This window comes from Sturnira hondurensis, unplaced genomic scaffold (assembly GCF_014824575.4).
Source record: "Sturnira hondurensis isolate 20B ecotype Veracruz unplaced genomic scaffold, ASM1482457v3 Scaffold0006496, whole genome shotgun sequence".
Classification (NCBI taxonomy): Eukaryota; Metazoa; Chordata; class Mammalia; order Chiroptera; family Phyllostomidae; genus Sturnira; species Sturnira hondurensis.
The window spans coordinates 8,917,185-9,457,886 of NW_028079127.1; the positions used below are offsets into that span (position 1 = coordinate 8,917,185).

The 540,702-nt window shown below is 37.6% G+C and overlaps 1 protein-coding gene across 1 annotated transcript; it reads right to left on the reverse strand.

Annotated features, from left to right (window-relative positions):
• Positions 1 to 73,632: 73,632 nt before the first annotated feature.
• Positions 73,633 to 463,625, reverse strand: TRHDE (thyrotropin releasing hormone degrading enzyme). Its single transcript, XM_037049432.1, has 19 exons — positions 462,695 to 463,625; positions 450,658 to 450,931; positions 357,532 to 357,658; positions 257,119 to 257,273; positions 253,286 to 253,399; positions 222,978 to 223,115; positions 181,837 to 181,902; positions 160,285 to 160,350; positions 159,460 to 159,647; positions 155,205 to 155,293; positions 149,314 to 149,447; positions 149,164 to 149,219; positions 111,990 to 112,137; positions 110,071 to 110,168; positions 109,501 to 109,608; positions 86,726 to 86,893; positions 85,837 to 85,977; positions 81,690 to 81,771; positions 73,633 to 76,310 (listed from the first exon to the last, which is right to left on the reverse strand). The coding sequence occupies exons 1-19, from the start codon at positions 463,594 to 463,596 to the stop codon at positions 76,167 to 76,169; spliced, it is 3,198 nt and encodes a 1,065-aa protein (XP_036905327.1). The 5' UTR covers positions 463,597 to 463,625; the 3' UTR covers positions 73,633 to 76,166.
• Positions 463,626 to 540,702: the final 77,077 nt, after the last annotated feature.

The following is a 540,702-nucleotide window of genomic DNA, read 5'->3' on the forward strand; positions in this document are numbered from 1 at the left end:
TAAAAATTTCAAGAAATATTTCATTTTGTTTATTCTCCTAGTCCATGTCATTAGATTTTCACCCCAAAGGTTCAGGGAGTCATTTTAAATGTTCCTGAATCCAAACACAAATAAAATGGTTTGTAGAGCCAGACACACTGCAGTGGAGGAAGCTTCCCCACACGGTTGAGTCAAAACACCTCAGCTCTTTTATTATTCAGCTCAGACTTTCACTGCTCACTTGCCAAATAATACTGAGTCAGAAGCAAGGTTAAAATAAGACAAAATAAATTAGAGTTGTAAAGATAAAATTAGCACTTCCACACTCACTGGTAACCAAGAAAAGTTCTGATACACTCAAAACTCCAATTGACTAATTCCGAGAGACGGGATAGTTGAACTAAAGTTCCAGTGAAATATAGTAGATCAAGATACGTTGTTGTTTGTTTGTTTGTTTGTTTCAGGACTGATGTTTACGGTAAAAGGAAGAAAGCTAAAAGCAACAAATTCATTGGCAAGCTTGGCCTAAGGAAAATATGAAGCTGAGAAATATCTGCTGAGAAAGCATCTCTTGTGAAAATCGGAAGCGTTATGGATGCTAAAGAAGCAAAATGAAATTTTCAGAGCATTTGCACTTCTGCTAATCACAGGAATATGTACTTGCATTTGCATTTACCTTTAGTTTTTATCTCCAATTCTTGTTTAGATATATTTCCAGAAACATGATATTCTTGTATGTCTAGCATCACACAAACATATCATTCTCATTCTCATTTCTACATCTGTCTCACGCCTCGACGTAGGAAGAATTGGGTGTGGCATCTGCCCCACAATGAGAAAGGAAACAGAGAGGTAGAAACACAATAATCATGTGGTTAAGAACAGAGGTGTGATTCTAAGACAGACTTGGAGTCCAGACTTGGTTTTACACTTGCTGGTTTTGTGTCCTTGACCAATTCATTGAATTTTCTTAAATTGTTTTCCTCGCCAATAAAATGGGATAATAGTACCTACCTCAGAGGGATGTTGAGAGTTTTAAATGAGATCTCACACATAATTAATTTTAAATAGAGCTTCATTTAAAAAAATGATTGTAACTGTTATAAATGGCCAAGTAGTTCTTAGGAGTTAGCTGTGTGCTAACTACTTTACATGTGCAAAAAGTACTATAAAACATTTTAATTTCTCTGTGTAACCTCCCTTTCACCTGGACATAATATTAACCCAAGATTTTCCTCCATTTGCAAGTGAGACCACTCTTGCTCCAAGGGGGAGCTATCATTTGAAGATGTAGAGAATTAATCGTCAGTTATTGCCATGTAGGTTTTAAAAGCTCCCAATCTGGGTGAAAGTTGGTAAAAACTAAACACAAACAACAACAAAAGCCATCTTTTTGAGTTTCTCTGACACTGTGCCCACCTGCCTACTGCTCACCACTCCAACTCTGTGTGTCTGAGCCAGAAACAAAAAAAGAGAGAGAATTGAAAGGAATGACCACTAGAGCCTCCCTGCCTGTCTGTTGATGCAGAAGTGTGGCAACTGGGGTGGAACATGCCACCTTTAAACTGGGGGAACAGGAATGGAGGGCGCCTGAGGCCCAGTTTGCAGCTGAGCTCTCACCAGCCAGCAGAGGGGTCTGCGTCCCAAGCGTGTAGGGACCAGCTGAACCAGATGAATGCCTGGGATTTCAGTGGCAGAGAATATGTAATGAGGGTTCAGTCTCTCTCTGTCTCAGAGAGGCTCAGGGAAACCATTTATTCTTACCCGGAACTAGCAGAATGACATAAAATTAATGAATCTTTAACTCAAAGGAGATGTGTGTTTATAAATAGTAGCCTGGGCTGTGTGGGGAGGGCCACTGAAACATATGCCACTCTAAGAAGCAGCCGACCGACTGTGTGTCTCCCTGGAGATCTATGCAGGACAGATCAAGTACAAGTAGAGGAGTTTTCTCCCTAACCTACAATGCAGATTTTTTTTCATAAACCCTGAATCTTACAATCAACTCCAGGGATGACAAGAGTAGGGAGAAATAATTCTATACCTGATTTTAAGCTCAAAATGATTGCAACATGTCTGTTTCCTAGAATGAATCGATTGCAGATTCTGATCCTGTTTATAATTGGAGCTCAAGATAGAAATCAAGTTCAGTTATTAGAAAATAAAGTTACTTTTTTGTGCACTTGAAAATATTGTGCTCTACATACATGGCTCTCACTGGCTCTACAGAATAGGCTTTGTTTCTGTATACTACAAGAACAAACTATGTATCAGAGAGATTATATTATTAGCCTAACACCCACCCAGATACTGCAATTGCAGTTAGGGTGAATCTACATTCTTCTATGTGGCTAGTTAACATCACTGTCAGAAGTATGGGGGGTCTTAGGTATTTTATTTGTAGATCAATCCAGTGGTTCTCAAATTTTAGGTGCATAAGGGTTTTGTTATGGCTGCCTAACACCTCAAAGTTTCTGATTCCTTAGATCTTTGATGGAGTGTAGGAATTTGAAACTTTGCCATGGTATCTAGGTTATACTGCTATTGGTTAAGACATCCAGCAAGGTTCATCCCAGGTTTAAAAAAAGAGAGAGAGGAAAGAAAAGGGGAGAAGGAGGAAAAGAACATACAACCAAATATTAAAATGACTACATATACACAAAATAATTATTAGGTAGCAGTGCTATATTCACTCTTTAAGGAAAGAGATACACTATTGTAGTATTTAGGGAAATATAAGTGGATTAATTTAAACTGCTGGATTGGTTTCTATATTATTCTTTCATTGCCCAGGAAACTATAACCATACACCAATCATCAGAAAAATAATACAAAACTTATTAGAACAAGTGTAAAATGCAAACATTATTGGAGTATATAAGTTCTTTGTAATAGTAATTATTTTACAAGCGACAATAAGAAATGTGTGTTGACTAAATGAGTAAAGTACAATTGTTTTAAAACAAAGTTAAGAACCTAGACTAGCAGTGTGTTGAACAAAATAAAGCAGTTTACTGGTTGGAAAAGGATGGGCTGCTGTATCTAACAACCCCACTGCAACGACCCACTGTGGCATTGGCCGGAAGAAGGGTAGTTAGAACGTCTACTGATAAGGAGCAAACTAACGGTGGCAAGGTTCAGCCATCCCTTATCATGTCTTCTCTTCTAATCTCTCACCTTTTGTAGGAACAAGGGGTTTTTCAAATTGAGTAAAGCTACGAGAGACTGATGGCATATTTTTTAAATATTTTATTTAGTTAGTTTTAGAGAGGGGGAAGGGAAGGAGAAAGAGAAAGAGAAAAACATTGATTCATGAAAGAAACAACCATCAGTTGCTTCTCAGGAGCCCCCTACTGGGGATCTGGCCCACAACCCTGGCATGTGCCCTGACTGGGAATCAAACTGCCGACCTTTTGGTTTGTAGACCAATGCTCAATCCACAGAGTGGCACCAGCCAGAGTAAGAGACCGTCAGTGTATTAACACAGTAATATCCTCAGAGTTGCTCAGTGTCCATCGGTGGGCTGAAAAACTGGCTCAGTTTACACAGGAAAGTCTCACATTCTGAGGAAACCTTAGCAAGGCAAACCAAGATAATTGGCCACCTAATTGCAGGAGCAAACATGCCTTATCAGATAATTGTTCTACTCAGAGGAATATGACAATGTTCATAAGAGAAATACCATTTTGAATAGTATTCATGTTTTATCTCTTTTGCCTTTCCATGCACAGACTTTCAATAGTCTTCCCAAAACATCCATCTCCCTGGGACATGGCAGTTGAGCTGTGCTTTGAGGAGAAGTAAAGCTTGGCATTTGATATAGAAGGGAATCTCAGTGAAGGAACACTACAATGCTTCACTTCAGATATGTAACTCAAGGCTATTGAGACCATGGTTTTGCCACTATCAGTATTAAGCCTTGAAATGAGAGTGTTTCCTCCAGTCTATGTTCTTGAGAGAGGATTTCCAAGATTGCTTTGTTCCCTCTGTACCTTGCTGTGAAGCAGTCAGAAAGATGTAGAATACAGAATCCCCCCCTAGCATAGACATGATCTTTCTTCCACCTTGAAGAGCCAGACTTGTTCTATGGTTCAGAAATTATATGATGTTGGGGACTTCTGCCAAGATGGAGGCATAGGTGGAAACACTGTGCCTTCTCCCACAACCAAGACTGAACACAACAAAGGTTTGGAGAACTAGGACACACCCAAAGACCAGAAAATGGAATTATACGGGAGTCTGACAACTACTAACTGTTCAACGGGGACGGTAAGAGAGGCGGAGCCAGCAGCGGAGCTGGGTCGGGCAGGACAGATCCCCTGACCTAGGCGCGCAGGCGGCCCGGAACCAGTCAGGGTTTGGGGCAGACTGACCTCGGTCGCACATTTGCGCACAGTGAGATGGACCACACAGGCCCCAGGGGGCGAACCCAGTGGTGGAGGGCTGACTGCGGTGGCACACTCGCATGCAGTGGAACAAAACGCGTGGGCCTGGTGACGGAGGTAGCTGTGGCGCCGGGCACAGCGGCAGGTGGCATATGGGAAGCCATTGCTCCTCTTTGACTCCGCCCCCACATACAACGTCACAACCCAGCGACTGAGTTGCCCTGTCCTAGTGAACACTTTAGGGCTCTGATCCTGCTACGGAACAGGCACGAACAGCCCAAAAGATGGTGCAAGAAGAACTCAAAGTCCCAGAGCCAATAACTCTCAGCGACCAAGAAATTGCCAGCCTCGCAGAAGCACAATTCAAGACACTATTTATCAGGATGCTCACAGAACTGGTAGATTATAGTCACAAATTAGAGGAACATATGAAGGCTAAACTAATTGAAATGAAGGGAGATGCACAGGAAACCAATAGTGATGGAAAGGAAACTGGGACTCAAATCAATGGAATGAACCAGAAGGAAGAACAAAACATCCCACCAGAAAGGAATGAAGAAATGAGAATTCAAAAAAATGAGGAGAGGCTTAGGAACCTCCAGGACATCTTTAAACGTTCCAACATCCGGATTATAGGGGTACCAGAAGGGGGAAAGAAACAGCCACGAGTGGAAAACTTATTTGAACAAATAATAAAGGAGAACTTCCCCAGTCTGGCAAAGGAAATAGACTTCCAGGAAATCCAGGAAGCTCAGAGAGTCCCAAAGAAGTTGGACCCAAGAAGGAACACACCAAGGCACATCATAATTACATTAGCCAAGACTAAAATGAAGGAGAGAATCCTAGAAGCAGCAAGAGATAAGGGGACAGTCACCTACAAAGGAGTACCCATCAGACTGTCAGCGGATTTCTCAAAAGAGACCTTACAGGCAAGAAGGGGCTGGAAAGAAGTATTCCAAGTCATGAAATCCAAAGACCTACAGCCAAGATTGCTTTATCCAGCAAAACTTTCATTTAGAATGGAAGGACAGATAAAGTGCTTCTCAGATAAGGTCAAGTTCAAGGAGTTCATCATCACCAAGCCCTTATTATATGAAATGTTAAAGGGACTTATATAAGAAAAAGAAGATGAAAAATATGAACAGTGAAAGGACAGCAAACACACAGGTATTAACAACCACACCTAAAACAAAAGCAAACCAAGAGGACAGCTAGATCAGGAGTGGAACCATAGAAATGAAGAACATATGGAGGGTTAGAAACAGGAGGGTGGGAGGGGGAGAAGGGGGGAGAAGGCACATAAAATAGCATAGATGGTAGGTAGAAAATAGATAGGGGGAGGGCGAGAATAGTGGGGGAAATATAGAATCTAAAGAACTTGAGACATGTGGTTATAAACTAAGGGGGGAGGAGAATGGCGGGGGAGGGAGGGTGCGGGTGGAGGGGAATGAAGGGGGGGAATAGAACAACTGTAATGGTATAATCAATAAAATATATTTAAAAAAAGAAATTATATGATATTGAGGAAGTAAAAGAGCTTCTCTTCTTGCCCTGGGATGTTGAAAAGGGAACAAGAAAAGTGAAATGCAAGGAGAAGTATGAGTATGTCCTGTCCCCGGGTACCACCAAGCAAGAGGGCAGAGTGTCCCCACTCTCTGGGGAAGATTCAAGGAGGAGACCATCTCAAGGAATGCCTGTGACAGTGTGAGGTATTGACAAATCAAGGTAACTGGTGGTATAGAGGACCCTAAGCTGAAACTTTCCCAGGCCACCATCAATTCCCATGTTACAAGGATAAGTTTTGAGCCAATGGGCCTGCAAAGATGTGTACCATGGGTGAGCAAAGAGCTTTCTTCCCCAGAAAGAGTCTGTGGGAGGATCTCCAGGCAGTTGCGTCACATAGAGAATCTGGCAAAATGCTTAAGGTTCTCCAATCAGCAGAAATCAGTCCCTCTGAAAAGTGTTGTCCAGGAAAGACTGAACTGTACCACAGATTCTATTTGAATCATTAGATCAGGCTAAGCATTAAAACATACTAGACACTTATTTACTTATTTTATTGTATTCTCCAAAGGCTACATGTTCAGAAACAAGTGCAGGTCGCTGAGTAAAAATAGAAGCTACTTTTTGTTGTTCTTCTTGAACATCCTCATAGTGGCATAAGTTAGTGCCATTTATTCAGGGTGTACATGCACTGGCCCTTTTTTTAGCACAGAATCATTATCCTGGTCTGGGAGGGGATACAATCTGTTCACCCAACTCTCTTTTCTTTTTTCCCTAGACAAGCAGTTAAACTGCATGCACAAGACAACTTTGCAGGTCATGCCATTAAGTCCTGGGTAAGTGAATATAAGTGAACTTAGAGGTATCGCTTGATGGTGGGCTAATTACAACTTTACCCTCACACAGATTTCTCATTTCCTGTCTGCTGGCTGGGTACAGAAAACTTCAAAGCAGGTGACAAAGTCATAGCCAGGCAGCCACCCACTGACCCAGGTCACCCTCATCACATTCTAGCTGGTGTCAGAAACAGACTTTTATTGGGTTAAGTCCCTGGAAATTTGGGATTTATTTTTATGGCACTTAGCTTTACTTTAACTAACACGTACGGAAGGAGAAGTGGGAACAGACAAAATGATTGGAATAGAACTGATGGATTCAGAAAGGAGAAGGAAACCCAGAGAAGGGAATTGTTAAAGTCTCAGCCGGGATGATCTGAAACCTAAAAGGGACTTACCAATCGGAACCATCTTAGTTAAAAATGACAGAAACCTGACTCAGACTAGCTTATGCTGAAGAGACCATTCATTGGCTCATTAAATTATAAATTCCAGAGGTGAGCCTCACACAATTGGAAACAAGGATTCAGATGTTACTCTCTGCTCCCATTCTCTCTCTCTCCCTCCCTCCCTGCACCCGCTTCATTCAGCCTCTCCTTAAAAAGCAATGCCAAAGAGTGTACTTATTGGTCTCTGCTCTTATTGTCACCAGTTGTTATGTCCAGAGACATGAGGTGCTCCAAATGTCCAGCCTGGGCCACATGCCATCTCTCTGACAAATCTAGACAAACTTCCAAAGGAAAAGATGCAGAGCAGACAAAAATAACATATATCTACCACAGAACTTAAAAAAGACATATAGGGAAAGGGACAAAATATATATATGATACATCTACCACAGTGCTTAAAAAATTAGATTATGTATATGTGTATACACACACACACACACACACACACACACAGCACTAATTAGTCAAGTTTCTGAAATTCACAGGGTAGAGCAGGACAGTTTTCCTTTACAGAATAGGTCATTTGTTTTGACAACTGTCAGAGACTGCCTTAATATTTCATTAGCTTGACTAAATTTAGATAGGTCCCTGACCTCTTTTTTTTAGAACATTTACTTTAGAAAAGTTACAATTGCAAATTTTTCCTCTGCCCCTTTGAGGTGTAAATTTTCTATAATTCTGGAATGCCTTTCGCAAGTAGCTGAAAACTGTCCTTTTGGAAAGTAACCACCACAAAAAAATTAAGTACCCCTAGCAGCGCTGGGTCTCTGAGGGTAGCAGTCTTCCTTCAGTAAGTGCCAGTTAACAAACACACACCAGCCCATCACACTAACTAGCCTCCCCACGAATGTCCTCCCACGCTTTTCCACCCATTCACCTCAGTGCTTAAAAGGCTCCTGCCTTTTGTTTCAGTGGACTTAGTTCAATTTCTGCCCCTTAATGGAACAGTCTTGAAGAGTCTTCTTCGCTTGTTAAACCAGTGTGGTCAGGCTGACACCTTGTTTTTAAGCTTTCTTAGGGCTGTACTTTAGTAGCCTTTAAAGCATGGCTACTTTATCGCTTCAGCTAAGACAACGAATGCTTTTGCAGTGATCTTTATTCAATGTCACATGTTTCCAAAGAGAGTAAACCACTTGATTGGTTGGAACTTAAATTTCTCCCAACCTTTGGTAAAGTCAGAAAATTGTTCCACTTGCAGTACCCTCGTATTCTTTCCCTGACCCCGGAACACTGCCCCATGTGCATGCATAGCTCCATCTTTCTGTGGAGAGCAAAACCAATAAAATGACATTGGTGCAGTAGAGATAACATAAAGTATATAAAACAAAGTGGAGTCACTCATGTCAACCAAAATACCTGCCAGCCAGCCATGAAAATTTTGCTCAAGAGGAGAAACTGCCGAAGTCATGCTAGACACATCTAGCGAGGAGACACACCCAAGATACCTGCACATGTGACTGAAACAGCCATGTCGGCAGAACGGGACCACCCACAGACAGGCTCCTAGGGAAATTCCATACTCGCCACCAGGGGTTCCAAGACTTTTATCAAAAAGACCCAGAGGGTGGAATCCACCACTTTCAAAATATAACTGAGGCAGGTTCTAGACCACTGCTGAGACAGCCGAGCTCCACACACCAGTGTGCTGCTCCACACCACGCTGACCTCCCTTGGCCTGGCTAGACTGAGGCCTTCGTCTGCCCTGCCGCCCACCTGGCTCTGGAATTTCTTCTTTACAAGACACAGGCAACTCCTTGCCCCTATGCTGTCTCCCAGACCTGCAGACTGAGACTCTGGGACTCGGGATTGTTCTCTCCCATTGATTCCTCTGTGTGTGTTATTTCTCTTAGATTGTTAGAGTGTGAGTAGGATATTAATGGATGTTGATATCATATTTTGAGTGAACCTGCATTTAATAGAAGCTGAGTGATTAGCATGGTTACATTGTGTGACTGTTGTCTATTTTTTGCTGCTGGGCTGCCCAGCAGGCAGCTAGCTGAGCAGTTGCCCAGCTGGCTTCTAGACGAGCGTACGCTCATGACACCCTGGCCAAGACCCACGGGAGTCCCAAGGTAGCTTTCTAGAGCTCTTTGTGTACGCGGCCAGCTCTCTCCAGTACTTTGCCCTGCAAAATTTAGCTGCCTTTGTCTCCTTGATCTTTTTATCTCTGACTCCTCAACTATGCATCTGTTTATTTTGATGTCACCTTCCTACACTGTTGTCTGGAAATCACCCCTAGGCAGAAAGCCGGGGGTGCAGTAGGACTCACTTCACTCATTTCTTTTCTCTGAAGGATCACCAGCTTCCTCAGCTTGTTGCCTACTGACTGGAAATAGTTGCTTCAAATGCTTTTTTTTCCCTTCTTGTTTTTGATTGTTAATGATGGGAGACCAAGTACTGCCTTCTTTCCTTAACAGACAGAAGTGCAAGTCCTAAAATGTTACATACTCTGATCAAGAACATCAAAGGCTTTATTTCCCAAAACAGCTCAGAAATCTGCCAACCCTTTGTGTTTGTGTAAAGTATCCATTTTTTTTTCCATTTTAAAAACAGAATTTTCCCAGGTCAGAGCGTAAATACACAGGTGGTCAGTTGTTTGAAGTGACTTAATATTAAATGCAACTTTATACAAATATTTTAATACATTTTAAGCAGAGACATGCTTTGCAGATTATATTTATACTTGTGGTTTATAAAAAATCCTTTACAAATGCTCGGTTTTCTGTATGCAATTTTAGCTGTTCTTCAATTCTAAAAATAAGTAAATAAGAATAGTAACTGAATGGCTATGAAGTTTTCAGAGAGGCTATTAACATTGTATCTGCATCATTAGAAAGAGTTTTTCCATCCTGTTGAATTTGTTTGCCTTGGATGTCCAAGCCAAGCTCATTGTCTCTTCCTAAGCTCAAACACAGCAACTACTTCATGTCTGTAAATTATATCTGAGAGTCAAAAAATTTTATTGAGTGATGAGGTTCATGACTTATCACCGGGCCAGTTCCTCCTCGTAGGACTACTGAAGTACTCAGAGCTGGAAGAGGGCCTCCAAGAGCCACAAGCCTGGTGAACAGGCCCAGTGCAAGACTTTCCCTTTGAGCCTGGATGGGGCTTGTGAATATGGCTGATCTCCCTCCTGTGATTAATTTGTGTTATATGTAGTGGTGAAGGCATTGTGCAAATTAAGTCACTGAATTAAGTCACCAGTCTGTTTGATTTTGAGTAATTCAAAAGAGATTGTCCATGCTGGACCTGACATACCAGGGTAAAAGTTTTGGAAGAGGGCTTAGTGTTCTCAGAGGTCAGAGATTCTCTTGTTGCCCTAAAAGTAAGCCGCCATGTTGTGAGAAGGCGGGTAAGAGGACTTTTGAATGGGCCACATCACAAGGAACTGTGAGAGTCTTTGAGGGGCAAATGGTGGTGGATAACACAAGAAAACGGGCATGTCAGCACTGCACCCAAAAAGAAACAACCCTTTTCAGTGACTGAAACAGGCTTATAATCAGACCCTGGCTCCAGAATAGAAAACAGTCTCACCAAAATCTTTAGATGCATCCATGGGCAGCTCTGAGCAGAGAACTCAGTTATACCATCCCTAGACCTCTGACCCACAGACACTGAGATAATAAGTGTATGTGATTTTAAACTAGGACACTTTCAATATTTTGTTAGACAGCAATTGTTAACTAAGAGATCCATATTGGTTAGTAAAATATTAGATCCTTCTAGTATTCCTCCTGAGGACCCACCATTCCGTCGCTCAGGCTGTTATTGCTTTGGGCCTGTACACATTCCCACACTTCGCCAACTGAGGTGTCCTATTGGAACAGCAGGGGTCCTCAGAGTCCTGCTCCTGCGCTGTGGCAGCTTCCCTTCCTATTGGCTGCAGGTCCCGTCACACCGATGGTTGGACACAGGGATGTAACACTAGATTATGTATGAGTTAACTCTATATTCTAAACATGCGCTATAGTGCTATGTTATATGTCTGAAAGCTACTTCACAGAGTTGGGAGATTGTACAAGAAAAGTTCCTGCCTTCAGGGAAATTACCTATGAGCTAGGGAAGGGATAGGAAAAAGGAAAATCAAGTTCACAGGTATGAGTTTTGACAGTGACAAATAATACAAAGGAAATTAACAGGGTCTGCAAGACAAAAACATCTGCTTTGTGCCAGAGTTTGCCACCTTAGTTTCCCAAACTGCCCTATTTTGTCCCGGCTTCCCTTTTGGCCTGTTCTCATTTGATGATAAAGATGGGTAATGATGATACCATTTGCAATGATGATTACATAATTAAATAATTAAAATATAATGTAATCACAACATTGTAATAATAACCACTACAAGTAATATACAATTTTTTTTCTGTGCCAGGCATGGTTACAGCTGCTTAACATACACTATGTCATGTAATGCATTCAATGACTTTGTTACTTGAGTAGTCCTTAAAGTGCCTTTTTGATATATATAATATAGTAAGTGTGATATTCAAAATGTGTTACAACCAGTAGGCATGGGTACTGGCCAATCCAAGTAATGAAGAGTGATTGTCAGGGAAACAGTGTCTCGAAAAGGCAGAGTTGGAGCTGAGACCCAAGGATTGAGGAGGAGCTCCAGCCAGGAAACAACCCGTCACAGATGAGGGCAGAGAGGGGAACCAGACTGGTTGGTTTAAGACCATTCAGGACCATTGTAAGAAGTAGGATTTTCATTGTAAGTAGAAAAGGGAAGCCTTTGAAAGCTTTCGAGCAGAAAATGGCATGATTTAATTAACTATTTAAAGGAAATCCCTCTACTCCCTGTTGTTTTGGCCTCTAGTGTTTAATGACCACGACATGCTGTCAGGAGCCTTTAGAGGGAGGGGGCTCCTTCACAACACCCTTCTCTGCCCACCCTGCTGGCAGTGCCCCCACGTGGCCTCTCAAGGAAACACATTTCTGTTAACTTACTGCTACCTGTCTCACTGCTGTTACCCTGCATTTCAGAAAACTTTTAAGTCCATCCATATGACTTCAGCACTTACTACATTTCTGAGCACATTTTTTAAAGATTTTATTTATTTATCTTTAGAGGGGAAGGGAAGGAGAGAAGGAGAGAAATATCGATGTATGGTTGCCTCTTGTGAGTCCCCTACTGGGAACAGGCCTGCAACTCAGGCATGTGCCCTGACTGGGAATCGAACCGCGATCATGTGGTTCTCAGGCCCGCGCTCAATCCACTGAGCTAGACTAGCCAGAGCTTCATTTCTGAGCATATTAATGGTGATCTTTGTGTCTACTTCTTGGAGAAGCTGGATGAGCCATTTTGTATTTCAGCATAGCTGCATTAGAAGAATGTAGGCTAGATTGCTACATCGCTAAACACTAATGTAACTGCTGCGATCTGCATTATCCTTTCCCATGCCTTCCATGTAGTGCCTGGTTTTGACGTCATATTTTTGGCCAGTATCGAAATCATATGGCTTTTCTGGCACAGAATGGTCAGCACATGACTCAAAAGGGTTTGTATTTATTGACCAGTCTTATCTGGAAAACGTGGGTGACAGTTTGGGGCTAGGTGTGTTCCTCCTCATTCATTTTTAGCCCGGAGCATTGCCTTCTCAGAGCCGCCCGCTCCGGGACCACACGTGGAAGTCCGCACGCAGAAACAGCTGCTTTGTACACACCTCGCAAACTGAAGACCCCGGAACTGCCCTGTTTTAGCATCCCTTAAAAATCTTACAAATTGTCTGCTTCTTGGTTTCTTTGTCTGTCCTATGACTACAATGATAATGAAGATATAATAACAAACACAAGTATATACCCAGTTTTCTCCAGGCCAGGCATGATGATAGCTGTTTAACACATATTATTGCATATAATCCAGTCAACAACGGTGTGGCTTGAGTACAATTTTATACCCACTTTCCAGAGAAAAATAACTAAGCTCTAGAGGCTACAAGATCCCACGCTTGTGAGAAGTGAACCCAGAACTTACTTTCAGAATGTCTGAGGTTACATCCCATGGCCTTGCCCAGCCATTGCTCCCTGGACTACAGTGTTCTTGTCCCTCTGAGCTACAACTGAGGACTTCACTTGATGTGCCCTAGATTCACTCAGGAAATGACACTGCCAGCTCTGCCTTTGCCTTGGGGAAACCCTTTCAGTGACTGTCTCCCGGTAACAGAGGCAGGTCCTGTTTTGTGTCTGTGACTCACCCAGAACGGCCCTTATTCTGCTTTCCTACTTGAAGCCACTTATAGTGGCTCATAGATCAAATGGAAACAATGCTATGAAAACTTTATAATGCGTATAAACTGATTTATTGCTAAATTAGTTTGTAAGAGCCGAAACAGTTTCTCTAAGGGGCAGGAATATATTGTTTTGTTGATTAATACCCATATTGTTTTCAAAAAAGGATTTAAATCCATGAGAAATATAATTTTAACTCAATCTGCTGTTCTTTAACACAGCCTTAAAATAGTTATAGAATATTAATTGAAAAGAAATTTATGTTATTAAGTAACACTGTTAGGACTTGTACTTGGTCAGAAGTAAATTATTATTTGTATTGCTTAGCCAAGAAACAGTTAATAGATTTTTAAATCTATTTTTTGATTATAATGTTGGAAATGGTAAAAGAGTTTTTCTGGTAGAGTTTTCTAAATTCACCTATTATTTGTATTTTATTTTGAAGAAGTATTCTCCACTTGTAAAGTATAGTAAAAAAATTCACATTTATTTTCCACAGATGTTTTGAATTTTCTTTATGTTATGTACTCATTTAATCTCTTTTTAATAATTGGCCTATTTTATCTATTTTCTTACTTATTTGTCATAGAAGCATGTCAAGGCAATTTATGCTTCTTAAACAGTAGGTGGTATGTATTTTCTGGCTAACTTCTAATGCATGCAGACTTTGATGAAAAAGATAGAAAAAAATTTTTAAAGTAATATACTTAGATATATTTTATCCCCTGACTGACCACAGTACCCCCAACTGAGCAATTATATTGTTCCAAATGGAGACAATTCTTTAAATTGTATTAAATAATACCTTAGTCTTCAATAATATTCAAGATTAACTTCTCTTGTTCTTAGAGCACTTCGTGTCTACATCTTTATCTGTGTATTCACATTGGTGCAAAGCAGCTTGACAGTCTCATCCCAGAAAATCCTTTATAAATAAATAGATGAAACTTTTTTCAGCGATAGGTCCAAGTTTACAAATAAACAAATTAAAAACATGTCAACTAGTAAAAATAAATATAATTTTTTAAAATAATTTTGTCTCCATTTTAATCACAATAGTATATTTTAAATGCATTTCTGATAAATCTATTTGAAGTGATTTTTCCGTTCTGTAAACAGAGTTTATTTTTCTGACTGTTTTTGTCCCTTTGCTTTTTAATCTAAGGGATAGGAATTGCTAATGGACAGAATCCGATAAATGTATTACAAAAGCTATGTTCCTTTTTATTTCCTTTTGGCTCTCCAAGCAATTTTTCAAAGACCTGTTATAGATGAAAACATACATTAAAATAATAGTGATGGTATACTTTTCAAAAACAAGGAGGGCATTTTGAAGCTATTTTTGTTAAAGTGCAGGAAAGGAGAGACAAGTGTCAATGAGAGGTAGGAACATTTTTCATTCATGTTTCACACTGTACTGATCTTGTTATCGACTTGCACAATTTATGGAGAATCCAACGGAGTGGACTTTTAGTTTAGTCTCCTGCTACAGAAAAAGTGGCTGAGACTTTTTAAAAATGTGCAATTCAAACACAGCTTAGTTTTAGTTGCATAAGCAGAGACATAAAATTTAAGTGATATGTCTCTGAAACAATATTGATTCTTGTAAATATAGTGACTCAGATGTGCTTACTTTGCTATTTGTGTATATATGTGAAAAGATAGTATCTACTTTTTTTATTAAAGTGTGTTAAATTGGCATTTTCTCAACTTTTCAACTCTCCAAGAAAGCTGATGCACATAAAAAAATATCAAGTGGCAAAGTATCTGATGAATGCTTGCCTTCCAAGATGAATTTGGTTTTTTAAAAAATCTGGTTAAGCAAATTTTGAGCTGAAATTAAAGAAATAATCATGTCTATTCCCAGTCTTTTTTGTGATCCTTGTTCTTGTCCTGGAATCTTCATAAATAGACTGTGAAGATGGTTTAAAGCAGTTTTCCTAGTTTTTATTCATCTTTTTCTATTTATTTCTCTTGGAGTCTCAAAGGCTACAATGCATCACAGTTGTTTACAATCACCTAATTACTCCTCATTATTATGAAACCAGATTGACAAAGGCATTTGCCCTGTAGCCTATTGGACATTTTTCAACTCCTAATTGTTGCTGCTGGCAGCAAAGCCTTCCCTGTAGACGGAGAAACACTGCTCAAGGGTGACAGGACTGGCTTCTGGGGACAGGAGACCGTTTCTTGTTGCCACCGTGAATGCTTTTGTATAAATAAAATCAGGCTAAAATAACTGTCATGGAGAGAGGTGAAGGGTAACCCAGACTTCCAGACATGCAATGGTAGATTCAGAAAGGAGAATAGAAGATTGGATACGTCTAAATAAGCAACATACTTAATAAAAGCATGGGCTCTGGACTCACACTTTCTGGACTTGAGTTCCAGCATCACCACTTACAGACTGAGCAAGGGCCTTAAACTTTCTAAGCCTAATCAGCAAATGAGAATATATTGGCACCTACCCGAGGTCCCAGGGACTGTGGTAGGCACCAAGGATATAACAGTAACAGAAGCATAATTTCTGAACTTGTAGGAGGGAGGGGATACTACATAGATAAAGATATAATTCATGTAACTTATATGAGGCAGGAGATAACACATAAATAAAGATGAATGTGTCAAAGAGTTATATCAATAAAAGTAATACAGGATAAAAGAATAGAGATTGAAAGTCCAGGAGGCAGGGTGGCTGTTAAGGTTTAGAAAAGGTGGTCAGAGAAGATCTCACTAAGCAGGGGAGATCAGAAGGAAGTAAAAGAGAAAGTGATGTTGGAATTCTAAAAAAAAAAACAGGCAGATAATAGGTCATGGGAAACGTGTGTGGTGTGTACAAATAATAACAGAGAGGTCAGTGAGCATCTGAGCAAAGTGAGAGAGTGGGCAAGTGATGAACACTAATTTTAAAATATAGGAGGCAGCAAGTGGGAAGGGAACAGATCGTATCTTGACTCGAGGTAAGATTTTCGTTATTACTTTGAGTGAGATGAGAAGCCATTGCAGGATTTTCAGTAGGACTTGTGTAGGTTTTACAGATTAGCTCTGGCTGTGTTGAAAAAGACCATAGGAGAGAAAGAATCAAAGCAGGAAGAAGACTAAGACATTAAATAATTGTAGCTTCATCAAATTCAGTAGCCTAGTGGGTGTGTTGAAAAATACCTGATTCTAAATATAATTAGAAGGTAGACTTAGATGAATTTACTAACGGGGTAGAAGAGGCAAAGAGGATTCGGTGCCTCAGCACCTGCAGGGAGATAGCGGCCCTCTGCTGAAATGGTGATATGGTGGGGGGGCACTCACTGCTGGTGGGGAAGGGAAGTTAGGAAGAGGGAGTGGAGTACAGGGCTGTGGGGAAAGAGGGCAGGAAAAAAATCAGACAATTGTGATAGCATAATCAATAAAATATACTTTAAAAAAAGAACACGATGGTATTAAAGATGCCTATTGGTAGGAAATTTCCTACAGGAATCCAAAGTTCAGTGAGACGTGGAAATGCAAATTTGGAACCCACCCCTGTATGGCTATTTTCTGAGGTCATGACACCAAATGACATCCTCTGAGTTGTTGGTGTTGACAGATAGCCATCTCAGATCTGAGCTCTGAGGCATTAGAGAGGATCAGGAGAAACCAGCAAAGGACACTGGGAATAGACAGCCTGTGAAGAAGAGTGAGCACTTAGAGAATACTAAATATTATAAAAGTGGAAAAAATTCTTTTCAAATGCAGTCAGTAGATAAGTAATGGGAAGTCGCCACTGAATTTGGTAACAAGCAGTGACTATTGATTTACGCCACAGAAATTTTGGCAAAATGGTGAAAAGGAAGCCCTATTTGAGTAAGTTCAGAGAGAATGAAAAAGGAAGGATGAGGGACATTAACTGATACCCAACTATTTCAAAAAATTTATTAAAAAGGAAAGAAGAAAATGGTTAGCAGCCAGAGACAATGTGTGGTCAAGAACATAATTTTTAACTCAGGGCTGATTGTGACTATTAAAGGAGATAATAATACATACAAGGCACATAGAATACAATAGATTCTAGCATATAAAACTCATTAAATGTTAGCTACCATTATTATTATTATTGTACACTAAAAGGACTTTTTTCAGAATTGTAAGAAAGAGTCAACCCTTTCTACCCTTTTCCTTCTTAATTTCTGGAAAAAAAAAACTAAGCCTTTTTAGGCTCATAGAATCTTCAGAGGACAGAGAAGTAACCTTAGACTACAATAACTGAAATCAGCTAAACTGGAGACAAGGAAATACAGATAATCCAAACCCACTTAAACTTCAGAATCTTACCATATATTTCAAACTTTCTTGCATTTGACACCGTTTACCACTCTCTCCTTTATGAAGCTCTCAATTATCTTGATTGTGTGACAACTTGTTAATATTTTTCCCTCACTAAACATTTCCCTAAATTGTCCTCTTCTATTCTAACTATAACTTTTCATCCCAAGATTTTCTCTTTACCTTGTTTTTTTCTTTTTCCCCGAAACGAGCTCAGTACACAGAGATACCTCCTTCTGAACATGTTCAAGCAGGAATATATGGTCAAGCAGGAATATATGATCAGGAGAAACCTGATCAGGAGATAACACTACATTATCTCTTTCTACTTTTTTCGTTGTTACAATTGAAGCCATTATCATTTTATCTAATAGCTATCAAAAGTCCTGTCATTTTCAACATCTCCTTTCCACTTACCTCTCAAGTCCAGTTACCTGCCTGGTCCTGTAGTATTCATCCTCCGTCTGCTTGTTTTAATAGCCGCTACTGCTGTTGGTCCCCAAATTTATGTTTCAATCCTGATCCTTTCCTCTGTGTGTTGAACTCATGGCATCTCTACTTAAATGCCTAATTGCTATCTCAAATTTGACATATCCAAACTTTCAATTCCTCAAGGTTCCCCATCACAGTAAGAAGCCACTCGGCTTATTCATGAGTCATATCTTGAACACTGTAATTGTCTTTGATATTTTATTTTTCTAAGATCCCATCTCCAATTCATCATCTCTTTTTCAATTTACCATCAAATAACTATGTACAGTGTCAGGTAGGTACTGGAAATATTGGGGAAAATACCGTGTAAAGTATATGATTATCTAACCACCATGTTCTATATCTAAAACTAGCACAAAAAAATGTAATGGAAGAAGCAGACAACTGTTTCATAATGACAGGAATAAAAACCAAATTGCATCCCAAACACACCTGAATCTGATCATTATCCCCCACTTCCACTATCATTAGCTTTCCTCTAGAGCAGTGAAATACCCTCTTTGTAGGCTTTTGTTGTTCTTGTTCATTGTTAACCAATACCTGCTTCTCCTGTACCTTTGGATACATTAGCTGTGCCCGTGTGATTTTGCCTTGGTGAGTGAAATATATACAGGTATGATCTGTTTCATTTTCAAATGAAGTCATTTAACTGCCATTGCTGATTCTCTAGATCTTCTTTTCCTCTCCCTGTAGCAACTGCGGCAGCACGTGCTGATGTGGAGGTGCTCTGAAGCTGAGGCAGCCTGTGATGCTGCGTGGAGTCACCTCAGACCACAGCACACTCTGTGTGTGTTGTTATCCAGCCTACCTGATCCAGCCTTCAATGGGATCTCCTTGATATACTCTTGCATCCACTTGCCCACAAACTACTCTTCACAAAATTGCTAATTGTTATTAATGCAAAAAGGCCTAACCAAAGACAAGCAAGCAAACAAACACACACATGCATATCAGTCCTACGTTCCAAACCTTTTAATGGCTTCCTATCACATGTTGAATGATACAAACGCCATTTTAATATCCCTCCAGCCTGTATGCATACTTTTGTTTTCTACGGAACTGCCTGACCTCTTTGTGTGCCTCTTTCTTTTCACTCCTTCTCTATTCCAACAACACTGGACTTTTTTAATTCTTCAGAAATGACGAGCATGCTCCTGCTGAAGCCTAACACAAAATGCGACCTGCATTCTTTCTACCATCTACACTCTGGCCAGTGCATTCATTGGCAAAGCTCAGCCCAAACTAGGCTGGTGAGAAAGTCTGAGGAGCGCTGTCTGCGGCGTTCTAGTTTTAGTAGTACAGAAAATAGATGAGCAAGTGTGGAGCTAAGAACCAATAAACTACTACCCACTGCCTCTGGCATAATATAAATTGCACAATAAATATTTATTGAGAAGACAAAATGAATATGTCCTCTTCAAAGTTTCTTCTATTAATCAGACCCCTTCATAGGGTTGTGAATAATACAGAGGCTCAATGAACTGCAATGGAGGTGGTGCTCTGAGAGGTGCGTAACGAGTGGGTACAATATTCCTAAAAATACGTATTAAGCAAGTCAATACAATGAGACTCCCTTCTTATAGGTGAAAGTTGCATTGAAGCATCTTAATGAGACATTAAAATTAGAACTAAGCTACAGAAAAACCATCATTCAGATCTACCAGAAATCCTGCTGAATGGAAGTCCTACAACTAGGGATTTCAGGAAGCCACATGGAGACTGGTAGGAGGGGAGGAGACAGAAGCAGCTGGTCCCACACCTATGTGTGGCAACCAAAAATTAGAGGATGGCTTGCCTATGGAGGTCCCCCCCTGAGGAACAAGAGATCCCAGGCCCATACCAATCCCCTCACACCCAGTTTTATTGCCAAGAGGAGAAGTCCCTTGAACTTCTGGCTACAAAAACCACCAGTTGGGAGTGTGGCTGAGTGAGATGGAAAGGCTTCTAGAGTCCCAGTCAATTCCTCTTAAAGGACCCACACATAGAATGACTCTGACTCACTCCCTCTGAACTCCAGCTGGGACAGCATCTTGAAAGGAATCAGGGACATATGGGGAAGAACTGAACTTTCTGGCATCATGGTGAGCGCTAGAGAGGCAGCTTTCTGCCACGGAAAGATTGCTGTCAGAGGTAATTGTTTCTTTTCTAACCCCCACCCCCCACAACATACACACACAGAGACAGATCTGACTGAAGGGTGCCGTATCTGAGTCTCCATCAACCTGACACATGCTCTTTGCCCTGCCCTGTTGATTCCCCAAGACCCTGCCCAACCCATCTTTGCAGGCCCACTCAAGCTGTTTCCAATGGCCCTTCCATAAGAATGGCCTGTCTTGCCTAATGCTTCAGACTTTCCTAAAATCTCTCAGACAAGCAGCATCTGGCCTCAGAGTGTCCTGCACCTCTCGCTAAATGGCTCCAAGCTGGGCACTAGCAGCAGCTGGGCTTGGCTCATATCCTAACTTCACCGGGGATCCTCCAAATGCAGCACAAGTAGCAACCATCTGCAGATTGCTTTGTAGCTTATGCCAGGTGGCCCCCAGGCACAGCACAGGCAGGTGCTGACGTTGGCCCCCACTTCCTGGCCCCAGAGCCAGCCCACCTGGTTTACAGCTTCAGGTCATATTGAAACACCACCTAACCACTCCCCAAGTGACACACTCAAAGGGTGGATTCAGTGGGCACCAGAGCTCCATTAAAGTAAGTTTGGATCTATGGGGTGGACCCATGCAGAGTCGATTCTCCACAGTTGTCAGTGGTCCATGGTTCTTGCCCATCCTTGCAATCAATCAATCTGTCGGTAAATGCCTCCCATTGATATGTCAACAGCAACTAAATCTCAACTACAACAGAAAGGTAGTAGCCCACTACACAGCCCACATGCGGTCATACCTGGAGTGCCCAGCTCAGGTCATCAGGGAGGTTGTAAGACTGGACCGTCCAGAACACCTACTACATAAGGCCACTCTACCAAATCCAGAGGTATGGCAGCTCTACCTAATACATGGAAACTGACACAGGGAAGCTGCCAAAATGAGAAGAAAAAAAAGCCACATCCCAAACAAATGAACAGAACAAAACTGCAGAGAAATAACAAACAAAATGGAGATAAGCAATCATCTGGACACAGAGTTCAAAACACTGGTTATGAGGATGCTTAATGAACTCAGGGAGAACTTCAACATAAAAATAGGAAACATAAAAACAGAACTAGAAAACATAAAAAGAACCAGTCAGAAATGAAGAATACATTAGTTGAAATGAAGAATACATAACAGGGAATAAACAGAGGAGTAGATGAAACAGATCAAATCAGAAATTTGGATGATAAGAAAGCAGAAAACTCCCAACTGGAGAAAAATAACAACAACAACAAAGAATCCAAAACAGTGGAGATAGTGTAAGGAACCTCTGGGACAACTTCACGCACCAACATTGGCATCATGGGGATGCTGGAAGGAGAAGAGAGAAAACAAGGAATTGAAAGTCTATTTGAAAACATAATGGCAGGAAGCTTTTGTAACTTGGTGAAAGAAATAGACATACAAGTTCAGGAGGTGTAGGAAATCCCACACAACATGAATCCAAAGAGGCACACAACAAGACACGTTCTAATTAAAATGCAAGATATTAAAGACAAAGAGAGAATCTTAAAAAACATAAGATAAAAATACTTAATTTTTAGTTATCCACAAGGGAGTTCCCACAAAAATGTCAACTGATTCTTCAACAGAAACTTTGCCGTCCGGAAGGGATCGGCAAGAAATACTCAAGGTGATGAAAAGCAGGGACCTACAACCAAGATTACTGCACCCAGCAAAGCTATCACTTAGATTTGAAGGGAAGACAAAGAGCTTCCCAGGCAAGAAAAAACTAAAGGAATTAATTCATCATCACCAAATCAGTATTAGAAGAAAAAGATCATCAAAACTATGAATACTAAAATGGCAATAAATACATATCTATCAACAGTTGAATCTAAAAAACAAAATAAATAACAAGCAGAACAGAAACAGACTAATAGATACGAAGAATATTTTGATGGTTTCCAGATGAGAGGAGGGTTGGGGGATGGATAAAACAAGTAAAGTGATTAAGAAGTACATATTGGTAGTTACAGAGTAGACATGGGGATGTAAAGTACAGCGTGGAGATTATAGTTTATAATATTCTAATAACTATCTATGGTGTCAGATGAACAAGATTTATCAGGATAATCACTTAGTAATTTATATTATGTCTATAATCACGGGGTGTACATTTAAAACTAATATATTATTGTATGTCAATTATTAAAAATAAAAAAATGATTACAACATCAACAACAAAATAAATAAACCATCTTACTGATTACGCACTTATTTAAACTCCTCTCCAGGAGCCTGAGAGGCTGGGACCCTTGACCGAATCTGGCAATGATAACAGGGCTGGTTTGAGGGCACAGCATCAGCTGAAGCAGATCTGAATGACGACAACTGGGAATAAGGCAGGAGTTAAGCCGCACTGGTATCAAAACTGGAGCATCCATTCCATGAGACTAGGTAATGAGGCCAAAAGCAGCAACCGGGCAATAGCACACGAACTAAACACCAAGGGACAGAGAAGAGTCCCAGTATAAAGGACAGGGAAAACTTTTTAACAATCCTATAGTCTGGAGCATAACTCACTATCGATTTTTGAAGCTATGTTTCTACCCTGTTTGTGGGGAAAGCAGACACACTGTAAGATTAGGAAAGAACATGGCAGGTGAAATTGAATTTATTGTTATCCTGTTAAGTTCTAGGCATTTGGGTAAGCACTTTACATGAATGCATTGCCTAGGTTTGNCCAAAGAGGCACACAACAAGACACGTTCTAATTAAAATGCAAGATATTAAAGACAAAGAGAATCTTAAAAAACATAAGATAAAAATACTTAATTTTTAGTTATCCACAAGGGAGTTCCCACAAAAATGTCAACTGATTCTTCAACAGAAACTTTGCCGTCCGGAAGGGATCGGCAAGAAATACTCAAGGTGATGAAAAGCAGGGACCTACAACCAAGGTTACTGCACCCAGCAAAGCTATCACTTAGATTTGAAGGGAAGACAAAGAGCTTCCCAGGCAAGAAAAAACTAAAGGAATTAATTCACCATCACCAAATCAGTATTAGAAGAAAAAGATCATCAAAACTATGAATACTAAAATGGCAATAAATACATATCTATCAACAGTTGAATCTAAAAAACAAAATAAATAACAAGCAGAACAGAAACAGACTAATAGATACGAAGAATATTTTGATGGTTTCCAGATGAGAGGAGGGTTGGGGGATGGATAAAACAAGTAAAGTGATTAAGAAGTACATATTGGTAGTTACAGAGTAGACATGGGGTTGTAAAGTACAGCGTGGAGATTATAGTTTATAATATTCTAATAACTATCTATGGTGTCAGATGAACAAGATTTATCAGGATGATCACTTAGTAATTTATATTATGTCTATAATCATGGGGTGTACATTTAAAACTAATATATTATTGTATGTCAATTATTAAAAATAAAAAAATGATTACAACATCAACAACAAAATAAATAAACCATCTTACTGATTCCGCACTTATTTAAACTCCTCTCCAGGAGCCTGAGAGGCTGGGACCCTTGACCGAATCTGGCAATGATAACAGGGCTGGTTTGAGGGCACAGCATCAGCTGAAGCAGATCTGAACGACGACAACTGGGAATAAGGCAGGAGTTAAGCCGCACTGGTATCAAAACTGGAGCATCCATTCCATGAGACTAGGTAATGAGGCCAAAAGCAGCAACCGGGCAATAGCACACGAACTAAACACCAAGGGACAGAGAAGAGTCCCAGTATAAAGGACAGGGAAAACTTTTTAACAATCCTATAGTCTGGAGCATAACTCACTATCGATTTTTGAAGCTATGTTTCTACCCTGTTTGTGGGGAAAGCAGACACACTGTAAGATTAGGAAAGAACATGGCAGGTGAAATTGAATTTATTGTTATCCTGTTAAGTTCTAGGCATTTGGGTAAGCACTTTACATGAATGCATTGCGTAGGTTTTGGTTCACAAAAACCCCTCAAATAATCCAGGATCTCAGTGCCACAAAATACTGTAGCCGGTACAGACAAATCAAATAAGGACCTAATTTCAAGCTCATGATCTGTCCCAGTAACTATATTCTGGCAAAACTTGATGGCATCAAATATATTAAATGTATAGGACATACAAACACACAAGAAAAGAACATTTTATTAACAATTTGCTTATAACTCTCTTTAGAACACATATGCTGAACTGATTTATCTTGCTAATTAACATCCTTACATTAGTATTATAATGACTGTTTTTCTGGTCCAGCAGCAAATTCCCACAATGTGGAAAGACAGAAACGCACAGATGTTGGCTAGTACAAATGAGCATTTGTGACAATAACCCTCAAAACAAACAATCTGCACATGGCTAATGAGAAAAGACTGTGTTTTCCTACTTTTGTTTTATCAAACAGTAGATCATTTTGCACTAAATTCATGTTGATGCTGAACTGCCTACTGGCATTTTCTTCATACTTGTATTTACTCTCACAAGGTTAAAATTAAAACTTTTGAATTCTGGTATGGAGATATTGCAATTAAGTGCTATCGAACCAGTATTTGTGATTTTTTTTTAAAAAACTATAGGAAAATATATCAATTTACCTCCCGCATTTTCAATCCCTTTCTGGTGTGTAATGGATTAAAATCAATGGGATATCTCCAAGAGGAACTAGGGATGTAGCATTTAAACCCACAGCATCTATTTCCAATTACATTTCTCTGGCAAAACCCAAAAAGAAATACCATCAAAAGGCCCAATTTTACACAGAATTTTAAAATGTAAATTAAGCCCTGGTGGAGTGGCTCAGTTGGTTGGAGTGGCATCTTATACACCAAAATTTGTGGGTTTGATTTCCAGACAGAGCACAGAGCACATACCTAGGTTCCGGGTTTGATCCCCACTCTGGGCACATTCAGGAGTCAACCAATCATTATCTATCTATCTATCTATCTATCTATCTCTGCCTCTATCTCTCTCTCTCTCAAATTAAAAATAAAATATACCCTTGGGTGAGGACTTTAAAAAATAAAAATTAAAAATAAGTTATTTTCATCAGTTCTTATGAAAATAAATAAGATATTGTCCTCTTAGCTCTGGACAGGAGGTCACATTTTTATCTTAAAGTTGTTTTGTTGTAAAAAGCTAATATATGTAGAAAAGATTTGCAATAGTTTCTGCCCACTGTTCATGTCCTTTGGCTGACTCCCGCATCCTTCGATGGAACCGTTACCCTTTGCCTTTCCTCTACAGCAGAGTTAGCACAGCGAGCACAATTTCTTGCCTTGCATTTAACCTACGACAATCTAAATGCACCAACCCTGGAAACTGCACTCCCAGAATTTCTAGATGCTACATATTTAAGGAGTACTTGACAGTTCTATTAATTCGACTTCTCTGAAGCATTGGATACTGTTGACCACGCTCCTCTTTTAAATTCTCCTTCTTTGAGTTCTGCATTCATGTTCTTCTCTGGTTTTCTTCCTACCCCTTGACTTCTCCTTCTTAAAATCTCATCAGGGTTCCCCCTTTTCCTTTGTCTATGTTAATTGCTGGTGGCCACCACAGTGTACTTCTCAACTCTCCTATGCAACTCTCTCTTTCTGTGAGCTCGGCCATTCTTAATTACTATTTGAAATATCATATTTCCAGCACTGACCTCTCTGGTGAACTCTAGACTTTTTCATCATACAGTACACTATAAAATTCCAGTTGAGCCTCCACGTTAGCGGGTCAATCATATTGCTGAATATTTTGTTATTTTTCTGTGTCTCTGCCTTGCCCATTGTCATGATTATCCATGCAGTTTTCCTTGCACAAAATCTGGGAGTTGTCCTTAACTCTACCTTCATTTCAGCACCCACCACACCTGAAGGATTATGAATTCACATTAATTCTACAGTTTTAATATGTGTAAAAGTACCAATTCTCTCTCTCTTTACCAACTCTCTTATTTTCTTTAATCCAGTTTACTTCAATAACCTCTTTTCTCTTTTCCATCATGACACTCTTTTTCCCCCTCCTACGCAGTCTCTGCACATCACTCACAGTAATCCCTTTGAAAGTCAGTTCTCACCCTGCCATTGGCCTGCTTACACCCTTCGGATAATCCACCTAGACTTTGTGTCTCCTACCAAACTCTCCGGCATTGGATACAAGGTCTTTCATAGTCTGATCCCAGCTAACATCTTGTCAGTGTCAATCTCCTCCCCAATATCCCACCCAGTCTTATAAAAACCTGATAAACTACATAGCTTCTCAAGTGCAACATCTTATTCTTTCTTATCTTGAAACCTGCCGCTCACAAAGAATACTTTTCTCCTTGTGACCCCTCACTTTTAACTGCCTCCGACTCATTTCTTCACACTCAACTGAGAAGTTTTCATGATTTACACTTCCCAATATGCATTTCTACACACACTCACACACACAGTTGTACACTTACACAGTTTAGGGCAAGTGCTCTCTCTCTAAACCAAGGTTTATCAACACTGGCAAAAATAATTTTTGTTATGGGAGGTTGTTTTTTCACTTGTAGGGTGTTCAGCAGCAAACCCACCCTTACATATTAGATTCTAGTAGCACTTATGGCCCAACTGTGTCAACCAAAATTTTTTCCACACAGCAGCAAAGGTTCTTTTGGAGGGGGAAGGGAACTACCTCATGTAGAGAATGATTATTCTAGATTTTTATAGCTTCTTATTCTCATCTTCAACAATTAAATTTATATGAGAAAAGAAGAACTCAAAACTACCTAGCAATTCTGTTTCTGAGTATTTTATCCAAAGAAATCCTAAACCTAATTTTCAAAAATATGTTCAGCTCTATATTCATTGCAACATTATTTACAATAGCCAAAATGTGGAAGCAATCTAAGTGCCCGTCAAGAGATCAGTGGGTAAAAAATATATGTGTGCATATATATATATATATATATATATATATATATGTGTGTGTGTGTGTGTGTGTGTGTGTGTGTGTATATGTGTGTGTGTATACATACATATATATGCACACACGAACAGACACACACACATATATATAGATGCCACCATTTATATATATAAATGTCACCATTTATACATATATATATGTATATATATATATATATATATATGAGACTGACTTTGCCATAAAAAAGAATGAAATCTTACCATGTGCAATAACATAAATGGATGTAGAGAGTATTATGCTAAGTAAAGTAAGTCAGACAAAGGCAAATACTATATGATTGCACTTACATATAGAATCTAAGAAACAAAGTAAACCAACAAAAAAAAACACTTATAGATATAGAAACAAACTGATGGTTGCCAGATTGGGGGGTGTGGTTGGGGTTGGACGAAATGGTTAAGGGATTAAGAATTACAAGTTGGCATTTACAAAATAGCCACAGGAGTGTAAAGCACAGCATAGGTGAGGTACTCAGTAGTACTATAACAACTACGTGTGGGGTCACGTGTGTACTAGACTTGTTGGGGAAATCACTTTGTTAGTTGTATAAATGTCTAACCGCTGTGCTATATACTTGAAACTAATATAACAGTGAATGTCAACTATGATTGAAAAAAATTAGCCCTGGCAGACTGGCTTGGTTGGAGCATTGTCCTAAGTACCAAAAGTTTGCAGGTTCGATCCCCGGTCAGGGCACGTACGGGCGGCAGCCCATCAACATTTTTCTCTCACATTGGTTTCTCTCTTTCTCTTTCCCTCCCTTTGTCTCTAAAGTCAATAATACATATCCTCAGATGAAGAAAAAATAATGTTAAAGGGCTTAAAACAATGATCTAAGTGTTTTCTTAAAAAGTTAAAAAAAGAGCAAATTCAATACATAGAACTGAACATAAGTTGCTAGTATGGGTAAGAGCAATAATAATGCAACTAAAGAAGTTAGTGCATTAACAACACTAAAAACTTTGATAAAAACTTGCAAAATTCAATTTAAAAAGCAAAAACTAACTGAATTAGGAGTTTATAAAGATATCATTACAGGTTTTCCAATTATTAAAGAAGTTTATAAAAATATTCATACCAAAAATGAACTCTAGACCTTTTAATCTCACTGCATAATGGATCATTCTGACAGAGCCTCCACAGCAACATAACTGTTTAGAAGCAGATCAATCACATGGCCGAATGGCCTGCTTTTTTCCTGTGTCTGTGCTCGATCCAATGCTTATAATCTTATTTAAAAGTTTGTATGAGATCAATAGATTTTTATAAAAATATAATTAATTGAATCTGAAGCAGAACTTGCAGTTAAAAATTTTCGCACAAGAAAATCCATGCGCAGATGATTATACCCAAGAATTCTTGAAGATGTTTGAAGAATAAAATAACTCATGTAAAATTTATCAGAGATGAGAGGTTGGAATGGAAGAAGAGTTTATACTTTCCAACTTGTTTGATAAGGACAGAACAATTTTGTTACCAGAACCTAACAAAGACTTACAGAACAGAAATGTTACAAGCCAATTTCTTTATCAAAAGGAGAAAATCTTCAACACAATATTAGCAAATCAAATGTCAATATGTGTTAAATAAGATATTACGTAAAGACAAATTTGGATTGTTTTTTCAAATATAAGATTTGCTTAACATTAAAAAAGCAAATGAATGTAATTCACTGTATTCACATAACAAAGAAAAATGTAATACTAATAGTTGTAATGATTTGATAAATTTAAATACTCATTAATGATAAAAATACTTAGCAATCTAAGAATAGAAAGGAACTTTTTAAAATAAAAGACAGTATTTACAAAGAGAAAACATATTTCAAAAATAGTAAAATACTGAAGATTTTTGCCAGAAATATAGACTGAGACAAGGTTACCTCCATAAGCTATTCCTACTGCTATTCAACATTATTCTAGAGGTTCTAGCTGATACAATAAGGAAAAGAAAAAAAAAGAAAAGAGAAAAGGAAAGAATTAAGATTAAATAAAATTGATCTTATTCTCAGATAACATGATTATACTGAGAAAATATGTACATACATACATATGTACATGCATACATATGTTTACCCATCTACATGCTTCTTCCCTATATGTTCTTTTCTCCAATCTTCTGTTCTTGCACTTTCCAGGTCCCTGAACAACCTGCCAAGCTATTCACCACTTCCCAGCGGTTGGTGTATCTCAAACCAGTTCTTTCTTCACATAAACTCGATGACAAAGTGTACTGAATGAAGTTCTGCCCACTGGGAGACTTTTCCCTCACTGTTGTCTTCCAAGGTCACCCCAAGTGATAGCAGTGTGGCAGTGTTCCTTTCTTACACCAACATATCAAGTAATCCACCCACAGCCCAGGCGTATGCCACTGGCATGACCATCAGCCAATCCTTGAGGTTTGAAGAAGTCCTCAAAGAAGATGTATTTGTGAAATTAAAGAGAGTTGCTGTTACATCACTGGTATGTGGTCAGGAGTTATCACAAGAAACATCTAACAAGTTTATCCAACATAAATAGGCATATGTTGGGCTCAGGGACCAGAGAAATGACTACACCACAGGTCTGTGAAGAGGACATGGACCGTAACTTCATCTATCACTTGTCCTCTGCATATCCTCCTCTACAGAGTGGTCCATTGATGTGCTCATTTTCTGGTGTGTGTCCTCTCAGAATTTGCATCTTGGTGCTCCCCAAAGACTTGGGTATTTTCCATACCCCTGTGTGTGCTATTCTATTAAAAGAAAAGAATCAGAAGAATGGTTCCCAAGGGTGACTTCTACATATGTTCATTTTGCAGGATTCTTCTTTTTTAGTCAATAACCCCGAGTCTGAAAAGTGACTAAGGTCTGAAAAAAAGGATTGGGATTTTCCACTACAGAGGTGGGCATCAATCTTGTTTTCATTTGTTCTTGACCTTCTTTGATGAGGTCACAGGTCAGCAAACTTCTCTGTTAAGGGCCACAAGCAAATATTTCACTGTATTTTTTAGGCCATACAGTCTCTGGTGCATTCACTAAGCTTTGCCTCTATAACATAAAGCAGCCATAAATAATAAGTAAACAAGAGGATATGGCTACGTCCCACAGGAAAATGACTGGCTTTGACCCACAAGCTGTAGTTTGCTGACCTTGATACAGGTCAAGTAATTTTCTGACTGGCTGCCCATCTATCTCATATGCAGCAGAGCTGTGGTCTATCAACTAAGATGGATCCCCAAAAGTAGGCCTCTGCATGCCATTCTGACCTTGCCACCCATCATAATAATTACATCTCCTTTGCTGCTGGCGGTTAAGTGCTGCCACCTTGCTATCAAATATGCCATGATTTTATTATCCATATTGACCCCAGGGAGATGAGTTCCACACAGCATCTTCTGTGATCAGTGAAAACCTACCGAGAGTGTCCTCACGGTGCGTATCAATGCTGGTGCCCCTTTCACAGTGAATTTCTTAGCACTTTTGTAAAAGGAGTATCCTCTGGACCTTACAGGAAACCTAGTCAGATGGTATTCTTTATAGGCTTTTATAATAAATATACTCTAACATGCTCAAATCTCTGAGTCTTTTATTCCTTGTGCAATACTCCACTAAGGCAGTTCTAGCAGTTTTATTTACTGTAGCCTATCAGTTCAAGCCTCAAAGCAGCCTCCCAATAAAATTATAGGAGCATCTCAGGATCCTATTTCCCTGCTGTTAAATCCTAAGTCACCTCAATATCTATAGTGTCCACTATCTAGTCTTATGTTTCATCCTCTTCCCATCAAACCACCAATATAACATTTAAAAATTCATTCTGAAGCATGTTATTCCAGATTCTGGCAGTGTAATTTAACCAGGTCATACTGCTCTTTTAGTAAACAATTCCTTTCCTTCTATTCAGGTACATTACCTCACTCTTTGGCCAACTTGAGTTGCCCTTATTTATCTGTATAAGGTCAGGGTGAGGGAGCAGAGAAAGTCCCAAGGAAGGCAAGCATACAAGCAGGAAGAGGTTTTTCTCCTCCTGTAAAGGGTGGGGTGGGGAAAATTACTAGTGACCTAGAACATCCAAGAAAATATGGGTATTCAAGTGTTTCAAGTCCATTTACTCATATATCTTCATCGGCTCTGAAGGTCCCACTCCTGCCCTCTCGGGGTCCTAACTTCGATGTAGGAGAGCCATAAATTCAACCTCCCATATAATGGTGCCACATTTAAAATCAGGTATTGGACCTGATTTTCAGCAGTTCTTATTTTCTTAGCTGCAAGACTTCAGAGTCCCTTCTTTATTGCCTTGAAGACCTTCTGGCTTTTTCACAGCCCCTCATTAATTACTAGGTGACAGTCTCATAGTCTTCCTTTGGGACTTCTATGGCAGCTAACAACAGCAAATCAACTCCACCCAGTACCTACTTACCCGATGTCTCTCAAGAGCTGGAGGTATAACCTAGGCCAATGCATCCCCTTCCCCCTCCATCCAATCACAATTTATCGAAGATCAGAGATTTAGTCATCTTGGTGTTATGCACACCAAGGCGTATATCCATTAATTACTAAGCTGTGCATCACTGCCCAGAAGTCTGGTATCTGAGATCACTTCTTCTTCCTTGTACAAAATTTATGACAAGATGTCCTGACCGAAGTTCTGCCCACTAGGAGGGTTTTCCCTCACTGCTCAATGTCAGAGTGGCCTCTGGGTGGCAGTAATGTGACAGCACCTCTTCTGCTGGTACCAACATGGTAAGCAAACTGTCCGTGCATGTTCCAGGCCCAGGTGCTCTGTTCTCCATTAATTGGCCCTAAGGAATGAAAACCTTAAGAAGTCATCACTGTGAGCTCAGGGAAGATTGTTGATGGAGTTCTTCTTATCGCCTAACTGGTGAGATCTCCGGTTCCAGAATCTGACACCAAAGAGACAGCTTCAAGGTACTATCTTAAGTTGAGTTTCTCCACAAGCATACTTCGAGAACAGGATTTGAGGACAAGCCCTTTTTTTGAGAGTTGTTCCTGAGAGGAAGTAAGACCATTAAGAAAAGAAAACCAAATAAAGAGCATTTTATCAAGCAAGTTACTGGTGAGGACAACTAAAATACAGTCTTGCTGGGAAACGCATGGAGACAATGTAAAACATACCTCAAAAATATCCTTCCCGAGGGTCAGGAAAGCTGAAGTATTTATCTTAAAACCCTAACCCATCATTGGCCAAAGATTGCTCCTTCCAGATGCCCCAAATCGGAATAGAAGGTAGCCCTGAGACTGCANCCATTTACTCATATATCTTCATCAGCTCTGAAGGTCCCACTCCTGCCCTCTCGGGGTCCTAACTTCGATGTAGGAGAGCCATAAATTCAACCTCCCATATAACGGTGCCACATTTAAAATCAGGTATTGGACCTGATTTTCAGCAGTTCTTATTTTCTTAGCTGCAAGACTTCAGAGTCCCTTCTTTATTGCCTTGAAGACCTTCTGGCTTTTTCACAGCCCCTCATTAATTACTAGGTGACAGTCTCATAGTCTTCCTTTAGGACTTCTATGGCAGCTAACAACAGCAAATCAACTCCACCCAGTACCTACTTACCGATGTCTCTCAAGAGCTGGAGGTATAACCTAGGCCAATGCATCCCCTTCCCCCTCCATCCAATCACAATTTATCAAAGATCAGAGATTTAGTCATCTTGGTGTTATGCACACCAAGGCGTATATCCATTAATTACTAAGCTGTGCACCACTGCCCAGAAGTCTGGTATCTGAGATCACTTCTTCTTCCTTGTACAAAATTTATGACAAGATGTCCTGTCCGAAGTTCTGCCCACTAGGAGGGTTTTCCCTCACTGCTCAATGTCAGAGTGGCCTCTGGGTGGCAGTAATGTGACAGTAGCTCTTCTGCTGGTAGCAACATGGTAAGCAAACTGTCCTTGCATGTTCCAGGCCCAGGTGTTCTGTTCCTCCATTAATTGGCCCTTTTGAAAACCTTAAGAAGTCATCACTGTGAGCTCAGGGAAGATTGTTGATGGAGTTCTTCTTATCACCTAACTGGTGAGATCTCCGGTTCCAGAATCTGACACCAAAGAGACAGCTTCAAGGTACTATCTTAAGTTGAGTTTCTCCACAAGCATACTTCGAGAACAGGATTTGAGGACAAGCCCTTTTTTCGAGAGTTGTTCCTGAGAGGAAGTAAGACCATTAAGAAAAGAAAACCAAATAAAGAGCATTTTATCAAGCAAGTTACTGGTGAGGGCAACTAAAATACAGTCTTGCTGGAAAACGCATGGAGACAATGTAAAACATACCTCAAAAATATCCTTCCCGAGGGTCAGGAAAGCTGAAGTATTTATCTTAAAACCCTAACCCATCATTAGCCAAAGATTGCTCCTTCCAGATGCCCCAAATTGGAATAGAAGGTAGCCCTGAGACTGCACATGGCAGGAACTTGCAACAGGGCATTGCAGTCAGTTCTGGCACAGTGAGTGCCAAGGGGTGTGGGCACGTCATTAGTTACACACTTTACATCCAGTATAGCTGGTGGGAAGTGAGATAACAACAGGCAGGGGAAAGGTAGATGTTATTTCTTGGAGTAAAAAGCTAAGATGCTCTATAGACACTTGCCAAATCCTCAAAAGAGAGAGAAGCATATTTTCCTCCGATGCCACACTCAAACGTGCTGGTCAATAGTGGCTCTTCTCCGTGCAGTTATTCGAAGGCCAAGGTTCCTGCAGTTCTGCAATATTCGATATGTGGCTTCTAAAACTACACTGAAAATCACCTCCAGTCAGGAAAAAGGGGAAAAACAGGAGGTAGAGATTCTTTTCTTAGGCAAATGAAGCTAACAGTCATCGTTTCTACTCATGTAACATTAGCAAGATTGTTTATCACATGATCACACTTAGCAACAAAGTTGTCTAGTAATTGTTTGTACTGGGAAGACACATTGCAACAAGACTTTTTTACCATGGAAGAAAAGAAAATAGATTGTGGAGTAGTGTTTGCCTCAGAAAGCAAGAGCACTAGAGGGGATTCTGGATGCTAATTAAAGTTCATGAAAACGAGAAATAATTATATACATATTGTTCAAAAGCGCAAAGATAATCAATATAACTAAAAAATTAGGAGGAATAAAAAAGGATTACATGGCACTTCTATTTTTAATGTTTTGAGGAACCACCACACTGTTTTTCCATAGCATGCATATCAATTTACATTCCCACTGATGTACACAAGGGTTCCCTTTCTCCACATCATCACCAACACTTATTACTTCATGTCTTTGATATTAGCTACTTTAACAGATGTGAGGTGATCTCTCATTCTGATTTGCATTGTCCAAATGATTAGTGATGAAGAAAACCTTTTGACATCCTGTATGCCATTTTGTTGAAAAAAAAAAGTCTATTCAGTTCTCTGCCCACTTTTTAAACAGGTTGTTTCTTTTGTTATTGATTTGAATGAGTTCTTTAAATATATCGAATATTAGCTACTTATCAGATATATGAGTTGCAGATATTTTCTCCCATTCCATAAGTTTTTATTTTGTTGATTTTTTTCTTTGCAATTTCACTTCTGGGTATATACTGAAAAGAAATGAAAACAGGAGAGCAGAAAGATGCCTGTATTTTCATGTTCATAGCATTGCCCACAATTGCCAAGGTATGAAAATAACCTAAGTGCCCATCAAAAAAGGAACACATAAAAAAGATGTGATATATAGGTGCAGTTGAATATTATCTAGCCATGAGGAAGAGGAAATCTTGCTTTTAAGACAACATAAGGGACATTGAGGTCACTATGCTAAGTGAGATAAATCAGACAGAAAAAGGTAAATCCTGTGCAACATCACTTACATAATAAATCTATAAAAACCAGACCCATACAGACAGAGAGTAGAATGATGATTACCAGGGACTAGGGAGTGGCAAATTGGGGAGATGTCAATCAAAGGAAACACACTTCCAGTTAGAAGATAGAGAAGTTCTGGGTCTAATGCACAGCATTATGATTATAGTTAAAAGCACTGCATTGTATAATTGAAAATTGTTAAGAGAGTTGATCTTTAATGTTCTTAGAAAAAATGAAATGGTAATTATGTGATATGATGGAGAAGTTAGTGAATACTACAGTGGTAATCTTATTGCAATATATAATTTTATCAAATGAACCCTTTAAAGTTATACAATGTTATATGTCAATCATGCCTCAGTAAAGTTGAAAAATAAAGTGCATTTCTTGTAGGCAGTAAAAATAAAAGGGAGAGACTTTATGTAAATAAGCCAGTAACTCATGTTTTGTGAAAGATAGTCAATAGCGATTGTCTGAGGGTAAGAAGAGTTTACTTATATAATTTAATGGCTTAAAAGTAAACACCAAAGGAATTTAAAGCAACCAAAAAAGTTTTTCAAATACTTGCTTCTAGATATGGGAAAGGGAAAATAAAATTTATTTTACATCATTACTCTGAACAGAATAAAGGTACCCTTTTGAAAACATAAGCAATGCAGTAGGTTTTGACTGGCTGATATAAAATAATTTCTGAAATATGTTTTTAACCAATAAAAGCAAAGTATAAAACATTATATTTAATACCATACCTCTAGGTGCAGCTCAGGAAGAACAAGCACACAAAAGAAACAGAGTGTGCTTGTCTATGCTTGCAAAACATTCATCAAGATAGGTAAAAAATTATTCACAATTGTTATCATCAAAGACTGAAATAGTCAGAAGTTTGCATTAGAAAAAGGATGATTTCAATTTTTCTGATTTACTTTTACCACTTTATTTTATTACACTTGTTCCCATAAATTTTTGATGTATATTTACAGGAAAAATGAATCTGGTGGGCTAAAATGTCAAGTACTCCAAGCTACCTCTTCTAGTGGTATGACTTCAGCTGTGAACTATTTTAAAATTCCTCAGCGTTCACTGCAGCTCTCTGTCTCCCATCAGCTGGTAGAATCATTGAGTTATAACTCTACAGAGTTTTATTAATATGGGCAAAGAAGAGTGCTCTCCTTTCTCACATTCCTCACCAGTGCTATGTGACGGACTTCCATCCACTCAGAACAAGACAGTTCTAAGTTAGCATGCATTCATTCATCCATCCATTTATCAATTCACCCATCTCCTTAACATTTCAAGTCAAAGCAGCAACAAAATCATTAGGAGAAGCTGATGAAAACATCATGACAGTGATGGATGGTGTAAAAAGAATTTCTGGAGACAGGAATGTTTCAAAAAATGTGTTTGAATTATTTAAGAAGTCTCTACCAGCAATGGCCAGAATTTGAAGAGATAAGTCTTAATCTCAGTCCAATGTCTTTTAGTCTTTTTCATTACAATACCTATAGAAAAATAGCCCCTGGGGGTAAATATTGAGAGGAGGTTTTATTAATAATAATCTCTTATTTGGAGTATTTTATTGAACGTGATTATTTAAGTGTGGCAGTTGTTCTGAATGTCTGCTCACCTACACTTACTTTGTACAATCAAAGAGAAATAGTGACCAGTTTTAGTATAATATACATTCTTGAATTATGTTTTGACCATAAGGTAAAATTTCCCATTTCCACATACTGAAATTTTTATGACTTTTCAGCTGGTTCAATGCATTCTTTTTTCCAAAAGTGATCAAATTTGCCATATAGCTTTTGCAATTAGGTCTCTCTGGCTGTTTAGAATATCACACTGATTACCTTTGCCTAATGCTTTTGATCACATGGACAAATTCCAAGCTACTCTTTCAGATATTTATTTAAGTCACTTAAAACATTGCTGTTGGCTGAATTCCCATTCTTCTCCTGGGGCGATAGTTTTGGCTTGCTGCTGAGTCAATTCTGCAGGGCCAGGATCAGATTTCAGGGACATGGAAGACAAAGATGTGAACAAAGAAAAAAGAATCACAACAGCAAGTATGCATAAAGTCAAAATGGCAGGAGATGATTCAGAGATTCCTACAATCTGAGGCTCTCAGAGGCAGAAGTGTAAAGGAACAGGAACCTTGCTCTGGTGGGGTGGCTCAGCTGGTTGGAGCATGGACTCATACCCCCAAATGCTGCAGGTTCGATTCCTGGTGAGGACATATACCTAGGTTTCGGGTTTGGTCCCTGGTCAGAGTGCATGCAGGAGGCACCCAATCAATGTTTCTCTCTCACATCGATGTTTCTCTCTCTCTTCCTCCCCCTTCCTCTCTCTCTAAAATCAATAAACATATCCCTGGGTGAGGAGTCTAGAGCTAGGAAGTCAGTACAAGAAAAAAGAAAACTAGACAATAAGGCCAAAGGTAGTATCAGGCACTGGCCTAAAGTAAGAGTGAGACTGCCATCTGTGACAACATCCACTCAGACAGGACCACTGCGCAGTTCTTTGACCTGTATGGTGCATATAAAGGTGGCAGAGCAGACAAGTTGGGACTATGCATTCAGGTCTCACCCGTCTTCTCAGGAGCTCCGCATTGGCTAGTGCAGCCCTGGGCTCAGGTTTCAATGCCCAGCTTCCACTAGGCTGCATTAGAACTTTTAATCATCTTCCCATCTCTAACTTATTAACACTCGGTCCTCAGTCAAGCAAGAAGTGCACAAAAACACACAACAAAACCATAGAAATACAGGAGAAAGGAAGACAGTGATGGAGTAGGAGGGAGCAGATTCCACTTCCCCCTGCACGTGGAAGAAAAACCTAGCCCACCTAGGGAGGAGGAACAGAGCAAACAGCCAACAGTACCCCAGCAAATATGAAAATAAAACACCAACATTGTAGCTGACACTGAAAAACCTGACGGTAAGGAGAATGCTTCAGGGCAATAATGTCCCAGGGACCAGCTCAGAAACCAAGGCGGCTATAGCCCCAGGCCTGGCACCTGGTGCAGGGTCTACCACAGAGTCCTTGGGAGAAAGCTGGATCCTCTGCTCCCTCCCTCCCTGGCCAAACAAGGGTTAAGCAGCACCAGGAGAGACCTGTTGTTTAAAGTGGCAGAGAGGGCAATAAGGACAAAGAGGCAAACACACAGGGGTTGTTATCACCTTCAGAGTCTGCAGTTGCCAGCTCGGGAGAGATGAGGGTCCCTCAGTGATGGGCACTGACCTGATAGTCAAAGGTCTGGCTGGAGAATTGGGCTACTTGGAGCCGCACGCTTGAGTGGGAGGAATTTCTCATAAGAAAAACTATTTTTGGAATTCTTCTTCAACAGCCACTCAGCCTACTCCCACCCAGCCAGCAGCAATTCCGAGGTTGCGTGTGTGGAAAGTTCCTCAGAAGGCCCAGCAGAAGGCCCTGTGCGCCCCCGTAGCACTGGGAAGGGACCAAGGCAGCCTGGCTGAGTATATGCTGCACCCCAACCCACAGCAGTAACCCTGGGGAAAGAGCCTTTGAGGAAGACCTGGATCCCACACTGAAAGCACCAGGGAGAGGTGCCAGACTAGCTCTAGAGAGAGTTCACAAGACCCTGGCAGAGTACACATTGGGAAGGGAGAAAAGCCACACTAATCACCCCTCAGTCTGCTGCAGCTGGCAAGATCAGAAAAAATGGTTTGGCCCGTTTGAAACAAACAAAAGATTTTTTTGTTTTGTTTTGTTTTTTTGGGGTTTTTTTTGTTTTTTTGTTTTTAGTAATCTTTTATTTTTAAAAAATTTTATTACTGTTTTATCTTTCAATACCTTTTCCTCTCTTTCCTTCTTTCTTGTTTTATTCCTTCTTACTTTCTTTCCAATTTTGTCTTTTTTCTCTCTTTTCCTGCTTTTTTTAATACCCAAAAGCGATACAAAAAAAACCTGAAACTGTGAAAAGACCAGAGTTAGACGCAAAGAGAGGGCATCCCGACAGCTGAAACAGTGTGACAAATTTCATTTTGCTATTACAGAGAACCTGCAAGTTACTGCATAATTGTATTATTATTTTTTTCATTATTCTTACATCTTTTATTTTAATAGTATTTTTGTATTCCTCTTCTTTCTGTATAGTCTTCTTTGCCTGGCTGATTATATTGTGTCATGTGATAGGTTTCCCCTGTTCTCTCTTTCATAGTGTATTGCTAATTTGCTGTTCTTCATGTTACTTGTGTTCCTTTAGCACACTACTCAAGGTCCTATACCCCGATTCTTGTTATCCAGATCACATAGATTCTGTCATATGATTGTTGCTCTAATATTATTGTCAATAAGAGTTGTTCCATACAATTGTAAATACTTCACAACACCCCTCCCAGACCTCAGCCCACTTCACAGTTTCCTGAACTCTATTACTGTAGTGGTTAACTCTGTTCTCTCACACGCTACACCTACTTACTAACCTTTACTCTCACTTACCTCAGAATCTGACCTCCCACAACCTCACTGCTTTCTAGATCCAACTCACAATCCTTTCCTCCCCAACAACAGTCTTATCTTCTTTCCATCCTTTCTAAAAAGTGGCTAGTTGGGTGAAAGATCACGGTTAACGCTATACATAGCCTAAAGATCTTCTATCTCTTCTCTACCGGCTGCTACTATAAATATCATAGAGTACTCTCTTGCTGTCTCATACCATTTTGCCTTCCCCCTCCAAATGATCACAAAAAAGAGTAGGTGGAAGCAGTGAACATCAGGACACCCACTGGAAGAGGAAACCCAACAACAAAGGAACCACTAGCAGATAACAACAGAAGAAGGTGAAGGAGGGAGTGGAAACCACACAAACCTCAATCCAGAACCTATCTGGAAATACAACTAAATAGAGGAGAAACTACCCAGTACAAACAACTGAACAAGAGCAAAAGAGAATCCTCAAAACCTTGTACACACAGAATAACCAGCTTTAACACAACCTGCCCTCACCAGCACAACAAAATACAAGAGGTGGTGGACAGAGTGACCCTCAGTTAACCAGCAGGTGGAAAGGAGTCACCAAAGAAAGACCCAAAATGATCAAAACCCAAAGACAAATACAGGGCCAACTTAAAGGACAGCCCAAGACCAGTGAGCTCGGGGGATCAAGGACACTACACCACTGAATCTCACAGGTATTCTACCACAGAAGTTCACACCATTAACCCAGGGAGCCAAAACAGATCAATTTAAGTAGCAGAACCTAACAAGAAGAGTCTCACTAACAATGGGAAGACAAAGAAACAATCCCCAAATGAAAGAAAAGGGGGAAGACTCAGAAAGAATGGTAAATGAAATAGAGGCAAGTCAACTATCCAATATTGAGTTCAAAACAATTGTTATTAGGAAGCACAATGAGTTCACAATGAGCTACCAGAAACTACAGGGAGACTACAATGAACTCACTGCAAACTGTATCAACATGAAAAAGGAAATAGAAACTATCAGCAAGGGCCAAGAAGAAATGAAGAATACAATTTTTGAACTGAAGGACAAAGTACAAGGAATCAAAAGCAGGATCAATGAAGCAGAGAATTGGATCAGTGAGCTAGAGAACAAAGTAGAAAAAAACACCCAAAAAGAGCAAGAAAGGGAAAAGAAGCTCAGAAAGAATGAAGAGGGATTAAGAGAAATGCAAGACAATATGAAATGTAATAATATCCATATAATAGGGATACCAGAAGGAGAAGAAGAAGAGCAAAAGATAGAAAATCTATTTGAAAAAATAATGATGTAAAACTTCCCTAATTTGATGAAAAAAAAAGTCACCCAAACCCAGGATATACAGAGGGTCCCAAATAAGAAGAACCCCAAAAGGCCTACTTCAAGACACATCATCATTAAAATGGCAACATTCCAAGACAAAGAGAGAATCTTAAAGGCAGCAATGGAGAAAAGGGAAGTAACATACAAGGGAGCCCCAATAAAGTTAGCTGCTGACTTCTTAATGGAAACGCTCCAAGCCAGAAGAGAATGGCAAGAAATATTCCAAGTAATGAGAACTGGAGGCCTGCAACCAAGGCTAATTTATCCAGCAAGGCTCTCAATCAAAATAGAAGGCCAAATAAAGAGCTTTCAAGACAAAAGAAGTCTAAAACAATACGCTTCCACCAAATCAGTGCTACAAGACATGCTAAAGGGACTGCTCTAAGGAAAGTAAGGAAAAGAGAGAGACAGAAAAAGGAACACAGGTATAAAGATGACAATGAATAAGTACCCATCAATAATAACTTTAAATGTAAATGGATTAAATGCTCCAATCAAAAGACATAGAATAGCTGAATGGAGAAGGAAGCATGACCCACACATATGCTGCCTACAAGAGACTCACCTCAGGACAGAAGACCTACGCAGACTGAAAGTGAAGGGCTAGAAACAAATTTTCCAAGCAAATGGACAGGAAAAAAAAGCTGGGGTAGCAATACTCGTAGACTTCAAAAGAAGGGCCATAAAGAGAGACCCAGAAAGTCACTTCATAATACAAAAGGGAAGAATCCACCAAGAAGACATAAACATTGTAAATATATATGCACCCAAATACATAAAGAAAATCCTAGAGGAATTCAAGAAAGATATTTATAGCAACACAATTATAGTAGGGGATTTTTTAACACCCCACTGTCAAAAATGGACAGATCTTCCAAACAAAATATCAACAAAGATATTGTGGCTGCCCTAGATGAAATGGTCTTAACTGATATATACAGAGCCCTTCCTCCCAAAGAAGCTAAATACACATTCTTTTCAAATGCACATGGAACATTTTTAAAGATAGACCACATGATAGGACACAAAACGAGCCTCAATTCTGAAAGCACAATTCTAAGGATCAATGAATCCAGGAGCTGATTTTTTGAAAAGATAAAAAAAATAGAAAAGCCTTTAAGCAGGATCATCAAGAAAAGTAGAGACAGGATCCAAATAAACACAATTAGAAATGAAAGAGGAGAGATTACAACTGACACCATAGAAATGCAAAGGATTGTAAGAAATTACTATAAAGAACTGTATGCCAAGAAATTTGAAAACCTAGGTGAAATGGAAAAATTTCTAGAAAAATATAATCTTCTAAAACTCAATGAAGAAGAAGCAGAAAGCCTGAATAGATCAACAACAACAAATGAAAATGAAGCAGTAATCAAAAATCTCATGACACACAAAAGTCCTGGACCAAATGGTTTCACAGGAGAATTCTACAAAGCATTTAAGGAGGTGCTAACCCCTATCCTTCATAGAGTATTCCAAAAAAATCCAAAATGATGCAAGACTCCCAAACTCTTTTTATGAAGCCAGCACATCCTAATCCCAAAACCAGATAAAGATACAGCAAAGAAAGAAAACTTCAGGCCAATATTGCTGATGAACATAGATGCTAAAATCCTCAACAAAATATTGGCAAACTGCATCCAACAATACATTAAAAAGATCATACACAATGACCAAGCGGGATTCATCCCAGGGATGCAAGGATGGTTCAATATTTGCAAATCAATATATGTAATACATCACATAAACAAAAGCAAAGACAAAAATTACATGATCATATTAAGAGATGCAGAAAAAGCTTTTTAAAATACTTTTTAAAATGTATTTATCTTTAGAGGGGAAAGGGAAGGAGAGAAGAAGAGAAATATCAATGTATGGTTGCCCCTCCTGAGTCCCCTGCTGGGAACTGGCCTGCAACCCAGGCATGTGCCCTGACTGGGAATCGAACCATGATCATGTGGTTCACAGGCCTACACTCAATCCACTGAGCTACACCAGCCAGGGCCTCAGAAAAAGCTTTTGATAAGGTACAACACCCATTTGTGATAAAAACACTCAGCTAAGTGCGAATAGAGGGAGCATTCCTCAATATAATTAAGCCCATATATGAGAGACCTACAGCCAACACCAGACTCAATATGCAAAACCTAAAATCTTTTCTACTAAGATCAGGAACAAGACAAGGCTGTCCACTTTCACCACTTCTATTTAATATAGTATTGGAAGTTTTAGCCACAGTGATCAGAGAAGAAAAGGAAATAAAAGGCATCTAAAATTGGAAAGGAGGAAACAAAACTGTCACTGTTTGCACATGACATGATAGTGTACATGGAAAATCCTATAGACTCTACCCAAAAACTGCTCGACCTAATAAATGAATTTGGCAAAACAGCAGGATACAAAGTCAATATCCAGAAATCAAAGACAATTTTGTATACCAACAACAAAACAGCAGAAGCAGAAATCAAGAAAAAATCCCATTCGATATAGCAAAAAAAATACATAAAATACTTAGGAATAAAGCTAACCAAGGAGGTAAAAGACCTGTATGCAGAAAACTACACAACACTGAAGAAAGAAATCAAGGAAGACACAAACAAATGGAAACATATACCATGTTCATGGATTGGAAGAATTAACATCATCAAAATGTCCATAATACCCAAAGCAATTTACAGATTCAATGAAATACCTATTAAAGTACCAATGACATACTTCACAGACATAGAAAAAACACTTCAAAAATTTATATGGAGTCATAAAGGACCCCAAATAGCAACTGCAATTTTGAGGAAGAAGAGCAAAGTAGGGGGGTCACAATACCTCATACCAAATTGTATTACAAGGTTACTGTAGTCAAAACAGCCTGGTATTGGCATAAAAACAGACACATGGACCAGTGAACAGAACAGAGAGTCCAGAAATAAACCCAAGTCTTTACTCAGTTAATATTCAACAAAGGGGGCAGCAACATAAAATGGAGTAAAAATAGCCTCTTCAACAAATAGTGTTGGGAGAACTGGACAGCTACATGCAAGAAAATGAAACTTGAGCACCAACTCACACTATACACAAAAATAAATTCAAGGTAGATAAAAGACTTAAATATAAGCCATGATACCATTAAAGTCCTAGAGGAAAACATTGGCAGGAAAACCTCAGATATTTCATGCAGCAACATTTTTACTGATATGTCCCCTAGAGCAAGGGATATAAAGGAAAAAATAAACAAATGGGATCTCATCAAAATTAAAAGCTTTTGCACGGCTAAAGAAAACAGTAGTAAAATAAAAAGAGAACCAACTATATGGAAAAACATATTTCCCAATGATACCTTAAACAAGGGTTTAATCTCCAAATATACAAAGAACTTACATGACTCCACTCTAAAAAGACAAGCAACCCAATTAAAAAATGGGCAAAGGGCTTGAACAGACATTTCTCCAAGGAGGACATACAGAAAATCCAGAGACACGTGAAAAGATGCTCAATATCACTAGCTATCAGAAAGATGAAAATTAAAACCACTTTATCTCACGCAAATGAGATACCACTTTACACTGGTCAGAATGGCCATCATAAAGAAAGCAACAAACAAGTATTGGAGAAGTTGTGGATAAAAGGGGACCCTAATCCATTGTTGGTGGGATTGCAGGCTGTGGGGAGGTGGGCTGCGATGGGAGTAAAAGACAGAAAACTTTACTTGAACACCAATTAAATTTAAAAAAACTATGGTACATTTATACAATGGAATTCTATGCAGAAGAAAGAAAGAAGGAGCTCCTACCCTTTGCAACAGCATGGATGGAAATGGAAAGCATTATGCTGAGTGAAATAAGCCAGGTGGTGAAAGACAAATACCATCTCACCTTTAACAGGAACCTAAACAACAAAACAAACAAACAAGCAAAATATAACCAAAGACACTGAAATAGAGTACAGGCCGACAGGGACCAAAAGGGAGAGGAGAGGGAATTTCAGGGAAACAAGGGAAGGGTTTACAGGAACAAGTATAAAAAACACATGGACAAAAACTATGGGGGTGGAAATGTGAAGGGGGAGAGCTAGATGGGTGGGCTGGGATGGGAGTAAAAGACAGAACACTGTACTTGAACAATTAAAATAAACTTAAAAAAACATTAAACAAGCAAACAAACATAACAACGAAGGAAACAAGGCAAAATTTAGAGGATGTATCAGAGGACAGAACAAAGAGTAGAAACCAGCCTGAAAATGACTTAGGGTTTCTGGTAGCTACTTCCACACACAGAAAAGTAGATAATACATGGTACATATTTATATGCTTATTATATAATTACATTATATATTTATATGTTTATTATATATAACATATTTTTATTTTATGCATTATATATATATATATATATATATATATATATGCAGGTAAGTAGTGCTCAAGCAAGGCTCTGTCTCAAAATAATATAATATTTATTAAAAGAATTTTTTAGTGATGACAGTTCATTGTTTAATTTCTTCTACAGATACATGTTTTTAGTTTTTACTGTATATGGTCCAGGGAGTTCCAGAACATACAATGGTCTTTGCTCTCATGCAGTTTACAACCCAGGAAGGGAAAACTTAGTGATCCTGTGGAGTCAGTTTAGGGGTTTGAATCCGAGGGAGTGGAAGGGGTGCCTTGGAAGCACACAACACAGGCAGCCGGTCGGGGAGGGGCTGCTGATGCAGGCTGCTCAGCTTTTTTGCAGAGTAGATGATATTCTATGAAAATACATAAAGGCATTTTGTTTCACATAAGATTAGTGCATGGCTTTTGAATTACAAACACTTTAATAAAGTAACAAGCACCCTGTAGAAATTAGGTAAGTGTTCTGATGCTCCAAATTTTCAATTGACAGTAAGAAATCTAGTTACAGACACTGGGGAGGGATCACTTTCTTATGAAATTGAAAAGCAGTTACAGATATTATACCCAAACTGAAAGCTAATTATTCATCCCCTTTACCGTGCTTTGTACTGAAAAACCCCCATTCTTTCCCACCATTGCTAGAATCCAAAAGACTTGGACTTGAATTCTACCACACTCCTGGCTGCAGGGTTCCACTGTGTCATCTTTAAAAATGCCAATGAATAACAATTGTCAATAGTGAAGAATTAAATGAGAAAAACAGGAAAATGCATAGCATAACATGGACTCTGTGGTCTTAAGAATAAATTAATTATATCCTCGGTGAAAAGTGTCTCTTTTGATATAATTCAGGAGAAAACTGGCCATGGTTTTAATAATGTAGACAGAGAATACTTGAGTGTCCACAGCTATGTAGTCTGAGATGTCTACCCCACCACAGGGCCAGAGCTCCCCATTTCCCAGTTGCCCTGTAGGGCCAGCAGAAATTAATTAGTTTCATTACTATCCAGATCAAAGAAGTGGAAAATATGATACATGTTAGTATTCTTTGCTGCCATAACAAACTACTAAAAACATAGTCATTTCAAACAACAGCCACTTATTACATAAACTGTATGTGGGGCAGCAGACCAGTCCCCCTGTGGCTCAGCTGGTCTCTTCTTAGTATCTCACAAGGAGTAAATCAGGGTGCCTGCAAGCTTGTTTTCTTTCTGGAGGCTCCTGGGAAGAGCATCCCCAAGCTCATCCAGGTGATTGGCAGGATCCGGTTCCTTGTGGTTATAGGAGGGAGTGTCTGTTTCAGGGAGACTCTCAGTTCCCTAAGCCCAGCTGCATTTTCCTCCATGTTGCCCCTCTGCTCTCCACACCAGTAACAGAGTATTACCGATCTCTTCTTAGCTCTGACTTCCCCTTCAGCTTCTTCCAGCTGGAGATAATTCTCTTCTCTGAAAGCATATGTGATTAAATCGAGTCCACTAGGTAATATAGGATAATCTTTATTTAAGTCCCCTAATTAATTCTCTAATGAAGTAAATAATATATGCAGTTTCTGAGGGATTAGGGTACATATATCTGTGGATGACCATTACTCTGCCTAGATCTGCTAAGCCACACAATAGGAGCAGGAGGAAATGGTTTAGACATGGCTAAAGGGAAGCAGGAAACCCGTGCCAGTAAAGGGCTGACTAACTGCAGTTGACTATGGATAAGAACCTGCACCTGTTTGGGGGTTTTGCCTTGTTAGCAGGGTGTTTCCTGTCTGTTTTGTTTTTAAATTGAATTTCAATGCCTTGAGGGACAGTTGTATATGTTTACTAGCTCTACACTTCTCAACATCCCCCATAGTCTTGCTCTGTTCTTCTTCACACAATTATCTTACCTCCCTGGCTTTTAAAAGCATTGTTTGCAAAGTCTTCTTTAAAATAGGTCTATGGGAGACAGAGAGGGTAGAGGTGGGGCATAGGGGAGTCAAGTGTGCATTTGATCAGGGGAGGACGGAAGTGTCATAACCGTAGCTATCCTACCCTACAAGCATCTGAAGGGCACCTGTAGCCATCCTTTGTAGGGTGTTCTCCAGAACAACGCACCAAAGATGGCTTCTATCTTGAGTAATTCTATCATCCATTCCTCAGATTGTTTTCTCCTCTAGAAAGGAATTAGGAGCATATCAAGGAACATGGAAAGGAAAAGTTCTCAGTGTGGTTACACTACAATATAGGAAAGACTCAGTAATGGTTACTAGTTCCACTAATGCATCTCTCTCTTCATAAGCTTATTTCTTACCTGCTTGCTAAAATGTCTACAAATGAAGTCTATGCACTTTACTTTTCTCATCTTCAAATAGGGAAAAGTAATAGAACCTAATGCAGTGAGTTTTTATGAGTATCACATGAATTAATATATATAAGAAGACTATCTAAATATAGCACCTATCCAAACAATACTTACTATTGTTATTGTTAAAACATCTCAGTTGTCAAAAGATCTCAATACCTGTGATTTTTAAAAAAAGACTGAGTAATGTATTTGTGAAACAGATTAAGATGTTGTTTTTAATGTTTAATGCTTAAGGATGAAAAGATGTACTCGTTTCTCACAGGGAGTTCGGTGTCCCGGGAGGATATCAAAGGAAATTGATCTCACAGGAAAGAGCCACAAAATGCTAGAGGGGGTGTGGGACAAGGGTAGGAGAGACGAAAACATAACTGACAGAGAAGCACAGGTTGGAAGTGTTTATGCCTTATCCAAAGTTGGATTTTCCACGGAGCTAATGAAGCTTAATCTTTGGCAAAGTTTGGAATGCAGGGCACTTCACAATGCAGGGCAGTTTCCCAGGTGAACTAACGGTGTGTGAATTTTCCCCCAGATTTATTTTAAGTCATAATTGACAAATCCATTTAAAGTGTACAATATGATGATTTGATATACAACTCAAAACATTGTGAAAGAATTCTTCCCATTGAGTTAATTACTGTAACACATCCATCAATTCACATATGTACCTTTAGTGTGTGGGAGATCATTTAAGTTCTAGTTTCTTTGCAAATTTTAATTATATAATACAGTGCTACTAACTATCATCACCTTGTTTTATATTAGATCTTCAGACCTTACTTACTTTATAACTGAAAGTTTGTTCCTTTTTACCAAACTTTCCCCGATCCCCTATGCCCAGCTTCTGGCAACCTCTTTTCTACTTTTTTTTTTCCTATGAGTTCAATTTTTCTTTTTATGATTCCACATATAAGTGATAACATGTAGTATTTGTCTCCCCTACTGGGCTTATCTCTCTTAACATGAACACTCCAGATTCATCTATGCTTTTGCAAATCGTGAAGTTTTCTTCTTTTTAACACTAAACAAAATTTCATTGTGTACATGTCTATGTAGATAGATAGGTGATAGACAGATGGTAGGTGATAAAGAGATAGATGATAGATAGATAGATAGATAGATAGATAGATAGATAGATAGATAATATATAGATAGTGGATAGACGACAGATAGTTTTAGGGATAAAAAGCTCACATTTTCTCTGTCCATTCATCTGCCAATGGGCACTCAGGTCGTTTCCATACCTCCCTATTGTGAATGTGCTGCAGTAAATGTGGGGTTCAGCTACCACTCTGAGATAATGGTTTTGTTTTCTCTGTATACCAAGAAGTGGGTGAAGTTAGGTCATGTATTAGTTCTATTTTTAATTCCTTAAGCAATGTCCATACTGTGTTCTATAGTGGCTATACCTGTTTATATTCCCAGCAACAATGTATAAATGTTCTCTTTTCTTCACCACCATTTTTTAGCACTTGCTTTTTTGACAATAGGCATCCTCACACTAACAAGTGTGAGGTAATATCTCATTTTTGTTTTGATGTGTGTTTCCCTGATAATTCATAATATTGAGCAAGTTTTGTGTACCTGTTGGCCATTTGTATGTTGTGTGTGTTTTTTTTTAAATAAAGTCTGTTTAGGACTTTTGCTCATTAAGTTATTCATTTATTTTTGCTATTAACTTGCATGGATTCCTTGTATATTTTGTGTATTAACCCCTCATTTGATAGATGGTTTTCAAAATCTCTCCCATTCCACAGGTGATCTTTTCATGGTATTGATTTTTTTTGTCTGTACAGAAGCTTTTTTAATTTGCTCTAGTCCCACTTGTTTATTTTTGCTTTTACTGTCTTTTCTTTTGGTGCCATGTAATCACTTTCTAAAAGAAGGTCCAACGAGTTGAAAAAGACCTCAGTTCTCCCAAACCTGGACCTTCATCTGGAGTAGACACATTCATTCCAATGGGGTTCTTGAGATCCACACGTGGTTTGTCAGTATTCCCAGCATTCATTTCTGGCAGTCTCTCTGCCACTGTGTTTGCTGTGTGTTTGGCTTACTGACCGAGAACATCCAGTTTCTCAGGCCAACAGCCTATGTATGACTGCAAACTCTTCTCTGCCCTGTCACCATCACATTTCATGGTGGCTACATTCTAGAATTTCTACCCCCTAATAGTTCCCAAAGCACTTTCCTCTGCTTCCCCTCCACTGTGGCAGTCTCATTCAAAACCTCAACAACTATGTCGTGCATGAACATGACTACAATGGGCTACTTACGAACTAATGTCAGAGCCTCCTCCCTTACTCCTTCTTCTCTTTCATATTACCACTAGTATTATTTTTATAAAATGCAAATATGACCATACTACTCCATTGTACAAAGTGTTTCTATTACTTACTATTTCCTACAGTATAAATGTTAACCCCCCAGTAGAAAATTTAAGATGCTTCATAATCTGGCCGATGTACTTCTGTCAGTGTAGCCCCATCATCTACCGTTTGTTTGGCTCCTTTTCCCCTGCTGCTTTGAACTTGTCACTTTTCAGATGTGCTACTCTGTTTCATACTCCCATGCTTGTTCAGTCACTCTATCCCAGGTCACAGTGGCCTGAACTTCACCACTTTTCTCCACAGTTGACCATAATCTGTCTGGTGAATTTCAAAATATCTTTCAAGAGTTGAGTTTTTTTAATGGCCTATATTAAGAATTGCTTGACAACACCTTGAGAATTTGCATTATTTCCTTCTTGTGCCCATTGTTCTTTAAACAATACTCTTTCACAATCTTTGTCACATTATCTTCAAGAGCAGGAATCATTTTTTTTAATTGTGACTCCTAAACTTACTGCATTTCTAGCATATATTATGTTTCAACAAATTTTTGGTAAAGGAATGACTAAAGGAATGGAATAAATGAAAATAAATAAAAAATGGTTGCCTAGAAGTTACTTCTTATGAATAAATCTTGCCCCCCCCAAATATCTCAATAAGTATGTCACTGACAAGCATCATGACTTATTCTTTTGTATTAGTATCTTGAGTACTTATCACAGTACAGAGCACACTGTAAACACTTCTTAATTGATTAAATACTGTGAGTAAGGGCAACCTAGAGCACACCATTAAAGTTCTCTGGTAGAAAAGCTAGAGAGTTCCTCATAGAAGATAGAGGCAAATAAACATTAACTTCTTCCCAGAGAGTAGAGGGTTTGCCTCTTTCCTTAATATCTCTGAAAAACTACTGATTACCCAGTTTAGGGAAGAAAATATCTGTGATAAAACCCCGCAGCTGTTTTTGTCTTGTAGGAAAAGCTAGTGGAAGTCATTAGATCCTTTTATGGATTAATCTCATTTAAGCTTTTATTTTCCCTCACTTTAAAAATGCATACTGCTTGCAACTGTATTGATTTCAAAGTGTAGCTTTGTGGGTTTTATCCACAATGTTATTGTTATAATTTATGTATTTGTTCTAATTGTAGAAAAATGATGAGCAAAACCTAAAAAAATAAAACCATTTCTAATCCCAATATAAGCCAAATAGTGAGAATTGGCATTCTTTATTACTCTCTAAAAAAATTCATAATTAATATTTTTTAAAAAGCAACAATACTTTCCCTTAAACATCCACACATGTCCGTCAAAAGTCTATGGGACAAATACCATATGACCTCACCTTTAACAGGAAGCTAAACAACAAAACAAACAAGCAAGCAAAATATAACCAAAGACACTGAAATAGAGAACAAGGGGACAGTGACCAGAGGGGAGAGGGGAGGGAATTTCAGGGGAAGTAGGGGAGGGATTTAGAGTAACAAATATAAAGGATAATGGAACAAAAACTAAGAAGGGTGGAAATGGGAGGGAGGGGGGAGCATGGGGTGGTGGGATAGGATGGGAATAATAGACAGAAAACTCTACTTGAAAAATAATTAAATAAAAATTTTTAAAAAGTCTATAGGAAAAATATGATCAAGGTTTGGATGTACATGCCAAATATAGTCATTGGAAGTATTTAAGTATGTTTTTATGTACACATACTCTAAAAATTTTTGTAATGTTTTTCTAAAATCTCAATCCAATCCAAGCTTACAAGCATAAAATTAGCATGTTATTATTGTAAATTAGAATGGCAATAATATGACAGCAGCACATTAGGTGATGCCGTTAGAAAAAAATGGGTTTCCTTCTGCAGAAAATATTGAGAATTCTCTCTCTCCTGTATTTAAAAGGGAAATAACATTACCCGTTTTGTTTTTTTAAGAAGCACAAGTAACATTATTTGCCAAGCTCCATTTCCTCCAGATGAAGACTGGGCAAATCATTGCAACGGAAATCACCTTGAACTGATGTGAGATTACATGCACGCAATCAGTGGTAGTAATAATAATCACATCTACCATTTATGGACTGCTAATTATGTGCCAAGAATTTTATATAAATTATTTCCAAATCTACACTATAGTTCTAGGAGTTAAGCATTGCTATTTCCCCTTGCTAAAGTGGATTTAACAGAGGCCAAGAAAGTTCAAATATTCCCAGGACACAGACTTAGCAAGGAAGGTGTAGACTCAGGACAATCTCTGGTTGCAGCCCAGCTTTCATCCTCTGGGTTGTATTTACTCCATGGAGAAATTTTGAATGTCCTAGGCCTCTATCTACCTTGTTGTCAGGAAGGTTTCTTTTCTTGTGAGTTTCCATTTCCTACGTAAGTCTATTTCTTGTCATTCTGCCTGCCAAGGAGAACAGCTGGTCAGTGGCCTCCTTCTAATAATGTTAACTAATTCGCTGGTTGAGTAAATTTTCTTATGAAAGGTTTCAAACCCCTAGAAACCAAGTATTTACTCACAAAAGAAAAAAAAAGCTACACTTAATGATGCAAGAACTTTTTTTTAGTGTCAAGCTTTCCCTATATTTTCAATGTTGGTGGGATGGAAAAGAGGCAATGTAAAAGAGCCATAAGTAAAGCTATTTTCTTAATATTTTTCTTTTAACTATGACCTAGAACTTGCTGACTAGAGACAGAAAAATTGATAGAAACTCAAAAAATATTTTTCAAATACCCACACTAACATTTTCAGCATTTATATCCAAGAACAAATTGTAAAAATTGCTCAAAGTGTTGCAAAAAGTTTTCACACTGATACCTGTTTTGAAACAAGGCTCTTCTCTTCAAATTTATCATTCAATAATAACATTGCAATTATTCTTTTTTCATGAAATTTTTGTTGGTTCTTTATGTGAGTACTCTGATCAGACTCAGTTCATGCCTCACTATGATTTTACGCATTAATCTCTGCCTCTGCTTTGAAAAAGAATCCATGTTTAATGGCCATCTTATGTAATATGCAACAACACAGGACTCTTTCACACATTCCTGAAAGGGCAGCATTGAAATGTGTCAACAGACTTATCTTTGCATCAAAATCTCATTCATTCAGTTGCTGGTTCGGAGAAGTGAGAAACTTATTACAATTTTTTTCCTCATAGTAACTCTAAAAATTAGAATTCCAAATCATTTTGCTATTTCTCAAGGGATTACTAACATCACAGAAAAGATAAAGGTCATTATAAATTAAAATAAAATATAAATTTTAAAATATATTTAAATCACTAAATACTCAAAGCAGAGTATTCATTAGCTCTCTCAGTGTATTTAAACATGACTGCAGCTTCTGACATTTACCAGACCTGATAATTAATTCAAAAGGTAAGGCATTTTTTTCTCAAGTATAAATATTCTCCCGAGTCTTATCAAAACCAGAGTGAGTGGGTGGAATGCATAGTACATATTAAGTTCTAAAATAACAATAATTTAAAATTAATACTGTCTGTAAGGAAATAAAGAAAAACCCAGTCTCTTTGGTATATGACTGGATGAATGAATAAATAAAATAATGTTGAAATAATTGTTTGGTTATTAGCCCAGTGTGTCTTTCCCTCCTACAACTTTTTTTCTGAAATTTCCAGAATATGATAAGTCCAAAAGTCTACAAAGGAAAAAGCTTCAAGAGAGTAATAACCTTTTCTTACTTTCACTCCACTGTATTAACCTTTTATGTGTCCATTTGACCAAAGTATTGAATTGCTACTGTATACCAAATTCTGTGCAAGCCTCAAAGAACCACAGGTGAATAAGAACAGTCTTAGCCTCCAGCAGTTGACATTCTAGGAGAGAGACAGACCATTCCTACACAGTGTGGAGAGCATAATGACTGAGGCATTCAGTGAACTGAAAGCACAGGGAGAAAGTAACTAACCACTTGTCAGAGCACTCATCATACCACATTTTAAGCCCGTGGGCTCTGGTCACTTGCCACTTAAATTTTACTCATGCATACAAAGCCTAAACAACTAAATTACCAAATTCCTTCATAAATACTGCCAGCCAGGTGTGGAAAGTGTAATAGCTAACTTTTATTGATTGCTTACTAAATACCAATCATTGCTACCAGTTTTTACATACATAAAAGTCAGTTAATCCTCTCAATTCTCTATGTTAGGTACTATTATTAACCCATTTCACAGAAGAAGATGCTAACACATGTGAGGAGAAGTTATTTCCTGAAGTCACAGAGCTAGAAAGTGTAACTCAGAGAGTGAGACTCCAGATACACAGTTCTCCAACACGTCACTGCTTTCTTTTTTCAATTTTTTTAAATTTAAACTTTATTGTATTTTATCCATTACCAGTTAGTCCCCTTACACCACCCCATAGCAATCACCACACTGTTGTCCACAAGCACGAGTCCTTTTTCCTTTTTACTCAATCTGTCCACCCCTTTACCTCCTCACCCACTGTCTGTCATCCTGCTCTCTGTCTCTCAGTCTTTCCCCCTTTACCTTGGTTGTTCAGTTTGTTCATTAGAGTCCATGGTATTTGTCTTTTTCTGACTGGCTCATTACCAGCAAGGAGAGGTAGTCAGATGTCCAAGCCAACAGCTCAGGTAGGACTCCAGCCGATGTCATACTCATACATGGAAATGAGGAAACTTTTTAGTTGACTCTGGACATACCCACTGTAGACCACAACTGCATGAGAGACCTAGAGCAAGAATCACCTACACCTAGTTCATTCTCAGAACCGTGAGAGATAACTAAAAGTAATTAGGTTGTTTTAAGACCCTAAGTGTGAGGGTGACTTGGTATGCAGCAATAGATAACAGAAACCATTCTCTACTTCGTCAGTATTATCTTCCAAGTATGGAAGTTCTTGATATGCTGTCAAGTATTATACAAGTGTGAAGAACTATTAAGTACGTATAAGCAGATGACACTATATAGAATAATATAGAATTGCAGAAATCACAGTGTTCAATACCAAAGCTCAGTTAATAAATTCATTTATTTTCTGGCCAAGATGTAGGCATAGGTGAAAACACTGTGCCTCCTTGCACAACTAAGTTTAAAGACAACAAAGTTTTAGTAACAAAAATGTAACCAAAACAGAAATTTGAACTGTACTGAAGTCCGACAACAATGAACCATTCAGCCAGACCCGTAAGAGGGGCCGAGTCAGTGGCTGGCAGAGAGGGGTCGGGCAGGAAAACGCGCCGGACTGACCTAGGAACGCAGGTGGCAGTTGGCAGATCCCAGGTACAAGGTGGCAATGGGCAGACACAGTGAGGACGCAAGGTGACTGGCTAACCATGGTCACACATTCACATTCAGATAAACCAGGCCAGGAAGTGAGCAGTGAGACAGACCACGCAGGCTAGGGCCCCAGCGATGGAAATTAAAGCCCAAAAGCACTGACTGGAAAAACTTTCGGGGTAGAGATGCCGGGAGAAACTCACAGAGAGTTTGTGGGAAAGACCCACAGGGTCCTGGAGGGTTCACAGGCCCATACACCTGGGAGCGGCACCAGGGGGTCCTGGTTTGCTTGTGGGAAGCAGCAGAGGAGACCAAAATCCAAAAGAGCAGAACAAATGCCATTGCCCCTCTCTGACCCACCCCCATGTACAGCATCACAACCCAGCCACTGGGTCACCCCACCCTGGTGAACACCTAAGTCTCTGCCCCTCATACATAACAGGTGCGAACAGACCAAAACATTATGGCTCAAGAAGAACAGCTCAAAGCCCCAGAGCCAATACTTCTAAGTGACCAAGAGATAGCCAGCCTTTCAGATGCACAGTTCAAAATACTAGTGATCAGGAGGCTCACAGAATTGGTTGGTTTTAGTCACAAATCAGAGGAACAAATGAAGGCTAAACTAATTAAAATGAAGGGAAATGCACAGGAAACCAATAGTGATGGGAAGAAAACTGGGACTCAAATCAAGGGAGTGGACCAAAAGGAAGGAAAAAATGACCAAACGGAAAAGAATGAAAAAACAAGAATTTTAAAAAATGAGGAGAGGCTTAGGAACCTCCAAGACATCTTTAAACATTCCAACATCCAAATTATAGGGGTACCAGAAGGGGAAGAGGAACAGCAATGAGTGGAAAACTTATCTGAACAAATAATAAAGGAGAACTTCCCCAATCTGGCAAAGGCAATAGACTTCCAGGAAATCCAGGAAGCTCAGAGAGTCCCAAAGAAGTTGGACCCAAGAAGGAACACACCAAGGCACATCAGAATTACATTAGCCAAGACCAAAATGAAGGAGAGAATCCCAGAAGCAAGAGATAAGGGGATAGTCACCTACAAAGGAGTTCCCATCAGACTGTCAGCTGATTTCTCAAGAGACTTTACAGGCAAGAAGGGGCTGCAAAGAAGTATTCCAAGTCATGAAATCCAAAGACCTGCAGCCAAGATTGCTTTATCCAGCAAAGCTTTCATTTAGAATGGAAGGGCAGATAAAGTGCTTCTCAGATAAGATCAAATTCAAGGAGTTCATCATCACCAAGCCCTTATTACATGAAATAGTAAAGGGACTTATCTAAGAAAAAGAAGATAAAAAATATGAACAGTGAAAGGACAGCAAACTCACAGTTATTAACAACCACACCTAAACCAAAAGCAAACTAAGAGGACAGCTAGATCAGGAGTGGAACCATAGAAATGGAGATCACATGGAGGGTTAGCAACAGGGGAGTGGGAGGAGGAGAAGGGGGGAGAAGGTACAGAGAATAAGTAGCATAGACGGTAGGTAGAAAATAGTTGGGGGGAGGACAAGAATAGTATGGGAAATATAGAAGCTAAAGAACTTGTGACATATGGGCATGAACTAAAGGGGGGAATGTGGGGGAAAGGGGTGTGCAGGGTGGAGGGGAATTAAGCAGGGAATGGGACCACTATAATGGCATAATCAATAAAATATATTAGAAAGAAAAAATAAATTCAATGATATTTCTTTAGTGTCTATTGATACCAAGCAGCAAATCAGTTTCCATAAAGATACAAAAATAACAAGGATAGAAATATTGCATGCTTTCCAGGAGTATATTAAATGCATCTTGAACTTATATAACAAATGAAATAAATTATTTTATTTAGCATCTAAGTTCCTCAGAAACATTGTTTTGTTCTCTAAATTACTGTTTGTTTCTTAATAGAAACTTGATACTGACACGAGGAAGATCTGGGTTTTGATCTTTCCTTTAATTCTTTCTCGAGTGCATACAAAACAACCTTAGGTGAAAATTTTCTACTTGTAAAATGGTAGTAATAATATCTACCTTACAGGAGTCTTGAGAGGATTAAATTACACAATGTATTCTAAGATCTTAGTGCATAGAATTAGATCAACACTGGACAACTCCCATTATAATTGACTCTTCTAGGCTTGTTCTCCATTGCAAATTTGCAGTAAAAAAATACTAGATATCTGTCAATGTAGTTCATAAATATGGCTATCTAGCTTTCCTGTGTTTAAATCTTAGGAGTAATAAGTTGCGTTTGTTCTTAAATTACTTCAAACTCTTCCTTATCAAACCACAGATGCATGAAGAAGGCCTGTTGATTTTGCCTTTTTAAAGTATTCAGTGCCTTTCATGAACTCCAGCTTCAATCCTACCAAGTCACCAACATCTCCTACATGAATCATTTGTAATAGCCTCCTGTATTACTTTCTTAGCACTTGAATTTTTTAAAGTGCCACGAATTTCATGTTATAGGGGCTAAAAGTCCAAAATCAAGGGGTCATCAGAACCATATTCCATCTGAAGGCTTTAGGAGAAGATCTAGATTCTAACCAGTTCTTAGCCTCTGGTGATTGCTGGCAATCCTTTGGCATTCCTTGAATTTGGCAACATGATGCCAATCTCTTTTTATGTCTTCACGTGGCCATCTCCCCATATATGTCCAAATTTACCTCTTCTTATAAGGATATCAGTCATTGGATTAGAGATTGCCCTAATACACCTCTTCCAAATTTTATTTCATGTGCAAAGACTGTTTTCAAATTAGGTCATATTCACAGGCATCAGGGAGTTAGGACTTCAACGTACCTTTTGGGCAGGGGTGGGGGAAATGGGGGCAGAAGCACAATTCAATGCATAACACTTTCTATCTGCTTTACATGCTTTACCATTGACTCTTTTAAATTATGCTCCTCATCACAGCCAGGAGATTTCCACTGTTCTATTCCCACTGTTCTATTAAGGTCATGTTCTATTTCTGTTCAAAACCTCCAATCGATGCCTCATTTCTTCGGAAGAAAAAAAACATTAGAGTCCTGAAAAAGGGCAAAAGATTTTATCCTGATCTCTCAACACCTTCCTGCAAAACACCTGTCCAGGGCCATTTCTCAGAACTCCTCCCGGGGACTGGTACCATTCTAGCTGCATCGGGCACTTCTCTATTCTGGTGCTCCTGGGCACGTGGTGGTCCCTATTGATGGAGTTCTCTATCCCCTCCGCTCCCACAGCCTCATGATTTACTCCCCTTTTTCCTTCAGGTTTTTCTTGAAATATCACTTTAGCAGGGAAGCTGATAACTCCACAAAAATCCATGCTCCTTTAACCAACATTATGAACATCAGCACTCTGTTTTTTTATTTCTTCATCGATAGCACATATCTGTGAAGGCCACATTATATATTCATTAGTTTAATATCTGATCCCGCTCCTTCCACGCACCACTCTATAATGTGAGCTCCAAGAAGGCAGGCATGTTGTTTTGTTTACTCTTTATCTCTAGTGCTTAAAAGTGTCCAACAAATACTAGAATGGCCAATATCAATGCAAATTAAAATTGTCCATAGAAAAGGAATTCATGTTTTGTGGATATTTGGCTAATTTTTTCCCCATTAATATTGACCAGTTTGACAGTTTTTCATCTAAAAATATTATATCAGCATTCTTATTATATATGGTTCTTTGAATTTGTTTGAACAACTTGTAACATCTTACTAGTTTCCTCACTAATTATCTTTAGCCACAGCCACATTGACAAGGTTTTTGAAACAGCACGGATGTGAACTGAGCTTCAAAGAAAGTATAGATATGTCCTGGAAGAGAAAGAGGGTGTAGGGATTTATAAGGCAAAGAAGACAATAAGGATTTATGTATATTATTCCCTACTAACTCACAATTTTCAAAAAGGTAAAATAATGACTGTCATAAAAATATAAAATGAATGCAAATCAATCATTTGATTTAGTCCATTAATTAGTGAGGGAACTAGTAACATGAAAACAAGGAGAGTTAGTCTTTATAAGTCCAATTCTTTTTCAAACTGCATGAATGAGAATTTTTTTTTACAGAGCTCTAGATGAGAAACATCAAATTGATGCATTGTAATCAGCCTTCTAGATACTCATCTTTATCTCTGTAAAGATGCAAAATACACCAGCCAATAACAATCAAACATACACACCCCACGAAATAAGATAATCCCTGAAGAGTACCCAAAATAATATCCAGCATTGCATTGAAAAGGCATCCAATAATCTACTTCCAAAATATTTCAGAATTTTCTAAAAAAAATGCCAGGCAGGTTATGTAAGGTGTAGATGCTAACATATTTCGGAGATTAATGAATATTTGCTTGGTTAGATGAGGGAACAGCCCAGATGGTAAAAGATCTTATCACAGCAAGCTAAGATTTTATATACTACATTATGAAAAATCGCTCTAAATTTTCAAGCAGAAGAATGAATTGATAAAAATAATGTTCAGAAAGAGTCATGTTAACAGAGGTCTATAGAATGGAAACTTCGAATTGGAGAAGAGGCAGGAGAAGACAAGAAAGGAGACACACTTCAAAAGGTTCCATAGGGATTCAACCTGGGCTTAGGCCTGGCTCGTGAAATAACCCTGATGAGTCTGAATAGAGAGCAGTGGGTTTGGGGGATGGCAGGTGTAACCGACTGGGTTGACTAGGAGAGAGTCAGCTTCCTTGGAGTTTTTCACAGGATACCCGTTTGTGGAATCTTTATGTTCCACAAATGTATTTGTGTACCTGGTGTAGTCTTGATACCATTTGACGGTTTATTTCTCTGCATTTCTACTACCTTTTGACAAGAGGCTAATAAGTGACTTTTCTTTTGAATTCAAAATACTACATTCACCCTTTATTTGAACCTGAGACTTTGTTACAGTGTTTTTTGCCCAAAGTGCTTTTTCCTAAAATGTTTTCCTGAGAAAGTTGTCAAGTGTATTTATTCTGCTTCTGTAAAAATATTTGTGATATCTTTTCTATGATGGATGTTATTTAGATATTAACTCTAGTGTAATTTATTAATATACTTTCACTAATATTTACTTAAAGTATTATTTAAAGTTGGTGTTGAATGATAATTAAAGTTCCTATAATATTCACAATAAGCTCAGAAAAATTTATCTTCTTTTCATAAGCTTTTTTCCCCTCAGGTTTATTGAGATATAATTGACATATAACAGGTTTCTATTTTAAGATGTACAATGTGGTAATCTATACAAGTACATATTGCAAAATAATTACCACAATAAAGTTAACTGTATAATTGTTTTAAAAAATTACTTATTTTTAGAAAGAGAAAAAGAGGGGGAGAAACATCAGCATGGGAGAGAAATATTGATCAACTGTCCTTCATTCAAAATGGGACCTGGCCCACAACCCAGCATGTTCCCTGGCTGGGAGTCAAACCAATGACCTTTGGCTTTGCAGGACAATGCTCAACCACTGAGCCATACCAATCAGTGTTGTGTAGTTGTTGTTTTCTTAATCACTAGTTCAATTATATTCTCTGTGTATGTGTTTTAGTGGATTTTACCTGGTTTGTCAAAAATAAGAAAAATCATGTCTGTTCAGTATTACCAAGGAAAACAAATAATTCAGGTCACTTAAATATATAACAGCACGTGTTTGAAATGGTTAGTGTATATACCGATTTCAGAAAAACCAAATACCAGGGAGCACCTTCAATCTAATTACAGCTAAATAATTGAGGTTGAAGCTATGCTTCTGATCTTTGATTCGAGAATGCTTTCTTTATTCACTTGGATTCTGTAAAAATTAAACAATGGTATTTTAAGATAATGCCTTTTTTGTAATTTGACATATTCTAAACAAACATATGCACTCTAAAAAAAGCACGCCCAAAGTCAACCTTTTGAAAATTCAAACTGTACTGAGGACATCATAAATGATTCACCAGTGACAGACATATAGGTAATTTTTATGACCTGAGTCATGAATTGTTCTTTAGTTCTTGATTCAAGTGACTACTTTTCACTATATTGAGCTGTGAGTTTCAAAAATAAACCTTCTGCTGATAAGGAGATTTACACAGAACAAAAAAGCCTGAGTCAACTACTTATCTGGGACCAAATTCTGTGAACTAAGCTTAGTTCAAGCAAGAGGTTTCCTAAGCAGTTCATTTATTTTAATAAGGTACAAGCATTTTGGAGCTCTACTGTAGATTATGTTCGCAGTGCACTGACAGAAGAGGATGGAAAAGGCCTGGAGGTAACATTTCATGCTTTCTTAGAGATAGGAACTAGCACCTGCTAGAAGCTAAGCTCTATGCTAGGTGCTCCGGAGATACACAGGCCTAGCCTGCAAGGAGTTGCTGCCTATTACAGAGGGAATAAAACAAGTGCACAGATCATTATGTCTTGACAAATTATAAAACAGAATATTATAAGTACTATAGGAAGGGTATAAGAGCAAACATTTTTTAGAAATTCCAGAGAAAGTACATCGGGTGTTCTAGGGGAATGAGAAAGGCCCCGTGGCATTTGAATAAAAGAGTATTTCTCAAACTTCTGCATGCATAAAGGGTGCCTGGGGACCTCGTTAAAATTTAGATTTCTGGACCATCCCTAGAGATTCTGATTTATAGGCTTCTGCATTTCTAACCAGCACTCCAGGTGATTGAGATAGAAATGGCCCAAGTGCTGTTTTGTAAACATTTGGGTAGAGCCTGAAAAGATAAATAGCATTGAGAAAGCAGTGATAAGAGGAGAAATTATTCAGATTAAGTGGATAATATAATAAATAAGGGAATAAAAAGTTTTGATGTACTATCTGGTCTCTGTGAAGGCTTTGGAATCTCTTCTCCCACCCTAATTAGCCTATTAAAATAAAAGCAGTTTCTGATGAGCAGTTTGAGATAATACTCAAAGTTTAGCAATAAAATAGATTAAATATTACCACCCCAAAGGTATCACTAAATTGTTCCAGAAGTGATGAACATTATATAGAGTATCAATAAGAAGTCCTCATATCACTACATCAGCTCATTTAAACAGCCACAGAACTCCCAAAGGAAAGAAATCACAGGAAACTCACAAGGGAGGGCAGCAAATGATGAACTTTGGAAACAACACGCAGATACTGGTTTTCTGTGCGTCTTCTCAGAGTAGCTGCCCTATTTTGCTGATGCCAGGCTGTCTCAACTTATCCCTGCAATCAATGGGCAAGACTCATAAACATGTGCCAACAATTGTCGTGGTGGAAAAAGTCAACTACCTTTCTCCTGTGCCCACCTGCAAATGATTAGGAATTCCCTATGCCTGCCCCTGTGGACATAAGCTCAGATTTCCCTATTTACTTCTTGCTCTCAATCACATCCCTACTTTATATATTATCCGCCCTCACATAAGATGCTACTGCAGAAATGTTGGTTTGAAAACTGGGGAGTTCCCCGGGGTGAAATCTGAAACTTGCTGCCTGACCCTGGGGGCAGAATAAAGAGGTGGGCCACTCCAGAATAAGCAAGGGATATTACTGACAAGGCTTGTCTTGAGCAACTAGAAGGTGGTAATGGCACCTGCTCACCAGAATCTTAAAAGTTTGTATAGAAGACCTGTCTGGGTTAATCATGTATTCAGTCCAGACGGTCCCAACAACATCTTACTCTCTCAAGGCTGCACCCTTGCAAGAGCTTCTATGTGGGGTAATGGGCAGAATGTACATTCCAAAGATGGGAGAGATGAAGAGCCTTCAGCGGCCTGGGATCAGCTTGCAGGGCAACTGGAAATCACATCCTCTTGATGACCTCCTCCAACTGCACAGGAACCTAACCCTCCCCATCTGTGTAGGCACCTGGCCAAAGAAGCAGAGGCAGGGCCTAGGACTCAAGGGAAAACACTGTATGATTGGTAAATGGTACATATATAGCCTCCAGCAGATGCTAATTTTCTAATTGTCCATCACCCACGATGCTTGCAAAAGAATCGAGAACACTACAGAAAAAACATATATGGCAAGAAATGAGAACCGGGGATTAAATAGTAAGTCAAAGGCAAAATGTGAAAAATCTTCAGTTAGGATAAAGGACTGTTTTCAAGAGATCAAAAGGAATCATTGCACATAATTCAAATTGGCTGTAGGAAGTCTAAACTGTTCGAAAAGCTTGGAGAAACTGGCTAAAGGCAAGACAAACACAGGAAACTCTAAATAGATTCACAGAGTTAGGATTATTCTTATATAGTCAGCCCTCCGCCAACCCCGAATCCACGTTGACCCATGGAAGAAATGCATTTTTAGCATCTATTCTAATTTGTTTCTTAAAGGGGTTTTATCTAACATCCAAAGCAAAGTCCTTATTAGTGGTACTCTGGAAGAAAAATATAATTTCAATCACTTAAATTGTGTAAATAATTGAAAAAATAATGAAGTGGAAACTTGAAAGATTATACATATGTCTGTCTATTTCCTTTCCTGCTACATACTTTTATCACCCACATTTGTTCTATGTCTTAGTTTCTTCCCATAATAATCACTACTTCTGAAAAGTAGTCCTTAAAATAGAAATAGTTTGTTTTCATTAGATAGATCAGACAGACTTAATTTAAAGCCCATCAGAGGCTTTTTCTAACTTGAATGTATTAAAAGAATGGAAAGGAGAAATTCTGAAGGTCTTATTGAACTTTTTCCTATGTCAGTAAATATTTCTTCTACTCCCCCCCCCAATGTCTTATCTTTTCTCTCATTAAAACCATAGAATGGTCAGTAATCTTCCTCCAAATACATTTATTCTACAATCTTTCTGAGGAGTTCAGTCTATATACAACTTGGCCTTTTCCCAAAAGTGGACAAAAATGTGTATTCTACGTTTTTCTGTGTCCCATTCTATCCATAATTGCCATTTGTCCAATCACAAAATTTTCTGCTAGGCAAAGACCTATGCCTTATATCATCCTAATGTCAACACAGCATATAACAGGGTACACACTGCGGACTCTGGTCAACAAATTTTCACCATTCCTTAGCCCCATAGTGATTGTAGCTTATACTTTTAACATTAAGTTTATTAAGCGTAGTAGTAGCATGTGAGCCAGATGGTTATACAAATCCATGAAACATCCAATTCATAATGAAATATCAAGGGACAAAAGATTAACATCCCCCGTCCAATCCACGATCTTGCAAGGAATTTCGAATGGACGTAAAGTCCATAGACTGCTAAATAGAATGTGTCCTTTCTTTACCACAGAATTTCCATTAGCAGTAGACAAAAATCTCTTTAAAAAAACAATATAGACACTTCCTTTTTTAAAAATTACACTTCTTGGTTAGTTCGGTTCTTCGGCTAAAATTTCTTCTGTCTCCCTGGTGCATTTTACAAACTTTTGGCAGCTTTATTGTTGAAAAGCCAAGGTACATTCATAATGGCACCGCTGTAACACGCATTTATCACCGGCAGAGGTTTCATACTATAAATGAATTACCGTAATGGATGTGTCATGAAATAGCATCTTATTATCCTTCTCTTCTGCTCTCTCCACCAAGCGGGTCAAAGTCGATAACAAGTGTTACCCTAAAGTGATATTTTGAACAAATTAAAGGAATGAAGTGAGTTTTAAAGCTTTAGCTTCGCAATACTTTAAAATGATCAACACTTTTTATTCTAGTTATGCCTCTAAATCCCCCAAACGCTCCTTGCTCTGTGCTGTTTTTCCCCATACTGGAAAGCTATTGGTTTCTATACCGGCACTTCGGTTGTTCTCAATCAAGAAAACACAATTGAGAATTTATTACATTTGGAATTGCTGTCAAGAAATGGGAAGATTATAATATTTCCAATTGATTTTATCCAGGTGTGTTTGAGAACACCGAGAAAGAACAAAATCGACCCAACTTCTCTTTATAAATCTTGAGCTAGATATCAGAGTGAAAACAGTTCGTGCCTGTGTGGCCCATGGATGGCTGCCACTTCGATGTTTCTGGGTTGGGGGTGGTGGAGTGGTTAGAAACACGGATGTGCAGAGTCCTGTTACCACCTTATGTTGGCTCCTTTAATAAACTCCTGAAGGAGGGGGCTTATAGTCTGTGATCAGAGAAGTTCTCCCCGAAGCCCCATACAGACATGGACTCACCACTGTATCTCCACATCTACCAACTGAGAAATGGCTGGTGGTTATCAGCTCTCCTGGCACAATGATAGCTGGAAAAAATCCCACCTCGTGATTTAAATGGGGACAAAGATGACATACTACTCACACATAGAAGTTGTCACAATGTATGACAAGATCAAAATCCCAAAATTTAACAAGAAACAAAATATTAATTTCTTGGGTTGGGTCCAAAATACAGCCAATATTTAACTGATATTGCCTTAGGAGTATTCAAACTTTGGAACTTGAACTCAAAGCTATTTGGATCAAGTTGATCTTTTTAAGGACACTGCAAATTGAGGCACCTAGGGCATGGCAAATGATACATTGTTTAATGCTTACCATTTGGCCATTCTGCACAAAATTGGTCAGTCTGTATTGTAAAATCAAATCTCTCAAGTGATGATATTATGGTAAGTAAGCTAAGCATCCAAAGTCTAAGAAAATAGAATATTTATGCACAAAATTCAGACAAAACATTTGCTTTCTCTCAAGTTGTTCAAGTAGCTGACAATGATCACAAACTTTACACATAGAGACCTTTATTTTAAATGTATTTAAAAAAAACAAGTAGATGCTCATTTACCACCTCCAACATTAGAATTTCTATGTTATCACTGACTAGAAATAGCAACTTGATTTATCCAAAGTTGAGTTTTGGTATTTCTATTTACACTCAGGAGAACAGCCCATGCCTGTGCACCCAGGGATCTTCTGAACTTTATTTGACAGTTCTGGAAACCGTGTCACTTTCTACTGAGCCACAACTGATGGTATCACATTTTAGTCTAAATCTCTCTTCTAAATCACCAGGTAGTTTGTCATATGGAACAAGGTGACAATTTTCAAACTAGCAAGTTAATTGAGTCTAAAAGATTGAACAGTGATTTTAATGAATAATGTGGGACTGTAATTTTATTTGTTTTCCAGGTGGAAATATATCTGGTTAAAGGCTCTCAGCACTTCTCACCCTCCTCCTCCATCCCAAACATACACACACACACATACACAAAATATCTAACTTGTTCAGTTCTTGTTCTTCATAGACAGTTTAAACAGGATTGAAATTAATATTTATGTTTGAACTTGTTTCTATTATATGAAATATTCCACTTATTTCACTCACCTATTTTCACTCAAATATCTCTGGAAAATATTGAGTCGCTCCAAGTGCCAGAATAACTGTGGTTTGTATGATATATTCCTATTGTACCTAACCTGCCTGTAGTCCCTGAGACATCTACTGCACCTTTGCATATTCTCAGTCTTCTGACATCCTCCACCATTGTACATCTAGCAAGCCTGCTTTCCAATTCCTTTTTTATGCTAAATTTTGGTGTGCATCTACCTACTTATGTTGGATTACAGGCACTCTTTAAAGATTTAGCTTTAGATCTTCTATATAGATCTTTGCTCATTAAGCAATCCCATTGGACTTTTACCCAGTAGGCTGGTGTTGCCTCTGGGGTAGATCTGAATATGTCATAAATACTCCATGAAGTTAGTCATTTTCCAAGTTCTGGTAACAATAAAAAGCAACTAACTTGGAAGGCCTTACTCAAAAACAAAATTTCCTTTCTGCATGAAAATGGATTCAATATTAAATCATATAAAGACAATAACATGGAATGAAAGGTGAAGAATGAGAAAATAGCAAGTGTAGGATAGAGAAGATTAGGTTGATTTTTGTCATATATGGCTCAGTGTTCTTCCATTAAATGACTGATCCTCTACCATTGTGCTAAAATGTTCCGGAGGTGACAATATTTCTAGGTCCCTTTTTAGTGAAAAAAATTCTTTTGTATTCTGAAATCTCTAATTAGCTAGAGATTTTAGGAAAGGGAAGCAAATTTTAATGACCCAAGGGAGGACAAGGAGTAAAAAAATGATGAATGTGCACAAAGATTCAGGAGCATAACCAGGCATTTGAATGCCCCCAGGTGCCCTTTGAGCCTTATTTGACAATCCCAAGAACACATGTCACTTTCTGTTACGCACATGGATATAGAAACTGCTCAAAACTTTCACCATTCTTTTTGCAATGTCAAATGAAAATACAGTGTCTACTGCTAAAAAAAGCTCAGTACTCAGCTGGTAGGTCACAACTAGAGAGAAAGAGAGAGAGGGAGAGGAGGGACTAGAAACCAAAATAACTAGAAAAGTGAGTAACGTTTCAGATAATACTTTATGATGTGTTTCTCTCCCTGATGGAGCAATTTTCTCCCAGGCCTCAGGCTTGATCTCCCAACTTTAAGGCACTTTCAAGGTGAGTATCAGGGAAAAATGTTAAGTTCCTCAGAACAATTATTTGATGCAAAGGGGCCTCTCTTTTATTTAAAAAAAGTTGAGAATTTGTTATTGTTGATAGTAGTAACTGTGGATAGAGTCCTACTCATTTAGACTATAGAGGAAAGGTATGAGGCAAAGCAGGTGACAGGAGTTCGTTGGGGTCAGAACACATCGAAAGCGAGACATCCACGTGGGTGGCTCAGGACCACTCAGTTTTCTGCACTGTGGCAGTGACATATTAGTGTGGTCAGGTCAGCTGTTTGATTTTCTTACTCACTTTTTACCGTTTAGCTAATTGAGAACACATTCACCTCTGTATTTGATAAGGAATGAAAAAATAGTAAGCACTTCTTACATTCCTGAAAAATAGGCACTTTCGATAACATTCTGTGCCATTATTTAATGCTCATTTTGGGGTCTCCTGTCCAGAGGTTCTTAACTCTGACTACACATTAGAATCATCTGGGAATTTTAAAAACACCGAGGCGGATTCCCCATGCCAGGATTTCTTCTCTAATTAGATTGGAATGTGACCCAGGCATCAGTATGTTTTAAAAGCTATTCAGGGGACTCTAATGTGAAGTCAGGGCAGAGAACCACTGAGTCCAGCCAATGTTTCTGAAGTGTGGTCTAGATGGATCACCTCCACCACCTCCACCAGGGGCACCATAAATCCCTGTTCGAAATGCAGATGACCACAACCCATCCAACACTTAACTAAGACAATCTCTTGGGTGGGGCCTGGCAGAATGGCTTCTTAATAAGCTCCTTCGTGATTCTTTGAGAGGATTCTTGCAATCATGCCTGTATAAGTTAATGATTCATTTGACATGCTCTTCAGGTAAAAGATGGCACCCAAGCTCTACTCCTCCAATTTATATTATGCAATAGCCATTTTCTGAGTAATGTGATGGTTTTGTAGCACAGTGGTCATTTGGACAGTGAAATAAATCAACTATGTGGGTATGGATGTGAGGTATATATGTATATATATAATATGAGATACGAGACGTATGCATATACATCTATGAATAGTATACATCTATATATCTCAGCACATGTGTATATGTATATATACATTCCCATGTAGACATTGACTCTAATGCTAATGGGAATTAGTTATTCTGGATTCTGGCTTGAAAGGCCTTCCATTACTTATTCTCGTGCCCATGGCAGAGAATTTCTTACAACTATATAAAGTATTATGGGTAAGGCTCAAATGAGTGGCTATACAGAATCAAGATTTAATGCTTCCTGAACAATCTTTAGAAAGAGAAAAACCCCAAAACATTAAAAATTTTTTTTGCCCTGGCTGAGTAGCTCAGTTGGTTAGGCTGTATCCCGATATGCCAAGGTTGCAGGTTCCATCTCAGGGCCTATGCAAGAAGCAAGCAATGAATGCACAAATAAACAGGACAACAAATCCATGTTTCTCTCTCTCTCTCTCTCTCTTTCTTCCTCTCTCTCTAAAATTAACAAATGAAAAATATTTTAAATATTTTGGGTATTAGTTACAAACCCAGACTATATGTTTTATATGTCTTGGTTATTGAAAACTGTTCTTGAAATTCAGGGATCCTAACAGTCTGTTGAATGCTGAAACCCCATTAAAAGGCAATCCAAAATACACTTCAGGTGAAATCGCTTTTACCAAAGTGCAGATCATTTCATTTACTTTAAAGGTATGTAATTAGAAAGGAGACCAAACTGGCATTTTCCCCTTTCTACAACACAGCACAAATACGTGCTTCTTTATTTTAGCTTCAGCCTGTGTGTAGTTTTATAAAAGTCTATGTCAAAAAGGAGATTATTTTTTCTCTTTTTATGGACTACTTATGGCACGTATACTCAGAATTTTTTTAAAACTGGCTGGTTCTCAAGTGAAAACAGAAGCATAATAATAAAGCAGAAGGTAGTATTTATCTTAGCCTTCTATGCACATGTCAGAAAATTAAGACAGTGATGAATTATACATTACTATACAAAATTTTATTATCAGAGACAAAATTCAAATTTATTCTGCTTAAAATACAGAAGACAAATTTTCTCATTTAGAAAAGTTTATTTTGTTAGTGCTTAGTTGTAATGGAATAAAAATTTCATGAGGTATACATACTAATTCAATTTTTACGGAATAATTTTAAAGGTATACTGTAGACGTCTGCTAAACTAACACAAAGTTATGAATTTGGTAAATGCTTTAGTAACTTATATTTACTTTAAAAAGTTAGCTTTTTACTTCTAAATCACAAATAAATTATTAGAAAAAATTGCTTCCATTTGGCATATTTTAAATGTTCATTTGGGGAATGGCTATAGGAAAATAAACATTGTTGCTGAATAAATTCAAGTTCATTAGGAATAGTCCACATAATATTTTTAATAATTATCTGATGAATTTAGTGTTGTCTAGAAAGCCAGTTATGAAAGCTCAAAGGAAAACTTTTCCTTTTTGCTTTAAATAACTGGACAGTGCATAAGCTTTGCAGGCCTCATGTGTTTTAGATTTATAGTCCTAATTTCTTTTAGTGACTGCCAAAACATAAAGTGGCTAAAAGATAGCAAAAATGGCAAGTATATTCATATATGGCAATGTACAAGTAGCATTGTAAAATTTAACGTGAAATGACTATTATGTAATATTTTTAAAGGTAGACTAGAACATTTGAGGAGGAATGCATTTCAAAAATGCTTCATACTTGGGGAATGACAGATAAGAAATCTATTTTAAATGAAACTGAATGACAAAAAGTTAATAATAAGTGCTCTGACCCAGTAGATCCTAAGTGAAGGTGGAACACGATGATGTACAGGAGCACGTGTGATATTGTGAATTTAGCAGGGGTTAAAGGAATAGCGACGGAATGATTCACCTAGAAAATAAATGCACTGCATTTCCAAGACGTATATTCTTAACTCCACCATATTTGCTATAAAAAAATTCACTCTTTCATTTATGTACACGACATAATAAAAATATGTGCAATTAGAAGCAAGTTGACCTGTGCAGAGTTAGGTCAAAGCAGTTATCATAAACTCTACACACAGCAGCCCAATGGCAATATAACTTCAGGAAAATTGAGCAGCGGCAGTTCACACACAGTTTTAAGCACAAAGAGAGAAATACTTTCCTGACATCCTTGCAAAGCAAAATCCTCACTAGACTGTTAGGTCTCAAATGCAGAACAGAGGCTTAACATTATCTTTTGGTGCACTAGTGAAGAACTTTGCAATCCAGCCTCTCTTTTCGTTTCCTTTTCATGGCTTGTTGGTTGGAATATCTCTTAATTACCTATAATAGCTTAAAACCCACTACACACACTAATGTGAAACATCCTTGTTAAATTAATGGCAAACCAGAATGCATAATTAACACATCTCTCAAATATGCCAAGGACAATGAGAAAGCGAGCTAAGAGTCTGTTCAAATCTTCTATAGAGACTGGTCTGTATGGATAATCATTATGTTTCCATGCATATTGGAGGCAGATTAATGACTAATTTGAGCCATGGGAGGCTTGGGTGTGCAAGAGTTTGCATCCCAGCTAATACCTACCACCAGTCACATAAACTGATCACAACTCTTAGCTTAGTCTCCTCAATGGTAAGATGAAACTGATCACATTTTATTAGGTTTATTAAGTGAGATATCTATAAAGTGCCTGGCATTTAGTAGACACTCACATTTTTCTTCTTTCCCTATATTCTAACTCATTAAACATTAGTACAGCACAAAATAATTAATTCACATCAAAATAAGGAATTGCTAATATTTTGTCTTAGTGCGTTATTACATAAAATAAGAATGTCCAAGACATAAACATCTTCAATCTGCTATCCTTAAACTACTAAATATACAAAATGCATTTTTTAAATGGTATGTTTTCAAAATCTAGATAAAATTATACTGCCTACCGGTAGTAAATGGCCCTACCGGTAGGGCCATTTGTGAACTACTCATTTAAAAATATAACTCACGTAATTACTCATATGCACTATACTTAAAATTAGAAATTACTTTTTTCACCAACCTCTTATTTTCAATATTTAACACATTTTTAAAATTTCCTTTTCTAAACTTTGAGATAAAATTTTGTAAATGAAAAAGAAAATAAAAGCTACTTTAGTATATATTTGTTAGATTTTTCCTGAGTATAAACCACATTAAACAAAATATTTAATAAAACCTTTCTTACAATTCAAAGCACTTAAGCTGATTGTTACTCATATATTAAATTCAGAATTTAAAAATATTTTACAGAACATTTTTGTACTCAAAAGTTCAAATATATCAATTCGAACAAATATACTATTTCCTAGGATAAAACTTATTGAACCTACTTTGAAACATATACAATTAACTCAAAATTATCATATTGTGAATACAACTAGTATGCTAAAACCATTTTAGAAAATTTAAACTGCTTTTACATAAATAGGTTAAATATTCTTCTTGCAACTCACTGATATTGTTAAATTGTTCAAACAGCTATTCTTAAAGATAAATTGTATCCCAATATGTAGCCCAATTATAAAAATTAAACTAAGTGGTATTATGATACTTTCTAAATGTTATGTAGTTTTGTGAAACACAACTAAGTGTATGAAATAGAATAGGAATTATCCATAAAAGTTTTCAGAACTACTGTACAAAAATAATTGCATAACATTACCCATAGCTAAAAATTATTCGGTTCCTCCTCAGTAGCCCATAATTATTTTTTATTGCCCTCATTCTGATTGGTTCACTATTTCCTTATATTTGTTTCATTCATTGTGATGCAAATTCCTTCAGGCCTTATTCCTCTCTTCTTCCCTTGCCTCTCGAACAGGACTTCGTGAAATAGAACCTGCTCAGTAACTGTCTGTTTAACTAAATTGAAGTCTGTCATTACATAATGAGCAGTATCAAATGACAATACTTCCGGTACAATCTGTGACAAAGAAACAAATACAGGTGTGGGAATCTGAATGCCTCATTATGTGAGCTTTTACTACTTCTTTAGTAGGCATATGTGGTTACCTCGTGAGTGTCCCGGAAAGAATATTTGGACTATTTTACGTTTCCAAGTTCTTAGGAAAACATTTCTTAAAATTTTAATAGCCAGTAGATTTGAATTAAATATTTTGTACTAAAGTTTTTTAGAAATCCCTTTACTGCATCAAATCTGGTAATATAGTGGCACAAAGTTTCCCACTATAGTACCACTTAGTCTGCCTAGATCTACAAATACTTCACTGATATTATTTTCACTCATTTCTATGGACACCATTTTATCTTTGGTCTGACCATTTGTTACTACAGAAAGAGTTTATTCAAGAAATTTGAGTGGAAAATAAATCAAATTCTCAGTATTTGAAGGTCATTTAAACAATGTCCAACAAAAGATTAAAAAAAGAAAGCTGTGATCAGTAAACTACATAGTTTGTCTCCATATTTGGCCACATGCTGACCAAAGTCAATGGCGATGAACATTTCATCCAGTTGTTTGACATTAAGCAAATTAGAAACAGAGATATTAAAAATAACATAATTATTGTAGATATATTTAATCACATATGTTGATGCTACTTTCAGTATTTGGAAAATCTCCAACCAATGCAATGGGTAGAAGTATTTCAAACATATCCTTTTATTTTAGTTATAGAAAGGCTGTCTTAAAATTCTTAACTTATTTTACCTGTTTCCAAAATAACAACCACATAATTTTAAATGGTTCATATTGCTACCCTGTGCCTCTGTTTTCTCATCAGACAACCAGAGCTAATATAATTTATTATGTTTTTTGAAGAGTCGAATCGAATGGCATGTGTAAAATTTCTTTTAAAATGAAGTGCAATTTATAAATATATGGTATAATCTTAATAACCTTGTAAGATGTTATAAGTACAGTATTTTTAAGTTACACTACTATAATATCTCACTCCTATAATTACCCAAGAAATCATATGCACCCAAATAAGTTTAAGCTTCAGTGAAAATACATGTTTTTGAAAATCAAGAATAATCCTAGCATTGTAAGATATTAGCTTTAGATGCTGTGCTTCTATGTCTTAAAAAAAAAAACTTCGAAGATTATAAGAAACCTTTAAAGGAAAATGTGTCAAAATGGGTAAAACTCTTTATTTACAAGTTACCTGGAGATATTTAATACTCAGTATGGTAAATTATTCAGTCCTTCCTAATTGAAACCAAGTTTTGCCATTGTACACATATTGGCACAGTAAAATTTTAAGCCTGGATGTTAAACAATTTCAACAATTTGCAGTTTCATGCATTTATATGAGCTATTAAACAAAGAAGAGAAAAAAGATAAAAACTCTATGTAGAAAATAGAATTTTATAACTACATTTTACAGAATATTCCAAGAAATATCATTGGTCATTTTATTATTTTGAAAATATTACTTATTCAAACAACTAAAAAACATTAAAGCCTAATATAATCTTTAACATTTGAAAGAAGAATCATTGAAAAATATGTAGAACAAAAATTCCATCTCAATGCCATTGATACCACTTATATTGTTGAACAAGTATTATATGAGGTATTGAACATTTCACATAATTATACACTTAGGATTTGACATTGTAGCTAAACCAGTTGTTCAAGGCCACTAAAATACTGAAAGAGGATTAAGATTATTAACAGTGGGGAGGAAGAAAACAACTATAAAAGCCCTTCTAACTCAAATCTGGAAATGCTGATTTCACTCAAATGAACATCTCAACTACTAAGCGTTTTCAGTAATTCACAACACAAAACAAGACATTCGCCTCTATTGTTTTATCTTCTCTATTACGTAAATCTGGTGGTGATATAGTACATGTTTCAGGCCTGCACAGCTGTGTGATATTTATAAGTGTTATGTTTCAGAACTTAGTCCTTACAGAGTTCACATCACTTCTCATAGGTGGATGGCTCTTAAATTTTATATTAAGCATTACTATGTCTTAGTAACTCCATAGAGAGCATTTAAAATTCACATGTTTTAAAAAGAAGCACTGGAAAATTTAGGCACAAATAATAAACATTAACTACTAAAAAGACAATACTCAATTTCAGGTGATACTCTATGGATTAGCAACTACAAACCTATGTCTATGGCTTTGCTTTCTAAAATACCTATTTTTTTTGCCGGTGTTCACTATCAGAGTTCATGTATTTTCTTCCAATGATTTGCAATAAGATTTGGAAGAGATTTGGAGGAGTGAAAAACCTCAGGAAAATACAAAGTGGTCCACAAACATTTGGCTTATGAACAGTACTTCTGTTGGTATTTTATAATGATAAAATATGTCAATTTGGAGCATCTAAGCAACATTTGGAGGGTTGGCCTACTGGGTGAGAATAGCATTTAGAAATACTTGTGTTATATAACCCTAAGAAGAGCATTGTCAATGCCAAAGAAAAAGTTTTGTTCAAGAAAGTAACCTATCAACTTTTAATAGATGGCATGAGTGTCATCAAAGGTCATTAAAGGCTAACAGACACACTTGAAGTATGGTTGCTTAATGGAGCATTAGATTCATAGACACACACAACCAGCACACAGAGTGAGTATTTTAACTGTCCAGACACCCAATGTGAGATGGAAACAAACAAAATGGAAAAATAAATATTTTTCAGCATTAATAATTATTAAGTATGCACAATTGTTTTATGAAATAGGAAGTTTGACCAAAATGATAACACAATCTATATTTAGAATGCAAATCTGCCACTGACTTAGGAGAATTAGAAAATTGTTTAGTTTACAAACAAATTTTGTTTGAATTCATTTTTTATGTAGTAGAGTAGACCACTGTTAAGGAAGTAGATGAAAAATTTATAACAGTTGAGAAACTTAGGAAAATTGTCAAGAAGTATAGTGTTGACATAAATTCTTTTCAGCTTTTTCAAAGTTTGCAGAAGTTTATGAAAAGAGATAAATGTTTCTTGATTCTTTGCAGAAGTTCAGTGTACAACACACTATACACATATGGGGCTTCCCTATATACATATACATACGCATACAGTATCTATATGCCTTTTGTAACATATACACAACTTTAACTCAAAGAAAATGAGCTAACAAAACAATAGTCATGTCAAGACAATCCAAGTGCTGAAATAATTGACCTTGATCACTTAAAGGCTGTTTTACCTCTTACAATGCCCAAGACTAAGAATATAATTTTCTGTTTTACTTTTCCTTTCATTGCAACACTGATTGTCACAGATAATATTTGTGCTTTTGCATAATGCCCATCCTGGATGTAACATGTAACATACAATATTGGACATTTTAAATAAGCATGCTGAAACACAGGCAGGACCATACAACCATGCACAAAATATTCTGAATGTTTTTCCAGACTGACTGCAACATCAACATGCACCACTACCATACTCGGTCCTGTAGAGCAAGGAATGTACAGCAGAAGCAAGCATGGCCAGTTTCACTTGCAGGGGTTCCTTTAAAGAAGAACACCCAGTAGAGAAACAAAACTGAATGAATGGAAAAAAATCCCCCAAAACCAATTTAAAAAAATTCCTCCCACATGTTAACACTGCAACTTGGGCCATTTTCTTCATTCTACGTAAAGCAGAGCTTCTCACAGAATTTCTGAGTTGAGTTGCTTTTGAGACACGTATTAGTGTCTCAGAGCTTTCCCTAACCATTGGAAAAGCTCATCTTGGTAAAGCATTTTCCAGCGCACATTGGCTTCGACAGTTTCCACAGCTCTTGAGAAAGAGGCAGCAGCCACTCCATCATAGCTCTTCATAAAGTTCTTGAGCTGAAAATAAAAAGTTTTCAATGGTAAATATGTATGTCTTATGAGCTCATGTCCAACATATGTAGATGAGAATGAATTTGAAACAACATTCCATGGTCACTATAGAAGGTAGACTTAGTATGTAGGGTGATCTTAGTATTGAAATGCAATATGACTGTGTCCATTAGGTGTGATTTAGTTGGGAACCGAAAGGAAACACAGAGTGGACATTACAGTTAAAAAGCCATAGAATCAGCTCTTATTTCATACAATTCTACTTGAACAACAATAAAAAAGAAAAATATTAAAACAGACATATTTGTTTTTCGTAATAGGCTCAGTTCTAATTACACAACATGCCCAATGGACAAAATAGCCTTAGAACTGAATATAAGGATCAAAGTTTACTTTTTTCGTAGAGAGAAAATTATTCTTCATCTTCTTCAAATAAGCAGTATAAGGGCTTGACACTATCTTTGATGGCAAGGGAATTACTGAGGTTATTGGATGGGGGAGGGGGAAACTGAGGACCTAAAAACGGGAGGACTAAATAGCATTGCCCTCACCTGCATAACAATACTTAGAATGAACGAGGAATGTGGTCTCACTGAACCAGAGAATTTGAACACCAAATTAAAATGTTGTAATTTTTTTATTTTAATTGTTGTTCAAGTCCAGTTTTCTGCCTTTTCCTCCCATCCCAGCCCATTTTAAAATATTTTGTCATCATTTTTATGGATATGGGATTTTTCTCTAAAGAGTTTACATATTCTGGGAATGCTCAAGGATTTTATACCAAGAGTCAACGCTAGCAGCTTTTCTTTCTGTTTGGGATGTCTTACGAAACTGGCAACCAACCAGAAATTGCGATGCTAATAGACAAATGTGAAAAATCAACTTGCAACACAGAAACGTACTGTGGTGTGATTAGTGTGGGGTATGATTCATCACGTGGTGGGTACCACCTGGAGACTATGCCAGGAGGGAAATGCAGTGCATCAGGACTGGACCAAGGACAGACAGCAATGGGAAGAAAGGCATTTAAAATGGAGTAAATTGTAACTTTTGAATTAATCTAAAAGTCAGTTTATGGGTAGCATGGTTTGTTTATGACTACCACTTTAATTACAGGACACTGGTGGGTTTTCTCGAAGTTTGTCCTCTACTTTCTTACAAACCGCCATGCCCTACCAACGTTAGCAATGGATAATCATTTCTCAGAGCTGTATCTATTACAAGAATTCAAAATCACTATGCTATTTTATAACAAACGTGTGGTATCCAACGTATAACTAAGATTTATCAGCACTATCCTTAAAATTGATTTGACATTTGACCAAATAGACGCATACTAAAGAGAGGGGAAGAGAGGAAAAAACTGGAAATTATTGAGTAGCGCCATTATTTCAAGTATTATGCCATATACATAGACCTATAACATGTACACATATGTAAAAAGGAAGTCTAATGGAAGCACCTGAATGATGTTTTTAAACTTTAGCTAATTAATCCCATAATTCATTTGCATTTATATAGTTATGTTCAAATCAATTCAGTCTCTATTTTACAGCAACAAATAATACCTGTGGATCTATGTTTTGAATTTAGTGTTTTCATTTACTATGAAAACATGTATATTATATTGTACATTATTTATATAATATATTAATCAGGAAAAAATTACATCTACTACTTATCAAATGCGTTCTGCTTTATTATATATTTTCCTAGGCAGTCCCTGAACATGCCAAATAGTGATAACGACCCTCTGGCAACGTTGACTCTGTGAAGAATGCTGTGCGTTTCTTGATGAGACAAGCACACCAGCCTGAACGCATGAAATAAATCTCTAAGTCCTCCTTAAAGGCAAACAATAGGTTTGAATACGAATGTGCTATTGACAGGATCGAGGGTCAGATTATCCTGCAAGGGAGCACTCAGTGGAAAATGTAACTGGGAGGGCTCTTAAATCACATTTTAAGTGCACTAAATACTGCCTTCGTGAGCTCAGAGAGCCTGAGGTGACTCATATGAATCTTAGCAGTAGCTTATTCATCAGAAGGCATCTGGCCACTTTCTGTAGTTGGCATAAATGGACTTTATGCCCCTTATTTCTCCTCAGCCCTTCTAGCAAACAGGTGGTCGGAGCAGCCCTCTAACTGGTCCTCGGGAGTGATCACCATGCCTTCCAGACTCCTGCCTCGCTGTAGAGTCCATGGGGTAGATGGGAGGCATTTGGCATTTTAGTTCGCTTATTTCTGCAGCTCCTTGGCAAGATTTCTGCTGCTATTAGTTTTTATTATTTTGATCCCTAAATATCTATGCTATCTTAGGCTTCTATATTATAAAAACATTGCAAGCTTAGGCATTTTAATAAAGTAACAGTCAGTAAGATGTCAGGTTGTTCCCCTGCTCTTCATAGAATAAAATTTCTAGCCACGTTTGTCAATTTCTCTATTAAAAACATTTTAACATTCTATGAAACTCTTGTTTTAAGGTACCTTACACCCTAAACATCACAAAATAGGCAATTTTCTATAAATGGGATGTCTGCAATGCAGGGGCTTTATATCCCCTACAACAGTGTCCCGCATTAGGTTCAAGACACACGAAAATGAATGCTGGAGAGTACTGCTTTGAGGACATTGGTGTCGAAAAATAGCAGGAGCCTCTGATGGTCCACGTGGTTGTACTTCCATTAGTTTAAAATTAAGGAAATAAAGGACAGCCTTGTGGAGAAATATCATTCAAGTTGCTGGAGCCATGTAATTGCCAGTGCCAGGGTCTAGAATGCAATTTTGGGGATGAGACCATGTAACAATATAAGTATCTCTACTTAATGCGCCTAAAGTGATGGGAATCATTCAAATCTTAAATGAGTTTTCAGAATCCATAAAGATTCCGATTCCCTTTTGATCTATAAACTGCTGCAATAGGAGTGTGCTATACCCAAAGGGGGCACGTTGGGTTTCCTCTTTATGAGTTTCATTGGTCATGGAACAATGAGACTCAGCCCCTCTATATTTTCGGAAAGGGGTTACCAGCAATACAAATTAAACCCTCATCCTGCCCAGCAGCAGTGGTCCCTAATCAGACCAACGATTAAATAGTGAAAGTATGAAGATGCCTCAGGCCACAGTTGGAAGCTAGAAAGTCGAGCACACAGCTGGGACATGAAAGTCACAGCTCACATGACACAGAACTCCCACTTGTAAAGTCAGCTGCTTTGCAGGTAATGGATGAACAGTCATAATTTAGTGTCGGTTTCGAAATTGCATCTTTCATAGAAGGGTCTTGGAACAATTCAAATGCAATTAAATTAAGTGTAAAAAGGTAATATATAAGTGAAATACATAAAAAATCAGAAAATGCATAAAAATCAGCTAAATGTCCATTTAAAAGCTGTTTTTCCTCCTATGGCCTGATATTACCGAAGCAAAAACATATATGAAAGACACTTGGCGTTAGAGGCCAGAAGAAGAGGGAGAGGAGCCGTGGGAGAGGCAGGGAGGGGAGAAGCTGAGAGAAGGAAGGCAGCAATAAGGAGGGAGAAGAGGGAAAGGAAGAGGAAAGACTGTTCCCTGCTGCATTCACTCAANGTATGAAGATGCCTCAGGCCACAGTTGGAAGCTAGAAAGTCGAGCACACAGCTGGGACATGAAAGTCACAGCTCACATGACACAGAGCTCCCACTTGTAAAGTCAGCTGCTTTGCAGGTAATGGATGAACAGTCATAATTTAGTGTCAGTTTCAAAATTGCACCTTTCATAGAAGGGTCTTGGAACACTTCAAATGCAATTAAATTAAGTGTAAAAAGGTAATATATAAGTGAAACACATAAAAAATCAGAAAATGCATAAAAATCAGCTAAATGTCCATTTAAAAGCTGTTTTTCCTCCTATGGCCTGATATTACCGAAGCAAAAACATATATGAAAGACACTTGGCGTTAGAGGCCAGAAGAAGAGGGAGAGGAGCCGTGGGAGAGGCAGGGAGGGGAGAAGCTGAGAGAAGGAAGGCAGCAATAAGGAGGGAGAAGAGGGAAAGGAAGAGGAAAGACTGTTCCCTGCTGCATTCACTCAACAGCGGTACAGGTCGTGACTAAATGAGTCTTTTACTCCCAGGTTATTGAATATAAAATCATGGATTTAAAAGTACTTCATTTAAATACAGACAAAATTGGAAACAGTCATAATTTAATTGCTTCTTCTTTCTGCTTTGTATGGATAGGAAGACTTTCCGTTTATCTTTCTGTATTAAAAATATAGTGAAATATGCTGAGACTTTCAAAATCAAATCCTTCAGAACTGGGAACACATGTAGCAGGGATAAAACCTAGATTTTAAATCATTATCCTTAGAGACTTAGCTTAGTGCATGGTGTGAAAGAACCCAAGTCAGTGCATGGGAGATCATCAGACAAAACTGGGCAATATCGGAAGATATTCAGGGTGGTGCCAGGGCTGATGCTTGTGAGGGATGACTGATCAATGTGAGCGGCTCTAGGTCAAAGCCTCAGGCATTCCACCAGTGAAACCTGAGAAAACCATGATTCTCAATACACATCTCAGCTATGTGATACAGTGCAGGAGAGCAGCAAGCAAAAAAGAAATAGATGTGTGAAGCACCATTCATTTTAATCCATTAAAAGTACCTATATTTTACTCTTTCCTCCTACATACTTACTTACCCCTTCCTATTTCAGACCCCTCTGTATTAGAGATGTAACTTATTGAAACAATAGTTGGTTTCAGGAGAAATTGACTATAGAGAAAAGGAATTGTTAGATATTCCACACACTGGACACTGGACACTTACTTAAAAAAGTAAGTATATTCTCATGAATGAAATTTCTTTGTGATTGTGCCAAGCATAATTTTAAACAAACTACTAATGTCAATAGATGTTGCCAGATATACTACTCCCTTTCAACATATGAATTAATTCCATTTAACAGACTAAATAGAATGAAGCATTAGCATCAGATCCAGTTATCCATTCTCTGTACAGGCCTGAGCAGAAAGCAATGAGACTCAAGTTCAGTACCTCACCTTCAACTTTGATCTTCTATATCCAAATACTGAGTCACTGTGACAGGACAGTTTTGTTATTTTGAGGATCCTAAACTGGATTCACGGCATCAGCTGATAAGCAGCTAATTCGATTAAAGATGTCAAGAGTGGATTGCAATACCCTGTTCAAACACTTCTAGAAAGCACTTAATGTTTAACATGTTAAAAATGTCTTTGTAAAAAATGAATGGAGTAAAGTCTTTAGCATGGGTAAATATGCTTGTGTGTGTGAGAGAGAGATAAAGTAATGAATATGATTCTGTTGGAAGAAAACAGTTAAAGTTTCATATGCTTATAAAATAAAAGCTTTATAAATCTTAAAATATTTACCTCTTTGAGTTCTCCTTCAGTATTAAGAAATTCTGTAACTCCACTGATGAGTTTGGAATTCATAAATAATGCCTCCCCATACCTCAAAAGACAAAAATAAGTCTTAATGTTAATACAGGCAGTAATTTAAAAATGCTACTATTTCTTGGTCTCTCAAAAGCTATTTGAAAAAATAATGATGACAAACTTCCCTAAGCTGGTGAAGGAAATAGACATCTGAGTCCAAGAAGCACAGGGTGACCCAGACAAAATAAGACCCCAAAAGCCTACACCAATAACATCATAATTAAAATGCAAAAAAAAGTTAAAGAGAATCTTAAAAGCAGCAAGAAAAAAGCAGTGAGTTACCTACAAGGAAGCTCCAATAAGACTGTCAGCAGATGTTTCCATAGAAACGTTGCAGGCCAGAAGGGATTGGCAAGAAATATTCAAAGTGATGAAAAGCAAGCACCTACAACCAAGATTACTCTATCCGACAGAGCTCTTATTTAGAAACAAAGAACATATAAAGAGCTTCCCAGACAAGAAAAAGCTAAAGGAGTTCATCACCACCAAATCAATATTACAAAAAAATATTAAAGGGTCTCCTTTAAGAAGAAGAAAAAAGATCAAAATATGAATAATAAATGGCAATAAATGGATAGCTATCAACAATTGAATCTAAAAAAAAAATGAAATAAATAGAGCGGAAACACTTGTAGATACAGAGAACATTTTGATGGTTGCCGGATGGGAGGGATATTGGGAGGATGGATGAAAGGTGAAGGGATTAAGAAGTAACAAATTGGTAGTTACAGAACAGTCATGGGCATGACCGTAACTACTAAGGAATCTAGTTAATAATATTCTAGCAACTATGCATAATGTAGGATGGGTACAAAATTTATTGGAATGATCATAGTATATTATGTAATATCTAGCCATTGGGGTATATACCTGAAATTAATATAATATTGTATGTCAACTGTAATTGAAAATTAAAAATAAGAATACTACTATAAAGAGTTTTTATAATCCTTCTCAAGGGCTCCATTTAACAAGTGGTGTCTTGATGCCATCAAGATCTTGCATTCAGGGTCACTTCTCCAGGGAGTCAGGGAGATGCAAAGAGCTGTGGTTATAAAATACCAGCAGATGACACCTGATTTGGCTCACAATATTTAAGAGAAATATGAGCAGCAGCAAATATTCATAAAAAGGAACCCCATAAAATTAGATGCAAGAATTACTATTATATTTCAAATCCAAGGCTAGAGGAATAACTATTTTAAAACTGTCAACTCTAACCTAGCTCACCAGGAAGAACCATCCCAATGAAGGAGAACAGGGCTGCGAGACAGATCTGAACGTTACCAGTAAGTCACACAGATCCTTTGATCTAGTCAGTCAAAACTGACATCGGCATTCTCGTTCCCCATGCTTAGAAACGGAGCCAAATTCCTCAAAAATGCTTCCAAAAAGAATACCATTTTTTCATGTCTGTATTAAAATAAAATATCAACTTGTTCATTTGAATTGCATAATTCTTCTAACACAAGCATAATTACTTGACTCATGGCCCAAGGCAAGAGTTTTTACTTTATTGATTTGTCTATTTTATGCTAAGTATACTTAACATGAACTATCATACTCAGAACTAAGAAAATGCACCAAAAATAAATTTTTGGACCTGAAGATCCAGACAGGGCCACAAGACATTTTCTAATGCTGCTCTTACTGGTAGAACTTGACATAATTTAGCTTTGGAAGCTTCAGTTTTCTCATCTGTGAAATGAGAGGACTGAACTGGATGACTGCCACAATTTGTTATAATACCAACATTATTCCATGAGAAAAAGTTGGCTAAATAAAATAAATAGGCATTCAATAATAATATAAATGATATTCATAATTGCTGTGTGGTTAAAGAAATGGCTAACTGTGCAGGAATAAACATAATTCTTTTTCAAAGATCATTTTGCTTATACTTTGCTTATAGTTATGTAAAGATGAATAAGGCACAATCCCTTTATTGCAGGTATTGTACTATATGGTATTGTAAACAGATGATTTCATTTATTGTGGTGATTATAAAATTATACACCTTGGTTAGAGGAGATCTCTCTTGCTGTAGGCTCTTGAGAAAGGAATTGAGGACATGCTGGCATTTAGATTGAATAGTAGTTGTGAATATCAAGGAGGAAAGTAATTTTAGGCAGAGTACCAATGTAAATAAACTCAAGGAGGTGTGAAACAACATGGTGTTTGCAGACAACTACAAGTATTTGGTATTGAGTGTACAAATTGTGAGGCTGGGGATAGCAGAACCAGGGGCCAAGGAGTTAGTCAGAGGGTGTGCTAGGAAGCTTAGATTTTTGGTGCAACATGGAAACATTGAAGGTTTTACATCAGGGAAATGTCACACTTGTTTCTCAGACTGATTCTTGGGACAAATGGAAAGGGCTAGTGTGTATAGTGTGTGTATGTGCAGTGTGTATATAATTGGAGAGGCAAAGAGACAAAAAATTATTATTAACAGTAGTGGTAAGAGATCAGAATCTGCCCTAAGGCAGTCATAGTGGAGAAGAGACTAATTCAAGAAGCATTCAGAAATTGTTACATTGACAAGACCTCAAGACTAATTGTTGTATGCAACTAGGTAAGGGGGGATCATATGTAGATTTCTAGGTATCTGGGTTGAGCAACTGGTGGGTAGTCATATTGTTTGCTGAGAAAAAGGAAGAGATAAATGATGGATCTAGCTTTGCAAGCACCCACTTAGGTGGAATGTCTGAGTTGGAGATAAAGATCTGAGAGTAATTGAAACCGTGAGAACAGATGGCAACTAAATCCAGGGTGATTCTGCAGGGCAGGGCGAAAGGGGAACTTGGAACAGCATCCCCTTGAACTTAAATATTCAAATATTGGCAGAAGAGTAGGAGCAGATGAAAACAATCCTATTTGTTAGATAAACACCGCCTGTAGATATGCTAAAACCTTCCTTATTCTTTCTACCTTTTGATTAGAGATGATGGCTTCTCTGAGACAAATAGGCATTTCAGGAACCAAACACTTTTTGGTAGGGACTAAGTTACATATGCATTATAATGAACTCTGATCTACAAAAGTACTCTCTAAAGAGACTTTGTGTGTTGGTAGGTATTTAATATTCTTCATAATAAAATGCTTGCATATATTAATTTCACCTTGTATCTAAGCTATTCACTGTGCTATGTGCATGACAGCAAAACAAGTTCTAATCTTCCAGTCATCCCAATTTCTGAGCTGAAAATACAAAACAAAAGGTGCTTTCTGGGAATATCACCACTTTCTGACAACAAAATACCTGTTAACAGAAACATGTTTTAATATGACACATTCATTCAGATTATACTTTTTATGCCAGGACAACTACTGAAGGTACACTTTTGAAAGTAAAGTTTATACACCAGTTATTAAGGAACAGAACAGTAAGATCTGCACACTGTCTGGGGACATTCAAGTCTGAGAACATGTAGTAGCATTTCCATGCCTTATAATAAATTTAATTTTGATACCATGGAGACTATCAGAGTAATAAATTAACATTTATTACAATATATTTAAATATGTAAGAAAATATTTTCTAAAATTGAGGCTGAAAAATTCTCACCACAAAACAAGATAGCTTAGGAATGAATTATATTGGAACTAGAATTATACAATGATTCAAATGATCCTTCTTTATATCATGGTTTTATTTCAGGTGTTTTGTGATATTTATATTTGAAGGGAGCCTAAAATAACTCTACAGAGGTAAAGTTTTCTTGTTATAATTATATCTGACTGACACATCATTTTTTATAACACATTCAGGATATAAGGCTTTTATGATAACAATTTCTTCAACGTTGGACAGTTTGATAGGTTGCCAAAGGAAAATTATACTGCTAAAACTATTTACTCTCCACATTTCCATGTTATTACAGTTATCAATATTTAATAAATTAATGATATTATAGAATTTTTAAAAATAATTCTGAGTTTAATAGTCATGGCAAGACCCATCTTGGTTGACTTTTTAAAAATCTAACTCTATTATCGGGACACAGAAAGTTGGGCTTTTATCTCCCATATGTCACCTTTAATTTAGTAACCCAAGCATGAATGACTGAACTCTTATATCTACCTGGTATTTAATATCTTCCACTTATCTCTGAAAAATTTCCAGGCAAGGTCCCGGCCGTGTGGGTTTCGAGCCACATGGATTATCACATCAATGGCGTCCTGATCCAGCACCACCTCCGAGTTCAGTGACAGATTCAGAAGCCTTGAAAAACAGAATTGTGGGGAAAGGGTTAGTCCAATAACATAAATATTTTTATAAAATTACAAAAATGACATAATATCATTTCTCATTGTCTTCAAGAGAACAGTCCAGAGTAAACTTTACTAACATAAATTAAACAATAGAATACCTTTCTGGTTATAAAAAAGGAGGAAGATTAAGCCCATAATATGTTTATTAGCACATTGATTGAATCGTGAAAAAAACCTTGTGAGTAAAGAAGCCACAATTCTGGTTTGATGATGCAGACTTACTTTTAAAATTCTTTTAGTAAATACTTTTTTATATGCTGAAATATTTTCTTACGGACATAAGTAAAACATATATTTAAAAATTAGGTAGAAACAAAATACATCTTCCAAGTCAACTAGCTTTAGATAGGTTAACACATCAGCTTTCCTTAGTTCTAGGAATATAGATTTTATAGTAACTAACACTATATTCAAGGAAATAGAGACAATTTCAAAACAGTTTGGTTAACAGAGAATGTCTTCTTTTTGTTTTTATTAATTAATTTTAGAAAGAAGAAGAGAGAGAGCGAAAGAAAGAGAAACATCAATTGGTTGTTCCCCTTATTTATGCATTCTTTGGTTGATTCTTGTAACGCCCTGACCAGAGAGCAAACCCACAACCTCGGCATATCCAGATGACACTCTTAACCAAAGAGCTACCTGGCCAGGGCAAGAGTACTTTCATTACACAAATAAATTTGGAACATTAATTGACCCACCTATTTAATAAGTTCCTGTCGTCACTGCAAGTTAAGGCTTCCAGTAATATTTTCTTCTCAGAAACTGCTGTGGTGGAGTGGAATTTCATCCAGATGAACTCCCAGACATCCTCATCGAGCAGTGAGACTCCGGTGCAATACACGATGTCTCGAACATTCAGTGGTATCCTAAAGAAGCAACACATGGCGGTTTTGTGTGCATTAAAAGCTCCATAGAATTGAAAATAAAGACAGATGCTGCTTTATGGCAGTCAGTCTTTTAAAAGAGGACTTTGTTAATGAGAGTTGATCTGAACAAGGATAATACTATACAATAACAATACTCAACAATACTGGCACTAAATAAAATAATTAATGTATTTTATTTAAAGGTAGTTTTGAATAAAATTTTTCTACCCTTGAAACTATATTTAAACAATAACTGGAACATAAATGTTTAAGAAACCTATAAAAACAAGGTGTTTTATATTTTCACCCACATAAATAGACTCATCAACCAAAGATTTTGCTCATAATTGGTAGACCCAAGAGTGACAAGAAAGCACTGATTAAAAAGAATGACTGACTAACTTGGGTTAAACAGAAATACTTTTCTTCTAAATTCTTAGATAACTTTTTAAAATTATTCTTCTTAAATAACTCTCCAAATTTTGGAACCTAAAATATTATTAATATGGATAATAAACAAATAAAATATAAATTTTAAATTTTGATAACGAAGTTTTCTTCTATGTTTAAAACAGTTAAAAATACACTAAATTTTTACTTTGACTCCAAAATACAATGGGAAACTGTTAGTGTAGTTAGTCAATCTTGGTCATTTATAAGTTATAAATTTTCCTATATATTTTGCCATAGCAATATTTTACTAAATATTCTTCTTTCAAATTTAACTATATGAGGTCTGTCCAGGAAATGCTCAGCCATTGTTAATATAATAAGAATGGTTTGCATGACATCAGTGTAACCTGACAGTCAAGGAGAGTGGACAGGAATGCGCATGCACGAACAATAACAAATTCACTGTCCTAGTCAGTGGGGGCAGTAGATGCCACTGAGTGAGTGTGTATACTGTGTAGCCATTACATTCAAAATGACTGAGCAAGTAGAGTAACTAATCTGCATCAGATTTTGCTTTAAACTATAACATTCCTCCATGGAAACTATCTGGATGAATCAGAAGACCGCAGCTATGGGTAACTGGTGATTGACAGCTTCACCATGACAACATCCCTGCTCATGCATCATGTCTTGTGCAGAGATTATTGGTAAAACATCAAATCACCCAGGTGACTCAGCTCCCCTATAGCCCAGATTTGGCACCTGCAACTGCTGGCTTTTCCTAAAACTAAAATCAAATTTGAAAGGGGAGAACTTTCAGACCATCAGTGAGATTCAGGAAAATACAATGGGCAGCTGATGGTGTTTGGGAGAACTGTGTGAGGTCCCAGGGTGCCTAGTTTGAAAGGGACTAAGGTGTCATTGTCCTATATACATTGTTTCTTGTATCTTCTTCCATAAATGTCTTTACTTTTTATAGTACATGGCTGGATACCTTCTGGACAAACCTTGTATACATCACATTTTAAAAATTCAGTTCTCTGAAAGAATGCTCCAATACTTTAAAAAATTAAAATTCATATCTGCTTTGTGTATTCAGTAATCTATTATTAAAACTCCTCATTTGAATGCGACTAATAATAATAATTGCTTTCTCTGGAAAACAAGATGAAACAATCCCTTCCAAAAATTTAGGATGGGGATGGTTAAAATACTGCTGTGGTTAAAGAAGTATTTGGTAAAAGGAGAAAGTGTCTGTATGACTATCAGCAGAATGACCTCCATCTTCTCCTCAGCAGCTGAGTAGGGCTACATTCAGATTGCTGTGGCGTGTGTATCAGGACACCAGATCAGCAGAATTGGTAGAAGTATACAAAATGCATGGTTCCCAGAAATGGCTAAAACAGTATTATTCTCTCTCTTCCTACAAGTATTTGGAGAAAAGTTACTTTAACTTTGCTGACTGAACGGGTTTTTTTGTTGTTGTTGTTTATTTGATTGATTAATTGTTTTCAAACAAAAGGAATAGAGATATAAGAAGAAACCAGCAAAGAACTTCACATTTTTCCTTCTTTTCCCTCTTAGCCCTGCACCCCCTTAAAGAAAGTAGCAACAGTCGTCTTCCCAATGATTGGTGAAACCTCATTCTTCCTGCTCTGCCTACCACCTGTTTGCAACACTGCACACCTGAAAGTGCTTAGGATAAAAACACTGCCACCACATTTTGAAGACTTTGTCAGTCCTGGTAAATACAACATAAAATCACAAAAAAGGCCTTCGTGTTTACTAAGTGAAATCAGAAAGCTAAAACATCTGGTCTTTCTCTAAATCAACAGCTAAAAAAGAGGCTGAGTCTTTTCTTCCAAAAATTACAGGCTACAGAGCATTACACTGTATTACTGTCATGATTTTGGCCAAGAAATCAGTATAAATATTTGCAAGAAATAATAATAAAAGCTATACTGTAATCACCAACTTACCAACCATTGCATATTTTATTAATATTACACCTAATAGTAACAGTTTCCTTTCTAGTAGAAATTCGTTAAACTAGTAATATACCAGAGAGAGCCAGAGAGAGTACAGGAACAAAGCCTATTGAATAAGGTTGGTTACTGCTTACGAAATCAGCCTCAAGCAGAAATGGTTTCAAGTAGAAAAGGCATACAGAAATATAAAAAGGCAAAAAGAAAAAGTGAATACTAAGTTATGTTCCTTAGAAATAATGTGAATGCCCCATACTGTAGTTACTACCAACAATCCATATGTTTGTTACTCAGTAGTTACTATTGGCTGCTGCTGAACCATGTAAGATGTATATGCAAATGAATAAATGGATGGAGAACCAAAGCCCTGGGCACTGGCTAATGGGGCGTCAGAGGTAGAAAATAACACTTCTGTGCAATACTGTGTTTCAGGTTACACATCTTGATTTATCTAGTCTCTACAATAATACCATGATGTCTCTATCATAAACTTTTTTAGCAAGAGAGGAAACTCTGTTTTGAGAGAAGGTGATTTGCACTGTTAACAACTAAATAGTAAGTTGGGAAACAGGATGATCTATACACAAAAAGTCATTTTTATTTACATCAGCTTACAGATGGCTAATAACAATGAAAATAAGGTATATTGATTTCTATTACTAGTCATATTCAAATAATTGTCAATGAATTCTGATTTTTGTTGTTCAATAAAACACTATCTGATAAAAAGTAAAAACAAGAAAAAAATTAAATAAAAATTAGTATATCCTTCACAAGAGTATTATCACCAACCCCTGGGCCCACCCAATGAGCTGCCAATCATAATGCATCCAACCTATAATTCTCAGTGTGGAATGGGCCACAGATGTCACCTCTAACTTTTTCTTTAATCATTATTTCTTATACACAGGTTAATCAGTCATCTTAGAAACATATTCGATGTTGGTAAAACTATCTACTCTGCTGACAACAGCCAGAGGAAAGGGGGGAGGGGGATAAAGGGAGAAAGAAGAAGAAGGGTCAAGTCATGGAACACATATAAAGGACCCAGGACAAAGATGATGGGGGGGGGGGAGAATTGACAATGGGGGGTAGAGAGGGCAGGGGAGAGTGTTGGAGGGGAAATGGGGACAACTATAATTGAACAATAAAATAAATAAATAAATAAAATGTAATAGCTCAAAAATATGCATATAAATACATCAATATGCTTAAAATTGAAAAAAAAAAGGAGCTATTCTGTTCATAGAGGTGAGCCTTGTTAAAATGCCGCCTCTGGCACACTGAAAGCATATAGGCTAGCTGTGTATTTAAAAACATACACAGAGAGAGGAAAAGGAATACTGAAAGGGAACACAGCAAAAAGAGTATTGAATGAAATGACAGACAGAGCCCCCTGAAAGAATCTCACAGAAGTTGTCCTGGACAAAGGAGGCCTTTGAAAGCAAAGGTGCCCAGAATAGGGGCAGATTCTATACCTGAAGCTGCGGCCACAAACCCAGAGAAAGACTCATCATTTGAAAGTGATCTGCAAGATACTGCAGGTCAAGTTACAGGCTATGGGCAGCTGTCCCTCTGTGCACACCGGGTGTATCAAATTTGATTACTAGGAAAATGGGACACAGATACGTTTACATATATAATCTAAAGTCTGTTGATTGTCCATTGAAAAACAGACTTCAGTTTCCACTCCAAATCCCCAAACTTTCAGGAAGGAAATGGGTCTATTAGCAGATGCTAGGAGGTTTGCATTGCCTGAGGCTAATAAAGCTCCTTAGAGGAGCAAGGACAGAGCTGGTTGGTCCAGTGGGAGAAGAATGCCTCTCTAGTTTTCCTAGCATCCCTTCCTACCTCTTCAACCCCTCATTTTCCTCACCCACACATCATATAAAGAATCAATGCATAGGTCAAAGATTATTTGTACTTATCACTGAGAATAAAATAAACTTTGTGAGTGCTGCATTTGCCAAGGGCCCTTGGTTTTCAATGGTTTCCATTGTTAGTGAAACCTCTCTTTGTTGCTAAATTTGTAAAGAGGTTCTAATAACATTTTAGCAACATAATTGCTCTGGGGACAGTTTAAGATCTCCCTGTATAAACCAAAGTCATTAGGAACAAATGAAAAAGCTCGTTTGTTTGTAAAGCATGAGCTGATAAGCCCACAGAACCCATAGTTATGATCAGTACAAATGAGTCCTGTGAGATTCTTGGTGTCAGGATTACAGTGAGAGTGGCCCCTTCTTGCGAACATGTAAATTGTTTATGAAAATGTGACTATCCCCATGGTTATTCCCATTTAACGGCTGCCTCAGAAAGAAGTAAACCTTTTAATGGAATTTCATCATCTAGGAAGGAAAGATGTGCTTCTTTCTCTCTAGGTGTGGTATACATCCCCCCCCACACACAGGGAGCTAGTTTTTTCCAGCTGCCTTTAGAAGAGATGGATGGGGTGGTGATTAGCCCAAAGGAAGTGCCTTTATTTTTTTTTCTAGGGTACTAACATTGCAGAAGTCATTAGCTCATAAATATAACTTCTACTAGACTTTATATTTTATTCTCTATTTAAATAGGATTGTGACAGAGTTCATTTGCACAAACAAGTTTTAAAGCATAAAAGTTCAGTATATCATCGTAAAAAAATTATTTTTGTATTTTGGTGACAGGTTTAACCTGTTTTACCTTGACAAAAGCAAATGGTTAAAAGAGAAATGTTTGGGATAAAAGTAACAAAAACAAGTAGGTAGAAAACAAAAGCAGGTTATCTTTTAGGGGAAAAAATCTACTGAGTTAAAAAATGATGGTGAAATGGAACTAATATTTTAAATCATGGTAAACTGGTACTTTGATTATTAAATGGAAAGTTGCAAAGTAGATAGATAAATTAAGATAAGTAATAAGAAAAATTTCCAAAGATTTTGCTATGAGAATTTTTGTTACTGCATTGTTTTTTAAGGTAAAAAATCAGGATTCATCTAAAATGATAACAGACTGTTTTAAGTAAGATAAAAATAGCAACTAAAAGATAGCATAGATTAATATTCAATAATATGGTAAGCATATCACTTAATTGAATTATATTATTAAGGACAGTACAATATGTATATAATCTACAATACAATTGTGTTGTGTTTTTAAAAAATATAATGTGTATGTTAGAAAGCAAGACAGGGGATAAACGAGAATATTAACAGCCTTTGCTTCTGAGTTTGGGGATTGTAGATAACTAGTCTTGAGTTTTTTTAACTCGTCTATTTCAAGTTTAATAATTTAATAACTTTTATAATTACTTTAGAAATATGAGAAGTAAACGTATATTTTCATGTATAAAGTAAGGTTCTGTTATTATTAAAATAAAATATATTCCAACATAGAAAAATGCTCTTTAATAAGATGTAGAAATAATTCTAATAATACACTAAAATATTTCCCAGAGGAAACTATGATTTGTCAAAGAAAAATCACACTATTTTAAAATATATATTTTGGCCAGTAACTGCCTGTAGGACTAGGCAAGTCAAGGTCATTGCTTTGGACTTCATTTTTCATCCTAATTGGACAAGGCTAAAGTATATATGTTCTAAGGTCCCTCTCTGCTCTGTTAGTACAAGATTTTTTTTTTCATTAGCAATTATATTAACATTGAAATGTGGTTTTAATTACTTTCAAAGACAATGAGAAACATTTCTCAAATCACTAGCCTCTCTAAGAGTACTTCTTTTTTTCAGGGACACTATACATGTTATTGATACAGGGTGTGGCCTACCATTTAATTAATTTTAATTAATTTGCAGCTAATTCGTTTAAAAGATTGTTTTCCCAATCTAAGTAGAAATTAAAGACTGCTTTGGTTGAGGCTTCCTTGCTAACACTGTAGATCTTGTTCTGACTAACACATACTAATGTCCTTTCTTCTTCCAGGGCAGACAATCCATGACGTTAAAATACCGGACTAGAAAAATAACCTGCATTTACAAAAGTTGACTCTGTTACAACATCCCTTACCCCCATCTCTCATTCTATACCCATTTCTTCCTCCCTCGGCTTCTGCTAAGAAAGCCACCCTGAATAAAACAGTTATTTAGAAGGAACCTGTGACCTTTTGCACCTAGGCATCAGTTTCCTTATCTGAAAAATGGGGATAATTCCTTACAAGTTATTACAATGATGAAAGGAGATCAGGTTTATCTGGTGCTTCGTACAGAGCCTGCTTCACATCAAAGGCTCCGTATGGGTTTTACCAAAATGCTGTGCGTAGCCAAGGGACATAGAAAACTGTCTGAATATGGGGTAATGTCATTCCCCCTCCTCGTTTTTATTACTATTAATGTTAGGAAGAAATGACAACAAAGATTCATATATTTCCTAAATGAGTACTGGACTGAAAGACATGCAGAAATAAAGGTTTAGACAACCTCATTATAAGTGAATGGGTAATTATAAAAATTATGACTGACAATGCACCTGAAGTTCAAGGCACTATAATAAAACACTCTTCTCTAATCCCACCTAATTTTGCTAGTGCACTTTTCAATCAAATACGCCACTGAATCAATATAAAAACCCTGGCAACCAGAAGAAATATTATTCTGTGATATCTCCACAAGGCCCCTAGCAAAGGAAGAACAGAATCCCATCTGCAGTGTGCAGTCAGGGGCCAAGGGAAAGAGCACTGGACAGCGCAGCCCGGAGCCAGGCATTGATACGCAGTGGGTGGGGCTGCTGCGTCTGGAGGGAGCCCTCTCCCCGGAGCCCGGCAGTGGTTGCTCATTCCCACCAAAACGAAGGCATGACATAAAGGAATACTGAAACCTCTGATTAACTGAAAAAGCAGCTCAAAACTGGTCTGCACAGCACTTTGCTGTTCAAAACACAGAGTTAGGGCAACTTGGTGAAGAATAGACCCACTATATTTAAAGTCACTGCTCTGAAATGATGTTCAATACCTCTTTATATTTTCATGTTGCGTGTTTGCAAAGAGGTATATGCTGTTCTCTCTATACGAAAGGAAAAAAGGCCACGGGGAAGAGGGGACTGATTTTAACTATTAATTATCCCCCCCGGATTGAAAGATTGTAATTTAAAATAACTGTACTACTTCAGATTGGCTTTTATAATTAAAATAAATTTATTTTAAATGGGAATTCACTTTAGATACGCTGAAATTATCTGAATTTATATTTTAAACGTGTATGTCCCATGTAGAAAGTAGCTATTGTTTTCATTGGGTGGGAAGAGAGAGGGGTAAAAGCAAAGCATCTGGGTTATCAGGCTACTTCATAAATAGACTCGCTAAAGCACAAAAAGATAGGAAGCCAAGTAATCCAGACAACATCAAAAAGAAGAGGACTGAAAAGGGGCATTAAAGAAAAGGTAGAAGCAAAGAAACACAAAAAATCCAGAGTGCTAAACATAATAACAGGCATGACAAAGATTTACACAAAAGGTAAAGGGGAGAAAAAAACAAACAATTACAGGAGAGTTTGTGACTTACTTAAATTGTATGCTGGCTAGGACTTTAAACACATTCTATTGAAAAACCTAGAACACTTATTTAAAATTTCACAGCAGGAACCCTCATGATATCCAGAACCAATTACACCCCAAAGAGCTTCATAAAATCAAATGACTTCATAACAAAAGTAAAAAGTTAAGATATCTATGATGACTCACTCTAAAACAGTGAGCAGCAGGGTGCTAGTATAAATATCTCTAAGAGTATAACATCATTCAAAATCAAAGAGGTACACAATTATAGGAGAAATTGTGAAATAGCTGATAAATTGCCCTATTATAAACACCTGTGTTAAAAATGAAATAAATTGTTTCCTGATCATCACGTGTCTATCACCATGACTTAACAAATCTGCTCTATCCTGATGCATGAGTATTAATTTTCTTCACTCAGCTCGGGTCAGAGCACTGTAAATCTAAGTACTTCTTGTAATACGAAGTCTAATAGGTGTAGTGTGTCTGAATCACAATAATTAGAAATCAGTACTTTAAGTTGACTTAAAGTCATTAAAGTCATCATTAAGATGATGAAGAACACTGGAGGCGTAGATACATAGAGGAGCATGGGCAGGGGACTGGATGGAAGAGGGTGGAGCGATTATTCAAAGAACATATAGGCATCACCCGCAGTGTGTGGTGAGTAGAGGAAAAAGGGAGCAAGGGCTGCGTCAGCCGGCAAAGCAGGGGAAAATAAGGACATCTGTAATGGTGTCGACAATAAAAGTTAAAAAAAGAGAGGGAAAAAGATGAAAGCGAATAATGGGAATGACACATCAGTTACAATGGCAAATCCATAAGCACTGCTCTCATTCAAATCATAACCCAGGCAGGAATGTCCACAAAAAGTCCACTGGATACTACTGGGCTCCCCCTGGAGAAAATAATTCCTGTTGCCCAGTATGATTTATAGCTGTAGTCATTGTCCTTTGTGTTTTTTATACAAAGGTTTAAAATTACATAGATTTATTGTATCTATCAAAATGCTACATGTCTGATGTGAGGGCCTGTGCAAATGTGATTTACTTTCATTTTTTATGCACTGTTGAGATTACTGAGGTTCCTGCCTCAAGAAACAAGAAAAATCTCAAATAAACCATCTAATTTTACGCTTAAATGAACTAGACAAAAAAGATAAAAATAGAGTCCTGGCTGGAGTGGCTCAGTAAATTGAGCACCAACCTGAGAACCAAAAGGTTGCCAGTTCGATTCCCAGTCAGGGTGGGCTATCATGGCTCAGTGGATTGCATGGCCTGTGAACCAAAGGGTGGCTGGCTCAATTCCCAGTCAGGGCACATGCCTGGGTTGCGGACCAGGACCCCAGGAGGGGGCTCTTGAGAAGCAACCACACATTGATGTTTCTCTCTCTCCTTTTCTCCCTTCCTTCCCTCTGTCTAAAATAAATAAATAAAATCTTTAAAAAATATAACAGTTGCATTTTTATACACCACTAATAAACTGTCATAAAGGGAAACCAAGAAACCAATTACAACTGTATCAAAAGTAAAATAAAATAGAATAAAATAGAATAAAATAAAATACCTTGGAATAAATTTAATAAAGGATATAAAAGACCTATGTTCAGAAAACAAAAGACAGTGAAAAAATAGAAAATACACATAAGTGGAATCATATACTGTGTTCATGGGTAGAAAAATTTTAAATGATTAAAATGTCTGTACTACCCAAAGCAAACTATAAATTCAATAAATCCCTATCAAGATATCAATGGCATATTTCATAGAACAAGAATAAATATTGAAAAAATGTATATGGAACCACATAAGACCCAGAATAGCCACAGCAATCTTCAGAAAGTAGAACAAAGATGGAAGAATCACACTAACTACACCAACTATACTATAAGGCCCTAGTAATTAAAACAGCATGGTTCTGGCATAAAAACAGACACATGGAGCTCTCAGAAATAAACCCATGCCTTTAAAGCAATTAATATTTGACAAAAGATGAAAGACCATGCAATGGGGTAGAGAGAGTTTATTCAGTAAATGGTGTTGAGAAAATTGGACAGATACATGCAAAAAAAAATGGAGGTAGACCACCTTCTTATTCCACACAGGAATAAACTTGAAATAAATCAAAGACTTAAATGTAAAACTCAAAACCATAAAAATCTTAAGAGAAAACATAGACATTAAAATCTTGGACATTCTTTGTAGCAATATTTTCCTGATATGTCTCCTCGGGTAAGAGAAGCAAAAAATATATAAACCAATGGGACTATATCAAAGTAAAGAGTTTTTGCAGAGCAAAGGAAACCATCAACAAAATGAAAAAGATAATCCACTGAATGGGAGATAATATTCAAGCAATGGCAAACTGATAAGGAGTTAATATCCAAAATACATGAAGAACTCATGCAACTCAATACCAAAAAACAAACAAACAATACAATCAAAAACAGGTAAAGGACATGAGTAAACACTTCTCCAAAGAGGACATGTAGATGGCCAATAGACATATGAAAAGGTGCTCAATTTCACTAATCATCAGAAAAATTAAAATTAATACCACAATGAGATATCACCTCACACCTGTCAGAACTGTTGTTATCAACACACAGGTGCTGATGAGGATGTGGAGAAACGGGAACCCTTTTGCATTGCTGGTGGGAATGCGGACTGGTGCAGACGATGTGGAAGACAGTATGGAGTTCCATCAAAAAATTAAAAATGAAACTGCCTTATGACCCAGTGAATCCACTTCTGGGAATATATCTGAAGAAACCTAAAAGAATGATTTAAAAGAATATAGGCACCCCTACAACCATTGCAGCGTTATTTACAATGGCCAAGAATTAGAAGCAGCCCAAGTACCCATCCGTAGATGAGTGGATAAAAAAGCGCTGGTACATTTACACAATGGAACACTACTTGGCAGTAAAAAGCAAGTGTCACCTTTTGTGACAGCATGGATGGATCTGGAGACTATTATGCTAAGTGAATTAAGACAGTCAGAGAAAACCAAATACCATATGGACTTAAATCTAATTAACAAAATAAACAAAATACATAGACTCACAGATACAGAAAACAGATTTGATGACTGTTAGAAGGGAGGGAGTGTGGGGGAGCTAGATGAAAATGGTGAAAGAATTAAGCAAAAATAAAAACTGATAGACACAGACAAAGATATAATGATTGCCAGTAGGAAAGGGCAGGTTGGGGAAGTAGAAGAGGGTGAAAGGTAAATAAATGATGATGGAAGGAAACTGGACTTTGAGTGGTGAACACACAATACAATATGCAGATGGTGTGTTATAGAATTATACACCTGAAACCTATATAATTTAATTAACCAATGTTACACTAATAAAGTCAATAATTTAAAAAAAGATTTATGAGATTAACAAAGCTGATTCTCCAGCCTGGGAAGAATTAAGTATAACAATTTGTTTTCTTATTCTAGGTATAACCACTCTACTTTCATGAGTAGATATTAAGTAATGTAATTTTCACTTGAAAGATTTCCAACTAAAAATTTGATTTTGTTTTGTCCAAAGTAAGTTTTACCCTCTAGGTGTGTGTTTGTGTTTGTGTGTGTGCTGGTGTCTGAGCATTAATCAACCTGCAGGTCTCCAGGATTCCACAGTTCTAGCTGATAGGTTCACTACATAGGAAAAAAGCTGTGCTTTTTAAAAATAGAGGAGTGTTCTTACTCATATCAAATCCTAGATGTTTCTATGGCTTCGTTGAAACATACTTTGATCACTGCATCTCTGCTCCCCATAAAAAAGCAGGGAAACTATACATATTTGTCAAGGAAAAAGGGTAGATAAAACTTAATATGATAATTTAATTTGATAATCAATAAAGTTTTAAGAATCTAGTCTTATTATTTAAGGGAAAAAGGACATTTTGAAAAATAGTCCAATCTGGGTTTTGGGTCAAAAGGGGAAAGGCAAGAGTGAATGAAAAGTTACAAAATAATCTTTAAAAGGTATATTTTTTCACTGGGAGATGACAGAACTGAGAAACACAAATACTGTTTGGGCCAATAAATTACAAGTCTTCAGTTCTTTCTCTCTTTCAGGTACTTTAAGACACATACACACATGGTGGGCAAAAGTAGGTTTACAGATGATGTACTGAAAACAACTTGTTCTTGTATTATTTATTAATTGCTGTATCATTTTCCACCTGAACAACTATAAACCTACTTTTTCACTCCCCTGTACATATCATAAACAATATTTGGTGCTTATGGGACATTTTTCTTCAATATTTTCACGATGTTAAGTAAATGTTATCACACGAGCATTAGAAAGAAGACAAATTATTTTTACTTTCCTTTGGGATAAAAATTATATATAAATAATTGGTATTAATCCTAAGTATTAATCATAGGTGGAAAAATAAATACCCCTGGTTGGTGTGGCTCAGTGTATTGAAGGTGGGCCTGCAAACCAGAGGGTTACCAGTTCGATGCCTAGTCAGGGCACATGCCTGGGTTGCAGGCCAAGTCCCCAGGAAGGATTGCATGAAAGGCAACCACACATTGATGTTAGTCTCCCTCTCTTTCTCCTTCCCTCCCCCTCTCTCTAAAAATAAATAAACAAAATCTTTAAAAAAATAAACAAAAGGAAATATTGATGTTGCTGAATAAATCCCAGTGCTAATAGCAATGCTTACATTATTTTGGGAAAATGTGGAGGCAAAACCTTACACTCCATGAATCTGAATTTATCAGTATACTCTACTATCTATAAGTAAAAGTGTTTTGAAAACGGCAGTATTTTTGTTGGTGCTTCAACTCTGGTATAGTGATTAATTGTGGTTACTATTGTAAGTTTAATCAGCATTACTCCCTGGTTACCTGGGTAAACCTATATTCACTTAGCACTTCTACCAGGACAAACAGGCATAAAACACATAATCAATATTCTATACTGATTCTATAATCTATTCGATAATCAATAGACATGTCTTGATAGATGACACAAATGTTCAATAGTGTTATGCTTAAAATTGGTGTAATATTAGGCAAACAATACTAGCATGGTAGAAAAATTATTATTGGCAGCAAAGGGAGAAAAGCCAATTATGCTGAAAAGGAAAAAAAATTTAAATAGAATCAAGTCACCTTCAAAAGCAAACTTCTATAAACATTACAATACCTTGAGAAAATACTCTTGACTATTTTCCCTTTTGTATGGCTAGCAAAATAATTTTTTAAAAAATAAAATGTCAGGGAAAAAGCAAAATGTGTTGGGAAAAGAAAAACAAGTGTACAATAATTATTTCTGCATTTTAAATTAGAATATAAAAGCATTAATGCATTTACATTACAAACTAAATGTGACTATAAAAAATAAATAGAAATATGCACTTACTGGAGTTATATTAGCTTTTGAAGCAATTACTGTCCCTGCTACACCAGAAGTAAATTAAAAATATGTCAGATTAGCTAGTCTCTCAAGTAGGACATTCAGTCAAATATTTATCTCATAATGGACTGAACTGAGTAGCATTAATTGAATTCTACAAATGACGAGGAAAACTGGTACTTTCAATGTGATTCCAGAGAATCTTGGAGAGAAGAGAGATAATAAAGTTCTCTTCTGTATGCAGGGGTAGACATTACTTAAAAAATCTTTTATTTATTTTTGTATTTTATATTTGTTTCAGGTGTACAGCATAGTGGTTAGACAACCATATAAATCACGGAAAGATTCCCCCTGATAATTCTAGGACTCACATTGCACCACACATAGTTAATACAACATTATTCACTATATCCCCTAGGCTCTACTTTACATCCCCACAAGCAATCTTAATATATGAACTCTACTAACAAAAATATTGTCAGGTAGTCATTACTGGTTATGAAAAAGATTTCCAGTTTGTCAAAGAATTCACAATAGAATTAATTCAAATAGCAAACACATTTACTACATTCCATATATTATCTTTCTTTTACATAGTTTTCCAAAACATTTCTGCTTGGCACCATACTCCAGTCTCAGAAGAGATACCCCCTAAGCCTTTAACAAGGGATCACAACCAGTAAACTGGGATTTTCTTTTTTCTCTTCTCAGGAAAGGAAAACAAAATGATTAACTAAAAAATATTATGGAACTTCCAGTTCTTGGGTCAGTACAGATTCTTCCCAATTGGCTGAACTTTTTGACAGGAGCAAGATTTTAATACTGAGAAATGATGTGGAGGAGGAGGGTCACTTTTACCCTGCTGTTTCCATTTAATATCTCCTTTCCCTCTTTGCCTCACGAACACACAACTTTCCTATAGACAGCAGACCAGTTGTCACTCTGCAAGAATGCCAATCTCAAATTGTCCTTTTCATGTAAGTCTCCCTTCTGGATCTCAATAAAGTTAACATCTTACAGCGCAATGTCTGATTAGCCTCCATCTACCATTGGACTGTGAACTTGAGGAAGACAGAAACTATTTCCCTTTGCTCACAATTGTGTCACCACCTGGTGCATTTTAGTACATCAGGAATGTGGCAGAGACTCAAGGCATATTTGGTGCCTGAATCAAGTACTCTAAGAATCTTAATGAATACTACTTAACTAAATCAAGTAGGCTTATTACTATGGGGGGAAAATGAGCAACAATACTTTATTTTAGAAACTGAGCTATAAGTTAAAAACCAAATTGACTATGAATCAGATATCCTATTACCCAAAGGTAGACGGGGCACCTGGCTTTGTGACACCTTGTGCATCACAATGAGAAATGTAGCACTGTAAAAATTTTTCTTTTTTAGCTTTAAAGAACTAGAGGGATAAATTGATAACAAAATGTCAATAACGATGACATCTTTGATGGTAATTGTGTCTCATCCCAGAAGTCCCCATGCCACTTTGTTTTAAAGATAGTCATTTTTGAAGTCTCTAGGCTGGGGCTACACAGGCAGCAACTCATAACAAGGCGGCCAGCCGTAACTGCTTGAACTATGAAATTCACAGGACAGAAAGGTGATGGGTGGAAGGTAATTATCCTTATGATGTGACATAAGCATATTATATAAGTAAATAAAAATAGGTGCCCTCAAATAGGTAATTAGCTGTACTTTTTCCTCTCAACTCAATGGGTCTGAGATGAGAGCATTTACAATGGAATTCACACACAGGGTGTATGAAGTTCTCTATTAACAATGTCCCAACTGTGCACAGTGTGAAATGAAGAACTAGACAAATAAAATTACAGCATGGGATGCTATATTACCTCATATGCAAGTGAAAATGTGAACTACTAAAAGTATAGGTTAATCAGTTTTAAACTATTTAACATAATCCACTGAGAATATAAATAGTCTTTAAACATCCTTCCTGAACTCTTAGAAAGTTAATAATTAAATAATTTCTGATATCCTGAAAGAAAAAAAACGCAGTTTCTATGCTAGGTGTTGGTAGGAGGTAAAGAGATACATGACTTGTAAAGACAATATTGACAAACCTAGTAAAATAATGCTTTGAGTAAAATATTTGAACAGGAAAACTATTTAGAAACTGAGGTATAAACTGCCTGTTTTATAATGCAAAATAGAATGCAAGTGGTTGTATTCTTAAATGGAGAATAAGTTAAAGTAAAATTAGGAATTGTATAAGTTTCCTGGAGACATCTACAAAAATAAGTTCCAGATATAAATTCTTAGATTATATACCATTTTTACACATTCATGTCTATAGGTGTATCTATATCTTTAAATACATAGACAAAATTATTTGGATTTATAGTGGAAAGGATTAATAATAAGTGAGAAAATATGTGATAATTGGTAGAAGAAATAAACCACTTTGGGAGTACACTGTAAATGTTCAATTCAAGGGCATAGCACATGTCGAGACTACCCAGCTACTCAATGTTGTGATTCCTCAGTCACTGGCCTTGAATCCTTACGTTATATTCTCTCCCTAGACAATCTCCTCTGCCTGTCATTCTTTCCATTCCTAGTGCAGTGGTCTTCCAACAAGGTTTGCTCCTTGATGTGTAAGGGAAGACTTTTCAAGAAGCACCTATAAAGATATGGGTAGTAACGTGGCAATTAAGCCCCAGGTTCTAAACTCTTGTATAGATAATTCTCTTTTCATAAAAACCCTTCTCTCACTTGCCAGGAGAAGGCATTTTTCTCGTTCACTTATCTTGTATCTTGCACTACAGTACCAAGTAAAGAGAAAATTCTAAATACTGGTGTTGATATCTAGAAAATGAGCTTTCTAGTTTTAAAACCTCATTGAAGTCATAAAATTTGAAGAAGAAACTAATTAAGTTGTCAGGTAATGATTTAAAAAATTTGGTGATAGATCACTATGTGATTTTGGACACAAAACTTGAAAAGATTTTGAAGAATTGTGTTACATTGCCATAACAAAATGTTTTCCATCCCTATTGAATATTTTTGCATATAAAGTTTCTCAGTACTTTAACATAAAAATATAAATAGAATTGAGGGTGAAACTTTTCTCATTTCAGCAGTGAGTAACATTTATCTGTGAATATATGAGCTAATTGGAAAAAGGCCAATCTTAATTTTTATTTTTGTATTTAATAATTTTGATACTTGGACATTATTCATCAAAGTTTGCAATGTAGTTTTTTCAACAAAACACAAGAATCTTAGTGGGAAGAAAGAAAAACAACAAAAAATTAGATCTTTAAGTTCTGCAATGTATTTATATTTATCAATTATATACAAATAACAATTGTAGTAAAAACCCAATTTAGAAAAGAATTTAACAAGATTTTATTATGACATGAAAAATGTTTGTGTGTTTGTAACATGTTGCATGTATTTTTATTACAGTGAGCCAAAAAATATTTTCAAGCAAAATATATTGTATCAGAATACAATTTAAGAAAAGAGAAAAGGAAACTGCAAGATTTCTGACTATTTTACATGACTAATAGTGGGTATAAAATAGCTATGTTGTTTTGATTCCATTGAATACACTTAGAGATTTTGAAAGAATTTTATTGAAAAAAATGTCTATTTTCAATATGCTAAAAGTTAAATCCTTGCAATTATTTATGGAGAGTTTTAGAATTAGACTTGAAAATGTTATTTCAGCAATTCATATGCATAAAAGTTTGGGCCCAACAAGACTATGCTAGTAAATTTTCGTTGATGTCATCCTTTTTCTTCCCCTTTATATCTAAACAATCATTAACTCTTGTCACTCTTCCTTCCTCAACCATGCCCAAAATATGTCTGCTTCCCTTCATTTTCCCCACTAGCTATCAAGGCTAATTCCTGGATCTCCCTGATCTGGCCCAGTTTCCATAGGACAGTCTTGCGTGATTATTTTGAACACCCGTTTCCCTCCAACCTTCCTCCCTACCCTCACCATTCATCTTTAGGGTGTGTAAGGACATGAACCACATATTCTCAATGCCAACCAAGTTAGAGGGGCCGGCACTGAATGAAGAAGGGATGCTGCCTTCCCAGTGTCTATCACAGGGCCAGACATATCACAGCTACCCGATACATACTCACTGAATACCCAAATAAATGAGCATAACCCCTTTAACTGTATAATCCAGAGAGAATCCAAAGTGGCCAAAATGTGAGGAAATTTTATGACTTATGTTCATGCACAGAGAGTGTGAAATTTTGGGACCATTAGAGCTAATGTAAGCACAGAATATTTGCAGCAATGCCCTTGCTCTAGAAGCAAGGTTGAGATTCAGAGAAGTTAATTGAGTTGTCTAAAACCACAACTGTCGAATGACAAACTTGGAGCAAACCTAATTCCTCACCCCGCTCCCTGGAGGTTTGGACAGCCCCGTCCTTTCCATTATGCCATGCAGACTCCCTGCCGTGTTCACTTGTCTGGAAAATGCCTGTGCTGGTAACTGAGCTCTACAGTGCCAGATCTGGCTGGTATAACTTTAAGCCATTACTTATACTATTGATCTGTAGTAGGCCAATATACAATAAGAAGACGACAAAAAGCAGTGTAAAGAACAGAGGGAATAGGACCCCAATAATTTGGAAATATGGACAATAAGTTAGGATCTATGTTTTAGGAGAACACGTGACATTTCTGGACCATGATGGAAAGAGCCTTTTGTGTCTCCTCCACCTTTATGTTCTCAGCACGCAAAGCAAACATGAATGGTCAGAGAGCAGACACAAAGGAGAGGAGCTCAACTGGAGCTCTGTACACTGTGAGATAAAATGACCTACCGCTGATGGAAAGACCTGTGCCATAAATATCAGCTAGTTAGGGAAAGAGAGGAATAAGTAACATCCACTTGGAAGCCTTAACGGGCCGTATTTGTTAAAGCTGGACAGGTGGAGAGGAATGTCCCCCTACTTCCAACTGAGAATCACTATGATAGTATTTTGCTTTATATTTTATGTTACAGGCTATACCCTTACATTCTCAACTTATATTGTTCTAATCTTGAAGACATTTTATAAATATTCTATACTGTTCTATTCTACACTGTTCCTCGTATCCCCATTTGAAATTTATACCACCCAATAACTGAGGCAGTCAAAAAAATTAGAAGATACGTCCAAAGATAACTAATGTTTTATGATTTTTATAAGGGCCAGATATTATATACATACTTTTATTTAACTCATGACTTGGGAGGCTGATAATATTGTTAGCATTTTTCACATGATGAAACCAAGTGATTTTTTCTTAAGGTCATTTAGATCAACAGCTGTGATGTTGCTCCCTGGAGAGTCTGACTCTGAAGACAGTAACCGCACCCCACACCAGTGGTTCCCAAACTGTTGTCTTCAGACCAGCAGCATCAGCAATCACCCCAGAACTCGTTACCAGTATAAACCTCTGGGCTCCATTCCACCACCTGAATCAGAAGTCTAGGGCTGAGTCTAGCAAACTGTCTCCTAAGTCCTCCCAATGATTCTCATGCACAATCCAATTTGAGACCTATAGGCCAATGCCATGTAGTATAACCTGCATAAGGTTGTTCCATGTACTCACTGCAGGGAGCACTTGAGTTCTGCTGGGTGTCTTTTAAAAAACTGTGGGTTAACCCTGGCTGGTGTGGCTCAGTGGATTGAGTGCTGGCCTGGGAAACAAAAGGTTGCCAGTTCAATTCCCAGTCAGGGCACATGCCTGGGTTGCAGACCAGGTCCCCATTTGGGGGTGTGCTAGAAGCAACCACACACTGATGTTTCTCTCCCTCTCTTTCTCCCTCTCTTCCTATCTGTAAAAATAAATAAAAAAATTTTTTAATTGTGGGTTTTTTTGAACCAACATATATTAATGATGTATGGCATTTAACATATGAGCACAGAATCACTTGAGCAGTAAGGGTTAGAAGGCAGGCAGGCTGAGGATGGAAACCAGGACTCACCACCTAATGTTATATATTCTTGGTAAGTTATATAACTTTGTGACTTTTGAATTTGTCCTCTGTAAAAATGAAAATAAAAAATGAGATCATGCGCTAAAAGCACTGTATCCCAATGTCTGAAATGTAATAAACACTCAACACATATAGTTTTCATTATGATTATCATTATTAAAGACAATGTTAGTAAAATTATAATTAAGTGCATGAGTAGTGAGGTTTATGTATTATGTATGCAACAAAGCTCCAAAGATGCTGTTCTACCGATTAATTTTTCCAGTTTCAACACAAATGTCTAATTCATATTTACCAACCCGCAATGTCCCACAATTTTCCAAGTACTCTGTCGTTTGATGATATTTTTAAAGTAAAATGATGATACTAGTTTTCAATTTATTTGTTTAGGAATGTATATCCCTATATATATTAAATAATTTTAAGTTAAATACTTTAAATCTTCATCTGTATTGGCTTAAGACCTTATATTGTACCTTTAAACATTATTTGGAAAATGACACATGAGCACACAATTAAGAGGCTGTGTTAGTGTGGATGCGTTTAATTTCAGGTTAAAATTTTTTATTCAAAGAAAACCTCACATTGCCATATTGTGATTTCTGTAGAGATAACTGTATGATCAACAGTGTTTTGATACAGACATTTTCAAGTAAGAATTCATCTGCAAGTAATGATATATTCCTTATATATTACTCAGTGAAGCTTCAACCAATTATTTATTGTTTATTTGCACCAAGCAGTGAAAGCAACTAATAGCTGTCGCTTTTATTATGATTTTTATACAGACAAAAAGCCTAGCATCCTATCTTTTTTTTAGAGTGAAATTTTCAGGTCTCCAACCTCCTTTTGTATCTCATGTTGTCAAGATCTTTTTATCTTTTGTATTGTTCTCTACCGAATGCTTAGCAATTTGTCTCCTTTCTGAAATGTGGTGTCTGATGAACTTAGTCCCCAATTCACAGCCTAACAAGACCTGAATGGAGTTCAGTCTGTTTTTATGTGTGAGTTCACCATTACAATCAGAAGCACTGCAGCATTTGAATATTTTAACAGGGATCAGAATGTCTACTCTTTCAATTTATTATCCACTGTATTTCTTGAATTTTTCTCTTTGCTGCTACCATTGCCAGCTTTTCACCACACTTTTTTAATTCCATTAGCATGCTCTGCAGCAACATTCACATCCACCCTATTTTTCTGAACCCAATGTCACTGATTTAACCTATCTCCCCTATAGATCGAGGTTAGGCTACAGTACCCCAAAGATTTGCAATCCCTGCTATTTCCGTGACTCACTCAGTGAGGGTCCTTTACCCTCCCTGCAGGAGGTCACTTGTACACGCTGTGGCAGGTCAGACAGTTGCCTGAGCAGATCCCAGTAAACACAGTGTGAGTTTCACTGAGTACATTTACTGGTCTAGTAACAAAAGAAAGCAAAGCAGGACAGTATAAAAGTGACCAAGGAAATAACAAAAGAACCTTAAATTATTAGGCTTCGATTTCATTATTTTACCACAAATAAATGGTAGAGTTATTAAAACCAATATGAGCTGACACCTTATAAATGAACTTCGTTTATAAGGAGTTATGGAAGTGATGGATTCTTCAAATTAGACAATCAAAAATTGCTACATTTAAATGAAACATCAATCCACGTACTTTCCTTCGGCTGGGAAGCCTCATCTACCCACTTTACACATTCATCACACGCACTACCCTTGCTTTCAGCTGGGCCTTGTCCATCTGACAGTCCTACTCATCTTTTCTGTGGCAGAATGTGATTCCTCCAAGGCAGGAATCCCTCCCTTCCTTGTGTTTTCACCCTTGTGCGTTAAAAAAGTTATCACCTCTCGGACAAGGCTTGTGTCGGTAGAAAGAAAGAGAGAATCAAACAAAAAACAAAGGGAGCAAAGTAGAGACCACAGTCTTTCAATAATGCATTTCACCTTTTCCCCCATATTTATATATGATTATATATCTTAATAAAATTTAAGATGTAGTGATTTTGGATAAGTACTTATGTTTTCATAGCTTAAATATACATAGTAGAATTAGAGGAAGAAAAATAAGAAAATGTTTTTATAACATTTTTTATTCTGATATAACAGTTTTCAGAAGACATAGCATAAAAATAATTATTAGCTAAAGTTTTAAAATGAAGAGGCTTTAGTTCTAGACTGATCACAGATTTAATAACTGTCCTCAAGCATATATTGGATCAATTGAGAGATGATAATGATGAAATATTTTTCTTAGCTCAGTAAAAGACCAGAAATGATTAACTTAAAGGGCAAACAGGAAAATGCTAGAGAAGATGAGATATTATGACAAATTACTAAGTAATGCAGTAAAAGGTTTCCCTTACAAAGTTTTAAAGCAGGATAGCTACCTTTTGATCTGGAGAGAGATACGATGCATAATTCTCAATAATGCTCAGCAAGACCATATCAGCGTATTCTGTAAGTATGTAATACTCTCTGTGGTTCTCTGTGTTCCATCTGGAGCAAACTCCCTTCTCTGGTGCCCATGGGTCATCCCAGGCACTCAGATGAGGTACAAGCCCGTTGTGGCAGGCGAAAAGAATCATATGAACTAATTGCCCCCTAGCTGCACACCTTTCTCATCAGACTCACTTCACACAGTGGCCAAAGACTGGAGAGAACTGACTATAAATTACCCAAAATGCAAAGAGCAATGGAAAATAATGGTCCTTGGAAATATAAAGCCACCTAAGAAGGTTTAAAAAAACTGCAGTAAGAAGATCACGAATCTCTGATCTTTATATGTTGAATATTCTCTTCATTAACATTAACAAGTGACATTTAGTATATTTCTATAAAAATAATTATCTTAAATAATTGTGATACCCGTAATGTATTAAAATACTGTATTATGAAATTCCAAGATAAGACAGAAGTTTAAGGTCTTTGTCAAGGGTCACTGAAAGACTAAAGATCTTCCTTTATAACCTTTTTGTTTTTAGTTTTTAATATTAACATTAGACTACTTTGTTTATATCATATGCTTGCAGTTGTTTAATGAATAAATACCACAACCTTGACAAACAACCTTAGAGTTTGGCCTACATTTAATTATTCTGTACTCAGGGGATAGTTAAGCTATAAAAATAAAAATAAATTGATACTTAGATACGATGAATAAGGGCCTAACTTTAGAGAGCTATTTCAAAACTCAGTAAAACTTTGCAAAGATAAGTGTGTTGGGCTTTCCTGCTGTTGCTCTGTGGGCTGTGCACCCGATCCAAATTTTTGCATTTTTTTTCTTTTCTTGATTTTCTGAAGGTGATAAATAGAATGCATCCACTGAGAATCTGAAAGCAGTATTATATCATATCAAGAAATCAGGATTTGGTTCAACTTACCTGTTCCTGTTGCTGGAAATCCAATCAGAAATAAGTGTTGAGGCCTGTTGGTGACAGTGCTTGTTGCCAAAACTACATGCCAGCATTATCACTTCTCGACGTAGTTCTCTTACGTGACATAAACGGGGGAGGGGGGAATAAAACAGTGTTAATATCGAGGGAGAAAGCATCACTCAGTACACTACAGTGCACTACACTATAGTAGATAAGTAAGTAATTGGCAGGAAAATAGATCTCAGATATGGAAATCCTATTCTGCTAAGTAAGAGGCAAAGTAGAAGTTAATCATACTAAAAGTCTACTCGGGAAACAGTACTACAGTGTGGGGCATGAGTTCAGATCTCAACTTCGCCCATCAAGGCAGATCTCATGGCAAGGAAATGCCTTTGTTCTCAGTACCAGGGGTGGCAACTATATTCCCCATCAGCAGTCCTCCCAGGTAAGGGAAATGAAAGGTGCAAAGTGAATGAAAGATCATCTCATGCTGCTAAGCTCACAGTGGTACTAGTAGTATGTTAGTGTACAAAACAGTTCTGGGGAAAAGGAGCAAATACTAAAATAAAACAGTACTCATGTTGGTAAGACGCTTGAACAAGAGATCCATTAAAATTATTTTTTGGCCATCCAAGCTTGATGTACGTTGCTGCAACTTGCTTTAATATATATTCCTAAATGGGAGGAAGGGAAACAAAGATAATGTCAGTTTCAAATCTCTCCATTATGACAACTAAAATTATATAATGAAATGAAAACATTTTCTAAATGTACCTACAATATTAGTAAAATTTTGGGCATGATGATTTTATTCAACCTAGTTTTTCAAATATAATAAATAAGGATAAACTATGATTGCAAGGGTGGGGGTCTACTCTTTACTTCTTGAACAATGAAAAAATTTGCAATGACAAATTTTCAATTTTCAATGACAATTTTTGCAGCAAAACAAGGAAACTGCGGAATGGTGATGATGACACTCATGCAGACATATGTACAAATGCATGTCAAGTTTACAAACATATGTACCTAATATTTGTGCATTTTACATCAATAGAGCATGTTTAATGCAAGCTTATTATAAAAGCCTAGCATTGTTCAATCTGACATGCACAGAATACACTTAAGTAAACTGACAGTACTTCAAAGTTGATAACCCATTTTGTTAATAACATTAAATATCGGTAGCAATGTAAGGCATACTCTCTTCAATTTAATGTGGTCCTGGATTTTGTCAAAAGAATGACAGCACTGAAATCACAGTAAAAGCAGTTCCTAACTTTTCCTGAAATTGAGATGTCAGACCTGATACATTGAAGTACAAGTATATATAAAAAATGTATTTTACTTTTACAAAAGTTTCATATTGCAGTGTCTTTGTACTGAGAAAAGAAAAACATAATTAAGTCCAGCATAGAAAAATTATGCCATTACTGTAATGACACATTTCTTTGCATGTCTGTTTTAAGGGCTTAGACAAAAGTAACAAAACTAACAGTCAAGCCAGGATTATTTCTATTTAAAAAGTTAAAATAGAGGTGTTTTCATGTAGGTTTAGAATAAAATAAAAAGAAGCAATTCTAATGGCCATCAGATAACTAGATGCTTCCAATAAACAGGTTTTTATGAGATCTGGTCATGGTAATTCCAGATGTGTAGGTTAATTAGCAGAGCCAGAATGTCATAAAAAAAAAACAGAGTAATTTTATAAAACATAAGAAAGACTCTTGAAACTAAGTGTAAATAAATAGTGCTCAAAGTTGATAGAAAGCACAGAGATATAGTCTCACAGGCAAAGCCTCACTGGTGATAAGACATTCAAGGATCAAAAGCTCATTAGCAGTACTTAGTCCTAATCTTATTCAAAATGATCATTACATTAGATTAGGTGGCATCAGCAGAGCAATTTTGGTTTACCAGGCTGCCAGTTTAGGAAATCCAGTCAGGTAACATTTCAGAATGTTTGTCGTGTCATCACATCTATTTGGATTTTCTGTTGTTTGCTTTCTTGTGTCCCATTGGACCCAATTATGAATGGGCTTTTGCCTCAATGTTGATCTTATCCTTGTTAATTAAGGAAGTGAATTGAATTCACTATGTCCTTTCGGATAAAAATAATGACTAAGAGCCTTTGCTGAAACTGTCTATATTCTGTTAAGATCTTTCCAATCCCTCTACCCAGGTTATGTCCTCCATGAACATACAGCCATTTAACTCTTGGGAAGTAAATTTGAACTTTAAGATTGTGCCATGTATATTTGTTTTTAAATTCTGAGGCATGTGAGCTTAGTGGACACTTTTAGGCGAGAACAAAAAGTAGCTTGTATTCATTCTCTCCTTCAAGTAATTGTCATCACTGATGCACAGAAAATCAGGACAAAAATGATAACATGAATTAGAAGGAACTGAAGTAACTCAGGATCAGTTGAATACAGCAGATAGTGAGAAAATACTTTATGATGTGAAAATAGAAAGAAGAAAATATATCTTTTTACATTGAAGACATTGTATTTCTCCATGCGGTCCAGTAATTTATCTAGAGGATAAAGAGCTCGGCTGGCAGCGTGCCAAGGAAGGAAATCCTTCTCCTCAGACAGGTATCTGATAATCTCCAGGGGAATATTCTGAGGCAAATAGCCAGCTCTGCACAGTCAAAAAAGTCAATGTTAATTATATGCAAAAAGGTACATAATGATGCAAAAATGAAGATTTTACTTAGGCAAATAAAAGGCAGAAAGCAAGATTCACCACAGTATAAAGAAGCAATATTCAGTGTTATAAAATCAAAATTACTCACTTTTTAAATATAGTCCTACTTAGAATGTCAATGCCCCTTAACATACAGAGTTGGAGAGTTAAAGATTTACATGAACACAAAAATATGGAAATGCATGTTTTAAAGTATATTTTATTGATTATGCTATTACAGCTGTCCCTTTTTTTCTCCCCTTTATCCATCTATGCCCAGTACTCCCATTCCCTCCAGCATTCCCCCACACTTAGTTCATGTCCATGGGTGGTACATGTAAGTTCTTTGGATTCTCCATCTCCTATTTAAGTATTCTCAACCTTCCCCTGTCTATTTTGTACCTACCAATTATGCTTCTTATTCCCTGTACCTTTCCCCCCATTCTCTCCCTTGCCTTTCCCCACTGATAATCCTCCACATGATCTCCATTTCTGTGATTCTGTTCCTGTTCTAGTTGTTTTCTTAGCTTGTTTTTGTTTTGGGTTTTTAAGTTCAGTTGTTGATAGTTGTGAGTTTGTTGTCATTTTACTGTTCATAGTATTAATCTTCTTCTTTTTCTTAGATAAGTCCCTTTAACGTTCTATATAACGAGGGCTTGCTGATGATGGATTCCTTTACCTTATCTGGGAAGTACTTTATCTGCCCTTCCATTCTAAATGATAATAGCCTTGCTGGATAGAGCAATCTTGGATATAGGTTCTTGCCATTCATGACTTGGAATAGTTCTTTCCAGCTCCTTCTTGCCTGTAAGATGTCTTTTGAGAAATTTTCAGCTCATTGTCTTATGGGAACTTCTTTGTAGGTAACTGTCTCCTTTTCTCTTTGTCTACTTTTAAGATTCTCTCTTTATCTTTGATTTTGGGTAACATAAGTATGATGTGCCTTGGTGTGTGCTTCCTTGGATTCAACTTCTTTGAGACTCTGGGCTTTCTGAAAGTATATTTCCTTCATCAGATTGGGGAAGTTCTTCTTTAAATAAGTTTTCAATTTCTTGGTCTGCCCTTTCTCCTTCTGATACACCTATGATTAAAATGTTGGAACATTTAAAGTTGTCCTGGAGATTCCTAAGCCTCTCTTCAGTTTTTTTTTTTTTAATTCTTGTTTCTTCATTCTGTTCTGTTTGAATGTTTATTTCTTCCTTCTGCTCCAAGTCATTGATTTGAGTCCCAGTTTATTTCTTTCACTCTTAGTTCATTGTATATTTTTATTTCATTTTGTATAGTCTTCCTTTCTTCTGTTATTTTGTGGCTGTACTCAATCATTTCTGTGAGCATCCTGATTACCAGTGTTTAGAACTCTGCATCTAATAGGTTGGCTGTCTCCTCACTGCTTAGATCTTTTTCTGGAATTCTGATCTGTTCTTTCATTTGGACCACATTTCTTTGTCTTGGCACACTTGTTACATTGTACGGGGCAGAGCCTTAGGTATTCAGTGAGCAGGCAACTCTCTTCACTGCATTGTGGCACTGTATGTGGGGAAGGGGTCAGAGAGGGAACAATGCCACTTGCTCAGCTCCCACTTCCACTTTCAGTTTGCTTCCTGCAAGCAAATTACTCCCTTTCAGGTGTTCCTCTGGTGCTGATTCCTGGGTATATGGCTTATGTATGTTCTAGGACCCCATGGGCTCCCACAACAGACTCTTCTGTGAGACTGGCAGTTTTTCCTGCTGCTGCAATCCCCACAAGTTTTTATCATCAGAGGTTTTGAGGCTTTATTTCCCTGCACTGGAGCTCTGAGTTGCGCAATCTGTCTCACTCCCCAGTTGTTCCTCCTGGTTTATCCACATGTGAATGTGGGAGCCCCTGGTCCCCCAGCCACTGCCTTGCCCTGCATCTTCTGTGCCCTGGCTGCCCATCTTCGTTCCTTCTAACAGTCTGGATGAGTGTTTTTTCTTTGACTGTTTGGTTGTTGGACCTCCACAGTTTGATTTTCAGGGAGTTCTGGTTGTGTTTTGTTTCTAAATTGGTTGTTATCCTTCTTTTGATTGTGTAAGGAAGTAAAGCACATCTATCTACACCTCCATGTTGGCCAGAAGTTCAATTTCTTCTAAATGTATGGTCTGATTCCTTTCCTTTAGAAAGGAAGATGTGGTGAAACTTGAATAAAATCTACTCTAGGTATGTTCCTTCACAAAAACTCTTCAGAGGTCACAAGTTATTGAAAATAATTGATTACTGAAATAAAATTTTGGTTCTTTTGGAATTCTCTCTACTTTTCATGTAGATCTGTGTAATAATATTCAATACTGATCACTTTCAAAATGATGATGAAATTAAAGTGGCATCTTAAAGTCTTGACTGTAAGTATGTTACCGTACAATTTAAGTATTTTCCAAACCTGCTCATTTTTTTTTTAAATGACATCTAGGAACATCGGAAACATAGCTATGGATGATACACTTTTAGAGTTGAAAATGATTTATCTAGAAGCCATTATTTTTTTAAGAAATTGGAAAAATATTGTATTTTCTCAGAGATTTAAGCATACTAGCCTTATGTCAGTTACAATTTATTGTGTTTTTCATCTCTATAAATGGATGAACATTATTCAGTGATGTATGCTTTGTGGGCAACATGTCTACAAATAAAAAGATGACAACTAATGTTACAGAAAGAGACTTCCCTTGAGAAAGGGACTGAAATGGAGAAAGAGGCTTAAACCACTAATGTTCCATATACAATTAGACAAATAAATTCATCTCTTCAAGCCTTACATTCCTTATCTATGAACTGGAAGGTTGAACTAAGAGACATTTGGTTTTAGCTTCCAAAAATGTTTTATTATAACCTACTTATAATTAAACTGCTGAGAAATAATTACAGTAACATGGCATAATTTATTTAAAATTTTGAAAAAAAGATTACAATTTTTATACTTCCCACTCTTTAATTATTTAATATGTACAAGTCTAAGAGTCAGGGCTTATATCTAGATTTTATAAGACCCTGTATAGTGCAAAGAAAATGAAAGTAAAGTAAGCCTGATAGAAATTTCAAATAATAGCAAGGCACGTAAAGTATTCATTAGATAGAGACAGGGAGCAAGTTCTCTTTTGAGTCCTCTCAGCAAAAATTGCTCACTGCTCACCAAAATCCATGCTTTCCCTTACTTCTTAGGACAGACCATAATTCCCATTTCCTTGGCTGTTAGGTGCGGTTATGTGACTAAGATCTAGCCAACAGAATATAATGCTCTTCCCTGCCAGGGTTAGCTCATAGACATTTCTCATTAACTCCTCCATGTTCTTTTTCTATGAAATTAATCTTCCAGATAGGTGTGGAACTCTCACATTTAACATGTGAATAACCTACCAGGGTCTCTGGATGACTGCATGGCCAAGTACCAGTTTTCACACCTAATCCATCGTGTAACCAGTATGTACATTTCTACTGCGTTTGATCCTACTACAAATTGGGGACTATTTTTTTAAGCAGTTAACCTGCTCCAATGTAGTCTTCAGATAAGAAACAGATAACACTCAAATTGCCCTCCTTTTGTACTGTTACAAACATATATAGGTAATTACCTACTACATAATTCAATATACAGGGTCTGGCTCAAATAATGCGCCTTTTTATTACAAAATCATAAGCATGTAATTCTATAACATAACAGTATCACATGCAAGCATACTACATAGCATTTTAGGTGAAATGTTCAAATTAAAACTAGAAATTATTACACCCATATTATACTCCTCCAGCTGCACTCAAGCAGGCCTTACTTCTGCTGGACCCTGTATTTGCATTTGGCTTACAAGATCAAAATATGTAGCTACACTCAATTGGACAAGAGGATGATCAGCTTCATTACAAAATTAAGATTTGTAGAAGATAATCTTGCTGAACAAGTTACTAGTTTAGATGTGTGTTTGTGTAATTGGCTAGTAATGATATCTGTGATTACTCCTGCTGATAATGCAATCAATTACGGGGAACTGTGTGGAATCCAGTGAGTGGAACATTACATTAGCACAAAGTCATCAGCCTAGTAGGAAATACACTTAGGGTCCTGACACTGAAATGCAGTTTCCCTAAATTTGCATCAACACAGGGAAATGCCACTAACAAAAGAGGGAGGAAATAGAAAATTTAAAGAATATATCATGCATAACAAAATGTGTTTTAGTAATATTTTAGGAAGAAGTTGTAGATAGTGTCCATCTTCTCCCTTGTTGAGGTGGAGTTGGCATACAAAATGATGTAGGAGTCAAAGAAAAGACAACGGGGAAGAGGGTAAGATGAGAAAAGTTAAAGAAATAGATGAAAGATTCCCGTCTACAGCTATACAGTTACTCCTCCCATTCCCTCAACCCCCTCTGTCTCCAATTTATTGAAGCCTGCAATAAAATATATCTCTCCCTAAGAGATTATTTTTATAAGAAAGAAGTTAAAATAAGACACTATTAGCTGATGTTGCTAATCTGATCTTAACTGTTTTGTTTTCACCTAAGATCACAAACTCTTTTTAAAAAACCCTCTGAATTGCTGTTAACTCCTGAATTAACTCCTGAATCTGCCAAGATCAGTGGCCTGTACACAAATAATCTATTTTACTATGGATTTTCTTTAAAATCATTGGTTTCTGAGTGCTTGAAACTTATGAAAAAATAAAAAGCACAATCCTCAGACTCTTCAGAGCATCACACTCCAGTCTTCATTAATCAAATATTCATTTAAAACCAATAAGCAGCCTGATACATAGTTCACCATATATGCAGAAGACATACTAACTGTCCCCTAGAGCACAGATCTTTAAAGTAATGCTGAAATGCTTGACTAAAAAGTTTGCTATTGTATTATTATTCTGTTACTCATTACTAAAAGACTTGTGTGTGCTCCTTATGGAAAGATACTATGGTGAAGACTGGAAACACCACTAGTCTCAGGGTATCAGAGAATAAAAAGAGAAATAATGGGGGAAGTATCTCTGTCAACCAACAGTCCATTTGAACAATTCCTAGAGAAAATAAAGATATGATTCAGGCATCAGTGATCTGATGTCTGAAGAGAGGAAAAGGAGTCCCATAAAATTAGAAATGTAAAAAGTTGCACAAAAAAAAGAGTTCTGAGAGCCCCCCTTTACCTTCTCCATCCCTTCCAGGAAGCCTTCTCCCAAAACTGACTTAGGCACCTCTTTTCTGGAATCATGAAACGTCTTGATGCATCTCTATTCATAATAAGTGTCATCATATTCATTATAATTTTATCATAACATAATCTTCCTCACTCCATGGATGGACTTTAAGGAAATAAATTATGTGTTACCCATCTTTTTATCCATATAGCCTAATACAGAATCTGTTACAAAATAAGTACTCAATAAATGTTCCTTTAACTAAATGATGGCAATAATATAATCATTCTTAAAAACAAGAGCACCTTACAAGTATATTGCAACTTAAACATAATCATAATTTTCTAAAGTTGAAAGTAACGGCAGGATAAAAAATTCTATTAGAGTGATATTTATAATATTTTGCTCATGTTGTTTACTAATGATACACATGACAGAAGATAAGAAGTCCACTGCTATCTATTCAATAGTTCCAAAGAAGCTAGTCTACACCAAAACAAAATAGCTTCATGGCCAGTGAGAAAACAGAGACATCATATAAACATCTCTGTTCTTTTCTATGATTAACAAATTAGTTCCTACACTGCTAGAAGCACCAGTGGTTTTTATATCATGCATTTAAAGAAACTGACGAAGGGCTTGGAAATCTCTTTTCCCTCGTCAGTAAACTGACAGGAGTAGGTACTTGATCTGTGGGGTCTCTTTTTTCAGTAAACATTTAATAATTAACAATAAAACACCAGAAATATTGTTTCACTACCTTGTAGTCCTACTACTAATACTAAAACCACCCTATCCTCTCCACCTGCTTTTTTATTTCCAAGCATAATTCCTCAGGAAACCAGCCGCCATTTAAACACAGGGGGCCTCTGGGCGCACAGTAATGTTAAGAAGCAGAATCAATCTTTGACCATTAACTGGAAGAGTTAATAGATGTTAGCTATCATCCCCCAGAAGAAAAGTTATTAGCTTTATGGCCAAAGTTAACTAATTATTTTTTTAGAAAACTCTCAGCTTCATTATTATAAACTATTTTATACTGAAGGTTTACTGTATATTGGAAGTTATGGTATAATAGAAAGAAGGTGTAAGTTTGTTTCAGTTCAGTAGCCTCAAGGTCAGTATTATGATGCCCATTAGTTTTTTTTTACAAAAAGGAGCTAAAGTTTGTGGAAGATGAGCACTTTGCCAAGTTCACTTGGCTAACTAGTGACAGAACTGAATTTCAAAGCTAGGACTGACAAGCAAGCTCCCCCTGGTTCTACCACATAAGGCTGCCTCCCCAAATACCATCATGAACTAGGGTGAAATGCCTTCTTTCTTCCTTCTTTTGACATCCGTTTACATGTTACAATCATAGCACTGATCACCTTAAACCTAATACACAAGTAAATACATAATGTAACCTCAGGTGATATGAAAGGAAAGTAAGCAATATTAGGGAAAGCAGAATTGTAGGGGAATTACTGAAATTGGGTGCTTAAGAAAGACCTCTGTGAAGACTCCTGCGTGAAGTGAGGTAACAGGTTGAGTGAATCTGGTGGGACAGCAATTCTAATTGGCTGGGGAACAGGGGGTTCAATATCCTGAGACAGGAACGCATCTAAGACGCTGAAAAATAACAAAAGAGGCCTTTGTGGTTGGAGTGAAACGAGCCAGGGAAGAAAAAGTTGGTAGTGCTAGGTCACGAGAGACCTTAAATGATAAGGGCTTCTTCAGCTTGCTTTTCTGTTGGTGATGAAAAGCCATCACAAGTGTTTAAGCTGGAAATGATCGTCTGCTTTTTAGGCTCTAAATAAGGAACTCTGGCTTCAGCAGAGAGCAAACTCAATATGCCACCTGGCCTTCCCAAGACGAGAAGACACTGAAATATGATTTCCTAGGTGATCCTAGGAAAGAAACCATGTACACATTAAGGTTATAAGAAAAATATGCATTAGTGAGTGGAACTGATGACATGAAAACAGACATAATGATTTTCTTCAAAGGCTATGAATGGTATTTGTTTTTTAAAAAGTCTCTTATACAGGTATCAAAAAATATTTCAAAAGTGTATCCATGCAGTATTTGTTGTTCCTCAGTTGCTAATAAACAGCATTAGATAATGAGGGAAGGCCACTGAGAAATCATTTAGGCAATGAACACAGTTTTACATACTTTATATATAGGAAGTTGTATGTTCCACTTACGATTAATTAACAGAGTTATACCAGAATTGAAACACAGACAACAGTCTGAAAGGTCACGAGGAAAATTATGCACATAGCTTATGATTTCCATGGAAAACACAATGCTTAACATTGTTTTTGGAATTCTGCTTACTGAGCCATAAAATTTTCCTATGCTCTATAGAGCCACATGGGAATAAAAAGGATTTAAAAAAATCCAGCAGTATTTTGCAGAGTTTGAGTTCACTGACATTGGCGTATCAAATCATTTATCTAAAGGTCCATAAATCAGTGCAGCTTCTAACATCCTATCAGGCTGCTTTTTAGAAAAATGTGCGAATAATAGGAAAAGAGAAAAGAGAAAAACATCATTTGAACCAAACCACTTGAAAATAACTGTGTATATTTCCTCTTGTCTAATATTTATGTCAAAGCTTTGCATTTTATACAGATTTTATTACGTAGTACACAAGCCTTTATATTTAACTTATAATAATTTTTCACATTCTCATTAATTCCTCATAATTATTTTTAGATTAGTTCTAACAATACTCTCTTGGGAAGAAAAATACACTTCACTATTGTTGAATATTTTGATTTGGGGTATATACATTTTCACATTCATAAATAGCAGAGCTATGGACACCTTCGTGTATAATGCTTTACCTACTCTGAGTGGTTTCCTTTGGATGGAATACTTGAATAGAATGATCATGCTAAAGGGTGTAATACATCATGGTTCTTGGCAAACCTGAGGTCATGGTTTCACACCTCATCAGTCAGCAACTGGTCTCAGACAGAGAAACACGGCGGTCAGTGTGGGGCAGCACTGGTTTAGCGCTCCCTGTGGGCCACCCTTGTGCACCATTCCTTATGTGAATCATGTGATCGAAGACTTATGGCTATATTCTGAAGTTAGAAATATTACTATCTTCATTTTACAGGTCAGAATGGAGGCCCCAAAAGTTTACCGAACCTCTCCAGGGTCATAGCAAGTAAGGGTGGTGCTGATAATACAGGCCAGTCTTCCGCCACCAAGTCTGCGATGTTCTTATCACTTTCCAAAAAAGCCTGGCGAGTAATTTTGTATTCCTTCTGCCATCCTCTAGTGAAAAAAATATGAGGAGAGGAGTCAGGGGGATATCAAGTGGTGATAATCTGTAGAGGCTTTATGAGGGAAACAATACACTAGAGTTTACGAGGAAGGAGAGAGGGTTTTGGTCCATGGCTGTGACTTGGAAATGGGAGTCCTAGTATATTCATTGGACACAGCTTTTAGATGTTGGTCATTTTTGGTCATTTATACCAAAACCACTTTCTTTATTACTGCCCCCAATTCCCTTGGATCACCCAGTACCCAGTCTAATCTCCATAATTCAAGGAATAGCCTAGCCCAGACTTTCACCTGGAGGCACTGATCCCAGTTAGCAGCCATACACCGACCATGAAGAACATGCATTACAGCAACTCTTTGCTTTCAGAAATATTGTTAACACAGGGGAGAACAATAAATAAAGTACTGGGATATGGTGTAAAAAAGGAGGGAGAAGTTATCATAATTTCTCTTTAGTTTAAAAAAGAGGGATTGCCTCAACCAAAACATATTTGCCATCTCAAGGTCTTATAGAAAGGGGAAGAACAATGGCCACAGGACGAGGTTTGGAGGTCCTATACTCACACTAAGAAGGAAAAGAATGAAGCACTCAAATAATGGCTTATGCGTAGAGCATGAGCTTTCTGCACATAACTGGGCCTGGACAATCTATCTCGATTAAAAATCACAACAAGAAATCTCATAACCAAGCCAGACCCACCCCCAGTTTATCCACAAGAGTATTGTTACCCATCTGTGGTCATTATAGTCCCTTATGTAACTTTCTAAATGTATAGCTAAGGTGTAAATTTTAGACCGACACAAAAGTTAGAAGATAGAATCCAAGAAGTAAATGCATTTTTGAAAATACAAAAAAACACATTTGAGATATAATCTGGCCATGCAAAAAGAAAATGAAAATTCAGTCTGAAAGGTTTTAGAAGACCTGCCAAAAAATGATAAAAAGAATCACACAAAAGCAGAGTGATAGCACCCCAGTTATTCTGGGCTCTGCAGCCAACTTGAAGAAGCTTCTGGCTAGTTAGAACGCTTTGAATTTAAACATTAAATACACTTAAATTCATAGGTTGGAATGATACCTAAATGAAAACAGAACAAAACAAAGTAATTGGTCTCTATGAAACATGTTAAAGAACTGGTCCGTTATTTTTGAAACTGAAAAATACAAGGAAACAATCAAGTATTTATCCTGCCTTTCCTTAAAAACTGTATCACTGGGACACCAAACAGTAAATGAGAACAAGTTTCTCTTCAAACAATTAATTGCCTTACAAATGAAAAAGGAATACATGAATCACCATTTTGCAGTATCTAATGAACTAATAGATTTAAGCATTGAATAGCAATTGCGGCAAATATCATCCAAAGAGAGACAACTATTTACTTTAGTTGTTCATGTACAGTAAAGTCGTTAAGAATTTAAACTGGTTATGGTTCAGGCATCTACCTAGGATTACCAATTTACGGGTGACGCAGCGGAGGAACATATAAGAGCGCAGAGTGGGGATGCAGTGAGCAAAATCCAGACTGTGGGCAATCACCATCATTCTTCACCAAATACTTGGGAAAGAAACTTTTTGAAAGATGAAAGGGAAATCAGTAGTTTATAATAAGAGACCAAAAATACATATCAACCAATCACAGAATGATAATATCACTTGGATCCCAAATCAAAAAATCTTTTAAATATATGCTTATTTATGAGACAACAGAAAACTTAAATACCTCCTGGATATTTGATTTTACTGAGGAAATGTTAATCTTAGGTCACCATGTTTAATAACATCATCAAATTTACACATACACAGTGAAAATTATTTTGATAAATTACTTCATCAACATAATAAAATTCCCATCAAACAGTACCAAAAGGTTGGATGGGACATGGATGAAGTAAGACTGACCATGAGTTAATCATTGTTGATGCCTAGCAACATATACAGGGGCTTCATTACATAGTTCTGCCAATTTTGTACATATTTGAAATTCTTCATAATAAATAATTAAAAAAACAAAGCAGAACCTGAGTCTTATTTCCCTGTATATTCCCAGTGTGCATCAGAAAGCCTTCATATTGTATATGCTTAAAAATATTTGCTGATTAAGAACATTTCCAGGCTCAGTTTTTATCTTTACAAAATGGAAGACACGACGTTGCCTCCCAGGGTTACTGTGAGGGGTAAGAGACAAGATGCAGAAGAGTATTTGACACACTGTAAAAGTGCGCACAAGAGTGGAGTATCCAAAGGCTGAAGAACCAGAACAAGAATTCAGCAAACACGTGTTCCACATTTGTATTCTGACCTTGATTTGTTCCTTACACCGAGCTACTAAACTCATGGACAGATCCCAGCACATTCATTTTTCCCTTAGGGACAAAGTACCAAATGGTAGTGTAATTGCCAAGGGAAAATTATTGCTCTGTTCTGAATTATTTCCGTCATAAATCTAAAACCAGTGAAACAGGCTCTGTCACAAAAACGACAGGGTTTCTGTACAGTGATGAGAATCCCACATACACATGCCCCATAAATCCCGGAGTACCACAACCCTCCAAAGTCATTCTGAATCCTGTGCTTACATCAGAAGAGAGAAGCCAGGCTGGCAGCATGTTTGTCAACACTATGAGAACAATGAAAACGAGATGATTTAGTTGGCCTTTAGTTAGAGAACTATCCCTTTACCTGTCTTACGTACATTGTACAACACGTGACTGGCATTTTGTTTGTTTGGCTTTACACATTTCTATTGCATTACAGAGGGGGAAAAAGGTCTTTTTCCTTTAGTAATGGTAAAGGAACAATTCCAAGAAACAAGAGTGAATGACAGAAAAGGGATAGAAAGACACACCTTCTGTGTGTGTCCTGCATTTTCTCCTCTAATCTTAGTAAAGTATTCGTCTTATGGGGAAATGAAATATCTAATCTACTGCTTTATGATTTAATGTGGCATTTTCCTGCCTCTCAGAATACTACTCTCTGTTCCAAATTAAAGTTAAAAACCACTCAATGCTATTGCAGATAAAATGTGGAAGGTAAAAATACTTTTTATTACCAGAGATAGAAAAAGGACTTCAACTATATAATTCATTGCATGAAAAAAATTAGCATTTTGGAAAAGATAGTCATGCCCACCCAAACTCACCTTTGGAGAAGCAGGCATATTAATTAGACTTTTGATACTTCTCTCTCCCACATAAGGGTGATAAATGATGAAATAAAAGACAAAGGCAAACAAATTTGCCGAGCCACAGAGAATATCAATGGAGGCATCAAAATGATCCTATCAAAATATTTGAAAATTTGTACCTACAAGGAGTTTTAGATTTATTTGAAAAAATTTCAAAATTCTTGGAATAAAAATACATTAAAACCCTTGTTAAATCAGCTTAAAACTATGCATATTAAAACTGCAGAGCCCTGGCTGGTGTAGCTAGATGGATTGAGCATGGGCCTGCGAACCAGATGATCACAGTCCGATTCCCAGTCAGGGCACATGCCTGGGTTGCAGGCCAGTTCCCAGCAGGTGACACATGAGAGGCAACCATACATTGATATTTCTCTCCCTCTCTTCTTCCCTTCCCCTTTAAAAATAAATGAATAAAATCTTTTTTAAAAAAGCAGATAATTTCTATCCTTTGGGACACTATCTTGTATACAATTTATAAAACCTTCAGGGACAGGTTAGGGAGGGAAGTAGTTTCCTCTAATAGCTACTTTGCTCTCATATTTCTCAATTTTAGCTCCAACTTCCAGTGCCACAAAATTCTGAGGATCTGCTATTTAGAAAAAGCAGTTTAATTAATCCTGGATTCCCAGCTCCGAAATATAAGATCTTACTTACCCTTTCATTGATTTTCTCTAATGCTGATTATGTTTAAATAAAACTTAGAAAAAGTAATGATAATGAAGTTTTAACTCCCTAATGATGATTAATAATTACAGGGCATTAATAATATACCATGTTCTAATAATAACATCATTCATTTTCATAACAGTCCATTTTAATAACTATAGTTAAGCCATTTCTTATTGTCTGAAAATTTACTCCTCAATTATCACTTAAAGGAAGTAATTTTTAGGTTAAAGCATCACTGAAAACACAAAATAATAACAAAAATGTGCTAGTTAATTCAGAACAAGAATATATATATTTAGATTATTCTAAAATATAAGTGTAAAAATATAAAATACCCTTTTTATAGGAATCATGTTAGTTGAAAATGTTTTATGTCTTGCTAAAAATGACCACATGCAGTTAAACAATAGTACTGAAACTGAAAGTGACACAAAATTGTAAAAATTAGAAACTTCTTCCAGGTAAGAGAATCACTTTTACAAGATAAAAATTCTCAGAAAAAAGTAGTAAAGGTCATTATTGTTTAATATATAATACTAGTATAAAAACTATTTTCATAAGAATCACATGCTTAACAGTATAAAGCAGAAACAGAAAGAAGATAACAATAAAATCTTTTAAAAATTTATACTTTTAGAAAAATACCAGATAATTGGGATATTCCATGTAAGTAAAATACTCCTAAAAAACACTGACACTCTTTTCTTTCAAAATGACTTCATCTCAGTTATGTTTAAATTAACCTGACTTATTTCCTATGCATTTATCCAAAGTTAAATCTTTATTCATTGAGCCCCTGATGAGGAAATCAGCAAATTTACACTTTTTAAAAAATTTTTTTTAATTTTAATTGTTGTTCAAGTACAGTTTTCTGTCTTTTACTTCCATCCCAGCCCTCCCCCTCTCCCTCCCATTTCCACCCTCACCTAGTTTTTGTCCATGTGTCTTTTATACATGTTCCTGTAAACCCTGCCCCTTTTCCCCTGAAATTCCCTCCTGTCTTCCCTCAGGACACTGTCAGCCTATTCTCTATTTCAGCTTCTTTGGTTATATTTTGTTTCTTTGTTTGTTTTATGGATTAGGTTCCACTTAAAGGTGAGATCATATGGTATTGGTCTTTTACCACTTGGCTTATTTTGCCTAGCATAATGCTTTCCAGTTCCATCCATGCTGTTGCAAAGGGTCAGAGCTCCTTCTTTCTTTCTGCTGCATAGAATTCCATTGTGTAAATGTACCAAGTTTTTTTGATCCATTCATTTACTGATGGGTACCTAGGTTGCCTCCAGCACTTGGCTATTACAAATTGTGTTTCTGTGAACATTGGGATGCATAGTTTCTTTTGAATTGGTGAATCAGGGTTCTTAGGGTATAATCCTAGCAGTGGAATTGCTGGATCAAAAGGCAGATCCATTTTTCTAAGTTTTCTTAGAAAATTCCATACTGTTTTCTATAGTGGTTGTACCAGTCTGCAATCCCACCAACAGTGTACTAGTGTTCCCTTTTTTCCACAACCTCTCCAGCACTTGTTGTTTGTGTTTTGTTTATGATGGCCATTCTGACCATTGTAAAGTGGTATCTCATTGTGGTTTTAATTTGCATCTCTCTGATAGCTAGTGACATTGAGCATCTTTTCATGTGTCTCTGTATCCTCTGTATGTCCTCCTTGGAGAAGTGTCTGCTCAAGTCCTTTGCCCATTTTTAATTGGGTTGCTTGTCTTCTTAGAGTAGAGTGGTGTTTTTTATATATTTTGGAAATGAAACCTTTGTCTGAGGTATCATTGGCAAATGTTTCTCCCATACAATTGGATCTCTTTTTATTTTAATACTGTTTTCTTTAGCCTTGCAGAAGCTTTTTATTTTTATGAGATCCCATTTGTTTATGTTTTCAATTATGCCCCTTGCTCTAGGGGATATATCAGTAAAAATGTTGTGTAAAATATCTGAGATTTTTCTGCCTATGTTCTCCTCTAGGACTTTAGTGGTATTATGGCTTATACTTAAGTCTTTTATCCACCTTGAATTTATTTTGGTGTATGGTGTAAGTTGGTGCTAGAGTTTCATTTTTTGCACGTAGCTGTCCAGTTCTCCCAACACCATTTGTTGAAGAGAATACTTTTACTTTATTTTATGTTGCTGCCCCTTTTGTCAAATATTAATTAGCCATAGAGACTTGGGTTTATTTCTGGACTCTCTGTTCTGTTCCACTGGTCCATGTGTCTGTTTTTATGCCAGTACCAGGCTGTTTTGATCACAGTAATACAGTTTGGTATCAGGTATTGTGATCCCTCCTACTTTGCTCTTCTTCCTCAAAACTGAAGTAGCTATTCGGGGTCATTTATGGTTCCATATAAATTTTTGAAGTGTTTGTTCTATCTGTGAAATATGCCATTGGTACTTTAATAGGTATTGCATTGAATCTGTAAATTGCTTTGGGTATTACGGACATTTTGATGTTAATTCTTCCAATCCATGAGCATGGTATATGTTTCCATTTGTTTGTGTCTTCCTTGATTTCTTTCTTCAGTGTTGTGTAGTTTTCTGCATACAGATCTTTTACCTCCTTGGTTAGCTTTATTCCTAAGTATTTTATCTTTCTTTTTGCTATATTTAGTGGGATTTTTTTTATTTCTGCTTCTGCTGTTTCATTGTTGGTATACAAAATTGCCTTTGATTTCTGGATATTAACTCTGTATCCTACTGTTTTTCCAAATTCATTTATTAAGTCAAGCAGTTTTTGAATGGAGTTTATAGGATTTTCCATATACACTATCATGTCATCTGCAAACAATGACAGTTTTCTTTCCTCCTTTTGATTTGGATGCCTTTTATTTCCTTTTCTTGTCTAATAGCTGTGGCTAAGACTTCCAATACTGTATTGAATAGAAGTGGTGACAGTAGACAAGCTTGTCTTGTTCCTGATCTTAATGGAAACGATTTTAGTTTTTGCCCATTGAGTATGATATTGGCTGTAGGTCTCTCATATATGACCTTTATTATGTTGAGGAATGCTCCCTCTATTCCCACTTTGCTAACTGTTTTTATCATAAATGGGTGCTGTACCTTATCAAATCCTTGTTCCGCATCTATTGATATGATCATGTGATTTTTGTCTTTGCTTTTGTTTATGTGATGTATTACATTTACTGATTTGTGAATGTTGAACTATTCTTATATCCCTGAGATGAATTCCACTTGGTCATGGTGTATAGTCTTTTTAATGTATTGTCAGATGCGGTTTGCCAATATTTTGTTGAGGATTTTAGTGTCTATGTTCATCAGCGATATTGGCCTGAAGTTGTCTTTCTTTGTTGTGCCTCTATCTGGTTTTGGGATTAGGATGATGTTGGCTTCACATAAAGAGTTTGGGATTCTTTTATTATTTTGAATTTTTTGGAATAGTCTGTGAAGGATAGAGGTTAGCTCTTCCTTAAATGTTTTGTAAAATTCTCCTGTGAAAATTCTCCATCTGGTCCAGGGCTTTTGTGCATTAGGAGATTTTTGATTACTGCTTCAATTTCATCTGCTGTTATTGATCTATTCAGGCTTTCTGCCTCTTTTTCATTGAGTTTTGGAAGATTATATTTTTCTAGAATGTTGTCCATTTCTCCTAGGTTTTCAATTTTTCTGTCATACTGTTCATGGTAATTTCTTACAATCCTTTGTATATCAGTGGTGTCAGTCGTAATAAACTTATACTTTCTAACAACTCTTTTGTCCCTCTCAATTTGCATTTGCTGAATTATTTCTAATGTTATCTGTTTATTTTCTTGTTTAAAGATTTACCTTCTATTTTATAACTTTACTTCCTTTTCCTCATTGTTGATGCCATGTGCAAGCTCATTTAAGACTCACCATTACTTCTCTGTAGTGAAAGAATTACTTGATGACGTAAAGATTTTGTTGCCTATCTACTGAAATATTTGGGGGTTAGAGGAATCTGAGTTTACCTGAATTTTTTACTTTGTAGGTAACTTTCTTTGCTTAATCTTTATAGCCTGGGGTATTCGTGGAGGTAGCTCTCAAGGTAATCCCTCTGTGTGAGTTTTTTTTCCCCAATACACAGGACTCCTTTACAATCTGCATATTCTCATCAATATTGTAAAAAAAATTATTCCTCCTTTGTCCTTAAATTTTTCATCTGTTTTCTTCTTTTTCATAAATATTAAGTGTACACAGACCCACTGACTCTCGCATTTACATTATGATTTTCATTGTTTTTTTCCATTTCATTCATCTCAACTATCTCAAGCTTAAATCTCCATGTCCCTGACTCTATTTCCCCCATTGTCTATGAAATTTTTACTGTTTCTGATATGGCTTGCTTCATTCTGTGTACTGTCAAATCATTTTGTCCTTTGTGTTGCCTTATCTTTTTTATTCCTTTGCATGCTTTATTTAAACTCTTGCTTCTAAACAAACCACATTTCTTTGTTTTAATTCCTTTAAGTCACATAGATGAGTGTATTTAAATTTTGCTTGATGTTATAGTTCTTCTGTTGTTATTATGATTCTTAATTATCTTTAGTATGGTATTTTCCCATTGTTCTACAGCTTTTAGGATGTTTCATGTTTAAATATTGCTCCTATTGAAAGGGAATAGTGTTATCCAGCAGAAGAAGTTGCTGATAGATTGTGACTAAAGAGCAATCACAGAGAATAAGCTCGAATAGTATTAGTTTACATTTAGGGTTTTTATTTCAGACCTGGTTCTAAACAAATCTGCAGTTCCATCTGTTTAGGGGCATATTTCCACCCCATAGTCCCATTTCAGAATATGCTGGAGAGCCATGTGGTTCATAGTTCAACCTCATACTGCAGGTTATCGTTATGGTGATTTAGCATTTAATTGTTCCTCTCCAGCTGTTTCAATTAATGGTTGCCAAGCCAATTGCCATATATATATTTCTTCCCCGTCCTATCATTTCTGCCCCTGGCTTCCTGCAAAAACTCGGAGTTTGCAGATCTTCTCTTTCAGGCCTGTGTTCATCTTTTACTGCTTACATGTGGAGAAAGATTCATCAATGTAAGCCATCATGCTCCCATCACTCTAAACGAGGCAGGTCCTTCATGGATGTGCTCTCCATTGTTTGTGGATTTCTGAGTCCCATACAGGACGTGTAGATATTTTTATCTATTTCAGTACCTCTCTGTATGTGGGTCCATAGTCCATTGTATTTATCAGCCATTCTTTATTTTTCTTTTCTCTCTTTTTTTATTGGCAGTTAGTGTTGGGAAAGCAGGACAATACAGATGTTCCTTCAACTGAACATCTTTAAAAGTCAAAGAAGAATAAACAAACAGACACCGGTCCCACTAATGTGGGGCCTGAGAATATCGTGTTGAAACCAGCACGGTGTATCCCTGGTAGCATATTCAATTGGTGTCTGTGGAGTACTCACTTTGTTCTGGACCAAAACACTTTCTTTTTTCATTCCGAGGACACAACTAGATTTCATTTACCTGACTCCCTCAAGGTTATGGATCACCATGGAACTGATTCCTACTAAAGGAAAGTGGACAGAAGGGATCTGAGTCTTTTCTGGACAGTCATGTTAACGCCTACTGTGTGATTCACCATGCTCTGTCTCCTGCTGTCTAGCTGGAATGAGAAACTGCAATTTGACACAGAGGCTACTTATTAAAGATAAAAACTTGAAGTCTTGGGGGCAGTCTACTTGATAGTAATTTTTTTCAGATAGAAAATGAACACAGGGAAAGAGCCAAAGGGTCTGGTTTTACTGTTTAAGGCTGATGAACTCAAATAATCCAATATGTTAAAGAAATACAGAGAATCTGAGAACCAATCTCTAAACTAATTGTGGGAGTGCATACCAACTAATGGCATTGCCTGGAATAAAGTAGGAAGGCTACTAATTTTTTAAGAGAATTATGCTACCAAAGATGTTATAATCTTGGGCTAAAAGAATGTGCGGCTGTTTAAGGATTGAAACTCCACCTTCTACAGGCAGGGAAGTGGGATGACAAGGCTGAATGTCACCCAAGGAAGGTAAATGGCCAACGCTGATCTCATACATGTTCATGGAGTGTGACGAAACAGAACAAGGCTCTCAAAGGGCAGATCCACCGACTATTAAAAACAAAATAAAACAAAACAAAAACCCATCAGCAAAAAATATCTGACCTGGAGGCTAGGCTCATAAAGCAGAATTAGAATTTAATGAAGAAACTGTGCTCATTCCAAGGAGTCCTTCACAATGGCGTCTATGTCTCCCACGTTTCCTGTCTTGAATGGCAGGTTTTATTACATCTTCATCCCCTCATTGAGAATCAGTTATATGAGAGATGGGTAATTTATTAATTCACAGGTTTTCATACTTGATGTAGAGATTTGTGCTTCACTTGGAAATACTGGGCTTTGAGTTGGGACTTTGGTTTATATTCAAAAGATAACATTTCAGAAGGTATAATTTGAATGCCCAGTTTGCTAACCAAGAATACAAAACAAAAGAAATATGCATTTTATTTATTAAAAAGAAAAAAAGAGATGACAATTCTATTCACTCCTTGTACTTTATAAAGAAAGTTCTTTTTTAGCATTTTCTAAAATAAAAAAATACTTTAGAAATTTGGTTGGAACATTTGAAAATCAAAGAGGGTAAAGACAAAACCGATTCTACTAAATATAGCTATATGGTCACCGAACTTAATCTCTGGTAATTACCAAGTGTACACCAGTAAATTTTTTTACCTGATGTTACATAATCCATTCATGGAAAGAGTTGCTTAATCACACTTAATTTTGTTTGGGAAATGAAATAAATATTACTTGGGAACTTTCTGAGATAAATGGTGTTTTTAAGAATACTGCATATCAAAAATAGAAGAGATGATCACAGTTTTTCTGTCCTTTTGCCTATAGATCAGAATAAATAGCTCAGCCGTAGCTTGAAGGAAGCCTAACACATAATTTCTAGCTTAGAATGTATATTTAAAATTTAATATAACTTATATTTTAGCACACATACACATGCACACACACATAAGCCGCTCTCTTTTCCTAATCAAAGTGCAAAGTGCTATGACTCTTAAATACAGTATTAAAAGAACCCCCAAATTGTTAATAGTTAAAAAGGAAATGAATGCCCTGTAACATTCTGAGCATGGCGCCACCAATAAGAAACTCCAAAAGATCTTCAGTTCAATGAGGTTTAACAAAGAGAAACATCTGTCTTTCCACATCATCGAGTTCCCAGATAGCAGTGCATAACTAGACGCATTCTATTCTCCAGAGTGACAGATTTTTACCTTCCTATAGTGCTATCTCATTAGTGACTTAATTCAGATAAATATGGTTTAAAACTAGATCACACAGAAAGTGAAACTGGTTAACAGGGGAACATCTGAAATGGCTTTTCTAATTTTGCAAGTCATTCTACTATGTAAAGACAAAACTTGGACATCCTCGATGTATGCAGAAATTTGAAATCTGAGCATGTTCCTTAATCCAAGACTGAGAGCAGACGTTCATAACTACAAGACATTCTTTTTTTCTAATTTAGATTTCACAAGAACACTATCATTTTAACTTTCTCATTCTGCTTTCCTTATATCTTTCTTCCTCTCCTAAGTGTACTTGTTGCAGTCACTTTAGTTAGAAATTTCTTTGAAGACTATCTTAAAATACTACTCACTGCTAAAATGCTTGAGATCTATTACAGATAATTCTGGATTTAGGTATCAGTAGACTATTTGCGTGATGTTACTTGTTTCCTTCTCCCAAATGTTTTTCAAGACCACCCTAAATTCTCAATTGGCACCTCCTCCGTGGAGCACTACAAGATTGTACACTATCCAAAAGTAATGACTCCCTTTCATAAAATGTTGTTTAATGTGCTCTCAAGCCACCCAACATTTATATTAGATTAACATGAAATACTTTAGACCAATGTGTTACATTAGACCAAATGTTACATTAGATAATTGTGAGATTACATACTCTCTAAATTCTAAGGCATTAGAAGATATTCTATTAAACTTCGTAGTTCACATGTTTAATAGACTGTTATTTTAGATTCCTATAGACACTTACTCAACAAATGAAATACATGTATTTCTAATGATTACTCTTTGATGAAAAATATTATTTTGTATGAGAATGTCATTTTTAAGAGGTTTCTTGCTCTCAGCATCATAGAGCTGCATTTATCCAGATATCTGTTACCTTCTTTATCCATTTAATTGTTAAAACCACTCATTGTAATGTTAAAACACAACCTTAATATTTAAAAATTACAAGCTATATATTGGAAGGATTATTCTATATTACAATGACATTTCCCATCAAAAGAAAGCTAACAAAGAGTATATAGTAAACAAAGACAAACTAAGAGGAAAAGTAAGTCAACAGTCTCATCAGAGTGGACTCAGATTAAAATTTGGGTATACATTTTTTTTCACTTGGGTATATTGATATACATGTCCAATAAAATCAGTTCTGATTAATTCGCCTTAAACTGTGGTAAAACTAAAGATAACAGGAAAGGCATATCCTGAAGAATTACTTTTCTTGTCCAAAAATCTCAGCTCCACAGCATGTGCCCCTCAAACGCCATGACCGTGACCTGCTTTGTCATGGATGTCATACAATAAGAGGAAATGCTGACTAAGCACTTACCAGGCCCAGGGCCACACTTTATGTTCTAATTACATTGTCTCATTTAATATTTAAAATAAAACTTTGATGTAGATACTCTTTTATCTACATTTTGTAATTAGAAAACTAAGAATAAAAGTAACTTGCTCAAGATACATTTCTGTTGGAGTTAGGACTAATATTCATATTTAACTCTAGAGTCAACAATCTTTACTATAATTTTCTAAACTAAAAATGAGAGAAGGAGCAATTGTATTTTTAACAATTATTTTTTAAACAAATAATTATTTTACAACTCATTTTGATCTAAGGAATAGAATAATATAAAAAGAAATTAATAACATGAATTTTAAAATGGCCTTTGCTGAAAAACACTCTCATTTTCTTCATGAGAGAAATTTGCCCCTCTATAGTGGCCATTTGACAATTTGTTTCAATGATTTTAAGTACGTTTATGATGACAAATTTAATAATCAAGGTATGAAAAATATATCTTAGCAAACAATAAATAATAACTGTGTATATAAAAATATTTTTAAAAATGATTCATGTAAGAGTTTTAAAACATACACATTCTATTGTCTGAAATGTATGTTTTGTATACAATAGAACATAGTGAACCCATCCAACAACAGAACAATAGAACCCATCCAAATTATTAAGCTAGGGAAATGAAATAAATAAAAACTAGAAAGGAAGAAGTAAAACTACTGTTATTTCCAGATGACATTACAATGTTTGTAGAAAACCCTAAGGAAACTGTTTACAAACTGTGAGAAATAACACTGAACTTAGCAAGGCTGCAGGATGTAAAGTAGAACATGGATGGATATGTGAAAAGATCAATTTTTAACAGGTCTTAAAATGAATTTGCAGAAGGTTCATAAACAGTAGATGTAAACCTGTTATTCATTACATGAAAGGCCAATACATATATATATATATACATATATATGTATATATATGCATTCCATGAAAGGCCAATACACACACATATATACATATACATATATATAAATTTTCCAGTATATTTCTAGGTATAAAGAGGTGGCATACTTAAGAGCCAGATAGTAAATATTCCAGTCTTGCAGGCCACACAATCCCTGTTGAAAATATTCAACTGTGACCTGGTAGCATTTAAAAAATCTGTAAACACTATACAACATACAAATAAGTGGGCATGGCTGTCTTTCAACAGAACCTCATTTGCAAAAGCAGGTGGCTGGCTGCTGGGTCATAGTATGTCAGCCCCCGAGACAGATACATCGGTAGATAAATGTATGCAAACACACATATATAACAAGTCCAACATAAAGTTGGAAAAAACAACTTCATTTACAATAACGTAAAAGAGAAAATATGCAGGAATGGAATTATTTAAGAGTTTAAGACTCATACAGTGGAACTACAAAGAATTGCAAAAGAAAACTTAAAAAGACCTAAACAAATGGAGAGATGTCACAGACATGGATATTATTAAGATGACAGTTCTCTCCAAATTGATTTATATTTTCAAAGGGATCACTAACACACTCCTATACAAGCTCACTGTAAAGCTACAGTCATCAAGATAGCGTGCTATCGGCATAGTGATAGACAGCAAATGAATCAATGGAACAGAATGCAGAGTCCAAAAAATACATTCACAACTTATACTGTCAACTGATTTTTGAGAAAGGCCCAGGTAAGTTGATTAAAAAAAATAAGTGTTTTTAACCATGTGGTGGATATCTGTATGGAAACAATTAATCTTAATTCTTACCTTATGTTATACATAAAAGTTAACTAAGCATGGGTCATAGACTTACATAAAAGCCATGAAATTAATCTTCTACTCAAAAACATAGAATAAAATCCTTGTACTATTATATTTAGTACAGACATCCTAAACAGGATATACAATCACAAACTATAAAAGAAATAATAAAATGGATCTCATCAAGATTAAAACTTTCAGTACGGAAAGACAAGTGAAGAAAACAAAAGTCCAAATTACAAACCGAGAGAAAAATGTGCAAACACGTTTCTGACTAATGGGCTTGTCTCAGGATATTTGAAGAAATTTTGAGTGCATGAAAAGATGCTTCACATCATTGATCTTCAGAGAAGTGAAAATTAAATCAATCACAGTAAGACACACTCTACGCAGCATAAGGGCCGATGTTAAAAGGACCAACAATACTAAGTGGCTGGGGAGGCTGCAAAGCAAATGGAACTGTCATAGGTTGCTCCCTGGAGTATACAGTTATCCAGCCACTTTGTAAAGGAGCATGGTAGTATCCAGTAAAGTAATCTTATCATTTGACCTATGATGTCCACCCCTAGGTGTTTACTAAGACAAAGGAAAACATATATTCACACAGTGATATATATGCCAGTGTTCACAGCATCATTATTCATAACAGACTAACACTGGAAGAAACCCACATGCTTAAGAGACATAAATGCCTATCTTTTTTCCTGCTATTACCACTTAATGAGTAACCACTTTCCAGGAAAATACCTATATGACTCTATAACTCTGGCATGGAAACCTCTGCCACTCTGGAAGCTAGCAAGGCATTCTGGGCATCTCTTGCTCTTCACCAGGCAAACAGCCATAGTATGGTTCTCAGTCTCTCTCTTAATAGCTTGTCTTAATTGCCCTTCCGACTGGGCTCCCTGCTTCCACTCTTGTTCCCCCATAGTATATTCTCAGTAGAGTAGCCAGTGATCCTTTAAACAAATGTCTGATCACATCACTCTTCAATTCAAAATCCTCCGGATGACCTTCCCTTTCACTCTGAAGAAAACCCCAAGTTCTCACAATAGTATATAGGGCCTTATGCGACCAGTGCTCTGTTACTTGCCTAAAATTATCTCATCCTGCTACGCCACTTACTCCATTAGAGACACATCCTACTGTGCGCATCCCCTTGAACATGCCAAGCACTTTCCACCTCAGGGCCTTTGCACTTGCTGCTCCTCTGTCTGGAATGTTTTCCTTTCAGACGGCTCCCTTATTTTCTTTTTTTAGGTCACTACTCATATACCAACTGAAAAGTGAGAGCCTTCCTGACCACTATTTTTAAAATAAACTCCTTTTGTGTGCCCTATTTCTAAACATACCCATTTTTAAATTTATATTTATTTACTCTAAAGGAATAGCTATGTGGCATATTTATGTGTGTGATAATCTGACTGTAATCACTCCCCACTATAATGTAAGCTCTATAAGCAGGAACTTTTCCTCATTTATTCACTGCTACTCATTCTAGTGTCTACAACAGTGCCTAGTACCAAGTAGTGTCTGTTCAATATTTGTCTAACAAATGAACTGTCACTGTGTGTACAGGCCATCTGGGGTCGCCATTTCCATCCCTATCTCTCTATATATTCTTAATGCTCATATGTTCCAAATGTAAAAAGCTATTATAAGTGGAAAATATTGCTGACTAACATTGTATTCCAGAATGTTCTGTTTGTGAATTATTCTTGCCAGTAAGCATCAAAAATTAAAACTAAAAGCCAACCTACCAGAAGCATTTTGAAGTGCTTCTTATGCTTTTCATTGTATTTATTTTGCCTGTTCATGAAAGGTGTTATCATATCATGTATCTTTACACGACAAAGTCAATACCTTGTATAGACGTTGTACAAACTAATTAACTGGATGATGACACCACGTACAAAGGGACCAAAAAAGCACTCAAAATTTATTTATAAAAAATTGTGCTTTTATTCTTCCATGTTTAAACTCGTTACCTTCAAAGTACTCTCCATTTGATGGTACCTCCAAAGTACTCTCCTCAATACAACTATTGAGGCATTTTTTCCACTGATTAAAATAGTTTTTGAACTTGTCAGTTTCTATGCCTTTTAGTGCTTCTGCCATTTTTTGTTTCACCTCTTCCACATTGGCAACACATTTCCCTTTGAGGACTTTTTTCACCCAGGGTAATAAAAATTAAAAAGTTACTCCGGGTGAGGTTAGATTAATGGGATGCGGGGTATGGGATGTGCCATTTTTGGTCAAAGATTGATGAACACCCAACGTAGTGTGGGCAGTTGTGTTTGTAAATCGCCCACCATGAAATGGGCAAACACACTGAAAAAAATCACCGAAGTCAAATGCAGACTCACACACAACAACGCCAGCTGGTACACTGATACAGTGGGTTTCTAGAACATTCACATAGTGTGGGGGCAGAGAGCCCTGTACTGTAAGGGGCCAGCAGAATCCAGCCCTCCACCTTGTTTTATCCAGCAGACACCTTGTTTCTGCCTGGCGGCAGCGCTGAACTCCTTACCTCTAGTTAAGGAGTAGTTACATTTATACAGTCCCAAAGTTACGTTTGGCCCTTTGAAGGCAACTGTGAGGCTGATGTGGCCCCCAGTGAAAATGAGTCTGACACCCCTGTTCTAGAAAATAATTCTGGGTTTTCTGGGGGTCTGCCCTTGTATAAACCAAGTAAGTAATATTGAAAGATTTTCTAATTCCTGTCCATATATAATGATGAAATACAGACTAACAAATAAAAAATATATGTTCCTAATTTACTTTTAATTTGGCATATCCTGAAGTAAGGTTATTGGAAAACTTCTTCATCAAACACTCATAACCTTTTATTATTATATGTGATAATTATTTAGTATATAATTCATGCACAGGAAATATTTAAATCAGTAATATCCTCCTTTCATTAAGAAAATTAATTGAATTTGTGTTAACTAAGCCTCACCTATGATTCCCAAATTTTAAAATTCTATATGACTTTTCTCATAGGAAATTAAAAATAATCTTTGTGAGGCCAAATAACATGATTTCATCATGACAATGAAACAAGTCTCATGGTTCTTTGTTATGCACCTACCTTCCAGTCCACGCATCTATCATCAGTCTGTCAACAAACTCATTAACATTCTCACTGAATATATCATGTATTGAAATACTCTACAATATTGCTGTGCATTTATTGAAAAACAAATTTTATATGGATTTCTCAATGCTTCACTCCCTAAAAAAATGACAATCTATCAATGTCAAAATTCAAAAAATGCAGTAACATTTTAAAAATGGAAATAGAAAACATGAGAAACTCTGCCCTGGCTGGTGTGGCTCAGTGGATTGAGCGCAGGCCTGTGAACTAAAGGGTCACTAGTTCCATTCCCAGTCAGAGCACATGCCTGGGTTGCAGGCCAGGTCCCGAGTCGGGGGGTGCTCAAGAGGCAGCCACACATTGATGTTTCTCTCCCTCTCTTTCTCCCTCCCTTTCCCTCTTTCTAAAAATAAATAAGTCCAATCTTTAAAAAAGAGAATAAGGAAAAGAAAACCTGAAAAACTCTACGAAGACAGATATGTAAAAGTATAGCAATGTAGATGGGAGGGGCCTAATTGTTTTGCACAGTAACTATATTTCTGTAATTATTTGAGTTTCACTATCATTTGAAAAAGTAGAAGTAACCTTTTTCTCTATATGGCATGGATAAAATTCATGATCTTGCCCTCAGCTCATACAATTAACTTCCAATACAGTGCACACAGGGAATGCAAAACCTACTAATTTTCACTTGGCGTTCTTTCTATTTTGGCCTTTTGACAGCGTTCTCCAAAACTATCCACTAATTCAGAGTGTTTTTAAGTTAGCATCCACATATAACTCTCTGATAGTCATTATTCTCTTCAAGGCCTATTAGCCTCACTTCGGTTTTTCACATGTAGACTGCTAGACTAACTTTTTCTTCTTATTACAAAGTCTCTTTTTTTTGCACTTCTGCTAAGCTCTACCACCTGGTGACCTGGAGACTTGACATTGAACTTCTGTTTAATGCTGATCCTAATTAGGTGAAACAGCTGAGCAACTAACTGGAAAGCTCTTCCTTTAGAGGTGAGAATCAACCGCGCTCCAGGCTATTCCCCGATTAGGAAGAATCCAATCTGCGATTCAAATGCGATCTGATTCTGCAGGGCACAACACTACTTCTCAGCTTCGGAGTGGGCCTGCATTCATATCTTTAAATAACATTAAATAGGTTTTGGCACAGCTGCAAAGGCTCAAATTTTCCTCATCTGCTGTTTTCTTACATCTAAAACAGTAAAGGCCTCTTCCCCGGTACTCCATGCCACATCAGGGCATTTGAAGCATTACCCACAGAATAGTTCAAATTGCAAAAAATTAATGGAGTATATCATGTATTTCCAATCATAGCTGAAGGCTTTAAATGTTGCTACATAAGCAAAAAAAGATGTGAGTGAATTTGAATCAATCACTCACCTTCATGGCACAAAATTTGGGAACTAAATCTTCTTTCCTTTTCCCCCTTTCCCAAATTACTGCCTCTTCAAATACAGAAACAAAATTTCCAATTTTTTATGGCAAGTAGAAACTAATTTTCTTTTATCTTTAGTCTAGGTTCCTCATTGAGGTAACACAACTACCTTCGGTAAATGACTACTGAAGCCCGAAATAGATTTTATGAGTTCTGGGAGAAAAATGCAAGCAGCCCTTCCCTTTATCCCTGGCTGATTAGCATGTTTGTTAAAAGGGAGACTGTCAAAAAGCCCCATGAATCTCACTTCTCAGACAGGAAAGCATCATTCTAAGACACGTTAAAGCACTGAGTAGTTACCATAAACCTGCATTAGTACATACATTTGTACACTCCTATATTAATATTTGTATAATTTATCATAGTACAAATGAAAGCAGGTGCTCTGTGTGTATGGAAATCAGACTTTGATATTAATAAGCCAAATGGCAGAAGAATTTATTTAATTTTTCCACAAAATCTACCACAAAGCTCATTATCTTTCAATCAATTATTTCTTGCTGAAAGAATCTATTTACTTTTCTTTTCTTCCCTCAGTCTAAGTTCCTGATTCCCTCAAAGTACAGTATAGAATAATCACAAAACCTAAATATTCTCCTCCCAGTTAGCACTTGCTTAGTAGATAGCTCCACTGTTCCTATCTACTTGCATTGCCAATAGATTGGCAGAATACTCCACGTTTAGACACCAGATTAATTTGCAAGAAAATTCTGTCATGTCTTTCACCAGTGAAACTACTGAACACGTCAGAATTGGATGTGCATGTGCATGTCAATTGGATGTGCACATCAGTGCCAGTGTGCTCATTTGGAAGCAGAGGTGGCCCCTAACGACACCAGAAACCTCCAGTACCTTTGCATGCTTGGGAAAATTTCTGAGACACCCGAATCATGACTTATGCTGACAGGTATCAGATTAAAGACCTGAAATGGTTACATATTTAAGAAAAAGAATAAAAAATAGTATTTTGGGTTCTCTGACATCCTGACTGTAGGATCCGAAAACAGCCATTCTTACTATTGTTAAGGATGCCAACTCAGGCTTTTCAATGTCAAAGACTTTGTACCCGCCTGTGTAAACTGATGCCATCAACACCTTCTTAGCCTCAAAAGCAGTAGTTTTCATGTTACTGTGATTGTCAGGATTTCCTGAAGTGCTGCATAGAATGCAGACTTCCAGGCAGTCCTGGGAATATGCAGTTTCTAATAAAACATCTCAGACAATTCTGACGTAAGGCATCTGTCAGATTGGACTCTGAGCAGCAGTGCCCCTGAATATGCGAAGATCTCCAGCAAGCAGCCGAAGGGACAACTCATATTCATGGAAGAAACACTAAAATAATTATTCAGTTCTCTATGTTAAAAGAGTGTATTGCAAATATCTGTTCAAGTAAAGTTGATGTATATATGAGCATTTGGGAGGGAGTCTGCCTAAATAATTTAAATTATTTGCAAGCAGGCAAGTATTTTCAATTCTTGGGAAGCTCAGAGATCCTAGAGCAAATTGTCATGAAATCTCAGACTTAGGTTCCAAAACAATTAGAGAACCAAAAGAATCACAGTTTTGTGTCAAATATGACCAGACACTACTAATAACATGAATTATAAAATTGTTTTTCAATTGTGAGATGCTAAAAAGCATAAAAATGCATATACTTATTCAAAACATACTTGCATTTGTACTCAGAAATTTAGACTACTTATTCTTCAAAAAGAATGGTTCATGCAAAGCCGAGTAATGGACAAACATCACCCACACTTTTGTAACTCAAGAGAGAAGGCTGTTTGCTATGAATAAGGATCAACTCTACAGAACAATGTCAAAACATCCCTGTTATACTTTTTACTTAGCACTCTCAGACATTAGACATTAATATTAAAACATTTTCACCCACAGATCTGAAACACAAAGGTGGCACCGGAAGGTTACAAGTTTGCTTTTGATTTAATGAAATACAATTTAAAGTGTCTAAGAAAAGTTTGATGTCCCCAAGAGCCACAGGCTTCCCTCAGTGCCTCAGGAGGTCTGTGCTTCTTAGAAACACCTGCTATGGTACCTCCTCCTAAATCCTTATCCCACTGGCGACACCTGCAACTGCAATCACAAAAGGTTCTAAATATAGCCAGAAGGAACAAGTTACCTCCCTCTCTAACCAGTGTATGCCTGAAGGAATTCATGCATGCACTCTAGGCTCTTACTGGGCTATCATCATAGGAAGAAAGCTGATGACTTCCAGTTCTTCATAGGAAAGAATCCTGAAAATGCTTTCAAATTATTTTTAACATTAATCTGTGACAAAGGGTTGCATAAACTAAGACAAATTTAGAGGCCTTTTGAATATGAATTGTTAAGTAATTGCATGCAAAAAGGTGCAAAACCAGAGGACTGCAAGGTAACATTCTGTATCTCTCAAGAGGATCATTAGCTGATGATGACAAATAGGTAATTAGAGTTCCCAGCCTCTGAGCTGTGGGAAACACAGTGACCTGGGGGGATGGCCACATAGCCTCTGAGCCCACTCACTCTGAGTCACTCCCTGTTCAGCAGGAAAAGATCCGCACTGGTTAGAAAGGCTGGGAGGGTGACTATGAGCTAATTTTAATGACTCCTGGTCAGTGGCAGATGATTGGATGCAGATAGCCAACCATAAATCTTATTTGCAATAAACAGTTTTATCACATTCAGAATTTCATATTTAATCATAATCCTTTGTCATATATATTAGGGTGATTTAACAAAAGATAAATAAGAACATAATCATACATAGATACTTCTCGCAAGCAAGTCAAATACAAACAGCAAAAGAATCATCCTTCTCTCCATGCCAGTGAGTACAATATAAAATGCATTCCAATCAGTATTCTTAATCTATTATTAATAATAACTTTCATGATTTCATTATCAAAAACAACTTAGAAAGCAAAGTGTGTATGCTGAGATATGTAGTACTTTAAAAAAGAAAAAAGGTGGGAATTAAAGAAAGAATTCATAAACTAAACATCCTTCCTAAAATCAGAATTTATGAAGCTGTAGGCAGCATCGGAGGTCCCCAGGATCTTTCCTCGGGTTTTGCATTGCCACGCTCAGCTGGATGCAGTGGCCCTATTTGCACCACACCAGAGTGGGAGAATCGGGACCAAACGTCCAGCCTGCCAAGATATTTCTCACAAAAGGTTTCTAAGTCATTCCTTCTCCCTCTCATTTATGAACGTTCAGCACATCACACATTTAAACAACCAGCTATCAAAGTGGGAAACACAGCTCCTCGTCTAGCCAAGCTGAAGGAGCAGAGTTGCTCTTCAGGCACTTCACGTCACTATTTTCTGCAGTGAGTGAAGAAATGATCAACACATGATTTGCAAGAGAAACTTTAAGTGAAATGCAGGAGAGCCATCTGGAAGAAACAGAAGAAACTCCAGTAAAAGCCATGATGAAAGAAGTCCCTGAAGGAGCTGATTACTATGACTCTGTCTGCAAACAGAGTGGCCTTAACAACGCCATGAGTCAGTCCTGAAACCAGACCTCAGAAACAAAAACAATGTTTAAGCATAGGTTTGGGATGTTCTCATTATTTACTTCTTCTAGAGCCATTATATTTTCACTGGTTCCTATACGGGGTTTCAAGTTTCCCTAACATATCTCAGATTTATAAAGTCTGAAACAAGTCGATAAAAATGTACTTATAAATTTTTTAACATACACATTCATCAAACATGTAGTAAGCACTAATGATGCTGCTTACCAATAATAGAGCGCTTCTAAGTGTGACATTCACAATCTCAAGATATAGGTCCTGGTGCTTTTTGCTAATAAAACACTAATATTTTTAAAGAGATCATTTCTATCTTATTCCTTAACAAAGTCTGCAAACTAAATTGTAATAATCTGCTCTTGTGAAGGCTTTGTAAGTGATTAGACTCTTTATGGAATAGTCCGTGATAGAACTTTTCTAAATATGCTACACAGACTAAACAAGAATGTTATGATATTAATAATGTAGTAAATGGGCATGTGTTCTGCATAATTGAATTTTCCAGGAAAGTGACGACTAAATAAATGAATCAGTTCAGGGACTGCCCAGAGTGGTGGTGACCATCATCATCACTTATCTCTGGAATATCTCTGGATCTGAACAGACTTTCCAAATAATTTTCACATATTTTGAATATTTTGAGGAAAATACAACATAGATCCACAATCCAGTGATGCACACTTCTATAGCTTTTTAAAATTGTCCTTGAAGAATGCTAATAGCTTTAAATATACAAATCCAGTGGTCATTACGCTTCCTCTGGCAACTCTTCCAAATTTCCAGTTTCAATCACATTGGAAGCTAATGACTTCAATAACATTTCTCACCTCCTCTGGCTGCCAATCCCATTACTTCTCAAATCTCTTCTTCTTCACCCAAGTTGTAGCATGAGCATCACTGTTGCAATGGTTCAGCAAAGGCTTTCCTCTAGTTTACACTTCTCCTGCTCTTAATCTCCTCCCTTTAAGCCTTTCGTGGATTTCCATAGTAAATTTTCATTCTAATATTATTTACTGTATCATGTGCTCCGTAATCTTCCTAAGCTACATTAATTCTTCCCAGTGTCTTCATAATATTTTATTCATAATACTTATATGCTGAGCATATTCAATAGTTCATCATCTACAATGTATTTTTCCTACTAGATTATGAATTCAGTGAAAACAAGAAATGCACCCTGTTCATTTTTATATCTCCCAATCTAACAATGCTTTATGAAAACAAAAGACAAAACCAAACAAGAATACCAACCAACAACAAAATCTAGGCATCTTAGTCACTAATTTCAAAGTTCAATTCAAAACACAATAAAATCTGCAAGGCAATCAATTAATTGATCCTGCATACACCAGCAACGAAAACCAGAATATGTACATGCAGAAGCAGTGCCATTTCCTAAGAAATATATCATGTTTAAAAATTAGGAAATAATATGACATTACCGCAAACCATGTGCATAAAATGTGCAGACCTTGGACTGATAGTCCTGGATAAATAGGAAGAAGTAAAATGTTTTGGAATTGGAAAGCTCATATATAAAAAGATGTTATTTCTTTAAAAATTGATTTATAAATCCAAACCATATCTAGTCAAAATTATAGCAGAACTTTTAATGGGCTTTATCAAGCTCATTCTAAAATTATATTTAAGAGATTATATGTGCAAGATTTTAAACAAGGACAAGAGAAAATTTCATCAGCTGCAACATACCATAATGCTAAATTAATTGGAAAAATAAGGCACCAGTGGTTAAAAATATAGAGACCAATTACACAGAATCACATCAATTCCCTGAAACATGAGCATTTGTATAAAACTAAAACTATCATTTCAAGTCTGTGAATACGGGAGTTCTTTTAAATAAGTAGGATTGGCCCAATTGGTTATAAACGTATTAAAGAAAATCAGACAGTGATATATAGAAAGGGCATATGTATAAAAGATACACAAGTTAACAACTTCAGAAAAAGTTATTTTTGCTGCCAGACTGTCAAAAACGTAAAAGATACACTCTTCAGTATCAAGGTGAGTTTGAGGGAATTGAACCTTGTCATACACGGTTGATAGAGGGTTCAACTGGACCAGTCTTTGGTATACAGTATGTAATATTTACTAAAAACTTTATACTCTTTGAACCAAGTGTTCCGCTTGGGGAATCAATCCTATAAAAATACATGTATGTGCAGTAACAGACAAGTCAAGGATACTCACTGCAGTCTTGATTATTATAACCCAAAATCAGAAACAATGGAATAAACCTCCCCAGACTTATTTTTATCAGTGAGTCAGATAACAGAATAAATTTCTGTTCAGGTAAAGAAAAATCAACTGTATGAAAATGTAAATAAAAAATTGCCAAATTGATACAGTGTAAATAATATTTTTACTTGTGAGGAGGGTAAAGTGTTGACAGGGGGGTGGAGGAAAGGAAAACTATCACCTTGTATTTCTCTTTTGTTTTAATGTTGTACAATTATAGAATGCATTAATGTGGTGCTTATCATTTAAAAACAACCATTAAAAGAATACCTAGAATATGTTTACTTAGTTGCACAAAAACACTAGTGTGAATATTCATAGTTTGAATAACTAATAACTAAACATCAACTCATGCAACAAATATATATTGGCAAAAATCCTGTGATTAAATTAGGCTGCAGTAACACAAGAATGAGGCAAAGCTCTGTTCTCGAGATTATCCAAGAATCATTAGGAATCCGGAAAGGTAAGTGCTTGAGCTACAAGGTGGCGACTGCTATAACAGAGGTCTTCAGGATGTCGACGCACTCTGATCGGAAGGACGGGCAAGGCTTCCGGTAAGTGAATGCAAGTGAAAGAATTTTTAAGTGAATATTAACATTCCTGACAGACAAGTGAGATGAGGGTGGGCAAAGTCATTCTGACTTGTGGTCATAGGTTGGGCCACCGTTTGGGGTTGAATTCCAAACCCCACTCACTCCTCACTTCAAAGCTATCTCATCTGAATTAAGTCACTAAACCCCCCTTTACTACTACGTCCCAGCTGTAGAATGGCTATAGTAATTACACCCACTCCATGGGCATACAAAGAAAACTGAACAAGGCCATTCATAAAAGCCTCAGTACAATACCTGGAATGTATGTTTTAATAAATATTTGCTATTTTCTACTTATTACCTAAGAAGCCAAAGAGAGCATGATGTGTTCTAGAAACTGAAAGAAGGTTGATGGCAGTTAGTAGCAAACCTATGCAGCATTTACTAAAATACAGTGAAATACAAATAACTGTTAACCAAGTAAGTGCAGGGCAATTTACCTCAACATATCTGATTTTGTATTTCTTTACTTGCATCCTAAAAAATTATCTTATGATCAATAAAGAAAACTTTAATATATACTCAATGATATTTGCATATTTTCCCAGTTAATTTGTATAAAGGAAAATGAAATTATTTACTTCAAACATTTAAGGCTTCCACAGTTAGCATAGAAAGCAATGTACTCAAGAGGAATTTAATTTCAAAAATTATTCATCCACATTAATATCCCATTTAAAAATGACTTCTATCACTTAGTGCAAAAGAGTCTAAAGATCCCTTCCTTTCGATCTCCAGCTGTCCTGTCTTTAGGGTATCACTACCTACTTGCTTTCTTACCGTCACTTCAAATCCATAAGTATTCACATGCACTACTGTTTCAAATGCTTTTAGTCTTTCCATATTGCCTGGCTCTTTTTTTAAAATAAATAATATTACTGATTTTATGTATATATATGCAGTAATATACATAAACAGATATAGATACACAGATACACATCGTGGGCTCTAAATCCAGACCATATGGACAAAATTGTGAGAACTATATAAATTACTATGTGTAATTTATATAGTTACATATACAAATTTATATAGTGACATATAGTTTCCAGAACAGTGTCTGGAAACTTCTCAGGCCTTAATAATTATTAGTTGGTGATGTTAGTTCTCTTTTAGCTTCCAATCTCATTTTGTCTCTCTTTCTCTTTCTCTCTCTTTCTCTCTCTCTCTCCGTCTCTCTCTCTCTCATTTCTCTCTCAGTGTACTGTTACATTAAATACATTCTATTTCCAGCTTAATTGCATATCTAAACTTCTGTGTCAAATTACTCTTCATATCATACTTTATACTTTCTTCAGTGTCTTCATGTCTTATTGTAGAGCAAAAGCTACATCTTACTCATCTCCACAACCAAAGCCCTACTTCAGTAAGCCTCCCTTCACCTCTGTTACTTCTAAATGTTTTGCCCAATAAGAGGACGCCGTGCTGTGGAACCGCCCAATTTACTCCAATTCTCATTAAACAACTACATTCGCCTGGTACAATTTCACTAGAAATTTCCTTGCCGTTCATCAAGGAAGCAATTTTGTACTTGACACTCAGCACGCTGGGTCAGAATGAGGCACTGATACAGCATTACTCATCTAGAAAGAAAAAATACTAGTAATGGTTCTTGGCTTCTTTAGTGATAACAGAAAGGCAAAGATCGGAGTTTTGTTTTGTTTCTTGAGAGCAATTAAAATTTGTTCTTTGCCAAATTTTATGTGTTTACCTTACATTTTATTTGTTTATACAAAAACCAACCTCTGTAACCTGGCCCTGAACTCCATCGCTGTAATTATTTATTAAGCCTTCCATATTTAAGCCCATTAGTTTTAGTGAATTGGAATGCAACAGAGTGTGATTATAAATTTGTTAATGCATGGAAAAGAAATTAAATTTGATCATATATACAAATTATAAAAGCAGTTTCTGGTCCTATGTATATAATAATGTTATTATTAAGACAACTTATATGTTTGTATCAGCATAGACATAGTTAAATGGTTTCACACAATTATCATAGGAGAAAATATTGTAAATCATGAAAACCAGGTAATAAAAATTACACATGACCTAATTCATAGCTTGTAATATCAGATTTCTAAAATTAAAACTGTAGTTGAATATGAAATGCAAAAGGTGTGACTTTATTTTAATAGTCTTAAAATTGAATAGATTGTGTCAAATTATTGACAACAAATCAAATTATTTACAAGAAATTTTACTGATGTGAATATTAAAAATCAACAAAAATGTGACATTTAATGACTAAAGGCATAACTGATTTTAACATGATAAATGCAATTAAGACAATAACATTATTACTACAACTAGTACAATTAACAACTTCTGCTACAAGATTGATATATATTTTTTTCCAAAGATCTTTAGCCCATTGAATATTGATTTCTATCATGCAGGAAAAGTTTTCCATAGTGAATTAAGATTTTAAAAATTATAAAAAGATATACTAGTATATTCCAAAAAATTGCTAAAGCTTGAAGGTATTTCCCATCAAAAATCAAATACGGCACAATAATTATTTTGTAGAGTTCATTAATAAAATTGGGAAGAGATTATTAATCTCCAGAGTGTTAAATTGAACTTGCAGTGAAAATTGATCAAACTTCTCCTGTCTCGAAAATACCCTATGGCTGCTATTGATCGAGAGTTTGGGACACTATTATAATTCATCTCCAAACACAAAGAATGTGAGTTAGAAATTGTTTTTAAAAGATTTATGAGGTGGGAGCCAAAAAAATGGACTTTATTTCTTGAAAAAATTGTGTATTTATTCTTACATGTTCAAACTTCGGTCACCTTCAAAGTACTCTCCATGTGATGCAATACACCTATCAAGACATTTTTTCCACTGCTCAAAACGGTTTTTGAACTTGTAGATTTTGATGCCTTCTAGTGCTTCTGCTGGGTTTTGTTTCACCTGTTTCACATCGGCAAAATGTTTCCCTTTGAGGAATTTTTTCTTCCCGGAAAACAAACAGAAAGTGTCTCCAGGCAAAACCAGGTGACCAGGAAGGGTGGGGCATAGAGATGGTGATGTTCTTGGTCAAAAACTGCTGAACACTCAGCGCGATGTGGGCAGGTGCTCTCATAAATCACCCATCTAGAAATGGGCAAATGCAGTGAAAGAGCCTTCAAAAAAAGCTCACTGAAGCAGAAGGCAGCCTATCACAACACCACCGGCAGGCACACTGACCCTGAGGCCTTCCTAGACCATTTACCTAACAAGGGAAGCCTGTAGTAGAAGGGGCAGCATTCCCGAAGTTAATTCCAGTGGGTTTTGGGGGGGGGTCCCCCATTATATTATTTAACATATACACACGATTTAGCACCTAAAGGATGTCTTACGCATGTGAGTGTTATTGTGGAGAGATCCCCAGGAGGACGTACCTGGCTAGGCTGAAGGCATCGTCGATCAAGCCTGCTCGATTACTGACAGAGAGAACCTAGGAGAGCAACCAGGACAAAATGGGATCACTTAGGATTAAAATGGCAGATTCACATATCAAAACAGATCTTTGATGAGTAAATCCAGTTTACCTCATGGTTCCTGATTAATTGATCAATCAGTAATCTCCAATTCCTTAAATCATAGTTGACTCTAAAATAGCCAGTTTGATTGATGTTCCCAAGCAACCAGCTTCCTTTGACCAAAGAAGTTATTCTGTGGTGCTCTGAAAATAACATTTTGGGGTAGAACAGGCTTTAAACTTTAAGGGTTAAAATGGTATAAAGTATGTTTTCTTAATACCAGATATTAGAATACAAATAATTTAAAAAGAACACCATTCTAAATACTTAATTAAAATCTACTCTTTAATCAATTAATCACTATATCTAGAATTTGCGAGAAAATCTTTAGTTGATTACTCACTACCTCAATTTTTTCTTATAATTAACATTTTTGTCCTTGACAAAAGTCCATAACCTATACATATTTTTTCAAAATAGGAAACGCAATGAAGGAATATACCACTGTATTTGTGTGGCTGCTACTAATCTGTGCATGGATATGTGGCCAGAATAAAAGAAAAGGTTTTAGATGCACATCTACTCATCTTGTTCAGTGAGAAACTGATTACCATAGAGCTCATTTGTTTGAAAGTCAGTGTGGTTCACTGCCTTTTTTCTTTTGCTTTCTTGGAAGTACTAATAAATAACACTTTCCAGCATCATCAATAATGTTGGAAATAGGAACCTCATTTGTTTGACTTTAATATCGCTACATATAATTAGAACAAAGAGAAAATTCTGCTTATTGAAATCATTTTGTTAAATGATAACTTGATTATACTCTCCAGTAATTCAATTAAAGCAGACCAGTAACAGTAATCTTATAACTTATATATTTAACTCTATCAAGTAGAGAGAGAGAACTCCATTTGCTTTTAATGTTAGCATTTATTGATTTCCAAGAACCTTAGGTCACAATTCTAATCATTTTTGTTGATGTTCTTAGGACTCATGCTTCACAGACATTACATAATGTATGAAGTTTACTTAAAATTTATGTTTTATACACACGTGCACACCTGTGTGCACACACACCACTGGTCTAATTTTTGTAGTTACTGGAAACCAGAAAATTCATCATAGAAACTGTGTCATGTCTGAGTTTGAAGCACAACCTCTGAATCTCATTCTCTTGTCAAGGTTTTTACACATCTCACTACAACACAGGTTTTATTTATTCTTTAAACACTAACTTTATAGAGTACTCTCAGATAGAAGCCCACAAAAGAGAAGAGATTATACCACAAAAATTACTGGGTGAGCACCAGTGACCATTAATTGCTTAGGTCTGGAATGGGATGGGCTGATCTAATGCATGTCACACATATGCAATTTTCAAAAATGTATAATAAAAAAATTCTTAAACATCAACACATACTGAACAAAATTATCTAGTCTTTAAGGCTTCAAATAGCACTTCAACTTCTTGCCACCTTTATAAATAGTATCTGTTGGGACATAAAAAGAAATGAGGCAAAGGAAGGTTCATTGAATTGCCCAAGAAAGCTGGAAATGGTCCACCTCGGGTCTCCTGACTTTGGTGCCTATTCGCCACGTCATGCTCTATTGACACAAGATGATATAACACTTTCACTGCACTACGATATACATTTTCCACAGTCTTATATTGATTCAAAAGGAGAGGAGAGCACTGAAAACAAGAATTAGAACAGGAATAGAAAAGAAGTTCTACTACCACTTTTTCTATATATATGTGTAAATGTTTCCAACTTCAGCCACTGATTCTCTTTCATTCACAATTTCCTTATCTATAATAACCTAAGGGCCAAATGATAACATTTAAAGTCCTTTCTAATTCTATGATTAAAAGAAGGGGCTATTTTTCTTAGTTTGAGAATTTTACGTATCTTAATCCATGCTACCTGGGAAAATAAATGCATCCTCTATTGCTATAAAATATTAATAGCTTTCCAGGTTTCTGATACTTTGTATATTTTTCAAAAATTTAATGTGTTTATCCACAAAATTCTATAAAGCTTTAGAATATCATCCATTTTACAGATGTAAAAATAAAAACAAAAAATTAACAAAAATATGGCATTTTTAAAAAATAAAGTAATCTTATGAAGACAGATTTTAATTAGTCACACCTGAATCCACTGAGGAAAAATTAAGACTGAAATATTGAGTGTCACTTTATTAAATTCTTAACTAAAACCTGAAAGATGTTATTGTTTGTGAATAATTTTATGCATGCCTTTGTTATAAATGAAATCTTTGGAAAGATGATTCCCTAAAAGATATTGTAATAGTTTTTAAATCTTTTCCCTTCTAGTTAATTATATCTCTAAATAGTTCTGAAGAACATTTGAAAATTAACTAATGGAAAGCAATGAATATTAAAGAGATCTTTTCTAGTGGTCTAATGAGGTACAGTAGTTGGTAAGTACCATAATAAAAAGTATGGAAGTTATATTTCAAATGTTAGTAATAACAGTTAAAAATGGTATTTAGAATGTATCCAAAATGGCATAAGACTTAACTATGTCAAGACATAGAGTAGTAGGAACTTTTTGTTTTTATATGCATTATTTAGAATAACAACAGAAAGGAGATTAGGCCTTTCTACCCAACACTGGCTGGTTACAGAACAATCAGAATTTAAAACAAAAATTCAACCAGGGTAACAATATACAACAAACTCAGCTATAACACATGCTGGTTTTCTCACTAAACTCTTGAAAATGCTTAAGGAAAGCACTACAGCATTATGCTAATTTTTAATGTCACTCCTATTCTTCAGCATTAATTTTTCTTTTATTTTGAATCTTTTCTAACATTTGGCATTATTTTTATTCCCTTCCATTGCATTTTAAGTTATAGCCAGTCAGCATACAAGTTACTATATTTTAAATGTCTATATCCTCAGTATTTTCATAATAAAAACAAGAGATAAATCCTTTTGCCTACTTGTGATAACTTAAAAATTGGCTTTAAAACTACTTTTAGGCTATAGTGATCTATACCTTAACTTGGAATTAATTAGATATTCATTTAAACCATTGTAAAAATTGAAGTGTCAAGAGCTTATGATGATTCAAATCAAATTTCCACTCTGTATTCTTCATGACTTTGCCTTAGTAAGATTAAATCTATATGACTGGCAATGAAAAATTACAAAAACATTGATTTGATTGCTATAATTAAAAGGTAATTTTTATATATGCTGACAATAATTGACCAGAATACTTTCTTAATATTTTTATAGATAAATATGTTTCATTGACATTAATTGACTATATGTGAGAGGGAGGAAAAGTTACAACATATAGGGTTGGACAAAAGTGGGTTTACAGTTGTTCTGTGGAAAATAATACATTAATTAATAAATAAGAATATAAGAATAAACTCGTGTTTTGCATATCCACAACTGTGTATACCTACTTTTGTCCCACCCTGTATAAAAGAAGACAAGGATTAATAAAGTTCTTTCTTTAATTTCTTCCTGATGTCAGGGTGTTTTTTTTATCACTGAGAGGAAAAACTTCAAGGCAAAAGTGGATACAGTTAGAATGAGATGAGACAAGGAAAATAGAAAGGCTGCCTTTCTTTTAGGTCCTTTCTAAGAGCAACAAGACGTAACACAAGCCTCTAAGAAACATTGAGTAGGTACAGGCATGCTGCCACAAATTCTTCAGCATTTTAACTGAGGTGATGCTTTATCAACTGAAAACTCTGAAATGGCACGTTAATTCTGTAGGTTGAACACTGAACAACTTCACGGATGGGGTGTGTCATAAACTCCTGGTCTATTGAAATACCCTCTCCCAGAGTTATGCACAGCTCATACTCTGTAGTTGGGTATAAAAACCATGTGTTTTCACACGGATGGTGTTTTAGACAAATGTATGGCTTCAAATATCATTTGGTTATCATGATTAATACTGAAAGACTATAAATGAAAACAACCAATCAAATACAATGACCTGTGACTATTGGTCAAGAAGAGTTGCATTGGGCTAATTCCTGTAGAGTAAGAAGGTACCATGAATAAAAGCATGGAAATAATTAGGGAACTAGAGAAAACAGACCTGGAAAATGTACCCCAAAGGAATCTGATTTGCTCTGAATCTCTGCACTGTATGTGGAGAGAGACATACAAAATGTGGAGAGATACATCCCCAAAAAGTGACGTTTGGGGATGATTCTGATGTTTGATCAATATGTTTGTGCTCTTCTAATTTTCCCATTTCCATTCTATCTTCCAACAAGAAATGTTTTACTTCGTTTCTAAAAAGCTATTCTTTTTCATGTTCCAAGCAATCATATAAAAGGCTGATTTCATTCTAATGGTTAGGTCATTACTATAACAACCCACTGCTTGCATTCATCATCACATAACAAATTGTGTAGATAAATATAACAACCACATGGAGGCAAAAGAGAAATACAAGGAAAAGTAATACAGTAAATGTGAATTCAGAATCATCATATAAATACTAACTCCAAGAAATAAAAAGAATAGATATTATGCGATTTAAAAGGAGAAACACCAATAAGTTTTTAAATAGGCATTTCAGTGCACCACATATGAATGTTTTATATACAATATATATAAACGAAAGCATATATTTTCATAATCTGTGATTATGTGTTAAAAATACAATAACATAAAAATTGAATAGAAATTCAACTAGAAATATATGCACAAGTGTTTATATTTCTAGTAAACAAATTAGATTCTGCTGTAAGAATATTTTCTTGTGTGTGTATGTATTGTGAGCACTTACATCTCCCTTATAATAGCAAGACTGAGGTGAATAAACAATGTTCATGTCATTGTGTATTTCTTTGTACCTTACCTGATTTCAGAAAAAAAACAAGCGTGGCTGTTTAAAGTGATGCCTATGAAATAGCAAGATAACAGCAATTGGCAGAGCATTTGAAAGGAGCAAGAAGAACAAAACGTTGACATACTTGCCCATCTAAATATACATTAAATGTTACATAAAGAACAATCATTGTTTCCATGCCTCTGGTTCTATTTTGTTCACTTTTGTGTTTTGTTCTGGAAACAAGGAACAGACGGACAATGGCCAGATGGGAGAGAGGAGTGGGATAAGGAGGAAAAGAGGGGGAAGTCCGTAGTCAAGGAACAAGTTTAAATGACCATGGACATGAACAACAGAGTGGAGATGACTGCTGGAGAGGAACAGGGCAGGGGAAAGCAACAGGGGAAAATTGGGACAACTGTAACAGAACAACAATTTTTTTAAAAAGAACAATAATGGGAAACAAATAAAAGAGACAGTTTCTCCCTCTAGAATAAAGGATTTAGGTTGGAGTCAAGAAATAGCTTTCTGATGGTGAACTGAAACAGGTCACTATGTTATTTGAAGATATTTAGAAATAGAATAAAATCTCATCTCTCTCTGCTCCTTAAGAATTGATCCTACATAAGGGATAGCTTAAGGACTGATGAAACTTCCTCCCTTCTGCCCTATAATTATCTAATTCTATGAAGAATATTGCCTCACCCAGTCTTTAAACAGTCTTACCTAGTAAAGAGAAGATGACAGGAAAATGGAATTAAAAATGTGACCTGTATTTCAGTATTAGGTATCCTGCTTTATCAGGAGTTCTGATTATAATTCAATTATATTTGGGTTTGTAAAGTGATACAATTTGAAATAGCTAAAATTAGTACTACAACTACTTTTAAATTTTCTATTTCCCATCCAAGACAAAAATTTACATATATATATAAATCAACTGAAATTAGATTGTGTAGAAATTATATTACATTATACTTAATTTTGTAAAGGTGATTATGATTTCTCTACATTCTATTCTAATCTGTCTTTACTCACATTTTTATAACATCTGAAACCAGAGGTTAGGTTGCTAAATAATTATCTAAAATAAAAAAGTGCCTTGCAGGAGAATATATAATTTACCTGATTTGTTAGACACCCAAATAATTGCTTCTGAAGACACATGGCTTCTATTTCCTACCACAATAGTTAATGGAATCTGCCACAGGTAACTGCAAAACAGAAGAGAAGCTTTAAGAATAAAAATAGTTATAACAAATAAGAAAACAACATGCATTATGCACCTTCTTTGTGATTTTTATTATTCTCTTTAAGGAAATTAAAAAATTCCTTAGTTATAAAAGTAAGGAATATGTCAAGAAGATTAATTTACTCTCTCTTTTCTTTTTAAGATTTCTTCCTTGGTTTATTTTTAGAGGGAGGGGAAGGAAGGGAGAAAGAGAGGGAGAGAAACACCAGTGTGTAGTTGCCTCTCCCAGTGCCCCCTGCCAGGGACCTGGTCCACAACAGAGGCATGTGCCCTGACTGGGAATCGAACCCTTTGGTTCACCGGCTGGCACTGAGCCACATCAGCCAGAACTGAATTTACTCTTTCAATGTCACTAACCAGACTTGGCCTTGAAGAGTTTTAATTTCAATTTAAAAGGAGGACTCGATACAAAACAATTTATCTTGGGGGAAAAAACAGATTTGCATTTTGTATTAAGAATAAAAAGTAGATAAAATGTATAGACCTGAGTGTAGATAAAATGTATAAACCTGAGTCACACCATTTATTAATTAAAGTCACATCCTTTCTACTTGTTTCTATGTTAGATTAATAGACATTTCAGTGGTTTCATGCATTTACATTTCAATATTCTCTTTATTTGTCCAATTCTTCTAAAAGATACAATTAGCATATTCTTACAGAAAGTTGAATGTAGTACACCTAAAGCAGAGTAACTGAAAAGTAAAACTAATCATATCCCCCTAAACCCAGACTCACACTGAGAGCACTGTTGGGCACACTTACTGCCCTGTTTTCTGGAATGAAATCTCCAAACTGACCTGTAAAATCACCCATCATTAGGTGGAGATCGGTCATGAGTCTCAACTAGCACACTAAGGAGAAGCATTCTCCAGAACTTTACTTTTTATAGGATAAAAGTTGAGGCCTATACTTGTACGTGGAGTAATATCAATTTAGTCTCAGGTGAGTAGCCAGATGCGTGTTGTATCATTTTATAAGTTCAGTGACTAAATGTTGTTTCTTTCCCGAAAATATAGTCATATTATCTTGACCTATCATTGCACCATTAGCAACAGCGTAAGCTAACAATATCCAGCCTGGAAAAAATATGTTTTATTTTTAATATTGTTTTTGTTCAATTTAGCTGGATGATGCTGGTTAATCAAATAATACAGGCTTCAAGTGTATAATCCTCTGCTACATCATCTGTGTGGGGCATTTTGTGCCCACCACCCAAGTCAAATTTTCTTCTGCCATTATGTTCTTGAACCCTGTCACCCTTAACTACCTCTGAGCCCCCTTCCTTCCTGTAACCACTTTACTGTGGTCTGTGTCTATGCGTTTCTGTTTGTTTGTTTTCCTTGATGGTTCACTTGCTGCTTTCCATTTTATATGCTTCGTGTGATGAAATCATAGGGTTCTTGACTTTTTCTGACTTATTTTAAAAATGTAACAAGAGATATTGTGTGAGTTCCATACGTGTGGAGTGAATGGAAAGCTGAGAATTTTGCAGCGAATATGTCTGGAGTTATATAACTAAAAGCATAATGACCATGTCTTTGGAGCTGTGAGAGAGGGCAGGCATGTGCTCTAAATCTGTCACATGGAACTGGATTATTTTATCATTTCCTGTTTTGCATTCACAACAAAGAGAACTCAGCAATAGTACAAAAGCCAAACAAAAAATTGAAAGAAATCCGTAATTTATACAACTATCTCCAATATAGAAAGTCAAAATAATATGTTTAAGATTCTAAGTTTTAAAAATGATATGCTCTACTTAATCAGTGTTTGAGTGTCAACCATGTGGACACCTAACACTATAGTGCAGTGGACTCCACAAAATAGACCAGGAAATAAATAATCTACAGAAAAAAAAAACATGTCTTATTTCATGAGGAAGATGTGGATGAACACAACTCGTGTCATGTTTTTAACGAAAACCTCCAAGCGCCTAACATAATGTTAGGAATATGTCACAAGTGTTTAGTGATGGATTTACTATGAAGAAAACACAGAGAACTGGTATATTTATTTAACAGCCATTCTGTCTAAAAAGACTATTTTTGATTAATTGGAATAATTAGTTAAGAAACAACAATGTCTGGCTTTGGATCTGATTTTAAATTTAAACTATGCACATATTTTTCATACGTGAGATATTGCAAAAGCCCGGAAATCCCATAAACTGTCATTGTATTACACTGAGGGAAAATAAAAGGGGTCAACTAAGTCTATAGGTAAGGCCAAGATTAACTTTATATACTTGACCTTTTAGTACCTAGTCCCACATTCAGTGGGGTCAGTAAATTGTGAACTCAAATAAGTGTCAGTGAAAGGACACGAGACATGTAAAATTGAAGATGTTAAAAATCCTCAAGGGTCAATTTTTTTTATATCATGGTCATAAACATGTTTGTCAAACATTATTTGCCCCTAATATAACAAAATAAAGGACAGATAAAATTGGTATTAAAGCTTCGACCACAATGTCACAGTGAATTAAAGGATCAGTAACACAAAATTGAGTACTAAATTTTCAACTGCAAGCCATATTTTTTCAAAAGAGAAAGTAATTTGTAAGATTAATGGGATGTCATGCATTATCTTACTCTAAATATTTTATATGCTAAGGTTCAACATCATCTTCATGGTTTTAAAACTCAAGTACAAGCCAAGCCCTACAGAAGTCCCATATAGTTTTATAGCCTGGGAGAATTTTTTCCTTGAAAGTGCCAGTCTAATACATCAGATGCATGTTATACGTTGATGGTATTTTTGTTCAAAATTTGTTCTGTCATCTGCATGTCCTTTATGTTTCTCTGCCTCAGTGATGCCTGTACCAGACTGATCATTTCCAAAGGCATAGCTGGATCTCTCTAACTTTGCTACAGTCAAGTAGCTTTTATGGACTTCTGGCAAGCCCCGAGGTTATGCCTAAGCAGGTTTTAGCACGGAGCCAGGTGGTAGATGATCAGAACAAGCATTGGGTAGCTATGAGAAGCCCAAGCTGGATGAAGAATGACAGATCCTGACATTGCGGCACGTGTTCTATGGGTCTGGACAGTTGGAGTGCAAGGGCAGTCAATGGAAGACCAATAGATGTATTAGGCAGGGGATTTAAGACAATGCTTTTCTAAAGAGGATTCCAAATGTAGTCACCAGAAGTATTAATAAGTTTCTTAATGACTTTCTCTGTAGCCCATCTGGGAGCTAGGCTGCTTGGGAAGGATTTCTCTTCTTCTCAGTGATCACAAAGAACATTGAATCATGTTTCACACCTCCTAGATGCTGGTGAGTGATAAAGTCAGACTGTTAATATTCCCAGGTAATAGAAGACAGCACGACCAACCGAATTCAGACACCTTCTCTTATTTATTCATTTTAACCCCCATCCTTCTTTGTTCCTCCAACCTCTTATCAGAGAACCTAATGAAAAATGAAATTGCGAGATAAAGATCTACTACCTTTCCTTGGCTCAGCCTTTAATAAGACACAAAACATTAAGAAAACAGGAAGAAAAAAAGAAATACTTGGTGCTGAATTATCAGTAATTAAATGAGAGTTGCAAAAGAAAGTTATAAGTATCGAGAATCAAAATTCTATGCATGTTTGTCTTTTTAATGGTTTGAAACACTAAAAATGAGGGAAGAAAATAAGTGTATTGATACTTCGACCATTTAGAAATGAATTTGAGTTTCTTTGACTCAGGTAATATTTAGCCTAGAGTTTTTGTTTTCTTTCTTTTTTTTTAAACTCATCTTTTTGGATTTTTCATTTCTGTTGTTATCTATTTTATTAATCACGGTGTGCTTAATTCCATTCAATCACATCAATGCATCTTTCTTGAATTCAACATTTACAGGGAAAACAACCACACATTATTTTCTTAAATCATCATGATAACTTAAATTCTGTCTTCCTAAACAAAGCAACTTTGGTGTGGTGTAATCTTGGTGGCTAAAAATATCTGGAAAGGGGAGTAAGAGAGGAATTAAAATATAAATACCATAATTTAAATTAAGAAATCAAACCTACATTTTGCTTATAACATTTCAGAATAGTGTTATCAATGCTCTTATAATATGAAAATACCAAGAGCAATGTCAGAATAAAAGAATTTTTTCATGAAACAAAGTGTTATACCTGTTGTTCTGAAGTGCACGTCCTTTAGTTTTGGTACTGATGTCATAAATAAAATGCTGTTGGGTGATTATGATCCAATTTTCTGCTGTTGTGTTTCCCAAGATGGTGATAACAGGATAGCCCATCTGGAGTGTCCACTGATCCATTACTTCTTGTATATTTACATACTTTCCATTTCTTTTTAAAGCCTTTATAACCAAAATTATATGCATTAGTTTTATAAACATGAATTATAAACATAATTACACCCAACCATTCTCATTTTTACCTTTATGATTCACCTGAATATAAAAACATTTAAAATCAGTGAAGCTAATATACTGTTAGAAAAATTAATCCCCTTGCCTTATCTTCATATATATAATGTTTCATATACACCACATTCATGTAAGTTTTTTACTTAATAGAGATAAAACATTTTATTACTAAAACAAGTACTTGAAGCATCATTAAGTATCTGCAGTATGTTTAGTATCAAATTTAAATTTTGTTATTCTCATATCAAAACAATTTCTTTATATTATAAATATTTCTCTCTTCAATGTGAATATCTGATACCATATTAAAATTTTATTTCAGAAGTATTACCATGTTTGAAAGTAGGCAAGATATCTCTTACTACTACTTACAGTTTAATTTTGAACACCATTATCTTTATGATATATATGTAATATATAAAAAATAAAACACGAAAGTAATATGATGAAAACAGAAGTATAAAAAACAAAAACAAACTGTTAGTGTCCATAAAATTTATGATTGCTTTATAAACTTAATTTGAGCATTCAAGAAGAGGTTTTCATATCTGAGCTTCCTATACGTTACCTCAGAAAGAGTATTCCAGAGATCATTTCTGGCTGCATTGCCATACTTATGAATGGTTAAATAATCCTACAAAGAATGCAAAATTGTAATTACAACTCAAAGGCTAAGCAATTTCCAGTAGACACTTTTATTTCTCGATGCAATTAACTATTTCCATGTGTTGGAATTGCATTAACAAAAAGAAAGACATGCAGAAAAATGAAGAATCTCATTTTGAAATATTCCAAAAATATTTAACTCTAGTGTATTTCTTACATCATCAAAAATATCTGAAAAAATTAATCTCTTAAAATTATTTTCATAGCCCTAATCACTCCGTAAGAATTTCCAGGGTCGAAGATCTTTCTCCGCTTTAACAAGTCAACTTTGGGCAATTTTGAAGAAACTATCTTTGCAGTGAAATATATTAGGTGAAAGTTTCCCATAGGTTTTTATGTTGACAGGTTGAAATTATTTTTTTTGTTATAGAATTTAAAAAACAGAACCCAAGTGATATATATGCAGATGTGGAAAAGAATTACTTTGCCAAAAGGGTGATGATTATCTCTACAACCTGTCAAGTTTCCTAGTCTTTCTTCTGAGAACAAGCTGCCTAATACAAAGTGATACATACTTATTTGCACGAGTTTGAAACACATACTAATATTTAATCAGAAAGAGTCAACCCTAAATTTATTTCACACTTTGGGGCTTAGGACTCTCCATTTCCCATTTTCAATCATGTGTAGTTAAACCTACACACTGCTCTTTTCTGTGAGGCATGGTTATGTCACTGCGAATGTGCTATTTAGGCATGGCTATTTAGCATTGTTTTTCTGAATCCAAAATAGAAAATCATGTTTTATTTTATAAAACCAAGAGTCACTTTCTTCATTTGAAATTCTATCATCTCTACAATGGGTAGGTAGTACACATAATGCTAATTTACATCACAGTACTGAAACTAAAAAAAAAAATCGCTGACTACTTTCCGTACTTTATTTAGAGTAGAATACTTTGGAGATAATTAACGTTGGGGAAGCAAAGCTTCTGAAATACAAATTACAGCACCTGTGACAGAGTCAGCTTTGTCGGCAACTCGCAGCCAAGGAAGCGGCAACTCCCACTCAGACTGCGAGACCTACAATGCCCAACATCAGCTTAGCAACCGCAAACCCATTGTCATCGTCAGGTGTTCTGAATAATTTTGTTGAAGAAATACAACCCGGAATAGCCCACCTGAATCCCAATTTTGACTCTGAACATGCCATATGAGGCATTTTCAATCAGTATCCAGGGACCTGGATTTAAATAAATCATTTCAGATTTGTCAGAATTATCTTTTATGATTTTGCAGCACTTAAATGAATACATTTAGGGACATCAAATTACAAAATATAAATTTGAATTTTTATTTTAGCGATTCTATAATAAAAAGTACTAAAATTAAAACNTATAAAACCAAGAGTCACTTTCTTCATTTGAAATTCTATCATCTCTACAATGGGTAGGTAGTACACATAATGCTAATTTACATCACAGTACTGAAACTAAAAAAAAAAAATCGCTGACTACTTTCCATACTTTATTTAGAGTAGAATACTTTGGAGATAATTAACGTTGGGGAAGCAAAGTTTCTGAAATACAAATTACAGCACCTGTGACAGAGTCAGCTTTGTCGGCAACTCGCAGCCAAGGAAGTGGCAACTCCCACTTACTCAGACTGCGAGACCTACAATGCCCAACATCAGCTTAGCAACCGCAAACCCATTGTCATCGTCAGGTGTTCTGAATAATTTTGTTGAAGAAATACAACCCGGAATAGCCCACCTGAATCCCAATTTTGACTCTGAACATGCCATATGAGGCATTTTCAATCAGTATCCAGGGACCTGGATTTAAATAAATCATTTCAGATTTGTTAGAATTATCTTTTATGATTTTGCAGCACTTAAATGAATACATTTAGGGACATCAAATTACAAAATATAAATTTGAATTTTTATTTTAGCGATTCTATAATAAAAAGTACTAAAATTAAAACTATTTGTTATCTATTTTGGTTTATGAACAGTACTGCTAGAATAACCCAAAATAGGGAACAAAGGAATACTACATGGACCTTGAAAGGTCGGATATATAACTACACAAATTTCTTCATAGACAGATCATGAAAATCCGACTGTTCATGAGATGAGTTGACTGGCCTAATATGGATCATCAACCCGATCTCTTAGTTCTACCCCCAGTTAAGAATTAAGTGCAAATTTACATTGCGAGCAGGCTGAAAGAGCAATGACCCAGGCTGAGGAAGCAACTTCAATTTCCCACTTCAGTATTCAGGGCAAAAGCATGCCTTCTTAGACTCCCTGCAGTCTCAGTGTTCCAGTATCATTGGAATTGAACCTAGGTCCACTCTTATTCCACCCCTCAAAAAGCCCCAAATGCTTTCGTTAGTTATTTTAGCCTTACTCTTGCACACACACACACAAAGGTAAAATTTTAAATTAAGGTAATTTTGCCTTGTCTTTGTAGGATTACAAAAAAAGTTTAAGAATAGTGAACATGATTTTTTTGATAATCAATCATTTATTCATTCATTCACTCCACAAAATGTATCATGCACTTTCATTTGCCAGGGAGCTTTCTGGGTGCTGGGGAAACAGTGGTGGGAAAGGGGTTACTGAGAACAACTGCAAATACTGGGATGTGATTTGTGGAGGAAGGCTTGTGACTGAAACTTCAGAAGTCTTGGTATGATAACCACTTGACAAAATGAAGTCAAACATTTGGTATAAGATTACATAAGATTTCAAGTTTCTTTCATATCTGCGATGAATATGAAAGCTAGACTTACAAATCTAAAAAGGAAATTTGTTTATCTCATGTGTAAGAAGGTCAACCAGCAGGAAATTTGACATGACAATATGAAGTAGGAGAATGTTTTAATATTAACCATTAAAAGAATTGGGGATTTTTTACACAAACTTTTTTATTAGTAGCAGAATTCTCGAAAAGAATAAAGCAAAAGATAACCACTAAGGTACTCTTAGGGACATAACCCAAGATGTTAACTGATTAAAAGTGAAAAGCATATTAAGCAAAACTGTATTCTCACACATAAGTTAAGGCTAGATGGCTTCTGGGATCCTGAGCATTCAGACAACATGCCACAGAGGAAAAAAACAGAGTTTCTTCCTGAGAATATCTTTTTTAAAGTTTCAAGAAAACGTCCCTTCAGATGCTGCATCACACTCCCCATGTTTCCCATCTGTCCGAATCGCATCGTGCGCTCCAGCCAAAATCTGTTTGGGAAGCATTAGGGAGAACCGTGTCGGGCCAACACAAGGCAGGACCCTGTCCTGTGAAGTATGCGGCTGTATAGAAGAGGGTGAGAACCTGAACAAAATCAGAACTGGTTAATAAGAAAGAAGAGGCGACTAGGTTCTGGGTGGACCCCCAACACTTTTGTCCAAGGAGACAGGAGATGCAAGTCCGGGCCTCAGTGATGATGAGAGGCAGGGTCCCTTCTACTTAGAAGACTAGTCTGGGAAATGCCAGGTATATTCAGGCATTGATTTTTCTGGCTATGTGACAAGAAGGTTGAAGCAAGGGTGTGAAATATTGTTTCTTTCTGTTAAGAATAAAAGCACCTCAGAAAATTTGTAGTGGGCATATTTCACTCTTTTGGCTTCCCAGCACTTAAACACCGCTTTTCTATGGGGGCAATAACTCACCATGGAATCGTGCAGGAAAGTGAGAGTTCTGCTTCCCACTTGAAATGGAAGGCATCAAAATTCTAAATACTCCCTCTCTAATCTCCCTAGCTAAAGCTCGGACATGTCCCCTGGCCTCAGAGAAGTCCATACTTCACCCCAGAACTATGGGTCCTACAGGATCCAAGAAACGAGAATAGTTGAAAGATTATTCCCGGTGATTTTGACAACTAGATTACAGAAGCAACCAGCCACACTAATAGCAGCAACCGACCCAGCCAGCCCTGCACATGAACTTGGCTAGGTTTCTTAAGTTCTGAGTCTTCCTCCATTCCTGCTGTCTGTTTTCTAGGCCTGATCCTTGAGCCTTCCCGATGATTCCAACCTCCATCCTGCCAATAAATTCCTTTTTGCTTAATTTGGTGGGAGTTTACTTTTGTGGCATGCCAACCCAAACCTGACTTACACAACACTAATGGGAGATATACACAAAATAAATAGACATTTTGTACTTTATTAAACCCCAGGAAGAAAAACAGAAATTATTTCTCATAACTTACACAAAATGAAAAATGAAGAACACCCAGTTCTGTTTGGTAAATCTATTAATCTTTTAATGTGTTATTAACTTAACAGTACGAATTAGGGGAAAGAAGTAGATTCTCAAATTTAAAAAAAAAAAAGAGCCAGACAAGAAGGGTGGAGAAAAAGGTATGAAAGTTCCATGGACAGAAGTGCTCATGAGTAACAACATCAACAAAAAAGAAACCATGCCAAATTTTGTCTTAAAGCAAGTATAAAGGACACATGGAAAAAAACAAGGGGGGTGTGTGGAAATGGGAGGGAGGTGGGGGGGGTTGGGGGTGGGCTGGGATGGGAGAAAAAGGCAGAAAACTGTACTTGAACAACAATTAAAATTAAAATGTAAATAAATAAGAAAGCTGCCAGCATAGGTGTTTTAAACAGAGAAATATAAACTCTAAAATTAAAAATTTGTGCATATATGAATTTGGTAAGGTGAACTTGAAAGGCTTCATGGACAACAACAATAGCAGATTAAAAGCTGCCAGGTCACAGCAATGTCACATGAGAATTGGACGGAACCCGTTCATAGCCTGGTCCGTGCACTTCGGGGGGCATTTCCTCTTTCCCTGACCCTGAGAAGCAGATGTGAGGACACTAAAAAATGACAGACAAACAACTAAAACACAAGAAAGCTAAACTGCAGAGCAAGATATTATTTTGCTTAATACTTGAAGACTTTTTGGAGATGATATGATTAAGTAAAAATGTGTAGCAAAACATTGAAAAAAGCATTATGCAAAATAAAATAATCTTTCTATTTTCATTCTATTATATAAGAACCAAGGTTAAAAAAATATAAATAGCCATTTAACACTTATTATTAAATTATAACGAATTTCCAAAGAGGACACCCAGTAAAATAGGAACCATTGATCAATTTTTTGAGGTTTACCAGTTTCTGCACACCAGACACAATAATAAATGAAGTGGAATTTAGAAAAGAAAGTTATTTGAATACATGGAACAAAAATAGTTGAAAATTCAACTATATATATCATTGTTTTATGCCATTGTGATTTTCAGTTTTTAAATGTTTAACTAAATTTACTTTTAAAAGTAGCTTACTTAGATATAGGAGTATACAGATATTTCTCTGGGAACAAAAAGGTATTTTAGATGTTTTAAAAATCCATTATTCCATCTACACAGTGTATATTTGGTAAAATCAGTAGATTTTCTTAAGGGGTTGCAAAATACACCAGATAATCAATATTTTTAAGTCAAAACAATCTGCAAGCACATGAAAGATTTTTTATTTGTCTTAAGTTATAGACTGTGGCATATTCTCACATCAGTTTATCTTTTTTTACATATCTCTTATTTAGTAATCACAGATCTTGCCATCAATGCCGCAACACACAGGAACATCACCCATCACAAGTTGTGATATTGCCGCTGTTGAATTTGTACTCCACTCTGGAACAACCTGACAGGGCCCTACACTCGTCAGTGAAATACTGTGAATGCAAGTCTACAGGGGTGTCCTGGGTACTAAAATATCCCCACCTCTCACTTCTGCTGCCAGCTTGAAATATTCCTGAGACATAAAATAAATCTATTGGTGAAACTGAAGCTTGCGAATTGCTTTTTTCAAATGCTCTGGTAAAGGGGCTTTGACCACAACAAGCTCACAAAAGTGATAAATTCTATCCTGGCTGGTAAAATACACTGCTTTTTGTAAATCACAATGCCGGCTGACTATAGGTCATGGACATGGCGTTCCCCAGGTCCACTCCTTTTCTCCTCAACCCCCGGTGTTAATGACTATTGATTGGAGAAGAAAATGCAACTCAGTTGAGAAAGAAGTGGTGTGTTGAAGCAGAAATACTAAAGAATTCAGGCTGACCCTTACCAGCCATGTGATCTTGGGTAAAGGATCTATTTTTCCTAAACCTTAATTTCTTCAACTGGAAAAAGTAGGGAATAGTGCACTTGAGAAGGATGTGCACAGAAAATGACATAAAACAAATGAAGCACTTAGAAAAATATCTGCCACACAAAGAACAAAAAAAACCTAGTTATTTTAAGAGTAGGCTCAAGGGGAGAAAAAGTCTAGAGTAAATACCTTCATCTTCAACCTTACCTTCAAGAGAAGCCAAATTTTTCCAAAGGCCCAAGGAAGGGAAAGTTTATGAACTAAGTTGGAAGAAAGTGCTTGGAGGAAAAAAATTACACTTTTTTTGAAAAGTAAAAATGCAAGAAATTAATTAGAACTAACCTGTCTTCAGACTTGAGGAAATCCTAGAAAACTTACCCCACCCAAGTTTGGAAATGGGGAAGACATGGAGGGCTCTGCAAGTGGTGGGGTGTAGCAGCCTGCTTTTCAGGGAGACCTGGTGGGATGGGGCACTGTTGCCCATGAAACGGGGACACTAATTAGACTCCCCAGCACAAAATAGCCAAACCTGATTTGATAATAGTGAAGCAGAGACACTAATCTTCAGGCAACTCAGACAAGATAAATACTAAACACTCAAGCAATGCGCAATACCTCACTTCTTCCCCACCCACTCAGCAGCCCCTCCCTAAACCCAATGTGACTGCATGTCCACGTGGGTGAGAACAGAGGGCTCTTTACCCTATGTTCTGGGCTGAAAAGGTTCCCTGGAAGATTGTCATTTAAAGGACATGACATGACGAGAAATCAATACTGGCAGGTTAAATTTCCCATATGCTTAGGAACATATGGGATTTATTTTATTCAGTGTTAAGAATCATATATATACTTGCTAGCGTATTATTTACTATTAATATTAATGGCAAGTATTTGTCTTTCAGCTCCTTTTTGTCTTTATTTTTCTGATTATTCAGCTTATATTTTATAGTTCATCTTAATCAATTCCTAGCAAATAGTCTCTTTTCCTTTGCAGCTCTGGCCTGGGATTATAGCAGCTGGCAAAAAATCCTGATCCCGGATGAATCCCAGTATTTGCCTTCTCCAGACCTGAACTCATGCAGCTAAGCATTGCAGGAGAAAATAATGCAATGGAGTAGTTTAGTTTTATTATAACTTTATAATCAGCAAACTCACATGGGCACTCAGTACTGCCATGCCTTCCTATGTGTCCTAACCCTCAATCCTCAAACCTCTCTGCTACCCAGCATCACCTCACTTTCAGCTACTGACCTTGCCTCAAAAAATACTGAAAAAATAGAACTCAGCAGAAAGTAATTTCCTCATTCCCCCATTTATAAACCTCCAAATTAACTGGAAGTATATCTCTTATTAAAAACCAGTCCTTGTACCTTCTCAAAGACCAATGACCCGGTTATGTCTTACTTCCTCCCCAGTTATCAAACACTTCCTCTCTTGGCTCCTTCTCCTGCAACCTAAAACTAGTGCAAATGTGTCCCATCTTTAAAAACAAAACAAAACAGAAGCTTTCCTTGGCTCTTATCTCCCTCTAACTACCTCCTCTGTTTTCCTGATCCTCTTCCTTGGCCAATTTCTTTAAATTTTAAATTATATTCTACACACACTCACCCTCTTAGACATTTCCCACTCATTCTTCCACTGAAATCAATAAATTTTCAAGCAGCCAACAGAACACTTTCAAGTCTTTATTGTGCTCCATCTCTCAGCTGCTTCTAACATCATCAATCATTTTCTTATTCTTTAAGTAAGCTTTTTTCTTGACATGAATGATACCACACCCTTGGTATTCTGTCTGCCACTCCAGCTGTCCCAAATCAGTTTCTTTCACTGGTCCCTCCTATTCTCTCAAACTCCATCTGTTATGGTTTTTTGGGACTTGGTCAGGCCCTCAACCCAGACATCTCAATCATTCTTGAGTACATTTTCTTCCTCCCCTCTCACACCACACTCTTCATCAAATCTACCCTTGGCTCCACTTAATTCTACCTTCAAAACGTTTTAAATCCACCCATGTTTCTCTTTTTTTCCAATTTTTTTATTTAATTATTTTTCAAGTACAGTTTTCTGTGTATTACTCCCATCCCATCCCACCCCCCACCCTCCCCCCTCCCTCCCATTTCCACCCTTCTCAGTTGTCCATGTATCCTTTATATAGGTTCCGCTAAATCTCACCCATGTTTCTGTACGCATACTGACTAAGCCTTCATCATCTCTCATCTGAATATTAAAGTATCTTCCGAATTTTATTATCTGATTCTACTACAGGTATCCTGTGTGCCCCAATCCCAATGTATTATTACAAGGAGCCAGGATAGTGCTTTATAAATACATACAACCATGTCATATTCCAGTTTAAAACTTTAATAACATTCCACTGTACTCAATAAAACCCATCCTCCTTACACAAGGCTTCTTCAGTACTCCTTGATTAGCCCGTCTCCTCTCCTACCTTCTCCCTTGTCCTCACTAACTCTATTTATCCACACCAGTTTCCTTATTTGCCTTGAAAATGCTCCATTCTTTGCTCTAGCCCTTTGTGCAAGTCTTCCTTCCATGCTCCACTTCTCACCCAGCTCTTTCTCATGCGTCAGACCTCACAACACATACTTCTCAAGAGAGATGACCTAAACCCCCAACTACAGTTACCCTGCCCACCCATCTAAATGTTCTCTCAGAGCATCCTATTTTTTTCTTTTAGCATTTGTCATATTTAAAGAATATGTATGTAGATGCTTTTTCCTATTTGGTGTCAAATTTGTCCTATAATATGACTCATGAGATCAGGGCTCATATTTGCTGTGTGCAGAATGCTTGGTATGGACATTCATGGCGTTGAACACAGATTAGGTATGTAGTAGCTATATGTGGAATACTTGAGTCGCTGAACATGTCTCATGGGTGGGCCATGTGGCCTGCAGACGTAAAATTCAGCAGAGCTACGGTAAGAGGAAAATCACTATTTTGGTTTATTAGGACAAAGCACTAAAAAAGATTTCAACACTAAAATGAGCTATTATTTTTCAGAAAAACACAATCTGTAAAATAATCATATGGAGAAAACTTGAGCAAAAGAATAAAGGTAAATACAGGAGACTGGCTGTAAAAAAGAAATGAGACACAGTGTAAACACACTGACATCAGCACTTTTTTTGTGAATAAAAAAAACGGAGTGCTCTCTTCCATACACGGAAACACAGAGGTAGATCTAAATATAGTTTTGAACACACTTGAGCCTTTTGCAAGACCAGTTCCAAATATACAACTTAAGATAGAGCTTTACAACACTTCTGTTACACAACTAATTTACTATGTGGTTTTTATTAATAATTTTGACATTTAGCTATCACAGGAAAAAAGAATTTGTAAGAAATGTGTCTTGGTACATTATTTTTGTCTTATAAACATTTATACCAAGTTATGAAAATGAATAAAACTTCAATTTTAAATGGGTAAAACATGAATAAATATCTCAGAAAAGTATAAGCAAAAATGGAAGGTAACATATGAAAATATTTCAACCTCATTTTAATGAAAATGTATACACTGAAATAGCAGGGTAATTTTTAGTTAGTAAATTAGTAAATTTACTTTTAAAATTTGTTAGTTTCAATGTTGTTTGCTTCGTATACTATAAAAAAAGAACTTTTAAGTTTTATTTCTACCACTAAATATTGGTTTAACATTTTAGAAGAGAAATTGATAATATGCTTCCAGAAATGTATATGAAGAGACAATCAAAATATAATGAGAAAGTCTATCATTTAAAGATCATTATAATGGTTTTTAAACAAAAGTTAAAAGACATTCTGGGTCTTCACAAACAAGGAAAAAATTAAATATATTAAAGTACATCTATGTGATTTTTTTCCTCACCCCAAACCATTTTTCATTGCTTTTAGAGAGAGAGAAACACCTATGTGAGAAAGAAACTCAATTAGTTGCCTTTTCTTATGTAGCCAAACTTGGGATTGAACATGCAATCTGGGTATGTGCTCTGCCTGGGAATCCAACCTGCTACCTTTCAGTCTATGAAATGATGTTCCAACCAACTGATCTACCTCACTCACATCAAATTATGGAATAAAATTATCAAGCAACTATGGAACTACGAGTAACAAGGGGGGAAAATTCTCTCAACCTAGAAAGTTTGTGTATGTCAAAACTTATAATATTGCCAACTATGTAATTCTGTGCTATTATATGAATGTTCTGAAAAAAGAACATAAAAGAGGTGAAAAATAAATTAAAAAAGAAAAATGCTGATGTGGGAGCTAAATCAGTTAGGAAAAATGCCTCCAAAGCAAGTTTATTGTACTTCTTCTGAACTAGCAATCTAACCGAGTGGGAGTGTCTGCAAACAATGAGAGACACTTTGCTGACAGGTGTACCCACCTGTATGTGTGCTGAAAGATCAGTGTGTGTTTACACACACAAACATACAACATCAGCTAATGCATTTAATGATTTCACAGATACATTTTAAATAAAGCTAACAAAAGCGTCATTTAACAGTACCAACTCTATTAGCTAAAATGTGTATCTTGAGCCCTGAACAAACAGGTAACAGAAAACCAGAATATATAAATTTACAAAGTCTCCCATGAGATGGGTAAATGCCTGCAGAATGACCAAATAGAGATACATATCTTTAAGAATAAAAACTTTTTAGCCCTGGCTGGTAGAGCTCAGTGGATTGAGTGCCAGCCTCTGAATCAAAGGGTTGTCAGTTCGATTCCCAGTCTGAGGCACATGCCCGGATTGCAAGTCAGGTCCCCGTTGAGGGTACATAGGAGACAACCACACATTGATGTTTCTCTCCCTTTCTTTTTTCCTCCCTTCTCCTCTCTAAAAAATAAATAAATAAAATCATTTTTTTTAAAAAAGAATAAAGACTTTTTAGTTAATGCTATATAGTCTGAGTAGTCAGTTAACAATTCAAAGGCAAAATGACAAGGATTCAATCTGTGGATGTATATACTCCAATCAATCAAAACTGATGAATAAAAGTAATTTCTCTGATTCAGAAATGTGAATAGTTTCTTGTTTAATATTTATAAGTACTTGTTTTTTATTAGAGATAACATTCTTAATTATCAAATCCATGAACTCTTGTCTTAAAATTAGTACTTTTCCCTCTATAACACGCTCATTAAAGTTAGCTCTGTAGCTAGGTTTTAAATGAAGTAAATGCTAATTATGTCAAATATAATTCTCATATGGTATTGAGCAATTACGGCAAATTATTCTGCAGTATTAACCTTTTCTACCTACAGCACATCTAAAACTGCACAGTGATTTAAGTGAAACATGGGGAAATTTGAGCAAAAACTGCCTACGGTCATTCATTTTAGATTAAGCATGATTCTGCTACCATCTGGATGAAAACAATACTATCTCTTCAGAAGGGAAATTAACTTTGACACACTATCTTTGTTTCCTCTTTGATTTTCTGACTTTTCATTTATCTGGAAACTTCCATGCAAGTGAGCAAACACTCTCTCACAAATGTAAGCCAGAAGTTATCAAATAAAAATCCTGTGTACACATGTTAACATATAACTTCTCATTGGAACACAAGTTATTGAATATGTTGTTGCTACTAATAACCCCTACGGCTTTGTGTGTCATTACCTTCAGGCTATGGAATTTTATGAGCACAAACCAATAATAATGATATTTCCCTTTTGCTTTTTATCCACACCTCATTGCCTTACATTGATTTGCATAAGCAATTTCCACTCTGATAATTGGAGCCAAACATCTTGTTGTAGGTTACCTTATGGAAAAGAGCAGTCAAATACTAATCAAGAGAAATCTTTCTTTATTCAACCATATTTTAGATGATATTGAATTACCCCCATTGGTTGAGCAGGAAGGTGACTTATTTTCTGACATGGATTTCAGGACTTGAGTTTCTATCAAGCCTAACAATGATCTTCCTTCATAATTTCAGTTCCCTGGTGTTGAGTCAGAACAACATGAATAATGGTACTGAAAGACTCAAATCATTATGGCAATATTGTTTTATTTGAAAAGAAAAAGCAATAGTACTATGTACTAATTGTTTTAATAGCTGCTGAGCTTCTTAATATATTTCAGAGATTTCATGTAGCTTTATTCTTTTATTTCCAGGAAATCAAAGAAAAATGTAACTAGGAAGATAAAAACAAGTAAAAATGAAATAGAAAGGTCAAAGGCATGTACAAAATTCTCCCTAAAAGAGTCACTACATGAATTACTTTAAAATTAAGCTTATAATAGTTATGTAGAATGAGAATTTGAGCAAAAGGAACTTAAATTATATAAAACACATAGATTCTGGTTATGGATCATATGCATAAGCATTGCTACATATGGGTGTAATTTTTTAAAGTATATGCACTTAAAAAATAGGAGTCCTCAGATGTGCAAGGTGTGAGAATTGTTGAAAGATGCTTTGGAATGAACAGTTTTTATTGAAGGAGGAATTTAGAGGAAGCACTTACTCATGCAAGCAAGGGAGATTTCAAAGGGATGTACAAAATAACCAAGAACTTCTAAAGACAGAAAAAATATAAGAAGGGCAAATTTGCAGTATATTTCTACTCTGGGAACCATATAGGAAATGAAAGTCAATAGTCAATAACAACATTGGGCATTCAAAATTGCCCAAGTGGAAAAGAGAATGGAAATGAGGTTTCACTGCGTGTACTCCACCCCAGTGCCCTGTCAGGAAGGAATCTACTTACACTTGGGACGTTATAATAAGCAAATCACATTCAAATGGTGTGTAATTAAACAGATGTGGAGCCCTCACCCCTCCCAAGTGATCTTGCCATTTGTTTTGTTTTGTTTTGTTTTGTTTTTCAGGATGACCCGGGAAGGAATTTGGAGATATTTATGCCACAGACAAATAGGAAGTGATAAACCTAAGAATTACATAATGTATAAAAAGGGTACCTTGAGCCTGTATACAAGTGGGAGTTAAAGGTAACTGCTGAGCTGCCTATTGCATGACACACTGACTCTAAGTCCCTACAGGTAACGCATCATGCATTTGTTTTCTTAGTCATCTTTACTCACTGGAATAATCGCCAGGAGAAAATCCTGGACTAGGAAAAACATATAATCTTGCTCTCCAAATGCCCTATGTATAACTGGCCTTAAATGAAAAGCAACTTAGGTAAACTGCTCCTTAGATTTTTCTCCCTGTGTTCGTCATATTCCACCAGGATCTGATCTCCTGGAGGCGAGGAAAGTAGAATGAGGAGCCAACACTTACAATTATACAAACCAAGTCTTTGAAATTCTTAATTAAAAAAAAATAAACATAAAACATAATAGTTATTCACAATGGTAAGTTCCCCTATTTTTTCTTCTTTGGTTCCATATTTTAGAAGAGTAATAACTTTAGAAGTTTAAAAATTGAAGACATATTACTGGTGCTTATTCATCGTGACACTACTAAATTGATTCATTCATTTAGAGTAAACTGGGATTATAGACCACAGGCAACTGAAGAGCAGTTAGAAAATAAGTGAATTATGGTCATTGATTGTTTGATTTTCTCAACTTTTCCCATCATAAATTCTTTCAAAACTACTAAAATCAGTTGAAAATGCCTGCTCTGGCTACAGAAGTATTGTGTGGTCTTAATAAAAATATCAAGGAAGAGACAAATAAAGGCATTCATATATTTTAAATCTCAACCATGTTAATATGACAACCTATAAAAATAACACAATTTAATCAACAGAACAAAGAAATTGATAGATTGAGTGTATCAGATTGCTTGTCCACCATTTCTGCTGCATTCTACACTCTCGTGCATTAAATAGGCTGCAAGTTTCATTTACGGGAATCCTTTGATAGTTAGGTTGATGCTTAAGTTCTGCATGAAAAGCCACATAGAACTATGGAAAGCATGACAAAAGAAGGAGTCATCATTGTTCAGGTAACAATGAGCAGGAACGTAGCCTTTGGCAGAGACCAGGGTAAACCATCACCATCTAATGGCCCCCAGCTGTCCTGCAGAGAACTGATGGACATCAGTTCCCTATGATATTTAAATTCCTTGATTTTTCTCAAGTGTAGCAATGATTTTCTTCACTTTGACTTCTCTAGTCCTCCCAAGTATTTTTTTTCTTTATTTTTATTGTTGTTCAAGTTCAGTTGTCTCCATTTTCCCCTCACCACTCCTCCCCCAGCCCAGCCATCCCCACTTCCCACACTCAATTCCACCCCTCTTTGGCTTTGTCCGTGTGTCCCTTATACATGTTCCTTGACACCTTTCTGCTTGATATAACTGGAGTGGTTTTTGATTGGTCTACTGTGTTACATACCCAGAAGTGGTATATTTCAGGAAACGGACCTTCAAAAATGGAAGTCTACAATTGTTTACCTGTCTGGATTAGATTTAAATGAGGCAATAGCATTGATAATGGGTAACAAAATCCTGGCACTCTTTGGTTTTCAAGGCCAAGACAGATTATTAAATTATTGTTTATAGCTGCCTAAATTGAAGAATAGGTTTTGGGAAAACAAATTAGTGTTTCCATGGAACATTACAGGAGAATGGAGAATTATAAAATCTATAATAAGAATGGTTATTGCTGACTAGGCTGGAGAGATTACCAAAAGAAAACTATAATCTCAGTGCTTTAAATTCTCAGCTGAAGGTATCATTAGGGAATCAGAGATTTTCTCATGTATTGTCTCCTGTATCTTATTGAGCCTCAGAATCAATATAACTGAAAAGTGAGATAAGGTGTGAAATTCTGAGTAGTAAAATCACAACTTCAATAAATGTCATGGTTTATTCCTTAGAGCATTGATTCAGAATTGTGGGACACTGAGAATTGGAATGGGGACATTTAGGTCTAAATTCCACTGAGTTTTCATTGCTTTCTCTTCCTCTCTCTGAAAAAGTCAGTTACCCCTCATTTAAAGCCCCTGTGGGGGTGACTTATAAGTGTCGACTTATAAGGGGAGACCAGTTCTCCTCCAGCCCCACCTCCAACCACTGCAATGCAGTCAGACCCACAGGCAGAGTCAATTTCAGCAGATTTCAGGAACACAAACAGAAATTCTGACCTTAGTAAAGACAACATATTGTACATACTGAAAATCACCATGAAACATCAAAAAGTAAGTCCTTAGAAAATGTCATAGAAAATAACCATCAGGGGTGTCCAACCTTTTGGCGTCTCTGGGTCACACTGGAAGAAGAGTTGTCATCTTGGGCTACACACTAAATACACAAACACTAATGAAAGCTGATGAGCAAAACAGAGGATTTAAGTAAATACACAATTTTGTATTAGGTCTCATTTTTAGCCATCCTGGGCTGCATACCACCCACCCAGGGTGGATGGACACCCCTGAGTGTAAAGTATACAGAGCAACGTATGGAAGTGTAACAAAATAAGAATGGTCACTAAAAAGCAAAGTAAATATAAATTGTTTCTTAAAACTGACAAGAGAAACATATTACCAGCAAAAACTCCCAGTTACAACAAGTACTGGTTTGGTTGGACTAGTTTTAGTGCTATAGATGACCCTCGAACAATGCAGTGGTTAGGGGACACCAACTCCCTTGTAATCATAATCTACATCTAACTTTTGACTCCCCCAGAACTTTGTCATCCCTCAGTAACTGTGGGGGTGGCGCCAGGACCCCCTGAATACCAAACTCTACAGATGCAGTCCCCTGTATATGGTACCTAAATAGATCAATGCGTACAGTCAACCCTATGGATCTGGGACTATGAATCATGGATCAAAAACAACACAGGTATTTATTTATTTTTAATATGCATATAAACAGATGTCCACAGGTCAAACCATGTTGTTCAAGGGTCAGCTATTGCACATTGGATGCCATATAGCCTTAATATTCAATGATCAACTGAAGATTCAAGAACAAGGAGTTATCCCCTTTTGCACATTTAGGCTTCAAGCTTTCTCATTAAATTAAAACAGCTTTCAAAAATTGAAGTATCAAACCCAAATGATCTAACTAGTAAAATGCATTAAATAAATCTTAGATTCAGAGAGTCTAAAAGGTGAAAAAAAATCTTAGGAAGTATTTAATCCAACTATTGCATTTTATAATTATAAAGTAAGAGGTCAAGAAAGGTTCATGAAAAATCTGCCATTAATTAGAAACAGAAATTAGAATTACTTCTCCCCACTCATTCCATGGCCTCGTGCTTCCCACAATATGCCCGTTATTATTTTGTGAAATGGGTTAATTAGTAGAAATGAACAGTTTTCAAAAATGTAAACATGTCTATGTTTTTAAAAAAGCATTATTTACAAGTGGCATAAAAAGTCAAACAAAGATTCAAGGTTGGTAGGCTCTATGCTTTACTGTCAATTTATATATCAAACTGGAAGCTCACTTATTGCTGGTATCTGGGATAAAACTTCTATGTATGTATATACTATTTCTAAAACAATGTTTTGATAGCCCTGGCCAGTGTGGCTCAGTTAGGTGGAGCATCCTCCCATGCACCAAAATGATGCTGGTTCAATCCCCAGTCAGGGCACCTACCTAGGCTGTGGGTTTGATTCCCAGTCAGGGCCTGTATGGGAGGCACCTGATAGATGTATCTGTCTCACATTGATGTCTTCCCCCCAGCTCCATCATAAAATTAATAAACATGCCCTCAGATGAGGATTTACATAAACTAAATTAAATATTAAAATGTTTTGAGGCTGTTTGTTTTTTAATTTAATCTTTACTGTATTTTTTCTGTTACCGTTTAGTCCCCTTATATCAACCCCCAGCAATCACCACACTGTTGTCCATGGCCGTGCATCCCTTTTCCTTTTTGCTCAATCCCTCCACCTTTTAATCTGCCCCCCTGCCAGCTGTCATCTGCCCTCCATCTATGAGTTGGTCTCTGTTTTGCTTGTTAGTTCAGTTCATTCATTAGATTCCACATGTGAGTGAAATCACACGATATTTGTCTTTCTCTGACTGGCACAATCCACTTAGCATAATGTTCTCCAGGGCCATCCATACTGTCACAAAGGGTAAAATTTTCTTCTTTTTTCACATCCCAGTAGTATTCCACTGTATAAATGTTCCATAGTTGTTTTATCCACTTACCCACTGATGGGCACATGGGCTGCTTCCATATCTTGGTGATTGTAAATAATGTTGCAATGAACAGGGGTGCATGTGGTCATTCAAATTAGTGTTTTAGGTTTCTTTGGATATATTTCCGGAAGTGGGACTGCTGGGTTCAAAGGCAGATCCACTTTTAATTTTTTGAGGCATCTCCACACTGCTTTGCACAGTGGCTGTACCAACCTGCATTCCCACCAACAGCACAAGAGTGTTCCCCTTTCTCCACGTCCTCCTCGCCAGCTCTTGTTGTTGATTTATGATGACAGCTATTCTGACAAGTGTGAGATGATATTTCACTGTCATTTTAATTTGCATTTCTTTGATGATTAGTGGTGTCAAGAATCTTCCCATGTGTCTACTGGCCATGTGTATGTCCTCTTTGGAGAAGTGTCTATTCAGTCTTTTGCTCATCTTTTAATTGGGTTGTTTGGTTTTTTGGTGTTAAGTTTTATAAGTCCTGTATAAATTTTGGGTATTAACCCCTTATCAAATGTATCGGCAAATATATTCTCCCATTCTGTGGGCTGTCTTTTTATTTGGTGGATGATTTCCTTTTCTGTGCAAAATCTTTTTAGTTTGATGTAATCGCATTTGTTTATTTTTTTCTCTGGATTCCCTTGCTGGAGAGATATGTCAGAAAAAGTGTTGCTATGAACAATGTCTGAAATTTTGCTGCTTATGTTTTCTTCTACAATTTTTATGGTATTGGGGTCTAATATTTAAGTCTTTGATCCATTTTGAGTTTATTCTTGTGTGTAGTGTAAGAAGGTGGTCTAGTTTCATTTTCTGAACATATCTAATTTTCCCAACACCATTTATTTAGTAAACTATTTTTAGACCATTGTGCATGCTTGCTTCCTCTGTTGAATATTAATTGATTATAAAGGTGTGGGTTTATTTCTGTGCCCTACATTCTCTTCCATTGATCTGTTTTTATGCCAGTACCATGATGTCTTGATTACCATGGCCTTATGGTATAGTTTGATATTAGGTCGTGTGATTCCTCCAATTCATTCTTCTTTCTCAAGATTGCTATTGCTATGCTGGGCTTTTTTTGGCTCCATATAAATTTTTGGAATATTTGTTCTAGTTCTTGACATATGTCATTGGAATCTTGGTAGAAATTTTATTGAATGTGTAGATTACTTTGGGTAGTGTGGACATTTTAATGATGTTTATTCTTCCTGTCCACAAACACGGTATGTGCTTCCATTTATTTGCCTATTCTATTTCTTTCTTCAGTGTCTTATCATCTCCCAAGTACAGGTCTTTTGCATCCTTGGTTAGGTTTATTCTTAAGCATTTTATTCTTTTTGTAACAATAGTAAATGGGATTGTTTTCTTCATTTCCCTTTCTGTTCGTTCATCATTGGCAAATAAAAATGCAACTGATTTCTGGATATTAACTTTGTATCTTCCAACTTTGCTGGATTCATTTATCAGTTCTAGTAGTTTCTTGGTGGAATCTTTGGCATTCTTTATGTACAGTATCACATCATCTGCAAATAATGACAGCTTTACTCCTTCCTTCCCAATTTGGATGCCTTCTATTTCTTCTTATCTGATGGCTGTGTCTAGGACTTCCAGTACTAGATTGAATAAGAGAGTTAAAAGCAAACATCCCTGTCTTGTTCTCAATCTTAAGGGGAACTATGCAAGACTTAAGGGGAACTATTCAAGAAGTGAGGGGGACCAGACATAAATGTATCAAGATTATCAGGCTAAGGAATGTTGTGATTATTCAGTATGAAACTCTTTTTTATCTACTGAGTCAGCAATTAGAAAGTCTAATATGGTGATTAGGAGCAAACCTTATCCGAGAGCCTTTGGTCCCTTCTTACTGACAAATATACGTGTTTCTAAAAGAGCCTGAGTAAAAAATATAGAGAGTCAAAAATTTTATGATCATCCAAATTTTAGAAGAAAACCCATTTATTATTGTTACTACATAAAATGTGAGGGCTAAAGACCAACTATGAAGGAGAAGAAAAAGGAGAAAGGGGAAAAATGGAGTGAAGGTGAAGTAAGGGGGAGAAGGATGAGAAGAAGACGCAGATAGAAAAGAAAGGGAAAGGAAGGAAAGAGGGTGAGAAGGAGGGAAAAAAGCACAGGAGAAAATATACAAAAAACATAATGTTTGCAATGTGGGATTGCCCCCACCTGTACATCTAACCCCATGTCTGTCTGTGGATATGAACTTCCATTTGTCAACATGGAAATAGCCATGGTTAATGTAAAAACAATTAATAGACTTTCCAGCAGAGGTAAGCACTGACAGTCCAGATTAGCTCTTTCAACCAGACTATGAAACCAAGACTCCCTAGAGCCTGTGGATGGAAAATACATTAATATCAACTCTGTGACCACTCAGCACCGTGACATAAAGTGTCTGTTCAGGAGGTCATTTCCAAAATGTATCCCATACATCTTCATGTACAAGAGATGATAATTTATCACCTAGACATAGGGAGCTACTGTAAACTAATCCAAACTGCTGATGATACACTAAATCAGTTTGAGTGATGAGTACGAATAAAGCTGCAGGAAGTACTGAAGGGTACAGATCTGCCTGATCAATGCGATGTCAGAAGGCAAATGAAATGCAATGTTGACGAGCATCCCGTCCCTCAGTTGAAAATTAACCAAATCAAGTATCAGAACATAAAGGCACACATTAACACAAGCTTCAAATGAAAGTTTAATATATGGGACACAGAGGGTAAATAGTTTGTTTCAGATAAAATTGAACAGACTGGGTCAGTAGGATTGGGTGAATTAAAAATTGATGTATTTTGCATACCATAGAAAGTACGACAGGATAAAGAAAAATGTTGCAAAACAATAATCCTTTCCAAATAATATATCTACAGTTATTCAATCTGCCAAGCAATTCTATACATGCAGATGAGAAAAAATAATGAAACTTGTATGTAGAAAATTATTTCACATCAACTTGCTACCAGGAAATCATATTGTGTTGCCTTTATGAAAGCTTAAGTGCTGTCTGGAGCTGTTATGCTACAGCTTCAGTGGGAAAAAACAAAGGAGTGGGGATGAGGAAGGACGTGACTGCAGAAAGCTGGTACTCATGGAGGGCACTCCTCGCGAAAAAAATATTTTTCTGACTCTGCGATCGGAATAGAGACTTTAGCACCAAACCAACAGGTGCGGTGGGACTCCGGTGTTCAGAAGGTGTCCCTGATAGAAAGAGCTGATGAGAATAAATTACAACCTCTACTGGAACAAATGTGTAAAAAATATTTTCTAAGAAAATTATTCTTCAAGAGATTGATATTTTTTCCATGTTGTGTTAAGTAAATAAAGCTTTGTCATAACATATTTAACTCTTGCTCTGTATTTTACTTTTTAGTTTATTTTCGGTAAAGATAGAATTATACTACTAAACTATGACCTGATCCTATATGTAGTTTATTTAGATTTTAAAATGAAAAGCTTAGTAACAACAGATAAGATTGATTGCTCTCTCTGTCTTAGCATAATTGTATTTCAGGTGAACATCAATTTGCTTTAAAGGACACTTCTAAGTAGCAGAATGCATCATAAATAATTCATCAGTCACAGCTGCTAGGAACATGAGTTACTTCAACAGGTTCAATGGTATAAAAGTTCTATTTTTTTATATTTGTATTTGTTTTCTAGAGTTAACAGTCCTTCTTTTCTAAGAATGCACTCTCAGATTCCATACTTCATATTGTAAATATATATGATAAATATAAAAATTCTCTTAGAGAATTTATAATATATTCTCTCCTTTATGTAAAATACTGTATTTTCTAATTTAAAAATATTTAAATAGCTTTGGAACAAATAACAACGAATGCATATCAAAAATAAAACAACAACAAAAAAGGCACATATCTGAAAAAAAGCACTAAGATTTTTCTTAAAGACATATTTTAATAAGGTTAACATACTTTGTTTTCACCTTATATAAAATTTTAAATGGAAGATAAAGGAAGTTGACTCAAAAAATATTTTGTAGATATTTTATGATCTGATAGATTTGAATCTTCCTTCAATTTTAAAATTGTATATTAAAAAGATTCTAAAGGTTACAACAGTTTGAGTTTTATCAGTTGCTATGGTACCTTACCTTTTTCATTTGTCATAGTGAAAGATACTGCTTACCTCACTCATCCAAAAGTTTTCCATCAAATTCAGAACTTTTGTACTAGCAATTTTCCAAGCTGTAAAAAATCTTTAAAATAACTATAAAGACAAGGAAAAAGGTAAGAGAAAATAGGAAGCATATTACTTACCTGCAAACCCCTCTGAAACACGGAATGGCCCATAAAATTAGCCAGCATTCTAATTAAAGCAGCACCCTGTAGAAAAAGAATATTTTCTTAAAAAAAGAAAGAAATTTTAACCAAATAATATGATTCTAAAATTATCCTATATCAGTCAAAAATAGTTTGATTCATTCATGCTATTTCATTCTTAAAAACAGTTAAGAAATAGAAGCATCATAAATACAATATTCTTTTTATAAGTAACAATATTTTTTTATTTTTTTAAAACTAAAACCAATGACTTCAAAATAGAAATCTCCTGAATAGACTATCTCATGGTAATAATAAGCTGTAATTCAGAGTAATAAAAATTTTGTTAAGCACAATATATGATAGAGTTAATAAAACATGGTTCTTGTACTTACAAATTCATAATCTAGTACAAGAGAATGTCCACATTAATAAATAATCATATTAAAATATAGCATTGGAGTAACATAGCTACTTACTCTAACCCTGGCCTAACCAAGAATAGTTTAGCTACAGAAATGGAGAGTAGGGAGACCCAGCCATCAGGCTGCTTGGCTTCAAACCCTGGCTCTGTCCCCGTCTGGCCATGTTTTAGGAAAAACAAAATTTAACCTTTCTGTTCCTCGCTTTTCTCACTCATAAGTATAGGCAATAACAATCTTGATTTAATACAGTTATTCTGAAGCTTAAATGAATTAATAAGTGTAAAGTACAACATGGTCTGAAAAATAGTAGCCACGATATCAGTGCTAGCTATCAGTATTATATTGAACTAATAATTTTTATTTCCTGTCTATTTTTTAAGAGGCTGGCTGTAGCCACATATCCATATATGAGTAAAACATGTGGTTGATATAAATATTTAAAGTAATGGGGGAAAAATACTAATTTAGGAGTCTACCTCACTTTGAGAACAATTATTATAATATTGTGGAACAATATCAGCGCTAAAGGGAGACATATAATCAATATGAAATATTCCAAATAATGATAGTTAAGCCTGGATGATTATAAATTTGTGTGAAAAATATAAGTAAACTTTCAAAAAGGTGTTTCAAGCTGCACAAAATTGTTTTAACTATGGCACAGTGGATTATAAGCAGCAAAAGTTTAAATAATAGCCTGGTTATGGGGGAAATCCTTTAATGACTCACACATTAAATTCATTCTCATTACAAATTCATACTCTCCAGTAACTCATTTCCTACTAGATTTTTAATTGAATTTCTTGGGGTCACATTGGATCACAAAATTATACAGGTTTCAGGTGCACAGTTCTACAACACATCATCTGTGCATTGCGTTGTATTGTGTGTTCACCACCCCATGTCAAGTCTCTGCCCATCCCCATTTGCACCTGCCGTGGTGTCTTTTCTGTAAGAGAATCATATCAACCACATATGGACTCACCCCGTCTAGAACTAAACTGTGGCAGCCAGTCCAAAACGCAAGGAAGAATTTCCACTGTTACTAAAATTGTTTCCTAGAATTATGGAATTTTAATGAAATATAACACTCAGGCTCCATTAATCATCATTAAAGAAATGTTGCAAAAAATTCAGTCATCACCAAAATTGTTCCAAAAATTAATATTTTATTTATAACTCCACAAATGTTAAGCTGGACAAGCCATAGAGTTTTGTACTTCTTCTGACATATTTTTCTAGCACACTTCGTACTCTTTGCTCTTTCTTGTGCTTCTTCCTCTTTAACTTCTGCGTATTTGTATAGGTCCCTAAAGTATAAGCATTTCTGACTGGGTCTGAGGACCTGATTAGAATTCCCTTTGGAGCTCATCAGGTTTACTCTTTGAATTTCCTTCGCAAGCCCTCCTCCTACACATTTCTCGATCTCACACACCCACCCTGAGGGCGGAAACCCTGAGGGTGGAAACTCTCAATTCTGCAGCAAAACTACGCTTCTCCACTTGAGGAGTAAGACTTAGACTCTCCAACGAGCAGTCATCTCAAACTTTGCTTCAGAGCAGAATCACCATCTTCGGATGATTTAAATATTTCCCTCCAGGTAATGATGACTGGGCCTCTTGTCGGGCTATTAAAACTATCAATTGAGCACGGTCTAATGGCAAAAGAGTCCTTTCTAATCATAATGAATGTACCGGTTTTCCTGTCTCGGTTGGCTGGAGCAGAGTGCTAACAGGAAATAAAACCTAGAAATATAATCAATATGTAAAAGTTATATATCACTGAACTCCCTATTATTATTATATTGTGTAATTAAATTACCTTTCTAAAAATGCGCTCGTGTTGCCCACTTGAACATTTTAAATTCCTGAGAGTAGCATGCACTCCTATATTTAATTGCCCTTTCTTTCCAAAGCTACATTTGAAAAACCCGTATTTCATAAAACTTCACAGGCAAGTGGCCTCTCCAACTGCCATTATTCAGCCCACATACACACGGCACCTACTACTTGGGCTTAAAATAAGAATCACACCTCTTAACACAGGCATAATGCATTGCAAATCTTTAAAAAAAGAAAAAGAAAACACAGAATCCCCTTTCATTATGTTTTTGAAACATTTTTCACCAAGCAAATATTATTTACAATATTGTAATTTATACTCACTTATGATTCAAAACTCCATTCCCAATCAAACAAATTTGATGTTAGTCAGTCTAAACAGCTTTAAGAGAAATAAACAAACTATTTCTACAAGATTTTTATAATTTTGAAACTTCCTCTAAAAACCTATCATTATATTTACCATGCTAAAATTCAGGGAGATATTACCTGAGATGGAAACTACCTGAGTTTTTTAAGGTTTCATGAAGAATATTCCATAAAAATATAAACCCATGGTTCACTTAGCAATTTTCTATTTGGGGTATCTTTTTCATATAAGTTCCTAGCTAAAATTTATTATACCTAACATTTTAATCAGTCCCTAAAACAGTAAACATCTGCAGAGAAAGGACTGTGTCTTCATGGTTGGACGCCCCATACCCTGTGCCTGGCTCAGAGGTGTGACTCCCTTAACAGAGTAACTAGGTGAAAGAGAAAGAGAAATTAGTTGCACACATAGCAATTACTTTGTATTCTTGAAGATTACTCAGACAGGATATAGGGTTTATTACTTTATTGGTGTACCCTAGTTATAAGTAATCACTTCTGAAGACAGGGAGATTGCAACTAATTTATTCTTTTAACATATGCTCATTGAGTAAAGCAGCGTGCTCAGTATCCTGTAGAATACAAATATGTATGCAACAAGTCTGTGTCCTCCAGGACCTCAAAACCTTATGAGTAGGATGAGAAGATACAACACGGTATAAGATGAATTGTAAATAAATACATGAATAAATAAATAAAATATTCAACTGTGTTTCAGAAAAAAAGAAAGCTTATTATATCTGGAAGAGTACATGTCAAAGAGGATCGAAAGACAGACAGTTCATTCATGTTAGACCTTAAAGGATGGGCGGGGTTCCATACACCAAGGTAAACAGGAAGTATTTATTTGCATGGTACGGCAGGAGTGGTCTTTGCAGACTCATGCAGGTGAAGAGTAAAAAGCATAGCAGACTTGATCTGTTTCACTCTACTATAAACCCATTGTGAGAAACAGTTCCTGGAACACAGTAGGTTCTCAAAAAATGCTGAATCACAATAATCTAGGAGAGGCAAGCCCAAGATTATGCAAGTTGGAAAAAGTGGAACTAGGTTTGAACTCCAGTGAGAATAAAATAAGGAGTCAAAAAATGTGGAAATGTGTAGAAAAGTCCTAAATCCTAGGATTAGGACTAATCCTAAATTTATTAATGACATACTGAAAGTTATTAGTGATAATGAATAATTTTAATTATTAAAATTATTAATGATATACCTTTCATTCATTAAGCAACTACTATATGCCATATTCACATTATTGTAAGGAAACACCATTATCTTTAGTTTTCAGATTAGGCATAAAAGGTTGTACAATTTACCCTAATTAACACAGGTAGTAAACTATGGAGCCAGGATTGAAACTCCACTTAGATCTAACTCCAAAATCAGTCATCTTAATGAATCTGGATTACTTTCTTGTGATCTCAAATTAAAAGTTACATGACACTCCCCAGAAACCTAGAGCATAGCAAGAACTTAGAAAGCCAATTCTTAGAGTTACTCAGTTTGGAATCAGTGGGTATGCCCAGGAGACAATGAGAGGAAACCTCATTCATTGAGACGTAGTTGAAATAGCTGACCAACGCGTCCAGGACTGGCAATGGGACAGAAGACAGAAATTGGCTAGCATTATAGAACATGTTGACAGACTGGGAGGCATAAAGACAGTTTGGAGCAGATTCAGTACTAAGGACGTTGAAAACAGTGATGTTTTTATCAGATGCTGAGTGTAGATGTCCTCTGTTGCCTTTCTGTATTTGCTCCCTGGAGGCTGTTTTCCTCAGTCCACTCCCAGCTGGTGACTGAGCATGAGAGCGGAACCGAGGTGGGCACCTCCCAGTGAGATGGGGAATTCCTCTAATGGGAAGCTCTGGCCTCAGGACTCCCCATTGGCCTGGATGGATGTTTCTTGCAATTGGACTGCTGTCTAAAATTCTTTCAGTTCAATGCTTCTTCTTTCCCTCTCTTTTTGCATAGGCTATGAACTGCCCTGTGGTCTCAAGGCAGCTCTCCCGACCTCCATTGGCTCCTTTCTCATGTAAAAACCTCACACACCATAGTGACTTCTTCTCAAAAGACCTCACCCAATAGGAAAGCTCTAGTGCTGAGATCCAAGCAGGTATAAATTATTGGTCTTTTATATTGGTATATACTAGTATTCCACTGTAAAAATGTGTTCGCTTTTACATAGGATATGAGCAGGCAAAAAAAAAAAAATAATGTATCAGCCCTGACTGGTATGGCTCAGTGGGTTGAATGTCATCCTGCAGATTGGAAGGTCACTGGTTTGATTCATGGTCAGGGCACATGTCTGGGTTGTGGGCCAGGTCCTGGTTGTGGGTGTGCAAGGAGCAATGGGTCACAGTGTCTCCCACACATCAGTGTTTCTATCCCTCTCTTTCTCCCTCCCTTCTCCTTCTCTAAAAATTAAATAAATAAAATGTTAAAAAAAGAAATAGTGTATCATTATATTCGGTTTACATATGGGAGAGACAGAGGTAAAGGGTAAAGTAATTTGTCTAAAGTCAACAGGTATAGTAGTTACTGGAAATTTTTCCTACACTTACATCCACACATTCAGTGGTTGAGTTATTTGTTAGCAAAGAAACCTATAAGGTAAGACTTTCTTATTACTTTTTTGCTGTTGTTGTTCAATTACATTTGTCCCTATCCCCCCTTATTACTAAAAGAATTAGTGTATTGATTCTAAATCTAAGTAGTTTTAAAATGTAAATTTCTAAATAATCTGTCTGCATCAAATCTAGATATGTGTCAAGATTATGCAATGTTCTAACATGATTTATCAGTGAATCTTGGTTTTGCTCTGTAGTAAAAACATACCTGAAATCCTCCACGGTTTCTCAAAAACATGTTTTTGTTTGTTTGCTTGTTTGTTGCAATAGTATGTAGTTATATTTAGGACCTGAGTGAAAAAAATAAAAATAAAATATCTAACCCTCAATATTTGCCATTCACAAATCGATTGCCAAAAAGAAAGGTAAAGAGAGAGTGAGAGAAAAGAGGAATAGAACAAAAAAGAAAGGGAAAGAACATTAATTTTACCAAAGAAACAGAATTAATGCCCTATTGCCCCAGCCACCCACACTTGGAACCTTGGAGCCCTATGCCTTTTTATTTCCCGAGACCAGGTTTCCATCACTGCACAGCGGAATTAGTCTACAGCCTCCCAGTGACACCCACCGGATGTGATCTCACTTTCTCAAGTCCATTCAATGGACGGCACCAGACTAGTCTGATCGATATTTCTGAAGAAGCATAGTGTCTGTTAAAGGTCCTCGCTCGGTCATCTGCGCGGTAAGAGCTTAGCCGCCTTTGATGAGCTCCCTACGTATCTACAACTAGACTATGACAATAAAAACAGGGACCACTCCCAACACTGATGATGGTGATCATAATCACCTCGAGATTTTTCGGAGGGTTCATTTACATCACTCATGTGAAGCACTTGTCATGATCGTCATCACACTGTCTTTTCCCTGTCAGTTCCTTGCCCACAAACTACTTTTTTTTAAATTTCCTTTGGTAGTAAATCAAGGCCACATGCAATGAACCTTGCCATTACTTCTCAAGACTTTTCTGAGCCTCTAGTTAAGCTGATCTTCTTATGATCCCATGAGCACACCTTATACCCTCATGTTTTAATCATACTATTTACTTCAACTTCAAGGATATTCCTTTTAAATATTACATTCCAAATGTTATACATTATTCAAAAGCACAGGGAAAGTCCATACTATAATAGTAAACTTCCCACAAATATATTAGCCCTAAATGCTTTCTGTCCTCTGAGTCATAAATCTTTTAAGCCTAAACTATACATTTTATTAAATTATTTTACCTCACTCATTAATTGATTCAGATGACTGTTTCTTCTGTCCACAGTTATATGTGGGCCATTCATTTAGACTTGTTCTTGGCACACCTGTTTTTTGCCATAATTCTTTCACTGCCAAAGAAAGATGGTCCTAGCTACAAAAGGTATCCACCAACTACTCACTGGTTTCAAACCACCAATCCAAACCATGAGCTCATAGCCAATACACAGGTACTCAGTCTTCCCGACAATGAAATTCAGCATATGGGCTAAACTGGGGCCTTCCGTTTTTCAGTATTCCCATGCAATAGTATTCAAACAAGGTAATCTATATGAAAATCAATAGAAAACCAAAAAAGAAAACTACACAGGCAGAGATTAAAAAAACAGGGAGTTTTCAACAATGCCAAGAATAGCACTTACATGAAAGCATTCAATTAATAAAATTTAAAATAGAATAATAGTGTAAACTGAAATGGTAATCATGGTAAAAATATGAGAGCAGAAATTAACAAAACTGAAAATAAAGAAATGGTTGGGAAGATGAAAAGTAAAATATATCAATATATGTGAAAAAGTTGCTATGACTTACCATTAATTCAAAATATATTTTAGTAAAACAGGAAGAGTGAGGAATTCATTAACATGTCAAAGGTCATCTCCTAAAAATATACTGATTGATGAAACATTATATGTGCTTTCTTAAAGATGGGAATAAGACAAGAATGCCCGCTACTAATACTTATATTCAAGAGCACAATAAAATAAATGAACAAAAAATAAAATTATGCAGCAAACAATAAAATGATGTAATAAATTAGCATCATTTAGAGATGATGTTAAAGTCCTTATAAGAAACCATGAAAATCGATAGAAGTAATCTATAAAATCCATAAAGAATGCAGCAAGTTTATTTGACACAGATTAATACATAAAAATCAAGAGAGTTGATATAAATCAGTAAACACTAATTTAAGAATCATTTTATAAAGAGTCTTAGTCTCAAAAGCAAAATGCGAACAAGCATAACAAAACCAAACATTATAGGGAGAAATTAAAAGTTGCTCAGCATTTTCATGGAGAAAATTAAATAACTTAATCAAAGATGCAAGAGCCCAAACATGAAAAATCACATTTCTTATAAAGCTAGAAAAAGCTGTTATTATAAAAATGTCAAGTAGTTAAAAATTAATAATGTAAAATCTTCAAAAGTTTTTTCCAGAAACGGTCTTCATTGTAAAGTTGGTATGAATTGACAAATGGTTAACAACTACAATTTTAAAACAGAGTAAGACAGGGAGAATCACCACACCCAATATCAAACCCAAAACGCCACAGTGGTTAGACCTTGGCCAGGGCCACACGTGTCAACCAGGCACCGGATGTGGGGCGGCAAGTGCACAGAAGCTGACATTGGTGACAGCTGACAGGGATAGTGGGACAAAAAAGTGGGACCAGGGCAGGCAGGTCAATAATGAACACTGAGATTGATTACCTGAACAAAAATGAAGTTACATGTTACATCACAACATAAAGGAGCAACAAAAACATCCAAACAGATCAAAGAACACAATACAACATGAAAGACTTCAAATATATTAGGAAAGCATATCTTTAGGAATTGGGGGTAAAGAATGATACTTAAAAAGCATGAGGCATAAAAGAAAATGAACAAAGAGACAATGAATGAGTTAAAAATATCTCATCATAAATTAAAAGTTAAATTATAGTCCTATTAGCAATCAAAGATTTGTATCCAGAATGCAACAAAAAAGCTCTCATGTATCAATAATTAAATAAGTAAGCAAACAATTGTTGAAAAAGACCCCACAGGAAAATGTGCAAGGGGTTCACACACACAAAAAAAAAAATCAAAAAGAAATCCAAATAGCAACAAATATACAGAAAATACTTCATCTAACTAATAAACAGGGAAATGCAATTTTAAAGAGTAAGACAGAATTTTACTGCCATAAGCCTGGCAAAATAATGTGAGAATTTAATAACACCAATATAGATAAGGATGTGAGGAAACAAGATCTTTCAAACGTTCTAGTGGGGGTGTATACACAGGTATAAATTCTTTGGGGAGGGAAACTATACACTAAGGTAAATTTAAAGATTGAGTTATTCACTAAATGAACAAACCTTCATTGAGTGTGTGCTGTGTGAGACTCCGTTACAGGGAATGAAAATGATGCAAAGAACACATCAAATACACTTTCGTGGCATTTACTTTCTGGCAGAAGCAGCAGCTAATAAACAAGGAATGTGGTTCATGTAATCGTGCCAAGTACTGATTGTTGCTATGAAGAAAAACAAAGCGGGGTAAGGAAATAGAGAGTGTTGGGGAGGTGGGCTCTCAATGTTATTAAGGTAATCAGAAAAGACTTCTCTAACAAAGGACATTTAGGTGGAGACATGAATTAAAAGAAGCATGCCTTGTTGATGACTGGGGAAGAACATTCCCGGCAGAGAGCAAACACAGATGAAGTTACGTCTGCTTAGTGGTTATCTTTGGAAAATAGGGAGATGCATAAAAGTTAAAAAATTATAATATTTGTTAAATTTAAGTCCTCATAATAACAAAAAGGATAATATTTCTTAAATTTGGATCTTGAGTATATGCACACCTGTCAGTATTTGCTATTCGTTTGAAAAATTTCTTGAGATTTTTGTTTAAATAAAGAGGTCTTTAGGGAAAATTGCTCACCTAAAACACCTTATAATTGATCTCATTAAATAGTCTCCCATAATTTATATAAACTTTGTTTTCCTCTTACCTGAATCTCAGGGGTGGAAAATTCCTTATTCCCTTATTCAAAGATCTTACTGTTAATCTTCTAGGAATATTTTGATGCTATCACTTTTTTAAATTTTTAAATGAATGTATGTATTGAGTTGGCTATGAAGGTAATTCAGTTATTTTTTCCATATGATGCCTCGATTAGTGCTTACCTGTCTTTAGCTTCATTCAAAACAATTGTGTTAGATTTTATTGTGACAGCTGTCATATCAGTGTGCATTTAAACATCAAAATTGGTGATTTTTTGTGCAGCCATTTTTAATATTGAACATGAAGAAGATATACAACATTTTTAGTGTATTATGTATTATTATTTCAAGAAAAGTAAAAACATAGCAGAAATGCAAAAAGACTGTGCAGTGTATGGAGAAGGTACTACGACTGATCAAATGTGTCAAAAGTGGTTTGCAAAGTTTCTTGGTACTATTGACATTTTGGCCAAATAATTCTTTGCTGTGGGGCTGTCTTATGCTGGGAGATGTTTAGCAGAACCCCTGGCCTCTGCCCACTAGAAAACCATGTGGGAGATAGCCCACATACTCAAAATATCCAGTTCAATAAAGTTATTGGTGAAAATGAAAAATATATCTTTTACTTTATGGAAAAGACTATCTGGACTTTTTGGCCAACCCAAAACAATAAAGAGAAAAATGAAATAAGTTGAATAAGCCAGAAATTTGGAGTAACTCTTTTAACAATTAAGGATGTGTGAATAATTTTCTTTTAAACATCAAATTATTAATATGCATATGATTTCAATTAAGTTTTTGAGGTATTAGCAAAGCAGTGGTTTAAGTATAAATGATAAATGCAAACAAGTGGTATACTTAACACTTATTGCAAAAGAGTTATTCCTTGTCTGTGGCAGTTTAACTCCCACCACGGAATTAATCTTATTCAGAAAAACACAACATGATTTCATGTGAGTGAACAGGGTATATCAAACATGTTGAATAAATAAAACTTTTAAAAATCACATATAATATTATGCTAACTAATGTCAAAGTAAATACTTAAAATCATTATAAATGAGGTTTTGATATGTCTTGAACAAAAAATACTTCCCCAGTCTGTCTAATAGAAAAGATGACATAACATTTCTTAAAGAGGTGTTGCTAGATTTAATTGAATGCAACTTAAGAAAATACTGTTGCCCTGGTTGGTGTGGCTCAATGGATTGAGTGCTGGACTGGGAAGCAAAGGGTCGCTGGTTCAATTCCCAGTCAGGGCAAATGCCTGGGTTTTGGGCCAGGTCCCCAGTAGGGGGCACTCGATAGGCAACCACACATTAATGTTCCTCTCCCCCTCTTCCTCCCTCCCTTCCCGTCTGTCTAAAAATAAATAAATAAGATCTTTAAGAAAAAGAAGATATAATTTACTATGCAAACAAAATTATGTTAATGTAATAAAACTTTAGCATCAATTAAGTATTTTTCCTGAAAAATAGAGTATAATACTGACCTCTAATAAATTAACCTGTGCATTTTCTACATAATATAAACATTCATTTTTCTACTTTATAATTAAAATGTCAAGTATTCAAATATTTGAAAGTTATCTACAAAGTAATTTACAAGCACAAAATTTAATTTCATGGTAAAATTCATTCTTCTTTCCAATTTTCTTTTCCTACATTTTATTTTTATTATAGGTAGATGTATATAATTTTGAAGGTGTACAAAATAGATACTGTATATATTGAAAAAAAGAAGAAAAAATTGAATGATCATATGACCCTTACAAGAACAGTGTTTTCTTAAATCCAACTCTTCTTCACAATCCTCCTCCCAGATTCTGGCCTATCTTTTGAGTGAGCATGGGAAGAGCCGTGTATTTAGTCTTCCTGCACATCTCATTACCCATGCATTTGCACAGCCTCTTCATGCCTGAAATTTCCCTACTGCTCCAAATAAATCTTAACACTAATATGACTTAAGTTTTTAGTTGACTCTAATGTCAGGTTTTTCTAAGAAATATTTTCTAATTCAAGTCAGAATTAAAATTGCTATTACAGTTCTCCTACAGCACTTGTTTTCATACTGACCTGGACATAGAGCACAATCTTAGTTTGAAATTTTACATATAACGAATATCTTCTATACCACTAACAGTTAGGAGAGGGACCATGTCTTGTAAAACCCAGCCTTTTTCTGTATGACTACATACTCAATACATAACTATTAAACTAGATAACAAGTTTTAAATGTATTAATATGTAAAATATTAACAACAATGATAGTAAAAAAGAAAACAGTGAATATAACAGCAACAATACTTGGGACAAAGACTAACTCTCGGTAAACATTTCTCTTGTTTTCTAGAGACAGACCCACGTGGAGGTGTCAGAAAGAAAATGCTGATTTTATTATTCAACTACATTGACTCTTCTCTCTTGTGATACCCAAAGTCATTACTCCCTTTTATAGATTTTTCCCTAATGTTTCCAATATTTCTTGATACTTTTCCTTAAATAATCCATCCATTTAACCACTGAATTTCGGTCTTCTCCATATTTATATTAACATCGTAAGTACATGCCTCCAAACCTCAGGTATCCAGTGCAGACACCTTGCTCACTGCGTCCCCAGGCTGGAGCACTGTGGAGCGCAGCTTCCCTGAGAGCGGCACCTGGAGGAGGATGAGCTATGGGAGAGACAGGCCCTCTGTGCAATCTTTACATTACCAGGGAAAATCTGGTTTGCAAGTTATGGAGAACTGATTTTATAGTGATGGGAAAAGGTCTCTGCATATTGAAGTTAAAAGAATATTTTTGAGCCTTGGCCAGCATGGCTCAGTTGGTTGAGCATTGTCCCACAAAGCCAAAGGTTGCTGGTTGGATTCCCAGTCAGGGCATGGGCCTGCTTGAGGGCCAGTTTCCCAGTTGTGGGCGTGTGAGAGGCAACCAACTGATGTTTCTCTCCCTCACTGATGTTTCTCTCCTTCTCTTTTTCTCTACCTTCCCCTCTCTTTAAAATAAATGAATAAAACCTTCTTAAAAATAAAGAATGCTTGTAAACTATTACATGTCATCAACAGAACAATGGGAAACTACAGTCATCTCAGCAAAATAAAATATCATTTACAAGATTATTAACCAAGCCAAAGAAAGCTGGAGTCTTGAGGTAGTATTTCTAAATCTCCTACTAATAGCTAACAAAAGGTAAGCAATCGCTATTACCTGAGTTGCTAATAAAGAATATCTTAACAATCGTATCTTTTAAAAAGTAAAAAGAAATCAACCCAGCAAAAGTACAACAGAAGGCATGGCCTTTGGTCCTATGGATCTGAGCAACTAGAGGCACAGGTGATGTGGGTGTAATACTGGGGGTAAAATATAATACAGGAAAAATCATCTATTGAACATAATTTGCAATAACTATGCATTGAACAAAAAAGTTATAGGTAAAAGTGTCAGAGAGACATCAGGGGAAATCCAGAGATAGAATAAAAAGCCCTAAAAAGTAAGATTAAATATGTTTTCCTGAAAAAATGCACAGCCAAACACTTAATAACACTTTTCAAATATAGCAAAGGTTCAAATAAAGCCTGTGTAGTCGGCTGATTTTTAACCCCGCTGGGAGTTAAACAGTAACCACACACGCACGCACGCACGCACACACACACACACACACACACACACACGGGGGCGGGCGCGCGCACGTGCAGCTAAAACAGAGACCTGAAAGGAAGTATTTCTTAGCCATGAAAGACTTACTATTTGGCATTAATCATCACTGGAACATGTACATTGACCTTCAAAAAGTAGTTTGAATAAACTATATTTTCTTTTTGTATTGAGTTAAAATATTAATCCTTCAGAAAGTAGAATATTCTCTAGTAAGACCTACCATCATCAAATGGATGTGTATAGATGCTTGTCCAGCTTCTCTCCAAACTGGCACTTTCTTTGATTTATTCATTTACTCATCCATCTAACCCAGCCCCCCACTAATATACTTGCTACTCCAAAACCCTGCTCAACCATAGCTCATTGTTATTCTTTTTTAGGAAGAAGACAGTAGCCTAATAATTACCAACCACACACACACAGACACACACACACACATCTACATAAGAAACAGAAGAATCCTAGAGTATAATATCTTATAGTTCTCTATGATTATATATAGTAAAGGCAAACAAATACAAGACTAAAGTTTGATAATCTCAAATTATACTGGACAGAATCAATTTATTTTAGAGTTCATCAGGCTAACTAATGTTTAAATATTTCATTATACTATGTCATTATTTAGATTTGAAAGAGTTGATATTTTTAGAAAGGAGTAACAATTGTAATTTAAAAAGAAAGTAATATTTTTAAAAACTGTGTTTTGATCTAACCTTTGAGAAATAATAAAATAATTGGGTGCTAAAATAAGGATACAATTTTTTTATTTAAAATACACATGTTTAAAGAGCAAAGTTATTTTATTTAAAAAAAAAGATTGCAGCTTTCTAAAACTTTGCTAAGCCATGTATAGAGTCAAATGACTTTTTCTAGATGACTTTAAAGTGAAATAAATTTGGGGCACAGTTCTATTCACAGGGTATTTCATGTAAACATCAACACCTTGTTGTTCTAATTAATTTTATTGTGGGGGGTATAAATGCATTTGGGGAGACAAGTATTAAAAGAGACAGAAAACTGTACTTGAATAATAATTAAATAAAGAAAAAAAAGATGCCTTCAAGGAAAATTAAGAATTCAAGTCAAGAAGACTTGAGACTTGGAAGTCAGTTCTTCGGACTTTTACCTGTAATTTCCATGTGAACAAAGTCACTAAACATGACAATAAATGACCATGTCCTTCATATGGGCTCACGGTTGTCTTTTTTCTGTGAAACCCAGTGCACACTAGCTGGGTACTCATCCAGCCAAAATGTTTCTGAGCCTTCTCTCACAGCAGAAGCTTTATTTAGCAGTTGTACCGAATATCTCACACATTTTGACACCACTGACAAGGACAAAAGCATAGTACATTTTTTTCATTAAGCATCCACACGAGAAACTCTTCAAGGATGGGCTCACACAAGAGGTTGATGAGCTTATTTACATAGATGGGCCATCATGGAATTCAAGAACAATATTAAATAAAGTCACGGTTCCAAACTCCACTGGGCTATAAAACTGAATTTGCCATCCAACTAGATCCATAATAAATAAAACGCATTATCAGTAGACACCAGCATAACTAATCTTTCAATTGTTGCAATTAATGCACAGGAAAAATGGATCCGTTGAAATCTCCACATTGTTTTGTCACTCAGGGATATGAAGAAAAACAAAGAAGAAAAACATCTTATGATGTTTGACACTTTGTAATCTTCATTGTCAAATTCATTCATACATGATATGACCGATTTCCTGGGAGCTAAGAAAACTATTTTACTGCCCCAGTATTTGAAGGATATGGGAAATAATTGCTTGAGGAAGGCTTTCTGGGTCTCCCTTTCTCTTATTCTGACTTCAGGGAGACTTTACAATGAAACACCCAGATTAAAGTTTCATTAAACCTCCTTCAGATGTTCTCAAGAAAACAAATTAGCCTCTTCAGGTACTTCATTGAGAAGTGGATTCTTTCTTTCTGTGTTCCTTCTTTAGAAATGCAGAAGCTACGACTTCATTTTGGATGCTGTGGGTGGAAGAGTGTAATAGGGAGCAGGTTGGAATCGAGTACTTGGCAACACCTATACACCACCCAATAAGGTAGGTGTTCACCACCACCCCCTCTTGTAAAACAGAAGGACAACTTTCACTGCCACGTTTTGATTTTTGTTTTCCATGTGACAAAGCACTGATGTATTCTGTACCTAGAGAATTTCAAAACACCCTTTGCAATAGCATGGATGGACCTGGAGAATATTATACTAAGTGAAATAAGCCAGTCAGCGAAAGGCAAATACCATATGATTTCACTCATAGGTGGAATCTAAAGAAGAAACTAAACTAACAGGCAAAACAGGGACAGACCCATAGGTGGAGAGCAGGATGACAGCTATGATGTGCGGTTAGCGGGTAGAGGGGTCCAGTAAAAAGGAAAAAGGACTCATGGACATGGATTCCAGTGTAGTGATTGCAAGGGAGAAGCGAGTATAAGTGGGTTAAATGGTAATGGAAAAACACAGTATTTTTAAATACTAAAAAAAGAACGTACCATTCAGGCAGTAAATAAAGCAGCAAGCCATTTATCATGAAGCAATCTCATCTGATGTGGTGGATCATAAGCACATACAGCCAGTCGGTTTTTATAGGCAGAGAAGCAAATAGAATCTTGCCAGAGTTTATTCAGCAAGCCCACAGAATAAATTCATTGCTTACATTTTTATTCAAGGTATACTTTTGTGTAATGCCATTAAGGCAGATCAATAAAATAAGAAATTTTGATATCTGAGTGAGGAGGAAGAAAATCATTTTGGAAGCTCATACTTTGGAAAACACCATTTTTGTAGAATTAAATCTTTCCAGACACATACATAAAAATGTACAATGCCCTTTCTCCTAGTAATCTAAAAAGAACCTTTTAACACCTCTAAGCAAATATCTACACCATAGGTCCTGTTACTACCTTTTCAAACCTTAGCTTCTTGTACATGGCATCAAATTTCTACCTCTAGCTTTCCTCTGTCCTTTTTATAATCAATCAAAAACCAAACAACAACAAGAAAAATAAAAGACATTGATTGCTGCCACTACTAGAAACCTAGGAGAAATAAACCACCCTAATACTGGTGATGTCGACTTCATTTTAGAAACAATAAAAGGTCAACATGAATTTCTTATGGTTTAACACAGAAGAAATGCCAAAAGGAAACAGCACATGACTCTTATATCTTTATATCTGGGAGAAAAGTAGAAGGACTCTACTTCGCTCATAGCAAATCTCTCTCCCAAATTCAACCAGTAACATCATGGCTTCAGGTGGCAACAAGGTCACTAATGATACATGAAAATGAACTGACAAAAAACATTTGGTGCCAAGCTATAAAAATGTTTTCTCAGGCAGAAGTGGAAAATCGTAAGAGATTTAGCTCTTAGAGTATACAAGAGTGTAATTACGGTTCTGACACAGGCATCAAGGCCTGCTAAAAGGCAGGTGTGTTCTTTTCCTGATTTTATCTCAGAGGTGAGGGGTATGCACAGAACGTTCCTAACTTCTCCTCAGGTTTGTCGAAGGAATCATGGGATGCCAGGATGAGGACGTACCACTGAATGCTTAAGGAAAACAATTCAGAACAAGCCAAAAAAATTGCATTCTGTGTTGCTTTTCAGAAAAAAGTTAAGATAGTTCAATCTAATGAACACTTAAAAAGGTCACGGAAGCATTTAATAAAGCATTACTTTGCTTAATATTTAGTAAAGAGCCATATTTACTTCTTTTTCATGTTAGAGGTTTAAAATAGAGAGCAAAAAATGTCTCAAAGTCACAGCTAGTAGGAATCTGAAACAGTTAGAAATTAAATTTGTCTGACTACCTTAAAGGGTTTGGAGGGCGAAATTAATCACTAGTAAAAGTCACTCAAACTACAAGCATTTACTTTGTGCTCACCTGTGCTCGTCTATAAGATTCTGAACTAGGTAGTAACTAGGATAACGCTAAAGCTTGGATTCAGCAAAACAGAGGAGGAGTAACTACACAAACACATACAAGTAACTACAAAACATAACAGCTCTGTTAGAAAAAAATGAGTGTCTCTTCGTGTTTTTGAGTAATGTGCTGTCTAAATAGAAATCAAAGGATTGCCCGTCTGGTGCAGTTGGCCAAGTGCACAGATCAAATGGTCAGTGTATGAGTCCTCACCCCAATATTTACTAACACTGTAGGAGTGGATCAGTTACTTCCTAAGTCTCCTCATCATAAAATGGGGATGGGAAGGGAAATCTATATCATGGGTTTGTTATAATGATATAATGACAATATAAAGAACTTACATAAAGTGACCAATACACAATGTTATATAAGACTTAATTAAGGTTATTTCAGATATAAATACCTTTAAATATGCTTTCTCCTAATACTGCCAACATTCTGATATCAAATTGAAAAAAATTCTTAGACATTAGATAGGATTTAAAACTCTTGTTTTTACTCTTAGCAAATTGGCTACTGAAACAGTTTAAACTGCCTCAATTTATTCACAAAGTTCCTGCTGGGACGCACACCCTTCCAGAAGGAAAATGATGTGGCAATGAATGTTTGCACATTCTGTCTTAAAATGGAGGAGCTAGAACCATTTGGGGAATATATAAGCAAAACATGAGCATACTCTGCTTGATCATTGCTTTGCTTTGCTTTATAGCATTAGCCAGAGGGCTACATCACAAAAATTTTCCACTTTAGGCCAGATATTTTTATGGCACTGAGATAACTGCATCCTAATGTAAAATTATGGCTGTAAGGTGGTGCACCACTGGATCACACCAGCTGGTTTGCTCCTGGATGTGCACCTTCTCTGCAGAAGCCTACCCACGCTCCTCCGTCACCTAGACCCACATAGTGCCACTCCAGCTCATGCACATCTCTACTTACAGTCTCTGAACAGTCTTGGTTTAAAATTTTTCTGAGAATCCTCAGGGTGTTGGCTCAAATGGAGAAGAGGGGAAGCCAGGAAAGGCTAAGAGGGCAATGTAAGAATTAATGAGAAAAGAAGACAAGAAAATAAAAATATCTGGTCAAGGTAGACTCTTTAGGAATCACAAAATAATGATACTGCTTCCCTTAGACAGGCAATGAATTGTATCTAAAAATCATTTCAAAATAGAGATGAAATACATGGTCAGATGAAAGAAAAAATATTTCAATAAATTTATAACTTCCTCTACTGTGAAAGTCAACACTAATTTGACTATGTGATCAGGCAATGAGAGAACACAATTTGGAGATTAGTAGGTTTGGTTGAAATCTTGGTTCTGCCCTGGCTGCTGTGGCTCAGTTGGTTGGGTGTCATCTTGTAAATCAAAGCATCGTGGTTTCAATTCCAGTCAGGGCACATGCCTAGGTCGTGGGTTCAGTTCCTGGTGGGGGTGTACTAGAGGCAATCGATGTTTCACTCTTACACTGATGTTTCTCTCCCTTTCTTTCTCCCTCCCTTCACTTCTCTCTAAAGTCAATAAGTATGTTCTCAGGTGAGGACTTAAAAAAAGAAATCTTGGTTCTTTTACGTATGAACTATATGAGCTAGACACACAAAAAAATGTAACTACTCTAGGCTTCAGCTTGATGTAATATTAAATGGAATGATGTATGGCAAAACTTTGGTAACATAGTGAGTACTCAATAAATAATAACTATTAATATAAAAATTATAATGTTCATTTTTAAACTATTATCATTCTTTTATCTTGTTCAAGCTTTTAAATGTTATCAAAAGAGAATAAAATGATAACATGATGCATAATATTCATAATTTTAAGGTAAAGAAAATCTGAAATCAGTCGATGAAAGGATCAAAAATTATGGTACATTTACACAATGGAATACTATACAGCAGAAAGAAAGAAAGAACTCCTACCCCTTGCGACAGCATGGATGGAACTAAACAGCATTAGGCTAAGTGAAGTAAGCCAGGTGGTGAAACACAAATATCATATGATCTCACCTTTAAGTGGAACCTAATCAACAAAATAAATAAGCAAAATATAACCAAAGACATTGAAATCTAGAACAAATGGACAGTAGCCAGGGGGGAGATGGGAAGAGCTAATGGGGGAGAAAAGGTCAAGGGATTTCAGGAACTATAAAGGACACATGGACAAAACCAAGGGGGTGTGGAATCAGGGGAGGGAGGTGCAGAGGGGTGGGGTTGGGGGGAGAGGCAGAGGAAAAAGGCAGAAAACTGCACTTGAACAACAATACAATTTTCAAAAATGGAAAAAAAAATAAACACTTAAATTTTGTAAACTTCAAAGAAAAAGAAAATCTGAAATCACTCTGATTTCTGTTTCTAAGAATGATTCTATTTTTTAAGGCAAAAAGAAACTTTAATCCCTGTAGCTAAGAAGTAATAATTTGATGAAGAAACAAAGGATGGGGAAAATAAGTGAAGCTAAGTCTTGAGTCTATGTATTGCTCATGTGTTAGACCTTTTCACTCTTACACTGCCTTTAACCTCTCTTTCATACTTGCTGTCTCCTTACCTCTTCATGCTGCTCTCTGGAGAGTTCCTTCAGTTCTATCTTTCTATTCATAATTCTCTCTTCAGCTCTTTCTAACTGTAATAAACCAGCTACTATATGTACTACATTTTTAAATGTCACTACCACTTTTCATTTCTAGAAATCCTCATTAGTTATTTTTAAAATCTGCTTTCATTCTGTTTATATTTTCAAGCCTCTTTTTATCTTCTCAAATTTATTAATATACTATTGAATACTCTATGTCTAACATATCCAATATTTTAAGCACATACATAACAGCTCTTAATTGTTTCAGCTACCTCATAACCACAGAACCTGGTTTCCTGGTGTGCTTCATTACTTTTGACAATGAGACACCCTTTTTTCTTGGGATTTATCTGTGAAAATCTTTTGAGATGTGATATGAAGGTTTGTCTCTCTAGAAAAGATTTGTTTTAGTGACTGTCTGGCATCTGAGGTCATCTTTAGTCCAGGATTTTAATTTAAAGCTAATTTTAAATTAAAATGTGGCTTAATATCTATAATGTACTGAGGTTGTTTTTTGTTTGTTTGTTATGAGCTAATGTTATGCATGGCTACAAATTTGCAGGGTGAATTTTCTTTCCCTCTGTGTTGCTGTCCAAGTTTAAAATAGACAATTTCTTTGTAGTCTTCTGAGGAAGGAGATAGGTTTATTTCTTGTTTATCTGTGTGCTGAAGATATAGTTTTTTTAAGGTCTTGGCTTTATGGGAGGCCTCTCAATAAACTTCTCACCTTCGCCTTTGTCTTCTTTTCCTATCTCTGTGAAACCTTGAAAATGATGTTCAAATTCTCCTAGTAGGAAAAATACCCTCAAGATAAAAGCTGGTTTCAGCGTTTGTTTTTTTTTAATCTCTCTGTTTTTTAAAGATAAAATCACAGTCAAGCCTTCTACTAGTGATATAAAGACAACCAAAAATAATCTGAAAGACATTCTATTTTTAAAAAATAAAAGGACAAAAACTTGACTAAATGCTACCAGGAAATATACAATAGCATAAATAATAAAGTCTTCATAAAAAATAAACTCCAGATGATTTTCTCAGTATATCATCAAATGAGCCTTAGCCTCCCCTGAAGGAATCTGTGAAAATATCTATGAAAATGTGTCTGGAGAAATATTCATTATTTTAAGGGAAATAACATATTTACCTTTTAAAAAAGCTATATGGGCCAAACAAGTTTTTCTTGTTTGTTTGACTAGAATTGTATCTACCCTGCGTAAGAATACAATTTGGCCTGTGTGAAACAGAAACTCTGATTGAGACTTATAAGTATCATTGATTAATATAGAGGTAAATTTTTAATACTTGGTAGATATAATTTTTAGTACTAAAAGTAGATCATCTCTGGATTCACATGAAAGGGGACTAGTAATTAAAAGAGTCTATAAAGGCCCTGGCTGGTGTAGCTCAGTGGATTGAGTGCAGTCCTGTGAACCAAAGGACTGTGGTTCAATTCCCAGTCAGGGCACATGCCTGGGCTACAGGCTAGTTCCACATGAGGCAACCATACATTGATGTTTCTCTCCCTCTCTCCTTCCCTTCTCCTCTAAAGATAAATAAATAAAATCTTTTTAAAAAAGGGTCTACAATGATAAAACAGGAGATATCTCTTTTGAACTTATATGTAAATTAGTAACCATGTAGGGCTTCTGATGATCTTTATATTATATCAATATACTATATGTGGTTGATTAGAAGTCGGCAGTGGCTATGCTGGCTAAAGGGTGAATCCACCAGATGCTAAATACAACCCATTCGCCACTATTCCTCAGGAAAATTCTTCAGTTCAAACTCTTCCAACCTAGTCTATTGTTATAAGTACATAAACTGTTTATTTATATTGCAGATACTTTAATTCTTGATTTTCTCCAAACATCCTTTTTGTAAAAAGGTAGTTTATTTTGTTCTCTTTTTCTTTCTACACTCCTCATTTATCAAAATGTCAACCCTTAATGCCAATTGCCTTGATTTTTTATCCTTCTAAATCTTAATTTATTCCTGAACTTGTCTTTTTTATAACCACTGTAGAATTCCATTATTCCAGAAAACCTATTCAAAACACTGCAATCCCCCTATGTACAAAGGGAGAACTATACATTGGTTGATTCCCAATTCTTTTTAGATTTTATCTTCAATTGCTTTTCTCTCTGACTATCCTGTATAAAACAATCTTGGATTCACAGGTCTCCTAGCTGAATTGACCTTGTTCTTTTAACAGCAGCCAAATTCCTTTCTGAGATGCATTACAGCTGCCTCTTAGCTTAATGGATTTAAAGTTGCATATAGTTGCAGGGTGAACAAGTTACAGCGATGAAACATTCTTTGTGTAATACCATTTATACTAATTGAAATGGTGGTTTTTATTTTTAATTATGGCTATTGATGAAGTCTGGCATGAGTGAACCATTGCAAAAGTCATTAGAATTAAGCTTTTTGCATAAGCAAAACATGAAGAACAACTGTGGGTGAGAAGCTATTCCAGAAAGCTGCAGAAGCAGAACCTCACTACAACCAAGTTCTGCAAGCTAAGAATTAGCAAAACGCTAATATAAGGCTCTTAAGCTCCACACATTTATTGTGTGATCACCATCCTGGCTTTCACAGAAAAGAGCAGAAGAACGAACTCAAAATGAACACTGCACCTCCTTAAGCATTTCAGCCAAGTAAAAAGGACAGACAGAAATGGTGTGCACCAGAGGAATTCAAGACCAGTATACTAACCAACAGTTACTCACATAACAAAACACAAGAAGGGCCAAATAAGATAATAATCCTTTGGGATTAATTTGTTCTTTACACTATTGAGTAACCTGCTATTTATTTTTATCACATGCATAGTTTTTCTTTCAGTTTCATCAAGAATATCTAAATCACCCTGGCTGATATAGCTCAGTGGATTGAGCGCGGGCCTGCGAACCACAGGATCCTGGTTAGATTCCCGGTCAAGGGCACATGCCTGGGTTGCAAGCCAGTTCCTGCGAACCACAGGATCGCGGTTAGATTCCCGGTCAAGGGCACATGCCTGGGTTGCAAGCCAGTTCCCGGTTCCCGGCAGGGGACGCACAAGAGGCAACCATACATTGATATTTCTCTCCCTCTCTCCTTTCCTTCCCCTCTAAAGATAAATAAATAAAATATTTTTTAAAAAAGAATATCTAAATCAGAGAGGTACAGCTAGTGGAGAGAAGTACAAGTGACTAGAAAGAAAAAAACAAGCTGTTTTAAGTATTAAGATTTGAGGGAGAAAAAAAAGAAGAAAGAAGAAGCCATTCAAATGGTGATGAATCAAAGACATATGCAAAAGAAAACTTGCTTCCATAAGCAAAATGCACAAATTAATAATTTGCCAGTAAGTGGTAACAACATTTGTCACAGAAATGTCAATAAAATCATCGCCTCCCCAGCATGTACACTTTCTTTAAAAGGGGAAAAAAAGGCATTTCCTTTAAGTGATGTCTTAAAATCACCTCTGGCCTAAAATAATAGTAATTCAAGGACAAAAGCAAAGACAAGACTTGCTGGTAATAAAAAGGAAGAGTCACTAAAATACATAGCATCCTGGACATTCTTTTGATGTTTTTCCCCTAAATTTCAACAGATGCTTCAGAAATGGATGAGAATTTTCTCTAAATTTTCCCATCTTAACTAAAAAGCAAGTAGTTTGCTTCCTTTACAATTCACACTTTTATCTGTAGAGTTGAGGGGAAAAACAAAATGCCACAAACATATGCATGCAAAATTAATTTGTAGTAAGTTATAAGTTTCACATTGCATTGACTATGTTTTATACCCTGATGTCACGATCCAGGAAAAACCCTTTAAGTACTTTTCCCATTCAGTTTGCTAATTTGAGAGCAGGTTTTACTTTTAAAGAATACCAAAGAATAAAGGTTTTTATAACCTTTTGTAGTTCATATTAAAATGCTTAATTGCCATTGACGTTAATAAGATCTTTCTGTGTCCACGAGCCTTTCTTTTTCTCTTTGCTTTTGGTGCCTGCCAGAGGGAAGGAGCTGGGAGGGGGGAGCAGGTAAAGAGGGATAAATGGTGATGGAAGGACACTTGACTTGGGTGGTGAACACACAATACAACATACAGATGATGTATTATAGCATCACATGCCTGAAACCTATATAATTTTATTAGCCAATGTCACCCCAATAAATTCAATTTAGAAAAAGTCCTTTCTCCGATGAACTGAAATTTCTGCCTATAATCTAAGACCATTTATCTTGCTCTGACCTTGATGTTGACGGAGAACTGGTGAGTAGCCTTCCTATAATGTGCAGTTACATATTAGAGCCAACTACTAAGTTATCCCTAGGTCTTCTATTGTGCGGGGCGGGGGCAAGGGGGCATATGTAAGCTATTTAGCTTTTCTGGTGGGAATTATCGCCAATTGTTTTAAAAGCAATCTCTCTCTCTCCCCTCCATCCCTCTCTGATCTTTGTTTAATTTTTCCCAGTCTCTTAAGCTTGTTCATGTTTTCTGTATAAGATGATCATAACCAGTGATTATTACTTCCCAGATTTTACAACTCTTATTTTTTATTTACATGCCAGTCTATTACTTATTTTTAAATACTGGGCTTTTCTTTTTTAATATTAAATAATATAAATTTATTAGGATTGTTTTTTAAAATATTTAGTGATCTGCAGACATGCCTATGATATGAAATCTTATCAACAGTTATGATTTAAAAAGTTTATAATGTTAAACACATTCAGGAATACAAGTTCCTATGTGTGGCCACATTGAGAGTGATTTTTACTTGTTTTTCCTTCACTTCTATTGTTTACAATTTTAAAGGCACCCCCATCCTACCCCTCACCTTGCCTGCCTCCTCCCAGCCCTGGGGCCCCCTTCCCTCTGGCCATCACCACACTGTTGTCTGTGTCTATGGGTTATGCACCTATGGGCTAGGTTTCCCGTTGTGAGTACATAAAAGAGTTTATTCTGTATTATTATTTATTAATTGTGTTTCCCATATGAGAACAAACATAAGCCTACTTTTGCCCCACCCTGTGTGTGCTTTGGCTAATCCCTCCACCTTCCTCCATCTAGCTGCACCCTCCACCCCCCCCCCCCCAACAGCTGTCAGTCTGTTCCCTGGACCCAGAGGTTATTATCCTAAGTGAAACAAGCCACTCGGAGAAAGACAAATACCACATGATCCCACTTGCTATTATATGTGGACTCTAATGAACAAAATAGAGACAGAGCCATGGACATGTAAAGTTCTGCACTTTTCACTGAGGGAAAATCAATTCCTTGTGCATGTGTCAAAAGACTGTAACCTGAATCATATTTCTTACTGAAATAGTAGCATAATAGGCAATTAGTAAAAAATAAATATCCTGGAAGAGAGGAAAAAGCAGGAGTTAGATACAGTGATATGAGACTCAGCTCTGACCCCTGAGAGCCTGAGAACATCCTTCAACTACCTGTGTCTCTGTTTACTCTTATGTATAGTAGAGATAATATCTATCTTACAGGGGCAGAAGATTAAATGAAATTATTAAGTGGATGTCCAGTGCAAAATAGGCCCTCAAGGAACAACTGATACTATTATTCCTGCTACTTATATTATTGCTGTTATATATCTGACTGAAAGCCTGCTGTCCAACTGTTTTACAGAAATGACCGCAAGTGTTATAGTTAATCTATATAGCTACATATAATGATTCAGATATGTACAGTAAAGTATGTACAAATGTGTCAAAGAGGACAAAATAGTAATCAATTACATTTATTTGAAAATATGTAAGCAGTTGACTGTAAACAGAGAAAGCAAAGACTAAGAAGGCCTTTTTAAAGGAATAAAAGCTGGAAGAAATTGCAGAACAGGGGGCTGATCCTGCCTGTGGCAGGAGAGAGCAGAAACAGTGGGAGAGCTGGGCCGGCATTGTAGCAATCCCATGAGGCCCAGGGTGGAGGGGCAGGCCACACGTGACAGAAACCATCAGAAAACAGAATGACTAGGCCACACAATTCTTCCCCCTCTGGACTTCATATGGAATTACCTCTAAAACTCTTTAATCCTATCTCAAGTGCCAACTCTTTTTTCTAATGCTTATAAAACAGATGGGACCTTTCCTTCTGAAACACCATAAGGTTTTGCTTCTATTGCTTCTCTGACATTTACTCTAACTCAACTCAACAAATACTTATTGAGTGGCTACTACTTGTAGGCAGTAGAATGAGCCCTGGAAAACAGTAAAACACAGACCAAGATCTCTCCCTTTATGAAGCTCACATTTCATGGGGGAAAGGAGGAAGCCAGATAACACAGTAGACATAATATTGAATAAACTGTATGATATGTTAGAAGGTGATCAGTTCAATGGCACAAAACAATTAAATAGATCAGACTAAGAAAATAGGTGAAGAAAAAGGACAATGTCAGTTAACATTAAAATGAGTGACCTCTTTGAGGAGGTAACATTTAAATAGGGGCTTCAAGGAGAACAAGTTAGAACCATGATGATGTCTGGAGTAACAGACATCATTCCCTACAGAGGGAACAGCCAGTTCAAAGGCCCTAGTATGGTAGGGAGCTTAGTTGGTTTTCAGGAAAAGCAAGAGAGCTAGTAAGGCAGTAGTACTATGAGTGAAGGGCCAATACTAACAGATGAAGCCACAAAGATAAGAGATAGAATAAACATTAGGATTCTATGGGGGGCTTGGAGAACATGGGATGAGTAGAGATCAGACAAGGACTTGTGAGTGATCATAAACAGCCTTTTATTCTCCCTTTGTCAGGGATTCATTGTAGGGTTTCAAGCAAAGAGGTGGCACTATCTAACTTTGGTTTTAGAAAAGATCACTCTGAAGCTTGGTTAAAAAAATACTGCATGGAGCAGGATTAGAATAAGAGACAGCTTTTAGGAAACGATGTGGTCATTCAGACCATATGATAACAATAATGCTGTGGAGAAGAGGTCAGATTCTAGAAATACTTTGACAGCAGAGACAGGATTTCCTGGCCAAGAGAATAAAAGAAAGAGAGGATCAAAGGTGTCTTGAGAACTTACCATCCACTGAGATGGTTCATATCATAACTTGTCTTAAAATATATTTGTGAAAAGTTTTATAGATAAGAGCCTACAAGTTGGAGTTAGATCTGACTTCAAATCCTGGCTTGTTCACTTGCTAGATGTGTGACCCCATGGAAACAACCTCTTCAGTCTCAGTTTCTTCATCAATAAATGGGTTAAAAATGCCTACATTCCTAATGTTCTGTTAGGAGTTAATGGGATAATACATAATACATGCAAGTGTTTCACAAAATGCCTTTGAGGTAGTGAGTGCTCATTAAACAATAGATGTGCTTTAGTATTACTCTCGGTATAATTACTGTTTTCATTCCATGTTTTATATCTAGTAGTAGGTTTTATTCTTGATGGAAGGCACTATCTCACTTTTCTTTTAGAGGAAGAAAGCCTGTCCTGTATAGAGAGTTAGTGTATGCTCTCTCCATGACCTGGCTGACAGGATGCCATGGATGGGGGACCGGGTGTCTAAAGGGACAACAATGCAAATGACTGATCAGTCTTTTCTTGTTCACTTTGAAAGAAGATAGAAATGATATATGTTTTCCTCTTTAGCCATACAAAGATTTTTAAACTTTAAGTCTGGAATACATTGGTAGAGTATTACAAGTTGAATTGCCATACCTACTTTTTTTTAATTCATGTTCAACATGACCCCTTGTGGATTATAGGAGACTGTTCTGCGTGGCATGGGCCCAGACAGGACCCATGCCGTGGATAGGTTCTCCCATGGGGAATGAGGCCTGCATTGTACCTAGACTGCTATGAGACTTGCTTTTGCTAAAACTCCGTCACCCAGAATTGAGGCAGCAGATATTTACTGCATATCTTTAAAGTAACTTCCTAAAATCCAAGCTAAACCTTCCAAGAATGAGTGTAACCAGTTCAACCACTTTTCCCTTTGCATTTGCAAATATCCTCCTTTATTGATGTAATTAGCAAAATCCTATCCTTTGTTTCTGTAAAAGGTAACCACCTAAAGTGAATCTGTGCATAGTAAATGAGGACCAGCATGTAATGTGCCCAGAAAAGCAATAAAGGCTTGTCAAGGCAAGGGCTGAGGTTTTTTCTCCCCTTGAAAGAGAAGCCATGCTGTCCCTTTTCCTCCACAGGACTCTGTAATTTGTGTGAATTTCTTGTATCTCATCCACAATGTGGGGGACCCCACAAGCTAGGGTCCGCATCAGTGGATTTCTCTCCACTTCTCAATTTTATCCTTTTACTCTGTATAATTTTATTTTGTCTCTAAAATATACCAAACTTGTTATAAGAATTGCTAAAAAGTGTTTGTGTTTTTAAAGTATCCTCTTTAAATTTGTTTAAGCCACTTTTGAAATCTGTTCCTCACTCCCAGGCTTTCTACAGTCCTCTCCAACTTAATGAGCATACTTTACTTTCACCATCCACGTCATTGGGTAATTGATTCATGTTTCCCTTTGTGCTTTTAGAGAAAAGAAACTATGTCAATCTATCTTCCCTGTTCTCCTATCTATGAATAGTATTTTCCTATTTCCATTGTACTTTTAAAATAAAAGCATCCTCATTTTCAATGTTATTAAAATAGAAAATTTGTTACAACAATTTTACTGGATGTAACTCATTTAACTTTTTTTAATAGACTAGTTCTCATGTTTTCTCTTCCTATTCTAAAAATATGTGTCTGATTTTAGGAGGTTTATTTTTTTTTAATTTTACTTATTTTTAGAGAGAGGGGAAGGCAAAGAGAAAGAGAGGGAGAAGGACATTAATGTGTAGTTGCCTCTTGTGTGCCCCTCCACTGGGGACCTGGCCTACAACCCAGGAATATGCCCTGACTGGGAATTGAACTGGTGACCCTTTGGTTCGCAGGCCTGTGCTCAATCCACTGAGCTACAGCAGCCAGGGCAGATTTTAGGAGGTTTATTTTATTTAATTAATACTGTTATTACTTGGTATTTCTTCACAAGCACTTAGTTCTTACATTTAAACCCACAAATTCAGTATCTGGTATGTTGGTTCCTAACCTTTATTCCTCTATAATCTTCTCCACCCTTATAATGCATTTCTATATAAAAGAAAAAAATTAAAAATTATTTAAAGTATAATAAAACTATACAGGAGGAATAACAACAACAAAAAAACCCAACAGTGGGAGTAATTAGAATAACTATTACAGGAATAATCACAAGAGACGATAAGCTAGCAAAGCACGGATTCAATGAGAGGTTGACTTTCGATAGAGGTTAATGTGGTCTTGTAACAGGGATCTTCAGGGAGGAAAGCACAGAAGGGCACTGGCAAGAAGGTTTTGTGCTATACACTACAATAAAAAAATAATTAGTTCTACATGCTACAACTATTGATGCTGCATTCTTTTTAAAAATGCTCAGATCTATCATATCATTTCTATCTCTACCACATCCACAGAACTATTCTTTCTAGAATGCAATTTTGATTATACTCCTCTGTTTGAAACTCTCCTGATCTGCTGGATTAAGTTCAAACTTCTTAGTGTCACATAAAAGGTCTTCCAAGTTCTGACCAGCTTAAATCTCTAACCTGTCTACTTCCACAAACTCTCGCGGTTCTCTGACCATGGTGAAATCTTTGATATTCTACTCAAACACTGGTGTGTTCCTTTTATGAACCTTCTCTATAGACGGGTTCTTTTTTTTTGCCTTTTTGTCATTCTCCATCCCCTTGCCCCCATGACTATAACTTATTCTTATTTGTATCTTAAGTTCTAAGATTTGGAGGTTGGTACCCATTACTCTTTTCTAGCCATCATTTTCTTTTGAAACTCTACTTCCAGTGATTCCAATGGGCCTTCCAATTATGTGGCCTGTCCATCTCTCCCACCAGAGGAAGAGCTCATGAGTCAGTCAAGACAGTCAGAATGTCCGTGAGGAGTCTCCGGCCCATGACATAGCGTTTGGCCAGTGGTGATCTAGTCCCTCATCAGAACAAACCATAGCCATTTGGCAAAACAAAAATAGATTCCGTTGTGAGGGAGGAAGGTTACTTTCCCCTGAGCTCATTAGGATTACAAGGATGGGGACTCTATCAGCCTAAACTTGTTTGTGGCCACTTCCCTAAGAACTATCTAAAAATTATGTTAGATAGACTCAAGGAGCCATGAAGCTGATGAAGGGTTGACTTCTGATGACACTGTAGAAATAACTGGACTCAATCATTCTTAAAGCTAATACTAAACCTCATGCTTATCAGATATTCAGTCAACAAATTCCTTTTTATTGTTTAAGATGGTTTGAGTTAGGTTTCCACATTTAAAATGGAAATACAGTTGTTAATATTTATGCTACTGCACGATATTTATAAGCTGTCTCTCCTTTGCATCTCATTTACTGTTACACCCTAGCACTCAGAACACAGTGCCTAGAACATAAGCTGGGGCGTACAAATGATTCTGGAATAAGTGCTCCAACCAGAGCTGTTTATCAAATGTGGCAGTGGTAGGAATGTTGACTCTGGACCCTGGTTTTCTGACCAAGGTATCCTTGGAGTGACCATGACTCATCTTTAAAATGACAGTCATGAAAATAACATCCCCCAAACAGGATTATGGTAATTAAATTAATTAATAAATATAAAGAGTTTGGCACAGTGCCTAGCACAGAATAATTATTTAATTAATGGTAGCAGTTGATATTATTTACGGGTGTACTGTTGTCCCTGTTACCTGTCACACATCCCAGAATGACAAACTACCTGTCGTGCATCCAGATGGTTTACCCATTCCATCTACAAAGTTAAATTGGTCATTTCACATTACTCACATGCTAACTTACTGATAGAAAGAACCTGAGAAAAGCAAATTGGAAAATTGAACGAAGACACTAACTATACATTAAAGATCGGTAGAGAGACAGTCAACATGAATCCCTGAGATTGCAGCCAAATTGTTATTTTTATTTTTGCACATGCACATTTGAAGATTAATTTTTAGATATGCCAGCTAGAACAGGGCCACTAATTTTTTCTATATTTTTAAATGTTTGATTTGGCACCACGTGGGTGAAGCTAAACAATGAGGACCCATCAAGTAAACATAATGAACAAGTAGACAGAAAATCAATAAGGATACATTGCAGAAGATCTGAACAACTCTATAAACCAACTTGACCTAATTGGCACTTATAAGCCATTCCAGCCAATGACAGTGAAATACGCATTCTTTAGAAATGTAGACAATGCATTTATCAATAGACACCAAATTCTGGGCCAGAAAACATGCCTTATTAACAACTCTAAGATTCAAGTCATCCATAATATATTTTATTGACTACAATAAAATTTAATAAAAATAAATGAAATTTTTTCTGGAAAAATCTTCAAATATTTGTAAACTAAACAATGCACTTTGTATAACCCACAGACAATCAATAAATCAAGTAGGAAATTATAAAGTATTTTAAAGTGAATAAAAATGAAATCTCAATATATTACAACTTGGAGCATGCTATTAGGGAGTCCACTTTATATAATAAACACCTGAATAATAATAAGAGAAAGGTCCCCAACTAAAGACCTCAGCTTGCACCTTAAGAAGTAAAACAAAAAGGACCAGTTAAACCCAAAATATACAAAATGAAAGAATAATGATTACAGGGGAAAATGTATAAAACAGTATTAAGAGCAAAAATCAATTAAACCAAAAGCTAGAGTTTTGAAAATAAAACGTATAAACTTCTAGTGAGACATTCAGAAATGAAGAATAAGACAAAAATTAATATTATCTGGAATAAAAGATGTGACATTTTTAGAGATGTAGTAGTTATTAAAAGAATAATATTATCATGTCCAACTTTATATCAATAAATTAAACTCCTTAGATGAAATGAGTCAAATCCTTGAAAACATACAAATTACCAAAGCTTACACAGAAGTCATAAGTAAACTAAATAATCAATTATATATTAATGAAATCTTAGTTAAAATTCTTCCCATGAAGAAAATTTCAGGTCCAGATTGCTGTACTGATAAATTCTATCAAATATTTAACAAAGAAAAGAATATAAATTCTCCTAGAAAACTGAGAATCAATGGCTTAACTTCTGTATGTCTAGCATTACAGCATTAACAAAACCAGACATTATAAGAAAAAAACAAACTACAGACTAATATCCCTAATGAACATAGATACAAAATTTCTAAACAATTTTTCAGCAAATTGAATTCAACAGTATATTAAAAATACATTATGACTGAATGATTTTTGTCTCATGAATGCAAGGATAGTCTAACATTAAAAAAATCAATGAATATAATTCACATACTACAAACTGAAAAAAATAACAAAGCAAAAATAGAAACATCTTGCCCTGGTCAGTGTGGTTCAGTTGGTTGAAGTGTCCGCCCATAGACCAAAAGATAAGGCTGCGGGTTCCATCCCCAGTTGGGGCACATATGAGAAGGAAACCAATCAATATTTCTCTTTCACATCAGTGTTTCACTGTTTCCCTCTCTTTGTCCCTTTTCCTTCCCCTCTCTCCACAAACAATGAAATATTCTACAGAGAAAGTAAGCACATATAATGGGTAAAATTTAGTTCATTCAATAAATGGTGTTGGGAAAATTGGACAACTATGTGCAGAAAAAATGAAACTAGACCACCTACTTACACCACACACAAGAATAAATTCAAAATGGATCAAAGATTTTAAATGTTAGACCTCAAGCCATTAAAATCATAGAAAGAAACACAGGCAGCAAAACCTCACACACTGCTTGCAGCAATTTTTTATCAGATATATCTCCCTAGCCAAAAAAAAAAGAAAAAAATAAACAAATGGGACCACATCAAAATAAAAAGTTTTTACACAACAAAATAAATTATCAACCAAATAAAAAGACAACCTACAGAATGGGAGAACATATTCTCAGAGTAGTCTGATAAAGGGTTAATATCCAAAATTTATAAGGTACTTACAAAACTCAGTACCAAAAAGACAACTCCAAAATATATAAAGAACTCACATGACTCCACTCCAGGAAGACAAAAAACCCAATTGAAAAATGGGCAAAGGACTTGAACAGACACTTCTCCAAGGAGGGCATACAAAAAGCATACTAGAGACATGTAAAAAGATGCTCAGCATTGCTAGGCATCAGAAAGATGCAAATTAAAACCACAATGAGATACCACTTCACATCAGTCAGAATGGCCATCATAAAGAAATCAACAAACAACAAGGAGAGGATGTGGAGAAAAGGAAACCCTAGTGCTCCACTGCTAGGATTCAGACTGGTACAGCCATTATAGAAAACAGTATGGAATTTCCTCAGAAAACTGAAAATGGAATTGCCTTTTGACCCAGCAATTCCACTGCTAGGATTATACCTTAAGAGCCCTGAACCATCAATCCAAAAGAACCTATGCACTCCAGTGTTCATAGCAGCACAATTTACAACAGCCAAGCACTAGAAGCAACCTAAGTGCCCATCAGTAAATGAGCGGATCAAAAAACCGTGGTACATTTACACAGTGGAATATTACCCAACAGAAAGAAAGAAGAAGCTCCTACCCTGTTGGGAACCACTCTGCCTGGTTTCAGGAGTGTAAACCCTCCGTGGCTAAGGCTGAATGAGTGACCTTCAGACCATAAGCCACTAAGGAGACAAAGCTTATCTCCCTGACAGAAGTGCCACTTCTGCTCCTTTTTCCATAACTGGCCCACAATGCTCGATCAGTTAGCCAATGACGGGTAAGATTCCTTGAGGGGAGAACAACCTAAGACAGGCATGATCACATGGAGGGCCCAGGGAAGGACTTGAGGGGCTATGGAGAAAGGGGGTGATGGACCCTCACCCCTCGGCTTTGATGAAGCCTGACCCCCCTGTGTCCAAGAGAAGTCTCAGAAAATTCCTTGGCTATCTGCCTCTTCTGCCTGACTTCAGCCTGAAACAATGACAGAGGGTGCTGCAGCCCTGTGCTGGAAAGGGCAGGCTCCCTGAGAAAGGATATGTAAAATCCTGTGAAGCCTGCTTTGTGAAGAATGCTTTTAGTTAAAATGATAAAGATCCAAGCAGGAAATGAGTTTGTTCCCAAGGTTTTGTAGCCCTTTAGCTAACAGACCCTGACTCAGAATAGGCCCTCAGAATTCTTTGTATGCTATCTACTGTTTGATCCTTACTGCCTGACAATGATTAATGAACCTTACCCGTATTCCTGTGCAAATTAAACTCAATAAAACCCTGTCAAGGCAAGGGCACATGGTGCTCTCCCCTTGAGAGAGTGGCCAGGCCGATCCAAGGCATTCCCCCCTTGAGGGAGTAGCCTGTGTCATCCCTTTTCCTCCAAAAGACTCGGCAGTCCATGTGACTTTGTCTCATGTCTCATCCATGATGCCTCAGGCACTGCAGGCCAGTGCACGCATCACTACCCTTTGAGACAGCATGGATAGATCTAGAGAGCATTATGCTAGGTGAAATAAGCCAGGCAGTGAAAGACAAATACCATACGATCTCACCTTTAAGTGAAACCTAATCAAAAACAAAAACAAGCAAGCAAAATATAACCAAGAAATTGAAATTAAAAATAAACTTACAGTAACCAGAGGGGATGTGGGAGGAGATAAAAGGGGAGGGAAATGAGAGAGGGTTTACAGGAACAACTATAAAGGACACAGGGACAAAACCAAGAGGGTTTGGAATCAAGGGAGGGATGTGGAGATGGCTGGGGTTGGGGACAGGGTGGGAGGAAAAGGCAGACAACTGTACTTGAAAAATAATAAAAATTAAAATTAAAAAATACATAAATAAATTCCTACCTGTTAAAAAAAATGGGCAAAGGACTGCATAGACACATCTCCAAAGAGGACATACAGATGGCCAATAGACATATGAAAAGATGCTCAATGTCACTAATTATCAGAGAAATGCAAATTAAAACCACAATGAGATATCACCTCATACCTATCAGAATGGCTATTGTTAATAAATCAACAAACAACAAGTGCTGGGGAGGATGTGGAGAAATAGGAACCCTTTTGCACTATTGGTGGGAATGTAGAATGGTGCAGCCACTGTGGAAAGCAGTATGGAAATACTTCAAAAAAATAAAAATGGATCTGTCTTTTGACCCAGCAATCTCATTCTTGGGAATATATACAAAGGAATCCAAAACACTAATTCAAAAAATATATAAACACCCCTATGTTTTTTGAGCAAATATTTATAATCATCAAGATATGGGAGTAGCTCAAATGTCCATCAGTAGATGGATAGATAAAACAATTATGGGACATTTACACAATGGAATAGAACTTGGCCATAAAAGAGAAGAAATGTTTACCCTTTGCAACAGTACAGCTGGACTTGGAAAGCATTCTGCTAGGTGAAATAAGCCAGTCAGAAAAAGACAAATACCATATGATTTCACTAAGACACTGAAGAAATAAATTGAAGAAAACACAAATAAGTGGCAGTATATACCATGTTTATGGATAGGAAGAATCGACATCATTGAAATGTGCGTTCTACCCAAAGTGACCAATAGATCCAACACAATTTCCATCAAGATGGACTCAGATACAGAGCAGGATGACAGATAGGAGTGGAAAAAAGTTGGGGGAGAAGGGATTGAGCAAAATGAAAAAGGGCTCAAGGGCATGGACAACAGTGTGGTAACCGTGGGAGTGAGGAGGAGGTATAAAGGTCTAAATGGTAATGGAAAATACAATAAAAATAAAAGCAGTGAAAAAATGTCCTCGGGTGAGGATAAAATAAATAAATATGTGGCCATCTTGATAGATGGGGCAAAAGCATTTGTTGGAATCAATATTCATTTCATATTAGAATTCTCAGAAATGCAGAAACACAATGCACATTTGCAAAACAGAAATAAAGGGTATTTATAAAATATCTGAGGCAAAATCATACCTAACAGTGAAAGACTGAATGTATTGCTCTTAAAATCAGGAACAATACAAAGATTTCTCGCTCCTTTTATTTGACATTGTATAAGATAATGATATAAAAATCAATTGCATGTCTACATAGAACATAAAAATCAAAGCCCTGGCTGGTGTAGCTCAGTGGATTGAGCGTGGGCCTGCAAACCTCACAATCGCGGTTTGATTCCCAGTCAGGGCACATGCCTGGGTTGTGGGCCAGTTCCCGGCAGGGGACACACCAGAGGCAACCATGCATTGATATTTCTCTCTCTCTCTCTCCTTCCTTTCCCCTCTAAAGATAAATAAATAAAATCTAGAAAAAAAATTTAAAAAAAGAACATAAAAATCATAAATGGGAATTAAAACCTATGTCATTTACAATAGCCTAAAATATTAAATATTTAGGAATAAATATATATTCACTAAAAAGATGTTACTGAAAGAAAATAGACTCACACATATATAATTCACTGATTTTCCACAAATGTACAAAGGCAAGTCAGTGCAAAAAAGAATAGACTTTTTGGGAAACGGTTTTTGAAAAAATGGACATCCATATGCAAAGAAAGAAAAAATATTCTATTCAAACCATACCATATATAAAAATTAGCTCAAAATAAAACATATCTAAATATAAACCTAAAACTATAGAACTTCTAGAAGAAAAAAAACCACAAAAGAATAACTTTCAGAGCCTTGAGTTAAAGATTTCTTAAATATGACACCAATAGCATTATCATTTAAAAATAATAAAATGTATTTAACAACTTTTTCTTTTAGGAAGACACTGTTATTAAAGTGAGAGGCAGGATACTATTTGAGAAATAATATTTGCATATTATATGTCTGATAAAGAACCTGTAGCAGAGCATAAAAAGAATCCTTATAACTCTGCATTAAGAAAACAAACAGCCCATTTTTTTTAAAAAATGAGCAAAAAATTTGAACAGATTCTTCACCAAGGAAGACTTAGGAAAAATATGCAAGTGAAAAAAGTGGTCAATATCACTAGCCATCGGGAGAATGTAATTAAAACAGCAATAAGATATCCCACAGTATTTAAAATAAAGGACTTAATTATATATAGTTTGTGTTGGGGAAGATGTGGATAATGTAGGACCCTGATACACTTTCTGTACGAATGTCCTATGGTACAACTGCTTTGGAAAACAGTTCATTCAGTAGTCTCAAAACATTAAACATACCTATCATATCATCTTAACATTGCATTTCTAGGTAAGAACCCAAGAGAAATAAAACAAACACACATATCAAGACCTGTACATAATGTTTATAGCAAGTTTGCTTGTAATAGTAAAAACTGGACACAAGCAAAATATTCAAGTGAATAAACAAATTATGTTATATCCAGATGTACTACAACATGAATGCTGTAATAAAAGAAGGCAGACCAAAAAAAAAGAGTGCATACAATATGATTCCATTTATATAAAACTCTAAAAAGTTCAATTTAACCAATAGCACAAAAATTGGTCAATGGAGGAGTCAGGAGGGATGTGAAGAGGGATTACAAAGAGTTATGAGCACATTTGTAATGAATATATTCATTAACTTCATTACAGTAATTTGTTCACTCTGCATACATATATCAAACATATCAAATTGTACCTTTTAAACATGTGAAATTTATCATATTTTAATTATGTTTCACTATAGCTATTCAAAAAAAGAAATTTTTTTTCTTGAGCGAAGTCTTCATTGGAAATGGATAGATCCTATTATCACTTTAAAATGTGTAGCAATAAAAGTATTTTCAGTGGTACTTACAGCATAGAGATACTAGGCTACACATGAAGACAAACTCACAGCTAACATCATACTCAATGTTGAAAAGTCAAAAGATCTTCCAAGATCATAAATAAGACAAGAAAGCCCTGTCTTGCCACTTCTATTCAATATAGTACTGGAAGTCCTAGCCATAACAAATAAGCAACAACAACAAAAAAAAACTGTTACAAGTTATAAATCATCATTTGAGTAAAACTGAAGAATACAAAATCAATAAAATCAGTTCTTATACACTAACAAAGAACTATATGAAAGAGAAATTAAGAAAGTGACATCAAAAGCAATATAATACTTAGGAATAAATTTAACCAAGGACTTATACACTGAAAACGATAAGATACTGAAGAAAGAAATTTAAAAAAGACAAATAAATGGAAAGATGTCCATTTTTTTAATTTTTTAAAAAATTTATATTCAGAGGGGAATGGAAGGAGAGAGGGAGAGAAACATCAATGTATGGTTGCCTCTCGTGAGTCCCCTGCTGGGAACTGGCCTGCAACCCAGGCATGTGTCCTGACTGGGAATCGAACCGTGATCATGTGGTTCGCAGGCCCGAGTTCAATCCACTGAGCTACACCAGCCAGGGCCATTTTTTAAAATTAGATTAATTAATATTGTTAAAATATCCACACAATGCAGTGATCCACAGATTCAATGCAATGCCTATCAAAATTCCAATGACATTTTTAAAAAACAATTATTCTAAAATTTGAATGGAAGCACAAAAGATCCCAAATAGCCAAAGCAATCTTGAGAAAAGAAAAAAAAAGAGCAAAGTTGTAAGCACCACATGTCCTGTTTTTAAACTATATTACAAAGCTATTATAATAAAAAAAGAATCGTACTGGCAAAAAAATAAAATTAAATTAAAAAGCCCAAGTACATAGACCCCAGAATGGACTAGAGAGCCCAGATACAAATCCACACATAAATGGATATATGGCCAACTAATTTTTGATGAGCACTAAGAACACACATGGGGAAAAAATAGTCTCTACAATAAATGATGCTGGGAAAACAGAATATCCACATGGAATAAATAATTAAACTGGACTCCTATCATATACTACTGAAAGAAATTTAACTGAAAATGAATAAGATTTAATTGTAAGCCTGGAATTATAAAACTCCCAGAAGAGAAAACAAAGGAGAAAATGTCCTTGACATTGGTCTTGGCAATGATTACTTAGATATGACAAAAGCACAGGCAACAAAGGCTAGAATGAACAAATAGAACTAAGGAGGACATCAAACTAAAGAGCTTTTGCACAGCAAAAGAAACGATCAATAAACTGAACAGGCAAACTACAGAGAGAAGACATTCGCAAACCGTGTATCTGATACAGAGCTAAAGCCCAAAATGTATAAAAAACTCATACAACTCAATAGCAAAATAATAAATAATCCAATTAAAATGTATAAAGGACCTGAACAGACATTTTTTTCTAAATAAGACATATAAATGGCCAATAGGCATATGAAAGAGGCTCAACATCACTAGTAATTAGGGAAATGCAAACCAACACCACAATGATCTATTAACTTATACCTGTTAGAATGACTATTATGAAAAATTAGAGATAACAAATGCCAGCAAGAATATACAACAAAGAGAACCCTAATATATACAGTGCTGCTGGGAATGTAAATTAGTACAGTCACTATGGAAAGCAAATTCTCTAAGAAATTAAAAATAGAACCACCATATAATCTAGCAATCCTACTCTTGGGTATACACCCAAAAGAAATATAACCAGTACCTTAAAAAAATCTACAAACCATGTTTCTTTTAGCATTTATTCATAATAGGCATAATATAAAAACAATCTAAATGTTTTTCAATGAATGAATGGACACAGAAAAATATACATATATATACATATATATATAATGGAATATTATTCAGTCATGGAATATTAGACAGTCATCAAATCCTGTCATTTTCCACAACATGAATTAATCTGGAAGCCATTAGGCTGAGAAGGACAAATATTACGTGGTATTAATTCTATGTGGGGTTTTTTTGAAAGACGATTTCATAGAAACAGAGAATAAAATCATGGTTGCCAAGAGCTAAGGAAAGAGGGAAATGGGGGTGATACAGGTCAAAGGGTACAAATTTTTAGGTGTGAGAGTAGAAGTTCTGATGATCCAATGTACGTCATGGTGACTACAGTTAATAACATAGTTATCAACGCTGGAAAGTTGCTGAGTGCAGATCTTGGACATTCTCACCACAACAGAAAAGGCAACTATGTGAGATAATGGGTGTATTAATTATCTTGGCCTTGGTTATCATTCTACAATGTGTATGTATATCAAATCATCAGATTGCAAACCTTAAATATGCATAGTTATATTTGTCAATTATTTCTCAATAAAGTATAAAAATACTTAGCTAGAGATAAGTAAGCCAGTAACCTTTATAATGGCGGTCCTAAAACTGAGGCATAGTTTGTTTATTTATCACATTTGTAAATGGGAAGCCTTACCACCAAACTGCAAAGAAGATGGAGTAATAATTATTGTATTCTTATTTTCCTACTGTTTGAATGTTAATCTTCTTGAATAAATTTGAAATTATTCAGATATAATAAAGCTAGAAATAATATTATTTATGTGTAAAAACATATTTACTAAAAATCCTATTTCCAGATACTACTCATCCTGAAGTAAATTGTTATTTGCAAATAGTCTTGGACTTGGTGGTAGGTGGGAAATAACTACAGACCTCTCTCTAAATTCATCTCAAGCCATCTTAGTAAATTATGTCCTGCATTTTATCTCAAGGGTAGATACAGTTTAAGGAACTGAATGTGCATCCAACAAAATCTACCCCAAAACCTCATACATAAAAATTCATGTATATTTTAAATATTTATTTACTCTCACAAATATATTAATATATATTGAAATGTAATTCTACACTTCTACTTATTTTTATAAAACATCAAAAATACCTTTTTGAGCCAATGTGATAATCACTGCCTTGAAAAGATATTTTCTAACATAATTTGTATGTTTACATATAGCATACACTATTCACAAATAATCATTGAGATAGTCACTTCCTGAATGCAAAACCATATTTCTAAACTGCTGCACCAAAGAATTCTGATGAATTATTATTTGACCTCCAGTTATAATTAGGAATATCTTGCTTTTAAGAAAAAAATGTAACTGTTTTTCATTTAAAACATTATTGAATCAATAAAGTACATAGAAATCCCATAAACACAATTCAGTATACACTATACCAATTATAAAGTAGATTTTCCCACTATTTTAATAATTATTAAAAGATTACTAAGCGCTAAACACTGAGATATACATGTTCACAGTAAAATTAGAACTAAAAGATGGGTCTACAAGGAAAATCCTAATTCGAGTAACAATGGGGAAAAGTTCATAGTGCATCTTATTTTTATGTCTGGTCATTGGTCCAAAATCTCTGCCATTCAAAGTCTAGTTTTTAAATTTTCATTTACTATGCTTGGCATCCAGGAAACATGCTGAATCCCCCAAATCTGTCTCATGCAATTGTTATAAAGTATATGTCATGTCACTTTCTATTCAGCTGCTTGCATCAGCCAATCAAAATAAGTAAGCATTTAAGGGCATTCATGAAAAATAATGTCACTATATAGATCGGTTTTCTTATTAATAATATGTGAACTGACATTTAAATGAGTCCATCTGTACAGCAATTTCATATGGAGTCTCCAAACATATATTCATTAATATTTCCAATATTTATATCATTATTTCACAAATGCTCATCTCCATTTTACTGATTTATAAAGCAAAGCCCTAATTCATAAAATGGCACAAACCTAGTAACTCTATGTTTTCTAGCTCACAGTAAATTTCCATCAGACAGGAAGAAGAGAAGAATACAACACATCAGGTGAAATATTCAATTGGCACCTGGGTCTGATCTATTCCCACCTTTTTATAAGCGATCCAGTCAAACACCCTGTCAATATCTGTTGCCTGTAGCACTTCCTGTGATACTGGATGGGAACTGGCCAAGCCGTCAAGCAGCATCACTTCATGCAGAACATCCGTCAGAAACCTCTGTTTTTCCTGCAACACAGTAGATGGGGCGATATCATAGGTGATTCACGGTTCGGATAGAATGTGTGTGACTACGTGAACAGAATCTGTGTTACTTAATTAATGATGTTCATCAGGCTACATGGCAAGACTTAACTTTAGAAAGAACCCAGTAAATTAAATGCCCCTTAAGTTACTCTAAAATGAAAGTGGTAGATTTGAGCACATGAAACAAAATCGATGAGCTACAAATAGATTTTATAAAAAGTAAACCCTGTGCTTTAACAGTAGTTAAAGCAAATTTGGACAGTGGGCACAGAATGAAACTGGCTAAGCTTATTTGTGCATTCTGCAAGGTCAAGGCTACGATTCCAGTTTCAAATAACCTTTCTGGTTGAGTTCAATATAAGAATAATAACTAAATTTCAGGGTTCCAGTGCTATTTTGCTATTTACATCAGTCATTTCTAATAGCATTTGAACAGCTCAGTCTCTCTCTCCCTGTGGCCGTGGTTCCCTCTTTCTCTCTCTCTCTCTCTCTCTCTCTCTCACACACACACACACACACACAACACACACGTTTATAATACAAGGCATTATTGACATGGAACTGTAAGATCTGTGGATGTATAATATATGTGTGAATTCAGTATAATGGACATAATGTGGAAATGAGTAGGTATTAATATTCTATCACTTGAAGTTTGAAAACAGACAAAATTATGATACTCTTATTCTCTGCTTCTTGAGACATTAACATTTGCCGTAATAAAAGCTGATTTGTTATGTTGGGAATAAACTGTAAGGAAAAAGTACCTCTCTGTTGTTTTTGTTTCAGGAAGCCTGCTTTAAAAGAAACAGCTTGGGTTTTGTTAACAAAAAAGCTGGCAGCTAGTAGTCCTCCTGGCCTCCTGCCTTCCTTGAGGGAGGGAGGAAAGAGAAAGGAAGCTGCAAGAGATAACAAGGGCTAAATAGCTGCCAGATAGTTGGGACCTGAGTATCATCGCAGAGGTTAAAGATGGCAACACTTAAATCGCTCTAGCTAATTCTGAATTCATTCCTGGAGCCTCCCAGCTTTGAGCCAGCAGATAAGCAGCCTGTTATTTCTGAGTGAGTTGTAATTTCAAGCTGAGAGTACACCAACCCTAGGTTTTAAAAAATAGAAATGGAGAATAACTATGCTAAGAAAACAATAGTTAATTAGGCATCTATATATGTGTTACTTTAAACATTTTTGTTCATTATCATTGGCTCAGTGATTCAGTATGTTTAATAGGTAATTTAATTAATTAGCCATCCCACTATATACTATAACGTTTATTTTCTAATAGCTTATTTTTATAGTTTATGGATGATATAGCTAATGTCTTCAGTTCCTTTTTGGTCTATGAGTTTCACAGCAATGGTCTCCGCTTCAAAGAGCACGGTGAGGCCATGGATGAACCAAAAGTCCCTACAAAGCCCAGAAGACCACTTCAGACATTAAGAGACCACAATAACAAGTTCAAACTTACAATGATTAAATTGAGAAATATGACATAAATTAATACTGTATTTCTTCTCAAATTAAATTCCTAATTTAAGATGAAATTAATGCAGAGAATGCAGTTGAAACTTGTGATTTAAAATCTCAAGTACAAAAAGCCTGGTATAAAATATTCAACTCTTCAAATAGTGATTGCCCATACCATTGTGTTACTCAAACAACCGATTTAAAAAAAAACAGTGTAAAATGACCTTAAACAGATGCTTTATTTAAATCCTAATTATTAACATTTAGCAATAATAAATATATATTGGTCGGTATTAAAATTTAGTAAACACACCTTGGTTTTCAAGATGTAATTTTGAAGTGGTATAAAGTAATTGGCTATATTATTATAAAAATAAAATCTGAGGTAAATTTCAAAAAATGAAACTTTCATATTTAGCAAATATAAGTTATACATGACATACTGCTTCATGTTTCTGGAGAAAAATAAAAACCAACCTTTGCTAGTCAATAGATTTTCAAGAAGCAGTGTTTAAACTTAGTAGTATTACTCACTAGCAAAACAAATCACCCTCTATATTGTTGAAAAGAGTGGTACTGTATAATGGAGGAAAAAAGGCTTCAAAAGAGATTAATGGGAATAGAAAAGGAGGGAGAAAAGAGAAAAAAGCTTGGCAAAAGGGCACTCACAAAGATCAGAAGACTGAGTACTTTAAACTGAGAAGGAAAAAAGAAACTTTTAGCCAGAGGCAAACTCAAATTAACCAAACTACAAAGGTTTTCCAAGAGAGGAAGTGCTAATTTTTTTATAAGGACCTGTATCACTAAAACATAAGGAATGATCTTAGCTTGTCAGTCCTGGCTGGGACCATCATCCTCCTTCTCCTTATCAATAACAACAACAATAACAGCAAAAACTACTAAGTATTGATTGATTGCCCACTGTTGACCTGAGACTATGAAAGTTTGAAAATAAAGTTAAGTAAACCTTGGCTATAATGTGAGATAAAAGATAAAGCAAAATAGTCACAGTGATCAAAATAAGTGCTTCCTCTTACAGACTGGAAATGCTGTAGAGTTTGAGGGGAAAAAACAAAATTTTTATTTTATGAATACAAAACTATATATCTACATATATAAATAAATAATATACAAAATATACAAGATATACAAAAATAATAAGGTTATTCATGGAAAGTTTAATGGAAGAGATAGCTTTCATTGCGACCATGGTAGGAACTTTAAAAGGGTGTGTGGGGAGGGGGTAGGAAATAATATACTTACAGTGCACATTCAACAGGTACTTTTATCCTTCTTCATATTTTAAGAGCGCCATGCTATACCACTCTCCCACTTTCAAAAAGCAGCACAATAAGGTAAAATGGAGAACCTATTTACAAGTTTAATGCTATTAGTAACAGTAAGTCCTACCATTCTAATCTAGACATCCCTTGGAGTTATTGCATACATGCCTATATTTAAACAGTTCTAATAATACTGAAATATATCATATCACCTTGGACTATTTCTAAAAATATATTACATTTGGATGTTTAGAGAATAATGCAAAGGCCTTCAGAAAAGTTAACAAGGTATAAGCAAATGCACAAAGTTGACAATAGCATATGGGGAAAAAAGCCACTATTATTTTATTCATTCATATATTTACTTAAAATATATATATTAAATTTCTACTCTATGCCAGATATTGTACTGTATTTAGGGAATAAATACATGACTGAAACCTTAAAAAACTCAAAAGTGGAAAAGAAAGCACACACATGATAGATAAACAGGTAACTATATTATAATATGATGGGTGTTATAAAACACAGAGGGTGAAATGATTATTTCATTCAGGGAAAGCTTCACAGAGGAAGTGAGTGAGCTGTTGAAGGAAGAAGGGCTACTCCGATGAGTAGGGGAAGCGGCTAAAAAGGTGGGCAAGTCCAAAGAGAGGAAAAATGAAAAAAATCGACTCTGTTTGTATCCTCAGTTATCAGGTTGATGAGTGAGTTCTTAATGAACAGGCAGTAACAGACATAATGACATAAAAAAGGAGTGTCTCGGGAAAACTAACCAATCTGTGGTACACAGGATGACTTGGTATAGAGAGAGACGAGAGACAGAAAGTGGCACATCTACCAGGTGGGGATGTGGTGATGATGCATTAAAATAAGCTCTTGCTGAGGTAAAAAAAAGGACTGTTGGATCAGTATATTTTTAATGAAAATCAACTGAAATTGATGCTTTAATGCCTTGGTTCCCCTAGTGGATGATGGAGAGGAATTACTAAGAGATAACTACATGGCTTCTAGAATTTATGGAATTTTTTTAAAAGGGGGAAGGTATTGATAGAAATGGAGAAGTGAAAAAATGCTTAGTTTAGAGGTCAAGATAAGAGATCAACTTTAGACATTGCAAGGAACTTGGCAATGAACATCCAAAAGGAATATGCTTTACAAGCAACTGAAAGCGAAAGCCTGGGTCTCAGACAAGGAGCCAGGTGCTAAACAACTTTTGGCAATAAATTTTAGTTTGTATAAATATATAAATGAAGTCTCAGGGAAAAAAATGCACTCTTTTTTTATTATTTCTAATAATATCAGCACGTCATATGTTGGTATTTAGGAATATATGTAAGGGGAGTTAGTAAGAATTGTTACCATCCCACTAGATACACCTGTGAAATTATATTCCTTGATGTCTCAAAATGGCTGCCTGAGCATGTCAAGGTCTGAAGGGGTGAAAGTAAATATGCCTGGTCTAGTCAAAGTCACAGCAGTGAGTGGGAAAATAGGAAACACTATTGAAGGCAGGACTGTCAGTTAAGTTCCTATAAGAAGGCTGACTAATTTTAGTGCAGAGAAATACCAGGAACACACTTTGTCACCAGAAAAGAAAGGAAAAAATATCAGAATCATCTGAATCGAGATAAAAGGAAGTCAGAAACATCAAACCAGACAAGGAAAATGATAGCCAAGCCTGAGCCAATTCAAGCAGTGGTGAGGTGCTCATACGCATTAAAAGAGCAGAATAAAAGTTTCTCAGGGTAATGGTGGGTGGAATCAGAGTAGCTACTGGGACTCATATTTTGTTTGCCCATCTGGTTCATTAGATTCCACATATGAGTGAAATCATATGGTATTTGTCTTTCCCTGACTGGCTCATTTCTGTTAGCATAATAATCTCCAGGTCCAACTATCCTGTTGCAAAATCAATTTTTTAAGAATAGGTCTGAACATAAATAGCTCTTTTGGTATTTCTAGGAGAAAAGACAGTCACACTACTGTGAAGAATCCTAGGCTGGAAGAAAAATATCTGCCTTTGACTAAGTTATATGACCTTGAGCAAGTTACTCAATCTTTTCAGACCTCAGCATCCTCATTCATAAACATATGTGGTTGTGAAGATCAAATAAGAGAATTTGTTCCACAAATATTTACTGAACACCTGTGGTATCCAAGATGGTGTGCCTGGTTCTGGGGACAAAGGGGAAAAAAGACATCAATCTGACCTCAAGTTATTTTATAGAAGTAAAAGAAGAGACAAAGATAAAAACAAGTATTAAAACACCACCTGCTATATGTAAAAATGGAAGTCGGTTCAAGATAGAGTGACTGCACAGCGGCTGTAATTTGCTCTACCTGGCGCAGAGCTGGAATAGCTCTCGAACTAATATTTTGAGTTGAATCTTTAAGGATGATTTGAGTTTTCTGGAACATACAGCACAAGGGGGCACTTTGGACAGCGAGAAATGTGTGGGGAAAGTCATGGAAGTCTGAAACGACGTGATGGTATGGTGGGGAGACCAGGATTTTATGAGGCAGAAGGTGAGTCTAATGAGGTAAATGACAAACGATCTGCACAGACAGACAAGAACAAAATCACCAAGGATCCTCTATGCCAAGTTAGGAAGCTAGAATTAAGAAGTAACATCATCAGACCTATGTTTGGAGAGATAACTATGAATAAATAGCGGAAAGTGAACCAGAGTGAGACTCACCTGGAAACAACAGAGCAAGAGTAGGTCAATGCTGCATAATTATGCACAAATAGCACACAATATGGGCTTTATCTTTGTGATCACAAAATATGGCACTGATTATCTCTCTAAAATTTAGCCAATTTAGGGATGAACAATGATGATGAAACAAGGTGCTTACTTTGGAATTCCAAAATGTATGAGTTAATGTAGATATAAGGATATATATAGACATAAAGATACGTATGTAAATACACACATATATCCAAATAGATATAAATATTGATCATTACTATAAGTTCATTTATCTATATTATATAAAGTAATGTCTTATTCCAGGGTTTAATATCACCTTGTCCCCTTAAATGAAGATAAAGGCACTTTCTAATCCTGGGAGTCAAATTAATAAGAATCTCTGATAAAAATTATTTAAACAGTGTAATCTGATTCCATACATGTTTACTGACTGCTTCATATACATATATGCCTTATGTCAGCATTTGGGGAATCAAACACAGTTGCAGCACAATTCCTGCCTCCTGGCAATTCCCATTATGGAAGGAAAGATAATGCTATTTGATGGCTGAAGTATTAGTAGCATAAACAAAGTACTATGGAAGTAGATAGCAGAGGACAATTTATAGTAGATAGCAGAGGACCATGTTGACTCAACCTCAATTTATGTATTACAAAGAGAATAAATAACATACATGTAATTTATATTTTAACTCTATGGAAATCTATACTACCACAAGATAAAGACATTTGATTTCATCGGTTAAATAATCAAAATACCACGTGAATCATCACTAATCTGAAGCCCTTGCTTACACAAGGCTAGAGCAACAGATACAAGTATACCCAATATTGCATGATTTGGCTTTTTACTGTGGTTCTTCATAAAATTAAAACATGACAAAGGCTAAAGCAGAGGAATATGATTAAGAATTTAAACAAGAAATGCAAGCACATTTGGAGAAAATATCAGTTTTTCTCTGAGATGTTGTATCTCTAATTTTGTATCTTTGTATATTGTATCTATAACTTTGTGATTATCATCTTTTGTAAATACAACATAATGCCATATTTATAAAAATTAGAAATTATTTGGATTCCAATTTTCCTAAAATGTCAAAAGATTTATATTCTGTAATTGTATACTGTCATCCTACTTTTATAAACTTTTTATATGTCCAAAGATATTTTAAGCTTTACTCAGTTTAAAGTTAGCAAGGTATACTTGTAAAACATCATTATTATTTAGCCGATTAGTTAACATTTTATACACAGCGAAATCATACTGAGAGATTAACTAAAACTAAAGAGCTAGTGGAAATAGATACTGCTTCCATTAAATCATGTACTATAAACTTAACATTTCAAAATCTCGCCTTTAAAATACACATGTGCAAGATGTTGATCATTTTCACATGCCGCTTGTTAAAGCAGTCCACTTATGTTAAAGTCAAAGTTGTGTAAATGCACGTATATACAGTAAGCATTGGAGAATCATTTTAAAAACAGCCACCATTAATGACAGCAATGAAATAAGCACTATAATGAAATTGTTGCCTTTGGATTTGTTTCATAATCTTTTACAGAAAGTGGTACTTGAACACAATAATCCAGGAAGATCTCTATTGATGTAACAGTATTCTGTGTTTGCACACCAGCTTTACACTAAGTAACTGAAACGTGTTCTTTTTTTTTAACTACCAACCACATTTCACCTACTGCCAAGCCACAAATGTTCTAAGATGACTTAATCAATGTACAAACTAAAAAAGCAATTATATTACTATAAGAGTGTCTTGGATGATTTTACACGCCTCTCATAACCCCAAATAACTCCAAGCAACTCCCTGCACAGGTTTTTATGAACTGCCGTACTCCCAAACCTGACTAACACAGAGAGAGTGGGTTAAATTGTGAGTCTCTTCAATGACTACAGCCTTTGGCTGCCTTATGCTTTGCTTGTGACACCCAAGTTAAATCTGTCATGCCTCATAGTATCCAAGATGTGACACAGCTGAGGGAAGATGCTAAGATGAAACGTCAAATGTACTGCACTATATACAACCAAATGCTGAACCTTCTGCAGACTTACTCAGGATGCTTCAAAGTATAGTATGTCCATTGGCATAGTCACCGTCAGTCACTCATGGTTTTATCGATTATAATATTCCCGAGTCTTCGGGAACAATCATGAAGGTACTATAAATAATGTTAATCACAAGAATATTTATGAACAGGTTGTCTAACTACACAGCTCACTCTGATTCTAGCAGCCAAAAGAAACTCTCTGTGAACAATCATGATATGCCATGTGCGTGCGTACAGAGTGTGGCAAAAATAACGCCCCCATTTTATTACAGAATCTTTTATTACGAAATTTTAGTGGTGGAATTCTGTCCCATAGCAATGTCACACTCAAGCACACACTATGACAGTCTAGAGGAAATATTCAAACTGCTGTCCATCTAGTGTGAGACATTCACATGCATCACACACTCAAGCAAGTCTTACTTCTGCTGGATCCTGTATAATCCTCTTGAAAAGGTCATATTATGTGGCTTCCCTTTATTTTTTAGGATTTATTCACTCCTTTCCTTCATTTATCCAATACGTTTTACACACTTTTTAATCTCAATATTCTTTTATTTCAATAAATGAGTTCCTAATAAACATATAGTAACTGTTATAATCTTTCCCAAGTGTTCTGGTGACCCTCATTTCATAATTTTTTGCTAACTTTTGGCCAACCTTTTATCATTGAACACTTGACAGATGCTATACTGTGGGTAAAATGCTGACAAATAACGGTGCAGGAGCAGTCCTTCACTTCAAGAAGCACGCTGTTTAGTGGCGGTATCTACCTCCAGTCGGATGCTAAACAATGAACTCATGCCTTCTCTTCTGTATGTCACTTCAGATCTCCTTCACGAAGCTGAAGCTCCTGAGAGATAAGTTTCTTCATCCTTTTAATAGTCCTACCTTTACTTGGGCAGTTAGAATCTTTTCCTTTATGTCTACGCCTAATTTTTTTGACAAGCTGATTAGACAGTTCGAAAAAATCAAATTTGCTGATCTTTCTCATACTCACACGCTTCTTTATCACATTCATCACAAAAGAATATCTATTTTGCAGGCACATTCAAAATAAAACCAATCAAGCACTATAATATTTAATTGATAAAATATAATCCAGAATATTTTAAATGCATACTGAATAATCACCTTAAACAGATTAAATTTCTGTTCAAATGCTCATGGAAACTTTCTTACACCATTCAGGTCTAGAAGAATTCCAAGGATATTCTAATCACCTCCCAAAAATTATTAACATGGTTACCAAGTGGCTAATTGACCTTATGTCATTTTTAATTTGTGAAATAAATCATTCAAATGACCTAATACTATAACAAAAAATGTTAACTTGATGAATAAAATTTATTAAATAACACATCTTGCACTTTTATTTAAATACTTATGATATAAATGGCCAGTTCATCAAACAGCCTTAACCTGATAAAAGTTTATATCTGTTGCCAGATCATAGAAGTCTGTATTTTCCAATGACAATAAAAAGTATTTTTTCAAATTTGAAATATTTAATAACTCATATATAAACAACTCCAGACCTCATAGAGTGCCTATTGCCCAGAGAGTTCACCAATTCAGAAGGGAAGTTCCATTTTAATCCCAGACCCTATATTCCTGTAGCTCAAGTTATTAAAACATACAGGGGAGGGCAAAAGTAAGAGCACTGTGCCACTGTGACATCCTTTTCATTTAATAAAGCTACTGTAATAACCACAGCCTGCATGTTTCCTTCCATATGAACAACTGTAAACCTACCACTGATGACCCCTGAATGTAAATTGATTATAAGGCTAGTAGAGAAAAATTTCACTCTGTCAGAATGTAAAATCTGGACTAGTAATACATTTACCAAATGTAAAAATGTTAAGATATTAGCATTCCAGAATTACTAAAAAATGTAGTAGGTATGCTCAAAAGTATTATGTTTAGGAAATGTCTCTGCTCTAATTTTTAATATGAAATATATAATACATTCCATTAGAAAACATTTTTCTTTTTTAATTTTTATTTTTTTATTATTAATGTTCCAATACAGTTGCTTCCCTTTTCCCACCACCACTTTCCTCCACCTTACCCTCCCCCACTTCTGATCCTCAATTCTACACCCTTAGAAAACATTTTTAGACGCTAAAGTTAATGACATGCTACTTAAGTACCTAATAGTGACAATAATATTGATAACAATGGTAGAAGGAATAAACATGTCTTTGATCCTTAAAACTATCCTCTGACAAAACAGTACAGGTACTTCATACATATTTTGAAGATGGAGAAACAAAATTACATAACTAGTAAGTGTCAGAGAGTCAAAAATTTAATACATGGGATAGATAGGAAAAAGGAATTGAACTTCATTCTAGGAAATTGTAAAGAATGTTACTCTGACAAAAACAATTTAACTGAATCGGTGAACAGGCCTGTGAGACTTGAAGGCACTGATGTTCGTGCTCTCGTCTGCGTATTCCCCATCTCCCACCCAGAAACTTACAAAAAATGGTCATCCCATTAATGTTCATTAAATAATGAAAAATGAACAAATCTATACAGATGGATCCTGAGAAATGGTTTGTCAATTAGATTTCAAAAACATGCCATCAAAATGCTTAGCAACAAAAAGGAAAATATTATTTTATTGTGAGAAGTCAAGTTTCAAGTTACATATTTTGCCACGTATAATGTGCACCCATATTTTTGGCCCACACTTTCAGGAAAAAAATTTAATATTTTAATTCAATTTTTATTATTTATATTCACATACTTTTTTATATTATAAATAAATTTTAGCATTTATTTTTGCACATATTTTATGTGTGTAAAAGACACAAGAAATTTTATGTAACAAATAATTACAAAACATAAGAAAAGATACAAGGTATTTCAGGTACTACCCGTGTGTAATGCACATTCTTATTTTTCCCTCAAAAATTTGGGCAAGAGAGTGTTTTAAGATGGCAGGGGAGTAGGACAAAGGATTTTGCTTCCCTCCACGCACCGGAGAAAAACGGGCTGATCTGCAGAGGAGCAAATAGGATGCCCAGCGGGGACCCAACATATAAGAAGGCAGAACTCCAGAGAGTGTAGCTGACACTGAATGACCAGAGGTTGAGGAGAGGAGAGGACCGCAGATCAACAAGGTAGGAGGCAGCGGCAGGCCCTTCACCAGGCCACGCCAGGGCCCTGGCCGGGTCGCCTTGGTCTCTGAGATACAGGATGGGCAACACCAACTCTGGGAGAGAACTACTCACCGGCCCCCTCCCTAGCTGGCAGGGCGCAGATTGAAAAACACCAGGAGATCAGTTTGCCTGTAGTGCAGAGAGAGGAGTGGGCATTGGGAAGCAAACCAGAGAGCTCTGATAACCCATGGAGTCAGGCTGTGGTTGCCGGCTTGGGGAACTGAGAGTCGCCTGTGTGTTCCCTGTAGCGAGGGGTCAGAGCCAGGTCTGCCACAGACTCTGGTAGCCTCAGGCTGCCAGCAAGGCCCCTGGAAGACAGCCAGTCATCAGCTCCCTCCTTACCCAGCCGGGCGCAGACTGAAAAACACCAGGAGTCAGGCCATGGTTGCCAGCTTGGGAGAATTGAGAGTTGCCCTGTGTGTTCAGCCACAGCACTGGGAAAGGTCCAAGCCCAAGCCTGAGAGGCCAGGAAAGCCTGGCTGGGAGCACGCACCCTCATGCTAGGCCAGGACTGTGAATCCTGGGGAAAAATCTGCTCTCAGTTGGGTGCTGGAGAGCGGCGCCACTCTGGATCTTGGGAGGACACTGGCGAGACCGGCTGAGTTCACCGATAGGAGAGAAAGGCCACACTAATAGCCCCTCAGGCTGCTGCAGCTAGTGAGACCAGAAGAAAAGGTTTGACCAGCTGGAAACCAACAAGAGGTGTTTTGTTGTTGTTGTGTTTGTTTTTTATTTTTTATTTTTATTTTTTTTGGGGGGGTTGTTTTTAAACAATATTTTATTTCTTTAACTTTATTATTCTTTTATCTTTCAATGCTTTTACCCTCTCTCTTCTACTTTCTTGTTGTATTTCTTCTTCCTTTCTTTCCAAACCTACCACTTTTTCCTCCCATCTACTGCCCTTTCTCTTTTTTCCCTCTTTTTCTTTCTTTTTGCCCCTCTCCCCACCAAGTGAGACTAAAGACTTAGAAAGGCGAAAACACCAGAGTTGGACTCAGGGAGGGGGCATCCCATCAGTAGAGACAGAGAGACAAAATTTACTTTGCTGTAACAGAAAAACTACAAGTTACTGCATATTTGTATTTTTTTCATTATTTTGTCATTATTCTTACATCTTTTATTTTAATGGTATATCTGTATTCCCCCTCTTTCTGTATAGTCTTCTTTTCCTTGGCTGGATATATAGTATCACTTGACAGATTTCCCTGTCCCCTCAATCATACTGTATTGCTAATTTACTGTCCTTTAATTCCCCTTGCCCACCTAGCACACTATTCAAGGTCCAATACTCCCTAATCTTGGTATATCATAGATTCTGTCATATGATTATTGCTCTAATACTATTATAAATAATAGCTATTACATACTATTGTAAATACTACACAACACCCCCTCCAGTTCTTAGCCCACTACATTTTGCCTGAACTATAATTCTGCAGTGATTAACTCTATTCTCTCTCACACTAGACCTATTTACTATCCTTTATTCTCACCTTACCTCAGAATCTGACCTCCCTCAACCTTACTCCTTTCTAGATCCAAATCACAAACCTTCCCTCCCCCACAAGAGCCTTATCCTCCTTCCATCCTTTCTAAAAAGGGGCTAGTGGAATTGAAGATTACAGTTATCTCTGTACGTAGCCTGGGGATCACCTATCTCCTCTCTACAGGCCACTGCTGTAAATATCACAGAATACTCTCCTGCTGTCATAAACCACCTTGCCTCCCCCTCCAACTGATCACAAAAAAAGAAAAAGAAAAAAAAAGGAATAGGTGGAAGGAGAGCACACCAGGATAACCGAAGGAGTCTGCACCACTGAATTTCATAGGCATTCCACCACATAAGTTTACACCATAAACCCAAGGAGTCAGAACAGAACAATTTAAGAAGCTAAGGCTAACAAGAAGAGACTCACAAACAAAGGGGAAGACAAAAAGAAACCCCAAATGAAAGGAAGGGAGGAAGCCTCAGAAAGAATATTAGATGAAACAGAGGCAAGTCAACTATCAGATACTGAATTCAAAGCATTGGTATCAGGAAATTCAAAGAGCTTACAAGGGGCTATCAGAAATGACAGGGGAGCTACAATGAACTCACAGCAAACTATATCAACATTTAAAAGGAAATAGAAACCATCAGCAAAGGCAAAGAGGAAATGAAGAATACAATTTCTGAACTGAAGAACACAGTGGAAGGAATCAAAAGCAGGACTGATGAAGCAGAAGATCGCATTAGTGAGTTAGAGGACAGTGTACAAAGAATCTCCCAGACAGAGCAAGAAAAGCAAAAGAGGCTCAGAAAGAATGAGGAGGGATTAAGAGAAATGCAAGACAATATGAAATGTAATAATATCCCAATAATAGGAATACCAGAAAGAGAAGAGGAAGAACAAGGGATAGAAAACCTATTTGAAAAAATAATGAGGGAAAATTTCCCTAATTTGATGAGAGAAAAAGTCACACGAATCCAGGAATCACAGAGAGTCCCAATCAAGAGGAACCCAAAGAGGCCCATGTCAAGACACATCATCATTAAAATGGCAAAATTCCAAGATGAAGAGAGAACCTCAAAGGCAGCAAGGGAGAAAAAGAAAGTAACATACAAAGGAGCCCCAATAAGGTTAGCTACTGATGTCCCAATGGAAACACTCCAAACAAGAAGAGAATGGCAGGAAATATTCCAACAAATGAGAAACAGAGGCCTACAACCAAGACTACTTTACCCAGCAAGGCTCTCAAGCAAGAGAGAAGGCCAAATAAAGAGCTTCCAAGACAAAAGAAATCTAAAAGAATACAACTCCACCAAACCAGCTCTGCAAGAGATACTAAAAGGACTGCTCTAAGGAAAGGAAGAAAAACAGAGAGACAGAGAGGAACACGGGTACAAAAATGGCAATGAATAGCCACCTATGAATAATATTAAACATAAATGAAATAAATGCTCCAATCAAAAGATATAGAATAGCTGAATGGATAAGAAAGAATGACCCACACATATGCTGTCTACAAGAAACCCACCTCAGGACAAAAGACCTATACAGACTAAAAGTGAAGGGCTGGAAACAAATTTTCCAAGCAAACGGACAGGAAGAAAAGCTGGGGTAGCAATACTCATATCAGAAAAAATAGACTTCAAAAAAGGGGCCATAAAGAGAGACCCAGAAGGTCACTTCATAATACTCAAGGGAAGAATTCACCAAGAAGACATTAACATCATAAATATATATGCACCCAACATAGGAGCACCCAAATATATACAGAAAATCTTAGAGGATTTCAAGAAAGATATTGACAGTAATACATTTATAGTAGGGGATTTCAATACCCCACTGTCAAAAATGGACAGATATTCCAAACAAAATATCAACAAAGATATTGTGGCATTGAACAATGTCCTAGATGAAATGAACTTAACTGATATATGTAGGGCCCTTCCTCCCAAAGAAGCTAAATACATATTCTTTTCAAACGCACATGAAACATTTTCAAAGATAGACCACATGATAGGGCACAAAATGAGCCTCAACAAATTCAAGAAAATTGAAATCATACCAAGCATTTTCTCTGACCACAAGGGACTGAAACTGGAAATCAACCCCAAAAGAAAAAAACCCAAACACTCAAAATTATGGAGATTGAATCACATGCTATTAAACAATGAATTGGTCAAGAATGAAATTAGTGAAGAAATCAAAAAGTTTCTGGAAACAAATGAAAATGAATTCACAACAAACCAAAACTTATGGGACACAGCGAAGGCAGTCCTGAGAGGGAAGTTCATAGCAATACAGGCTTACCTAAAGAAGAAAGAAACATTTCAAACAAACAAACTAACCCTACGCCTGCAAGATTTCAAGGAACAACAACAAAGACATCCCAGAGCAAGTAGAAGGAAGGAAATAAGCAAGATCAGAGAAGAATTAAATGACATAGAGACTAAAAGCACAATTCTAAGGATCAATGAATCCAGGAGCTTGTTTTTTTTAAAAGATGAACAAAATAGACAAGCCGTTAAGCAGGCTCATCAAGAAAAGAAGAGCGAAGACCCAAATAAACACAATCAGAAATGAAAGAGGAGAGATTACAACTGATACTACAGAAATAGAAAGGATTGTAAGAAATGACTATGCAGAACTGTATGCCAAGAAATTTGAAAACTTAGGTGAAATGGACAAATTTCTAGAAAAATATAATCTTCCAAAACTGAATGAAGAAAAAGCAGAAAACCTGAACAGACCAATAACAGCAGATGAAATTGAAGCAGTAATCAGAAAACCCCCATCACACAAAAGCCCTGGACCAGATTGTTTCACAAGAGAATTCTACAAAGCATTTAAGGAAGAGCTAACCCCTATTCTTTACAGACTATTACAAAAAAATCCAAAATGATGGAAGACTCCTAAATTCTTTTTATGAAGCCAGCATCATCCTAATCACAAAATCAGATAGAGACACAACAAAGAAAGAAAACTTCAGGCCAATATCGCTGATGAACATAGATGCTAAAATCCTCAACCAAATATTGGCAAATCGAATCTAACAACACATTATAAAGATCATACACCATGACCAAGTGGGATTCATCTCAGGGATGCAAGGATGGTTCAATATTCGCAAATCAGTAAATCACATAAATGAAACAAAGACAAAAATCACATGATCATATCAATAGATGTGGAAAAAGCTTTTGATAAGGTACAACACCCATTTATGATAAAGGTACTCAGCAAAGTGGGAATAGAGGGAGCATTCCTCAATATAATACAGGTCATATATAAGAGACCTACAGCCAACATCATACTCAATGGGCAAAAACTAAAATCTTTTCCACTAAGATCAGGAACAAGACAAGATTGTTCACTTTCACCACTTCTATTCAATATAGTATTGGAAGTTTTAGCCACAGCGATCAGACAAGAAAAAGAAATAAAAGGCATCCAAATTGGAAAGGAGGAAACAAAACTCATTGTTTGCAGATGACATGATAGTGTACATGGAAAATTCTATAGACTCTACCCAAAAACTGCTTGACCTAATAAACGAATTTGGCAAAACAGCAGGATACAAAGTCAATATTCATAAATCAAAGGCATTTTTATATACTAACAATGAATCAGCAGAAGCAGAAATCAAGAAAAGAACCCCATTCGATATAGCAAAAACAAAAGTAAAATATCTGAGAATAAACCTAACCAATGCGGTAAAAGACCTGTATACAGAAAACTACACAACACTGAAGAAAGAAATCAAGGAGGACACAAACAAATGGAAACAAATACCGTGTTCATGGATTGGCAGAATTAATATCATCAAAATGTCCATACTTCCCAAAGCAATTTACAGATTCAATGCAATACCTATTAAAGAACCAATGGCATATTTCACAGACATAGAACAAACACTTCCAAAATTTATATGGGACCATAAACGACCCCGAATAGCAGCTGCGATTTTGAGAAAGAAGGACAAAGTAGGAGGGATCACAATACCTGACATCAAACTGTATTACAAGGCCACTGTAATCAAAACAGCCTGGTACTGGCACAAAAATAGGCACAAAGACCAATGGAACAGAACAGAGAGCCCAGAATTAAACCCAACTCTCTACAGTCAATTAATATTCAACAAAAGGGGCAATGACATAAAATGGAGTAAAAATAGCCTCTTCAACAACTGGTGTTGGGAGAACTGGACAGCTACGTCCAAAAAAAAAATGAAACTTGAGGACCAACTTAAGTTGGTCCATACACAAAAATAAATTCAAGGTGGATAAAAGACTTAAATTTAAGACGTGAAACCATTAAAGTCCTAGAGAAGAACATTGGCATGAAAATATCAGATATTTCACACAACAACATTTTTTACTGATATGTCCCCTAGAGCAAGGAATATAAAGGAAAGAATAAACAAATGGGATCTCATCAAAATTTAAAGCTTCTGCACAGCTAAAGAAAATAGCATTAAGATAAAAAGAGAACCAACTGTTTGGGAAAACATATTTGCCAATGATACCTCAGGCAAAGGTTTAATCTCCAAAATATACAAAGAACTTACATGACTCCACTCTAAGAAGACAAGCAACCCAGTTAAAAAATGGGCAAAGGACTTGAACAGACACTTCTCCAAGGAGGACATACAAAGGATCCAGAGACACATGAAAAGATGCTCAATATCGCTAGCTATCAGAGAGATGCAAATTAAAACCACAATGAGATACAACCTTACACCGGTCAGAATGGCTATCATAAACAAAGCAACAAGCAACAAATGTTGGAGTGGTTGTGGGGAAAAGGGGACCCTAGTTCACTGTTGGTGGGACTGCAGACTGGTACACCCACTATGAAAAACAGTATGGACTTTTCAAAGAAAATTAAAAATGGACCTGCTTTTTGATCCACCAATTCCACTGCTGGGATTATATCCTAAGAACCCTAAAACACCAATCCAAAGAACCTATGCACCCCAATGTTCATAGCAGCACAATTTACAATAGCCATGAGTTGGAAGCAACCTAGATGCCCATCAGTAAATGAATGGATCAAGCCCTTATTATATGAAATGCTAAAGGGACTTATATAAGAAAAAGAAGATGAAAAATATTAACAGTGAAAGGACAGCAAACTCACTGTTATTAACAACCACACCTAAAACAAAAGCAAACCAAGAGGACAGCTAGATCAGGAGTGGAACCATAGAAATGAAGAACACATGGAGGGTTAGCAACAGGGGACTGGGAGGAAGAGAAGGGGGAAGAAGGTACAGAAAATAGCATAGACAGTAGATAGAAAATAGATAGGGTATAATCAATAAAAAATATATATATTAAAAAAATAAAAATAAATAAAAATTTTAAAAAATTATGGTACATATACACAATGGAATTCTATGCAGCAGAAAGAAAGAAGGAGCTACTACCCTTTGCAACATCATGGATGGAACTGGAAAGCATTATGCTGAGTGAAATAAGCCAGGCGGTGAAAGACAAATACCATATGATCTCACCTTTAACAGGAACTTAAACAACAAAACAAACAAGTAAGCAAAATATGACCAAAGACACTGAAATTCAGAAGAGGCTGACAGGGACCAGAGGGGAGAAGGGAGAAAATTTCAGGGGAAAAGGGGAAGGATTCACAGAAACTAGTATAAAGGACACATGGAGAACAACTATGGGGGGTGGAAATGGGAGGGAGGTGGGGAGCACGGCAGGGTGGGATGGGAGTGGGAGATGGAAAACCGTACTTGAACAAGAATTAAATTTAAAAAATTGGGGCAAAACAGCTTGCATTATACATGGAAAAAGATGGCATGTTTAAGCCTGGAATGTGCTATGACCTGTCAGCTTTCAAAAGAAGCCAAAGATTCTAAGAAAAACTCTTTATTGTCTTAAATCTAAGGCAAAGAATTTTGCTTAAAGAGTTATTTTTAAATGGTCATCTTCAAACAAGCATTATGTTTAAGGTCCTTCAAATTAGACTGATCATGTGGATAGCTAGGAGGAGTATGAATTAATGTCAAATTTTGCTCTGAAAGAGCAATTGACCTAAACTCATCTTTAATCAGACAACTTGAGAAATAAGTATTTAGACGCAAATATCCCACCATACCACTAACAATACCACTGTAATCAAGAGAATAGATTTCTTTTAAGTACTTACCTTCCAAGCAAGGCTGCAAAGCTTAGAAAAAGGACTTAAAAGAGAACTTAACAGAGCAAAAGATATTCAACATTTAAATTTTTAAAAAATGGCTATCGTATCTAGGTCAATTTGAATAAATATTAGAGAAGAAGTTTAAGCTATGTTATATAAAAATATTAATAGGTAGGTAAATGTTTTTATTGTTTCATTTGGCTGATCCACTGAGAGACTGCACTAAATTTTATTTTCCAGATATATCTATGAATATGAACAGTCTGGCTGAGGTTATATATCTGTGTTTTTGAGCTATTACATAAACAAAGCAACTTCTGACATTGGTACCGTTAGTCAACCAAGAGCAAAAAAAATTTTTAATTTATCCACATCTACTAACTAAAACCAATACACTAAAGATAAAATATAGTGTATAACTAATATACAGCAGTTCCATGTTAATAATGCCATGAAATTTATTCCATAAAAATTAGCAAAACAAATAACTCATTTTAGGTACTGATAATTCTTTGAATTAATTAATAAACAATGAATGATATGTATAACTGAATGTAATACCAAAAAAGTGGCAGCAACTCTTAAACTAGTTTATATAAAATTATTGAAGTAGTATACTGTTAACAGCATCCAAGAAAGGCATCATTGGATTATCTATCTGAAGAAATAGAAACAAAATGATTGAAGAAATTCAATGGACACATGTATTTGAAGTAGGTTCTTAGAGAAAAAAAAGCATTCTTAATTTTTAAAGAATGCTTTTTATTTTTTAAAGATAATTTTTAAGATAAATTATATCTCAATTTATCTTAAATTTTAATTTAAGATAAATCTTAAATTTATTTTAATTTTTAAAGATAAATATGACCCAAATAGGACATATTTAATCATTAGAAAAAAAACATTTCATCAATCCAAGGGAGAGAGAAAAAGTTAACAATATGAATAACCTCAAGAGGCATTTAATCAAAATGGAACTGCTTTTTGCCCAGGCAATTCCACTGCTGGGACTATACCCTAAGAATCCTAAAACATGAATTCAAAAGAACCTATGCACCCCTGTGTTCACAGCAGCACAATTTACAATAGCCAAGTGCTGGAAGCAACCTAAGTGCCCATCGATAAATGAGTTGATCAAAAAACTATGGCACATTTACACAATGGAACACCATGCAGCAGAAGAAAGAAGGAGCTCCTACAATTCACAACAGCATGGATGGAACTGGAGAGCATTATGCTAAGTGAAATAAGCCAGGCAGTGAAAGACAAATACCATATGATCTCACTTATAAGTGGAACCTAATTAAAAAAACAAACAAGCAAGCAAAATACAACCAGGGACATTGAAATAAAGAACAAATTGACAAAAACCAGAGGGGAAGGGTGAGGTAGATAATGGATAAAAGAAAGGGAAAGGTCATCAAGGAACATATGTAAAGGACATATGGACAAAGCCAAAGGGAGGTAGGATCGAGGGTGGACAGTGGGGATGGGTGGAGCAGGGGAGAGTGGTGGTGGGAAAATAAAGACAACTGTACTTGAACTACAGCAGAAAAAAAGGGGGGCTTACTTCAATTTCTGAATGGTAGATCAGAGAGGTCATTCAACTTAGTGTCAAAACATGTTCTACCAAAAATTATCTTTTTGAATTCATGGTTGAGAAGAGGTCCCTGAGTGGTGGACTGCATGGTGTCCCAGCCATTACTGTACTGTGGGAGCTCAATAAAAATGATAATAAACCAGTGTACTCTCAAGCTACCTAACAAACTGTCTTACTCTGTTTCACAGAGAATAAATACATGTCAAGTGCTTAATAACAAATAGTAAACGCCTTTTAAGTCTTTATTATTATGAGTGTTACTAGAGTGATTGAGGCAAAACTGTTATCAACCTCATATTATCTCCTTTCTCTCTTTCTCTCTCTCTGCCCTGTCTTCACAGGAAGCTCTTTTGCATTTTTTCTTTGTAGAACCTGAACTCACTATTTTTATTTTTGACATTCATGTCTAGTAACATCTGAACAATGTTAAAGTAACCTTGATGAAAAGAAAAAAAAGTCCCATTAAGTGTTATGGACTCTGAGAAAGTAACTCCTTCCTTAGAAACAAGCTGTGTTCTAATGTCTTTTAAAACATAAAGCTGTATGATTAAGGATGAGTAATAATTAGAAAACTAACAAATTATTCACCAGTTTGCCAATTCAGTCCCCAGCTTTCACTTTTGGTTGTGTTTCTGTTAGAGGTTTTGCAAAGCAAATTCTTGTAAACATATTTGGGAAAAAGCTGAATAATATTAGATGTTGAACAATTCATATATTGTAGGAAGTTAAGATTTTTAGGTAAAAGGGACAGATTAAACAATTATATGATCTGCTATTGCCAATTACATACACACACACACACACACAGAATATTGCATTATTTGCTATAAATTTTAGGCTTTATCAACATTATGGTTTATCAAGAGACATCTGATAATATTAACAAGTTGAAATATTTTTACTTACAAAATTCTCTTACTTGAAAAGGAAAAAATAAATGGGTTAATTTTTCCTGCAATATTTCTTGATATAAAAAAGCATGAACTTGCATTATTGCTAGGCTCCAAGTTCAGTTTTTTTTTCCTACAAAGTGTTTAATCTTGTCATTTTATTGGTTGCTTTTAAAATTCCTGAAGAAATGCTGAAAGACCTTGACATCTCACAAACCTGAACACAGTTTTTGGAAAAAAAATATTTTATTCCAAAGGGAATGCTTACTTATCTTTTATCTTTACATTTAAAATATACAGAATCTAAAATACTTCACATTTTTCTAAACAGAATTACTTTGCAGTTTTAAACAATCCTTGTATTTTTAAGTCAGTGGTGGAACATGGAAGAGCTGCTGCTTTCTAACCAACACCTCTATTTGCTTGTTTGCTTTGCCCTTAGTTCCATTGCTCCAAATCCATCCACCAGAGGACCCTGAATCTGTCCACCCCTGGCAAAGTGAGGCCTTCCAGCTGGATCCCCCTCAATTTGGGCCGGCTCTGTGCCTCCTAACAACATAGCATGACGTCTTACCTGAAGCAACCACCTGACTCAGTCAATGCACTGAATCTGACCACTTCAATTATGGACTTATTGCACCCTTTGATGGGCTACCAGGGTATGGTTTAACAATCAAAGAGCTGGGAGCCACCCACAGCAGCGGCAACAAAGCACAGACTTTGGGAGCATGGACTGTGGATATTATTTGACCCCTATGCATCACCAGCTTCCTGGACCAGTGGCTACACTCAGCTCTGTGGGTAGCAATGCAGTTACCAGCCACTGAAATCAACCCCCAGCTTCTCTTTCCACCCTGGGATATGGAGCTTCAAGCTTGGGTTTTAACACGATCACTGATGGCTTGGGTTATGAAGACCAAACTGCCTCCTGGAAGATTAACTTCAATGATCAGACATCCTCATGGAAATGCCAGGTTGTGTGAAGACCTGTAGAACCTCCTTTTGTGGGAGATTTTTAAATATACTGGGCAGGACCTTCCTGTTTTAGTCGGGTATTTATTAAAAGAGTTAGATGGGATGATGCTCAGACTCATCTTCTGATCGGTGTTCCAGGAAACACAGAAGGAAAAATGAAGATTCTTAAAGGGCCCACCAACAAGCCACCTGAAATGGACAAACCAATCTCTTAAGACCCTGTCATGGTTTTAGATCACTGGTTTTCCTGATTCTCAAAATGATCAAAAATATTCTAGCCATGTGTACCCAACCATGATGAAAAAGAAACAAAACTAATGTGAGGGAAGGAAGGACACAGCCTTCTTAGGCGAGGTATCCCAACGTTTTAGCCAATCCCTGGTCAAATTTTATGAATGGACAGTCTCCAGGTCACTTATGTTTCATGGCCAACTATTAGCTGGCACTGGAAACCTTTTCAGGGCTGTGTGTGAATTGTGTGACTGATAGTCCTGGATGCACTACTTTATTTTTAAAATAATGTTATGAGGAGTCAATATGCAGTTTAAGAGACAGTGTCTGTCTTATATAAATGGCACATCTGTGGTATTTAATCTGTGCTAGACTTCAAAATTGTGTGCCACCTTGAACTCCACTTCTGCAGGGGTTCTTTCATGATTAAATAGGTTATAATTATAAGCAAAAGTCAGAGCAACTGAGTGCTTATCTACAAAGATTATCTTTGGCTGGAGGTGAGCTGCACTGAAACTTGACAGCAAAATGTGTCTGTGCTAGTCTCGTGAGAGCAGAGACACAAAAGGACAGGGATTCACCTGTAATTTACAGTCAGTGAGCCTGCAGGAAAGAGACATTCGTCCATTACTCTGATCCTGATCAATTTATAAACTGAGATCATCATTGTTTATGCTTCCAGATGTTAACTGGAAAAGTTGTATATGCATAAACCTTTTTTCCTGGATTTGCAGGAAAATTATACATTTTAATGTATAATTACATTAAAATGGTTGCAGTACAAAAAAGAAATCACCGTTCACTTAAGAACATACATAAAATTCCAATTTGCATCTTTGTTGTAAATTTCTTTTAAATCATACAGAAAAAAAGTAAGATAGTGTGACATAAAAAAAAACAGAGACACACTTAAATATAGGAAATATATGTGAAATATACAAATACATATATGAATTATGTTTGTTTTTTCTCCTTCTAAAAACATTTTATTTAATAAAAGCTATTCTTCCATTTAAAACAGTAAATGGAGCAGATTTGCATTTTCTGAGACATGACACACCTCGATACATTTAAGCTCTTCAAAAGTTTCCATTTCCCAAAGAGCCGTGAAGCCAAAGTTTTCATTCTTGTAGAAGAACTACAAGTGTAAACAAAAATTTGAATGTATTATCTATTCTTCAGCTGTATTTGTATCCTCAAAAATAGATTTGTGCCACAAAAGTTCTAAATCAATTAATGTACTTCAACAATTAACAGATGATTATCCAGCCTTATTTGTTCTTCTTCCTAACAGATACCCTTAATGGGGCTACCAGCTCATCACTGACATAATGTGTAAAAAGCACAGAATTGTCCAAAAATGTAAACATAATTTGTTGATATTACAGCAGCCTTAGTGAGAGGCATTTTAACATGTTAGTATAATGGGTACAGTTCCTATTTTAACTTTTATTTCTTGCTAGAAATTCTTAACATCTCTTCAGCCACCATTAGTTAAAATCCAAGTCTCTGGCTTGCTTCTTAACACTGAGATCCTTTTGGGAATCCCGTGATTTGTAGACTGTTTGCATATCAACCTAATCTTTGGTGCGTTGGGTGTATGCACAACAGAACTCCTCCTACGGGCCCTTAGACTTCAGCTATGACCAGCCAAACTCTGTCTTTTAATGCATCAGTCACTGCCCTGATTCCAGCCCTTTCTTCCTCTGCATACTGCCTTTGTCTTTATATACATCTGTTTTCTACCAATGCCTAAAATTACTCTGACCACTTACATTAAGGAAAAAGCAACCCTTTCTCCCAGAAGACAAGGCTACCACTCCCCAGTTCCTTTTAAGTGAGAAAAAAATATTTTTTCTACTCTTTAAAAAAAGTTTATGTTTTTAGCAGGGGGAAAAAAGAAAAAACCCTTTCAGTGGAGTGAGGGAGGGAAGAGTGAGGGAAGGCACGGAGGTGTCCATTCTGAAGACTGTCACTCCCAGGAGACCCAAGCAGGCACTCCTACTTTCCTTCTCGTCTTTCAAAGTAAATGTCACTTTAAAGCTACTGAACAAGATCAAAGAGACCACAGACTCTTGGGACTAGTTATAAGAAGCCTCTAAATGTTTTATGTTCAGTATGTGTCAGTCATTTGAGAATAAAATATAACCAGCCAATTGAAAACAATTGGGTCACCTTCTGATTTACTGAAAACTTACGAGTAAAATATTACATGTGGATTTTGTTCATAATAAACAAATGCAACTATATAAAAAATCATGTACATATACATAATTTATTTGGTATTCAGTATTTATAAAGTCAGACTCTAAAATGAATATTTAATTCCCCAAATATCTTTTTCTGACCCCATGGTTCAGCTGGACAAATATATCTTGATATTAATGAATTATAAGCAATAGTACCAATATACCAACTGTTGCTGAAACACACATTAACTAACTTTGAAAGGCACATGAAAGCATTTTCCCCCAAACATTAAATCAAAGACGGACTTCAAAAATGAACAGCTGAACAAGTAAAATATTTACTAAAACCCAGATTTTTTCTCTACTTTTCTGAACACTATTTATTTTTTATGTAGGATGATTAAGCAGTGTATCTTTACATTTCAACTATTAAAAAACAGTGAACTCAATAAACCCTACACAATAGTCCCCCTTACCCATGGTTTCACTTCTCCAAGGTTTCAGTTATGTGCAATCAATTATGGCCCCAAAATACTAAATGCAAAGTTCCAGAAATACACAGTTCACACGTTTTAAATGGCATGTGTTTAGTAGCATGATGGAATCTTGCAACGTCCATTAGGTCCCAGCAGGGATGTGAATCATCCTTCTGTCTGGTACATCCACATGGCACACACAACCCACCTGTCAATCACTGAGTAGCCTTCTCAGTTATAGGCCAATTACCAGAGAAAGAGAGGGAGAGAGAGAGACCATGTTCACATAACTTTATTAAAGTATATTATTATAATTGTTCTACTGCTTCAATAGTATTGTTGTTAATCTCTTATGGAACCTAATTATAAACTAAACTTTACCATGGGTATGTGTGGTATAGAAAAAAACATAATCTATATAGGCTTTGGTACTACCCACAGTTTCAGGTGCTCACTGGGGGGTCTTGGAACATATCTCCTTCAGAGGAAAACCACAGTTTTTATTTTATTTTACCAATGATTTTTCTCAACTTCTTTTTGAATAAAAATAAAGTAATTTAAAAAGTAAGATAATTACATTGCAGTGCCTGTAAAATTTTGCAGGTAATTGTTGTTGGAAAGTTATTAAAATGATGCCTTGTCCAATGACAGAATTCATTTTTACCATTTTGGTCCTGCGCATGCTAGCGACAACTGAAGCATTCATCAAGATTTGGGGTAATACATTTGGAGCTATCCCGAGTATTTAGCATAATCAAGTTTAGTTGCATGACTCTTCATTAATAGGCATCCTCATGCCCAGGTATGTGTCCTCATAAAAATTTAGGGAGAATTTCCAGTCTGCGTACTTTATTGGTACATGAAGTTATTGCTGTGTGAAGCTCCATAGCATCCCAATTGATTTGATAAAAGAACATATACTCATGGTTAGTAATTCTCATTATAGCAGCATGTCCTTACAAAGCTATATTCAGGAAACCAAAGGACACACCTATAATATAGATATAAATTATAATGAAAACCTAGGTGTTATGCACAAGGAATATGATTTTGCCTGCATTGGTACCAGGTCAGTAAAGTAAGAAATTCTTCACAATATTATTTTACTACATATCCTTTTCCTGTATTAAAACTTTATTATAGACCAGGTTGGTGTGGCTCAGTGAATTGAGCACCAGCCGGCAAACCAAAGGGTGGCCGGTTCCATTCCCAATCAGGGCACATGCCTGGGTTGTGGGCCAGGCCCCCCAGCAGAAGGTGCATGAGAGGCAACCACACATTAATGCTTCTCCCCTCTCTTTCTCTCTCCCTTCCCCTCTATCTAAAAATAAATCAACAAAACCTTTTTAAAAAGAAATTAGAAAAAGCTTTATCATAGACTTTTTCATAGTAAAAAATGGTCAAGAATTATTAAAAATAGTAACTATGTGCCGTAAGACTTCTTTTCTTTTTTGAAGACATACAGTAAGATTTAATATGCCTGCCATTAATAGCATACTGTGATTTGAACCATCCTATAATGTCTCTAACAGCCAGCTTTGACAAAATAACATCAAGCAAAATGCCTACTCACCCTATGAAATGTATCCTTAGCCCTGAGCTGAAGAAGTTGCTTCTGATGAACTTGACTCTTATTTCTGATGAATGAAACATTATACAAAACCTATGTTCTTATAGAATAGTCTATGTTGCCAATGTAAATAAGAATTGATTCAATGAGACTGAGTCTAGACACAAAGATTACAGTAATTATTTTGTAATCTATATAAAATTTCTATAAGTCTTGAGTGTCAAAATAGACTACTGGGGTTGGAAATATTAGGGCATCTATACCTAATATCAATGCACCTTTCTCACGAAGCATTCATTTTCTAGGTTCACATTGCCTGCTCACATTTGTGTACTGATTCATACATTTCAAAGACATTACAAGTTATTTTATCTTCACCAAAATTATGTGAGCTTGCTAAGTCTGTACAATTGCCCTAGTTTTCAAATAAGGATGAATCAGAAAAGTGCAATGCCTTGCCTGGAATCTGAATTTCTTCTTTCCAATCCATTCCCCTGACCTCACATCATACTACCTGTAAAGGCCCCTATCCACAAACTGATAAACTTGATTTGTTTGTTGGGGAACAAAGCTATTATAACAGTTTTTTTTCATATAGCATTCCTCAAGTAAAAACCTGATTACTTCCGTATCAGAAACTGACTCTGAAAACACACACACACACACATGCACACACACACAGAACCTAAGACTTTACTAACAGTTAAGCAGCCTAAACCAGTACACTGGCCTAAATCAGTATGAGATCTTCCTTAACAATATTGTGCAATTCTGGGCTTCTTTAATGCTATTCCACTGAAAGTAGGTTGTAATAGTAATCTCCCAAACAAATTGAAATAGTATGTCTGTGCTTGAGACTCAGTGTCTAAAAATGATAAAAGCACTGTTTTTGAGATTAGAGGCAAAGAAGTCAGCTTCCTGCATTTCTTAACTCCTGACATGAGCCTGACTCCGAGTTTTCCTATTTCAGGCTAAGCTCTAGTGAAGTTCAAGTCATGCTCCCTAGATAAGCTTTTGTGCATATCACAGGAGCATTAGTCACTGCTGACACGGCCATCGCTCTTGCCCTTCCTAGTATTTCTTTCACTCTTTTGCTGATGCCATTATGAAAAATAGTGCTGGCACAGCCTTAACGTCACTTAATACCCTCTTTTATTTATATGGCTAACTTATTGTTAAAATTTTGTTGGCAAAGGAGATATTAATGATATACAGAAGAGCAATTTACTTAGAGTTTCTGCTTATAAGCTTTACAAGTTGAGTCTATTGAGGTACTCTATAAACATTAAAGAAAGCTACTAGAATGCAAAAGCAATCAAAGATCAGAAGTATTTATAATCTTTACAACCTGAACATGGAGACATCGTAAGAAGACCAGTTTCCCCTCCCTATTGCCTAATTAATTGTGATGGAGTTTAATCTTCATTTCCTACTTTGATCGGGTGAGCCTTCTCTGTCACTGTACTTGTGCCAATATTAATTACCACTTTTTAATTATAAAATTAGGATTTACAAAAAATAAAATCTTACATTTTACCACCATAGAGGGTTTTATACTTCTACTGGATTATTTGTGTTCTATTAAGAACAAAGTCTCAGATTGCTCATATTTAATACCATTTACAAAAATCATCTCCAGAAAGCATACATTTATAACTTAACTGATAAAAATGATACAGGAATATAAAAAAATAATTCAAAGAAAAAATCCAGTATAAGGATATTGAAACTTCGGATATATTTTCCTAATATAATGGTTTCCTCATTGAAAGCTGTCAGTTTTCAACCCATGTATAATTCTTTTGATTACTTTTTAATCCAAAGGGCATTTTTCACAATGATGAATAGAAAGGATTTTATCATAGGTAGCTGAATGAGCTGGGAAATAAAGCTTACCTATGTGAGTAACATGTCATTTGTAATAAGGACATGTTTTAATATTAAAATATAATGAAATTATAAATCAGTAATAATCCACAGCATAATGAATATTACATTTTAAAGAAAGTTGGGAGAAAGTCATTCAAAACCACAAGATGCCTTTGGAAATGTTTCAATATTCTTAAACATTTATGTTTCAAATTTTACATTTGTGAAAGAATACTTACAATAATTAATATTACATGGTATTAGTGATTTTTCTTCAAAATTCTTTAAAGGCATTTTTAATTAATTTTAATACCATGATAAAACAGTTCAAGTAAGATTTTAAAAACTGTATCATATATACATATACACCTAGATACATAAGGCTCAGTAAAATTATCTCATGCATTTGTGCAAATGAACCATGTCATCTTTACAAAATACAGACAAAACTGCATGAACATAACTAAAACATAACAATATCCTATACACCACTGTAACATATTTTCTGTGAGATAGGTCAGATCACATGTTTCCCTGAGCAGGACCTGGCAGAAGTTACCTCACCACTTACAGACATCTTCATATTTTGCCTGGGCTTATGTGTTCTTCAAATAATACTTGCAATCATGACACATAATTAGACAACTACTTACTATTAATAATTTATACATCAAAAAGAGTGGTATAAAATGAATATACAGGGGAAGGAAAAGATAGGTTTACAGTCGTTCCTATGGAAAAATACATGATACAAGAATAAAAAATACAAGAATAAACTATGTTTCATGTACTCAGAACTGTAAACCTACATTTTTGGAACCTATATGTTATCACCTATGACATTTCAAAGGTAAAATTTGACCTTCCACAACTTTCACACAATAACATTAAATAAATTTAAAGTTTGAGTTTCAAAACAACATACATCCTAGGTTCCATTTAATAATAACATAGTCAATATTGATGAATGACCATGTTATATAAAACTTCAAAAACGTATATTCAAGACATATGAAAATCACACCCTCCTTCCATTTTTGTTTCTGGGATGCTCTAAGGGTCAGCAAACCCTCCTTTAGGTTCAGACGTACAGGTGTGTTCCCAGAGGGTGGGTGTGGTGTGCATGACGTGCAGAACCATCACCCAGGCAGCCCTCAGTTGGCATCACTGTGGCACAGCGCACAGTGGGACTGCCTGCCTCCCTGAGAGGGGCAGGGCTCACACTGTGTGAAAGTGAAGTCGCCCACTCAGATAGAAACAAAGTCTCTAGGGAAAGGAATATCTGAAAACTCATATGAAAGAAGACTACTGTAAATTACCTTGCAGTTTCCTCATTCTATTCGTCAAAAATCATGAAGTCGGGGGAGGGAAACATGGGAAACACCCAATTTCAAAGATAAAAGTATTGCATAAGAATCAAGGAAATGCACTGCTCTTGGCAGGTGACCTGGCCATCGAACCCGAGGATGACGACATTTCTTCCCAAAGTATATCTACAACCGTGGTGCATAAAGTTTACCTCATTTCTGTGCTTCATCACACTGAAGTAACATTAAGTTCTCATTTTTCTATATATTGAAATGTCCCATACACTTAAAATAACACTTATTAATTACTGCTACATTCTCCATTTAAGGGATAGTTTGTCTTTGTTGTAAAATACTGCAATAAATTTCAAATATCTCTATTTTAAAAAGTTGTAGCATTTTGAAATCACCTGATAACAAATCAAACTCTTTAGTTCTAATCATTTGAAGAGATATCTTTGGGAATACTATTTTAGTGTACAAATCAAACGACAAATTAAACATTACAAAATACAAATTTAAAATTCTGCCTGTTTTATAGGGCAATGTTATTGGACATCTAACTTTTTCCACGCATCCATCAATCAATATGCATTTAAGTGACCTTTAATGGTTTAAAAAAATCCCAGTGTAACCCCAGAGCAATCTTCCCCTGGGGGTCATCAACAGTTAGTGAAAAGTACACTCACCATGTTCCAGCCAGGGTAGAGGTAGTCTGTACCAACAAATTCAAAGTAGTGAGCAAAGCCTTCCTTCAGCCACACGTCTTCCCACCACACCGGGGTCACGAGGTCGCCAAACCACTGCACCGACAAAATGAATGGGCATTGATCAAATCAAACCTATCCCAGAATACTTTTATCTGAAAGTAAATGTATTAAACCATGATTATCATAACTGCAGTTCACTCTTCAATTGATTTGGGGGATCTTAAATGAGTTGTGGTAAGGCTATTGATTTATTCATACTACTTGGGTAAGACTAGTTTTTTATATAAATGTATGCAGAGAAGAACAAAGATAAAATAATTGAAGAACACCAACACACACAAAAATTTACCCTGCAGAAGAAAGGACTCAGGAGAAAAAAAAAATGATCTCAGCTGTCTTCAAAGACTTGAAGACCTAGAATGTAGTGGAGGAAAAGACTTGGGTTTTGTGTCCTACCAGGAACAAATCAAGAAAAGCAGATGAAAATTCCGGTTGGTGGATGTCTTCCGAAAATGCCTCCAAGAGACTGAGATGGCCGAGCAGGACAATGCTGCCTGGAGAGGTAGTGAGCAACTCATCCCAGTAAATACTGGAGCGTCTCCTCCCCGAGACAGAGGCAGTTCAGAGCAAACACTGGCTGACAGAACGCACTGAGGGCTTTTCAGAGGCTCTACCCCTGACTCACCAGGATTTTACCATGCTGAGGGGTTGAGCCAAAGAACTAACTAAGATCTTTTCAATAAAAAAAATGTTGTAATTTTTAGTTGGTGTTTTGATTAGATCATGATGCTTTACTGTGAAACCATTAGGTTCAGCAAAAGGTTAAAACAATTCCTTCCTCATTTAAAAAAAAAAAAAAAAACATTACATGCCAAGAGCTCTCTTAAAGACCTGAGATTCAGTGATGAAAAGTCAGATAATGTCTCTCCTCATACCACTGATACTTTTTATTGTGGAGGTGGGGGAAGAGATGAGACAGAAAGTAAAAAATAAACAAGCAAATGAACAACACAAGTTCAAATCCACATAAAGTGTGATAGGAAGTGGGGAGGGATTGTTTTAGATTGTAAAAGCTAAAACCTTCTCTCTAAGCAGGTGATATTTCAGCTCAGACTTTAATGATGAAAAGGAGCCAGCTATGAAATAGCCTCAGGCAGTGGGATTGCCTGCAGATCTAAGCAGCCCTTGATGTGAACACTCCACGTGGGAGCCAGGTATTTAAGACACGGAAGGAAACGGTGGGCAAATATCAAGTCATGCACAACTCTCAATGTTACAGGAAAGAGCTTGGCGACTGAGCGTTTCAGTGTTAAAATTAGAGCATCGCTCGAGAGGAGCCGTAATTGGAACACAAATGAAAGGTAACACGGAACATGGTGATGACCACGAAATAAATGATATCAAAAATATGTTTGTATTCTTGATCAAAACCAGTGTTTCTGCTCGATCAAAATGAAAGCCTGTCTTCAGGACCATGACAATGCACCACAGAAGGGGCTCCAAGCAGGAGAGGCACAGGATCTGCATTAATGTGAGGAATAACAGGTATAGGAGCGAGACACACAGGGCGGGGAAATGGTGAGAAACTGAACTTCAGAGGGGCTGCAGGGTTTTGAATAAAAAGGATAGGGCTTTGGAAACAGCAGAAGGGGATGGGGACAAGAGAGTGTTTATTTCTATACAGACCCTGGGATACTCAAGAAAGAAGCCTTAGGGGCCTGCCAGGTCCACCTCGTAGGCTGAAAGACAGAGAACACTCAGAAAAGAAGATGAAGCTACAGGGAATTTGCTTCATCCACAGTGGAGACAAATCACAGTAACTACAGTTTTACTGAGCATGTACTATACGGCCACCAGTACTCCAACCGCTCTTCTTAGAAAAACTTCTTTAGTCCTTTCAATAATCCTAAATTGTAGGTACTATTTTTAGCCCCATTTTCCACAGGAGACTAAGACAGAGAAGAGTTAAGAAACTTGCAGCTACCAAGTGACGTGGCTGAGATGACAGGTTCTTAAATTCAGAAGTCAGAGTGGCAAGGTTTGCGGGTTGCCACAGAGCCTTGGAGAGTGACCCCACCCAATGAGGTCGACTGGTGAGAAGATGAGTCCCAGATGACAACAGGGATTGACAAGGTTGTGATGAAGGGGGACAAGTTTGTTCCATGATGCCATCTGCCCAGACACCCGAAGAAGGTTCGTGATCCGTGCAAACTGGAACTGGAAGAGCAGATTCACTAAAACCGGCCTGTGTCTGCACATCCTTTGCCCCACTGCTCTGGGGTGTGGAGAATGCCCACGTCTACCCATTTCCGGGATGCTTTGCTGGGACTCTCATTTGGAGATAACAGTCACTTATTGTGATTAAGCACGTACCACCTATCAGAGTCTGTGCTCAGCGCTCGATGTACATTATTCCTTTAGTACACACAACAGTCTCATAATATAAAAGAAAGATAACTGTGAAATAAATAGGTGGCAGAAAATAATTCGGTAATGATAGTGAAAATTGTTATATTTTTTCTCTCAGCATCTGGCTCATTTATTTCCCCCTAGTAATTTAGAATAAACAACAAATAAAATCAGTTGCAGGAACAATGAAAACATTACTAATGTACTCTTATTTCAACAGAACTATACATGTAACCTGTTTCTAGGAATGTCCAAAAAGAAAAGTGCTTTTGCCTCAAAGAAAATTGTACTTTTAGCTGGCAACCCTTCTCATTTGCACAGTAGAGAAACCCTGGGTACCTCTGCGGTGGGTCCCTTTAAGTCTCCGAGGCAAGGAACACATGTCCAACCTGGCCGGCATGACAGGTACAAACATCCTACAGGTTTGCTGCAAAAGGCTGACATTTAGGTAAATGGTTGTATGGCCTGGACCAATCCATCATTAAGTCAGTATTCATGTATTAACATTTAGCAATTCAGCTTCTTTATCTGACAACATTTTCTGTGTCACTCCTTCTTAAGTTTAGTTAGCTTCTTAAAAAGGGCTTTGGGTTTATAACAAATTGAAGTCCTAAGTATGAGGTTTCTTATGTTTTCACTTAAAAACTAGCCATAGTTACCAATAACCAGGACCAGCAATGCTTGCTATTAAATAGCATGAATGTTTATTTTCCAGTCTTTTATTTCTTTCTCTAGAATCAAGATTCAGATAAGCACTGCAAAACCTCTGTAATCCCTTCCACTCATTGTAAGAAAGTGCATAAAATCAAAATGAAATTAATTCTATCTTAGCTTCACTACAAAGTTGACTAATTTACATATGAATTCCTACACATGCCAAGACAAAAAATTATCAATCACTGGAGAACAAAGAGTCTATGGCTGAGTTAGTGAAAGACTTCCTAAGTGTTGGCGTGGTGGGGCAATGGGAGTAACAAATTGATTTCAGCAAAGGCAAATTTTGACATGCACACAAAACTCAGCTGCATCTTGCAGCGCTGCAATAAATCATCGCCATCACTGTACTTACCATATGTACACACCAATCACCACAAGAAAAGAAAGCAAGGCTGACAGGGAATGGTGACTGCAGAGCATCTCCACCGAGGCTGCCGGGTGGCAGGGCCACTCCTCCACCACACTGAATGACAGCTGCTTATCCAGTGTGACCAGTGCATTTGCTTTTGTTTAGCCTGTCCCCTGAGAACAACGATGTGTCTTCCAGAAAGAACCACACAGTGCTCTATCTATAATTCGAACTTAATTGGGAGGACAATAATGTAGCTCCTAATCTCCGTGTCCGAAATCATTCTACATTCTCAATAGTTGGCCGTTGTACTTACACCTGATCCTTTTTCACATACCTGGTGACATATCTCATGAACAATGACCATGGTGACATCCAGCAAATAAGAAATAGATGAAACACTGGGATCCAGCAGTATTCTCTGTTCCACAAAAATACTCAGTCCCCAGTTCTCCATAGCAGCATACGGATGCTTAGGCACAGCTAAAAGATCTAGAAATAGAATAAAACAATTCCAAAGGCTTTAACAAACGTACCAGATTCTAAAGCCATATCCTTTAAAAAGTCAATAAATCCTAATTAGAAGGAACACTTGCCCTTTCTTAGTCATGTTTTTCCGAAATTAAACTACCTGCCATTTCTACCTGACAACAAAAATACAGCCTCTCACTGTCCGTGCTGACCGGGCCCATCCATCACAGGCCATTTTCAGACCCGATACAGTAGGAGGCTGGAGGTATCAGCACCATTATTGATGGCCCATTCTTATAAGTTTCAAAAAGTCAAGGAAACCAAAAGCTGCAGGAATCTACAGAGTCAGAAGACATAGTGCCTTCTAATGAAAATATATTTAGTTCAATGCAGTACTCTCATAAAATATATTTAGTTCAATACTGTACTCTTATTTCTACTTCAGTATTTTCTGAAAGAAAATATGTTCAATCAGTGTAAAAATGTGCTATCGGTTTTATAAATCCATAAGTTGTGATTTTTTTTTGATTTTTTTGTTAAGAATAAAAACATCACATGCAAATTCGGAGAAAACCATGACAGTGAATGTAATGGCAAAAGGACTGTTGAGGGAACTCGTGGGTTTTGGTTCTGGTCTTGCCTCCACCATTAACTAGAGATAGGACATCAGAAAGTCATTCAGCTTCTTGAGACCACAGTTTCCTCACCTATAAAACAATGTTATTGGCCCTCATTACCTCAAAAATCCTTTCTAGCTCCAAAGTCTATGATTAGATGATTCTAAGGTGTGTGCTTATTTTAAAAGGTGAGGTGACCATAAGTTCGTGTTTGGAAGTACTTACTCCCTCTGTTCCAAATGCATAGTGATGGCACATAAAGTATTAAGAGGCACAACTAGAAATATCTGCAGTCTCGAAAAAGAAGCTCTCTGTGGACCAGAAATGGCGCCGAAATGCCAGGCAGAGACCTCGTGTGAAGCCCCAGGCCTGGAGCGTCTGGCTCTGGGAGCAGGCGGTGCCCGCTGGGAAGGGGCTCCAGAAGGATGCACCGCAGCCAGAAAGTCTTCAGCCAGGCTGAGCACTTGATGCCCGGGGTGGAGACAGGACCTGCATGCTCATGAGAAGAGCTGGAAATAGCAGGTGCTCATTGCTTCCTGAGAAAGGTAGCAAGTGAAGGAGCAGGGATTCAAACCCGGGCAGCCTGGCTCTCTGCCTTGTTCTTCATTACAGTGACATAATGTTTATAGTCTCTGTCCCAGAACTTATGTTTTTCAATATAAAGAAACACTGGAGTAACTCCTAGGGTACCAAGAAATATAATGTTACAAGAATGTTTACTGCAGCATTGTCTGTAAGAGTAGAAATGGAAAATTAAATGCCATTCATGAAGATAATGAACAAGGAAACCGAAATAGTTATATACAGGGATACTGCACAGCAATTGATGTGACTGATCTCATCACCAGATTCTAAAACTACATGTCTCAACATGCATAATCACAAAACCTAACGTTGAGGGAACAATGAAGATGTAAAATGACCCTTGCCATATACTACTTAAAATAAGCAGAATAACACTATGATACAAATGAATACCCACACATGCACACACATACCAAGAAAGATGGCAGTGGTATATTGCACATACAATAATACACAGACTCTGATGGCAAATGCCAAATTCAGAACCACGGTTGCTTCAGGAAAGAGAGGAGGAGAAAGGATTAAGAGACAGTCTTTGAGGTTCCTGGACCCAGTTTCAACTTGCAAGCCCAGGGGGAGTTTGCCACATCAGCAACAAGTAATTTCTGGGGATCTGAGAATTCAACTCAGTTTTGACACTCTCTACCCATCTACTCAGAGACAGACTCAGATTCCACAGGCTAAGGGCTTAGTCCTACAAGATACCCCCCCAAACACACCCCCTGCCACACCAGGTGCCAGCCACAAACCCAGGCTGTCACCTGTACTTCTGACAAACTGGCTATAAATCAGAGGTTCCCAAGACTTCCTCTCAGGTTTGATTAATTTGCTAGAGTGGCCCACAGGACTCAGAGAAACATTAAAGTTACTAGACCACCAGTTTATTATACAAGAATATAATTCAGCAAGAGCCAGATGGAGATGCATAGGGCAAGGGAAGGGGAGAGGCACAGAGCTTCCCTGCCCCCTCCAGGCATGCCACTCCCCCAAATCTCCAGGTCATCCACCCAGAAGCTCTCTGACCCTTGTTCTAGGGGGTGTATGGAGGCTTCATTACATAGGCACAATTGATTAAATCACTGGCCATGGATAATTTCCAGCCCCTCTCTCCCCACCCCCTCACCCCCGCCCCGGGGGTTAAGGGGTGGGACTGAGAGTTCCAGCCCCCTTACTCAATGGGTCGGTTCCCCTGGCAACCAGCCTCATCCACAGGTGAATTCAAAAAGTCACTCATTAGTATAACAAAAGACAACTTTATTGCTGCAATCACTAGAAAATTCCAAGGGTTCTGAAAGCCCCGAGACAGGAACCATGAAAGAAATGTACACGAGAAATATGTATTTGGTCATCAATGTATTTCTTACAAATCACAATATCACACACAAAGGATTTCAAATGTATCTTCAATATTAATTTTTAAAATAGGTGATGGGTACATGAGTATTATTTATAATATTATTAATTCTTTTCTGTGTGCCTTACATACTTCAAAATAAGAAAAGGAATAAAATCATCACCAGTCTTAAACATGATTGATTTTATTTATGACTGGGCCAAAATCCTCTCAGTATCTGCTGTGTTCCTAAGTCTGAAATGTATTTTAAAATAAAGCATCAATGATCCCTGCATCTACCATATTTTAAACAAAGGATGAGAACACGGCAGCTTAACATACGAAACACAGACAGAATAAAATGGGCTATGAAAGAGAGAGAGCAAGTCTAGTGGAAGAGGTTCTTAGCAAGACAGTATTTGACTTAGGCTTGAAAAGATAAGATTTCAACAGGTAGACAGAGGAACTAGACGTATTTACTTAAACTAGTATTCACTGAACATCTCTTTTGTTCCATAGAAGCATTGTTCTGTACTTCAAGCTCCTTGCCCCATTCTCTTACGGCACTTATATTCATACGCGGGTGTGTGTAGGAGGAAGAGGTCAATTAACATGGAATAAATGAATGAACGAATTAATAGAGTAAGACAGCGATTGACAGGTGGGGTCGGGTACACATAGCATTGGCAGGGAAGCCTCTGTAAGGTAATCACATTTCACTGAGACGTGAATAATGGCGGAAGGCAGCTGTTCAAAGATCTGTGGGTGTGTGTTCTGAGAGGGGGCAGCAAATGCAAAGGCCCTAAGGTGCAAATGAAACAAGCAGGGAGGTCAGTGTTGCCGAAGCATATAATGAAGAAGAACATAGGTCTGGGAATTAGCGCAAATTGTAAGTGCAGACACAGACCTTCTTCTATGTAAGAGTTTAAGTGGAAACCTTCCCTAAATATGACCAAACCAGGAAACAGTACAACAGTGTGTCAACTCTGCCTGCCTCCAGCAGATGGCAACAGCAGTAACATATCTGGTATCGTTTTCCTGCAGGAACCTGTGGATTTAGGAATAATCCTTTGGATCCAAGCCTGTTGCAAGACAGAGGCATTTCTGTCTGCAGGAGTTCTCCAAGAACGGAGAGTAGTCGGGTCGACGAGAGTACGCAAATCTGGCCACACACTGGGATTTGGATTGGCTCAGAGAGCACAAACTGAAGACCCCAGACATGGGCCAGGTGCAAGGCCTGGGAGTTGGGATGAAGAAGAAAGTACTCTTAGATAGAGGGGAGTCATCAGACAGCACAAGCCTGACGAGCAGCAGAAGCCAGTATGGTGCGGGGCAGTTGAAGGTCAGTGCCAAAAATTTCAGGCAGTGGCCACGTCAGCAAGCAGCTGGTTTCTATTGGGTGCAGAGGTCTGAGGGCATGGAGGTCAGGCCTGGGAGTCCAGACGAGGACTCGTCAGCAAATGGAGTCAGATTCAGCTAAACCGACTGAGGGGTAGTTGAGGGACTGGGTGAAAAAAACAAAGGAATCAAAAAGAACGAATTAATTGCTAGAAAACAGTCACAGGGATGTAAAGTACAGCACAGAGAATATAGTCGATAGTATTACAATGACTATCTATGGTGCCAGGTGGGTGCTAGAAATGTCAGGGGGTTACTTTGTAGATTATATGTTGTACGCCTGAAACTAATATAATATTGAGTGTAAGCTGTAAGTGAAAAAAAAAAGAAAGGAGAACGACAGAGCCACTGAGAACACAGCGAAATGCAGAGAGCTCACTAAGAGGAGGCAGTCCTCAGACACAGACGAGCATTAAACTAGACACAGGGGGCCATGCTATGGACGGCGGCAGGAAAGAGGGAGGGGGGGAGAGGGAGAGAGAAACTAAAAAACTTAGATGATGCTACTCCTCACTTAGTAACCTTTTGATAAAGGACTGAAGAAACTTGGAGTTGTACTGACTGCTGCTGAGAGACATTCTAACCTCGCTGCTCTACCCCTTCATAACTTAAGGAATGCCACTTTAGATTTCAAACTTAAGAATACCTGCAGGAAGTGTATCATGTATACAGTGTACACAACAAGTTTACTCCAATAGCCAAAAACTGGAAATAAGTCAAATGTCCATCAACAGGTGAGTGAATAAAGTGTGGTATATATATCCATGCAATGAAATACTATTCAGCAATAAAAACAAATGAACTGTTGATACATGCAACAAGACGGGAGGATCCCCATAAGTGATAGGAGTAAAAACGAAGAAAAAATATACCTGCTGTGTGATTCACGCCATGTCTATAATACTAGAAAATGCAAACTACTCTATACTGTCAAAGAACGGACAGCGGCTGCCTGCCGGCAAAGGCGAAAGCAACGGAGAGGACGGCAGGAGCAGACTCCAGAGGGTGATGCGCAGGCTCGTCGGGGTGGGGACTTCATGGGTGTGCACGCGTCTTCACACATCACATCGTACACTTTAAATATGCCCGGTTTACTGCATGTCACTATATTTCAGTACAACTATTGAAGAGGAAGAAGAAATTTCGCTTGTGAACTGCAGGGACATCTCTTGCCCAACAGTTTTTGGCCTGTCCTTCCTGATGGCCTGCCCTACCTGCTCCACAGTTATGCCTAGCCCAGTACTACTCATGCCTCAGCAGCAGCCTGAAGCAGCCAGAGGTATAACGCTCTCCAATCAAAAGGAAGCAATGAGCTCTGATAATGAGGACCCTCAGTCAAGAGGGAGGCATGGGTAAATACGTCTTGCTTCTTTGAACAACCACAACAAAATTACAATTAAACTATAGGACAATCATCACTCAGAACCATCAGAAATCAGGTCAAATGGAAGGACAACTACAGAATTAAAGAAACCTCATCCATCCAGACTGGTAGGAGGAGCAGAGATGTGTATGGACTGGTCGCAAATCCACATGTGGCAGGTTAAAATTCAGGAGGGATATCTCGGATATGAGTAGCCCCGGCCCCACACCAGGCCCCCACAGCCCAGGGATCCAGTGCCAGGAAGATAAGTCCCCATAACTTCTTGCTGCAAAAAGCAGTGGAGATTCAGTCAGTAGGAGAAACTGCTATAGTCCCAAGAAGTTCCTCTTAAAAACCCACCCATAGACTTACTCATACTCACGCCCTCTGAGCTTTTTCAGAGGGGGACAGCTTTTTCCTAGACAGAAAGGGAGGCAGAGGCCGTTGCTCCTTTTCTGAACCCTCCCTCCACAGAGCCTCAGACCCAGTAGGAAGAATCATATCTGAGACTCCGTTACCCTGGCTAACACTGTTGGCCTCACATTGAAGATCACCTGAGGCTCCATCCCACCCAACTTACAGGCCCACCCAAGCTGTTAACACTGGCTTTTCCGCATGAATGGCTGGTCTTGGCTCTTGCTTCACAACTTCCTAAATCCTATCAAACAAGTAACAGCTGACTTCACTGAGCCCTCTAACCCCCATACTTCTTGCTAAGTTGCCCAAGGCCCAGGACTAGCAGCAGCCAGCCTAGGTTCACAGCTTGGCTTCTCCCAGGAATAGTAGAAATCTCCAAGCCCACTATAAGCATATTGCTTTATAGCTCATGCAGTGTAGCCCCAGGTAGAACACCAGTGGGGGCTGACTTTGGCCTACACCACCCAGGAAACCCCAAAACCCCAACAATTAGGCAACTGCAGACCACATCAGACCACCACCACTCTGGCCCTGCACAGCTGACCCTCCACAGAGTGTGGAGGTTGGTGGCCAGTGGTCACAGCCAGTCCTTGCAGCAGACTGGCCTGGATAAGTCCCTCCCATTGACCTGCCAATAGTAATCAAGACTCAACTACAAGAAGAGGGTGTACTCAGCCCACACAAAATATGTACCTTAAGTACCCAGCTTGGGTGATAGGGGAGGCTGTGTCACTGTACCCTACAGAACACCTACTGCATTAGGCCACACTACCAAGACAGGGAGCCACAGCAGCTCTACCTAATACATAGAAACAAACACAGGAAGACTGCCGAAATGAGAAGATGAAGAAACATGGCCCGGATAAACAAATAGATCAAAACTCCAGAAAAAGAACTAAACCAAAGGAAGAGAAGCAATCAATCAGATGCAGAGCTCAAAACACTGTTTATAAAGATGCTCAAGGAACTTAGTGAGGACCTCAACAGCATAAAAAAAACCCAGTGAGAAATGAAGGATACACTAACTGAAATAAGGTAGAATTTACAAGAAAACAACTGTAGAATAGATGAAGCCAAGAATCAAATCAGTGATTTAGAACATAAGGAAGCAAAAACCAATCAGATCAACAAGAAAAAAAAAAGAAACCAAAACATGAGGATACACTAAAGAGCCACTGGGACAACTTCTTCAAGCATCCCGACATTTGCATGGTAGGAGTGCCAGAAGAAAAAGAGAAAAGGCAAGAAATTGAACATCTATTTGCAAAAATAATGAAAGAAAACTCCCCTGATTTGGTGAAGGAAATAGACGTGCAAGTCTAGGAAGCACAGAAAATCCCAAACAAGATGGATGGAAACAGGCCCAGACACAATAATTGTTAAGACACCAGACACAATAATTGAAATGCCAAAGATTAAAAGTAAAGAGAGAATCTTAAAAGCATAAGAGAAAAGCAGCTGGTTACCTACAGGGGAGTTCCTATAAGACTGTCAGCTGGTTTCTCAAAAGAAACTTTTCAGGCTAGAAGGGACTGGCAAGAAATATGCAAACTTATAAAAAGTAGGGACCTACAGCCAAGATTGTTCTACTCAGGAAAGCTATCATTTAGAATGAAAGGTCTGATAAACAGCTTCCCAGACAAGGAAAAACTGAAGGAGTTCATCATCATCCAGCCATTATTAAATGAAATGTTAAAGGGTCTTATTTAGGCAAAAGAAGATCAAAAGTATGAAGAGTAAAGTGGCAATAAATACATATCTATCAACAATTAAATCTAAAAAAGAAACTAAGCGAACAAGAAGAACAGAGACAGAATCATGGATATGGAGAGTGTTTTGATGGTTGCCAGATGGGAGGTGTTTATAGGGGAATGGGTGGAGAGGAGAGGGGATTAAGAAGGACAAACAGGTAGTTACAGAATAGCCCCGGGGATGTAAAGTACAGGATAGGAAATGGAGTAGCCAAAGAACTTAACACATGACCCATGGACATGACCAGTCGTGTGGGGTTGCCTGAGGGAGTAGGGGTGCTGGGCAAAGGGGGGAAATTGGGATAACTGTAATAGCATAATCAATAAAGTATAATTAAAAATAAAAAATAAAGTATTAAAAGAGTACAATAAATAAAGGGAACACTCCTTTTCTGGACTTTAAAGAAGACATCATTTATTCGCAATGAAATAAATTATTTTAATTTTTGTAAAATAAATTTGTTACGAGGCTATATCCATTAAAATGTACAACTATAACTCCTGAATGTTCCTTGAAAACAGATGTAAGATAACTCCAATACTTCAAAATCCAATTTACTCAGGAATTTAAAGAAAATCCTGGATAAAATTATGCATAGCAGTCTGCTTCCAATTAATTACTACAGTCCTAAAAACGGTAGGCAGATAGCAAATATTCATATAATGCTTGTGAATGTGATTACCTAAATTAACATAAAAATCTGACTTTCTCTACTTGCTTCTTTCAATGCACTATAATTTGCAATGTGTTGAAGCAGCTCCTGATAACTAAAATCACAAATCTCATAGAAACTTCTCTCTGTTCTTATTTATTTATTTTTGATATGGCTGACAATTATCATACTTTGATTAGAGTCTATTGTAACAGGCTACCCATTTTTTTTGCATCAACTTCTTAGATTAGTCATTTTTTTAGTTGTAAGTTTTTTTTTCTTATCATCCTCTGACTTTTGAAAATCAAAGCCTCAGAGTTTCCAACTGCGTTTTTTTTCCCCCATGACTGATTTCCTTCGAGTGTTGTCACCCACTCCAGTGTCATCCGTCACTACCCACATGCCCAGACAGCACCCTGAGAGCTCTGGAGGAAAATAGCAAACCACCTTTGCAGCAGACCGCTACTCGATAGACCCCCAATGTATTGTACTACCCCTGCTGGAACAGCCCCCTTCCCTTTCATCTGGCTTAAACCTGCAGAAAGACTTACTGTCTCCTCTTTTGCACACTGGGGAAAACCAGGTCCCCTGAGAAATGTCCACTAGCCTGACAACACGATGCTAAAAGGAACACTGAAACCATCGGAAAGCTCCAGAGAATCACCAAACAAGGCCCGAGAGTACATACAACAGAAATCCAGTCTCCAGTGTTAGTGGCAGTGTTCTGATGTGTAACTCTGGAAACTAGAAATATAAACTAATGTATTCCACATTATGAAGTAACCACTAGGAGGGAAAAGAAACAAACGGGTGATATCAGGCCTCTCCTCCGCCACAGTCACGCTCTGAGCTCACAGATTGTCATAATTTGTCAGGCAGGGTAAGATTCATTGCCCTGCTGTGGGCTCATTCCAGCCCTGGCTCCATGTGAGAGCCTGGTATTCTCCAACTCAGATGTTCTCTGATGCATGACCAACCTCACACTCCAAGTTCTAAGAGTGACGCAGGTAGAAAAGGTACATTTGAAACATGACCTCAGATATTTGTCAATTGTCCTGCTCTCTCCTGACACTGCCCCCTTTCCCTAAACCAGACACCCTGACATCACGTCTTTCCTCCACAGTTTGTTCACCAGCCAATCCCTGCCTGCAAGCTGTCCTCATCCAACACTGTCAATGCATACTGAATTTTACACAGTATTATACAATCCATTTATGTAAATATTTTGAGACTATTACATGAGTACCTGCTACGATCAGAAACCCAATACCCCAGACTTCAACCTTGAGCCTGAAAAAGAATATGAAACCTCGGAAGACAAGAAGCTGAATACCAAAGAAGGAAGCATTACCCCCAGGAACTCAAGAGCCAAGGTAGAAAACAGACCTGCTGTCCAGCCCCAAGTGTGATCAGAGGATGTGGTGCTTTCCTTATAAAGCAACACTGGTCCCTGGTTGAGTGTGAGCTTTTCTGCTCAAAAATATCTGAAGTGCCATGCATTAATACCAGAAGTGTTTGTTTCACAGGAGGAAAAAATCCATAAGGCTTTATCAGGGAAGTGCCTGATCTTTCTCTTTCTCCTTGTATATGAAGTACATCTCATTCACTCATTCGTTTACTAAGTTTATTAAGTCCTTTCTCTGTACTGACGGAGGAGACTGACCAGGATCCTGCTGTGAGGGAGTGCACATTCCCACGTCGGGAATGGAGGGGAGCTGGGTAAGGCAGGGAGCCAAAGCATATCCAGATCAATAAATAATCAAGATAAGTTTGGGATTGGGGCTGTGATAGAAATAACACAAGGGTATGTAAAGCGTACTGGGGTTGGCATGAGGACAGTTTGGACAGAGTGATCAGGAAAAGCCTCTCTGAGAGGTGAACATTTAAACTGAAATATCAACCCAGATGAACTCCAGCTGCAAGGCAGGTCATTTTGTACTTTAGTTGCAGCCTAGGACAGTATCGAGCACATGGCTGATATTCAGGTCAATCACAACATAAATGAATAGTTTGTCTTTTGATGTCAAGTCATGCTGAATAGAGCTTACAACTGGTTTTACTTTGTATTACAAACCAAACATATGTGCACCCATTACCAATACTCTTCCAGGGAAAAGCGTTCAATTCTGCAGTTCTGGTCTCCATTTCCACAGTTCTGCTTTCAGCCATGGGAAGTGCTCTGCTGCTCCCCAACCCCTGCTTAATATCTCTCAGAAACACTCTCTCCAAATTCAGACACATTCTGAACTCCATGCCCCGGTCCTTCCCTGCAAACCCATCTTGCTCTCAAATCCCCAGGCTGTTGACCTAACCCTACCTTCTGCTTCCTGCGTCACTTCACCCTTTGAATTTCACCCTCCACAGTGTCTTCCATGCTGCACCCTCACAGCATCTCAATGACGATCCAAGCTACTTTCCCAGCACTGCTGCCCAGGTCTCCTTGGCAGAGGGCAGTGGGCAGAAGAGTTAAAAGATGGAGCTTTGAGAGCCACACACTCTGCAATACAGACTCAGGTCCAACACTTGAGAGCTGCGGGACCTTGACAAACTTGTCCACTCTCAGTTTCCACTTCCTCATTGATAAATGGACATGTTAATGATCCCTTCCTTGCAGGCTGTTGTGAAGATTTAATGAGATGGGGGTTTTAGGTTCATGTAAAGCACTTAGTTCTAATCACAAAATATGATAAATCAACATTATCATGATTTGGAATCTTTGCAGGTCATGCCCACCTTGGGGAAATGAAATGCATCAAAGGTCTTACGTTGGAAGAGGAGGAATCTTGTGTTTGAACCAAGATAAAGTGTCAGTTTAATATGTCACATTACGCACTTTGATTTCTGAATTAAAATTCATTTTATAAGATAATGCAATAGAGCACCTATCTAAGAATGAGAAAAGGAAAAAACACCATAGGACATGCCTACATTATTCAGGGATAATAAATATGTTTTAAAGTTATAGCAGGTCAAAATAAATAAATAAAAGTTGCATTTTCAATATGTCCATGACTGTCACTTGTTGAAGGTACTTTTCACATATATATTTATTCTTATATATAATTAAAAAACTCCTTGTTCCAGCAGTTACAGTATGTGGCTAGCTGAAATATACATTGCATTTGAAATAGCAGTATTAATAAGATAAAATTAATAGAAATCAGGCATTATTGATTTTTATTAACATGAGAACAACCAACTTTTTTCTTCTTTTCAAGTGCATATTTGAAGTTTAACTGATAACTGTTTTTAAGTTCCTGAAAGAGGAGGTTGAGCTTTGCTCTCCCTGAATACATTTGCCCCAAAATGCAGAGTGAACCAGTCCTTCAATGTTTTAAAACTAAACACTCTTTTCTCCTGACGAACTTTCTCCTTGGGCATCTTTCCATCAGAAAAGACTAGCTGCAGTTACACATCATGGTCTAGAACAGAATTTTCATCAGTGCCACTTGTACTCCCAAGCTTAGCATTTAAGTTCTCCAACTCCTACCATTCTCCCGAATTGCCATTAGGTCATAATATTACACCATGCACTCACCATTTTTATTGATTCTTCTGTCATACACTCAAAAGTTTGTTAGATTTTTTTTCATTTCTGTACTTTTCCTAACATTTACTTATTACTGTCAATTTCAAAGGAGAAGTATATTTCATGTGCCGCCTAATTTCCTTTTCCCCTGGGGGGAAAAATTCTCTGCCAAAGGACTTACCCCATTTGCAAAAGAACATTTGTCAGTTTCTCACCCATTTAGTTTTTAAAATTAGCTCTAGTTTAATTTCCATTGTCATATTTTGCATCTTCCCGCTTTCAAAACTCATGGTCTTTGCTTTAATGGATATGATCAAGCATAAACAAAGAAAACACACTAACTGACCCTTATCCCCGTCATTCAGTGACAGGCCAAGGTGGCTAATGCTTGTTCTATCACAAAGACTTGCTGTTATTGAAGAGAGTGCAGACTGAAGTAAAGGTCCTTCTTTATTAAAATTTCATGTATGACGTACTTTCATGTATTCCTGAAACACTGACTCGTTACCTAATATAGGCCAGACTGATCTGAGCACTGGATATACAAGCCTTGCACAATAAAGATACGGTCCCATTAAACTCTCCTGGAGCTTAAAAACCAATGGGGGATACAAACAAGTTAAAAAGCATATATATTGTAGGCACACACGAAGGAAATTTCAGCATGGTGTACGTTTATATGCTATGATGAGTACATGGTATAATGGGTGCAGCCCAGAGATTTAGAACATGGGCTCTGAAGCCAGGCAGCCTAGTTGAAAATTCAATTCTGCTACTTAATGGGGCACATTACTTACCATTTATGCCCCTCATTTTCCTTTCTTGTAAAATGTAGATGATTTTAATTGCAAGTATTTCACAGGGTTACTACCAGGGTTATTGTTGAAACATAATTCTCAAGGGTCTCTCACATTTCTGTATGTCCATGAGTGTCAGGTGCTAACTGCTTTTTGTTCCAAATTATCTTCCTAGGGATAATTTCTGTAGAGCAGAAATAGAAATAGCATCCTCTCCAATGCAAAGGACAGTCATACATACCATCATTTATAAAAGAATCAGACTCCCCAGGCTCAGGGTTCCTCACCTGTAATGTAATCCATTGCACATGCAGGTGTCTCCTGGACCTCTTTGAATTGCTGCTGGGAATCAGGGCTCAGGGAACTGGCACAAAAAAATGTCAATACTCTGGCTACTGCTATAGCTAAAGGAATCAGGTTTTCTGTCTCTAATCCAGAAGTTTCTTGTCTTCTGCCAACATTCATGAAACAATGACAGGCTGACTTGTCAAGCTTGCAAACGGGGTGAGGTAAAATCTCAGACCTTTCACAGTAGTAACTGTGTGAGTTAATACACGCCAGGTGCTTAGACCAGTACCTGCAAATGGTAAGTTCTCAATAGTTGGTAGTTGTTGCCAGAAACAGAAAATGTCCCTCCAACGATGTTCCAGCACCTGTGATTGTATTAGATTACTTCGCAAAGATGACTTAAGATCACCAATGGCATTAAGGTTGCTAATTAGCCAACTTTAAATTGGAAGAGTGTCCTGAATTAACTAAATATAATCACAAAGGTCCTAAAAAATCATAGGGGGGAGCAAAGCAGGCAGTGCCAGACTGGAGCAATTCGAGAAACACTCTGCCGGGCACTGCCAGCTTGGAGGGGCCCAGGAGCCTAGGAACACAGGTGCCTCCAGAAAATAAAAGAGGCAAGAAACTAGAGAGTCTCTCCTGAAGCCTCTAATGAAAGCAGTGTCAAGGTGCCAACCTCTAGAAATATAAGATAATATATTTGTGCTATTTTGTTTTATATTTTTTTTTACTTTTTAAAAATGTGTGTTAGTTTAAGGTACAACAGATGCAGTAGTTTGTTACAGCATCAGTAAGAAATAGATACAGTATCATCATGATCACCATCATTACATTTATCACTATAGTGTATTACTACATTGATAACGGTGTTATATTACCACATGATATTACTGTAGTATATTACTATAAATATTACATTACTATATGATGTGTTAATATTATATATAACATATTACTGTATCATATACCATAACATATTACTACAGTATTACTATATTGTCATTATTACTATATCACGGAGCCCCCAAATCGTAACATAAGAATGGGGAAAGGCTTCCTGTGAAAGTCAGTTATAAGATCTGTGAAGTGAATAGGATTTAGCTGGAGGCAAAGTGCGTTTTAGGATAAAGGTATGTGCAAACAAGTCCAAGACAGCATGGTACTTCCAGTAAACCAAAACTGGATCAATAGAGCTGAAGCGTATAGTGAAAAAAATCTTGCTTTAGACCTGCTGAGTTTAAGCTGCTTCTGGAACATTCCAATGGCGATCTGTTAGGAGGTTGAATATAGAGGTCTGATGTGTTGGGAAAGCAGATGTGTGAGGTCACCACCTGGGTATAGTAGACGATAGCCAATGATGAGCATGGAAGAATGTTAAGAAGATGTCTGAGGAGCACTGAGACTGAGGAAACAGGCTGTGGAGAGGCCAACATAACAGGGCACACGCAGGACACTCACAGGCACCATTATAAGACAGGGGGATGCTGGGAAAGTGTGACATCACACCACTCAAGGGCAGTAATCCACCCCAAATGAAGGCAACAGCCGTGCATATCTTAGGTATATTTACAAAACACAGATATTATACATTCAGTTAAATGTCAATTAATGTTTCAAAGAATACTAGCTTACCGTTCAATACTATCCTCAACAAAGTTTCCAAATAAATTTTCAAACCTTTTACACAGAAATAATGCTAAGCATATGGCACATGTTAGCACCATCTCTTGAAGAAGGAAAATGATACTGTCAGGGGCTCTCGGCTACTTAATGAGCGGTAGTTGCTGGGGTGAGCCCATCCCTCGGGGAGGAACCCAGGAGTCTTTCTTATTTCCAAAGTCTGAAGTAGCTGGGAATGTCATCTCAGGAGCATCTCACAGGTTTCAATAACTCTCTGATGCTCTTAATTAACAGATTCACATTTCCAGCAGGAGGAAGAAAGAAAATACTACTAGTTATAAATGCGCACTCTTAACTCTTGAAACTTGGACTTGTCAGTAAAATGCATTTTCAAACTCATATGCACTTTAGACAGTTTGACTACAAAGTGGTTACCTCTAAAAGAAATTATTTCTGTAGGTTTGATAAAGTGTAAACAAAGATTCATTGTGCCTTAAGGCTGGTTCTTCTCAGCATAAGCTTTGCTAGTAGTGCACATAAATTTCAATAAAAAATGCAAACTTATCATTCAAATGTTGGAGCCTTAGCTTAAACTATCTAGCATAAATTTCAAGTAAAATCAAATACCTGTTGAAGTCTCCGAGAAAAAAAAAATCACTAACGCTAAATAGTTGTTGATTTTTTATCACTTCTTATTGTAGTGTAAACTATTACTTGATATTAAATGATGGCATCTAAACAATTGATACATTTTTAGAGAGCTAGCAGTAGAAAGAGGGAAGACCAAAATTCATGATGAATTTTAAAGATTTCTAGGGAAATCTCAGGTTGATGTTCGGGATAATGAAGACAGAGAGAAAAAGGAAGAAAATAGAGTTTAAAAATAGCAAGTAATTGTAGAAACAGAAAGTGTGGTGATACTGTGTTGCCTCACTAAATGTTGACACTAAGCTTGTACCTAATTTGTCTGTAAAAGAACTAAAATAGAACCTTATCAATTTAGTTCTTGGCTTATTATTAAAATACTTTTTCTTTTTATAATCCAAACTCACAGATTTTACCATTTGAAATAGTATCAAGTCACTCTATGCCATGAAGAAAAATGAATGTCATGTCCCATTCAGGCTGAATTATGTATCAGATGGGGGGTATTGATCAAAATATGAACCATGTGTTTCATTATCAGAGGCACCTGATGCTTTGTGATAAATAATTTCTTGAGAGTACAATGAAACTGCCTTTCCAAGTTTTTCTACCGAAGAGTTTCTGAGATCTGTTTTCAATGATTTTTTTAAAAACCTATTACTAGTGCTCCAAATATCCCCAGGTTCAATTTACATGCGATCATGAAATGAAATACAAAAAGAACGAATAATGAGCCAGAGACTGAATTGAACCTTTTGCTTCTCCAAGCTCCAGTATCTAATGTGCATCACTAAGTTGTACTCCACAGCGTATTTTATGGGAAGGAAAATATTTTGTACATCTAATGGGGAAATGCTGAAAACAGGGAAATTTTTTTTGTACTCATTATACAAATGTTTCTCCTAACGTAAATACTCAGGTAATTGACATGATGGAAAATTGCCAGAAGCTATTTCCTAGCACCACGGTTAATAGAGCATGTGGGTTCTATAGCTCAGAACGACATGTAACTGATCACCGTACACTTGCAGAGGGGAGACTACCAGGAAGAAAATGGGAACACCTTTCTTGTTATTTCTGTTTCTTCTTGCCCTCCAGATACACTATGCAAATGCTTTACTTGTGTCTTGGAACTTATCTGAATAATTGTTCAAATGAAAGCCAGTATTCTATGGAGTGCTGCGCTGGAATGTACAGGTCTGAGAACACCAAAGTTTCTGTTCCTGTTTGCAGTAGCATGTGTGATATTCCAGTCTGGGATGCAGGATGGTACCCTTAGGCCTGACCCCTTTATAGCAGGGGCAGAAAATGCTACCCTGTATTTGGGCTGAGAGCTAACTACTTCAAGTAGATTGCATCCATTTTCTGGATCTCGATGAACTATGTACACATATGTGTGTATGTATGAATGTGTGTATGTAAGTTTATATTATATATTTATATAATTATATCATATAAATAGTATATGATTATAAATATACATACTGAACAAAGTCTGTATCTTATATAATACTACATATATACACAGTATGTATATATATACATATACACACACAGTGTATATGTGCACAATCACATTTACATATATATGATTGAAGTTAGTTGAATTTTGGTGAATGCATTCAATTTTATGAATCTATCATTCTAATTCATGCTGAAAGTAGACTGTGCTGTATCTCATCCAATGCAACTTCAGACAGATGGAAAAATTAAAACCAGGCCACAGTTGTGCTTTTTGTCCCATGGAATCCAATTTAATAATAATAGTTAATAATATTTTTTAAATCATCCTCAGGGTCTTCAAATTAGCTACACAAGTACAACACCTCTCGGTTCACAGATGATTTTCCCCCTAACCCCCTAACCTCTCTACCACTCCTCTGAACAGGTATGTTCTTTGAGTTCTCACAGTTGCCAACAGCATCTCAGGACCAGTTTCAGATCTCCTGGATCAGAACACGCACTTTAACAAGATCCTCAAACAATGTCTACATGCATGAAAGTTTGAGAAGCACTGACCCGCATCATATCTTCCCTGGTGGGGTGCCTTTCCCCAGGGGTTGTATAAAACATCTACAACACCATAAAAAATAAATTAGAACCTTTCGTTGTATGTATTTTTGTCTGACACATAGATGTTCCCCTGGTTGAATTCTTAAGAGCCCTGAAGTGAGAGACGAGTTCCAGAGCTGTCATGCCTGCACCACCGTTCTCAGTTCACTTCGGGTGCTGAGGGCACAGGGCAGGACAGGGGCACCAGTTTGCTGGATTTGAGGATTGTGTTATCTAGTTTGACCACAGCAACCCTTACCAATTAAATGGGTGGCTGAAAATTTCTGAAAAAATAAATAACAGGTTGAGGTTAATACTAAAAAAATCAAAGACACCACAAACAACAAGTAAATGGAAGAGCTGACAGTTCCTCAATTCCAAGTAAGAATAACTAATTTATTTTCTAGTTTGATGCAGTTACATTTGTTCATTTTTTCTTTTGTTTCTCTTTCCTAGGGAGAGATACATCTGATAAAATATTGCTATGAGCAATGTCCAAGATTTTGCTGCCTATGTTTTCTTCTAGAATTTTTATGACTTGGAATCTAATATTTAAATTTTTAATCCATTTGAATGTGTTCTTGTGTGTGGTATAAGAAGGTGGTCTAGTTTCATTTTTCTGCACGTATCTGTCCAATTTTCCCTAGACTATTTACTGAATAAACCATCTTTAACCCATTGTATTTGCTTGCTTCCTCTGTTCAAGTTTAATTGACTCTAAAGGTGTGGGTTTATTTCTGGGCTCTCTATTTTGTTCCATTGATTCATGTGTCCATTTTTATACCAGTACCATGCTGTCTTGATTATTATGGCCTTTATAGTATATAGTATAGTATAGAGAAGGGGTGTCAAACTCATTTTCATGGGGGCCATATCAACCTTACAGTTGCCTTTAAAGGGCAAATGTAACTTCAACTCCTTAACAAATAAGGAGTAGTTACATCTAAACAGTCCTAAAATTATTTCAGCCCTTAGAAGGCAACCACAAGATGGGCGTGGCCCCCGGTGAAAATGAGTTTGACACCCTGGATAGAGTACACTATAGGTGGTCATATATAGTATAGTTTTTTCACAGCAAAGGAAATCATCAACCAACTAAAAAAACAACCCAAAGAATGGGAGAACATATTTGCAGAGTAGTCTGATATGGGGTTAATACCCAAAATTTATAAAGTACTTAAAAAACCCAATGCCAAAAAAACAACCCAATTAAAAAAAAAGGGGCAAAGGACTGATTAGACTGATTATGTCCAATGAGACATACAGATGGCCAATAGACATGTGAAAAGATGCTCAAGGTCACCAATCACCAGAGAAATGCAAATTAAAACCACGATGAGGTATCACCCCTGTCAGAATGGCCATCATCAATGAATCAATGAACAAGTGATGGTGAGGATGTGGAGACAGGGGGACCTTTTTGTACTGTTGGTGGGACTGCAGACTGGAGCAGCCACTGTGGAAAGCAGTATAGAGATACCTCAAAAATTAAAAATGGATCTGCCTTTTGACCCAGTGACCCCGCTTCTAGGAATATACCTGAAGGAACCCAAAGCACCAACTGGAAAGAACATAAGCACCCCTTTGTTCATTGCAGTGTTAATTATAATCACCAAGTTATGGAAGCAGCCTAAGTGTCCATCAGCAGATGAGTAGATAAAACAACTATGGGACATTTACACAATAGAGTTCTACTTGACTGGAAAAAAGACGGAAATTTTATCCTTTGCAACAGTATAGATGGACCTAGAGAATATTATGCTAACTGAAATAAGCCAGTCAGAAGGAAAAACATCCTATGATTTCACTCATGTGTGGAATCTAATGAATGAACTAAACTAACAAGCACAACAGATGCAAACTCATAGATAGAGAACAGGATGACAGCTGGGGAGGGGGGAGGTTAGGAGGTGGAGGGAATGAGCAAAAAGGGAAAAGGACTCATGGATGTGGAGGACAGTGTGGTGATTGCTGTGAGGAGGGTGGTATAGGGGACAAAATAAGAATGGAAAAATACAATAAAGTAATTTTAAAAGTAAAACATACTAGAGATATATATATGTCTGTGTGTGTGTATACACACATGCATATATATGAAACGCAAATGAATCAGAAGTATAAAATATGGAGATAAAGTTACTCTCCTACACAGGAAAATGAATGGAATCGGAAGAGTACAAAAAAGTTTAACTAGTATAAGACATGTCGTACTCACATGTGTATGTTAATGCCGGGTTATAGTTCTCTAGGTGAGATATCAGGCTCTGTTATCTTCTCTACTTGAATTACTATGTATTTTAAAGAAAGTCATTCAAACTAAAAAAAAAAAGCACAACTAATGTTTTCAAAACACACATTAAACCAGGCATTTTCTAAGTGACTCATGTGTGTTTGTTACTCAGTGAACCCTAATGATGCTCTGAGACAGACACTGTCTGCACCTCCGTCCCCCAGACAAGGAAGTGAGGCACAGACACATTAGGTAAACTGCTCAGGCCAGTTCATATTAGCCAGGTCCAAAGGTTGGCTGTCTGGCTTAGCTCTCCCAACCACTAGACTCCATTTACTCCATGCCATTTGCATTATGAGGCAAAAACAAAGACATAGTTAGTTATTCCAAAAAATACAAAAAAGACAAGTTTATCAAAAAGAGTACCTGCTCCATGATTTTACATCAATTCTCACTAACAGTGAAGTTCACTTTAAGCATGCATGATGCTCTGAAATTTAGCCAATTAAAGTACTATTGGATAAAGTACATGTTTACTATTTTAAAATTAAATAAATATAGCCACATAAGACAGAACATGCTAAAAAATATCTGGTAGTGGTTCAGTCAAGAGAAAAAAAGGTGGAAGGATGTTCCAGATAGACCCATGGCCCTCAAACTCCAGTGGTTCAGTCAAGAGAAAAAAAGGTGGAAGGATGTTCCAGATAGACCCATGGCCCTCAAACTCCAGCCTCCTCAGAACCACCCAGAGGGTGGTTGGAAAACATATTTCCAGGCCCTAAGACCAGAGTTTCTGATTCAGTAGATCTAGGACCTGGATTGGCAGGTCTAACAAGTTCCCAGGTGATGTTGATGCTACTGGTCAGGCAATCACACTTTGGGAATCACAGTGATAAAGGAGCTCTTAGAAGAGAGGACTTCAAATATTATATATTTGTCACCTGGGAAACCTTCAAAGTTTTTTTATGCCCTAGAGGACTTCAAATATTATATATTTGTCACCTGGGAAACCTTCAAAGTTTTTTTATGCCCCAAAGTTTTTCTCCTCTCCCAGAGATTCCGAATTCATTGTTCCAAGAAGGGCTCTAGGCCTCCTCACACTTTAAACAGCCATCTGGTGCCGCAAGGGCCGACAATCACTGCTTCAGGTGGAGGGAAAATAGAAGCAAATAGACTGATTCAAAGTACTCCAGGTCAGCAAAAAAGGAACCCTAAAACTATGGAGGTGTGCCAGAGGCGGAAACAGACAGAACTGGGTAATTAATTAAATATTGAAGAGAAGAAATGCACCAAGGAGGTCCAGACCTAGCTGAATGAACGGGCAATGAGAAGGACCATGGTGTTGCATCAACCAACACTGTGAATCCAGGGAATCACAAGGGGAGAGTGAGGAGGGGGGAGGAAGATAAGGGAAAGAAAAAGGTAAAGTATTTTTTATATTACAAATAGAACAAATTATTCTCATAATGCTCACCTCAAAAAGTCCATTTTTGCTAGTAATGAAAAAGCAATACAAAAGTTCCTTTCCGTTAGCAGCCCATGTCTTTAAATTCTTCCCATGGTTAACACCTAGGCTACCTAGGTCCAGCGTCCACGTTCTTACTCTCTATCCTATCTGCTGCATCCTGTTCTACGTTTATGTTGATGGAAAGTGGACTCAATGAAAGGTCAAACAGTAAGTCAAAAATAGTAAGGGTTGAGTGTGGGAGGCAGGGGTGTGTGCGGTGGGGGAAAGCGGCGGTGGGAAAATGGAAACACCTGTGCCTGAACAACAGTAAAAAAACTGTAGGGACCAGGTGTGCTCTGTCCCCGAGCATGAGCACGCCTTTCTTCCCTCTTCCTTTCTCAGGCGAACGTTCTCCGCCTAAACTCCAAGGGATGCCTCGAGTCTTGCCNATTCAAAGTACTCCAGGTCAGCAAAAAAGGAACCCTAAAACTATGGAGGTATGCCAGAGGTGGAAACAGACAGAACTGGGTAATTAATTAAATATTGAAGAGAAGAAATGCACCAAGGAGGTCCAGACCTAGCTGAATGAATGGGCAATGAGAAGGACCATGGTGTTGCATCAACCAACACTGTGAATCCAGGGAATCACAAGGGGAAAGTGAGGAGGGGGGAGGAAGATAAGGGAAAGAAAAAGGTAAAGTATTTTTATATTACAAATAGAACAAATTATTCTCATAATGCTCACCTCAATAAGTCCATTTTTGCTAGTAATGAAAAAGCGATACAAAAGTTCCTTTCTGTTAGCAGCCCATGTCTTTAAATTCTTCCCATGGTTAACACCTAGGCTACCTAGGTCCAGCGTCCACGTTCTTACTCTCTATCCTATCTGCTGCATCCTGTTCTACGTTTATGTTGATGGAAAGTGGACTCAATGAAAGGTCAAACAGTAAGTCAAAAATAGTAAGGGTTGAGTGTGGGAGGCAGGGGTGTGTGCGGTGGGGGAAAGCGGCGGTGGGGAAATGGAAACAACTGTGCCTGAACAACAGTAAAAAAACTGTAGGGACCAGGTGTGCTCTGTCCCCGAGCATGAGCACGCCTTTCTTCCCTCTTCCTTTCTCAGGCGAGCGTTCTCCGCCTAAACTCCAAGGGATGCCTCGAGTCTTGCCACCAGTGAGCAGTGGCAGCTCATCCTGGGCTACCCCCCTGAACTTTTCTCCAAGGCCCTTTTTCTCTGACTTGCAGCCGACAGCAGCCTGCCTTGGCCCACTTTTTCCCTATCATGTTCCTACGGAGCCAAAGCAGCCCGCCTAAGCTCTCCTATTGCTTCTTCTACCCTAAGTCCTTCCTTTGTTTCATTGCCCCCAGCTTTAATAAATGTACTCTAAAAAAAAAAAGTAAGGATTATCACCCAGGGCTATGAGACACTAAAGAGTGCCCATGTCCTGGTCTATTTTTTTTTATTCCTGGTCTATTTATTTTAATAAAGTCTTCTGTTTTAAAAAAGCTTTTTGAAGAAAACACGTAGTAGAGGCAGTGTGTGCCCACAATGCTGGGGAAAAAATGTTAACATTTTAGATCATATGGACTTCTGCTGATATCTAGGAAGACATACAATAAATAATGTTTTCAGGTTTATTATTGACTATCAGTGCTGATTTGCACAAATGTCCAACTCCCTCTTATAAAACCGTATTATAAAGGGCAAGACTGAGTAAACTTGCTCTAAACTCCTTTACTTACATACCCATGAGTTCCTGTAAAAATATAGTTAGATCTCTACTTTAAGTATAATTATTTTGGCAACTGAGAGCTGGCATTCTTTAGCATGGTATATTCTCTGGTGTTAATAAAAAATGTCAAAACCTGCTCCCCCATAGACAAACAACCTATAACAAGAACCAGTGAATTTTAATCCTTAAAGAAAAGGGAATCCTTGGGACCAGATACAAACTACGCCCTGTTGACATTCTCAAATTAAGAAAATATATATGGCAAAGTACTGACTGCTACAACACAAAAGTGTTCCATTTCCTCTCTGCCTGAAGAGAACAGCAGGTGGTAAAGTGACATTACAAGACAGTCACGTTCACTTTAAGCCCAAAGGCAAAGGAGCCCTTTGCCAAGTTAGCTTGCGTTATTCTGTTGCTTCTTCTATACACACACACAAACAAACAAAAAGCAAAAATAAAATTTTCCACTATCTCCAAAGGCAGACAAATGACTCGTTGATAATGCCTCTTTTTCTTTTCTTTTTTCCCTCCCCTAGATGCTGTAGTACAGCTTTCTCTAGTGCTGTAGTACAAATCACTGGGCTAACCTGTGATAGCACAGTGCCTACTCTAAGGAACTTTAGTGATATTAAGTATTACTTCCTAATAATGCCATAATTCAGAACATAGAACATAATGGGCACGACTTTTGAAAACAGTTCTACAATAGTCCAATGAATTGGGTATTAGTATCTGTTTGTTAAATAAATATTTACTGGAATACTACCCACCTAACTTTTCTGGAATACTACTAACTTAATTAAAACATATTAACACTATTACTCCACTGAACCAGTGCTTGTTTTCCAAACAATTGATTACTCAGTGTGTTTTTCAGTTGAGGGAAATGTTTCATCATGAATTGATTGTGGTTTTATTTGTTAAAACTAAATACAACCTTTCTTCTAGCCCAAATGATTCCTATATACAATTTAGAAAAACTCACCTCTTCATCAAGGAAATGTACCTTCATTTGCCAGAAAACAATCTTTTTTAAAGATTTTATTTATTTATTTTTAAAGAGAGGACGAAGGAAGGAGAAAGAGAGGGAGAGAACATTGATGTGTGGTTGCCTCTCATGCCCCCCCTACTGGGGACCTGGGCCACAACCCAAGTATAGGCCCTAGATTGGGAATCGAACTGGCACCAGCCAGGGTGAAAACAACCTTAATAAATATACAAATCTAAAATGACTACAAACATGAATGGTGTCCTTCTAGAGCTGTGCAATGCATAACCTAATCTATTACGTTATGTCAACAAATTTAACAAGAAATGTTTCCTGATCCATAGAGCCCAGAAACCTAACACACTCTGCAAGTAGATAGTGAGACAGGCTTTCAAAAAACAAACAAACCAAAAGGAAAGAAAATGAAAAGAAAAAATATGTTTGTGAAGAGGTGATTTATGAAACACCGTATAAAATCGAAGGACGTGATGAGAAATCAGCTGTGTTTTCCTTCACAGAGGACATAGCAAAAACCCAATGGACTTAAGAGTATTCCGAGTTATAAAAAAATTGTACTGACAAGAGAGCTATTGAGAAATCAAGTAATGTGCCAAGAAAGTCTCTTTACTGAGCAAGCTCTCAGTTGCGCTGTACATTAAACTCAACTGAGGAACTTTTAGAAAAACTGACTCCTGGGCCCCACCCCAGACCAGAATTGTGGCTCAATTCTGTCTAACCTTCAGGGTTTGGACCCAAGTATCGATCTTTTTGGAAGTTCCCCAAATGATTTCTAATGTCCAGCAGAGTTTAAAATCTTCTGCCCTAGGTGACTTTATGAGCAGTGTTTCTATGTAACATAGACTAAAATACTGGTTGTCAAACTTTAGTGTGCTTGGAATCACCAGGAGGTTTCATAAGACAGATTGCTGTTCTGGAGTTCATGATTCAGTAGATGCGGATGCTTCTTAGTCAAGAACCACACCTGGAGGACCATTGGTCTAAAATCTTACAACTCAGCCCTGGCTGGTGTGGCTCAATAGACTGAGCACTGGCCTATGAACCAAAGAGTTGCTGGTTCCATTCCCAGTCAGAGCACATGCCTGGGTTGAGGGCCAGGTCCCCAACTGGGGATGTGTGAGAAGCAATGATCTATGTTTCTCTCGCACACCATGTCTCTCTCCCTCTCTTTCTCCCTCCCTTCCCCTTTCTAAAAATGAATAAATAAAATCTTACTACTCAAAATGTGGTCACGGAATGGCAACTTTAACACCACTGAGAGCCCTTAGAAGTGCAGAATCTCAGTCCCTCCCACTACTGAAAAGAGATCTAAATTTTAACAAGGTTTCATGGTGATTCATATAGAAGTTAAAATTTGAAAAGTAATGGTCTAGAGTATGCACCAAGTTAAAAAGTCTACTGGGATAAGGAGGACAAAAATGGAGATGAAATAAGATAGGGACTTGTGAATAACTAGAGAACTCATATTCTAAAAGCTTCAGCTCTAACCAACTAGGGCCCATGTAGAAATGCAGGCTTAGTGTTACCAGATATTCTAATTCTTCAAGAAACTCAGTAATCTGGATTTCATATGAAATCTCCCAACTGTAAAATATTAGCAATTAATTCAAAGGTTGTGTAAAACCTTTAAGACCAAATAAAATATGTCTGTGGGCCATATCTCGCCCATAGCTCACCTGTGTGTGATTTCTGATCTAGAAAGAATCAATCATAAATTGAATTAGAGTTTGAAATAAATCACTGGAATTCCCCCTTAGAACTCTTCCTTTAAAACCTCAAGATAGATGATATATTTGGTAACAGTTAATTATTTTCTGTAGGGCATGTTTCTGCCTGACACAAACTCAGGAAAGCAATAGAAATGAATGTTAGACAGGACTCTTTGAAATATGAGTTATGAGAGAAAAATACGCAGCTATAAGGTAGGAAGCCAGAGAGGAAGCTGAAATGCTGAAATGCCTCAGGAGTGCCTCTGAAGAATAGGAGATGCATGAGCAATCAATCTCAAAATGAGCCAAGTGAGACATTTGCTTGTGTTTACTGTTAAATATACCTATGGACACAGCAAATGTTCTAATCATAAGTCTTTGAAATGGAAGAAATATAGCATTAAATATGTAGAATTTGTTTTCACTTGAAAAGGAAGATAAGGCAAAACAACCACAGTTCCATACTTCCTCTCCATCTTTATTTAATAGCCTTGAATCATATCATTGCCTTGAACTATGAAGCAGTTTAAATTTTTTTTCTAATGGAGGCACACAATATTCTCAATGCGTGACATTTCAATAGTCATTGTACATTTTTTTAAGCCTCATACAATCACTTATTAAAGTCATCTCACAAGCTATCCAGAGAATAACAAGAAGGTACCTTTCAGAAAGGTCATATAGGACTAGAAAAACACACAGGGAGTAGCTAAGCAGACTGAAAAGAAACATGAAAGTTAAATTACATACCTAAGTGGGAGAAGGGAGAATAGAAAGTTTTGAAAACTGCTTATTACTCTGCTAAAGTACCAGTAAACAAGCCAAGTTTCATAAAAGGACATGGGAATGGCATAGGGGAAAAAAAGGCTAAGGGAAATGTCTGCTCTCTCCTAAACCAGGCTGTCCTCAACATCAAGAGCCTCTCTCTCCAGGCTCACCAACACGTGTCTTAGCCTGTGATAAAAGGTATTCATAACAAGATTTTGCTTTAATCCCATTAAACTGTTCAATGCTACCTGCTCACGTCTCCCTAAATCCCTTCAATTGAGCCAACAATTAAGACAATAGGTACTGTTCTGTACTCTAAATACACTCAGAAATTTTTCAACTTTTTGCCAGGAGAACAATGAAACAAAGTGTAGCCGGATGTCCTTAGTCCAAAATCGGAGAGAGCCACCATTATGTCTTCTTCATTCTCTCATCAGCCTGTTTAAAGACAAAAAAAAATGTTGGGTACGCCAATGACATTTAACCAATGGACATGTGTTAGATGAAATGATTTCTTCACAAAAAGTAACAGGTGGAACTGCGTGTGCCGCCTCCCACGGTGTGTAGTAGCTGATGAAGGACACACTTTCAGCCCAATCAAAGTAAGAAAATGTGTAGTTGGAGCTGTCAAGATTAGAGATTACAAATGTGCATATTTCCTAGAATCTATATTCAACATGCTTCATCTTTGGGAACTTATTTGAATATTGAAATTAGAACATGATACCAAAGAGGAGTACACCGAAAATCAGAAGCACTTTGTTTTTCACCTTTGCCTGTAACCAACCAATGGACCCAAAGACAAAGCATTTCAGTTTCTTTGTTTTAAACTGACACCACCATTTCATTTTCAGTATCTACAAAGAGGGGAAAGAAATGAGTTAGTATTTAATCAAGACCTAATATCTGCCAGGCTCTGTGCTTGGCAAAGTAACCAGTCAGATGAGATGATAAACTAGACTATCTTTATGGCCCCTTTAATTGAAAACTTATCTCATTTGCAAGGAATATTTGAGTACATTTATATGTAAATCACGCGTAAATCCTGATCTCAATAAGTTACACAAGGACCATTGTTGTCTTGGAATCCATTCTCTTCCTATCACACACAGCCTCACCCACCTCCAGTGAATAACTCCTTTATCTACTCGTTAGTACAAAATCCACAGCTATAGAGAGGATCTATATACTAGGAACCAAACAAAATCAAATGCTTTTCTTTTTTCCCAGTACACTATAAAGTTAGAGTAAAAGGAAAAATAATTTTATGTATTATATGTAATATATATGTAAATACATATTTTATATATATATACAGCTTAATGCAAACTAATCCAAAGAATGCATTACCCATTTTCCTAATGATACTTTAAATTGTTTTTCCTATATTTCCCCCCATTCACCTCATTACCATTTCCATGGTCACACTGAGCTACTATACTAAATCCTAGGAACACAAAAATGGACAATACTGAATCCAGGCCCTTATTTCTTAGGATTCAAAAAGATCATTAAATAAATAATTAAAGTACATAGTAGGTTCAATATGCCTCAGATGCTAAGAAAATACAAAAAGAGAGCATCTATTTCAATCAAGGAGTCAAAAGAATGCTTTCTAGAGGAAATGATGCTTGAGTGGATCCCCTAAAGATAGAACAGGGGAAGAAGAAAAGGAAATAGAGGGTATAGGGCATCCCAAGCAGAGGCAATAGTAAAATGAAAGGCACATGGGGGGAAGTAGCCTAGTATGCATGGAAAACAAGCTGTAAAGTATTATGTAGTATAGAGTGAGAAGCAAAGAGTGTGGGGAAATGAAGCTCCAGCAGTAGTCAGTGTGTAGACCACGGAGGACCCTGTGTGCCAGGCTAAGAGCTTTGATTACATTCTTGGGCCAATGGGGAGCCAATGCAGCGTGCAAGAGGAGAGCATGCCTAGATTTGCCTATGTTTTATTAAAGATGGATCTGAAGTGGAACTAACAGAAGGCAATAAAATCAGTGACATGTTGTGAAATGTGTTGTACAATGTTATCAGGACTCTGGAAGAGTGAATAGAATTAAGAAGTATTTAAGATTTAAAATCAGAGGAGTAATATGATAGTAAGATGGAGGAATCTAAGAATCTTCTTCTGATGTTTATGACTTCAGGGCCAATTCCTTATGTGACATATAAAGCCATTGAAATATGAAATACATGGGAAGAGCAAGACTAGTTAGGATGCAAAGTGGGGAGCAGGGAAGCTGAATTCTGTTTGGATCTGTTGCAAAAATATGAGTCATAATCCATGTGGGGAGATTCAACAAGCATTAATCAAAGTGGTAGATGGAGAAACAGGCAGTAGTGCTATCGGAGGACATAAAGTTTCACGAATGAAAAAAAGATCAATAATGCCAAATGCAGCAAGGAGATGCAGTAAGATAGGTACTGGAAAGTATTTATTGAATTTAAATACTTTTGTCTTTACATTTTGTCTTTTCCGGGCAGTTTCAGTGGACTACTGGGCATGGGAATCAAGCTACTGCACGCTGAGTGACTAAGTAGCACAGAAGTGACAATAGCAACTCTGCCAGAGATTGCAACCCCGTGTAAATGGTGAGACTTAACCTAGAATTTCTGCCCTTTCTTCGTGGAGCATAAATCCCCTTGGTTTTATCACACATCAATAGGATCTCTATCAAGATACCTTGAAAATAGAATCATCTTCTTCGGACTGAGTGAAAAGCCTTAATCACATTTCAAAGTCATTGTGAATAATAGCTGTCAGTCTATGTAAATAAGTCTCCTGTAAAGGGGTAGAATCAGGCCGGATGCCAAGCCATAAACCTCAAATAATCCCAGCGTTATTTAGGCACTACCACCCTTTTTGCAAGATGGATGTTGTCCTAAATATATCTCAAACATTATGAAGAATATAGAGAGCTTCCGCTGCAGTTTGGACACCTTATCTTTTGCTTAGTGTTTACAGGGAATGTTGTAGAGAATTCTGTCAGTCGCTCCAAAGTTTACTCAAGGAAAATGGACGGCAGAGGACCGCCTGCCAATGGAGGGGACCCTCATCTCAACTCATTTATTTCTATTTTTTATTATTCCAAGTGCCACCTCTGAATTATTATTGTTCTATTCTACTTCTTACAAGCATTGGCTTTATCATCTTTTTTATCCCTGTATTTTGGTGATTAAATTCGACATGTAGGTGGTGAATTTGGCCGGACAACATCAACAGGAATAGAATAGCATCCGGTTCTTTGGAAATGAGAATGCACCCACGAGCGTCCTCTTTATTAAACCCCAACCTGGAATTACTTCTATTGTGTGATTCTTCTTATGCTGTAAACCACTTAGAGAGATTTTAGGAGACTCTTCTTCAGGAGTATTAACAAGAAGCTGTACTTGCCGGACCTTCCCCACGGAAGGACCCCCTGTCCTTCTCCTTTCCCACCTGCCCGGCTCTATGCCAACCGCCTTATGGAGACAGACCCGGAGGCTCTGGACACCCACGCGGAGGCTTCTACAGAAGGAGCAAGTCAGTCATTGTGGCAGCAGAAAAGGAAAGGAGGGAAGGGAAAATTGAAAAGTTATTATCAGGCAACTTTATTTCTACTTTAGCCAATTATCCTTTTTCTTGCAAATGTCTACATAACTTCAATGATAAAAACTGAAAACAGGAAGAACTTGTCACAACATAGACACTCTGAACCGCAAGGAGTTAAAATTTGTCTGTTGGTTTTTCTTCCTTTTAAGCCCTTACCACCTTCCATAGTACTAAAACCGAAGGCAATAACATAGACCTATGTAAAATAGCATTTTGATCCTTCCTAATTCATCCTGATTTTCCTCATTTCAGAAACTTAAAACACACATGAACATTCTTCACCCTTAAAAATGACCAAGTGTGTACTGTTTATTAATTGAATCATTTGTTACTGGCTCCTTGATTAAAATCCACTTTGCACATGCACACTTCCATCCACTGCACTCACACTGAAAGTGTGATGTCATCTGAATCTCAATAATTAAAGTCCTGGTTGCCATTATTAAACACTTACCAAGCATCTACCTGTTATAGACTCTGTTCTGAGTGAAATCCACTCTTGTGCTTCAGCACGCTGTGCCTTCCCTAAGAGAACAGTGGAGAGATCTAGACCTCGGATGCTATCACCAGGCTGCCTAGAATTGAATCATGAATCTTCCACTTTCTGCCACTGCTTAATCTCTTTAAGCCTCAGTTCCTGTTTTGGTCAAAGCATGCTAACATGAATATATTCATGATAGGACTGTTATGAAGATTAAATGTCAGTATATATGATAATGCAATACATGCTTAATATGCCTTATCTAATATTATTTAAATGGATTTTAAAAGGTAAATATATTTTTGCCCCCTCCACAAAACAGAAATGTTGGACAAAAACTCAGGCCATCTCAGATGACAGCTTATACTCAAAAACATCTATGTAAAAAATGAATAAAGTCAATTTGGTACATGTAAAAAGATAAGTTAAAAATGAATGTCCAGCCCTGGCTGGTGTAGCTCAGTGGATTGAGCACAGGCCTGTGAACCAAACAACCATGGTTGGATTCCCAGTCAGGGCACATGGCCTGGCTTGCAGGTCAGTTCCTGGCAAGGGACGTGTGAGAGGCAACCATACATTGATATTTCTCTCCCTCTCTCCTTCCCTTCCCCTCTAAAGATATATAAATAAATTCTTCTAAAAAATGAATGTCCAAAGATTCTTACCATGCTATTATTCCATAAAAATGATCAAACCATAAAATAAGTCAAAATTAATAAGAGTAGTTTAAACTTGCCTGACTCTGACTTCTAATTAGTTATTTTTTCCCATTTTGTATTATTGGACAAAAAAATCCAGAAGAGAATGAAGTAACAGAACTGATTCAGCACCCTGAAATATTACATAGGCAAACATCCTGGGTCACCACATGAGATGCAGCTGAGAGACGGTGACATAAGTCCAGAGAAGAATGAACTGACTATAGGACTAAGGGAAGGTTAGAATTGGCACAATAATAATTATTTTCAAAAGTGCTCCTTCTATATCAGGCAATGTTTAAGCATTTTGCTCATAGTAACTTATTTAACCATGACAAGAAAAGCCAAATTAATAGGAACGTATTATTATCATCATTCTTATTTATACATAGGGAAACTAAGAAAGGTTAATTAATTTGCCCAAGGTCTTATTATAGTCAGTACGTAGCAACTGTACCCAAGCAATCCAGTTTTTATTCTACTGCCTCCCACAAATATAAAGTGATGTGTTTAGCTTCAAGAGGCAATGTATGCAATGAAATTATAAATATCTGAAAATAGATAATGAAGGGTACATTTCATGATGTGTTTATTCAATCAGATATTTAACATAGAGTTAACATGCAAATGATAGGTAGCTGCATGTTAAAATTTTGCTTTAATATTGTAGGATCTATGAGAGTCCCACAAAGGTTTGATTAGGTACTTAAGAAGAAAATTCATACTACAGTTCACGTGTCCAGGTCCTCCCTTGAGATTATCAAGATCCTACGATTTAGTATAGTAGCTCAATGTGAACATAGAAATGGTAATGAGGTGAATGGGGGGAAATATAGAAAAAATAATTTAAACTATCATTAGGAAAATGGGTAATGCATTATTAGGATTAGTTTGCATTAAGCTGTATATATATATATATATATATATATATATATATATATATATATAATATGTATTGTAAAGTGGGATTCTAGAAGCAAGAAAGCAAATGATTTCAGAGAAATAGCTCTCTATTCTTTAATACCTCAATTTACTGAACTTTCAAGCATCCTAATTCTGGAGAGTATGTTAGGCTGATCCTCTTGGGATAGTATTAAATGAAGCATTAATACTGTGCCCAGGCCCAGGCCATGTCTCTTCACTGGGCCTGACCTCACAGGAGCCCAGGGAAGCTCAGCAGATGGTGTATGCTTGAGTAAACAAGACCAAAAAAAATCAATATATTTTAGTAACACCTCAAAAATAACCCTAGTGAATTAATTAGGAAAATGGCATTATACAGAGACAACATTTAAAAAGTTTAAGAGGTTTCCAGCAAAGGACCTGAACAGACACTTCTCCAAGGAGGATATATAGAGGGCCCAGAGACATATGAAAGGATGCTCAGCATCACTAGCCATCAGAGAGATGCAAATTAAAACCATAATGAGATACCACTTCACACCAGTCAGAATGGCCATCATGAACAAATCAACAAACAAAAACTGCTAGTGAGGTTACAGAAAAAAGGGTACCCTAAAGGAACACTGTGGGTGGGAATGCAGACTGGTACAGCCACTGTGGAAGACGGTATGGAATTTCCTCAAAAAACTAAACCTGGATCTGCCTTTTGACCTGGCAATTCCACTGCTGGGATTATACCCTAAGAATCCTGAAACACAAATTCATAAGAACCTATGCACCCCAATGTTCATAGCAGCACAATTTACAACAGCAAGTGCTGGAAGCAACCTAAATGCCCATCAGTAAATGAGTGGATAAAAAATGGTAAATTTACACAATAGAATACTGTGCTGTAGAAAGAAAGGAGCTCCTACCCTTTGAGACAGCATGGATAGAACTAGAGAGCATTATGCTAAGTGAAACAAACCAGGCAGTAGAAGACAAATACCATATGATCTCACCAATAACTGGAAACTAATCAACAAAACACGCGAGCAAAATAGAACCAGAGACATGGAAATAAAGAAAAAACCTCCAGTAACCAGAGGGGCAGGAGGATAACAGGCGGAAAGAAAGGAAAAGGTCATCAAGGAACATGTATAAAGGATGCACAGACAAAGCCAAAGAGGGGTAGGATTACGGGTGGGAAATGGGGATGGGTGAGGTAAGGGAGTGTGGTGGGGAGAAAATGGACACAACTGTACTTGAACAATAATAAAAAAAATTTAAGAGGTTTGAATTATGGTTAGCCAATCATACTAAAAACTACCATGACAAAAAGGAAGAATGAAAGATTACTTTAGACAAGCTGGAGAATTATGAGGAATGGAGATAAATCTGGTCATATGCCATATCTTTATTAATGACCTGAAAACAGCCCACAACATGTTAATTAAATCTATGAATGCAACTAAATTGACATGGTATTTCCAAAGGTTAAGCTAGGACAAAAGTTAAAAAGAAGCTTCTTCACCTTAAGGAAAATACTTTTAATAAGCAGAAGTACTGTCATAAACTCTCATTCAAAGCACCATCAATTATCATTGAACAAAGATGCTCTTTAAATAAAGGTCAAACCTCACATAATAAAACACTTGAGAACAGACACATGGCCCTGGCTTTAAGAGAGGCTTTATCGTTTATATTTTTACTTAGCATAAAACAAAAACAAAAACCCTTCCTTTTATTTTTATTGATCAGTGGGGAAAATATGTGAACAAGTAAAAATATTAAATTTTCACTTTTATCACTTAAACTTTTTTTTTGCCTTTCCTACTTAATGAACCAGAAACTCTCTGTTTGCTAGTAATAACCTAATGATGTCCTTGGGAACTGGTTTTTATATTGCAGCTATTTACTCCTTTACCTATCAGGTCATTAGTTCAGAATTATATGCTTCTCTTATAACAACTGATAATAATAAATTCTTACATTGCATCCCAAAAGAACTATGAAAAAATTTCTTATTAACCACTTCATTCAGCGCAAACACAGTGCAACAATAGGTTGGGGAGCATTTGACCTAAAAAAGTCTGTCCAACTTTGGCTTTAGTTTCATTCATGTACCGTATCCGCACAATTAAATCAAGTGCATTATGAATGAGAGTGTGAAAAAAGCAGAACAATGTTATTAGTGTCATAAAATTAGAAAACTTTTTAATAGCATAATCAAACATGGGACAATTTGATTTAAAAGATATTGAGGTCAGATCATTCAGTTCTCAGTCGCTTCCCATCCGAGTTCAGAGGAATTCATTCTAATTCCCCAGCCCAGGGAAATCTCAGCCCGAAAGACCATCAATACTAATGACTGATGTCATATAGATCAATTTCTACAAGATTAGTTAAATAAGCTGTCACACTTTGAAGGAAGATTTCCATCCTTTTGGGAAGACAGATTATTAAAATGGATACTAATTTTAGCTGCTCACCACATAGAGATGACAGTCATGTTTTGCTTGATCTACCAGGTTGTTTTAGTTTTGTTTTTTAATTAGTTGTCAGCAGTTAAAACATTGGGAGCTATCACATAAAAATAAATCTGGATTTTTAGCTCTTGTTGAAGAAAGGCAAGAACTCTTAAAAAATGACATCCATCTAGAAAGACTCATCTGCTGATAAGGAAGAACCTCCATTTTAAAAGGATGGCACATCGGCAGCTTACCTCAGGTCCCAATTCTCCAATTCCCAGCACACACCTGACCCCTCCAGGCACATTTAAACTGTCTCAACTTGCTGTCCTTGTTCTGCAGTCCAAAGGCCCCATCTCACTGCACTTCTACTCTGGTGTGGTCCCGACCTCACAGAGGGAGACGTTTGAGGAACAACAGATGGAAAACAGTGGTGAGATTCAGGCTCATAAAAGTGTGAGCATGTTGGGGTGGGGGGCGGCGATTTGGTAGACAAAGTTAACTATTTTATTTATTTATTTTTCTTGGAACTTCTGATTTTCACTGTGGCTGATGTAGCCTGCAGATTAAGAGGTATGCATTAAGAGATGGGGCCTTAATATTTAAAAAAACCTATAAAACCATATTGTCCATGGATCCCCCAAACCAGCCCATTGTGAGAATCATTGAAAAACCTTTACTTCGGACAGGAATTTCAGTGGTGACTGAGAAGCTGATCTAGGGACCCAGAATACATCCAGAATAGTAGCATGAGAAAATAGAGACCCACTGTTCAGCAAAACAATGGTAACTGGTGAGAAAACAACAAACATAAAATCTCTGAAAATTGTTCTAAGGATATATAACAAGTAAAGAAACATCTATTTAAGAACATATCCTGTGGCCCTGGAGAAGTAGTTCAGCTGGTTGGAGCATTGTCCCCTTGCACCAAGACTGTAGTTTCAATCCCCAGTCAGGAATATACAGGAATCAATCAATCAATGCGTAAATAAGGGCAACAACAAATTGCTTCCTCTCTCTCTCTCTCCCCTCCTTCCCTTCCTCACTCTCTAAAAATCAATAAATAAAAAAATTAAAAGAAAATATACTGTCTCAATTAGAAGAGGAAGAAGAGTCTCAGTGAGAAGAGTGGCACTGGGGCCACAAACGACTCTGTCACCCACTCCGCTCCCCAGTCCAACATGATGGAAGCTCCCCCACCTACTGCTGTGGCCAAGAAGATGGGCTCAGGGAGCTCTCTCCCACCAGCTCCCATGCATGGTCTGTAATATCTCCCCTCACAGGAGGGGCTGCCAGCCTTTCTCCTCACCTCCAGCTCCCCAGTGCAGAGGAGGCAGGTGAAGCAAGGGATCATGAGATTCCTTTCTACATCCACTCCCTGTTTGTACAGAAGAGGCTCTATTCCAAGTGTGGCAGGTTGAAAATACTGTTCTGGTTTTTTGTTGTTGTTGTTTTTTGGATTTTTTGTTTTGTTTTGTTTTGCTTTGCTTTAGTTTTCTCATAGGGTAAAGGTTTCACGCCAGGACAAGCAAGTCAATTAAGGCTAGAGGCTATGGCTCGAAGAGAAGCTGGTCACTGTCCCAAGGCCCAATTCCAAAAGAGTGGCCCAGAGAGTTTGCCCATGGGAAAGGCAGGCCATAAGAACAGAGAGCTCAAAAGTTATCCCCATATATTTTTTTATTTGAAACAGAACAAGGAAAAATCCAAACCTAAAGGTAAGCAAGATTGGTGTACTACCCAAAAATCAGTAATGTAATATACTATATCAATACAACAAAGGACATCTCGATAGAAGCTTTAAACAAATTTGACACCACTTCATACATTTTTTAATGAAGGGAACTTCCTCAATCTAATAAAGAATGTCAAAGAAAAATCCACACTCAATATTATCCTTGATGGAAAAGACTGAATGCTTTCTTTTTAAGATCAAGGATATTCACTCTCCCCACTTCTATTCATCATTGCACCAGATGTTCTAGCCAGAGCAGTTATCCAACAAGTGAAATAAAAGGCATCTGTATTAAAAAATAAGAAGTAAAACTAGCTCTGTTTGCAAATGACATGATCTCTCACATAGAAAACTCTAAGGAATGCACTAAAAACAACTAGGATTAATAAGTGAATTCAGCAAGCTTACTAGATACAATTTCAATATGCAAAAATCAATTGTATTTCTATATACTAGTAATAAAAAATCCAAAAATGAAATTGAGAAAAGAATTCCTTCTACAATGCCATAAAATAGATTTAAAAAACTTAGAGATGGACTTAATAAAAGGAGGACAAGATGTGTACACTGAGAACTACAAAGCATTTTTAAGAGCAATTAGAGACTTAAACAAATGGAAAGACATCTCATGTTCATGGATTAAAAGAGGTGATTTTAAGATGGCAATACCCCGCAGATTTACTTAGAGACTGAAAGCATTTTCTATCAAAATTCCAATTGGATTCTTAGCAGAAATTGACCATCTGATCCCAAAACACATAAGTTAATTTGAGAGACCCCAAAATGGTTATGACAATATTGTAAAAAAAGAACAAAGTTAGAGGACGAACACTTCAAGGTTACAGAAATCAAGGCACCTGTGGTACTGCCATAAGGCTAGACAGACGGATCAATGGGACAGAATGGAGAGTCTGGAGATAAACCCTAACACGTGACGAGAGTGCCAAGACAATTCAGTGAGAAATTAATCTTCAACAACGGATGCTGCAGCAACTGGATATCTACCTGGAAAAGAATGAAGCTGGACCCTTTTCTCACACCATTTACCAAAATGAATTCAAAAATGGATCATAGATCTAAATGTAAGAGCTAAAGCAGTAAAATGCTTAAGAAATTACAGTGACCTTGTGTTAGGCAAAACTTTCTTAGATAGTACACTAAAAGCAAAATTGACAAAAGATATAATGGTCTAATTTAAGGTTTTCTGAAAGTTAAAAACATTAATGCTTCAAAACATACTATGAAGCATGTGAAACACAATCTACTCAATACAAGAAAGTATTTGCAAGTCTTATATTTAATATGGGACTTGTATCTAGAACATACAGTATATTCTAACAACTGAATGATAATAGGAAAGATAACTCAATTTTAAAATTAGCAAAGATATGAATAGATATTTCTCCAAAGGAAATATACAAATGGCCAATAAGTATATGAGAAGATCCTTCACATCCTTAATTTGCATTTGATAATGCAAATCAAAACAAGAATGAGATTCCACTTCACTCCCACTAGGATGGCTATAATTAAAACAACAGATAATAATAAGTGTTTACAAAACATAGAAAAATTGATACTTTACTACACCATTGGTTCGAATGTAAAATGGTCCGGCCCCTTTTGAGAACAGTCTAGCATTTCCTCAAAATGTTAAATGTAGAGTTATCATATGACACCGTAATTTCCCCTCTAGCTATACGCCTAATTTAAGTGAAAATATATGCTCACAGAAAAATGTGTGTATATGAATATTTATAGCAGTATTATTCATAATAGTTAAAAAGTAGAAATAACCCAAATATCCATCACCTGATGAATCAATAAATAAAATGTGATATCTTCATACAACAGAATGTAATTTAGTAATAAAAATGCAGAGAAGGGAAAGGGCTGTGGAGAGATTCCAAGAAGAGAAGATACAGTCCACAAGTAGGGCCATTCGGGCTCAGGCACCACGCCACCTACATGAAAATTTGAAAAAAGGGCTATGCCGTCCAGGTGGGTCCACTCTCTGGAAAGGGGGCAGCAGACCACAGGCTCCAAGTCTAGCCACATCCACTGTTCACATACTGTCTATGGCTACTTCTGGGCTACAACAGCAGTCACAATTGAACAGTTGCTACCATTTGTGTGGACCACAAAAGCCACATATTCACCGCTGCTTCAGAGCCTAGTAACACAATTTGCCAGAAGTTGTTTTGAAACCTAAGTAACTAAAGACTCACTTTCAGTTTTCTAGGCGATCAGAGGGTCAGGACTATACCAGATGACATCTGCCACTAAGTAAAAATGTATAAAATAAAGATGAATTTCCTTTCCATGGGGAAAAATGTCTGACAGTGATGTAAATATGAGAAGAAAAAGAACAAAAACAAATAGAGTATTAGAAGTAGTTTTCTCTGTGGCTTACCTGAGGATATTTTTTACTTCTTGATAACTGATTATTTTCCCCAGGAAAAAGAATCCACAAGAATGTAAATTACAAAAGAACTGGATTTTGAAAAAATGATGTCTTGTCGCTGCTTTCCATCTGGAACCTACATATATAGTCACTGAGTAAATACTGTTGATTGCATCTCTACCACATAGCAACTGGGCTGCCTCTGGCAAACAAATAACCTAATGTCCTGGTCCTCAGATGCCTAATCTGGACAAAAAGAAAAACAACAGTCCTACCTCATAGGTTATTATTTGGATGAATTTATTATATATATAATCAACTACTTATATATATATTTATAAATATATACAAATATTTATTTATATGTATAAATACAATATATTTATGCTTATAAATATAGTTATATTTATAAATATATTCCTATTTTGTTTATGTATAAATTTATATAGTTTTTATATGGGATATATAATATATATAAATTGTTTAGAATAGTATCTGACACAATTTATAGTATTCATGGTTGCTATTTTCTGAAAATCTTCAATTGCAGTATATAGTTGATTACAACCATTGAGTATTAGTCTTAGGAATTTTGGAACTTTCTGTTTCTTTCAGAGAATAAATTTCAGGATTCGTAAACCTGTAAAGTAGGATAGCTTAACATATTATTACACATTTCTACAATGACATTTTACACATAAGAATACGTTAACAATTTTGTTATTATATTCAACATGTGTGAATGTGAGTATTTCTCTAGACAGGGGGTGTGAATGTATTTCTTCAAACAACTCAGAATCTCCCCAGTAACATTAAAACCTGGTAGGTCTTGAATTACTGAGAGGGTCTACACACTACATTCACTTGCCCTGCAATTACACGCACTGCCCAGATAACGAATGCCTCACTAATGTTAGCTTCATCCCTGCCCTGGGATCAGCTGTTTGAGTCTATCATCAACAACGCTTACTGGCATGAACACTCGGTGTCTTACTGTTTTTTTCCAGATCCTTGGTGATTTTATATCTATGCGCTTCGGCAACTTCAATGGTTCCCAAGCTTCTTAAATGCTGTAGCAGAACTTCGTTGCTTTCATCATTGCTGCTGTTATTGTTCTTGTTACCCACAACACTGAGTATAGGTTATTTGTCACAGAGCCATAGTAAAAAGCAAATAGTGTACTTAATTAACTAAATTCTTCCTATGAATTATACGAGGCAGTGTCAAGCTTTTCCTCTTAGAATGGTTTTTCAACTGGGGTTGGAAACAGAAAAATGGCATAGGAACTTCCAAGTGTTAGAGTTGCTTAGAAATGAAAGAAGACAAAAATATTGTTTTCCCATTTATTTTCAATCTTCTCTTGTAATAAAAACTTCTTCCAAGAGCTTTCTAGCAGACCCCTCATGAAGTGAGGGTCTTAATGGAAGACGAACTGTGGAAATTCAATTGGGCTGGACGTCAAGGTGCGACTGTGAAGCTGAATGAAGCCAACACACATGCCACAGGTGATCTGGTTATGGGTCTTTCAAGCTCCTCTATCCGTGTAGGAATTTTAAAATATTAGATATGCTATGGAACAATTGGGAACTATAAAACAAAATGTGGTATTAACTATGGATTGTTGGTATATTTTATCAGCAATATGCAAGCTGCAGTAGGTGAAGGGATTGAACCATCAGAGAAACAAAATTGATCCTTTAAAGCTTTTCAAGGGAGGGCTCTGCTGGTCGATAGAAAACTGCCATTTCCCACCTCCGTGATGAACAGTCTTGGAGTTTAAGCCGCACTCACAACAGCAAAATGCGTGTCAATTGCTCTTTTTTTTTTTATTCAGATATCCCAAAGCCGCAATAAAATGTCAGGTAAAGCACAAGACCAATAGGGCTTTCATTTCCCTTACAGAAGTAAAGTTTTCAGGATGACTTTAAAAGTTACTGTGAACTGGTTTTCTAGTAAAATTTTAAAAGATTTTTTTCCTTTTTTAGATTACTTTTTTCTTATTCAGTTTTAAAGTAATGTGGGAAATTCCTTGACACTCTGACCATAGGAATTATGGTCTGGATAACAATTGAACATTCTCTCACTAATTTTTGCAGGAGTATTATACAAAAAAAAATGACCCTCAAGAACTTTAGCATTAGAAGGATATGAACACAACAAGATAAAAAATGTGATTAGTGGTTAATATTTAATTAGAAACAGATTTAAAAGTTAGTATTAGGAAGAGAGATGGAATTTAACAAGCACAGGAAAGGGACTTTATAGGTCAAACAGAATTTTTGCTAGTCCATGAGCCCATTTTCTATGGTTTCTGTAACCAATTACCACAATTTAGTGGCTTAAAACAATACAAATTAATTGTTTTACAGATTTGGAAGTTAAAAGTCCAAAACAAATCCCACTGAGGTATAAGCAAGGCACTGGCAGCATGATGTTCTTTTCTGGAGGCACTGCGGGTATTATGGGGGAGAATCTAATTCTCCAAAAAAAAAAGATGTACTGAAGCCCTTACCCATGGTGCCTGTAAATGAGATCTTATAAAATTGGAAATAGGGTTTTCACAAACAAATCAGGTTAAGGTGACCCTCCTTTAGGTTATCCTTCACTAGTACATATAAACTCTATGTTTCCATAATCACAATCTGTTTTTTTTAGCACAGGCTCTAAATCAAAATGACCAGTATCCTGATGAGAGACACATAGGAGAATGCCCTGCAATGACAGGCAGATGTTGGAGTGACGTAGCTGTGAGCCAAGGAACGCCCAGCACTGATGCCATCACTGAAAGGTAGAACGAAGCAAGAAAAGCTTCCACCCAGAGTTTCAGAGAAAGGATCCTCCTACCTTAATTTTGAACTGTTAGCCTCCAGATCTGTGCGAGAATAATTTTTTGCTATTTTAAGCTACCCAGTGTGCCGTACTTTGTTATAGCAGCCTTAGAAACCCAACATAAGAGGCAAATCTGTTTCCTTGCCTGTTTCCTCTTGCAAAGACCACCCGGGCTTCTTAGGTTATGGCCCTTTTCCTCCATCCTCAGAGCCAGCAAGGGCCGATCTAGTCCTTCTCAAGTCACACCCCTCAGCTCTGCTTCCACAGCCCCATCGCCTTCTCTGACTGGCTCTTCCTCTGATTTCCTCTTCCACATTTAAAGACCCTTGAGATTACACGCAACCCTCTCAGGTAATCCAGGATAATTTCCCTATTTAAAGGTCAACTGATTTGCAACTTTAATTCTATCTGCAATTTTAATTTCACACTTAATGTAACATGCTTATAGGTTCCTGAGAAAAGGACGGGGATCTCATTAGACGACTATTATCCTGCCTACCATAGTCCATAAAGCAGAGTTCCTCAATGTTTGGTGGATGCAGAGTCTATATGAGAGTCACCCTGGTGTCAGGTAAAAATGCTGCTCTCCGGGCCCTGCTTGCTCCGTTGTAAGTGGAGACTAACGACACACCACTTTAAAAGTTGAGCAGGATTTTTGATGGGTAGTCTTGAGAGAAAATAATAATTCAAAGGGACAACACCCTGAATCTACATATAAAAAGAAAAAATAATGAAGATTTCGATTATGGAAACATAGAGTTTATATTTACTAGTGAAGAATCGCCTAAAAAAGCTTCAGAGAACAGTAAGTTTGGAAGTGAAGGTAGGGTCAGAGTAGAAAAAAATGTCAAAGGCCAAGCTAAGGAAGTTTAACTTCACACGGGAGGTCAAATAACCAAAGATGTTTTAGAGATAGAATCTCCTATTACCTGGATGCATTTGTTTTCTCTCCAAAAAGAAATTTTTACAGAAAGAGTAAAAGGAAAACATTCTGTAATCTTTGAGGCTATAATTGAAATAATAGCATTTTTAATATTCAGTTAGGAGACCATAAAAAGTTACTATTACTATCTTAATCCACGTTTCTCCAAGAATAAGTCATTGAACTGCAAGGATAGATTGCCAATCAAAATGTCTCAGTTACTTGATACTGAATATAACAAGAGCACAGTTCCTTGTCTTTCACTCTTTAATACTGACTCAAAAGACTGTACAGGGAATGCAAAAATTAAACGTTAGAAGTTGTGAGAAATGTTAGCCCTTTTCAATTGAACATGATGCTCACAGCTGGTTAACCAATTTTCAAACTCCTGCCATTGTTTTAAGGTACACTATAAAATTGCCAAGATTTTCATACTCTTCTCACTATTTCTAGGAACCATAAAATCTCAGCTGAAAAAGAAAACATTTCTAGAAATAAAAATCTAATACAATATAAGAGATGAACAATAGCAACCCCAGAACAATTGTTTCAGGGTGAGAGATAATGAATCATTGTAGCTATGAAAAAGACAATTCTCTTTATAAAAATAAATCTATGTCAATATTAAGAAATAAAGGTATATATATATATATATATAGCCTCTGCACCATAAAATATTTGGCATTCTGGTTTACACAACATTTCTATCTAATAGGGCATCAGGGTATAAACGTATCACAACTTTTACAAAAATGTCCTGAAGCAATGGAGCTTTTATGACTCATGACTGAACCTCTGTTACTATCACATATGAGTCTTAAAAAGCTTGGGTCCTTAGCAAGAAATAATTTAGAGGCTTTTCTGTGTTCTCCTACTTGAACTTCTCATTGTCCAAGGAAAACAAAAGCCAATCACTCAAACTAATTAACCAAAAAGAGCACAGCAGGGCAGATTGTATTTTTCCAAAAATTCCCAAAACAGTATCTTCCATTCCATGTGATCTTCTGCAATGTGATCTTGGAATTCTCCCCCTTAAGTCTGGGCTGGCTTTGAAAACTCTTACAACCAACAGAATGTAGCAAAACAGTGCCTCATGAATTCAGAGTCCAGACAGAGCAGGCCCTGCAGCTCCGCCTTGGTCTTTGTGTCTGTCGGTCTCAGGGACTCATTCTCTGGGACTCATTCTCATTACTTCTCAGCAACAGCCAGCATGTTGTACAGGGGCCAAACCACATGCGGAGGTCATGTGCACACACTCTTGTCTGTCACAGCTGAGCTCAGCCTTCAATTCCTCCTGGCTCAGTTATCGGACATGTGAGAAGCTCCCAAAAGATAGCCTGGCCATCTGAGAGTAGGCCCAGCCTCAGAATTTCCCAGCCCATTCCCAGACTTCGTGCAGACACAGCCACACAGTTTCTGAGAGCAGCAAAAACGGTTGCTGCATGGGACCACTAAGTTTGAGTTGGTCTGTTACATAGTGCTAGGTAACTGGGACATTTAGCCTGGTTCATATTTTGTACAGAAACTACACTAATATCAAAGTTAGTGTGTTATGCAAAGAATCCAATGCATAGGATATATTCTAGTATTCAGAAATCATGTTACATGTACTTAAAGTCTCCCACCCACAGACTTAGGCCCCCGTCAAGTCCTCAAAGCGAGCTGAAAACCTAGCTTGAGAATGTATGAGGAATTGTTTCCCCACTAAAGATGGGGATCTCATTCACAAATTGGGTGTCCCCGTGTGGGAGACAATCTCAATACAAATGAAATTGATCTAGAGTTTCCTTACCTCTCTTCTGTGTGGCCAGTCTTTGTGATCTGCTTTATTCCTTAATCCCTGGTGGAATTGAATTTCATGTTTTTAGATGATATCTTCATCCTTTTTTCAAAACCTTTTTCCAAAATCTGCTTCCAGGAAATTATTCAGATTTCTCTTTCTATGAATGAGAACCCACCTAATGTAAAGAACCATGGAAAATAGTCTGTGTCCTATCATGTAGAACTATTGAACACGAAGGTGGCTTGGATCAGAAAGGTGCCAATTCCCTTGGACTTGCTTATGTAAACAGTTTGCACCTTCCAAACATGAGTCAGCCCTTCCATCACAAGATTGTTACCTCAGCTCCTGATCTTTAGTCTGTGAAAACTGGGGTATTACGAGCAGCCGCCAAGATAAGGGACCCAGAACATGAAATGAGACAAAGCTTCGGTTTCCCAAATTAGGAGTGCTTGGATCCTGATTTTTAAGGTTCGAAGATAGTGCTCCTAATTGCACTCAACCTAGATTCAGACTTGACTTTAGAGATGTGAGGTGGGCCCGAATCTACAGGTGGGGTGGCCTTGACCTAGTGGGAAGCGGTAGCAGAATGTAGGGGCCAGGAAGGAGGCACTACTTCACAGAGACGACTGCTCCTCTGTTCCTGGTGGCTATCTTTGAAATAATGCATTGCAGAATTGTCCCTTATTTTAATTTATTGATTTATTGACTGTGGTTTTACTTATTTGCCTTTTTACTTCTTTGGAAAATGAGGCTTGTCTCCATGTCCATTCTCATTTTCCATGATTTTTCTGAGATTTACCCACAGTAGTTTAGCAGATTCCACTGCAATTCACTGGGACACAGCTCCTTAGGGCTTGGGAGGGAATTCTAAGACGACTTAACATTTACTTTATGAGTGGCTACAATTTATCAGACCCTTTAACCTCCTTTAATCTCCCAGCTTCTAGGAGCTAGATTTGTTTTCCCTAACACCATAGAATAAAACAGACTCTGAGAGGTTAAACACCTTGCCCAAATTTTAAAGCAAGAAAGTGGCAGAAGCCAAGATTCAAACCTCCACCTGAGTGCTTTCAAAGCCCATGCACTTCCCACCACACCTCACTGCCAGAAAGTTTAAACTAGTTTGGGTGGTTATTTGCCACACATAATCTCCTCAACCCTGAATTTCTAATTTTTCTTTAGAAATATTACTTTCATTGGTCTAGCACTTATTTTCCTTCATAGAGAAGAGGAAGAATTGAAGCTGAGAAATTTCTTCTTGCCATCTGTCCCAAAGAACAAGCCACACCTTTTCTTTCCTTGCCCCAAACATAACTTTCCCTTTTGATTATTATTAACACTTTTTTTTCCTTTAAGAAGCCTTACTTCAATGTATGTTTTACCTTTCAGACCTGTTTCTCATAAGTCCATGTCACTCTTTTATATTCACATGTGACCTGGGGCAACTTGCTGAACCTCTCTGAAGGTCAGCTGCCTCTTTTCTAAAATGAAATGACAATAGTAGCCAAATACAGTGTGCTGTTAACATTGAAAACACAGTGAGGTTGTATGAAGTGCTCAGCAAACATCTTCTCTTACATCTGGTCTCATCCTTGTTGTCTACCTCTCCTTCCTTCTTCTTGTGCACATCCTTTTACTTTTTTGTCTGTTTGGGTTTTTTTTGTCACATTTATCCAGGGGATTCCTAAATATAAGCATTAATTTCTTTAAACATGGATTGTGCTGTCAGAATTTTATCTGGAGTTATTTTCCATTCCTTTTGAAAAATGCATTTCCTCTTAAGTATCCATCAAAAAAGTTCTCCATAATTTTTCCTCTAATAATTTTGAATTGTGACATGTTCATATAACTCCTCTCTGATTAACTCTTAGATGAGAGTTGTTTTTGCTAGTTACTTTCTACCTCTTCCTCTTTAGTATTCAGTGTCTTCTAAGCCAGGTTTAAGTCAAACTACCAGTACTTCCACTCTTTCTCCCAAGAATATAAAGTAACTTCTTATAATCATAGCTTTGTGTTTCCTCCATAACTTTCAAAATAGAAGGTGTTTATGAAGCACTTTCTTCTTCTTAGCATCAGAATGCACAAGAGACAGCAATGTTTCTTGGAAACAGAAACAAAAAACCAAAATTCTATTATAGACTTGATCTCTGACTCAGCATGTGCTTTGAAACAAGACCTCTTGATACTTTGTTTTCTCACCTGAAATACAGAGGCAATAATGTTTCCCATTATTGGTGTGAGGATTAATGAGACCGTGTTTGCAAAGCGCTTTGACGGCCTTCAATGAAAGTTGCTCTATTATCACTCTGCTTTCCCCTTACAAGATGGAGAAATCAATTCACCAGTCTCTATGGAAAGTTTTTTTTAAAAAATCTATTTTGCTCTCTTTTGAAACAGGGCTGGAAGAGAAAGAAATCCACATAGGAAAAGACACTGCTTCGGTGGTTTCATACAGTCGGTTGTCATCAAAACACGGAAGCATATTAGACTTAAGGAGTTTTGTATGCAATTAACATCTTTTAAATATTTTGAACATGCATTTACTTTGAAAGTAAATAGGCATTTCAAGTAAAGATCACATATTTTTATCATCTTTGAAAATATTTTGTTATATTCTGCTATTATAATAGAATACAGAAAAAATATTGAAGTCACAAAAACTTTGGGTCATGCCTAAATACCTGTGGGAACTAAAAGTTAATCTTGAGAAACATTCTTGACTCACATCGTTATGCTTCAGAGAAGGTGAGCAATACACCCTCTCCATCAGTCATTTTTTGATAACAAGAGTTAATAGAATAGGAATTATAGGGAGATTTAAATTTCAGCATAAGTTCTCAAATACTTTTAAAAATAATACTTGAGACATCTGAAATAAATTATCCTAGCTGAGTTCCCAGGGTCTATTTCCAAACAATTGCCATACATATTTTCATTTTTCCACTACATTTGGTAAACAATATATACAATAAATGTTCCCATGTAACTGAGAAAGACAATGAAAAATATGAGAAAGACTAATAAAAATTGGTCTGCAGACATGAAGGAAATAAAATACATTATTAACATTGCTGGGAAGAAATTATGTGACGATGACCTAGAAATAACCAAGGCTTATTTTAGGTGACTACATGCAGATTGTGTTACTTAGGAAACTCAGGAATCGAGCCAGGAAAAAAAAGTCAATAACGATATAGAATGTATGCACCAAATAGAACCTCACAGACTAGGGATTTTGGAAAAACGAATTGTAAAGACCCACCACAGAGCACTAATGCAAATAAAATCCACTAAAGAACCTCTCTAGTGTTATTTCTTTCTTCAGAAAACTCTTCAAATCCCAAATCATCAACATTATTCTGGGTACAAATAGTATCAGTGGCTCATAGTAACTCCAACATGCAAAACGCAGTTACCTTACAAAAACGTGACAGTTTTCGGATTTGCTCCAGACTTCACGGGGCAGAAGAGAAAACCAGGGTAATCAGATAAGCCAAAGCTGAAGTGAAATTACAATAAAAAAAAAAGAGTCTAATGCTATAATCTTCGCCAAGGTTAAACTGCCACTGATTCCAATTACATATCTATTGAGAAAACACAATTGAAACCTGAGACTATCAAAATCATGTTCCAGTCTCCTTGTTCCCACACTTATCTTTCACAAGTCGGTGGCAGAATCAAAGGAATTAAGAAATTAATAAAGCAGTGAACGATGCCGCGACGACTTCCAAGTATGGTGTCGAGGGGCTGGGCAGTGTGAGGCAGCAGTGCACCGACATACGCGGAGACTTCGTCGGTGTGAAGCGCTCCACCACTAAAAACCAGCAGTGCAGAGTCGGGACCGGTAAGAAGGAGGAGACGCTTCTGTGGGGGTAGCTGCACAGGCTGCAGAATCAGATGAATAGAACTAAATTCAAATCCTCTTACAGACCTTACTGACTGTGTGACTTTAAACAATTGAGTTTCCTGCATCTTAGTTTCTTCATTAAACATAAAAGCATATTAACACCTCCCTCCGAGAACTGTTGTAAGGATTAACTGTTCTGGGGTTTTTTGTTTTGTCTATTTTTTTTAAATTTTTATTTATTGATTTTAAAGTGAGAGAGAGAGAAAAACATTGATCTGTTGTTCCACTTATTTGTACATTCATTGGTTGATTATTTTATGTGTTCTGACTGGGGATCAAACCTGAAACGTTGGCATTATTGGAACAATGGTCCAACCAACTGAGCTACCCAGCCAGAATGATTAGCTGTCTTTTTTTTTAACTTTTTAAAAAATACTTTATTTATTTATTTTTTTAGAGAGAGGGGAAGGGAAGGAGAAAGCATGGGAGAGAAATATCAATGTGTAGTTGCCTCTCATGTGTCCCCTATTGGGGACCTGGCCTGCAACCTAGGCATGTGCCCTGACTGGGAATTGAACCAGCGACCCTTTGCTTCACAAGCCCATGTTCAACCCACTGATTGAGCAGCCAAGGCTGGATTAACTGTCTTAATGTCTGTAAAGAGATCAGCAGAGAGTAGCAAATGAATAAATCATGTGTTCTCCCTGTTCATCTCTGAAGGTACTAGGCAAGGATCAATTCATATTCCCATGTCTCTACTAAAACCAAAAACAATACAGTTTTAAAACAATTTTGCAGCTAGCCATTTCCTGTAGGTTATCATAGTGATTTACGTTGTCACTGTGCAGCTGCTGGTCCCTACTGCTCACCTAACTACAAATTAAATCATTTTCTTTGCCGCCTTACCCAAATACCATCCTCCATCCCTGATTCTAGGCTTTGAAGCAGAGTATGGCTACTGAGAAACCCTTTGCCTTTTTAAATTCATTGTTTAAAACTAAAATCTATTAATATTATCTTAACCTCCCTTTCTGTGTTCTTTCTTCTAATTCTATGCCGATGAAGAACCACGAGTAGCTAGCAACTAAAATTGAGTTAGTCGTACACCATCTAAATTTCTTTGTCTCTCTCTATAAGAGACAGTCTTTCTAATTTATCCAAAGATGTCAAGGACCCTGATTTCCCTTGCTACTGATTTATAAAACAACCAGTTTCATTGCTTCCTTTAAAAAGTTGTAGGCCTACATTTGAGCTTTGCTTTGTCACCAATTCATTCTAATACCAGTCAAAATCATGCAATTATTTATTTCCCGATGTAAAAAATGCATTTCTGGGCCACACAGGATGAGTAAGCACTAAAGAATCTCTTTCCCCAAAAGGATAGTGGAATATCCAGGTACTTACCAAAACTAGTGACTTCTGTGGTTATAAAAGATTTTATGAAGTGCTGATTTTTAAATTTGACCCTGGACACTTAAATAATTTTTAATATTTTGAAACTTCCCACCATCTGTAGCCCTAGATATGTCCACAGCAACTTAGAATTTATTTACAGAAAGAAGTAAACTAAAAATAAAGATTAAAAAAATAGGCCTCAACCCTAAGATAATAATAAAACAATAGAAACTACTATGACAGAGGCAGTCCATATAACTGGTAAAGAAAAATGATTTTTAAGGTTTTATTCTATTTACAGTTACTTTGCTAAGAACTATCATGTAGCTTGTCTCATTTTATTGTCACACACGTCCAGTGAACAAGTTATATTACACAATTTGACAAATTAAGGCTGAATTAAATTAAATAACTTTATGAATACCTACAGGGTTAGGCTACTGAGATGTGAAACCAACTGTATTTAAGAATATGTCAACATTCTTTATATTTTACTACAACCATGCAACAATATAAAGAGTTGTGTTACCGTGGCTGGGTAGCTCAGTTGGTTGGAGCACCATCCCATACACCAAAGGGGTCGTGGGTTTGATCGCCAGTCAGGGCACATATCTAGGTTGAGGGTTCAATCCCCAGTCAGGGTGGGTAAGGGAGGCAACTGATTGATGTTTCTTTCTCACATCTCTCTTTCTCTCTTTCTCCCCTTTCCTCTCTCTCTAAAATCAATAAAAAATAAAAACACCCTTGGGTGAAGATGAAAAAAATAAAGAGTTGTGGAGAATGGTGATATTCTCTTCTCCTGACTCCAGGACCCTAAGCAAAATTTATGTTTTGTGTATGTATTAATTATGATAATCAAATTTGGGGCAAGTGATATACTATACTTGGAATGAATTTTCTCATGTGTAAAGGAGTCCATAACAGCACTGTCCATGAGGAATAAAATGTGAGCAGACATGCCATTTAAAATTTGTCTAGCAGCCAAATTTTTTTTAAAAATGTAACAGATAAAATTCATTTTAATAATATTTATCCCAACATAGTTCAAATATCATTCCCACATGTAGTTTTTATAAAATTTTTAATGAGGCATTTATGTGTGTGTGTTGTTTTTGCTGAATTTTGGCAGTCCAGTATGTTTTAGAATCACAGCACGTTTGAACTACCCACGTTTCAAGTGCTCAGTAGTCGTGAGTGTCTAGCGGCTTCCATGTTGGACAGTACAGAACAGTTCTGGCCACCTTCCGGTTCTCTTCCACCCCAACAGTCTAGAAACGTATCCTTCTTTCATGTGTAAAACATACACAAGCGTTGAAATATTGAAAAATCATTATGCTGTAACATTGCCTTGGAACCAAAGAAGCCCTGCCACTTAGATGGATATTATCTAACTAGGTTTTTACTATTATTGTTAGATTGTATATAAAGTGATAAAATACAAATATAATCCTAAAAGCAATAATACATATGTTTACAAAACACAGAAGTACCACCAAGGTCAAAAGACCCCTGCAGCATGTCCCATCCTGTCCAGATGACCCAGCGACACGCTCAGTCCTGCCAGAGGGCCCTCGATGTCCAGCCCTGCCCAGAATGTCCGCATATAGGAAGCAACCCCTTGTCCATGCAGGCCCTAATGTTTATTTACACTTTTGGTTTATAGGGTTAACACATTAAAAATACTGTCATGTTTTATTGGTCCAATGATTGTGTTGTGGTTGGCTGTATTGCCAATAATAACAATTCTTGCCTCGGTGGACCAAATACCAAGGGCTTTTTGGCATGGAGCAGATGTCTCTCCAGGGACATGCTGCACAGGGTTAACACCTGCGAGCCTGCGAAGAAACAGAATTCAGCCCATCTCTTCATAACCACCTCTACTGTGTGTCCTAGTCACCACACACTTCTTACTCCGGAGAGGCCATTACAGTCCCGATATTTGTAATAATCATTTCCTCATTTTTCTTCATTTTTAAGAGTTCTACCACCTAAGTGTGCATCCTCCAAACAATGTACAATAGTTTAGTTTTTCTGTTTGTGAATTTAACATAAATGGAATCATGTAGTGTATATTATTTTAGAAATTGCAACATTTGCTCAAAAATATCTTTGTGCAGTTCATGTATTTTTTCCATACAGTCTATTCATTTCTATGGCTAAATTAGTTCATTGGGTGACTGTCACCCATCTGTTACTAGTGATTTATATTCACGTTCTTCTTGGAGTTTGACACTGTAAACAATTCTACTCTGAATATTCTCGTGCATGTGTCTTGAGGAGGCACTTGTCCAAAATATCTCGAGTCCACTTGGAGCGGCCTTTCTGTGTCATAGGATAGGTCCCCTTCAGTGTTATTAGACATTACTCAGTCTTTCTGCACTGGAAAATAAGTTGACATTTGCCCTGGAGGTGACTTCTGTCACATCTTCACCAATGACTAGCATTGTCAGACGTTACAATTGTTACTCAACAAATGGGAATGTAATAGTATTGCATTATAGTTTGATTTTATATATCTCTGATCATTAATAAAATTTATCACTGTTCCATATATTTACTGACTATTCAGTTTTTTTTGTGATGTGCCTGTAGAAAACTTTAGTGTTGTCTTTCCTTATTTTCTGTCCTTTGTTATATGTCTTGAATATTTGTCTCTTATTTTAGTTATACATATTGTTAATAAGGCCCCTAACTCTCATGCTTTTAATGAGGTCCTTTGATGAATAAATGTGGTTAATTTTAATGAAATCAATATATCAATCATTTCCTTTACAGGTCCTGGCTATATGTATGTATGTATGTATGTGTATGTATGTATGTATATATATATATATATATATATATACACACAGATATATATATACAGATATATATAGAGATATATAGAGATATATATATAGATATATATATTTATACAGATATATATATGGTATAAATTAGTTTTTCCTACCTTAAAGGTATGAAGAAAATCTCTTACATTATCTTCTGGACCTTTCTGTTTTGCCTTTGGTGTTCAATTCTTTAATTTGCACTGGAGTCAGTTTTATATATGAAATAGAGTCGTTCATTTATTTTCTATTTTGATATCTAAATGGTCCAGCATTATTTATTAAAAAGTCTGTCTTTTTCCAATGAGTCTGCAGAGCTACCTCTTTCACGTATCAAATGTCCATGAAAGATGAGCTTCTTCTCGACTCTCCATCCTGTCCCCCTGGCCTTTTTGCCTAGCCCCACGCCACTGTCATATTTACAGAACTTTAAAATATGTCTTGATATTTGATAAGGCAGTTCTCCTCCACTAATGTTATTTTCCAAGAGTCTTTTTACTCTCCTCCTCACCCTTTTAACCTCCATATAACTTCTGGAACAGACTGTGGATTTGAACAAAAGAGTTTGGTAGGATGTAATTTAGAATTCATTGAATCTATGGGTTAATTGCGACAGAATTGAGATATTTGGAATTTTGAGTTTTTCATTAATTTTTGTTCTGAATTTACTTAGATAATTGTTAATATTAATTCTATATTTTCCACAGAATTTATATATCTTTGTCAGATTTACTCCTAGGCGCTTCATACTTTTAAACTGGAGCAAAATATGTTATTTCATTTTAACTGCCTTATTGCTAGTATATAAAAATACAATTAATTATTGTATACTAATGTACACACAGCGATCTTATTTTTTGTTAAATATAGTGAGGTCACATTGGTTAATACTGTATCAATTTTAGGTGCACAACTTTATAATATGACATCTGTGTACTCTGTCCCATACAGAATCGTGTCATATGTAAGCAGTGGCAATTTTGTATTTTGCATCTAATTCTTGCATGTTTTCTTTCTTGTCCTGCCTTGCTTTACTGGCTAAGGTTCCCAGTGTGATATGAAATAGAAGCGGTGGCCAGCTGGCCAGCATCATCCACTGAGTCCTGATCCAAAAGAGGAAATGTTCACTGTTTTCTCACTTAGTTCTCTTCTGCTGGCTGATGTTTGCAAATGAGTTTTTATCATATTAAGAATGCTAAACCTCATTCGCTGAGAAGTTTTGTCACGGATCAAATGTTGGCTTTGATGAAATATTTTGTCTGCCTCTATTGAAAGGATTCTATAGTTTTTCTTTTGCATTTTTTTATTGTCCTGGTTTACACTGATTGATTTTCAAATCTTTAGCCAACCTCAAATTTCTGGAATAAGTCAACTTTGCAACGATGTATTCTGAACATGTTATTTTTTTTGTTTTTGTTATTTAAAAATTTTGCATCTATGTTCATGGATAAGAAATACCTGTAATTTCTCTTTTTGTAGTGGCTACATCAGGTTCTGATTTTAAAGTTATGATGGCCTCACAGGATGAATTGGGAGGACTTGCCTTGATATTCAATTTAATAATTTGTATACAATTTATGTTACTATTGGAAGAATAGGATAAAATTCAATAGTAAAGCCAACTAGACACAGAGTTTTCTTTTCAGAAACACTTTAACATGTTCAACTTATCTAACAGATATATTATTCATATATTTCCATCAATTCATTTGTCAACACTAGTAAGTTTACTTTTCTAGGAATTTGTTTTACTAAACTGTCAAAACTATTAGCACAAAACAGTAATAAAACTCACATTATTTTTAAATATATGATATTTGTGGTGACATACTTTTTATTCTGTACATAGATTATTTGTACATTCTCATTTTTGATCCTTGATTAATATCCATAGATATTTGTAAATTTATTATTCTTTAAAACAACTTTGCTAATCACCTCTTTTGGATTATTTTATGCTTCTTTAATTTCTGCCTTCTTCCTGGACAAAGCAAGGACCTTAAAACACATTAAGTACATTTATTCCTCTCTGACAGATATGGTATCAGGTATTTTATTTCTATTTTAAATATAACAATTCATTATTTTTACTATTTTAAAAGTTAATGTTATTTTATATTTTTCTAGATATTTACCAATTTTTTTTCTTGTTATTTCTCTTGATTTCCAAGCCTTCCATCTGGGATCATTTTCCTTCAGCCTGAATGACATTTGTATTGAAAACTTAGGCCAAATTATGCTGCAAGGACAGATGATCCCCAAATCCGGCTTGCAGCAACAAATGTTTACTTCTCTCTCACATTTATGTCCATGGTGGATCAAGCACAGCTATGCTCAAGGTAAATCTCATTTCAGAATCAAAGCTAGGGGAGCAACCCTTATCTAAGACAAAAGTTTTAAAACCACTGCTCAAGAACATGACCTGTCTCCTCCACTCACACTGCATTGGCTCATGAGGTGATAGGATCAAATCAAGATCAATAAGGTGTGAGTTCCATATTAGAAAGAGCCAGGAAAACTCTCTGAGATTAATAAGATCTCAGTACAGAAGCATTGAAACAGAATTGAAGTTTTAGGGAACCGCCCACCTATTAAAGGTTTCAAATACACCTGAGAACCAAATAGAGGTTTTAACTTCCTTGAGAGTTCCCTGCTTTGGGCAGGTCAGCACCAAGGTGGCTTTCTTTACTGGCTCATGTTACTGGGAGAAAGAAGTCAGTTTATTTCTAATTCTGCATCATCTCTCAACATTCCCAGCTCTCTAGGGGGAGTGTTACCTAATAAACCGTTCACCTAAAGTGAGCCCTGGGTTTGTCTACTGTCCACCTACCCGACTTTTACTTCGGTTTAAGTCATCTGGCAAATAGTCTCAGAAAAAGAAAGGGATTCAATGATTAGCTTCTGTGCTGAGCTTTTGTTCATATTTTTACTTGGTAGATCTTTACTGTCTTTATATTCATTTTTAATTAACTTATTTATTCAGACATATTGAGGTATAATTGACAAATAAATTGCAGGACATTTAAAATGTACAGTGTGACTACTAGATAGGTGCGCACACTGTGAAAAGATTCCAGTGACTGAGTTAACATATCCATCATCTCACGCATCTACTCTGGGGGCAATGAGAACCCTGAAGTTCTACTTTTGTGGCCGTTTCGAGTACACAACGCAATATTATCAGCTGCAGCTGCAATGTTGTACTTTAGATCTTCAGACCTTATTCACCTTAAAGCCGAAAGTTTTGGCCTTTAACTAACCTCTTTCATTTCATTGTCTTTTGTGTCATTTTACTGATCTTTGGTGATTTTTTAAAAATTGTTTCTGTTTTAATGTAGCATTTTTTAGTTGTTCTCATTCCACTTCAAAGATTGATCCAACTAATCCTTGCCCATTATGTTTCCAAAAAAAGGAATTTCCAAAGTTTGTCTTTATTTAAAATTATCTGCATACTTTGTTGATGTTTTTGTTACTGGCACATGTGAATTGTAAACAAAACCCAAACAATGTATGCCCCCCACCTTTACTTCACATGTTATTCGGTGGGATGAATCCTCTGCTCCAGATGAAAACTCTGATAGGTCTCATGTTTTGAATATCCAGCCCTGGGTAACAAGTTTTAAACCTCAGTTAGCCGTAAATGTTCTTACTTCCTTCAATTCGTCCTCATTAATGTTACCCTGCTCTGGCCGGAAGTCTACTGCACTGAAAGAAATCGTCTTGCTATTTTACTCTATTCTCTCTACTCAATTTCTTTCCCATTTTGTCCCTTTGCTACTCTGCTCTACTGTCCAGTGGTGTCCCTGCCCCTCATCCAGGGGGATACGTTCCAAGCCCTGCAGTGAATGCCTGAAACCACAGATAGTACTGCATCTCACATACATATTTTTTCATATGCATATATACCAATGATAATGTTTTATTTATGCATTAGGCACAGTAAGAGATTAGCTATTATAACTGATAACAAAATGAACAAATATAACAATATGCTATAGTAAAAGTTATATGAATGTAATCTCTACCTCAAAATACCACATTGTGCTGGTCTCACCCTTCTTTTTCCTGTGACGGTGAGAGATGCCACGTGCCCACATAATGCTACATAGTGAGATGAAAGGAGGTGCATAAAGGAATGGATCCCACCCTGGGTGGAATAAGGAGGGATGATGCGAGATTTTCATCATACTACTCAGAATGACGTGCACTTTAAAACTTATGAACTCTTTATTTCTGGAGTTTTGCGTTTAACATTTTTGGACCGGTTGACCATGAGTAACTGAAGCCCCGGAAGGAATTGTAAAGGCATGAATAGGGGTGCCTGCCGTACTCGTTTATGTGCAATTTCTTTCCCTTCTGTAGCTGCTAATTAGCCTCTCTCCAGGATCAAAGTTGTGTGCACAGTTGTGGTGATGGAGGTGTGAGATTTAAGGGAATAAGAAAGTACTTACTTAGATGGGTGGCTCTGGGCTCTCTGAACTTGGCAAATGAGGAATGTTGACCCTTCTAAGGGTTCAGTGCATCATCACTGGCTTGGTACATAGGATTCTATTCCTGATGATCATTTGTAATGCCTCCCTTAACCCTGGTTACTGATGGTACATTTATAAACTGTTACCTCTGAAGATGACCATTGGATAAATCCTCAGGTGATTCCATACCAGTTTTCTCCTGTGTAAGGTATATTTTATCTATTTTTAGAGATGTATTTTTATTTATTTTTAGAAACATAATGCCAGAGAGAAACATTGATCTCTCTCCAATGCTCCAGACTGGGGACTGACCCTCCAACCCAGACATGTGCCCTGACCAGGAATTGAACTGGTGACTTTTCACCTTGTGAAATGATGCTCAGCCAAGCCACACTGATCAGGTCTGCGTAGGGTGTATTTAATCCATGGGAAATGCTCCACATTCCTTGCCCTGACAAACTCTAGAAACACAGGTCAATCACAGCACGTCAGTGCTCTCGGAGCTTTGTCAAACAGCAATCTGTCAAATTCCTATTACCTCCAGGTGGAAACTTAAGCAGGAGTCAGACCTCAGGCTTACGTCTGCCTGTCTGCCTTAATTTTTCTCATACGTAAGTAGACATCAGTCCTCTGTGGCTTCCAACTCTATGAAACACATACAAAGTCCTAAGCTGCCTCTATGAAGTCTTTCCCAGCCAACTGTGGGGGGCGGGGGAGCATCAGCCCTTTCCCAAAGGTGGTAGAATGGGGTCTCATCACAGGGCCATAGTTTTCTGAAAAGAAATCTTTTTAGCAATTTATTCCCCCAAATCCTGACTCTTTTAGGCCTTGCTCTTGATAAGGGATGGAGCGCTCAGCAATTGTTCTCCACAAATTCTGTAGGGACAATAAAGTGTTCTACTTTTATATAACATCGTTCTCACTACGGTTTTGACACCTCAGTTGAAAATGGGACATCATTGCAGCTTGGTATTATTTTTAATATTCATAAACAAATTACAAATGTTTGTTTTTAAACTTCTAACTCATACTTAGCCAACATCTGTATAACACTTATGCCGAGAAGCTTGATGTCCATTTACACAAAAATAAACTCTTTATTTATTTAATAACATTTATAGAAAATTTAAGTAAAACTACATGACATTATCCACTGTAATGGATTGTTGAAGTGTTATAATTGTTAATTGACAAAAATACCCAAACTCTAAACCCAAACTCTCAAACTCTTTATTGCTTTTGTTTTTAGAGAAAACGCAAAAGCAATAAAGACATATCTTACAAAGGAAGGGAGAGGGTACACCTGAAAGCTTTCTCAAAGAGCAAAATCCATTTCAATAATACTTAAGGTAAGTGAATATTTTAGTTTTTATTAGGAGGCGAAAAATTTACCCTCACCAAAAACATCTGGGGATGCCGCCCTTCGTTCATTTTTATTAAGACAACCAAAACCTACCTAAAACCCTATTCCTTCTAAAAGCTGTGTGCCTCTTCCAAGAGGAGAAGCCCGAACAGCCTGTCCCCGGCTCTGCTGAGGTGGCATTGCCAGTTGAGAGATCTTTGCGGGGCTTGTACTGGGGTCTCCGTGGAAACAACAAGCTGCCGGCACTGCATGCAGCACTCCTCAAAGCCCTGGAAAGCCCTAATTCTCATAAATCAAAAGTTCTACTTGAATGCAAGTAATCTATTTTGGGAAAGGCAATCCTACTCAGAATCAGATTTGTCACAGCACATTCCTTTAATCCTTAGCAGTATGAGCTCTGTAAACACAGTATTTAAAATAATATAACACAATATTTTATATAGAAGCCTTCAGAGTCTGCAGCTGTGAATGCTTTCTAGTACAGCAGTCAAGTTACTTCCTTAAGCCTCTTTCCTTTTTTTTTTTTTAAGCAGAAAAGCAGTAAAAATTTTATGGGTCAGTGAGCAAAGAAATGTTTGAATATTGAGACAAGTCAATGAGAAACAGAAAGGGATATTTCAGTTGGCAAGTCCTACAAAGCCATGGTTTGTACAAAAGTAATAGTGATAAAGACAGGGACACTCACCATCCATTTGATGTTTACACCCCAGAATGTTGTCCTCAGTAACTGTTCCACGTATGCAAGACTGCCAACTTGCTTGCAACTATAATCGCTATTAAATGTTATGTTTTTTTCTATACTAACCAAGCATTCAGTGTTTTAGAAAATTCACAATGATTTTGTGAGGTTTTCAATTGACCTACAAAAAAATCTCTTTTAAGTTAGCCAAATAATTTTGTTTGGTTTTTTGTTTGTTTGTTTGTTTTTTGTATGGTTTGTTTTTTATTTTTCCCTTCTGTAATCCAAACACTTGAAGAACAGTTGTGGGTCGAGAAAAAATAAAATCAAATAACAGAAGACATCAGGGATATGCTTATCAGTTTCCTTAATCAGGTAAGTGATGACTTTGAGGAAAACTACAATTAGCAATTAACCAACTATTAGAAATGAGAGTTACCAACATAAAACAAGAGAACTAAATCTGATAATGGAAGAGAAACACAAGAAAGTGGAAACATCTGAAACACAGTAACTTAATTAGTGATCTACATGGAGGCCAATTTAAAGAAACAAAGCAGCCGAGTTACATACAATATTTTACAAGTCAGGAGATAAAAATTAAACTTTATCTCTTCATGAGCTTTCCATGACCTTTCCCGATACACACCACCAAACAGTTATTGCAGTATCCTGGGATGGTGTTCTGCCATGTATACTCCCATACTGTTCTCCTGGTCTCAGTTTTGCCATTGTAAAAAGAATTAGTGAGACCTTTAAAGATTAAATGGATCTCAAGAGCTTCCAGCACACGCCTGAAACATAGTGGGTACACAGTAAAATGCTCATTAAGATTACACTCTAAATATTTTTACATGGATTTCTCTCCCTCATTACAATCTCCTTGAAGAATTTATCACAGCTAATAAAAACTAGTAGCTACTATCAATTTACAGAAAGGGAAATTAAGAAAACAATCCCATTTACAATTACTTCAAAAATAACCAAATATCTAGGAATAAACCTAACTATGGATGTAAAAGACCTGTACTCAGAAAATTATAAGACACTGAAGAAAGAAATCGAAGGAAATACAAATAAGTGGAAGCATATACCATGTTCATGGATTGGATGAATTAGCATCATTAAAAATGTCCATACTACCCAAAGCAATCTATATATTCAACACAATTTCTATCAAGATTTCAATGACATATTTCACAGAACTAGAACAAATATTTCAAAAATGTATTTGGAACCACAAAAGTCCCTGCACAGCAGCAGTGATCATGAGAAAGAAAAACAAAGTTAAAGGAATCACAGTACTTAATATCAAACTATATCATAAGGCCATAGTAATCAAAACAGCATGGTAGTGGCATAAAAATGGACACATAGGTCAATGGAACAGAATAGAGAGCCCAGAAATAAATCCATAACTTTATAGTCAATTAATATTCAACAGAGCAAGCAAGCACATATAATGGACTAAAGATAGTTTATTCAATAAATGGTTTTGGGAAAATTGTACAAATGTGCAGGAAAATGAAACTATACCACCTTTTTACACCACACACAGGAATAACTTTTAAATAGATCAAAGGCTTAAATGTTAGACACGAAACCATAAAAATCCTAGAAGAAAACATAGGCAGCAAAATCTTGGACATTGCTCATAGAAATTTTTAATCAGATATACCTCCCCAAGCAAGGGAAATAAAATAGAAGAAAAAAATAAACAAACGGGAATATATCAAACTAAAATGTTTTTGCACAACAAAGGAAGTCATCAACAAAATAACAAGACAACCCACAGAACGGGAGAACATATTCTCCAGTACATATGATAAGGGGTTAATATCAAAAATTTATAAAGTACTTAGAAAACTCAGCACCAAAAGGACAAACAACCCAATTGAAAAATGAGCAAAGAACCTGAATAAACACTTCTCCAAAGAGGATATATGTTGGGAACCGCTCTGCCTGGTTTCAGAAATTATAACTGCCTCCCATGAGTGAGCAACCTCCGGAATGAGAGCCACAAGGAGACAAAGCTTGTCTCTGGTAACAAACGCTGCCTCTGCTTCATCCCCCTGCCCCTAATGCATGGTCGATTAGTCTATGATGGGTAAGACCCCTCAGAGGAAGGGCAACCTAAGCCAGACACCATCACTTGGGAGGCCATCATGGAAGGACTCAGGGGGTGAAACAAAGAGGGATTGATGGACCCTCACCCCTCAGCTATTTTTATGTAGCCCAAGTCCCCATGTCCTCTAGGAGAAGCACTCCCTGGCTCTGATCCACTTAAGCCTGAAAACCTGTGATGGGGGAGGTGGTGCAGTCTCTTGCCGGCTAGAGCGGGATCTGGGGTAATCGGGCATGAGAAAGAATTCCTAAAAGTTCTGTGAAGCCTGCTTTGCTAAGAGTGTTTTCATTCATGTGTTAAGGGTCCGAGTAGGAAATGAGTATGTCTCCCAAACTTTCTGCAACCCCCTTTCCTGACAGATACTGACTCCGACTAAGCCCTCAGATTTCTTTGAAATGTTATCTACTGTTTGATCCTTACCGCCTGTATTCCTGTGTATTACAACCCAATAAAAGGCATTGAGGAAGGGGCTCCTGGCTTTTCTCCCCTGAGAGATTGGCCACCTCTCCTCCCCAAGCAGAATATGTCTTGGTAGTATTACTTTCATCCGTGGCAGACGGGGATAGTTGGGGGCAAAGTCACCCCCACAGGTATATAAATGGCAAATAGACATATGAAAAGATGTTCAATGCCACTAATCATCAGAGAAATGCAAATTAAAACCACAATGAGATACCATCACCTATCGAAATGGCTATTACCACTGAATTTAAAAAAGTGTGGGCAAGGATGTGGAGAAAGAGGAACCCTTGTGCACTGTTGGTGGGAATGTAGACTGGTGCAGCCACTGTGGAAAGCAGTATGGAGATACTCAACAACTTAAAAATAGTTCTTCCTTTTGACCCAGTGATCCCACTACTAGGAATATATACGAAGGAACCCAAAACACTAATTTGAAAGAACATAAGCAGCCCTATATTCATTGCAGCATTATTTATGATCTCCACTATGGGGAAGCAGCCCAGGTGTCCATTGGTAGATCATTGGATAAAACAACTATGGGACATTTGCACAGTGCAATTCTACAGAGCCAAAGAAAAAATTTACCCTTTGCAACAGTATGGATGGATCTAGAGAAAATTATGCTAAGTGAAATAAGCCAGTCAGAGAAAGACAAGGGCCATATGATTTCACCCATATGTGGAATGTAATCAACAAACTGAACTAACAAGCAGAACAGAGACAGACCCATAGGTAGAGAACAGATGACAGCTGGGGGATATGGAGGTTAGGGAGTGGAGGGGTTGAGCAAAAAGGAACAAGGACTCATGGACATGGACAATAGTGTGGTGATTGCTGGGGGAAGGTATAAGGAGACTAATTGGTAATGGAAAAAATATAATAAAGATCACATACCTTAAAAGCTAAAATAAAAAAGAAGATACTATACATGGGCTTATGTGCTACATGTATATGCTGTTATTGCCTTTATTTTACAGACAAGAAACAGAGGCACTGACAGGATAAATGAAGTTCCCATAGTCACATACCTAGGAAATGGCAGAGCTGAGAGACTCAACCCAGGTGGTGTGGCTCATACGTAGTATCACACACTTAGTACTGATACTTTAGAAAGACACACAACATGCATCTTTGTGCGCATTCTGCTTAGCTGTAGGTAGCACAGGTGTCAAGTCTCAGTCACCTTGAGCTCCCTCACATTTTTCTATCCTTACTCAAAATCAGAAATGCCTACGATTGCCATCTTCAATGAGGAATCCACCTCCTTTACTCCACTCTAAGCCCCCATGACATGTGCTGGTGACTCTGGTTTCTGGCCTGTCAGGTTCTGCCTTTCTGGCTATCCTCTTCAAACAGAAGTCTAATTTGAGCTTCCTAGCTGGGTTTCATTGTGGGCTCACTGCAGAATCTGGTTAACCTTCGGTTTGAATTTCTGCTGTCTTTCAATATGGCCTGTCCTACTCCTATGTTACATCAAAGTCCCTGGGAATCCACTTTAGATCGTTGTTCTGGAATCAGTCTTTCCTTGAAGGCAAGTATGAATATTTAGGGTCAGTCAAATTTGGGACTGAATCCCAGTGGTCCTGGGGAAGTTCGTAATCTCTCTGAGTGTCAGTTTCCTCATTAGAACATGGAAATTATGAGGACCTGTCTCACCAGGTTGCTGTGAGAATGAAATAAAAAGAAGAGCTATAAAGCACCTAGAACAGTACTTGTTACACACCAAACAATGCAAAGATGCATTGATAATTCAGTCTGCTTTCATCATTTTGTCTATCTGGCCCTCCTGTTCTTCATTTCCTCTTCATTCTTCAAGATTCGGTTCAATCATCACCTCCTCAAGCAAGCGCCCCGGCTTTGCACATTTCATAATCTTAACAAACTTTATCTTCACCTTTGCCATAATTTGCATCATGTGTTTCTTTGTACCACGAGATTTTCAGCATCTTAAGAGAGGCTGGTGTGGGTGTGCGCACACGCACATACACCAGTGTGGTTTGTGGGGGATTATATACTGCTCACCTCTGCTCCCTCGTTACCGGCACCAGCTTTTTCTGGAATTAACTGAACAGAGTACATGATCGGAAGCCAGAACCACCTAACGAGAAGGTGACAACTGACTAAGCAGGGTGGATGGAGCAGAAGGAGGTTAGTGAAAAAGGAATTGTCAGCCCACAACTGCTGCTCGGCCACAGAGGCAGAGCGGAGGCGCCACCGGATCAGGCAGTCACCCCAATGTGAACTAATTACCTTCTGCCTTAGTAAATAAGGACTGAAAGGAGTTTCCTGCTGCAAATAAATCAGTGGGGCTATTTCGTAAAAGAAACAGCATTGTCAAAATTGGAATGGGATATTGTTATGGGCAATACTATTTCACCCCAAAAGATGTTGAAATCCTAACCCTCGGGACCTATGAATGCGTCATTTGGAAATAGGTTCTTTGCAGATAATCAACTTAAAATGAAGTCATTAGGGGAGCCCTAGACCAGTATGACTGGCGTCATAATAAAAAAAAGGAAATTGGCACACAGAGACAGACCCACACAGAAGAAAGACACGCACACATGGAGTTTCCATGTGAAAATAAAGGCAGAGATGAGGGTGATGCTTCTATAAGCCAAGGACATCGAAGACTGCCAGCAAGCACCAGAAGCTAGGAAAGAGGCACGGAACAGATTCTCCCTCACAGCCCCAAAAAGGAGCCGAACCTGCCCCTACACCCTGATCTTGAACTGTCAGCCTCCAGAGCCGTGAGACTAGAGTAAGTGTTGTTTAGGCCACCCAATTTGTGGTGCTTTGTTACAGTGGCCCTAGCAAACTAGTACGAATTTGTTCAGGAAACAATCGGGACATCTCAGTGAAGGATAACAAAATTCAGCTAATAAAATAAATAAATGCAATCAGCTTAACCAAAAAACTGAAACACAACAAAAATGTTGCTCACCCCAGGCCAGCAGTTCCATTCAGCAGCTTGACCACCACACATCTGGAAGGGCGAGCTCTCTCCAGCCCAGCTGTTACAATTCCCTTTCCTAATATCTGGGGTTCATTCTTGCTCATCTATTTTTATTCTTCCAGCTGAACTTTGGTGACCTGTTATTAAGGTTCTTTTAAGAAACATTAAATGGTTCAAGTAGATTTTTAAGTGGCACAGAATATAAAATACAAAAATGTCTTATTAATGATATTGCTGTGTATTCTTATAAAATCCATTGTTAATGTGAACTCAATCACTTTTTCTACATTGTTACTTGCTGGTATAAAGGAAAATCTCAACTTGTATTTTTTTTCTAAAGGCCACCCGCAGGCTCTGGAGCACCCTGCTCAAGAGCAAACCTTTAATTTTCCACTGGCTTCAAGTGTCACCAAATCAGTCCTGACACCACTTTCAGTGACACAGCAGGGAAGGCAGGTGCCCCACGCTCGCAAGCAGTTCTCCAGGATACCAGCTGGGTAGACTCTACTCTCTACCTGGAGACAGCATCAATTGTACCGGTGAAGGTTCTGAAGACCCAACGACTCCCCCCATCAACTGGCTGTCTTCCAACGACTCCCTCTGCGTTCCAATAATATACTAGCGCAGTTCACAGAACTCAGAGAAACATTTTACTTACTAGATCACAGGTTTATTATTAAAAAATATATAACTCAGGAATACCCTGAGATGGAAGAGATACATAAGGCAGGGGAAAGGCCAAATGTCCATGAGTTCACCAACTCAAAACCTTCCTGAACCCCGGCCTTTTAGGTTTTATGGAAGTTTCATTACTCAGACATGACTGGTAAAATCATTGGCCACTGTCAATGAATCCAACCGCCAGTCCCTCTCTCCCACTCCCCTCCTAGGAGGCTGAGGGGTGAGACTGAAAGTTCCAAACCTCTAATCCTTTGATTGGTTCCTTTGGCAGCAAGCCCCCATCCTTAGGTACTTCCCAAAAGTCACTCATTGACATACAAAATACACCTCTATAGCTTTCATCACTTAGAAAATTCCAAGAATTTTGGAGTTCGATGCCAGAAACTGGGAGGAGGGCCAAATATGTTTTCCTTGTTATAAATCACAGAATCCCAGGGACCCTTAGCCACTAAACCCTTTTACAGCTCAGTAAAATGAAGACGATAGTAACACCATATAAGAACATCAGAATTCGGTGAGGTAATGGATGCAAAATGATTAGCAAAGGTCTCAGTAAGACCTCAGTGAGTGTCCGCCATCATTGCCACTGTTGGTAACAACAGGTACATACCAACTTCCTAATGAGACATTGGAACATTGGTAACTGCCATGAAAGTCTTTCTTAAAAAAAGACAAAGGCCTCCTGAAAACCCAAACTCACTTTAAATATCATTTAAAATATAAATAAAAGAAGCTAAACTTTATTCTCTGATTGTTACATGTTTTCCCTAATATACTGGGGGTTGGCAAAAGTAGGTTTACAGTTGTGAGTACACCAAACACAGAGTTTATTTTTATAATATCAATAAAGTTGTTGTAATCATAACCTGCAAGTCTTTTCCACTGAACAACCGTAAACCCACTTCCCTGCCCCTACACACGTCATTAATAAATGAAGTAAAGCTGAAAGCAGTGTTGTGCACGTTTTTAGAAAAGGAAAAAAATGAATGAATAGGACCCTCAAATATTTTATCTTAAAAAATTCCTTAACTATTCTCAACAGATTATCTTAACTTCACATAAAATGGAACAATTCAAGACAGAAATCATTTTAGCCCATTAATGTTATCCTTTTCTAATGGAAATTACTTTCAAGAAAACAAGTGTTCCAGGTAAAGAGATACAAAAGAATGTAACTCTGCATTACATTTCAGTAATCATAGCCTCCCTAATTAAGACCACTTTGTCCTCCAATTTAAATAACATATAATAAACAGCAAAATCAAACATGTGATTTAACAAAATATATGTAATCTATAATTTTGTCCCAATATGGTTTATTTTAAATTATCCCTATAAGCTAGGGATGCGATTTATTTAAGTTATAAATATTTATAAATGTACAACTTATATGATACTGTCTTGAAAGCTGTCTTTGCCAGTGTCTCGACAAGTCCTCACTCTCCCAAGGCTGGGCATTCATGCTGACCTAGGCGCCCAGCTTCCAATATGCACAACACATTTATACTGAGAGTTTTTGTCAGTATCTAAAATCTGATTTGCTTATACCTCCATATTAAATAAGATACAGTCTAAAATGTAATTCTCTGTTGAACAAAAGAATTCTTCATACCAACATTAGTTAACAGTAATGCCTACTTTTGTACATCACCATGGAAAAATATTCTCAAAAACCAGAAAATAACTATTATACTAATAAGCTTGATCACTTTGCAAAATATTTTCTGCTGCAGGGAAATGAGTTTGCAGTCTAAACTTTTACTAATACACAAGAAGACACACTTGCCTAATTGAACAGAAGAATTTAATTAGATACCTACTTCTATAGCTATCTAATCTATATTCACCAAATAAATCACTTTCTGACTTAAAAGGCTTGCTACTCATCCATCAATATCCTAGACAATAATGAAAATAGCAATAATAAGATTCCCATTTATTAGATGAAGAAATTGAGGTCCAGAGAGGTTTTTGTCCAAGATTAAGCAGTGAGCTAGTGAGAAAGTGGGAAATTAAAACCATGGGCACTGCACTGCATTTTCTACCTCGATGGCCTATTTACCTACATTTTAAAGCAGACCACAGACAGTGGAGATTCAAAGGCAATCAAGAACCTAGAAATCTGTCAGTCACTTAACACTGAAAGTTTGCTCCTTGGAAAAAAAAAGTAGTCTGTACATAAAGTCATAAGAATAACTACATTTTAATAAAGAATAAGAAGAAAAGAACATTTTAATTAAATTTATGCTGGAGTCATGTAAAATCCAGTGAAAGGAAAACATTTTTGCAGCTTATATGTCTCATCAATTATAAACTGGGTTTAATTTGAACTTTCTGCATGCAAATTTCAGCTTTTGCCAAGAGCTATAATATTTTCCATGATTAAGAAACTATTTTTGGTGAAAAATGTAGCTTACAACATTGACATTTATGTTCTTATATGAATAAGGGAATAAATAAATCACCCTATTAATTATGCATTTTTCAGCAGCACAGAATCGATTTATAATTATTACTAAATAAACAAAAATTATCAAGTTTTGCATCAGATCATTCCAGCAACTGGAAATTGACCCACTTGATGACTAAAGTGATTTATATTTTTTTTTAGTAAAAATTAGATATTCTTCTCCTGAAAAATCAACTTCATGCTCTAATCTTAAGGGATTCTCCTAGGTCACTGTGTGGAGATTTTTCCAACACTGGCCTTCAGGTAAAACTTGGAGTTGAAATTTTCTATTAATTTGGAAACACTTCAAGCTCAAATAGTGAAAATGTTTCCATCACCGTTAAGTATGCAATACTTCAATTCGCACCCCCTGAAGAAAGGGCAAGGTGAGCGATACCCTACTAATCCCCTATCACCATTAAAAAAGAAGCTGTGCTTGCATTTTTGTCTATATTGGAGCTAAAAATATAATTTAGTTTTTAAAAACTGGGCTCTCCTGAGTTAAAACAATTAAAAGGTCCAATTTACAGAAAAGAAAAAAGCAAACTATTGATTTCCAATCATTCACTTATCCAATATATATTTATTAAGCATCTATTACATGTCAAGCACTGAAAAACCATATATGGTTAACAAGATAAAATTTTTGCCCTCATGAAACTTCCAATTGAATAAGTAGGCACTGTTATAAAAATTGCAAAATATATGATAAAATGGCATATAAGCACTACAGAAAAAAAACAAAGAACAATTGTTGGGAACTACCGTGCCTGGTTTCAGGAGCCACAAACCCCCCATGGCTAAGGCTGAGTGAGTGACCTTCAGACCATAAGCCTCTAAGGAGACAAAGCTTATCTCCCTGGCAGGAGCTCCGCTTCTGCTCCTTTTTCCATAACTGGCCTCCAATGCTTGATCAGTTAGCCAATGACAGGTAAGATTCCCCAAGGGGGGAACCACCTAAGACAGGCATAATCATGTGGAGGGCCCAGGAAAAACCTTGCGGGGCTATGGAGAAAGGGGGTGATGGACCCCTGCCCCTCGGCTTTGACAAAGCCTGACTCCCCTGAGTCCAAGAAAAGTCTCAGAACGTTCCTTGACTATCTGCCTCCTCTGCATGACTTAAGCCTGAAACAATGACAGAGGACAGTGCAGCCCTGAGCTGGAAAGGGTGGGCTCCCTAGGTGATCAGGCCTGAGAAAGGATATGTAAAATCCTGTGAAGCCTGCTTTGCTAAGAATGCTCTTAGTTAAAATGATGAAGGCCCAAGCAGGAAATGAATTTGTTTCCCAAAGTTTTGTAGCCCTTTAGTTAATAGACCCTGACTCAGAATAGGCCCTCAGAGTTCTTTGTATTCTATCCACTGTTTGATCCTTACTGCCTGACAATGATTAATAAACTTTTACCTGTATTCCTGTGCAAATTGAACCCAATAAAACCCTGTCAAGGCAAGGGTCAGTGTACTCTCCCCTAGAGAGAGTTACCAGGCTGCTCTGAGGCGCTCCTCCCTTGAAGGAGTAGCTGTGCAGTCCCTTTTCCTCCACAGGACTTGGTAGTCTGTGTGAATTTGTCTCATGTCTCATCCATGACGCCACAGGCACCACAAGCCAGAGCCCACATCAAACAATGCTATGGGGTCCAATGGGTAGTTATTTTTAATAAGATCATCAGGGAAATGTCTATCTCTGATAGGAGGCAGCATTTAAAAATATTCCTGAAATACTGGAGAGTGAAAAGTATTCAGATCAAAGGAATAATAATTTGAAGTTTCTGATTGGGCAATGGGATCTAGGATATATGAAGAAAAATGGCCCTGAAAATGTAAAGAATTAATGCATTGAGCATCCCAGGAGAAGCAGAGTGAATTGTTGGAGCAGAAATGAAAGAGTGAGTCTGTGACTATAGGATGCTGCCATCAAGAAGTGGAATGCTTGAAATGAAGACATCTCCAGGCTATCAGAAATGACAATGTTCAGGATATGACCATGGATGGTATCCAGACAATTAAAATACTATTGACTTAGGCAAGTGGACTTAAACCTCAGATCTGTATATCTAACAATAAAAGATATTATTTTTACTGATACAATGCCTCTTCTCAAAGTACTGAGTTCACCAAGCCTCATTCTTAGGTCTTGCAGCCCATGGTTCAGAACTTGGACCACAGGAAGGTAGTCCTCACATTGTGAGGCAGCTTTTCCTGGGGGTGGGATGGGGGTGGGGGAAAGAAGAGTGTATAAGAAAATAGCCAATCTCAGGGAACATGAACACATTTCAGAATCTGTCACATTTTTACATCCAGCAAATAGTAAAATTGAGGATCTGTCCCAAGAGTGTCAGATTTCGTGTATCTGTTGTCAAACATATCAGTCACTGATGACACATGATGAAAAAAAAACTACAAGTAAATGATCACAAAAAAAGAAAATACACCAATCCTCACCCTTGGATGGAGGTTGATTTATTTTGATCGATATAATGCTGTGTGATAGTTGACATGTTATTTTGTCCTGAGCTTAGAGAGTAAATCTTAGAATGTTGAGCTCGGATGTGAAGTGTGTCACAAGTACCACAAAGATGTCACTACAAATTTCATGAAAGTATTAAAGCTTACTATTAATAAGCTCTTTTTTCTTCAAAAAATATAGTGGAATCAGAGTTTATATATCAAGAGAATTCCCACATATTGGTTTTCTGCAGTGCTTTACTGGGAGAGAATGAATAGGTTGGCATTAAATTAGTAATTCACACAGCTCGCGTGAACACAGTCATGTATACATTACCCTTTGTGCACGGCGGTGGCAAAAGTTTTAGAAATACCAGTTTAGATAAGTAACTGCATAGACTTGGAGACATCAGTATGAACTATTTTCAGGCTGACCTTGATTTAACTTTGCTCATAGTCACCAGGATCCAATAAACACTTTCCGAGCTCTCAAATTCTAAACACTGAGAAGCTTGACTAACATTCCAGGTAACAGGTTGATTCTGTAGGTACCACCTTCAACAAGATTTACAGGAAATCCACAGGGCAGCATGTATTGACATCATGACTTTCATGCCTCTCATCTCCCAGCACAACTCTTAACTTTTCTTAAGAATAGCAAACTGCTTAAGAAAATAGACAACTGTAAATGAAGAAAATTAGATTTGATTGTTGGCCTTCCTTAACAGACAGTCAAGCCTATCCAACTCCATACTACCAAATCCCAACTACCCAACGCATCTCTCATCTTGAGTCTTTGCTACATTTACACGTTTACATGCCCTAATCTAATTCATACTCACACCTGTCCCAAATTCTTCCATTCTACCTTTATAAACTCTCTATGTGTTATTAGCAAATTCCTCCTGTGTCCTTAACTTTTTCTCTGAATATTTGATTTACATTTTAGCTCTAACTAAAACTTGGCTGTATCTTGAAAGACACTTATTTGCCTGTGGCTCTCTCAAGTGTGGATGACTTCTCTTTTACACGCCACAACGTACAAGCTTGAAAGTGTCATCCTTGTTGTTTAAAGCTATTTATAGATTAAGTAACATTTCTACCAACTTCCTAAACATCCCAGCTGCCTGAATAGCTGCAAATGAATTAAATGTCCTCATCTTTGCTGAATTCATCTGTCGTTGCCTCTTTGGCACTGCATTTCATTCAATGATGGCTCATGGATGATCCCAAAACATTAATTTCCTTTCTAACACTACAGTCATCCTTCATGGTGATTTCAATGACCACACTGATAATCCGTCAAAACCCTTGAGAGGTCCTGACCTCCTGAGCTCTAGCGATCTTTTCCACTGTCCTTATCCAGTCCATGGTCATGCCCCGGAAACTGTCTTTTGCTGCACAGCCAGGGATGTCTTCATTTCAAGCATTCCACTCCGTGAGGGCAGCATCCTATCTTCACAGTCTTTTTTTTTTTCAATTTTTTTATTTAATTATTTTTCAAGTACAGTTTTCGGTCTATTACTCCCATCCCATCCCACCCCCCACCCTCCCCCCTCCCTCCCATTTCCACCCTTCTCAGTTGTTGTCCATGTATCCTTTATATAGGTTCATCTAAATCCCTCCCTTATTTCCCCTGAAATTCCCTCCCCTCTCCCCTCTGGTCACTGTCAGCCTGTTCTCTATTTCAGTGTCTTTGGTTATATTTTGCTTGCTTGTTTGCTCTGTTGTTTAGCTTCCTGTTAGAGGTGAGATCATATGGTATTTGTCCTTCAACACCTGGCTTATTTCACTCAGCATAATGCTTTCCAGTTCCATCCATGTTGTTGCAAAAGGTAGGAGCTCCTTCTTTCTTTTTGCAGCATAAAATTCCATTGTGTATATGTACCATAGTTTTTTGATCCATTCATTTACTGACGGGCACCTAGATTGCTTCCAACTCTTGGCTATTGTAAATTGTGCTGCTATGAACATTGGGGTGCATAGGTTCTTTGGGATTGGTGTTTTAGGGTTCTTAGGATACAATCCCAGCAGTGGAATTGCTGGGTCAAAAGGCAAGTCCAATTTTAGTTTTCTGAGAAAATTCCATACTGTTTTGTTCATATACTTTTTCTGCTCCAACACACTTCACCCTCCTCTTCCCTGGGATCCCCAACCCATCAATCTCATACATTTTCATGACCAACCCTCCTCTCATATCGTAGATCCCATTTCACCCAGGTTAGGAGACGTGATGCAGTGTGGTGATTATTTAACCAGTCCCTTGCTGCTGCCTTCATCCCTTTGCATTCGACCCACCACTCCCTCCTGGTAAGGTCTGCACTCTACTCCATGTCTGTCCTCTGCCTGCATTATTGACATAATCATTGTATTCACTTTATTTTATGTTTTTAAGATGTGCGTTTGAGCTCTTTATTACAGTGTTGGAGAAGAGTTGTAGATCCTCTCATTCAGCACTATTTGCAATAGTTATGCCTGGAGTTAGGGTAACACAGTGCAAGCTCATTGCTCCATGAAGTTGATCCTTGGGTTATTAACATATTAAAAAAAACAGCTACAGACTTTTTTCACTGAGGATTTTCAACTAGCCCCCGCTTAGTCCTCTCTGGGGCTTCCAGATCATAAGACAGTATAATACACGTCTGAGATAGATCTTTTTTTCTTCTTTTTTCTATGTTGAGATAAAGCTCATATACAGTAAAATGCACCTCTTCAAATGTACTGCATAGTGGTTTTTAATATATCATACGGGATGTCCAACCACTATCACTATCTATTTCCAAGACATTTTCATTAGCTTTTTTTTCATGGTTTTGTAGGGATTCAACTTTATATATTTTTTAATTTTTAAAGATTTTTTAACTTTTTTCCTTTCAATGGATGCCCATGCTGTGAAGGGAGCTCGTAGGCTTTGATGCAATCACATTACATTTCTCATATCATTTTTTCCTGCCTTCCCAAAAAGTATCTCACTTTCTCACATCTTTCTCCTCAAATCTCCAGCAAATACTTTCCCTCCTTAATCACAGCCATACTCTCTTCTATCTCCCTTTTTAGTTTGAAATTATTAAAGGTTGCAAAGAAAAATGAGCACCGTAGTCTTGACAAAAACTGAGTTTCCAGGTATTATCCATTTTTGATGAATATGAAATCAATTACACTAGGTTATTAAATATAATAGTTTTAGTTTGAATATGTAATATATGATGGGAGACCCCCCAAATGGAATTTACTTATGAAAAAATGTGTATTTATTCTTACATGTTTACACTTCAGTGGTCTTCAAAGTACTCTCCATTTGACGAATACACCTATCAAGACATTTTTTTCCACTGCTCAAAACAGTTTTTGAACTCGTCAATTTTGATGCTGTTTAGTGCTTCTGCCATTTTTTGTTTCACCTCTTTCACAGCTGCAAAACATTTCCCTATGAGAACTTTTTTCATCCAGGGAAATTTTAAAAAAAGTGTCTCAGGGTACAACCAGATGAATAGGGAAGGTGGGGCTTGGGGGTCATGCTGTTTTGGGTAAAAAAAAACAAAACTGCTGAACACTTAGAATGGTATGGGCACATGTACTCCTAAATCACCCATCATGAAATGGGCAAGTACATTGAGAGACTCTTCAAAAAAATTCACTGAAGCAGAATGCAGCCTCTCACAACAGTGCCAGTGGGTACACTGATACAGATGGGTTCCTAAAACACTTACCTAGGTGGGGAAGCCTGTACTACAAAGGGCCCACCCTCCAGAGGATAATTCCAGGTTTTTTGGTCCCCCTTTATAAGATATGAAAATACAATATATAAAATGTTAATATATAATTAGTGTGTGTAAATAAATATATTTATATACAAATACATGGTATATATATTTTATGTACATTTTAATAAATTGATATACACTGTATAAATAATATAGCATACCTTTATCAATACATATACAAATTCCATTAATGTATGTACTGTATTTATATTTAGCAAACAGATACCTTTAAGAAGAACATTTGCATAAACTGAATGTACCAATTCAATTTGATTCTTAAGCTTGTACAAAAAGTAAATTAATGATAAGGGTTGCCTGGTTTGAGGGATCTGAATTTGTATACTGCTGAACCAATGAGGTTATCAAGCAATACAGGATTCAACAAAGTATGAGCCACATCTGGGCAGCCATCTGTTTTTGTAAATAAAATTTTATTGGAACACAGCCACATTCATTCATTTTTATGTGGTCTATGGCTGCTTTATAGCTATAATGGCAGAGTTGAAAGGTTGCAACCAAGATGGTATGTTTCACAAACCTGGAACTATTTTTGACTTGACCCTTTAGAGACCGTTTCCCTGTCACTATGACATTGTTATGGAGACCTCTTTACATGATTAAAACTCTTTCTAATCACACATTTTATCCACTACAGATGAGACAGAAGGGTGAGGCAAAGAAACAGATATTTAAGAAGGTAAATCAGTAGTTTCTTCTTAAATGATTCTGGTAACTCGGGCAAAATAGAATTATAATGGGGAAATCTGAATCATTCAAGTGGTTGCTATGGCCCCACTGCAAAATAAGGGGAACCGTGCTGAAAGTTGACTCAAGCCCATACACAGGGTATTTAATAGTGGCTCAAGCTGCAATAACAAAATATAATAGACTGAGTGGCTTAAACCACAGCAATTCATTTTCTCACAGCTCTGAAGGCTCAAAACCCAAGTTCAGTTTGCCAGCACGGTTATAGGTTCTACTGAGAGCTACCTTCCTACCTTGCAGATATTTGCCTTCTGAATCCTCACATGAAAGACAGACAGGGAGAGAGAAAGAGATCTTCTTTCCTCTTCTTCTAAAACCACCAGTCCTACCAGATTAAGGTCCTATCCTCATGACCTCAACTTCAGTGACCTCCTAATTACCTCTTAATTACATTCTCTGTCCAAGTACAGTCACACTGAGGGTTCGAGTTTCAATATATGAATTTGGGCGCAACTTAATTTAGCCCTAGGAGTAGGTAAAAGAAATTATGATCTTTGAGTATACCCAAATTTCTGCTATAGACATGGAGTGCTGATTTGGTCCACTAGGAAAATTTGGCTCATCAAGTTTTATATCATTTACTAGCTTGCCTTATTAGCATTATTAAAAATTGACAGGACATATCTTAATACACTTAAAAGGCTAACTGGCCCTAAACATTATCAACCTACCAATTATTTTACAGCTTAGTGAATTTTTTAGTCTAGAAATAGAAAGGATTGCTAAACAATTCAAAAGCTAAAAAACATTCTATTCTATACTATTGAAGACAGACTCTAGGTTTTTCATGAAGTATTTCCCATGTGAAGATAAAGCCCATAAGAAAAAAGCTAAAGCCAATAAAAATAAATCTAAGTTATAAACCATTAAAATTCCACCAACTGAAAAATGGCATTTGGGACTCAGCCTCTCTTTCAAAATTACCCTTTAAAAAGCTTCAGAAATGACCTAAAGCCTTCATTTACAACGACCACATTGGATTTGCTCTGCTAGTGTATTGCAACCTCCCCCGCAGTCTATGATTTGTTTTACACTTCACTCCGTTTTACATGTCAAAGTCCACGAGCAGCAGCATCCAAATTCTCAGGCAGCAATGAAAGATTTTAAACCAAAAGATGGGCTAGCAGTGACATTTTCCATTTAAAATCTCCCCAAAAGGGTCCATCTCAATTCTAGATTCCCCCAGTGCCATGGTTAATAATGTCATAATTTTAAAACATTAAAATAGCTCATTTTACTTAAAAAAATTCAATCTCAAAATAATTATACCAGTTTTATGTTAGTAAGAAATCTTTTTTTCTAAGGTTCTTATTTCTTGTAATAATTGCTCAACAGCCATCCCAGATGAATTTTATATGGTTTGCTAAGACTTATCACCTATATTCTAAGTACCCCTCACCCAGGTTACAAAGGATGTCTCCTGACACTACAAAATTATAAGTAGATAGTCCATGGCTTACAGCATGGATTTTTATTACCCTTCATTTTCTGAAAGATCAAAATATTACCTTAGGTAGTTAACTAGTTATTAATAAGAAAGGGATAAAGAGAATTAGACACAGTAGAGCGTAATTAACCAGGGAGCATAAGCCTGTTTGCTTAGCCAGGAGGCTATAGCTTCACACTCCCCAGGGGGATTGAACCATTTCCCCACCAAGGAAATTAGTACCCCTCCCTTTCCCCCTCCGGCATAGGATTGTTGTGGGGAGCAGGGGGAGGTAAGCACACGCTCAGCAGAAGTTGAAATGGCGCAGTGGGAGATGCTTGACCATAGAGGCCAGTCCATCTAACCTGGGAAAAGAATAGGGGGTGGGTTGATCAGAAGGCTGCACAAATGCTTGGGAAGTTGCCTGGTTATTTTGAAAATGCTCCCGGTATATTCCAAACCCATACTAGCTTAACAAAGGATCTCTCTCTTTCTCCTGCTCCACTCCCCCACCTTGGAACCTGTGTTCGCCTAATGCACTGGTGCCTTCCCTCTCCATAACCATGTGGCCCAGGGCTCCAGGGAGAAGCCTGGATACCATAGCACAGCAACATATTCCAGCCAACAACCCAGGCTAAGCTAGTGGGACTGGATTGAGCTTTAGCATGACACAGGAACTCTGGACACAGGCCTTTCTTTTTGGCCTTGCTGACGACATGGTTGGACTTTTCCCATGGTGGAATGGACAGAGATAGTGTAATGGGGCGCAGCCAGGAGGGGGGCCCCAGAAAAGAATTTGGGATGGGGTCTAGAGCTCAGAGTGCCCAGGAAAAATTAAGATGTCCTCATACCCCCTCAGGAGGGAGGGACAAATGGAGCAGGGCCATTGAGAGCTGTTTTGCATAGCAACAGTTGTGCAGCTAACCTCTGGAATGGTCATTTAACATATCTATAACCTTTAACTGGTTTCATAGATATTTTAAATAGCTGTGGCCTTGGTTTGAGCCACAGAGAAGGAAGTGGCTTCTACCCAGAATGTAACTGGGGGGCTGGTCCCCTGCTGTGTGAGAGCTTAGAATTGATTGGCTCCACGCCATGAGGCCATACCTGCCCAGACAAACGATGGCAGCCCAGCAAATTTGTAATAATACAGAATTCTTGGCAGGTGTAACCAATTGTGGGAGGAGTCAGAAATGAGGCTGCGAAGGAGGACTGGCGTGGAGACTTAAATGCAGAGGCGACAGCCTTTGGGGAGAGCCACGTGGTTTGGGGCAGAGTGAGGACCCCTGCAGTCATGTAAGGGAGAGCCATGCGGTTTGGGGCAGAGTAAGGACCCCTTCTTGCCCAGGTGAAAGAGAGAGCCATGCAGTTTTGGCAGAGTTAGGACCCCCTCTTGCCCAGGTGAAAGAGTACCACTCAGCTTTGCCAGAATGGGGACCCCTGCAGCCAGGTGAAGAAGAAAGCCACACGCTTTTGGTTAGAGTGCTGACCCCTGCAGCTTTGGTAGAAGAGTCCCACTCAGCTTTGGGGTGCTCCCTTTGGCCTCGTGGCCTGGGAAGCAGGAGAGACTTTGACTGGAAAAATGGGTACAAAGAACTCTTGCCAGTGGACCATGAGAAGGTGTCGCATGACTTTGGATTAATTGGAGATCCTGCATGGACAGCGACATAGCTGATGGTGCCAACAGCCTGAAACACAGATGTGTGCTTCTTTTCCTGAGATATGGTACCTCGAATTAGGACAGGGGGGCAGGAAGTGCTGTGGGTATCTGTGGTTATCTTGAAGAACTTTGATATTTTAATGGGGACATTGGGTCACTACTTTAAGTCTGCACAGCTTTAAATAAACCTTTCCTTTCCTTCTCACAAATCTCTGGCATAGAGAGATGTCTTTCCTCTGGTGGTGGACAGACGGTCCCAGTAGGTATTAGTATACCGTCCTTGGGAGGGGCCCCTGTTTTCTGTAACAGTTTTTGACATCCCTGGGTGGGCCAAATATTGCCCCCCCTTGGACCCCTGTGCGGTGACAATAGGACACTGGAAACCCAAGGGCAGATTTCCACTCAAATAAACCTTGCCACGCTACACACTCCCATGCGTGGGTTGGTGAAGTGCTTTTCTCTCATTCCCATGTAAGAATCTTACTTCAACCGGCAATAAAAAGACTTCAGTGCTAAAGGTTGAGATGCCCTGATCATGCTCTAATCACTTAAAGTTCCTAAACCTTAGACATGATAATTAATGAGTAAGTAATCACTGCATATCTTTATAATGGAAACATCTAAGAAGTTCTGACGTGCGTAAAAAGTACAGTCACAATTACACTAGAACAAAGAAAAGGAAAAAAAAGTTGTACTTCGACTATTTCTCTCTGATAGACTCTGTTGCTTTAATTGACTTTTAGATGTTTAACCTTAATTTACATAACTATCCCTTGGATTCAGTTTCTTGAAATGAAGCTATTTTGAAAAAACCTTCTGATCTCAATATAAGCTATTTCAGCTGTAAGGCTTATGGGAATGGCCACCTTTCTTTCCAGATTGCCTCATGGGCAGTGCTTCTGTCAGCAGTAATCCCAGCCTGGATGTTAAGGAACTGGTCCTCCCTTTCTCTAGGGTTTCGGGTTACTCTTTGTCTATAAATAAATCTAGACTGACCAATGGACAGTGAAGGAAGCAACTCACTCCCAGCCGAGGATAAATACAACCATTATTTTGTTCTAAATATAGCTGCTCTGTCTGGACAATGCAAGTTATTTATTTTGCTATGTTAATTTCAAATAACTAAGAAAAAGAGAAGGGGGCAGAAAAAGATCTCTCCCTCTCATTGCAGCTACACAGAAAAGTAAGCCACAGTGTGTGGGGGAGGGGGGCGGTGAAGAGGAACTGACATCAAACTTTCATTTGAAGTTCTACTGTCATGTAATAACCCCTGTTAATTCTTCTTCCAAAATAAATTCCAATCTGCCCACTTCTCACCACCTCCACTGCTACCACGCTGGCTCAGTACAGCATTATTTCTCAGATTCTTGCAGTAACTTGTTTCTGCTTTGGCCCTGACCTCCCTCCCCACAGCAGTACATGAGGATCACTGATGTGGTGCCTTAAAAATGTACGTCAGGCCAGATGGTGCCTACAATCAAGTGAATCGTGTCCTCCCAAAACACCCAGGGAGATGGTATTCAGAGAGAGGATCTCTGGGAGATTCGGGATTAGGTTTATGAGGTCATAAAGGTGGGACCTTGTGAGAAGAAACACCAGACAGCCTGCTTCGTCTCTGCTTCACGTGAAAACACAGCAAGAAGACACCCACCTAACAAACCAGGAAGAGCTCTCACCAGCACCCAACCACCCTGGCAGTCAGACCTGGGACTTGCAGCTTTCAGAACTGTAAGAAAATAAATTTCCGCTGTGTAAAGCCATCCAGTATTTTGGGGGGTTTTGTTAGGGCAGCCCAAGTAGAATAAGGCAATGGCTCTTCTCAAAATAAAAGTGTTTGTTTTTCAATAGCCAACCTACAAGATCCTGCACCAGCTGGGGCTAGTCTCTCATGGCCTTGAGTCTCACTCACTCTGCTCCCAGCACGCTGGTCTCCTTGCTATTTCAACAAGTCAGACACTCTATTCCTTAGGGACCCCTCACTTGTAAATTTTGAATTAGGTGTCTTGCCATCTCAGCAAGGTATTACCTGTTTAAAACTGCAACCCTGTCAACATTTCTGATACTCTCTTCTTGCTTTATTTTCCTTAGGGTAGCTACAACTTTCTGACATTATATATTTATTTTATTGGTTACCTCTCTCCCTTACTAAAATGTAAACCCAGTGAAGACCGAGGTGGTTGTCTCTTTGTGTTAACTGCTGATTCTCTAGTAGTTAACAGGGGAGTATCTAGTATAAAGCCCATATTCAACAAAGTTGTCAAATCTATGATTAAATGGTGTTCTCATTTCAAAGAACAAGAGGAAAAAGAGCCAATAGACAACTACATACTTCATTTGCAGATTGCAAAACCATTTCAGGTGCAAACTATAGTTTCTTAATAGCTTTACTCTAAAATGTCCATGACAATAAACCAAAAGCCCCATAATACTTCATCTTGGTATCAATTCATCCATTTTTCACCAACAAGTATATTTACATAGATCCATAATAAGTAAGTGGCTACAATTATAGCTAATTCATCTTTCACCCCTCCCAACTTATATTTACTGTTGGGAACTGCTCTGCCTGGTTTCAGGAATTGTAAACCGTCTCCCATGCCTAAGGCTGAGTGAGCAACCTCTGGAATGCGAGCCACGAAGAGACAAAGCTTCTCTCTGGCCGTAGACGCTGCCCCTGCTTCATCTCCCTGCCCCCAAAGTATGGTCAGATGGTCAGAGACAGGTGAGACCCCTCAGAGGAGGGGCAACCTAGGCCAGACACCATCACTTGGGAGGCCATCATAGAAGGAATTGGGGGGCTGCAACAGAAAGGGGATGATGGACCCTCATCCCCTGGCTTTGACAAAGCCCGAGTCCCCATGTCCTATGGGAGAAGTGCTTCCTGGCTCTAGTCCACTTAAGCCTGAAGACCTGTGATGGGGAAGATGGTACAACCTTTCACCAGCTACCACAGGGCCCCGGTAATCTGTCAAGATAAAGAATTCTTAACAATCCTGTGAGACCTACTTTGCTGAGAATGCTTTTAGTTAAATAATAAAGGCCCGAGCAGAAAGTAAGTTTACATTCTCAAAGTTCTGTAGCCTCTAACCTGACAGACCCTGACTTAGGAGAAGCCCTAATGGTTCTTTGTATACTATCTACTGTTTACTGCCTGACAATGATTAATAAGTTGTACCTGAACTCCTGTGCAAAAAAACCCCAAACAATAAAAGGCTGTCTAAGCAAGGGTCAGGGCTCTCTCTCTCTCTCTCCTTGAGAGAGAGTTGCCAGGCCGCTCCTAGCCACTCTTCCCTTGAGAGGGTAGCTAGAGTGTTTGAAGGCTCTGCCCCCTTGAGGGAGTAGCCGTGCCGGCCCTTTTCCTACACAAGACTTGGTAGTCCATGTGAATTTGTCTCATGTCTCATCCATGACACCACAGGTACTGCTGGTCAGTGCATGCGTCAACTTACCAAAAATAATTTTTCCATAGCAGTTTATGGTTGTAAAAATTAATAAACAGAAACCTTATTTAAAATAGAGTCAGGAGGCTAGAAAAGAGACATCTCATGAACCAGTGACTCAGTGAAAACTGTTGACCCCAAGAAAAAGAGAACCACCTTGTATCTTTAACAGGAAGTGATACTAAGCTACCTCAGAAGAAGAAAGAAAAGATTCCTCCTTGCCTAGTGACAGCCACCCACTAGAAGACTGCCATACCTCAGCCAATGAAAGGTCACTTTATTTCAAACTTCCAGTTTCCCCCAATGGACTTTTTGTTTACAACAGCTCCTCCCAAAGTTAATAAAAGAGCATTCCTTTCATTTGACATTAGACCACATTAGTACCAAATTGCAATTCTTTGTCATTCCCAAATTAACCCATTTTTGCAGGAGAAAGATCTGGCTGTCTATCTAAGGTCAATAAGGTATATCACCATTATTTCTTTGTTTATTCTGTTTTTAAAAATCATATTTTATTTGACTCACAAAGCAGCCAAAGTTTTGCCTTCTCTCCCTCTCTGATGTGGTAAAGATGGTTAAGTTGGGGATTACTTATTCATTCAACAGCAATTTATGGAACACCCACCTTGGTCGAAGTACAATTCTAGAGGAAGAGAATAGAGCAGTAAATAAACAGATAAAAATGTCTGCTCTCACAGAGGTTTACATTTGACAAGTGGGGATGGGAGGTGGAGACAGATAATAGAGTAAGAATAAATGAAATGCATGCCAGGGGTGATAATAAAAAAATAATAAGAGGACAAAAGTATTATTGGGGAAGATAGAAATGATCAGCAAGCCTGCTTAAATAGGGGTGTCAGTAGATGAATGGATTAAAAAACTGTGGTACATTTATACAATGCAATACTATACCACATAAAGAAAGAAGGAGCTCTTACCATTCACAACGGCATGAATGAAACTGGAGACTATCACACTAAGTGAAATAAGCCAGCTGGTGAAAAACAAGTACCATGTGATCTCACTTATAAGAGGAATCTAATGAACAAAATAAACTAATGAGCAAAATAGGACCACAGACATGGAAACATGGAACAGACTGACAGCTGCCAGAGGGAGGGGGGATGGTGGGAAATGGTGGAAAGAAGGAGAAGGAACTAGTCAAAGAACACATATAAATGTCCCACAAACATGGACAACAGTGTGGGGATTGCCTAGGGGAGCAGAAGGTTGTCAGGACAGAGGAAGGCAAAGAAAGAAAAATTGGGACAACTGTAATAGAATAAACAAGATAAATAAACGAACAAACAAATAAATAGTAAGGGTGTCAAAGAAGACCTCTCTGAAAAGATGATATTTCAGTCATGTATCTATCTGAAGGAAAAGCATTTTAAACTAAGAGAAGAACAGGTGCAAAGGTCTGAGGGGGGAACTTGTTTGGTATGTTGGAGAAAGAGCGAGGTAGGCACTGCAGCTTAAATAGAGTGAGTAGGAGATAAGGTTAGAGTAGCAACAAGGGGCCAGACCCTCGAAGGTCTTGCAGGCTAAAGGAAGACTGTGGGATTCTATTCCATTACTGATGGGAAGCCATGGAATGTTCAAGCAGAAGAGTAACATCAGCAGATGAATCTATCATCCTTCCCAAGAACTCAATAAATTCAACTATCTTGTGTTCTCATAAACACTTTAACCTTCACATTTCATTTATGCTGAATTCCATTTAGTCAAGAGACCATGGTGGCTGGAATGAGAGTAGTAGCTAAATAGGGATAAATGCTCAGATTCCAGATATATGTAGATAATGTGGAGTCAAAAGAATGTGCTGATGGTTTTAATGTGTAACATGAGAAAAAAACTGTAAGTTCAAGTTTTTTTTTTACCTAAACAAACTTTTTTCTCTTTCATTATTTAATTGAATTTATTTGGGTGACATTTGTTAATAAAATCATATAGGTTTCAGGAGTACAATTTTATACCATATCATTTGGATATTGTGTTGTGTGTTCACCACTCTAAGTCCCTTTACATCATTATTTATCCTCTCTACTCTCCTCTAACTCCCCCCCCAACTCCTGCCCCCTGGTAATCACAATACTGTTGTCTCTAAACAACTTTTAAGGAATGAGGTTTCCCTGTACTGAGATGGAGAAGACGGTAAAAAGAGCAAGAGGTCAGTTTAGAGATCTGGAGCTCAAATGTGAACATGTTAATCTGAGATACTCAATAGGCATCCAAGAGCAGATGTGAAATAGTTAACAGAATGTAGAAGTTTGGAGTTGAAGGAAGACATCCTGGCTGGAGGCATAAATTGCAAAATTGCCGGCATCAACAGATGGTAGTTAAGGCCATGAAGCTGGATGAAGTCACCACCAACGTAGGTAGCAAAGAGAAGAAGTACAAAACAGGACACTGCAGTACTAAGCCCCTAGAATGGGAAAGGGGGGAAATAGACTTGGCAATAATGGCCAATAAGTTGGAGAAAAAAATTTAAAAGGGGAATGTGTTGCCCTGAAAAACAAGCTAAAATGTGTTTCAAGGGGTTAGAGAGAACTGTGTCCAGTGCTGCTGACAGCTCAAGATGAAGACAAAGATTTGGGCATTGGATTTAGCAGCATGGAAGCAGTGTTGAATTTGACAGGAGCAGTCTTAGTATAGTGTTGGGGGCAAAAGCCTGACGTTGAGTGTATTTGAAAAAAAAGGGAAAGAGAAAAATTGGAGCCAGTGCAGATGGACCACACTTTCCAGCAGTTCAGCTGTAGAAGGAAGGAGAGAAATGGGACAGGAGATGGACTGAGTGTGTGTTTGGTTTAGTAGGGAGAAATGGCATCATATTTTTAATATTGGTGGGGAAGATCCAATAAAGACGGAAAATTAAAGACTCAGGAGAGAGAAGGGAGAACTGCTGAAGTGACGTCCTTGAGCAGCGGAGGGAAGGTGGGACCAGGGGTCCCAAAGGAGGTGTCCATTGCTGCAGCGTGCCACCTGATCCATAGGAACAGGGAGGAGAGCAGGTTACATGACACAAGGCCGATGCATGGACTACAGGAAGAAAACATTGAAAATAGTTCTTAGTTTAAAGGCCACATTGTAAGGGCCAAATACCTTTGTTGGAATATGCAGAACAGCAACTTGGAGACTTCTATACAAATACCCCCTGACTAAGTTAAATACTATCTAAAACTGCTTTACTTTCAGAATAAATAATAATTCGCAAACCCCTGACTGAATTACTGAAAATATATTTAGGAGCAAAACCAAACTTGTGAAGGTCCGAAATTCTTAAAACTAGAGAAGGAGGGAGGTAAGCAATTTGGACATGTAACAATATTGGCAAGCTGGCAAAATAATAAAAGGATTTCGATTCAACTAGATTTTAAGCTTCCAGCAGAAGAAGCCATTTATTATCACTGGGAGAACAATGCTACATAGTAACTACTCAATAAATGCTGGTTGAATTAATTAGTTCTACAGTTGGTCTGTGCTATATTAAACTCTCCACTCCAGGTACTTGTGGCCTGCAAGTTTATAGCAGTAATAATCTCATGCATCACTCCCACTAAAATACATTGTTTTCATTGATTTCTTTCTTCTTTAGCATTCTTTACTTCTTTTTTGCATTAGCAGTTAAATATCATAAACATGAAGTATCTCATATATGTTTTGTTTGTTGGTATAGACTTAGAAGTGCACAGCATATAATAGCTGCAAAATAACTTAACAAGAACAGTTAAATGACCATATTACATAATAATTAGCTAAGGGGGGAAAGCCACGTTAAACTGTGTTAAAATAACTGTTAAACATTGAAGTAACTTGGTTCATTTTAATAGGAGTTGATTATATTTTAGTGCCAATAACTGTCAGAGTGGGGCTTAGGGATGTATAAAAATATTTCCCATTGAAAGAAATTAGACCCGCTATTTTGGTTTATGAGAAAATCATCACGTAAAGAGTTTTTTGGAAATAAACTACCTTCATAGAATAGGGAGAAACTGTGCTTATTTTATTCCAAACAGAAGACAGGGGCAAGTGTTTGAAGAAACTTACTTATCTACAGCACCTGGGAAACTAGAAGACAGAGAACTAGCTCACCTGATGCCCTAGGAACACACTAAAAATATTAACCCACAGAGATTTCCTTATATTAGTTTCTACCGGGAACCATAAAGCTAGATAGCTCAAGTGTAAATTGAAGTATGTTGAGGAGTTCTAGTTGAAGGAAGCACCTTGGGAGTGAATTGGCATAATATAGAAGTAGACCAAACTACCTGCACAGCCTCCAGATAGTTCTTTAAAAGCGTTATTGTTTGTGGCCATCAACAAAGCATAGACACTGTATTTAACATTGAGCTATCAAAAGCTGGCTAAGAAAAGTGATGCTTTAAAAAATGTAAGAAAAGTCTTAAATAATAACTCAACTATGAGATGCATGTTTAAAATGGAAATATTTTCATATAATTACTATATCAACTTAAAAACAAAAGTATATCTACCACTTAAAGAGAAAAACACATAACCATAAGGAGTGAAATGATTAGCAGTCAATAAAAATACTGTATGAAAGAAAAATCTTCAAAACTGTACTACTTACAAACAGCAAGCTGTCATCACCATCACCATCACGATCACGAAAAAGAAATAGTGCCTCATTAGAGACATAAGATGATGGCAACCAAGAAGGGGGATGCTGAGCCCACTTGCTCACGCATGCAGCACAGATTTTTAGCTGATCTTCTGACAAGTGACCTGAATGGAATCTTAGCTGATAGGAATTTTGCACTGTTTGGGGGACATTTTATAAGTTGAAGCGGAAACACCTTGCCTATGCCATCTACAGCAGATGAGAAAACAGACAGAAAATATAGTTTAGTAGCTCCTGCCTCTCCCAGAATTGGGTCCTAACCCTGCACAGGGAATCCCCAACCCTGATTAGGAGAGTTTGGGGAGGATGTATGGAGTTTGCAGACTCAGTCTGCACACACACATTGAGCATCATGTCCTTGGATCTAATGCCAACAGGGAGAGTTTAAGAGAGAAATTCTATTTCCTAAAACTTTTGGAGGCACACAAAAGTTTGACAGGCTGGAGCCATCTTTGACCAAGGGAGACTTTGACTTTGGGGGAGGTAGAGTGCTAGGAGAGCCAGGAAGTGGCTTGGTTCTGCAGTGTGAGTGCCACATAAAAACATTTTTAAGAGTAGAGGTGAGGCATAGCTGGAAGGAACACCACATACCGCACACAGCTGCCCTGCTAGCAAAGAGGCCAGATTGAAAGTACAGTTCATGCCCCCTGAGTCCAGCTGGCCAGGAAGAGTAGAAGGTTTCATGGTGAAGGGATTGTGGGACCCCACCTAGCTCAGCTGGTGAGCAGGGACTGTGCATACAACAGAGGGTTTAGGTCTGAATTTCCTGTGAAAGGTGAGCTAGGAACTGGACAGGCAAGAGCTGAGCACCTGAGATTCTTTGCAGCCAGGTAGGGCCACTCACGCCACAAAATACAAAGCTCTGAGAAGGGGAAGGCATGCCCAACCCCCACCTGCAGGATTGCAAACTCCACAGAACAGTAAGGCCAAGCTCAAGAACCCCCTGCCAGGTGCATATCCACAAGGGAAAGAAAGAGAAACTCCAAAGAAGCCCTTTATGAAATTTTATCAGATACTACACTGGCTCCTTTTCAGGCCCTATTCCACTGAAAACAGCAGGGCATAGATATTAGAAACTGGCACAGCAAGAGGTATTCAGGACCCCACCCAGCCTCAGCTCTCAAATAGAGTTGTTATCAGCACCAAGCAAGAACGAGCTGACCCGTTTACACAGATTGGGCCCTCATGTGAAACAGACAGCTAAGTCATCAGAAACTACACCTTATTGGAAATAATCTGGGACAGACCAAGACATGTGACACAGGGGCTACAGAGCACAGCCACCATCTTCCCTGAAGATAGAATAGCACCTCCCAGGAGAGAACCAGGAATCACATAGCCCTATCTCACCAGAAGCTCCCTCTAGAGACAAGTGGAAGTGGTACATGTAGTAGGGACATGCTGTCAGATGTTAGATGAGCTACCCTTGGTCTATGTGCTGAGCTTGGATGGATCTGGAGAGCATTATGCTAAGTGAAATAAGCCAGGCGGCGAAAGAAAAATACCATATGATCTCATCTATAAATGTAACCTAATCAACAAAACAAACAAGCTACCAAAATATAATCAGAGACATTAAAATTAATCACAAACTAATGGTAACCAGAGGGAAGGTGGGAGGGAATACTGGGCGGGGGGGGGGGGGGCCGTGGACTGGAGGGAAGGGTTGTCAAGAAACATGTATAAAGGACACATGAACAAAGCCAAAGGGGGTAGAATCAATGGTGGGAGGTGGGGATGACTGAGGTAGGGGGGTGTGGTGGAAGGAAAATGTAGACAACTGTACTTGAACAACAATTTTTTTAAAAAGCCAGTAGGGCAGACAGCAAGGACCAGCCAAGCCTGAAGGATATAGCCACAGACTGTGGATTGCTTGTAGCCTAGGTTTTTTAAAGCTATACTTGGACACTAGCTGACATTACCAGAGACAGATCCAGAGGGAAAAGACAGTAAACAAACAAACACTAACACTAGACTCTGCTGAGATGAATTTTACCTCCTTCTCTCATTATTTGCATTAATTTTCTCCTGCATATTTTTTAACATTGTTTGTCTTCAATTTTGTTCCAATTATTTCACTATTTTTAAAGACTTTATTCAATTTTTTTAAGAGAGGGAAAGGGAAGGAGAAAGAGAAAAAGAGAAACATCAATATGTGGGTTGCTTCTCCCTTGTCTCCTACTGGGGAGCTGGCCCGCAACCCAGGCATGTGTTCTGACTGGGAATCAAACTAGCGACCCTTTGGTTCGCAGGCCCACATTCAATCCACTAAGCTACACCAGACAAGGTATATTTTTATTTTTATTTTACTTTATTTTATATATTTTTTAATTTTTATTATTTTTATTTTAGTTTTATTTCAAATTTTGTATTTTACTCTTCCCTTCTCTTGCTCCATTTTATCTTCATCCTTCTTTTATTTTTGTTTTAAATTTTATTTTTTCCCTTTCTACACCTTGTTTTTACCCCTCAGTCTATTTCTCTTCTTTACAACCTGTCAAAACCATCTTTCTTTCCATTATACATCTCACATTCTTTTTCCCTTTCTTGTAATATACTTATACTCATTCTACCTCTATTAATATTTGCTCAGTTGTCATTGACTTGGGGGTTATTGTTGCATTTCTTCAATTTTATTGCCAGTTGTTGACTAGTTTTTAAATTTAGCCTCATACTCCTTTGTCCTACTCCTTTTCACCTTCCTCCTGCTCTGTCCTATTTTTTTAAATTTTATTTTCTCCTTTTCTTAGCCTGGTTTCAAACCTCCACACTTATTATTTCTCCTCCCTCTATCCTCTCAAAATCATTTTTCTTTTCTTTAGACATCTCACAATATTTTTCCCTTTCTTACAATATTCTTATTCACTTTCACTGTTATTAATCTTTCCTCATTTGTTATGGATATTGCTGCAGTAGTTGTTTTTCCTCAATTTGGTTCCTATTTTTTCACAATTTTTTTCAAAGCTCATATTGTACTTTTCCCATTTCTTACTCCATTTTCCCCTATTCTATCCCTATTTTAGTTATGTATGTTGCAAATTTTACTTTCTCCCTTTCTTTGTTTTGTTTCCATTTCTGACTCATTATTTCTCCTCCATCTACCCTTTCAAAATCATTTTTCTTTCTGTTAGTCACCTCATATTTTTTTCTTTTTATATAATGTCATTATTCTTTTTCCACCTTTATTAATCTTATCTCATTTGTTGTTGATACCATGGTAGTGGTTAGGAAGTATTTTTCTGGTGTGAGTTTTGTTTTGGGGGCTGTTTTGTTTTGTTCTGTACAACAGCCTACAAGATGTGGTGGGGGTTGTGACTGTCAGTCAGCCAAGCTTGAAGGAAGAGCCCACCAGCGAATGAGTCAACTTCTAAAACCCAGTTACAACTAGAAAACCCACATAAACTGCATAAAGGGTATCCCTAGGTTATCCAGCTCAGGAATTCAAGGAGACTGTACCACTGAGTCCCACAGGTCTCCTACCACAGAAGGACACCCCACAAAGACAGGGAGTCAAAGCAAATCAATCTAATATGCACAAACAAACAAAAATAGTTACCTAAAATCAGGATACAAAGAAAGAACCCCCAATAAAAGGAACAGAAGAATCCCCAGAAAGAGTTTTAAATGAAGTTAAGGCAAGTAATTTATCAAACATAAAGTACAAAGTAATGGTTATAATGATGCTAAAAGAATTCAGTGAGAACTACAAATAAAAGTGGGAAAAACATCAGCATGAAAAAAGACATAGAAACTATGAATAAAAACAAGTTGGAAATGAAGAACACATTAGAAGGAATTAAAAGCAAACTAGGTGAAGCAGAGGATCAAATCAGCAAGGTGGAACACAAGATAGAAAAATACCCAGAAAGAACAACAAAAAGAAAAAAGACTTAAAAAATGAAGATAGTTGAAGGAAGCCAGAAGGCAATATGGAACATAACCATATTCACACCATAGGGATACCAGAAAGAGAAGAAAAGGAGCAAGGGATAGAAATCCTGTTAGAAAAAATAATGACAGAAAATTTTCCTAACTTGGTGAGGAAAAAAGTAACACAAGTTCAGGAAGCACAGGGGTGCCCCAGTCAAGATGAACCCAAAGAGTCCCACTCCAAGACACATCATAATTAAAATGGCAAAATTTAAAGACAAAGAGAGAATCTGAAAGGGAGCAAGCGAGAAACAGCTAGTAACATACAAGGGAGCTCTGATAAGGCTAGCAGCTGATTTCTTAATAGAAACACAACACACCAGAAGGGAATGGCAAGAAATATTCCAAGTAATGAACAGCAAAGGCCTGCAACCTAGATTATTCTACACAGCAAGGCTCTCATGTAAAATGGAAGGCTAAATAAGGACCTTTCAGACCAAAAACAAAAATACTAGAAGGGTACATACATCTCCATCAAATCAGCATTGCAAGAGATGCTAAAGTGACTGCTTTAAGAAGAGGAAGAAGAAGAAACAGCAAGGAACACAGGCACAAATGGAAAAATAACAATGAATAAATACCTATCAATAATAACCTTAAATGTAAATGGATTAAATGCCCCAATGAAAAGACATAGGATAGCTGAATGGATAAGAAAACATAACCCACAATATGGTGTCTACAAGAGACCCACCTCAAAATAAAAGACCTACACAGGCTGAAAGTGAAGAGATGGGAAAAAAAATATCCCAAGAAAATAGACATGAAAAAAAATAAAAGCTGGGGTAGCAATAATTATATCAGACAAAACAGACTTCAAAAAAAGGCCATAACAAAAGACAAAGAAGGTCACAACATAATACTTAAGGGACTTATCCAACACGAGGATATAGCCCTTGTAAACATACATGCACCCAACATAGGAATACCCAAATATATAAGGAAAATCTTGGAGGACTTTAAGAAGGAGATCAACAGCAACACAGTTATCATAGGGAATTTTAATGCCCCACAGTCAACAATGGATAGATCATTCAAACAAAAAAATCAAAAAGGATATTGTGGCATTGATGACACTCTAGATCAAACGGACTTAATTGATAACTACAAAGAATTTCATCCCAAAGAATCAAAATACACACTCTTTTCAAATGCTTATGGATAATTTTCAAAGATAGACCACATAGTAGGACACAAAACAAGCATCAAAAAAATTTTTTAAAAATTGAAATCATATCAAGTATCTTCTCAGATCATAATGGCTTAAAACTAGAAACCAACCTCAAGGAAAAAAATTCAAGAATATTCAAACACATGGAGATTGAATAACATGTTATTAAATAATGAATGTGTAAACAGTGAAATCAAGAAAGAAATCAAAAAGTACCTGTAAACTAATGAAAATGAACACACAACAACCCAAAACCTATGTGACACAGTGAAGGCAGTCCTGAGGGAAGTTCATAGTAGTACAGGCCTATTTATAGAAGACAGAAAAATCTCAAATAAACAATCTAACCCTATATCGAAAAGAACTAAAAAAATAACAACAAACAAAGCCTAGAACTAGTAGAGGAAGAAAATAAAACAGAGCAAAATTAAATGACAGAGACTAAAAGAACAATTCCAAGGATCAATAAAGCCAGGAGGTGGTTCTGTGAAAAGATAAACAAAATTAACAAACCTTTAACCAGATTTATCAAAAAAGAGAGAAAGAAGACCCAAATAAATAAAATCAGAAACAAAAGAGAAGTAACAACTAATACCACAGAAATACAAAGAACTGTAAGAAATTACTATGAACAACTACATGTCAAGAAATTGGACAACCTGGATGAAACTGATAAATTTCTAGAAACATACAATCTTCTAAAACTGAATCAAGAAAAAGCAGAAAGGCTTAATAGACCAATAACAACCAGTGATTTTGAAACAGTAATAAAAAATCTGGACTGGATGGCTTCTGTGGGAGCAACTTTCCTCGCAAGTCTCCCCGTGTGCTACGGATGAGAATAGATAGAACTGAGACATGAAGTGATCTGCTTAAGGAGGAGAAATGGCCATTTTCTCAGAGGAAAAAGGCCAGCAGCGGCCAGTTTCTCCGAGGAGAAAAAGGTCTCAAGCCCTCTCCTTTGGGGCATTTTATTGGGTTCTAATACACAGGAATACAGGGTGGCAAGGATCAAATAGTAGATAACATTGCAAAGACATCTGAGGGCTTAGTATGAATCAGAGTCTGTCAGGAACAGAGTTTTAGGGTTTCCTGCTCAAATCCTTAACATATGACTGAAAGCACTCTTAGCAGAGCAGATTTCACAGGTTTATCAGGAAGTCTTTGTGATGCCATATTTTTTCCCAGGACATGCTCTACCAAGGCAAGGAGCTGCACCTTTCCCCAACAGGTATTCAGGCTTAAGGGGGTTAGAGCCAGGATGCACTTCTCCCAGAGGACCTGGGGACTCGGGCTATGTGAAAGCCAGGGGGTGAGAGTCCATTGCTCTTTGTTGCAGCCCGAGGCCTTTCATGAAGGCCTCCCAAGTGATCGAGTCTGGCTTAGGTTGCCCCCTGCTGTGAGGGGTCTTACCTGTCACTGACTTCCGACCAAGCTTTGGGGGCAGGGAGAGGAAACTGAGGCAGCATTTGCTACCAGAGACAAGCTTTGTCTCCTTTGGCTTGCATTCCAAAGGTCATCCCTTGCCCTTAGCCACAAGGGGTCAAGATACAATTCCTAGAACCAGGCAGAGCAGTCTACAGCAGGCTTCCAAGGAAATTTTACCAACATTCAAAGAAATACTTACTCCCATCCTTCTAAAACTATTCTAAAAAATTTAAGAAGGGGGAAGACTCCCAAACTCTTTTTATGAAGCCAGTATTATCCTAATTCCAAAATCAGATAAAGACACAACAAAGAAAGAAAATTAGAGGTCAAGATCTCTAATGAAGATAGATGCTAAAATCCTCAACAAAATATTGGCAACTCAGATCCAGCAATACCTCAAAAAGATCATACACCATGATCAACTGTGATTTACCGCAGAAATGCAAGGGTGGTACAATATTTGTAAATCAATAAATGTCATACACCACATAAACAAAATGAAGAACAAAAACCAGATGATCATATTAATAGATGCTGGAAAAGCATTTTATAAAATCCAGCACCCATTAATTATAAAAACACTCAGCAAAGTGGGAATAGAGGGATCACACCTTGACATAATAAAGGCCATATATAAGAAACCTACCGCCAACATTATACTTAATGGAAAAAAACTTAAAACTTTTGCCTGAAGATCAAGGATAAGACAAGTGTGTCTGATTTCACCACTCTTATTAAACACAGTACTAAAAGTTCTAGCCACAGCAATCAGACAAGAAAAAGAAAGAAAAGCTATCCAAATTGGAAAGGAGGAAATAAATATGTCACTTTTGTCTAGATAACATGAAAATGTATACAGAAAACCATATATCCTCCATCAAAAACTGTTCAACCTAATAAGTGAATTTGGCAAAGTAGCAAGATATGAAGTCAATGGTATTTATGTACACCAACAATGAACTATCAGAAAGAGAAACTAGGAAAAAAATCCCATTTACTATAGCAACAAGAAAAATAAAATACCTTGAAATTAATTTAACCAAGGAGTTAAAAGACCTATACTTAGAAAACTATAGAGCACTGAAGAAAAAAAGTGAGGAAGATACAAATAAATGGAACCATATACCATGTTCATGAACTAGAAAAATAAGCATCATTAAAATTTCCATACTACCCAAAGCACTCTATAGAGTCAACACAATTCCTATTAAAATACTAATGGCATATTTCAATGATCAAGAACAAATACTTCAAGAGTTTATGTGGAACCAAAAAAGACCCCAAATAGCCTCAGCAATCCTGAGAAAGAAGAATAAAGTTGGAAGGATCATGCTACCTGATTGAAACTATACTACAAGTCTCCTATAATAAAACCAGCCTAGTACTGACATAAGAACAGACACACAGATCAATGGAGCAGAATGGAGAGTCTGGAAATAGACCCATGTCTCTATGGTTAATTAATATTTGACAAAGGGTGAACAAGTATACAATGGAACAAAAGTGGTCAATTTAATAAATGGTGTTGGGAAAACTGGATTTGTACATGCAAAAAAGTGAAGCTAAATCACCAATTTACACCATACACCAGAATAAACTCAAAATGGGTAAGAGACCTAAATATAAGTCTTGATGCCATAAAAGTCCTAACAGAAAACATGAACAGTTAAATTTCATATACCCCATATAGCAGTATTTTTGCCAATATATCTCCTAGGGCAGGGGAAATTAAAAAAAATAAACAATGGGACTGCATCAAATTAAAAACCTTCTGCACAGCTAAAGAAATCATCATCAAAATGAAATGGGAACTGACTATATGGGAGAACATATTTGCCAATGGTACATCAGACAAAGGTTTAATCTCTGAAGTATATGAAGAACTCACAGAACAACACAAGGAAGATAAACAATCCAATTAAAAAATTGGCAAAGGACCTGAATAGACACTTCAAGGAGGACATCCAGATGGCCCATAAACATGAAAAGATGCTCAATATCATGAGCCATCAGATAGATGCAAATTAAAACCACAATGAGATATCACCTCACATGTGTCAGAATGGCCATCATTAATACACAACAAACAGGTATTGGCGAGAATGTGGAGAAAAGGGAACCCTAGTACACTCTTGGTGGGAATGCAGACTGGTGCAGCCACTGTGGAAAACAGTATGGCGTTCCCTCAAAAAATTAAAAATGGAACTTCCTTTTGACCCGGAGATTCCGCTGTTGGAAATATACACTAAGAATCCAAAAACATCAATTCAAAAGAACCTATGCACCCCAATGTTCATAGCAGCACTATTTACAATAAGCAAGTGCTGGAAACAACCTAAATGCCCATCAGCAAATGAATGGATCAAAAAACTGTGGAAAATTTACACAATGGAATACTATGCAGCAGAAAGAAAGAAGGAGCTCTTACCTTTTTTGTCAACATCAGTGAAACTGAAGGATATTATGTGAAGTGAAATAAGTCAGTCAGTGAAAGACAAATACCATATGATCTCACTTATAAGAGGAATCTAATGAACAAAATAAACTAACAAACAAAATAGAACCAGAGACATGGAAATATGAAACAGACTGACAGCAGCTAGAGAGGAGAAAGGGAGCAGAGGGGGATAATAATATAAAAAGGGAAAAGGATTAGTCAAAAAACATGTGTGAATGACCCATGGACAATGATGTAGGGATCGACTGTGGAAGCAGGGAGTGGGAGGTGGGTGGTGTGGACAAAGGAAAGGGGGAGAAATTGGGACAACTGTAATACAAAAACAATTTTAAAAATAGGTATATTTATAATAACTCAAACAAAACTCGATCATTCAACCTAGACTCTCCTAACTTCAATAGGGCAACTTATTCCTTAACTCATATGTTCCACTATAGAAAAATAAATAGACTCCATCCACATGGTACAGAGAGCCCCAGGTATCAATGGGCTTTCCCTAGTATACACAATTCTCAAAACGACTTCTCCCCTTTCTTCTCCACATTGTATTAAACTTGTTTCTTTTTTCGGGACTCAAGTAAATATAAGGCTTCTTTTCATGAGCATTTGTTGCCTGCGGCATTGTGCAATGATCCCACATTCTTAACATGGCAGTATAATTTCGCCCTACAACATGCTGGTGCTTCCAAATTGTATGAGTCCCTAATCCATTCATTCCTATAAATATTGTATTCTCCCCTCAAAAAAAAAAAAAAAAAAAACCACAGTCTCCTTGAAGCCAGAAATCCCTGTTATAAAATACTTGTGTTCCCACTACAGTCCCAGCACTGTGCCAGGTAGATATTGAATTCTTCCTGAAAGCATCTGTCAGGGAAAAAAAGCAATCAAGCAAACTCCTTTACTAAACATCGATTTACAAATTACAAAGTAGCAGCAAAAAGAAAAGGAAGGCTATCTGCCATAATTAATTGAAATATAAATAGGGTACCAAAACATTCCAATATAAATCTGTCACTTTGCCACTTAATTAACTTATAAAACATCTATGTTGAAAAGACATTTAAAATACTCAAATACATCTTCTAGTCAATGAAATTACGAGTTATAGGAAGGTACTTCTTTATTTCATTTTTAAGTTTTCAAACTTTCTTCAATGACCAGGGTCTAATTTTAACATTAATATGAAATTAACAAAAATAACTATTGCATTATTCTTCTGCTAATCAGAATACCTAGTTTACTAAGGTGACCTATATTTTAATCTCTGGATTCTCAACCTTTCTGGAATCTGTTTTGTCAGAATCCTAAAATGTTGAAGCCAGTCTGAGTTTGAATTATAAATCCACTAAGCCCTCCTTTGTGATCAGAGCACATCACTTAGTCACTTACGCCTAAATTTCCTCATCTGGAAAACAAGAAAATAACAGGCATTGTCTCACAGGCAGTGAAAAAGATGAAATGGGTTAGAACGTACAAAGCCTTTAAGAGTGGCCCACATTTAGTAAACACAAGCCCATTTGTTTTTAAAATCAGGGTCAATATATTTTGGGGATGAGAGGAAAGATAATTTAATTTTTATGTGTCTATAACAACCTACTTTTAAAGAAAACCTCCAGGCCTCTGAGTGTTCTCATGAAAATAGAGCACAAACTATAAAGAAAGATTGCTTTTTTATAGCAAATACACTCTATACCTCTCATTACAACTTAACACCAAGAAAGACAAACCTCATAGAACTGTTTTTAATTACCTAATTTAGAGATTTGAAAATACATCCTCACACAGGTACACTGGCTAAATACTTTGGTTTAAGGACATTAGAGAAATACCCTTGTGTAACAAGAGAATAAATTCTTGCTTTATTTTTTTTTCTTTTTAAATTATTGCTTTAATAGTGAGCATCAGAATTCCTCTTAGAGAACTATTCTGATAAACTACTTGGTGTGGAAACTCCAATCCTTGCAGACAAGCTAGCCTGAGATGGTGTCACAGCAGAGAAAGTTGAACTCTTCAGCATTAGAAAGGAAAAGGAACTTCAGAAGACTGAAGAGATAAGATACTGCAGCATTTATGAAAGAATCGCAAAGAAGATGCTAAGTAAGGAAAGGAGGCTTCGATGTTACATCTTAAGGTTGCTTCACTGCCTGGCTTTGGCGATGTGACACCCTGGCATTCACACACATGCACTGGCCTCTGAAGTTTCAGTGAACTCAGGTTTACTGGTGGAGAGTGTTATTTAGTTAGTTAAGCTTTTAGTTTTGTGATGCAAATCAAGGAAAGAGGCCAGCTCCACAACTCCTTTTAAATGCTTTGGGACAGGCACAGATCTGTGAGATAAGGATGCTATCAGTTCGCAGAAACAGCTCTTAACCAGAGGTGAGCATTATTAAAACACAAATAATTCTCTCCCTATTCCCAGAACCCTCTACACTACGAACTTCCAGAAACGAGAGTTGGTGGTCTTTGAGTATATTCTCTATCTCTAGTCATTGTTTTCCTCCCCGGTCCACCCCCAATTGCTCTTGAACACACCCCTCTCAGGTCTTTGCTCTTGTCAAGGACACTAGAGACCTCTAAATAGCTAGTGCCAATTAATGGTCAATTTTCGGGTTTTGTCTAACTGAACTTATCACAATTTATCATCTGTTCCCTATGAAACGCTTTCCTCATTAGATGTCCAGAACACCACATGTATTTATTTTGTTAATAACTTCTTTTCAACCAGTATCCTTTACTGGCTCCCAACCTCCATAACACTGGACATTGGATCAGTCCTTTCCTGTTCCTTTTCTCTTTTCTACCTGCCTTCACAGCTTTGGTGGTCCTGACCACCCCAACATGCTGGCAAATGGATTTCCCTAGACAGATTACTCACCCAAATTCCATACCTATAAATTCGGTTGTCTACTTGAATTTCTCCCACACATCAAGGTGCCACCTATATTCTTAATAGACATGTCAGTCTCAAATACTATCTTTTTCCACAATTGTTCTCTCTCAGTAAAAAGCAATTCTATCCTTTGAATTCTCAGACCAAAAACTTTAGAATTGCCCTTGGTACCTCTCTTTCTCTTATATCCCACATCCTGTTCGGCAGTGAATTTTTATCTGTACTTTTGATTCATATTCAGAATTGGACTATTTCTGACTACCTCGCTGGTAATATCCTAGACAACCAGGCAACCATCATATTTTTCCTGAATTTTGCCATATACTCTTAACTGGTTTTATGCCTCTGACCTTTCCCCTATATTAGGGTCTCTCAGTGTATGCACTGTTGACATTTTGTACCAGATAACTCTTTATTATGACAGGCTATCATGAGCATTGGAGGGTATGTGCCACTATCTCTGGCCTCTATCCACTAAATGCTAATAGAAAAACACTCTACCAAACCCCCCTGAGTTGTGGCAAACAAAAATGTCCCTAGATTTTGCCAAGTGCCTGAAGGACAAAATCACCCTGATTGAGATCCTTTTCCCTACAGTGTATTCAGCCTGGCTACAAGAATAACCCTTTTATAGCAGAAACCAGATTATGTAATACTGCTGCTAAGAAGTGACCAATTGATTTCCATCTCACCTGGGATAAAAACAAGCTGAACGCCCTACCACAGTCTGCTGCCTCTGCATAACCCACTACTCACCCTGACTCCATCTCCTTTACTCACTCCATTCCAGTCACACTCGTCTCTGCGCCGTTCCGCCAGTATGCCAACAATACCTTCCTCTCCAAAGTCCGGGCACCATTTTCCCTCTACCTGCATGCAGTCTTTGTCTCATAATATCCACTCAGCTTACTGCTTCACACCCTTGAGTTCTTTGCTCAAAAGTCAGCTTCTCAATAAAGCCGTCCATACTCACCCATTTAAAAGATTCAGTCCCTTTCCCATGCCTGATCTGCCCCCCACACTTCCTATTCCTCTGCTCTATATTTTTGATGGTACTTCTCTGATATACTATATGTGTTAGTAATTGCTTTAATGTCTGCCTCTACCTAATAAAACACAAGCCCCAGGTGGGAAAGGATTTTTGTCTTTTTTATTTGCTGCTATATCCCTAACACATAGAAAAGAACCTGTGGCAGGCACTCAATAAATGTTCCAGGGAGGCAAAGAGAAAAAGAGGGAGGGAAAAAAGACCATCTTAGACCTGAAGGGTCAAGGCAGACACAGCTGATATCTAAGATGCATCAGCATGCACCATTAACAAAGACTGAGTTGTCTCAATACAACTCATTCAAAATATAATTCATAATATACAATGGAAAGTAAGGATTTATCAAAATACTTCTGTGCTTAGGAATTCTTATGTAGGGTGTATCTGGAACACATACTTATAAATCCATTAATGTATAGATCTAAATATCTATAGATATATAAAATGAGTGGAACTTTAGGAGAAATTTTACAAAATGCCACAGGCTACAGTAACTCCCCAGACACATAAAAAAAAGTGTACTGGGGTAAGTCAAATCATTCAATTATAGACACCATAAGGTAGCTTGACAAGTAAAAGTGACAGTGAACAAAGCTCTTTTCTCCAGATGAAAGCCGGCGCCGTTTGCTCGTGAGTGAAATAGAGGGCTGGAACTGCTTCCTGCTGTAAGCTGACAGCTACATGGAACCCCCTGAAGGTATAAATTGAATTTCTCCACTAATTACTGGTCTGAAGGGGACGAAGATCTGCATTTTAGTTCTGTTGCTGAACTTGCAACAGAAGCACTTGTGAATTTTACATTAGGGTCAAGCTGGGAAGTTCCCAGTCAGTTTTACTTGGAGTGCAGAACAGTGTCACCTCCCATGCAAATGAGGTCAGGTATTCTTCCTACCTTGGGTGCCGACCAAGGAGATTTCAGGGTAATGAAGTCGAATAGGGAAGTTGATACAGAGAGGAAAAGAAAACAAGAAGACAGAGCAAAACAAAACAAAGATCCTATTTGAAGTAAAATAATGTTTAGAATTTTGAAATTAAATATTATGGACTCTAAGAGCACATATTTCAAAAAGAACTCAGAGTTTTATAGTATCACTCACAAAAGCTCAATGCCACACCCATTGATAACAATATCAGCTATTCTGCCTACTCCTTGAACTACTCCTTGTAAGACCAATAAAGCTGCACAGCAGGCAGGTACTTGAATGAAACAGGCCCAGTTCTCCTGAGAGGAGAACCTGTGGTTCAAATACTAACACTTTTGATCAGATAAGCACTTTATTCTTGCCAAGGACCAATCATTTTTATGTTGATGCTGATCAAAAGCACTCTGGAGAAGGAAAGTGGACGGGGAGAAGGGGAGGGGAACCAAGGATTGTTGTGATACAGTATTTCAAGACAGGTTTTCGGAAAAGGAAAAATGACTTCAGCATTTCTAATATGTATGGGAATCTTCTTTAGTTTCCTGGAAAGCCAGAGTTTGCTCCCCCTACAAAAGCAGCAACTTCATTCAAATTAGGATAACAAAATTCATCAGTTTATCCTTTCAACAAGCAATGATTAAACATATTCTCTTTGTAAAAGAATGTAAGCATATTTATTGTGAACTCAATCTCCACCATTAAAATCCCCCTTCTTTCTTAATTCTTCTTCCATTTACCATAATTTACTTGAAATACGACTGAACAAAAATAATCTAAGGGATACCTAACACACTGATGTCTGACATCTGAGATTTAGGAAAGAAACCAGTTAATGAGTATAAAATATTGACTAGATCTGGGAGTCATAAAGCTTGAAATCTTAGCTCCTTGACTCACTGGCTGTCTGAATGGATGGAAGACTCCCTGGGTTTCAATCCTCTTCGGTGGAAAATGTTGCCACAGTACCCACCCCAGCAGCAGTTGTGAGGGTTCAGTGAGATGCTGGCAAGAACCCCTTCCCAGTACGTATTCAATGAACTATAGCTAGTTCGCTGGGTTATCTTTTGGAAACTTAAACTTACATAGCACCATCCTTAACTCCCATGAACACTTTCTGGCAAGACTTCGGAAACACTAACGTTTATTTTACCTCTTCAGAAGAAATTATTTCCGTGCTCATCTTCTTTCAAAAATATATATAACCCTTGGAATTGTCATGCTTCTGAATATCTCAAATAAATGCACGGAGAAGAAATTCCAACTTCATGGACCCCTCTCAAAAAATAACCAAGAAAATTCTTACCTAGTTTTGGCAAGGAATAGGGCACTTTAAAGTAGTCTTCATAGAATTCTATTAATCTCTTTGTTATATGGAGAGCATAGTCCCCGGATCCTCTTCTGATAGCATCAGGTCTTGCATATAATCGTACCTAATTAAAAATATATATAAAAGTTACTTTCGCCTTTTGGTACCCAAATTTTATCTTCCCTGCATATATGAATCTGCACAAATCACTTTGAATACTACAAAAATTAAACAGTATTCTTGTTCATATATCAAAGCATGCTGTGGCAGAAAGAGCCAAACTTCAACAATTAAAGTAACCAGGTTGAGCAGGTAACCATTTCCTTGCTTCACAAGAAGACAGAGAGAAGAGTTATACACCTCGCATCAAAATACATATTCAAAGTTATCACTTACATGTGCTTGCTAGAGATAGGAAGGTACGGTGGATTAGTATAATGGTTCCCTGACTATGCTGAATATGCAGGATATGGTGGCTCGGCAGGAGAGAAGATTCATGGTTTGTTAAAGACACATTGCATCCAGCTTTGGAAACATGACTGAGCTGAGCAAAAATATAAGTTATGCTTCCTTCGTTTCTTTGGAACTAACTGTCCTTATTCCCCATATGCAAAGTAGGGATAGAAAATTGTTCACGTACGTAAATGATCGCCATTCTGGAAAGCTGTCTGCAACAGCTCCGGGCTTCAAAACCAGCTGAAGTAATTCAGATTTCTAACACAATCCGGATACTTAATATTGATTTTTAAATCAAGTGTTGTATATTATCTAGTCCTTGGCCAAAAAGAAGCCTGAGGCAAATAACATAAAAATGAACAAAACTAACAATTGTACAGAAAAGGTTAAAATGAGATTAGTTTTCATAAAACTTTCATAAAGCTATCCGGCATCTTTCTTTCCAAAGGCTAAATCTATTTTTCACAGATGTGGTCCCTAATCCTCATATCAATCCTGTGGATAATGAATATGTATTTGGTGGAGCCGTGGCAAGCGCAGCGGCCGGGAGTGGGGCTGTGGTCCCGCTCTGCTGCTAACCACACTGGGTGGGACTGAACAAATTACTTAACCTCTTTGGGTCTCAAATGGTCTCGTTTATAAAATAAAGGTGTTGGCCACCAGCTGGTTACTAAAGTTCTTTTCCAGTTCTAAAACACATTACTTCAAATCGCTTTTCACAGATAAAGGAGTTTCTGTTCTTTTCAAATCACTAAATAAAATATTTGGTATTATTCGGTATGTGGAAATGGATGTTTATATTCAACAGAAAGACAAAAGAAAGTTGTACTCAATCACAGAAAAAATGATTATACAATCAGCTCTTTATTACCTTTGCCTGAGGAGAAAGAAGAGGGATCTCAGAGAAATGTTTGATCAAAAAGAGAAGAAAGTTTAAAAATATACATTCTGACTTTGTGTTAGAAAGACATTATTTAATAAGATAGCTACTAAATTAAATATCACTTATTTGCTGAAATTACAAAGCTCCTTCCCACCCAAAAACCGAATGAAATGTCAGATTTATTCACAGCCACCTACAGTTTTGGCTGGCAGCATAGACACCACGAACAACAGCAAGACTTAACACCTTTAGGGAGACCGTGGTCATAATTCCCTGCCCCTGACATCACCTGCCTTATAAACATGCAATGTCTTAAGTTCCCAAGAAGCAGACCCTATGGAAAGGATGAGTCTACAGGTCATCTACCAAAGAGGGGATCTCAGGAGAAACCTGCAAGGGAGCACCAGGAAGCAGGATAAAGAAGAAGAATATGCCAAGCAAGGTACAGTTTGAGGTGAGGTCCTGGTTTCAGCCTGATCCCACAGGCAGCTCTGGAGTATGAAACGCACTGGTGAGTTTGCACGGCCTTGACACATGAGAGCTAGATTCCCAGACGCCTGCACCTCAGTCATTGGACACTGGCTACTGAGGAGAAGGCATAAAATCCCAGGTACTTCCTGTTGTTGCAGCATTTGGCTATGCAGCTCCAGTGGCCCAAGTACAGGCCTTTGAAGATTATCTGGGGTGAGAGCTGGGGCATAGAGGCACCAGACTGGAAAGAAAATCTGTCTGTGTACCAATAGCATACACCACGGAGAGTAACCATTCATTCATTCACTCAACAAATACTCACTTGACATCTGCTTTGCACCAGGCCTGGATTAAGCATTTTTAACTTAGCAATGAATAAGACATGTTCTCTAACTAAAGGGGGTACAAAGCATTATTGAGGGGAAAAGCAATGCAAACGCAATCTCTATTCTCACAGAGCTTCCCATTTATTAGGTAAGATAATAACAGATAATGATAAGTGGCATATGAATGGCAAACTATAAATGACAAATAGATACTAGGAGAATAGGTAGCTTTCAGAAGGTTCAAGGTAAATAGTAGTTTCATGTGTGAAAGCCAAAACCAGGACCACTGCAAAATGATGCAGCAAAAGGTGACTAATTTTACTCCTAGCAAGCATCATCGATTTGGGTAGAAGCAGCAATTCCTAATAATCAACTCTACCAGTTAGTCAAGCTATCTGTAGGCCCAGACAAGAGAAACACAATTAAATCAATCTGGTTGTCACGATTTGATGGAAATGATTCAATCTCAGTGAGAAGATGAAATATACACATGCTTAGCACAATGTCTTCATTTGTTCATTCAAACATTTATTGCACACACGCTGTGTGTCAGACATTGCACTAAAGAATAGAAATAGAACAATAAAAATTCCTACCACAAAATGAACAAGGCATTTACTCTTACTGCTCTTAAGAGGTTCACAACATGTGGGAAAACAACAAATAAATCAACAATAAGATGCAATGTGAGAAATGCAACAATGTACTCTGCCTTCCCTCCCATTAAAAAAGCCAATGAAACTGAGCTCCTACCCAAGGCCAAGTCCTCTACATCCTATCCCCTCTTGCCTTTTCAAATGTTTTCTCAAAATCCTCCTCCTTTATCTCCCAAAATCACTAATTTATGTCTCCATGCTGCATCAAATAAATTCTCAAATTTATTTGAGAATAAATAAATACTTCCGCAAATAAATACTCTGTATTGTTTCTTCTGTTTCAAAACAAAATCTTGGCTGACCACAGTTCCTCCAGCTAAGACTTCCAGCAATGCTCCTTGAAAGTGTTTTCTTCTCTATAGTTAGGACTGGCATGTAAGTAACATTCAAACTGCAACACTTTTAGAATGAAAAGGAGCACTTAGGTGTAAGCTGGGTAGTTGCCCACTTGTACTCTGTGTCTATTTTCTCTTGCATTCACCACACTAAGGCTTTCATTCCCACTACTCTACCGTAACTGCTCTCATCAGCATCACGAAAGGCACCAGGATGCTAAATCCAACAGCCATCTCCCTGTCTTCAACATGCATAACCTACCAGTAAAATTCGACACAGTTGATCGGTTCTTCCCCTTCTAATACTTTCTTCTCTTGGCTTCTATCTTACTTTTCTGTCTATCTGGTAGACAACTCCTTCTCAGTCTCCTGGCTGCTGCCTCCTCCTCCTCTTCCTCCTCCTCCTCTCCTTCATGTTGGAGGACCCCAGGCTCCAATCCACAGACATATTCATTTCTTTGTCTACACTTGGTCCCTTGGTGATGACATCCAGACTTGTGGTTATAAATATCACTCAGATCCTAAAGACCTCCCCCATTACTTCCAGGCTTCCCCACTCATGAATCCAGCCACCCCCTTGATGTTTCCACTAAGATATCTAATCTTTGAGATAGGCATCTCAAACTTAACAGGTCTAAAACCAAATTCTTTTTTTTTTTTTTTTTTTTAATTTTATTTATTTACTTATCTTTAGAGGGGAAGGAGAGAGGGAGAGAAACATCAATGTATGGTTGCCTTTCATGCGTCCCCTGCTGGGAGTTGGCCTGCAGGGAACCCGCCTGCAACCCAGGCATGTGCCCTGACTGGGAATCAAACCGCGATCCTCTGGTTCGCAGGCCCGCGCTCAATCCACTGAGCTACACCAGCCAGGGCTAAAACCAAATTCTTGATTTCTCTGTCTCTCTCTCTGTCTCTGCCTCTCTCTCTCTCTCTCTCTCTCTCACACACACACATACACACACACACCCTCCACCACACACACACCGACCTGCTGCTCTAAAAGTCTTTCCCTCCCCTTGTCCAAGCCCAATACCTCAACATCACCTTTTTCCCCCCTTTCTTGCACACTCCACATTCAATTGGTCATCAAATCCTTTCAGCTCTACCTTAAAAATGTATCTAAACACCAGCCATTTTTATAACCACAGCACTACCCCCCTTCTCCAAGCTCCCTTCATATTATTCTCTAGTATCTTTCTCATGCCTTGTTCCTTACTCCCCCCCAAGTATGTCCTCTACACAGCAGCAAAATATTCCTGTCAAAATAAACATTGAGTCATATCATTTCTTTGCCTTCCTCCTCCAGTGGTCCCATCTCAATTCAGAGTAAAAGGCCACATTTTTAAAGGACCCCAATACCCTTAAAAACCACAGTCCACTTTACTCCTCTGGCCTCATTGTTTATATTTTGTTCCACATCAACCTTACTCCACGCATACACAAACTTCCTCTGCATTCCTCAAATACGCCGAAGAGATTCTCCCATCGAGGCCTTTGAGATTCCCCTAAATACCTCCTCCCTGACTTGTTTGCTCTGCCTCTTTAGATACTTGTACCCGTATTTCTTCTTAGAAAAATCTTCCCTTCCACCCCAGAACTTTCTATCCTCCTTCCTTGCTTTATTGTTTCCAGGAAGATTTATCACCGTTTAACAAAAGATATGTTTGATGTACTCTTGTTGCTTATTGCCGCCTTTTGTCCAAGAATGTTAACTTGCATGAGGAAAATAATTTTTACCTATCAGTCCTATGAAAGTGCCATTTTTGTAGGTCAAAATATTGTGTTTATTTTGCTTGTCAAGGATGTGACATCTATGGAGGCATCAGTAAATGTTGTTATGAATGGATCAGTAAATTTCATAGGTATGTGCAGGCCCTAGGAGAGTATGCGAGTATGATGAGAACCCCTTGATAAGACTATAGGGTTCTGGGGAGAAAATATTTCAGCTAAGTCTTAAAGGATAAGCTGGATGTAGTAAGCTACCAAATTGAAGATGATATCCCAGACCAAAGTCACATTATATGCTAAGGAAACATTGTTGACCAAATAATAAGCAGTGCAATAATCACTTTAAGGCAATAGTAAATATTAGAATTTAATTCTAATAGTGGTGATAATTCATTAGAGGATGTTAAACCAAAAAGTGATCAAATTACTTTTGCACTTTGGCAAGATCACATCAGTGACCCATATAAAGGTAAACTGAAATATAGTGGGCTGCTTGTTAAGAGGTCCCACAGAGAGACAATATTTTCAAGAGAAAAGTGAGGAGAGATATGCAGTGACAGGTGAGACCAGAGNTCCCCTCTAAAAATAAATAAATAAATATTAAAAAAGAAACATTTGATGTACTCTTGTTGCTTATTGCCGCCTTTTTTCCAAGAATGTTAACTTGCATGAGGAAAATAATTTTTACCTATCAGTCCTATGAAAGTGCCATTTTTGTAGGTCAAAATATTGGGTTTAATTTGCTTGTCAAGTATGTGACATCTATGGAGGCATCAATAAATGTTGTTATGAATGAATCAGTAAATTTCATAGGTATGTGCAGGCCCTAGGAGAGTATGTGAGTATGATGAGAACCCCTTGATAAGACTATAGGGTTCTGGGGAGAAAATATTTCAGCTAAGTCTTAAAGGATAAGCTGGATGTAGTAAGCTACCAAATTGAAGATGATATCCCAGACCAAAGTCACATTATATGCTAAGGAAACATTGTTGACCAAATAATAAGCAGTGCAATAATCACTTTAAGCCAATAGTAAATATTAGAATTTAATTCTAATAGTGGTGATAATTCATTAGAGGATGTTAAACTGAAAAGTGATCAAATTACTTTTGCACTTTGGCAAGATCACATCAGTGACCCATATAAAGGTAAACTGAAATATAGTGGGCTGCTTGTTAAGAGGTCCCACAGAGAGGCAATATTTTCAAGAGAAAAGTGAGGAGAGATATTCAGTGACAGGTGAGACCAGAGAAGTAAGGAGAAACTTCAAATCATATTAAAGAAATGTCTATATATCAAATTGTAGAGTGTTAATTTAACACTATGGGCACAGATGAATTAAAGATTTTTAAACTACAGAATGACAAACATAATTTGGTTTTAACAGATTATATCAAATGCAGTGTAGGTATTGGATTAGCAAAGGAATAGAAACACATAAAGGAAATGAGCTTGACTATTGTAGAAGTACTAGGGAAAGATGACGGTTTGGACTGGAGAGATGGCAGGAGGGATGCAGAGGAATGGATGGGTTGGTTCGATTGGTCCCAGCACTCTACTGAACAAGTCCTTTAGCGACCAAGTAAACCCAGGTGCAATCACATTCTCACTAAGAGTGATCATCCACTTCGTCTGCACCTGTGTCACTCCAGGGCCCTCCTGGACCCAGCCAGACCCAGGTGAAGGATGGGGATGTGGGGAGGAGGGAATCCAAGTGGATTCCATAAGCTGAGTGATTCCTGTGTGATTAATCAAGAGTTTACTGCACAATAATTCCTTTTACTATGAAAAAACCCACAGTTGTTTTCTTCTTTTAGGTTAGCTAGACTCTACTTAACCATAACATAGAAGCTAAATCCTCATAAACATGGCTCTTGCCCAAAAGCAATGAAATATAATTTTATGACACCTGTTTATTTGCATGTTCTGACATCCCACCATGAGAGCACAGCTCTGAAAATGTAAACTGCTAACCAGTCTTTCTCTCTCTTTCTGCAGAGCTTCTTTCAACAACCAACGTGAAACAAACTGCCCACTTAGTCCTGTGGAAAGGATAGGACACTAGCAGCTGGGAGGGGACTGACTAGCCACTTCTGCCAACTTGTGACGTCAGTTAAACTTTCTGGGTCTCAGTGTGTAAAGTCCTCTTCAGGGGTAAGAGTTCATCATTTTCTCTACATCACATTATGGCTGAGGGATTGATCCATCATGCCGGTTTGCCTAAACCCTTCCCATGGAGTGCCCACTTGTTTTGAAAAGGAAATACTGTACAGATTTTTGAAAAAAAATCTGCACAGAGTCTTACTCTTTTGCATTTTTCACTTCCCTTGAAAATGCATAGCAATTGCTCACCTACTGATCTCCATCCTTTACTCTTCTTGAGTGTTCCTCTTTTTTCCCCCATTAAGCACCATGAACTTGATACTAAATAGAGAGAAATGGCAATAATAGCCAATATGGAACACAAGAGGTGGCTTCAGAAACATATTCCTCTGGTACCACTCCCGTGCTAATACCTCATAGCGATGAACTAAGGTGCAGGAACTATACGTCTTTGATGCTTTAGGACAGTTAAATGCCCCAAATAGGTGTTCCTGGGGAATGTCTGTTGGACCCACTGGCCTTTACTCTGTCATTTCATGGACTCTCTGTATTTAAAATGTGTTTGTTTCCTATTTTTATAGGATTTTAAGTATTTTAATCATTGAATGGGAAAAATACTAAAGGCAGGTATCTCTAATCCTGTAGTCATCTCACTGCCTCACAAACACAGGGGTGACAATTAAGTTTCACTATCCTGACAACTCGGTGGCTACTTAGAGGCCATAGAGGAAAGAATTCTGAGACCACACCTGCACCTGGCAGGAGAAGGTGCCTGTATCTGTGAAACCCACCTGCACTCCCAAGGACAGGAGAGGTGGCATTGCTGTCAGATATTTGCCATTATTAGGGCAGAACATCCTTTGGAAGGGAGTCATAATGGAAGGGAACTTTCGATTAATTCAAACTGACTTCATCTCTGATGGCTGTGCCATTTAGAATAAGAATACCAAAGACTGTTTAAGGATTTTATCAATGGGACATTTATTCATTCAGTTGCTATTTAATGAGCATCTATTAGTAGTCAGGCCACTGTTCCCCTGTGAAGTGTCCAAAGGTCTCTTTCAAGGAGTCTGAAGTCTGATGGGGAGTCTCATAAATGAGAATGACAAGGTGGACCTAATTTACACTGGCCCTTCATAGACATCCTCTCCACAGAGATGGCAATTAAGTGGACGAGGACTGAGCACCCTGGAAGTAAAGAGAAGCAAATGATTATTCACCACTATAGCTAGTGTTCTTCCTTCCATTGCTTTAAAGACTTCAAACTAAAGGTTATATATACATAACACACCCATGTGTTGTGACTACTAATATATATGTATATATGTATATACACATATATGTATATGTGTGTGTATATACACATATACATATATGTGTATACACATATATACATATATGTGTGTATATATATATACACACGCACACTCAGTTGAAAAATGTAAACAAATATGCTATTGTCAGAAATATAAAGTCTTATACTAAATAATTTTGGAGATTTTCTTCTAACAGTTTAAGATACTTCATAGATTTTCTTATTTCTGTTCATAAAACACATGTATAATAAATATGTAGTTAGCAATAAATTATGATTTTATAGATTACGTATTTGAAGGGGTTTTCTATCATCATCAAGCCACTTTCAAGGGGAGTGAAATGAAATCTTTCTGTCTAAACCATTTATTCTAGACTGATTTTAAATTTTTTGTGTTAAAAATAAATTGTGATAGCTGCTATGTAATTGTTCAAATTATAGCAGAGAGGGAAAAATCATTTATAATAGTAGTACACCTTTTAAATAAAGACTGCAATAACATTTTCTCTGATTTGATGTTCGTAATTTGGTGGTGTCAAGTTAAACAAACCTTCCAGCTTGCCAGATTTATTCTCAAATTTACACTGCAAGCGTATATTAGGAACTTTGGAAGATGTAGTAATTATCTGGTGGCTTTAACATGGAACCATTGTAACAAACATTAGCTTACTCTTCTTTTCACCTAACTGAAAAGTCAGGGCCCTTCCTTAGTAAGTGCAAAACGTGATGTGTTATCACTAACTCCCCAGCCAGTAAGGATGAGTGAATTCACCCATGTGACTATAATTTGATTTGGAGAGTTCCTCATACAAATCAACGAGCAGGACTAGCCAGGAAGAAGGGGTAGGTGCTTTCTGCACTATGTAGAAGACAAATATATTGATACAAAGAGGAAAGATTTTGTAAACAAGAAACTAAAAGCCCAGGAGTATTAGCCTAATTTCAAATTCAGAAGGTAACTTGTTTCTTTTTTGCTAAGCAAAAAAGGATATAAATATACACAAAACTCTAACGGAAACAGGAAACCAATGTGCATTGGTATGAGCCCATAGACATAAAGAGGAGCCTGGTGGGGGTTGGGAAAGGAATTCTCCTGGCGGAGCTGACCACCCAGGAGACAGGGACTTGTGAAGGGTTTTGACATCTCAAGTGAAGAGCCTGTTTGTGCTGCTTTGGGAAACTGAGAGCCACTTCTGAGTCTGAAGCAGAGTAACATGATTGAAAACGACAAAGGGAGATTATTTAGGCAGCTGACTTTAAGACGTATTGAAACAGGGAGGCTAGTGAAAAGCATGTTACAAGCAAAAAAAAATTTCAGTAGCTTTTATAGCAAGAACAGCTAGGAATAAGCAGTCTCCATCAGTGTAGTCCAAGAACTCATTCTGAGAAGGAGGAGAATTTAGAATTGGGAACGGATGGGTAATAAGATCCCAGTATGAGATCATGTGGTGAAAGCAAACTCACAACTACCTCAAAACCTACCGTGCTCACAAAAACAGACCGCAGAAACAAATATCCCCTCTCATCTCATGCATCGCATCTTGGCATCCATCTGACTGATATTCTGAGAACAATCATTTAAACATTTTAATTAGGTTTAAAACCAGCCTTACACTGAATTGCACATCATATCAAATACTGTTAGAATCCCAGAGGACTATCACTCATAAAGTTGCTCTAATGGCTTGTCCTTGTTTGTTTTACTCCCCTTTCCCCTCAAAGAATTTCACTAAGGATTTGTGAGCAAAACAATTGCTGAGAGTTCTGACACAGGTTTGCTACCTACTATGGGGTTCCTTTTGCACCCAGTGGCCTTTATTCTACACCTTCATAGGTCATCTATATTTAAACTGTATTTGTCCCCTCTCTCTATAGGACTTTTAATTCTTTAAGCATTGGATCATCTTTTCAGTTTCTCTTCTCACCTCTCACTGTGTCTAATACAGTGGCTTTCATCCAATGGAGACTGACGGCATGTTGCTGACTCCCCATAAAACGGCAATAAACTTTGAAGGTCCCTGTCTGCTCCAACACTACAATGCTGCTATAACAGATTGATTACATCTTCCAACTACATTTGGCTTCAGGCGAGGCAATTGGTACTGTGGCAACCTGTCTGGTCTTTTCTTGAAGTCACTTCCCAGTTATTTACTAAGCATGGTATTTACGGCTTCATTGTGGAGTTTACAAATTCTACTTACTTATGGGTACTCCGAGGAAAGAGCAGGGCTTTGCCATTGTCATCACACTGCTGAGAATAATGGCCCCCACATATACCACGTCCTTCCTAATCCTTAGAGCCTGTGGATGTTACCAGAAGAGTCTTGAAAGTTCTAATTAAATCAAGACTTTTGAAATGAGGCAGTCATCCTGGATTATTCAAGTGGGAACTAAGTATAACCTTACGAGAAGGAAGCACAGGAAGTTCTCACTACGGAAAAGGGGGGTGCAATGCAGATGGCAGAAGCAGAGAGAAGCTATACATGAAAAGGACAAAAAGGCCATGTACCATAAACAGCAAGGGATGCAGTGTATTTTAGTAAATGTATTGGGTTGATACGACTCCACAGGTGTTGAGTGTCTGTTACCATGGTGTGTGATCTGCAGTTTTAGAAGCTGGACACACGAGGACTAGGTCATCTACCAGAGCTCCCAGAAGGAACCAGTCATGCATTTGAAGGGATTGCCAACCTCTGAGCGCTAAAAGAATAATTTTGTGTTGCATTAAGTCACTACGTTTGTAGAAATTTATTATAGCAGCAATAGGAAATGAATACATTATAACTTTCTATCTCCGCACTGTTTGTTTCCTATTAGATTTTCAGCTTCTTGCAGGAGCACATTTTGTATTTCTTTTTTGTGTGTCTCTTTCTGCTATAGATATATAATTGTTTACAGCTTTCAAACTGCCAGTGTTGGCACACCTGTTTTATTCACAAACATTACCAAGCACACAACACATCACGGCACATAATCGGCACACACACAGTGAAATGACTGAGTAAAAGTGAGAGTCGTCTGGAGCATTTTTCTCCCAGTGTTGTCCCCTTACACTTTGCACCAGAATCATCTGAGATAATTGTGTAAAATTCAGATTCGTGAGCCTACATACTCCAGAAATTCTGAATTATATCTCTCAGGTGGGGCCCTAAAATCTTCATTTTAACAAATTTATACCGATCAAGTTATACATATGAAAGTTGAAAAGCTACTGGCCTAAATTCACCCGATGAGCTTTTTGTTCATTCAGTCCCACAGCAAGAAAACCTCAAGTCTAGAAAGAAATATTTAGCAAAAGCCAAACACATAGGAAAACATATATCCTCATTCCTTAAATCTCTTTCAACATCAGAGTCTTCAATGAAGATGCATTCAACATGACGGTTATTATTTTTAACTTTAACAACTAATCTTTCTTTTCCCTGCACGGTGAACAATAAACAACAGATGAGTCAGATCCAATGTTTGAAAACCAGTAAAAGTTGTTTAATACTGTCACAGTGCATAGATAAAACAGTACCGTTTACTCCCTCTCTGAGATAGAGTACCTTTTTTGTAGTAAACTGAATTGCATTTTTTTAAAAAAAAAGCAAGATAGAGTGAATTTAGAGAATTTTGTTACTGAGCTATCTGTTTAATGCCTGGTCAAATTCCTTCAGCAAGACAGACAGCCACATCCATCAGTTTGTAAATAGAGAAGCTCAGAGCTCAGTCGCACTCAGTTTCTATTTGGTCTGGTCCATCTGTCCTTTTATGCCCTGAATCCCAGCTAGCTACCTGCTGACCTCACTTCCACATGTGCCATTTTCCCCTCCAAACCAAACACAGCATCCTGCCCGCACCTCTCCTTCTCTCCTGTGTCTCTCAGTGATGCGGACAAGTGTCCACCACCCAGCATCAGAACTTGAAACTCATTTGTTCATTCACTCATGGAACAAATATTTATTGGGAAGCTATTCTGTGCCGGGCCCTCTGCTAGGTGCTGGGGATATCGAAATGAACCAAAGATACAGAAATCCCTACCACTGAAAACTTATATTCTGGTAGGAAAGACAAAAACAGAAAAAACAAGTAAATAATACAAATAACACAATACAAACAACAAACAAGACAAATGCATATGAACAATATATAGTAAGATAAATAACAATACCTATGCAACTTAAAAATACCTCAAAGGGAGACAGAAGATGCTGAAGGCCAGGGAAAGCTTCACTGAGAATGCTGAAGCTTGACTGGAAGTACAAAACAAGTGAAAGTGTGAGAGATGAGGATGCGGGTTTCTGGGAGACTGCATCCCAGGAAGAGCTAGTCACCAATGTCCTGAAACCCACAGTTTCTGTCCTCAAGCCTCTCCATTCAACTCATTCTCTAAAGAAATCACCAAATATTCCAATCATATAGAGAGTCTATATAAAAGTCCTGTACAAAAGCACATTATCCCGACATCCCAACATATTTAAACAATGTTGCCAGTTTTCTCATAATTGCTTTAGACATTTTTAACTGTGTAAAACATTACAATTCCTTTGAGGTAATGCACCCCCTTCTTCCCACTCCCTTGGCTTTACAGAATTAATCATGGCCTTGAAGTTTGCCTTCAGTTTATTTCCAATCCATGTTGTGCTTGTCCTTCAGTTTTACTGGGTCTTATCAGTTTCTCTTCACAGGAGTTGTACCGATCTATCAGCCATGTATGACCGACCGTCCTGCTTCCCCGCATCCTCACAAATTTGGTATTTTGAAAGGTTTGTTAATCGATGGGTATGAAATGGTGTCTCATTGTCGATTGTAATTTGCATCTTCCTGATAATAGTGATGCAAAGCACCATGTCATACGTGTATGGGCTTATATTTTCCTATTCTGCAATCTGCCCTGCTCCTTGTGGTTATTCTTCCATTGGCTTATTTATCTTTTTCCTCATGATGTTCAGTAGTCTTTTGTATATTCTGGACAGTAATTATTTGCTAGTATATAATTTACAAAAATCTCTCCCCAGTCTGTGCTAGCCTTGTATGTTATGTCCCTGATCAAATAGAATGTTTTAACTTTCAATGTAGTCAACTACCCCTGTAGGGGTTGTGCTTTCTGGGTCTCTTCAAAGGAATCTTTCACTGCCCTTAAAGTCCAAGTACATTTCTCCTACACTTTCTTCTCAAATTTTAAAACTTTTGCAGTACAAAGTGAGAGCTTCGACCCCTGGGGAACATATTTGTGTGAATGATATGAAGTAGCAATCTCATTTGATTCTTTTCCATGGGGATAATCATCTGTCTCACTCAGTACCGCTCGTGCAGGAGCCTTGCCCTTCCCACTGATTTGTAATCCCCTTGTCATGCACAGCACCAGGTTCCCATATATTCTCGGAGCTCGGTTGTTTTGTATCGGTCAGCATGCCATCGTGCCAAGAACACATCATCACCAAAACTGAGTAAGGTATGTATGTAGGGTCTAATAATACCAGCACTTTTCCTTCTTTCTTCTTAAAACTTTTCCTTATTATTTTACATGAATTTTAGGGTCATTTCCCACACTGACACACAAAATTCTGTTGGAGATTTTGCAAAAAATTTCCCTCAATTTGCATGTTATTTTGACATCTTCAAACATGAGATCTTAACATCCATGTCCATGGAATAGCTTTTAATTATTTTAGTCTTTACCTCACTTTTTTTTTAAGTTTTACTATTTCCTTCAGACAAGCCTTACAGATCTTTTATTAGATTTACCTCTAAATACTGTACCTTGTGGTTTGCTATTACGTGAAAGGGATTTGAAGAATCATCTTTCTAATCTATTATGTCTGATATTAGTCATTTATTGATTTTTTTTTTGCAAAGTGACTTTGAAACAAGCCAACTTTCGGAAATAATTCTAATAGTATTTCTGTGTGGGGGGTCGGGGGAGGGCAGTTTCCTGTTGGCTTGTCTTAGTCAGGATTTCTAGAATAATGGCCAGCTAGGAGCAGTGAAAGAAGACCTCCTTATCCTTATCTCATTTTTTACTTTATTTGAAATGCTTCTAGTGTCTCACTACAAACTATAATTCTGGCTGTGAGATAATGATGTTTCCCTTCTATTCAATGTTTTCCAAGAATTGCGTCATGAATACTGTTGGATTTTTCTAATGCTTTCATCACATTCATTCAGATGATAGGTTTCTTCTTTTTCCCTGTGTCCTGTAAAGGTAGTGAATTATAGTAATAAATTTTCCAGTGTTAAATTGTTTGCTTTTCTCCGGGGTTGGGGTTTGGGGGAAGACAACCTAGTTAGAAGTAGTATGAAGCTTTTCTCTTTTGCTTAAGACTTAATTATGAAAAGGCTAGTAAACACCTGTCATGACGCTAAGTTATTATGATAATATTGACTGTTTTCCCTATGCTGTGCATTTCCCCATGGCATTTCTTTTACAACGAAGGTCTGTACCTCTTATTCCTCTTCACCTTGATGTATCTCCCCACCCCCTCCTACAAGGCTTTCACCTCCATCAGTTTGTTCACTGTATCTATGAGTCTGCTCCTGTTTTGTTTTACAGGCTCTAGGTTAAATTTTCTTCTCCCAAGGCATATATCCTCTAATCATTTTCTTCACAATGATCCATAAATAGGAAACTCTTCCAGTCCTTCTTCATCTGAAAATGTCTATGATTTCCTTTCAATTGTCATTAATAATTTAATGAGAATATGGAAGCTTAGATGAGCCATGACATTCATTTTCTCTCCATGTTTTGAAAGTATGTATTGCACTATCTAGGTGACTCTGTCATTATTTTTTTTATTTAATTCTTGTTCAAGTACAGCTTTCTGTCTTATATTCCCAGCCCTGCCCGCACCCCCCATGCTCCCCGCCTCCCTCCCATTTCCACCCCCACCCTTAGTTATTGTCCATGTGTCCTTATACTTGTTCATGTGAGTCCATCCCCTTTTCCCCTATGATTCTCTGTCGTTATTAATGAATAGTGTACTTGGCATTCCCTTCTTAATAGGTGATCTTTCTTTTCTCTTTGGGTGCTTTTCAAAAACATGAATAATTCTAAAATTTCAGAAAGAACCAGAAATAACAATATAATGAACCTTATATAATAACAATATAATGAACCTTGTATAACTGTCTCCTAGATTTGACAATTATCAAGAATTTGCTTCATCTATATCTCTCCTTCCTTACTAAGGTGTTTTAAAGGAAATCACAGACATTACGTCATTTCATCTACACAATACGCATCTCCAAAGCTATGGATCTTCTTAGGTAACCACAATGTCATTATACATCTCACAAAATGACCTCCAGCTGCTCTTAAGGTTTTTTCTTCAGGTTTGGCGTTTCTTAGTTTTCCCTCGAAGTATCCTATGTGGCTTTGTTTTTACTTATCCTCCTCAGGTCATTTTTTAATCTCCATTCTACCTCACCACACTATGCCAAACCCAATCCTTGACCAAGCCCTTTGAATTTTTCCTCTTTAATACATTTTTAATTCATCATTTCTGTTCATATCTTCTGCCATCCACGTCAACTAATTCTACATTTTTCATCTGAACTACTGTAATAACTTCATAACTTCTCATATCTATATCATCACAAGTTTCTTTTTAGAATGCATAGTTGATGACAAAACCTCCACCTTAAAACCTCCCTTTTCTCTGAAGAAAAAGGCCCCAAAGGTCTGTGTGGTCAGTCTCTAACCAGCTACACATCAACTCTTCACTTAATCTGACACTTTCTTCAACCTCTACTCTCTCACACTTCCCTGACCACCTCATAATTAACTTTTACTAATTCTGCAAGTTCCTAATCCCTTCTTCAGGGAAACCATTCTTAGATCTAAATCTAGACTGAGGTAGTGCTTCATTCTTTTTAAATAAGTTCTCAGAGACAACACTTGGCACAATAGCAACTTTTCGTCTTCCATTTGTTGGTGTGACTATTTGATTAAGGGCAGTCTCCCTAGGAGACAAAGAATTACATGAAAGTTCCTCATTGTATTCTCCACATCTAATAAAGGAATGAGTACAAAGCAGGAATTCAGATTAGTATTGGTGGAATGAATGAATGAATGAGTGAATGTTCAGGCATTCTTCTCTGTGCTTTCATTCCAGTTCACAAAGGATTATTATTTTATAGCACTTAATCACACGTGATGTTATTAATAGTTTTCCATTCAATCACCAAAAATAGCTAATGATCCCCTTGGGGCAGAAAAGTATTTAATTCACTTTTGTATCTCTAGGAACTGGCCTAGAACCTATGTGTAATATGTATTTAATTATAAAATAAGAAATTGGAAGAGGGCCCCTAGTTATTATTGGCTCACAGGTATATGGAACCGAATTGGCCATTCTTCTTAATTTATACATTCATTCTCCATTCCTATTTCACTGATCTGAGCACCTGCTATGTCCCAGGTACTGATTTAAGCATGAGGACTAGACCAATAAACAAAACAGACTAAATGTGGCTCACGTTGGGCTTATGTCATGTCCTGCTTTCATCAGTGACCTACGACAGCTTCCTCTTCTGTTCTGTATTTGATTTTTATTACACCTTTCCCTATACCCCAAACCATTCCTCTCTCCTTGATAACTACTCCTATGTACTTTCCATCCACCCACCATACCTGATTTTACATGTAAACATATTCAGGAAAACATATTATTATATAAGTGTGTGTTTAATGTTTTATAAATGTTATTAGGTTACAATCTCATTTTGTTTCACTTTTACTGTTTGTTCATTCAATCAATTCTCAGATCTATCCATGTTTTTAAATATAAAAACTAGTTAATTGTTTCTGAGCATTCCACAGTATGCCTTCTTATAAATACACCAAGGTGTCCATTTCCTTAGAAAGGAACTCCCATGGTACTTTCAGTTGCCCACATACCCAAATTCAATGAAATAAGCATTCTAGCCCTGGCTTCTGTGGCTCAGTGGACTGAGTGCCAGCCTTCAAACCAAAGGGTCATGGGTTTAACTCCCTGTCAGGGCACATGCCTGAGTTGTAGGCCAGGTCCCCAGTACGGGGTGTGTGAAAGGCAACCACCCATGGATGTTTCTCTCCCTCCCTTCCCATCTCTCTAAAAATAAATAAATAAAATGTTTTGAATAATAAAATTAAAAACTTTTAAAAGTAAAAGAAGTAAGTATTCTAGTGCATGTCTCCACGTGCATTAACTGATAGCTTCTCTCTGGCACATACACAAGAGAGAACACCAGGATTAGCGTACCCAACTTGCCCAAGAACTGCAAGATGTTCTCCTAAATGGACACACCAGTTTATACTCCTACCAATAGTGGAGAGGGTTTCCCTCATGTTTCCAGACTTCAGATAATATTTTGATATTATCTGAATTCACATTGTTGAAAATTTGATTGTTGTAAGGTATTAGTGCTTTAATACATATTTCTCTTTTAATTAGTAAGATTGCGTCTCCATATAAGTGTGAGAAGCCAGATTCTGAAGCCAGAGTTCTACTTAGTATCCAAGTATATTATTCTGTGACTCAGTTGCTTCCTCTGTCAAGTAGGGATGATAATACTTCTGTTATGAGAAACTAAATGCTTAAAGATTGAGCACCAAGAAAAACTCCAGTACAAAGAAGTGCTAATAGATGTTTGCTATTACTATCATCTTTTATAATTGTTTACTATTTTTCCATTCAATATTTTCTTCTGCAAATTGTCCATTTATATCCTTTACAACTTTTTTCTGTATTTCTCTCTCTAGTCCTTTCTGGTTTCCATGAGCTTCTTGTATATTCTGGATATCAATCCCCTGCAAACGTTTTTAAATGAGTAAGTGAGTGAGTGATCAGAGATTAAACATGACAGTTTTCTCCTACAGAACGCCAACTATTTGCTCTTTCTGCTCACTGCCTTGCTGGGTCATTTTTGTGAACAAAATGTTGAATCTCAATGTATTTTTAATCTGGTCAATAAATGTTAAACAGAGTTTAATTTATATTCCATTTTTCTAAGTCAACAATACATGCATCCACAATTGTAGAGAGAAAGAAAATCCTAGCTCAACCACAGAAAAATTAAACAATTCTATTTGTGGTTTTTACTGGAGAATTTTTTTATAAAAGTATAAAGTGCAAAGAGCCAGGAGTTCTGTCAAGTCTTCTCAAAGTCAAATACTTTGTGTCAATTTCAAACTCATCATTCAAATAGAATAATCCCTAAAATGAGCTGCTGAAACAATGTAATTTTCTTCAGGATTCTAAAGGAGCTGTTTATCACTGTTAAAGGGCGACTTTTAGTAAAATTCTTCGTAATCATTTATAAAAATACACAGAAAAATCGTAGAAAAATTCAAAATAGAGCACCAACAAACATTTGGTAAGAAGCAGTGTTTAAAGGAAATCGATGCAGCAAACCCTAAGTTTGTAAACATTTCCCTAGCAACTAAAAACACACGGATCAATAACATACTCTCACCTCAGATCTACATGGTAAGTCTATAATTTCTATATCATATTTTAAGGCAAAGATTCAAGAGTAGCCGGAAAGAAAAAGTTCATTGTGTCCATCTTCCAAGAGTGCAATTTATATAAAAAAGGGGAAGGGGAATCACAGCCAAAAGAGAAATGGAAGCAATGACCAGTCAGCACCACTGTCACTGCTTCCTGGGAAGCTGTCTAATACCTGATGTTGCCATCAATTTTTGTTTTTAATGGAAGCATTAGGTGGCATACATCAGAACTCAGGTGTTCACAGATAAATTATTCTAGTGAAAATAACTCATTTCTATATGCATTAGTAATGTTCTAAGTAGGTTAAACAAACAAATTTAAGGGAAAAAATTGACCAAATCTCTCTTTTTTTTCACTTAATTCCAAGTTGATATGCAGATTCATTCAGTTATGTTTACCCCTCATCTATTACATTCTGGGATTACAATCATGAGCAAAAACTCTCAACAACCCTAATATTTATGATTTGGCAGGAAGACAAATGTTTATTATAAAATTGTACAAACACGAAATTATTCCAAAGGACAGGATCCTGGTTACAAACATGAAATTATTCCAAAGGACAGGATCCTGGTTAATGTTACTAAGAGAGCCTATAGCAAAAGAATCCTACCTAGTCTGGAAGATTAGAGGAAGCTGCCCTGAGCCCACATGTATCAGGGCGGGGATGAGTTTAAGCTGGTGAAAGGAACATCATGTTCAAAATTCTGTGCTGGAAGAAAATGTAGTCAATCCTATAGGTGGCTGGGATGCAGGATATAACAGAGATGCAAGATAAAGCTGGGAGAAAAGAAGGGTGTCTACATTGTACCTGCGTATGTGGCTATCCTAAGTGTTTATTCTTTAAGTAAAATGAAAAGCCATCAATGGGCTTTAAAAAAAGGAAGCTCCAATGTAGAGAATGAATTGGGGGAACAGTAAGAATGGAAACCAATTATAAAAATGTTTTCATAGTCCAAGGGAAAGGTAGCAGTAACTTGAACTGACGTGGTAGTGATGGAGGTGAAAAGAGGTTCAGTGACTCTAAAGATATTGGAGAGGCAAAACCAATAGGCTGAGATAGGAAAGGATAGATACAACAAAAGCCTCTTTCATAATTTCTCCAAGAGTCCTTCTAGGCATTGTACTGCTTTCTCTATTACGGCTGCCAGCGAGTCACATCCATGCAGGTTAAAAACGAACTACATTCTTGCAACTGTTTAGACACGCAGGCAGAATTTTTCATGCATCCACTAAAGAAATAGTTTCAGCACCATTTACAGTAAAGAACAGTTTTAGTTGGAGATACTGTATAACTCACACATCTATAACATAGCAGAACTAATTTTCCAGACCAACGTATGATCCTATTTAACCCTGTGGGACATAACTTGTTCTCGTTGCTGATAACCTTGCTTCCTTCTTCAGCAGGGCTGATTATCGCACATAGGATGTTTACCTCCAAGGGCTTTATTCTCTTCTGAGGATGTACTCCAATTTATAAAATATTTTATCAGCAAAACCTGTAGAAATTTACATATGTTCTAACCTTTTTCCTCTGGATTTTCTAGAAGTTGAACAAAGTGTGTATGAGGGAAATACAGATGTGGCCAAAGGTTTTGCTACCATTTTTCTTTTATATTTAGTCAACTGCATGCAAATAGCTGGTTCTACTGGACTAGGGTTGGATTCTTTTATTTTAGTAACACTGATCATGATCCTGCCCTTCAGAAGAATATCACTTTTATGCATTTTTAAAATCAGTCTGTCTCCCTTGTTAAGCCATTAACCACCACTACATTGTGAGATTTTTGTCATCTCTCCCAATTAGATTATCACATTTATTTGTCAATATCACTTCATAGATTTTGAAAACACACCCCATTTTAATTTTTAGAATATACCTGCACTCTTATTTTTCTATCAAAACCCTTATTCTGCCCTGGTTGGTGTAGCTCAGTGGATTGAGCACGGGCCTGTGAAGCAAAGGGTCGCGAGTTCGGTTCCCAGTCAGGGCACATGCCTGGGTTGCAGGCCAGGTCCCCAGTGGGGGACACATTAGAGGCAACCACACATTGATGTTTCTCTCCCACTCTTTCTCCTTCCCTTCCCCTCTCTCTAAAAATAAATAAATAAAATATTTTTTTTAAAAACCCTTATTCTCATGATGAATTTACATAAAGGAGTTTGGTACCTGAAAGACGCACACTGTGCCAAACAGAATTAGCCATCTTAACCACCTGCTGGATTTGGGGGCCCATACTCCGGCACAGGCAGGCACAGGTTAAAAGCATGGACGTTGGTATCAATGGGTACTCTAACACCAGCTCTCTGACCTTGGGCAAGTTATTTACCAACCACGTAAGCCTGAGTTTCTTATTTAAAAGATTACAATAAAACACATTATGGTCTATGCTGTACTATGCAGCATAAAACACATCGGGATGTAAGACACCAAGTGTGCGGCACAGACGTGTGGGAGCCGTCGCCGCCACCGTTGCTGTCCTCATGTTCCCTGCTCTCCTCCCTCGGAAGCACCCACTGGATGTGTGAGAGGGAAAGGTCGTGCCAGTGGTGTTTGGTCTCTTGGCATATTGAAAGATGCAAAACTGAGCAAGTCATACAGCAATAACAATACAATGAAAGGTTGAGTGAGTACAATACAATGAAAGGTTGAGTGAATATGTGGAGAGGAAACAAGGCTCAAAGTGATGTCTGCATATGTGCTACTTGAGTAGATTAAATGGAGACAGGTGTAGTTCTAAAGAAAACAGTGCCAGGGCATGAAAAATGGGGTGCACTATAATGTAAAGAAAAAGGATGACAGCACAGACTCGAATAGAATACCTCTGTTTTTTATTACCTTTTACATTTGTGTAAAAACAGGCACATTGTAGCTTATAACTAATAACCATGCAAGCAAAGGCATGATTATTTCTATGTTATAGATGAGGCAAGTAGGTCTCACAGAAGGGACTCACAGTCACACGTCTAGGGAATGACAGGCCAAGACCTAAACCAGTTTTTCTCACTTTGAAGTCCATGCTCTTTTTCTACACCAGAGCTGATGACAAGGCCACAGAGTTTGGCCTTCTCTTAGCTGAGCTACACATGTAAATAGCTACAGTCACAAATAGCCACTCTCATGACAAGCAGATATTGTCTGGCTTCTCATGAGTGTAAAGTAAGCAGGGTCTGCTGGTAAGTGTATGTATTTGTCCACAAACTGAAGCATGCTAATTACCTTTTAAGACAATCCTCTTACTAAAAATAAAACAGAGGAAAGAAAAAAATGAACCAGTTTCACATTCATTGCTCCCAGGTATAAAATAAGTCACTCTAACAACAGCATTACTGGCGACACTCCTTTCAAGGAGGTCATATAATGTGTGGAAGTTCCAGAGGAATAAAGAACATCTATTCATCTAATAAGTGCAATAAAATAAATAAAGTCAAGGATGTTAGAAATAAAACTATGTATTTCCTGATGACTGCAGAATATTTGTATAAGCAAGTAATTTTACATATATGGTCAGCACTTTGAGGGATGCAAAAATATTCATAAGAAAAAATGATGCAAGTGCATGTTACAGTCAAATTTATATACAAGAAGTCATAACTACGGGATAAAATCCACTAGAAAGGAAACAGGATTACATCACCAACAACTGCTGATATTAATGGACCGGGAGACTATGTTCCCTGAAGCTAGAAACATGTCAGAGTGGAAAGACATACAATTAAGCTTGAAAAAGCAAAATCCATTAACCATGAAATAGGGAAACAAAAAATCAAACTTTCCACATACTATATCCTACTGGAAAAAATCTGTTAGTGAAAAAGACCTCTGCTAAACAAAATGCTTTCAACTCAAAACAAATATAAAAATAAATTATATAAGGTCAAGCAAAATTCCAGAAAATGTATAAGTTGATATTATTTTGGTCATATAGATCCATCAAAGTACCAACATACTTCTCTGAGTGTATAGATCTCCACAGAATTGCGTGTTAATTGGAGGGCACTTAAATGTATCTTTTTCAGCTTAAGAAAGAATATACTAGGGAGCACAAATTCAATGTGAAGTGCTCCTGGTTTTTGTTCCCATTGTGAAATTACCCCAAACAACATCACATCTGGAAAAGAAATCTTAGCCTCTCTAATAAAAAGAATAAGATAAATAAAACATTTCACCTTTTCAGTATACTTAAATTTGTCACTATTTAAAACGGTCCCTTGAATAACCTTTTTGAAATAATACACACCAATTTAAAAAGAGAGAGAAAGATGACTTGAATCAATCAGAGAGTTTCTCACATAGCAGGACTCCTAGATGGAAAAAACAAAGGCCCCTGTCAGGGATCAAAGTGATTAACTGTTTTACCTGTTGCCCAGACTGATGAAGAAGAAAGGTGCTGTAAGTGTATACGAGCTGAGAACAAATCTGACCAACAGAGGCTTTCTCCTGCTTTAATGAGATGAAAGAAATAAATTCCAAGATGACTGGCACATACAAAGTTTTAAAAAGTGGAACAACTATTTAAAGTGCAGACCTTCACTCACACAAACAATAAAGCCTGTGTGCAGACAGCCTCTCTAAGATGGTCCCACCAATCCTCACCCGCTGACATTCATGCCCTTTGGACCTAGCTCGTGTAGCCTGCTCACTCTCAGAGAGCCAGCTTTTTGTGGAGTTGCCCTACGGAGAGGCCCACACAACAAAGAACAGAGGGCAGCCTCTAGGTAATGCCAGAAAAGAATTGATGGCCTCAGTCCTACAATCCATGAAGAACAGAATTGTGCCAACATCCACTGGGTAACTTGGAAGTGGCTCTTCCCCAGCTAGAGCCTGGAGGTGCCTGCCACCTTGCAGGACCTTGGTGGTAGCCTCATGAGAAACCCTGAGCCAGAAGACCCAGCTAAAGAGTGGATCTATAGAAACTGTGAGGTAGTCAGTGTTGTTGTTTTAGGCCACTACATTTTTGAGAGAATGTGTTGCATTACAAAGAACAACATAGAATATTCAATAAAATAGCATCCTCATTAATGGCTTATTTTTCTAATATATATACATATGACTGATTTAGAGTGGAAAAGTCTTTGTCTTCACCCATTGCAACTCTTACTACTCAACTCCAAGACTTCAGTGTCTCTCACTCAGACTTTGCTGTTTTCTTCTACTTCTCCACTCTGAATTCATCTGTTCTGGGCTTATGGCCCTCTAAAATTCATATGTTGAGGTCTTAATGTTTGTTGCTGATGTAATTAAGATGAGGTCGTGTTGGAAGAGGTACGATCCTAATCCAACGTGACTGGTGTTCCTGTAAAAAGGGGAAATTTAGACACAGACGTGTACAGGGAGAACACCACGTGATGTGGGAGTTAGGCTGGCACAAGGCAAGGAAAAACTAAGAGAGGTGCTGGCGACAGATCCTTTTCTAGAAACTTCATGAAGTTGCACTGCCCTACAAACACTCTGAACTCAGACTTCGAGCCTCCAGAACTTGAAATAATAAATTTCTCTTAGTTAAGATACTCAGTTTCTCTATCTTGTTAAAGCAGCCCTAGCAAACTAATATATTGTCTTCTACAGGGCTTGCCAGGAGAGATCTACTTGAAATATGAATCTCGCAGTGTCATTACACCTATTCGCTCATTTATTCCACAATAATTATTCAGTGCCTCCTACATGCCAGGTTTTAAGTGGTGGACATTCAGCAGTAAACAAGAAATAACGATTGCAACATACACTAGCACAAGAGCACACAGGGTGTTTGTTCTTTAGCCCTCACCTGAGGATATGTTCATTGATTTGAGAGAGTTTTTGGTGTACAGGACGATGCTCCAACCAACTGAGCCACCCAGGCAAGGCACAGAAGGCTGCTGTGTGCTTGAGAGAGGAGGGGCCATCTCCAGGCATCCAAACTGCAAAAACGACATTCCCTTGTCAAGGAAGAATTAACATAAAGATGCTAGCCTGAGAGGACAATCAGGCAAAAGTAGGATGCATAGGCAGACAAATCCAGCGGTTCTACTTGGGCAGAGGAATTACACTTGGAAAGAGGGTGCTGGCTGAATTTCCAGCCTCATTAATGGCAGAGCTGGGTAAAGGCCTTTACCACTCAACCCTCATGGGTCTTTCAAAACTGAAGATTCCTTCATAGCTCCCCATCAAATTGTTGTCAGGGATAACCAAGAACCAAAAACCACTGGACCTGGCTCCTATAATAGGTCCCAGTGTCCCCCGAATGACCCACAATAGCAAAGAATTATAGAATCTTCTAGAGGTACCCAGAAATAGACCACCTCAAACATGAAATTTATGCTGTTCTTTGTGGCATTTTCTTAGGAAAATAAGTGCAAATTTTATATACTACCCCATGATACATTCATTCTCATTTTAATAGAAAAGTAATGGATTTTCCTCTCAAACACCTGACTAAAATTGATGCTGTATCAAGATGTGTTATGCTTACTCTACAACTTTACTCAACTGAGAAACACTTGTCACTGTTCCAAAAGCACCAAAGGCAGATTAGAAGGCACCCTGTGATCTGGCCTCAGAAGTACCTTTTTAAAAAATCCTCACCCAACAATATGTTTTCATTGATCTTAGTGAGAAAGGAAGGGAGAAAGAGAGAGGGCGACATTCATGCGACAGAGAAACATTGACCAATAGACTGCCACATCCGCCCTGACTGGGATGGAACCTGCAACCTTTCGGTGTATGGGATGATGCTCCCACCAACTGGCCAACCAGGCCAGAGCTCAGAGCTTTGTTGTAGTGTAAGGGACCAGGACTCCCTATGCCGGACCCATGCTTTGAAGGACCTCTATCTTCCTTTTTTCCCCCTTCACTTCTCCCCAGAGGAATCCTTGGGAGCAAGGTAATTTACCCACCCCCAGCCTCACATTTCCCCACTCCATTACACAAGGCTCTGATTATCCAAGAATCCAGAGTTGCATGACAAAATTGCCCAGACAGTGGTGTTAACAAGAAGACTCCTTCACAAAAGTCCGTTGTTAAATTTTCAGAAATTTTGCAAGCTGAATGTTAAACATGGCCATTATTAAAAATAAATTACATAAACTCAAATTAAATAAGTTATATTAAAAACAAAGGCAATAAACATTAAAAACTCATCACTTCCTAATTATTTTGGTGTTGCATGAACTTGAAGCTCCTTAGGTCTGTTGCATCATATGGTGGAAATACTGTACAGTGGTGTGTTACTGTGCACCTCTTCCCAAACTTGCATTCAGTGATATCATGTTAGTAGCTTGACATTGGCCATGGTAAGAGTATTTACAGCACTGAAATCACCCCATGCTGTAAGTCAGGAATTAACTTATTATTCTCTTCTTAACTTATTAAACATGCTTATTATTTAAGCATAGAAAAAGTTTGGAGAAAATATTAATAATGCACATTAAACTTAAAAATGTGTCATATCTCTAGACATCGCACATAGGCACAGAAAAATAATAGAAACATTTGTATGGTCTTCAAAAATTATTTGGTAATTTAGCGAAGAAGTCATCCACGTAGTTGATGAGCAAGTGCAATTCCATGTTGTTGTTTCACTTTTATCTTATTCATTAACATAAATAAAAAATACTAACCACCATGCACATAGGAACTATATTCAGAAAGCAAGTTGTTGAATGTTTACACACCACGAGGCCCAGAGTTCATTTCCAGAGCCAGCATGGGCTCCTTTGTGCCTTCCTCCCAAGAGTGAACCCTGCTACTTGGGTGTGCACAGGTGTACAAGAGAAGTGTTCACCCCAAACAATTTATCCCTCCTGATGCTCAACCAAGCCAGGAGGAGGAAGACAAAAGGACTGCAACTAGTCAGAGCTCAGGGGTAGGAGCTGGGTGTGGCTTCTGCTTCTACTCTGACCCAGTTCTGCAGGCATTAAGGGCGCTCTGGGCCCCATTCCACCCTCTCCGATTTCCTTGCGTTTTGTGCACCAGCCGCACCAGACTGCTTACAATTCCCCATATCCCCATGCCGTGTATTGTTCTCACCAACTGGGCTGTGCTTATGTTGCTTACTTGCACGGGATGCCCTTTTACTTTCATCGTCCTACCACCAGAACCCAGCCCAGGGCCAGACACACAGCAGGACTCAAAAGTTTGATTTGAATTAAACAATAAGTGAATTTTATGGGAACTGTGCTTGGTCTACTGTTTGTAAGTTCTCTGGCATTAGGTAAGACATCGGAGCTCCACAGGCTTCAGTTGCCTCACTAGTGAGGATAAATGAATTTCAGGTATTGTAAAGATTAAATAAGATGCATCTGATGATTAGAGGAGCAGCATCTATAAAGCACTTCCCTGATAGGGACTGTGGTTGGTGCTTTCCAAAGGTGATCTCATTTTAACACCATCACATTTTAAGAGATAGGTACTCTTCTTATGACCACTTTAGAAAAGCAGAGAATGGGACTTAAAAAGTTTATGTTCCCATAATAGGACTCAAATAATAGCTCCATGGATACTCCTACAAAGGGAATAATATTGACATAAAGGAGTCAATGATCAACTTACAATAAATTCCAGTTAAATTACTGAAATATTAACAAAGAAGCATTCCATCTAATCTGGCCATACAAGGTCTATCCATGAAAAGTCCAGCCATTGTTAATATAGCAGGAACAGTTTGAGGAACATTGATGTACCCTGGCAGCTAAGGAGAGTGGATGGGAATGTACATGTGGGAACAGTGATGACTTACTTCATTGTCCTAGTCAGTGGGGACATTAGGCACCGCTGAGTGAGCATGTGTTCTGTGTGGTTATTGAATTCAAAATGACTGAGCCAGTGGAGCAATGATTCTGCATCCATTTTTGTATTAAGGTTGAACACTCCTCTGTGGAAACTATTTGGATGGTTCAGAAGGACACAGCTACGGGCAGCTGGTGATCGGCAGCTTCAACACAACACCACACCCGCTCACACAGCATGTCTTGTGCAGAGGTTTTTGGCAAAACATTAAATCACCCAGGTGACTCAGCCTCCCCTACAGCCCAGATTTGGTGACTTGAGAATTTTGGCTTCTCTCAAAAACTAAAATTACCTTTGAAAGAGAAAAGATTTCAGACCATTGATGAGATTCTGGAAAACAGAAGGACTTGGAGAGCTGTGTGAAGGGGACTGAGGCATCACTGTCCTATGAACAATGTTTCGTGTATCTTGTAGCTTCTCCTGTAAACATTCCTATTTTTCATATTAATGGCTGGATACCTTCTGGACAGACCTCATATGTTCAGTAAATTTTGTACTGAAACAAAATAATTGGTAAATCCAATTCAACAAATTATAAAAATAGTAATCAATATAGTCAGAAGAGAGTAAATATGATTCTGTGAGTAAAGCTGGTGTAGACAAACAAGTAAATTTCCAGTGCAAACAATTTATACAATATGAATGATCTATTCCAATGTATCGAGTTGTTCTCCAGACCTGAGAAGGGCTCTCTCCTTTTAGAATCAATGAGCTAGAAGATATTTTAAGAATTTTCACCATTTCTTTAGATCCCTTAAGTCTTTCTATACTATATCCCTAATCATACGACTTCTTTTGCTTCAAAAAAAAACCTATAGAAAGTATATCCATTGAGAAAGGTACCGATCATCAGTTATGAGCTACCATAAACAAGTAACACAAACAGTGCAATCTCTTGGCACAATAAGCAAGAGAGTAGATATAGTTAAATTTAAAGTAACAGATAATAAGGTTTTCAATTACACCTGGCCCAAGACAAGAATGTGCGGACTGTTGTGGACCATAGTAAGAATAATGTAAGTTGTTTGTTGGGCTTTTTAAAAATCATTGTTTAAGTACAGTTTTTCATCCCCCACTCCCATCTCTGGCCACCCCCCCGCCCCGTGCTCCCCACCTCCCTCCCATTTCCACCTGTTTGTTCGTTTTTAACAAGAGAAAATAACCAAATTTAACACATACATGTTTATGGGAATTCTACATACATGAGAGAGTCAGACAGCCCACATGCACAAGAAGTTCCAGAATGATATAAATCTTAACATTTAACATTGCAAAACCATACTGATATGGAGAAGTGACTTTCTGTGATTTCCACTTGGGACTACTCATGTCAACATCCCCAGTATATGTTATTTACATAGCACAGTAATTAAGACACAGTCTCTGGATCCTGAGTACTTGGATTGGAGCCCTGATTCCGACAGTTATTAGCTATGTTATATAAGCTCTTTGTTCCTCTGTTTCCTCAACTACAAAGTAAAGATAGTAATAGGACCTATTTCATGGGATGTTAGGAGAATTATATGTAAAATACTTGGACTAGCACCTCACGCATAATAAATGAACCAACTGATCATTATCATTATCATTAAAATTAACTACTATCTTGTTATGAACTTTATGTGTGTATCCCCACACTCCCCAGATTTCATACATTGAAATCCTAACCCCCAACATGAGGATATTTGAAAGTGGGACCTTTGGGAAGTAATTAGGTTTAGAAGACGTCATGAGAGTGGTATCCTCAGGATGGGAATAGTGCCCTGATGAGAAGAGGCTAGAGAGCTAGCTCGCTCTCCCTCCACCCTGTGAACCCACAGCAAGAAGGCCACCATCTGCAACCAGGAACAGGGTATTCGCCAGACACAGAATCTGTCAGTACACTGATGTTGGCCAGAACTGTGAGAAATGACTGTTTCTTGTTTAAGCAACCCAGTGTATGCTATTCTCTTATAGGAGCCTGGACTAAGACATACCTCAAAGCAAGGTTGTCTTTTTTAAAACCATAAAACCCTTTTTCCATTTTAAAATCATGCATATTTTTCAATTAAAGCTGACATACATTATTAGATTAGTTTCAGGTGTAGACCCCAATCATTGGACATTATACACTAAGTGATCATCCCAATAAATGTTGTACCCATCTGACATTGTTCATACTTATTAGAATATTATTAACTACATTCCCTAGGCTGTACTTCACATCCCCATAACTATTCTGTAACAACCAATTTGTACTTCTTAATCCCTTCCTAGCTGCTACAATGGCTGAGTTCCAAAATTATTAAAGAAAAAAAAAGCCTCTGTTTGAGCATCATGTCTATAGAACTGCATTGCATGCCACTGTAAGAAAATCAAATGTGTTCTAATTCCTAAATGTCCAACTTTATCTTCCTCTAATGTTAACAAAGATGATAGACCTAACTACTCCTCGGAAGCATTAGTTAAACCTACTCCGAAAATATATAAATTATGTTCCACTGATATTCTCTTCACTCACTGATTGTTTACTTCACTGGCTCATGCAAATAAAAATGACTGATTCTTTCGACTCCATATCTCAATCACCTACACTAACTATATTCTCTTCATTCTTGTTTTCTGTAGGAAACAGAATAAAATTAAACATATCATTTTAGAGTGATATACCTCAATTTTTAGTAAATACAGGGAACTTCTTTCCTCTTGAAAACCCATTCTGCTCTGCAAGAGTTCAAAGTAGTGAAAAGTTGTTTGAAGTATACATACAAAACAAACGGTTAGTTGAGAGCTAAAACAAGTCTTTAGATCTGGTAGATATTATTTGTTTTCACTTACACCAGATTTCTCAAGTATTTGCTAATCTAAGAATAAGTTATATCTGCAGTATTCTTTAAATTAGATTATTGTATAACGATGAATATAAGTAAATAAAATCAAAATATAACACTAATACACAGAGATTAGGAAGGCAAATACCAAATATTGGCAATTCTTTCTTTAAGTATGCTCACTTGTATTTCAAATAGTTCCACATTCGTAGAAATTTCAGAGCTTTTAAGATATTTTCTTTTTACTCATATTTAGATTTTAAGCACTGATTTTAAACTGTGGGTGTTTTAATCCTTTCTACCATATATCTATTTTTTGGTTTTGTATAGTTCACCTTCTGTCAAACAGTTCTTCTGAAACTTATTCAAGTATTTTTCTCCTTCTGAATGCACACCAATAACTTAGAAGCCCAAGATTTTAAAGAACAATATTTCATTTATTTTTAGAATATTCTTTTAGATCTTTGTAAACAACAGGTTCATCTTTTATTAATAGATAGTATTGCCCACAGATATGCAATATTTAAAGACCTTTCGAATACTTTTTGAATAATGCCCCTTGGCTTCTCCTTATTAGTATCTCTAAGCTAGGCCTCTCACCACTTCGCATTTAGATTAATGCACTAATTTTAGAACATTCTTTGCTTCCAATCTTAACTTGTTCCAATTTATTCAATTTTGAAGGGTTTTCAAAAGCTTTTCCATGACAAAAATCTGATGATAGCCTCCCTATTCTGCTAAAAACTCAACAATGCACTCTTTCATCACTACAATACTGTCTAAATATTTTGATGTGGTTAATATGGTACACTAGTTAGTTAAACTTTAGCAAGTAAGAGAAACCTTCAAACAACTTTGAAGTTTAGAAAACAGACAGGTGGCTTGCAAAATCGAAGGAAAAACTGATTAAATGGGCTTAGAAAAGAAGGTTCTGGGGTGCAGAAGCACATGGGCGTGCTGATCAGAACACCAACTACTCCAGTCTTTGGTACATTCACCCCATAGTCAAATACCACGGCCAGAGCATGCTTAGATGGGGGTAAGTCAACTGTCCAACCTTTGGTGTCTAACAAAACCATACCCAATGACTGGTGATCATATCTAGGGCAGAGACAGCTGTTTCACAGAATTATGTTTCTCCTCATATTTTTAACTTCACACATAGTCTCTCATATAATAAACACTACATTTTCAGCCTCCCAAAATTAGCAAGACCATATGATTAAGTTCTGGCCAATGGAACATAAGTGGGACTTGTTGTATGTACTTTCTGGGAAGTGCCCTTAAAGGCAGAAGACAAGCCTTTTTCTCCCCTTCCTCCTTCCTGCTGGCTGGAGTACAAAAGGAATAAATGGGACCCAGAGTCTTCTTGGAAATCAGCTTATTGGGGGATGGAAATCATCTATGGTGGAATGATAGCAGAGAGTGAAGCTGTATTGCTGACCCCGTGAAGCACCATATTAGCACTAGAATGATTATCCCCACACTCCTTTTATGTGAGGGAGAAAAACACATTCCTAGTTTAAGCCACTATTATTTGTATGGTTTCCATTACTTGAAGCCAAGTCTAAATTGAACTAAACAGTTCATAGTAATTCAAAATGTTAATACTGGAAGAAAGAATAATGGGTGCTAATAGGAATGAAATGGTAGAGTTCCACGGCATGCAGCCATTCATAACTTTCACTCCACTTACCTTTTCCCTCATCTGAGGCAGAGTTCATTTCCATTTAGGACTGCCCAGATATATCAAGCTCTCTTAGCAAAAACATTAGGCTGCTTAGATTACTTTTATCCCCTTCACCTGAATGGCTAACTTCTATACACAAAAGTGTCAGGTCATCAATCCCACTTCCTTATTGTTTTCTGTGTTCCCATCTTCCAAGGTCAGTCCTTTCTCCTTCCCACAAGTTTTATACGACTCTGCAGTTTCACCACTGTCCTTACCATATTTACTTTTAATGACAGGTTTGCTTGTCCATCTTTTCTCCTAACTAAAGTATGAGCTCCTGATTGTAGCATCTTTGACTGGTTTCTCTGGAAACCAACTCTCAGAGGGAGAGTTGCCTACAGAGAGTATCTTGGGATGCACTCTCAGAAAACATCTGTAATGCAGGACTAAGCAGAGGGGGAGGCTGACCTGCAGTGCAGTTGCACCTGGGGTTTCATCCCATGCTATGGAGAGTTCTGGGGCTGAGGTGGCTCTCTTTAGAGGTGTCACCCATTTTGGCAAGGGAGCAGGCTTGCTACCTTCTTTACACAAGCAAGTTGTTTATTTCACCTCTACCACCAACCCCTCAGCTTCCAGGGGCATGCGCCTTCAGTGAGAAAGATACCTGTGACTGAGGGCAACACCCAGGGGGAAGCCCAACTAAGACCCTTTAGCAGCATGTATTCTTGGCAACTGGGCATGGGGGAGCACAACAGTGTCCACTACAGTCACAGACTTTCTTATTCATCTGGAAATGCCTAAAATAATGACTCAACCATTTAGCTTTGGATGGATGGATGTAAGGACAATGAATAATGGTATCTGTTTTCAGGGAAATGGATAAATTTAACAAAGGAGAAATAGAAGATGCTAGTGAAAATGACAGCTATGGAAATAAAGCCCCGCTAAACAGAGGAACACTGAGTTGGAGTATCGTGTCAGCTCTAGGATGACATTCCTTACAGGTAAGGTAAATGAGATTCCAAAAAAGTGAAATGGCCTTCCCCAGGAGCTTCCTCACTATGACATACATACACAGTAGGGGTGAGAGTTTAGGCAGAGCAAGGTAGTCTTAAAGATAAAGATTCATAGTTTTGGGTAACATAATAACACAAGAAGCCAATATTGCTTTGGCCTGGTAGCTCAGTGGGTCAGATGTCATCCTGTATAACAAGAGGTTGCAAGTTTAATACCCAGTCAGGGCACATACCTGGCTGTGGGTTCAATCCCTGGTTGGGGCACATATGGGAGGCAGCTGACCAATGTTTCTCTCTCTCTCTCTCTCTCTCTCTCCAATGAACATATCCTCAGGCAATTTTTTTTTTTAATTTTTAAAAAGAAGCTAGTATATTCTGGCCAAGATGGAGGCATAGGTAAACACACTGTGCCTCCTCGCACAACCAAAATAAGGACAACAATTTAGACACAAAAAATAACAACCAGAACTGACAGAAAATTGAACTGTACAGAAATCAGACAACCAAGGAGTTAAAATAGACACATTCATCCAGACTGGTACACAGGGAGGAGTTAGATAGCTGAGCACAGAAGGGTCATGACGCAAAAAGTGGTGGCACTGGGCACACAAGGCACCCCCATGTGCAAAACAGCAGCAGGCAGACCTTGGGCTCGCAGGTGGTGGCTGGCAGACCCCAGGCATGGGGTAGCAACAGGCAGACCCAGTGAGACAGTGATTGTGAAACGAGGCACTGTGCAAGGTGGCTGGTGGGCCAGGTGGTCCCAAATTTGAGTGCAGATAAACTAGGCAAAAAATGGGCAGTGAGACAGACCACACAACTCAGGGTCCCAGAGAAAGGAAATAAAGCTTCGAAACACAGATTGAAAACACCTGTGGGGATTGAGGCGCAGGGAGAGACTCCCAGACTCACAGGGGAGTTTGTTGGAGAGACCCACAGAGTCCTAGAATGTACATAAGCCCACCCACCTGGGAATCAGCTCCAGAAAGGCCCAGTTTGCTTGGGGGAAGTGGTGGAGGGGACTGAGATTCAACAGAGAGCGAAGCAAGCACCACTGTTCCCTCTTGGACCCCATCCCCATACACAGTGTTACAACCCAGCCACTGGGTTGACCCACCCTGGCTCCACTACTCATATGTAACTGGTATGACAAAACCAAAAAAAAAATGGCCCAAATGAAAGAATAGATCAAAGCTCCACAGCAAATACGACTAAGTGACCAAGAGATAGCCAACCTATAAGATGTACAGTTCAAAGCACTGGTGGTCAGGATGCTCTCAGAACTGGATGAATTTGGTTACAAATTACAGGAACAAATGAAGGCTACACTAAGTGAAATGAAGCAAAATGCACAGGAAAGCAATAGTGATGGGAAGAAAACTGGGACTCAAATCAATGGAGTGGACCAGAAGGAAGAAAGAAACAACCAAACAGAAAAGAATGGAGAAACAAGAATTTTAAAAAATGAAGAGAGGCTTAGGAACCTCCAGGACGTCTTTAAATGTTCCAACATCCCAATTACAGGGGTACCAGAAGGGGGAAAGGGACAGCAACAACTGGAAAACTTATCTGAACAAATAATGAAGAAGAACTTCCTCAATCTGGCAAAGGAAATAGACTTCCAGGAAGCTCAGAGAGTCCCAAAGAAGTTGGACCCGAGGAGGAACACACCAAGGCACACCATAATTACATTACTCAAGATAAAAATGAAGGGGAGAATCCTAGAAGCAGCAAGAGATAAGGAGACAGTCACCTACAAAGGAGTTCCCATCAGACTGTCAGCTGATTTCTCAAAAGAGACCTTACAGGCAAGAAGGGGCTGGAAATAAGTATTCCAAGTCATGAAAGGCAAGGACCTACATCCAAGATTGCTCTATCCAGTAAAGCTTTCATTTAGAATGGAAGGGCAAATAAAGTGCTTCTTGGATAAAGTCAAGTTAAAGGAGTTCATCATCACCAAGCCCTTATTATGTGAAATGTTAAAGGGACATAGATAAGAAAAAGAAGATAAAAACACGTACAGTAAAAGGACAGCAAACTCACAATTATTAACAACCACACCTAAAACAAAAATAAAAACAGAGCAAACAACTAGAACAAGAACAGAACCCCAGAAATGGAGATCACATGCAGGTTTAACAACAGGGGAGTGAGAGGAGAAGGGGGAAGAAGGTACAGAGAATAAGTAGCATAGATGGTAGGTAGAAAATAGACAGGGGGAGGGCAAGAATAGTATGGGAAATGTAGAAGCTAAAGAACTTAAGACATATGGACATGAACTAAAGGAGGGGAATGTGGGTGGGAAAGGGTGGGCAGGGCAGAAGGGAATGAAGGGGGGAAATGGGACAACTGTAATAGCATAATCAATAAAATATATTTTAAAAGAATAAATAAATCTGTAACAAATGAAAAGAAGTTAGTATCAATTCAAAGAAGAAAATGTGTTACTTTTTCCTAGTAGCATGGGAAAAAAAGAAGAAATTTGACAGTAAAATCTTCTATATTTTCAGCAAAATATAAGGTAAAAATAACTAGTGGCATTTGAAAACAGTATGTAAGTGTTTCAGAAGGATGAAAGTTAGTAAAAATCTTAGAGGAGTATCCCAAGAAATAACAATCTGAAGAGTGTAGGCTTTTAGATAGGCTTTTTGAATTATTCAACCATGCCAGAAGTTCAGTTAAAGTAAGATGACAATTATTTGTCATACACAAGGTCGCAATATTCAATGCTTAAAAGAGAAAAGTTCTTTCTTAAACTTACGTATCAAAAATATTCTACTGAAAACAGAGAGAGACTGCATTTGTTTAATTTAATATGATCCTTTTTACCTATGTAAGTCCATTTCTTTTTTACCCAATGCCATAGTTTACCTTAAGGTTCACTCCTGGTGGTGTACATTCTATGGGTTTGGGCAAATGTACAATGATACATATCCACAATCACAGTATGATACACAGCACTTTCACGGTCCTAAAAGTCCTGTGTCCACCTGTTCTCACCACCTCCCAACCTCAATCCCTAGCAACCACTGGAATTTTTACTGTCTTCATAGATTTTTCTTTTCCAGAATACCTTATAGTTGGAATCATACAATACGTAGCCTTTTTCAGATTGGCGTCTTTCACTTAGTAATATGCATTAAAGTTTTCCCCCTGTCTTTGTATGGCTACATAGCTCATTTCTTGTTAGTGCAGGTAATATGCTATTGCCTGGAGGTTCCACCGCTTACCCAGTCACCAAACTACATTTTGATTGCTTCCAAGTTTTGGCTATTATGAATAAGTGTAAGGCCAATTTTCAAAAAGAAGTTTAAAGGATTCTTTCCCTCTTTAGAGAACTCAAACTATATTGATTATTAAACCCTGGAAATCTGTAGAAAAGAATCACATATTGTCTCCTTCGTTGGTATGTCTTTCTAAGGACATACTTTAGGTTTACAACGTTCAGTTAGAATATGTCTTCCTCGTGGGACATACGTTGCATTACTATAAGCAGCGGCATCTTCATCAGCATCTGCTATCTTACATGTTTATGTCACACCATTGTTTGCCAAGGACTTTACATATATCAACCATTCGATCCTCCTTAAAGCCTTCTGAAGCAGAAAAAATGGAACCTCACTATAAACAAGCGACTCTGGTGAAGTCATAACCTGTCCATTGTAGATCCAACACTAGAACGCACACTCTCTAACTCCTCCTGACCCCTACTACTCTGTCACCTTCACACACCGGTACTCAAAAGTGGGCTTTTCTCTGCTTTCAATGATTCTAAATTCTGAAGATCAATCTAGCTCTAAAGCAACTAGTTCTTCACCGTCCTTGAATTATTTACACTTCACCGGGTAAATGCTATAAGTAAGAAATACCCAGTTAAAGAAGTCCTGTCTTGTCTACACAGTCAACCATGATCTTTGGCAGAAGTATCAGGCAGAAAATCTATCATCACCACCACCCTTCATTGGAAAACCACAGCACATCTGCTGGAGGTTCAGGTAGTGGAACAAAGCCCCAAACTGGAAATAAAAAGCTTTGGAGAAAATGCTTGGCGTCAATCTAACAAATAAATATAGCCAAAAAAGAGAAACACAATCCTTTCCAACACTCTGTGTGGAGACATAGAGGGTACAGAGACACTTACTCAGTGTCATCTGAAACATAGGTTTGAATTCCAATCAACAGAAAATTCCTACAGATCAGAAATTTACACAAGCTAATTTTTTCCAGGATCTATTTGAAGAGTGACTTGATTTTGTTGATGTTTACATAGATCTCAAGTTCCTACCTAAAAAGTTTGTAGTATCATGCTTAGCCACAGCCAAGTACATGCAGCAGAAAAAGAGTGTATTTATCCACCCTACTACCTTTAAATGTTTTTACTGGGCTGACAATGAAAAATAATAATAATCCCAGCACAGTCCTAAATGGTGTATATCAGGAGCAACATGTAAAACCAAGGAGACAGCAGTGAATCTACACCAGCCAAAGCAGGAACTCTTCTGACTGCAGCAGTTTAGGAATAATGTAGGTAAATCACAGAACAAGCAAAGGGGAATAGAATGCATTTCAGGCTTAGCTCAGAGGGAAAGACATATGAGACACACTCGGGGAAACTAAATTTATACAGTCTAGAGAATGAGCTTCAAGGAGGGAACCTGATCATAATCTATAAATACCACCAAGGTAACACCATAAATAATTAAGGAGAACTATTCGTTGTCTCTGAAGGAGGTCTAAAAAATGAAGTCTTAGATTTACTTCTCCCTTCCTTTCTTCTTGGCATCAAAACATGCTTGTATTAAGGGTTGTTTGCCCCTGCCTGGGATATATTGGAGCAGAGCGTTAGACAGGTAGGTGCCTGGAGCTAGTCTGCCTGGCATGGGCAGCATGATTACTTCTCTTTCCCTCCAGCCACGGAGCTCAGACCTGCTAAAAAGAGCAACTGCAGGAGCAAAAGGAAAGGACCTCTCAGCTAAGACCTGACACGTGCCTCCGCCATTCCAGGAAGCCAGAGCACCCACTCTCTCATAGAACCTCGGAAGGGAACTGGGCTATATGCATCACAAAAATCATTATTGTTGCATCTCTTTGCTCAAATGACTGCTTACCCCATGTGAGGGCAATGCTTCTCAACCCCAGTGCATGCAAATTCCCTGGGGATTTCCTTAAAACTCAGATTATGTTTCAGCAGGTCTCCATGCAACCTGAGATTCTGTATTTCTAGATGTTTACAGATAACGCTGATGCTGCTTGTCCACGGACCACTCTTTGAGATGAAGGGGCCAGGAGATCAGATTCCCTTGGTGTAGACAGACACAGAAAGGGAAATTTAGAATGCAATGTAGCAACATGCCAAGGACACCTAAGCCAGCCTGAGAGGTGCAAAGAAATCAAGCTTCCTGGAGAGGGCAATCCTTGAGCTGAGTCTGAAAAGCTCCTAGTGCAATTCAATATCAGGAAAGACCACCCAGGCAATCCCCACAGTATTTTTATTCATAGATAATTAATATGGATAATTTGAGATTAGGAGGGATTGGTTCTATTAGCTGCTGATTCTATGAGCTATTATTGGGTTACTCTATGAGATTTTACAGTGTTTTAACAGAAGACAGTGTAAGGCAGAAAGAGCCCCAGCTCTGGAATCAAGCAGCCTTCTGAGCTTCAGTCTCCCACTAGCAAACCAGGTAATATAAAACTTGCCTCCAGGGGTCTAGAAGAGATAACAAGCATCAGTTTTTAACAACTGCTAAAACTCTTCCATTTTTACTGACACCTAAAATAAACTGCATCTCCAGCCTCACTGTAAGTGATTTTCCCGCATCATATAATGTATCTGTTTCCAATCCTAACTACACTAAATGTGCTTCTAAGGAAAACTACATTGACTTCACAAACTCTCAACTTCTTTTTAATGTGTTAAGTACATCATCTCACTTGTTCACTAAGCATTCTAAAAATAGTAGCTCAGAATAATCTCTAGGCCCCTCCTGATGTCACAAAAGGTAAGGTTTCCTTTCTTTTTACAGCTGAGTAGTCCTCCATTGTGTAAATGTACCACAGCTTTTTTGTCCACTTGTCTACTGATGGGCACTTGGGCTGTTTCCAGATCTTCACCATTGTAAATAATGCTGCTATGAACAAAGGGGTGCGTACACTCATTCAAATAAGTGTTTCAGGTTTCTTAGAATATATACATTCCCAGAAGTGATCAGTCAAAAGGCAGATCCAGTTTTAATTTTTTTGAGAAAACCCCATACTATTGTCCAAACATACTATTTTTTAAAGTCCTACATGAGACCCTCCGGAGCAGGCTCACGTGGTTAGGACACTGTCCCTGCCCCCTAGCTGTTTATCCTTTGAGATGGGCAGTTGTGTGTCTACATATAAGCACACTCAAGTTTACTCTGGTGTTTGTGCCAGGCCACTTGTTTTAATTCCTGTCTTCTTTATCTCATTGGCCCATGAAAGAAAACACTGAAATAAAAGATGCCTAAATGCCAAAGTAATTTCTAATATCTCCTATGTGTGTGCCCCCTGGTTCATTTGAACTGAAACATCTGTGTCTCTAAGAATGAATCTGAAAATAGATGCAAAATGTCATTTAAAGGCTATGCTGTAGTAACAGGGTCTACTCCCTGAAATCTCTTCACAGAATATGGAATTCACTCCCAGGAGAACATAAAGAAAAGGCACTGTGATCGGCAAACACCTAAGAAGTGTGCAATCACAATAAACTAGAAGTCGTGTGGGAGTGGATTTGGAAAATACACTGTTCTTGTCCCTGTTCTATCATGAAGAATAGGATTGAACCCTAGAGTTACTCTTTAAATCATTTTTACTGAAGAAAAATTCTGGCAAGAAAGGAAAAATCTACAAATGAGACAAGTGTCGACTACGGCAATTATGATGATGAATGATTTGCTGAACAATATATTACACAGAGATTTTTGCTCTCTGTGAGAACCGTAATATTATTTTACACTTGTGTCCCTTGAAACACAATTCCACCAGTAGAAACCATTGCTGCTCTTCTCTTTCCACTTTAAAAGAATTCAAAGAAGAGAGAACAATTAGAAAAGGTATTCAGAGGACTCTCAATAGACCTAAAATTCTACCCATTCCACTGGCTGATTTTAAAGGTTGATTTTAATCCCCAAATAGCTGGACCATAAAACATCACTTTTCTCTATTCATTGGGATGTAAATTTGAATTATCCTTTGTAATAACGTTTTTTTAACCTGTATTTTTAAGTAACAAGATTTTCAATAGGAAGTCTGTCCACCCCTAGGAAAAAATATACAGATGGTCGTGGTCCAAAGTAACACCTCGCCTCAACCCCCAATCCAAATCCCTGACTTAGTCCAGTGTATTGATATTTTTATCCCTATCTCCATCTTCAGGAGTGTATTTAGGCCATGAAGGCAAAAGGATCAAACGAGATTTACTAACTGTACAGGCAGGCACTGCTGACCTATTATTCACCTACTCATCAAGGTTTGGAAACCTCCACCCACCAGCCCCCTTCAGCCCACACCCACCCACTTTCAATGTAAGGAACAAGAAGTCTCCAGTGGCACAGTCACGGTAATCCCATTAATGTCACCAGTTTTTTACACTATCCCCCCAAACCACCTCCTTTTCTAAAATCTGACCTCCTTATCTTCACCTGGATTACCACTCTTTCCTGTTCCAAATTCCTAATTTCTGACATTTCTAAATTTACACAGCCTTCAAATCTGCCAGAAGGAGCTTTCCTTACAATTATTATCCTGGCTTTAGATCTCATAGTAAGATATCCCTACGTATTGGTAAATACCTAGAAACAACATAGTTTCTGATTTAATTTTCATCAGTTTCCCCACCATCTCACTCCCTCAGTCCTCTCTGGGCATTACCAAAGTGCTTGGCCCTGAGTTAGGAGCCAAAGAGGGGAGAACAAGGGAATGTCTCCATTACCATCCCGTCACTGGAGACAGTCAGTCAGTCAAGCACCTGATGACCATTAGTCAGGGATTTGACTTCCTTCACAGTTTCATATATTCCTATTTACATTGCTCATTCTTGGAAATGCATTCATTGTCTAATTCAGACCATTTGGCACAGACGATGAAAATTTCAGTGAATGAAAAAAAGAGGGCAAAGGACTAAAAGCTGAACTGTCTGTTGCTTTTCAAGCATTAATGTGCATACAAGGTCTGTACAGAAGGTATCCAGCCACATAATGAAAAATAGAGACATTTACTGAAGGAGACACAAGAAACAGGAAACATTGTACATGAAACAATGACACCTCAGTCCCCTCCAAAGTAGGCACCTTGGAACCTCATATTGTTCTCTCAATTACCATCAACTGCCCCATCATATTCTCCTGAATCTCACTGATAGTCTGAAATCGCTTCCCTTTCAAAGGTCATTTTAGTTTGGGGAAAAGCCAGAAGTCACAAGGTCCCAAATCTGCACTGTAGGGGGCTGAGTCACCTGGGCAATTTGATGTTTTGCCAAAAAACTCTGTAGGAGACATGATGCATGAGTGGGTGTGTTGTCGTGACGAAGCTGCCAATCACCTGTTGCCCACAGCGGCAGCCTTTTGAATCATCTGAAAAGTTTCCACAGGAGAATGTTCAAGCTTCACATGAAATCTGATGCAGATTGCTTGCTCTACTCACTCAGTCATTTTGAATGTGACAGCTACACAGTACACATAATCAGTCAATGGCGTCTACCTCCCCCTCTGACTAGTACGGCGAAGTCATCATTGTTCACACAATGCATTGAGCATTCCAGTCCACTGTCCTCGGCTGCCAGGTTACGTCAATGTCACACAAACAGTTTTTGTTATATAAACAATGGCTGGACCTTTTCTGGCCAGACCTCGTAGAGATTGCCTAAGAATCTTGTTTAAGCGCACATTCTGGCTTAGTAGATCTAGGCTGGACCTGAAACTCAGCATTTCTAACAAACCACCAGAGATGCCTGAGGCTGACGCTGCTAGAGCGTTGAGTAGCAGGGCCTACAGTGGAGGGTCTCTGAGTACCATGTCACCATCATTGATGTCTGCCCTAGACCAGTGCCTGTCCCGCTGCCTGGCATGGAGTAAATACTCAATAGACAACTTTAGAATGAGTAATTGCTTATGGAAGAGACATATTAAAGAAGAAGAAAAGAATATAGAGAAGAAATTCATTCATCTCAACTCAATTTTCTTTTATGCAGAGCTGGCCAATTTATTTTCAAACCCAGCTTCTATGTCGGCCATCAAACTGACCCATATTGGACTCCTTGTCTCTACCCATGTGCTCCTCCCCACACACCTTCCCCTCAGATTGGGCCACTTTCCCCACTGCCTCCGTGGCAGCCTGCTCAGCTTCCTCGGCCACACCCAGTACCACCTTCAGAAAGTCTGTAGCTCACAGTTCTGTTTGGACATTGAAGATGGAGCGAAATAAGCCAAGAGCACTCCACAGAGGAGATAATTTGTTCATTTGGTGGCAAAGTATTGAAATGTCCTTCTATCAGGGTAAAATTCACTGCCAGAGTTCAGTCGTGTGTTTGCCAACTCCTGCTAAGTAAATAAAGAAAATAAATCATCTTCCATAGCTTATTCTGCTCTTTACCTGGGGGTACAGGAAACGGTGAAAAATGTGGGTAGAGCTATATGTAAAAACAAGACACCAGGACGTGCTGTGGTACAGCGGTTAGACTATGGGTTTTGGAGACCAGCATTTAATTTAACCCGTGGTTCCATCATTTGTTATACCTACAGCTTCAGCCAAGTCTTCTGGCTTGTGAACTCAAAGCTCTGCATTTAAAGGGGTTAAATGACACCCAATAAAGTTTTTGAAGAGATTCAATGAAATGACAGACGTGAACTGCTTAGCCAAGTGCCTGGCATATGGTGGGTGTTCAAAGTTCGCTGCAGTGACCATTACCACAGAGGGCTTTACACAGGCAGTGGTTCCCACAGTATGGTGGCCACAACCACAGCAGCAGCAGCACCTGAAACTTGTAAGAAATGCGCATCCTCAAACCAAGCAAACAAGTGCAAGATAACCAAAGACACTGAAACAGGCTGACAGTGACTAGAGAGGAGAGGGGAGCGAAATGCAGGGGAACGGGGGAAGGGTTTGCAGGAACAAGTATAAAGGACACATGGACAAAAACAAGGCGGGGCATGGAAACGGGAGGGATGTGGGGAAGGCTGGGGGGGTGGGCTGGGATGAGAGAAAAAGGCAGAAAACTGTACTTGAACAATTAAAATTTAAAAAAATGGCAAAAAAGAAAGCGCATCCTTAGGCCCTACCCCGGACTTCCTGAATTGGAAAGCTGGAGTAAGGCCTGGCTTTCTATGTTTTAACAAGGCCTCCTGGTGAATTTGATGCCCACTACATTTGAGAAGTACTGTTCTAACGATTAAAGGAACTGTAGATATAAGCCACATAAGCTTAGTGTCAGACACAAGAGGAGATACTCACTAACCGTTCCTTAGTATTTTTAATAGACTATGATTTTTGTTCTGAAAGTGCTTTCATTCTACTTCCTCACACGATCATGTCCTGCCCCACGTTTGGAACTACCTAGTCGTTTCAGTTACAGAGCTGCCTCATCGCCAACCTTTGAGAGTGCCCCTAGCTGCTTCTCGCAGACTCTTTAATTGCTTATCCAGTTGCCTACTTGGAAACACCCGTGGGTCTAATTAGCAGCGGCTGACCCCTGGCTGCAGAAGCATGCCTGCCCACTGTCCGAGAGAGTGGCACTGGAGGGAGGGCGAGGGAACGCCGCACACCACACACAGCAACACTGCCCACCCTTCTTCACCTGCACGGAGAGTGTTGCCGTGGCCACGTGAACCAACTGTGTGCATGATTCTGAATGGCACTGGCTTGTCTGAGCTTTGATTTTGGTTTTCTGTTTTTCTTTGCTTTTGTTTTGTGAGAATGGGGGGTGGGAGTTGGGGAGAGTTGCTTTTGTTTCCTTAACAACAGAACAGTAAAACTTTTCCATAAAAACTGTGCATTGCTGAAGGCCAGACCGTTAAGCAGCTGGGGCATTTGGGGCACTGCCTGTTACTGATTTTATTTCCTTTTCACTGCACTTGCAAGCAAGTCATTTATCTTTAAGTTAGCAAGCAAGAAATGGGAAATAACAGGAATATGTTTTATTTAAAGCAGGGTTTGGGGCTAGACATGGTGTGGGAAGTGGGCACTGCTCCCGCCGATTTTGTTTTCATTACACTACACCGATGCAGGAACCATTTATCTTTTTTGGAGTCCCACCTGCAGCTCTCTGCTTCCCTTATGTCCGTCTCGACCCCCTCCTCCCACCCCTCCTGCCATACCAGTGTTCCTGAATTTTGATGAGAATCAACTGGTGGAATCCAGGACAAGTGATTCCTTTGGGTACCAAGACCCAGAACATCCTTTTCCTCTCTGAGAGCACTGGCATAGGATAAGTAAGGCATCGTTTCATGGTATAAACCAGCAGCCTCTTTTTTAATCCAAATGGTATAAATAATAACCAGGAAAATATTCTACTTCCACACTTATTCTTCTTTAAAATGGAGATACATGATTCTACCGTCTATCAATGCAATCTGTACCATAGCAGTGAAATGAAATTGGAAGAAGCTAGAAATGTCCTCAAAACCCAGAGAAATCAAGGCTTTTTAATAAGTTCCATTTGTTTGCTTTTAAAACATGACACCACTCCCACCTCAAAGACTCAGTAGAAAAAGGCACTGCATTATCCACATGGAGGAAAAAACGGGTTCAGTGCACTTACTATCATTATAGTAATTCTCTGACTTGCCATGATTTGCATGAAATACACTTAATTCCCGTTTCTAAATCAAACTGGATTTTCCTGTAGCTTAAATCATGTTTTAAAATTGCTGAGTTCATCATCAACTATTTTAAATTTTAAGGACTAGTTTATCTGAAATGAATGAGCTCCACCAACGCATCTATATTTAATAGCAAAAAGGAAGGAAACACCTTTGATGGTCCCATAACGGCCTCCTCTTGATTTATCATAGAGGACAATGAATGACACTCACTATTTTCTGATCTGTCTCCTAATCAGTTGACTGTGAGCTGGGAAACACATACTCATTCCAAGGCGAGCAAAGAACAGAGTAGGGTGTGCTCTCCGCAAATACGCTTGTGATGAGTCACAAGACCTTGACAGCATTTTTCATATCTTTATACAGACATATTTTCAATGACATTGGAGAAACAGGACCATTAAAAATAGGGATACCAGGAGGATTAATTGTTATTTAGAAGCTTCCATTATTTAGCTTTTAAATAAATATTATGGTATAAGCTAAAACAAATAATAAACTATTTACTCAAATAGAATATGCCAATTAGAAGAAATATCTTGCCACCTGAAAACTAACAGCATGACAAGGTAAACGACATCAGCTACAAAGAAACTTTGCCTCACTGTAAAATTACTTCATTCCATGTAAAGTTATATCTTATCATGTTAAACCATTTCAGCATATTTTTTCTGGCTTGGCCCATTTATGATGCATGTGTAGTCCAGTTTCTCTCTAGTATGTAACATGGCAGAAATGTACTGAAATCTCAGAAGTATCTAGAATACAATGATCTGTATGCTTCCCACACAAGTTCTCCAAACTGTGAAAGCACAAATTGCTTTCCTATTTCATCTTTCTAAGATCATGATGGACTAAGTCACCAATAATCCAAAGATAAATGCAAGAATATTTCTTTCTCTTTAGGCTGATGCACAACATTTAAGAAGTGAACCAATAGAAACATGAATGCTGTTAATGAAAAGAATATAAGTCAAACTTAAATGTGAGCCATTAACTTGTAGCAAGGTGACCTATTACAAAAAAAACCCCAAATTAGGCAATTACTTATAATGTGTCTGTAACACTTAGCTCCTCTTTTAACTGTCCCTGAATGCCTAACCCTGCCAATACCAGCCTTTGTAGAAACCTAATTTTGGTATGTCAATACACAGCAAGATGAAAGTACACCAAGGCAGTGTCAAACCTACAATGAACTCTTTGGGTGTCAGATTTAAATATTTTGGCTTTGGCTGATATAATTTATAACCTGACATTGTTTAAACTTAGTAAGCCAGTGTTTTTCCCCCTGTTACTCCTGAGCCATTTACAGTGCATGTTCCTATGCCTTGCTGATTAGGTGAAGGTCATGCAGGGACAATTCCTGACACTGGGTGGCTTGCCCTGTATACATTGCTAGTGAGAAAACTGAGGAGCCAATGTGTAAGCGAGAGACGAGAGGCAAAAAGAGGTCTTAGCTACACAAATGCCCGAAACAATCTTTTAAAAGTCAAAGTTGGTTCTTTCCTATTTATAGTCTGATATGTAATCAAATAGCTTACATGTTAATTTTATGTTACATTATTTGTTACTTTAAAATTAATCCCTAAAAGACAACAACAGCTAAGAGTTAACTTCAGCTAGGATTTAAGGAGCCTCAAAAAAATTATTGAAGTATGCAAGCATAAAAAAATACATAAATCCCCAAAATGACACAGAACATCTCTTAATTGTAGTCTCAAAGTACTTTCCTCTATTGCAAAGTCACTATAAATATTGTGTTGAATTATGAAAACAAAGCTCTTGGTCAATTTTGTGATTCATTGTTTTTTCCTAAATGATCCATTAAATAATAATAACGTCCAAAATGCAAATTGTTTTAGAAAATTATGAGCCTAACCTAAGTTTTTAATCAGGAAGAAGACTTACATTAAAAAGAACATTCATTCCTTCATTCATTTTCCCAACTAACGGTTATTAGCTTGGCAAATCTATACTAGATTCCTATGACTGTCCAACCCTCAGGTCTCACCCCATGTCCATTTTGTTCCAGAAGAAGTTCTAATATTAATGAAGGGGACTTAGGAAAGGGATCCCCCACTCAGACATCATTCTCACTGACTAGGGCTCCTGCTCCGTGTCTCCACCTTCTGCCCCCTCCTTCTCGCCGGAGAGGTCAGCTTAAGCCATTTTCTGAAATAACCTGCAGTTTGCAGAAAACACAAGTAGGATGAAAAGTCCTTATAAGGCGTATTTTTAAAAAATCAAACTCTGATAATAGATCTTATTGTTTTACTCTAAGTATGTACACTTAAAGGAAAGAACAAAACTTAGAATCACAAACTGAAAAACACATTTGATAGAGACAGAAGTTGAGGTAAAGAGGTGAAGACAGCTAGTGGTAGAAATAGCGACAGAGACAGAGATGCGTATAATACTCTAGCCGTGGGGTTTCCCAACAGCAGTCCTAAGGCTCTTGTCACTCCTTCCCGAGGTAGTCACCATTCAAACCAAACTGGGAAAAGGCAATGTAGCAAGTTTTCAAAAAGCTCAGTTTGTTCAATGTAAATGGCTATCTGTTATTCTGAGAATGTAGTTCCCCCCTTTTTGCGGTTAAAATATACCCTCTTTGATGGAATAGCAATAATGATGTTGGTTTGGTGGGGAAAAATGTGTGCTTACTTGGTACATTAAAAGTTGGCAAACCACTGCTGGCCCACAATGTTTGTCTCTGTTGTGTTGTGTGAATTGCCTAAGTTTAAACTCTATTTAACCCACACACTAATATTTTATAGATGAAGCTTGGTGAGACAAAGAAACTAGAACACAGCCCTGGCTGGTGTAGCTCAGTGGATTGAGCGCGGGCCTGCGAACCATGCGATCGCGGTTCAATTCCCAGTCAGGGCACATGCCTGGGCTGCAGGCCAGTTCCCAGCAGGGGACTCAGAGAGGCAACCATACACTGATATTTCTCTCCTTCTCTTCCCCTCTAAGGATAAATAAATAAATCTTTTAAAAAAGGAAAAAAAAGAAACTAGAACACAGTCACATGGTCAGTAAGTGCCAGAATAGGAAAGAGGATCGGCCTTCTGACAACATGTCAGTGCTTTCTGTGTTGGAACCATGTAGGTGTCCTTGAAAAATAATAACACAAGATAGATTCCTCATTCACAGAACAGTGTGCAGTTAAGAAGAAAGCAGAGACCAAATGTTCTAATTGTGCTAATGGTCTGTGTTCTAATTGTTAATAATGCCTACCACTTGGAGAACTGGATTGACAATTTTGAATGTACACAAGAATAAGATGTTTCCCGCACCCCCTCTCCAACAAACTGGCAAGTTACATGATTGAATACACTGCATAAAGTGTGTGGTTTATAGGCCCATGAACCAAGAATAAAATTTCATGTAAGCAAAGTGAATTGCACAACATGTAGTTATTCAGTTAATTCAAGCAAAAGGCACCAAAACTACTATTGAAAATAGAACTGGCTGGTTGTATTGTCAATTTCACTAAAAATTCCTCATTACAAAGTAACTCAGCTCATCCTTACAATAGGAAGGTTTCACTATGATGCTTCACGGTAGCAGAGATTTGGCTGCATAATCATCAATTAAAATCTCTGAGAGGCTGAAAACAAAAGAGACCTACAGGTTCTGAAAATGATGAAATATATGTAAAATACTTCTGATAACAGGAGAGGATACTCTTTTTCTCCTAGAAAAATAATTTCTTATTTTCTTGTTTGTTATTTGTCATATTTGCATAGCTTCTTTACTCCTAAAGCATCAAAGTCAGGTTACAACGGCAAAATCACCATCATGGTTTTTCTTTACGAAATGCTGCTTGGGAAAGAGAGATGTTCATTTGTTTACTGGCTTTCTTTCTCTAGGTTTGTCCTTTCTGGAATTTGAATAAACGCATAAAAATACATAAATCTCTGAAGATGGAATCTAAATCTCTTTCATATGCACTACTTTAAAATAGATGAAAAATTGTTAAGGGAAGAACGGTGAATACATGAGAATAAAATTTTAAGGGGTCCAGCCTTGGACTGAAGAAGATAGAATGTAATTCAGAATTAAGCTTTTTTAAATAACAATGTCTGTCCACATAACAAATAATAAGTGTGGGTTTTTTTTTTTTCAGGTTAAAAAACATGGAAGAAATGGCCATGGGCAGTGTTTTATGCCAAAAGAGTTCCACTGAGTATTTTTTCTCTTTTAATTCATTTTTCATTTTGTTTCAAACAATGTATTGCTTTCTTGTGCTATCCCTGAGAGGAATATTTTAGTTCAAAGGCTCCCAACTGATGATCAACACATCAGAAGCACAACTTATTATATATTTACCATTATTAATACCCATGTTTTCTGAAATGTCAAGTCATACCCAATGTCTAGAAATGTATTTATGTCAGAAAAATGAAAGAACATCACTTAAGTATAGTTACTCGTTAAGGAGTTTTATGAAATAATACTAAAGATGGTACAAGAGGCTTCCTCCTGATACAAAAATCTAGAGGTATAAATGAAGCCTGCAAAGATTCAGAGGGAAAAAATAAATTCTACTCTCCCAGAAAGAAGTGATCGTCAATACAAAGTTGCCATTTACGCAGCAACTTTCTTCCCCTCTCCCTGAATCATTTTTCAGCAGATCCACCCCACCTTTAACCTTGTCATTAATGGAGCATGGCTCCTTTGTCTCTACTAAACTTCTCTGCTCAACCTAGCATCTTTCTATGACGACCCTTCTGGGCCATATTTAATAATAAAATATTCATCTCTTGTCTGATTTCCCCCACATTTACCATTTGCACTTTATACCCTCTATGATGTCTTTACTTCTGTGTGTTTTGGAGAAGGGGGCTCTCTGCATGCAGCCTTTCGACCCCACTCTGCTGCACGAGAATGGGCCACGAATCTGGAAACACTCCTTACCAAGAGATAAGGAGTCTTTTCATCCCGTGCTGAACTTATCACCCTGGGTGGGGTTATCTTCTGCTTCAGGCCCAAGGTGGACTCCTCTGTTGCACTTCAGCATGTATGCCATGTGGCACCTGGGGAGGAGAGGGGGTCTTTCTGCTGAAGCACAAAAGGGATCAGTGGCCCTGTGTCAACTGCTGGGAAGGACCTGCTGACGGTGGAGGACTGATGCCCACTACTGGAGCTGATCTTGCTCTGTCTCTTCTCTACATGAGTAAAGCATCGTTGCAGCCAGTGCTCGACTATGTTGTGTTTCCTTTGGCAACTTAGATGCCAAGATGCGGCGACCAGAAGCGCTCATTCTTCTATTCCTGGTAATAGGCAACAGGGGTCACTTGCTCCACACTATGAAAGGCCCATCTCCCCTTTGCTGTAAATCCTCCCCATTACCAGCATCTCTACCTCCCTCATGAAGCCTTTTCTACGTTCATGGAAGCGACGTGTAAAAATCAAGGGTGTCAGCATCAGGGAGACCTGGGTTCTAGCCCTGGCTTTAGCACATTAATCATGTCCCTGTTGTTTCACTACTTGAATCTCAGATGTCTCTAAGTTCTTGTCCTTTGGAATGAAGTAACAAAGAGAGAGTGCACAGTATATTGTCACTAAATATTAACGGTCACTCCAGGTTTGCTACTCAATTTTGTTAGGCCCCTTGATTCCGAGGAAGAGTCAGTCAAGGTGCTGATATAACAAGGGGGTTGTGTTAAGGATACACATGAACAGGAAGTGCTGAACAACTTGGTAGCAGGAAAGTCAGGGATTGGAGTACATTTTGGTCTTGGTAGAGCTGAACTCTGGAATTTCCAGTGAATAGCTGACCATTAATGTGACTCAGACACTTTGTGTTGACTTCTCTGTCTGCCCCCTCTATTAAGCAGATTCCCCCCCTTATTATACCTCACTCCCTCTATTGCTGTCTCTATCTCTCTATCTTCATCCCCAGCTCTCATTCATTTCATCTTGCAAGAGACAGATCATGACCAACCCAACCCCTCTCTCTCTACATCATGATTGGCTTTCAGTCTCCCACCCATAGTTGCCTCCTCCTCTAACTATTTCTTAGTTCAAATGGGCTCAGGTGAAATCCCATTGGCCCAGTTCATCTTTTTGCAGCAACCCATGCCACTGAATTGGCTTCCTTTAAGTCAGGAGCCTTAATATAGTCCAATCTTTTGTGGGATTGGGTGAGAGAGAAAAGTCAGGAGCCCCTGGAACAAAGGTGACTGAAAAAGAACAGCCCTTTCAAGGATGTGACCATATAAATGGAGCTGTGGGAGGGACAAATCTTGAGAATGACAGAAAATACAGGATGGGGCCAAAGTAGGTTTACAGTTGTTTGTATTGGAAATAATGCAATAGTTAACAAATAATAATAAAAGAGTGAACTCTGTGTTTCATGTACTCACAACTGTGAACCTACATTTGCCCCACCCTGTAGAATGTTGTCCTTTTCTAGAAATTCATATGACACTCATTACCAAGGGTTCTAAATCTCATTCTATCAGTAAATATTCTGAGAAACAGAACAAAGTGGAGTGGAGGGTTATATGTAGCTCATCTGAAAAATTCTGCTCTTCACCCGGTGATTCTAAAAAGCCACTCTCTACCATCCAGCTTGAAAACCACCATTCAATAGGATCTAATTCATCTCTTAATTATACATAATTTTACATTGTTTACTGCTTCAATTTTCATGCATTATCGCAAATTGGTTGTGACCTTTTTAATTGTAGGCTGTATACCTTATATAGACACATCTTTGTAACCTCTCTCTTTCTCTTTCCTTGATGATCACGGGTAAAAGCATAGTGCTCAATTAGTACTCCCACAGGGGAAAGAACTTTGGAAATCTTCACCCTGCTCATTGTTTTATAAATTAGAGAGCAGAGTCCAAGACAGTGAAAATAGCTTATTCAAGATCACGCAGCTAATGAGTAACAAAACTAAGACAAGAACCCGGGTAGGCTAAGGTCCCAGACAGAGCTGAGGTGTCCTCTCTATCTATTGCTGATAATGATACATGGACATGGAGATCTCTAATACTAAACTCTCCTTTACAGTTTATGTATCTATTACTGAATTTATCTGATACTTCTTTCAATATTAAAGTAGTATGTATAAGTCTGTATATGTGTTTACAGTCAATTATCTCAGCATTTTCACATAGTCTATTCTCATTATTCAGAGTAGTTATGTTCTGTAAAGTTGCTACAAACACTGAATTAATGATTATTGAGCCATCGCTCCCAAGGAAAATACAAGGTTAGTTTCCTGCAAGCCTCTGGTCACATTTTCACCAACCAATCAATAAATAACCTTGTTCTGTATCTGTTTCCATTTAAAGACAACTTATTTAATATATATCATTCAGTCATTAACATGAGCTCACAGTCAACAGCACTATAACACATGCCTGAACAACACTTATCTAACACACATATTTTCCCCATAAGGCACATCACAGCTTTCTTGCACTTAGAAACACTACACAGCACTTCAGCACTGTGGTTAAGGGGCATTTTAAACAGTGAACTCGCAAACAAGAAGCCCAAAAATGCAAGGGAAAAAAGAAGTGGCACTGAACAGGTAACAAAGAGGACACTTGTGCACACTGTGAGAGCTGAAACAAGTAGGCAGAAACGCCACCTTGTTTGACCTCTGCTGGGAACATTCACATTAGGGGACTCAAAATTTTCAGCATCCTGCACATACCTGAGAGTGGCCATGACAGTACCGTGAGTATTGGTTTTGAGGTTAGAAATAAATTTACACATATGGAATCTGTGAATAATGAAAATTGACAGTATTTTACATAATATAGGTGATTAAATTACAGCATATTTTCTCCCTAATATCTTGTTATCTACTATCCATAAAGACTACTGTAATAAATGAGCAGCCAACCGTGCCTTTGATGTTAGTGGAATACAGCCTCCAGGACCACCATTTCTGAATAACACTATGTTATCCAAAGTAGGCGGAGAGCGTCAATGCTAAGCAAAATAGTACATTATTTACAAATAATCATTTATAAGTACTGTGCTACGTTTTAACTTTACAAGTATATTATCCTTGCATTTTAATGTGCACCTCAATAATACATTCACAGTGAAGAGTGCCTTTTAGAAACAAAACAATATATTTAGAACACAATGTATAGGTCTTAATGAATATTCACTAGAGAAAAGTCTTTGTGACACTAGGTAAAATACATGCATATTTAAAACAATTTACAAATGCATTCTTCCTTCCATCTGTGTAGCCTCAAACACAAAGTGGATTTTGAAAACTCTTTCCAAACAGAGATCATGACCCTAGTCACCCGAAATTTAATATCACGTTGAGTTTTCCCTGAGTGTTAACAACTCATTGCATTTTTTAGAATTTGTACTAATTGCCAAAAGTTATAAGTTAGGAGAACTTACACAAATCTAATTCTCTGTATTCACCGGAAAAAAGTCACCCCTGAACACCGTCCCCCATTCCTGCCTGGAAACCATCAGCAAATGCTGATAGTAGCTGCCTTCTGAACAGGGTGCCCATCTTTTCCTGCCAGCTTGAGGTGCCCCCACTTCCTATTGCCCCTCACACTAGAGCTGAGTGTACCAGTCTTCACTGTAAAACTAAGAGCTAGGTTAAGCATTTCACTAACTAATGCCGCTATCAAAAAATGAGATAAAAATAACAGCTAAAGATCACAGTTTCACCCTGTTCACTCACTTAAGCATTGGAGTTGGTGTTTCTTGTCCTAAAGCTACGGTAGACACGCTTCTGACTATGTTAAAATGTCCTCCCCATAATACCAAATCTGGGATCATGATCATGCCTATAGCTCTTTACAGTTTACAGAAGCTCAAGCTTTATATAATTTAATCTTAGTAATAGAGGTAAGGTGGAGAGAGCAGGTATTTTCATTCCCACTCTACCAAAAGAAGTCAAAAGTCCATAGACATTAAACAGGTTGTCCAAGACCACACAGCTAGTTACAGACCAAGAAAGGTGGAATGCAATCTTCTGGCTTCAAATCCAGTGCTTTTCCTAATACACTTTGCATATGAGCCAAAGGGCTAACCATTGATTTATCACATGTTGCAGTTTTAATATATATTCATCACTGAGGTAAAACTACAGAGTGATAGAAATGAAGGTGTCATTTTCATACTTCACATAGAAGAGCCAATTCCACTTGCATAAGAAAACTTTTGTCCACGTCACACCATTGCTGCTACTAAATAAAACGTGCACATGGTTCTGTGTATGGATGTGCGTATGCTCCAGTATACATACACTCCTCATTCCAAACAAGAACTGAAGCAGTTCACCATTACGAGACCAAAACAACTGAGGAAATTGTGTTTAAGGGGAAGTAAAAGTAGGAGAGAGAAAATAAAGCCAGAGGTATGGTTAGTATAGGAGGGCATGCTACAATAATCAGATGCTTCATTCAAGACCGTATATTTTCCTCCCAGCTTCCCGGTGATCAGTGCACAGAGGGAAACATCATCAGCTACCCAATTCACCGTGTCAGGGAAGAAAATATGTTAGTGATGTCTGAGAGCGATTTTCCCCTCGAGAGTCCTCATAAACTCCCTTTGGTGCGATATAAGACCCTGATTCTCCACAATATTAAAACAGTGAATAAAAGAATAAACCATGGTTCCCTTGTTATTTCCTATAAGATTTCCCAACATAGCCAAATCACAATTCAGTAAAAGCAATCCTATTAAGAGGCAACATAAAATAGTCCAGCTAATCAGCAAATCTGATGGCTAGATTAATAAAAACAGATGATAGGCAGGCAGACAGACAGGTGGTTGATGACTTTCTGGCATTCTATACAAACTATTTTCCCATTCGAGAGTTCAAGGTTAAAAATCTCTGACAAGATCGTGGCACAGAACAACTTCATGTTGTTGACTAAAGACAAATACCTAACTTTTGCCCGCCCACCGAGGAGGGTCTGGGTTAGATGCTGCACATGAAATAACAGAAGCCCTTCCGCACAGCCAGACAGACGGGAGCCAAGGGAGGCACTGAGGGCAGGTCAGCGGCACTTCTCGCCTCACCTAGACAGCTGGCCCCTCCTCGAGAGCTAGGTAAGGGCCAAAGGCTATGGCACCTGACCTCTCATTCCCATCTTCAGCCCCGAATCATCGGCAGCCCACTGAACGTTTCCATCTGGCCATAACGCCTGCCTTTCAATGCTCTTTTCTATTCTTGTGTTGTCAGGTTCTCGTGGTGACCTCACTTCCTACCCATTCATCCACAGCAGGGTCACGGGGAGGCTGTTGTCTTTCCTGTCGTTCCCTTCACCCCATCGATGAATGAGTCCTTCCACTGTTAGCTCTCACCACCTGTGCCATCTCTCCTTGCCTTTTCCCATAGCCCCAGTTCAGGAGAGTATCACCTATCGTCTGTGTTCCTGAAGAACGCTCCTAAAGATCCCTGTACCTTTCCTTCCTCATCCCTACCGACCCTCACACCAAGCAGTAATATTTCCAAAACACTACTATACTACTGCTACTATTATTATTAATACTAGTACTACTACTAAGAACATTTACTGAGACATTACCACATGCCAGCCACTGTTCTAAGTACTTTACATATATTATCTCTTATGTTCTTTTTTAAATTTCAGCATTATTGAGGCATAAAATTATAAGTTATTTTAAGTGTACATCATGGTGATTATATAAGTAGTATAGATACAGTATATTATATATATAATATACTATATACTGTAACATACTATACTATATATTATGTACTATATATATATACTATACCAGTATAAACTAGTATACTATATAGTATATACTATATAGTATTTTCCCAACCTAGTTAATTAATACATTCGTCTCCTCACATATTTTTCTTTGTGTGTGTGAGAGAACATTTAAGTTCTACTCTCTTAACAATTTTCAGTTCTACAACACAGTGTTATCAACAGCAGTTACCACATTTTACATTAGATCCTCAGACATTATCTATCTTATGGCTGAATGTTTGTACCCCTTTACTAACCTCTCCCCAATCCCCCACCCCCAGCAACCCTGACAATTACTTTTCTACTCTCTGTTTCTATGAGCATAACTTACTTTTAGGATCTCACATAGAAATGACACTATGCAGTCACCGTCTTCTCTGGTTAATTTCACTTAGTGGAAAGCTATCAAGGTATGTTCATGTTGTAAAAAATGGCAGGATTTCCTCCTTTACCACGGCTGAATAATATTCCAGTGTGTGTGTGTGTGTGTGTGTGTGTGTGTGTGTGTGCATGTCTTCTTTATCCATTCAGTGCTTGGTAGACACTTAGGTTGTTTCCACATTTTAGCTATTGTAAATTGCTGCAGTGAACACGGCAGTGAAGATATCACTTTGAATATCCTGTTTTTATTTCCTTGCATATGTGAGAATTGCTCAAGAATTTGCTAGCTTTATTTTAATTTTTTGAGAAACTGTTTCCCATAGTGGTTGCACCAATTTACATTCACAAAAACAGAGCGCAAGAGTTTCATTTTCTCCATATCTTCACCAACATTTGTTCTCTCTGGTCTTTTTTTCCCCTAACTTTATTTTTTAAAGTAAAATTGGGTACTTTGTGCTAAATAGTGTGGTTCTTATAAAGTTATTTTATTGTTGTTCAAGTACAGTTGTCTGTATTTACCGCCCCCTTCCCACTCCAGCAATTCCCCACCTTCCTCCCCTGATTCTATTCCCCACCCTTGGTTTTGTCCATGGGCCCTTCATAGCTTTTCCTGAAAGCCCTTCCGTCTTTTCTGCTCCATTGTCGCCGTTCACCTCCCTTCTGGTTACTGTCAGACTGTCCTTCATTTCAGCGTCTCTGGTTATATTTTACTTGTATGCTTGTTTGTTTAGTTGATTAGATTCCACTTAAAGGTGAGATTATATGGTATTTGTCTCTGATCTTTTTGATGACAGCCATGTGAGGTGCTATTTCATTGTGGTTCTGATTTGCATTTACCTGATAATTAGTTATGTCAAGCAGTTTTCCATGTACCTGTTGGTTACTTGTATGTCTTCTTTGGAAAAACATTGTCAGTTCCTTCACCCATTTTCTAATTGTATCGTTTCAGGTTTAGGGGGAGGTTTGTATCTTTGTTTGTTTGTTTGCTACAGAGTTATATAATTTTTTAATATATTTTGAATATTAACCCCTTTTCAGATATATGGTTTTCAAATGATTTCTCCCATTCAGCAGGTTGCCTTTTTATCTTTTTTTTTTGGTGATTTGCTTCATTATACAGAAGCTTTTTAGTTTGATGCATCCCCGCTTATGTATTATTACTCATGTTGCCTTTACTTTTGGAGTCAAATCTAAAAATCATTGCCTAGTTTCGCTTTTCTACATGCAGCTGTCCAATTCTCCTACCACCATTTATTGAATAAACTATCTTTAGCCCATTTTAAGTGCTTGCTTCCTCTGTCAAATATTAATTGACTATAAAGGTGTGAGTTTACTTCTGGGCTCTCTTTTCTATCCTACTGATCTATGTGTCTCTTTTTATGCCAATACCATACTGATTTCATTACTATGGCCTTGTAGTATAGTTTGATATTAGTTAGAGTGATTCCTCCAACTTTGTTCTTCTTTCTCAGGATTGCTGTTGCTATACAGAGCCTTTTCTGGCTCCATAAATTTTTGAAATATTTGTTCTAGTTCTGTGAAATATATCATTAAAGTCTTGATAGGAATTGTGTTGAATTTATAGATTACTTTGGGTAGTATGGACATTTTAATGATGTTAATTCTTCCTATCCATGAACACAGTTTGTGCTTCCACTTATTTGTGTCTTCATTTTTTTTTCAGTGCTACCTTCTTATACCACATACAAGAATTAATTCAAAATGAACTAAAGACTCAAATGTTAGACTAAAAGCCATAAAAATCCTAGAAGAAAACAGGCAGTAATACCATTGCTCATAGTAATATTTTTACCAATACATCTCCTAAGGCAAAAACAAAAGGAAAAATAAACAAACGGGACTACATCAAACTAAAAGGTTTTGCACAGAAAAGGAAAACATCAAGAAGATAAAAAGACAACCCACAGAAGGCAAGAATATATTCACTGATATACCAGATAAGGGGTTAGTATCCAAAATTTATAAAGAACTTAGAAAAGTCAACACTAATAAAACAAACAATCCAGTTAAAAAATGGGCTCTGGACCTAAACAGACACTTCTCCAAAGAGGACATACAAATGGCCAATGTCACTAACTGGATTAATTGAAAAAATGCTCAGTGTCACTAATCATCAGAGAGATGCAAATTCAAACCACAATGAGATACCATCTCACACCCGTCAGAATGGCCATCATCCATAAATCAACAACAAGTGCTGGTGAGGATGTGGAGAAAGGGGAACCCTTTTGCCCTGTTGGTGGGAACGCAGATTGGTGCAGCCACTGTGGAAAGCAGTATGAAGATACCTCAAAAAATTAAAAATGGATCTGCCTTTTGATTCCCAGCAATCCCACTACTGGGAATTTATCCAAAGAAAAGCAAAACACTGATTTGAATGAACATAAGTACCCTTATGTTCACTGCAGCATTATTTATAATCGCCAAGATATGGAAGAAGCCCAAGTGTCCATCAAGAGATGAGTGGATAAAACAACTATGGGACATTACACAGTAGAATACTACAAGGCCATAAAAAAGAAAAGTTTTACCCCTTGCCACAGCATAGATGGACCTGAGGAACATTATGCTAAGTGAAATAAGCCAGTCAGAGAAAGACATGTACCACATGAGTTCACTCATGTGTGAAATCGAATGAACATACTGAACAAATAAGCAAAATAGAGACAGACTCATAGATATAGAGCAGGATGACAGCTATTGGGGGGGACAATTTTGGAGGGTAGGAGGACCAAGCAAAATAGTAAAAAGACTCATGGACATGGACAACAGTGTGGTGACTGTGGGGGAGGAGAGTATAACAAGGCTAAATGCTAATGAAAAAAACACAATAAAAAATAAAAATACAATAAAAATCATTTCCAAAATTGACGTTAAGGGGTTTACCCCAATGTTTTCTTCTAGTACTTAATGGTTTCAGGTCTTACATTCAAGTATTTAGTTGATTTTGTGTTAATTTTTGTGTATGGTATAAGATAATAGTACAGTCTCATTCTTTTGTACATGGCTGTCCAGTTTTTTCAATACCATTTATTGAAGATTATTTTTTCTTCTCTGTAGATTCTTGGTTCCTTTGTCATAGATTAACTGACCATATATGTGTGGGTTTATTTTTAGGTTCTCTATTCTGCTTCATTGATCTATGTGTCTGATTTTATTCCAATATCATACTGTTTTGATTATTATAGCTTTGTAGCATAGTTAGAAATCAGGAAGTATGAGGACTACAGCTTTGTTCTTTCTCAGGATTCCTTTGCCTATTCAGGGTCTTTTGTAGGTCCATACAAGTTTTAGAATTGCTTGGTCCACTTCTATTGGAAAATGCTATTGGGATTTTGGTGGGGAATGCATTAACAATATTCTTCAAGTCATGAGTAGGGAATATCTTCCCATTTATTTCTATCTTCAATTTCTTTCATCAAAGTCCTATTGTTTTCAATGCCTTTTCACTGTTTAATTTCATCTAGTTTCACCAGATAGTTTCATACTATTGTGGACATAAAAGATACATATATGATTTCAATGTTTTAAAATTTATTAAGACATGTGTTGTTATATAACATGGTCTATTCTGGAAAATGTTTCATGAGCACTTGAGGAGAATATGTATCCTGCTGCTTTGGGATGGAATATTCTATAAATGTATGTTAAGTTCTTCTCACCTAAAGTGTAGTTTAAATCCAATGTGGTCTTATTAATTTTCTGCCTGGATGATTTAACTGTTGTTAAAAGTGGGATACTGAAATTCCTTACTATTATTTTACTGCTATCTGTTTCTCCCCTTATGTCTGTTAATATTTTCTTTATATATTTGGGTGCTCCCCTGTTGGGCACATATGTTGTTTATTCTCCATAACTCTTTGAAATAACCCCATTTTTAGATAAGAAAAATGAGGCGCAAAGAAAATAGATATATTTGCAAAGGTAACCTAAAGGAGACAAAATATGAGAACAAGTCTGAATTTATACACTGAATTATTAAGCAATGAGAAACAAAAGGAATTCCTGACATTCAGAAATTCACCTGAAGCTCGTAGCTAGGCTACCATGGTGTTCTACTGCTGGTATAAACAATCTTAAAGTACACCAACATCAGCTAAGGTCACTGTAACTGTGATAAAGCAAGACCAAAGCCAAGACTGCTTCATAATACAGTCTGAGCACACAAACAAACAAAGTCATTATACTTTATTTATTTATGACAAAAATACCAAGCATCCTCTTCTCCAACTAATAGGAGTTGCTGCTGCTTCTTTACCAATTACAGCTTTAATTGTATGCTTTTCTTCTAGATAAGACTCATTCAGGTACCAAACTGTAGATCACACCTGTCTCCTGAGAGCTTCCAATACAGAATGAACTCCTGCTATCTTGTACCCTCTGGAAAATCACCCAACCACAACCCTGATCCAGTAAATCCCTCTATTGCCCATAGGACAGATTTCTCCTCATTGCAATGAGCACTAAACCCAATTTTTACAACTACAGATGTGTCTTTGGCTGAAAACTTTCACACCATAATGCTTTACTACCTCTAATCAGGATTCTTCCAAGATGACTACACATTCCCTCCAAAAAAGGTCCAGGCTTGCTAGCAGGAAACCCCAGTCGCCCAAATTCTTATCCCTGCCTCCTTCTTCAGCCTCACTCCCACTGCATCCTTCTTTCTGCCACCCCACCCTTGTCCTCCACCTTGATGTATTACTTCAGCAACATGTCCCCAATATTCCATACTTGTACACATGCTGCTGTTGTGCCTTCAATGCTCTCTGCCGTTCCATCCTACAACCCCCTCCCCTTCATCACCCTGTCCTCCCTCTGCAGGCTGCCCCTGGCACCCCCGCTTTGTATGCATAGCTCCCGTACCTTTACTGCAATTGTTCTCCACCATCCTAAGATTTTGATTCAATGTGTCTGTTTTGCCCACTTGCAGCTCCAGCTGCCCTTACCAGCATGTAAGATCCAGTATGCAAGTATCAAGCCTAAGTAATTTGGAAGAGGATACAGTAGAAAAGGCATGATGATGCAACCCAACTTCACAGTTCCATCACTTAGAAACTAATGAACTCTTTGAAACTCAGTCTCCTCATCTATAAAAAGTGAAATGATAGTACCCAGCAAGTTTCTGTAAGAATCAAAAGTACCTCATATAATGTCTGATACTCAATTCACTGTTTAATGAATTTAATAGTACAGAGCATGATAATATCCGTATAACTTCATTTGATATGCATTATGCACTAGAACCTTTGTTTTTACAATTGCTATATCCTACTTTCTCATGCATTTGGGTTTATATTAAGCACTATCCTATATGAACTACCTCAAGATCACCCTGTAACTTATACATCAGAACATGTTTCTTTGAATGATTATTCAGTTATAAACTTCAGACTGACAAGAGATTACAGAGTTACTTAATACAATGCAGTCTTATTTTTCAAATGGATAAATACGTTATGGTATATTCAGATGATGAAATTTTGCCACATACATATGCATCAACATGAATGAATTGAACAGACCTGAGTAAAAAGTCAGAAACAAAAGAGCAGGCATGGATGATTTCATCCACATAAGGTTAAGACACAAAAACTAATGTACAATGTTAGAAGCCAGGATAGCACTTTCCTTCAGGTGGTGTGGATGTGGGTGGTAGCTACGGTATATGATCTGGGTGGTAGTCACATGGGTGTTTTCATCTTGTAAAAATTCATTGAGACATTAGCACATGTCTGGACCTATTTTCTGTATGTTTTTATACTTCAGTAAAAAATGTTTGTTATTTTAAAAATGATAACCACAAATATCCGCCACACTCCATGGTGGTTGCCAGGCTCCCAGCAATACCTGTCCTACAGGCAGGGCACTAGCTTCCAAAATGAGAAGCATGCTGCAGCGACAGTGACTGCCTCAATGTCATATAACAAATCCATGACTCAGAACTAAAACCTGCAAGTACTGATTTTCTTGCCAGGACTCCTGATTTAGGTGTGTATAACGCTATTCCAAGTAAATATATCAGTGTCTTCTCAAGGAAAAGGTTCCTTGAATCTGTGCTTTTGGAAGGTGGGAGAGAAGGCCTTCAATGAAAAGCTGCTCTTTGGCCACATCCCAGCTAGTACTCTGGCTGCTGGCAGAACATACTTTCAATCTCTGAAAATTTGCAAATTAAGGCCAGGCCTCAAGCTGCAGCTGGTGCAACACATATCTATTTGAAATGAAATTTAGTTACGTTCTTTTTTTCGCAGCTAAATTACACATAAAGAAGGAAAAAATCATTACGTATCCATTTAAAATAACCATAATTCCAAGGCCACACAATGCAATTAAAGTGCTGCAGAAAATCAGGCTACATGGCAATAATGCTGCACAGCCAGCTTTCATCTTCCATCAGCACTGAGAGGCTGGTCAGGAGAAGCCAGGAGAGGGCACCACCCCGTCCTCCTTAACTAGAGGACCAAAGCCCAGACATGAGCCTTGGACTCCTTCGCCAGGCACACTCTCCAGTGGCTCAGCAGATGTGCCTCTGAGAGGCCTAGACTTGGGGATCACCCTCACAGGTACAGAGAGAAAGTGCACATGGTCATCTCACAGCTGAGTCCTAATAGCAGGCTGCACTCCAGTTTGAAGTATCCGGATGGCAACGAGGCTGGGGCTAGGCATAACTAGATGCTGATGAAACCTGCAGGAAAAATCGTGGGTTATGGCACAAATGGCTGCTTGAGAAAACTCTAAAGTATGTATGAACTTGACCAAAACTCTAAACTGGATCTAAACTCCTTGTCTCATAAAATATGGCCACCTAGAGGAACTTGTATAAAACTTAGCAGTTTGTTCAGCTCCCATCTTACAAAACTAGTACAAAGCTAGTTGATATAAATATCACTTTGAAATACTTCCTAATCTCACCAAAGGCTAAGGCAAAGTTTAGTTTTCTCACATAGATTATGTAAATGAAAGTTCTTCAGGCCAGTAGTAGCTAAGGTAATTTTTAAACAAGTCAACTTGAAAAAATAAATAAACAAAGGACACAATTTTTCTTTAAATGGAAGCAAAGATATTCTTTCAAAAAGCAAAGGACAAAAATACTTTGTATAAACTTTAAGACACCATCCTAATGTAAATTATAGATATACTTGAGTAACAACTTACTTTTAAACTAGATAGCACCAAGTTAATCTGGTCAATGTCATGAAAGTATGAGTTATAGTAACAGGTATTTGTGGCTCAATGAGTGCAAACTTGAAATCTAACGATCTGAACACTGGTCCTGAATGTAAAGATTTTTAATTTCTTTAAATGTACCCACCTTTCAAATCAAAACTCCTAATTTCAGCATTTAATCAATGGAGCTGAGTCAGAGAAAAAACAGAAGCCAAACAAGATCATAGTCAGCAGGTATCTTTACTACTTAAAACTCTGAAATCTTTTGATGCCCTTGGTGCCAGGTAGATATAAGCTTCACCTGCAACTCTGAGTAAGGCCACAGGGCTAAACTCTACAGAACTATTATTCATTCAGTGACATTCATTTAAAACAGTAGCAATTTTATGCAAATGAAATTAATTTCATATTCATGTGTTGTGTCTACAATACATACTGCCATAGTGGATTATGTTTTATAAGGAAAATCTTATATATGAGCAATTCATTCCCAGTGCATTCAATTTGCAAAATCAACCAGAAATCAGAAGTAACAGATTGCAAGTGTGCAATTTATAAAGTGTTTTTCTTCCTGTTTTTTTTTTTTAAAGAAATACCTGGTGCTCTGGTCTTTCACATTCAGTTCACAGGTGATAAATAGGCTTTTGTCAAGAACTGCAAAGGGTCTGGAATCTGCTTGCAAGCTAACAGTTTAGCCACAGTTGTATATGTTGGCAAATGTTGAGACCCTTAGGTAGTAGACAAAGGATTTTATTACCTATAGAGAAGCAGGCAGCACAAGCTTCATGTTCATATGTGTTCCCTACACCTCCATCTTTGAAAATGTTCCATGGGCACTTGAAAAGAATGTGTATTTAGCTTCTTGGGGATGGAGGGCTCTATATATATCAGTTAGGTCCATTTCATCTAGAGTGTCGTTTAATGCTGCAATATCTTTGTTGACCTACACCTCCAAATGCAATGTGGACAACACAGAGCAGCCAAGACAGCTGCTGCGCACAGGGAGTGCATGGCACAGCGGAGGAATCCCAAGGGAGGCAAACCCTCGATCTTATAAAAAGAACTGCAAGCAAACCCACCTAACCTTTGACCCCAAGGGAGTTTTTCCTGATTAGGAAGCAGATCTGCCCTCTTCTCCAGAAGGAGGCACCATCTCAGCTTCTAATGTCATTCTCACTCCTGGTAGGAATGCAGACTGGTGCAGCCACTGTGGAAAACAGCATGGAGTCTCCACAAAAAAACTTAAAAATGGACCTGTCTTATGATTCAGCAATTTCTCTTCTGGGAACATATCCAAAGGAACCCGAAACACTGATTTGAAAGACTATATGCACCCCTATGTTCACTTCAGTATTATTTATAAGAATAAGAAGAAGAAGAATTTCTAAGAATTAGAAACAGCCCAAGTGCCCATCAGTAGATGAGTGGATAAAAAAGTTGTGGTGCATTTACACAAAGGACTACTCAGCCATTAAAAAAAAGAAATTTTACCTTTTGTGACAGCCTGGATGAACCTGGAAAGTGTTATGAAAAGTGAAATAAGTCAGTCAAAGAAAAACAAATACCATATGATTTCACTTATATGTGGAATCTAATGAAAAAAACAAAACAAACAAAACAAGAAACAGACTCAAAGATACAGAGAACCATCCATCTGACAGCTGTCAGAGGGGTGAGAAGTTGGGGGGCTGGGTAAAACAGGAGATAGGATTAAGCAAACAAAACAAAACAAAACAAAACAAAAACAAAACTCATACACAGGGAAAACAGTGTGCTGAATACCAGAGGGAAAAGGGGGTGGGGGCAGGTAGGAGACGGTAAAGGGGATGAATTGTGATGAAAGGAGACTAGACTTTGACAACTACAATACTTCAACTATATAGTGTACACCTGAAACCTATATAATTAACCAGTGTATCCTCAATGAATTCAATAAAAAGAAATAACTAAAATACAAAATGAAAAAATATAAAAAGTCATTTGCTATGCAAATATTGTTGAAAAGATAGTTCAGAACATAAGCTATCACAAAACTTATAGAAACACCATGAATAATGTCCCCCAATAATTTGGGGCTATATGCTCCATACCTTTTAAGTTACTTCTTTGAAACAGTTCTAGACATTATCTAAAAATAAAAGTTTGTACTAGTTCTATGGGAACATTTTTCAATGATACAACTGTAGAGTTTGATGTTGCCTATGAGAAAAGAATGCCTTTTTGATGGCAGAATTCATTTCAGTACGATACATGTATTTTGGGCTATATCTCACAGTGCCACAGTTATAACTTGTTTGCATAAAACGACCTTTCAAAAACACTGATTTGAACATTTAACAAGTATTACAATTAGTTTGTATATTTTAATTTAAATAGAAGAAGGTCAAACACAAGGGGAAAATATAAAGAGACAATAGAAACCGTGTACTAACATTTGGTCTATCGGGTGCTCTATGATATCAATAACATATATAGAAAATTTAAAAAATCAGAATATTATGTAAATAGCCACAGTTTTGGTTTTAGGAAAAGAGGAGCAAAATTATCTGCCTACCTGACCTCACTGTTCAAAACTGTAAGTATTGCCCAAAATAATGAGATCATAAAACTTGACAGCCTAGAAGAATTCTAATGTTTCTAATCTAATCAAAGATAGTCTAATGGCTTGCATCACAAGAGTAAAAATATTCCAGATGGATAGATGGATGGATGGAAGGAAGGAAGGAAGGAAGGAAGGGAAAAAAAGGGAGGGAAGGGGGGAGGGAGGAGGAAGGAGGGAGGGAGGGAGGGAGGGAAGGAGGAAAGAAGGCCGTAGAGAAGTAAAGACAAGCCTTCTTTAGGAAAAAGAGAAATTTAAGAAAAGTTTTGCTGTGAAACTGTCAAAAACTAGTTACAGATTTCTCTTTATATATCCAGAGATGGGGAATAAAGAGGGAGGGAAGGGATAAGAGTGAACATTTGTGTCCCTACTTTATTACTTAAAAAATTCCTGAACAAAATATTTTCTCCTTAGCCTAAAAAGTTGATGTTTAGCTCATACTTCTAAGTGGCTTAAACTTAAAAGTTTTCAGAATTATAACCTTCACGAAATTTTATTAAGGCGTGAAAGAATAATACAGCCCAGTGAAACCTGGTCAATCCATGGCCTGCCGGAAAGTGTGTTTTCATTTACTCTGTAAGTGGAGTGACGGGAAACAGTTCTAGGCTACCAATATTACCTTTTTAACACCCACCACATTGTTACATAATAACCAAAGTATCATTTATTGTGTTATTTATTATTTTTATTATTTTTAAAACACTGGCTGAGTGCTCTTGGATCATAATTAATAGCAGGCTGGAGAAGATCTGGTCATTACTTTACAGGAAATGTCTGACCTGAAGGTCATCATATTTATTATAAGTTGCTCTAACCTCCTAAATATAGAAAATAAAAAGCAATTCCTGTTATTTGCTGCACAATTGTACATAATCATAAAGTGGATGCACTGTGAACAAGATTAATACATTTAGCCAGTAGATAAATGGAGCGTGAGGGATGACACTGAAAACTCATCATACTGCGTAATGAGCGGCAGTATGGGCAATCAGCAAGGTGAGGCGCAGTGACTTACGGCATTTGGGGAGAGACGAGGTTGTACTAGCTGTGTGACCCGGGACTAGCTCCTTTTCAGTTTAATTATCTGTACGATGGTGATAATAACACACCTACTTCTCAGGGTTTGTTTTTGTTTTTTTTTTTAAGGATTAAGTGAGATTTATTTAAAGGGTCTATCACACATGCGGCAGAAACTCAACAAATATTGGTTCGTTTTGCTTCTCCATCTACCTATACCTATGCTAATGCTACAATCCAGACACCGAAATCTAAAATAAAGAGAAAATAGATTGCGAGAAAAGGACCCTTCCTTGAAGGAAGATACTAAATGATCTGAAGCTATCACAGCAGACAGTTAAGTAATGAGTTTCAGTCTCTCCCATATGTTATAGGAAGAATTTTTATTATCTTTCTATTGAACATTTTGCAGTCAATTTAGTTTGCTCTGTAACTGCTTCACTGGACAGCAACCAAAATGCCCTGACTCATCTATGGCACTCCAAATTGGCCAGTGTAATGGACAAAATAGGGTTACTTCTGTTATTTTTATCGTTATTATTACACAGATTTAACTGAGTTTCCCCCTGGTGGTAAGAAAGACAATCTGGTTAGTGTCCCATTAAAGTATCATTCATTTGATGAAGTCAACAATATTTACTGAGTGGCAACTGAGAAAGATAAGCACTTCCTTTCCCCGGATTTCAGCGATGTTAATGTGCTGACCCCACCCGTGAGGATGGCACCCCTGGCCCTAGGCACTGGAGGCTATGATGAAGCCTGCATCACTCACACCACCTTCACTAAACTTCCCACAGCCAGCAATGGAGACACATGCATTCACACATTCATTCAACATGCAGTCGTACATTCACGTGTGTATCAATGATGAATAAATTAGGGTATAATTAGTTATAAAGTCCAGGAAGGGGTTTCCAGAACCTGTTTTAAAATAGCGAATTGATATAAATGACACTTTGGAAAAGACAAAACAATTGGAAAAGAAAAAAATATTCAGGAGGGAAGGAACTTCCCTCCTTCGGGAGGAAAGGGCTGACAAGAAAGAGCCCTAAAGGAACTTTTGGGAACAACGGAAATGTCCTCTTGATTATAGTGGTGGGTACATGACTGTATCCATTTTTCTAAATCCAAAGAATTATACACCTAAAATGGGTGAATACTGCTATTTGTAACTTACAGACCAATAAACCTGACTTTAATAAAAGCCAGCTAATTGGAAAAGAGAAAAGAAACTTGAGGGGCCTTGAGTGACAACAAATGCTATCACTTATCCTCCAATAATACTCCAAGAAGCTAAAATGCAGAGTTGTCACTATCTTTAAAAGAATGCAACATTCTATATATGAATAAATTCTTAGACTCAATGCCATTAGAGGTCAGAATCAACTGAAATTGGTATTGATTAAATACTGTCAAATTTCAACTTCGCATACTAAGGCAATGGAAGGAAGTGAGATCTATGAGGAAAGCAAAAACTTCATTTTAATTAGGAATTTAAATGCTGCCTTCTCTCCAATAATTTTTCTTCAGAACTACAGGTTAAAATATAATCATATAAATATATAATGAAAATTATAACAAAACCCCGCAAAACATTTCTAATTCCCAAAGCTGCTCTGCATATATGCAAACACTTCATATTTTGAAGCATTTTAATTAATACTTTAGATAATGTCTATGTAACAAGACATAATTAATGCCACATATTATGTGGGAATAATAAGACTTTCTTATTTGGAATAGTGTTTCAGAGTTGCAAGGCACTGTTACATACAGTGTACTCTTCAATTGTCACTGAAGCGAACCCAAGAGAAGTTATTAAACCTGTCTTAGGAATGAGGCAAGTGAAAAGCAACCAGCAATAGCTGGGTGGTTTGCCCACAGTCTAGACCTAAGGCTCTGAATTTAGACATGGAATGGAATTCAGGTTTTCTGACTCCTAATAGTAACACCCAGACTTGCGTATTGACACATACTAAAACACATTTTGTATGGCACTGTAATTTGAGTACCATTATTATCTACCTTTAACAAGTGAGGAAACTGAGCTACAGAATGGTTCAGTATCTTGTCCAAGGTCACACAGTTAGGAAACTGAGAAACCCAAATTCAAACAAGGCACTAGGAGCTTCTGATTCCCTGATCCATCAGCAAGGAATACTGAGTGTCACAGCATCTCCTATTATTCCTGTGCTGGGCATGAGGACCACTCCAACTAATGTGCACACCACTCAAGTTTGTTTTAAGGGAAGCTGAATTAAATTAACAAATAATTTAAAATGATCAGTGTTTCACTTCTTTCTCTTTTTTTTTTAATAAGGCTTCAGATCTGATAGAGAAAGTGACATGTTTTTCACCCTATCCTGACTCCTGACTCTGACCAGTTTCTTAACCCATTTAAACCCCATGGTGTGTATGCAACATGAACTACTGTTATAAACATTCCATGTCCTGACTTTCCTGTCTTTACATTATTCCTCCCTCTTTGCAACTTCTCTACAACTTTGAAAACCCACATCTCCTATTTCCTTTGCTGGTACGTCCAAGCCACTAAAAGCAACTGACAGAAACAGTCACCATGAGGTTGGTTTCGCCACGAAGTCTTGACCTCCAAAGTCAGGCAGAACGTCAGTACCGCTTAGTAATCTTGGTCATACAGTTCACACAGTTGAGCTCTTCCTCCCCCTCCCCCACAGCTGCAGTTTCAAACCTTCATCATTTTCCTCAGGCACCTTCTCCCATCTCTGCTTCATATCATTCAACACATGAACCTTTCTGGAACTTGATTAAAGAAATCGAGTATAGTAATATACCTGTTTTCTGCTTTGTCACATAGTACCTCACCTCCACTTTTTGAGAAAAAGCTGTTTTTCCTCATTTTCAGTTACCGCCCCCCCCATTAGGCTTTTCACCTCGGCCATCTCATCCCCTTTGGGTCCACTGCCATCATTGATTTTTAGTCTTTTCAGTGTCTTTAACATCTCCCCCTCCACTGCTTTTTCCATTCCATGCATAAATAATATTTTTTTATGTTTAAAAATCCCTCCTTTAATTTGTGTCTGACTACTTCAATTAAACTTTCTCTTGAAAGAGTAGCTGTTTGCTGTCTCCTTTCCTTCACCTCCTCTTCGCTTCTCATTCCAATGTCAAATGTCTTCCACATCAATAATGATTTTGAAAAAAAACACTTATAAAATAAACTCAATATTGTACTTGACTGTGGCTGGGAATGGAGGGAGGGGTCTGGGGAAACTTTTGGGAGTGATGGAAATGATCTGCATCTTCATTTCACATCTGTCAAAAGGCAATGAATTGTGTACTTTAAAAGGGTGCCATTTATCATACATAAATTATAGTCAATAATGTTGATTTAAAAAGAAACTCAGTGTGACCAAAGCTCTAATGTTAAAAAAGACAATGAAATGAACTAAAGGAGACTAGAGTTATCAAAAGGCAAAATAAGATAAATTATGCAACTAAGCATAAGGCAGAGACATGAGTTTTCTCTCAACCAAGTCAGAAAGAAAATACTAGCTTGGAGAAACTTCTCCATGGTATGAGAATTCAATGAGAAATGTATCACCTAGTCTTTATACACAAGGTTTTAGGTACTGTAAGAGTATTAAAAATATAGAAATAATATTTAATTGANAAAAGGCAAAATAAGATAAATTACGCAACTTAGCATGAGGCAGAGACATGAGTTTTCTCTCAACGAAGTCAGAAAGAAAATACTAGCTTGGAGAAACTTCTCCATGGTATGAGAATTCAATGAGAAATGTATCACCTAGTCTTTATACACAAGGTTTTAGGTACTGTAAGAGTATTAAAAATATAGAAATAATATTTAATTGAATATTTTATGTATCCCCTTCTATTTTAAAAAAATAAGTGCATCACATTAAATTAGTACTCAGTGAAAGCATTTCTACAGTTACTGATATAACCCAGAACAGGCTTCTTACTTTCTGACAATACAATAGATGAGCGTAAAGAAAAACCATCTTCCACATGCCAGGTATTTAATATATATAATCTCATTTCATCTAACATGAATAAAACCTTGTTAGGTGAAATAAAATTACTGAAAGTGGTTAAGTACTGTAACACAGCTAATATGTACTACAGCCAGAATCAGTTGCAGAATCTGCCAAGCTTTAAAATCCTTCCTCTATTCCACACATATCCACTTATCTAAAGGAGTGGATTGTCAACAAGCCCCTTAAATGATCTCTCAAAGATATCAATCCTCTGAAGGAGTCATTGGCAAATGCCAGGTCACAGGCAATTTGTCCCCACGTTCACATGAAGTACCAATAGTCTAGGGGACAGGAGGAGAAATAAATGTGCTTTAGCCACCAAGAAATGTGGGAAGTTAGAGTTGCCCACTTGTATTCTCTCTCAGGTCTCCAAATGATGTGAACCAGAAGAGGATTTTCAAGAAGACGAAAAATGTACGATCAGCCTTGATTTTATGGAAGCCTCCAGGCAGTTATTGCTGTAATCTCATGTAATATGGAAGAGACAGCAAAAAAAAAAAAAAAAACCACCTTCTTGGACCATGAAGCATTTGATTTTTAATAAAAACTACATTTTTATAGGAGCACATAAAATGTGTTAGCTACAAAATTCATTCTCAAGAGCTCAATTAATTACCTTGTTGGGCAGAATTATTTAGTATGATCTATTCAGAGAATGAAAAGATTTCCACTTTAGTTTTAGTCGAGCAGTTTCAGAACTATTCTCTCTGATGACAATGAGCAACTAACTCAGCTTTCCCTGAGTTAGAAATTGTAGATGTCTTCTCAGCACAAGACACAGAATTCCCTGAATTCACTTTCTCACAACCCCCATCCAATATAGCATGGACCCAGGCAGTTCTACCTTTAAACTACAGCCAAAATTCCACTACTTTTCTGCACTTCACTACCCACACTTCGCGAACAGGTCACCACTTAGATGACCTCTGTGCTTCCATCCTTACCCCACCACAGTGCATTCCTACACAGCAGACAGAGGGACCCTTTTAAAACAGAATCATGCACCACTTAATAACAGGGATACATTCTATGGCATGTATTTTTAGGCAACTGTGTCACTGTGTGAACTTTACAACATTCATTTAGACAAACCTAGGTGGTAGAGCCCACTGCACACATCGGCCATATGGTATGTAGCCTATTGCTCCTAGGCTACAACCCTGTACAGCATGTTTACTGCACTGAATGCTGAGCAAGATATAACACAATGGTAAGTGTTTTTGTATCTAAACATAGAAAAAGTATAGCAAAAATATGATTAAAAAGATAAAAATGGTGCTTCTGTGGACATAGTGTACTAACCGTGAATGGGGCTTGTATGTCTCCAAGTTGCCCTGGATGAGTCATGAGTGAGGGGTGAGCAACCCAGGACATCACTGTAGACTTCATAAACCCTGTACACTTAGACTACACTGAATTTGTAAAACAACACAATATTAAATCAAGCACAAGAGAAAATGATAGAGTCAAGAGATACAGTAAACTCAAGATAGCTGAGGCTGCTGCTGGCCCAATATAACAAAAGTAGAAAGAGCACATGCTAAAGTAACAGTAAAAAGTATAGTATAGCCAACACATAAACAAGTAACATAGTTATTCATTATTGTTATCAAATATTATGTACTGTACCTAATTGCATGTACTAAGCTTTTACATGACTGCATCACAGTAGGTTTGTTTACACCAGCATCAGCACAAATGCCTGAGTAAAGCACTGTGCTGTGACATTAAGACAGCCATGACATCACTAGGTGATATGAACTTTTTATCTCCATTATAATCTTATGGGACCACAGTGGTATATGCCATCTGTCGTCCATCGAAATGTCATTATGCAGCACCTGACTGTACAAGCCTGACATATCATTCCTCTGAAAGGTCCTAAAGGCTTCCCAGCACGCTCAGACTGAAAAACAAAAGTAGTTCCTGTGATCACCTATAAGAGCCCACCTACATGCACAGGCATAGACACACATCTGACCTCACTGCTGCTATTCCCCTCATTCACCTCAGGGCTGTTTTTAAAGCCCCCAGAGCGCTTCAGGCACTCTCCTGCCTCAGTGCCTTTGCACAGCCTGCTCCCTCTGCTCGGAATCCTCTTCCCCCAAATATCCCAATGCTCGCTCATTCAGTTCGGCTAAGTCTTTATCTAAACATTCATTTTCAGGGAGGTCTTTTCTGATCACCCTGTTTTAAATTGCATCCCTCTATTCTGCTGCTTCGTTTCCTTAGCACATTGCACCATCTCACGCATTATGTATTTGATTTTCTTGTCCATCTCTCCCCAATGAAAAAAATGTAAGCTCTGTGAAGTTTTGCCTGTTTTATTCATTGCTGTGTCCCCAGTGCCTAGAAGAGTGTCTGGGACATGCAAAACTTAAGGTAAATATTTGTCGAGTAAATATTATTGGATGACTGAATGGACAGACTCACAACATCTGCAGAGAATGCTTCTTGTTGACTACAGTGGAGTACGTGCATCTACTATTTCTAATACTGTTGCCAAGTTGTCTAATATAAATTTAAAATAAATAAGAAATTAGGGCAAAAGTCTGCTTTACATGGTTAAGTACTAGAATTATATGTATCATAAAATGATTCCTACACCCCCTGATTTTCACAATGTTTATATGATGCAGATTTTCAAAAAGCATTTATTAGGCTGTTATTTTTGGATATAGTCCATAATTACTTTCTGACATGGAATTAAAAATTAATGGGGAAATTAAAGAATACCGTCCTTCCATGTGTTTTTAGTAAACACTACAAATATAAAATATCCTAAAAAGAGGTGTGTATCAATCCTACTTGTTTCTCCTGCAAAAATGTTAATTTGTCATCTAGTCACAAAGCTGTTTTAGAAGAAAACTGAGAGTTTCCATTGGATACCGCCAAGTAGAAAAAATTCTCAGTCAGGAAGCAAGCGGGGAGAAAGAGGAGACGGTGGAACAACCCCGACTGTGCAGGACCTGCCTCGGGACGACTGTCTCACACTAGTAGCCGCCCAGCAAGGTAGAATCATTTACGCAGCTGAGATGTACATCCGAGCAGGCTAAAAAGTAATGATAGCCAATGCAGAGAGAGGGAGAACACCAAGGCAGAAATCCAGGAGTGTTTTCCAAGATCTGAAGTGCAAGGAAGGATAATTAAGTCGTGTTTGAGGAGAAGAAAGGAATTTAAGGCACAGCATCAGTGGAATCAGTAAAATTACTGAAGAAAATGATCTACTTTTCTCAGATGGTCTGTACTCATTTAGACAGACCTGTAACTTCAACAATAAAATCTCATCACAGCTGGTTTTGGTTTTTAGGGGTTTTTTTTCCCTTTGGTTGGTTGGCTGATTGGTTGGTCTTGCCTTGGTTGTTTTTCGGACTGGTATGAAAACGCACTGCTCCTGTGTATCAACCCAGACAGAAATCTCCTTTTTCTAATTGCCAATATGCCCCCATTCAAATGTCCTCCTACTGCTAGTGTCTATACGACTGAAAATATTAGGACCTACTATTAGATGGCAAATGATTCTTGTAGCCAAACTCCTCCTGGATGCTTAGTCACCACTTGGTAATTAATTGTTTGGCTTGATATCGATAGCAACTTGCAAAATTGCTATGATTTCATTGGCAAGAATCATCCATGAACATCAACAGTGTTCCAACATCTTCCTCAGTAATTGTTCGTGATGACTGGGAATGAAGGCTTTGGTGAGATTTAGTGATCTGTTTTTTATCAAGGATAAATTATTGAAAATGATTAACCTAATTTGTGGAATAACAGTTGCTGTTTTCTCCTGAACACGTCATGTTTACAACTTTGCCAGAGTTGTTTTGTTGTCCTTGCTGGGGTTGGGATACTTTTGAACGAAAAAATATAAAAAACAACTGAGCAATATAATACTCATGAAACTATCTCCTGGGATTAAGGGCTCTTATTATTTTTGATATTTTACCAGGGTTCTTTTATCATGGAATAAAAGGAAAAAGGACTCATGGACATGGACAACAGTCTGGTGATTGCTGGGGGGAGGGGGATATAAGGGGATGAAACGGTAATGAGAAAAATTATAATAAAGTTAAAAAATAGAAAATCAATCTCTCCCTCTGTCTCTCTCAATGTTTACCTAGTCATAGGATAAGACGACAGGCACATGGGAAAATAAGACAAATTTCTGCTTATCTGCAACCCTCAACTAGTGCTGACAGAAGAAATAACTCCCTAAAGAGACCAGCACGCTGGGAATTACTTACTACTTAAAAGGTCAACCATGGACTTGGAAATATATATTCCCTATATTAAAAGTGTACTAAAACATCTCTGGCTCAGATCTGTGTATAATCTGGCTCATGATACTGAGAATCAAAAGAAATCTAAGGAAAACTTCTCGATGAGAATAACCATCTCAGGGATGGGCCCAACGAGGAGAAGCTCATGATTAACTGGCCTCTTGGTTAGACAAACCTCTCCAAGACCTCTGCGAGGCTGCCGTTCGTGCCACTTTAAGATGATAAATAAGCGTAACCAAGCATTTTTCCTATTAGAGGCATGTACTAGCTGTCATAGAAAAGAGGCATATATAGAGACAAAGCCAAATGAGATTTTCTATGAATCATACTCTGGAAGGATTACTGTGACTCCAAAGTTATCTACTACTTATGTATAATCTACTGGATTACTGGGCACAATAAACTGAACATATTCCCAGATTTATTAAGTAATATCAGGCTCTTTCTGTAGTCACCCACCCTACAGTGCTATTTCCATTCCCTATTTGGAACTAAGAAAGCAAATCAAATTTTAAAGTGAAAACACACAGCAGTAAAATTATGATAAAATCTGAAAGGTAAAGGACTATTAGCATTCCTATTACCAATAAGAACCAAATACGTTCTGTACCAAATCTGAAGACTCTAAAAGTGGGAACTACCCCAACAGCAAGTTCATTGGAGCAATCAGTGAACTTACTGTAATTAGATTGCCTCATGGAAAATGCTTGTAGAACCAGATAGAACCTGTTCAATGTTTTAGCTCTAACATCAACCAACTATGTGACAATGGTCAAGTTGTTGAGACCTTCAAACTTCTATTTCCTTACCTATATAATAAGGATGACAGCCCTGGCTGGTGTGGCTCAGTGGATTGAGCTCAGGCCTGCAAACCACACGATTGCGGTTCAATTCCCAGTCAGGGCACGTGCCTGGGTTGCAGGCCAGTTCCTGGCAGGGGACTCACAACAGGCAACCATACATTGATATTTCTCTCCTTCTCTCCTTCCCTTCCTTTCTAAAGATAAATAAATAAAATATTTTTTAAACATTTTATTTATTTATCTTTAGAGGGGAAGGGAAGGAGAGAGGAAGGAAACATCAATGTATGGTTGCTTCTCGTGCATCCCCAGCAGGGAACTGGCCCCTGCCGGAAACTGGCCTGCAACCCAAGCATGTGCCCTGACTGGGAATCGAACCACGATCGTCTGGTTCACAGGCCCGCACTCAATCCACTGAGCTACACCAGCCAGGGCTTAAAATATTTTTTAAAAAGGATGACAGCAGCAACATTGCATGGGTGCTTTTCATTGCTCCTGGCACACATTTAGTGTTTAATAAATGTCCGATGCTGTTACCATGTTTCAATAACAATAATGTATAGCAGGGACTGCTAATTATCTACCAATACCCAAACCTGTCATCCTTTAGTGTTAAAGCCCCTCCTTTCTAACTCAGCATTGCCTTATGAAATAAAGACAACACTTTCCAACATCCTTTGTGCCTTGGTACAACATGTGAGAAAGTTACGGTCAACAGGAATTTCTTTTAAAGATGCTTTCGGTGTAACTTCCAGGGTATGCCCTTAAAAAAGAGAGAGCAGGGCCTCAAAAGATCACTCCAGATACAGAAACATGGGAAGAAAAGCTTTAGCCCATGCTTCTCACTCAACAGTGTAGATCAGAGCCTTTCAACATATTCTCAACACGAGGCCCCATGGCTGAAGGTTCATATTCAGCAAGTCTAGAATAGGGCCCATAGGTGTGAATTTGAGACACAGCACCCTACGGATTCCGATATGCACATGTAGTTTCACAACAGCTGCTGTAAGACCTCCGCTAAGTCTCAGACATCTAGGATATGAACAGTAGAAACGTCAATCCAACAGTACTTTGAAAACTCCGCACACTGAACAACACTCAGACTATTCTTCAAACAGCCATACAATGCCTGATAGTATAAAAATTTCCTTCTCATTTGTTTTTTCTACACAAGCTGTTACCTTTACTAATGAAAAACTTTGTATCTGCATTCTTCTCTTTTCCATCCAGAACCACAAAGTCTCTAATGATGTTATCTATATTTCTTCCGATTGCATTTGTAAGCAGTTATCTACAGAAATAATTAATAAATAATTAATAATTAATAATAGAGTCATATTTTAAAATTTGATGAGTGGATAATTTTTGTGATGTTCCAACAGTACAGAAAATTTCCTTTTCTATTTTTTAAATTTTACGTCCTTTTTCTCCATCCCCACCCTTAATCATTGCCTGGTAACTAGTAGCATATAACTTTAATTTCCATATGTGGCCATAGATAACAGGCAAGTCCCCTTTGTGTTACTGGTGTAATCTCCATGTCTTCAAACACATTTCTCTCCCTGGTTTTTTTCTCCCCTGGGAGCAATGCCTCTATAAATCTAAAAAGATCCCATATTCCCACATATGACAGAACCTTAAAGAAACAACCCTTACACCCATCTCACAGTTCATTAATAATGAGGTTATAAGTCACTTGCACAATGTTGGTAACCTTGTGCACTACATGCACAAAAAGAAACACTACGAATTTCAGCACCGCTTTTTACAGTGGTCTTACGCTGCGGTGTTGGGATAACATAGCAGCGCTTCCCATCTTCCCTTCTTAGGCCTTTGCAAACTACCTTTCTAAAGCTGCTTTCCCAAAGGCTCTCATTTTGACCTTTTGTGTTCTTTCTCTCACCTGGCCTGCTCACTAGCAAGATATAAACTTACCTTTGTGTGAAGAGCTGTCATGTACTGAGTGCTTTTATGTGTCTACCACTGTGATGGACATACCACTTCCTTTGTCTTTTAAGTTTCTCAACAGCATCCCAAGGCATACATCGTTATCCCCATTCTATAGAAGAGACTATGGCTCCAGTTAAGAAACCTGCTCCTCATAAGTGGTGGCATCCAAAATCCAACCCAGTGCTGCCAAATACCAATGCCATTTCCTCTCTCCTTCTGTGCCTGGCTATGCTAAACTCCCTTATGGCCTCTGAGAAGGCACACAGCATTCAATAGAATCCCTCCCCCTCAGGCAATTCTTTTACACAGGATGGTTTTCACTCACTTGCTGTTCACATTGCCTCTCCCTAGGGGGAGGGAAGGGAACGGAACTGTCTCCACCGTGAGCATTTCTTATGTACCCACAGAGGCCCTTCTGATAGAATTCCTCATTGAATTCCTGGGCGGGGGTCCACTCTTCCATTCAGACAAAGGCTTCTAGTTTAAAATGGTTATTTTTTCCTATCGGATATTCTGAGAAACACTTGTGCATTAATCCCAGGCATGCGTGGAGATAAACTAACTTTCAGGCTGACATAACATTTCAAAAGATTTACATTTCATCAGAGAGACACAGATCATAAACTTGCTGTATTAAAAAAGAGAACTCTGTGTTTCCTCACTTTCTTTCACTGATAGGACAGGAGTATGGGCTGTGAAGTCGGAAGGGGAGAAGGAGAGAGAAATACCTCGCTCTGGCCAACCCTCCCCTTGAACCTGGCTGGAACTGTATGGGGAAGAGGGAGAGGAAGTGTGAGCACAGGGGAGAGAAAGCAAAGAGAAAAACTACCAGAAGTAAGGGCACTGCACTAGTTAATGCACCAACCTCTCAGTCAAGCAACCTGACACTTTGAGGTTGTCTTTGAATCACTTTAATTCCTTGGTCACCCAAACAAAGAACTCATTAAGACCTATTGATTTTTCCTTCAAATGCATCCTATATCACCCATATGCTTCAAATATGTATCGAATGACTGCTATTGGCAAGAAATTATGCCAGATACCATGGAGTATGGTATATATATATGGGGAAGTTCACGGAACTGATATATACACTATGTATATGTATACATATATACATATATACTATGTGCATTATATGTACATATCATACTTGCACATTATATGTGTGTCTGATTTTATATGAATAGGTATAATATATTATATCAGCATGTTTTTCACTGGGAAGAGCTCTTGTCCTCACGGCTCTTGCAATCTAATAAGTAAGAAAAGATATACAGAAAATAGCAGTAAAAATGTATTAAGACAATGATCCAAGAAGAATTACAACTGAGGGGCTATTACATAGAGGGAAATGAAAGCTAGCTAGGACCAGGCTCCGTAGAGGACGTGAAACCTAAAACTGCCTGGAACACTTATGCCTTTGTGCTAGGATAAAGCATACCAATAGGCTTTAGCATCTTAACTCAGGATTCGACCCACAGCATGTCATGGAGTTGTTACACTTAAAACTGTTTCACTGTCCTGGGAAAAAGACATTCGGAGACTCAGCGAGTGTACTTGTCTTTACCAGATCTAAACCGATATTATCCAGTCTTGATAAGCTTCTGGCAGGCTTTCAAAACTCTGGGCTTTCTCCCCTTCCAAATTATGTGGCACTTTTCTTTAAGGTTAATATTCTGAAAATCTTACTTTGATCATGCCATTCCTTTATCTACTGGGGATCCTTACTTCTTTCCATTTGCAATCTAATCTGGTCTTTCCGAGTCACTCTACCGATTCAATTTCACTTCCTGCAACTCCTCTTTGCATTTCCCTCAAGATCCAGACGCATGGAGAATAAACTTGAGAACTCAACTGCCCGGGCCTGAATGCTGGCTGTGCCGCTGGTGAGCCACGTAACCACGGACAAGTTGGGTCTTCACTCTCTCATTGGTGCATTTTCCTCATCCTCTTGCTTCAAAGCATTAAATGAAGTACTAAATGAAATGATAGTTGGAGCAGAGCTAGTAAGCAAATGATACCTGATTTTACCTGATATTTTTGCTTACAAGGTATCCTTTCCCATTTTGTGATAATATCATGCTGTTTTTCCTTTGAAAACTACCCATCCCCAGAGGCCATCTGTCCAGGATGAGTGTACCAATAAGGAAAGCCTAGCACCTACATCATCCCTGGAGATAGACCCCATAGAGGCAAAACAAATTGTTCTCTCTCTTTCTCTCTCTCTCCTGGGATTTTGAGGACTGCACCTAATATAATCTGATGACAGTGTCCCAAAAGATTATTCTTTGTATCTGCTGTCCAGATCCTCAAGGCTATCCTTCCTTCCTAAAACAGAATTCTTTAATTCCTCATTGCTGTTAGTTGTCCAGGATCCTGCTGTTGATTTTCTGTATTGCTTACATTTTCCTGAGTTGCTTTCAGATATTTTCCACCGACCAACTGCTATGAATCTTCTCACTCTGAAGTAAACTTCATGGTCATCCCTGTCTTGGACACTCTCTTCATCTCACAAAAAAAAAAACCTCTCTGATTTGCCTTCTACTTACCTAAATTCATCCATCCTTCGAGATCCAATACTTTTGCAAAATTACCTGTGCTCTCATCTTGTGATCTCTTTCTCTGTTCTTTGGCCTTTTACGTAGTACTGAGTTTACTTTTCCTTTATAAAATAGCGCTTGTATCATCCGTGTATGGTAGAGTGTTTACCATGTCTCAACAACTGACTCCAAAACCCCTTGGAAACAAAATCTATACATACACATGGGTTTACATATAGCATTTAACATCATGCTAAGCCCAGAGGAGACATTCGGTATCTATTCATTTCTGATAAAGGCTCATTGGAAAAGCTTAGAATTTTCCCTCTCCCTGTCACTCAACATCCTGCATCTATGTGGACTTCTTATGTATTCTGACCAGTCTGTTCTCTCTTTGATCCTCTTAATTAAGACAGAATTTTCCAAATATCTGTTCCTTATTGAACACAATTGCTCAATATATATTTGTGAATAGATGAAGAACTGTTTTCTATGGGTTTAAGAAATACAGTAGAAATCGTTTTCAGTGCCACGTGACGATTACATAAGGATAGGGATGGGTTTTAAGCATTCTCTAGTTCTGCCCCCCAATTAAACCAAATCCGAAGATGGCAGCACCTCACAAGCCTGGCAGGTTTTTTCCTGCCATCTGGTCAGAAAAGGAAGTCGAGAAACACTCGTAGGTGGCAGTGGCAAAGGACAGACAGTGCTCGTAGTACGTGTGATGTCTTCTTCCACGCTGCATATTCAGTTTTATGTATCTAGCTGAATAAGAAAGCCTTCCAGGAATAATATTTGATTCTTCGGTGAAAAGTTTTCTCTTCGTTTGCTGCAAGTTCCATCTCTGGAAATATTAATATGTCTCAACCACATATCCTTGCTAGTCTTTCTGAAATTTGCCATCAAATCCTAGAAGAACCATTTGAATCTGAGTGACATTAACCTTTAGAATATGATTTGTTTCATCATTTATTAGATAGCATGGTTACCCACAGGTTTTTCTCTGGACTGATGCACATTTTGCGTCTGAGACTAGAAGCAAAAGTTTGGCTCTTTTTTCATGTCAGCCACAATCGAAGCAATGCCACTTGTTTGCCATACATCTACTTAGCTGCCTATTCCTTGATCCCTATGAAGGCTGAGCTACACCAGCACGGCTGTTTTGAACAAACAGAAAACAGATCTGGTCAGGTAAATAATAGAGAAAAGGTACTAAGTCTTTTGGCAAATGTGATAAGACATTTTATACTGTCCCCAGCTTCTTCAGAAAGCTCCTGATATGACGTGAATTCCTCCCAAGCTCAAATCATTTCATGTTTCTGTCTGCTTACAGAGTAAAGCCAAAGTCCTTAACATGACATGCAAATCCCTTTATAATCCAGCCCTGGCCTAAATCTCCAGACATATCTTTTATCACTTCCCTCCTCAGTAATACACAAAACTTTACCTCCCTTAGATTATAAAGCTTTGGCAAAAATAGTCCTTTAAAGTAAAAGCCCTAAAGAACTAGAAGAAAGAAGAGCAAAAATAAAAAATAATAATAATAAATCTGAAGTCAGGAAGAGACAAAATGTCAAAAAAGGAAAATCAACCCCTTTTAGATTATCACATTATATGTTCTTACATTACTCAAGATATGCCAAGACCTTATCTAAGAGCCCTGGCTGGCGTGGCTCAGTGGATTGAGCTCAGGCCTGCAAACCACACGATCACGGTTCGATTCCCAGTCAGGGCACATGCCTGGGTTGCAGGCCAGTTCCCAGCAGGGGACTCACGACAGGCAACCATACATTGATATTTCTCTCCTTCTCTCCTTCCTTTCCTCTCTAAAGATGGCTAAATAAAATCTTTTTTTAAAGAAGACCTTATCTAAGAGACAGCTGGACTGGCAGCCCCCACTTCCACCGCCTAAAGTCTCAGAAGGAAGACTGAGGGAAAGAAGGTCACAGCCAGAACCACCTCCCCTGCTCTACCAAGAGGCAAATGGACCTGACATGGCACCATACAACCCCTCACACTCGTCACCAAGCATAAACACGCTATACCTGTCAGTAGTCTACACTGACCAAACCACTCTGTGTTGTGGGTTTGTTTCTTACCTCCAGCCTTTCCCTTCGCTTCTATCAGCCTCTTCAGTATGTAGACTCTTTTTTTTAGCAATAAATTCTTTTTTTCAAGATTTTATTTATGTTTAGACAGAGGTGAGGGGAGGGGGAAAGACGGGGAGAGAAACATCAGTGTGTTGTTGCCACTCACGCGCCCCTCTACTGGGGACCCGGCCTGCAACCCAGGCATGTGCCCTGATGGGGAATAGAACCAGCGACCCTTTGGTTCACAGGCGAGTGCTCGGTCCACTGACCCACAACAGCCAGGGCAATATGTAGATTCTTAAACCTCAGGGAAATTGATAGACTGTGGGTATTATAACAAAATCCATTATCACTCATCAGGAATCCACCATCAGCCCAGGTCAGGTACCAGAGGACGGAGACCTGCAGAGGCACACTCCCTTACACCAACATCTCAATGGAGACCTTGTGGCTAGATAGGTCTATAAGCTCCTCCATTAAACTAAGTTTTGCCTACTCAGTCCTTTCCATCTTCTACTGTTAACATGTCCCTCCAGACAACCATTCTACCCGCTGTGTAATTAATCTTTATTACCAATAGCTGTAATCCCTTACACAAACCCAACACTGGCCTCTTCTGCACACAGTCTCATCTTTATTCAGGTCTGCTCTCATCCACACTCAGAGCTAGAGAGAAAGACGAGGACTTTCCTAAGTCTGCCATTACTGCTCTAACGCCACTGTTCCTCCATTTCCATGAAAACCACTCTCCTCTTCTGAAGTTCACAGCTTTCACTAATCCTCTTCCCCATCTAGGTCTCCAGGTGATACTCATACTTGAAGAGTCTGAAGCCTGGTTTACAGCTTTCTTACCAATATTCACAAGGAATCCCCTACGTAGTTTTTAATGTGTGTTCTAATACAGGCTCACAATTACCTCATCTCTGTTCAATCCACAATTCTAACTTCAATCTCCTTTGAAACCCTCTTATCACAGATCTTCTTTCCACCTCATTCATTCCATTACCTCAGCCCTACTTTTCATTCTCATGGTGATTCCACTGTTCAACCATCTCAATCCACTGTTCATGAATGTCACTTCAGTTGTAGGTTCATTTGTCTCTTTGCTTCTCTGTATACCATGGCCCACGATTTCAACGACACTTTGTCACTCTGGATGTCTTACCCTCTTGACTGGTGACCGTGGGTGCCTTCCAACTTCACCGCACCCCCTTCATATCTGCTTTCTTTATTCCCTTCTTAAAACTTGCTGACAGGCCCAAGGAATTTTGGACATTTCTCCAACATAGGCAAGCCATTAAATATCAGGTAACCCTTGGCTACCATCTGGAAACTTGTTGGTTCTCTTCTTGTACATTCAGCTCAGTGTAAGAATCGGTTACAGTAGGCTCTGCAGAGATGTATTTTATTATTCTTTCCCTTAACTAGCACTTTTAAAAACAGAGTGTGCAAACATTATATCCATTTCTTCACTCTACACTTACTCCATAGCACATATCACCTCTGTTCTACTACACTAATGAATTTTAAGGGCATTCATCAATTATATTCTTTTTCTTTTTAATTTCTCAAAGTGGTTGACTCCAGTGAATTCCTGACCTGGTGACAAAAATTTCCTGCTCACAAGACCTGACTGGCTGATCCAATCTTGGCTCAGGCATATCTCTCACGCAGCAGAAGTGAGCTGGATGCTATAATCCCAAGACCACTGTGCACGTGGCAGCAAACCACCCAGCCAGCTCAGACCCACCCAGCTGACAAGCCAGCCATCACTAGCTCCTCAACAAACACTCAGAGACTTTACTTTCCTGATGGAGAACAGAGACAACCCCTGGTCTTTAGTTTAGAAGAACCACCCTCTTTCTCCTCCCCAATGCTAAGTGCTCCAGAGCCTAGACTCTGCCCTAAAGTGAGTTCCCTGTTTGACAGTAAAACTTCACCACTCAGTACTCAACTCTCTTTTTACCTACATCTCCTACCATAATGGCTTAAAGTGATAATATCTGTATTGCAACATTTACCAGTTTTAGTTCAACGGTGGTCAAAATTACTTCGCATTAGTCCTCAGCCGGGTAGCTCATCCCAATAGACCAAGATTATGAGTTCAATCCACGGTCTGGGCACATACAAAAATTAACCAGTGAATGCATACATACATGGAACAACTAATTTCTATTGAATCAATATAAGTTTGAATACTGAAATCAATATTTCTCTCTCTCCACTCCCCTCTTTCTCTAAAATCAGTAAAATATTACTTCTCATCAATTTTTATGCTGTATATATTAACCTAACCAAAAGTTTTGGAAACCACCAACATTGTGACTTTTCTGAAGAGAGTTCACTAATTTAGGCATTCAATGGACTTTCACTGAGAACCTACCATCTCCTACATACAGTAGGAATTGCTGATCTTACAAAGATAAGATATGGTGCCTACCTTCAACTGTGCAGAACACACGTGTAGCAGAGCAACAGGCCAGTGAGACAAGACTATGAACAGTGAGATGATGACTACGAGGGATGAGTGCACAAAGTATTTTAAGAGGAGAGAGTAGGAGGAGGATGACTAGCACTACTTGGGGTAGTAAGGAACCCTTTACTTATGTATCTAATAGTTTGTAATCCAACTCTTTTATTACTATTTCTTTCCCTGTGAGCTATTATTATATTTGTTCTGCAATTTAACCAGAATGTCTGACTAAAAGACTCCTATTATTAACATGGGTAAACTGGAAAATATGCTTAGGTACAGTAACCCACAGTCCTCTATTTCCCTTGTTAAAATTAGACTTAAGACCAGACCAGTGTGGCCCAGTTGGTTGGGCATCATTCCACAAAGCAAAAGGCCACTGGTTCAATTTGCAGTCAGGGCATATACCTGCATTGCAGGTTCAGTCCCCAGTCAGGGTACATACAAGAGGCAACTGATGTTTTCCTCTTTCATCAATGTGTCTCTTCCTCTTTTTCTCTCTCCCTTCCCATCTCTAAAAATAAATGAATAAAATCTTTTTAAAAATTAGACTTAAATTTTATTTTCAGTAGGAAGCGACACAGGATACACATTTTAATATGCAGATGTTTTAAATGTGTATACACAGTATTATCACTAGAACTCTGAGCATCAGAAACATTCATAATATGTACGTACATGTGTGTGTGTGTGTGTGTGTGTGTGTGTATGTTCCTGGGTGTAGGTATACATATATGCATATGTACTACCATGGTAAATTATGTTTTCTTCCCATAGTAGTCAGTCCACAAAATAAAGCTAAAAATACACCTGGGGCACTTGTGCAGCTTTTTGCCCAGCATCCCTTCGCTAGAAACTGCTCCTTTTTTGCCACACAGTCCAGTCTACAAGGTGGAGAAGATGCCATGTTCCTATTTTGTGACTCCACATGTGCACTCTCCCCCAGAGATGATCATGCGACTCAAGCAAGGGCAACCAAGACAGTGTCTATGTGCTGGGCAATTTATAAAGATTCCTGTCCTTCTTGAGACCTTCCTACAATACAGAAAACTGGAAACCTTGGGCAGCAATATTCCGCCCTGTGAATCAAACAACAGAGGATGTGTGTCCACGGTGAAAGAGGAAAGCAAAGCAGACGCACTAACAAGAACCTGAAATAAGATTCCCGAGTTTCTCACAGTGCTCCAGGCCCACCTCTGACCTGAGATTCTTTGAGATGCCCCCATATCTTTCTAATAAATGTCCCTTTTTGCTTAAACTCAAATTGAGATTTTGTAACTTGATAGTAGAAAGAATGCTGACTAAAAAAATCTATACAACCAATTATAACAGCATAGGTCGTACATCCAAGAGACTGGCCAAAGCAAATGAAAATGCTCATTGGCTGAGAAGCCAATTCAGAATGCACAGGGAACATGGAGGGTGGCAACCACCAAGCTGTTATTAACTTAACCTTAGAATCACTCGACTCTTGGCTCTTTTGCTTCCCCTCATTTACTTTTTCTTTCATCTCTCATGAAGTACTACCAATTCTGCCTTTAAAATACCTTTCATATCTATACTATGCTATTTTTTAATTATAACTCCTCTAGTCCAGAGTTTCATAGCTAAATGGACCCCTTACTTATGCCTCCTCATATCCTCACATTGTGCCTGCTTTTCTCGGGCAGATTATAAAAAAATACGCATATCATGTTTCCAGGTTTTAAATTTCAGTGGCTCTTACTGTTAACTGAACAAAACCTTAAAATTTAGCCAGGCATCAAGCTCTTTAACAATCTAGTTTCCATCTACCTCTCAAGCATAAACATCACTACTCCCTTCTATGACTTCTGAATATCTCACCAATTTAATTGTCACCGTCAGAGGTAGTACAATATGTCAGGCACCGTGTTTATGATTTTATACATAAAGTCTCCTGTAATACTTATAATAACTGTGGTGGTTTTCAAGTACGTCCACAAAATCTCTGACAGTACTCCCATTGAAAGATGGGGTCTATGTTCTCTCTGCTGGAATCTGAGCCCACCTAAGTTTATAACTAACGAGATAACCCCAAAGTGGTACTGTTTAACTTCTGGGCTAGGTCAGAAATGTCACATCCACATATCAAGTCTCTACAGCTGTGACATCATAGAACAGAGATGGGTCATTCCCTGCTCTATACTCTTTGTACTCCAGATCCACAGAATTCATGAGCATAAAAAATGGTGACTTTTAGCCCCGGCTGGCATAGCTAAGTGGATTGAGCTCGGGCCTGCGAACCACACGATCAAGGTTCGATTTCCAGTCAGGGCACATGCCTGGGTTGCAGGCCAACTCCCAGCAGGGGACTCACGAGAGGCAACCACACATTGATGTTTCTCTCCCTCTCTCCTTCCCTTCCCCTTTAAAGACAAATAAATAAAATCTTTAAAAAAAAGTTAAAGTAAGGGATACCTAAAAGGGCAAATAATATATGAAATCAAATCATTTAAAGTGCAATTAGGCCTAAGAAAGTGTGAAATCAATATTATGAACAATTGAATAAGTAAGGTGTGGAGAGGAGGACCAATAAAATGGCACTGGTCGGGTCAGGATAGTGTGGAGTATAGAAAACAAAGTGGAGTCACTGGTGTCACTAAAGAGTGTTCCAGGCACAGCACTGAAAGTACCACCTGGCTTTTTCTCCAGCAATGAAAAGTGCAAAAAAGGACAGAAGAGTTTAAGAACAAACTGCCCAGTTTCCAATCAAAATTTAGAAAAAGTCCAGGACTTGCTGAGCTTGAAATTCAAACTTTTTCTTCATCCCAGCCTCTCCAGATGGCAACGGATTTTCAAAGTAAGAAACAGCCCCAGCAGGAAAAAAAATATACATCATTGTCAGGAAAACATGAACTAAAGATGAAACCAAGAATGTGACTCCAGAAACTTAAGACTTCAGACACACTTAAAATGATGTCCCACAGACATTCTCAAAAAGACAAAGGGCTTTCTGAGGATTGTAAAAGTGTGCCTCAGGAACACTCTCTGTTAAACAATAAAACATCTAAGAATGTTAAAGGCAAAAGCCTCAAGATAGACAAAGAGATCTGTGGGGATAGTTTTGTCTAATGGAATGGGTATAACTTGGCACATAGAAAGCCAACATTTTTATATAATTATAAATTATATACCTGCTTGGACTTAAAGCAACAGAGCCAATACAATAGAAAAATAAGACTTTGGACCCCCAACTTTTTACTGATAGAAAGCAAGCTCAGGAGGCTCTTAAATTGTAAACACAAACTACTTTTTAATTGGAGGAGAAAAGATGCCTTAAAAGACAAAACTAAGAGCCAAAATGATGGGGCCAATCTCCAGAAAGAAAACGCACAGGAAGCAACAATGAGTCATAATTAAGGAATTGCCAATATGTGCCCAGTTGTATTTCAAAACTGCTATGGGCCAGCGACTACTGTATCCTTTCATTTTCTCTATTCTTGAATGGAAATATCTAATGCAATAATCATATTCTCCTCTTACCATTGTCCCTTGGGGGAGAGGAGTAGGGATAGATCATTTATTTCCTCACTGCATAGGTCTTCAGAAAGAGAGAAGCCATGCCCAAGAAAACAATCCAAAGTAGTCTTATCTGCACCCAGATCTAAATTAGATGTTGAGATCCTGGACCTTAAACTTGAGTCTGACGCTATAATGAATCAGACTCATGGTGAGTGTATTTTGTATGTATAATGAATGTAAATGATTTGTACCCAGAGAGCAGACTGTATTGTTTTGAAAACAAGTCTACAAATTCTTTGACACTCCCCATCAAAAGGTCAGGTCCATGTTCTCATCTATCAAATCAGGACCAGGGTAGTGATTTACTTTTAACCGTTAAAAATCAGTAAAAGTGATGATGCTGTGAGACTTCTGAGGATAAGTCAAAAAGGGTCACATAGCTTTAACCTAGTTCTTTTGGGACATTCACCTTTCGAGCTATTTTACCATGTAAGAAGTCCAACCACCCTGAGGCCACCATGGTGTGAGTAAGTCCAGATTATGTTTAAAGGACACTTAGAAATGCAATTATGGACCAGCAGCCCAAGCTGACCTCACAGAAGACTGGCAAAACAACTACCAGACCCATTAGTGTAGACAGTCCAGGTGATTCTGGTCTCTTGTTGTCAAGTCACTCCCAATCGTCAAGTCTTCCCAACTGCGGTCCCTGGCTTTACTGAGAATAGACAGTATCCCACTGTGCCCTTCCAAATTCCTGACTCACAGAAACTTTTAGCACATTAAATGGTTGCTTTACACCATTAAATTCTGGAGTAGTTTATTACGCCATGATAGTAACTGAAACAAAATTATAAAGGAAGGATTCATACTTTAAGTTTTCAAACAAGAAAACCAGGATAAAGAGAAGTTAAGTAACTAATCAATGGCATAGAGAAGCAAAGGAAAACTTCTAAAACAAACCTATCTTATTCTAAAATACATGTTTATAACCATAAATCTATACTATTTCCCATAAATACCCCTATCTCTTTGTCTTATTAATACTCCCCCTGCTGAGGATCATATGCTCACATTCAGCTGCTTCTCCAAGGCAAAGCCATCATTCAGGGCCATATTAAGTTCTATCTCCCCCATGTAGTACGTGTCTAGTTATCCAAGTTATTCCTCTTGAAAACTGTCTTTGTTTTTTTACAACTGTCATTTGATAGTGAATGCTAGTAACACTAATTTACAATTAGTACATTCATTGCTTTTCCAATGCACATTCCTTGGCTGCTACCCTCTTGAATTATGTCCCTAGCCAAGGGTTGAAAATCCAAACATCCACAGAACAAAAGCAGGTAATGTACTATACTGCAGTGAACTAGATGCAAAGTTACAAAAGTGGTCCTGATTCAGTTATCCTGGGAAGCCAATGCCCCATGTAAATGGGCCAGCCACCACTCACCTACAGCATGCGTGTATCACCATCTGACATGTGATATATGTAGTTGTTTATTTTCACTGTGTCCTCATTAAGACATAAATTTTTTGAGAGCAGAAACCTTGTCTGCTTTGTTCTCTGCAATATCACCTGCACCCAAAACAATACCTGACACTCAGTCAATATATAGCTGTTGAAGGAGTAAATGAATGATCAAATACAGCCAAGCAGTAATGTGAATCCAGTGATCTTCCAATTTTCCAATAGAAGCCAGAAATAAATAACATTATGTGCAATCTCCCAATTTCTAAATGTCGTCAACTAATTATAAAAATTTTAAACCATGTTAGGGATCAGTAAACAAAACATGTCTGCAGGCATAGATTCAATCCAAAAGCTGCATTTGCAATCTTGGTACTAGAGGGATATAAGATTGTTTTTTATCTTTCTAATTACTTAGGCTAGTGCCTTGCAAAGTGTAGATAACTTGATAAGAAAATAATGACGACACTTCAAATATGCATACTTGGGGCACTGCTGCAATTCAGCTGTGTATTATTAAGATGCTACTCAAGTTGCTCTCTCATGTCCTGAAGGAAACTGCTTCAGACTCTGATCCAAAATGACCACCTGGACTTCACACAGCCCTCCCACCTCCAATATTTTAAAATCAAATCTCCACTTCTTCTAGTTGTTAAGAGTTGAGAAATGCCAGTCCCATGTGCTCCCAGTAACAGAGAGGGAAGGCAGTGCAAAGAAAATAGATTGGATTTCCAACAGATGACAGAAAAAGAGGACCAGGCTTTAGCCATATTTCCACAGTTGATAAGTAAGGGCTCCCAATGGCAATAGTGTTTTCCTTTTTAAAATTCTTAGTATTTTTAAATTATACAATCTAACATTTTACTTCAGTTGATCTTTCAATGTTCTCTAGTAGCTTGCTTTATCTTTCTTACATAAAAATTATTAAGGAGGAATTTTAAAATGTTTACTAATTACTTAGATTCTTAACTCTAATACAAAGTCATGTCTAAATAATTAAAGTGTGTCTGGGTCACTCGAACTTGGGTCACTTTGCAGCCAGCATAATTGTGAAGGGCTGAGAACACTTCTAGGAAAATATACTTGGAAAAAACATTTCCATTGTACCCTGTGCTGTTAGCTGACCCAAAGCAAGTCAATCATCATCTTTCGAAGACGTAAAAGGAAATGAGATGTCTTGTGTTCCTTTTCTGTGTGTGGTCCAATGTGTTCAGCCTGCAAACATCCAGACATCAAAAATATCCGAGGAATTCAACAGATCAAAAGAGTAAAATGCCATCCAGTCCTCTATAGCCAGCATTTGGGAAGTTCTTTTAATGATTTTCTACGTGAATTCACAATTTGTAGTTCTTCAATAATGGCATGAATTTTTTATGCAGGCAGATTTTTTTTTAAATAGGAGCAATTCCACAGCAATTTCAATGGAAAGTAATAGTGAGAAAAATGTATTTAGCCAACCTATTTTTCAAAATTTAGGTTATTATAGACCTATGAACTTCCTACAGAATAAGGATGTAGATTTCTTTCACTCCTTTTGTTATGTTCAAGCAACACTGAATATGATGGCCATTGGATGGAGACAATCATCACCCAAATTCTGCTATGGACACCCAAGTGCAATGGTGAAACAGAGCTCCTGGGGTAAAAGGTGGAAAAGCTCAAGTTTGAAATCAGAGCAATAGAGGCTTGACTTGTGGCTCTACCACTTGCTTACTCTGTGACCCTGGGAGAGTTACTGAACCTCTCTAAGCCTCAGTGTGCTCATCTGCACAAGGGGAATTATTATAATACCTGGCTTTAGAATTTGACACAAAAATTAAAATTAATGCATATTTCTTGTGTAAGCCATTGAAATGAGAAGGAAGTTAGTAATAGCACGGCTGATGTAGCTTCATTGATGCAATGCTATCGCATGTCAAAAGTGCCTGGAACACTATGGTGTCACAACCAGTAGCTCTCATAGAAGGTCCAGTTGATTCTTATTATAAATTGAACACAGATGGTAATTCTCCAGACTTCCTGTATACTGCCCCTTCCTCGGAACGTATTTTTATACATTTGGGTGTTATGGCCTAAAAGAAGCTTTATACCATACAGAAATTCTAGCACATTGGCAGAACTTATGTACAAAAACGTTCACTGGAGCATTGGTGTTAATCATTGAAAGTCAGAAAAATTAAAATGTTCATCTAGAGGGGGATGATACATTTTGATGGATTCACTCAACCACTCTATTCAGACAAACCACCAAAACATAACTTTAAGCAAAATATAAAACGAAATAAAAAGTAAGTTGCAGGATGATATCTATAAGATAAGACCATTTAGCCCTGGCTGGCGTAGCTCAGTGGATTGAGCGTGGGCCTGCAAACCAAAGGATCATGGTTCGATTTCTAGTCAGGGCACGTGCCTGGGTTGCAGGCCAGTTCCCAGCAGGGGACTCACGAGAGGCAACCATACATTGATGTTTCTCTCCTTCTCTCCTCCCCTTCCCCTCTAAAGATAAATAAATGAAAAATATTTTTTTAAAAAAGATAAGACCATTTATATATATGAAATTTTAAAGCATGACATGTGTTATAAGTGGATATATACATACTTACTAAATGCAAAACAACATACATGGAAATGGCAAATACCAAATTCGATGATTATCTCTAAGGAAAAGGGAAAGGCATACGATCAGGCAGGGGTACACAGAAAGCTTCAACTCAATGCAGTATTGAATTGAAGTACTTCACTTTTTTTTTACTTGAAGTAAAAAGTGCAGTGTTTTACTTTTTTGAAAATTAATTAGACTGAAGCAAAGACAGTAAAATGTTTGTATTCTGTAGAGCTGCTGGCAGGTATACAGAGTGTGCTATGTCATTCTCTACATTTTCTGTATATTTGAACTGTTTCATAATAAAAAGAAGCAACTTTCTCGGTCACATAAATAGAAACAGGCAATTTCCCCAAACAACAGTTATTGCAGAGACAGTCAGGAGATGAAGAAAGAGAGATGACAGGGTGGGGGAGGTGGTTAAAGGAATACGTGGGCTGGGTATAGAAGAGACATTCCTATCCAACTCCCTGAAACTTGGAAGCTAGTGTTTCTCTCAAGGGTTAGGTAAAAAGTTCAACCAGACGAATGGGAAGAGCATAGGAATAAGTCAGTGTCAATCCAGAAGTCAGATTAGTCCACAGAGTGTGCATAATCCAAAAACATTAAGTTTAAAATACTTACTACAACCCCACTCTTGGTGATAGTTTCTCTGTACGTGAAGTTGCAGATAGCCCAGGCTAAATAATACGTGGACATGAGAGGGGTCTGTGAGAAGTGATCCGTCACCCATCCATCTTCCTCAAACACGGACGTTTCCACTGGCATATTGGATAAAGACAAATAGGTGGCTTGGTGCTTGATGCTGATTTTAAAAGTAGCCTTGTAGATGGGCTCATCAAAGCAAGGGAACGCCTTTCTGGCATGTGTGGGTGAAAACTGAGTCACACCAAGGAATCTGGAAGACAGAACATGACATTCCCAATTACGCGTATGGCTTCAGTTATGCCCACTTTGCGTGCTTCTGCTGATCACGGAGTTTCACAAACCTGCAAGGTACTTTTCATTTCTGAACCAAACTTGAGTTCATGGACAGCATAAAAACACGACACACATATATTTCCCCAATAATAAAGGTTCTTCAGGGAAGTCTCTGTCTCGGTTAAAATCAATTCTCTAAACCCAAAGTAGGGCCTGTTAGACAAAACGTTACAGTCTGTAAGAAAACCACTCAGTGGCATCACATGAGCAAACATTGGAAAATAATCTCTTTTTTGGGGCATGCCTCGCTTTCTTCCCCAAAGCTATACAACATTTAAAGTCAGTAAATGAAAACCCAGAAGTTGTCATCAGATGCATAGACCATCACTGGGAAACATCTTTACCCTCAAATTTCATCAAGATAGGACCTGATGTTATTTAGAAAAAAGGCTCTGAAAGCTGACAAAACTTGGTCTGAATTCTAGCTCTACAACATTCTTAGCCATATCACCCTATACAATTATTACATTTCCCTAAGGTGTAGTTGTTCATTGCTCAATAGAAAATAATCAAGCTTAACTCAAAAAGAAAGTGTTGGTAAAGCTTCAGGGAGAAATAAAGAGAATGTAAAGCACCTATCTCAGCGAACAGAAGAATAGCACCCAGTAGGCAGTTAATAAATAGCAGCCAGTGAAAAAATGGCAGCCACTGATTCACAGTATCTCCAACCCTTCTTAGAGGACTGTAACCGGTTCACATAGAGTAATCCAGACCCCACTGGTGTTTACCACTCATAATATATGCTTATTATATTATGTCATGTAAATGTAATAAATACCTACATAATAAACCTGTTAATATGTGTTCATATATACATGTATAAATTTTTGGTATTATATACAAGAAATCTATTTAATGCCCTCAAGGTCTCAGATCAAGCTGCAAAGTTGCTTACTAAAGCTAACTAGAAGCAACTTCAGTTTTTTTCACAGCATGGTTACAAATGAAAAGGTTCATATGAAGTATTTTTAACTTAAGAAGGTCATTCTTTATGAAAACAATCACGACAAAAGTTATTTTTTTTAGTAGTACTAGTTGCAAAACTTGATACAAGGCAAGTCAATATCAGACTCTTTATAAAACATTACTAAGTTCTAAAGTCATTCATTTAAAAAACTGTTTCTCCCCCAAGTAATTCTGCCACCCTCCTTTCTCCATCATCCAAGGTATATACATGGTTAATCTAACATGGCACGCTTTCCCACTAAGCCTGAACTTGACCTCAAAATTATTCTCAGCACAGCACTTCAGGCAACTACCACCAATCAGTAGGTGCTGATGTGTATATTGAATCTTATCGGCTGTCCTTGGCTCAAACCATGAGGTGCAAATGTTTAGGCCATTTTAAAATTATGAAGCTTACGTTTCTCATTGAGGGCCTACCTTTTTGAAGCTTACTTTTCAAATAGAGTAAAAAAGACATTTTAAAGATTACTTGTATGCTGGCTCTCAGAGAGAAGGTTTTTGAGAGTTATCTCGAAAACAGTACTGGGCTGCCACACACCAGGCTGGGGTAAATCACTTAACTGCCTGGGCTTACTTTTTCATTAGTAGAAGGAAAACAATAATATTTTCTAGGCCTTCCTTACAAAGCTGTCGAGATGATAAAATCGGATAATATATAGGAAAGAAGTTTTAACTATAAATCTTCAGACAAATATAAGGTTAAAGTTGGAAGCAATCTTAGAAACAAATTGTCCAGCTCTCATAAATTTCTAAAAAGAAAAAATAGCTCCAGTAAAGTTAAGTGGTTTGTCCAAAGTGTCACAGGCAATTAGCGCAGAGCTGGGTCTACAATTCACATTTTCTGTGTCTAAGTGAAAGGTACCTACATTTCAAATACAGTAAAATTAGTCTTTAGCCATAATTGATAAACAATGTTATAATTCAACTGTTGGTAATTAAAGTTCCTTCCTAATTTGCCAGAATGGTAGTAATATTTTTCTTACAGTTTTTACTGATAATAACATAATTGTTGCTTAATGAAATGTCAGTACCTTTTAGTTAAAATGCACCCATTCACAATTTTTTCATCACATACTTTTTTCTTATAGAATATTCTTGAATCTTACCTTTCAATCTTATTAATTGTCCACTGAGCTTGATATTTCTCTACTGAAGCTACTTAAAAGATACCTATAAGATTTCATATATGAAAAGAAAGTGTTCCCTTTTAATTTTAAAGTATCTGAGAACTCCAATTCTAGTCATTGAACAATTAGATATTGTCTGCTATATGTAAATCCTTCATTATTAGGTACATGGTAATTATTTTTTATTGTTATTCAAGTACAGTTGTCTCCATTCCCCCACCCCTGCCCCCGGCCCCACCCATCCCTGCCTCCCACCCATGAACCTACCCTCTTTGGCTTTGCCCATGTGTCCTTTATACACGCTCCCTAAGGACCCTTCCCCTAGATTTCCCCATTAGCCCTCTCCCCCTTACTGTCAGTTTGTTCTTTATTTCAATGTCTCTGGATATATTTTGCTTGCTAATTATTTTGTAGGTAAGCTTCCTTTTTATTTTTAAAAAAGATATAATCATTTTGTTCTTAAGTTCTTTGCAATATAATTGAAAAGAATATCTATATTTATATATTCTAATACTACTAATACTGGGACAAAAGTTCTACCAAGGTTCAACAGAGTGGTTCCAATTAGAATGCATTAGTCATTATGTAAAAATGAAAGGTGTCTTTGGCATTAAGTAATTAGTGGGCAGGAATTTATTAGATATAGAAATTCTTTTTTTTTTTTTAAGATTTTATTTATTTATCTTTAGAGGGGAAGGGAAGGAGAGAGAGAGAGAAACAACAATGTATGGTTGCCTTTCGTGCGTCCCCTGCTGGGAATTGGCCTGCAGGGAACTGGCCTGCAACCCAGGCATGTGCCCTGACTGGGAATCGAACCGCGATCCTCTGGTTCGCAGGCCCGTGCTCAATCCACTGAGCTACACCAGCCAGGGTCTAGATATAGAAATTCTAAATACCTTTGGGCTAGTGAGAAATTAATAACCAAATATTTATGCAGAAGAATAATTTTGTGCAGTCTCTTTTTGCCTTATGTAGTAAGTAACTATGTTAGGAAAGCCAGAAATATAAATAACTGATTCTCAGGGCTGAAAGGGACTGTAGAAATCACTTAGTGCCTTTTTCTGCAATTAATATTCTTAATGAAATTATACATACAGTATATATCTATGCACAGAGGGCCAACATATATTCTGATAATGTCTAAATGAGAAAATACCAATTTCACAGTCTGGCACCTAAGGACGATTGTAATTGAATTTCAATTTAGTATTTAGGAAATCAAAAAAAAATGTCCCTTGGTAAAGAAGAGCAGTAGGACTAGATTACATTTAAGGTCTTTCCCAAGCTTGAGATCATATAACTGAAAAAATTAGAAATAAAATATCCCCTGAATTTGATGAGGCTTTTTTAATGTTAATTACACTACCACTAAGTAGCTTTCTACTATAAGTTCTATATTTCATGTGCCTCTCTTAATCATTTTCTGAGTGTTTCTTACTGAAGAAAAAGAAATATCTTTGCTTTCTTCCCTCAAGGAGTTTATACTCTAAATACAAGACATTAAATATCTACCTAAAGAGGCATCACACACAAATCCGTGACTAAGAGGGAACTGTATGAAGAAATTACATTCTCCTTCAGCAGGCTTTCCCAGTCTCGGCACTGCTACACTGTAGGGTGGGTGATGTTCCTTGTCCAAGGCCGGCCTGTGCACCACAGGGTGTTCAGCAGCAGCACCCCTGCCCTCTAGCACCAGATGCCACTAGCACCACCTTTCCCCAGCTGTGACAACCAAAATGTCCCCAGATACCGCAAATGTGCCCTGGGGGACAAAACTGACCCAGGTGAGAACTACCAGTCTATAGAATGGAAGAAAGTCTGCATGGAGGAAGAAACGGAAGAGTTGGTCATGAAGCCTGGGGAGTATTTTAAGGGTCAGAGAGGGATGGAGCGGGGAGCACACTGACAATGGACAGCACAGAAGGAAGACTTTACAACAGCTTTGCCTCACATATTAGGCTAATGCCCCTGTCTGCTGTCTTACAGAGATTCTGGTTTTATCAGATCTCACAGCCCATCTCTAACCCCTCTCTCGCCCCTGTTACTCTCCTTTCTAACAAAGAGATCTAATTTCAGACTATGTACCCACAAGTCTTTGGTTTCAAAAATATAATCCTTTCTTCTCTCCATATATTTTAGGGGTACCTTCGCTGGTGAGGTAAGACTTCTTTTCTGACTACTATCATTAAAAACCAAAGAAAGCTCTAGAGAGGTGATTTGGAGTAGAAAATAATGAGTTTGCATTTGAGCAAATTTGAAGTGAGTCTGAGGTAGTAGAAGAAATGTTTTAAAATGAAAAATAGAAAACATTTTAATATATCATATGGATATTAAATACATACACAAATTCAACGAGAAGTAAAATAAAACATCAAGAGGCAGAAGTTAATAGGGACAAGTATTTTGTTGGGTTGTTTTTTTGTTTTTGTTTTTGTTTTGTTTTCTTAAACAAAATCATGTTTATCTTTTAATGAATCTATTACCATTTAAAAAGTCCACTTCCAAAAGTGACATCTGGAAGTGTCATTCCAAGAATGCCACTTTGGCATAACTAGAGAAATATGACTAACATACCTGCATTTTAATTCTCTTCTAAAGTAAATTACTTGATTTCTTAACAACTTGTCTATTTGACATTTTGGTTCAGCTAAGGAGAGCTTAAAGCTCTCTGTTGTCTCTAAAGGATATAGAGAATTGATTTCTTCTTATTTCTGCGGAAGTTCACTAGGCAAGCTACTTGTATCGAGTCATTATGATAAGATTCAGCAGAAGTAATGCATTAATGTCAGTTAATATTGCCAACAAATTACAGTATGTGATACAGAACAGTTTCTGTTCCATTATTTTCCGTTTGCCTTTTCATAAAGTTAGATTACACAGTAGAAACAGACATTTGCATAGCACCGTTAGCATTAAAAATTGATTCATGACATTTCCCTGCGGAACCCACCAAAACCAAGAGAACCTCAGACACGGTGTGGCGTTTTTCAGAGGTTTCCGTTTTGGCCACTTCTAAGCATACCACATATACAGCACAGTGAAAAATGATCTTTGAACTTGCTCCTGTTGAAATAGCAAACTGCCTAGCATTGTCATCGCTTAAGACTAGTGATAAGAACTCCCAAGATCTAAAGAAAAGTCCTAGTGGGCCATCTAGTTACTATCCAACTGTTGCAGTAAATAGACTCAGTTACAAGGTCGTGGAAGTTACACCTGTCCCATTTAAAGTTCAGGCTGTTCATCAAAATGCAAATTATTACTCAGTGACAAAGTGTTTTAAGTCAAAAAGCGTGTTGGTTAGACTGTGTGTTTTTATGTACTTCAATGAGTCATTAAACCTCTGCCATTTCAGGAGAAAAGTATTCCTGCTGAATATTCAGTGCTATAAGCAAGCGTGGAGCCTGCTTTTTTAAATAACCATTCTAGTAAGCTAAAAACGTAATGCAATAATGCCAGCAATATGTATGTAGGAAGTGGTGCATGTGTGAATAATCGTGTTATAAAAACAGAGCACAATATTCATAATTGTTTTCCTATTTATGTACTAAATACTCTTATCAAAAAATGAGTACTGAGTATTTGATCACCATTGATGAAGAGTATTATGAATACATAGCATTACTGTCCTGGGCCATCATATTAGGTATTCATACGAACAAATAAACTAGTGTCTGAGCCTCATTTGTTTAATATCGGAAACAGGCAAAGCCTTATGTAAGGATTTAAAAGTACTGCTACTGTCAGAATGCAAACTCAGTCTTGAGAACAACATCCAATGACTGGTGTGATTTTCCCTTGGTACTCGGGATTTTCCTGCCTGCTGCACTGGCTTCCGGTGACAAGGGAAGGACCCTCTGGCCCATCAGTCGTTGGTTTCTGCCATTCTCTCTGCTGGTAGAAAGAAGTGCCATAATCAGAGGACCGTCCGCCCCGCTGCTTCCCATTCTCTTCCTGCTCCCTCAGCCCTCTCCATCCCTCAGTGTCTGAACCAAGCATGGGCGTCGTCTAGCTATGAAATACCACGGCCTTTCTCTTCACTCTCTTCTTCAGGGCGAAGGGGCTCTGTTCCCTCCTCTCTCTGTCTTTTGAACTCCACTTCGGGGGCATGACAAACAGCAGTGGAAGGAATGTCCACAGTGACTGCTGCAGCTAAGGGGAAACCCCAGGACAATACATTGACTCTACACAACCTCGTGTGAGTCCAAATAGTAGCGCTCCAGCCATGGAATAATATAATATTAACACCCACCACAGTGCTTATCAGTTGTCAGACCCTGCTCTCAGCCCCTGATTTCTTAACTAGGTAATCCTCACAACAACCCTATGCAATGAGTTACCATTACCACCGGTTTTCAGAGGAGAACACCGGACCCAGAACAATCAGGACACTTGGGCAAGGTCATAAGGATTATCAGTGGCAAAATCAAAACACGAACCCAGGCAGTCTGGCTCCAGAGTCCCTGAACACACTAAACATACATACACTTTCCGTCCAGCAACACAACCAAAAGTCGCTTGAACATATTCTTAAAAGGGATGAAAAGCAACCAACGACAGTAATGTTAAAACTCCATTCTTTTTTCATCCTCTGATTTTTTAGTTTGTTTGTTTGAGGAAAGATCTCAATAATCAAACTAAAACTTCACCCTGAGAGTGAACCCAGGTCTGCACAGGGAGGATTGCATCAACCCTGCCTTGCACAGCACAGTCAGAGCTCCTTAAACCCCGGGGCCACTCAGGCATTTGGAGACTGCGAAGGCGCACCCGGAGTCAGGTGCACGGGGTGTGAGCCTGGGGCCCTTCACCCCAATCCAGCCCCACCCAGCTTGATAATCTTATTCCCCCCTCCCAGCCCAGCCACCACCATCTAGCTGGGCCTGTATGTGGATCAGTTCATATTTTCCTGGAAACTGAAAAAGGCAGAGAGTATGTTTCACTTTTATAGCCTCTTGAAGTCTATGTGTTAATAGTAAGATTCTGCCTGTTGGAGAAAGCATCCACTCTCTAGTGGCAAAAAGCAGGATTGCATGAGACTTCGAAAAACTCTGGAGGAACCGTCAGTATTGTACATCTGAAAGGATGTAAAGGGTACGCAAAAATTGGAAAAATTAAACACTGATAGCAATCATGATGAGTCACATTGGTGGCCCAGAGAATGAACGTGGGGATGCTCTTCCTTACAGACAATGAAGCACTTCTTCATGGAAAACAAGTTATTTCTTCCCCACTCTTTTTATACCATTCTTTGTAGTCACGCTTAAATACGTGAGTCCTATTTTTGTAGTCTTACCAACCAAACGTTCCTATCTCCCAGCAAACCTAAACCGTTGCTCGGCACTGTTACCTCAAACCCATCCACGTACACAGTGGCAAAATTTGGTTTAAGGAAATACACGGGTTGTGCAGACCGAACAGATGCAAGAGAACCAGTCACAGGTCCACCTCTGCTTGAAAGCTATCCAGAGCAAACAGGCCAGATTTGCCGTTGCTTTGAGTAAATAAAAATATGGGCAAACTAATTTAACTCTTTTAGAGAAACTGTATACTTTATTACTATCCAGGGCGATCCAATCCAATGGTACTGTGGAAAAAACATGGCAAGACAAACGCTGATTTGGATTTTCCTCCCTGAATCAGTCATTAAATAGTCAAACTTAAAAAAATTTTTTTCAAAAATTGGTGGTGGCATTTTTGAATTGTAACCAAAATCTGGCAGTACTGGACTCAGTTTGGCCATATGGTTACATGTGCCTAACAGGAAAACAATGAGCTAAATCCACTAAGGAATCCTATTAAAAAGTTTTCACAGAAATAAATGATTCTCACAGATTTTTTAGTTCAGAGCCTTATATAGGAGACCAAAAGCTATATAGACCAACTTGTTCCTGTAAAGCTCTCCTCATCAGAGTGACTGAAAGAAATGAAGTTTCTTACAACATGTAAGCAATGTGGTGCTTTTCTTGCTTTTATGAAATATCATGATTATCAATTCATTCCAGAAAAAGGACAGGGCATCAAACCATGCATACTAATACCACAAAATATCAAATGTCTACCCCTAAAACCTTCTCTACTCTCCACACGATTTTTTGCAGCTCTTTTTGAGAACTGCAATGTTATTTTTCCATTTTACTTGGAGATCACGGTTTCTCTCTAAATAATCTTTGATAGAAAAAGACCTATTTTTATTCTGTCTCCTGGCACTGTGGCACATTGGAGACCCAATCAAAGTTTCTCAAAGAAAAACGGTCTCCCTTATGAAAGTGAATAAAATGTTCATTTAGTTTGGGTAAATCTCCTCTTTCAATCCGACCATCTGGATCTAAATTAAGGTACCCAACGTTGAACGTGGGTGTGCTTACCATCTGGCTACCCAAAAGCAGCAATTACTTCAGGTAAATGAACAGCTTCCCTAATTCTGAGCAAGTATATTCTACTACAGAATACTACGGCATAAATACACTTCCAATTGAGGGAAAGGTGACTACGTGTTCCACCCGATGGAGATAATTTACGGCTGTGTGTAAACATTTCAAATTGAAGAGAATTGATCTGTTTGCAATATTCAACAAGTGAGGAATTTTCCCTTTGGCCAAATGACCAACAGAAAGCAGAGGGTATGCCCAAAGCAGAGGAACTCTGGGTCATTCAGTGGGGAGTTGGTCTTCCACCCCCTCTCAGCTGGAGTTATGGGAACCGAGAAACGTTAAGCTGTCCCTGCAGGACAAAACCAAGCCCCCTCCAACGCCTCACAGGGGGTAAAACCTTCCAGCGTTCAAAAGCACATGGTGAAATCTAATTTTCCTGCCCTCATCCAGATTGTTTCTCTCGACCTCTCAAGAGTGAGTTGAAGAACCAGACTGACTGGGATAGTAATGAGTTGTTTCCGTGTAGGCTAAGGGAACTGAACTGTAGTTTTCTCTTCTAAATACTTCAAGTTGCTTAATGTGACTCCCCACTGGCAGATTAAATATCTATTTTCATTACAGAAATTATCTGATAATTAAATTTGCAAAAATTATGACAAACTAAAAACCAAGATATTTAACCACTAATCAAATGGAAATCCTGAGTTTGTATTGATGTCCTTTTGGAAAGAGTGTTATAAAATGTCAATTTACATTGCGCTTTGGGGATAAAAAACACCACCAATCCAAGTCCAACTTTGGCTGAGTTCCTGATATTGGCATGTTTAAAAATTCCCCAAGTCGCTACAGTAATAACAACAACAATGCAAAGGTTAATACATATAATGTTGGCATAATTGTGAAAGTTTATTCTATTTCCTTGGCCTCATCAACTCCAGGTAGCAACATCCACGAAATTATATTCACTCTGCTATTCAAGTGGTGGATAAAAAGAGAAACAAAAACATAGCCTCATATGCACTAGGTTAAACTTTCGACCAAGTTATTAACATCTTTGGAGAAAACTGAAGAAGAGAGTTTGAACACAAATACACTCCAGGAGGACAAGAAATCAGTTAGGAGTCAGGCAGAAACCTCTGGTCTTTCTTAAGGATTCTGTTAATTTGAAAGCACTGACCAAAACAAGCTCAGTTCCACCAAATATATTTTGGCATGGCTCAAAAAACAGGATTTGTGGAAAACATTTATTTCACCACGAATTTATCGGTAATGATATGCAACTTCCACTGCTGACATTTTGATACAACAAGCTTGTTTCTAAACGTAACGTGAAAGTTTGCCTTCTATGTCTTTCCCCCATATTTGACATGGGGGAAAATATTATTAATCTGTATTCACTAGAATAAGTTGGAAGGAGTGGTGGACGGGGGTTTAAATTGTCCACAGCTGACCTTAGGAGAATGGACAAGGTATACATTCACTTACAGATTTTAACTACCATACAACTACTCACTTTGGGCATTTTATTTATATGAGGTTACTCCCTAGTACTCTATAAATAATAAAACGTTTGTGTTCTCCCATAACACACTAAAATTTCCCCAGCCTCTTACATATTAACTTCTTCATAAAGTTTGCAGGCAACACGAGCCCTGGTGCAGGGATCAAAACACCAAAGTTCAAGTCCCAGCTGTCTACCGACAAGCCTGCTGACCTCAAGAACCCTGTGCTACTCAGAGCCCCAGTTTCCGCAGGTGTGAGAGTGGCTGGAGAACAGAGGAGGGGTGACCAGTGGCACCATTAACTAATTTCCCACCTGCCTCTGCTTCTAAGGTTGTCAATTTCATTTCTTTGTTCATTCTTGTTCTTTGTCAGTCATATAGTCACTTAATCAGTTATTTTAAAAGCAAGGGGCCACAGCAAAAAGCCATAAAAACTTTTTTATTCATTCAGCGATATGCTTGAAAGCTTAGTACCACCAACACTCATAGCAGCTGGCGTTTATGGTGGACACTCTAAATGCCAGATACAGGGTTAAGTGACATGCAATGCACTAGCCCATGGACACCTGCAACAATCCCGTGAGGATAATATCATTATTATCATGCCCAAATTGAAACTAAACATATGAGCTCTGGGGTCAAACTCCCTGCTTCGTGAGTTCACCTGTGTTAAGTTACGTCCCTGTTCCTTCTTTCCTCTACCCGTTCAACTGAGAGCACCTGCACCACTGGGTTCTTGCAACAATGAGTTAATAGACGCTGCTCGGTAAGCACTGGAGGCAGCCATCGTCAGGACAGGAACAGGGTTCTGTGGGACTCCCAGGTCTGAGCTCTGAACAAGTGGGGAGAAGAACCACAGGCTCTCAAAAAATAAAAAGCAGGGTACCGCCCAAATCTAAAAACCATCAAGACACCCACGAACATGGCATTTGAGACTGACCGCTAGCTTTCCCTTCTTTCACCAATGGGAGCATTTGCAGCGTCAGTAACTCAGTTGTTTAACTGGAGTTACTCTGTGTCAGGAGAGAGCCCGCAGCACTTGCTTGCAAGGACATTCTTACCGGCCCCGCCCCCTTACTCTGTCGCGGGACCAGTTATTACTACTCTAAACCCCAACTTCCTGTTTTAGAAAACTTTATGCAGCTAAAGCCCGTCCTCGGCTCTGTGCCTGCCAGATAATGGGGAGGTGGGCGTTGGTGGGGGGGGGCTTTGTCCTGCTCTATCCTGCACTGCCGTCCGACCGAACGCGCTGCTGCCCTGGCCTTTTGCAGCGAACGTATTTCCCCTGGACGGTAACTTGGCAGGCCTTTGAAGTCACCCTGGCTGGCATCGCTCAGATTACACACCACTCAAAAAAAAAAAAAAAAAAAGCAGTGCGCCCGGCTGGCTAAGGACCGTTGACGGGATTGGGGAGGTCCTGGCTAAGCAACTTTTACAAGGGGACGCTGTGGTGGGGAGGTCCAGACTAGAGGAGGGGGCAGAATTCTCCGTTCACCACTAGTGAGTGAGTTTGTGTAGTTGGCAACAGCGAGAGCCCAGGCATCTGGGAGACCCTGAAGGTTCTTGGTGATAGTCCCATCCCACCTTTACTTCCTTCCTCCACCCCAAGCTTTCCCGGGTCTCGGACGCCAGGAAGGGTCCCCGGGGTCGCCAGCTGCCCAGCGATTAGAGCAGCCTGGCGGGGTAGGGCGGCGCCGGGAACCGCCTCCCTCCGTACCTTCTCTCCCCATGGAGCACGTAGGAGCTGCGGAAGAAGCCCAAGAGCTCGTTCTCGATCAGGGCGTTGTAGATGATCTTCAGGTTGTAATTCCTCTGCGCATCCAGGGTCCTATTCAGCACCACCACCAACACCTGGGTTTGCGGGTAGAGGAAAAAGCCGGCCACCGGGACAGCCCCCGCCACCCGGTCCTCGGCCACCTGCACCTTCTCCACCGCCACTCGGGAGGCGTGCAGCACGACGTAGCGGGTGGCGTTCTGGCACGCGATCTCCACGTTGACCTCCCCGGAGAAGGTGAAGTTCTCCATGAAGGCGGTGAGCATCAGATTGTAGTGCAGCGGCTTCAGATGGCCGGACAGGCGCAGCTGCGTCCACGGCTGCCGCTGCTCCTGCTCCTCCTCCGACGGCGGCTGGGCAGACGGCGCCCCGGGGGTGGCCTCCACTCCTGCCTCGGGCTGCGAGGAGTCCCGGCCAGCTTGGTGGTTGCGCCGGGCAGAACCGGGAAGGCTCCCGTTGCCACCGCGCGGTGGGAAGCCGGCGAGGCCGCCGTCTGCGCCGGACGCTGCGCTAGCCCCGCACTCGTCGAAGCGCAGGCTGAGCAGCACGGCCAGCATAGTGACCGCGAGCAGCGCCACGATGGACAGGGCGAAGGCCAGCACGAGCCGCCTGTGCACAGTGATGTGGCGCTCCGTGGTGCGGGGTCGCACCCCCACGGAGTCCGCCCACGGGTCCGAGAGCCCCCTGCTGCCGGTCCGGAGCGCAGCTTCATTCTCCCCCATCGTGGCCTCAAAGGGTGAGCGGCTCTTCTCAGCCCCCTCCTCTTTCTTCTTCTTCCTCTTCTTTTTCTTCTTCTTCTTTTTCTTCTCCTCCTCCTGCTCCCCGCGCTCGCCGTCCAGGGCCATCACACTGCCTCCTCCTCCTCCCCCGCCCCCTCCGGCACCCCCCGCGGGCGGGCCACCCTGGCCACCGCCAGCGAAGGCATTAGAGCGCGCACTCGGGCAGAGGGCTTGTCGCCAGCTGAGACCCTGGGGATGCTGGTCTGGGTGCTTTTAAGACGGACTCTAGCCGCAGGCGACGGCAACCTCCGCGCCCCCCATCAGCCCCGCCTCTCTCCTGACACCGGCGGCCGAGACGCCGGGCGACCAGCCCTGGGACGCGCCCAACTTGGAGAGCGTCTCGCTCTCCCCAACGTGCGCTACTTCTCCGGCGGGCACCGGGCGTCCGGGCACATGCTGCCCCCACCCCCGTGCGCCTGCGGCTGCCGGCTGGCCCTCCCTGCACCGAGCTTTCGCCTAGCTTTCCGCGGGAGCCTTCCAATGGGTCTTCGGCTGGAAAGGACTGGGAGCAGTGGAGAAGGAAGTTACGGCTTCCGCTTTCTCTCCCCACTCCCGCAGCGGTGTTCAGTCTTCTGGGTGGGATGTGCTGGAAGCGGCAGTGGCAGTGGCAGCGGCAGCAGCGCAGGGGCCCGAGCCATGCACCCCTCAGCCGGGAACGAAAGGATGGCCGGAGAGGAAGGAGCTGGGGTGAACCAGCTGGGTAAAGTCCCAGGGCCGCAGAGCTGCGCTGGGAATCTGTCCTGGAAAAGCCTTCTCCTCCACCCTGGACACTTTAAGCAGCGGTGGCGGCAAACGGCGAGAGGCTGCAGACCGGACGGCGAGCCTCCCTCTTTCTGATGTTGCTCTGACCTCCGGAGATGACAAGTGAGCAAGAAGTGTCCGGCCGGGCCATCCCCTTCAGGTAGATGAAGCCCCGGGTTTGCTCCGTATCCCGGTGGGGAGAGCCTGAGTGCGTGTGTGTGAGTGCGTGTGCATGTGTGTGCGTGTGTGTGCGTGTGCACAGGCTCCAGGTCTAGATTGCCAAAGCTACGGGGACTGAAACTCCCGGAGAAAAGCAAAGGAAAGAACGAGAGAGCGCGAGGAGGCAGGGAAGGCGGGAGGGAGGGGAGCGGCAGAGAGGCTGAGGCAGGCACTGGGAGATTAGAGAGCTTTTCTCCTCTCTGTCACACTAGACACCCACAGCCACAGAGGGGGTTGCTGAGCCGCCTGCCAGAAGTACATTGTAAATCTTCAGCGCAACAAGCCCCGCAGTCACCCCTCTTCCCGACTCCTTAGCCTCCCCGAGCCTCCCTGGAGGGATCCTTGAAGCCTCCGGCCATTAACACCGAGAGCAAAGGGAAGATCCTGCTGGGGAGACTTGGCTGTGTCAGATTTCACAACGAGCTTGCCAGAGGATTTGGAGGATTGTATGTAAATTGAAATAAATTCTCCAAAGCCTGACTACTTATATTATACAGTGTAATGTGTCCAGGTGTGCAGTAATAAAAGAAGGGTTAGCAATGAGCTAGTAGAATCCTCCGGATGTAAAGAGTAAACAAAAGATTTTTCCCCCATCGAATTATTTCTGGCTTTAGATTGGAGAAATGATGAAAATATAATGCCTTACCTGTAACATTCAGGACCCAAAACTTGAGACTGAGAAAAACTGGAAAGATGAGCCACATTACTTTAAACTTACTCAAACACTGAACAAATACATGCCATTTCTGGTCAGTTTTTCATTGCAAATAGCCACAATTACCTTTTTGGCAGTTTTTACTGTTATCATAAAAATTGTTTAAACTCTTTCAGAATAGTTAGCAATACAAAGCGTTTGCTGGCAGTAGGATCTTCAAAACAGGTCCATGGACCATTGGCTGGTTATGGACCTTGTCGAAGTTTAGAGAAGTTTTCAATTATGGTGCAGAGTGTACATGGGTGTGTGGGCTGTCCGACCCTTAGAATCTGTGTGAAGAACCTTAATTGGAACTGTACTTAGAAAAGAGCCATCCCATAGCTAACAACCGAGAGGCAGGACTCTCTAGGTTTTTTGTTTGTTTGTTTGTTTGTTTCTTTGTTTTAATAAAACAGAGTGTGATGGGCTTCAGAGTAAAAGGAAAAAAGTGAAGAACAGAATAAAATGTGAGAGAAGTAATTCCTTTTTACATTTCCTTCACATCTTCAAATCCTAAAGAGGTTTTAAAAGTCATATTTATAATTATTTTTCTTACAAAAATGAGTGTTTAATGCTACTGGCTTTGGAGTCCTGAAAATATACAATTAAAATATTGTGTTGGCTTTAAAAGCATGACAAAGAGAAAAGACCAAATGCACATCATTTTTAGCAGTACAACTACTGAAAACATAGCCCAGCTTAATAAAACTCTTTTCTATTTATCCCCAAATGGGATACACTCCCATTACCATACATTCTAAATGTCCATTTTAAGCATTTTTAAATGGCGATGAAAAGAAGTGCCAGGGTGGATTTTTTTAAGCATGTTGTATGTGGGCCGTTAGCAACAGACCAAGGGAAATGCCACATTCTGTTCAAGTTACTTTTTTCTGCTCTGTTTTTAAATCTCTATGCTCTCGCTGTCCATATGTATCTGGCTGTAAGCATTTTAAGAGTTGAGGAGTTGGGGTTCATTAGTTTATTTTTTCCAAAGAATCAGGGGATATAGTACAGACAGGCAAAAAAGATGTGTGTGACTCTTAACAGGTCACCAGAGTTCTTTGACCTCCGGGTACGTATCTGGCAATTCAGAATTATCGATCTAGAGTTAATGGATTCAACTCAGTTGGATCAATACAGGGATCTGGAACCACCCCTAGAAGACTAAGAATCACTATCTAAATAAAGAGCTTATCCACTAAGCAACATTTAAGACCTTCCTCTAAAGTGATGTTAATCAAGAAAAAAGATTCAAAGAAGGCCTTTTCTTGTCTGCTTTGTGTTTTATCAATGTGCTCACGTCCTTTTGAAATTACTGCAAAGCAAGTCTCAACTATTTCAGAATTAAGAAATACAGGTACCAGTTAGCAAAGTCCCTGCTGACTTTGATAAAATTGGTAAATGGGGTATGTTTAAGATCCATGCAGAGTGAGCACAATCTTATTAACGCAAAGTAGACACAACTTACTAAAACATCCCCCCTAAAACGCATCTTTATCAATAAACTCAATATCAAGGTCCAGTGGGTAAACATTTTTTTCTCTCATATCAATATTATAAAAGGGTCCTAATGAGTTTTTCTTCTTATAATTTCTGAAAGTATATAGCACCCTTCTCTCGAGAAGCAAGCACTTTGGTAAGATGGTATTTTAATATCATTTTTCTAGAGAATGTCCATTCTACCCTCTAACCAAATAAAAAGCAAAAGTTCGGATCGTGTACCTAATAAAAATATTAAAGCAATGAATCACTAATACTCCTACGAAGACAGTGCCTTCAGTGTTGTAGATCACTAAATTTGAGATAGCTTTGACTTCGCCAATACGAGAGCCATGTGGTATAATAAGAGTTTCCAAAGTGCATGATACTTCTCTCAGAAACGCATTTATTGATGGAAGAATTCTATGACTATTTTCTTTAGCTAATAAATGTCTTCCTTTAGCTAATAAAAGCCATTTTGTGGTCATATTCAATTTGGGGGCTTGTGAAAGGGAAATGGTCTGCATGCTTAATATACATGAAGCAAAACAGAGTGATTTTGAATTAGATCTACATCTTTGCCCTGTAAATAATCCAAGTGAACTACCTTCAGTGAATGAACTGAATGAACTGGCTTCGGAGTCTTTACTCTGATTGTTCACACTTGAACTGCCTTTTTTTTTCTTTTCGAGCTGGTTTATGTGTAGAGGCACACTCAAGTGTCCTTATGTGCTCCGCCTCGCCGCAGCACTCCGCATGGGGGGCAGCTGGGCTCAGGAGAAAGAACTAAGTCCCGTCTGCCCTCACCTTCCAACGTTTCCCCAACCTAGTAACTCAGACTCAGTTTCTGGGTGTGTTGATGAACAGGAGTTAGACAAGGTTCCCTCAGACGTCTCTTCCAGTCTTCAAATTTTATGAAGGAAATTCCAAAGCTAACACAGCAGTCTCTTTATGCTCTCAAGGGATTTTTAATTAAGCAGCTTCACTGAGAAACAAAAATTTCTATGAAAAACTAAGTTTCATAGGTAAAGAGACTTTATAAAAATATGCTGTACTAGCAAAAGCATGTAGGGGGAGAAAAACAAGCCCTGATACTCTGGGCAATGAAAATAGGACTGATTTATTTGATGAGAGGGATATGATGATGCCGAAGACCTCCCACAACTGGAGACATACACTGACGGTGAACGGCAGAGTCTCTGTTCACCAGCTACAGTGGAGCCGCCACGTGGCAATAATGAAACAGCACTTTGAAATTTAAGGCTGATACTTGGGTGAACTTTTTAATTTGAGGAAACTCACATTATTGCAGACTTTATGTTTTTATATTGCATAACTTCAAACTTTCATACCTTTTCATTACAGCACCTGTCAACGTTGTTAATGAGCTTCAGATAAGAAACACCCTTCTACAAAGAACAGTCCTCAGATGCTTAAAGATGGAAAAAGAACTATTTAAAATTACCCGTCAGTGAGACAGTGCAGTTTCATGATGTCTGTAGTTTGCCAACTACAATTAACACCTTGATTTAACTATTGCCTGACTTCTGTTTATTCCAAAAGATTAATCTGAATGGAAATTATACCTAAATGCGATTTTCTTTTTTCACATGAAAACTGGTGTAATTATAAAGTTGTTTTAAAAAGAAAACATTTCCTAACCTACTAATAATTAGGTGTTATTAGTCATAAGAAGGTCTCCTAATTATGGTTACACCAAAACAGAACAAATCTTATAGCATAAACGGAGTCTTTCTAATTGGCAAATATAAGGAAAAGGATAACCAAATATCCACAGTGTCATTCCCAATTCTACCATTAAATGTTGTGTCCAGAGAGGAGAGAATTAGAATACCAGGAAAGTGGTCTTGTTATTTGGGGGTTCTAACACTAGGTTAAAACTTTTCAGTGTTCACTGTGGGCTCTTCGGTTATGATCTCAGTAAGAAATCTCCACAAAAAGACAAAGAATGTATCATGGAAATGTTTGTAGTTTAGTCACAAAACCTGCAGACGTGCCATATATCAAGTTCTAGAAGCAGAAAAGAAATTGGGTAACTTTCCAGAGGTATTTCTGTTGAACTAGTCAATTTCATCAGTAGCTCAAGAAAGGGAAGTAGTAACTATAGCAACATAGTTTTATTGTGAATTTCTATTGTTCAAATCTATGTTTCTAGATAAATATGCCAAGAAGAATTGATAATATAATAAATAGTGAAGATTTGTCAATGGGTTACCTTGCCTTAAGGATTTGTCTAAGCAGTCTATGTTCTCTTGTATAGTCACAAAAAAATCACCCCATGAGATCAGTGTTATTATTTAACTCATTTGACAAATGAGGAAACCAAGGCTCAGATTAAATATGTTGCCCAGAGCCATTTAATTAACAGGAGACAGAACGAAAATTCCAAACTAGAGTTATTTGATTCCCTGTACATTTGACCACTGTGCCATACTACTTCCCGAATGGTGATCCAGATGTCACCCATCCACTTGCATGACTGACACTTGCTGCATGAATTATGAAACCAGTGCCAGGCAGAGCGCTATCTACAGGTAAAGCGCTGAACCCAGCAGCCGTGGTCTCTGCCCTCACTCGAGGGTCCAGCGCGTGGCACGTGATGAGTACTATGTGAGTACTTGTTAAATGAAATGAATAAATAGAAAAAATACAGTATGATCCTAAGCAGAATAATAGTTATAACTTTATAAAGTAGTGATAGAAATTAAAAAGGAGAGTACAGTATGATCCTAAGCAGAATAATAGTTATAACTTTATAAAGTAGTGATAGAAATTAAAAAGGAGAGTATTATTTATCCTGGATTGAGAACTAAGTAGTTGAAAGATTTGACTATAGCTTATATGAGGTCTGTCCAGAAGGTATTCAGCCATGTACTATGAAAAATAGAATATTTATTGAAAAAAAGATACAAGAAGTATCGTACACAAGACAATGATGCCTCAGTCCCCCTCAAAGTAGGCTCCCTGGGACCTCACAGAGTGCTCCCAATTGCCACCAGCTGTCCCACCATATTTTCCTGAATCTCATCAACAATCTGAAATCTCTTCCCTTTCAAAGGTGATTATATAGTTTTGGGAAAGGCCAGAAGTAGCAGGATGCCAAACCTGGGCTGTAGGGAGGCTGAGTCACCTGGATTTGATGTTTCACCAAAGAACTCTGCAGGAGACAAGATGCACGAAGGGGTGCATGGCCATGGTGAAGCTGCCAATCACCAGTTGCCCATAGCTGCAGCCTTCTGAAGCATCTGAATAGTTTCCATGGAGGGATGTTCCAACTTAATGCAAAATTTGATGCAGATGCATTGCTCTGCTTGCTCAGTCATTTTGAATGCCATGGCCACACAGTACACATGCTCACTCAATGGCATCTACCACCCCCGCTGACTAGTACAGTAAAATCATCATAGTTCACACACGCACATTCTAGTGCACTCTCCTTGGCTGCCAGTTTACGTTGGTGTCTTGCAAATCATTCTCGTTAGAGTAACTGTGGCTGCATTGTTTCCGGACAGACCTCGTAGTATTCATACTGCAGAACAAGCAGTTTCTGTGCCTTAGAAATCTGATCTCTTGACCCAGGCTTATTTAACAACTTGAACTTATGTGAAATGGAAGTGGCGACACCTCTTTAAAACCATGAAAAGTATCCACTATAAAGACACAAACATATATATTATTATGAATGTAACATATATAATGTATGTTCACATAAAGACATAATAAAATAATCTGCTTTGTTGCTTCCATATGCATCCTCTAGTCCATCTTTTTTCTATTTTCCAATCATTTTATTTACTCTTTATCATTTAGCAATAATATTGTTTATCTTATATAAGACTCCAGACAGATAGATATATAAATGTTTATCACTACAGTTCTTTAAATGAGGCAATTACAATATTTGCCTAAATTTGATTAGCAAATGATCATTATAAATGGATTGATGAAGATATTAGGAAAAATGTGATGTTTTTCTCTTTTAGATATTAAAATATCACTAATCTTGAGGTTGTATACCTACGTGCAAGTTTTTGAGAACCAATTTTGATCTAGAGTGTTTTTTTTATTTTGCATATTATATAGTTTTGCTGGTCAGAATTCTAGTCAAAGGCAGTGTCATTTCTCAGTGAGAAACAACACATATTTTGTTAGAAAATATTTTGCAAAATATATATGTATATATTATACAGTGATAATAATAAAAATTTAAATTTCATTGCTTTTCAACTCATTGAATTCCTCCTTCTAAACTAAGAAAATAGATGAATTATATTTCCCTTCAAGTTCTAGGCTATCTACACACAATATAGCTCTTAATTATAAACTAAAGAAAAAACTCTTTTTGTGGTCTATACCTTCTTGCTCATAATCAGAGACGTTTGCTAGAGAAGACCCAGTTCCTTCCACCCCATGGTGCTATAACTAAGGATCATTTATGCTTCTTCACTTTCAAGGTTATATACCAAGGCTATGCCAAAATCATACCATTTTTTTCTCTACACATGGTTTTCTCAGAACATTTCTCCATTCTCCATTCCCATCCAGGAAGTACTCTTCAGGTACCCTGAAAGGTAGATAAAATATGTATTAGGATATATATATATATACACACACACACACACACACACACATATATATATATATATATATATATATATATATATATATACAGAGAGAGAGAGAAATTATTCTTGAATTCAAACAATTTGTATTTGGCTAAAATGCCTTTTTCTTAGTTATTTAAAGAGTTATTTATTTATTACTATCATAAATATTAAAGTCTACATATATCATTATACTACAAATATTATCAGGTTAAATAGGGTTTTTTATATTTATACTGAGAACATTAGGTTCTCGGCACTATATAAGACATAAGGAAGACATGGTCATAATGTATAACCATATAGTGATCATTTTGTAGGAAAAAATACTTTCCTACAAAAAAACTACTACATAGAAATATCCAAACTACTAACTTTTGAAAACAACCAGCTGCTCGATTGAATAAAACATTTTTACTCCAAAACAGTCTGTAGGGGAAAAGCAACACACCTGAACATGAATGTGTGGAGTTACTAGCACATTAAAACTTAGAAGATTGTGTCATGAAATAGGTTTCATTTTCATAATAGAATTGATTTCGTATAAAAGTTGCCTGCGATCTTCATTTTTGTCAGTTTTCTCTTTAGTGCCACCTTGTGGGTCAGCCAGTAACAATAAAGATAGAAGGTTTTGAGGTTTGGGTTTTGTTTTGTTCTGTTTCCTCTGCTGTGTTAAAGCTAATCTTGGAAAATAGTGCGGCCCGACTCAGATGTGAAGCAATTTCTTTGTTTTCTCAGAGAACAGCCACTTCACTAAGAGATATTTGCCATAATTCTGCAATTGGACGTTTGGACACCAGAACAGTTTCTCAGAGATTGGAAATATTGGAGCCTACACAAAAATCGATGTTCATTTACAGGGTAATCACCAAACTTGTCTTGGGTAACATAAGTGACAAGCTCTGACTTATTATTTTTCCATAAGAAAAATGTTTTCTTAAGCCAGTATCATTTCTACAATAGTGCCCCACGAGAATTGATTCTAGGTGATCTGAAACGCTGCTTTTTTCGGAAAAAGCTCCTGTATCTGATGTCGTCTTATGTGCAGCTTCCTTCTGACATCAGATTGAATGTACACTGAGTTCCCTTTCTCTGTCTAATTATGCTCCAGTTATTAAGGGATGAGGAGAACTCAGTAGAGTATATTGAAATGTCCTTTATGGGAGACACACGAGAAATGTGTTTTATGTTCTCTAATATTCTCCGTATATTAGAGATGCTATAATAATCTTTTAAATAGCCAAACAAAAAGAATAGTTTATCCTCTTAAAAAACACCTAAATATATCACGCTTTATTGTTAAGCTTTTCTGTTGTATAATAGAAAAATAAATTTTAAAATTGCATTTATTGGGTTATTTCAGAGCAAGTGAAAATCATGTAAATGCCCATATCTGAATTCCTCCTTCCCTATTAGGAGTTGAAGGCTGTACCATGTGTTACTCAAAACGTAATTTCCCCTGGATGTGCAATAAGGCCTCAGATTTGACCTCTAACCTAGACACACACAAACAACAAAACACATTGTAAGTATTCTTATAGGCTTGCTAAAATCTTATTATAGACCCTAAGCTGCCAAATGCTGTCAGTGAGGCTGTAAAATCTTTAGAATTTAACTCTCTAGTCATTTAAACTTGAGCAAGTCTTATGCTTTGTCTCTAAAGGTAGTACGTTGTGCTCTCCAATTCAGGACACGAGTTTTAATTGTTAATTTTCGCACCTTTGATATTTGGATTTCACCAGGACATTCTGGCGCATATCCAGTTTCCTGTGGATTTGGTACATGAGCAAGTTAAAAGGAGTTTCGGGGTGGCAACGTTCAGTCTGTAGTCCCATATTAACCTCTGCTCCGCTGACCTTTGCATCCTTGTTCCTAGACTTTATCTCCCCTCCAAAAAACTAGGGAAAGGGCTTTCTTATCTGGGACCGTGGAAATTCGGGACCATTTCTCCAATTATGTCTCCACTTCAGCTTAAGTAATTCAAGTGCGTCTTCCTTTGGTTTAAGGTAAATGAAGCTTAATAAATAAACTGCGGTGCAGTGGCATCCACAGATCCCAGGGGCACATTGTGCTGCTGTGAGTAGCGTAGGGGCTGCAGTATAGTCAAATAAGTGGGGCCTGTACCCACCACACAGCGCAACTCCGGGTGTCTGCCTCTCCTCGTTTTGTTATATTCATGTTAAATATAAGGGGGTTTTAAAACAAGTTTGAAAGCAGCAAAATACATTCTACACCTACTCTGTTACAGACTCCAGATTAAGCAGATCCTAATTAATTAGGTTACATTATATACTAACAACCTTTCACTTTAATGTCAAAAGGCTTTTATGATTCTATCCGGTTCCTATGAACGTGAGACTGAGCAGAATATTTTCCTGACATTTCTGAGAATTTCAGTTTTAGTTTCAAAGGATCATTTATTCCTTTAATCTTCCAATGTGGAAAAGTAATGAGTATTGACTTGTTTTTGAGAAGCACTAACATTCAACTAGGTAAACTTAGTAAGTGATAGCTATTAATGTTCCCTTTTGTCTTTCAGACAGAAAAATCAAAGCTATTTAAAGTAAAGGATATGTTTAAAATCAATGCATGTCCACAAGTTGACATTAATGTTTACAGACACTTTCTGTGATCATTGTCTTATTTGGGCATGTATGTGTCCTTATTGTCTCTCTCTATATAAAGATAGGTATATATATATATATATATGAACAGGGTATATACAGGGTGGAGCAAAAGTGGGTTTACAGCTGTGACTACATGAAACAGTGTTTATTCCTGTGTTGTTATTCATTAATTATTGTATTGTTTCCATATGAACACCGGTAAGCCTACTTTTGCCCCACCCTGTATGTTTCTGTATGGTTTGGATGAAGTGTTTTATTTGCCATGAGGCTCACCTGAGGCATCATAAAGTGCACACTTAGTTCCCTGATCCACTCCTTCATTTTCAGTGTTGGCCACAGCAGTCAAACGAAACTGCTGGTGTGATAGTCACTCAAGTATATAATTCCAAGACGATGATTATAGGATGATTTATTTATTTCTGTGAGATTTACCTATAGCAATTCTCTGTTTAATGTTCAGAGTTCTGTAACAGTTTTCTTTTAAATGTTCAGAGCAGGAGCTATAACTTCTAGGACGTTGCCAATAATCAAGTCCTAGCAACATTATAAAATATAATCAACCTTATGAATTGAACAGAATGAGTTCTCAGATCTGATTGCCTAAGGCTCAAAATATTAATGCTCCTGACACGCCTCATCTGTATCAGCGAGCTGAAATTGCATTAAAACAAGAGAATGAACTGTGATCTCGACCTCAGCCTCACTCCCCTAGCCTGCCTGCCCCTGCCCACCTGAGAGGGGAGCTTCCACTCTGCAGACAGCACGGCTGCTGACCCCCGCCACGTCTCTGTGTCCACAGCGCCACAATGGATGGGGCCTGAAGAATTTTATCTTCTAATGTTCTTTTGTGAACCGACTCAATTAAAGTTTTCCCAAAGTGCAACATTCTTTGGTTCTTTCTCAGGAGGGCAAATTGAGGAGACACAGAAACAGATCTAAATGAAGTGAATTTTTTTTTAATGAATTTAAATAACACCATGAAACAGCACTTTAAATTGTTCAATTCCCAGGCAATTGGTTCTAAAAAGAAAACCATTCTAAATGATCCACATGCTCTCATTTATTAGTCTAGCATTCTTGCTCAAGGAATTATTTGCAAAGGTAATATATGGAACATCATGATGATTTACTTGCTTTTCTAACATCTTTGCCCCAAAACTCTGTGGAACTGAAAGTATATCTGCAAAGAGAAGTGACTACTGGAGAGGGCTCGGTAGTAAACAATAAAGTATCTAGAAGTAAAGGAAAAAGAGCCAGAACAGATCTCATTTGTAAAAATCAAATTTTACCAAAAGCAAATATCACAGGCCTTATTGCTTATTTTTAATAACCACTTAAGCATAACTTATAATTTCTTTCTAATCAACAAAATAAGTTTCTGCCAAATAAAATCCTGGGGGAAAGTGTCTCATGAAATTATTACCTGATTTTGAAAAGTCCAGGCAACTTTAAAGAAAACTGAATAGACTTATTTATCCAATAGCCATTCAGAAATGATAGAGAAAATGAACACTAAACAAAATAAGGAGTTACTTGTGCTTTAACTGGAAGATACTTTTTTCACACGCTTTAAAATTCAGTCCAATACCATGAAAATTTAGGAAAAACACAGCTACTAGGCACTGTGTTTCTTGTCTCAGGCAACCATTATCTACTTCCTTGGTACTTACATAGCAACTCAAGTATAGAGATAAATATCCTAGATAGGTCTAAAATTCTTATTTAGTCTTCTTAAATTGTGCCCTTCAAGTACACGAAATATTGTGTGAATGTGTTTTAAAAGTAATATTTAGAAATGATTTTCCAACTCTATAATTATAAATTGGTATAAACATTATGGAAAGTAATTTAGCAGCAGCTATCAAAATTCACACACCTAAAAACTGTAGCAAGACTTTTGAAATATCCTATATTATAACTGTTAGCATGACTCTCTTTTACAATAAAAGCTTCTTCAGGGCAGGAAACATATATATACATTTATGTGCCTGGGATATGCTGAATCCTTAATAAGTTATATGTTGAGTGAATGAATGTACAATTCAGGAGTATTTGTCATATGCTCCTGGGCCATTACTTAAAAAGACTCAAAGAGCCTCAGCAATCTTGAGAAAGAAGAACAAAAATGGAGGTATCAAAATACCGGATATCAAACTATATACTACACAGTCTTTGTAATCAAAACAGCCTGGTATTGGCCCGAGGACAGAGACCCAGGAAATCAACCCACACCTTTATGGTCAGTTTAATATTTGACCAATAGCAACTCAAGAGTAGAAATAAATATCCTAGATAGGTCTAAAATTCTTATTTAAAGTCTTCTTAAATTGTGCCAAGAGCACACAATGGAGTAAAAACAGTCTCTTCAGTAAATGGTGGATGTGCAAAAAAAATGAAACTAGACCACCAGCTTACACCATATACAAGGGTAAATTTAAAGTGGATAAATGACTTAAATGTAAGTCAATAAGCCCTAAAATTCCTGGAAGAAAACATAGATGATAAAATTTCAGATATCTCTCAAAAATAGCAATAGTTTTGCCAATATATCTCCTAAGGCAAAAGAAACAAAGGAAAAATAAACAAATGGGACTATATCAAACTTCTTTCTCTCATTTAGGGCTTCCTTCCTCCTCCCTGTCCAGGACTCTGGCCCCGCTCCTGGTGAGGGCACTCTTCAGCCTGGCCTCCTGTGAATGCCCTGGTGTGCCATCCTATTGGAGCTGGTCCCGTGGCCAAGACCTTGCTCTTCCCTAGCTCTAGTGTAGGAACATGGTGTCAGAGTACTTACTGAAAATCACTTTTATGTACATTTTAGAGGGAATGAAGTAACAAACAAAAATGGTATCATTTTCCCTGAATAAGACATTCGTAAGTACGTAAGATCTAGAATCAGTATTGATTCTCTCAACTCCAATTTTGGAAAATAAAGTGACATATTCTCCTGGAGGAAGAATTTGACTGGATGTTGAAACAATTTAGACCATGCAATGGAATCATACTTTACATAGGACTTAGATTCTGAAGTCAACATTAAAGTAACAAGCATCTGTGGTCAAATTTGCCCTTCAAATATATCCTAACCTGCCAACAAAAAGCAGTAAACCACAATTTTGTGTATCCATTCCCATAGCAACATGTACCTATAGATGTAAATGTAAGGTATGTACAGGAATACAACATTTGCAGTATTTTTAAGTTGAAGTTGAGCAAATAAAATACCCGTATGTTATACCCACATAAATAACACTGCTACCAATGCACTTCTATGTGTCCATGATACCCAGATAACCAGGCAGTAAAGAAAGATCAGTGACAAAATGATGCTAATGCCCATTTTTCTTTATTTGCAACAGGGAGAAGTCTGGATTCTGAGCAGCTCAAAGGCCCAGCAAAACTGGGTAATTGGCTGCATACAGGAAGTCAGGTTTTTGGTGTTAGAGAAGGAAGGTACAAATATGGCAAGGGGCAAAATTCATGTGAACTTTGTGAACCTGTGTGTTAGACTGTTAGATTGGAATTGAAAGAGTGGATATAAACATATGGTTTTATAGATATTGATATAGATATTTGTGTGTGTGTATGTCAACTAAAAGGACTTTAGAGCAAAGTCCTAGATTCTAAGTACTTCTGTCCAGGGCTCATTAGAGATTCTAAGAAAGGATCAGGGAAATATTAAGATGAGCTTTGAACATACTGATATGAGAAAATAAGGAAGTTCTCAAAAGCATGATAGGGACATACCCAAAGAATACAAGAGCCACTTGGACAGAGCTCCCATTGACCAAATCAAGAAAAATTTGATAATTAAATTAAGTAGCAAGAGTAATGGATTATAACCCACTAAATAAAATAAGAAATCATAGATTATACTGATATAGTAAGAAAATAAATAGGGAGAAAAGAAGCCTCTTTCTTTTTTTTTCTCTTAGATATTTTTTTATTTAATTCTTATTCAAGTACAGTTTTCTGTTTTATATTCCCTGCCCTGCCCTCCCCAGTGCTCCCCACCTCCCTCCCATTTCCACCCCCCACCTTAATTATTGTCCATGTGTCCTTTATACTTATTCATGTGAGTCCATCCCCTTTTCCCCTATGATTCTCTCCCCTCTCCTCTCTGGACCCTGTCCGTATTTGAGTGTCATTGGTCATATTTTGCTTGCTTGTTTGTTTTGTTGCTTAGATTCCTGTTAAAGGTGAGATCATATGGTATTTGTCTTTCACCACCTGGCTTATTTCGCTCAACATAAGGTTCTCCAGTTCCATCCATGATGTTGCAAAGGGTAGGAGCTCCTTCTTCCTTTCTGCAGCATAGAATTCCATTCTGTATATGTACCATAGCTTTTTGATCCAGTCATTTACTGATGGGCATCTAGGTTGCTTCCAACTCTTGGCTATCGTGAATTGTACTGCTATGAACATCAGGGTGCATAGGGTCTTTTGTATTGGTGTTTCGGGGTTTTTAGGATATACTCCTAATAGTGGAATTGCTGGGTCAAAAGGCACGTTCATTTTCAGTTTTCTTAGAAAGTTCCATACTGTTTTCCATAGTGGTTGTACCAGTCTGCAATCCCACCAACAGTGAACTAGGGTCCCCCTTTCCCCCCAACCTCTCCAGCACTGTTGTTTGTTTCTTTGTTTATCATAGCCATTCTGACTGGTGTAAAGTGGTATCTCATTGTGGTTTTAATTTGCATCTCTCTGATAGCTAGCAATATCGAGCATCTTTTCATGTGTCTCTGGATCCTCTGTATGTCCTCTTTCTTATATTAGAATTCCAACTAAAAATACAGAAAGAATTCAGGTAGGACACATCAATAAATGTTAACAGTGGTGTATGAAACTAAGATGAGGAACAGGATTTCACATAATTTCAAGGTATTTCTCTACAATATGTTTATTGATTACAAAGGAAAGGAAAAATTAACTTTACAGTGGAGAAACCCAAAAGACACCATCTAAATCAAGTGTTCAAAGTTAACACTACCAGTAGGGGACAAATGAATATTATGTGCCACCTGATAGGATGCCGTGAGAAGAATATAACATCATTTCTCTAATATTTCAGAAAAAAAATTATAACCTGGTTATAAATCAAGATGAAATATCAGACAAACAAATTTAGATAACTTCTACAAAATAACATGCCTTAAGAAATATCAAGATCATGAAAGTCAAGTAGAGACTGAGGAGGCTAGGAAGACATGACAATTGAGTACACTGTGTGATCCTGAATTGGATCTAATGTCCTATAAGGACATTATTAGATCAATTGGCAAAATTTCATTCAGGAGTCTGGAAGAAGGGTATTCAATTTATCATACTATTCATGCAACTTATCTGAGAGTTTAAAATTATTTGAAAATTAAAAGTTTTTATAAAACCCTCCATGGTCATTTATACTTTTTTAAACTTCTTTGTGCAGCTCTTAAGTTACACAAGCCAGGAAAAGAACTTTCACTGAAAAACAGTAATAATAGCATCAATTAATGGCAAAGGAGATTAATGATATAATGTCAACCAACCAATCTTTTCATAACATATTTGGGTATTTATCTACTGTCTTGGTATCCTGTAGGTACCAGCTTTGCTTATGTACATTTTTCTTTCAAATATCCATTCACCCATTTTAAATACACTAAAAGACATTTTTAGAATAACTTTTGCAATTTTTGCTTTTCTTCCTCCCTTCCTTTCTTCATTTGTTTACTTTTGGAAGCAGCATTCACCCTGCTGAAAGAACTTATTCTAAATTCTCATGATGACAAAGTAGCATCTGATCAAACAAAGATGACAAGAATCACTACACATTTACCCTTCCTCGCCCCTTTCATAGCCCAGCAGTCTCTCACACCCCTTCTTCAGTAACATTACTTTCCTCCTTTCTTCTCTAGGCCCAAACTGCCCCTGAAATTGGTTAAACAGAAGTGGACCCCCAGTAATTGTTGTAGTCCTGTAATCTGAAGTTCTCAAACCTCTCACTTAAAAAGAAACCAAGACTGTAAGCATACCTGTTTTTTTGTTTTGTATTGTTTTGTTGTTACCTTCTAAGCTATCTCCCCCTGCATTAAGTCAGGACTATGAAACGGCCTGATACTCTAAACAGTACTTGTCAGAAATTTGGAAAACTACTAAAATAGCCAAAACCTTAGAGGATCTAAATTCAAATCACCTTGACTACACGTAAAATGGCCACCATTCCTTACTAATGACTTGTGAGGGGGAAAGAAGGCAACAACAATCAAAGAGACTAAGAGCTCAAGCAATTTCAGAAGCATCTGAGAAACAATGGCCCTATGTTATATTTGGAGAGATCTTTTAGTTCTCTTGCCAGAATCTCTTTCACAGAAACTTGGGAAATATACTATTAGGTAGCCTGGTGCTGTCCTCCTTCTAATCACTTTAATGTGATGGTGAGGTTGATGATGATCAAAACAAAGCAATTAGGCATCACTATTTGTGCATGATAAACCATTGCCAATATCCTCATTCCCTTTGAGATCCCTGAAGTCCAGAAGTATTGCAACCTGAACTCATGTGATATGACGCTGGTGTGAGTGCTGCTATTTGATTTCCTACTGTAGTCCCCCCAGTAAGCCACATCTCTGTGCTGATGATGATCCTGAGTCGATTTTTTCCTGGCCCAGGATCTGCCCCACATCTCTCAAAGGACTGCAGCTCTCCTTCAATATTCTGGTACCAAAGTGGGTGGGGCACCTGTGATGTGTTCCCAAAATTACACTGCTATCTTTTTGGCACAGCCACTAATGAAAGCATTAGATCTCAAGGTTTCTTTTCTGAGACTTTTCCCAAGAGTATCATCCCTACTATTGATTTACTGAGCAAATATTTACTGAGAAACAACTGTATGCAAGGTACTGTTCTCGGATAGCAAACAAAATGGATTAAGATTCTTGTTTTGTGGAGCTTACATTCTGGTAGGGAGACAGACAATAAAATATTTTTAAGAAAATAAATGGAATTAAAAAGAAGGGATATAGAGTGATGGGCCCAAAAAGAGGGCTTACGATATTAAATATGACAGGGAACACCTCACATTTGAACAAAGACCTGTAGGAGGTTGGATATGTAGATTAACTGAAGAAGAGGGAACAGCGAGAGCAAAGACCCTAAAACTAGAATGTGGCTGGTATGTTTGAAACACAGCAAGACCAATGTGGCTAGAGTGGAGTAAGTCAGGTAGAGAAGAAAAGGATGTGGGATCATAAAGATAACAGGAAGCCAAGATTGTATAAGGTTTTCTGGATCATTGTAAAGACTTTAATTCTGAGAGTGATGAAAAATCATTCAAGTATTTTAAACTGACAAATTACAATCTGTTCTGCTGGGAACCACCCTGCCTGGTTTCAGGAGCTCTAAGCCCCCCATGGCTAAGGCTGTGTGAGTGACCTTCGGACCATGAGCCACTAAGGAGACAAAGCTTATCTCCCTGGCAGGAGCACCGCTTCTGCTCCTTTTTCCATGACTGGCCCCTAATGCTTGATCAGTTGGCCAATGATGGGTAAGATTCCCCAAGGGGGTGACCACCCAAGACAGGCATGATCACGTAGAGGCCCCAGGGAAGAACTTGGGGGACTATGGAGAAAGGGGGTGATGGATCCTCACCCCTCGGCTTTGACTGAAGCCTGACTCCCCTGAGTCTTAGAGAAGTCTCAGAAAATTCCTTGGCTATCTGCCTCCTCTGCCTGACTTAAGCCTGAAACAATGACAGAGGTCGGTGCAGCCCTGTGCTGGAAAGGGCAGGTTCCCTGGGTGATCAGGCCTGAGAAAGGATATGTAAAATCCTGTAAAACCTGCTTTGCTAAGAATGCTCTTAGTTAAATGATAAAGGCCTGAGCAGGAAATGAGTTTGTTTCCCAAAGTTTTGTAGCCTTTTAGCTAATAGACCCTGACTCAGAAGTCCTAATAGTTCTTTATATACTATCTATCTTTTGATCCTTACTGCCTGACAATGATTAATCCTCTATTCCTACTCAAATTAAACCAAATAAAGACCTGTCTAGGCAAGGGTCAGCACACTCGCCCATTGAGAAGGGTGGCCACGCTCTGAGGTGCTCCCCCCTTGAGGGAATAGCCGTGCAGTCCTTTTTCCTCCACAGGACTTGGTAGTCCGTGTGAATTTGTCTTGTATCTCATCCATGATGCTGCAGGCACTGCGGGCCAGTGCACACGTCACTATTCTACATCCTGAAGAAATACTTTTGGTGAAATTTGATGGGAATTCAGTGAAAGATTGAAAAGAGAGGACAGTTCTGAGGTTACTGAAATAATCTATGCAAGAGATGATTGTGACTTGAACTAGGTTGGTAGCAGCAGAGCTAATGAGCAGTGGTTTGGTTTTCTAAAGGATTGTACATGCTGTACAGGGTGAGGGACCTCATGGCTGACATCAGGAGTTTGATCTGAGCAACTAGAAGAATGGAGTTGACATCTGAGATGCTAACAGTTTAGGGAGAGGAAGATGTGAGGGGAAAATTAAAGATCTTTGTATCTATACTTCTGAGATTTGAAAAGGTGTGATCAGAGAATGGGTCATTTTATTTGGCAATGTGAAGGCCAGTAGTAACCTTCACCCAAGTGGGCTCCATAGACTGTTGGAGGCAAAGCCTAATTGGAGAAAGTTCAAGAGTGAATGGATGGTAAGCAATAAGTGGACAGTACAAAGCAAATATTTTCAAGGATGGTAGAGAAATGGGAATCATCCAGATGAGGATATAGAATTAAGAGATGGGGGTGGGGGTAATATAATATGCTAATATGCTAATGAGAATGATCCAGTCAGGGAGTAAATCTGGACACAGAAGTGGAATTGTCCTAGAATGCGTATGAGGTTCTAAAAGTAAAGAGGTGATCCTTGGTTTGAAGAAACGCAATTCATATATAAGTGATGGTTGAGTGGGTACATGTGGGAGGTGCATGTGAATATTTTCTTCCAATTGTCTCTTTTCTCAGTGAACAAAGGAAGCAGCATCAGCGGAGTTGCAGATTGAGGAAAAAGGTAAAATATATTCTATATTAGTTTAAGAAGATGAGTAAATAGAAAATGACAATGTTGGGCTTTAGGATTATTGGCCCTAGGTGTTCACATGATATTTGTGGGCATGAATTTAAAGCTTTTCTAGAGCCACTCTTTGCCATGTGGGTGCAGGCCTGGGGCAGTTGGATTTGGATTTAATAGAATTAAGAGTCAGCCAACTGCAACAGAAGGAAAGCTGGGAAAGAGAGATAAAGGTTACTGGCAAGGGAGCAATTATAAATATAAACCATGGAATCAAGACTGATTAAGGGGCAAAATGAGGATATGAGGGTTAAAGACAGTGAAAATGGGGTACCATGAATATAGTATAGGTCCCTGGAAAGTTATTAATGCTAAATATTCATTTTTGAAATGAAGATACTAAATTTAAGAAATAGCAAGTCCTAGAAAATAGTGCCTCTTATATTTCAATAAGTAACATATTTCTCCTTGTTTCAGAACTCAAACATACATTTATTCTTTTCTATACCATCATTCGTTATACATAATAGCACAGACATTCATGCACTTTCATGTGTAATTGGAAAATTCTGTTCTATTATGAATCCATTCTTTAAACTTTTTTTTCCCAATACTCCTGTTAATTTTTCTGCTAATGGCTACACCCGCTTTCCACCAAGACTACAGTTTCATAGCAAATTTTATTATTACAAGACCTCAAATTACAGAATAAGGAGGAAAAATTAGCAAGCTAAATATAATGACTGCACCAATTCATACAATAAAATTTTGACACCCAATATTCATTTATAATTTAAAAACTGTCATCAAGTTAAGAATAGCAAAAAGCAACTTCAACTTAATAAAGAGCATTAAAAAATGATAACTATCATTCTTAATGATCAAAGACAGAATATATTCTTCTAAGATGGAAAATAAGGCAAGGATTTGCTTCTGACCACTCCTGTTCAGGATAGTACTAGAAGTTCTAGCCATTGCAATAAGACAAGATCGGGAAATAAAATGCAGTCAGGTTGAAAAGAAATTTGAAAAACTATTCCTATTTACAGGTGGCATGACTGTCTTTTTAGAAAATCCCAATGATTCTACAAAAATAGAACTCTTAGTACCTATGAGTGGTTTCAACACAGTCACAGGATAAAATAGTAACACAAAAAAACAATATTCTATATGATAACAATGAACATGTGAAAACCAAAATTAAAGTACTATATAATCACTCTAGAGATAATGAAACACTTGGGTATAAACTTTAAAATATATGCAGATTATCTGTATGCTGAAAATTTCAAATGCCAATAAAAGAAGTCAAAACAACCTACATAAACAAAGAAATATAATTATCATAGATTGGAAGACTCAACATAGTAAAGATGTCAATTCTAACCAAATTGTAGGCTTAATGCAATTTTACTAAGAAAATGTGAATTAAACCACAATTAGCTATCACTACATACCTAGCAGAATGGCCAAAATTTTTTAAAAAATGGTGAGAACACCAAATGCTAAGAAGGATGTAGAGAAATTGGATCACACATACATTACTAACGGGAATTTAAAATTTCACTACATTGAAAACCAGTCTGACAGGGTTTTTTTAACATTAAAAATACAGTTACAATACAATACAGAAATTTCACTTTAGTATTTATCTAGAAAAAATGGAAATTTATTTTTAAACAAAAATATGTACATGAGTGTTCATAACTGTGTTATTTATAGCAGCCCAAAAGTAGAAGCATTCCAAATGTCCTACAATGGGTGAATGGGTAAACTGTGGTACATCCATACCATGATATATAACTCAGCAATCAAAGGAATAAATTACCAATGCATGCAACAACTTAGATGAATCTCCAGGGAATTATGTTGAGTGAAAAAATTAATCCCAAATTGTTGTATATGATTCCATTTCTGCATCATTCATTAAATGATAAAATTATGTAAATGAAGAACTTAGTAGAGGTTTTCAAGAGTACAGCAGTAAGGATATGTGGGAAGGAAGTGGGTACAGTTACATAAGGGATCTTTATGGTGATGGGATTATTTTATATCCTGACTGGTGGTGGTGGTTATATCAATCTACATGTGTGACAAAATTGCACAGAATTAAATACACATACACACAGCCTCTCAAATGACTGTGTGTTAAACTTGTACAATTTGAATAAGGTCAATGGATTGTACTCAATGTCAATTTTTTGGTCTGATATTACACTGAGTTATCCAGCATGTTAACACTAGGGGAAACTGGGTAATGGATAGACAGACTCTTTCTTTATTGCTTCTGTATAACTGCATATGAATCTCGATTATCTCAGTATCAAAAGTTAAATAAATAATTTATAGTAACAGAGGAAAGGGAGAGAGAAAGCTTTCCCGTGGAGCACAGATAATCTGAGCAGTCTTATTTATGCTTTAGAAAGGGAGCATATACAATAGCAATCAAATAATTCTATTTCTGTAACTTCTTATTGAAAATGACATACCATTTTGGGCAAGTGAGAGAAAACAGCAGCATGCCTTTTCAGCTTTCACATTAATCTTTTAGACTTTCTCTGGCCTTTTCTCTGGCCAAAATGAAAGAAACCTTCAAATCCACTCTGAAGCCGTTCTTAGACTGAGAAGCCTCTGATACCTTTTCAAAGCAGCTTAGTGTCAGACATCTCTGAGTATCCTCAAAGAGTCTGTTTGCAACTTATTACAAAATGATTTTTTTTAATTTCCTTCTGACCATACACAATGAGTTTTCATTTTATCCAGTTCCTCACTTCTTGCTGACCTTCAGCATAACAGAGAAAGGTCTTTCAGCACCTTACAATCTGTCAAAATAAAATTTAGATGACACAAAGCATCCTCAAAGCTGGACTACCTGATGGCCTGACTAGTGTAGTCTTCCTACCATCTTCAGCTGTCTTCCACAGAACACAGCCAGGCCCGGCGTTTCTACATTCTGAACTGCCAGTCAGTCTCTAATGATCTCTCTCTCCTCTAAATTTCTATAACACATTACCGATACTAATGTGTTTATTGTAAACTGAGGCATATTTATATGCAATAAAAAGCACTGATTTTTAAGTAGAAGTTTGTTGCATGTTGAAAATAAATTCACCCCTGTGCAATCATCATAATCAAATTATAGAACATTTCCTTCACCCCAAGAAGTTCCCTTGGCCTCTTTTACCAGTCCACAGCACCATTATTTTGCTTTCCATCACTACAAATTAGTTTTGTCTGTCCTAGGATTTTACCTAACTAAAAGCATGAAGTGTGTCTGGCTTCTCTACCTCAGCATAATATTTTTTACGCTCATATCTTTATTCTAACTTTTCAAAGAATCACACACTTATTCTGAAAGCTTCACCAGGCATGGCCACCCAGGAAGTTCCACACACTGTCAGGGACTGGACAGGTTATTGCACAGCTCCTGAACTGATCAGACTGGGGCAAAGGGGCCACTCTGCCCACAATCAACTCCAAGTTCACCTTCCACAAGGATGTCTTACACCAAACAAGCTGCAGGACAGCTCAGCATAATTTTTTTTATATTTATCTATGTAGTGTGTGTATTGGTAATTGTTTATTTTTATCCTGTTACATACAGGGAGGCAAAAGTAGGGTTACAGGATTACAGTTGCACATATGGAAAATAATACAACAATTAATAGCATAATACAAGAATAAACTGTATTTCACCTGCTCACAACTGTAAACTGACATTTGCCCCACCTTGTACTTATAATTTATCCACTCACCTATAGTGGACATTTTGATTATTATTAGTTTTGCACTCTTGCAAATGAACCTGCTGTGAATATACATGTACAAGCCTTTGTATGTGATCATATGCTTTTATTATTCATGGGTAAATACCTAGGTGTAGGAGACCATTCTTCATAGTGTGGGCCCTGGAAAGCAAGTGGGCCCTTTCGCACTGGAAAGTAAGTTCTGATGCACAGGACCCACACCAACAGATAGGTTCTCTCGTGGGGAATCAGGCCAGCAATGTACCTAGGCCACTTTGAGACTTGCTTTTGCTAAAACTCCCTCACCCTGAATTGAGACAGAAAACATTTACTGCAAAGTAACTTCTTAAGTCCATGCCAAACCTTCCAAGAATGAGTGTAACCAGTTCAACCACTTTTCCCTTTTCATTGCAAATATCCTTCTTCTGTGATGTGATTAGCAGCATCAGCTCCGTAGTTTTCTGTAAAAGGTTAACAACGTAAAGTGAACCTGGTCATAGTAAACAAGGACCATCATGTAATGGGCCCAGAAAAGAAATAAAGGCTGGTCCCAGCAAGGGCTGAGGCTTTTTCTCCCCTTGAGAGAAAAGCCATGCCATCCCTTTTCCTCCACAGGACTCAGTAGTCCATGTGAACTTCTCATGCCTCACCCACAATGTGGCAGACACCACAAGCCAGAGTCTGTATCACCTAGGAGTGGCATGGTTCCTAAAATCAAATAATAGCTGTATAAAGCACAGCTATTAACTTTATAAGGCACAGCTAAACAATTTTACATTGCCACCAGTGACATGGAAAGTTCCCGTTTTTTCACCTTTTTGATAACACTAGTCTTTTTACCTTTTAGCCATTCTAGTGGGTGTGTCATGGAATATCTTGGTTGTAAGTGCATTTCCCTGATGCCAAGTAATGTCAAAAATCTTTTTCTGTCCTTATTAACCTTCATGTATCTTCTTGCTCAACCTCCCCCCAAAATGAAATTACCATGAATGTAATAAATCAGAAAATTAATGTTTAATAATGAGGGCTCCAAATTTATAAATTGGTTAATTTCTTAGCAGATTATCCGTATTTCACATGTACAAAGGTAAAAGCATTCACCATAAGAATGTCCACCTTAACCATGCTCTTGTCAAGAACTTCATCCCTGGCTTTCTTGTTGCTCTTGAAATGCCCACAGCTTAATAGACCTTATGCCAGGACAAGTGACCAGGAGAGCCCACCATAATTTCATACCCCCTCGACTTGAGACTCGGCAAAAGTACTATGCAACTGCGAATTCTAAATCAGCTTTTGCTCTCCTTCTTCTTTCTTCCTACTCCAATGTATTTTCAGTGATTTATCTCTGAAATGGATTGGCCTTATGAGATGTAAGAGAGAGTTTTGTAATGACTTAGGAAAAGCATCTTGTAATGCTAGTACACATTCTATGCAATAATATGAAAAGAGATAGGAATAAGCATTTTACTCTAATTTAATATTTCAGTTCATATATATGTACATATATAAGTTTATGTAGTACATATATACACACATAAATATGGATGGATGGGTACATACATATGTACGCAGACAGACAGACACATAGATACCAATGGTCTGTACACAATGAAAGTGAGATTCCCAAACACCGTTCTGGTGTCTGTTATTCTGAGAGGTTCTTCAAATTGCTCTGGCCCATTCTTCATACAAAATATGACCTAATACTGTGTTATGTAATTTCACTGTCTTTTGAATGTTTTTGCATTTGTAGGTTTTGTAATACAATCCCAAAACAGATTCTGAGCATCTACAATGTGAAAGGCACCATGCTATGTTGTGCTGCAGTGATCTTGAACTCTGGCTGCGCGTTAAAATAGCCCAGGACGTTTTGATGAAACACCAATGGCCAGGCTTACCCCAAACTAATCAACTCTAACCTGCCGGGTCTGAAAACCAAACGGTTTTCACGTTCAGCCAGTTGGACAGCCATTGTTCAGATTCAGGTTCTCAAAGTGTGAGACAAGATTTCTGGGGGTCCCTGAGACCCTTTCAGGGGTTTCTACTGGGTCAAAAAGCAAAACATCCCCAAGTCCTGTATAATTACTGAATATAAGTTTAGCATGCAATATATACATTTTTGTAAAGTTGCATTGAATCGAATTAATCATGATTTTGATTTTCATTGAACCTAATAAAGTGCTTCTGAGCTAGGATATTCCTTCGCAGAGAGTAAAAGAACTAATAATAAAGCAATAAATGTCCCCATACCTTTAATTTGACTCAAAGGTTTGGAATAAGAAAACAAATCATTATTTTCAAGTTCACTCTCCTCTGCTATGGAAGCAATTTCGCGAAAGAGTTTGAAAAGCACCACCTTAATATAAAGAAGAAAATAACTTTTCTAACACATAATAACAAAGTGTTAGGAACTAACCCAAAGCAGGAGGGATAGAAACGGAAGGTGAGGTGATTATGGCTCTGGCCCTTTAGGGAGTGTCCTCAGTTTGTGTTCTTGCCAGAAGCAATATCCCACTCTCTGTTAAGCAAGTCAGCTGCTAAGGTGAAAACAAGCATGTTTGAGGAAGACCTCTCTATACACTATATCAAAAAAAGATGACATAAATAGAAAGAGGAGATGGTCCAAAAAAGAAAACTATGCCTTTTGGAGTCAGAGGGGAATCAAAGGCATATCCAAATAATACTGATTGCCCAGGGGAGAAAGAACAGTAACTCAGCATTACTGGAACTCAAATTAAGTGCATGCCACTTCCCACAGAGTAATAATGTACCAGAAGTCAGAGAAATGCAAATTAAAATGTCTACAAGAAATCATTCTTGGCCTTTCTGATTGGCAAAACATTACAGGAGTTGATTGTATGCATTTTTACAAAAGCATAAAGAAATACGTATTTCTTCAATGTTATTTGAATGTAAAATGGGACAATTTTTTGAGGATAATATTCATTAAAAGTTAACATGCGCAGTCTTGAGCAAGTAATTCCACTTAGAGGAATCTGTCCTTGAGAAATAATCAAACGTGAACACAGAGTATATTCACAGGAATATTCTTTGCAACACTGTTTCTGGCTGAGACTAAACCTTGAAAACTCTTACATGCCATGTATATAGATGTAGTTAAATATAATAGAGTATTTTGTACTGTGCTGTAGTTAAGAATAGTGAGGTAAATCAACAGAATACATACTATGTCCCAATTGTGTAAAAAGACCTCAATAAATACATGTGCATGCATACATATGAATTTAAATACATTTTAAAATAATTTCCTACACTGTGGCATATAATTTAGGAAAAATATATTGAATAGAAATATAGATATATGGATATTTAGATGTATTGATAGGTATATAAATACAACCATAATTGTAAAAGTGGACCTTTTGAAGAGAAAGCAGTATTCTGCTGCTTTTTTGTAGGGGTCAGAGAAAGGGAAATTCCCAAAGCACAGCTTTGGAAAACACCCAGAGAGACAATGAAATCTCCGATAGAAAACTTAAAAATTGGCAGTCTTGTAGGACTGGGGAGAGTGGTGTGCTTTCATTGTTGTGGGGTTTTTTTTCCTCTGAAGGTTGGGATTTGAGAAGATAAAGGAGCATGTGGGAAGTGAGTCACCGGAGAGACACAGATGTAGATGAAAATGTAGATGTAGAGAAAGAGATACATATAAAATCAAAGATCCAGATTTCTAAACTGTGGGCATGGTGAGTCAAAAATGTATCCATGTCACACGATTGTTGAGATATTGACCCAACCAACTATCTGGCTTCTCTAAGGGGAATTTATATTTAATAAACTGAGTTGGGGGGGAAATAGCCACAGAATTTTTAAATGTACTATAAATCATTTGTTTTTCCTGCATTTTATAAAAGGATTTTTAAAATTATTAATATCCCTTTCACATTTGGGGGTAAACAAAATTTTATGATGTATAAATGGTAGCAAATTATGTCATTTCTTGGGTACTTTAAAGAATGACATTTTAAAAGAGAATTGTTCCATCATTTTCACTGTGAGTCAAATGAATCTAAATAACAATATAATCTGAAAAATACATGAACCAGCTCTCCCTCGTCAGTCAGGAATTTCACATCATTTCTTTTTCTCTCTGAACTTACATTTTTACATTTTCATTCCCAAGTCCCCAAAAGAATTTGATCTTAATACAATATATTATTATGCTTGAAAGTCTCTTATTGACCAACTGTCATATTCTCTTCAATAATAAATGTATATAAATTAAAATTTTAATTTTCAAAAATTTTATGGGACCATTAAGTATGACAGCCTTACTTCTGGATTGAATTATCACTAAAATTGCTCTTAGTACATAATCAATGAAACCATAAATATACTAAATATTCTTAGAATTAGTAAACACAAAAGTAAAATTTTACTGCGAATTCATCTCATTGAAATTAAAGTTCTGTTTATTTTTCAATTAGTTTATGTATCCATGGATGATTATTTTATTTACAATGAGGAAATTAATAGTTAAAAGAAGAGATATATTGACCACCATTAGGATCTGGAATTACAAATGGTATTGTTAAATGCATCATTTAAATAGAATCCACAATGCATTTCTATTAAATTACCCAACTCTCTAAAGGGAGAACACAAATAATTAATTAATTAATTAATCACCCCACTCTGATACCATATCCTTGGAAAAGTTCATTTACCTCCAGGGGTATGTGTGCCTCAGTTTGAATATCACTGAGAGTATATCCGGATAACATAACATGATGGTGAAGGTCCAATAAGTCACATGAAAAAGTTACTAAGAAAAGGATCAGTAACATCACAGTCTCCAATACCTATATACCTACATCTGTAATGTGCAAACAAGGATAATAAATAAATCTAATAACATAGGGTAATGGAGCCTCATACTACATACCACAGTTTAGAAAATGATGTGAGATGATGGGAAACTATAGGTATTCCAAATGGACAGATATTAGAAGGAAGGCAGGGTAGGATTGTATGCCATACATTCCCTATACATCTGACTGTGGTAGCATACTGGGAAGCAGTTAGGAGAATATCCTAGAAATGATGAATTGAAATGATATGCTTATTAAAATAAGTACAGATCACAAGGCCAATTAGAGGAATTCAATGATGCTTTTTGGCACAAATTGTAAATCTTGAAAAAGCCCCAATAAATAGTATCCTCTTTCCCACGATTGCTTTTAATAATAACCCTTAAATGAGGAAGATGAGGCCAGTTATTGCACAGGCAATGATGATTTTAAGGAGGCTTGCATTACTTACAACAAGAACGAGCAAAGCACACTTGAGCTCTCTGTGGGTGGACTCACTCCTGAGTGAGCTAGGAGTAGAGCTGAGACAAACATTCCCAACTTCTCTGGCAAGGTCTGACTCCACCCAGGGACAAAGTAAGTAAGTGGGGCAGAAAGAGGATGCTTAACTACGTCAGCTTCCTATACAGGAAATATAAGTAGGAAATAAATATTTCCCATTAATCTAGAATATTAAACTAGAAAAGAGGTAATTAACCACCTAAACATTTGGCTGGAATTCTTATCTCCCTTTTTTAGGAAATCATCAGTGAGCTTCTTAAATGCACCTGCTCAAAGAAAATGAAATACTGGAAAAACTACTGTAAAGCTATTCTTTCTTTTTTCAACTTAAAATTTACTCAAGTATAGAATGAACACATCAAAATTCAGAAGATCACAAGGGGTGAATTGTCACAAGCAAATCTGGATGATCTTGAATGAGAGCTGTTCATGGTGGTGCTGTCCTACCTGCTAGCAATTCATCAGGGAATATGATAGACAAAAATCTCTGCCCTGATGAAGCTTATATTTGAAAGGAGGGTAGGAGATGAACAATGTATGATGGTAAGAAGTAATATGGAGAAAAATAAAGACAGATATAGGATACAGGGTGTGCTGGAGGTGTATGGTAAATGTCGACAGATTTTGGGATAGAGACCCAGAGGAAGTAAGAAAGCAAGCCCTATGTATGTTTGGCAGAAAGGCATCCAGGTAGATGGAACATTACGTTCAAAGAACCTGCAGAAGCTCACCAGACAAGAATGAGATCAATATGAAGGTCATATGGCCACAGTGAAGTGATAAGGGAAAGGTAGGAGGTGATAAGGTCAAAGAGGTAGAGAGTCTAGATTTTAGGTTTCACTCACCATTGAAAGATTGTGAATAGAGGAGTGACATAATCTTACTTCTTAGGAAGGTCATTCTGGTTTCTGTCTAAAATAGAATAGAGACAATCACAATAATACAGGAAACAGATGATGGTGGTATGACTTCAAGTGCAAGTACAGAAGACAGTGCCATGTATTTGGATTATAGATAGTGTCTGTATATAGAAACACTAGATACAGGAGCTGGGAGAGAGAAGGAACCAAGGCTAAATCCAGAGCTTTGACCTGTGCAACTTGAAGGACTGAGTCATCATTTACTAAGATGAGAAAATTTACAGAAATGCACGTTTGGAGAGAAATTTAGGAATTTGATTTTGAACATACTAAATTTGAGATGCTTAGTAAATTTCCAGGTGAAACTATTGAATCAGTAGTTAGAGACCTGAGTCTGGGATGCAGTGCTGTTCAAATATGTAACTTTAAATTTTCCAGTAGCCACATTCTAAAAACTTAAACCAATGATATTAATTTTAGTAGCATGTCTATTTAACAATATTTCTAAAATATTATTCCAACATGTAATAAATGTAAAAACTATTGAAATAGTATTTTATCTTATTATTTTTAACTAAATTTTCAAAATCTGTTATATATTTTGCACTTTGTAGCACCTCTCTTGTCAGAATGACCACATTTTAAGTGTTCACTAGCCACATATAACTGATGGCTAGGCTGTCATGTTGGACAGCATATGTTTTTAAAAGCACAGAGGGAACTCTCTGAAGAATTCACATCAAAAACAGAATAAACAAACAAAAAACCTTGCACAAAATATAGAAAGAAGAACACTGTACTTTAAGACACTTTTGGCAGCAAGTAAACGCCTCAAACTACAAACCTCAAGCAAGCTTAAAGAAAGGCGTGTACCAGCCGTCACAGGAAGTCCTGAAGTGGGGCAGACTCAATCTTGTCATCAAAGGCCCAGATTCCTTTCATGTGTTTACACTGTCATCCGGACGCTGGTGGCAAAATGACAGCAGTAGTCTCAGATAGGACATCTTCATATAACAGTATTCAGAAGTAAAATAAAGCATCTCTTCTTGTGTGTCTTAATTAGTGAGAAAACTTTGCTAAGATAACATCCCCCAATATGATTCATTTTATATCTCATGGGTCAGAATTTAGGTAAATGCTATTCCTTAATTAGTCGCTATCCATAAATGCATATGGGTAGTTTCAGTTCTGGGTAGATGAAGCAGGCACTCTTCACCCTGTCTTTCCCACTGAATAAAGTAGTAAAACCAGGAAAATATGGGTGAAACAGATATTTGAGGGCTCTTAAAAGTGAGCAGCAGCAGACAGATTTGGGGAAAAGATAGGGATTCAAATAACCCCTGAAGCAACAGTGAGTGTAATCATTTTTCCCTCCAATATCCCACAGCCTAGTTTCATGGGAGGTCAAGAACCATATGTAGACATTGTAATGCACAGAAAGGTCTCAAGAAGAATCCCTCTACTTCAGTATTAACAAGTAATAAAGTCTACTAACAGCAATAGCTATGGAAGCAGGAGCCCACAGCACCTAAAACTTGAAGGAAGAAGAAATTTCCCCTTGCAGCAGAAGTACTCTGGTCCCAAGAAGGTGGCAAAAACCAATGTATGTTTCTCTCTCTCTCTCTCTCATAAGAATAATTAACTACAGAAAGAACTTTCTGTGAAGTTGGTACAAAATTTAGTTTGGTCCTGAAACTGGGTACAGTTGCAGGACCTATGTGGCAGAGCAGGGTATATAAAACTCAGCTTTCCAGCCACGGGACCATAAAAGGGAACCACGGGGAACTCTACAGTACTGAGAAAATAGTAGACAGAGAGGATCTTGACAAAGTACTTTCATCAAGTTACATAATGATAAGTAGGATCAATTCATCAAGAGATAACAAACCAAAAAATGTGTACATCTAACAAAATATTCAAAATGCATGAAGAAATTGAATTCATAGTTAGACACCTTGTAAGGAACAGTCTGCAGGACCACATTGTTTCATCAGTGAATTACACCAAACATTTAAGGAAGAATAACATCACTAATTCTATACAAACTCTTCCAGAAATTAGAGAGAGGGATACTTTTATTGGGGCAGCATTACCCTAATACCAAACCTAGAAAAGATAATGCAACAAAAAATATAGACCCATACCCCTCCTGAATATAGACACAAAGATTCTCAACAAAATATCAGCAAATCACTTTCAGCAATCTGTAAAAACAAGTAATAAAATACAGCCAAGTAGAATTTATCCCAGGAATGCAGTACTGAAAAATCAACCCATGTAATCCACCATTACCAACAGTTTAAAAAGTTGTATGAGTATATTAATTCATGCAGAAAAAGCATTGAAAAATAGTCCTCATGCATTCGTTGTAAAGACACAGCAAAACAAGAATGGATAGGAATTTCTTTAACCTAATAGAGGATCGGCAAAAACCCTTTCACTAACCTCATACTTAAATGGTGAAAAAAAACTTAATGCTTTCTTCCTAAATGAGACAATCAGGCAAGGCTATCCATTTTCCTCACTCCTATTCAAGGAAATAAGGCTAAAAAATAGTAAAAGAAATACAGATGGTAAAAGTAGACATAACACTGGTCCTATTCATAGATAACATAATTACTTATATAGAACATTTTGAAGGAGTCTACAAAAAGCTCTTAGAACTAACGAGTTTTAAGCAAGATCACAGGAAAGTAACCACCAATGCACAGAAGAAACCACTTCAGCACAATGTGACTGGTAGGGAGTGCAAAGGAGACACAAGAGGGCTGACTGGGCTCCCACAGGTGGCAGCTGATTGTGCCAAAGGGATATTCAGTGGTCAGAGGGTTCCCCCTGCAAGTGTGGTGTCTAAACCCCAAGCTGGGATCCCCAGCCTACAGCACCAGAGCTGGAGATGAACCCAGTGTAAAAAGCACCAGGGTTCCGTTCTGCCAGGGAGAGAAGGCTAGAGATACAGAGAGCCTCTTAAAGGGCTACAGCACAAAATTTCATTTGTAGCTACTTACCCTGGGCACTAGCAAAAGGAGGGCAGAATGGACTAGAGACATTCGAGAAGAGTCTGGGGTTGGTGGCTCCGGGGAGAAAACTGAAGGAATAGCCTCCACGATCCCTGTGCTGAGTCATTCCCCATACTGCAGGAGCAAACAAATACTCTCAGGCAGAGCACTCCTTTCTGAATAGTATCATCCTGAGGGGAAGCAATATCCCACCAGCGGGAATTACTCTGCCCCACCCTGTGGTGCTTAAGCCTGGCTGCTGATTAAAGATTAATGAGATTAACCACTGATCAGTTTAATGCTGATTAGTTTAAAAACTAAAGTGGAAAATATAAAGCAGCCAAAATAGGAAGACAAAGAACAGATCCCAAATGAAAGAACAAGTGAATTTTCCAGAAATAGATGAATTGGATGCAAGCAATTTATCAGATAGAAAGTTTAGAGTAATGATTATAAAGATACTCAACAGCATAAAAAAAGACTTAGAAACCATAAAAAAGACCAGTCAGCAATAAAGAATAAACAATGTAATATATGAAATAAATAATACACTGGGAGGAATAAACAGTAGGTTAGATGAAGCAGAGGATAAAATTAGTGTTTTTGGAAGACAAGGTAGGAAAAAACATCTAGGCAGAGAAGCAAAAGGAAAAAAGGGTCTAAAAAATAGGGCAAGCTTAAAAAACATTTTGGACAACATGAAACACAACAACATCCGTATCAGGAATTACAGAAGGAGAAGAGATCGAGCAAGGAATCAAGACCCATTTGAAGAAATAATGACTAAAAACTTCCCTCCCTAATCTGGTAGGGAAAAAAATTGCATAATTCCAGGAAGCTCAGAGAGTCCCAAACTAGTTTGACCCAAAGAGGCCTGCACTGAGACACCTCATAATTAAAATGACAAGGCTTAATGACAAGGAGAGAATCCTAAAAGCCACAAGGGAAAAACAGGGAGCACCAATTAGATTGGCATCTGATTACTCAACAGAAACATTTCAGGCCAGAAGAGAGTGGTGTGAAATATTCAAGGTGATGAAAAGCAAGGACCTATATCCAAGGTTACTTTACCCAGCAAGGCTATCATTTAAATTTGAAGGAGAAATGAGGAGTTTCACAGACAAGAAAAAGCTAAAGCAGTTTGTTAACACTGAACCAGTACTGCAACAAATGTTAAAGGGCTTGCTTTAAGAAGAAGAAGAAGAAAAATAGAAAGAAAACAGGATAACAAACTACCAGTAAAGTGACACTACGTACTTATCTATCAATCATCACCTTAAACGCAAATGGCTTACATGCTCCAACCAAAAGACACAGGGTATCTGAATGGATAAGAAAACAAGACCCATGTATATATGCGGTTTCCAAGAGACCCATCTCAGATTGAAAGACAGACAAAACCTAAAAGTAAAGCAAAAATATTTCATGCAAATGGAAAAGAAAAAAAAGCTGGTGTAGCATTACTTATACCCAACAAAAAAGACTTTAAAACAAATGCTATAGTAAGATACAAAGAAGTACACTATCTAATTATAAAAGTGTCAATCCAACAAGAGGTTATAACCCTAGTAAACCTTTATGCTTCAGAGGAGCACCTAAACATGTAAAGCAAATTTTGATGGACATAAAGGAAGAGATCAACAGAAATACAGTCATACTTGGGGATTTTATAACTCCATTGACTTCAGTGCACAGATCTTCCAGGGAGGAAATCAACAAGGAGATAGCAACCTTAAACTACACACTAGATGAAGTGGATTTAATCCATATCTTTAGAGTATTTCACCTCAGAGCAGCAGAATGTGCAGGGTCCAGCACAGTAACACCCCTCTTTTTATTACAGAATCTTGTATTACAAAATCATAAGCATGGAATTCTTTAATATAACAATATCACACTCAAGCCCACCATATGGCATTTTAGGTGAAGTGTTCAAATTAAAACTATAAATTGTTACACCCATATTATTACCTTACCAACCACACTCAATCAATAGTCAAAAACTCCAAACAAACAAAAGCCCTCAACCAGATGGCTTCACGGGTGAATTTTACCAAACATTCCAGAACAAATACCACCTCTCCCTCTCAAACTATTTCATAAAATTCAAGAGGAAGAAAGTCTCACAAACTCATTTTATGAGGCCAGCATTATCCTAATTCCCAAACCAGATAAAGTCACTAAAAGGAAAGAAAATTATAGAACAATATCTCTTATAAATGTAAATGCTAAAATCCTCAACAAAATATTAGCAAACCTAATACAGCAATGCATCAAAAAGATCATACACTATGATCAATTGGGATTTATTACAGGAAGGCAAGGTTAGTACAACATTCACTCAATAAATGTGACTCATCACATAAACAAGATGAAGGATAAAAACCACATGATTGTATCAATAGATGCAGAAAAAGCATTTAATAAAATCCAGCACCCATTTATGATAAAACCTCTCTTCAAAGTGAAAATAAAGGGAACATACCTAAACATAATCAAGTAAAACCCGCTGCCAGCATCATACTCAATGGGCAAAAACTACAAGAGTTCCCCTTAAGATCTGGAACAAGGGATGTCCACTTTCACCACTCTTGCTGGGGTAGGGCAGTATAGGGGAACTAAAAAAAAGTAAATAAAGTAAAAAGTTTCCTCTTTTAAAAAAAGATCACATGATATAAGGTCAATACAAATAAAATGTAGTCCTATATATTAACAATAAACAGCGGGAGCCAAATTTTTTTCAAATAGCATTTAAAATATCTCCAAAGGATTAAGTATAAATTTCACTTTTGCACTGGATCTGTATTTTGAAAACAACAAAACCCTAAGTAAAGAAACTAAAGAAAGTAACTGAACAAAGGGACATTTAATGGTTTTGGATTAGAAGACTCAACATAGTAAAGGTGTCAATTCTCCCTATACCAAGCTAGAGATTTAATTTTTATTAATAAAGAGAATTACACTCTTATTCAACATAGTACTGGAAGTCCTAGCCACACCAATCAAGAAGAAGAAGAAATAGAAGGCATCCAAATTGGAAAGGAAGACATAAAACTGTCTTTATCTGTAGATGACATGATACTGTGCATTGGGAACCCCAGAGAGTCCACCAAGAAACTACTAGATCTGATAAATGAATTCAGCAAATTAGCTGGATACAAAATTCATATCCAGAAATCAGTTGCATTTTTATATGCCAATAACTAACTAACAAAATGGGAAATTCAGAAAACAATACCATTCACAGTTGCTTCAAAAAGGGTAAAATACCTAGGAATATACATAACTAAGGATGTGAAAGACCTGTACTCAGAAAATTATAAAACACTGAAGAAAACACAAATAAGTGGAAGCACATACTGTGTTCATGGATGGAAAGAATTAACATCATTAAAATGTCCCTACTACCCAAAGCAATCTATAGATTCAAAGATAGAGGAATCATGCTACCTGATATCAAACTATAATACAAGGCCATAGTAATTAAAACATCATGGTAAAAACAGATAAAACAGATACAGATATCAATGGAACAGAATAGAGAGCCCAGAAATGAACTCACATCTTTATAGTCAATTAATATTTGACAGAGGGAACAAGCACATAATGATGGGCTAAAGATAGTTTATTCAATAAATGGTGTTGGGAAAACTGGACAGATATGTGCTGAGAAATGAACCAGAACATATTTTTATTTATTTATTTTTAGAACATCTTTTTACACAACACACATGAATAAATTCAAAATCGACCAAAGACTTAAATGTTAGATCAGAAACCATAAAAATTCTAGAAGATAGCACGGGGTGGGGGCGCAAGGCTGGGAATATAAGACAGAAAACTGTACTTGAACAAGAATTAAATAAATAACTAACTAAAAATAAAAATAAAAAAATTCTAGAAGAAAACTTAGGCAGGAAAATATCAAACATGGCTCATAGAAATTTTTTATCAGATATATCTCCTCAGGCAAGGGAAACAAGAGAAAAAATAATCAAATTGGATTATATCAAACTAAAAAAGTTTTGTACATCAAATAAAATCATCAAAAACATAAAAAGACAACCCATGGAATGGGAGAACATATTTGCCAATATATCTGATAAGGGGTTAATATGGAAAATTTATAAAGAACTTACAAAACTCAACATCAAAAAACAAACAAACCAATTTTAAAAAATGGGCCAAGAGCCTGAATAGACACTTCTCCAAAGGAGGACATACAGATGGCTGATAGATATATGAAAAGATGCTCAGTGTCACTAATCATCAGAGAAATGCAAATTAAAACCACAATGAGATACCATCTCACACCTGTCAGAATGGTTGTCACAAATAAATCAACAAACAAGTGCTGGTGAGGATGTAGAGAAAGAAGAACCCCCTTGCACTGTTAGTGGGAATGCAGACTGGTGCACCACTGTGGAAGGCAGTACAGAGAACCTCAAAAAATTAAAAATGAATCAGCCTTTTGACCCAGCAATCCCACTTCTGGGAATATGTTTGAAGGAACCCAAAACACTAACTCAGAAGAACATAAGCACCCCTATGTTCATTGCAGCATTATTTACAATTGACAAGACATGGAAGCAGCCCAAGGGTCCATTAGTAGATGAGTGGGTAAAACAACTGTGGGATCTTTACACATTGGGATTCTACCCCACTGGGAAGAAAAAGAAAATTTTACCCTTTGCAACTGTATAGATGGACTTGGAGAATATTATGCCAAGTGAAATAAGCCAGTCAGAGAAAGACAAATACCATATGATTTCACTCATATATGAAATCTAATGAAGAAACTGAACTAACAGGTAGTTTTAAGAGACAAACTCATAGATGGAGAACAGATGACAGCTAATTGGTACGGGAGGGTAAGGGGTGGAGGGACCAAGCAAAAAGGAAAACAGACCCATGGACATGGACAACAGTGTGGTGATTGCTGGGATAGGGCAGTATAGGGGAACTAAAAAAAGTAAATAAAGTAAAAAGTTTCCTCTTTTAAAAAAAGGTCACATGATATAAGGTCAATACAAATAAAATGTAGTCCTATATATTAACAATAAACAGCGGGAGCCAAATTTTTTTCAAATAGCATTTAAAATATCTCCAAAGGATTAAGTATAAATTTCACTTTTGCACTGGATCTGTATTTTGAAAACAACAAAACCCTAAGTAAAGAAACTAAAGAAAGTAACTGAACAAAGGGACATTTAATGGTTTTGGATTAGAAGACTCAACATAGTAAAGGTGTTAATTCTCCCTATACCAAGCTAGAGATTTAATTTTTATTAATAAAGAGAATTACAAAATTTATTTGAAAATTCATAGTTATTATGGGACATTTTAACATATCTTCTCAGGAAATGAAAAACACAGTATTTGTTAGCATACAAGAACTTAGAAAACAGTTAACAAAATACTTTTATGAAACTCCTAAAGAAGTGTTCATTTGACAAGAAAATCCATGTACTTTTATTCACACACAATCAAACATGAATGAAAACATACTGAGAGATGACATGCAATCATGAGTAACAGGAAACACAGTCTTCTGACAGGTCAAAAAGGTGTCACTCTTTTTGACCGCACCATTGTATACACGGTAAATGAGAAAAACATACTGAATGGCACTGTTAACTGCACAAGGTGTTTCTATACAAATTAGACCCTATGCATATATAATCTAGAGAAGGGGAATCAGACTTAAGCATAAAGTCTAAACCAGTTTCCTGGTGGACACAAGGGGGTTACAGAAAAATCCGACTCTGGTGGATCTTTGTTGTAGATTTTGTGAAGACATCAGTGGAAGCCCAACTTCTCAGAAGATGGGTATCAAACAGTTGTCGATGGTTTCCAGGATAGTCTTACCTTGAAGGCTGAAGAACCCAGATACCAGGTTGGCAGGTTTTAGCCTTGAAGCTCCCGTGTCTGTCTGTTTGAATGTTGGCTCTCAAATCTGACTAAAGTTTTCTTCATTTTTGCCTTCCAAAATCTCATGCAAGTGAGGTTACTAAGGAATTCAAATATGTACCATAAAGAAGACAGATTCTGGAATATCAAGGTCCTAACATTACCCAATGGGAGAGCTAATCTTCAGCTCTGATTTTGTTGCCCCATCCCAGTCCCTCTTCTTAATTCAAAATCCATTCACTAAGCATCAGCCCAAAGGTAGAACACAAAGCAGAGGTCCAAATATGAAACTAATTCACACATACCTATATTCTTTCCTAAACTTGCCATACATAAAATGTATTTCAACTATTAGTATGGAAAAAAATAGAAAAATCTCCTTGCTTATCACCACAAAAAAGAGCTTTGTCAGAGGGCAAAGTAGCATATATATAAGGGGACAGGGGTATAAAGGACTGTCACAGGCTGCTAGGAAAACTCAAATACCAAATGGTCATTTTTCAATAGACCTGTAAAATAGAACAAATAACATATTATAAAAAGATATTTAACATAACTATATAAAAATTCACTTCAATTCATCCATATATCTGACAGACTTTATTCAAAATAAAGATAAAAATATTATTAAATGTTTGAAGAAAAAGAATGAATTAATAATTTTATGTATTCTTTTTGATGAACTCTCATTATTATCTCATGGTAGTATTCATTTCTGAAAGCAATTAATACAAATCTACAGTCCAATGATGAAGTATAGAAAGGTGTTCAACAAACGTGATATATTTACAACATTAATGAAAACTCATGTTGTAAGCTTTCTGGCACACTATATATGGATTAATTTCTGTCAAGTTCTCCTCTGTTACTTAAATGTTAATATTTTTAGAGAATTCTCACTATTAAGAATGTGAACCAATTCAAATTCTCCCCCAGAGTTTATATTCAAGGATTTTTACCCAGTGAGTCCTCTTATGCTTTTGAAAGGAATTAGAATAACTGAAGCCTTTCCCAAACTTCGCACACTAACAGGTTTTTCCCCAGTGTACACTTTCACATTTTGAAAGGTTTGTGATAAATGAAGACTTTTCTGAGTTGGTAACATTTCTAGGGTTCTCTCCAGTACAAGTTCTTTCATGTGTTTGAAGATAACAGAGACAAGTAAATGCTTCACCACATTGTTTACATACATATGGGTTCTCCCCAGTGGGATTTCTTTCATGTTTCTGAAGATCATTGGGAAAACTAAATGTTTATTCCACTTTTACATCTACAGAGTTTTTCTCTAGTGTGATTTATTTCATGTTTTCAAAAATAATGGAGACAACTAAAGACTTTACTCCAATTTTTCACAACATATGGTGTCTCTTCAGGGCGATCACATTCACGTGTTTGGAAACTTTGATAATATCTGTAGGATTTTTCACATTCCTTACATTCATAGAGTTTCTCTCCAGTATGAATTCTCCTGTGTATTTGTAAGGAACTCATATATCTATAGCCTTTCCCACATTCTTTCATAGGATTTCTCTCCGGTATGTGTTCTCTTGTGATATTAAAGAGAACCTGGATAACCAAGTGTTTTGTTCATAGAGTTTCTCCTCCGTGAGAACTGAACGCTTTGTCAAATCCCTTACTTTCACACAGTTTCTCTCCAGTGTAAGTTCTCTGAGGCATTTGTAAGAAGCTGGGATCTCTGTAGGCTTTACCATGTTCCATACAGTCAGAGGGCTTCTCTCCGGGGTGATTTCTTTCATGGTTTTGAATATAATGGAGACAACTGTTTCACCACTTTGCTCATATACATATGGTTTCATTTCTCTGTGATTTATTACATGTCTTGGAAAACTTTGATAACACATGAAGGCTTTTTCATATCCCCTATAGTCATAGAGCTTCCCTCCAGTAAATTTACTTTCATGTCTTTGATCATTTTAATAATATCTGAAGATTTTGCCACACTCCTTACATGCATACATCTTCAATGTGATTTTTTTCATAAGAGATAAAGAGAAGTGAAACAACTGAATGCTTTACCACATTGTGTTTACATTTAGAAGGTTTTTCTCCATTGTGGGATCTTTCACATATTTGAAGTAAAGTTGAAGAACTAAAGGTTTCCCCCCATTTCTTACATTTATAGACTTTTTCTCTGTTGTGATTTCTTTTACATTTGTGGAAACACTGGAAATAACAGAAGGCACTCACACATACATCATAATTATACAGCTAGTCTTCATAATTGTGATGCATAGTTATATGGCTTGTGTCCAGTGAAACATCTGATGTGCATATTATAGGATGAATGAGAGGCACAGAGACTTTCCCACACACACTTGTATTCCCAATGGTTTTTACTTCAGTAAGAATTTTCTTCTTCAGGCTGACATTTGCAGTAAGGCTGAGGTTTTACCTACATGAACCACTAATTACCCCATCACTGAGTCTCTCTAACCTTGGATTTCTTCATTTTCACTTTTGGTCTTTATACTTTTCTTCAAAGTCATAATCTTCCCATTTCTTTGCTATTCAAACCAGGATCCTGAAGGTTTCTGGTATCACATCTCTGCAGAGTTTCTTCTGTGGAGAATCATACTAAGCCCACTCCTCCAGACTGAAGTTCACAGCCACATCCTCAAAGACCACAGGGTCCTCAATCTGTGGTAGCAGAATGCATGATAACAGTTGTTGAGTGGGTGGAGTAATTCCAGTCATGTTGGGAACTGGAAATGGAAGTTCATCAGATACAACCACAACCTCAAGTTTGCAGTAATCCACTGTGAGGTGTCATTCATTGCTTTCCAGGTTAAAGATTAGACCAGATTCAGCATTTCTAGGTTTCCTGGGCCTCCCTAAGTTCTTCCTACAGCTCCCAACACCAGTGCAAATTACAGCACAACCAATGCTGCAGGAGACCCACTTGGGATGGAAAAGACAACATTGGATCCTAAACACTCTGCAGCTGGAAAGGATGTACATGCCATTGTGGTACCTCACTCTACAGAATCAAAGCTAGCATTCCAATAAAAGTCACAACAAATGTTTTGGGGTATGGATAAGTGGATTCTAAAATTCATGTGGAAAATCAAAGGAAGTAGAATACCCAAAAGAATTTAGAAAAAGAATAAAGTACAAGGAATCACACTATTTGATTTTAATACTATAAACTATTATAATCAAGGTAGTATGCTATCAGCAAAAGAAAAGACACACCAATCAATGGAACAGAATAGAGAGAACTAAAATAGAACCATGCAAATATGGCCAAGTGATTCTTTTTATAAATGTAGAAAGCCATTACAATGGAGAAGAGACTTCAAAAAATGGTGTTGGAACCACTGAACACCAATTTAATAAAAGAACCTTGGCCTAAATCTCATGCTTATTAAAAAAGTTAACTCAAACTGGATCATAGATATAAATATAAGATGGAACTATATAACTTTTTTTAAGATTTTATTTATTTATTTATTTATCTCTAGAGGGGAAGGAGAGAGGGAGAGAAACATCAATGTATGGTTGCCTCCTGTGCGTCCCCTGCTGGGAGTTGGCCTGCAGGGAACCCACCTGCAACCCAGGCATGTGGCCTGACTGGGAATTGAACCTCGATCCTCTGGTTCGCAGGCCTGTGCTCAATCCACTGAGCTACACCAGCCAGGGGAACTATATAACTTTTAGAAAAAAAACATAAAAGAAATTCTTCATGACTCAAAATTAGGCAAAGAAGCCTCAACTATATAACACTATAAGTATAATCCATTAAAAATTGATAAATTGCACTTGATTAATGAAAGACAATATTAAATATTGAAAAAACAAGAAACATAGTTAGAAAAAATATTTTAACATCATACATCTGGGAAAAGACTTGTATCCAGAATATATAGAGACCTGTCATAACTCAGGAAAATAATTCAGTTAAGAAATGGGCAAAGGACTTGAACACTTCTCCAAAGGGTATATATGTAAATCAAATAAGCACATAGAACATGTTCAGCATTATCAGTGTTTGTGAACATGCAAATTACAACCACAATGAGATACTAGTACATGCCTGTAAGGATGGCTAAGCTTTGTTTTAGAAGATTGACGACGATACCAGGAGCAGGTGAAGATGTGAAACAATGAGTACCATCATGAATTGCTGATGGCAATGCAATATGTTTCAGCCACTGTGGGAAATAGCTTAGCAGTTTTTTACAATGTTAAAGTGCACTTATATGACCATCATTCTGTATCCAGACTTCAGTGGCAGTGCCATGAATCTATACGTGTGTTCAAGTTTGTAGTACTGCACTCCGAAAATCAATAAATAAGTCAATTGTATATTAATTCAACTAATAAAATTAAATTTAAAAATAAGTGGAATGTAGTGGGCACACTGTTGCCTATACAGGGGAAGTGCAGGGTGAGGATGGGGGTAGTTTAACCCAGCAGGAATCTTTTTAGAAAGAAGGAAGAGGATAGAATGGGTGTTCAACACACACCCAGCAGTGACTACGATAAGTGTACAAAAAAGGAAAAATGAGTGGAAAAGAGTGGCTTAGGTCAGTTAAAAATTAAACGATTGATAATTCTAGATTGACTTGAAATGTGTGAAAAATAATGAAAAATAAATTTGATTACTTTTTGTTTTTTTTAGCAAAAATAAGGAAGCAATAAGCCCTCTGCAAAGGACAGATGGTATAAGATTAGGTGACGGAGAGAACATTAACTACCTAATTGTTATTAGTCCTCTATTTTATCTGTCAAGGAGATGTCCTGATAGAAGTTAACTGGTGAATTACAAAAACAGAATGTACAATATAATTCCACTTGAGTTAATTATATGTGTGTGTAAATATATATATCTCTGTAGAGAGATATATATGTGTATACATAGATAGATAGATAGATAGATAGATAGATAGACATAGATACACACATTGTTCATAGAATTAATAGAGGGAGGACAAACTCTGAAATGCTGAGTTGTTATTTTCTAGTTGATGTAGGAGTCTCATTTTCTTTTTGCTGTGCATTGTATTTCCTGAATATTCTGCAATGCATACTTACTACTTTTAAAATAAAACAGAACAAATAAGTTATTTTAAAATGAAAAAGAGGGTAAAAACAACTTTAAGAAAACAGAAGCTCCAGGTGAGGAGGTTCTAAAGGGACATAGAGATTTTATGAGTTACAATTAAACACACACCAGGGCACTGCAAGAACTTTTGGAGAGCAGAAAATATGCAAAAGTATTTTAATCTTTTTAAAAAAGTCAGCATCTGAAAACAACAGCAATATTGTACACCTAATTATTGAAGGAACACTTTTGGAAAATTAAGAAAGAAACACCAGTAGGATCCAAGCTTGGGCTCACAAGAAACAAGGCATGACAGACTTTATTTCCTGTTCTACACAGTCACTGTGAGAAGTGGTGGCTGCCATGTCTTTGGACTTAACCTGTTCAACACTTTTTTTTTCTCTTCCTAGTGATAGAATCTTGATATTATTTTGGCCAACTATTCTGGATATTTAGTGGATTTTTAAAACTTATTATGGCCAATAGTTAATACATCTTTTCTCCTAAAATCTTGTCCTCCTAGTACCTTTTCCATCTCAGGAAATAGCAACTGCAACCTCCTGTTTCTCAACCCAACCATGCAGGAGTGATTCCTGACTTCGCCCTCTTTCTCAGCCTCTGCCTTCCAATCCATCAGCAGATACTGTTCTTTTCACCTTCAGAATACATCAAAGACCTGACCACATGCTCAGCACTGCTGCTACTGCCACCCACACCCAGTACGCTCACCATGTTTTCTCACCTGGGTTATTACAGTGGCCTGCAAGTGAAATTCCTACTTGTATGTTTGGCCACCTATACTCTAGTATTTTTTAAAAAAACACAGGTCATGTCATGTCACTCCTATAACAAAACCCTTGGATGACTCCATTTGGCTCAGAATACAAACCAAGGTTCTTACCATGACCTTCAAGGCCCCTACTGAAATGCTTTGCTATCTCCTCTTCTTCCTGCTCTCTCCCTTGGTCACTAGGCTGGAGCCATAGTCGCTTCCCAACTGGACCTCAAACCAGGCATTCAAACTCCTGCTTCAGGGCCTTTGCCTCTATTCTTTTCTCTCTCCGGAATGTTTTTCTTCCAGATAGATACCCTCATTGCTTGGATGGCCGTATGTCCTGATCGGCCGGAGAGAGTTCCGTTTGTGCCTGCTATCCCCGCACAGTGGGCACAACCCTAAAAGTATCCCCATTCGGATGGTACCTCGTATGGTCACCCTACCTGCGGTTCACTGCTTCATCTTGCAGGTGTGCCCCTCCTCTACTTCCCACTGGAGACGCTGACGGCTGACTTAGAACAGTGGCCCCACCCCAGCACGCCCGCCTTCCTTTGTTTTGTGCTTTTTTGCTCCATGGCTCTTTTACTTTCTTAGATGTTATGGTTATTGTCTGCATCCCGCCACTACATACGTAAGCTCCCTGAAAACAGACATCTCACATGCTTTTTTCAATATTGTATCCCCAGCACCTAGAACAGTGTCTAGTCTAAAACAGTTGCCAATCGGTGTTGGTTGATCAACGAGTACACAAATGAGGGCCTAGAAACTTGTTTTCTCACTGGATGTCAAAATGCAATAAAATAAAAATTTCTCTTTGGGGGCCTCCAGGAAAAATAAATATCCTATAAAACATTTCTTGAAGCCATATAACCCAGCATGCCTTATTATCTAACTGAAATTTACTATCCTAGTCTTAAAAGATGTTGGGGTTTTAAATTTAAATATTTTGTTGAAATATATGCCAGGATGTCTTTATTCATTTAGTTGAAAATAATAAAAATCTAACCTGGAATTCCAGAAGTAAGGAGAAAAACAGGGGCGGGGGGAGATGGTGATGCTTATTGAAAAATTACTGTGAAGTTTCACAGAAATGAAGGACCAAACCTTAGCATAGCAGCTCCCGGGGTTTTTAGAGCCTACACACAAGATTTCAATCACAAAGAAGGCTCCTTTCTCTCTCTTCTCTGCTCTTGTTCTATTTTGACCACACTCTCTTGTGTTGCAAACTGACTATAGAAGTACCTTTTCTCCCAGCTCCCAGCTGTAGTTTAAAACAAAGTCCTTCCGCCCCTGGTTGAATTACATCCACTGTGGAAGGAGAGGATGAAATACTCTGATGGCTCCCCCACGGCCCTGGGCAGTCTCTGTGGTCAGAAATCCAGGTTCCTGTCACAAAAGACAACAATGCTTCCCGTAACAAAGTTCACTTTGATATTTTTGGTTTGTTTTTAAAATACTGAACAATGCTATAGCCTGTTCCAAAGATTAATAAACACCAATATGTTGTTAGCTTCTAAATGTGCAAGGCTTTTTTCTATACATTGAATCTCTCATTCAATACTTTGAGAAGTACTGAAAAATTGCTTGCAATTTTACCATCCAGTAGCCAGTGTACTGTGCTTTAATAAGACACATTACTGAAGTCTATACATCCCATAGTCACAGACACTCTTTTTTTCCTATGTTAGTGATATATATTTTCAATTTACCTATGGTGAAAGTTAGAATACAACAGCTGTATTTGTTTTTCACGATGGAAAGTGAATGATAATATCTCATACACTGATTTATTTCCTTCTTTTCTATACACAATTATCTTCCTGTGCTACTTCAGCTTAAAAATATGAATAGTGAGGCACCAGCTGTTTGAATGCTAGAGAATACAGGCTACTTCTTTCCCGTGAACCAACAATCAACAATGTTACTAAAAAGAGGACAGAGACAGAAAACAAAGGAACATTTCTCAGGGCCACCTAAACCAAGTAAACAAACAACAGTCCCCCCAAACCAGTTAAGTTTTGACAACATTGCAAGAGTTCTTTTGTTAAGGTGCATGATAAAGAATTTTCCCAGAAAATAACAAAATCAATTAAAGCATAACTAGAGATGTCATTGTGATTATCATGTTTTTGACACAAAAATGACTCATCTTCATTCCCAATTAAAGTTGCTGAAGAACTTGTGCAAAGCAAGTGCTATAAATGGAACTAAAATGTTGAGGAAGATACATAGCAGATAATTTTTCACTCTGTTTTATGGGTTTTTCACTTTAAAGGAATCTAACATCTTATATCCTTTAAAAAAAATCATGCATGCAGGGGTTGAAGTGATTTATGCCATGACATAATATGTTTTTGACACAAAGTACTCCTCAAAAATTAAGATTCAGAAACACCTGTTCTAAGTGTGTTAAGGGGACTGAGGAAAGCCTGGCGTTCACCCATCAGTAAAACTGCTGAAGTAAGTAGTGATTGAAAACTGACACCTACAAGATGTCGATGCCTCAAATCCCTGAAACTGAAAAAGTAAGAAACATCCATTTTGCATTTTAGAGTAATTTTGCTGTAATGCGATGGAACTATTGTAACTAGGGTCGTAATCATATAAGTAATTGGTGAGCCGTATCATGAATAATATCTTTAACTGAGTACTTGTTTTCACTATATAGCTGAGCTCTGCCTCAAAATTCAGTCTGATGTGGCACTGTAGGAGAATAGATTTAATCTTTCGTCTTCCACTTGTCTTGTATGAGTAACTTTATATTTAAAAACACACAAAAAGAAAAATGATTAGGTTAAGGAATGATGTACAGTTTTCGCCGGTCATGTTTCTTGAAAAACAGAGAGTATTCACGGGGAAAACGTGACTTTTCTAAAGCCCTGCAGAAAGGCAGTGCACTTTCATGAAACCAAAGAGAAATGTCTGTTCTAAGCAGTGGCTCCGGGGAAATCATGCCATCTCAAAATACTGTCCTCAGAAGACTCGTACCCTGCTCTGGGACTTCAAAACTTCCCATTTATACATACCGACCGCTTCAGTCTGCTGTAATCTCCAGGTTCTCTCACTCCAAATTCATTTTGCAGGACATGATATAGGTAGGAGTCTAGAGATGTCTTCATTCTTTCACGTGACTACCTGCCCACCCAGTCACACAAAAAGCCAGCATTTTTTTGGTTCCATTATCACAAAAGTGTGATTGTAACTAAGATTTTATCTTTGTTTCAGAAATAGATTAAATGGATTCAAGCCTTTCTGGTTTAGGCTCCCTAAATTGTAGTGACACAAAGCACAAGCTCAAATACCCAGGCTTTGTTGAACACCTTTGCCTTTCTTAAAATTTAATTGTTCAAGTACAGTTTTCTATCTTTTATGCCCATCCCAGTCCACCCTTCCAGGGCTCCCCATCTCCCTCCCATTTCCACCCCCCTTAGTTGTTGTCCATGTGTCCTTTATACTTGTTCCTGTAAATCCTTCCCCTTTTGCCCTGAAATTCCCTCCCCTCTCCCCTCTGGTCACTGTCTGCCTGTTCTCTATTTCAGTGTCTTTGGATGTATTTTGCTTGCTTGTTTGTTTTGTTGTTCACCTTTGCCTTTTCTTTTTTTTAAAATATATTTTATTGATTATACCATTACAGTTGTTCTATTCCCCCCTTCATTCCCCTCCACCCGCACACTCCTTTGCCTTTTCTGAAGAACTTTGCCATCCATAACAAAGACTGGCTTAGGTGCTCTCACCCAATCTGTTTATCCTTCTCTCAGAGTTCACAACTCTATTTCATTGCCCAGCCTTTCTTGGAGTTAAAAATGGCCGCGTGACTGAGTTCTAGCCAAGAGAATGAAGGCAACTTCCAAATTTGGTCCATAACAAGCTTGCATGCCCAATTCGCCATTCTTTTGCAACTGTGAGCTGAACATGGAGGAAGGCAGAGCTGGAATTGAGGTTTGGACCTAGTGGAGTTCGTAAATGAACATGTGGAACAATGCCCAAATGCCATGCATATGAGAAATAAACTACCATCATGTCAAACAATTGAAACCGGGGAAACTGGGGGACTTACAATTTAGTACCTCAAATAACCTTAATTAATACACCCCCCAGTTCTATATCTGAGTGTTAACCAGCATAGAGGATGATAAGTTCACTTGCTATTCAAGAAGCATTCACTACCCTCTCTGACCCACTGTGGGAAGAATCTGCTTCCTGTGTTACTGGGTTGTACATCAGCTCTCCACGCGTTGACCAAAGACATGTTAGCAGAGGAAATGTGAGGAGAGGCACTGAATATGCTTGTGCAGTTTGGGCTTGCCTGTGGCACTCTGCATAACTGCCTGAGAAAAGCAGGCCCTGACGAGCTGCTGTTTTCCAGCCTAAGCCCTTCAGACACCATACACACAGTTGACCTGAACCCAGCCCACAGCCCGGAGCGAAGGCCATCAGACCTACAGTGGGAAGCAGAGCCATCCAGCTGAGCCCTTCCCAGGTCAGTCAAACTGTGATTAATAGTAAGACCTGTCAGCAAGAAACGTATTTGCCTGTTGTGAGCCTCTAGTTTGGTGGTGGTTTGTTAAAGCAGTGGCTGATGAGACAAACAGACAGCTTTAGTGTGGTGTGGTTAAGAGTACAGACTAAAAGACCAAACTCTTTATGCCGAATCTGTATCATTTATTAGCAGTGTTTCCTTGTGCAAGTTATTTAAGCCACGACTTTGTCTTCTCAGTTATAAAATGAGATGAAAGTACCTATCTCATATAGTTATAACATGCTTGGAACAGAGCCTGACACGTAGGAACCACAGCAATCATGTATATGAGGTCAATAAAATAAACCACACTTCTGGCCAAGATGGAAGCATAGGTAGACACACTGGGCCTCCTCAGACAACCAAAATAAGGACAACAAAAATTTAGAAACAAAAAACAACCAGTACTGACAGAAAACTGAACTGTTTGGAAGTCCAGCAACCAAGGAGTTAAAGTAGACACACTCACCCAGAGGGGTGGAGTCAGGCAGCTGGGCAGAGAGGGATCCTGGCAAAAAGAAGCGGTCACTGGTGGACTCCAGAGGTGCAGGTAGCAGTGAGCAGACGCAGCAAGGCAGCAGATTGTAGAGGGGCACCAGCACACAAGGCAGCTGGCGGACTGGGCGGTCTCTCTTTTGGGAGCAGAAAAACCAGGTGAAACTGGGGGGAGTGAGACAGACCACGCAATCTAGGGTCCCAGCATGGGGAAATAAAGCCTCAAAACACCGATTGAAAACACCTGTGGGGAGAAACTCCCAGCCTCACAGGAAAGTTTGTTGGAGAGACCCATAGGTCTCTCAATGTGCACAAACCCACCCACACAGGAATCAGCACCAGAAGGGCCCAGTTTGCTTGGGAGAAGCAGCGGAAGGGACTGAAATCCGGGAAAGAGCTGAGCAGACGTCATTGTTCCCTCTCAGATGCTGCCCCCGCATACAGCGTCAGAACCCTGTGACTGGGTTGCCCCACCCTGGTGAACACCTAAGGCTCTGCCCCTCATACATAACAGGCATGACCAGACCAAAAAATTATGGCTCAAACACAAGAACAAATCAAATCCCCAGAGCCAATACTTTTAAGCCACGCAAGATAGCCAACCTATCACATGCACAGTTCAAAACACTGGTGATCAGGATCCTCACAGAACTGCTTGATTTTGGTCCCAAATTAGATGAAAAAATGAAGGCTACACTAAGTGAAGTGAAGGAAAATGCACAGGGAACCAAGAGTGATGGAAAGAAAACTGGGACTCAAATCAATGGAGTGGACCAAAAGGAAGAAAGAAACAACAAAACAGAAAAGAAGAAAGAAACAAGAATTCAAAAAAATGAGGAGAAGCTTAGGAACATCCAGGACATCTTGAAACATTCCAACATCTGAATTATAGGGGTACCAGAAGGGGAAGAGGAAGAGCAACAAGTGAAAAACTTATTTGAACAAATAATAAAGGAGAACTTCCCCAATCTGGCAAAGGAAATAGATTTCCAGGAAGTCCAGGAAGCTCAGAGAGTCCCAAAGAAGGTGGACCCAAGAAGGAACACACCAAGGCACATCATAATTACATTAGCCAAGATTAAAATGAAGGAGAGAATCCTAGAAGCAGCAAGAGATAAGGGGACAGTCACCTACAAAGGAGTACCCATCAGACTGTCAGCGCATTTCTCAAAAGAGACCTTCCAGGCAAGAAGGGGCTGGAAAGAAGTATTCCAAGTCATGAAAGGCAAGGACCTACATCCAAGATTGCTCTATCCAGCAAAGCTTTCATTTAGAATGGAAGGGCAGATAAAGTGCCTTCCAGATAAGGTCAATTTCAAGGAGTTCATCATCACCAAACCCTTATTATATAAAATGTTAAAGGGACTTAGCTAAGAAAAAGAAGATAAAAAATGTACAGTGAAAGGACAGCAAACTCACAATTATTAACAACCACAGCTAAAATAAAAACAAAAACAAAAGCAAACAACTAGAACAGGAACAGAACCACAGAAATGGAGATCACATGGAGGGTTAGCAACAAGGAAGTGGGAGGAGGAAAGAGGGGGGGAAAGGTACAGAGAATAAGTAGCATAGATGGTAGGTAGAAAATAGACAGGGGGAAGGTAAGAATAGTATGGGAAATGTAAAAGCTAAAAAACTTACAAGTATGACACATGAACATGAACTAAAGGGGGGGATGTGGCTGGGAGAGGGTATGCAGGGTGGAAGGGAGTGAAGAGGGGAAATGGGACAACTGTAATAGCATAATCAATAAAATATATTTAAAAAATAAATGAAATAAAATAAACCATGTAAACCCATAAATGTGTCAGCGAATTGCCCTAATGAAGAACAAGACAGTTTTGAGATTGTTTGCTGCTGCCAGAGGATGCTTGAATCCTCCAGAGCCATTCTTCCCTGGAATCAGCAGTCCAGGTTACATAATGTTAAAGGTTCCATCTGTTGAGGTTTCTTTCGTCTGATGAGTCCAGTGACCTGAATTTGAGTTCCCGCTCCACCATCTAAAACCTTGGGCACTCTGCCAGATACTGGGTCCCATTCCCTCCTCAGTAAAATGGGAACACAACAGCTCTTAGCTCTGCAGAGTTATCAGTATTATAGTAGTAGTCTATAGAAAACTCTCAATAAATACTGCATAATAAATACTTAATAGATGTTAGTTATTCTTCATTTGGGCAAACAATTTGACAATTACCGAGCCGCCTTTAGCTTGTTAAGAAGTGGATTGTAACTGAAAGATGTTATTTACCTAAACTCACAAAAAGGCAACCTTCTCTGCTCCATTTAAGTAAAGATGGATTTTTTTTAAAGAGCACCTAGAACCAACAAAAATAAAACTGTAGCATTTTTCTCCTCCACTACCACAAATGTCTTTAGCTTTTATTTTCATTTTGTTCTGCTACATTAGTATAATACAAATCATGAAAATCATAAAAATGATTCCTGTTGTTAAGTCTGTGTTAGCTTCTCTTTATTTTTACGTAAATAATGTTGTCTCTACCTTCTGTTTACTAAAAATATTTCTGGTATTAGTCAAAAAGAGCCCTCAGATCACATTCAATTCAATAGCAATTTAATTTAAAAGGTAAGAGATGTGGATTATGTGCAATATTAAGGCACAATGTGTGTGTATCTTTTACATGAAAATAACCTTAATTTTCCCGCTTGACTGAGAAAAGAAATGAAAAAATGATTGCTATAAATCAGAAAAAATTCATAACTTGCTGAAGGTATAACAGCTGCTGATTTAAGGTTTGCATCTTTGATAACATGATGTGCTGGGAAGATAACATCTTTCTGACAAAGCTGTGAACATAAAAATTACAAGGCTTACTCAACATTTAAACATTTTCTCTGTATCATTTACAGAAAACAATATTTTATTCACTTATACTAAAATGTGTTTAAGTATATATATCTCATCAAAAAGCTTTACAATAGAATTTAGTGTTTTCTTGTTCCACAGGTATACAATAGACTTGTCACACCACAAACAATCTTCAGCTTAGAGAAGTGATCTATTATTATTATGTACAAGTAGTTACTACAACTGGTAATAGAAGCACAGACCTGAGTATACTCTCGGGATATTATTCATTTCTTTTATTATCAGCTGGAAGTAGCTGATTGAAAAATTAAGTGACAAAACAAAGCAAGTACTGCATTGACTGGGGAAAAAAAAATCTGCCAAGTGGAATCTTGAAAATGTGTAAAACAGAATAACTTTGCTGAACAGAAACAATAGTGGTGTTTTCATTTAGCTAAGGGCTGCTGCATTCCTGCACGTGGTCTTGCCCTGTTGCTTGACAAACTATGAAGATGTAGGGCGAGGTGTTGTGTTTTCTGTGTGTCAGTGAAATGCACCAAAAACATGATCGAGGAAGGACTGAGAATGAGCGTAGGAATGGCTTTGTGTCCTTACCCTTCAACAAAACTCAGTGTACTTCCTTTCTTCCATGAATTACTCCTATGTTAGAAAGTTAGATGGCTTCTCTTTTTTTTGTCTATTTATTTTACATAACACTGTCTTGCAAAGCCATTATAACCCTTGTGGACCCTAGTCCTCTGGTTATCTGAGGTCAGTTTTTAAAATACTCAGATAAACTGACCGAATTGCCCATGCAACATGCTAGGGGAGATCCAAACTCCTCTTTTTCCCCTTGAGAAGTGGGATGGAATTGCCTACAATTCCTTTGGATACATCTCATTCTTCGATTTTCCTCTGCATTTGTGCTCTTGCCTGCACCAGTGATTTCCGCTCCTCACGCTACCATCTGCTCTCTGCACCATTTCATCCCACGTTAGACACTTCTGGCTCATTGTCCAAAGCTCCGTGACCCAAGGCTCTGTGTACAATAGAGTGTTATTGGAGGTTTGAGGTGAACACAAAGCAGCTCTAAGTTGGATATGAAACATCACTGCTCATTCACGTGTTCATTCACTCAAAAAATGTTTATTAAATACCTACCATGTGCAGGAACCATTCAAGATCATGGTGATATCGCAGTGAGCAAACTGTTGCCACCACCACCACCTACATTCCCTCCCCCTGCTCTTATAGAGCTTGCATTTTAGTGATGAGAGTGAGATAATAAAACAGACTAGGAAAATATACATTACAGTACTGATTTTTAACTAGTGTGCCACAAGAATTTTTAAAACACATAATACCTGAATATTTAGTCAGGGCACTGACCCTTTTCCCTTAGACCGTCAAATTAAAAAATGACAATGGCCAACACAACAATAGCCACCTGGTATGGATAAATATAAATTATACCTATTTTTTAGATAATCAAAACATATACTTTGATATCATGCAGAATTTGACTAATTGGTTTATGTGTGCCATGAGATGAAAAAGGTTGAAAATTGCTATGTTAGAGAGTGCTGTTACCAAGAAAAATAAAGCAGTTAAGGTAGATGGACTGTTAGGAGGGGTGCCATTTGAAGTGCAATGGTAAGGGAAATATTTAATGTATTTTAATTTAGGTAAAGATATGAAGGACATATGGGAGGAAGCCATGGAGACAGTTTGTAAAGAGTCCTTAGATGGAGAAAACAGCAAATGCAAAGGTTCTGTAGTAGGATCTCTCCTGGAACCTCAGAGGTATAGGAGAGGCTACTGGGGAAGAGTTCTTAAATGTCTCACTGCCTAGACTCTCCTCTGCATTCCAGAGTCTTGTATTAACTGTATTTCTTTATTTTCTGTATTCTTCAAGCTCTGGCATCTGGGGCCTCACTAGGGTCCTGGAAGTGAACTTTTCGCATGCTAATCCAGAGCCCATATTAGAACTGCCTCTTCTGCCTGACCTGTACACTCGGGGAGCCAATGTTCCTCTGCCCCGATCACCCCAGGACCAGGGACTAAACAACTAGGGGCGTCCTCCGTGGCCAAGAGACTGACAAAATTTTTCAAATTATTCAATCCAAAGCCCACTTGGCTGCGTATCCTGCCACCCCGTATAGTGCATAGAAAATCACAAGAAAGGGTTTTCTCGGCTCTTTCCCCTTGCCCCTGCTGCTTCCTGGCTGGCCCTGGTGCTTGCTCAGGCAGCCCGGGTGGCACTGTGACCCTTCCTCTGAGGCCTGTAACAAATCACCTTTTCACTGGCAATCATCCCCTGATCTGCCTGCCTCATCATATCCGAGTGAAAACAAAATTCCGGCTACATTTTAAAGTGAAACCCTATCAAGCAGCCAGTGGACACCTCACAAATTCTTTTCATTCCTCAGTAGAGGAAAAGTGTGGTAGTTTTCTTTTCAGTAATGGCTCCCATTCGGACTAAGTACTGAGGGCCACCTCAGTGCAACTAACAGACACATCAGTTAGCCTTCCTACACGAAATAACAGTCTTCCCACAGCACAAAAATTCTACTCCACTTCTCATTATACAGTCCTAACCCCCTACCCACCACGCCACAACCTCATTCCAATTGTCCACACTACTTAACACTTTCAAAAAGTGGCGCCTCCCATGGCAGATACAATTCATCACCTTCACTGTGAGCAGTGTGTTCACAAACGGAGGGATGGAATCTTGTCCAGAAGATCTTGTGGCCCAAGAAAACCAGTAGTTTTTTACTTTTATTTGTTTTTTTTTTCTCCAGATTATAAGAAGTTGGTTTCCCTGGAAACCCTAAATTCTGCCTTGTCTGGACTGGAAGAAAAGCACTTGCCTGGTTTGACAAGACAAAGGCATCTAAGTCAGAAATGACCTCATTGGCCACTCTTACCTCTGGTTGGAAATAGAATGAGTTGGGTTTCCCAAACTGTCATACAACAAAAGTCATTAAACTTGATGTTTCTCCAAAACGAAGGCTCCCTTGGGCAAGTAAATTTTGTAAATACTGCATAACTTATCCCATCTCTGTGAACTTGGAGATTGACCATGCACGTTAGAAACTAATAACCGTGTGATTTGAGTGACAGGTAAGTATATAGATACATGATAGATATATAGATAGAGAGATAGATGATTGATAGATAGATAGATGAAATTCCAGAGCCAATAAGAACCTAATCTCAAATTAGTGGCCATCTCAGTAACTAGAGGAACATGAAATATTTTGTTGTCATTTGGATGTTTCTCTTTTTCATTTTGATGCTTGCTCTTGTTTGTCAAAAAGATATATCTATGCACTTTTCTTTTTTTTTCTCAAAAGACAGTTAAGGCCCCTAACCAGCTAAAATTCTGCCTAGTATGTGGATTAATTCTATGGGAAAAGCAGATTTCTGACTTCCAACTGTTGAGAAATGCCCAAATTCCAAAAATGACAATATCATTTCTGTTACACATTTTCTTTTCACAGGTTATATTAATTCTTCATCCTAAAACAATCCCAGTATGTTATTTTTCAATTATATTTCTAGAGAGTGATGAAAACACAATCATAATTCAGAGTAACAGTAGCTTGCCTTAAAAAGAGTTTTGTACTGCTGGAGAGAAAAGACTGCATATATGTGTAGCACATTACCATATTTTCTGTTTTACAAGCTTTAGCAGTTTATAAAGCAGAGGCAACTTTTATAAGCGTATGTTGGGAATTGTGGAGAATTTTAGAGCAAGAAGAGTAGAGGGAAAACGCATCTCCCTGCCCTGACAAGTTCAATAAGTCTTTCTGCTAGGATGCCCTGAAAGCTTTCATATAAATAAACCGCTCTGAGGAAAGCTGGGGCCTCTGAGTGGGGCACTCTGGCATGTGTTAGAATATTATATACCACAGCGCTACAGCACTTCACCCGTTAGAGGCAGCTACTGGAAATGGTGGCCAGTTACCCCAAATGAGATGATATGCATTTTGGGTGTGTTGCTAACCAATTCACTTTTATATACAGCTTTTATTTGACACTGTGAACTTTCATGTTCTGAATTGGATATTATGTGATTGATATATTGCAAAATAATGTTTTGCAAAGCACACATTATCGGTTATATCAGGATCATGTCTGGGTGCCAAGACAGTCATGTAAGAAAAAAATCGAAGCAACTGTTGCAACAGCTGCGTTCTTCATCATAGTAGAGATAATAAGGATGTTAAGAATGTATGAGAACATTGTGCTAACAATAAGGTTAATAGTAAGAAGAATACAAAGACCATTATTAATGACCAAAAACTAGACCAAATGGGATCTAAGGTAACATTTATTAAACTTCCTGGAGGAAATGTAATTTTATTATTGCCATTTTTAAACTCTTTAGAACCTGATACCCTTTTTCTCATTGACACAACAGTTTTTATAATACAACTTTGGATAACTAAAGGTTTCCTAGGAAAAAGATTATCAGGTGGTGGCAAACCACCTAGCCTACCAATAAATTGACATATTTGTGTCATTTCTTAGATTGCAAAATTATCAATCTTTCCAGGTTCTTCTAAATGAATGTTGAATTGTAACATTTGAGAAGTCTATTCTGCTCTGTAACACTGTTTTAGCTTTTCACCTCTCTACTCTTTTAACAGTTCTCATGGTCTTTAGGGATCAATTGTTCCTCCAGTGCCTATTCAGGGGCTTTCTACTCCCTTCCTCATTTCATATACAAGCCCCCCCAATCCCCAGAAAAAAAAACAGAATTATCTTGTGGTAGTTGGGCCCCTTGTAGTACAGGCTTCCCCTGTTAGGTGAGTATTCTAGGAACCCGGCCACATCAGTGTACCAACTAGCATTGTTGTGAGAGGCTGCATTCCCCTTCAGTGAATGCTTTTTGAAGACTCTTTCAACACATTTGCCCATTTCATGATGGGTGATTTATGAGTGCACCTGCCCACACCACACTGCTTAGCAGTTTTTGACCAAAAACATCAGCAGAACCCCTGGGCCCACCCTATTCACCCAATCTTGCCCCGAGGGACTTTTATCTGTTCTCTCAGATGAAAAAAGTCCTCAAAGGGAAACGTTTTGATGATGTGGAAGAGGTGAAACAAAAAACAACTGAAGCACAAAAAGACATCAAAATTGACAAGTTCAAAAACTGTTTTGAGCAGTGGGGGAGAAGTCTCACTAGGTGTACTGCATCAAATGGGGAGTACTTTGAAGGTGACTGGAGTTTAAACATGTAAGAATAAATGCACAATTTTTATAAACAAATTCTGTTTGGGGAGCATCCTCCCTTTTGTTGCTACTAAATTTCATCTCCCCTTTTTTATTTATGAGTTTATTTCAGGCTATTTCAGTGTAAATAACTAAGCCAATTTGAATTAAAATTTTAAGTAAGCTTTCATAGGACATAAAGGAAATAATAAAGTCTAGATATATTGCATCTACTGAATTTCTTTTATCTACTTTCTAATTTGATCAAAAGAATACCATTGAATGTGTCTGACATGGTCTGTTCTGTATAAGCCCATGCTATTTATTGCCCAGGTTCTCACTATTCTCTATGCATATTCACATGCATATTCTCTACTCACTCTGCATATAAAATACCTTTTTTGTGCAATATCCATTCAGTTATTTTACTAAGAATTTAAGTTCATCATGGCCAGGAAGGCTTTTCTCTTTCTTCATTCTTTCTTTCTGTCTGAATTATTTTTAAGTTGGTTATTGTTCCCATTGTTTTTGAAATACTTTGGTTGCCCCAACCCCAAGAAATATTTCCCAATGGAGACATAAATACAGTGGGTAATTTTCCTGGCAAGTGAAGGTGCTTTATTTAAGCCAAATGTGCTTAATTGCTATGTTCCATGTGTTCATTTTTAGCCGATTGAGTTCAAATAGCTTATTGATGCTATCGTTAATCTCAGGTAACATCCTCATCTTTTCAGATAATTATTCCTTGATAGATTCACAAGAAAAATCGGTAGTTTCTGAATCATGCACCAGTTTGATCAGAGGCTGTTTGTCTGCCACCCATTTTAGAGTCCTTTTGAGTAGATTGTACCAATTCTATGACATGTTAAATTATCTGAGCCTCGGCATATGTATGGGTTGATTCTACTTCCTTGGGCACGTTCATTACAATGGTTAAGCCAAAGAATTACCAGTTGCTCTCTGGAAATTCACAAATCAGCAATGAGATCCATTTTTTCATGATTAGTTACAGATTATAACTTGAATTCCTACTAATTACAAGGAATTTCTATTTTATTAATATAACATATTTATTAATATAACTGCTGGTTTAAATACACTGAAGTTGAAATCAATTGACTGTATTTTAGAGTTTCCACAAAATAAAAAGACTGTTTTCACACTTTTGTATGTACGTACAGGAGTTTAAAAGGAATAAGGATGTGAACACAAGGAATAATGCTAATTCTTTTAGAAACTCTCAGAGTGAACGAGGTAAGGTGTGCGTGCTAATATAATCAGTTGCCCCTCATCCTCAAAGTGCCAAGGACATGTCACCTTTCCTTATTATATCAAATCAATCTAACTCTGGACCCCCACTTGCTGTGGTGAGCAATGTCAGCCATGTTAAATGATTCCCCATCCTCTCTAAGGAGAAAGGCCCCAGCTTACATAATCCTGAGAAATTAAAGGAGGAGGAGAGATCGTGCTCACAGTAGAGATGCTCACCATGCCCATCCATGTGCAAAGGTGGGCTACTCTGCAGGGAACATCCATGTCATCACTGTCCATCTCAACTTTGGTCCCCCACATGACAACCCTTGCTGTACTCTCCCTGAAATCCATACGGATATCATTTGGGAGTTATGACACCTCCCAGACTCTAATTCCTGGCACACCCCTGGTCTCTGCCACCCAGAGGGGCAGTCAGCCTCTGGTCCCTTGTCTGAGGAACTCTCCTCTCTTCTGAAAAATCAAGGCTTAATTTCTCTAGCCCTTAGAAAAACAGACTTTCTTTCTCTGGTCCTTTGTGTGTGTGTGTGTGTGTGTGTGTGGTAGCACATCACTAAGTACTAGGCAATCAGACAGCCAAGCCCTAAACCTCAAGACCAAGAAACTCAAGAAACCTCAAGAAACTATTCATTTTCCTGGTTTTTAGGGGTTCAGTGATGGATCTCCCACATCCCAAGATGAGATGGCATCCTTCTTATAAACAAGAAAAGAAACAATCCAGTGGAGTTTGCATATATCACTATATCAAATGCTTAATAATTCACCTTTTACACAAGGAAACCAACACAACTGTTTTTTTCCAAACCAGGATAAAAAGCTTTCAAATGAATTTTTCTGCCTATATTTAAGGTTAATTTATACTTCCTACCATTACCCATTCCTATTTCCTGGATTTCTTCTGCCTTTCAACTGGCTTTTCCCTAGTTCCCAAGATAGTTGAAGAGAACACTATGCAGAAAGTATTTGGCACCTGGCTTTTAATAAACAATAGATTGCTATATAGTAGTAATAAATATTATTTAAGCAACTCACTTGGATAGAGGGTGTGATGCTCATGGGACTAAGGCTGCACATTCATTACTTACCTAGACCAATTAACTTCACAGAAAAATTCTGCCTGCAACCTAGAGCCAGCAGAGTAATTTGGCATGATCACTAGACGGTATGTCAGAGTGCATTTCCCAACAGTTGGTCGGTTGCTTTATTTCAGCCTATGACAGACAGCACACTATTATATTATTATTCACTAGGAAGAGGTATATTCCTCTGTAGAAATTCTGCTAAATCAGGACTTACTGATGCTTCCAATATAGGAAAGTTGACTTAAGTTCAGTACAAATTATAAATATTAAAGTAAACCTAAATTACTTATATATAGTATTAATATACAAAATAGAATAAAGCATTAAAACCCAATGATGAAGTGCTGAGTGAGCTAACAAGGATTTTTTAAAGAGAAGGGAAGAAAATGATTAAAATGTGAGCATTATATATAGTTGCATTAGTGGAGAGATAGGACTAATAATCACAACATTAAGATTGTTTATAACCCATTTTAATGTTTGAAGGTGGTTTACAAGATACATGCACTGCAAAATACTCATTAGTGTGAGGCTGTATCCTATCAGTCAGTTTTGTTGTTACTGAAGTATAGCTTCCTGACTGCTATCTTCGAGCAGCTCATGATCTAGGGGAGCCAACAGGGTGAGGAAAATATACAGAGAAACCACTCTTCCCCGAGGACACAGAACTCACTGCTACATCTGAAAAGCAATCTCTCCTCACAACTCTCCATTGGGGAACCATGGGGTCCTGCTGCTCTGACACCAAATTTCAAGCAAATATTTTACTTTCACCAAAGTCCAGTTTGTAGCACACTGGCATGGAATATAAGATGATATTGAAAGATCCATCTGACCAGCCAGCCTCTCCATAGCACGATACCCACTACCCCTGGGCTCTGCACCCCAGGGTGCTTTCTGGGTAGGCATCACCTGCAAAGGTCCCGAGTTTTTTCTTTAAGATTTTATTTATTTATTTTTAGAGAAGGGGTGGGAGAAAGAGAGGGAGAGAAACATCAACACAGGGTTGTCTTGTGTGTGCCCCCAGCTAGGGACTTGGCTGGCAACACAGGCATGTGCTCTGACCGGGAATCCAATGGGTGACCCTTTGGTTCGCAGGCTGGCACTGAGCCACACCAGCCACAGCAGGACCCAAGCTTTTTAGTGGCTTTTCATCCTCATAGTTTGGGGTCCACCAAAAGGATCCTTTTTCTTTACAACCACTGTTATGAATATATAGTTCTAGGGATTTGATGCAAGGAGTGGTTAATTATAGCTTATATTCAGTCTGTAGTCTTAAAACTGGAAGTCTAGGTATTTTGTCCCAACAGGGAAAAAGTATCTATTTTAAAGACAGTTACATGAATGGAACTTTGATGAGAAAACTAAGTTTGTTTTTCTGAGTTGCTGCCAAAGCATTTTACAGTGTGATAACCCTGTTCTGAACAACACCCAGAGTCTGAACAATTGGATAAGGATTTGAGTTCAGGATGCTGGCCATAAGTTCATGCTTTACTTTTCCCAAGGTACCTTTTAAAATAGCCACTTGGAGTTAAGCCCACACAAAGTGAGTGATCTCTGCCCCCACCACAGTGTATGTAACAAGTTCTTGGGGCCCTGTCCGCTCTTTCCTGCTCCCTAGTGACTGGATGGAAGTCTGTCCTTCCCCACCCTTCATCCGCATCCCGTTGACTCTGGAATCTGTAAGTAACAGCATCTTGTAACTCTGCTTCCTTTTTCATGCTTAATATTGATCTGAGCCTTCAATCAAAACAACCCTGTGTGTTTTAATTCCCCAAAGTGGAAGTTCAATGCCAAGGGAGCTACCCGGCCACCCTAATGGGTAGTTTGTGCCTCCTCATTCAGCAAGTCGTAATATGTATTCTTTTTTATCCTCACCCAAGGACATGCTAATTGATTGTAGAGAAAGGGGAAGGGAGAAAGAAAGAGAGGGAAAGAAACATTGATGTGGGAGAGAAACACCAATCTGTTGCATCTTGCATGCACCCCAACCTACAACCTAAGCATGTACCCTGACTGGGAATCAAACCTGCGACATTTTGATCTATGGAATGACAGTCCAACTAACTGAGTCACACTGACCAGGGTAATATGCATATTCTTAATTCAGTGCACCAACTCTGGCTTCTCAACACAGAAGTGATAAAAGCAAATCAGGAAAGAAAATAGAAAATAAGATAAAAATCAAGAATGCAGTCAGTACATACCAGGCATTCTATGCCATCCTGTCAACCTGCTGGACACAGGTCAGAAGTTTGAGTCACATAATTAGTTTGAGTTTGAGTCACAGTGAGTAACACTCAGAAAAAGTTGAAGGGTTCCCGTATTGAATAAAAAACAAATACATCCCCCCAAAAACAACAAATACATCCCATTAGTCTGCACAGAAGACCCTGTGTGATGTAAACAGCATCCTCAATTCCACATTGGCAGATAATGCAGTGTTGAGTTTCTGGGTAGACCAAGGACTGGGTCATGCTAAAGCTCAATTCAGCAAAAGCAGTTCTTACTGGAAGGCACCAAAGAGATGCTTAATTTGAATTAAAGAAAAAAGAAGATTTAAAGACATGTTTCCCACAAGGAAGGAACCACCCTTTAGGAAGCATTCTGAAATTTTACAGGTTTTCTTCTTTGGGGTTGTTCTCACCATGTGTGGGGGGCACTTCAGGTATTTGGTGGGAAGAAGCGCAGGGTGCCAGACATGCCCACTGCAGCGGAGGGTCCCCTGATAAAGACTTGTGTCACACTGCCACACTCACAGCCTGTCCTGCGGAACATTCACTACGGAATACATGCTTGGACATGTGGTGACATTTCAAGATGAGAAATATGTTTTCTGTTATTTTATTACTGACTCAACGTATGTCTTGAGATACAAATTATTTTTATATTACACTTATAAGACTAGTTCATTTGTTAATTCTTCATTTTTTCCATTTCGACAGTTTGTAGTTTACCAGAGTATCATCACTATCTCAAGGTTCTTTCCCCTTTTTCTTATTATTTACATATAGCAGGTTATTATTGCATATTATTAAACTACGTTCAGTTGGGGTCCAGATACTCATCTCCCCTTTAACTTTCTTTCCTTTGTAGAGAATGGCTTCTGTTTCTTTTTTTTACCTTCAATACAAATATTTATCGTAAGGAGCTGCCAGTTATCTGACTACCTCACTGTTTTCTAGTACTATGATGTCAGAGCACGTACACATTAATATGTATTACATGTTGTTTTATTATAAATTATATTTGTATATTTTTAGTTAGAAATTAGATTGTTCTTTTATAATGATCTTCTTTTAAAAATTAATGTTTTATAATATTATCTCTGAATTTTATTTCATGATAAAAAGAAGGGAATACAAACTATTTGTTATCAGAAGAAGGCTTTGCATGTGGTAGTGGGAAAGGCCACGGGTAGAGATTGGAAGTGCTTGCAAGGGAAATACACTGGCATCTAACCTCCTGGTTTGATATCCACTTACCTTGGTCCTAGGTAAACAGAAGGGAGGGAATAGGCGTGAGATGGGAGAGAGGTGTCAGTGGGCTAGCCTACACCCTTATTTGAAGTGGCAAGAATTAAAGGATGGGCGGGAACACCAGGGAAGATAACTGAAAGAGCTGCCTGACCAATGAGGGAGCACCAGCACTGGCGGGATCTACACTGCACCACTCACGTCCAGGGCTGATGGGATCTGAAAAAGGTCTTGCGGGAGCCCTTTTCCCATGTCAGGGATGACACAGTGGATGTAGACTCTCCCATGGGACCCCTGAAGAACAACTAATGCCTCAGACAGGGAAGCCAGACTCTGGATGCTTGTCATACAGAAGCCATCAACTATAAAGAGAGGACCACAGCCGTGCTATTAAGTAGTGCTGTTTAATTTCCCTTCCCTCCATCTTTCTTGCCAAACCTCAACACTCCAGAGGATACACAGTAGCTCAAAAAAGAGGGAAAGATAGCCCTGGCCAGCGTGAGGTCCATTTGGTTGGAGTATCATCCTGTAAACCAAAAGGTCATAGGCTCTGTCCCCAGTCAGGGCACATGTGGGAGAGGCAGCACATTGATGTTTCTCACATCAGTCTTTTCTCCCTCTCTCCCTTCTTCCATTCTTTTCTCTTTAACATAAATAAGCATGCTCTTTAATAAGAATAAAAATAAATAATAATAAAAAAATTTAAAAAGGGAAAGGCAAAGGATAGGTTACTCTCTCCTAGCAATGCTCGCTTCCTGGTCAAGGGCAAGTTAGAGGATGTGTAGTGCTTTGATCTGGGTGTGACATATAACTCTTAAACTGAACTTGTATACTTGGAAGGGACTAGAAAAACAACAGGATCTGTCCAATTGTAGATGAGGGTGAAAAGGGATAATTCTACTGAATATGTTTGAAGCCATTTACTGGAGAAAAATTTAAATTTGGGGGGATCTATAGTCTACTGAGTTCATATTACTGGAAAAACTAAGAAAGGTGATAGGTAGGTAGATAGACAGACAAGTAGGTAGATAAATTTCTATTAAAATAATAGGTCTATAATTTAAAGTTAGAAATCATTCATCTTTCTCTTAAGTTGGGCAACTTTTTCTCTAGACAGGATATCCAACTAGACAGGACCATGATTCTAAATAAATGTGAACAAGGTTCAGACTGCAATATTTGAAGTTGTCCTTGAACAGTGATGGGAAAAGAGGCTCCACTCTGCCGGCATTATTTGGTTTGAGTGTTTAAGTCAACTGTGAATAATCATTGCCAGCCAGAATATCCAGGTTTCTACAAAATTCAGTTGTTAGCCTTGGATCGAAAGACCAGGAAAAACAAACCTCCAGATGTCCTCTGGGTGCTGAATCTCCACAACATCATCGCCAAATTCAAGAGATTGTTTTGCACAATGTGGCCTCACATATTGATTTTGAAGCCAAACTGACATTGTGCCACATATATTAGTTATACTTGAAAGTTTTAAGCTATAAAAGGAGATTATAAAGAATATATCAATTTGATGAAATAACAGATTGCCTCTTCTAAGGTGCCTCTCAGATCACCACACTGACTTGGTAAGGAGCTTTGAGCAACAGAAAACTCTGGTCGTAAGGGGCCCTGAGAGGGTGTGTTACCCATGGCTAGAACTTGTCTTGAGTTATCAGCAGCTCTTTGATCGAAGGTGGAAAGACAAGCTTTCCACTGGCCCTCAGGCAGAATATTTTTTTAAAGTGGTCAGAAAGCAAAAATATTATCTTCTGTTGTGTTCTTTCTGACCAAAAACTCTACTATCTTTAACAGTCTAAATGGGAGGGTGCAGGCTAGCTGACTAAGATTTCCAAAGCCTGCAAATCTTTCTTATTTTTATTAACCCTCCTACTTCCTTAGACCAGCCATGAATGCAGATGGGAACAACTCTGAAAAGGGATTCAATACTTGGGGAAGAACTGCTTTCTCCTTGGCCCCTCATATCCACCTGAGAGATAGCGGTAAGCACTGAGGAACAAACATTATGATCTGGAACAATGGTTCTCAAATGTGGTCCTCAGACCAGTCACTTCAGCATCACCTTGGAATTTATGAGAATTCAAATTCTCATCCTCCTACCTCACCCCACACATAGTGAATCAGAAACCCTGAGGTGAGATCCAGAAAAGTGTGTTCAAAGAAGTACTGCAGGTGACTCTAACACATGGTAAAATCTGGATGTGACTGATCTATGATGATGGCTGAGTAGAGAGCCAGGGAGACTGTTCCTCAGATTATTCCATGAGGTTTCAATCAGGAACATGTGAAATACGTTGGCAGACTGCATTTCCCAAAGATGGCTGAAGCGACATCTCCCATCCCACGTGACCTTCTACAGTGACATTGACAATCTTCCCATCAGGAAAGTGGGTCCAGTGACCTAAATCCTTGAGTCTGGATGGGCTTGTATTTCAGTGTTACCCAATGGACTACAGCAGCAGCGATACTGCATGACTTCCATAGCTCAGTCACAAAGGACAATTCGACTTCCGTCTTGCTTGCCGGAATGTTTGCTCTTGAAGCCTTCAGACAACATGTTAGCTGTCTGAACACAGTCTAATAATTTTTAAAGTTCTCGGAAAGTGAAAATAGAAATGTCTTCACACCTAGAGACTTCTAAGCATTTTTTAGTCTACTCCACAGTTAATTAAGAGAAAACTTCATTTACTTTAAAATAATTATTTGGGAAATATTTTGGTGTTAGAATGATAAGCTATATACTATTATACTGAAGAAAGCATTCATGTCCACCTTTTTAACCTAAGGCAAAATCCGACATATTTTTAAGAATGCCAATGTAACCATTATTAATCTTAATAAACAGAAACATGAAAAATAAATGTCCTTCAGTCACTGACGTATATATTGACTTGGTTTGAACAGTGGTGGGCAGGGATAAGCATTACACGTAGTTGCTTAAGATTAAAGTATACTCCACAGAACACACAAAAATCTATGTTGCTGGCCACCATAGCAATATCAAATCCTGACATCTCTTAAAGTGCCAGTTCAACGATATGATGAAACCTGTAGAATATGCTGATGTGTAAACTTTTGTGTCAATAAATAATTCTTTATGCAAAAAAGCAATCGTAAGCCATTTTAGTCCTTATGACCCTTATGTGCTGAGGATGTTCAGATGAGCCCGTGAGAGGAAATCCCGTGGAAAGATTCTGGGACTGGAGAGGTTCTGCCCAAGCCCAGCCGCACTGACACGCCGCTGCACCAGACCCAACTACCACTGTGGACTACAGCTACATGGCAGAACCCGAGCCAGACCCACTCATCTGGTCCTTCCAAAATTTCTGACCTGCATAAATTGTGAGAGATGATAAAATAGTTGGCGTTTTAAGCTACTAATATTTAGAAGTAGCTGACCATATGTTTGGAGATCTAACCTTGTTTTTTCCAAAGTTTGCCAGTTATCCTAATGCCATTTATTAAATAATCCACCTTTTCTTCTTTGCTCACAGTCATTATATTAAATGCTTCTATATTCTTAGGTCTATGATATTTCTGGACTTTTCCCTCTAAAATACTGATATATGTCCCTACTTCTTCACCTTTTCTATATTATTTAAAATATAGCTCTGTAATATATTTAAATAGTGAGTAGCAATATTTCTAACCTGAACCGTCTTTTTCAAAAGTCCTAGTCTGCTGGCTGAATTTTAGAACTATTTTCAAGGTCTAATGATAAATAGATAACAAAATACCACCCGAAATTTTATTTGAGTTTGTTTTAAATTGATAGATTAGCTTGTTTCACAATATTAAGAAGTCCTTAAAAACCTGATATATTTTCCATTTATTTAAGTTTTCATCCATGTTATTCAATAATGCTTGGCTTTATTTCTTTACACAGTCCTGAACATTTCTTGGTAAATTTATTCTCAATCATGTTCTATTTCTGTTGCTAGTCCTATTAGGTTGCATTGCCACCACTCCGTATATGCACACATATTTTCAAATAGTGTCTGTTCATGTCTGTCTACCTTAACCAAATTCTAAATAATCCCAACACCTTTTCAGCTTATTCTCACAAAATACTAGGCTGACTTGGCTTCCAAGTAGATAATCATATTTTCTGCAAATAATTAAAATTTTGCTGCCTCCTTGCCCATGCTCCTTGTTCCATGTTCCATTTTCTTATCTCGTTGAATTGCTTAAAGATTTCAGGAAAAAAAATAATCAATAGGCATATATCTTTTAAATTTAAAAAAATAGAACTTACGTTTTAATGACTCTTATAGAGAATCATACTTATAGTCAGCTTTCACAATAAAGAAAGGCAGCAAGAAGACTCACATCAAAAATATCCAGTAATACTCTTTGGTGGAAGAGAAAACACATTAAAAAATTCACCAATTAAAGTCAAGTTGATATAGAAAATTAGACAGAAAGCCATGTGCATAAATAACTCTTGTATCAAACTCCATGTTCAAAGTTGTCAAAGAAGTTCAAGCAAAATGCCATGAGGAGAAAAGAGAAATAATGTCTGACTAAGGGAAATGGGAGTGACCTTTGAGTGGGATTTTAAAGTATGGGTATTTTAAAGTATGGGTATAAAGTATTTCAGCCTCTGAAGATAATATAGCAGGTAAACAAAGGTGGAAAGAAACAAGACATATTTGGGGAGCAGTGAGTAGCCTGCTTTGAACAGAGTGGAAAATGATGAGAGAAAAAATTGGAACAAAACCCTCAAGAGTGCAGGGATGCCAGGCTAACAATAATACAAGAGTAATTAATGTGAATGGGCAGTTACCGTGTGCCAGGCCCTGTCTCAAGTGCCTCACTTGTACTATTTCTAAAACACAGCTATAATATCAGACTCTACATTTTAGGTCATAGACATCTATGGCAGTTTCTCAGCAAAAAGATGACATGACCAAAGGAAACTTTAAGAAATACAACTTGATGACAACTTCCAGCATTGAAAAAAAGGGAGAATCTGGAGGCTGCAGAGAGACATTGAAGAGGCTTGCTAAAAGATGCATTCCAAGTCATACAAGGCTTCTGCTCTGTAGTCACTCGGCTCATTTTGCACTCCCCACCCATGCATTCTTTCCCTAGCCACCCTCAACTGATCTGCAAACATGTGGTGCCCTTTCCAACGCCCATCCCTTTTTACATCCCATTTATTATCTATGGCTGGAAGGCCCACTTCACACTTCTCTTTTCCTTTGTCAGTCTTAACCTATCACAGGTTAGTTATTCCTCCATCTCTGCAAATGGCACTTTGCCCTGATAAGGGTATTTACCACATTGCATTTTAAGTAAATGTTTAAAGTCATTTTGGCCCACAAATTCTTTGGGGAAAGATCCTGTTACTATTTATCTCTCTATCTCTACCATCAAGCACAGCATCTCAGCAAGTTCCCAGGGAATGCATAAAATCTATACCAACAGAGCCAAAAGGCTATGGATTATCGGTGAAGACCTGACACTGCCCATGAATTTGTGGCGAACAAAAGCAAAGCAGTTTTGTGACACCCTCCAGCAACGCTCAGTGTCCCTGTAGCCGAGGCTCATTAATGTCTTTTGTTTTTGTCTACAGTTTCTCTGCCCTCCTACTAGCAATAGGCCTTTCACACGGGATCTCGACGGTGAGCATGTGACCTAAGCCGAGCCAACCATAATACCTCACTCACAGTCACAGCCATTGGTTCAAGGTGGGCAGGGCTCATAATCCAGGTTGGGCCAATTGGGACCCTTCCTTGAAAATGAATTGTATATATCTGATGGGAAAGATTGTGGTGAAAGTTCCAAAAAATGTCAGTCTCTACAATGTGAGCTTCATGCCAACAAAGGAATTTAATGTCTTATTTATAATAATAAACACAAAATAAGCAAGCAAAAACTAGAATTTCTAGCACCTATATTCTCAGACACAGTTGGGACTTTGGCTACTGGCAAATCACAGTCCTAATACAGAAATCAGTTTAGGGGCTTTATGACATTAGTATAGTCTTCACCAAAATATGCCAAGGAAGAAAAAAAGATATTTTAAAACCATTGCTATATATTATTACCATCACTTTTCAACACATAGAAACTAGGCTGGAATAATCTTAGAACAAAAGACCATTCCCTACATTTAATTTATTTAATTTTATAAAGAATTCGCTTCACTGTCATTGATTCCCTCATTTCTCTGCTATCTCATGAAAGTTAGGTTAGATTTGAACTAATGTGTGGAACTAGGGCATTGAGGACTGTACTGAGTTGAGCAATGACTCTCAGAAAAATACATCCAAGAATTACCGCCCAGAACCAGTGACTGTGACCTTACCTGGAAAGAAAGGATCTTGTAGACATAATTACGTTAAGGGTCTCAAGATAAGGTCATCCTATATCCTTAATTCAATGATGGAAATCCTTATAAGAAAAAAAAAAAGAGAGAGGGATATTGGAGATACAGCTGAGAAGGTCAGATGGAGCCAGAGCCTGGAGTTTCACGGCTCCAAACCTAGGAACACGGAGCACTGCCCGGGGCCGCCTGGAGCCAGGAGGGGACTGCGATGGATAGTCGCTTAGAGAACGCAGAGGCACAAACCCTGCCCACTCCTTTATTTCAGACTTGCAGCTCCCAGAACTGTAAGAAAACAAATCTCTGTTACCTGGAACAACCCAGCTAGTGGGAATTTGTTAAGATAGCCCTAGGAAACTAATACAGGGAGTTTATTCAAATTTGAGAGTGACAAAAACGGCCTTACGAAAATTTAAGAAAAGGGAGGAGAAAGGCCTCTGAGAAAGGCCATTGTATGTGGTATTTTATGGTAGAAGAAGGATGTCGAAGTGATAGCACTCCCAGCTTTGCCTTTCCTTTAGCTGAGAGCTCATAGTTATGTACATTTAAATCCAACTCGTTTGACCAAATCCATGCCTGATCCAGAAGCCACAATGATATAATTGTGGCCACAATAGACATAAAATCATGATCATACAGAAATGAGCTCCACATGTTTTTTTCTGCACCTATTTTGTCTGTAGTTCACACTGGTATCATTATTTGAATAGATATGTAATACCATTTTTATTACTGATTATGGATGAAAGTAAAATTCAGGGCAACTGACGCAGGTAGGCTGCATTTTTTGCCATTACTAAATCATGAACTGGAGTATATCATGGGAATATACACATTCTTTGTTGTAGTTTTGAAGTTTATTTCAATAATATGCAGAAACAAATAAGTAATGAGTGTATCTGACTCTGGGTTTCTGCAAGATAAGTCCAGCATTTTGTTCTAACATTTTCCCATCAGACACAGTAAAAGAGTTGAGTTGTTGTTTTGCAGTCTGACGTTTAAGCTCATGTTTTTAAAATTTTTATGTTTCTCATGTTTCTCTTTCATTATATTGTGCAACGAAAGCATCTCTGTTTTACTTAGCATTCTGTTGAATCTGCAGAGATCTTGCTACTTTAAATGTATATGCACTGTTCTTCGAGCATAAAAATCAGCCATTAAGTTGAAGTGATGGAACAGCAATTTCTGGCTTTTACAGAGATTAACAAGGCTTACTTCGTCCTACAGAGACCAGCTCTCTGACGTGCTGTACGTTGATGACCGAATAGAGATTGACAGATGCAAGGAACTCTCACGTCTTGTCAGACATCTATTGGATTTTTCCAAATACAGTCAATGATCTTTGGCTTTTTAAGAGCTGTTGAGGAATGCTACCGTCCATTAATTACTAAAGGCACTAGGGAAAGTCCTTAACCAAGATGTGAATGGATAGTCATTTAGGAAACCAAAAGTTAGAAAGAGAGCTATTTAGTATTAATGAGGTTATAGAGTAACTTGATTCCTTATGGCTACTAGCTGATATTGAATGGAACAATCAAAGTTCATTACCAGGCCTGACTTCCTGAGTGGGAAACAGTAAAGATACAATGTATATGACTAACCTATGCCTTCATTTGAGACCCTTTTTTTAATGTTCCTCAGAGGATCAATACACATTATCCTCTTCCTATTTTCTCATAAGATAGCAATGCACACTGCCACACATCTCAAAAGAAGTCATTTGTGGTGTGTATAATAAAATCAGAAAACTATAATTGATTGCTCATCTGACCAATTCTCTCAAAACAATTTCACTTAAAAAAAAATAACTGTCATTACCTTAAAGTGTGTTTTCCATGACAAAATGTGAAAAAAAAAAAACCCACATCAAGTTAGGTTGCTGTTTACTTTCCATGGTCAATGCTATTCAAATGAAATGCCAAGAATTCAATTTATACAATTTTTCAGTTAAATTATTCATAATAGGAAATTCTCTCACCTTTCTGAAGTGAAATAAATGCCAATTTAATTCATTAGGTGACTAGACTGGAGTAAAACCTTAAAGGAAATGTAAATGGAAACTGAAAATATAAAAAACGATATTTGTCTTGGTGGAACAAAAAATCAATCAGTATAAATTGTCAAGCTTACAAAAATATCACTCATATGTATTCTACATCATCCATTTCAAGGCATGCTCTTCTATTTAAGATACATCTTTCATGGGGAAATGAGAGAAATAGGAATTATAGGTTCAGGTTCATCCGAATGCCATGAACTTTGCAGCATGACATGTCCCCACCTCTCAGGAGAGACGCCTAATGAAGACAGAAGACCTACCTTTTGTCCTGAATTCTCTACTTGATAGTTCTATGACTTTGACTAAGTTATGTGACCTCTCTGAGCATCAGGCCCCTCATTTGTATTAAATGGAGTTTAAACAGTGGACCTATGAGTACCAGTCACGCCCCTACCATGAGGATTTTATATGAATTAAATGAAATGACAACTTAGGGTTGAAAATGCTTGGTAAATTATAAAACACTACAGAGCTGGAATGCCTTAGTAGCTACAGACTCAGGCTGCAGGCTTAGAATTCTCCCAGAGTCAAGTACAAAATCTACCCAAGTCCTGACTGGTGTGGCTCAGTGAGTTGGGCATCATCCCGCAAGTCAAAAGGTAGCCAGTTTAATTCCAGGTCAGGGCACATGCCTGGGTTGCTGGCCATGTCCCCAGCTGAGGGCATGTGAGAGGCAACAGATTGATGTCTCTCTCATATGTCAATGTTTCTCTCCCTCTCTTTCTCCCTTCCTTTCTCTCTAAAAATAAATAATCTTTTTAAAAAAATCTACCCAAGCAGGCTTTCCCTTGGCTATCTATATTCACTGAATTTCTAGGAAGTAGGAAGCCTACTACTATTTGTTGAGTACCTACTATCTAGTCTTATGTAGCCTAATTTAACCCCCATGACAAGTCAGAAAGGTTTTGCTATTCACATCTTAGAAATGAGGAACGGGACTCATGTTAATTAACTTAGCTAATTTCGCTTGGTAATAACAGCAGAGATGAGATCCAAATGCAGCTAGGTCCTGCTTCCTTACCCAAACTTTTTTCCACATTAACCTATGCCCATCCAGATTTCTCCACTGGCTAAAGAGCAACTGGGGTAGAAGATTCAGAAATGAAAAATAAAGCACAACCACAATCCTCTCCCACGTTCCAAGGTAGCTGCTTGGCTCCCAGATTGGCAGCCTCCGTCTGGGAGACCCCAGGGAGCTCAGGTGTCACTGACGCCGTCCAGAAAAATTTCAGGGCACTGCTGTGCCCCATGCACGTTTTCAACCTTTCTTTCTAAACTCTTGCGAAAGGCACAAACCAAGCCGCCTCGTGAGCCCAGATTTATCTTAATCTTCTTGGACCCTGAGATTGTGGCAGAGGGATCTCAGACTTCTTTATTGTCATGACAATAACGACATGGAAAGGGCAGTTGAAAATGGGCAAACCACTGTGCCATTGGTGGTACGACAATGTGCAGGGCATTTAGGAACCAGGCCTGCACCACCTCTGCTTTCCATTGCTCGCTCTATGACCTTCGGCAGTTTACCAGACCTCTGTGAGCCTTGCGCTTCTCGTATGACGTGAAAACAGTACCACAAAGTGTTGGGAGAAGGTGGAGTCATCTACTGGGAGCACTGGGCACAAATTAAATGCACATAACAAATTAGAGTTTGGTGGGATTAAAGAACGAAAAGAAAGCACCTTCCCTCTAACAATGTCTACAAAGCTTTCAGAAATTCACAACTATTGTCCCTGCCCTGAACAGGTGGCTAAGATGGTTGGAGTACCGCCCCATGCACCAACAGGTTTTGGGTTCAATTCCCTGTCAGGGCACATACCCAGGTTTTGGGTTCAATCCCCAGTTGGGGCACATACGGGAAGCAACCATCTCTCTGTCTGTCTGTCTGTCTGTCTGTCTGTCTCTCTCTCTCTCTCTCTCTCTCTCTCTCTTTCTCCCTTCTTTCCTCCCTCCCTCCCTTGCTCTCTCTCTAAAACCAATGAACATATCCTTGGGTAAGGATTTAAAAACAAGAAAAAACAATTTTCCCTATAAATGCACAGCACCAGAGAATGCATATAAAGAATATCTTTGGCCAGTGGTAGGATGAAAAGAAATTATCTAAGAGGGGAAAAAGCATAGTTAAATACAATTTTAATTACAATTTAAATTTAATTTTACAGGGTCTTTTTTTCTTCAAGAACATACTAGTTCATTTAGCATTAGGTAAACATTCTGTGTCTTTGATTTGATTTTTGGTTTGTTCATATTTTAGCTTTATATTTCAGACATAGAATAATTTTGTTTAAAATATTTTCTGTGGAAACAAAACTCAGTTCAAATGTAAAACACTGAACACTTAATGACAATGTCACTAAAGCTATATCATTAACAGTGCTTGTTACTCAGCAATTCCGTGAGGCAGCACTTTAAACCATCTCAAACATCCAGAAAACCAGATTCATGACCTCAGAAAAAGCAGTAATTGTTTTGCAAATTAAAATCCTTTCCCCCACTCCAGTCAGTAACTTCATCTTCCGGCCGCGAGTGCGTGTGCAACGCAAGTACCTGAAGGAGGACTCACGCATCAGTTTGCCTTTGCGCCAGCAAAATATCTCCAGCTGACAGTTATTAATTTCTAGTCAAATTATCCTGGAATAGGGTCAGAGAGAACTAATGGTTTCATTTTACATTCCAAGAAGTGTTGTGTTTGAGTATTCAGAAAGCAGCGCTTTATAAAGAGAGCTGCAGAGGAAAGCAGACCTGAGTGCCCTCTCCAAAAACCGGTACTCAGATTATTAAGTGTATTAACCCTTCCCCATTTCTCAGGCACTTTCTCACAGCCTCATTTAAAATGATCAAAACTACTTATTTATTCTCAGTCTGCATTGATGGAAATGGACAAAGATTTAACTTATCTAAAAGTAAAAATGTCTGGTTATATATGACTAACCAAGGATTAAAAAAGCTGTTAGTGTTTTCATTCACTTTTAAATTTGTCTTTGATTTTGGAATTTTACCATAGTAAATATGTATATAGAAGTAAAGGATGTTTATACCGCATTAGTTTTATACAAGATTTTTTTTTCTCGTTTGTTTCCAGTTAGGTGGTCCGTGTACCGTTGTATCATGATAAAAATTAATTGTTTTCTTCCACTCAGGTGGAATCCTTTTAACTGGCTCAAAGAAATTTAAACAAATTCAGTTTTCTGGTGTGGCATGCAAATAACGTCAAACAATTCTGCTTTGGACTTGACAAATTTGTGGTGCCCATTCAGGTCCCTCACTCGGGCAAGTCTAAGGAACAGGCTGGACTTGAGCTGCGGCAGGTGCAACGTAACCAGCAGCAAGGGAAGTGGAAAGGTTCAGATGCAGAGGACCTAGCGTCCATGTTCTAGCTCCATCGACGTGGCTGTGGGCAAGTCACTGCCCCTCTTTGAGCCTCAGTTCCCCCTCTTCAAAAGTCCATTGAAAATAACACCAATTAGTAGGAAACAGCAACAACATTTATTGGGATGTTTCAAAGAAATGTGTCTGTGTTCCCTTTAACAGGTTTACTAAAATGTAATCCTCACACCATATAATTCACCCACTTCCAATGTCGAATTCAATATTTTTAGTATATTCATAGGATTGTGAAACAATCACCATAATCCAGCTCGAAAATATCTTTGTCTCCCCTAAAATAACCCCATATCCTATCAACAGTCACCCTCAATGTCCCTGACTTCCTCCATCCCCATTTCTAGGCAACTAAAAGTCTACTTGCTTTCTCTGTAGATTTGCCTATTCTAGATAGTTCATAAAAACGGAAGTATATAATATGTAATCTTTTCTTTCACTTAGCATAATTTTAAAAGGTTTATTCATATTGTAGCATATACTAGTACTTGATTTCTTTTTATTGACAAATAATTTCTTATTATACAAATACACTACATTTTATTTATTCATTCATCAGGTAATGAACATTTGGGTTGTTTACATTTTTGGCTATTATGAATAATATGAATAGCCAATATGTATAATACAAATCATGCATCTATGAACACTCATGTAGAAGTTTTTATGTGGAAGTGTGTTTTCGTTTGTCATGGGTAAATACCTAAGAGTATATATAACTGCCGGATTCTACAAATTGATATTTAACTTCTTGAGGAACTGTCAAACTGTTTTCCAAGGCAGCTGTGCCATTTTGCATTCACCAACAATGTGAAAGAATATCAATGTCTTCCCATTTTTGTCGACACTTGTTATTGTCTACCCTTTTTAGCCTAACCATTCTAGTTTGGGGATGATTCATGTGTTTCACATTCAAGCTCACCTCCTGCTGTGTGGCCCTGTGCCTAACAGGCCCCGGCCAGCACCGGTCCTCAGCCGGGAGGTTGGGGACCCCTGCTCTAGTGGGAGTGAATGTCACTGTGGTTTTGATTTGCATGTCACTAATGATTAATAAGTTGAATTTTTTCATGTGCTTACTGATTAGTATAGCTTTCTGGGAGAAATATGTAACCTTTTGCCCATTATTTAATGGGCCTTTTTGCTGTTTTATTGAGTTGTAGAGAGCTGTAAATAGCCAAGCTACAAGTTCCTATCAAGTATATGATTTGCTACTATTTTTCTTCCATTGTGTGGGCTGTCTTTTGCTTTCTTACTTTTATCATTTACACCACAGTGTTTTAATTTTGACTAAGTTCAGCGTATTTTTTTCTATTTTGTTGCTTTTGATATTGTACAAAAAAAAAAGGCTTTGCCCAGCCAAGCTCATAAAGATTTAGTCTTAAGTCTTCTGAGAGTGATATGGTTTTTATCTTACATGTTGTTTTGGGATGCATTTTGAGTTAATTTTTATTTATGGTGTAAGGTAGGGGTCCAACTTCACCGCTTTATCAATTTAGCATGTCTGATGCAATACATATTCATTAGAGAAAAATCAGAAATTTTGTACAAGAGAAAGAAATGAAATTTAAAAAAAAGCTCACCATCCTGTTTATTCCAAAATAACTACTTTAAACACCCTTGTTTATATGCTTACAAAACCTATTCTTTCTGTGTATATTCTATTTAATTTTTAATGGGATCACATAAAACACACAGTTTTTAGAAAAAAAATTTTCCTTTGATAATTGTAAACATATTTACATGTAAGTTTTTTTACTTGACTCTTCTGAACTTTAAGTTCCCCAGCTGTATTCCAGCAAGTAGTTGTGATGATCCAATGAAATAATGGTATAAAGATATTGTCAACACTTTATTAATAGAGTGAATTAGTTTTGTTGTCATTATTGTCCTTTGTGTTGAAGTAACTTCTTCAAATACTCTGCAAGAATCCTTATCATATTACATTAGCAAATTAGTAATTTTTCAAATGCCTCTGTCCCCTCTCAAGAGTAGCTGGCTATCTCTTTGGGTCCTCAATGTCTGTCACAGTTCCTGGCCCATGTTAATGCACAATAATTGTTGAAGTTAATGTGGTTTTTTTTCAATTTTTTTATTTAATTATTTTTCAAGTATAGTTTTCTGTCTATTACTCCCATCCCATCCCACCTCCCATCCTCCCCCCTCCCTGCCATTTCCACCCTTCTCAGTTGTTGTCCATGTATCCTTTATATAGGTTCCTCTAAATCCCTCCCTTATTTCCCCTGAAATTCCCTCCCCTCTCCCCTCTGGTCACTGTCAGCCTGTTCTCTATTTCAGTGTCTTTGGTTATATTTTGCTTGCTTGTTTGCTTTGTTGTTTAGCTTCCTGTTAGAGGTGAGATCATATGGTATTTGTCCTTCAACACCTGGCTTATTTCACTCAGCATAATGCTTTCCAGTTCCATCCATG

What these genes read in the sequence shown, in the direction of transcription:
- TRHDE (XM_037049432.1), bottom strand. Translation starts at nt 463,596, where the DNA reads ATGGCCCTGGACGGCGAGCGCGGGGAGCAGGAGGAGGAGAAGAAAAAG. An exon ending in GATGCCTTCAGCCTAGCCAG is followed by an intron (nt 112,138 to 149,163) that starts GTACGTCCTCCT and finishes TTGACTGTGCAG; the next exon opens with AGCTGGCTATTTGCCTCAGA. An exon ending in CAAGCGTCTTACCAACATGA is followed by an intron (nt 109,609 to 110,070) that starts GTACTGTTTTAT and finishes ATGTCACGTAAG; the next exon opens with AGAACTACGTCGAGAAGTGA.